This window comes from Temnothorax longispinosus, chromosome 1 (assembly GCF_030848805.1).
Source record: "Temnothorax longispinosus isolate EJ_2023e chromosome 1, Tlon_JGU_v1, whole genome shotgun sequence".
NCBI lineage: Eukaryota > Metazoa > Arthropoda > Insecta > Hymenoptera > Formicidae > Temnothorax > Temnothorax longispinosus.
The window spans coordinates 27,011,539-27,543,830 of NC_092358.1; the positions used below are offsets into that span (position 1 = coordinate 27,011,539).

At 41.0% G+C, this 532,292-nt stretch overlaps 22 protein-coding genes and 1 long non-coding RNA gene across 56 annotated transcripts in view; 13 read left to right on the top strand and 10 right to left on the bottom strand.

Annotated features, from left to right (window-relative positions):
* Nucleotides 1-20,245, bottom strand: part of Unc-115a (Uncoordinated 115a) — a 30,095-nt gene extending 9,850 nt beyond the window's left edge. For 6 of the 13 annotated variants that reach the window (XM_071793779.1, XM_071793770.1, XM_071793745.1 and 3 more), the window contains exons 1-9: nucleotides 14,625-15,426; nucleotides 5,166-5,326; nucleotides 4,930-5,095; nucleotides 3,794-4,022; nucleotides 3,154-3,472; nucleotides 1,570-1,641; nucleotides 796-979; nucleotides 179-438; nucleotides 1-54 (exon numbers count right to left, since the gene is read on the bottom strand). The exon at nucleotides 1-54 is cut by the window's left edge and continues 208 nt beyond it. In XM_071793779.1, the coding sequence (XP_071649880.1) occupies nucleotides 1-54; nucleotides 179-438; nucleotides 796-979; nucleotides 1,570-1,641; nucleotides 3,154-3,472; nucleotides 3,794-4,022; nucleotides 4,930-5,095; nucleotides 5,166-5,326; nucleotides 14,625-14,730 (1,551 nt within the window). In that variant the 5' untranslated portion in view covers nucleotides 14,731-15,426. Of the gene's footprint in view, nucleotides 55-178; nucleotides 439-795; nucleotides 980-1,569; nucleotides 1,642-3,153; nucleotides 3,473-3,793; nucleotides 4,023-4,929; nucleotides 5,096-5,165; nucleotides 5,327-14,624; nucleotides 15,429-20,035 lie in introns of those variants that run through there. The other 7 variants (XR_011734469.1, XM_071793797.1, XM_071793788.1 and 4 more) reach the window with 4 other exon arrangements.
* Nucleotides 20,246-51,330: 31,085 nt separating this feature from the next.
* On the bottom strand, nucleotides 51,331-65,285 carry Msx (homeobox protein H17). Of its 2 annotated transcripts, XM_071793881.1 has the most exons (4): nucleotides 64,721-65,285; nucleotides 62,971-64,626; nucleotides 55,322-55,518; nucleotides 51,331-53,128 (listed from the first exon to the last, which is right to left on the bottom strand). In XM_071793881.1, exons 2-4 carry the CDS (start codon nucleotides 63,980-63,982, stop codon nucleotides 52,883-52,885), a joined length of 1,455 nt encoding a protein of 484 aa, XP_071649982.1. In that variant the 5' UTR covers nucleotides 63,983-64,626; nucleotides 64,721-65,285; the 3' UTR covers nucleotides 51,331-52,882. The 2 variants fall into 2 exon arrangements, with proteins under 2 accessions (XP_071649982.1, XP_071649974.1); XM_071793873.1 differs by having other exon boundaries at nucleotides 62,971-65,285.
* A 35,144-nt stretch (nucleotides 65,286-100,429) lies between these two features.
* LOC139822271 (uncharacterized) lies at nucleotides 100,430-107,933 on the top strand. The gene is made up of 3 exons (XM_071793890.1): nucleotides 100,430-101,647; nucleotides 105,359-105,540; nucleotides 107,121-107,933. Exons 1-3 carry the CDS (start codon nucleotides 100,801-100,803, stop codon nucleotides 107,337-107,339), a joined length of 1,248 nt encoding a protein of 415 aa, XP_071649991.1. The 5' UTR covers nucleotides 100,430-100,800; the 3' UTR covers nucleotides 107,340-107,933.
* Nucleotides 107,934-162,450: 54,517 nt separating this feature from the next.
* Nucleotides 162,451-165,908, top strand: LOC139810873 (uncharacterized). Its single transcript, XM_071774758.1, has 3 exons — nucleotides 162,451-163,379; nucleotides 163,861-163,949; nucleotides 164,178-165,908. The coding sequence occupies exons 1-3, from the start codon at nucleotides 163,094-163,096 to the stop codon at nucleotides 164,940-164,942; spliced, it is 1,140 nt and encodes a 379-aa protein (XP_071630859.1). The 5' UTR covers nucleotides 162,451-163,093; the 3' UTR covers nucleotides 164,943-165,908.
* A 2,518-nt stretch (nucleotides 165,909-168,426) lies between these two features.
* LOC139822306 (uncharacterized) lies at nucleotides 168,427-290,588 on the top strand. The gene is made up of 3 exons (XR_011734485.1): nucleotides 168,427-168,481; nucleotides 210,981-211,031; nucleotides 290,510-290,588. It is a non-coding gene; the product is annotated as an uncharacterized lncRNA (long non-coding RNA).
* LOC139810879 (uncharacterized) lies at nucleotides 172,316-179,117 on the bottom strand. Its single transcript, XM_071774769.1, has 3 exons — nucleotides 177,768-179,117; nucleotides 173,902-174,118; nucleotides 172,316-173,742 (listed from the first exon to the last, which is right to left on the bottom strand). Exons 1-3 carry the CDS (start codon nucleotides 178,234-178,236, stop codon nucleotides 173,418-173,420), a joined length of 1,011 nt encoding a protein of 336 aa, XP_071630870.1. The 5' UTR covers nucleotides 178,237-179,117; the 3' UTR covers nucleotides 172,316-173,417.
* LOC139822294 (uncharacterized) lies at nucleotides 201,939-250,535 on the bottom strand. The gene is made up of 2 exons (XM_071793905.1): nucleotides 248,588-250,535; nucleotides 201,939-203,384 (listed from the first exon to the last, which is right to left on the bottom strand). The coding sequence occupies exons 1-2, from the start codon at nucleotides 249,708-249,710 to the stop codon at nucleotides 203,017-203,019; spliced, it is 1,491 nt and encodes a 496-aa protein (XP_071650006.1). The 5' UTR covers nucleotides 249,711-250,535; the 3' UTR covers nucleotides 201,939-203,016.
* On the bottom strand, nucleotides 289,604-292,970 carry LOC139822299 (chymotrypsin-2). The gene is made up of 4 exons (XM_071793912.1): nucleotides 291,245-292,970; nucleotides 290,570-290,911; nucleotides 289,954-290,180; nucleotides 289,604-289,788 (listed from the first exon to the last, which is right to left on the bottom strand). Exons 1-4 carry the CDS (start codon nucleotides 291,399-291,401, stop codon nucleotides 289,621-289,623), a joined length of 894 nt encoding a protein of 297 aa, XP_071650013.1. The 5' UTR covers nucleotides 291,402-292,970; the 3' UTR covers nucleotides 289,604-289,620.
* A 1,385-nt stretch (nucleotides 292,971-294,355) lies between these two features.
* On the top strand, nucleotides 294,356-300,498 carry LOC139822399 (cysteine-rich hydrophobic domain-containing protein 2). Its single transcript, XM_071794068.1, has 4 exons — nucleotides 294,356-295,103; nucleotides 295,507-295,717; nucleotides 295,861-295,977; nucleotides 296,074-300,498. The coding sequence occupies exons 1-4, from the start codon at nucleotides 294,985-294,987 to the stop codon at nucleotides 296,122-296,124; spliced, it is 498 nt and encodes a 165-aa protein (XP_071650169.1). The 5' UTR covers nucleotides 294,356-294,984; the 3' UTR covers nucleotides 296,125-300,498.
* A 138-nt stretch (nucleotides 300,499-300,636) lies between these two features.
* Nucleotides 300,637-304,067, top strand: LOC139822405 (uncharacterized). The gene is made up of 7 exons (XM_071794082.1): nucleotides 300,637-301,031; nucleotides 301,240-301,418; nucleotides 301,502-301,674; nucleotides 302,516-302,729; nucleotides 302,859-303,041; nucleotides 303,119-303,299; nucleotides 303,532-304,067. The coding sequence occupies exons 1-7, from the start codon at nucleotides 300,928-300,930 to the stop codon at nucleotides 303,845-303,847; spliced, it is 1,350 nt and encodes a 449-aa protein (XP_071650183.1). The 5' UTR covers nucleotides 300,637-300,927; the 3' UTR covers nucleotides 303,848-304,067.
* A 16-nt stretch (nucleotides 304,068-304,083) lies between these two features.
* L(3)05822 (lethal (3) 05822) lies at nucleotides 304,084-308,588 on the bottom strand. The gene is made up of 6 exons (XM_071793935.1): nucleotides 308,457-308,588; nucleotides 307,715-307,793; nucleotides 307,364-307,493; nucleotides 306,510-307,274; nucleotides 306,155-306,418; nucleotides 304,084-306,083 (listed from the first exon to the last, which is right to left on the bottom strand). Exons 1-6 carry the CDS (start codon nucleotides 308,476-308,478, stop codon nucleotides 305,964-305,966), a joined length of 1,380 nt encoding a protein of 459 aa, XP_071650036.1. The 5' UTR covers nucleotides 308,479-308,588; the 3' UTR covers nucleotides 304,084-305,963.
* Nucleotides 308,589-309,322: 734 nt separating this feature from the next.
* Trbl (tribbles pseudokinase 2) lies at nucleotides 309,323-336,394 on the bottom strand. Of its 4 annotated transcripts, none has more exons than XM_071793977.1 (4): nucleotides 336,373-336,394; nucleotides 321,140-321,898; nucleotides 317,713-318,014; nucleotides 309,323-312,979 (listed from the first exon to the last, which is right to left on the bottom strand). In XM_071793977.1, the coding sequence occupies exons 2-4, from the start codon at nucleotides 321,458-321,460 to the stop codon at nucleotides 312,520-312,522; spliced, it is 1,083 nt and encodes a 360-aa protein (XP_071650078.1). In that variant the 5' UTR covers nucleotides 321,461-321,898; nucleotides 336,373-336,394; the 3' UTR covers nucleotides 309,323-312,519. The 4 variants fall into 4 exon arrangements, with proteins under 4 accessions (XP_071650078.1, XP_071650049.1, XP_071650059.1 ...); XM_071793948.1 differs by lacking the exon at nucleotides 336,373-336,394 and adding an exon at nucleotides 329,311-329,451; XM_071793958.1 differs by lacking the exon at nucleotides 336,373-336,394 and adding an exon at nucleotides 325,302-326,122.
* On the top strand, nucleotides 326,188-351,767 carry LOC139822344 (probable RNA methyltransferase CG11342). Of its 5 annotated transcripts, none has more exons than XM_071794014.1 (5): nucleotides 326,188-327,710; nucleotides 330,368-330,585; nucleotides 345,678-345,869; nucleotides 350,002-350,234; nucleotides 350,994-351,767. In XM_071794014.1, the coding sequence occupies exons 4-5, from the start codon at nucleotides 350,028-350,030 to the stop codon at nucleotides 351,546-351,548; spliced, it is 762 nt and encodes a 253-aa protein (XP_071650115.1). In that variant the 5' UTR covers nucleotides 326,188-327,710; nucleotides 330,368-330,585; nucleotides 345,678-345,869; nucleotides 350,002-350,027; the 3' UTR covers nucleotides 351,549-351,767. The 5 variants fall into 5 exon arrangements, with proteins under 5 accessions (XP_071650115.1, XP_071650108.1, XP_071650104.1 ...); XM_071794007.1 differs by lacking the exon at nucleotides 326,188-327,710 and adding an exon at nucleotides 328,633-329,206; XM_071794003.1 differs by lacking the exon at nucleotides 326,188-327,710 and adding an exon at nucleotides 329,798-329,938.
* A 443-nt stretch (nucleotides 351,768-352,210) lies between these two features.
* On the top strand, nucleotides 352,211-353,779 carry LOC139822375 (BPTF-associated chromatin complex component 1). 5 transcript variants are annotated; one of them, XM_071794034.1, is made up of 4 exons: nucleotides 352,213-352,342; nucleotides 352,581-352,672; nucleotides 353,134-353,232; nucleotides 353,306-353,779. In XM_071794034.1, the coding sequence occupies exons 1-4, from the start codon at nucleotides 352,325-352,327 to the stop codon at nucleotides 353,595-353,597; spliced, it is 501 nt and encodes a 166-aa protein (XP_071650135.1). In that variant the 5' UTR covers nucleotides 352,213-352,324; the 3' UTR covers nucleotides 353,598-353,779. The 5 variants fall into 5 exon arrangements, with proteins under 5 accessions (XP_071650161.1, XP_071650135.1, XP_071650125.1 ...); XM_071794024.1 differs by having other exon boundaries at nucleotides 352,324-352,464; XM_071794051.1 differs by lacking the exon at nucleotides 352,213-352,342 and adding an exon at nucleotides 352,375-352,494.
* Nucleotides 353,780-353,943: 164 nt separating this feature from the next.
* Nucleotides 353,944-358,163, top strand: LOC139822317 (lysosomal dipeptide transporter MFSD1). Its single transcript, XM_071793927.1, has 7 exons — nucleotides 353,944-354,887; nucleotides 355,729-356,005; nucleotides 356,114-356,530; nucleotides 356,710-357,021; nucleotides 357,110-357,222; nucleotides 357,330-357,568; nucleotides 357,719-358,163. The coding sequence occupies exons 1-7, from the start codon at nucleotides 354,746-354,748 to the stop codon at nucleotides 357,761-357,763; spliced, it is 1,545 nt and encodes a 514-aa protein (XP_071650028.1). The 5' UTR covers nucleotides 353,944-354,745; the 3' UTR covers nucleotides 357,764-358,163.
* An 825-nt stretch (nucleotides 358,164-358,988) lies between these two features.
* Ath (ATP-dependent RNA helicase DHX33) lies at nucleotides 358,989-364,863 on the top strand. The gene is made up of 8 exons (XM_071793922.1): nucleotides 358,989-359,551; nucleotides 360,555-360,879; nucleotides 361,268-361,560; nucleotides 361,851-362,083; nucleotides 362,401-362,751; nucleotides 363,077-363,275; nucleotides 363,506-363,782; nucleotides 364,358-364,863. The coding sequence occupies exons 1-8, from the start codon at nucleotides 359,328-359,330 to the stop codon at nucleotides 364,532-364,534; spliced, it is 2,079 nt and encodes a 692-aa protein (XP_071650023.1). The 5' UTR covers nucleotides 358,989-359,327; the 3' UTR covers nucleotides 364,535-364,863.
* Nucleotides 364,864-369,216: 4,353 nt separating this feature from the next.
* LOC139814713 (uncharacterized) lies at nucleotides 369,217-371,369 on the bottom strand. Its single transcript, XM_071781210.1, has 2 exons — nucleotides 370,777-371,369; nucleotides 369,217-370,462 (listed from the first exon to the last, which is right to left on the bottom strand). The coding sequence occupies exons 1-2, from the start codon at nucleotides 371,367-371,369 to the stop codon at nucleotides 369,217-369,219; spliced, it is 1,839 nt and encodes a 612-aa protein (XP_071637311.1).
* A 9,212-nt stretch (nucleotides 371,370-380,581) lies between these two features.
* LOC139822415 (neuroligin-1) lies at nucleotides 380,582-406,904 on the top strand. The gene is made up of 8 exons (XM_071794092.1): nucleotides 380,582-381,194; nucleotides 384,837-386,464; nucleotides 394,587-394,733; nucleotides 397,516-397,704; nucleotides 398,418-398,674; nucleotides 399,776-399,922; nucleotides 400,698-401,122; nucleotides 402,166-406,904. The coding sequence occupies exons 2-8, from the start codon at nucleotides 385,651-385,653 to the stop codon at nucleotides 403,262-403,264; spliced, it is 3,078 nt and encodes a 1,025-aa protein (XP_071650193.1). The 5' UTR covers nucleotides 380,582-381,194; nucleotides 384,837-385,650; the 3' UTR covers nucleotides 403,265-406,904.
* A 2,937-nt stretch (nucleotides 406,905-409,841) lies between these two features.
* Nucleotides 409,842-444,519, top strand: Nha1 (Na[+]/H[+] hydrogen antiporter 1). 7 transcript variants are annotated; one of them, XM_071794144.1, is made up of 8 exons: nucleotides 409,842-410,133; nucleotides 416,307-416,349; nucleotides 421,816-421,997; nucleotides 428,197-428,571; nucleotides 435,110-435,374; nucleotides 438,240-438,440; nucleotides 440,555-440,719; nucleotides 442,552-444,519. In XM_071794144.1, exons 3-8 carry the CDS (start codon nucleotides 421,906-421,908, stop codon nucleotides 443,077-443,079), a joined length of 1,626 nt encoding a protein of 541 aa, XP_071650245.1. In that variant the 5' UTR covers nucleotides 409,842-410,133; nucleotides 416,307-416,349; nucleotides 421,816-421,905; the 3' UTR covers nucleotides 443,080-444,519. The 7 variants fall into 7 exon arrangements, with proteins under 7 accessions (XP_071650245.1, XP_071650226.1, XP_071650235.1 ...); XM_071794125.1 differs by having other exon boundaries at nucleotides 421,824-421,997; XM_071794134.1 differs by having other exon boundaries at nucleotides 421,832-421,997.
* A 90-nt stretch (nucleotides 444,520-444,609) lies between these two features.
* LOC139822421 (G-protein coupled receptor Mth2) lies at nucleotides 444,610-454,641 on the bottom strand. The gene is made up of 9 exons (XM_071794104.1): nucleotides 452,502-454,641; nucleotides 451,005-451,355; nucleotides 450,373-450,673; nucleotides 449,976-450,204; nucleotides 449,122-449,342; nucleotides 448,956-449,034; nucleotides 447,476-447,657; nucleotides 446,542-446,725; nucleotides 444,610-445,945 (listed from the first exon to the last, which is right to left on the bottom strand). Exons 1-9 carry the CDS (start codon nucleotides 452,769-452,771, stop codon nucleotides 445,606-445,608), a joined length of 2,157 nt encoding a protein of 718 aa, XP_071650205.1. The 5' UTR covers nucleotides 452,772-454,641; the 3' UTR covers nucleotides 444,610-445,605.
* A 4,222-nt stretch (nucleotides 454,642-458,863) lies between these two features.
* Setx (probable helicase senataxin) lies at nucleotides 458,864-466,469 on the top strand. Of its 3 annotated transcripts, none has more exons than XM_071794208.1 (7): nucleotides 458,865-459,285; nucleotides 460,305-460,418; nucleotides 460,493-460,639; nucleotides 460,719-460,944; nucleotides 461,049-465,666; nucleotides 465,756-465,966; nucleotides 466,046-466,469. In XM_071794208.1, the coding sequence occupies exons 1-7, from the start codon at nucleotides 459,217-459,219 to the stop codon at nucleotides 466,172-466,174; spliced, it is 5,514 nt and encodes a 1,837-aa protein (XP_071650309.1). In that variant the 5' UTR covers nucleotides 458,865-459,216; the 3' UTR covers nucleotides 466,175-466,469. The 3 variants fall into 3 exon arrangements, with proteins under 3 accessions (XP_071650326.1, XP_071650309.1, XP_071650317.1); XM_071794216.1 differs by having other exon boundaries at nucleotides 466,064-466,469; XM_071794225.1 differs by lacking the exon at nucleotides 466,046-466,469 and having other exon boundaries at nucleotides 458,864-459,285; nucleotides 461,049-465,682; nucleotides 465,756-465,896.
* Nucleotides 466,470-467,295: 826 nt separating this feature from the next.
* Agt (O-6-alkylguanine-DNA alkyltransferase) lies at nucleotides 467,296-519,402 on the top strand. Its single transcript, XM_071794259.1, has 2 exons — nucleotides 467,296-467,997; nucleotides 519,284-519,402. Exons 1-2 carry the CDS (start codon nucleotides 467,440-467,442, stop codon nucleotides 519,335-519,337), a joined length of 612 nt encoding a protein of 203 aa, XP_071650360.1. The 5' UTR covers nucleotides 467,296-467,439; the 3' UTR covers nucleotides 519,338-519,402.
* Nucleotides 468,395-528,597, bottom strand: LOC139822485 (uncharacterized). 2 transcript variants are annotated; one of them, XM_071794237.1, is made up of 13 exons: nucleotides 527,707-528,597; nucleotides 487,010-487,235; nucleotides 479,003-479,157; nucleotides 473,862-474,056; nucleotides 473,407-473,516; nucleotides 473,118-473,284; nucleotides 472,820-472,975; nucleotides 472,577-472,644; nucleotides 472,170-472,250; nucleotides 471,857-472,018; nucleotides 471,335-471,532; nucleotides 471,128-471,229; nucleotides 468,395-470,895 (listed from the first exon to the last, which is right to left on the bottom strand). In XM_071794237.1, exons 1-13 carry the CDS (start codon nucleotides 527,762-527,764, stop codon nucleotides 470,762-470,764), a joined length of 1,812 nt encoding a protein of 603 aa, XP_071650338.1. In that variant the 5' UTR covers nucleotides 527,765-528,597; the 3' UTR covers nucleotides 468,395-470,761. The 2 variants fall into 2 exon arrangements, with proteins under 2 accessions (XP_071650338.1, XP_071650348.1); XM_071794247.1 differs by having other exon boundaries at nucleotides 473,407-473,513; nucleotides 527,707-528,588.
* Nucleotides 528,598-532,292: the final 3,695 nt, after the last annotated feature.

Sequence of the window (532,292 nt, forward strand, 5' to 3'; positions counted from 1 at the left end):
CTTGATATATGTTTTGTTATCCACATCATCCTCATCATCAGATGCAGGTACTCCCTGAATTAGAAGCAAACATTGAAAAGTTAATTAATCATTAATAATATTTAGCATCACGTAAGAATTAATGAAAACGTGATATTTTATTATTTTGAGGATTAAACGATAATATATCAGATAATACCTTGTAAGTGTCGGACCATCGTCTACGTCTCTCAGGATCAGTGTAAGGATATGGCGGAGCGGGGAAATCATCTCTTTCGATTGGTGGTTGTGCCCCCGGGGGTGGTTTCATGGCGTCCGGATAATGCGCTAGTTCTATCGGCTCATCGTTATCCACCTGGCTTGCCGGCGATTTCGGTCTGGTGTCGCTCAATGCATCGACCAAAGCTCTCATTCCTGATCTGCTGCTGCGTCCACCGCTGCTTCTTATCGAACGAGATGCTGTGAAACGAAGCAAACGTGTTCTCGTACTCATGAAAGTAATTGACGAATTTACTCTGAAGAACGTAAATAAATTGACGAATCAGACGAACGATATAGAATAAAACGAAATATATTTCTTTGAAATATTTCATTAAAAAATCGAATATTTTAATAAATGTAATTTAGAAATTAAATGAATTGAAATTCCTGCTCCTGACATTCAAGATATAAAAAGGATGATTACATTAGACTATAGCACAGTTACATAGTCTTGTTCTATAATTATATAAATTCTATATCTAATCTCTAATAATTAAATTGAATACGTATATAAAAAAACTAACAGCTAGGTTTATGTATATAAAAAAAACTTACAGCTAGGTCTATGAAAATGCGGGCTAGTGGGGGGTTTATCGTACGGTTGTATCGGACGTCTCAGATATCCTTGACTGGGCGTTTCAGTCAAGTATGAGTAAGTATAAATCCTAGACACATCTTCTGCCGGTCGTCCGTATTCTCGCAGGATCAGACCGGGGCTTCCAGTTCGAGCGGGATAATACTGAGGCAATCAATGTATTTTATTACACATGTAGTACAGTTTGCATTTTATATATCTAAATATTACTATCAATTATACAAAGTGCGTAGAAGAAATCGGATAAACAAAGTCTTCCTTAAAATAATTTGATTTTGATTTGAAATTCGTTTCTTTTGAAAGGAATTGATATTTTTGTGTTTTTATTCAAATTGCTGACGTACTTTGTATAGAAGAAAAAGCTCGTGCAAGGCGAGCAACACTCTGTCAAGAGAAACGCAATTTATATTGAGAATTTCTGAATTAAAAAAAAATACATTAATTTTCTTTCTCCGTTTATACATTTACATCTAAATAACGGTCGCTAATTCAAATGATTGACGACGCAATTAAATTTCTGATAGAAATCATTTTGTTAATGAAAATTAACGAGAGTATAAATCCCAAACAGTGCTTCGACAGTTTTAATTTTCTATCTTACGGCTCGATAAAATTGAAATAGGATCGAAGTGTCTGACAGAGCGAAAGCACGCGTCGCCGAGTAGAGGTAACGCGAGAAGTGATACCAGAAATACTTGTTGAGAGAGTGCTGTGCTAAGTGACACATGGCATACCTTGCGACTGAGGCTGCTGTAAGGGCTGCACAGCGATCCGTTCAGGCTTGGCGTGCGTGACCGCAATGAAAACTATACATAATGACCGTGCGGAAAAAGTAAACAACGATTAAGAAAAGCGATAATAAAAACTTAATAAAAAAATCAAGTATGATAATATAATCTTTGATGTTTCGCTTGTTTCCTACATCGAGGCGTGCGTGAGACGAAAGAACGGTAAAGTGACAAGCGAGCTCATCTCCGAGGCAAAAATCAAGCTATACACAAAGCTGACAAAATAATTAAATCTCTTTTGAGGGGGATTTAAGGTGTTCTGCTCTATATTACCACTATATTACATTAACACATGACATACACAAGAATATATGTCGAATGACAAAGTGTTTCGGAGAAGAATTTGCAAGATTTAAAACATAAAAAGATGTTTTTAATATAGAGAGTATGTTACATACTATGATGATAGAAATCACAAAGTAAACTTTCAGGAAAATGTTCAATATATGCGAAACACTTCGCTTTTCTTATGATATAATTGGTAAATTCAATTATGCAGACGAGTACAACTCAATATATGTATAATGCAACCAAGTCGAATAATGCGAGTGCTAGACATAAACAGCAGCATGCATTTTTTTAAATTTTCTAACGTAATATGAATATTATAATTTTTAACAATATTGACATCAAAATAATATTATGCTAACTATTGAATCATACGATATCGAATTCTCAACTTTCTCACTTAAAATTTGATATTTGTATATCATGTATTGAAAATTTAATCAATTTACTGTGACTCTCTGATTAAATAAGCTTTTATATAATAATAGATATTCAATGAGTAGCTAAGAGCAATGGCATTTGAAAAACGCTAGTTTGTTCTATACCCTCTGGATCAGGAAGGAATCAAAATTAGACACTCACGACGTATTATTTTAGAACGCTCCGGAACGCGATGCTATTTCCATTCACCGTTTCAGATATGTGAGTGTCGCTTCAACGACATAATATATTTCCGTCACTGAATGTACTAAAGAATATATACCATCAATGCTTAAAATATTGTTTTATTTAAATTATCTGCTATTTAAATTATACTTGACCTTTGATGCTCTTTCGAATGCAGTGTTCTTAGTGATTCATGTAAAATCTATCACTACAAAGTATAAATTACTTGGAAACGGCCTGTATATAGGCAATATTGTACACGCGTATTAAATAATCCGCTTAAGACACAAATGATACTATATTAATATAAATTATGCTGTGTTAGTTCATATAACGCGAGATTTGCTTTCATTGTTATGTAGTATCAATATTATGTAAATCACAAGAATTGCTATAAAATTGTATAAATTACTAACGCCGTGTATACAGCAATCTTTATTCACAATAAGCGAGTCAAACGTATATCCAAACAATTAGACATATTAGGATGCTACGATTGCTTCAGAATTTTCGTAGTTAAATTAAGGAAAAATAAACAAGCTTCTGCAATAGCTTAAATCAATTATAATACACGAATGTACAGAATAAATACGACTAGACAGCGAATCACCGATTGCGCGACGCAACCGAACTTACCTGCATCTCCGAAGCGCTGCTGGAAATTCGCTCCGATTCCCGATGTTGCGGGGTGTGAGCGTCCCCGTGTCCGTTCACGATGCCATTGGGTCCGGTAGGTCCTGGACCGCAGCGTGGATGCCATATGGCAGCACCCTGCAGGTACATTTCCTCCCCGTCACCGAACGGGTCGCCGCATTTCGTGCAGCGCGCGCAAGTCGGATGGAAATGATGATTGTCGCCGGCCTGCAAAACCTTGCCGCTGATGTAACGGTTACAGTAGGCGCACTTAACTCCAAACTGCTTCTGATAATCCTTCTCGCAGTAAGGCACGCCGTCTCTGTTGAAAAAAATTTTAACGGCTACAGCTCGCGCGTCACTTGAATCGTATCTTCTTTATCCACATCCTTGTGCTGATTTGAAGAAAAGTTTTGAAGTTAAAATAAAGAAAAATAATTTTTTAAACACTTATTACAGTGTACATTTCTTAACTGTTTTTTCAAGACATGCTTATTACTCTGAAAGCTTCATTTTTGAACTTTTCCAACACTATGACTGCCCAATCTCATAAAGAAGCTATCATACTTTTAGAGTAATGTTAATTAATGTTTGTAGATGTTCAAGGTGCGAGGATAGATTTGTGAATCAACGCGAGACTCACTTTCCCATGTATTCCCCGTGGAGCACAGTGTCGCAGCTATGACACTTGAAGCACCAGACGTGCCATTGACGATCGAGCGCGACCAATGCCTGACCTTCCCTCAATTGGTTTCCACAACCGGCGCAGGCACCAGGATCCTGTCCGCCGCCCTTGGTACCGGCGCTATTGCTGATCGGCGTGGAGGCCTCCCGGACCGGGATACCAACGCATCGGTGACATAGCGCTTGACCTATGAACAATGCATAAGTTAGTGAAGATTAATGAGATCCGGCGACAGATCCTGAGACGTCATCATTAACCTTTGCGCTGCGTGCCAATTGTCTCTTCTATAATGAAATTTGTCATCCGATTTTATTTACGACTACCAATCCTTTCACTTGAGAGAAATTGATTTAAGATCGCTCAATTCTATTGTATCGACTGCGTCATAAAACATTCGATAAATTACTGCTTTATTAATAGTAACAAATTAAGATGTTGATGTAATGGTTCGGAAAAATACGGAATGTGTTCGAATTTTGTTTAAAAGCTGATAAAAATAAAATTTTCCTTATTAAATTATTTCCTTTTTTAATTGACATTCTCCAAATTAAATGATAATGAATGGAATTTACTTTCATTTTCCCAACAACTTTCTTGACGAAGGACTAGATGTGATATCCAGCGTACTTTATTCGTAATGTTCAATCGGCCTTAATTTCTTGGAAATGGGTGACATGCACCGTTATACACGATAAAGTGATGCACGTCATGCCGGATTTTTACCTTTGGCCGCGTAATTGTTACAAGGACGTAACATAGTAGACATATGGCCTTGTAATGGTGGAGCAACGATATGCCCAAGTGGCAATTTGCTTTAACAGATTGACTGCCACGCTAATTGTGAAAGTTGTACCAAAGAGATACATCGGTTACGCAATAACTCAATACGCATCAACGCATCGCAATCTACAATATCACAGAAACTGTTGGCTATTTGAATTAACGAGTCTTCCACGCGTCATTCGGTGTTCTCGTTTCGTGTAAGAAATGCTGGTGTTGTGTCGAAAAGCAGTAATGCGCTAAATAAAGATGCAGATCCGAGGCTGCCTCAATTTAGCCCTCAACGAGTCGAGAGTAATTGTTTCGTCACGTACCTTGAACAAGGGACACTTTTGTTCCTTGTCCCAGCAACGGTTGCCGGCATCTTTGGCAATGGAAACAATTCGGATGGAACGCGTGCTTCTCGCCGGCTGTCACCACATCACCCTCCACATATTCTCCGCAACCGGCACATCGCGTGCCCCAGCGCTCCCGATAATCCTGATTAGCAGAATAACGAACGCGTTGAGTGAAAAAATATCTAAAGAATGTCGAGTAAGATGCAACTCACCTTGGTGCAATAATAGGAGCCCTCACGTGCGAAGAAACCACCCTGCGCCAAACTGGCGTTGCACTGAGCACACTTGAAGCACCCTATGTGAAAGTATTTGTCCTGCACCCGCAGTACCTCCCCACTGCACTTCTTCTTACAAGATTGACAAAACGTTTTACCTGAAACAAAGACAGCGTTAGCCATTTGAAATGTGCTCCTTCGCGGATCATTAGTTTTCCATTTCAGTCTCGCAATCTGGTATGCGACAATAACCGAGAAACAGATGTAAAGAATATTGTAATGTAATTGATTCGCGAGCAGTCACGCATAACAAAATCTCTACTGTTTTATAGCAAAATAATAGCCTTGCAGTAAATGTATATGTTTAAACGGTCGTTTTTTTTCTATAATATTTGTAAGTCTTTAATTAGAATAATTACAACATGGTTTTAATGTTTTATTATCTGAGATAACAAGATAAAGAATTCAGATCTTTAGAAAAATTATTTATTTGGAATACATATTTTTCAAAGAATGAGGATAAACAACATTTAATTTTACCCCGATAGCTTTATTCTGTATACTACAGAGTGACAATCGGGAAGTTATAGAAATTAAATAGCTGTCATTCTATAAAACAGTATATAAATTTTTTGAAACACTAAATAATATACGCCATTTAATATAAAATTTTGCATAATACATGTAGTTAGATAATAATGTCAAATATTAAGTGCGCTATGTAACATGTTGCTAATAAAGATAATCATATTGCACAAGTTTTGTCATTATACTTAAGCTTATAATAGCGAAAATTCTACCATGACGGTAAGACGTACAAAATTTGCCGGGCAAGCAACATGTTAAATAGAACAATTGTTAACGACGTGAACTTTTTCCCACGGGGGTACGAAAGACGCAAGCTAAAAATAACAGGAAGAAGACACTGTATGAGTCATCGGCACCTGCGTGCCGATCATTTAAGATTTCTTCGAGTGCGAGTTGCCTATGCCAACAACTCGCGACTCGCATCTACCACTCGCTTGATCATCGGCTCTCCTCGGAGCGTACGTTAACTTTCAACGGTTACGTAACGCACCTGTCGCCGGCTGAAAGGGTGCATCACAATGCTCGCCTTCAGGAAGAAGATCAGACAGCGCGTCTAATAGCGTTCTCTAATGAAACGATTTGGATTAAGTCCAGAATAATCCGATTCTCAACGAATCGATGTCCGGATCTAAGATAGCTTTGATTACAAAACTAAATGGCAGATTTTATATATATATATATATATATATATATATATATATATATAAAGAGCAAAGCAGTTAACTCAGACTGCGTGTAATTTAAATTTATGGTAAATTCCTGAGGTCATTTTGAGATGAAAATATTAAAGTGCCGAGACTATAATAGTTTTTAAATAAGAAGCTGTTTAAAATAATCAATCAACTTGTCTTTTATTATATTCTATTTAATATTCATTCGATATTTATATATCATGTATTCATTATGTTTAATATCAAATATCTATTTATATACATTAAATAAAAGTTTCTAAAAATCGGACCTTAAATACGCGAAAGTCAGGTATATTAAGCTATCCAGCCCTTTGTAAATTTTTAATAGTGTGAGCAAAAAAATTATTTTTGCAAGCAAAAAATAGCAAATAATTTTGGTATTATTAACTTTTTGCTTTGACTTATGTATATGTTTTTTTTTTTACAATGGCTGGACAGCTTAATCTTAAGTTATCCAGTCCTTCGTAACTTTTTAATAGCTGGAGCAAAAAAATTACTTTTAGAAGCAAATAATAGCAAATAATTAGCAAATTAATTCCATATAAAATTTTTCGTGTTCTGATAATTTGGCTTAGATAGCTTAGTATACCTGCGAAAGTCTATCTCTTTGCGGTATATATTTTTTCGAATAATGGTCGTTAGATAACGCAAAAAAAGATTCTTCGCACTTTTCTCTTTTTTTTTATATATATATAATACAGTAATCAACTAAAGTGACTCGTTTTTGCACATTCATGTGCACGTGTTTGTCAATGCCCGTAGATTACATTTGTAACACACATCGTGTTCGATTTGTACGTGTCGCGAATTAATATCGCGATCGATCGGAACGAACACGTCGGCCAAAACACGAGCACGATGTGTTTTAACACGAATATTCATGTACGTATACGAATAACGTGAATGTATTATTCATTAGCCATCCGATTTCAGATAGAACTTAATCGGCGCCTCGCGGTCGCGTCTGCATCACGCTTTCTTCATTATATTACTATGTTCTTCGTTACTTTATTACGGGAATAATGACTATCTCGACCGAGTCCGAGCAGCATAATTTTTATTTCGCCAGGCGACGCAAATTGCACGATCGTTCTTACTACAATTGTTATAGTAGCGAATTGAGCGTTTTTACTTCTGTTTTTCCATGTATACATGCATACATCGCGAAAGTCCGTATGCCATAAGATAAGAGTAATTAAATAGGAGGTTAAAAAAAAACCTGACCGCGACTCTTGACTAGCGGATGAATGAAAACTCGTGCTGGAACAAGTGCTCACCCTGTTCAGTCGTTCAAATCGATGACTCAACTACGAGAAGGCGCGATGAATATATGGTGCCTTTATTGAGTTATCGGAGTTGTTTTGAACGCGTTCCACGATAAATTGTGGCATATCTGGTGGTGGCCGTTACGCGCGTGGCCTGCAGATCGCAATGAAATGTCAGGCGGGGGTGTGCGTGTTCCCTCGTGGCGCAGTCTCAATATTTAGAGAGAGGCAGAACTAATAATCCACCTCCGTTTTGCGCTCGCTGCACCGAATCCAGGCTCGTTCCGTGCGAAGACCGCGCTCGTTTCGACCTAACGATGTGTACGTAGAAGGAAAAAACGTACACGGGAAGCTAAAACACGTGGTGTTGCGTTTCTCTATCCGGTCCCGTTGGCGCGAAACGGAATTTTTCATTCCGCGAATGTAGAGAGTGCGACGAACTAATTACCCGTCAGCCGCGGATTCCGATATGGCGGACGCCAACGCAGTCGATTTTTATCTACAGAGAAGTTGAGAGACAACTATTTCCGGAGATCTAAATTAATTTAATAGCGAGAAAATTTTCAACATTGGAGAAATAAGCTTTAAATTAAAAATCTCCCGCACGTAAATATCACTTTTGGATAATATCGGTCAGATGCTTTGATAGAAATTTGATTTGTTAAATAATTACGACTAACTTTCAGAAATAATTCGTTTCAAAACTTTCTACTTTCTGTTTACATTAAAACTCTCTTGACACATTTCGTAAACACCCGGAAGTGCGTTTAGGTATACGTCCAGCATAAATCACGCGAGAAATGTGCTCTCTCGGGAAAATAATTTCAACTTCGTGAGAATTTTGCGCGAATTCAATGAAAGGAAAGCAAATCGTCATGACGCCGGTATTTATAAACAGCCGGCTAAAAAAAAGATGAAAACGTGCATGAAATCACAAAGCCGGGAGGTGGTCGGATCTCTCGCCTGTCTTTAAAAATATACGATGACATCACAGTCTCTCTTCATACATTTGACGTCATCGGGTCGTCACATGAGTTAAGAGCGAGAGTGCAGAATTCTCGTCGCACGTAGGCAGGCCAAGTTAAATGCATCCGCTTATGCCGGGATATCTGAACGTTTTTGAGGTCCTCAGCTTCAGGGATGACTCTTCCGACTCCAGAATTTATCAAACACTATCCCAGCAACGAGAAATACCGATTTTATTGTTAGATAGCGACTCGATAGATCGAACGAAGTGTATAGCGATCGAAATAATTTCTTAAACAGATTGTACGTATTAGACTTAACATTTCCGGCTTAAAACAATACGTGCCCCGACGCTGCTTTCTCCGCACTCCTCTCGCTGCAACAGGAAGAGCCCGAATAGAATTGAAACTCACGACGCGAGCTCGCGTTTAATCGAACGGGGCCACTCGTCCATGAAGTGACACACCCTCGTCTGCGCGTCGCATGTCGTTTAATTTACGGCACGCTTCAACTGGGGCGAAAAATCTGTTTGCCAGAAAAAAAAAAAGAAAACGATAGCTCGATAGGCCCAACTCGGACGCGAGCGAGCGATAACGGGATTTATCGTCCTCGCGATTCGTATGCGAAACACGTCAACGGACCTCATCGTATGCGATAACAATGTGTCGATGTCACGTGCAGCACGCTTGGAAAAAAAAGGAAAAGATAAAAGCTGCACCGCCCATTTGAGTTCTTTAATGAAAAGACTGAATTGATGAAAACTCTTCTCGATTTTGCCAAACCTTCCCAAATGCGTCAAAGAGAATAATTATAATTTAATTAAAAGCTGAATTGTAGATTCTTATGCAAATAATCAGACAATTGCAGCCACAATTGCGGTATGACTGTGTAAATTACATGTTCGGAGCACGAAGCACAGAAACTCTGAGTCATAGCGTATGCGTGCCTTGACCACGTTGCCAATTAGTAATTTAATATTGGAATTACTCTCGCCGTTAAAAAGACGCCGTATCACCTGTGCGTGCACAGAATAACCAGGTTCTTTTTTTGCCGTATAAACTGTCACCGGACAAGACCTGACAGACGACTACATTTCTTTTCGACGCGAAGGCCATAATTTGGCGCGACTTTTATATATCCGCGATACATCCCGGCGATCAGGTATTCCAGCGCTCGTCGAGCTCCTCGGATTTACGGTGTCTGTCACGACAAAATCAACAAAATCGAAATTAATTGAAGAATAAGGTCCCGTCACTTATCGCGACCGAGTCTACATAGATACCGTGCGGCAACGTGGTATGTTAATATGATTCGTAAGTGGTCTAAATAGGATGTGGCAAAGTGGGGTCAAACGCGGCGACCCTGGGCTGCCCTGGTCTCTCCCTGGGTTTCACTCTGGGTCATAAAATCGAATGGTAATCGACCGTACAGTGATTATCTGCCGATCGTATCTAATCGTTCTGCATTTTTCCCTCGTGCACCGAGTGACCAGCCGATGTGGCTGGTTCATTATAGTCCATATAGATCAAGAAAACTTACATTGCTTTAAAAGTTACTTCATGCCACGTCATGTCATTGAGCTCTTCAGCGTTTATTTAAAGCGCAAAGTAGCTGGTATATGTCACGTTAGATATAGATAGAAGAAAAAAAATTCAGAGGTAGAATCTTCTTAGAAAGAGGAATATAATCTCGGACTGTAATTGTCATTGCCCATTTAACTGTGCAACGCACTGCGCTATATTGCTGCAAATTCTTAGAATGTGTATTAGGTCAAGTTAATTCCTACGAAAGAAAATTTGGAATGCTGACAACACGAAGGAAGAGTTGATGAATCACGAGGAAAATATCTAGGTGTCTAAAAGCACATCTCCAAGAAACGATTTGTATTTAAAAAGCCTGGACGGTACTTTCGAATTGTACGAAATAAGACTCACAACTATATTTATGTTATTTTTACCGTCAAAATTTAATAAAAATATGAAGTAATAAAATATCACTCAACTTTTCACATCGTCAGGCGACATGAACATTGTATTTTGAAACTAACGAGCGTTACGTGTTATCTCGACGAAGCAAACATTAACGCGATAACTCGAAAGAACAAAATCGAATTCTGTTTAATTCCTGCTTACAATAGATGTAACTTTATATAACTGAACACTACATAACTGAAAGATAATGTTCGCATAGCGTGATATAACGGAAGAACACGTGCTAGATTTCGCTGAAATTCGCACGAGCATGCACTCGACAGGAGAACATCTGCAGAACTGCTATGTCAGCAGATAAATTTTTGATGACCCTCCTTCCTACTAAAACCGTTCTACACTTTTGTTTGTATTACTGCTTTGCCGCAATCTTTTTTGTACCTCTAAAAATCTAAGAAATACAAATTTAATTTAAGCAAAGCATAAATTTTTCAATCAATTTAATTATTAAATTTTAATAAATGACAATTTCTATACCGTTCATAAAATATCGACTTTGTGAACGGAGAATCATTCGCAAACAAAGCATTAAAAATTTGATTATCGCCCGCGCTTAAACTCGCTCTAATGAAAAAGTGTTAAACTGCTGCACTTCAATTATCCTTCAATTATAACAAACTGATGTAACGCATAAGATTACGACTAAAAATTAATAATTCGTAAGTTATATTTAGATATTAATCGTTATTTTTCGATCAATACACGCATTTTCCGAGAACAATAATTAAAAGTAAAAATACTATCATCGATTATCGAGCATGTTAACAAACGCGATAGCTGCGGCTTTAGTTCTTATCTTATGTCATACGTTATAGTTATTGTTTCTTGGTATTCTCGCTTTTGTAAGATGTGTACCCTAATTCAACAATACTTCATGTGTAAACTAATTCAATTATTTATCAAAAAAATGATCACATATGGTTATAATTTCATGTATGTGCAGTATAATTTTACAACACTTTAGATATGTAGACTAATTAAAAAATGTATATATTATCATCGATTGTCAAGCATGTTAACGGTAACAACGCGATATCTGCGGCTTTTGCGGTTAGTTTTTATCGTTTTTATTATTATCGTACGTTATAGTTATTATTTCTTGGTGGTCTCGCTTTTGTAAAATGTGTGTCCTGTGATTCGTCCTTTCTCGCTTGTTTTTTGATTCTATGTAATCGCTATGGCGCTATTAATTTTCTCAACTAATTATTAATATACATAGTCGACAAAATTAACAGTGCCATAGCAATTACATATATAGTAATCGTACACGTACAATTACAACTTTATATATACTTCTCGCTTGTTTTTTGATTCTATGCAATCGCTATGGCGTTATTAATTTTCTCAACTAATTATTAATATACATAGTCGACAAAATTAACAATGCCATAGCAATTACATATATAGTAATCGTACACGTACAATTACAACTTTATATATTGCAGGACATATCGCAATTATTATTACTATCCGTACTCCTGTTTAGGAGCTTAAGGTTTCTACAAAGGATTTCCACCCTTTTTTATCCCTTGCCACCGCCCTTAGTTCTTTGAGCAATTTTCCCGTTTCGGCATATACCGATCTTCTCCATGATGTTCGTGGTCTTCTCCAACATCTAGTACCCTGCGGATTCCATTCCAATATAGCGTGGGGTATCTCTTCGTAATCCTTCGTTAGTGTGTGCCCCACTCGTATTTACGTTTCCTTATTTCGTTGTTAATGTACTTTTGGTTGGTTGCCTTCCAGAGATCTTCATTGCTTATATGACCTTTGGCCACCATATCTTTGTAATTCCACATTCCACATATTTTGATGTCACCTTTGTTAGCAGCTTCTTCCGCTTCGGCGGCCATATCTTCAAAATATGCTCTCTTGTCCTTTCTCGCTTGTTTTTTGATTTTATGTAATCTCTACGGTCCTGTTGATTCTGTCGACTAATTATTAACAATACATAATCGATAGAATCAACAGTACTACAGCGATTACATATATAGTAATCATAAACGTACAATTACAACTTTATATATTGCAGGATATATCGCGATATACGATAAAAATAAAGATTTCTTATATTGCAAAGGCTTTACGGTTTTTTTATCCAATCGTTCCATACGGTTCAAGGCTGTATACGACGTATAAATATTATTGCGTTGCGATAGCTCGCAGAGACCGCGATGGTACATGATGCAACATACAGAAATACATATTTCGGCGCGTGTTCATTGTATGACAATTGACCGACGGCTACTTAATAATACATGAAGCCGGTAATTAATTACCCACGACGAGTGCGGAGGTAACTGAATTACAAAATGCTCGTACTACATTCGCGATGCGCGCGCGACTCATTGTAGTCGATAGCGCGAACGCGAGCGCAATTATTATATCCTGGCGTGATGCAAAAGAATTCCGCGCGAGCCAACGTTTTACCGTTTTGCTTGCTAACTCAACTGCATGTCAACAACGTTGTATCAACGGGAAGCGAGCACTTTACGCTTTTAAACATTTCTCACCGGGAAAATACTTCATAAATAATCATTACTTCTCTCGTAAACTTTTTCACTGCATTTAACGCAAGTTGCAGTATGTATTAAATTCATATTTTAAACATATGATGTATTAATTTGAAGGCGCATTATAGAATGTTTAACCCTGTAATGGTAAGGGGTCGGGATACGATCAACGGCTTCGTCTATTTTACAGTTTTTTTGTTTTACTGCAATTATTTAAAATCAGTTAAACTTAATTGTATTTTTTTCACATAAATAAACGGAAGAAGTTATCATTTACTTCTTTTGCCCATTTTGTATATCGATTAGATACGTTCTGAAAAGCCACTTTGCCATTAGGGGGGTTGACAAACAGCAGATAATCGTGAAAGCGGTCCCGGCGATACCGCATCGGTCGAGCACTCGTTAAGTGAGACACAAACGGGATTCCGACAGACATTTCTAGCGCGCGAAGGAATGTATTTTCCTCGTCGGGGTATTGGTACGGTTAAAAATGTCCTCCGGCGTGCGACGACGCCACGTCACGTTCCTCGGATTCGCCCCGTCACGAACGACGAAAATCGTGACGGAGATATTCGTGGCCGCCGAGAGAGGTAGCCTGTCGTAATATGCAAATATCGGCCGGATCTTCTGGATACCGCGCGGCTCGCGCGGTATCACACGAGGTGCTCTCGTATCGTGTAATTTAAGCGTCGCGTCGTGTCGCCGCGATACATTAAACCAGTCGTGAGGCAAGTTGATAAGACGGCCGGATGATCGGCGGACGGTCGTAAAATACCGTGCGGCGGAACCGATCTCTCGCGTTATCGCGTCGGGTTTCGCGTCGAGACAAGAGATTTCGTCTTGCCAGCGGCAGCGGGTTCAAAAATTCCGCGAATCGCGAGAAACAAAAAGCGAGATCTATCCATCCAATGGTAATTGTAATTGTTCCACGTTTAATTAACAGTTTGTTGAAAATTAATGCGTCCACCGACGCGATAATAGTGCTAATGGATTTCGAAAGATTAATGAATATTGATACAATAAATATCTCGAGCTTCATTCAGCATTATCGCACCCGCGCTGCGGGTTTTGCCCGCCCAATTTTTCGTATTTACGATATCCATCGCCATTATGCAAACGGGCAACAATGAGATAGTGGTAATGGGAAACGATTACCAAATTAAAAGATAACGATATTGCAGGAGATTAGAGAGGCGTTGAGAGCCATTGAACGCTGATTCATCTCTAAACGTCACCACGGAATCTTCAAAAATAACGACAAACAACTTGTCGTTGGAGATCAATTGTACACTTTTAATTTAGCATTGTCATCAACGATTACGTAGGATCTGTGAAGACAAGCCGACGTAAAGTAAAAGAACGGCCGGTTGGCGATAAAACCGCAGAATAGAAGCGACGGATATGACTCGTCGATCTTTACCCGCGGCCAACATCCGGTCCTTACCTTTTTTCAACGGTTTTTGCTTGTGCTGGTCGACACCGTCTTTCATGATCCCCGCCCTGCTTTCACTTGCTATCAAGCTCTCGCTCGCGCTCGTCTTCGACTTCATCGTGCCTCTGCCGTCTGCGTTGCGTAATCTTTCAGGGACACGAGCCGCGCCGGCACACGCACCTCCTCACCTTCACGCTTATTTTCCGCGCGCGATGTCGAGATACCGATAAGATAGCGCCGAGCCGCTTACAATTAGACGATCGGTGCGCGATTCGTTGTTTTTCGGTCGAGGTTCGACTCGAAGCAGCCGCGAGCCGATTTGTTGCGATTTGCGTCCCTGCCTGGTCCAGTGGTTCGATCTATCGTGAGATCGCTCAAACGGAATCCGTCAGTGAGTAAACCGCCGACTAAAACACCTGCGTCTCACGTTCTTCGTTTCGGCAGAATATTTTGTTCACGACACCCCGTATATATCGTTACGAGCCAAGCGTCGAGTAATGTAGCATCCTCGATAGATTACCGAGATATGAATTTCGCCGAAGGCGATTACGTTGTTTGCCGAGAGTGGAGTGTGTCGATAATAGCGCGGTTAATTTTTCCGGAATGTGCAAAAATCTGCGGTCGTATTTACACGCGGAATTCGTGGAATCGCAGGTAAATACGTAGGAATTTTTACACGACTGTTCGCCGAGAGCGGGCCCGAATTTTTCGAAGCGTTTGCTCCGAAATGGTGCGAGAAATTTTGACGCGATAAGCTCGCGATACACACGTGCCGATACGGTCGCCGCGACTGTCGATCGTCGACTGCCGACCGGCCACCGCGTCAGTGTGAAGAGATTCGTGCCTCGTCGAGTTCCGATTGTCAACCGGTACAGTCAACGCAGATAATGTTCACTTTCACGGTCGACTCCGCCCTGAGAGCCTAATCCCGCGAGGCGACTTTGCACCTCTTCACTCTGCGCTTTGCATCTTGCCGCCAACTGTTTCTTTTTCTCCGTCTCCTTGCCTCCGGTAATACATTTGCGGACAACGACGTTCGCAGTCGCCTCAAAGAGACTAGAAAAATATCTTTGTAAATCGGCAGGCTGAATTTTTTGTTTTGCTCACAGGCAAACGCAGACATTTTACCGGATATTTGGAAGTAAGATTTTAAGGCACTGAAGAATGAATAAAGTTTACTGAAGTTGGTGAAGTTGCTTGAAAATTAATTACTGTAAATTTTATTTCTCGTAAAATCTGAAATATATGTTAAAAGTATAATTACTTTTTGCAAAAAGCAAACGTTTAGATAACATTAACGGCATTCAGATAATCTCCGAAGCTATATTTGAGAGTAATTTATAAATGGAATCATTGCATAAGGCTTTAATCCAGTTAACTGGGAAAGTGTCTAGCGCCCGTCATAATTTTATCACTATATACACACGCGGTGCCCTAATTCCATCAGCTTAAACTAGTTTCGCATGTAACAGGATCATATATGATTAATATTAAAATATAAAAAATATAATATTACTCTTCTGAGATTGCCTAGTTTTTTTATTGTCAAAATAAATATCTTAAAAATTAAATCAATTCCCCCAAAAAAAATTCTCGAAGCGAAACAAGCAGGTGATTTTCTCGCACAAGCGAGCTTTTCGATACAAGAATAAAATTACGATACGGCGTCGCCGAGACTCTTAAAACCGGAATGAACAAGATAACTGCTATTTATAATTTTCTCGCTAATCGAGAAGCATTATATTGCAAGAATTGTTGAACAACTTCGGAGTCGCATCTCGCGAGTCGAAGGACGGCATGAGTCGATGCACGGCGTGCATCATATGCACTAGTAAGCGCCCTGGAATATTGATCCAGGATGCGTACAAGAACCGAGTGCCCTTTCAACTGGATAATTTAATTTCTTCCGCGAAACTGTGGAATCAAACAATTCCAGAATTATGACAATTATCATTTTTACATTGCCAAGTATATTTTTAGAGAAAGGAGAAGAGGCTTTTGCAAGAACGACACTTCGATTTAAAGATGTCGCGTTTAATAATCTTCAAAATGGACAATTATTAATTAAAATTAATTGCATATAATTATAATATTTTTAGAAAAGTTCCGATTATACGATTCTCCAAAAGTAGAACCGTAATTTACGAGAAATGTGGTATACGAGAATTAGATGGGTTTCGCCCGCTTTCTTTCCGCGTCGAAATCAGACGTTTCCGTGCTCGACGTTTCCGTCGACACAACAATTAGGGTCTTCACCGAGGGGGGATTCCCCCTCAAGAGCGTGCAGTTTGGGGGACATGTATCGATCAGCGGCGTTTGCAGTTTTGTGCGAAACCCATCCGGCATTAACGGTGTCTCCGGGGGGTTCGGGAAACCCTCGTGTCCCCCCGAGTTCTCATTAACGTGTCAATGGAAAAACCGAGAAGAGGATCAATATCGCGCGTCGATATCGTTGCTCCGGGTTCACGCGCGCCTCATCGTTAACTGAATCTATTATGTAAACGCCTCCTCGTGCGTGAAATGGCCGCCTCACGTGTAAAGTCTTCGCGTAAGGTGTACATTGCAAGATCGACGGCCACGTAATGTCGCGGATCGGGGTTACGATCGTGTGTACTGTCGTAATATGATCAGCGAACGTGCTCGTAATGAAGACACGAATAATGGCTAAACGCGCGTCACGCAGCCGACTATTTTGTGATACGAAAGATTTTTAGTACCTAATCACTGATTATATTATCGAAAAATAAATTTTGACCAACGTGACTTCGAGGTTGTCACTGCATTCTCCTAATGTTTACATACATTTGCACATTAGCAAGATTATTATTATATTATATTATTATATTATACTATTACTCTTAAACTATCCGGCGTTGCCTGGGATTATCACAAAAGAGATAAAATAGGGGAAGAAAGTGGAGTCCAAGTTTCATGATAGCCTTGCCTATATTTTCAGGGGTCTAAAGAGTAACCTGAGTAACAATGCAATTTTGCTCCAGTCAAAAGAGTTAATATAAGGAACATACACACATTCTATTATAAATATATATATTTTTAAATTTAATTATTAATCTCGTTATTAATTATTATTATTAGTCTGTGAGACTTGACGTAAATTATAGATCACACGGAGAGGGCTTATAGACCATTCGATCATTCCGTAAATTCTGTAATACAAATACGTCTCGTGCACAGTAAAGAAAGACAACGGAACGAGACGTTCGCGTTGTCTGCGGTGGCACGCGTGGTGCATCGGTCGCGTGGGTGGGCGGGAGATGCACAATTGCAGCGAGCGAATTACGTGCCCGTTGGCGTCTCGTCGGGGTCGCCGGCTCCTCCGTAGACAACCGGTCCTGCCGTAATTGCGATCGCGAACAATTCGCACGATTGCGCGAGCGTGGGCACGGACGGACGCGACTCCGTTTCATATCCGCGTAGCAAATCGCGCGGAGGAATCGCGTTCTGTGTCGCGGTATTAGAAGAAAAGCTCTGTCGCGGATACAATTAAAAAACCAAAAGGTTTAATAAAAAAAAAAAAAAAAAAAACAAGGAAAGTTCGGTATTTTTCAAACCCCCTTACGGTCCTCCCTTAGAGAAATGAGAACATCACTTTTGTATGGCGCAGCTTGATAACGATTCATTCGACATCGAGTGAGGAATGGTCGAGAATTTCGAGATGCTGAGCGGTGGTACATTAACTGCGATTTCTCTGCGAAAGCGTCAACACTGCCATTAGCGACGCCTATTCACGAGCAATCGGCACGTGCCGGCATTCACGAATTGAACGAATGAGAACAGAAAGGGGACGTGTGACATTTTGGCCGAAATTGAGTCAACAATGAATTCTTGCTTTACATGGATAAGCAAGATGTTAAAAAAAAAATTTTTAATAAAAACTACTTTAAGAGGCCCTATTTTCAGGATAAATAAAGTAGTATAAAACCTACTGAAAAATTCACATTGCTTATAAAACAGTATTTTGTTTTTCTCAAGTACATTTACATGACTCATTCTAACCAATTCGATTGTTGGAGGCGCGTTGCAATCAGTTGTCATTTCTACGCAATTTGCAGCACGCTTGTTGCATGTCTTATTTATAGCATAAAGCTGGACGATCGGATCGAAACGATGAAAAACACTTGAAAGTCGAAGAGGGTCCAAGTGGTGTTTTGCGTCACTCAGCTCATAATTCATTTTCGACACTCCAATCAACTGATAAACTCGATATTTTGGTTATTATAGCTTGGTTAGATATAACGTATTTTTGACGTTCCGGTTAAATGATCCGGTTAATGCGTGGCTACCTTGATATTTTGGTTACTACAGCTTGCTCGAATATGGTATATTAAACAAAGTCTTGTTCATTTTATTAACGATAATGAACATAAAACGTTTAATTACTTGACATCCATAACTGCGCCGTGTTCTTCTAATCACGCATCTGTGTTTGTTTCGGTATACACCTGATCCGGTAAACGTTTTTGCTAATAAATATAGTCTGAATTACGTTTCTGATCGAGACGTAATTTTATAATTTTAAAACGAAGTAAGTATGTGATTCTAAAAATAAAGACGGCAGAAAATCGAGAAAGGAAACTAAGTAAGTTAATGGTGTAGGACCAGTGTTTTCACGGAAACCTGATCGTCGAGAATGCGACGCGAATGAACCAGAAACAGAGGAGTAAGAAAAGGATCGTTTTCCTCGCGCGTAAGATCGGAAGAGGGAGGAGGGGAGGAAGAAGAGGAGGAAGAGGGGGAGATGCGCTAGAATATAGAGAAAAAGGGAGCGATCGGGATCGAACGAAATACTTCGGACGAGAGCGTCGCGCCTAAAATTGCGATATGTGAAACGAGAAAAGGAGAATGAAGGCAGAGAGAAAGAGCGAACCCACGCATGGGAAGAGCAGGGAGGGGAAGAAAGGGACGACGCGCGAGGCAGGGGGAACATGCTTACGCATGGCGCGTACATACGCGCGAGGCAGGGGAGGGGGGCTCGCCCTAGAAAACGTCAAACCGACGGATTCACCTATTTATAGACCACCGAGTGAGTTCGCCGTACGAGCCTTTCGGAAAACATTCGCCCGTGGCTCGGGGTTCGCCGAGAAGGGACCGAGCGCGAGCGTGGAAATCGGACGGAAACCGCGCGGCGCAGGGGCGTATTCCGCTTCCCATGTACGCGCGCTCGTCAGCGCCGAGCGAGCGAGCGAGCGAGTGAACAAACGATCGGACGCCGCATTCCTTCCCTCTTTCTCTCTCTTCCTCGCCCGTGGCGCTTTTCGTTGGCGGGTCGCCGGAGTCCGCCGACGCGAGAGAAAAGAACGGACGAAGAAGAAAAAGAAGGAGAAAGCGAGGGAGACCGAGCGGGCGCCCAGCCGGCGTTCGGCCGATCTCCGTTCGGCGGAGAGAAAATGTTCCCTACTCACCCATCTTCGGGAGCGGCGCGTGCTGCGAGCTGCGGAACGTCGGCGGTGTCCTCGTCGCGCGCGGATCACGCGTTCATAGCACGGGACGCGGGACGGCGGGGCGGGCGCGCGCGACACGCGTTTCACTTAGGAAATCGCGGAAAAAGGCGAGCGACGTTCCTGCCACGGTACACAGGACGGCCGACATTGCGGCGCCGAGCGCCGTGCCGTGCCGAGCGCGGCGCGCAGCTCGCGCGTGCGCGCGGCGCGCCGGCCGCGCCGCGGGCGCGAGATTCGAACGATCCGCGCGAGCGTTCTATCTAGATCCGGGGGGTTTCTTCCCTCGGAATATTTAAATTCTTGAGGTAGGAAGTACAATCTTTATAGGTTATTCGTTACAAAAACTGTTTCTCACGTTACGAGCACATTTTCCGTTGTTCTCAAGTAAAAAAGATTCTTGCGAAAAAATGAGACGCAAAATCAAATTCGTATTTAGGGAAGAATCGAATTTAATTCAGTTGAGAATTTGGCGTGGAAAGATATCGTAGCATTGGGCGCGTTCAGCAGACCAAGCCGCTGAGTAGCAGTCGAACGTAATTGGCTCTTACTTTTAGAACCAACCAATCAACGCAGAGCGTTGATAAGACGAACTCAACAGTTGTGTCTGCTGAACACGGCCATTGAATAGAAACTCGCGTTTTATGTAAAACGCGAACATATTTGTTCGTTTTATGTAATTAAACGATCTCTCTAATAAATAAATTTCAAAGATATTTATCATTTTTATAATAAAATATCCATGGATTCGTAGACATGTACGGTATGTCCATCTAGCTCAGCATCTTCAAATAAATTGCTGTGTATGATATATTTATCGTCATGCGATAAACGTTATACCTACCAGTATCGATAATTCAGTTTTCTTCTAAACAATTAATTATATTCATTAGCATTATCAACAAAATGTCGATAAAATAGGAAAAACGCATTCGACTTGAAAACAATTTTCAAAATAAAATTATTATGTGCACAAGTTAGGTATATGCTTTAATTAATATATAAATACCGTTTGCTAATAACAATTAGTGCCATTCTATAGAGCATTAGTCTTCTTTACAAATCTTGAAAATATATCAACTGAATTAAAACAGATTTAAAAAACTAAAGATATTTCAAATAAATCAAAAGAGACTACAGAAATAACTAAATAAACTGTAACCAAATAACAAGAAAATTGTAGAAAGAAATTTCAAATATACAAGACAATGGCGGTAGCGCAAGTATCTTAATTAACAGAGTATGTGCATTTTGAGACATCAGCATCAATTGTGGATTTCTCCGAAAAAATAGAAAGGAACAAAACGCAATGATAGTATTAATGCTAATTATCCAGAACGTTTCCTAATCTGCATCTAATCGCTGCCGGATAGATTCTCGCTTCATTAATTAGAACTTAGCCGTGGAGTCATACATCCTGCTCCACGATTTACCAGGATGACGGGATATAGGTGGCGACAGGAGTATTATTCTCTTGATTCTGCATCCCTCCCCTCCCGTTGCATATCCCCCCCCCTCTGCCAGGTGCGCATCGGCAACTGCAGCGGCCCGAGAGAGCGCGCGTTAATTGGTGGGACCAATTAATTCCGACAAGTTCGCTCGATGCGATTATCGCGTATATGTGACGGTGGCGGCGACGTGGTGGTATAGTTGATGGTGGTGGTGGTGGTGGTGGTGGTGGTGGTGGTGGTGGTGGTGGCGGTGGTGGTGCGTGCGCGCGGTTTACGTAGCTCGAAGCTGCGCTTCCCCGCGCCCGACGCCACCGCCGCCGAGATCTGCCCCCGGAAACCGAGGAACCTGTTCCGCCGCGCGACACTCCGCTTTCTCACATTCTCGCTGCTTTCGCACGAAAGATATCGCATCGGCGCGACGCGCCGGTTGCGGACACAAATTACCGGAGCTACCGGAGCTACCGGAGGGCTACGTGACCGAAGCGGCGATCTTTCGCGCTCCCGCGAGTCGGACTTCGACCGCGAGCGCGAGCGCGACTTGCCGACGTGGACAAACTACCGCGCTTAACGACCTATAGGTATGTTGAAGCGATACGATTCTTTTTGTCCCCAACTTGTCTATGTAATCTAATGTAGCTTGATTGAACATAATTTCTTCTTTACACTTTTAAAATTACGGCGTATCTGTAGCTATCGTTTTCAGGAATAAAGAGCTAACTGTTAATCCGTATTATATATATTAATAACAAAATAGATTCCATTTCGTCTATCTCGTTATCGCGGGAATCAAGCAAAACAATAGTGTTTTGCGCTAATTAATGAAGAATATAATAATCATTTTTGACACATATTACCAGATACAAATATATATATATTGTCTGTAAAGAATAATAATTATTGAAGAGTATAACTATTCGTGGAACGATAGTCAAGGCGTCGCGAACTTGCGTAATAAAACTCGCTTGAAACGATTTAATCGGGATCCGGCGTCAGCCGGAGGTCGATACAAGTTCACTCGGAACTTGGACTTCGCATTCGAAATTAGGCTCCGCGGCGTGCGTGTACCGCGGCGTCCGGATGGTCTGCCTATGAGTCTAGAAGGTCAGGAGCTCGGGGCCGCGGCGGCGAAGGTAAGCCGGCGGTTGATTTATCGGCCAATTAGTCCACCGTATCGGGTGCGCTTCTCTGGTGCGTCTCATCTTACAGACGATATCCCGACGAAGACCGGCGCACGGGTTAAAACGCCGGCGGAGGAGGGTATCAGGGGCGTAGCTACGCGCCTCGCTGAAGACACGAAGTGGCTGCGTGAAATGATAAAGAACCGCCGATGAAGCGGAAGAAGCACAACGTAGCATCGGCAAAAAAATGAAGAAATGAAATAATGAAATAATAAAGAAATGAAGTAATGAAGAAATAAAGGAATAAAGTAATAAAGGAATGAAGTAATGAAAAAATGGAGAATTGAAGAAATAAAGAATAATAAAGAAAAACAAAAAATAAGTTCTTTGCGCTTGTCTATTTGTTAATGTAAAGTCAGCTAAAAAATTTATGATATAGGATACGATCGGCCGAATGGTTTTACGTCAACTTTTCGGAACAAGAGTCTTCAATTATCGAAATACATTTCTTTTCTTGTTCATAAAGAAATAGCGTTTGCTTTTTTTTTTGGACGAAAATATCTAGACGGCGATGTTCTTTTTTCCACAATTGTGGATTACCTGTAACCGTGAAACGTTTGGCATGGAATTTTATCGAGTTCCATGGTATCGATACGCAAAGGGTTGAGAGGCCAAATTTACTGTTGCAATCCTTACAAACGTGGGAACGACGACATTTATTTGACATGTACGGCGACGGGTCGTCTTTTTTTCGCAATCCTCGCTCCGCGACGGCTTCATTAGGCCGGACTCGCTTCGATTTGCGGCTCGCGGTTAATGGAGCGCGGGCATCCGCGTCAGGCTGTTCCTCGTATCTTAAGGTATCTCTACATGGCGTTCGTCGGCGCGCACCGTTTAACGCTTTAGTGTCTTACCCGGGCTAAAATAGACGGTGCCTCTCTGCTCGAGCGTTCGCAGAAAAATGCTCGTCGCTCGAGGAAACAAGATTAAAACGCATCCTCAGTGTCAGCCGAAAGTGGCCGCCGATACGGCAAGATTTTCGATGCAAAAATTACCGAGACGAGAAAGAGACGATACTCGAAACTCGGGATCCAGAAATCCAATCAGACAATTAGAAAATTTACATACCGTGTTTTTTTCATGAGAAATTGCTTTTTCGAAGACGTCATATGAAATTGAATGTTGATTCAAGAAATAAATTGCCGTAAAAGATTAGACAACAATTTGAAAATATGAATGACAAATTGATACCAAGTTAGAACTGTCCATAGTACGAACATTCAATTGACAGTCGAGCTGACAGAATTTTTTCCATCACAACGTTCGCCTAAACACTCGCGGATCTTTTTCGTGATTTCTAGTTGAAACATTATATTCGAAGAATGAAAAATTAACATTGTGAACCGCCAGAACGTCACGAGGGCCACGACCGCTGATCGCAAATTCTCATGTTGCCATCGCGATGATACGCGCGTTAGTTAATGCTCGAAACACGACACGACGGTTTTCGTATGCTAGCAACTTTGATTCCGCTTTTTCGTGACGGCGTAGCCCGAAAAGGGGTCCGTACGTGATGACTTGCCGCTGGCACCATTAGATCTGCCGACTCGAATTTCAGTTATGCCGCCGCGAACCCGACGATATAACGACAGCGGGCCCGCCGTTCCGTTCATGAGAGGTCCCAAACTTTACGCCCAAAAGCGTGCGGATGAAGCGACAAATTAAATGTAATTAACGCGGTACACGAACTGCGTGTGTTATATATGTACCAGTAATGCTCTCCAGTCAACACGAGATTGAAGTAATCGAATTGATCTTTGTCCGTCAGAATGGCTGGAAAATATCAAACTTAAGCTATTAAGATAATATACGCACAAATATAATATTTTAATATTATAATTTTTAATTATATTGTTATGCAAACATTTTCCAGATGAGTGTCGCACTCTCTTTGTGTAGAGAGCATCTAAAACTGAAATGTTCTTCCGTCTTCAAGCTTAACGGAAAAAAGTCACTAATTATAAGTGAATCATCGAAATAATACTGATCGTACTTTTTCAAAATGCTAAACAACATTATTCATCGAACTTTGAACCATCAATTTCGTATTCTACGCGTGGCAACGGGAGACAAGTGTTGCGATTCACGGCCACGTAACTTCGGGCGGCAGAAGCCGGAGGCGCTTTCTAAATTATTTTCCCTCGCGGGGCGCGGTACTCGCGCGCGGATTCAAGCGCGGCGAGAGGTTTACGATTTTACTTTATTGCCTCGGCGATGCATTGTCAAAATGTATTACGGTCGCGCCTGTATAGAGCGCGGTTTAATATCCTGTCTGCATTTAATCGTACCGGTATTAGAGCAGCGACTACGGGTGGTCCTATTAACCGCCACGTACCGCCGCGCCGCCGCGCCGCGGCGCCGGTGCGCGCCGCCGCGCCGGTGGGTTTACTTCACCTTTCGCGGATATATCCGGCCCGTATTTGCGTTATTAGCTCGCCGTTACGTCACTCACGCTTTTTCCTCCCTTCCCCGCCCCTTCCGAAAATGTTGATTAACGCGCCATCCGCGCACAATGGCCGGCCGGTAATTAGATGTCGATGCGAACGCGTCGAGCCGTGCCTGGGCTAATTGGACCCTTGGATCCGCGTATCCCGGGATCTTCTTGTCCTCGCAAATTTCGGGGGTCGGCCACATTAATGCCGATTAACGCTGTGACTGGTCGACCGAGGACAAAACAGATACGCTGCCGCGGGATTAATCGAAAAATACAAAGACGAGTTTACAACGTTCTCATTTAGATTGTGAAGATATTCTGAAATGAAGAATTACCTTCAAAACAAAATTATATATTATTATTATTATTATAAAATTGTAAATCAAATATATAATATATATATTACAATATTACAATAAAAAGTTAGAACGCAAAGATACAAATCTTTAGACTGCATACTTAATATGTAAGTTCACTCGAAGTATTTTTATGTGTTTTAAATCCGTGATACGCGATACATTGGATTTCATTTAACGAGCAAAGTCGCAGCTAACTTTGTCGTTTACAACTTGCCATTTCATCTTTATCTCTCGCCAATGCGCGAGCAACGTCTCCTCTAGCTGCATTCCTACGGCTAAAAGTGCGAAAGCTTTCTTCACTCGATACCCTCTCGCTCGATACTTGAGGAAAAGACTCCATCGCGGACTTTGGGTATTTCCGAGCGGTTTTACACGGGCACTGGCCCGTCTCTCTTGACTTAACTATAATTTGCACGCCGTAAATACGTACATACCGCTCCGGTGCGGTAGCGCACGGGACACGCGGACGATGATAACTTGAACGTCGCAGATGTGCAACCGGGTACACTATGTCTTGGTCATAAAACGCCGCCGGCAGTTAAATCCGTATTTCTAGAGCGGGCTAACTCCTCTTTGTGACCGGCTTGCGTCTGCGGCCTATTTACCCCTTCGTCGATGCACACACGTTGCGCCTCTAATCGACCGAAAGAGTTTCAGATAACTCGAAAGCTACCGCGAAAATTTCTATTAAATTAACGCGATAGAAAAATCTGGTACAATATATTTCATTTGCCTTTTGATTCAATTGAATTGTCGACGTATTCATCAACGACAACAGAACGATATCGCGATAAACTCGCGTGAAAGTGAAATATTCTTAGATCTGACGTTGCACTTTCGTCCTAGGAGGGATTCGACGAGCGGGGGTATCGCTTGGGTTCGTTGCATCGTTTAATTTAATTTGGTGTTATCTTACAAAGCGTAGATAGAGTTCCCCGCGTGGAGGGTGCGGATGCAGAAAGCTCCTTTAACAGGCCGTGATCGTGCGCCGGGGACATTTTCCCGCGCCATTATTGTATCCGATAAGTCGGGAGATAATCGCGCAGCCAGAGCGTCGTGATGTCCCCCTCCGACGCGAGCTCGACGTTCGATTCTTCTCCGGCCGCGTGAGCGACAAGATCGGGATTATTATCGCGATTTGATCGATGGCCGAAGGGGTATTCGTTAAAATCCCCCTCGCTTTCGGCGCTGTTCCGCGCACAGGCGCGTTATTCCTGTACCTGCAGTTCGCGAGTAAACGGGGGAACTATAGATTTTTCTCTGATTTATGCTCATCGATCCACATACGAGAGGTATTAATTTAAAATTGTGAGATTAAAAATCTACGCGATCGAAAGATAAAACAAAGTTGAAAGTTCCAGAAATATTATACATAATATCGCTGTTTCTTTGATCATACGCTAATCCATGCATGGATACAAAAAATTGTGTGATTATAATCAAATAGTTAAATATAAGTACTTTTTTTAACAACAAATGATAAAATTCGCATTAATTAACCGACGAATCGCCAGGGTGAGAATTTTTTTGAAAAGCAGAGACGCCGGGTGTCGAACGTGTCTCGCCGGTATCGGCCATGTTGCACAATTCGACGTCCACCTTCGGTGCCTGTTCTCGACCGAGGAGGCACTCATTCGCCAGGACTAAACCTGGTACCGGACTCCGCCAGGACTACTGCATATGTATTATACGCGATTGTGTTCCAAGAAACTTCTGTCCGACATACGAGAGCGAGAACTCTGTTTGTCCTCCTTGCCGTGTCCCGATCTTGCCGTCTTTCTTCCGCCGTCACCTCCCCGGTCGCGCGTCCTCCCTCTTCCTCTTCAAGGAACTCCACCGGAGTCACTTTGCACCTGGCTCCTGTTTCTCGAGTCGTTGGCAGCTACTCGCAACGCTTCGAGCGAACTCGAGACGATACTGTCTCCCCCTTTCCCTCCTTTCCGTCGGCTCTATCTTGTCCAGACCTCCCTCTTTTTATTCGCTCGACGTCTCTTCAAGGGAGGAAAAGAATAGTCGGAGCGCCGCGAATCGATCGTCCGACGATCGCGTGGCAGCTCTTCGATCCGCGAAACCAGAAAAATCGACGTTCGCGACCGCTGATTCTCTCTTTATTCGTCATTTTTTTGAAAACAAATCGGGAACCAAACTATATCCCACATTGTATAAAATAGAATAAGTTATTGAAATAATTTCTTCCAAAATCAAAAGTAGAGGATTATTCATTGAGATTTTAATTTTTTAGTTTCTTATACCGTCATCTTTGACCGGTATTCATAGTCGAATCTTATATTTAAGATCGTCTTAAGTACGATCTTAAGATGTTATGAACCAATCACAGAGCCGTATTAACATCTTAAGATCGTACTTAAGACGGTCTTAAAATAAGAACCGACTATGAATACCGGCCTTTATTTCTTTAAAATAAATGCAAAATAAATGAATTAATTAGGTCACTTCGTACTATACAAACATAAAAGATTCAATTATCACAAGATAAATATAGCAAATGTGCCACGTGTATTCCTTGAGAATTCGCGCAGCAATGTCGAAATTTTTGGCCGGTAATAGAAAAAACGAAGTCACCGAATTTAAATGAATGAATGAATAAAGAAGTAGAAAAAGAATCTCGATTACGTAAATCGTTACAACACTTCCGATTTCGGTGATTGCGTTTCAAAAGCCCCTGATATCCTTCTCATCCTTCCCACGATTAGATTACACAGGCTAAATGTCAATGCCTGCCCCGAACGGGCCCAAGTATTGGCCTTCGGCCCGCGGTTAAGTGATTGTATTCCAATTATTTTCATTATGCCCCGATTCTAATTGATTCAATAATCGCCGTGACAATCGCCGGAAATACGCCCGATCGTTCGCGTCCATCACGGTTGCCGTAAAGAGGCCATCGCCGTGAGTCGAATCAGTAACCAGTCGACTAATCTAGGATTAAAATCTCTTGCTGATTTCTTGAGGTCGTCGTTAACGATTCCATGTACTTGAACTCGACAGGATGTCGGCTCCCCCGATATAACTACGTCGATTACGTCGCGTCGATTACGTGCTGGCATAAGAAGAGATACAGGCACATTATTGTATCGGAGAGCATACGTTACTAGGAATAAAATACTTCTTGATAACTTAATTATTTAGAATAATCGCTCAAATGAAAATTGTTTAAATTTTGATAAAAATTGAGATATTCAACTCCATCATTACCAACATGCGTTATTATTATAGGGCAATTTGCTGAAATCTTTAATATTCTGAAGCTTTCTCAGTAAAAATTGAAACAATTTTTTTTTAAGAAACAACAACGGGTGTATTTTTTTATTTACGTTTTTCTCCAGGTTCTTAAAAAAAAATCCGGAAAATGTAGCTATTAGTTAGATATGACAAAGCGAAAGATTCGATACAGATTTTCTGCGCAGCATCCTCCAAAGTAGAATCGATCCTCTTGAAATCGAAGGCAAAGCGACGACGTTTACGACGAAATGTTGAATGAACTATTCCGCGTCCCATGAAATCCCGGACAAAGCGGCACCGACATCTTTATTCTGGAATGATTTTCCGAAACCTTTCATGTGCGCGCGCATTGCATCCGTCTCCCGTTCACAATGAAAGTCCTCGAGCTGCCTCACTGTCGCGGCTCACATTAATGAACTCTTTGCCGAAAGTGACTCCGAGAAAATTCATTCAACCCTTGAAATCGTAATGCGTATTTGCGCATGACACAGCGGATATAGACGATTTGGTAAACGATTTCTTTCACGGAAGAGAAGTTCGCAAGCCCGAGAAGAAACCGAACAAACTGCAATTCTTTGAAATTGTGAATCGGACAGTGTAAAGTGGATTTTTGGATCAATGATCTTGAAATGTATCTAACGCTATTTGGCAACAATCGGATTTATATATTTACTGTAATTTGTCAAGAGGAAAACCGAAGAATCGCTAGGTATATATCAGACTCGAAAGAATATATATCAGATACGAAAGAACTTTGAACGCATTATAAATATTCTGACAATAGCAATTTTGAAATAGCATGACATTGCGTTAAGTATAGGTACGCTCTTCAGAATCGTTTACTCTTAAAAGATGTGTTTCTAAAATATTATTATTATGTCTGATACATTACATGAAGTACAGATTTTTATATAAGTAACGGAATGCTGACTTTCCAGCTTCAAGTATACAATTGGAGAGAGATTATTTCATTTGATCAGGATAAAAAAATAGTATTGAAACAAAACACTGAAAAAAATGTTAAATAGCTTTTTTTTTTAATCAGCCTTTCCTTGAAGTATCTCAGGCGATGAGGGATTGGGACGCGTTTGTCACTTCGTTAGGGGGTAGGTGTAAGGTGTGCGGATTTCGAATTCTTGACAAAACTTGAATAAGTTACAGTTGAGCGAGCAGGTCGCGCGCGCGCGCGCGCTTGGCCGTCTATAAACTTCCGACATAATGCACCCCGAACGAGATTATTTCGCAATTTATCACCGGGGCCGCTGAATGCACGGGGTGGTCTATTAGGTATCGGAGGGGGTGGCTAGCAAGATGGCGGCCGGTGCCGGCGAACAATTGTACCCCAGGCCCGATGACAAATGAAGCGGCAGCCGTCTGCGCCTATGACTTACGGCGGTTTCTTTTGTCGAGCCTTCGGCGATACCACGAATCCTCCACCTCAGGTGTTTCACCCGACGGAAAAGTCTCTGCATGAGCAACCCCTCCCGACTTCTCGCCTCTGTCCTCCTCCTCCTCCTCCTCCTCCTCCTCCTCCTCCCTGCTCACCGAGCCCCTGCGAGCTATGCCGTTGCTCGCTGGACCGAATTTGTGATCGCTATCGTGGCATCCGACCGCGGCTGTAAAAAGCAGAGAATTTATGGAGGTTGTCCCAGGTTTATCGAATTATTCTCCAGTTACCAATTCTATGGCGAATTTGGGATCAATCTCCCAGGGACGGAAATGTGATTTGTTGTAATAACAGGAAAGGACGAAATAGATTCGAGCAATAATCCGTTTAAAAAGATCTCTCCGTTATGCTTCTTCCGACGATATTTTGCAATTTTCTACATAATTTTTTCGGTCAGTAAGGTGTATTAATAACAAAATGACTCGATACGATTCTGATATCTCGCTATTATAGATACCGTAAGTATTTTTCTTCCATCAGTCAAAGTACAGTACATTATTATGCTATTATGAATGTCGCTCGCTTATATCCCAAACTTTCCGTTACGTTAAAAAAAAACCACATTACATAACACGTACGAGATTTCATTTGCACACTGATATTGTGCATAATAAGTACGACTTTCATTAGCATCGTCAAACAGTCGTTAATTTCATGAATCATGCGTGAAGTTTGGATAACACGTTACCCACGGCAAAGTTATTTCAATCCTAACACGCGCTGAACTGACTGACGTCATTGCGATATATTGGAGAATCATTCGATTAACGCGTCTTATCGAGCGACGAATAAAGCGTGTCGATCTGCAGAAAATAAGCAAAAAATTGTTTCACGAAGTTATCGCACTCGCTCATCTATCGTGCTATTGTCGAAGTGTCTCTCGAAATCGTTTGGGGTAAAAATATGAGTAACAGCCCTGGTAATGGTCTCGTAAAGAGGGCTTTACAGGATCGTAACTTTCAAGCGGCGCGGTTCGTGCAGCGAAGTCGTAAAAAGCCTATTATCTAAGGAGCTCGTTTGGCTGGCGTCCGGTTCGATAAATCTAATATAATTATTTCGTCCGCGCGTCGTGCTCGCGCTTATTATCTGATTAGGCTAATTCTTTCTGCGCCGCAGCACGCAGTCACGTTGTCCTGGAATTTTTCTCTCCTATCATGATCGCGGTAAAAGAGAAATTGACAATGTAGATTGCCATTAACATTCACCTTCCACATAATATATTAAATTTTATATATTATATACATATACACACAAGTTTTTTATTTTAGGACCTATTTCAGATTTGCAAAATTAATACATGGAGATAAAAATAAAAATTTATATTTGAGATGAAATATTGTAAAATAACTATTTCTGGCTACACGACTTGGGAGCAAATTGTTAAGTTATCATTTTTTTATAAATATAATAAGCACCAAAATTCTTTCACAACTTTCTTCCAAAAGATATTTCTCTGGCAGTCAACGAGATCGATCTCGCCGTATGTCCCGCGTTTATTAATCCCAACGCGCGAAAAAAATCTATTAGCATTGGACGAAAAAACGCAATCCCGATGCAATCTCCGTTATGGGGCGGAAAAAAGAGAGAGGAGAGAGAAAAAAAAAGAAGAGAATGAAACCGAGGACGAAGGGTAGGCAGGACACGTCCGCGGGAGCGTTCGCCGGACGCGTCACGGCGATATCCGCCTCCGCGAACGAGCGAGCGAGCGAGTGAGGGAATAAACGCGAAACGCGAGCGTTTCGCGGCGGAGGAGAGGCGTAGCGCACAGGCAAGAGAGGAGAGCGAAGGGGGAGGATGGCCTCGCGCACAGATCCCGCACGAAAATAGCACAATAGCTCATCTCCCGCCCGTTGATACGGAGCACAGTCGCGGTGCTCTGACTTATCGAGTCAGGCATATTTAATTTCCGCTCTCCCGGCGACGACGCCACACGCCCGCGCGCGGGCGTACAACACGTATACACCGATGCACATCCAGTCGCCCTTGTGTAGCGCGAGCCGCAACGCGCGCGGTGCGCCCTTATCTACCCTTTTCCAATAAGACTTCCTACTGCGGAATTACCCCTTTGCCGACGCGGCACAATATTCGGCTTTCTATGGCGCATTATGCGCCGTCTTTTCCATTCGGTCATTTTATCACACCGACGACCGACGACGTCACCCACCCCCTCCTTTCTCCCTTCTCGCGCGCCCCGTCGCGCTTTGTGACGGCCGCGCCGTCGCCAATAAAACCGTCGACGAAGTTGGCCGCCCGATTTCCGGAAGAGCCGACGGACTCTTTCTCGCTCGCGCGCGAATGAACACTTTTTTCCTCCTTTTTTTCCAATCGCTATTTGTTCTCTCTCTTTCTCTTCATCGGCGCATGCGTCTCCACCCTCGCGTTTTTGCCGCAAAAGCTACCGTCGAGTTTTGTCGAGCGTCCGATTGTTCCCGGCTGAATAAGACCGATCGAAAAATACGATCCGAGTGTGTACCTCATTTCCGCCAGTCGTCGCGAATTTTTCTCATTAGCTCGCGATCATTTACATGTCGCGTTCCGCGACATGTGTGTACATACCGGGTTTTTTTTTGTACTTTTCTATTTTTTTTATTTTTCAGCGCGCCGCCGCTGTAAAAATACACGCGGCGAGTCGTTCGTGCGTGTGATCGGCCACGTGTAGCCGGGGCTCTTTGTCCAATAAACGATATCACTTTGTTCCGCTTCGCCGTGAAATCGATTCTCATTTTCAAAAGCCTCGTAAGCGAAACGTGCCCGTCGCTTCTAACACTTCACAATCGATTCCAACGCTTTTCTCGACGTCGCGTAACGGCGAAGCGTCTGGCTGATGTTTCCGTGAAGTTTATGAATTTTATTATTCTGTCATTTTATACGCGTCGACAGAGAATCCGATACGAACGCTGTTCTCCTACGAGTCCCGCGAACTTTATTATTTTATCGGTTTACATTTTAATGCAGAATTGTCCGCGAATCGTTTAAGTACCGATTAGAAGAGTGTCACTTGTGAAAAAACCTTGTCCTTTTGAAATAATGTATATCGCAACCGTGCCATATTTCAAGGCTATTTGAAGACTCTCGATTCACGATCCGACTCATCTTAATTCACCCCATATCTATCGTCGATCGGCGTCGCCCGGGTAAACGGCAGAGGATAACTCTTGAATGACTATAAGGAATATCGCCGACTCGATGGCAATTCATCTCATGTGCCGCGAAGATCGGTACAATGGAGCGGCGCGATTCTTCCATCGAAAAGTGCGATATCTGCGGACGAGTCCGCGTGCCACCCTCCTTCTCGCGCTGCCTCGGATCCTTCCACCGATACGTCATACTTAATCACCGGTCATAAGTCCCCGGGGGGTGTTCAGACCGGCACCCCGCGCCCTCTCGTGCTACCAGATTTCCCCTGGTAAACCACGGTAAACCATACATAATAGGCAAACAGAGAGCGTATGGGATCCATCGCCCTGGCGCTTGACTCTCTTCGGTACGTGATGCAGTAGGCCGCGCCATTTACGAGAGGGGTGCATAAATCGTCGGGAAAGATTCGTCCGTGGGGTAGCTCGAGCGCCGTCGCGAAAGAAACCCCCGGGATCGGACAGTAGTTTTGCCCGCGGCCGCGTCCCTTAAGGATCTTGTCCGCGGATCTTCGGCTGGACGGGATTCAATTTAGGTGCGCGCGACATTAAACGCTTATTTATATATCACCGGGTAGTTTTCGCGTTCGCCACGATGAGCGCGGGTGAAATATCCCCGGGCCGAAATACCGGCACCCCGAGGAGGGTGCGATCGTGATTGGTCATCCTGTGGGGAAACGTTTAACCCTACCCTCGGGGTAATGTCTTGTCCGATAGTAAGTTTCTCGAAGCGGGAGATTGGCTAAACGATGAGCAACATCGTTTAGCGTTAACGTTTTGGAGAAACAGATAAGCTTTGTCGACCTTCTCCGATCTTTGAAGGAAAACATTAATTTTCATCACAATGTGCTCTTTTTGCGACTAGGGACTAGGGACTTGCGCAATTCGGAAATGTTATAAATCGTCTTTTCAATTGCACTTTCAGAAAACCGAAATCGTCGATCGCGAACGAAACGACTATCGAAAAGATTTTCGTGCTCGCGCTGTTTATATCGCGTCGCGCAAACGTAACAAATTTGTTACGAGCACGATCTCCATCTATTTTTCATTTCCGCGCAGAATTCGCGTAAGCGTGCTCGCGCGTAGGAGGTAAAACGCGCATTGAAAAGCCAATACCGATCGCGACGACACCGACGTGACGTAGCCGCGGCGGTTGTTTCCTCGGCGAAGTCTCGCGTTCTCGTTCCATTGTGCGACGATTTCTGAAACAGATCCTTTTTCCTTTGTCTCCGCCCCATCGTCGGTATGAGAGATCCTTTCTCACCGTAGAACAAGTTAGTAATTAATTTTTGCGAATTACTCGGCAGTCGACGTGCTGCCACCGGTATACGTGCAACTGGAGCAGTATCTTTCCTCGTCTCTCACCACGAGTGATGGCTTTAACGTTAATTTATGTTCAAGTAATTAGCAACAATTGCGCGGAAAAAGATTAAACTCTATTGGCTTCGTCGGTCACCAATTAAAGCTAATTTTCACCGAATCGCAGCAGTTGATTCAATTACAAAATTTGGCATTTTTGGCAAAACTAAACGTCCCCGAATAGCAATCGCGACGATCGATTTAGCAAATAAGAACAGCGAATGATAATAATTTATAGAAGGCAATAAAGCACTATAATTATGATATAATCAATTATTATTAATGATTATAATTGAGGACAATAATCGACAGCAGAGAAATAATAAATATTATTTATAATAAATCGTTTCTCGTTTCAAAACCATCAAACCAAATTTGTATCTGTGCAACAAGATAATCTGTATCAAGTGTTTCTTTAAATTATTATAAATGGTCGCTGCAATCTCTGTCCTATAATTTCATTAAAATAATTATCGGCTGAAACAATTTTTATTCATCTATTTACATGTGCATCACGTTATTGTTCTTTGTAACTTTTAATTTAAAAATAAAGAGATACAATTTTATTATCCCCTAACAATCACACGTTAAAATTTCTGCTTCCACTTATCTGTACCCTAATGTTAGCATCGTTATTGTTCCGTAGTATCACGTATCTCGTTTCAGTAAATTTATTTAGCAACACAGCGTAGAGGAAGGATGTGTAATAGCGAAACTAGTTGAACCTAGTTTTTCCCGAAACCCTGATTCACTTCATGGGCTCGTTCGCAGCCATCGCGCCGCCAATGCGCGGTGGCTCGACATCCCCTTGCCCCGTTTCAGCACAACTCAATTTCTCGTTTCATTCTCCAGGCACGGTCCTATCTCGTTCGCCCGCCTGAGTTCCCCCGACGGCCGCGTATAATACGCCACCTACCCAGTTATAATAATGGCACGGAGGGGTTGGCATCGCCGCTACCGCCGCCGCCGCCGCCGCCACCGCCGTCGCTGCCGGCTCGCGAGTGCCAGAGCACTGGTATTGGTTGATATTTCCAACAGTTATGTAATTTCCTGGGTATTGTTGGGGGCTCCCGAGAGCTGCTACTACCTACCACTCCTATCGTCCGCGAGCGCGGCGACGGGGGGCGAGAGGAGAGGATGGCGGAGACCATCCACTACCGCGCGGTACGTGTTGCAATACGTACTCTCCTCGCCGCGCGTTTTGCTCTCTTTCCACGAGAATTCTTCGGCCCCGAATCACGGGTTATCGTTTCGGAGGGATGAATCGAGGTGGACTACGAAGATACAACATTATATGCTTGTATCTCCTAACGCTAAGGTCGAGTGGGCTCGCTCGGGCTGCTAAATAAATTGAAGAACATAACGATTAATCCCATAAAATAAAGTCGAGTTATCGTAAAGTCATAAAAAACCGATAACTATTAACTTTATGGTTTAATTCTCTTTATCGTTATTATACACAATTTTTTTTTTTCAAGAAATCTATCAAATTCCGATCTTTGAAATAAAATATCACTTGCAATGAGAAAAAGTGTGCGTATTAAACAAAAAAAATTTTTTTAGAACGCGATCGTATCTATCAGTGTTCAATTATTTCTCTTCATAATCGCTCGGAATAACATTACGCTACATTGCGCTACAAGTGATATAATAAGGAGTAAATAAAAATGACGGTATATAGACGCACGTTTTGGGGGGTGAAATGTGCTAGATACGAAAATGCAAAAAAGTATCCGTGAGAGACGGCGAAATCGCGCGATAGTGTATCTCGTGCTTTGCCATCTCTACGGCAGCCAGGGCGGAATCTGACGACTTCTTGGCGGTAGCGCCTATATACGATAAGGCCGTTATCGAGAGAAGCGTCGTGACGCTCCTACTCGGTAATTTCCTGCGTTTTATGAGCTGCTTAAGGAGCATTCGCGCAACCCACCGCGCTATATCGAATTTGTGAGAATTAGGGCGGCAACCGCGATCTCTCTCTCTCTCTCTCTCTCTCTCTCTCTCTCTCTCTGCCTTCCCCTTGACGTAATAATACGCGAAGGAACGACACGAGTATCGATCGTATGTTTAACCCATCATGCCAATATGCAGAACATTGGTGAACGGTCCATCAACTCGATCTCTGTAGCAGCATCCACTTATGCGTAGTCTCGTGCAATTACTGCCTAGAATGTTCAATTGGAACTTCCGAGTTTCCATATTTCTTTTTCGAATTATATTTTTTTTTACACGTGCGTGTGATGAAGAATTGTTTTCGATAAAATAAAGAGCGTAGTTAGCAGACGCGTCGTCAAGTTTGAACAAACGTTTATTTTTTTCCTACCTGCCGCGTCTCGTATTAAAACGCGACGAACGTCGGCCTTCTCGTTCTACCGGCTGCCGCCGCATTAATTCGCCGCGGTAATTAAACCGCCGCGTTATTGCCGCGGCAGTCCGATGAGACGTGCTCGGACTGCGACACAATCCGCGGACTTTTCCGCGCGGATTGGCGCGGACGGGCTTCGGCTTTGGCGCCCGCGCGCGTGTCGACGCCAGGCAGCCGCGTCGGAAAAGGCCTGCGTTACGGAAACCCCCCCGCCGGTGGAGGTACGTGTGGCCACAGCCGTGTCTAAGGCACCACCACCAACGTCGCCACTTATCGGCGAAAGCGGCGGACTTCTGTGAATGCGGCAATGGCGCGGCGACGCGTAGTTTAATTAACAATGAGCACGTCGCCGCGACGTCAGGCTGAATCGCGGACAATGAGAAGTTGTCAGCGGCGCGAGGCTAATGCGTGGGTTGGGCGGGATGGCGGCGTAGTCGTTGAACGCAGTTACACGTCGCCGATATAATGGCCGGGAAATGTTTTGTGCATCCAGCTTGCCGGTTTTCGGAAATTAGAAAGCAGGCCCCCGCGCGATATTTACGGCAGCACGCGATTAACAGCAGTTAAGTCCGAGAAGACACTTGCCAGATTATCCTTTCAAATTAACGTGAAAAAAAGAGGATTTGATAATTTAAGATTCTGTACTTGAGATTGATAAACGAAGAACGCATGGGTTAAATATTTGTAATATTATATCATGAAATGTTTACAATTGGATGCTCATCCCTTTGTCATTTTGCTATCGGTTCAATATTATTGAACAAGCGATTAAGCGAATTTTCAGTTAAATAGAAGAATTAATAGTTTAAAGCAAAATTTATGGACGTTATATATTAAAATCTATAGCTTCCAAAATATGAATTAATATTAGAGAAAATACTGCAAGATATTTACACCTTCGAACATGGTTTAATAATATTCAAGACCAGTGTTTTAAACTAATTATAACAACTTATAAGCAATAATAAAAAAGAACATAAAATATTGATTTAATAAAGCGACAAGTGAAGTAAAATAACGCGTAATACAGAATTTTAGTATAAATGCTGTCCCGCATTTTCAGTTGAATATTATTCCATTGAGAAAAAACATCGTTTACGCTTTCGAGATAGCGTTTATCATTGTCCGAATAATTTTGATGCTCGAGGAAGGTCGATTCGGGTCCTTCGTTTCGCTGCAAGGAGTCTCGCTCGCCATGCGGCTCTTTGCACGCCGGTGACACCGACGTCTCGAATCCGACTCGTTGGTTAATATTGACTGGCAGCGGTTACGCCTGCGCCAAAGTGGCTGTTTGCCCTGAACAACCCTCCCATTTTAACTCACACCCGCCGCAACCTCCGCGCGCCAATGTGTAGTCGTTGGCTAAGCCCACACGGACTCCGGCTTTGCGAGCAGCTAATGTAATAATTGTGCGGCACGTATCGCACTTAATGAAAAACGAGAAAAAGATATTGCAACGCGCGGCTTCAGACGCGAACGCATCCTATCCGACCTGACGCCGCACAAACGCGAGTATCGTATCCATTCCCTGCTTCTACCAAATTAAATTTCGTTCAACTCCTGCGGAATACTTTCGTATTTTCGAGACTCGTTTGTTATTTAACAGCGAAATTACGAAGATATCTTCTTTTATTAACTGCGAATAATGTTGCGCTTTGTTATTTTTACTTCCGTCTCAAATACATTTTTATTTAAGACAATTTAAGTCGTACGAAATATTTTTCTTATTTGGAAATTTAAATTTGTTCGGCTTATTATCCGGGATTTTCGTTCGAGTTGCAAAGAATGTTTGAAAATCCATGATATTCAATTAAAATCAGCGCACCTGAATTTTCGATTAATCGAACTGTAATATTTGTCGATTTCAGCGAGCCATGAATGATAATGTCTTCGACGTCGCAATTATCCGACAATGTGCCAGTATGTCGACGAGGCATTACGTCTAAACAATTCGGTTATCTCGGTGAGCTTGCAAGCTCGGCCAAGTCATACCGGATTTCGAGAAAGTTCCGACGTTCAGCATTACGAGTTAACGCTGATAGCTGTTCTGCAAACGGAGACACTGCATCGTCGAAGTGGCACGTTCGCCTCTATTAACAATTACCAAGAGTCGGTTGGGCCAAATATTTGGCCGGCGTAGTTAATCGTAAGTTAACTTGTTTTCTCTGCGTATATCGCAGTGAGAATTACGGTTGGGGAAAAAGGAGAGGCAAACGTTAACTGAACTCCGGGTCGGTTCAGTTTGCCGAAAGGTAAAAACTCGCGTATTTTCACCTCTACTTAACGTCGCGCTAAGCACATATTTTCTGAGTCCGTTCTAACGTGAAAATAGCTCCGAACAAATATGAGCATTGACTCATTCTCTGTTACGCGACTCATGGATTCTTACACCGTTAGCGTTATTTAAAGAGAAGGTGAAGTAGCTATTGTCGGGCCGTAAAATTATGCGATTGTATGCCCAGAGGGTGGGCACGGACATAGAGGGTGATAAAAAGTCAACGAATCCTCGCCGAAATTTCTTCTTAATCGTCGCATCGATTCGCCACCCGTGGTCCACTACGAGGTGGCACGAGGTCCACGGGTCGCCCTCTTCCCCGGCCCGGAGTATTCGCATTCAACTGTCGTCCTTTCGTAATAATTGCTACCGATTCCCGACCGCCATGCTGCATTTCCAGGTTTTTACCTTGGCGAGGCCCCCCCTCTCTTCTCCAGCCGCCGCTCGTCTCCCCCCCCTTTCCGACCCTTCCATTCTCCATACCCTTCTCGCTCTCCCCCTTCTCTCGGCCATCTCTCTTTCTCTCTTTCTCTCCTCTCTTTGTCTCTCTTTTTCCCTTCTGTCTCACCCTACCCTCCCATCTACCCTCTATCTTTCTCTGCCCTTTTTCAGACGCGACAACGTTTCACTCGTGAATCGCCCGTCCTCGTCTGCCTTCTCTCGTCGACGTGCACGCAGACACTCTCTCGCGAGCGAGTATTTACGAGTACACCGTGAATGTTCCTCTCGCTTGCCTTTATCGCGGTCCTCCTCCAGTCCAGGGGATCTCCTCGTCCTGCGCGGTCTCCGGATTTCTTCCAGACACAACGGTCGTCTCACCGACATGCGTCTTCTTTGTCTCTCCCTCCTGGACATAAACGAGGTGAGAAAGAGAGACAAAGAAGGAGGGAAGGGAGAGAAAGAGAGTTGCGCGTTCACGTGTCTACGGACACACGTCCGAAATCGCCGAGGTGGAAGAGTCTGCCTTCCTCGTCCCACTCGCGAGCACACGGGTAACATGGCCGCTCCAGTGGCGCAATTAGAGCAAGCCTGCGCGCGTGCACGCCGGCTACAATATCATTAAGATAGGACTTGCCCCTCTCGCCACGCCGGGTAAGCTTCGGTCGCTTCTTTTTGGTTCCTCTCACTTTCGCCCCCCGGCTCATCCTCCACCGACCGTTTCATAGCGTTAATCACCACCGGCGGATAGGGACGAAAGGACGGCGAGAGGAGGACGAAAAGGGGCGGTCACGGCGAGAGGTTCACGCGTAGTGAAGAGGGGCCACGTCGATGAAGGTAATTGTTTAATTATCATGCGCGAATCATTCTCTCCGAATAATTTAACGTCGCGTGCAACGTAACTCGGATAACCGTTTTACTCGTAAGAAACCGTATATTTGCTTTACCGATATAAATTCACTTATTCACTTCTTTGTCTTATAATTTTTATTTATTTATAATAAATTTTGTAATTCTTTATTTTACTTATAAACATTCGGTTTCGTTAACAAGTGAGCCGTTATTTATCAAGATTTGATCTGCCGATAACGTTTCGAGGAAGGCTCGTTACCCTCGACCAAGTCCGAGGACCACCCCTTCGTGAAAGTTGCGGAGGCGAGCGCAGGGTGCAGGGAAGAACAAGCGTATCTGCGTGCCGCTAGTATAAATCCTTATAAATTGACAAAAAGCGGCTATATCGGCTACCGAGATCTTGTGGAAGTCTCCTTCGTTTGCCCGAGCTATGTAAAACAAAAGAAATTCTCGTGGTGCACATTTCTAGATAGACACGCGCGCGCGCGCGTGTAAATAGTATAAAGGTTCAATGTGTAGTAGTTTATACGTAAATACGAAATATCTAAAAAGTTTTCATGCTTGCACTTTCAGCGTTTGGTCCCTTTCATGATTTTTTCTAAATTAATTCTAACTCGACAGGATTTTCAATCTTATCGTAAGCAGCGACGCATTATCTAATATCTTGTTCGTATTTAAAGTGTACACCCTCGTTTGGCTAATGAACCTCAAATAATTAGCTTCGATGCTGCGATTAGGCAAGATAATTTAAAAACGAGCTGTTATATACTGTACAAAAATTAAAAGTTTATGAAATCGGCGTTTGTTGCATTCTTGTTAATTAACTTTTTTAAGAAATTGAATTATCCAAAAAGTCGAGTTTATAAATTCTGGGCTGCAGGTTGTGACGTGTTGACGGATGTGGATGGCAAAACGCTTAAGTACAAGTACCACTTTTGCGATTATCATCATATAAATTGATTTTGGCCACTCTTCTCGCGGGCTGTGCTCGCGAAAATATACGATGTCGAGATGTCGAGCAGCGAGTTCCGCGATTCGCGCTCGTATACGGCCCTGGAACTTTCGAGCTGCGAGCTGCGAGCCCGAAGAAGGGAACCCAACCGATCGGCTGAAGACGCCGCGCCGCGCCGCGCCGCGGAGAGCGGTTCTTGCTCTCCGTGAGTGCTCCGAGTACGACCGCGGAGAGTAAGACAGTGGCCACGAAATAAGAAACCGGTTGGGACCCAATTTACTTAACAACGGCCGAGAATCCAACACTTACGGATGTCCAACGGGTCTCTCGCGCTGCGGGCCCGGCAAGCAAGGCGGCCTGTGTTACCTCGTTAGGCATGTGTGTGCACGTGCATATGCGTGTGTTCACCGGCACGTCGCGCTACCGCCATTACGATCGCTACCACGTTCAATCGCTGTCGCCAATCGCGACCAATACCATCGCCCGCCGTTATTACCACCGCTGGTATATTAAACACCGTCGGTGTGCGCTACCGTTCACCGGGCCCCATTACGCCGTTCGAAAATTAGACGGATCCGCCACTATGCTAATTAGGATAATCGCGCTTAGGCAGATTTACGCTAATTAAGAGATTACGACGGCGCGCGAGAAGAACGTATAAGAACTTTATCGGCCTATTAAATCCTTGAAATCAATAAACTTTAGAATTTAATCTTAACTACACCTGTCGACTATTTTGAGCGAGAAGATTCAGTTTCTATTTTACACAATTTTGTATCAATGTTGTGTGTAAGATTTGAATCAATATATTTATATTCCGTTCAACAATTCAATTATAGTTGCATTTCTCTCTCTCTCTCTCTCTCTCTCTCAAGTTTGATATTGAAATTGATTTAAATAAAGATCTGGTAATTTTTAGCTATGGAAATTTCTCTTTGCGCAATCACAGCGGCATAATGTTACCACAATTACCGCGACGAGAGAAACGATCGCGACACTTGTCACCGTCAGCAGAGTCAGCAGCATGCTGAACGCCGTCTTCGTTTCCGCCACCATTACCACCGATCCAACGCGGGGTTTGTACGGTAGCCGGTTACTAATTTCGACTTCATCAACGGAGATAAGACTGGAATTTTTGCCTGCGAGGAGCAAGAAAGCCGGCGCTAACCCACGGACCGCGGAGTTCTCAATTTATCTCATCGCGCGACGCGATAATAATTCCGACTCTGGCTATCGCAATAAATTACACAAAATAATTCGTCAAGAGTGAGGTGTTTCTTTCCTGCATCATGTATTACTGGCGGGGTGGGTACGAGTAACGTAAATTAATGATCACTATCTCTCTTCTTAACTTAAGAACGAGTCTCGAGATTTTGGTGAACACAATCCGAAATACAAAACTGTTTGCAAATACTTATTAATTAAATTAAAATTTTCATTTGTAAAATAATTAGAAATAATTTAAATTTAAAAAATATATACCAAAAGTTTAATATTGTTATCATATAAATATCATTAACTCGAAATACAAACTTTGAGAATTGAAAGTCGAGAAATTAGATCAATTATTGTACGGGAGTTCCGTAAAATTTATTGGCTGATGTGAATACAAGATGATATCCGCTGATAAAAAAAAAATCTTTACCGTGGTAAGAAATTCCTCTATATAAATTATCTTTGCCATAATAATCATGTAAGTACAGGAGGCGATCTTCGATCTCGCGCAGGTTACGAGCGCGATATTATATATCGAATTCTACTTTAACAACCTGTAGAGAGAGAAAGAGAGACGTTGCAAAAATAAAGCGAGAGAGTTAATTTACGTATTCGCGTAACGAAAATAATTGCGCGTATTAAATTTGATTATTTTACTGCTTGCCACATCGGACGTGCGCGTTCGCTGGCATTTAGAGACGAGGGGGACGAAAAGGACAGTGTCAGAAGGGGAAAGAAAGATATCTCTCTAATTGTGAATATAAGTTTCGCGTTTTATTTAGTTTACCTGCTTCTTCATGGAGTGCGGGCGCCCGCCAGCTACTAATTTCGGTTTCGTCGATCGAGATAAAGACGGCATTTTTATCAGCGTAAGCTGTGCCTCACGTCGCCGAGTTCTTAATTTTCGTCTTGAAGACTTGCCCTCGTACTGGCATTTCGACGCGGATCATTAGATGGGCTTACGAATGGCCAATAAGCGATCCCGTTTAATCGACACGCTCGTCAATAATGTAAAATTAAAGGACGTCATCTCGCCGGTCGCATTCCGTTGCGCGATGGTAATAAAGTCGCGATATGTCCCGATGCGGGAGAGAGATCAATTTGCCGCAATGTTCGCGGAAAAAGAATCATATCTCTTTCTCCGTTCCGTTATTTCTGGACATCTTACACGATTACACGAATCGTCCTCAATTAAGAATAAATCCATGCGGTATCGCGTAACCTTCGCGACAAACTCAGCCGCGAATTTCGCAGCACCGATTGGCATCGCTTGCGTTCTCCGGCCGCTCGTAAAATTTCTTTACTTGCAATGATTTCAAACTGAGATATCTCTGCATAAGACAGAGAAAACAATTATTAAAATATTTAATACATTCATGATATTTTAGAATTGCGCGGCACGTAATAATGAAATAGTTGATTACGTTTCTTGTTCCTTTTTTTTTCCTGTGATAATCGAGATGAATGTAAAATCATAAATCGAGACTTCGCACGATCGATCAAATCACCACGGGTTACACGCAGCACGCAGGACGCGCGATCCATGAGAAATATAGAAAGGGCCTGATGACAATTAAAGCGATGACGATTAATTCGGACGATGTGTGCGATCGTCGTGCGTCGTCCTTCCGCGCTATGTCAGAGGCTACGGCGCGCTATACACGAATCGTGAACGAGGCGGCGTTGTCATTCCTTAGAGCCGATGACAATCTCCCCGCAGGATCGGCTAGGTGTGGTCCTACGGTGGAACCAACGGGTTTCCAGGAACGCGAGCCATTAGACCTTCTGGCTGGTGTTATAAATTGTACATCGTTTAATTAGGCTCTCTCTCCGCCCGTGGCCGGTCCGTGTAGGGACGGCTCAGTTATTTACCATTTACTCCCGTAGCCCCCTTATGTGGTATCTCCCGAAGCTACCGTGCATCAAATTGGATCGGAATTGGGAACGAAGGGCAGTCGGAGGACCGAGCCGGATAATACAGCCGGAGGCGATTGTAGTACAAACCTGATCGCCCCCTTCGTATTCCTTCGTAGTCCCTTTCGCCCCTCTCACACTTTCGGACAATAAATACGAAACGTCGATAGAAAACGGAATAACATCCTAAACTGCGAGACTAAATATTGAAGCTAAAAAAGGGAGTACAAAATAAAAAAGGTTGAAAAGACAGTTCTACTTCGACCTAAATCGATGGTAAAAACTAAATCAATACCGTCAAAGTAATTTTCCTTCGCAGGTTAAAGCAGACATTAATAAGAAAAAGAAATATCAATCTCATTGTATGTACACAATCATTTACGAACTAAAGTGATGAACGATTTTGACGATTCACTTATAAATCGCGTCGGTATTCAAACCTTGACTGACAGTGACTAAGTCACTCGAGACTCGAGTGCATGGGTATTCATTTTCGAAAATTACTCACATATCCTCTTTACATCACAAGAGTGCAAAATTAAACTTGAGAACTGCTCCTTTTTACTGCTATTTTATGTACTAAAATACAAATATTTATACGCGGAGCGACTTTTTGATTAGCCAATAGAGTCAAGAATGATCCAGCCACAGTCCTCCGAAGGGTACATCTTCCAAGGGTTAACGTAAACGTGAATTTCACACTCTCATTTCGCAATCCGCGCTCGATCGGATAAATGATAGTAGACGACGTGTGTAGGCGAGCACGGGAGAGCATGTAAACAGAGGTCAATTAAGGAAGTCTCCGTTGGGAGACCGGTACTTCCCCTTCTCGCTCGAAAGCTCTAATTATTTCTTGCTCTCCGCGATCACTTCCGCGCGCCCAAGTAGGTAGGACTATAGGCGTAACTGCCGTTGTGCCAGGCCGGGAGGATCGCATACTTAATTGGAATCCGATAAGCGCACGCGCTTCCCACGTGCAACTAGCTCATTGATATGGCTAAATACGGAATTAAGCGTAAGCTAAGAGAAAATAGATTTGCCCACGGGATATTAATATTTTGTCTTAACATTCACTATTTAATTATTAGGTGATCTTCAACGACAATAAACAACTTGAATAACTCAACTTGAACAACTTGAATAAATTTTAGAGAATAATTGTGCACAAATAAATCCTGGATATTTGCGTAAAATTCAGATACGGTAGTATTTCGATTATATTATTAATACCTCAATTTTTTAGTTATAAATAATGTTTGTATTATTCGGCAGATATATTTATATTAAATAATATTCATATTATTCGGCAAATATACATTTCTCGTTCGACTAATTTTTGCTTATATTTGAAAAAACAGAAATGCAAATCGAACACATGAAATTAAAATTGCTTATGAGAATTCGTCTCTCATTGATAAATTCGCGGTGGATTGGAGCGTCTCGGCGAGAATCGAAGCGGCCGGTCGATTCACGCGATACCTCGTAGCCGTGGAAACGGGTTAACGTCCGTGTTATTTTTGCTCGAAGCTGTCAACCCGGGAATCCTTGCGCTAACAAGGTGCCGCATCGGTCCCGGTGTCCGCGTCCGTTTTTCTCAATGGCCCTTTGGGAAGTGACGTTCGGTCCTCCGCTGCGAAAGGATCTAACGAGGGGTCGGCTTTTTGCGCATTAAAATATCGACTAATTGCCCCAGGATTCTGCCGTCGTTTTTGTCAGCCGCGCCGGGGACGTGATCTGCCACTCGTACATACATTTCCGAAATTTCCGCTCGAGATTGCCGCGTCGTTTTTCCGAAAAAAACAATTGGCCTTTTTTGCGCACAAAGTTGCACGAAAGATTTTACGTTCATCGAATAATGATAGATAATATTGAAAAAGTACAAATGAGAAATGAGATAAAAACGCGGTCTCCAAACTCATTAAAATAAAACTTTGATCACCGAAGAAATGTATATTTATATGACACATATACATGTGTGACATGACAAATTGAATTCAAAGTTTTTATTCAAGAATTTAATTAACTTTTGAATGAAAAAACTGAACAATTTGCAACCATCAGCAAAATATTATATTCTTAATAATATAAATATTTATAAACGTATTAGTAGATCTATCAGATATATCAGATAAATATATTATACAAACACATTAAATTGATATTTAATGATAAGTTATGCTTCAGCGAGTAAATTCGAGGATGATATCGTTCGGCATAACTCGATTCCTCCTGCCGATCGGTGATCGAGAGAAGAGGAGATTCTCTCTCCTTCTCCCTTCATCTATATTCATAGGGAACGAGTCCCGTACGACAATTAATAGTAGCAGCCTTCTCGATGGCGAGGTGGAAACGAGTCGCTGGAAATAATTACGATCTTTTCGTTTTTCATCGCGCCTGCGTTTGCGCCGGGATAATCGGCGCGGCTTCTCGCCCATCGTCTCTCCGGCGAAATCGAGAGAGAAAAAACGAACGTTTACGCCGACAATTCATAAAGCAGTGTCATTTCATCGTATTTACAAACCGGTCGCGCCGCGCCGGCCGTCGAGGTAGAAAGATATTAAAGTGATTTCCGTCCGTCCGCCCGCCGCCGCGCCCGCGCCTTGCGTCGCCGCGCTAATTGCTCCAGGAATACCAGGAGCCGGTGAAACACCTACTTAAACTAGCATGCCACCCGACAATCGCGCCTCGCGTGTAAAACGCCTCGCGGGTTTTCTCGCCCGGAAAAGTGCCGGCGATTAAATACACGGTTATTGTGTTTTCCCTTTGTCCCATCGCGCGATACCAGGACTCGAGATCTTATTGTTAGTGATAAAAAATTGCTAGGTGATAACAGACGTAGAGATGAATTTGCAAGTTATATGAATTAAACATTATAAAATTATCATTATGTATTATGCGTTATTCTTGTTCCCTTAATCCGATCATTTTATTTCCATTTTCCTCGAAATCAAATTGCTTATAAGAGTCTTGCACGTGGGAAATACTCTTTTGCGCCTGCACAATAAAATTTTTGAAATTTTGAAACTTATTACGTTGAAATTTGCAACTAAATGTTAGGATAATTTCACGAACAAGGTACTTTGTCACAGAAAAAATCTTTGGGATGGGACGCGAATGAAATAGCTTATGAATTTTACTCGCCGCTTTCGCATTCGCTCTATCGCTTAATACGTGTAAGAACGACCATCAAGCTTGTTCCTAATTAGGAGTCTCGGTTCCTCGGTACTTTTGAAGAGTTTGCCATGAGCCGCGTTTGCATCAGCCGCGACTTTCTTGCGGCCGTAGCGGATAACTTTCTCGCCGTAAATGCTTCGATGCCGCCTCGATCAGCTTCGTAAATTTCCTACGAAGTCGGAAACGGGATTTTGTCTCGATTCATCTCGCCGGCAATTACCGGCAACGCCACATGATCCGCGTTCTCGCTTACCGATGCGCCCGATTCATAGTGTTTCGAGCGACGACGCGATTATTCTACGATTGTATCGGGACACGTTTCCGAGAGAGAGAGAGAGAGAGAGAGAGAGAGAGAGAGAGAGAGAGAGACCCAATATCCTTAAAAGTGTACAAGGTGCACACTTGTGTATGCATTACTCTTTAGCACGATACGAATCAAAATAATCTCTGTGTAAAATTGGCATAGAAATTTAAAATTAGAAATTATATATGAATCTTCATCTAATTAGAATACTCTCAGAAAAAGATTTTAACAATTACCGTACGTCTATATATCCCCCTATATTTTAATATCTTCGAATCTACGATTAAAATTGCAATAGATATAATTATAAATTTTAAAAAATAAAATAAAAAAATATATTCCCGTTTCTCTCTAATTCTCCGTAATCCTCGGCAGAAGACAGAAATCTACGAATCAAAATTGCGACGGGGATAATTAGTTACTTTATTTCTCGAAATAATTCCCGTTTCTGATTGCCCGTAATCCTCGGCGGAAGACACGAATTCGAGCACCGGTACACCCGGTTGAAACAGTGGCAGGCTTCCAATTAGGATGGAGACTCCTTCGCTTAAATAATGCCACCGAAGTCTCTTTCTCTTTCGGCCCCGCGATTGACTTTCCGTGGTGTGTTTTCGTCTTACCCTTGTATAAATTAGTCCCAGCCGCCACATAATGGCGTGTCGATGCGCTACTGTCCCCCGCGGTCGGACCCCCCTTCTAGTTTGCTCTTTTTTAATCTTTCGTCCATCCTCTCTCTTTCTCGTGTTTTTCATCATTCGCGTCTTTCGTTCTTCCTTTCGTGTATCTCTCTTCCACTAGCCGAGTACTCAGCCGTTCCTCTCGGAACTTCAGTCGGCATCCATCCCATTTTCTTCATCGTAACCACTCGCCTACTTGTCAGACCGGGCCGCTTAATTTACGACCAATTAATTTGGATAAACTGAATGAATGGAGACCTGCTTTCGATGCACGCGTTAACTGTGAATATTTCTCCCCTCCGCTCCTGTCCCTTTCGGCTCATCTCATTCAACACGTATATATGTTCTCGTTTTGTTTCTTAAATTTATCTGACAGGCGCATTTAATTCCGTAACGCCGGCGAAGTTATTAGAAAAAAAAAAATACATGGAGAACGTTGGTTTCTGGGACTAGGAACAAGATCACGTATATGTATATGCAATCAGAAAGTAAATATTGAAAATAAAAAGATTCTTCAGTGTCTATCTTCTATCTTATTTGTGTTCATATATTCCTGCACTCTATTGCTAGTTTTCGAGACGGGCAGCGAAAAATAAAATAAAACTCGACAGGATCCTAACGCGGTATGAATAAAATATACAATTCTTTCTCTAAAGAATTAAAAATCGAGTGTCAGGAAAATCTGGAAATGTGAACATTCAATTTTCATGCTGAAGGATTTCTAACGTTTGACTCGAAGCCGATGTTCCGAGATCAAAAAAGAGAGGAGAAGAAGTTGAAATCTGTTGTTCCGCGTAATGAAGACGCAGACGTTATTCCTCCCTTGCGCGACTTACGTTTTATGAATCACATTGTTAGCGGCGCGGTCGCTCGCGACGTCGAGCCTTACGAGCGGACTGCCCGGCGAAGTGCACGGCGCGGCGCGGCGACCGGTGTCGTCGACGGACCTACTTGGTATTCCGCTCCGGTCCGAGAGCATAATTGGACGCCAACTGGCGACGCTCCTCCGCGTATCGCGAAGACAAGAAATTATTCTTTAATTAATTGTCAGCGCTCAATGTGGCCGTATGCGTAGGATCGGCCGGCTCGGTACATAAATTTTATCTATATGGGAGCGCCGACTGAGGCCCGGCCGTGCCGAGAGAGAAGCGGAGGCGGCTGGCGGGGCTTTAGAGAACGCGCAAGCAGGGAGAAGGTAGAGAGAACGAGGGATCTCCGAACGGCTTCCGATCTACACGGGTGGCGAATATCTGGCGCCTGTTTGTAAAGCCTTTAACGGCGAGTCGTCCCTCTTGAAAGATCTCTTTGCGCCTTGCCACCTGTCCCCCACGACGATTGGTTTCTGAGTCGTGCTCGTCGTTCGAGCCCTGATTTGACGGAAGAATTCGATCATTCTCAACTAATTGATAAATTTAATGTGCGAGTCAAAGATTTAAAGGCCGACAAACCTAAACATTTCTTTTAACTGTAGTCGGGAAAATTCGTCTTTCTATCTTCATTTTGTGCTGTTAAGGAATTGTTGTTATTATATTACCGTTACGGGAGCTATCGCAATTATAACCGTTCGTATTCTCGTAAACGTTTTCGTTTTCAGTGCTATGTAACATTACCAGATAATCTTCACCAACTAAACTTATGTAAGGGGAAATCGAGTGCAAATCGGTTATCCCGGAATATTGATAAATCTTGCATCGCGAACCATTGACGCCTCAGAACGTCGGAATCGTGCGCGATTGCATAAAGTACGGAGATGACGTAGCAATTATCGGAGACGGTACAGAGCGTGTCTCTCTTGGAAAGTTGCGCCTCGCCGAAAAAAGAATGCCGGGCACTGCAGGCGCCTATGGCCACACACCGTAAAGCGAGACAGGTGCACAGACGGCGAAGACACAACGCACAAATATGATAACGGCAAACGAGCTGCCCCGTCGCAGGTATGTGTGCGTTAGAGTGCCGTGTCCTCTACATATATTTTATAATTAGCCACGGGCCTTCTCCTCGATAAATCAGCGCGCCGCCCAGGCTTAAGACTTAATTAAAAATTTAGTCAAAAACCAATTAGCAGCCACGGCGGATTAACATATTTCTAATTATCTGGCGGACACTTTCGGCCGCTTTATCGACTACTTGCCATATATGAAGCCGACCTGTCGATGACTGTGCGATACATGCGATCGCGACGGGCCAAATCCTCCGCGCGCATTTTTTTAAATCCTTTTTCGTCCTGCCTCAGTATGATGCCTTATTTGAGAAGTTACGCTCGATCAATTGCGTCATTGTATTATTTGCAAATTAGTTAATCGCGAAAACCTTTTTGGATTGGTAATGTCGATTCCTTTGCTGATTCTTTCAGGGAAACTGTTTTTAATGCATTTTTTTTGTTAACTTTAAAAACTTAAAAAATAAACCAAATTTTTGTTTTACAGTTTATTTATGTGCAATAGAATTTGTTAATGTTTCACCGAGGGTTGAAAGATCGACGGAAGAAACGTAAATACTGAAATCTTTTATTTTGCTATAATATACTTCCATGGATAAATTATCATCTTACATTTATACAAGGCGCATAGGTACGTCTAGAACCACGCCACATTCGTAACGTTAGCTTTTTACTGTCTATGAGCGATTCCGTCTCCCTCGATTCACAATCAACACAAGCTGATACATAATTTACACGCACTTGCCCCTCGCCTTCTTGCATAGAAAAAAAATTCAACAAGTCTGAAAGACATCGAGATTATCTGAGCTACGAACTGTGTAATTCCCAATGAAGATCAATAGGTTCGTTCTTTACTTGTGGCAGCTATTAGACACGTCACTGATGTCTCTGATGCAAAATGTAACTAAAATTTTGAGGTTTAAAAAAAAAGATTTCTGATATAAACGAATAGATTGAATATGATTGTGAGAATTACTTTTAGAGAAACGACTATTACATTTGGCTTCGACGTTAACTATTTCTCTTTTAATGCTCTCAGACTCGGAACTGTTTAAACGTACCTCGCACATTCATGTCGCTGCACTCTCTCGACCGGTCCACATTAAAAACACACCCATGAACGAACGTTTGCTAGGTCCAGCGCGGTCCAAATCGTTAAGCTAACTTTTGAACGCTCGTTTTTCGCGATTTCCTCTTCTTGAGGGTATAGCGTCCTGTACACGTGTGTATATACATACGTACACCCATAGTTATCGTACGAACGCGTATCTATTTACACTATGTACACTCGTGCTTTTTCTTGAGATCAAAGTTTCGCGCGCCTCTCGAGGCGCCGATATATATTATATTCCATCGTCCCGAGAAAATTACGTGACGATGTCTCTTCAAGCTACGGGTCTCTCGAACGATAGCTTCGGACTTCACGTAGTGAAATTCAGATTATATGTACCCCTCTGGAGATAAGCCGTCCGGATTAACGCGCGAGTATCGCCACAGAGCCACTCCTATAGCCAATTTCGACTTCCAATGTTAAGTGGATCCCAATATCCTCGGTACCGGTAGAAGATTGGATAATTAAAGTCGGGCGGAAGGTGGACTAATAAATAAGAGCAGCCGCAGAACTTTCAGGCAGTTTTTCTTCTTCGCGTGAAAGAAAGATCACTTAAATTCCATTTTACGGATCTATTACTGATTACTTTATTAGACTACTTTTGGTCTTTCAGTTGTTGGAGTTCTTGGAATCTTGAATTCTAAAATTTCTAGTCTCTGCTCTCTTGAATCTCCAGTTCGCAAATTTTCGATCTTTTTAGCTTTCAAATGTTTGAGTTCTTGAATGTTTCGATCACTTCGCAAATCCTCGCTTTTCTCCAGTTCCTAATTCTCAGATGGTTCTCCATTGTGGTTCTCCAGATTGTTAAACTCCCAGAGTTTGGATTCTCCCTCAGATTCTTGAAATAAAAACGTGCAGGTTTATGTTTCTATGAATCCTTGCCAACTCTTAGACTCTGCGTCATAGGATCCTCAATTTGTGAGCAGGTTGGGTCTTCAGAGACATCAAAAATGACTTTGAATTACACGCGTATTATATCTTGGCATGTCATTATTAAGGTCGGTGTCCAGGCGGCCCCATGAACATGGCCGCTGCTGCCGCGGCATGGGTGTGCCTAGCCATGGCAGCTGCAATGAAGGGAGGTACTCCTGGAGCACCAGGCGGGCCCACCCCGGAGAACATTAACCCCGATCCAAAGCTGGGGTGCAGCAAGGGCCTCGCGGATAGTCTTAACTTCTCTATTTCCGCCTCCTGAAGTCGCTTCGCCTTGGCTCTTCGGTTTTGAAACCAGATCTTCACCTGGAACATAATAGTGTTCTCGATTAGAGCAATAGCGAACGAACTAATACTATACAAAAACTTGTCTGTATATCGCTTAATTCCTCAAGTATCTTTCGGATGATGATGATTAGTTTAACACATGTAATAATACAAGTTTTAAACTTTTATAACATTAGCGATAATATGAAGTCTCTTCGGAGAGTCGATATTTTAAAAAACAAGTTAAGATTCTTGTTATGCATTACGATAACAATCGCAACATTATTCGATTTTTTTTACTACAATAAAAGCTGAAAATAGATCCAAAATAGCCATGTAAAAATTTACTCGGTGAGACCGAGTCTTTTTTTCACATTATTCAAGTCGTTAAAAGTATTGGCTTGTAAGGCATTAAATAACGTGAGAAAACGGTAAATTCTACCGTCATGTTGCATTATACCACGCGACACGCCCGCAAACATTACATAAGTGCCATTATTGGTCGACGTCGCGTTTAACACCAGCGGTTGAAGATTTACAATCGGCAAATAGCACATTCAAACCGCGCGAGCTACTGTAAACGCTTGAGAATCTACAATTAATAAAATTACGCAATAAATTTATTAATCAACGCATCGCTGGGCGACCGAGAACGTAATAAAGATTCGGGAAATAAAGATTTTCTGCGTAAAATGGCACGCGAGTCGTTTAGCGCGTCGTTAGACAAAACAGCCGATGGAACGCCAGTTTCGAGCAGGAAATTATCGACGTATCGAGAAATCCTCGACGTCATAAGACATGCCTAACACTCGAGTTTATCGGACAAATGTGTAGGGTCAACACTAAATCGTGTTTAATTGTTATTTACACAGTTCGAATCGCGTCGTTTGCGCAGCTGTCGCTTTGAATCGACGGCTAATTTGCGGCATTTTCGGCACGAGGACGGGAGTATGGGGATTCCGAAATTATTCTGCATCGATGGAGCTTTTAACGAACGCTTATTTTCAGCAATATGCATGAATGGGATAATCATAGTGCACTCAGACGTTCTATAGAAGACAGAATATCAAGAATTAATATTCAGGAATATCGCTAATATGCTTTAAAAACATCCCGATTTTAACAGATGCTTTCGAATTACTCGGGACGACTCACGTGTCCAACTAAATTAACTTTACGTAACCAAGCTTCGTTATAAATTGAAAGTTAAATATTTCGGCTAAGTTAAGCCTAAGAATGGAGACAGAATGTAACATCAAAATTGTAAATGAATTCATGCATAATGTACGAATTAAAATTGATTCCGGGATAAGTGTTCAATAAATACGGAAGAGTTCCAATCAATCTATGTTTCCCTCTCGCCTTCATGAGAGAACAAAATAATAAGTTACTTGGTGTGATCACGGGAATGGATATCGCCACGGCGCGCGTGTCACGATTTGAATTGTAGACATACCTCTTTGTCCAAGGTGAATAATGAGAGAGAAGAGAGCGCGACCGAAGGAACGGTTTGGCGACTTAAAGGACACGAGAAGATGGCAGGGTAATCGTAGCTTATCTAAGCAAATGAATGCGACGTAGCTTCATTTCGACTGATGCATTGTAACGAATGCGCAAAGTGTATCTTAGCACGCTAACCGACGCGATAATAGCCTACTCTGTTACACACGTGGCGCAAAGAATCACGATAGTCCAAAGTGAGAAGAGCACTTTGAGAAGAGCAGATGTTATAGCAATATAATATTCATGAAAGATATTTTTGCAATTAACCGTTACCTCGAGCGTAAAGATGTACCTATAAATATTAATTTGCGGCACAAAAGTAGTACTTTTCGTCTTAAAAGCATGCTAATGTCATTGGTTTATCATCGTTTAATAAAATGGATATAAATATGTAGACGATTCTAACAATTTTTATCAATGTGCTCGTTAATCGAAGAATGCCCCACATTTGATCCTACATCTGTGTATATTTCTTATTTTTGCTAAATTTATTTATATTATATTGGATAACAAGTATAAAATACATTTTTCCCATTTCACGTTACATACGGTCGATTTATTCTAATTTACTACGCGGCGCTCTTATAATTAGCTTTAAATAAAATTCATGATTATTAATCTATTTCTCAGTGTACATTCTGAACATGTGCCACTGGGGATCGTTACATAAAATGAGTTACTTTTTCAATTCTAAGAGAGCTAATTGCTCAACCGTCTCCGGCGTCTCACCTGCGTTTCCGTGAGGTGAAGAGACGACGAGAACTCCGCTCTTTCGGCTATCGTTAGGTACTGTTTTTCGCGAAACTTTTTCTCGAGCGATAACAGCTGCTGCGTCGTGAACGGCGTTCTCGGCTTCCGGTTCGGTTTGTGCTTCCTGAGAGTGCATCTGACCGGGCCTGGTCCGGGTCCCGGTAATCTTAAGTCCCCTGAAATCAAAGAGAAGACGTGCGTTCTGATAGGGTTAGACTTCCTATCCCTTCGCGTGAATAATTTTAATATAAATAAATTGTGATGGCGTGTTGTAATAAACTCTAATTTACTTCAGAAAAATGCAATATTAAAGTAGGCATTGTTGCAAAAATATTTAGAGATCTGATTTTCAAGGAAAAACTCAAGATTTCTATTAGAAAATCATTTAGCATCGCCCGCTCTCGTTTCGAATTGATCCGAACCGCTATTTTCCTCTCGTCAAAAAGAGAAGAGATGGGGATTAAAATAGCATTACTTTGCTACGCACCACTCTGCTATCTGCATCATTAGAGAGAGAGATACGTTAATAATAATATACGCGGACATTTGTATTAGTGCTATTAAAACGCCAGTCCACCATCTTCGTGCACTCATCGAATGATAATTAACCTCGGATGTGCAACGTTAGTCGTTAATTTACGAGCACGCAGCGACGTCTCGGCAAGACGCGTTTTCATAGGTTTCGCATGATGAAGCGATTACGGTCTCACGGTTACGGGGAGGAGGGGGGGAAGGAGAGGGCGCAAATTAAATCATAAAAAATAAATCGCGCTCGAATGCTCAGCGAACGGCGCCTAATTATCGACCCATCATCCCGGTCTCGTGCATCCGGCGCGCATGATTATCATCGACCGTCGTTGTTTACGATCGGCTCATGTGCATGCAATTAGTTGGTACTGCGTAAAGTTTCGCCACCTCTCTACGGTAGCGCGATTGCACATCGACAGCATATTCGCGATTCGCGCACCTTGTCATTCGTCCGTAAATCCACTTTAAACTGACCACTTCGTTAAAATTTACTTGAAAATAAAAGCTGAAGAATAACATGTATCCTGTACGAAGTAAAAATATGTGCAGGAGCGAGGGCTTACGATAACGTGCTACGAACGTGTTTCTTTTTCTTTTACGTTAGACCGCGATAATTAATAACGTGAGAGAGAGAGAGAGAGACGCGTATTTTAAAAGCGACGTACAAGAGACTAAATGAAGTATTGACATCTCTTAAAAAATCGCAGTGGGCTTGCCAATAACTCTTCTTAGCGCCCGCACGCATTCTACAATTAGACATATTATTTCCCTATAACACACGCCACACTATCTCGCGCCGCATTCAAAATAAGCGACTCGTATGAGAGGAAGAGTAATTGATATCTCCGTGGAAGCGACCCTATAACGTCGGCCAGATGCGAAGTTACATCGAACGCGACTCCGTACGGCGGCTATAACACCGGTGCCGGCTACACCGGTGAAAAAGTGTTTTCGACATCCAGCACGACGAAACGATGACGATTTCGCGACGCGGCGAGGAGGGACGCGCGTGGATTCCGTGCGCTAATTAACGTTCGACCGGGTACAAAAAAGGCACGGGCCGCCGACATTGTCGACCGGATCAGTCGAGACACCGGTATCACGTCTCCCATTCTGGTTGCACCGCCGCAGTTCCCCGTTTCGCGTGTCGCCGCTGGGGAAGCCTAGCGGGTTCACGCACGTAACCGATCAATATGTTCTCCCGGGAGGCTAATTAATTTCTGCTAATTAAATACCTATCCGGGCGAATCCAAAGTCGGGCGGATCTACCCACCACTGTACTTTCCTTTGCGTTTAAGGACGTCTTATGTGGGTCGTGACAACGCATGGCGCGATTCTTTACCAAACGCGCCACTAATTGCACATTGTTGCCTTTCGGTGACATTCTGTTTTCGTATTAACATAACGGTGCTAGAAATTTGCATCACGCTAGCTAATGGATTATTAATGGCAGTTAACACTCGAGTTACTACAATGTTGTTTGCTTGTCCTAGAGGGAAGACGGTCCTAAGGTATTCTACCGTGAGTAAAGTGACCGCGATACGCGCGTTCGAGGTTGCAAAAGGAGATGCGTAAGAAAGACGCCGCGAATCCGCGCGCGCCACAAGACAATCTGTCGTTACGTGTCGATGTCGCATCCATTCATGCGGTAATACAGCGATTTCATGTCGCTCGTCGAAGTTTAGCCATGCCGCGCACGTAACCGATCAATATGTTCTTCTTGACTGCTAATTAATTTCTGTTAATTACCCGATCGCTGAAACACGCACGCGAACGGTTACATCGCCGTAACGGCCGCTGTCGTCCCTGATAGGGACACAATCCGTTCGCTTTCCATGCTGTAAATTTTTCGGACTATGTACGGTTAAATGTACGACGATAAAGAATTGATCCGGATCGTTGCTGAATATATTGGCGTCAACTCAGCCTAAAGATAGAGCCTTCGTGTGTGGCTGAGAATCGCTGAAATTACTGCATGTATTAAAATCACGAGTTTTAAATTAAAATTTTAATATTTAATTATATTGAATTATAATGATATAATACATATTACGTTAAACTAATATAACGTAAAGCTTAATTGAAATTTATTCTAAGATTAATATAATAAAATCAGATCTTTGATATGTTACGTGCGCGGGCATACAATTCACGCAAACATTTTTATGAGATGCGAAATCTCAGAAAGCAATTGCAATCGTTACGCAACCGCTGCACTACTTTCATCAACGGATACTGAATTTTCGGGGATGCTGAGGAGAGACGGCGTTAGCCAGGCAGACGGGCGTCGCGTCGGACCGCTGGAACGACCGAGGCGGGTAATTACGTCCATGGAATGATGAATCGTCCGAAATATTTTGTAGAACATCATTGGACGCGGGGCGGGCGTCGTTAATTCATTCCTGCGCGCGCAATCCAGATAAATGCGTGCGGGCAGCGGCGTTCGAGCGTTATAAATGACGTCCGTATTCATAATTTTCGTAAGCCGCCGCCCAGCGACGGGCCCCGGGATTATCGGTTGTATACGAGCCCCGTATTGCATCCCTTCCCCCCCCCCTCCTGGCATAACTGTCAGTTGTGAACAGTTAATGGAAATGGGCTAATAAGCTTTTCACTGTCTAATTTTTCAGAAACGACTTTTGTGACCAGAAGATATGATATTTTGTGGAGGTATTCCGTTCGGAGAGCGACGTATTTACACTGTTAAATATTAAAGGATGAAATTTAAACCAATACCTTGAGTTAAATAATACTTAACTCAAATATTTTGTCATTTTTAACTACCATGTGTGTCCAAATTTATTATTTTAACTTCATTGGTTTAGTTAAATTAACATTGTTTTACTTAAATTAACGACATGTTGAGAAGGAACAGTGGCGACTTATAGGAATATTGAATAATGATAAAAAAAATGACTTAAATTGAGTATTACGAATTTAACAGTGTATTTTGTTACGAAAATCATTAAAGAATGTCTTATAAAGCTCAATTATTCAATTTTAAAGATTACTACTTATAAAGACAAGACTTTTAAGTAGAATACAAATCGCTTAATTTAATTTAGAACAATATTTTTAAAATTTACTCTACTTCTCCTAAAATATCACTTTTATTGTACATTATAGAAATGCTCATCTGCGACAAAAATTGTTACAGTTAGTTTCAAATTTCTCTGTGAAATAAATACGATTACATATTGACGCGCGATTAATTGTATATAATGAGTAAATGTTGACTTTTCTCGCGTCATTCGGAGCTTCTTATTGAAAGTACCGAGGACTAACAAAAGACGTGATAATTAACCGAGTTTTCCTGTGAGTGAACAATCATCCCGGGGCAAAAGCAACAATGTCGCGACTGCGATAATGCGCGATTGCAATAACGGCGCATACCGAGCTGCTCCGGCATTCGTTTCTAAGTGCCGGTATAATTGGTGTCGCGCACCAATAGCGGAAAGAAAACGAGGAAGACAAATCGTATAAGAGGAGCGCGGGGCGGGCCGAGGGGCGAATGGTTTGTCGTTATCGTTCGCAAAAAGTTTCGCCGAGCGACGTCGCACAGGAAGCTGAATGCGCTACACCAAACTTAACAGGCCACTTTAACAAGAGCAGTTTTTACCGGGCGCCTCTTGAATGCATTATGGATGTCGTGAGTTATATATGACTCTATCATGTCGAACTGATCGCGCGATTCGCCCGGATGGCACGCAGGCCGATCATCACATCCCCTTTTCCCACTTTTCGTTTTCTATATAGGCAGCGTAAACAATATGAAAAACACGATATGGAAAATAAGCGCGCGAAATAGTCGCTCTTACGCATTCTCATCAATTTCGCTATTGTATCTTCCTGTTGTCCCCTCGCGATTTGCTGTCAATACAGTTTTACATCGAGCGTTATATTTTGAGCCGGATTTTATTACGGTTGACACAAATGACGTAAATGCATTTCATTCAATTATGCCACTTTGAGAGATACAGGGGTCTATGCAGCCGGCTTTTATGCGTTCCCATTAGTTGCGGGATCGCGTGTCTTTCCAATATTCTCTCGTTCTCCGGTTACCATTCATGCCGCTTTATATCGAGTGTTATAAGTGTTGCTTTCAATTATGTTACTTTAAAAGATAAGGTGACGCACATAACTAGCTCTTGTACGTTTATATCGGTTTTATGCTTGCGTGTTTTCTTAATATTCTCCCTTTTCCGATTTCGCTCCATATATATTACATTAATTGTTCAATTATATCAATTGTTTAATTATGTATTTGAAAAATAAGGAACATTGCTGAAAAATTTCTCCAAGGTTCTTTATTAATTTTCTTTTATCATCACTCGATCGCAAGATTTATTTTATTGTTCGCGGAATTATGGAAAAACTTTGCAGATTTTTTATTATCCACAATTGTAAAAATTTATCGCAATTTTTCGAAGATATTAAAATAATCATGATTCATTCTTTGAAGATGACCCCTTTGCCGTTCTCGTTAAATGTCCTAGCAGTAAATAACGTCGCGAATTTCGAAGTTCCTGCGAGCGAAATTATATCCGCGCGTAACGAGGAACGCACGCGCCGTTTCCGAGAAAGAAATCTCTAAAACCATTACGGAATTCCTGGCGAGCATAAAAGTTGACGCGCGAATAGTGAGGCCAGGTACGAGGAGCACTCTCGTCCTCCTCGTCCTTTGCAGCCGAGCGACTACTCGAGCACTTGAGGCGGAGTACTCGCCGAAGAGAGCCACGATGTACGATTAGCCCATTGCGCGAGAGGTGTCGGTTACACCTTAATGAGGTATTACTTTAATTGTCCATTAGGAATGGACTCAATGTAGTAATGTTCGCCAAGTCCTTCACTCACACGACAACACGAGTCTTTACACTTCAATGTCTTTCTCCATTAGATGAATTCTTCCACTCGCTTAAACAAATGGTAATGACTACGATTGTGGAAGAACTAATAATGAACCACCGTGCATTGTCATTGTCAATCGATGTCGCATTCCGATCGCAAAACATATTCTCGATTGATTTGAGCATTTTGTCGTGTTTTACGTGAAATAAATATAACTCAGTCACAAAAAAGAGCGTATATATCATTCCAATTCGTATCTTGTTTACAGCAATCGAATTTCTTCAGGCAACCGCTAATCGCGCGAGATAAGAGAGAGCGAGCGAGCGAGCTCCCAGTCGGTAATTAATAAATCGCAACTAATTCTCTCGTTTAAGTCATCGTAAATTATTTATCAGCGAAGTATTCTCAAGCAGTAGCGGCGTCTAATTATCGCGACGTGGAGCCGCCACGGCTTTCCTTCTCGATTTATTAGCCAATTACAATCCATATATCCGCCACCGGTCATGAAACAAGATCTGTATCTCCGTACGGCTGATCACTTTTGTACCTGTCTCGAGAATCGCGGTTTCTCCTTCCTCATTAGGCAATTACGTCGAGTTTTATCTCGTCGAGCGCGATTTTTCGCTCGCGTTACTCTGTGGTCACTCCTGCTCCCATCACACCAGAGGCGATGGAAAACACTTCCCGTCGTCGCTTTGTAAGCGCCGATCGTGCGTCCTAATAGCCTAGATATACGACGATCGAGCCCGACGCGCCGATCGTGCACGTTTCAGGGAACCGATCGCGAGCCGTAACACGGACTCGAGTTCCGCATTGACGTTTGTGGAATAGACTCGGGAAAGAATCTGCGAAACAGTCGAGTTGCAATCCTGTCCGGAAGTCGACATCGACGAGTAGAAGGAAAATTGCGGCTTTACCCGGTTGCACGCGTAAGTAAAGTGCACTCGATAAGTGAACGATGCTAACTCTTACAGTTCTTGGAACTAACGGCTAATGTACGCCCATAATAATTCGACGTCCACAGATACTGCTGAACGGCATTAAAAAGCATTTGACAATATTGTATATGATAAAAGTAGCAATATCAATGTAAGACGAAATGAATTTTGTATGCCGCGATGCCGTATGGCAAGAAACGCAAGATTTTCTTAACTAATCAATTCATAACTACAATAGCGTTCTATTAATTGCAAAAGCTATAAATTAATTTAATTTAAATAAAACGGAAATAAAATACTTCCGATATTCCCACTAAACAAAAATGTATTGCATTATTTATTGGTCTATATGAAAACGCGTGATAATTTAAAACTGTATATAGCTATCGTGAATTTTACCATTTATTTAAATTAATAGCATGATACGTTGTACAAGTCTTATCCTAAAGGTCATACGATTACAGAATCAGATTTTATAGAATATAGAATTATATACTGAATATAAGAATGCAACAAATCATTTAAATCAATGATTTAATCAAATTGCGGACTGAATTGATATTGGCACGAACATCCATGTCTTTAGTTAATGGCTGCGATAAATTTAAACATGATATGTGTTCGTCGAAATATAAATATTTATCTCTTGAATTTGCATCACGTTTAAGGTATATCATTAGTCTCGTTATGCCCGTTAAATCTTTCCGCTCGAGAAGAAATCGTCAGGGCAAGAGATATCGTGTCGATCGTGATGGTAGTTTTAAGGCCTTAGCTTTAAGCTTCAATTGCGATGAAGGTAAACCGGAGTACGAGAGCGAATTCTTTGGCACGTAAGACCGATAATGCCCGCCTACTCGCGTGATCCACGGCACTAATGCAGAGCATTATGAGTCTGCGTGTCATGTATTAACGGTTGCATTAAGAGAGTTTGCGTTTTCCATCTGATTGCCGACATTGTATCTGGCAAGATCACAAGGTAAAAGGCAAACACAACGAAACTACCCTCGTCTATACGCGGAAGGTTCTTTTTAAAGTTTTCAGGCGTTACTTTATTTCAGAGAAAATTCTTCCGCGGATAATTATTACAATATTACAATTACGACATTATGTTGAGAATAATAATTTTGATTCAATGTATCATCCACATCTTCTACGAGTTTTATTTAACATAATCTTCAGTGATACGAATAATAAAATATGAATATATTAACATAAAAATATAAAGTTTATGTTTATTTATTAGTACACATGACATTTTACACATTCTAAAATATGCTAATCGATCTTAAGCACGATGCTTTGTGTTAGTCTTACCGTTCGGGCTGGTGGGCCCACCGTGCGGCGTGTAAAGATGTCCATGAGGATTGTGCGGATGCGGGGGTGGGGGGAGCCACGCGAACCCCGCCAGAGAATGCGGAAATCCCGCGGGGTTCCAGCCGGGAGCGCCGGGTGCTCCGGCGAGATACGGCGGGCCCTGCGAGGGCCTTTGCACTCCGGGATGAATCGGCTGAGGCACTACCGGGCTGGACTTCTCCTCCTTCTCCTGGCTCGTCTCCAGGTCCCTCTCCAGCTCGCAGTCCGAGTCCATCACGTTTAGATCCTCAGAATGACCGACGCTTCTTATCTCATTGTCCTCGAGATCCAGATGATCCGTCGTACGGTCTCCTTCCAGCGAGCGATTCGCCTCGGAATCGCTACGATCGTCGAGGATCTCTCGTCTGCTCGCGGGCGACACGGATCTCGGATTGGTGATCCTGTCGATCCTCTCGTCCTCCTCCTGAATACGCTCCTGTTCTCGTTGGAGCATCGTCTCGCCGATTCCACTCGGCGAATTGGTCAGTCGGTCTCTCGGGTTCTCCTGGTCTATTCTGATGGGCGAGGACGACTTGTCGTGGCTCGTCCTGGAGAAATCCTTCACTGTGAGCATCTCCTGTCGTGCGGGCGGGTGATCTTGCTCGAGTCTGTTCGGGTGATGATGATGGTGATGATTTCCGAAGCCGGCGAGACCGTGGGGACTCAACCTGGCGAGTAGTTCTCTGCTCTGTAGTCTCTGCTGCTCCATCAGAAGCTCTCGATATCTCGCCTCCATCTCGATATTCTTTTCGGCGTCCATCCTGTCATCGTTGTCTCGCCTGGCCGCAAAGGTGCCGCCGGTGATGGCACTCTTCTTCGTGCCGCTCAGCAGGGCGTCGACGCTGAAGCTGATCTTGCCGCTTCGCGGCTTCAGATTCGAAGACGCTGATGTCGGAGTGGCCATGTCGACGTCCTCGCACAGATGATCGTTACCGGAACCCGGGCCCGTCACCACACCTTCGCCGTTGCTCATGCCGATTGCCAACGTGTCGGCCTCTCGGATTCTCGCGTCTCACAAGTCTCGAAATGCAACCAGCGATTCTTATCAATCTATCAAATTACACTCGACAGTCATCCAAAGATACGAATAGAAAGATCGTTCGGTCGCTTTCTTAGTTCCATGTTGGATCGTGTACCCAATGTCCTTTACACTACGATTTGAACAAAACTCCGAATAAGTAGCGTCGCACCTTAAAGTGTCAGCTGATAGTCGTCGCATTAGCTTCTCACGGACGTCAGTTAAAGAACGGTAGACGATCATATGTTGACGTGATCGAGCCGCAGAGCACTTTCAGGTGACGATCGGTCACATCGTGATTCGTAGACGACACCCGCTAACGTTGAGGAGACTCCAAGGCGCGACCCGCCGTCTCAATAAGTTTTGCGCTCCGTTATTCTTGGAATCCGCCGCATCGCCGCGGAATGACCCAGCCGACACGAGCGGATTCCCCCATTAGAGTCAGAAGAGTGTTCTTAAGGTATCAACATGATGACTCAACTCTTCTCACCTCTTAACTTTTATACTTTTTGCATCCTCGCCGACCCCGATATTATCATACGGCAATCTTCTTTTCGCGGTACTTTATAGTCCTTTCTCTCAGACAGCGTTTAACGGATCTGTATAAAAACATTTGAATGAAGCGTGCAGAATGGAATCTACGCTGTATAATACTGTCTTTGCGAGAGATGACGTGTTATGAATGAATCTTACGTTAACAGCTTCCGCTGTCATCTTACGTTTCGGATAATTGCGAACGATTATTCTAATCCGTCGCGTGTCGCGTGTCTAATATTCTAAAAGATTCTCCAGCATCGCGTTTCTCTCGTTCTAAACTCAGAGCCTTCTTCATGACATGATACACTTTGATGTTTTGTCTATTCCACCGTTAGATTATAAACGTTGATGTTCGCAATATACAGGATCTTCGGGAGCATAGCTCGGAAAAGTGCTGATTTCCAATGTCAACAAAGTCCGTCGTGCCATCAACGCCAAGGAATTGAGCGCGGGCAATCTCCTCCAACGCTCCTGGATTTCGACTGAGGCACTTGGTTTCTTTGTGCACCGACGACGCGGCCTCACGCGACCTAGACGATTTACCAAGACGGTCGAGCGCGTACTCCAGCTCGAGTCGCGCGACGGTGAGGACACAAGGTGGGAGTGCGGTGGTCGTCCCAAGAAAAGAAACGACCGTCAGCGATGGAGTACAAATGTAATCGGTTGTAATCTGTGTAATCTGCCGCGTGGTGACCGCCACTGCCGCGGAAACGGCACTGATTACCAGCTCGGCTGCACTCGCGGCGGAGAGCCCTGCCGGGGGGCTCTCCATTCTCCCTCTTTCTCTTTCTCTCACTGCATCTTTCTCTTTCTCTCTGTCTCTCTTTCCTCGTTCTCGGCGTCGCGGTGCCACCGCCGGGTGCGCGCCGCCCCCGCAGCGCTAGCAAAACCGGTACCGTGGCCTGGGCTCGACCAATACGCGCGAGCCGACGCACATCTCGGGCGTTTCGAGAATGGGCGTTCTTCGTGGTCGGACGTGGACCAATAGCGGACAACGAGGTGGATCGAAACCCTGTAGGGGAAACCCCCTTCTTCCGGTTCTCCAGGACCGCCAGATGGAGCTGGCTGCATCGTCCGATGCCGGAGAATGCCTCAAAGTGGTGGAGAACGCGGATGGTCGATGGAACGTGGCGGCGGTGGTGGTGGTGATGGTGGTGGTGGGACGCGGTGGGACCGAGCGGAACGTGACGACTCCTAATTGTCTAATTCCCGGGCGCGCAATGCGCGAATTGATTGGCAATACGGATGCACGTGGCTGTGTGCACGGGCGCACGGCTGGGAGGGCAAGCATCCCTCTCGCGTTCACAAACCGCGCGGCACCTCGTTCCGCTCTCGCGAGAGCGAGCGATGGCTGATCTAGGATTTATACCGTCGGCGATATAAATGCACGCTCTCGACGTTGATCATATTTAATTATCAACGGAATCGCGACATGCGTGCTGGAACACGTGACTGGAACCTTGGTCTGACAATCTGGTTTTCGGTTGACCATTTGCGCTCTTTATGCTTGTAAATAAATTTTGGAAATACAATGTACTTGAAAAAAAAAACTTTTCAAAGCATATTTATTTTCAGACAGATTTATTTTCAGAGTGATGCAAATAAATTATGAAAATGTTGCTGAAATAACTATCTTATTTCAACTGATATTGTCCTTTTTAGATTATCTTATGAAATAAACTATTATTCTTTTCAAAAATTTTAACTGTTAAATTTTTTAATATTGTGTCTATAATAAGTATAATATTTTTTGATGTTTTAGCTTTCAATAATTTCACAAAAGCAGTATTTTCCTTAAGTATATGTTATCGAGAGACACATATCGCTGCAAGAATAATTACACGAATAAGTATTTAAAAAAACACAAATATTTGCGCTCTTTATACAAGAATAACCGCAGGATGTTTCACTGATAGAAGGGATGGATAATGGAGTGTTAGCAGATCGGGCATATTGAATCTCCGATTTAAAAGAAGGGAGGGTATTGATACGACGAGGGTGGGGAAGCTCCTGCAGTAAGCCAAGCAAACACGCGCGCGCTCTTCTCGCGAGGAAAGAGATATACCCCGAAGGCGGGAGCAAGCAGAAAGAGAGGATTGAGCCGTCAAGCACGGGGTTTTTGCCGTTCGCCAGTCGCAAACAGGACTGAGGAAACCCTGAGCAACGTACGCACCGTTGTCTCCTACTTTATGACGCTCTCATTCGAGCCTATTGCGTTAGCGTGTTAAAAACAAACATTTTATTAAAGACTAAGATAGCAAGGCATTAAAGCAACGAGAGCCTTTCGCACAACTCGACAAGAAATCGATGCAAATATTTACATATAAATGTAATTAAAGCTGTAATGATTTGAGATGACTGAGACTTACGTAATCAATTAATATTCAGTTAATTAAAAGCGATTCTCTTTTTGATTTCTCTTCTATTCCTGGACTTTTTTTTAGATACATAACAGATTTAACTTATACAAATTAAAAAAAAAAATAATAATGTAATTAAAAGTATTTATTATTTCGTACGAAATTGAAAGTAGTGAGAGATTTTTTAAACAAGCAGATTTACAAATTTTATTGTTTACCAGTTTAACTACTCGTTATATAAATATAATACTTTTTTATTAGTAGAAGTCTGTAAAACTGTACATTAGTGATATAGGATAAATTATGGTAAGTACGTTCTATACATATTCGAACTTTTAGGCCAATATTCATAATCAGATTTTATATTTAAGACCATCTTAAGTACAATCTTAAGATGTCATAAACCAATCACAGAGATAATTAGCATCTTAAAATAAGATCCGACTATATATGAATACTGGGCCTTAGCTTATAGTATTTTCAAAATACAGTCAGCATAAACAATCGCAACAAGTTACACCACAATATTTAGGTTTATAATAATCCGATTGATTATAATAGGCCTCTTTTTTTCTTAGCTGGACTTCTTGCACGGTTCAACTTCTCTCTTTTCCTCTCCACCGCGGTGAAAAGAAAAAGAGAAAAGATAAACCGTGCAAGAAATTCAGCTAAAAAGAACAGGCCTATTGTAACGAAGATAATAGTAAGCGACTTTCTGACGCCCCGGCATGTCCCACGGGACACGCACAGGTCTCCATCAGAGAAGGAAATATTTCCATAACTGATTAAGGAAATTCTCGGTTATAATCCGTTGCAGGCAAAATGATTTTTGACAGCGGCTAGGGTTGTCGCGTTGATGCCACGACGCCTTCGTAATTCTCGACGATTCTTCTCGCTCTGGGCGGATTATGTTACGCGCGTTACGCGCAAAAATGTTTAAACGCGATGTGAAATAGAATTGCGGAGTCAATTAAGACGCGCCGCAGTGCCGAACCGTTGACGTTAATTAGACTACAGAGCGGCTGAAATCGTTTAACTGGCAAGTGATTTGGTTTAACTGTCTCGAGACCTGCTGCGTTGAATACATATAACGTACACATGTAAACAGAATCGTATGTGAATTTATTACATATACATTATGATTATGAATTATTTCTAATTTCCAAGTTCTACGTATAATTAAGCTCAGATTGTTAGAAATTATAGAGTATATTAGTATTATATTAATATTACTGGTGAGACTTATATACGAGTAATAAAATGTGTTTGAAATCTCAATATTTTAAATACGAAATATGAAATATTCTCTATTATATAAAATATAATTAAAATTACTTAAATATATCATTATTATGTTAAACATTTATCTAGGCTATATCCTACAGATTTATAACTGAAGAGTGAGTGAAGAGTTTAAGTAAATGCAGAACTTTTGTTAACCACCGAACACCGTGACGAGCAGAATGCACGAACGTTCGCGCGCGCGCGCGCGAGCCTCGGAGGAGGGGATGTTTCGAGCGTTCCCCGCGATTTGCACATTAACGGGGAATAAACGACGCCGAAATACAGCGCGGACGCGCGATCGCCATAATAGGAGCACCGAGTAGTCTATTAAGCGTCCTCAAAACCAGTTAGTGAGTCGGCAATCCAGTTTAGGTACAAAATGGCTGTCGTTTAGCGAGGATTAATGGTCTCGGGAGTGCCCCGGGGCAGCATAATGGGGCAGATGCGTTCTGGATGAGGGGGAACAACCCTCTCTGATCTCTCCTCCCCGCCATTTATATCTCGACAACCTCCGCGCGCCACCCTGCCTCCTCGTGCCTTACCCCTCCTGTGGCCTCGTTATGTACACCTATCTGACTACAGGCTCCATTATGCCCTTTTTGTGTGATGCTTCACGTACGCCGGTATAAATACGCGATATCTATGCACCTACATACCGGCACCTCGAAATTACAGTCTGCGACATTACACGAGCAACAGGAAATTGTGTGCTTCTCCTTCTCCATTTTGCGAATTAAAAATTAAAATACCTGAAAGATTTATATCTCGTGCAGTATATAAATAGATTGTATATATTTTTATAAATTCACTTTGTACGGCTTGAGTCTTCACAAATAAACGTTAGAATCTCTTAAATCTCTTTATTTACGACCCTGGTGCAAATAACTTCCTCTTCTGAGTTTTGATTTATTGTTTGCAACTCCTTTAGCAATTCTTTCACGCAATACGTTTTAAGGAACAGAAATAACGATAGGCATTATCATCAATGCGAAATTATGCGCGTCCCGTTAAGAGAGTTAATTATCTCGATTGTGCCATGTCATTTGCTCTCTGAATATACGGTATCTCGTATATACTTTCCATAATCTCGTCTAAACTTACACAGCCTGTGAGAGGCGGCACGTCCATGTTTCGTGTGCGCACGTGCATTTGTGCGGGTGTCACACATACAACTCGAGCGGCGATTCGAGCCTCGTATTTGGGCGCCCAAAGCGCCGTTTAGTTTGGCGTTTCATGGTCGACTGACTCCCCTCGCCGTCTACCGACGCCGCAGTCCGTGTCGTTTCGGTGCTCCTGAGAGAGCCGTAAGTACTCGTTTTGAAATCGACTCCGGTACCCTGACGCGCGTGTGTGCGCGCGCGAACGGGTGTGTGAGGGTATGGGGTGCGCATGTGTACGGGAATCGAATCTCAGCTTTTGTCGAGGCCGCCCTAGAGACGGCGTTGACAGAGATTTAGGGAGTGCAGTTAATGTGGAATTAGCTGCCACGGAAGTGGCGATGCCGCGGCCGTATTATGCCATCACCTGCCGAGGGAAAGACGCTCGGCCATTTTTCGCGGGCCTAATAAGGCGGCACTAATGCTCTCTCGTCGCTTTCTCGCTTTCGCGGCCTTTAATATGTCGCATTAATACTGAAATCGTCGTGAAAGAAAATATTTGCTCCACGACGTGGAAGTGAATCCACGAACCGAAGCAGAAACAACATAAAACGCAGAAGCAGAAATGTTATTATAGAACACGTTGTTGATATAGGCATCATAAACATTTTTATTTTATTTATGTATATTTTACTAGATTATTAAATATATATTTTTTCAAGAAGACTGCATGTATTCAGATATCCAGAAATTCATTTAAAAAATAAGTATAGTATAAGTACCGTTGCAAAAAGCGAAATCTTTTCGGAATGTGCTTTGATAATTGGAAAGCATAACGTATATAATTTTACTATTTCTCCAAAATTTTCTCTTTTATAGGATTGTGCCATTAATATTTAATTTTATTAATATTATTTTATACATAAATAGATTAAGTAGTTAAATTTTTATAAATATAGATTTTTGTCCGTGATATTCTATATCACCGAAAAAGTCATCTAAACTTGACTCTTCTGATACTCGGTATACTTTTTTTAGAAAAAGATAACAATGCATAGAGAGATAAGAAGGATCGGAGATAAAACCAAACCGTAACAAATAGATCGTTTGACAAATAGGTCTCAGACAAATTTGAGAACTCGATTTGGGCATCTAGAACGGAGTAAAGTCAATTTTGGAGAAGATGCCGACATAGATTCGTCCTGGTGGCCAACGGGATTTATTTCGTCCTAATCTTGTTTGCAGGCTGGACCGCTCGCATTCAACTTGTTTGAGTATTTAAAGATTATTTAAGGACCCATGACCCCATGAGACACAACGTGAAAGCTTCATCTTCCCTCCTATACGGAATATTGCTGCATGTTTGCGCTCACGGAAAAGCTTTATTATTCTTGGGATTTCTAAGTTTTCTTAATAGATTTTTACTTTCGTGTATATATAATATATATAATATATAATATATACATAATATATATATATAATATATCCTTTCCCTCTTAAATAGATTAGAATAGGTATTTACTATAGACAAAATAAATAAGATAATTTTTTTAATGTCAAACAAAGAAATATTTAAATAAAAACATATTTTATATTCTACGTAACATTTATAACGCAAATGTCAACATTGTACATTATTGTATCTTATGCTATTTCAAAGTCGCGTGAAAAAATAGCGCTTACAAATAGCTAAATCAGAATAAAACGGGAAATTATTGGAAACTATAATGCAATTAATTGTAGGTGTCTGTAGAAAGGATTTTCTATTGTAGTTTAAAGCATTATTTGCTTAAACGCAGTGGACGCAGTGCAAATTTTGAATCGCTATGCCGTTTAGGGCCCACAGAGGAATATTCGGTTTTGGCACCTGCAGGTCACTCTTTAATAAACACCCGCATTCCGATAGCTCCCAGTAGTATAAGGGCCACCCGCTCTAAGCCATCACAAGTTTCAAAAGATTATTGAACAACAATGACCACTTCCTTCTTCTTTTTAAAATGGTCTGAAGTATTCATGCGCTCTTATAGTAAGATAAATCATTGTTTACGATGACAAATTTTGAGTGAGGTTTTTATTAATCCTACTTATTCATCCCTCTCTCTTTCTTTCTTTTATTTAAAATAAGGAATATAGAATTATGCAAATAATTTAAAATATATACGTTTAAAAAAACGAATAGAAAAGAAGATGTTTGCGTTTCTGTTGACAGCATTATATAAATACTAACCTGTGTAAAATTATCTAACAATATTTTACCCTTGGATAAAATCTGAAACGTGCACGAGAAATGCGAAAACTCGAAGTATTCCGGTCTTAAAGACAAGTCGGAAAAATTGCTAATAAATTTCAATTTGCCTCGTGCCGAATTTCCATTCACGCCAACGTATATCTAAACACGGGATCGTAAAGCGCCTGACAAGACCGCGTACTTAAAGTGTTTGACGCATCAAATTTACCCCTGATGGAGCCGGGAGGAATGACACGAAAAAAAAGACCGTCACGCGGACTTGGTCATCGACCATAAGGGGATGATTTGTTACCGGTCGTTGTTCCCCGGAGCGTCCAATAGCGCGCTTCATAGTCGAAAAGTGCGCCAATGATAATACAGTCGAGAAAGAGAAAGAGAGAGAGAGAGAGAGAGAGAGAGAGAGAGAGAGAAGTGCGAAAGAAACAGAAAAGAGAGTGGGACTCTCGATACCCATCGGATACACGGGGTGTTCGCATTGAATTACCCTTGTGACCGAAGGAAGGAACCAGATGCATCGTCGTAGCTAACGCACCGCGACGGCCTTCCCATTATGTTTGTTTATTTATTATTAATAGGAAATTCATAACAATCACATAATAGGATCCGCGTGTAAAAGGGGCTGCGCTCCGCGGCGAGCATATCGTCACGCTTGGCGCGTCTCTTATATAGTAAACGCTTTTTTTCCGGAGTAGTTTCTCTAGGGTTCCGCGATAGCACATGGAGCGGGACGAAAGCTTTATCTGTCGTCGCAGCAAATAAACTTGATCTATTTCATTTTTTCTTTTTACATATATTAATTTTTTAAATAACCGCTTTGTTAGATCTTTTATTTATCTTTCATCTAAAGAATCATCTTTCTGTGGGTCGTTAAAGAAATTTCAATTAAATTAATTGTATTTTGTGTTGTGATATTTTAGCTAGAAGCGGGGAAGAAAATAACATCTTTATGATAAAATATATCTGTTTAAGTAGATTTTCCTGCACAATTATCTACTCAAAAACTTTTTAATCTTCCTAACATTTCGATTCGATCTTATTCATCTCCCTAATAATACCAATAGCATACAACGAGATGCTCAGACCTGAGCAAAATGAGAACGTCGAATTATCGGAAAATGCTCCCAGAAGTCCCGTGCGTTTTCGAAACGGAAAGAGCGGCTCGCGTTGTCGCGCCGACGCCGGCGCGCATTCGCGTCCGCGTGGACGGAAGCGCGCGCTTGACGCTTGGGAACAAAAAAAAAGAGGGAGATCGGAAGAGAGAAACGTAAAAAACGCTCGTTCGCAGCGCGAAAATGGGAGAGAAAGATATCGAAAAATGGCGCGAGACTCCGGTGCGGGGTGGCAGCGCGGTGACAGAAGGGTGGCCGGCGATTTTGCGCGTTTTCCCTCCACCTATGGCCGTCGCTCTCCCGACCGATGCCCTCCCACCCCTTCCTTCAACCTCTCCCCCCATTTTCCACCTCTCAAAAGTCCCCTCGTCCTCCTCCTCGTCCTCCTCCTCTTCCTCTTTCTCCCGTCCAGCCACCCCTTCTGCCACCGTGTTGATGTGAACTCAAGGGTGCAAATTCTCGCTCGTTCGAAATTCAGGACAGGAAATTAGACGGGCGTCTCCCTCCCATAGAAATACCCGCGAAGCGTGAGAGATATGAGGACGGTACGGCGGGGCGCACCCCCCCTTCCCGCGCCACTGTATGGCGTATCGTGGTAACCATCCCTCACCTCCGTCCCGCAACCCCATCTTGACTGCCTTCGCATATAAACGCGCGCGCACACGCAGGCATGACATGAATGCCGCTCCGGATAAGTGCCTGATATAATAAGGATGCTATGGCTTTTGCGGCTTTACGTGCCGCTCGCTCGCGGAGCTATCGTCTTGTCGTGCCGCTATCGAAACTGTATGCCCGAAAGGGGTGAGGAAGTTGCGCGACGCTGCATTTACTTGTGGACTAGAAGGGTCTAGTTTCCTAACTGGTTTTGCGTTGATATCGAGCTAATTATCTTAAATTGTGATTTTATTCAGTTGATAATATCACATTGGTTATTAAGATGTACATAAAATAGTTTATAAAGCATATTAGTAGAAAAGATGTGATTTGGTTGAATTTTATATTAACAAACATTTTATATTAAACAACATTTTTTTAGGTCAAAATAATTTATGTCTTAATTATGTAATTAAATAGGGTAGTTACCGAGATAAATCGGATCAATTTTTCTTTCTCGATAAGAAAGTAATCAAAAACAAATTTTATTACTTTATTTTATTATAGATTCTTATTTATAACTTTGGCTTGAGTTTCATATGATAAAATAATACATAAATATGATATTTCTTATTACATTGCACAACGAAAAAATAAAAAGAAGAAAATTAGCCGATTTGCTCCGAAATTGGGGGCGAAGCGGATCACTAGTTCAGGCCCAAAAGAAATAGAAATAAATCAACAAATGCTTTAAAATAAATTACTTGCATTGAAAATAAAGAACTCTAAAAATTAAAAAAGAAACTCTTTAAAATAAACTACTTACATTAGACAAAATTTGATTGTGATTTTACATTAGCGCCAAAATTTTTCGTGCATCGCGCGACGCTTCTATCGTCGATGACAATTATACACGCATACAGAGCTGTTGTCTATTGTTTCCGGTGCAGGGGAAATGCATGAAGGTAACTGGATAAAACAGTTCGTTTGAAACAAAATATTAACGAAAACTGTCTTAAAGCTTATAGTAGGTCTGTTTTTTATTGCTGCACACTGCTAAACTAGTGCACACTGGTGCAGTAAGTTAAAGTAAAACAAAATATACTTGTCCCACTCTAACTTACTGCACTAGTTTAGCAGTGCAGCAATAGAAAACAGACCTTAGCTTATAGGTATACTAATCCGATTCTTCTCGGTTCACCCTACTATGTGAATCGGATTGAAATGAATATCCAATCCATTTAATCCGTTTAATCCCATTTTCTTCTCACCTAGGTCTTTCGAAAAAGAAAAAAACTTGTGAGAAAATGTAAAAAGGGGCGGTTTAGATCTATTGAGAACGTTAAGCGGGTTAAGTCTTTCTTGTCTTATTTTTCTAAATCCTATAATCGGTCGATCCAGGTTTGCATTGCCACAACTTGTCATAAGGAGACATGACGGATCACGTTGTGAAATGGGTGGTCTACATTCTTTAGAACGTCCTTGGCTAAAGATTACATATGTTAAATGCAATGTTAGAATTATAAGAAACAAATTGATTCAGGAGGCATAGAAGATTGTTGTTAATATTCGCGAAATAATATTAAAATCTTTGCAAAAACTATATTAACATGATGAAATTTGTCAATCTGTGAAATTGCATAACAACAATTTTACAAAAAAATTATATTCTTTATGAAGAATTTTTTAATTATACTTTTTTCAAAAAACAAAAATAAGTCAATTGAAAATAGATGATATATGCTCGAAAGATGCGATTTTTGTAGACTACAGATCGAAACTACGATTATTTCTTATCATACCTGATGAAAGGAAGCAGTAATGTACCCGGCAGAAGAAACGTAATTGCTCGGCACCACAGTATCTCGCGTGAAAGCGTGCAATAAAACGCCGACTGATAATCAGAGGGAGTGTAACTAGAACAGCGTTCATAATAAGCATGTTTTTTGCTCATTATGCACGCTATAGCACTATTGAAATCGCAATTTGTATTGTATACAATTTTGATGCAATTTAAATGCATTCTTCAATATTTTACTTTCACAAAATTATGATATATAGTTATTATTAAAAATATCTTTATATTCTGTTCAATATCCAATAGATTTAGCATTTATACATATTTAATAGATTAGTAGATATAGTAGATAGCACATGCGTAATTAGTATACCAAACAATAATATCTGGAATAATTAGCATTTAAAAAATATTTAATAAATTTATTATTTCGAAAATGATAGGATCATCTGTCATAAATTCTGTCAATTAATACAATTCTGCATTAATTAAAAGCAATATTTTATTAACTGAAAAGAAGAATTATTTTGATCCTGATGTCACCCGTTCGGATGAACAAGACAGTCACAAATTACGATTGCAGTCCACAAGGCAGTGAAACAAACAACCATTGGAGTACTGTTGGAGGGGAAGAAACGGTTTTAGTTATCTCCATCTAAACTATGCCGCAGGCAATTAATTGGCAACAAGATAAGCGACAGAGAAATGTCGGCGGGAAAACGAGACCTACTTATGTGCGAACAAAATGTGTATGCGCAACGCGAGTACACCCCTCTTTCTCGCTCCCAATCAGGATAATTAATTCAAGACCTCGTCGATGCTCTCAATTATAGTTATACGTTAATGATTTGCAAAAACTTATTTCGTTGCAGCGACGCGAGCATTATCTGCTAATTACAGCGACCTCGAGCCGCGAAGTAAATGAAGGAAAATGAGAAAAAACGTCTGTCGCTATACCGGTTTTCTGTTTGTGCTGTAACTTGGAACTTACATTCTCACCTGGTCGTCGTAATATCTTCTCGTGGAAAATATTTTTCCTAAAAACGTAAAACGCTTATATCACTCTTATTAGAAATAAAAAATGGAAAGAAAAATCACAATATGTGTATATAGAACGGAATTTTATTTTTTAAAGTAAGATTTGCAGGATTCTGAAAGAGTGATATATTACATAAAATTCTGATTATTTAACGTAATATTTAAAAAATTATTTTCTGAAATAATTTGTGAGATTTCGATAGTCAATGATTAAAATTTATATCCAACGTTATCGATTTTTCTCTTTATTCCGAGCTTTATTCCTGTTTCTCTCATCTTTATTGCCTATACGTTATTACTTTTAACACAAACACCTATATATTTATTGTGATATATTGCAACCATCGTTGTATTCGAATGGCTCAATAAATCATACAGCAGAGAAAATTCCTACAATCATATCTTTTTACGAGATTGGACGTTAGAGAATAATCTTCTCTCTTTAGTGTGATTAATATTTTACGAGATTAGATGTCGAATCGAGCAAACGACGTAACGTGATGTGAGCGCTCGTTTCCGGCGAAGCCACGGTTCAAATATCGTTAATGCAACCAGTTGTTTTCCGTTTAAGCAGCTGTTAATTGGCAGTGACTAATTACGACGCGTTATCTGCGAGTTATCGCTCGAGCGCTTTTGCTAAGCGTTATGCCTCGCTCTCCGCGCTGTCGTTAAGAACGGTTACGTTTGCGATACATAATGTAGATACAATATATCTGTCCAATGGACGTCGTTCTCAATCCTCTCGCGTGAATTTGCAAGCACATACTCATTGTGTGCCGTTTCATCAAAAACAACGTTAACAGTGTTAAACACTCATTATTGACATCGTTAATGAACGCTTTCGCCACACGGCATATAAAAAGAGACTTAATCCTTAATTAATTAATAAATAATTGTATCACGTTGAGAGAGTACGTACAAATGTCTTCTCGTAGATTTCGCAACTTGTTAATGGAAACGAAAATATAATCTGTCTATATACTCGTACAATTATTCGAAGAGATAACTGTTGTTCAGCTTCTTCAATGTCTCGCGCTGGTATTTTTGCAAATTGATGCAATTCTCATATCTCTGTTAGTTAGGTGATAAATTACTCAATTTTTTTTTCATTGGAAAAAGAGAGTCTGTCGAAGATTGGCCATGACAGCGGATTTGCCACGATGAGTAATTAGAATTCGTTCTCGCAAGAACAAAGTCGCTTGAAACTTCATGGAAATTAGTCGACAGTTTTACAGATGGAGTGGGACGTTAAGACGGCAGAGGGCGAAAAATCGAGCCGCTCCAGAAATGAGGGCGTATCGGTTCGACAATTCGGCGGAAGGAAAAAGAGACGCGGTCGCGGCGGAGAATCGGAAAACAAAAACGAAATTTGCGCCGACCAGCCTCATCAGGTCGTTTCGACGCCACGCCCTGGCGACGGGCTTTGTAGGGCCCTAGTTTCGTTGGACGAAACGCATCCCATTTCATCTCGGTCGCAGTAGGAGCCTGTTAATTGGTGGTGCAACCGAGAAAAAGGTGATTCCTTGTTAAGAACTAATGAGGGTATAGGCGCCTCTCACGTTTTCCGCCATTAAAACAGTATTATCGCTTTTGCCGCTTTAAAGCTTTAATATTATCAACCTACTCTCGGTACATAATTTTTTTTCGATGAAATTATTAATAAATGAAATAATTATATTATTAAATATATTTAATTCCAGATAAAATGTGGACGCATATTTAATCTCTGCTGCGATTCTCAAAACAGTTCGTTTAAAAATTATTTATTTAGATAATTCTCATCTCCAAAGAGACAAGACAAATGACCCGGCTGACCGTTCGGTGATAAATTTAAATATAACGTACGATCGTGATAAAACGATTAATTAATTTGCTCGCTGGTATTTACGTACGGTCGTGCGAGATTGCCCAATTATGTCTCCTGCCCTTTAACACGATAAATTTGTACAGTCTTTAAGACGTATGCTATACGTATATACGTGTCGACCCGATAAACTATCTCTGAATGCGTTCATTGTGTCGAATCTGAAGTGTTGGTAAATGGTCGTGATTACGGCTGTATCTCACTTGTTCATGCGTAACGTCGAGATGTGTGCTGGCCACTGGTCAAAGTTCGAGATTCTTTCTTAATTATAGCGCTTTGATATCGTACAGAATTATTCCATTTATGCTTCTAAAATTATATATTTGCTCAATCTCTTGTCGCATTTTTGCCGATCGCTCGGTCACGTAGCTCATATGCATATATTATTAACCGAATTCGCTTATAGAGTATTTAAGCTTTCAAATTAGTAAGAATTAATAATTAATGTTGCTCAAGATATATCTGATTCCAGTTTGTCTGTAATTATAATGTGTATTATACTGCTTTTGGCTCATATGACTTAAAATTGATTTATTTTTTATACATGGAGAATTAAAGACACATATAATTAAATCGAGTAATAGTACACGGTAACTGAATAGAGCGCTATTATTTGAATGCTTTTCACCCCTGATAGTCGGAAACCACCATCAACTGTGAGAAAACACTTATTCGGCCGTCAATTTGCAGATTCATATAATTAGCAGTGTGCCTGGGGGAGGGGGTAATATTTGACGAGCGATCAGCGACCCGCCGTCACTGGGGCCTAAATCGATGTTGCCTTTATCTGAATCGCAGACGGCAGCGGCCTTAAATCAAGGCACAATACTTCCGCACCCTTCTGGACGGCGTACATGGTCCCATCGTCCATTGTATGAGATGCCACGCTTGGCCAATCTTGCGTGAAGCGCTGATTAAAAGTGTAACGCTTAGAAATTACCGGAGCATCCCCTATACATTCTCGATAACCGTTGTTAATTAGATTGGAAGGACACCCGGTATGGTACTGTAAAGTTTCGACCCTGGCAATGGACGTTTTATTCTTAACCGCAAAGATACACAGAAATGTGGATATATTAAAAGCTGTGGATTTTAAAAGCTATATATTTAATTATAAAAATTTTCATACAAAAACTGTTGTTTAATCAATATCTTATTTAGTTATTTAGTGTACATATTACACAAATATTCTAAACGTATAATATATTAAATCAAGCTTAAAATTTTAAATTCAGAAATAAAACTCTTTTTTATTAAATATTAAATGTTCTGTAATATATATAAATTAAGCTTCAGTTTTTTAATGAAAAAAATTAAACTTGATTAAAATTCGAGATTTATTATTCTGTTTCGTGTATTTACCGAAATCACACCAGTTATTTCGTTATGCACGATTCGCCGAATTGAGAAGTAGATCGGAAGCACTCAAGAATATTGAAAGGGATATTATTTTATCACAGGCTGTTTAGAAAATCACGCTAATGGAAGATGACTTCATTCGAGGGGTTCCGTGTAGACTTTCATTAATTTACGATCGCGTGATTTAGAAAATTAGACCAGATATTGCCTTCAATTGCGGAAATAACCGCTCGTAAACACGCCCGTCAATATTCGATTAAGTCTGGAAACTCGTCCTATTTCGACCTGCAAACCTTAGAATTTTTATTGAGTTTTTCAGGCTCTAGAGAATATGAAGTTGCTCTTTCTCCGGATATTTCATTAAATTTTATCTATTTTCTTTTTGTATATTATAGATATATATGTATTACGCTTGTTTTATTATATTATGTATTTTTCATTTTATAAGTAATATTTATTTATTTAAATTAGCAATTTGCTAATTGCTTTAATAGTTTAAATCTTTAACATTTAATCCATTATTTCTCAAATTAATTTTAAAAATAATATAATTAAATACAGTTACATATAGAGATAAATTGGGGTTTGATATTATTTTGATATTTCAAAAGAATATAACTCGTACAATAAGAATCAGATGAATTAGAACATTTACTTGTACCTTGCGGTCAAATATAATATTTAATATTATAAGTCAGGATCAAAGACAAAGATTCCAAAAGATCTCTTCCTAACTTCAGACCAATTTTGCGCGGTACTTCTAAGGCGGTCGGGAGTCCTTTACATGGCGTGTCTAACATTCGGAGATGACGATCTGCCGACTGGGAACAGGATCAGTCCTAACAGCCCGATGCCGCTCCAGAAAACGAATGGCGAAAGGGATTCCCAAAAAGATCCTACACTAATTATAGGTTCGCCGGCTGGTCCACGATTGTTTGAACGTGTCAGCCCCTTGTTTGCGGCTTTCTAAACGTGCCGCTCTTCTTTTTTTAGATTTTCTCTCGCCTCTCGCACGCTTTACACTTTCGCAAATATCACACATTTTGATAAAACTGTAAGTTACTTAAATTTTTATTAATTGAAAACGAATTGAAGCGATTCTACGTACGAACATAACTCGAAATTGTAATTCGAAAAACTAGTGTTATAATGTATTGATTTTCGATAGAATAAAATGGATTCTCATATATATTTCTCGCTCATTTCCTTTTTACGAATATTGCGATTTGCTCGATGACGAAGATATAATATCTATAATTAAGTCTGATGGCAAAGCTGTCTTCCTCATGTTTTTTCTTTGCGTTCTAAATAATCAGTCAAACTTATACATGGCGAGGAAATAAGGCCAAGACGATAATAAGGATACTGTGTCATTTATAACTGCCTACTAATTTGTACCATAAACGCCGTACACGCGCAGGTAGAGAATGAAACCTCGTGCATGTGTGAGTGCGCCCGTATTTACCTGACGATCCTCGTATAAGCCAATCATAGTCGTCATCAGGGTCGGATCCAATCGCCTAAAATTTCGACGTTATCCGACCTTTGAGATTTATCTCAAGAAACATGTGGCAGAGGAGAATAAAAAAAGTCAAATTTTTCTGTCTTGATTTTCATCGAAACTGCAAAAACTGCTAAACTACTATTTCTGTTTAATTTCATTTTTTACAATTTTATATGAAATGTACGAGATAATATGTTAGGAAATAAATATGTTTATATATAAATTACAAAACTATCTTTCGATATTTTCAACGAACTTCTAATTCTTCTATTAATTATTAGCACAAAGTCCTTTGTTAATTATTTCATTGAGAAATATCTCAAACTTTAACAATTTATTTCACTTGAGAGAACTCCCCTAATTTATATTTTTTAGTAATTGCAACGCAGTTGTGTTATCACGATACTTAAAAGTAAGAATATTTAATATTTAATAAAGAAGGATTTGATTTTTGAACCTAAAATTTATAAAAAAAATTTCAAACTTTTACGTCTAGAGATTCTCCAATATGAATTCCTTGGTATCTAAACGATTAATTCAATTAATTGTACGTCCCTGGTTCGTTTTAAGTCGCTGGTATCTCCGGCGGGTCCATTAGTAAGAGGGTCCTCGGCCGAGGCGCAACTGCGCCCTTTCGAAACCGAGCGAGCGAGACTTCTCTCGCCGGAATGGAGGCAGCCGAGAGGCCCGCGCGCCAGGCGGATTTATGAATTGCCCAAATAATTTATTAAGCGTAATTTTCAATGGGGCCCAAATTGAATCTGATTTAAGTACAATGCGGCATTGTGGCTGGCAGGCCAGCCCGGCTCAAGCAGAATGCGCGCCTTGATTCGAGAGCTCGCGAGCCTAAGAGAAGGTGCTAACTAGTCTCGCGCGGACGAGACGAGCCTCTCCTCTCTCGTTCTCCATTCCCCCTCCGTCCTTCTCCGTGTCTCGTCTTTTTAGCCATCTCTCTCTCGTTCCGTCGACCCCCTCGCACCTTCGCCTCCTCTCTCCTTTCCTTTTTTTTTTATCCTTCCTGCACCTCCTCCCTCGTTGACCGCCTCGGCCGCGCGTTTGTCTTCCTTCCACACGATAGACGTCCGTCCGGTGGACGTCGATTTTCCACGAGTCGGATGACATCAGCACGAATACGCGCGGACCGAAGAATGCCCTTTGATTGGGCACCGAATGTACCTATCAATGGCTAATGAGCTAATGACCTTGGCTCGCGGATATATCGCTTAATTGGGCCCGTCGAATCGACGACGCGCCTTCGCGCTCGGAAAATAAATAATGCACCGACTGTCTTCGATTATCGAGCGAGATCGTTCCTTGCGGTAGAGATGTCTGACGTATTTCACGACGAGCACTTGCGAACGATCAGCGGAATCATAAAAGAACTTTTTAAACGTATATGGCACTGTAATTGTTATATGTACTATAGTATAACAAAATCCATGTCATAAATTCCCGGAGACTGAAAGTCATCGATGTAATCTTAGTGGGCTCAGATTTTATATCTAAAAGATACGCAAAAATGATCTTTACGATGGAACTGAATACACGATAGTAATAAAACGATTGGCGAAATGATTAATGCCGAAATTATTTTCGGTCTTCATTAATATCTGAATTATGTGATGTTTATCGAATATTATCTGATGAATAGCATTTCAATTTTCATATTCGGACTGTTTTCTGGCGGAAACGTAACAATATTGGCGTACACGTCGAAGCGAACTGTAGTGCGCGAAATGGTACACATTGGACCTCACGGATTGCGGAGACCACCCATCGGCCGTGAATTGTCGGTGGTTCTGAGAATTCGACGAGCCTTCACGCGGTGCTGCAAGACTCTCGATGACCGACGTTGAGCACGAGCGGGATGACTCTCGCCTGTGCCGGCACGTCAAACTGCATCCAGATGCAATTATTCAGTCGAATTCCGCGTTCTCTTTCTGCCTGTCCGCCTCTTTCTCTTTATCCCGCGTCTTTTAAAAGGGAACGATTCATTCTACCATTCGTGTATTATTACAACAAAACACAATCATTTTTACATAAATTTAAACTAAATTCAAAATTGAAATTTCAATAACGCGATCACAGCAAATAGATTTTTGCTAAGAATATCGAGTAGAGTAATGCAGACCTCCTTATTAAAAAAAAAAAAAAAAATTTAATTCGTTTTGTTTAGAGTATAATTTGGAATGTAAAAATAACCAGTTTTGGTATAATAATTTAGTATAATGATAATTATTTGATATAATAATTACAATAGTAAAACATAATTTTGATATTTTAAGGCTTGTACTGCAGCTATTTGTATGTAATTTTCTACATTTGTCAAATACGCGAACTGTTCTCTAAATCTTAAGTAAAATGTTATACTTTATTCGACTTGAATCAAGTGAGAAGCTGTCCAAAATTAAGTCTCTCTCTCTCTCTCTCTCTCTCTCTGCGTCAATCGTTTCAAAGTGGAATTCAATCGAGTTACGGTGAGTGAGCCTGAGAGGCATCGATCGAACAGGTCGAAGAGTCGTCGGCGTTCCTGCGTGTGATGCCGCATGGCTCGTGGCTCTCCGAAGGAGAATATGATAAAGCGAAATGGGAGGAAAAAAAATGTTTGTACCCCAACAGACACATTTATGGTCCAATCAACAGTGTATTCAGACATAGTCGCACCTTCTTGCGAAGAAACGGTACAGCCACGATGAAAATTGTCGTTCTCTCAATACTCTCCCTTAAAGCCCTAAAGTCTTAAAAACTATACGCGTTGTGCGAGTGCAACAAATGTAACCAGTAAAACGTTCGGGATAACTAACGTGTCCCGTGTGATTTCTCTCGATATATATTCCTACGCGGATGTTACTCTACGGGAAGTCAGAATTATATTGTCAGAATACAGTACGATTGACAACGTATATTTTGATAATGGAAGATAGACGTGAGATCGATCAGTGATCCGCGAAGATCACACGTATTAAATGCTTCAAGCGTATCGATCATCGGCGACATACACTTTTCAAAGCAGCTGTACCTGACGCGTTTTTGGTCCCTGAGATCAATGGACCGCCGTGAATGCGATACACATATTTCTACCCACGCACGCGTCGTTCGGATTGTCGTCGTTGCCGTCGCGATTGAAAATATTCCTCGCGAAGAATCCGTCTCTTTACTTGCGGATAAAAGTCTTGTATTTTTAAGCGGTGATTAAAGACACAATACTATAAATAAAAATAAATAATGGAGCTGACCGTTACAATTAAGCGTCGTAAATCAGAATTTATTCATTTTGACTGCAACATATGTACGCATTTAAAAAACATTAGGATATATTCAATTAAGGAGTAAAAAAATGATAATAAATGCTAAGTTTTCACCAAAATTTTCTCATTAAGGGCAATTCAATTTCATATTCGCCAGATTCATCACTCATACGAAAAGCAGTTAATTTTATACAAGAGTATGACTTCAGATATTAATTGTTGTTATTTGAAAAATTGTCTCATTTAAATCAGAATTTGAATCTAGATTTTGCACATTAATAACTGAATTCCATGTCGGCCGTTACATTCAATAGAATAGTTAAAATACAGTAGTACATATAGAATGGGTTTATCATTTTAAATCACAAAATTAGTGTCGGCAATAGATATTGACATGAGCCACCGACGGCAATAAAAGTTAAATATACGGCATTAAATCAACGGAAGCAAAGAATCGTCGGTGCGGCGCGTATTAATCCTAATCTGCATTTTTATTCCCGAAACCACCCATATCGTGTCCCCCCCGAGTTTCGGTGTCTCGCACTGATCCGCCGAGGTTTTCGGCGCAGCGTCGTATTTTGAAAGCACTTTAGAACCATTTAACTGAATGCCTCGGGAGTTTATGTGGGCCCTCTCGTAGCGCAGGACTCGGTCTTTGAGACCCACTGACAAAGGGGCCACGGGACCAGGTGTCGGATCCTCCAGCACCATTACCGAACTGTATATCACTCCTCAGTGTGCGCGACACCGGTCTGAATATCGAGTTGGCCGCGCAAGCGGCATATATATTATATGCCGGCTTAATTTGACTCATTAAGGCCACTTTTATGGGGATAAATTAGTTTATACACGATCGAAATCCGATCCGACCAGCGCGGGGGAATAATGCGGGCGGCTTCGTGAACGACCGAGCACGGACGGCGCGCGGGCTTTTCGAGATCTCGATGCCTCCGGCAACTTTGCGATCTATCTATCTTGCGATCGTAAAAAGTGTAACATGAAGCGAGATTTATTACGAACGTCGTTAGTCATAGTTAGTCGTTCTTATTAATTTGATGGCGCGCGATGTACGATTTTTTTTCGTGAGCGCGACGCGGGGATCGTCGTTTAACGTCGTCCGATATACATTTCGGTCTTTATGATTTTATGATACCTTTTCAGAAAAGCGGAGAGAAGCTTCGACACCTGCCCGGACTGTGGGTTTGGGGTTGTCGGACTCAATTTCACTCTTTTCAAAAAGTCGACAATCGAACCCACTCGAGAGCGGAAAGCGACACTTTAGCCGCGTCCTCCAGAGCCTTACAACGATTTAAACAACTTCGAATGCTCCACGGTTGTATATAGAGCACAATGACGCGTCAGATCTTTTATGGATGGGTCCTTTAGTACGACGATGCAACGGGGTGTTGATCTATTCTCCCGATTTGCTCGAGCAAGGACATCCGTATTTATGAAACCGCACGCTTTAATAAGCTAAGGTATCAAGATCTGAAAATCGGATAAGGATTGCGTAGCACTTAAAAGAATTACAGTCTAAATTATTTCAAAAATTACTTAAGCAAAAGTATCAATATCTTAAATTGCTGTGACACTCAAAATTCAAAAATATCTAGAAGTTAATACAATAAAAAAGCTTTAATTTATTTATTACAAAATATTTTATATAAATATATGATATAATAAAATAATAACTAAATTAAACTCATCTTTTTGTTACTTTGATTTAAAGATACTTTGAGTGTTTGGATGTTAAGTACAGCTTGTAGTTTGCGTATGATAAGTGCAAATCGGAAAGAGCAGAAAATACGCGCGCGTATCTGGCAACTATAAGAATTCGCTTGCAGAGTCTCGGTGCTACTGGATCAGTATGTATGATCCATAAAGCACATACGACCTTTTACTTTCAGCCTGATCTGTGCAACGTATCTCCCACGCGTAGGTACACAAGCCAGACGTGTATTTCTCGACTGGGCATTCTTCGGCATCTGAATAGCTTCACGGAGGAAAATCGCCTTCGGAAGGGCCTCACGCCCTCGACAATATGGCAATCTCGAGACGATGACCCACGAGGAGACGCAGAGAAGAAGAGAGAAAGAGAGAGAGAGAGAGAGAGAGAGAGAAAGAGGCGGATAAAAGTAACTCAAACGATTCGTTTCGTGTCCATTGTAGATCGCTCGAAGGATCAGTTTTTGAGCGAAACGCCAGAAAAGTGGCTCCCTTTTTCGCAGCTAGGCATTCGCATAATTGCGATTTAAGAGGCACGGAACAGCTGCGACCGCCCGACAATGGTGCAGCCACTCGAAACGGACAATCGAACAATTTGGATTCCACTGTTGTGTGTAGTAAAAATCGCGCGAACGATTTTCCAGCGAAACTACGACCGCCCTGAAGTCGAGTGATTTACGACCTAGTAACAAACATGATTTTTTCGTCTTCCGTAAACTTAGATAGATTTTTTATTAAACGGCTAATTATTTTTATGAGTCTACGAATGTTTAATGTTTACTTGAAGAATAAAGTTTATCTTCTTTTGATCAAAAACATTTATATAAGATTTTTATTTCAAACCTTATACACATTTTCCTACTATTAAATTAAAGCATTTTCTTTGACAATCATTTAAAATTAATTATATGTTTATTTTAAAATAAATGTTTTCAAATTTTTTAAGACAAAATGTACATCTGCAAGATACTATATGCAAAATCCGTGAACGTAAACTAAAATTTATTTTTGAATTATATTCAAGTAATGTAATGTAAAATATCTTTAATTCTTATTATGGGCAAAATTATCTTTTCTTACTTCGCTCAGTCCTGAATGAGGACTAACTAAAAAAAAAGAGAGGAGAACGAGACTCCGATGTCTCAGCAATCGTTATTTAACTCGACCGTATTATTTCACTGAGAGTCGGGGGGCGCGACTCATTACGTACTTACGAACCACTTAGTCAATTAAGAAGACAGCCAGTTTATTAAGACATACCTAACTTCTCCGTTTGTTTCTTATTTTTGTTCCCTCTTTCGTTCCCCTTCGTTTGCCACCCTCTCTCGTGCAAACGATAAGTGACAGAGAATAAAAAAAACTTGATGGATGTTAAATGCATATGTGACATTACCCATAAATGATAGCACACACATGACAACGAATAAGAAATAAGAAAATAACTAACAGATATTTTGTGATATACAAAAGTAGTCATGTCTAGTAAATTTTGAAGAGAAAAAAACCGAAAGAGATGAAATCTAATTAAAATCATCATCTATATATTTATTACAACGCTTCTCAAAGTCCTCTCGAGATGTAAAACATTTAGAAAAATATAATAATAAATTAATCTCTGTTTTTCTCTCGATTACAAGAAATAACGATAAATTTTATTCTTCAATTTTAAACATTTAATATTATACTTAATAAAACTTCTGAAGAATACAAGAATTATATTGTACGGTTAAAGAACAAAGCGCGGCCGTTTTATAAATAGGAATTGAAGATGTCACTTATCAGTTTAGTAATTTAGTACATTATTATTCCTAGCTCTATGCAATCTTATCTAAAAATCGTCGCATTCGAACATCAAACGATGAAATTTCTCTTGTCTGTAGACAATCGGGACATTACAACAAAACGTAAAATCAAGACCAAGCAGGAAACACAAGCGCCGCATTTATTGTCACGTGTTCCACACGCGACCGTTTTCCTACGAAGGATTCGAGGCTTGGACGCTTGGTCGAGTCATCACACGCTCAAAAGCCCACCTAGTCAATTAAGACGACAGGCTGCGGTGCTTCTTTTTCACGCTCTCTCGGTCGCGCACGTCCGCGACGCGGGAACGAATTGGTTCGCGCGAGAAGACATGAGAAAGATGAAGTAGACGCTTAAGAATACCACCTAACGCCAAACACGATGTCGGCGGATAGCCTAGCTCGTCGGATAGCTCGCGCGGATCCCCGCGGTTCGAGGCGGCATCCAGCGAGATGACGTATGGCGGGCCACGGTGGCTTCTATTTTCGGTGGCGTTTAGGAGCCGACGGTCTCTCGACATGTGCTCGATATTTAGACACCGGTCGTCTCCGTTCGCGACCACCGTCGCCGCCGGCACCGCATGCCCCTCGGACTCCCACGGGCGCGGCCCTTGACGACGATCCCGCTCGCTCCTACGCGCGTATCCGCCTCTGTGCGGGCCGTTCCTCCTTTCACACCGAGTATTTAGTCCCATGCCGTTATAAATTACGTATCATTCGCTCTCCAAACTGACACCGCGGCACGCGCTCACGGAATGCGAGATGCGAGTACTGGCTGCGCGTCCTCTCTCGTATGCTCCTCTTCTTCTTGTCCTCCTTCTCCTCCTCCTCCTCCTCCTCCCCCTCGCGCGCTGTCTCGCACGCTGTCTGTTCCGTCTCTTTAACGCTTTTTCTGAGGTCAGCACTTTACGACGAGGTCGTCTTTATCTTCATTAATAACCAGGGCGTTTCGGACTCATTCTTCCAACCAAAAGGTTCCACGTGAGAGAAATGATGATTGCCCCAAAGCATCAATAATTACGGAGTCCTTTAAGTTTCTTTGCGGATTCTTCCATATTAAAAGATTATAAATTTCTCGTGTATGGTTTACAGATGAGTTATGAATTTTTAAAAATTATTAGATAGGTTATTTGAAAGTTTGATATTATCTGACTTTAACACTTATCTAAAACACATCATGCTAAACTTTGATTTTGCGAATATCGTATAGCTTTGGTACAAGTAAATTTTTACTTGTGGTAGAATTTTATTTCGCTAAATGGATTCGGTCGAGGGATACGTCGCAGAACGTTCTAATCTTAAACACATGTTTCGTGCAATGATTCCTGGAAGTGTTTCGCGGTGCGTTTACATCCTTAGTTTACGATTCTTTCGGATTGTTATAGGACCGGCGCGCGCTCCGCAATTTTAGTCGCATATAAAGATTCGCGTCGAAGGGAACGAACGAATAATTAGTAGTCAAGGACTAATAATAGAAATAACAATTTTCCATAACATGTTAAACTTATTCTATTAATTTCATGTTATAAATGTCTCATATTATTAAATAAACAAAAAATCTCTAAACTAAAAAGTAAAATACACAGAAAAGAAAAAAATTTAGACATCTAGATAATAACAACGTAATCAAATTATATATCAAATAAATATATTCTGCGACATATTGGGTTTTTAAAATACTGTATAAAAAGTACAGAATCCATAATTTTTTTTAGAAATCGGACCGGATTTCAATTAGATTTTAGGAAATGTACAATGTGAGATTTTGCTAGCAACTTTAACCGAGATGATGGCATCAAAAGTAAGAAGCAAGAAACGGCAGAGAGTGATGCAGCGTGCGCGCAACGGGATATCAAATCTGTTTGCGCACCACGTCGGTGGTAGCGCCGCTAATAGACCGAAAGATTCTCATCAGTTAACTTCTCCTGGCTACCACGGTTGACGCGTGAGCATGACGCGAGCGTGGCGCGGGAGGGTGCAGGGTGGAGAGAGAAGGGTCGGTGGAAAAAAATATATATATGTTCTCGTTGCTGAGATGCCAGAGGCGCGAGACGCATACCTCTTAATTGGAACGCTTTGCTGCGTCTAAGAGATTTGGGGTGGATTTCCGAGGAAATGGGCGTTTAAGTGAGGACCTAGGACCATTTACAAGCGCCGGCCGACGCTATCGAGTATTACGACGTCCGAGATATCCGAGATCGACCGAAATCCGGCGCACCGCGTCTCGGCGTGTTGCAGGTTTCACGAGAATTCCACCGTGAGTCGTTCGTTTTCGTAATCCGGCATCGAGTGACTCTGCAAACTCGTATTTTCATTAATCAACTAATCAACGAAATTTCCTGTAATTTTCCAGAATAACATCTCTATTTTACGATAATTCATGTTAGCTATTCCTTGAATATCACGTGGAATACTTAATGCTTGCGTGTGGTGCTTCCGCTCAATTGGCTATCCACGCCATCGAGTAAAATTAATGCTAACTAGTTTCCGCGTATATTAGTAAAAGCGGCTCAAAAGTTGCATGTAAAATGCGCGAGGAAGAGTTCGCGGTTTACAATGTCCGTCGCTTTAATGGATCCACCGCGGGAACGACGAGAAGTGAGCGCGGGAAGGAGCGTGCAAGGCGTAAAAAAAGGGGGAGAGGTCTTTTAACAACCAGACTCATTAGGACCGTGCTGCTTGCTTTTTACAACGGGACATTTGTAAGCAATACAGACTTCAAAAAACAAACGCTCCTGTCGCAGCGCCGCTGCCGCGGCTGCCGGCTGCGCCGCGCCGCGCCGCCGCGCTCGCGGATTGCTCTCTTTTCGCCATTCGCCGTTCCCTCCGTTCGTTCCTCCGCGCGCCCCGCATTCTTTTTATTTCGTGCCCGGTCCATGGTTAAGGGTGTCTGGCAGAATTTAAATTGCGAAATGAGCGTCGGTCGGCTCGCGAGAAAACCAGAAGCCTCCGCCCGAGAGCTGCGCTCTCTCCTTCTCCGTTCTCGTTCCCTCTCTTTCTTTTCCATGGCAGCTCTCCTCGCTCGTTTATTCGCGCATCACCTTCGCCTCGCGCGTTCGTCTCAGGTCGCATAATTTTTTGTCATCGCGCGATCATTAAGATATTGGCGATTACGATGCTGTCGCTTCGGTCCTGGTCCGCGTATCGGTTAACCGCGCGCGGCAGTTTATATCGCCGAGCTGATTCTCGCTATAACGCGACCTGACGAAGTCATAACGCTGTAAAATATTGAAACTTACTGTCGCGGGACAAGATAAACGACCGATAGCAACCATTCGCGCTGACAGGCCAACCGCCCGAGCGGTTCAGTTTATATACATAATCAATTCGTGTCCCTCGCACTCGTTTTCATAAACGATCTTGTTCTTACAACTTAACTTTAAGATTTAACGACTCATATTGATTTATGATACTATACTGCATAATCGCGATAACCAATATTACCCGTTTATGTGTGAAACGAATCGATATTCTGACAATTGTAAAGAGCGTCTCCTATATATTCTTCTAAAGAGCGAAGATAAATAATATTATGCAGAGATTATATTATAATAATTATTAACAAATTTGTTTCTTTGCAGGATTCATAAAGTGACTTAATTACCATAAACACAAACAAAGATTGACGATTCACTTCAAGATGCAGTCGAGTTGAGAAAAGGAAACGGGGATAAAGAGACGAAGGAAAATAATCTCGCGCGGGCACGTTCGAGCTCGGCCGGTCGTCTATAATTAAGAGGGAAATAATGAGGGACTTGTCGAACACCAGTATAATCATTACGAATGCACGCGAAACACCGAAACACATGTTCCTTTCCAGCAACACTTCCTGTCGTTAAACGGCAGCGTAACTACTCACGTTTTGCCCGGCCCTACCATCGCCTAGCCCTTTCTTCACCTTCCCGTTTCTGTCTACGACGAGGGAAAATTAGCAGACGTGATGACTTTTAATTAACGTTTAGCTTAATTGAGACATCTGGGACTGACGACGCTATGAAAAATATTGAGAAGTAATTATTAGACAATTTCCCAAACTTCAGCAAGATCACTCTTTGCTTTAATAAAAATCAATTTAAAGCTAGTGCAAATTTGTATAACTTCGAATCTTTGGCCCTTATTTAATTATTGGCCACAATTATTTTCAGATTTATTATCCATATGAAGATGTGTCTATTTTTACTGCATTTATAATTATATTACTAAAATTACACCGGAGGCACTTTATCTCTCTCTTGTATATCTACATTATATTCTATTTACAATTAGTGGAATTTTGTTCATTGCACCGTGAGTGCAGCGGAGAGGAACTTTGACAAAGAATAGCACGCGAGTGCCGGTGACGCGAAAAAAAGGATGCTAACGAGACTACGAAGACACGCAGCGAACATTCATCTCAAAAACGTCTCGGCTAAACATAGTCGGGGCAAGCCGAGGGATGCGTTTTACGACCTGTGTACCAGAGAATATCGATAGGAGAACAAGGAACACTCTTTGAAGTCCTGGGAAAGAACGTACGTTCTCATGCACACGCGCATGCACGTGGGCGCGAGATTTCTCCGCGAAATCGGGAAAGTGGTCCGTAACATTCATCGTGTTTCTTCGTGAATGTCTTCTTACGCGCTAATTTGTAAGATGACCGACAAAATGCATACCATAAAATTAAAAAAAAAAAATAAAAAAAGAAAGTACAACAACTTATTTGTGACTGTATACTGTTTATGTACGCATTTGTACAAATATGCTCGTTAATTCGATCATTAGCGTTGGGTAATTGCTCGAACGATTAATATGTATCACATCTGTCTCGTCGTATCTTTTTTGCCATCAGCTCTTTCGTCTCTTTTGGCCTCTGCGCTTTCTCCAGTGAAATTTTTTAATTCATTGTATAATATTAGTGATACACACATGCATTTCTTTTTATTACTGTCAATCGTCTTCTTCGAAAATAATCCTACATAAAATTATGTTTCTTTGATAGTATGTAAATATATTATTCATAGTATGTAAATATATGATGACGTTTAGAAAGGGCCGAAATAAAATTCCATCCATTTAAGCCTATACATTAATAAATCAAGAATTAATTTATGTTTCAGTCCTGTTCCAAAATTATTTGCTTTGATAATAAAACTGAAGAAAAAAAAAACGGTGTAGAGAGATATCGGTAATCTTTTAAAACATCAAAGCGATCCACACAACAGGATAATTTTCTCGACACTTTACCGCTACGGTTATGCCTAACTAACATTTGAATCTAGCGAGACACGCACGTCTCAATCTAAACACGCGATAAATCCCTGACACACCGGCTTAAAAAGCGCCGAAAAGTGACGAAACCTTTTTACGCCGGGCGGAAGCGGCCGCTAAGTGGTGGCACAGTGAGGCGAAAACGCGCGATCCCATTAAAGTGGATGCGTGCGAGATGCGCGCACTCGCTCCACAAGAGATATTAATGATTTCCCAAAGCTCTCAACTCGTGTGAAAACTCCGATGAGGCTGTGATCCCTCGTTACGATCGTTCGAGAGGCGCTTCTTAAGGGCTATTACCGACAAGTGCGAATGGCTACTCATGAAAGCTGGGTATACTTATCCTTGACGAGCAAGAGAGTTCGGCATGCCTTGTGAAGCGCCGCGAATGTAACTGAACACGTGCCGCTACCGACTGGTATCCTCAGTACTGCTTTGGCATCAGAGAATCTCAGTTTTTTCAGAAATCTCTTTTTAAATTGTAAATAAAACGGTGAATTATATAACACTTATCATTTCAATTAGTCTTTTAGTAAATTAAAATTAAACAATCATGTAGATAGCAATCGGAATGTTTGAATAAATGGAACAATAAGATTTTTCAATAGTAAGTTCAATAATTGATTTTTTAAAAGTGGGATAGCGAATATTAATGCACATCGCATTATTAAAAATTATTGTGCGTTAGTCTCTCTTTCTCTCTATTTGCGGGACCACTCTTTTTACGCAATTGTCTTATTTGACGACAAAAAGTTGTTAATTCCGTTTTACAAAGAAATCTTTCGGGGAACAGCGGAAAGGAAGTTATCGTCGGTGCGGCGTTTTTAAGACCGGAAGCCCGCGAACGAAACAAATGGACTATCGAGGCACCGCAAAACCCGAAAGGCGGATAGGAAGAGGCGGGGAGGAGACCGGTTAAGGGCTAACAAGTATATAACCATCGATATACGGCGCCTCTCGTGACTCTCTAACTAGCCACGCATGGCGAGCACGTGTGGAGGTGTCGACTGCGCCAGAGGCGCAAAGACCCTTATCCTCGGCCGTGACCCTTCCCGTCCTCCCACCTCTCCACCCCCTTCGCGACGCTCCATTTCACGCCGGACGAAATCGGAGCGAAAATATTTGGGCCCTACGTAATTGGCCACGACAACGGGTGACTTAGAACCACGCGCTATATCGCCACCCTTCATTTTTGATACGCCTGATTAAGTAAACTGATCGCTTGAAACGAAATTATTCCATTTTGCGAGGTATGAAAGAAGAACATTATTGGAAATTATTGTTCGTTATTCTATTTATAGCACTCTTTTTACGTAATTATCTGTTTCGACGACAGAGAAATTGTTACGTCGCACATTAATTTCAATTTATGAGGAAATCATCGGAAACTTGGTATTAAAAATTTGATGAAATAAAATTTTTTGACAAGTACTATCTGTAATTTTTTTTAAAGAGAAGAAGTTGTTAAGCAAAATTGATTTAACCATTTCGTGAATAATCTTATAATTAGCTAACAGCTAACATAATGTTTTCTGAAATACGCACAAAACTAGCCGTAATTTGATGGTAAAAATTCTATAAGACAGTATCATCCTAATGTGGCGCTAATTCAAATTCAGATAGAATAACAGTGATAGCCAATAGCTGTGCGGCTCAGCCAACGAATATAATACTTTGATATCTTCAAACGTATCAATCCCTGGCAACTCGTGAAATAGAAACGTAGTTTGCCGCGAACCGATCTCACTTTGAAAGTCGCAGCGTCTTAAGGCAGTTACTCGGGGATTTCGCGAAAGTCTTTGAAGTTCCAGCGGCCAGTAGCGGTTTTCCTCGGGCGTATTCTAATTTTACGAACCGGCGGCGATGAAATTGGCCGGCTCGACGGCGTGCTCGCTATCGTGCCGTTGGTCAACTGTCAAACCGGCGAGGGATGAACCGCCGCGCGTAAACCGCTTAGAGGAGAGGGTGGATAAAATGAAATTTAATTAACTGAAACAACGCGAAATTATCGGACATTACGCGCTATCCGTTCGACGCGCTTCGTTTACCGCCACTCACGTTCGCACGTGGTATAAATCTGCCCGCCGCATACCGGTATAAATAAACAATTATTTTTATGTCATCGAATAGAGTAGTCGATCTGCAGAAAAAATTTTGAACTGTAATAAAAGAGATGGATAAGGCCAATTGATATTTAAGACTAATCACAAGTCTTGAACCCAATTTTATCTGCTTAAATTCCTAAATACTAGACAACTCGAATATATCATATTTTTAATATAGAGACACAATTAAATTAAAAATATTTTCCGTACTTTCATAATATATTTTTCTATTTTCGCGTACCAATGATTGCGAATAATTTTAGTTAACGGTCAGACGCGCGAGTCTTAAATCCCGTATACTCTTTTCGTAATCATTAATGTCACGTAACGTACATCTACACGATATAGCAGAGTATGGAGGGTAGGGAGCGAGCGGAGTACGTTTAACAGGAGGGAGAATTGTTCGGCGAACAAGAGATGAATCGCGGAGGGAAAGAGCGAGAGAAAGAGACAGAGGAAGGACGGGACCGGAGGGTCGCGAGGGAGAAGGGAGATCGGAGGGAGGATTGGATGGGACGTGCAGGTTCGCCAATATACAAAGGGGAGCCCAGAGATTACGATCTTCCATTCGTTCGCTCGTTCCAATTATTTTGTCCAATTAAAATATCGATTTTCTCCCCCATCGCCGCGACTCTCGCGGGTTCGCCTTTTGCAGTGTCGCTCACTCCCCCTCCCCCTTCCGCCCTTTCTATCCGCCAGGCCACCCTCCATACGGTAACATCGACCGTGCCCAACCCCGTGATTCTTCCCCTTCTCACCCTCGCCCATCCTGTTATACAGCCACCGCTTTCTCTCCATCGCTCTTTCTTTCCATCTCTCTCCCTCCCTCCGTTGCTTTCTCTCTTTTACGTTCTTTTCGCTCTCTCATCTCTTTCAATCTCTCCTCTCTCCCTTTTTCTCTCACTTTTTCTCCCTTTTTTTTCTCTCTCTGTCTCCACCTACGCTATTCCGGCTTCAATATTCAATTATTGGCTACGCGAGCGCTCGTGGACCATTCGCAAAAAGCGGGAAACGAAGTCGCTTACGGTTTCTGCGTGCACACAAACGGGCGCGTGTTTCACTGCCCTCCTGCGGCTGCCGTCTGACTGTGCGATCAAGAGGAGGGAAATAGAGAAACAGAGAGAGAGAGAGAGAGAGAATAGGAAAGGGTGAGTCAGGTAGGAGGGTGAGACGGCGTGCTTCCTGGCAGAAATCTGAAACAAACGAGCAGCATTCCGTCCGTCGTGGCTTTCCGTGCAAATGCGATCGTGCGCCGGATTCGCGGAATGGGAATGGTACGCGCTGTGACACGCAATGCTTCAAAGAGCCCAATCGAGTCGGAGGTACTTAAATTGAAACGCGACAAGCGCGGAATGCACGCCCGCGAGCAACAAACTCTCGCGAGATTACGAGATGCAATCTTTCTGTTAAAAATTCTGAGGTATAATCTACTTAACGAAAACGACTTGCAAGATATTAAATAATATTTCAATAACTGCACATAATGTTTTTGATAGAAGAATATTAATAAAAGATGTTTTTGTAATTGACTTTCTCTCTAAGAGTTAAGTTAGATATGTATATTCGAATATCCTTGCAAAATCAGAGTACAAATTAGCTGAACGAGGAAATTTTGTTACTCACATAAATATTATCATTTAAGGCATATATAAATTCGTCTAAAGCAATTTTATCATAATAATTTCACTAATAAATTCTCAAACGTATAAAACACTATTTGCATTCCTCCAATTTTCTTAAATTCACATATCTCATGACCACAAATTTTTTCTGACTCGCTCGATATTCATCATCCTAATATAAAGTGGCGCATCAACTGTAAAAAGCGCAAGAGCACGCTCCCATGACCAGATTCTTTTTTTTTTTCCTGAAGAGAAATTAACCCTCTAAACGGCTATTAGAGCCGTGAGCGTGCGCGTTTTCTCTGAGAATAGACGATTTAATTCTGTGGACGAGAGGAAGCGAGGAACGAGCTGATGGAGCGGGGCGAAGCGAGAAAGACGGACCACCGTGATTGCAATTTTAACGCCAATTTGACTTGAATCTTCTCTGCCCGAAAGAAATACTGTTTTCATGCTCAATATAGCGGCTCGCTAATAATTAACAGCCAACTCGTGGCACTTTGCACGTACAGGGTGTCTCGATGCTACGAGAGACACGACTCATACCTCGATTTTTTAAGTTATTCTTAATCTTAAACAATATTAATGTGCACAAAACCGAATTGTTTATACGCTATTTATACGGGTACTATATTTAGATTATCTCTAATGAAACTGAACTAACAATAAGTCTTATATCTTATATCAAACTATCCTAATTTGCAGATTTACTATAAATATTAATATGAAGATATCTATAGATCAATTACATAACAAAATTGATATATGTATATTAATATAATATACTGTATAATTATTATGTTAATATTAAATTATATATGTGTATACAATTGATAAAATTATAAATCTAGATAATAAAATTAAATTATAAAATTAAAATTAAATAATCAAATTGCAAATATGATAAATAAATAGATCTTGTTTGCTCTATAATAAGCTTTCTTTCTAATAAGAAACTACATTAGTTTAAAAATAATGTATTAACCGAATTAGATCAACACATTATATGTGTTTAATACTATACTAATCAAATTTTATGAGAGAATTGCTACGGGGAAGATTATCGACGATTGTATTAGTACCATACGTAGAAGTTTGCAACAAACGGCGAACGCGTTCAAGTGAAATTCTGCGATACACCGAGTAGGTGTACCGAGTAGGTCTTACGGTGTTAGCGGGTGGTCCTCATTATGTTGGGTTCCCCACTGCTTACCCCGTCCTATCTATTTAACGTATCGTTTGCCTTGGTAACCATCCAAATTAGCTCATCCTTCTCTATCCTGCACCAACAGCATCTCCCGAGCCCGCTCGTGTCCTCCTTAATTATTGGGAAGACGATGTTTAATAACGACGATCCTACCGTCACGGTGTGCCCTAATCGAAAACACTCGTTTCCTGCGAAAGATTACGTCGTAATGGCAAACAACGCGGTAGCTAGTTTATTTGGGATGTTATCAGGATGATAATTACATATTTTTCAACACTATGTATTTCTTGCACGAATTCTTTTTAAGAAGATCGAAGAGAGATAAAGCCGATATCATTTTGATTCGCTTGATTAACTTATCAAAATTTCTCTGCAAAGATCTACACGCAAGCACATTAAAATTTTTGAAAATTTAAATATCATGAGAATACTTCGGTGAATATTGCGATTAATTTTCAAGAACTCAGCCCAGGAGAACGAAGTTACGACCTCGCCAATCGGACACGCAAATTTATCTTGGAAGGAAAACGGGATAGATATGCTCACGGAAGCGAATTTAAAAGTCAATGGCCTGTAAACATTAATGCCTCGAGTAACGAAAGATAGCGAAGTGCTTTGTTACGGGAGTTTATGAGCCTCTTTATTGCCATCGTGATTTCTTCCCGATTGCCGAGCGTGCAGCTAACGTAATATCGCGCTGTTGTAAGTCTACCGATTTAGCTGCGGGAGAAGTTAACCGGCGGTGAATCGTCTTATGTATCTCTGCTTCGTTACGTATAACGTACGACGCGAGTCTGAGATAATATCGACGGACGAATAACAATTTCTTAGAAAGGTAGTTGCGTGAAAAGGTCAATTGAACAATGCATATTTATATTTCGGCTCTAGTTGAGCGGCGTAATTAAATGTCACGAAGTATCCTGCATACTAATTGATCCCCGAGAGACAATCGTTTATCTGTTTTATACTGAACGTCTTCCACAGAGTTTTTATTCGCGATTAATAACTTCGCCTGTTCGGAATTAATCTTTATTAGGTCTATGAACAAAACAGACGCGCATTGTCGTCTCGATTTTTTGCCTAATCATCACAAATAATGTAACGATATAAACTCGTTCGCGTTTGGTGCGCGATACGTTTTTGGAATTCGACATCGATTCCGATAAAGCGGCGAAAATAGACGCCGCGCGGATTTCCGAGCGATGAAATTTACGGCGCCAGCCAATTCCGCGAAAATGGAAGAACGTCCGCGAGGTTTTATTCGGCGGGTGTTGGTGCTTTATCGAGCCCCTATCGGGACTCATTTGTTTTTGCTTATCGCGAAGTTACGTGACGGAGCCACCGTAAATATGACGGACGGGTAGGCGACGATGGAATCTCAGCGCGCCGTCAGAACAAACGAGCACCACGGACGAACCCCAAAAATCTCCCGACACGCGGCGACGCGGAGCGATGCGACGCGACGGCTCGATTTAGGGGCTGAACGTCGAGAGGGAAGTCTCGAGACTGAGAGGGGTTGACGTTCGACCGCGAATCGATATGCCTACCTATCTACCTACGTGCGCGAGCAAACTGTATATCTCCGTACTGGACCGAGAGAAGGCATGGTCGAAATTTCGAAATTCTCATATTTTCATGTCTCGCATATTTCTTACGACCATGATTTAATCCTTATTGGCGACTATAATTTACATTTAATGCCTTATTTCGCATTGTTATATGTTATGATTTATAATTAATTCAATATAATAATTATGGCACTTATTTTGGAAAGTTATAACTGTGTCATATCGAAGTTATTTAGAACAATAGAGCGAGACACATGACAAATCGCTTATTAATTTAATAAGAAATGGTGATTCAATACTGTATTAATTTCTAAAAAAGCAAATTCTTTGCCGAATTTAAAATCACGAATCCAATTTTACTTCAAATCAAATCTGTTGACTAAAAATTAATCGCAAAACAAACAAGTTTGTTATTTCCTTCTCTTCTCGCAAAAAAATTAAAAACGATGTTGTGTTTTCAACATTATCTTCATAATTAAATTCTCCAAATTTTTCTTAAAAAAATGATTAAGCTATCGAAGTATTTATCAAAAAGATAGTGCGATAAAAAAATTAAAATGTTGTGTTGTTTACTTCATAAACGACATTTTGTATCGACTAATCCAAATATAGTCTCTTCGCATTATCGGTGTTATTTAATGCACCGACAATTGAAAACTATCTCATCCGCGCTCTTAATTTTTTTTTTTCAATCTTAATCACCCCGCCTAATTGCTCAATTGCGCTCATTACCGTCTCCGACGTAGTAAAGCGAGTGGCGATTAAATCTTTCCCTCGTTGCCGTCCCCTTACCGCGCCGCTCTCGCTCCGTGACGGCACGTCGCATTTGCACGAGAGAAACTTATCCCTCGGTACAAAAATCGCTGTATAGATAATTCCTCCTGCTCCTGGGTTCCAGCCACGGGGCGGAGCGTCGCGAGGAATGCCCCCGTTAGTAGTTCCCAGCCTCGCCCCATTCTGATCCTCTCCTTCTCGCTCTATCGCCCGGATTCCCCACTTCCACGAAGAGACCGCTCTTCCGTCGACGAGTGTTCGACCCCACCACGAACGCTTAGCCGAAGGCAAAACGAAAAATCAGGGCGGTGCTGGCTAAGCGGTCAAACTCAGTCCACACGGAGAGCTCGGCTTGGCTAGAGGCTATCCAGAGCTGCTGGTCAACGATCATTGATCCACGAGAGTTGTCAAACGTCGAGAGTCCCTGGTGTGATCGATGTGCCTCGCGCGCGTCCTAATTTCAAGTTGACCGTCGGCGAACTCTTCGAGCAAACTCCGGATTCCGAATTCGTAAGAAACTATGTGCGAGTCAGTGAAGAGTCATTCGTGAAGTAGTGAACTACGTCGAGCTTCTATAGTCCGTCGCGAAATGAGCGGATAGTTCTCAGACTACAGATATCGAGGCACCGTTATTGCGGATCTCACCAGTGCTAATCGATACGAACGTGATCGATTGACGTCTAAGAATGACAGTAATAAGGATGACCTCGCCGGTGACGCCTGCATCGACCAGTCCGGATTCGCCAGATGAGGCTCAGGCATTGCAGGCAAGTCCCAAACCGGCTCATCGATTGAGTTTCTCCGTCGCGGCTCTGCTAGCGGACACCAGAAAAACGTCGGATTCCTCGACGAGGCAGAACGCGATCCTAACATCACCCAGATCGTCACCGATCGTCTCGTACCCGATTCGACAGGAACCTCGTATGTTGAAGCATCCGTGCGATTTCAAAACGTCGAGATATATTTTGTCATCGTCGCCCAACCTCAATCAAGAAACCAGATTGATTCATTGTACCTCTCCTCACAATACTTCGGAATCCAGAACACCACCGAGGTATCACGAAGCGATCGACTATGCCTGCAATATCGAGTCACCCGGCAGACGATCGACCTCTGGTAGCATCGACTATCGCATGCATCCGTCCACGGACGTCAGTACTACACCGGAACCCATAGTAGGTTGTTCCTCGTCTCCGAAGATCATCGGCAACCATCAGGATGCCGGTTCGCAATCACCGAGAAGCAGCTCCCACGGCGAAGCCCGCTCGAGGTGTTCAGAAACGGACGATATCGAAGAGGACGACGAGAGCAGACTGGTTGACGTGGAGGATCTTCAGCATCCGTCCAGCCCAACCCCTATTAGGCCGACACCGGCCTATCTCGGCGGTTTTGCCACCATCGGCGGTATCCCGGAGATCCCGCCTGGTTTTCACTCTGCAGTTTGGGGCGGCGGACATCAGAATGCAGTTGCGGCGGCCGCGGCCACGGCTACATTCTTCCCTTCTCATTTCTCTCATCATGCTCCTCTAAACGGTAAATGTCAACTTTGATATTTTCGCATTCTATATGTATTTTTGAAATATTGTTTTCGTTTGAAATATTAACGCTAGAATGATTAATTCGACTAATTTGATGTCCTCATTTATATCTAAACATTCTAATCTCTATATATTGATTATACTACAGAAAAGAACATGATATTTGACAGAGAAATCTCATTTTCTTTTATGTTCCGAATAATAGTTCTCCTAAGTAGCCATTAATCGTTTCATTAAATAGTCATTAATCATTTGATCGTTCTAACGTTAATCTCAAAAGAGCCGAGCTATTTGGCCGTGTGACGACAACTGTGTTTGCGATTGTCTTTAAGCTTTGGCGGAGTGCCAATCGCCTTTGTGTTTCTCGGCAGATTCTTTTCATGGTTCATTGCGGCTAAAGCGATTACGCGGTTACAGACGTGGTTTACGGATGGCAATTTCTCGCTGCTATATAGAATCCAGACAACTTTACTCCTTATCGATACGTAATATTGAACGTGATGATATTCTGAACATAAGCCTCGCAGAAGGCTATCTCGTGGTAATAATCACGCAAATGTACTTTCTGTTTACGATTTTACAACAGCTTATAACAATTTAATAATTTTCTACAAGTTTCTGAATCGTAATTCTCTAATTCTAACATAAATAATTAGCACTAACCGACATATAATGTCTTTAACTACTTGACACGACTGTAAATAAATGATATCACCTCTAACGCTAATTACGTTAAACGATTTACGGATTACAAAAGACGATTGTTGAAGAGGCAATTTGAGTCATCATTTTGTCTCGCCAAGGAAACAAAGGACTAGAAACGCAGGACTGAACTTAACTAGCTCGTGGATTTTTTAACGAAACAATGGGTGATTATCGAAAGGCGTTCCGAGACAAATCGAGCAATCGGCGAACAAAAATTGATTCTCTAACGGCCGTTTCGGCCACTGCTGGAACGATAGCCTACCGTCGCTCGATCGGGCCAAACAATTCTCAACGTATTCTCGCTTGATAAACGATTGTTATGAAAGAACTCTCTTGTGATTCGTAGATAAAATATTTATCTAATATTGTTACGCAATAAAATCTGCCTCAATGCTCTTCAAACATTTTATCATTTAATCATTTCTAAATTTAATTGGCTTGTTTGTCTCTATACGTTAACCATTTACTGTATGAATATCTTTTTAGACGTTTCTTTTTAATGCAAAACTTTCTTTTACGTACAATTTATTTGTGACATAATATCTGCGCGTAAATACTTTATCAATTTTTTAATAAATTTTTAGATTAAGTTTATAACAAATATATAGGTAATGTATATCTAAAGTATTAAAGAATTTCAAAAGGTTACTTTATCTTTTTGATTAAAAAATTTAAATATATAATTGAAAATATATATCTGCTGCTAATAACTAGTTGAATTAATATTTACGTATATTAAAGGAATATATATAGGTAAGACTACATGAAAATTTATCCCGAGAATAAAAATAGCTACTTGTAAACACAAATAATTCTCAAATAAGATCCCGTGTGAAATATATGATACGGGCAAAATGCCATAATTCTGAAATATGAACTCTCGTAGAGGGTATTTTCACAGATCGGCGCACCCCTTCAAAGTTTTACGCCATCGTTCTTTTATCATGATTATCTTAAATAAGTGATTCTGTACCGTAAAAAAATTTACTGGTGGTACAAATGTCGCGAAATTTAGGCAGTTTTATCTTTAAGTTATACAGACAATTATAAACAATACACAATTCTCCTAAAAATGCTTTCTGATATAATTTGAATATTATATTGAAAAAAGAACATATGATACTTTTGCTAAAATTGATACAAAAAATTCATAAAATTCACATATTTTAAACATACGAATTTATTAAGACATTTTTTTATATTTCTTAAAATCAATTGTAAATTTTTCCTATTATTTTCATTTTACATAGCTATATGAATTAGACATGATCATAATTTTTTAAAATAAAGATATGATTTCTTATCAGAAATAATGTAATTCCAAAATAATGGTTTTTACGTCATTATTCACTTTGTTCGTAAATATCCAGATTGAAATTGCTACAAAATACACAGGCGCAGTAAGGAAATCGAGCACGATTATATCGAGAACGTTAATCCTTTCGATCGTTATGCAATGCAATAAAAGACACCCAACCGTTCACGATCCTTCCTTTCCAGTTTGCACTGCGTCCGATGATCGTTGCATTCGTGGAACACGCTTATCTCGGCGGAATCAGCTAATTATTTCGAATGCACATTCTCGATCGGTAACATCGGATTGAAATTGGCCCCCGCGTTTTTGGTGGCCCCGCGACGCGGAGAGATCACCGGATGCCGAGACTAATTGGAACCCTTAGCGTGCGGTGAGGAACGTATACAAAGGACAATTCCGAAGTAGGATCGAGCATGGCGCATACTAGCGTGCTATAAGTCCGGGCTGATGCGTAGAGAATCTTGGAACAGCGACAGGGAGGAAGGATGAGAACAAGGCGAGAGGAGGCGAGCGAAGGGCGGTTCCGACGACGAATTTGAAATTCAGAAACGGCAACTGCCAAGACGACGACGATGTGGCCTTTTGTCTCGTCGTGATCTCGGCTCGCTGCTTCGGTACAGAAGCTGTTCACCTCCGCTCTACAAATCTGTCAATTGTCTCGAGACAAATCTCGAGGAATATAACCGATATATTCCGATACCGGACTCCCTGTATTCCTTTCTGCTCCGTAGTAGCTTGACGCGTCCTCGATTATCTGAACGTGGCGTGGAGGGATAGAACGATATTCTCTGTACATTGAGAGCTTTTAGATATTTAAAATATATCTATTATACACATAATTATTTTCTCTCCAACTATGTATTGTGGATGAAAATGAAGAAATAACTGTTTTGGATTTTATTTGGAAACAATTAAAAAGTATTGTAAATTATTTAAAAAGCGCAAAATTTTCCTTGCATTTTTCATATTAATTTCTTAATTAATTATTCATAAAAATTCATAAAATTTGAAGATAATTTTTTATCTGCATCATCTAAATTCTTGTAATGTAATGAAATTTAAGAATTTTATAAGATTTCTTCTCGTTTGATATTAATCCAACAAAATGATACTAATAAAATCCGGATTTATCTAAAGAAATTAAGTATATCTACTCCTATTGAATCATAAAATCTTACTACCATGGTTAGCAAAATAATGCAATATTAACCATCGAGCCGTATAGGCGCAATTAACCGATACTGCGGTCGTGTCTTTTTCTAAGCAGCGAGCGAAGAATACCAAGCTCACCAACGACGTCTTTCTTCGCGCGAGCAGGCGTTACGATCGACACTCTTATGCGAGCGGTAGCCGCGGCCCGGCCGTGTAGAAACAATTCGCGGCCGGAATTTTGCGGTCGGGCGGCAAAAAAGTAATGAGGCCAGTTTGCGGCGCCGTTCCGACGGAAAAATTATGAATTGCACCCTAAAAAGACGCGTTTGCCCTTGCCGGGCTATTCCGTCGGTTCGAGGCCGACAAAAACGGGACATTGCGGTCTCGGGCCCTTTCCTCCGTTGGCCTACCTATCCCGCGGAACACCTTCGCGAGATATCTGTCCGTCAGTTTGTTCGTACGAGCATAATGCTCGTCGCTGTTCTCGTGCGCAACATGCACTTGGACTGAAAGCGTGTTCCTTTTTTCTTTCAGAGAACGGCGAGCCAGCCAAGATTAAGTGCAACCTGAGGAAGCACAAGCCAAACCGAAAGCCCAGAACGCCCTTCACGACCCAGCAGTTGCTAGCCCTCGAGAAGAAGTTCAGAGAGAGGCAGTACTTGAGCGTCGCCGAGAGGGCAGAGTTCTCGTCGTCATTGCACCTCACGGAGACACAGGTAAAAATCTACTATTTATTGCTTCGTGTACAAGTTGACGGAATGCTAAATTTGATATCAAAATCCTCTTGATAGTTACGCTGCGTCACACGGCATAATTTTAAAGTTTATAAATTTAAATGTAGTCATAAATATTCGGTAGTAAGACATGGCTAATTCTCTTTTAAGATTAAAAATAAATTTCTCTAAAATACCAGCATCATTTCGCTTATTAGCACTAATTAGCGAATAAACTATAAACTTGTTCAACTCCTACCGGCGTTTATTCTACAACCGTCTTAAATTTATTGCTAGTTTATTGTAAATTATTATAAGCTTATTATAATTATTACAAGAGTTTATAGAGATACGGAGAACCAGAATTGGAAATTTTATCGAATATCTTAAATTCTTCACTCGTTATGCAATCAAATTAGCACATTAATATCCGATCCGCCGTGAAGATCGTGGTTTTTTCGAGATGCGGCGTGGCAACTGATTTCATGCGACTAGACTCTCAAACTGGCATTGGTATACGCTTCTCGCATATCTTTCGCCGCTTTTATTTCCTCGGAGCCAGCCGGGTGCCATTCACGAGTCAAAACAGTTTGTGCATGTCTGTCACAGCTTAGTCATAGTAACTGTACGGCGCTGCCAGATGCGCGGTAATTAGCGCGCGTAAATGCGCGCTACCCGTACCAGCGATACAAAGTAAAGAGGACGGTAATTTTATTAATAGACTACAAATTGCCTGTAACGCGTTCCGCAATAGCACGCGATGACCGACCAATTATCTCCGGCTGAGATCCCGATTCTCTGGCAGTGATTTCCGAAACGCATTTCGCGTGCCTTCGCGCATACGAACACGGTAAAGCGCGAATCGTATGAGCTAATTTCCGCGCAGGCTGCCGCTTCGAAACGATCCGACAACAACGTCGATTATTCGATTAAGATAGACGTCGATAAAATTATAGGGAGGGATAACGGTTTGTTTATAGCCGCAGATGCGTCGCCACGATATCGCGGATTATTTATCAGTTCCTCTCTTCGACTTTATCGCGATGTCATAAAGACGCCGTTTGCCAAAATTATATCCCGAAAGTGACATTTAAATGGAATTTAATGTGCTCTACCTTCCAATTTATTTTAAAGATTTTACACGCGATGCCAAGTGTTCGAGCTGCAAATTCCAACGGTCGAACAAAATTATACGATGCCGTAAAACTGGTGCAATTTATTACTCCCGTACTCCAAATTAACGTCAAACCGGCAAATTTTGTGTTGATATATCTAGTCAATATTAATGGATAGCATCACAGACATTATTATTCGTACCTTTTAATAAACTTTTTGGCCTGCATTTATTCCAGATTTGAAAATAAATTATTTTCTGTATTTTTGTTAAAAATTTGTGTAAAGTTAGTTTATGCATTCAATTATTTCTCTGTGTATTCTTTCTACGTTGATATAACGTTACTCGTTTGCAACACGTATGAATTTGGAAGCTATTATACATCGATCGTTATATCCCATATTAATCATCGTGTCGGAACTCACATTAAAATACGCCGTTGTAAAGTTGAATTGATTTATTGTTGCAGGTGAAGATCTGGTTTCAGAACCGACGTGCCAAGGCGAAGCGTTTGCAAGAAGCAGAAATCGAGAAGTTGAGAATGTCAGCTGTAAGGCAGCATCATACGGCGCTCTACGGCTCACACCCGGGAATCTTAACTCCCGCGGGACTTTATTCCGTAGGAATGCTGTCTCATCCCGGGCTGACATCTCATCACGCAATCGCTCAGCATCCCGCGAGGGAATGAGAGCAGTAACGTTCGATACCGATTAGAAATCACTGAAAGGATCTGTTATCGAATCTCGTATCCCGAGGAATAATTTTTTTTTGGCTGCGCGAAAAGGGCAGACTTAAAAATTACAATGCAATTGCAATATGTGGATAAATGATCTTAAAATGATCTCGAAAAGAGAATCGAATAAAATCAAATTTGAGAGAGAGAGAGAGAGAGAGAGAGAGAAAGAAAAAGAGAGAGAGAGAGAGAGAGAGAGAGAGAGAGAGAGAGAGATCGCTATTGGCTTTACAGTATTAGTTTAAAGAAGTGAAGGCTCACAAATCTGTTAAAAAATTCATCTGTGCCAATGTTGCCTGTCTTGAAAAGGTTGGAGGTTGTTGTAAATAGAATTGTAAATATTGCTCATGCACCACGCGTTAACTACTTTGTACATAAATACCTAGTGACTATTCGAGAAATGGGGTTGCATTTGCATCGCTAAATGCAAATAATAAAACAAATGAATCTCAGTAATATGAAGAAAATTCTTTTTCCAATTTTGTATAAATGTAAAGCAAACGTAACGACGATCAGGAGAATTTATTTAATAAATTGTATTATCGTAAACAGCGCAATTTATTCCCCTCATTGCCCCTAAGATCCTTTCTTTCGCCTTAATAAAATAAGTCTTAATCAAAAACATAAATTTAAAAATTAAAATTTGAATTAATTAGTATACGTACCGTATAATGTGCTTTTTACTTATGAGAATTGAATTAGACTTCAATTACTACAATCCGCACAAAAAATAGAATGTTTTAATAACATTTGTTTAATGAGAGATCTGAACAATTTTAAAATTAGATTATCACTAAATAGATAATTATTGATATATTAATTATGTTATCCATGTTGCTCTTTAAAAATTTATTTTAAATTAATTTGATAAAAATTAATAATATTTATTACAAATAAAACAATTAAATAAGCTCATATTATTTTTCTACACTCTTCGTTTTAGTTTTAAAATATATTTCACAGATTGCTAACTTCAACAATTTTAATTTCCGATTTTTAACAATTTTATAAGTAACCTCGTAGTAAGATCTTTCATTTTTATCGAATTTTCATCAAAATGTCACAAACAGGAAAATATCGATAATGAAACATCGGGCGTATAATTGTGTGACGGAAATTGACTACCTCGTTCAGTCGCAGACAATAATACCGCGATACCGAGATCGATTCAAAGTGTGTCCTCGTCTAAGTTTGAGCATCTACGTGAGGAGGTCGTCCACGCGGATCTCCTACGGCGGCGATTACGCGAGCGCGATTACGCGGTATCCGAGAATGGCGTCTCTGTGCGTATATGTCGTTGGGATAAATTAGCCGTGGCAATTAGTTTCGGAATCGGCTTCGCCGGGTGGTTGGCGCCACCATCTTGATTGCGCCCGGGGAAGAACCTTCGAAGACAGTAGCCAGCACTGTTTGCCGAAAGACCCGCGCCGTTCGCGCGGGCTAATTAGCGATGCCCACCGAGATATCGCCGACGTGCGCTAATAATACCGAGCATAAATATTTCGAATTTTTTCGTCTGGTGGCCCGTCCGCCCCTGCTAGCCCCCGTTCATTCGCGAGCGGCCGCCCGCGATATATCATTTTTGCATTAGTTAATTGCAGCTTTGTTCCGCGGGCTCTCGGCACTTTGAGCATTCGTATAGATAAAAGGATCTAGGAAGCTAGACATCTATAAAGCCAAACAGAAATTCTAGGAAGTAAATTTGTGGAACTAGTACAGTCACAGTGCCGTAACTATTACGTCGTGAGAAAAATATGAGAGAGCTACGGAAAATACAATGAAGATAACACTAAAATAAAATAAACTAATATATTGTGTGTTGCGTCTGATGATAACAACTCATTATAAAAAATATCAGCTAGCAGAAATACCTGAAGTATTAAATATCTTACGTCATTATAATTGCACAAATCTTATGTACGATAATTGGCACGTTATTTATGAAATTGAAGCTGTACTGCGATTGTCAACAGCTCCATTTTATCTTCCGAGAGTTATAGCTATGTACAGACACACATATACAAACTTGTAAATTTATAATCAATTTTATCTTATCGTTCTCATGATGCAATCAAAGTTAAACATCCTCATAGGAATATCATCTACCATTTATAGCACAAGATTAGATGGTATTCACCACGTAATTTTTATGACTAAATTAAAATTAATGAACGATATGATATAGTAAAATCTTTCTCGAACTAATCGTATAAACTGCTGAGGAAATTGCTTGTTAGACGTTTCTTTGTAGAAATATGATGCACTTTCAACCATCTTTTTAATTAAACTTAATCTGTGTAAGTCACAAAAAATTTCGCGTTGGGATATAGTCTCCGAAGAACTGGACGGTACGTGCCTGAATTTTAATCGCGCAATTAGTCGCCAGTCATTACCGCCTGCTTCGACCACTGTTTCAGTAAATAAGATAACGTCAGATCGTATCACGCGAGCTACCGTATTGCTTGTTAGATTTTATTACGAAGACAGATCGTTCACATATTTCACTACTGTCTCTTGCGTCGGAGAGAAACACATCACATTCCTACGTTTTATATTTTATTTTTATATAATACTATTTATATTTAGCATGTTTTAAAAATATTTCCATTATTAATATATTAATTAATATGTTAGACATTTAAACATTTAAAATAAAATAAAATAAAATAAAATAAAATAAAGGTCTGTGTATTTCTAAATTCTTATCAGACTTTTCCACACGCATGAAATATAATAGAAATTAACATATATTGTTCATAAATTATACTTTTTATAGTGTATCGTATATAAGTATTCTAAGTACAATTATTCTACTAACGATCAATTTTTTAATTAAAATTATGATCTTTAAATTGTTATAAAATATATACATATCTACGTATTGATAAGTTTCAAGTTATTCTTCGCCTGTAATAGTTATAAAGAGATATTAATTGTCGCATTCGTGTTTAATGTTTTACATAATATAATATCTCAATGATATGTTAAGCCTTAAGTCAAAGCATTAGAAAGTGCAATAATTTGATGCATCTAATAAAAATACAATATTTCCATGAGAAATGCAGTTCAATTCTATTTATAAAGAACTAATGTGTTATTACTGATGACTGGTCAAACTGATATATAATGACGTCAGAATGTAATTGCGTTTCTTACAAAATCAATGATAGATACTTTGCAAATAGCAACGGTTTTATATTTTTTATGCGCATTTTATTTCCACTATTTACGATCTCGATAATGCCCGACTAAGTTCAATCGAGTATTGGGTCAAGATCTTTCCACGATTGACTTTAAAATGGAAATTAATTCACTTTTTAAACATTCTGAATACAATTTGGATTTCATGAGTTACCATTAATTCCCATTACACAATTCTTATAAGCCTTTGTTCATATTTAATATACTGAACAAATGTGTCTATAACAATCTTATAATTGACATCTTATTAATGGTATTAATTAGATTTTTTCAAATTAATAATAGTTATTGTTATTTATTCAAAATAATAGAATAAAATTGATAATAATCGTAGCATAGTTAAAAAGATTTTTTTGGCAATGTATTATATGTATCATGCAATAAGCACAGCAGTTAAAGCAAAGCATACATCAACATTTTCTGCGCTTATTTGAAAATCTCAAAACTATAACAGTGTAGTTAATAATGTGTTTTGTTAATCGATAAAAATATCTAATTCTATAGAAAATACTGATATGACATAAATTATTTCTCATTATCAATAATTGCATTGGCAATACGCACAGTTGAGTAGCTGTTGCAATATTATGTGTAAATTACTTGATTGAGAAAGTCAATGTAAATAAAATCAATGAAATATCTCAATGTATATTGACGTAAATAACAATAATTAATTACATTTAAGATATCGTCTTTAATAATAATGCTTCAAACACGGTTTGACCTATAGCAATACATCACACGTATTATGCATGAACACTGATATACATATCAGTCCGATATGGGGACCTACGACCCAGGGATCCAAGGACTAAAAAAATCAAGACCCTAAATTTACTTCAATATTTTCAACCTACATGTATATTTATTTCACTTCAACTGTCCGTTATTGTTATACTCTTCACTCAATCATCAGATTTTTTTTTCAAATTTTAGATTAATTATTTAGCTCAGTTTTGATCAAAAAATCATCATCTGTCATGTGTTTCAGTCCTTTTTATACATAGCTCTAATAATAGAACCTCTTCTGTTTTCAATATTAAACGTTTATTGTTAATCAGTATCTTGATGAAGTTTACCAAGAATTATCAAGAAGAAAATGATTGCATAATCAATCGCTACGTGAAAAAAAATCTATGGTCGGAAGAGAACGTGACGCGTTTTACGCTTTGCATAAAAAAAGGCATTCTGCTAACTCATTCCGCTTTCGTTATTAAATAACAAACGATGGTTACCAGAAATATGCGACCGTAATCCATCAATATTCACGCCATGTGACGCCGTTTTTATCGAGCCGACTCATTTAAATGCTGAGTCCGCCTACGTAACACAAGGTGAATCGTCGTCGTCATCGTTGTCGATCGTTAACTGTAATGATTTAATTAGCGTACCTTTTCGTAGAGAGCCGATACTCGCCGAGGCCCTCGCGCCTATCGCCGCTACCCGGCTCTGTTTCGTGTTTTTCAATCCAATTATCGACATTACGGCGCGATCAAAATTATCTGTTGTCGAATTAATGCTTGTGTCCCGCTTTTCGGAGAAGGCGACGCGACGCGACGGGGGCGGGGTGAGTTTTAATGAGCGATTAACTCGGCGTTACGCAACGAAATTAATTATCTGCCGATAAATGCCTTCCACGGAGGGTGTATTAACGATCGCGATAAACCCGCGTGGCAGAAAACACGCGACGGTACAGATTATTTCGTGCCGCTAAACAAACGGACCTGCAACTGTTTTAGACTGATACCATTGTCACTTCATAACGTCTAACGGTTTCGAAATGTAGAAATAGATAAGTAAAATATATCGCATTCTTTCAAAAAATCGATAAATGAATCAAATCTCTTGCTATTATTAATGGAAATATAAACAGCTTTCTTTCCCTATATAATATCTAACTTTCTTACACTCTTAAGCATGTACCGCGTAGTATCTCCAAATTCGAGGTACTAATTTCTATAGGCTTTAGATTTATTACGCATGTATAATTTCTCTCTAGCGATTCAAATTGCGATTTTTTTAGCGCAAAGTTGAAAAAAATATATAGAACAGCATATATACAGATGTACGTGTAATTAGTAATTACGTCTTTATTAATATCATTTATCGAAGTAGAAATCTTTTCTCGAGCGAAATAAAACGTTTTGTGCAAACATATTGCGTAATAATAATGTTGCCAGCTGTTATTATGAAGACGCGATAATTTCGCGTCACAAAAACCACAAGTGTTAATTATGCAGATGCGATCATAATGTGAAAATGTCAAATTGCGTAATTAGCTTCTTAGATGCGAAATAAATCATGTAGCAGAATAAATACGAAAATCACGAATCAAAATGTAATTTAAATAAGAAAGCTAGAGGATCGATAATTTGTCAACAAGATAATATTTTCTTGTTGAGAGAATTATGCATGAGATTGATCCCATGCACAGACATTAATATAAAACGTAAATTTGTTTATGATAGCACTCGTTAATCTTGTTAATTATAATTACATCTCATTCAAGATTAACGCATAAAAAATCTTGTTTTCCAACTGTGTTATCAATGCGGCCGGTTCATGGTTATCGGATTGCAACATTTCATTTATACTATTTTGTTCGTTCGTTTATATAAAGTATGACTACCTGGCTTTACACAGTACTATAATTTCTGCGATACTTGACAATTTAATTACGGCTATTCTAGTCACATATATTAATTATTAAAAATAACTAAATCTGGATAAACCTAAATTTTTTTATTTTTAAAAACTTAGAAACTACGCTTGAGACTAGCCGATAATTAATAAGAACATCCGCTTTATTAATTTATAATTGTTTGTAAATCGCGTTTGCGTCAAACCCAGCCTTCTAATGAATTAAGTACTGTGAACTTGAACTATTGTAATGCCGACCTTATTGATTGAATACAATGAGGATGCATATGTATCAAGAGTTACGCAATGCAAATAATCACGGTTGCTCAAGAAGAATCAACATTATTTGTTTTCTTCTTCAGCATAAGAGTACGATAATATTCTACTTGAAAATATTTCGTCCGTAGAAATAAATGGATTAATGTTTTATTGTCGAAATACTTATCAAAATTCTATCTATAACTCCCAATTATTTATTGGAAATTCTTCAAAATTATCAGTTCTCTTAATCCTACACACATTTCAATATAAATATATTACATATTTTTCACCAATATATTTAAAATTGGCTTGAAATTTATTTAATATTTTCTTGCGATTTTATAAATGTAATATTATAGTTACATACGCATATAAATGTAAGACTGCAATTAATAAATTTAGACAAATAGATAATATAAAAAGACAAATATATTCTAAGAAAGTATGTCCAGATACATTTTCTTAGAGAAAGTTATTCTAAGGAAACGAGCACATCCAACAGCATCTCGTTTCGATAATCGTTAAATTTAATTACGGGATAATGCAAATAACCGGTCTCTGTTCGGAAACTTTCGCCATTAGTATCGACACCGTTGGGAAAGAAATACGATTTATTTTAATTACCTTAATTTCAGGTTAACGAGATATCTTCGAGATCTTCGACGCCGCGCGAATAAAATACAACCTCCTCTTTTACACGGCTCGTGTTAGACAGCGAGGGGCATATATGCATCGTGTAACACGACGTAGGGTTAACGTCCGCGCAATTAAGCCTGATGGAATATATTGCAAACGCAATGAATCACTAGTGACATTATGTGGGACACGTACGCGCGTGCCAAAAAATCGCAGCGAGAGCAAGAAGCGAAATCATAATGCTAAATTCACTCGACGTCAACATTAAACGTTGCGGATAATGGTGGACTCATTTATCAGCTGCCGACAGTTTAATCGCCGGGGTTGAATTAACGTTAACTCCAACATGCTATCGAATCGATCTTAACGTTAATTAATATCTTCATGACAGTGGGAGAAAGAAATAGAAAGAGGTATCGAAGCTGAGCTGGTGAAACGCGGCGGCCGCGGCAGCGGGCCCGGTCGGTGTTAGTTAATCCTAAACCGGTTACAAATGCGTTGGTCATCGCGGTATCTTTGACTTACTAATTGGATGGATAAGAGACAAATATATCTCGTCGAGAGAAGGCGGGCGTTTGTGTCGACTAATTTACCAAAGAATATTTATATTTTACTTGTTCCTCAATTAACACAGCGAAAAAATTGTTCGTAAATAGCATACAAAATTACAGCTATTTTTTTTAATAAAATAACAAAAATTCAATTTATAGTAGCTATATGTTTACTTATTGTGTTATTACACTACTTCTAATGCCATTTATCTTTTGTTCTTTTAGAATATTTATTAATAAGTTTATTACATTTTATATCAAAAGATAACATTTAAACATATGTTTATGAAAAAATTGAGCGATAATGAACATTTGTCAGGGGATATAAAAATTATTACAAACAGTGAAAATATACTTATTGAATCGCAAATGCATACCTTCTACCAAATAACTACTCGAGCATCCCCGAAATATAATCTCAGGGCAAACCACTATTATCGTGAACTTTTACGCGCTTCGATTATCCCGCTCGTCATTAACCTGAAAACGAGGCACTCCGGGAAGCTATTGCGTCCACCGCACGACATTCGCGAGTCTCTCTATCGTGCCATTTATGTGACATAATGTCACACCGTAATTTCGCGTAATTTATTTGACGGTAGAGACATTTGCTGAATTGTCGTTCGTCGCCACCTAAGTGAACGCAAAGTGGTAGCCCGTGTAGCTGACCGTAGGTGGCCGTAACATAATACGAAAACACGACCGTGCCGTAAACTTTCTATTATTATTGTTTCCCGCAAAGCTCTCTTATCGTTTCTGCAAAATGCTCCCCATCATTACCGTATCGAATATTTCGTACATTAAGACCTCTCCTTTGCCCCTCTCGTTTAGATAATCATGTTCGCTCGTTAGCGTGACGTTACCTACATTGAAAATTACATCGACGCAGCGTTTTCATTTTTATTTTAGCAAAATATATAGATTAGCGGTTTATATGCACATTCCTATTTGTCGGGATGTACATTTAACATCAGATATATTTCCCTATAACTCTGAATATTAATAATCAACAAATATGATATAAAAGCCACATTTAGCACAAGAAATATATGTACTGCGAGAATACGGGTCTTTCACGTGTTTCTGCGCCACTGCATTTCACCTACATGCTCCGCACTGCTACAGAGCCACTTTGTGATTTTCAAAAAGGCAGAAAACGGGGAGTCACTTCATCGAGATTGAATGGTCGACAGTAATAAAACGTCTTCGCTTGAAAAGATCGCGACTTTATCCAGCATTGTAAGGTCGGAGCTTCTTTCGAGGAACATCCTACACTTGACGGTGATTTCTCGTACACGAAAAATAGAATGATCGTATACTATGAAGATATTAACACTGTACTTTTCACTGATATTGTTAGAGAGGAAGAAAGAGATGCGCGGGAAAAAGTCTGCTATAGTAGAGCAGTCGACTGAAATGACTTTATATCTCTACGACATCTCCAAGTTAATCTCGAGGGAAAAGAGATCTACTTCTAGAATATTATAGTTCCTTATTTGGATGTCCTATATATTATATTGTTAGTAAAAATCGTTTCGTATTATGTTAAAACGTTGAATTCCATTTTCTTTCATTTAACTTACATGATTCTATATATTATTTTATATTAAATTATCGCGTTTTTTTTCAACCACATCCCACGGGTCTTTCTCTCTTAATAATTAAACTTAAAATATTTTAGCAAAAGAGTTATAATTAATATTAAATATTTTTTTTGATAGATGAGTTTTCATTAAATTTCGAACATTATATAATCACAGAAAATTGTTTTACAATTGAATATAAGAAAATTTCTTATGTACCTACAGTATTTCTAGAAAGTAAGACACATATGCGATAAAAACGAACAATTGCCTAACGCTGCTAATTTACAGAAAAAAAGAAAACGTCGGAGAGATGGCCTGATTTGTGATTCCGTGGGGCGCCGTTGAACAAGAGAACGATGAAATTGAAAGTTTTTTAAAGAAAAATTTGTAATTACCCAGGCCGCTGGCCTCGGTAGGTTTACTCGTTTCCTCGTTTTTCGCCGATAACGTCGGCCCGGCCACCGCCGAGCCATTTACCCCGTACGCTTTGCCAGCCCTTACCGGAGGTGGTTGAAGGCGGTCGCTCGTGCAGGATGCTTATATCTGATTGTCCCCCGGGGCTGCTGTAATTAAACTCAGACCAAAATTGCCGGACCAACCCAGCAAAAGTTCTGTCCGCCAACCCTCCCCCGACACAGCCGTTTCTAATGACTACACGTAACGGTTATATGTAATTTCGCGCGACGCGATACTTCGCAGTTTTTATATTTATAACTCTACTATCATTTTCAAATCGCTTGATTTTGTTTTACGATTCATTGCATTCAACAATGAAGAATTCAACTACAGTGACACTGAGATTAATCTCATTATTAAAGTATAGCTTCACATTAAGCAAAATATTATGCTTAATTTTTGTTGAGGCAAAAATTCGCTTAAAATTAATATTAAATAACAGTCAAAAATATTTTAAGTTTGAATATTAAAATTGAAAGCAATTTTAAACGTTAGAAAATGTATGATTGTAGAAGAAAATGTAATTAATGCCAATGTATAAAGTTTTCTCAGTCAAACAGAAAATATCTCTCATTTCTGAGGGAAAATGTACTTATATTGATATACAAGAGTACAAAATAAATAAAGAAATCACAAAATAAATTACGCGTTACAATCGCAGCGTGTCCTTAGGAAAACTTTATCCAAACTTCGAGCGTCGTTCCTCCCGTTTAACTGCCTTTTGTTCCCGCAGTCACGATGTGCGTAAAGTTGTAAAGAGGGAAACCGAGGGCAGCGGAGGGATGAACCCAGCATGGCTATCGTAGGGCAAACACGGACAAAACTATCCCTGCGCGCCGTCGTTCTACAATAATTAACGCCATTATAGCATTTAATTGCCGCGAGTGCCAAGACCACCCTTCGTTCCTACCGCCATCTTGTTTTTCGTTCCCTGCTTTTCCACCCCCATTTCGCACCCCACGCGGCTCGACGCTGCAAGCGCAAAATGGTGGTTAATCCCGTCGGGCGTGCGCTTAAATTTCGACTGTACCTAAATCCCGGGCGAAGTAGACTCTTGGCTCGTCGGTTTACCCGGAAGAAACAAGAGTATTTCTCATTCGAAAATATAACTTATTTTTAGATATAATCACTCTGGGGAAAACAATAGCCACAACTCATTTGTGGTTTTGTTTAAACTATATTAGACAAAATTGAGTTAAAAGTTAAATCAAAGAAATTAAAAATCCTCTCAATGCGAAATCAAGAAAGATAAGTAGTATTTTATCTTTCGAGATATGTCTTTCTATTTACGTATGCTGTATTCTTGTCTAATACTTCTATCTACTATATCTCTTAGATATTACAGACAGATCATGGACAAGTTTCTTATAATTTCCAAGCATCTTTTAATTTTTACGAAACACTTTTTATCCAACTTTGCGTCCCGAAGACAGGTAATTTCCCTATTATAATCAGATAAATCGCGTGGAAGCTATAATTCAAGCAGATAACGTGGAATAAAGTAAGCCTCGGAAGCAGATCATTAGTGCTATAATGGTGCACTAAAGATAAGATATTCACAATTCCTGGAATATTTTCATATATTACGATTCGAGACTTATAGCGTCTTACAATTAGCAAGAATGTTTTATTTGTAAATTGAAATTTTCTTATATGGTGTACTGACAAAGCAGTCCTTCGAGAACGAAATTTAAATAGCTCATGTTAAAAATAATAATGAATTTTGAGACACAAAGTATTTGTTTCAAATTCAGTATTAAATGTTAATTCGAACTGACTGTGGAGTTAGTAACAGTGCGCATGCTACGCTCAGCGTATTCATAACTCAATATATAGCACGAATGAAGTCGTCTTTGTCATGGTCGTTTTCTTACAGCGCGCTTATCGGCAGGAGACAATGCAACGCATAAATATTTCACTGCTTCTCATATGTTAGGTACCGCGCACGAGAGCACACATAAAGCGGAGTCAATGATGGTTAAAACGCGATGAACTGGACGAAAATGTTACACGATTGCTCGGAAAAAATTTAAATTTATGAGAAAATTTCACACATCTTTCTACTTGCAGTTATAAAAACTCTAATCACATAGCGATTTAAAATTATTGATAAAAAATTTAATGTTTATTAAATTAACAAAAATGTTGACAAAATTAGATTTTTAATAAAAATTAAATAAAAATTACGAAGTTTTATCACGTACTTCAATAGGAATTTAATTTGTTGCTTAGTTATTAGTGCTTAATGTTAAAAGTTAAGATAAAAATATTTTAGATTTCACGAAAATCTTATTCAAAATAAAAAGCCTATGACCAAAGAAGAGGACAAGTTTTTCATAAATTTTGTATTATGTAAAATTACATGTACAGATGCTAAAGAAACTGATACGATAATTCCGTCAAAAGGGCGCGAAAGATTTTATTTCCCGCAAGCAAAATCTCATATCGACTTCTTCTGGATCAATGACATTTCCCGCCGTGGAATCGAATCTGTTAGGCTGGAAGAGATCGATCGTCCCTCGCGTCATTTGTCATCGTATCCCGTCGCAGCCTTCATCGGTGCGGGGGATACCGCCGGCGCGGGGGTACAGTTCGGGGCACGTGCTTGACGGCGTTAAAACGATGTATCGGTGGGCGATCTAAAATCATTGGACAATAACGAGCTAACTGGATAACTAGCGGGGCTCTCTTATCTGCGCGCGCGATAAGCGGAGACGCGCGGGAGACCCTACCCGACCTTCGTCATATTACATTAGCGCCCATAGAATAATATATCCAGGGGGCCGTACCCTCGTAAACGGGCTCGCTTACCCCTCGAGCTATACGACTATATTCACATGGTAATGCGAGACCTAGGCGCGATATCTCGCGCGACGAGGGTGAAGTGTTATTAACAATTTGGGGTATCGAGAATCGCCCGGTGCGGCGTAGGTGAGACGCTGATTTCGGCCGGGGAACGAACGCTTCCATCCCCCCCGTAAACGACCGTCGAGATCTCGACGAACGATACGACTAGACGGTCCGACTTCTTTGGTGCGAGGATTCTGTGTACATAATGATGCGATGAATTACGTATACGAGAAGTTATGTGTTCATTATAGCCGTGGATAATCATAGACGCGATTTTATATATACTCCTGTAGAGCTGTTATTTCACACGTTGTGGGCAATAGCACCAAAATACTTGAAAAATTATATATCGCAAGCTTCGTAACTTATTAATATACATATACGATAGTGATTTTTACTTAATTATATTTAATTATATAGTGTAAAAATATATATATAAATGAGAGGGAGAGGGAGGGAGAGAGAGAGAGAGAGAGAGAGAGAGAGAGAGAGAGAAAGACTACAATTAAACATAACTAGAATAAAAATCTTCAGAGACGAAAAGAGTCGAAACAGATAAAACGCAGTTTCAAAGTGGCGCATCGTCCCGTTGGGCCGTAAGGCCGATGGGAGACGTCGAGTTAAGGAGCGTATAAACCAGCCATTAGTATCGCTTGGCCACTGTCCATTGTTTCGTTGTTTGCTGAAACAATTGACGGGCACCAGCCAGTGTTCGGTCGTCTCGTTAGCGCTGCGCCTCCAAGGAGCACAGAGGACAGCATTGTCCGTTGCTCTCCACTCGCCAGGGTGGTTAGCATCCGTGGAAAAATTCTAACGAGCTCTCTTATTCTTTCTCTCTCTCTCTCTCGCCCTCTCTCTGCCTCTCTCTTTATTCCACCTTTTCCTCTACGTCGTGTTCACCAACCTCTTTTCCCGCTGTTTGTATCTTCGAATCGCGCATTTAACACCTCGTACCGTTTCACAAACGTAATTCATCCGACTCGCGCGATTATGCGAGAATAATACCAACGCGATTAATTCGCTCGATTGACCGCTAACACGTCGTCAATTTACATGCATTAGGGTATGCCGCAAACGTACCGTATTCTCATGTTACTGTTGCTTCAACCTCCTTCTACGGATCGCAAATGTTATTCTAAGAATACTTAATTCTTTCGGACAATGCAATTTTTGCATTAGTCTACGTTGATTTAGTTTACGGAATATATACCAGTGGCAATTTCAATTATGTAGCAATGTTCAATAATGACGCGTGGGACGCATATATTGCTTGTGCTTTGGGTATCGCGTTTTTGCTACCTCACTAATAGCACCCGCACATTTAACACCTCCGCGATGAATCTCGTGAGGACGTACTTAACGTGGTCGCGGCGGCAATTACGTCGGTTCTCGAGTTTCGTCTTTTGAAAAGCTCGACGCCGCGCTGCGCCGCCTTTGGTGGCCGTTGCTGACTCCGGCCGACGGAAGGTGAGAATTAACGACGACCGCTAAAGGCGATACCGTTTCCGTCGCGCCTCGCTGCGGAGGAACAGCGAGCGCGATTCATCGATCGCTTGTGAGAACGAACGAAACATTTGTCGGATTCTTGAAAGGTGGGCCGAGGGAAGGTCCACTCAAGAGGGAAAATAATGTATATTGACCGGCGTCAACGATATCGTGAATCTATTTGTGTAAATAAAAATAGAATTCTATCTGTTTAGTCGTTTGTGAACGCATCGAATAATTGTCTCTTTCATATAATAATGTGACATTATTTTTAAAGTTTTGGCAAATTAAGCAAAAATTTACATATACAAATCCCAGTATTTATAGAAACAATAAAAATCTACTAATGGAATCTTTTATTTGTACGCCGCAGTTTGAATAAATTGCATTTCTCTTTTCCTTTTTCCTTTACTAAATCACAAGCTCTAAGCTATGATAAATATTCAATTAATATTCCGCATCGCCGATCTCGTTGCATTCCTCTCAATTTCGGCAATTACGCATTTAGCGTTCTATTCAATTATCCCACTATTGTGATTTTTCAATTACTGAAGGAAGTCGACGATGCGTCCATTAATCTGCTATCCATCCCAGATTTACACAAGATTATCGCAAGAAATATTACAAAGAATTAACACGAAAGATAGTTTCCCGAAGATCAAAAATTATTTCTTTCAACTGTCTATATTTACGTAGATATTACGTTTTTTATCATTAAAATGTAATGTACATTATTTTCTAATATTTGACATAGCCACTTTGCCTCGCGCCGCTTCCTTCCCATTTTGACTGTTCCAAATTGGCCTCTACCGCCAAACATTCCCTATATCCAAGTATCGGAAAACGTCACCGTTAACCAATGGCCGAGGAAGGATGCGAGTGAGAGAGAGAGAAAGAGCAACGAAAGAACGCGAACGTCCGGAGAGGCACGCAGGGGTTGGCGAGGGATCGAAAAGCAGAGAAAGGGCGAGGTTAGAAATAGGAGCTAACCGAGCGTGAGAGATTAACCCCTCTAACAGCGGCCGCCCAGTATATCAAGGCCCCGTGATAAAACGCCGCCGGCCTCCGGCTGCGTGTTGCCACCCCTAACAGTCTCTATTGACTACCAGAATCCAATATATTCTACTCCAACGGCGGAGAAAACCGACTAGGAGGCGCCGGAATTTCATACATCTTCTTTTGGCGATCCATCGCTTGGGGTGAGACCAACCTCCCGACCGAACCCTCGCCCCTTGCCCCTCGCGCACCGCGTCTACCTACCGATACATCCCTCTCCGCGGTAACTATCGTGGTTCTCACGGATACTACGATAACGGGCGCGATCGCTCGGGATTGAACTCGTTCACCCTCGAATCGAAAACCCAGCACACGATCACCGCTGTATCGGCACTTGCATTTATTTCGCTGCTGGCGGCCGGCGAAGTCGGCGAGGATGTGGGGGACTGCGAGGGGGCAGGACGATGGTGCGATGGCGAGAAAAGTGGCTCGTAAACGCGCGGGTGCGCATGTGAAGCTATCGAAGGAGCGATTCTATTAATTGAGGCCGCACGTAGCAGAGCAATCGAACAGAGCGCACTGAGTGCATAATTGAGGGTATCGACGGGGGGTTGAGAGAAATGCGAGGAGCTCGTTCGACCGGAACATTAATCGAGTGTTTATCGCCGCTTGAAGATGGTACAGAAGAAGAAGCGAGAGAAAGAAGACATAATTTATTTATATGTTCTTAAAAAGAACTCCAGATGAACGAAAAAATTTAATCTGAAAAGTATCATTATGGTAAAAAATGCATAAAATTGCGTGTATTTATGTATAATTACATTCAAATATATTTATACATTTTTTGAATTAATTGTAGAAATATTTATAAAATAGTAAAATAAAAAAACAGATTTTTTAATATATACCATATACAATACGTACAAAAATTCTATCTGTCTCTCTGTTCGGTTCGGTTTTTCAAATACGTATGAAATTAAATGTCACAAGTTAGGCATATTGCATGTTACACGATGCTTACATAATAGTATAATTGCATAAAAATTGCAATAATAAGATAAGAAAGTTTGATGTAATTACACATGTCGCGGATAGTGAGGCAGAAGTGCCAAATGGCTGATACAACTTTGAGAATCAATGGATGTTAGAAAGTGTAAACGTAGCGGCCGAAGCGAAGCAACGAGGGATGATCCACTCCGCTCCCTAATGCCTAAACACCCTAATAGCTCCGTAAACAGCGGAACCTGGCCGTACGCTTTGAAGTCAACGCGATTTCGAATTTTCGAAAAGATCCAGGCGGAAACGCTAGGCGCGTTTGACTTGTAAGCGGATAACGTTGAGTCAATGGCTTATTGTTTCGGAGGGGTCGTGGATCGGAACAGTTCGAGGGTTATCGATGGGATTGTGTTTGCCCAGTTGGACCAATAAACGACCTTCCTTCCCGACACCGAAAGCGCAGCTCCGTTTTCGGGATTTCCGCCGCAGTACGTCGCGATAGAAACGCTTTGTCTAAATTGCATCTAGCTTATGTTACGTTGATTATTAATGAATATTCAGTAATCCTAAAATTTTAGCATTAAATAAAGAAAAAAAACAACAGTGGTCATGATAGATATATATAGAAAAAAATAAAGAGACGAAAATGAAAGCATTGCAAGGCGATAAAAATTTGGACTCGACATCGACAATAAAATAAGGAAAAAAATGTGATAAAAAAGAAAGATTGCTTATAACAGCTGCCAAATGATATTCGGAAGACATTTTGTTTGATTCCAAGACACAGATTCGATTATCTTAATGTCGCCATCGTTCTTCTTTTGTACTTGCGATTTGTAGCTGCTCTCCCTCAATTTTCTTTCTATTAATAACAAAGTTTCTGACGAATTCTTTGGAGAATTTAACTTTCTATTGATAATATAATAACATATTAAAAATATTATTTTTTCTAATTTTATTGGTTAATAGATTTTTAACTAATAAAAAAAGATGTTTACTTTTTACTCATAAAGATGTAGCTTCTGCTGAAATAGCAGAAGCTTTTGCAATGTTCTATTGTAAAACTTTATACAGTAAGGATAAAACGAGCGAATTAGCTGGCGATTCGCGACGCAATGCCGGCATTCGAAACGTATCTTGCTCAGAGGAAAGTAATTCGAGGGCGAAATAAAGGTGGTTATCCCAGGGGGCAGCAGGTGACGCAGAGACATAGAACTGCAGATAAAGGACATTTTATCTCGAAAAATAACGCTCCGTAGAATGTGAATTTACTTCTCCCTACTCTTCTTCGGCACCCCTTCGGCAGCCACTCATCCTCCCGCGTGTCCTCTCTTTCTCGTCTGCCCTCTTCGTTTCCCTCGCTCACTTTTTTTTATCCCGAGCATTCGCGTTATCCGCATCGAATCTTTCAATAAAAAATTTTGTAGCCCCGCGGAGTCAGCGCCATTTTGTGAGTTTAAATGGAAATCCGGCCGGGAGAGTGGCAGGGGGTGGCGACCGGGAGCACGGCGAGCACTCTTAGCATGCAAATTAAAGTGCTGCCATTTGAATGCGAATAAAACGCCCCCGAGAGCGGAGAGCAGCGTAGAAAAAGAGGGCGGAGGGCAGAGGAGGGCGGGGTGAAAGAGAGATAGAAAGAGTGAGGGAGGATGACAGAAAGTTCAGAGGGAGAGAGCGGACGGAAAGCCGGGCTTGACAGATCGCGCGACAGAGGTGCTTACGCGGTCGAAGAGGAAATTTCGAAAAGAATTTCTCTTCCATCCCTCTCGCGCGTCAAACTACGCCCCGACATTTGGCGTCGGTCGGCCAAATTTGGCATCGCTCGTCTGCTATCCGTATATACCACCAAATTTATCTCGGCTTTTCCGAGGACACCGATTTTATTTATTTTATCTATTACGTGACTTTTAACCGCTATCTGTATTTATGTATCTAAATTTGTATATTATATAGGTAACTTACATTTATTTATTATCAATGAGATGATTTATTTAACTTCTTGCATTATAATTATATAATTTATTAGATTTTTTACCAACATAAAGAGTACAATCGGAACTCACAATTGTGATTGCTCACAAATCAATTTTACTCGCAAATAGAAGAACGTGAAGGAAAAAATAAAAAGTGAGAGATATAAAAGTTCGAATGAAATGCATAATCTGTTTCACCACAAATCACAACTACATCCCCCGTCTTTTTCGAGTTTTCTTTCATCTCAAGGACACACGGGGAGAGCCGCCTTTCTTGCTTTGGTTATTACCTGCAGAATCTTTTATAGCGACGCGGTCCGTCGCCGCGACAGTTATGAAATTTCTTTAGAATTATTTCGCTCGTCTAATGCCGCCCCGTAGAAGTTCCACGATTCACCGGAATAAGAAATAATATTTTCTCCCACAGGATGGGGTGTCTTCATCCCCCGGCGACCATTCTGGCCACCGGCGTAACGCACTAGATGCCTCCGCGGGATTTAATACGGCTTTATGAAAACCATCATGAAAACTCTTAATTGCCGGAGAAGAGTCTGAGAAATTATGCGTCTTATAAAAGCTCGGATTTAGCTCAGGTCGTTCAGGCGTTTTTTTTTTTTTTTTGCTAATGTATAGGATGGAATTGAAATATATCGCGCTAAACAATACAGATATTAAAAATTAAATCGTACTCTAATTTAATTCCTGCGCGCTTGATAGCACATATACATGGAGTATCCATGTTAGAAGTTATGTATGTGTTAACTGCACAAGCTGTACTTTATTGAAAAGCGCACGAATAAATTACTTCAATTAAAATGATTATATTTTATCGAAAACTTCAGTATAGCGAAAGAATCAGAATTTAATGATAATTTACGATTTAGATAAAGTTATGGAATATAGAATTGACTAACATCCTTGAAACAATTTAAAATCTAATAATAATTTCCTGAAACATGATTAAAAGCACCCTGTATAACCGCGCGCGCGCGAATATATAAATATCGCAAAAATTTAATATTAAGTAGAAGGATGCAGGAGGTTAAATAAACGGTACATTCTTAAAGCGCATGCCTTATCCAAAATCTTAGTGAGAATTAATATCTTCGTCGAATTCCGTCCCTTGCTCAAGTATTTTCGAGAGTAATTTCTTCCCATGCTTTATAAAGATTGAAGAAACCATTGTTAAACTTTAAGCATTTACTTTACGGATGAGAATAGTGATATAGAGCGCGGTTGATGCTTATGATTTAAATATACCCGCCGTTAAATTTATTGACCACGTAATTCTTATTAAGGATTCTCTTGGCAACAACTTTGACTTCGTCGGCTTTGTGTATATTCTTTCATTCAATCTCTTCATATTAATTTCGAATGCAAAACAAGATTTAAGATATTCTCACATTAGTCTTGATTTATATTAAAATTAACTCAAAAAATGTGTAAATTGTAAAATTAAATATTTCGGTAACAAAACATCAAACTAAATATTGAACAATAAATAACGCCTTAATTTTAAAAGAGTCGTATTTTTCTTAATTTAAAGAGAGACAAAAAAATTAGAACTTTTAATTACTGTTATAGTCATTACACTTATAGCTTGTAAGTTTATAATACTTATAGCATATTATTTAAATAAAAATCAAATTTACATAGAAGAAATCTACTTAATCAATATAATATACGCATCAATGATGATTTCAACACTAAACATTTAATTTTTCTTCGTTATCCTCGAAAAGATTTTTTATCTCGTATTTTTTCTTCATTTTGGCGAGTGAAACGAAGGCAGTTCGCCAAATATAAAACCAATCATTCGGGCTGTTGAAACCCAATGAGTACAGAGGTTGAAAAGGTCTGGAAAAGGAGATCGCCCGATTCGGTAAAGAGACGCGAATAAATGAGACGCTTCGATATTGTACCAATGAATGAAGGATCGGAGCAAACGAGAAAGAGACCGAGAAGATGAAGTTGGAGGTGCGACGGGAAATAGAGATGAATAAAAATAAATAAAGAGGGAAGGGAAAAAAGGCGAGAAAAAAAGGCGGAAAAGGGGACGCTTGGGGAATCAGCTAGCGAGAGTGGCGGATTTGAATATTGATTCGTTTTATTTAAATTCCGTGCCCTTATCGCCGACCGGATATCTTCCGCTGAAATTGGACGCGCGATAACGAAAAGCGAAACGGCGCACCGGATCGAGCGAATAGGCTGGATTGGCGCGAATACTCGCGCTCGTCGAAAGGAGGGGTTATTTTGGGGCACGAGCGGAGACGGTGAGAGCCGTAGGACAGAAGAGAAATGCAAAGGGAAGCGAATAGAATTTATAAAACGATTTTTCTTCCTTCCTAAGCGCTCGCACACGCTCGATCGCACCCTCTCCGCCTTTTCACGGCGCTCTCGAAATCGACACGGAGACGACGCGCGACGCGAGATATTCCCGCGGGAACTGCTTCGAAATGTATTTGCGCATTCGTCGAATCCTGACGAAAGGAGAGGCACTGCTATCGAGGGAGAACGTCTCCGGGACGTCGTTCTTTATTTCTTATTCATATTTACGTTTATACTCTCCGACAAACGTACGTCAGTCTCTCGGAAGCCAAACTGATCAACTCCATTAAATAAGAAGTAAAGAAAATGATAAAGTTATGAACTAATAATGTTCTGGTATATTAAAATTAAGAAAAGTGAAATCAATTTGGCTCGTGAAAGACTAGCTCATATAAACGCTTCGTTTATAAGAATATTCCCGATATATATAATTGAAACAAAACTGTGTTCTTTCAATTTGACCGATAGATTTTCTTTGCGAAATTGGTGAAAAGAATACGCATTAGACATGGCAAGATTTGATACATATAAATGTGAAAGAAAGCAATAATATAAGACTCACCGAACGATGACGGGACGAAGAAACCTGACGTCTACATCTGCAAGAAATTAAAATATTTATAAAAATCAAATTTATTAAGATGCGAATTCAATCTCAATATTAAAAGGAATTTTTAAAAAATTATTTTTGCTTATCGTTACTTCTCGCTTTTAATAAACCAGCAATAAATCGATAAAAGAGCAAATAATACAAAAGAACTCTTCAAATCTCTCGCAATTAAAATGTAATATAATCGAAATAAATAAGGGATGCAAGAATAATAAATGAATTTACTTACCGACTGGTGTACCGTCCTTCGCACTTTGGCGTTGATCGGAGCACGGACGCGAATTAATCGAAAAACACACACTCATTCGCACGCGAGATTCGTTCATTACTCGACAATAAGACGACGGCGTTATTTGGGCGAACGGCAAAGACGCGGCAGGCACTGACTGCATCGGAAAGTAGGGTTATATATAGAAAATATAATTCGCACGTAACTTTTTCGGCACTCCCGACACTCGCTCGTACGCGAAACGCGTGAAATGCGCTCGACGATAAGACGATAATAATGGTGTCGCGTCGTTTCGACAAATACCGGCCGGACACGGACACTAGTTGCACGTATCGAAAGCGAAATTAATACGAATACACGTTTAGACGCACTTGCCTGTGCTTCGACGATCGCACGATATAGTTTCGGCACACCCGACACTCGTACGCGAGGTCGCGAGATTCACATTCGACAAGTAAACAAAAACAAGCGAAAAGCACGGAGTAATCTCGAACTCGACTCCGAAGGGCATAGCCCCCCGCACCGCCCGCACAACGCATGAGAGCGCGACGCAAAATGGAGTCGAGGCTTCGCGGCAACTTGAGTAGGGGGGATGGAGTGGGGGTAAAGTGACTAGGGACGGTGCGCGTTCAGGGCGTTCAATGTACCTCTAGTTACTTTACTTCCACTTCATCCCCACCAATCGAGTTGCCGGGAAGCCTCGACCCCAGCTTGCGTCGCGCTGTGCTGTACGGACTACGGAGGCGAGTTCGAGATTACTCTGCGCTTTTCGCTTGTTTTTCTTTAAAGCCCCGGACACGCACTTTTTCGTAACAGTGACAGTAAAGTTTCGACTAATCGCGTTGCTCGATTCGGGAACGTACGGCCGTACGTTTCCGATTCAAGCAACGCGATTGGTCGAAACTTTACTGTTACTGTTACGAAAAATTGTGTGTTCGGGCCCTTACTCGTCGAATGTGAATCTCGCGTACACGAGTGTCGGGTGTCGGGTGTGTCGAAACTGTATCGTGTGATCGTCGAAGCGTAGACAAGTGCGTCTGATATAATATTCGGGACTTGAATATCACGCATATTTAAACGCGCGCGACGCGACGCCCGGCGAGGAACGCAATCGATTGTCCAATGAGAAAATTTCTTTTTCGAAAACGAATTTTCCTCATTGGACGATTGGCTGCGTTCCGACATCCGACTTCGACGTACGACTGATTGTAGAACACACCTAATTTTGCGAGCCCCTTCATGTCGCGTCGCGTAACGTTGGTAGAAAAATCGAGATGGCGTATTACGTATCTTTTGGATCTTTTATTCACTAATAACGAATCTTGCGTGTGAACGAGCGTCGAAGCAGGCGATGTGTAATTGACATATTTTTATCCTTCGGTACACACGAGTGTTTTTGCGGCGTCTCGTCGAGTTGTTGTTTACCGAAGTAATGGTATCCTAATGGTATACAATAACTCATCGTCAAACGTAATAAGATCGTCGCTTCTAGTAATATGCGTCATTTAATCGTAAGATCTTTCGCGGCGCAATACGTGATTAGATTCGCGGAGGAAAGCTATAGCGTGAACGTCGCGCGATCGTTGGCGTTGGCTTGGCTATATACGACGCGCCGAATTTCACGTAGCCACCTTCAGCTAGCTCGCGTCGCGTTAAAGGTGCACCTTACGGTCGTTCGGTGTAGAATAATCGAGATCGCGCCGCGTATCTTTTTCGTGTCATTTACTCGTCAACAGTGAATCTCGCGTGCGAACGAGCGTCGGAACCGTCGAAGTCAACGATATGGAGTCAACGATCGCCAACGGAGAGCGTATAATCATCGTTCTTGTGTATATGTGCAACCGGTGTTCGCCCAGTGCGTCGAGTCGGCGTCTATCGAAATAATGGCGTCGTAATTGTCGACTCGTTGTCGGGCATCATTGTGATCGTCGGACGATCTCAGCAACGTGTTAATTATTGCCGTGTGATTGTCGCTCGCTTACGGTATTCGGTTAATGATCCGTGAATACGCGTGCCGTGTTTATCAGGATCGCGGCATTTTTCCGAGTCTCGCTGCGTTGAAAGTGCGTAATGTCGGGAGTGTCCTGAATATGTAATCGAGCCGAATATGCAATCGAGCGTTCTCCATGGTGTTATTCGCGCGAATCGGGAGTGCCGGATAATTGTGAAGTAATCGCCGGATAGATTAATGTCCGAAATTGGGCACCGCGTGTTCGTGTTCGTGTGAGCGAGCGGGTCAAGTGGCGTGTATTCGTACTGTAAAATCGGAGCGAGACGAAAAAGTAAAACGGCAGGGACGATCGATTCTCTGGTGAGTAAATTCATTTATTTATTCTGTTGATCGATTATCATTTTGTGTATGAGAATGTTATCATCGTATTCACGATCGAACAGTTGTTTCGCCACATTAATTACTTCACTACGAATTAATTAAATAAATCATTTGATAATATATGAAAGTATCTATTTTGCATTATCTGCAAAATTTATTTGCAGTTTTGTTGCATAATGCAACATCTATTTGCATTTTTATTTCGAATTTTAATTATTTAATAGATTGTTTAATATATTAAATTTGAGGAATATATTATGCGTCTTTTTATTTTCCCTATTTTTGGCTATATGAAAACATTAAAAAATATAATGATTAAATGTTAGTGTAAAAGTAAAAATAAATTTATGTGAGATTTGTAACTTTATTTGTCTGTAGTTAAGATTAGAAGAGAAAAGAGATTTTGCAAGATTCAGTTATTTATAAAATTTTTAACTTATTCAAAAATTTAAGAGATTCTGTATATGTTATATAGTAATAATATATCTTTAAATATGTCTATATTTTTTTCAGATTGTGTTCTATTTGGATGGTCTGGTTGTATTTGGATGGCCGCTTCATTTACTTCACAACACGGTGGTGAGTCTTACTCCATAATTTTTTAATTGATCTGATTAATAACTGTCTTGCTATTATCGTTAAACTAATATTGCGAGGTAAAAACCAGCGTATATCCTGGTGATATACACATCAATACAGTAATAATATATCTACAAATATGTCTATATTTTTTTTTCAGATTCCTGTGTTTTACTAGATAGCCGCTTCTTCGCATCACAACACAGTGGTGAGTCTTACTCTGTAATTTTCTAATTGATCTGATTAATAGCTGACTTGCTATTAAACTAATATTGTGAGGTAAAAACCAGCGTGTATCTTGGTGAGATACACCTCAATACAGAATAATGTGACATAATATATTGTTATTTTACATTTAATTTTGTCTTTACATCCGAATATTGTCATTTTACGTTATTTTACATTGAATATTATCTTCACACATGAATATTATTATTTTACATTATTTTACATTTAATATTGTCTTTGCACACGAATATAACGCCGATCTTCAAAAGCTAATCTTATCGGCGACGATTCTAAAGAATATACCGACTCGCGAATAAAAAGGTACACCCCAAGCTTATCGTATTGCGCGGAAAATCTAAGGTTCCCGATGTATCGGTGGCTGCAAGCCTTTTTCTCGGTGGCTCGCAGCATTTCTAGCGAAACAAAAGCCATTGTTTAACGCAAGTGCGCCCGTCCGCGTACGTATTCGCGGATTTACATGGCGCCTGGCTTCACTTCCCTCCCCCCCGGCGACACTCACGTTGGGGGATAAAGCGCTCGGTCGCAAGGAAATCCACGTTGTCCCGGGGATAAGTCCCGAACCTCGGCGCGTATCCCGCGGGATGACCGTAGTCCGGCCTCCGTTCGCGTCGAGCCCGAGCCGCGTCGGCCGATCGGAATATCGGAATACGCGTTTGCACAGGAATCGGCGAATTACGCTAAAACGCGGTGTAAGCGCATCGAGATTCGTCCGGTATCGCTCCCGATAGATTTTCCCGGAGTCCATTAAAGTATCACGCCGCTCGGTTTACGGCCGTCCACTCTGTCAGACGCTCCGCGTATATTTCGAGCGAGGAAGATCGATCGATCTCGAAATCGAGGGGCTTCCTCGCGGGTGGTCTTAGCCTCCCTCCGGTTTGTTGCCAAAATATTGGCGATTCTCGGCGGTGATCGACGGCCGTGAATCTCTCACGATCGCCCACGTCGCGGGTCTGCATATATTGTCGCGGCGATGAACAAATTAAACGCAGTCTATCTTCGACCCGATGTCAAAAGATAGACCGTCCATTCATGAATTCACACCTGATTCAACTTATCGATGTTTTATGAAAAGAATCTTATACCTTATTTTATTGTCTTGAATAAAAATTATTAAATAATTACTCTCTTTAAACTCTTTGTATATACATATTGAAATTTATTGTAGTTATACAGGCTTAATAGAAATCGTAGCAGCCATTTAATTTCTTTACAAGTGCGGCCGTGTTAATTTGCTAGTATGCATTTATAAAAAAAATAATGGGATCAGCATGTGTATCCTATCAATCCTATCAATTAGTATTATATCGGGCATATTACGAACGTCGACCCTGTAATCAATGAATGATTGGCAATGAATCACGAAAGCGATCGCAAGCAAGAAAACACGCGCAGTGTTAAACGTGATCGGCTAAGCTACGCGCGGCACGTAAAGGGTCCAAAAAGGGTGTCGGTCCTCGCGTCGGATGATCGATAGGACTAATAACGTCTCCCCCCTTCCCCCTCCCCCCTGCCCCTCGACCGTCTCATCGTTGTGCCGCCCGAGAGTGGAGCTCCCGCGTGGAGCAGCGACCGATAAAACACCACTGAAGACGGAATATTTTAACCCTCGGATTAATAGGCCTGTAAACGACGCAATGATTTTCATTAATATTCATGGGCCGCCGATGTGAAACTCATGCATGATTTATGATCTTTAATTTTCGCACGGCGACACGCGCACGTTCCGAATTTACTGCGGAACATTGCTTGCCCGTCGGTTGTTGACGTTGAGTCTTTGGGGTTCCTTAATGATCGTGCAAACACGCGCGAAAGAGAAGTCTACGACATTGTGAAACGCGATCGCTATCTTGTCGAATATTTCCAGGGGAAAATTACTTAAACGTGCAACATTTATATAAAACGAACGAAACATTGTATAGACGCATTTATCTATTAAGTTAATTATCTCTATTTAATTGACAATGCAGTAAGTTGTATTAATACAATTCAACCCACAGAACCTATATTCTGGTTTCGTATATACCTACAATTGAGACCACAGATCCATGGCTTCACGTCGCCCCGTGCGGTTTAAGTCATGACGGCGGTTAAGTCTGGGTTGTTGTTTTATTGTTAGATAAATGCGAACCCCTGAGCGACGACAGGAAACATCGTGTTGCTCCAATCCTTTCTTGACACCAGGTGTAGAAATTCCCGACGACATTGCCTAAACATCTCGAGAAGGTCCTAGCGAAAAGGAAAACTACTTAGCGACCATCGTCGGCACCTTTGCGCGTGCTTGTTTTTCCAAAGGAGCCGCGCGGCTCTTTTCTGAAGATCACGTGTAATTTGATCTCTAGAAATTCAGAAAACTGATGCGACATGAATTAGCTTTATTAATTTATGATACATGGTATATGAATTTAATTTATATAGCTGTTTTTATTTAAAAAGCAGGACAGCATTAGGTATTTTTGTATTTAACTTTTGTCATTCAAATTACATAAATTGCGATTTTTTCTAATGTTAATTATAAAACGAATTAGGCTCAGAAATGCGTTTTATAATTGTACTGTTATTTTTCGAGGCGTGAAAGTGAGACACTTGCTATAGTAATTATATTTTTTCATGTTGAACGCGAAATGTCTCGAGTATGAGGTTAAGAATATTCAAAATATCATCAAGTTAACATTGTAATGTCGCTACGTGATGTGCGGCTGGGACGGGTGGCGAAAGATGCCGAGGGGACTGAGGAGCGGCAGCGTTGGCTGCGGCAAAGGGGGCAGCGGGCGGGATCGGGAATTCAAATACCACCGCCATTAAACTGAATAACGAGGAGAGCGGCCGTTCGAAATATGAACATGGCTATGATTTGCGGCCTCGTAAACCCGTTCATAACGAATAATAATGTCACCGCGCGCGGCGGTCGCCCGCCAGCGCGCGAAGGCGCGAGGCGAGGTGGAGGCGGTGGTGCGCCAGCAGGGCCCGGTGGTAGGACGCGGGGCACCAGGGGCGTGTTCTCGCTTGGAAATCCACCTACAATATCGCCCAAGACTTTTTTCATGTCTCATAACGCCTTGCCGGCTGAAATTAAATAATAAAATATACGCGTCGCAACGCTGCCGCTAACGTCGTTAACTTCTACGCCCCTTTTTCGCGCATTTGGCGTATCCATTCCTTTCTACATTTCTTTCGAGACTGGCTGTCTGGCTGGTCGGCTATCTCGCAATTTCCATTATTATTCTGAGATTTTATTTGATGATACGATCGTTATGGAGATATACGGCATAAAGCTCTGTAGAATCTTTCTCCGAAAAATATTAAGTAGATGCGAATGGGAATCTTTGTCGTTCATCCTTGATATTTTTGTCAAGAAAGAAAATTACGCCATAAGAAAATTGAGTTTGGAGATATTACGATTGCAGAAGGAAGAGAATGGGAAAAAGATATGTCGCAAAACTTAAATCCGAAAATAAATTATTTCTTATTACACTAACGTGTCTCAAAAGTCTTGTACATTGTCGAGACATAATGCACTAACCGCTTTATATAGTAAATATTCGTTGCATCTGTTCTTTTTTTCATCCGTATGTACCTTTTTAATTATCCCCCACACTTCGATAAATAAATCAGGTGTGAGAATCCCGCGGCTGGTACTAACAAAACAATTAGCATCGTGGCGTGTGTTTTTTTTTCTCCAAGACGACAGAGCCATATCCTTTTTAGCGCGGCACCGCCAGTTCGGTCGACGTTCGTCCAATTATGAAAACATATTTATTCTTCTGGCAGGATGAAAATGGCGTTAAGTAATCCCGGTCTGGTCAGTGATCGCGATAACGCGACGGTAACGAGGCGGTAGCACGGCTTACCGAGTTATTCCGTTTATGGACTACCGGCTCTCTTGCCTCAGTCGTCCCTCGTTGTAAGAGCCGGACCATCGAGTTCGGTATATACACCTAATAATGAAGATGTTGTTTTAATTGCCCGCTCGCGTGAGCATCCCACTAATTAACGCACTCGCCACCGGATCGCTACGCTCAGCTCGTCACGACTTTCTCCCTCCGGAGTATCCGTCGCAGCGAAAAATGATTATATTGACTGATGACTATGATGACTAGGTTCTTTAAAATCCATTTGTCGATTTAATACTCGACATTTTGAGTATTACATTTTTTGTCATTAATAAATCCGGATCTGAAATTAATTCTGTAGATCGTGTTACTTTTCAATCATGCCTTCTATCGAAACACATAAATTCAATCGTCTTTGAAATTCTTTATCGCAAGTTATTTGTTGATACTTTTATCTCCAGATTGGTTAGGTTTTGTTTTACGAATAAATAAATGCAGTGTGGTGAAAATATTTGTCAATACCGTCGAGCAGTTATAAAGGCTTGTAAAAAAAGGTGAAGTAAAAAACAGCTGTTTAACTCTCTCCTGTTTTATTTTTTCTTGCGATCGAGTCGAGATAATAAATAAAATATAAGTACTTGACTCCTGGTTTACTAAAATTTCAAAAGTATTTTACTGTAAGTATTTTACATTACGATTGTGCGGTAGCGACAACACTGTTTTAACCGTCCGGTAATCGTGCTGCATAATATCTTCGTTTTATTAAGTGCTCTCTTTCGTTAGCGCAGAAGCACGGTAACATAAATGAAACGCGTTCGTGCATTTATATTTTCCCTGAAATGAAGTTGGCGATACCGCGCGAGAGCGCGACCAGCATAAATCTTTAAGTTTTAATTGTAATTAATACGCGAGCTGCATTAACGCGCGGAGTGACGATACGCTACATGCGCGGGACTGATTCTGACCGACGATAAAATATACTGGTTTTAATGGATGCACGCTTTTAGGAAACGCGCAATAAAGTTCATAACACGATCTCATATGTTTGATATATGCGGATAAGGTTTAAGGAGAACGCGCGTAAAAAGAGCATATTACTCCTGTGATATTTAATTAACACATGCGGACTTTAATTCAGTATACTCTCTCTTCCAGAAATGTCCGAGTCGCATAAAAAGTAAGGAAAGACAAATATAATCAGCGTTAAATGTCTTTAATGGCAAATATGGATTTTATCAATTTTGACCAGATACTTTGTGTTTCTATATATCCCGAATATGTAATTTCAATTTTTCTGTAAATTTTTTAAGTGTATGAGTAATCCTTCTTTTTGAAATTGTTAATGCAAAGGGGCATACAAAAATTCAAGATGCTTTTCTCTCTACATAATTTTACAATATTAGGAATGACATAATATTTTTACATAGAAAATACGAAGGACGATCTTCATTGAATATCACAGATGAAAGTAAATCTGTCGCTTCTCCAATTTCATCATGATCGATCCGAAAACAACACGCGATATCGAATATCTCGAGTCGCGTGATATTAATCTTGTAAACAAGTCATCTGCCACAAAATCCGTGGGATCTGTTTGCGGAATTACGCAAGAACTGTCGCCATTTGTTAACGTGCGCCAAGATTTATCTTCTTCGATTCATATTTTCTCATCTCGCTTAGAAAAATAAAAGAAACGAAGAGTATTCTCTTCCTCTATTTTTCGCTTAAGATTTGTGAGCGTGTTTTTATTCTTTGAACTAACGCTTTCTGCAGCTTCCTGTGAAAAATGATACGATTTAGCAGCAAAGTAATTAGGATAGAGGGTTGTCATATAATTTTTTTGACATGCGTACGCAGAAAGGTCAACTAGGCGAGCAACATTAAGAAACAGGGTCCGCAGAGCGATTACACTCGCGCGCTGGAAGCTGAAAAAAACCACGCGGGGACGTCTGGTAGCCACGCCATCATCCGTCAGGGCTTAATTTCTCAATGAATCAAGAGCGTCTAATTAAGGAGCTTCTACCGAGCCGAGCGTGAATGGGCATTAGCATCCAGCGGGCCTGTAATTTGTGCCTCTCTTAATTAAATCATCCGTTAGCCAACCCGACTCTTCGTGAAACCGTTCTCCATCTCCTCCCTTCTTCTTCTTCTCCGGGATTTTTTTTTTGCGTTCACCCTACCTTTGCTCTTCCCCCGCCGCAGCCCGATGCGCATTTTCGGTCCCATCTTTGTTTTTCGCCGTTTGTCTCCCCTTGCTGGCCCCTCCTCTCTCTTGCATCTTCCTCTTCCTCTCTCGTCGACGTGACTATCTTCGACGCTCTCCGCACGGTAGCTTCTTTTTTCGAGAGAATGCAAACAAATTTTATGGGCGCAGCGCGTCGGTATTGGGATGAGTAACGCGCTGGTTAACGTTGGTCTCACGACGCTTCTTCTTGCTGACTTCATTCGACTCGTTGAAGACGTGACTTTTTGAAGCGCGTTTCAATCATGACAAAAAACCTTGAATTTCATAATTATCCAATTGGTGATAGACATAGATATTCTGATACTTGTCACAGCTTTATCTAATTTGGTAAATGTTTCTTGTTGTTCAATTGTTTTATTTATCAAACATTGAATTTCTATCTAAATTCTGAGATTCGTTATTTTAATATAAGGCTTGTAAATATAATTATATGTTGAGATATAGATAACTGAATTTTACGCTAAATGTAACCATATAGATAAAAATCTAACAAATTTGCAATTGCAAAAGATAGAATTATAAATTTCCAATAGTTTTGAACGTCTCGTCTCCATCGCTACCCTAAGATCTTTTCCTTCTATTTCAGCCTTGTTCTTTCCTCATCTCCTTGTTCCATCCTTCCTCCGTTCCAGGTATCATTGGCTCTCTATTTTTTGGACTTTTTGCGCAATTAACCACTCCGACTGTTTCATTGGCCCCGCACTGAATTTGCGATCTTTAGTGTGCAACGCATTCTGTAGAATTCATCGAATTTGCATCGGAGCAAGATACGAGATCTACCTGGTACGATGTTTAAAATACACGCGTTTGATTTTCGATGCCGAGAGTCTTGGCTGATTGCGGCCATCGCTTCATTAACCGACCGTTCAAGTAATCGACGCGATCATACCGCGTTTTAATCGCGACACATCGCCACTGCTCTTACGTAAAATAAAATATTATATTTTTACCTTCGTTTTTTACATATCGTAAAGAAAATATTTATATGAATTGCGGTTGATTTTAAATTGGCTGATAAATCTAGTTAAAAAAATATTTGATGACTTTAGGATATTTGATATAAATTAATCTATATATATTACTTTCAGAATTCAGAATTATCTTTATTATTAATCGCGCTAAGAAAACATCTCTCTTATTCGTAGATCTTCGAACGAGAAAATACAGATAAATCAATTTTTTGTCATTTCTTGTATCGCTCTATTTTGTTTTATCTTGAAAAAGAAGTAACGTGCATGCTCGCGATCTTTAGCATCGATCGAAGAATAGAGAGTCGATATGCCGCGAGGTCTTCCGTATATATCGAAGATCGAGACAAAAGTTTGCCAGGTACATGGGGAGACAGGCGGCAACAATGCGGAGGCCCCCCGTGCTTTAGACTTTAATATATTGCCACTGGTTGCAAGATGGGAAAAGTATTGGACCTTGTTAGGCCTCCCTGTATAAGGGCCTGATCTCGGCCTTACCTCCCTTTATACTTTCTTGAGCTTGAAGAATTTTAATACAAAAAAATTAATTTTAAATCTTGTAAGTGAAAAAACAAGATAAGATAATACAATATTTATTAAACCCAAGAGATGTTTTTATTTTCTAATAATTATAATATTTATTTTATATCATATTTATTACTCATATGAAAAAATAGACATATTTGACATATTTTTCTAGATACGAAACTTTCCGATTCTCTCTTATGAAATATTACTTGACTTTTGTAAGTTATTTTACATTTTATTTAAACGCATTCTAATATTTTAGTCGTCTATTCTCGTATCAACTAATGAACTATAGCCTTATTTATAATAAATTATTGTTTTTTGAAATATGTTCTTTTAACCATAAATCATTCTTAACAAATTGAGAAGCTAGCAATTCTCTAATCATACGTCTTCGTCATCGTGGAAGCCAATCGCTCGCCGTTCGCAATATATTAATCTTTATGAGGCACGCGTAGGATTTACGTGGGCTTTAGTCCCGGAGCCAATCAAAATCCGCGTAATCTTTAGTCGACCGAATGCAGCAGCGCAACACACGATAAATAAACTAATAAAGCGTCGGTCTTTCGAACCCCATGGATACCCGAAGGGCGACACCCTGCTTTTTAATAAGCCACTCGCCCCCGCGAAAAAAAGCACCCTACCAAAGAGCCGCTACGATGGGAAATGCACATAGTATGATAGAGATCACCGCGTGTAATCTGGCCATAATGACATTACCCGATTTACATATGGTGGGCGCAGATCATGAATTTATTGCCACCCGTTAATGTGCGTTACTGTGCATGCGAGGGATAATGGCGTAATATGTGTGTTGTCGGTTACATCTACACGACGGCTCGTGTCGGACGGTTCGATTATTAATATCCGTGGACACTAGGAGGAATGGAGCCGAGAATGCGGGAATATATTACGTGATAATGAGGCGTGCTTAATTTTGATGTAAAATTTACCTTAAGAACAGTTAATATCCGCGTTAAGGCGAATGTGTACGTGCTGAGAATTTATGTGAATCCAATGGCCTGTAAATTCAACGAGTATCTAACGTCTTATTATACATTTAGGATTCGATAATATTGCTATTGTCAAGTCATTTAAGTTGCTAAAAAATTGATCTTGTTATTTTCGTGTATGTGTAAAAAAAGTTTGACTTTCCACAAAAACTTGATGCTTCTTTCTTATAAAAATCAATTTTTTAATCTTCTCAATACGTAATAACTTCTTTCTATAATCTTTCTTACAATTTCGAATTTTCTTGGAACAGAATTTTTACGTATTAATTGATAAAACAACACTTGAAAAATATATATATTTAAATATTGTTGTGATGAAATATTATTATTAGACAGATTATGGGATATTCTGTAAAATTATTACAATTTAGCTACTTGATAGCATTATTTTAAACCAACAAAGTTGATAAACAGATATAGGTTTAATTCATATTTGTCAGGCCCGTTATATTTTGTTTTATGTAGTCTCTGTAATTTCCCACGAAATAATGATCAATCTTTCTTTCGCGAATTTACGTATGATTTTTTGCTGCACCGATTTCCTTGCAGTCATTAATTATTTTTACTGTGCGAAAGGTAAACACACGAGAAGCAAAGAGCTTATTTTTATGGAAAAGCAGCAAACGTCGGCTCGCACGATCTGATGTTTTGATCATGTTTACCAGAGGTTTAACTAGCCAGATTATCTTCCGAGACCACTTTAAATCCTCGGGTGGGAATGTAGCTGGTGATCCCTTGCACGAGGGGGAACGTGCAAGCATATGCCAGAAGAATAACGGCGAGCCATAGAAAAATAGCGTACGTCGCAGCATCACATCGAGGGTGTGTTAGGGGACAATCGCTCTCTACGGGCCTCCAATTGACTACTATTGTTATACGTATACTGCCTGCGGTATTTTTGACGCGAGCTGCGAGTCGAGTGATGGGTATCACGTGCCACGTGCACACTGTCATTCGAGTAATCATGAAAGAAAAAATTATGAATAAAGGTCTCGACTTGTATAACGTTGTAATACTAAAATCGTTTGTCTTTCGTAAAAATTGTTATATTATGCGCAAGTTTTTTTTAATACCGATTTTGCAAAATTTCTGCTACGAAGTAATTTAAAGATATACGTTGAGAAAAATATTTTGTGTGTTCTATACAAGTCCATGGACAATTTTACAAATGTTCTCATTAGCCGCTACGAGAATATCCCAATTACAGTTCCCTAAATGCTACTGATTGGTTTCAGTTACGCAAGCATATATATATATTGTACAAGAGTATTAAATTTAACTAGATATCCGTTTTTAATGATCAACGTAATATATACATTCTGTATCAGGTAGTCAGTTTCTAAATAAATTTCAGGTTGATAAATCTTGTTATCGACAAAATGGAATAATGAATCAAACACAGTAAATGCAATAATTTTAATAGACTTTACAATGTTACGCATCTATCTTTGTCTTGTATGCTCTTTGTCGATGAAAAATCTATTTATTTAATTAATATCAAATTTTTATTTTAGAATGATAAATGATTAAAATATTAATACTATATTAATACGATGCGTTATCAACACAATCTATTATCATTAAAAACATTCCTTTATCTCTCCGCATTATTATTGTTCACATATTGTTCTGCGTTCTTCTCAGCAGCGTTAATTCTTCCCTGTTTTTCATTCGTCAAATGCAACGAGAAAATACTTCTAGAGAGAAACTCAAGAGCGCGATAAGTGCTATTACTTAATGTTTTTATAAGGAGAAAAAGAGAGAGAAGAGATGAAAAGTATGTTTCACGTATTTCTTCTTACATTGATTTTTTGTTTCCGCTTGTCGGATGAAGTCAATCGAAGTGTCACGTGTACGAACCCTCGATAACTACTTAACGTGTCGTTAATTATCACGGGCAATACACAGCGTCATGCCGCGAACGAGATTGGCGCGACGCCACTTTCTTCATTATATCAATATTCTGTGAAACATATTAAAATATTTTTTACGCGATATATACTCCCCCTCCCCCTCTCTCTTTCTCTCTCTTTCGCTCTTTCGGCAAATATAATAATTTATCCGCAAAAAAAATTGCACGGTAAAGAGTTAATAACGTAAGAAGGCTCGCACAACGCACAAAGCCTGTCCCAAAAGTGCAAAGTAAGAGTGACTCGTTGATGCTCTCTTCTCGTCGGGCGAGGGGCTGGCGAGTCCGTCGTGGTGAGAGGAGGGTGATATTGGGGGGGAGTCGAAGATACAGGTGAGGCTAATGCGGAGGAATAAGAGAGAAAACAAAAGGGCGAACCGAGACGAGACCGTGGAGCCGGCATGCGCGCCCGTACTAATTACGAGGAGCATTGGCGTGGACCCTTCGAGAAAATTAAGTAGGCTTAATTAAACCGGGGCCAACAATATATATTTAAATTGGCCAGAACGTCTCTTCAATTTCTTCTCCCTTAATCTCGCGTTACCTTAACAAGCGTGATGTGTAACCGTATTGCGTTGTGCTAAGTGGTCCTCTCATTACTTTCCGTTTCGCTCTAACCGACGATTCGATCGTCAAACTCTGCCGACTCGAAATCTTACTTTACTCCAGGATTGAAAGGTTTAAGATAACAACATATTCCAAATAGGGGGAATCCGAATTAATACGTTATGAAATAATGATGCAAGCATGCCTTTAGCATATTCGGCATCGGATCTGCATGTTTTAGGTATCTTGCTGTACTCAAAAAACACGCTTCTTTTCTTAATATGGATGTAGCTCGAAAGTTCCGTCGAAAAGTATTATCAACTTAAATTCGAACGAAAACGTGAAATTGGTACCTAATCTTTGGACCACTATTTTTTGCATTTAATCGTCAGACTTCTTTTTTAACTGTATCAGGAGCAATCAAACTCTTTGAGAAAAAGTAAGAATTCTAATGATATCAAAATTCTGAAAATAAGATGTCATTTTATCGAAGTTATTTAATGCAACGTGTTTTACGTTGCATCCTGTTCATCGGGATCAAATTTTAATATATTTAATCTATACGTATTTAAATCTACGCGTGGATGTTGCATCAAATACGCATTGTATTGTTCAATTCTTGGGAAAGAAAAGCAAACCGCATTTTAAATTATATTACTTCATAGATCTTTAATAATTGCTCTGCTTGCGCCGCATTATCTTAAACGTCTAATTGCCCGCTCTAAGATATCTTAATACGCATGTCGGGTAGATGTATATGATATGATAGTTGAGTTTTTAACGCACTGAGCGGACAAGCACGATCGCGCATTGGCCAATTTATTCCTCGCACCTATAATTTTGCTGTTTTAATGAACGTTTTACCGCAGACGTACGGCGCCACGGAAATCTAGAGCTTTTATGGCTTTTTAATTATTGCACATCCGACGATCGTAAATCGATCGACATAAGATCTTAATTAACCACGTTAGATTTACTAATCGTCAAGCTAATGGGCCGATTAAGTCGCGCAAAGCCGACAATTTTCATCTGGTGTTCGCTGTCGAGAAGTTGCATCGCGTGTCTCTTGCGTTCATTAAAATACCCCAAAATGTGCTTTGGCTTTTTTACTATTTCATTTGGAAATAAAGGATAAAAACATATGTATATGTAATATATGAGAGAGAAACGCATATACTATTTCATTTTAATCAATATTTTAATCGATAATAAGTAGACAAAGTCAAATTTTCTTATAATTAACAGAATCGTAGTTCATATTATTTCTTGATTTTTTATTATATACAATATGATAAGTTATCTATACTTTATGCAAAATTCTATTGTCTGATACCATAATATGTGCGTGTTGCATTCTCGTTGAAATCTATACAAAACAGACTTTAGTCCTCAAGTGGTATCTCCTGTATCATTAACAAGAAAAACAAAGGGTGGCTGCGAGCGCGCAAATGCCTCCGGAGGCGGCTTCGTGTAAAGTCCAGCTAATAGAGTCATCCTGAGCGTAGTCGCCATCAGAAGTATCGAGAGACCGCCACAAATCATAAGATTAGAATTTTAAATTCGGCGCGGACTCTAGGCTACGCTCCGCCACGTGGTCGGATCCGACGTTGAATTCCCTCGAAATCTCGATTCACGATCTACCTTTGCGACCTCTCACATGGCAATGCAAGGGCTTGCCGAATAAAATGGGACGGTGAGGCCGGGATTTGAATAACTACCATTGTACAGACTGCGACGTAAACTCGCCGACGCTATGCGGCGGATATTTTGTATACCGTACATGTTTTATAAAACAAGCGTTTTTAAACAAACAGACGTATGGAGAGTATCGTGCTTATGCAACGACGATAATCTCGTTACTAAAACTTGATTAATTGTTTTTTATTTTAACTGATTTTTTCCGTTAATAGCGACACTCAACAAGATAGAATCGGCCGTGTTACGTGTTATAAAATGTAGAATAAAATATGAGGATATCGGTATAGAAAATATTAAAAATCAATAATTTCTTCAATAATTTTCTTTCTGCGTTTGCCTTATCTGTTTTTATAAATTCATATTTAAAAGATTGAAATATATACATGCGTCTATTAGACGTAAATTAATCAAAGCTTAAATTTTTGATACGTTAAATTTAGCAAATTAAGACGCACCTGCCACGTAGTGCTTGAATTGTCATTATCCTTTCGCATGATTACGATATTAACGGCGATCTATCATCGGGGCAATCCAACGAGCTTAACCGGATGGTTAGTGCGTGTAACGACGGCGGAACCCACGCGTCCAATCAACGTATTTCTTCGTCGTAGGTAGCACGGTTCCCGAGCAATCCTGCAAGGAGAGTAAAGAAAAGCCTAATCAGCATGCGGCCCGTCCAGCCAATTAGAAATACTCTGTTTTACCAACTGTCACCGAGGATCGCGTATTGAGTTGTATTGGCCGAGTTATGTTCGCTTCGTTAGCCGGCAATCCTCTCCGGCCACCGTGGGGCCCTGCCGCCTCCTCGTTCGTCGTTCGTTCCCCGCTTACTCCGGTATACGCGCATACACACGGCTGTGCCCCTCGCGTTCGTATACGTACGAGAGCCGCGTGAACGCACCGGGGCACACACATCGTTCTACAGGCTCCTCGTGGCTACACGACGGACTCACCTCTGTATGGGCCGGTGCTTGATTTACGGCCGACGAGTCAGCGGACTTCTCTCGGTAGTAAGAGAGACTGCTAATAGTCCCTCCATGGCCTGTGCGCCTACCTCGCAAATATTCCGCTCTCTAATTGGAATTGATTAGGAGGGCCCCGGCGCGTCGCTCCGCGGAATAAAGACGGAATTGCTGGCCGGCCAACCATTGACTTCCGCGCGTTCTTCGTCGCTCTCTTTTCACCGATCGCGCTCGCTCGTCTTACCCCCCACCATACCCTTTATGGTCCACGACTTCGTCCACCGTCCTTCTTTCTGTATCTCCAAAGAATCAAGATAATTGACCGTAGGTATAACGTTCGAAGATCGTTACTGTATCCTTGTCGTCACAGAGAAAAAAAGAGGAAGGAGATCACTTAGAATGGTACGCGATTACTCAACTTCTCTTCCGCGGGATATGCTGACAGAACTCTCAATTCCGTTATCAAAATAGGCAGTAGTGAATATATCAAGCTATAAATCGTAAAACTTTTGTATTAAAATATGAGAATACTTCATACTGGATAACATATGTAATTCCCAATTATGTAAGACAATGTCTAGTACATAAGAACATCTTTAAACAACTTTTTTTTTCTATATTTTGATCTTTTTACCGATGCATAATTTGCTTTATCGAGCATTCAAATCTTGATACACGTATTACTTCTTTGATATTGATGAATATTCGGATACTGCAGATTTAGCGAGAAGACTCTCCTCGTTATAAGAAGGAACTGATGTTTGAGAGCGGAGAAATATGCAAATGATTACGTTCACGTCTGATCAAGGCACTTTTAGCGAAAGGAAGCCTCCGAGATGCGTACGTTCTCTAGCTCGCCCCCTGCTTCTCTCCCGTTGTCTCTCTTTCTCTCTCTTCAATTCTCCTTGCATAGCAGCTTGGGTTTTGCCCGGGGACGAGGCTTCCTTCATTTTATTTTCGCGTCCGAGACGGGCTCGTTTGCTATCTCAGTTCAACGCTAACGAGCCTGTTAGCAGCAATTATTCTAATTAATATCTCCCCCATTGGTGGGCGACGAGAAGAGGGTCTCCACCCTATCCCGCGGTCACTCCCGAGGCTCTCTTCTCTCTGGCCGGCTCGTCCCGGGCCTCGTTTCGCGTGGATGGTGAGCGTGGAGGGTGAGAGATGCGTGCGTGGGCACGCGAGAGCGACCAAGAGAGCGAGAGAGTCTATCGGCGGACTTTACGACGCTTCTCGTGTGGTTTTTGCGTCTGCCGCGTGATTGGCTATTACCGTCTCTTCCTCTTCGGTTATATACCGCGCCGCAGCTCGCCACGCAGGATTGAGTCTTCTTCGCTTTTCCCTCCTTTTGTCTCTTCCTTCCGCGGCGCCTCCGAGCGGCGAAAAGGAGCCTAAGATGCTGCGCCCAGTTTACAGTGGGATAGAAAGAAGAGGGGGCGGGGAGGGTGGAGGCGAGGAAAGAAGCCCTTCCGGGCCTTACCTCTAATTGTATTTGCTTTCGCGTTTAAGACTTTTTAAGCGGACACGTACCCCGTGCCAAAGAAAGGGGAAGAAGAGACAGGCCCGATCATTATGCCAGCGGTCGCAGGTTTAACAGCGAGAGCGCCCCAAGCGCCCATCTTATTCCGTCTTGTTCCATTCGTCGCGCATGCTACTTTTAGATCGTTCTCACGAGATGATACTTAACCTTCACGTAATTACGCTCGGCACCGATGAAACACGTCAAATTATTGTTGCATCCCGCGAAGAGCCAATGGAACGGACGCGAATCAACTTTGGCTACGCCAATGGCCCTTTCTCTGTCTCTCTTTCGAGTTCTTCCGTTCGTGAAGCTACATGGACTTTAACAGGAGCCCAATTGCATCGTCGGATTTGCGAGCGATACGTCTGGCACGCTCGAACCAATCCGATTGAAGCTAATTTGAAATTTTAAAGCCGTTCGGGGCATCCTCGAGGGTCGTTGAAAACAAAACAGGAAGGAGCGAGCAACATCGCGAATGGTATGGAGGAAACGAAAGCGAGAACGAGCGTCGCCGAGGATTCGAGGAAGAAGGAGAAGGAAGGAGGAAGAAGAAGAGAACATACGAAGGATAAGAAGAGGAGAGTGGACGGGAATGAGTGCAGGTCTCGCGATACAGAAAGACAAGAAAGATAGGAAGGGAGAGAGGACTATGAATCTGAGAGGTAGAGTGAATTATCGTGATATTTAAATTAACAAATGACATTCTGCATTACCATAGCCTGTTCGCGGATTTAGTATAGTAGCGACCTTGAATTCTTTGGTCGTTGCCGAGAAACAAAGACATCTAACGCTCCATTGATCTATCGACCGATGAATCTAGTGACTCTTTTCAGATTTCAAAAATAATATGGAATAATACAGATACACGGGAAAAATTTTCGTCTTTTATTGAATGGTATCAATAAAATAATCATTTTGACTAATTTCTGTTCCTCTATCTTTTTCTTTACCGTTTATTATGTACAGTTTAACGCTTGACTTCATATATGTACGATAATCATCAGAAATAAATGATGAGCATAGAATAAGTAGAAGAAGAGAGAAAAAGAAAGAGGAATTTACCGCTTGGAGAAAGTTGCGATGAAACGCGAATAGGATGAAGAATCGCGAGAACAGAAAGAAAATAATAGCCAGCGCGCGCATTGCCGATGAAAGAAAGGGATACAAAAAAGATCTACGTCCCAGGACTATGAACGCGAGAAAGAACGAACGAGGAGAACACGGGAGCCAAGCGAACGGGAAGACTCGACGAGACCGAGACAACGGAATATAAGGACACAGAAGGAAGGGAGTCTCTCAGCGAGCGAACAGTGGTGGCTACGTTGCACGGTGTATACCGAAGCCTGGAGATCTGGCGACTTAGATAGCAGGGTGATCTGTGAGGCCCGGTGTGTGGTACCCCTTTCGCGAAGCGTTCTGCACGCTTTTGCGAAGAGGGCTGCGCGATCGGGCGAAGCAGAGCGCGGCCAAGGGGGACGCGACGAGAGGAAGAAGAGCGGCGGGAAGGAGGTGACGAGGAGAGAGGGCAGCGTGTTCCTCGTGGACCCTCCAAGGAGGCCTCTCGAGGAGAACTCAGGATTGAGACGTCGTGGCCTCTTTGTACCGCGCCGTGATGCTTTCGGAGCATCGTATTTACGAGTAACGCCATGTAACCGTGCGCCTGCGAGCGTATTTTCCTTTCTCCTCTCTGTGCCTCTCGTTTCCACACCGTGATAACTCTCTTCGTCGATTCCTCTTCCCGATTCCGCGCGAGAAGAGAGATAGAGAGAGAAAGAGCCAGGGCTCGCCCCTGCACGCCCGGAACGCATTTGAATTCGAAGAAAAGGTATGGTCGGCAGGACGACCAACACTGGCTTAGTTTATTCTAGAGAGGAAATCGGGAGATTGATTCTCTGTGCAAGGAGGATATATCGGAGGTAGTCGATAAATGCCGACGACGCACCGAGCCGCCATAGAAAAAGGCCTCTTCCATAACAATAAGCTAATAGCAGCATTTACCTCTATTTTTATTTAGTCGTCAAAATTTTGCTTAAAATATATATATCAGAAATTCTAGAATTCTTTGGAGAGAATCAGAACTCTATATCCATTATATCTCTTTAAATTTATCGGTAGCAAAATTCTAAAAATAGACTGATTTTAGATAGATTCAGAAAGATAGGCTTTATAATTGCTTAACGTCTATTGGCGCTTTGCAAATATGGAAAATGATAGAAACGTCATTTAATCTTTTGTCACGATAAAAATCTTCATGTAGCCTTCGCGGATGTTCCGAGAAGGAGAACTGGGATTGAGACATCGTGGTCGGTTGTAACGGCCATGATGCTCTCAGAGAATCGTATTTACGATCAGCTCTACGTACACTCACGAACCTTCTGCCTTCTCTTTCCTCTTTCCGATACGCGACTTGGCTCGATCCCGACTACGTCGCATTTGAATTCGAAGAAAAAGTACAATCAGTGACGAGAGTGCTGTGGCTCGTTCTATCGTAATGAAGAAGTAGAAACGTAGACTTGACAGATAAGTGTTTTTAGTTTCCATCAGGTTTAAAAAATAAAAGTATTCTTTTACATTTTCTGTAAGATTTATACTTTTTGACCTAGGAAGCATAAATGATGATTACGAATTTTTCAAAAAATTTTGTTAATTTGAAGCAATCTATATGTATGTATCGATCCGTCTTTCTTCTTGATCAGGAGAAATTACGATTTATACATTTATAGGTAACGAAAAATATTAATATTTTAAATGGAAAATCTAAAACCATGTAAAAGCTAACGGTATTTGAATGAGGATGACGAATTCTCGATCGTAAGTTGCTCGTCGACGAAATTGCAAGAAACCGGAGACGTCGTGATGTTGTCATCGCTGTTGACTGCACCTTGAGGGCGCACATAAAGACGATTTAGTACTGCAGATTAACGCACGTTCGCGGGATTCTATGATTAGAAACAGGCCACGCCCCACGTCGGCTGTCGTATTCTGAATTTGTTGTATGATTTCCGAGTTTTCTCGCTCGTATTTACGAATCGATCGGAGACGCACGTATATTTTTAGTTATCTATAGAAATTCAAAGCCAGTATTTTGCATATATAATGTCTGTAATCTCGCTCGTGATTATAACTGACCTTATTAAAACAGACTTTCTCTCAATCTAATTTGAAATATTTTTTTTTAATATATGATTTTGAACTCGTATCTCTTCATGCGGAAGATTTTTATCTCTGTTCTTTCTGTCTCATTTAATTGCTAATTGAACCGATCGCGTGACTATCGTCACAATAATAGGCATAAACTTTATTCCTCGTCGGTACGGGCGTACTGAAAGTGTTGAAAAGGCCTTTTATCATCAGCGACTATAAGCTGGCATCGTGAACTCGTCTAATCTATTGGCTCCGAGGGATTAATTACTCCTACGTAAGTCCATACCGTCGCGGATGATCGGCTCGAGGGTGGCCCGTGCACGAACAAATCGCGCTCTCATCTTCGATATCTCAGCCAGATTGGTCGGGCGGCCGCCTTTGACGCAGATGACTGGCTCTAATCCGCTAAGTTAGACAAACAAATGACAATGGAGATCGATTATCTAGCCATCGACAGAGATTGAGACGAGGGAGAACTCTCGAAAAAGAATGGGAGAGATAATATACAGAGAGATTTGCCCGTTTCGCTCGTATTGTCGATATAACGCGTGCGTTATCGTAACGGACTCGGCAGGTGGACGCGATGACATCGAATAACCATACTAATTGGTATTAATCTAGAGGCTAATTATTCTTTGTGTGACAGGAGAGAGTGCTTTAGGCGCTCATCTAAAATTTTAACGATCCATAACGAAATTCTGCTTCGATATGTTTGGAAACATATTGATATATTAAAGATCGAGTATACTGAAAATATAAAATTGTACGTACAGAATTGAAGATCATATTAGATATCGTCTTAAACGGAAAAGTTAGTTTTACAATCGTGACTGTTATAATTGTTACAATTTGATCCACCTATAATAACAACGTTAAATATATGAAGCGATCCATAAAACTTTCGACCGTAACGGTCACTGCTTCGAGAACCATACGCACATTAAATTTGATGTTTCTCAGAGATTCCAGCATGAATTCTTCCTAAAGGAGTAAACTCTCACAGAGATATATATCTCGAAGATGCTATAAACCATCATATAGAACGTCGCATTGCTGTTATAGGCTCACGATCCTCTCACGAATGATACCTGTATTTCTTCCACCGGCATAGATAGCAAAGGAAATTATTTTAACGATGACAAACGACTCCGCGTCGGTTACTAATCCGCTGAAATCTCTGAGGAAAGTTTAATTTTTCCGCCACACCCCCCAGTGCGAGATAGAAAACACAAATTACTCCGGTTCGAAATATACGTCGTTGGCTCGTCGGGAGTGGAAGGTAGGTCAGATCCGAGTTAAAAAGCGATTTTTCTTCCAAAGGGTGGCTGATCTATTGTAAGCTAGGTTCCTCCCTTCTTCACCTCTTACCTGTTCGATGATTCCGCGTAGGAGCGAACTGATCCGTCGCGTCGCGAGCGGTCATCTGGAAAATTTCTCAACCGACTCCCACGTGGAGAAATGTTCTGTATATGATTTTATTAAGCCCTCGTCGACGTCCCGTCCCGATCTAGAATTTCTCAGGATCCTCAGGCTTTAGTGCGCTGTTTCGGCCATCTTGACAAGACACAAAGCGATCTCGGACAAGCAGAGCGAAGTTATGTCATCGTGGCGCGGCGAGTCTCGTCGAAGGGACTCACCTGCGTCTTGTATTCATCGGTAACCTCTTAATCGACCGTAAAAAAGCTACTCAAAGCGCTCAAAGGAGAGTCACTTGAGTGTCATAAAGGCGCTTATGTTCGCACCACTGTGACGTTTAGCTCCAATTTTCTTTGGCTACAATAGTAACTCCAAGAGCGAATGTGATCCCGGCAAAACTCAGATCAATATGACACCTGCTCGCACTCAAATCGAAAGCGTCGAAAATAAATGGCACGCAAATTTGTAGAGAAATAAAGAGTTTGAAGTAATAAAATACGCGCTAATCTATGAAATAAGTAAGTACTGCTGAGAATACATTTTTTAATCTTATTTTTTATATGATGTTTTTAAAAATAAAAGAATTAACTAGGCAATTAAGATGTTAAATAAATACGAAAAGGTATTGCATATTCTTCTAAAATATTCATTTAATAATCTCTTTAACGTTGCACGTTTTTGAATAATTACCAAAATTTACATATTTAGATATTAAAATACATTAACTGAATTTTATATTTATTGAATCTTATCAGCTATAAGAAACCTAGGGAAGGGAATACTAAAAAATTGATAATAAAATATATAAAATGAAAAATAAAGGGCTCTTTCTGCAATAATATTGAAAGGCAACTTTCTAATAACAAGAAGAAACGCTTGCGGAATGAAATATAGAAATGAAGAAAGAGAGGACGAGATCATTGAGTGAAAGAGTCCAAGTTGTGGAGGAATAGGCCGTGATTTTGCGTCGCTTTCTCGCGGTGAGCAATCAATAACTGCGGTCTCTATGACAGGCGACGCATACGATCGTGCAGGTGTTGGTACCGGTAACAGGGCACCGCACGAAGAGCCGACAAAGACCCCGGCAATGGGCGAGTTGCATTCGGCATTTGTTTCTGGGGATACTTAGATCGTAATCTCTCCGATGCTCCGTCTTCGGTGGTTGTTATATGCGCTGTCTTTACCACCCCTCCGCCGATCTTAAATTCAACGTGTCTCCCTTCGCCCTACACCGATGCGCCTGTTGTTCTTCGCCGTTTCTGAGAAACGAAATGTGGCGAGTCGGCTACGTCGAATCATTTGATAGTGATATAATTAATCGTAACTATATTACAATTAGAATGTTTGATAAAATCAAAATGTAAATGTTATATTTTACTAACAATAAGTTGATATATAAAATCGCACGACAGACGAAGATATTATTGAGTTAAATGATTAAATTATTTAAACATAAGGCACAAGATTGGAAGTTTTTATTAAGATATATTAATAAAAAGCAGGATAAAAATCTTGAATTTTATTTACATGCGTAAAGTAATGCATATGGAATTTTTATTTTTATTGATTTATATCACTATTCGAATCGTTCGAGCACTTTAAACTTTCTCACGAATATATCTCGATTTGCTTTGCTCTGATCTTTCACGCGAATATATAGATAACTCGCAGTCTTACTGGATTTGCGCACACATTCGAAGAAGAATTAATTAGGCGATCGCGCACAGCGGCGGGATCGAAATCGCCGATCCCGTGGCTTCCGATTAACAGCAGTGGTAGTCTCGGGTAATTAGTAGGTACCTACCGAACAGCGTCTGCAAGGTGAACGAGCATTACCATGCTTAATGAGTCTCGGAGAGGGAGTAAGAGAAGAGCCTCGGTTATGGTACACACCCTGGACGTGTTGTTCTATCTCTACTCGATCAAGCGACAAGTCGAAAGGCTATACGTGGTGATAAGAGTGTTTTACATGTGGAATAGAAATGAGTTTGACATAGCTTTTCTAAGTAAAGTCTAAATTTTCTAATAATAATAATACAAAAATAAAAGATTTCTAATAGGCAACAAACGGAGCTTAGAATCGATCCGAGTTATCGATACCGCGTCGCGCGTCACACTGTTTTGCGGCACCGTGCCGGAGATATGCGTTGATAATTGACGTAGCAGATCGGTCAGCGGGGTCTTGGAGAGCCCAAAGACTCCTCTCGGCGACTAAATAGCCGTGCGATGTTCGAGCACGGGCCGAAAAGACATTCGTATCAATTATGGGAGGTAAAGTTTCAGTGCCCCGCTAAGGAGTCCACGGTGGAGACAGACCAGCGCCTTTCGAAGGAACTGGCCCGCTATATTTTACCCAGCGGGGTACCATCCTCCCCCTCCCAACCGCTAAAGAGTATTCTAACCTGCGGTCTTGTGCCAGACCGTCCTACGTTCCCTTTGTCCTTCTCCATCTTCGTCCCCGTCTCTCTCCGCCGTCTCGTCGGCATTCCCTCGGCTCTCCTCCCCCTCTCCGTCCTCTCTTCCGTACAAATTAAATTAATTTTCGAGCAGCGAACATTATTCTCTTATGAATTCTACCGCAGCCCTGTGACCCACGGAATGGAGATGTTTTCACGTCCCACTACTCGCAGTCTGGGCCCCAGAAGTAAGATTCGGTCTAAAAGCCATTAGTAAACCGCAGTTTTGCTTGTCCATCTCGCTCTTTTCTTTTGAGCTTTCTTCGCGTCTTTTATCCGTAGATCGCTCCTTTTTTTATACGACACTTATCATGATGATAGCGACATTTTAATTCACATAATGCACCTAATTGAAGTGAGAAATAATTTCTAAAGAGAGATTTCTAGAGAGAGAGAAAAGTTTTCAGATAAAAAATGAAAAAGTTATACACATAAAAACATTTTATATTCAATACATTACCTAAATATATACAATATAGTAACATTTAAATGATTAATTTACGATTAAAACATGTTAAAACAGAAAAATCTTTTGATATGTGTATATCATTAATCAGAGATACCTATTTATGTCCTTCATTGTCTCTTCTATTTTTAAATAACTCCAAGATACGATTACTTAAATATCTATCATATTATTCGGGCTTTACGAAAATACAGAATAGACAGCATATTATACATATACGTATTGAGATATGTAGAACAAAGTTTTTCAATGAAACTCTGAAGAAAAGAGTCTTTCATTAACGAATGAAATTAACGATTCGAAAACTATGCTTGTATATGAGGGTTCCGACAAGATGATAAGGCGGTCCAGCAAGCTGCCAGCTTAGAGACGATAAGCAATTTGTAACGTTCGAGCTGGTGAAAAAAAGGAAGAGTAGAAAATGCAGCGACAAGCAGAATGGAACGGGTGAAGAGAGACGGGAGGAGAAGATCAGGGATGAAGAAGGAAAAAATGAGACTCGCAGTTAACAGAGCCGACCAACAGATACGGTCTCGGGTCTGGCTAGTGATAAAACATAAACGTTATTCCCGCTTGTGTAATTTACGTCTAAACTATTTAGATAAGCCACTATCGCGTTTACAGCCGAGACATAAACGCAGCCTCCCCTTACTCTTTCCTCTCTTTCGTTTTTCTCAACCGATATCCGTATTTACGTAATCTCGTCCCAAGCCTTTCGATCTGTTCGAACTGCATCGCATGTCATATCTTCCTCTGAAAACAACAAATTGGTATTTCTAACGAAAGAGCAAGTCAAATCTTACGCCTCGATGAATCTTAATTACACATTCTGTCTTTGAATAATTATTGCAACATTAATTTGATATTTGGGTTTTTATTTATCATTAAACTTATTATAAACATTGAAATTTATAATAAAACTGCTCCAGATAAATTCAAATATATATCAATAATCAAAGTATACGAATTCTTTTATGTACTTTTTAAATTATTTTATATGTATAAAATAATATACAATGTTAACTTCCTTTGTGTCACGTTTTTAAACATAAAGTTTGGAAAACGCTTATCGAGCACACGTGAAGTGACCGATCAAAACAGCCGCTCGTTCCGAAAGCTTAAACGACGATAGCGCTCGAGGCTATATTATTAAAGATGAGCTCGTAACAATATCGAACCGACAGACAAATTGGACCACCCTGGGCAATACCCCCTAGTGCACCTCAGCACACGCTGTCCAAAGTAAAAAAAGCCTACGGATGCTACCAGCTGAGATATCGAGATAATGACGATGCCGAGAGGGGCGCTCGTCTTCCTCGTCAGGAATTTGGCTACAAGATATGTTCGATGATTTGTCTTTTCGTAGAGGCAGCGTTCCCTTTAAGATTTCATCGAACTCTGTCTCTTAATCAATGTTATGAAAGCCATATCGCGACGGATATATCAATGTTGCCTTATATTAATAATTAAGACGTAATTTTTGGCTAATTGAAGTATTTCGTCAAGACAGTAATGCAATTTCTGCAAAGACAAATAGCGGAACTACATCAAGAAATGCGAAATAAATATTGATAAAAATTAGTAACTGGCTTTTTGGAAATTTTGCGAAATAGCTATTAGTATTTATAAATTTTTAAAATACTATAGTCTATATACGCAATAAAAAATTCGTTAATAGAAAATTCCATTTTATTTCATTTATTTGTAGTGTTATAAATATAAAAGCGTAGATAAAGTTATCTTAAAGCACAGTAACTAATCGGTCTCGTAATTCTCTTCCTTGATCTTTAATACAAATCTGATGGAAACTGACTGCATTATTGATCAGCGAAATGCCAGACCGAGGAGAAATATGTTCCCGCTCGTAGCTAATCTAAAACAACGAACGCGCGATATGGGTACAAAATCGGATCCCGTCGGAAGGGTACGTCCCATAAATAAGGAACTCGGATTTCGAGAAATTCAATAAGCGGACATTATCGAAAAGAGAAACGACCGACCTATGCTCCGGCTGACAGAAAGCAGTCTCCATCAGAAAAGTCGATATCTCAATTGGCCGCGCTATCGGACGTTAATGAATTTTCAACGGCGACCGCCTAATATTACAAAATTAGTACGGCGCTCGTTTCGTCTATTCGGCCCTGATGTAGCAAGAAGAAGTCGGAACCGTATTTCCGAGGATCATAAATCATGAAAAATAGGCACGAGAAAGATCGTCGGTAAAAAAAGAAAAAACGATCGAACGGTGCGACAGGAAGAGGAAAGGTGGATATCAGATTAAAATTCTCGCTCTTTCTCATACTGCCTCCTTCCCTCGCGCTCCGCACGTTGGCGGATGAATGTGGCCCTAAAGAATAATTAAAGCCGCGGCTGAGAAATTTGCGGCGCTGAGAGCTCGCCATTACGCACGTGGAGGGAGCTCGGCAAATCTTAATTAAAGTTTACGGCGTGTAATTTGGTTTGTTCTTCGCTTGACGTTAGATTGGATTTAATCGTATGACTTTTATCTTTTCCCAGAGCAATTGAGTGTAATTTTAGGTAGTTCTAAATCGAGCACAGGTTCTTGATTTTACGGTGGTTATACATATCGCTTTTAATTTTAGAGTACACAATGATAAATACTCATTAAGCGAAAATTATTAATGTTAATAGTACTAGTGAATATCTATATGAATAATCTTAAAATTAGAAAAGCACAGCTACTCACTTAATCATTGAATAGAAAAAATTAATTATTTTTAAAACAGCCTAAAACGTGTGACTATATATTTTATAGATTTATGAAAACTGTATAGATATTTGCAAAATAGTTTGTAATATTGAATTACAGAATGTCTTACGCGATAAAAGATGGTAATATATGCCATCTGCCTACGGAGATGAGTACTGTTCTTTCAGTAAACGACTTATCTTCTTTAGAAACGCAAAATTTACACGGGTGCTTGTAAAATATTTTTAGAATATATTTATAAATTATATGTATGCCAAAGAATATATAAAGGAAAAAAACATATTTTTAATTTAATTTATATATATTACCGATCTGTTGAACATATCTAACGTTGGTAACATGGAAAGTATAGAAGGTATATCAACTGCAGAAAATTTACTATATCTTGGTATAAAATTACAAAAATATTATATTTATAACTTGATAAAGAAATGTCTCGTGAAGAAATTTTAATAATTCCTAAATCCATATTTTTGGAACATTGATCTACATAGGATATTTGTGTGTACAAAAGGAGTTTAATACTTTCTCTCTTAATTTTAATTATTTATTGATACTGACTTCAACATTTTGCATTTGAATTCGCATTTGCAATATTTTAATAACAATATGAAGCTATCAGTTTTCAAAAGAGATCTACCTAGAATCAATAACAAGTTATCAACACTTTTACTATCGATACTTTACCGATGGCTCGAATACTCTTCTTATTACATCGCTAATTTTCATGCCATTTTATATGTTATATTTGTTTATCTACTAAAAAAATATATAAAAATGGGTTAAAATTTATCATATACATACGTACATTATTTTATGTTAAATATAATTTAACTTAGAAACAGGAAGGAAATATGTTATAAAGATTATTTATTTTTTGTGAATTGATAAATTAATAGAGATTATTTTTGTTAGAGAATTTTTATATAAAAAATACATATGTTAATATTGTTAATAAAGTTGAAATCACTATTTTTTTAAAAATTTTCGATTTCAAAATGCTCTCTTAATTTTGATGCGTAATTTATTAAAAAGAATTGTGTATTGCTATGCTGCGATAAATCTTACATCCTGGTTTATTTATTTATGCATTATTAAACTTATTATAAAATAATAAAAAAATTTTAAACCGTTTCAGATAAATTCAAATTCAATAATAATGAAGAAGCTAAAAATTTATTGGTTTAAAAAAGAACTTGTAAATTTGTATAAAAAGAAAAACATTATAAGCAAAAATTAAGTTTGTTGACATGATAATCTTGGAGATAAGAAAAGGACTGGTTATCCTTTACAAGAGAGCCATCGTTTTCCCACGATGTTCTCTCTTAATCATATAGAGCACTTTAAAATTCGATAGAAGGATTAACATATCGGCCTAATTAAAATTTTACGGACAAAGGATTAAACAATAAGCAAGTGTAATAATAAACGAACAAATAATCTCAGAATATTGATTTTTTTGTATTTTTTTTTAAATGATTAAAAATTATTGCAATAAATTTGTATGAAAATAATAGTTAAAAAATAGTGTGACACATTGCGTGTCAACGGTTTACAATCTGAAGAATATGCCTTCAGTTTTAAATGTCGAAAAGTTTTATCCCACAATCCTTATTTTCGAATTAAGCTCTGGGTTTCCCAGGAACATGATTTTGAAGAATGACACTTTGATTACCGAGAATTGAAAGCTAATTGTCCCGTTAGCGTGACATCTGACACGGAACAGAGGAGGAGCGTGTCATAATTTCGACAGGGTGATTTTGCTGTCAGTATCAGGACTCTCTCGGGTAACGGAGTTAAAGCACAAACAAAACAATGCATTTTTCCCCGGGTAACAGGAGGAGGAGAAATCCTCCTCGGCCCTTTTCGACTGCGCGACTTCGACGAGTCGAAACTAACATAATCCAGACGCGCTTCTAGAGGCGCCCGGAACCCTTGACGCACCCGTGGCTGGAATTCGAAAAATCGCCCCCTCGAAACTCGAACTTGATGCAGCGCATTTAGACATATACATACATATCTTGCTGTCATAATTTATATATACATATATGTATATATTTCTATATATTTATAGTACTTGATCCCCGTATTTTAAATGCAATATTGTTTCTAAAATCGAAAGATTGATCAAATCTGTATCGTTAGAAATTACTTTAAAAATAAAATATTGTTATATTAAATTTGTTTAGCTATTTCGTTTTTATGTTTTGTTAAATGGTACAGAATATAGAAAATTAAACTGAATGTTTAAGTGATTATATTCTATATTTTAAAAAAGACATTATATACTTTAGAATTCTACTACATTATTTTTTATTTTATTTTGCATCGTGATTTTTAATATCTTTATCTAAACGAATTGTAGTCGTATCGATATTTTTGAAGTATTTCACATAGCAATTCTATAAAATAGCCACCATAGTGAAAATTATGTGACGTAAGTAAAAAATGAAAAGAATAATCAAGTGTCACGCGAAGAACGTCAATATAAAGAATATCATAAAACGGTTATTCCCATAAAGTTTTCTTGTTAACTGACGCGATCTTATTAATGCGCCCTGTTAGTCACGCGTGTAATTATATATACACGCACAAGAGCGCGGCGCGTGCGTGGACATACGTTGAGCTTCATGCGTGGTAGGCGCCAAAAGATAGCAAGGCAGGCGCCTTCTTAACTGTGGGAAAGAAGCGCCGGCGTCTGGAAAGTCCTGCGGAGGCGCCGCGCCGTGTGAGCGTCCTCACGAATCTATTAACTAACTTTCGCTTGTTTTTCGTTCAGCTACAGATAACGATAACGTTGTTCCTTGGTGAAACGAACAATGAGTGTTCTCGGGAATATATCTTTCGCAATGCAAAATCATAACTTTGGCGTTGTAAAAACCTAGTGTATCAAATACGATTATTTATACATATGACATTTTGAAAATTTATTGACTGTCAACTGTAAGGTAAAATTTAATTACCACGGAATTCTGGGTCTTAATTGCGTTAGCTTGATCAAGAGAATGCTACGAGATATTTACATTATTTAAATTTACGTTATTCTATGATGCATTGAAATTGACAACCGAATAATCAGGTATCCAAAATAAGCAGAATCGTTGCACTTTGATTGCTCGCACGCTAAACTGAGGTCGTGAAAAGAGATCTCGGTATAATGCGGTGTCCAGTTGCAAGACGGACCCGTCCGTGTTGCCGCATAAATGGGCCCTTTGTGCTGTCGTCTCGCATCTAAATAGCCGCATGCGGCCTCGGATGCCCTATCCGTGTAGTATAGTTTATAGAAAAATCTCGCACGGTGGCGTGTATTGGCCAAGCACGTGGGGGGTCTCATGCCGCCCATGGTGAGCCGTCTGCATTTTCGGAATCTGCTCTTTTTCTTACCACTATCGATGACTGCTACACATTACTAGACAATGCCAGATGAACGTTACTGTAATAGACCGGAAGAAAATCTTACAGGTGGAACCTGAGAAAAAAGCTAACGTAGGTTTCGGCCCATTACGCAAAGGAAAGTGTCTCAGTCGGTGTCAACAATATAATTATCGTAAGCATTTTCGGAATCTGCTCTTTTTCTTACCACTATCGATGACTGCTACACATTACTAGACAATGCCAGATGAACGTTACTGTAATGGGCCGGAAGATAATCTTACAGGTGGAACCTGGAGACAAGCTAATATGGTTTCCGGCCCATTTACGCAAAAGGAAGTGCCTCAGTTGGCGTCAACAATATAATTATCGTATAAAGTTTTCCTTCTTCGTAGGTTTTTAATATAAACAACAACATAATTTTAGGATATCGCTTCATCAGATATTTGAATAATATTGATTAATGAGATTAATTTCTTTGATTTTGAAATTTATATTATTGTAAATTTTGTTAATATGTTATATGTACGTATTTAAGAAAGATCCGTGAATTAAATGTTAACCTGTGCATTCAACTTCTAAATGCTAAAGATACAAGCATTATATTGAACGAATAACAAATATACCTCTATTAATATTGTCACCTGTAAAAGAAAACGCTTTAAGACACAAAAACAGCGAAAATCTGAAAGACGCACTGTTGTCTGCATATTCGAGCTTGCAGACTTGTAAGACTGCAGATGAGGATGCTCTCTATTGAAGAGGTCAGACTATATGCATTTCCGCGCTCAAGCGCATCGAGACTTTTGTCGTTTTCCCGAGTGAGTGGGCCAGACAATTGCATGTATCTGGATGTCTAGACGGTGGGTCGTTTCACGTTTTCTGTTTCAAACAGAAATCACATTAATTTGAGTCTTTTCCGTTGCTTAGTGTCGACAATTGCCGACGGAGAGCATTCACAGAGAATAAATTTCTCTACTTTTTTAAAACATTTACTTTGTTTTTAGTTATTTACTGTTATTTGATGTATTATTCGATAAATATTTCTTATTTGATCATTAATTATAAAGTCTTCTTTTACCTCAATTTAATTCAATTAGAAGAAATGCTATATTAATTGAGATCCGCGGCTATATCGCAAATCTATATTTTTTTTAATTTTACCAAAAGCAGCAAATTTAGAAAAATTAAAGAAAGAGATATTGTTTTTATGAGTTATTTATTTTATAAAATTTATTTGATTTTTCCGTTTGTGCAATGAAATATGACACATTTTACATTTATTCTATTGAATTCTATTTTAATTTTTGTTATAATTTGCAATGAGCTTTATGGCTATCCGAGGGCATGCACGATGGTTGAGAAAAAATACCAATTAATTACACTGCGCGCTGCTTCCAGGAAAAACGATGATGATTAATCGAGGGAGAACGAGAGGGAACGTATTGCGCAAATGATCGTTTAATCGTTGCTTTTAGAAACACGACTCGCAGCATGTTTCGATTGGTCGGATTCGTCTCGTATAGGCGGGTCTTTCGTACTCTCCTCCGCCTTGCGTTACCAACGACTATGGCTGTCGCGACGCAAAAAGATATTTTGCTGTCTTCTCAATTATTCAGACACTTCCGAGGTCAATAATTATTATACGTTGCAGTCGTTGCTCTCATTTCGATTGTGCTTTTTATACGATTTCTGTCAAGAAGAATTGAAGGCCCAACGTTTTTTAATCAGCCAATTAAAGTTGATTCAACTGCTTGAATAATAATCAATATTGATTTAAAATGTTTTGTGATTTAAAAAAATATATAAATTTATATAAAATTTAAATCTATTTATATTCCACATCACACACAATTGTGAAAAAATTTAAAAAGCTGTTCAAAAATTTATTTATTTAAAATTTTAGTAATAATCCTAAATCACTGTTGAATTAAAAGTCTGTGGTATCTAAAACATTTATAACAATTCTTATTATTCGTCTTATAAGATTTATTCTAATGTACATATGTATATTTAAAAGTCACTTGAAGAATTAATATCTTCTAATGTTAATTCAGAAATATTATTACAACATTTACGTAATTTAAAATAATGATATATTTTCCAATGAATTATTCCGTAAAAATTTCAACACATAGAGTTACCGTTAAAATTGTACGTAACTGTGGTAGTGAAAATCTTCAGTCGTACACCAACGCATCCTCACACTCACATCAGTGTATTATAGCCATGACGTTCCTGTGCGACGGGACCAACACTTGACTCCCTTGCAAGACCAAGTCACATTATACGTCTGCCCTCCGACCCGACCACTCAACCGTGACCATCCCCCGAAACAGGGATAGTGCATCGATAAACGACTATTCGCTGATCTCGCTAATTTTACAGATACTGTATGTACCGTTGGACGCAGTGACGTGTTTGTCTTGTCGTGTGCTGATATCAAATTTTGATGGTTGATTAAATCACGAACGAATTTTTAAGAGACTTTCACGTACAAATTTGGAAGTCTCTTCGCGGCTTCGTAATTAAATTGACAGTTCACAACGTGAGCGCACTATCAAGATTTCTGTGCGTGAATTTGACTCTTGATAAATATATGAATTTGCAATCAAGTTTGACAGTTAACGAAGCTATCAAGATTTCCACGAAGAGAGAGAGAGAGAGAGAGAGAGAGAGAGAGAGAGAGAGAGAGAGAGAGAGAGAGACTAATTTGAACATTTATTAAATTAAAATTTAAAGAAATAATCATCAGAATACGATTAAACAATTGAATCGCGATGGTGTAGCGAGTTTCCAAGCTCTGCAAAGTGAAACTTTAGTTGCTGACTTAAAAAGACGAGATTTGTTTAAAGGAGAAATACAATGCGTCGAAATTTTTTTCTGACAAAGTGACATTTGACTCATCACGAGTGACTCGATTAAAAATCGAAAAATGCTTTAGAATGTTGTCCTCTTCGGTGTCGACTCCGTTCAGCGTTCGTGATATTCTCAGTGAAGATCAGCAACTCGGCGTCATGGATTGTTACGCGCATCATCAAAATCAAGCTCAACAACAACATGTGCATCAAGAGTATTATTCATACAACGTTGTCCCAGAAAACAATTGGGAAATGGACAAATTTAAGGATCAACCGATGCCTAGCTATCAACATTACTCGGATCTCAACCACGTTCACCAATTGAGTCAGGTGGTACCGCCGTATCAAGAGACTTCTATTACTGAAGATGGTAAGTATCCCTTTACTTTATAAAAGTTTGATTTAAAAATATGTCATTTTTTCATGATTTGTAATTATTCAATAATAATTATACAACATGAAACTATATATCAAGATTTATCTCTTTTTCTTGTGCTTTATGATGATCTTTATTACACGAAAGTAATGAAAAATGATTTACAGATAAGATTTTCCATATCACGGTTTCTTTACAAATTGTTGCAGTAAATACTTGCATTTTTTTTATTTTTTCTATTATTACATAGTGCTAATTTATAAGAAACAAATATTGTGTTAAAGGATGAATTATGAAAAAAATAAAATTAATTTTTAAGTTTTAGAAATTATATTATCAATTAAAGAATTGCTCCTGAAATATGCTTTGCTAGAATTACTTCTCAAATGTTTTATAGTTCCTTTATTTAGCTTTATTGATAAAAATTTAGTAATAAATTCTCTGATAAAATAATATCTATGTAAATTATTTTTAGGTAATATTGTTACGTCCAGCAAAACAGAACTGCGCAAAAGCCAATCTGGTAAAAGAACGAAGCGGAAGCCACGAGTGTTGTTCTCGCAAGTAGGTTTGATTTTTTTTACGTTTAATAAATAACTTAAAATTGTTCAATTTTATTTGGATAGGAATTTAGTAAAATAATTTTATAAAAATGATTTTATTTACAGGCTTAATTCCAATTTAAAATTATTTTTTGTAAAAAAATTATAGACATTACGCTTAAAACAAAATATTAAAAATAAATTAGCGCAAAGCGCTAAATTATAAATAATCCCATAATCCACTTCGCAGACACAAGTTTATGAACTGGAGCAGCGATTCAAGCAGCAGAGATATCTGAGCGCACCTGAGAGAGAAATGTTGGCCCAGACCCTGAAGTTAACCAGCACTCAAGTAAAGATTTGGTTCCAGAATCGGCGATATAAGAACAAACGCGCCCGGATCGAGGACGCCGAGAAGCTGCAGAACATGAAGAATCAACCGTTGAAAAAGATCGCCGTGCCGATCCTCATCAAGGATGGCAAACCCAATGTACAAGAGTCCTACAACGCACCTTACTGGCCGAATATCCGATCGGATCTAAGCGCTCCGATACAAACGGACTTTAGGACAAACGATATTCGTCTCAGTCCGGATTTCAGGTCCAACTCAAACGAAGTGAGGATTGACTCCAATATTAGCCCGGAGTACAAATCGGAAATAAATTCAGAGATACCGGGAAGATCAAGCCTTAACGACATGCCGGACAGGCAGCACGTTCCAGAATACAGGAACAATTTCGTGACGGAAGCTCCGCCGAATGTGCACGATTGCAATCGATTAATCAAGACGGAATTTAAGACATGCGCGAACGTCAACGAAACCGTGTCATATCCAGACCTGAAAACTGTTCAGCCCGACAACAAACAGCTTATGACTGATAGGCGGATGTCTATGGATGTCTCTAATGGCGAGTATGGGTTTTCAAATTACATTGCTCCCACCAATTACCAAATGCAGTATGTGAATTATATGGAGCAGGTACCTATGGATCAAAATCTGCAGCGGTTGTGGTAGGTGCACTCGAAAGAGAATTATCTGATGTGAAAATTTTAAATAATTAAAATCGCATTACAGTTTATGTCTTCGGATCTACAGTGATTCTGTTGATAAAAACAATTTAGATTTAGCAACTAATTAAGTCATCACTTGAATTCTTTCAAATAGCCAATTAATTATGTGCTCCTAGAAAGAATTTTACATTTATCAATAAATATTTACATTTTATTATCAATCTAATTATCAATGTCAATTATTGATTAATTTAGAATCGATATGATGATGATTGATAAAAAATAATTTAACACCCGAGAATGGATTTCCCGAGATGGATTATATTTTTATCTTTTTATATTATGTATACGATATTTTTTACGCACGTAACATAAATGGGTGAGATATTCATCAATCCTTTATATCATTTATCTAAGAAGTTAGAAAACATTAGGTTAATAATTCGACGTTAAATTAAATTGCTGATTCTTGGCAAAGGATAACTAACGTTGAAAAAAGAAATAATACACCAAAGAAATTAATCAAAGATGTATTCTTTAATTATTATACATATACATAACCGAGTAACGCTAACGTTAGAAATACACTAAAGACTAAGCTTACGATATTGGCAGCTGTTTTTTAGTTAGCTAAGGTTTTCCCTTTGAAATAATAACGCGGCGTGCAAGGGAGCGGAAATTGCTTCAAGTGGCCTTTGCGGAAACATCGAGCACTTTTCCGCGTATGTTATGTGCCTCGGAAAGTTTTTTCCTCTGACTTTCAAGTGCAGACGCTAGTTGTGCAATAAATTTCGTTCAGATGGTGTTTTGCTGAATATAGGAACAGAATTGTGTATATTATCAAGTTACGAGAAATGTTCAGTTTTCTATTAAACATGTAACACAAATATGTGAAAGTATTGTATTTTTCCTGTACTACACTTATAGAGAATTATTTTATCTTGACTCTTAAATAAAGTTTTACATTTGACATGGGGCTAATTTTAGAGAATAATTAATTTCTTTTTTATAATTATTTATAAGTAAGAAGATACCAGAAGAGCACAAGGTTTAAAATCATATATTTAGTAACAGATTAAATTGTTATCTTGTTTTAAAAAATGTAATCTTTATATTAAGCAAAATATATTTCGCAATCAAGTTTATCGATTGACATAAGTATACCATGAGGAAATAATGATTTTAAAGAATTCAACGTTTATTAAATTTCGGCATCGAATCATCAACTGCTACCTCGGCTTTGTTTGCAATCACACTATTTTTTACTGTTTTCTTTTATTCTCTACTGTTATATTATCATTACTCAATAAAATTGTTATTATTATAGTTGTTATTATAAGAAATCAAACGCATGTTATTTACGTGACGTATTTGCTACTAATGCATTTACTTGAATACCTCGTATATTTACGATCGATGTCGATTTCCGCCGAATTAAATTTGATCCAGATGCCTCTTGTGAGTTCGCGGTTCGATACGGAAATATGGCGAAATGGCATTTATAAATAGGTAAGTTCTGACAGCTTGAGCGAAGCCATGGGCGTCTTTTGGGTTATCGCGCGAACACGACGGGTCATCTGGCAGTCAAGTGCTGCCCACATAGACGATTTACATCAGTGTAATCGCGTTCATGGTGCTACTGGTGCCATAAAGAGCCATGGGAACGAGCCGATAAGAATGTCACTGTTAATTTTATAAGACTCACGTGGCCGCATTGTATCTACCTAAACGAAATGCAACCTGCACCACAATCCCGTTCCAGACATCTACCTATTATATAGCCGCACTTGCGATAGGGGTTCCAATTTGGGGAGATAAATTAATCCGTACGATCGTCTCATCGATATATGTTGTCTACACAAAAAAGATAAAAAATTTATGTAGCATAAAAGAGATAAAGATTTCGATGAAACTTTCATCGGAAAACACGAAAGTAGAAGTTGGTTAATTTTCTTATTGAATCATTTAATTCTCGTGCCATGTATTCAGAATTAGATCGTTGTTAATTTTTGGAGGTTAAATAAACTAATCCTTTTGAGCATCAAATGTGTTTCTCGCATTTCTCAAACTTATAACGTCGATGCATCAATGCATCACTCCACATGCACCGTATATCTATGTCCTGTGATCAGCACGGTTCCATTACGATATCATGTATTCAGATAATCAATCACGAAACGTTCAACATAGAAATTTGATCCTATTTGCTTGTAAGCCAAAGGGGGACCGCGACGAACGTTTGCGCGAAGTCCCAAGAGAGAAAGCACGCGACGCTGTGCAAATAGATGAGCATATGCATAAAAGAGCCAATGTCTACAAATCAGATGACTTTAGTTATAAATGAGGGGTTTTTTTTACATACAGATCACATTAATCATCTCGACATTAAAAAATTAGAAAAGGGTTGCGAAACAGGAAAACCTACTTGTTGCATTTTGTATTAATATAATTAATAAAGTTGACCACAAGATACGAAACATTAACATAAATATCTAATTTTGTATTAAAAATCAAATTGTGTTTACTTTTATTCTGAATATTGCTGATTTATTAATTGAAACAGATTAAAAATTAAAAAGAATGACATTATTATCTAGTAATCTGAAATATTGCTTTTTTTTCAATTTTTAGGTATTTTCTAACTATACAACTATTAAAAAATTATTGTTAAAGTTACTAGAAATATAAAATTATTTCTTTGAAAATGCTTACTTCCACACTCACAATCAGCCTTTATTTTAATAATTATTTATAAACGTATAGCGAAATTATTGAATTGAATGACGTCTTTTTCACTAAGGAATAATGTGTAATTTTTACGAAATTTATCTAAAGTTATAATTGTGAGCAATTTATTTAAAAAAGAATTATGCGTTTATTGTCGTAGAGAATTCTGCTTTACCGTGCGTGAAACTATAACCGTTTGTCGCTTGCACTAGAACACTGGAGAGATCAGGGGATGTGAAATCGCCTCCCTCAGAAACTCACAAGCCTAAATATCTGATTTACCAACCTATGAAACAGTCATTCTCAGTCGACACTTTTTACTATTGGCATGTCCTGCACTCTATATTTTGTTACAGAAGACATTTCCAAAATGTTAAAATATATATTTCTATATATATAGGAATGTTATAAAAAATATATATCTCTACATACATATTTAATAACATTAAAGTATATATACTAGGTACTAGGTATATATGTTTCTTTTTAATATATAAGTCTTATTTCTTTTCAAGGAACATTATACATGTTGTACGTTTAAATCAATGAAATATTGGCGAGGGTTGTGTTCTCAATGATTGTTTATCATTGTTTTAAATTTTATTCATTATTTTAAATTTTTATATAGTTTATATTTTCTTTATAAAATGTATTAACTGCTCTGCCATTTATATCCATGCAATTAAATTACACGTGACATTACACTTAATATATAACTTGTGAGATTGAATTAACATAAATAATGTTTCTTTTTGTTTTCAGAATACAAAGAAAGTCGCTGGTGAAGGTAGTGGCAGTAAGCTGTCCTCGTAGTTCGTAAGTACGAGAAACCTATGAAATATTTGAAAGAATTTCTTTGAGTCGCGGCAGCTGCATGAAACACCGCTGATTGGCCGCTCGTACGCCAATTTTCCTCGACGGCGCTTTGCCACGAAAAATCACTAAATTGCTTCTTTGAAATGCCGGAAAAGCGGAGGAAACGGTTCCCTCCGTAGTTCGCTCGATAAGTTCTTCTTGGTAGACTTCAAGCGTCGTTATACTCGCTTGATGATCCGCGCGATGTACTCGGGCTGATTTTCTCCCATCTCCGCAAATCCACAAAGTAGAGCAGGCATCGATGATCGAGAAAAAGAAATATTTTCGCACATGTGAGACTAAATAAGAACCCATGCTGAACTAAAAAAGTTAATAAAATATAATTTTATCCTACTTCCGATTTAATAAGAAGGATACTCTTCTTATTAAATCGGAAGTAGGATAAAATTATATTTTATTTAATAAGAAGAGTACTCTTCTTATTAAATCGGAAGTAGGATAAAATTATATTTTATTAACTTTTTTAGTTCAGCATGCGTTCTTATTTAGTCTCACATATGCGAAAATATTTTCTCGATCATCGATGCCTGCTCTACTTTGTGGATTTGCGGAGATGGGAGAAAATCAGCTCGAGTACATCGCACGGATCGCATCAAACGAGTAACGACGCTTGAAGTCTACCAAGAAGAACTTATCGAGCGAACTAAGGAGGGAACCGTTTCCTCTACTTTTCCGGTATTTCAAAGAAGCAATTTAGTGATTTTTGGGCGGGTTGGAGGGATAGGTGTTAAGTTGCTTTATTTTTCCGATCAGTTAAAACACTCGATCTTATATACATATAAAAGAAAATGTAATTTATCTAGAAATATAAAGTGATATGCAATATTTAATATTTAAAAATTTATGTTAGACTCGTAAATCATATTCGTCTCTAACGCGTTTCGAATGTTTTCTGCGAAATGGAGAGGTGTCCCCTTTAACGTCTTCAATAGTCCATGTGACACTCCGGCTCCTAGGTTTCCTTGGCAACCATCCCAATTGAAACGCGTGTCAGAAGTCGGAAGAATGGTATATAAGAGAGGTAGGAAAAAGTGACGACAGAGACGAAAGTAACGACTGAAATCTCAAACTTGGAACCGGCAATTGCGTTTACTTCGAGGGGGTGGCGAAATCAGATTTACATCGTACACTTGTTTTACTTAGTTAAGAGAGCCTGTTATATCTCTACAGCTTTTTTGTTTCAACGATTGCAAGTTAAAATGTATGTTTTAATAATCTGTCTTAAAAATATATCTAACGAGATCCGTAAAATATTACAAGTCATGTTTTATGTAGAAAAAGGTCTGGATTATACTTTTAAATTTGATCATTCGATTTACATCCATTGTAAGAGATACCGCAGGCGCTTGAAAAAGTCAGAATTTTTTACCGTGCACGCAAATGGTTCGTGCAAAATTGATAATGGCCGGTATGTAGCCTCGAATGGCTGAATTGTCCTCTTTGAGTATGATTTTTTTTAATGAGATTCAAATTGATCTCGCGTTGATAATCTTCTTGCAGTGTAAATCTGAATCTCGGTATACTTATCTACAAATTCATTGAAATGTAGAGAATATTTAGTTAGAAATATTGAAAAAATATCTTTAGCTTTTCTTTGAAATTTTATCTTTTGAATATTGAAACGTGTTCTTGAACTAAAGAAATTTAAAAATAATTGAAATCCTTGCAAATTCTTAACAAAGACCAAGTGTTAGGAAATTTACTTTAAAAGAGAAATCGATGATAAAATTATAAAAACACGATTTATCTAATAACTAATCCAACAATTCAACATTATAATATTCAACAATTATAGTATCAATAATTACAAAATAATAATTACAAAATATAGAAAACTGTAATAAAAATAAATATTTTTTTATTATAAGAAACAGAAGAATTTGTACGTAAGCATCTTTAATGCACAAAAAAAATTAAAATAATTTAAACTTAAAAATGTTTAAAAATTAAAATATTTTATTATAGCACTTTTTTATGATGGCAAACGGAAAATTAAAAAAATGAGTCTTAATAATTACTTTCAAATGTATTATATATATTATATATAACTGCGTTATATATAACAGAGTAGATATTTTATTATTTAACAAATATAGATTTTGCGTTAACTTCGCAAGTTTCTATTCCATACCATTTATTTAACGCGCGAGGCTTTCTCGTAACAAACGAAAGACGATCGTTTGGAGAACGGTGTAGCGAGGGGTTAAGGTGTAGAGCCATAGAGGGTGATCAAGGGAGAGGGTGGTCTTGCGCTATTAACAGCTAATGAAAATTAGCTTTCGTCGGTTGATTGAGCGTTAAATCGTTCCTTTCTTGTTTTACGGGACAAGTCCATTGGTGCACTCGAACGAATGTACTTCTGCTTCAAATTGTGAGCTTGTTACCTTCAATAGCAAATTCCTGAATTAAGGATTGAAAATGGTTTGTTGTATTCTGAACTAATATATTTTAGGTTTTAATATAGATTTCAAAATGGTTAAATACTCACCTCCAATGATTAAACATTGCCAGTCAATAATAACATTATTTTCCTAACAATATGATCTTAGTTTTTTAAAAATGAAAAAAGAGAATAAATTTGAGTAAAATTATTTTTTATATTGTATCTGTTTTATTAATAGACCTATTTAATTGGACGGGTTTTGCACTTGATTTATTTTATTTTTATAACTTTTTATTTAGCTATTTACGATTAGTCTCACAACCTAAGCGGGGATTTGTAGTATTATTGAAAGAGTTTCTATTTATTTGTATCAAAAGATTGGAACAATATGTTGATTGCAATTAACGCGACGACTTCTACTCGTAATCTGTGCTGATAGTTTAAACGTACGCGACGGAAAATTAGTGGGGCTGTATAGACTTCATAGTCGCTTCTGCAGTCCATTATGCTTCGTTTAGAACAGTTCTAAACATTGTAAAGCCATAATGCTCTTGCGCTAAACGAGGCCTTGTGTCGATGTACAGTTGCTGTTAGTGCCACGCAAAACTCATCTTAATAATTTGTGGCTTGCGTCATGAAAAATGTGCCGACCACTATAGTTTGTTGATACTCAGAAATGCCAAAAATACGAATTACGAACCAAATGGATGATAGACGATCTGAGAGCTTTTCTGTTGCTTGCCAAAATTAAAATTTCTTTTATTTATTTAACTATCCGTGTACAAAATTATTACTTTTTTAATTATTTGTTACTTTATCTTATTTTTCATAAAGTATTCAATTAGATATCTTTACAGATATTTATCGTACGTATCTATTGTAAAGATATCTTGTTTTTTTACATATCCGGCATAATTGATGCTGGTAAATAATATAGCTAATTATAACTTGTTAAATATTCTATAATCACTGTGATTATTAATGTTGTGTACGCATGCAATTAGAACTTAAGAAATCTAAACAAATAAATTAAAAACTACTAATTCCTTGACACTCGGAAACTGTCTCGTAAGAATTTACACGGCGGGATGTAAAAAGCGTTTCGGTGAGGGCAATGTAACACTTTTATTTACAACAGATGAGTGTCAGATCTAGATTTTTTCTCGTCCGTCGGTTAAGCCTGCTCGTCTCCGTCTCCTGAATAAACATATCTGATGTCTGCTGGGCCCACCCAGACACAGCCATTAAATCTCTTATGAGAAAATCAGTTGCAATATCGTTAAGAAAACTCCATTTTCTACCTGCAACTTTGTATTTTTTTCGAGATGGATAGAAAGGACTCTGGGGAAGGAAGGGAATTTCAAAGAGAAAACTTTCACGATAAATCCTGGTCGATATACATATATTTAAAGACATTTACGCATCTGTACTCTTAAACAATAAATTGAACTTGAACATGATACATGCATAGCGCATGTTAAACAAATTTAATTAGCATTATATATTTAATTCATTTTACATTACACACGTTCCGCTACTAATTGCACATATTCCGTTAGTAATTTGAGGAACACGTTTCCCATTTCCATTTTAAGAATCGTGCTCCGTCGTAATTTCTACGTCAGACAATATCCTCTCGATCAAGATAAAAAGCATGATGCTTTGGTGTTTTATATTATATGATATAGTTGTGCACATCATCTTTATTTTCTTCATTTCGAGATATGAAACTTTGAAGTTTAAAAACGTCAAAAGATTAATAAGAAGCTAATAAAACTATTAGGCTAATTTGATTTAAAAATTTTACTTTTCTTTTCAAGGTTGAAGTTTGATACCTTAGATAACAGAAGAAAATATACAGATGACTTAATATTTCATGTTTTATACATTTATTTACAGACTAATTTACACGATCGTTTTTATAACGCCATTGAATTATAATAAATACGCGTGCGATGATCTCAGACAGCTATAAGATGATTGATAAATCCGGTTATTTATATGTGTTAATGTAATTCTGAAGAAGAGACTTTTTATGCACATGTGAAGTGTGTGAAGATCAAAATGCAATTGAAAGACTTAGAAATAACGTGTTAAATTGCAGTATATTTTACAAATAAGCTATTATTAAAAGTATTATAAGTTATTAATAACATTTAGTATAGGTATAGTCAAATTTCAAACATTTTTTTATTTTATATTCTAAAAAATACAAACATGCTTCTTGATCGAAGTCGTATAATAAATAAAAACATTCTAAAAATTTTATACATATATGATTTTCATATAATTGAGCATATTGCCTAAGTCCTTCAATTGATTTCTCAGACAAAATCATAAACTTTCTAAAAAAGTGTTTTCAACACTCCTCACAATATTTCTATCTAAAAAGTATCATTCTGTAAATGATAATATTTTGCATCATTCTCTGAAGTACCATCATCTTCGTTTAGACATGGAATAATTATTGGTACTTCGAGAGATGTCTATCATTCACTTCTCGTCTTTGATCTTCGAAATTTGATTTGGATCGAAATCGCGTGTGATCGGGCTTTGTACCTGAACATGGGTGGCATGTAGGGGTGGGCAGAGTAGCGGGTGATACGGTAGACAATAATACGGGAAACCGCCGAGCGCTTTGTTCGCGGGATGAATCTGCGGGCTCGACATTTGCCCGGGAAGTTGTCCGGAACCACGAAGAGGTAATCCCCTCAGATGCTCATCCGGATGTACCAGAACGCGTACAGCCACACGCCTGGCGCTTCCCGAGTTTACGAGGGCGCCCAATTCCTGCTGTTGGCGCCGCTTGGTCTTATACCTGAAGTCATTAACGACAGTCAATGAAATCGTAATTGGAAAGGAAAGAAATATTTTTTTAAGAAAGTCGACAAAATTTACTTTTCCAGACTCATATTTTTCAAAACTTTCATATTAAATCAAGGAATATATCGAAATGTGTAAAACAAAGATTTTTCACCGTCGATTCTGAAACCAGATCTTGACTTGTGTCTCCGTTAATTTTAAGCCACGCGCTAAATCTGCCCTTTCCGGACCCGACAGGTATTTTTGAGCGGCGAATCTCCTTTCAAGTTCATAGACTTGTGCGTGCGAGAATGCTGCCCTGCTGCGCTTTTTTCTGTTCTGCAAACTTTGGCCTGAATTTTGCGACTCGTACGTATCGTCCTCCGCCTCATCTGTAAGACAGGCGAATGAACTTTATTTCATAAATAAAATTGCGATCTATTGTTTGCTGTGTGGGTAAACTTTAAATTAATAGAGGCTTAAAAATAAAGTTTTTATCATAACTTTAATATAATTTCAATTTTATCATTTATATTACGTTTATCAGAACTTAACGCATTCTAACGTATGTCTATAAATTGGTAGTATTGTAAATAATTTATTAGAAGAACAGAGCTTTTAAGCTTTTGCATATCGACGAACGGTGAAGTCTCATTTTTCAAATAACGCAAGCTTGCCGTTCAAATTCGTTTGCGGATAAATATTTGGATTTGCGCGAGAATCTGCAACTATACCGTAAAGCAATCGTTTAGCCCGAAAGTCGGAGTAACCATCAGCGAGCAGCCATAGAGACGGTGAACGATCGGAGAGAGAAAGAGCGAGAGAGAACCTCGTTGCTTTTGATGTCTCGTACAAACATTAACACATGTACTCGCTACTCCGACATGTTTACGCTTCTGTTCCGCGGTAATTCTCCTCTAAGTTTAACCGGTGGCACTAGAGTACAATCGTATTGCAGATCAGACTAGCTTCTTCTACTTGGCAACGCGCTTGATCCGCTACTTTGCGATGCATACCCCTTATTATGAACAAAAAATAACGTATAACTTTTTAACAAGATAATAAAAATTAATTATATTACTGACAATGAATATAATAATAGTCCGCTTTAATTTTTAAGTATATTTTAAAGTATACTTGTAGATTCTTTTTATTCGTATTAAAATGAGGAAATTTTCACGCATTTGAAACTGAAAATAATAAATCTTGAATAAACTTTAAACTAACTCTTTTCGAAAATTTATCTCGATGTAAAGCTAAAATTTTTGTTTCGAGCATTTTTCTTCGCGAAGACGATTCGATTAATTTGATTTTAAACGATTTCTCAAAAATATGATAAAGTAATTCATCAAGTTCATTGATCTCATCTAATCAATAAACAATTAATATTTCGATATGTAAAAAAATGTTATTTTTAGTGTAGAAATGATGACTCTCCTAGAGTCGTAATAATTTATCGTTATAATAATTTTATCAATGAAATATCGTATTCGAAGAAGAAATAAATGCTTCTATACATTTTAATTTAATACAGAAAAAAATTTGATAAATTTTTCTAAAATCTGAGAGTATTCGCAAATAATTCGCGAAGTTCTCCAACAGTATCATAATTATTTCGCGCTCGAAACGCTCATCCTACGTCAATGTTTATCGTCGGTGGTCAGCAGGAGACGCGGAGCATTTAGAGAGATCTATATTTGATCACTTTCGACGTCGACTAGATGCCATCTCGTCCGGCTAATGCGTCCATCCTTCGTTGCTCGTCAAACATCCTATGGATGTTTATATCGAGTCTATATCGAGAGTTCAGTTCCAGGCGAGCAAGTGGCGTCGATTTACTCCGATTACATCGATGATCCTTCGAAACCACTAAAAACACTTTTCGACTCCTCCGTCGCGATGGAAAAGGACGCGAAAATCGGGAAGGATTTTCTCAGTTATTATCGTAATAAGTGGTTAAGAACAATTTGTCGCGACAACGACAATATTCTTTCGACTATCCATTATCATATTAAATGACTGGAGAGATTTCCCCTTGAAAGTGGACTCGTAATTTTCTGAGTGCACCTTGAATCGGTGCCAGCTCGTGTCTACCTCTTCACCCTCGAGCCGTTGCAAACAATATACTATCGTACGGTTTCAGGTGACGATTCTTCGCTTAAGAGTAGGCGCTCTCTCTTTCTCTCTTTCGTAATGTTTATTTTATATTTAGTGCTATCTTTACACAACTTATCTTGATAATTAAATAAAATTTTACATGACATATTGTAGAAAAGCTTTTCTTTGTTACACCTCAGTCATGTTTATATATTTTAATGCTTTTCATAAACTCGATGCCTATTGTTTTGTACAACTGATCGCGCGTAGGCATGTTATCATGTGATTGAACCACGTAATGTTTGGCAAGGGGAGAGATCGGCTCTCGAAGACCCGAGACCTGATAGCGGTTAAAGTTCAGCGAAAGAAAAAGGTCGAACGCGCGAGCTATTAAAAATATCTTTTAGACTCGCAGAGATATTTCGCGTATTTGTATTCTTGAATAAATTAAAGATACAAAGAAAAGAGATGTTTCTTAAAAACCAGATATGTTTTTCCTACAGTATTTCCTATAAATTATCCTGCTATTAACGCATCCTGAAACTACTGTAAATCGAGACTTATCGAAGGCTTTTCTAAATCATTTCGTATCGTTTTCTTCTTTGCAATATGTGCAATTGTAGGAGCAAAGTTATAAAATATTTTCAATTTTATCACATTTTAATACATATAATAATTTGCTAAATTCAGGGCGAAGACATTAATTGCTGGTTATGGTGAATAACGATTAGAATTTTATATCCTAAATGCTGAAAAATGTTTTTATCTTTTAACAATTACAAAGGAATACACAATAAAAATTCTGCGTACACGCATTCTATCATGAATGCTGTTAATCATGATTGATTTCACAAAGCAGTCAGTCCGAGGGAGAGTATCTGTTTACCTTCATACTAAGATAACACTATTCAACCACGTAATTCTATACTTTCGTATCAATAACGAGGGCGAATATTACGAAAAAATGGGCAGAGGGGGATGCAAAGCTAAACTATCTTTATCTTGCGTGTAGTACATAACGTGCATATGGTACAAAGTAATTTAATTGATTAAATATAAAATATTACTATTTTATGGTGCAATATAATGGTGCATTATATTTGCGTGCAATACGTAGCGCAGCGCGTATATAGTGCTAGCGGATGCAAACGATTAACTAAGAATTATTGCTATCCTATATGGAACACATAGCGCTACATCTGTCACGAATAAATCAATCACGAACGTTTACTCGGAAATAGTTAGCGATCGTAACCTTGATCTAAAACGGTTTAGTCTAAACGGAGGTAATCCGCGAATCCTTGCGTGCTTGAGGCACAGAGGAACAGAGTGTGGCCAGAGATCGAACAAGTGCAAGAAGTAGTCGGTACTCGTGACGTCTGCCGAGTCGAGTGCCACTTATGCTACTAAAATTACATTCAATTATGTTATCTGCGCTCGGGTTAACTTTAAAAACCCTTGAAAAGAGCTCGCCTGTTACGCGCGTATCTGCTCAAATGACCTCTTAAGCCCGCATCCTCGTGCCCGATACAAGATCCTCTGGCAGGTCACCATCTTCCAGGACTTTTAAGATATTGTTTTCGCTCGTGATATATTATGTATCGGTTTAACTACTTTTCCAAAAAAAATTGATTTTGTTTTCCTTGAGACTTGACGCGATTAACAGTAGGTCGATATGCGATACTTAATATAGTCTGCTAACAACAATCTCAGTTTTTGGAAGAAAATTCGATTCTGTGATTGCATGCATGTGAAATTATCTATCAACTGCCGTTAGATTAAATTATTTTACTTAATTCAGTATTGCAGAATTAATGCTGGAGAATTGAAATACATAATATTATTTTGACATTTTACTCCAGAATGAAAAGAAACTCGCGACGCGCTTTTTGTTGCAGAATTATGCATGATAATTTATATAGTCATGCGAGTAGCATCACGTACCTAGATATTTATTTTTACTCATATCTAAGGCTTCGTCTTGCTGTCTATGAGAAGTCTCCATCGGCTCCTTAACAGGCTGATATGCCGTCAGGTTTCCCAGAGTCTCGAAGTGATTCTTGAATGTTCCCTGGGTCAAGTGCGGGATGCCTCCGAAATTTGATAAGTTTGCTTGCGCCAGGTTTCTCCTCAAGATATCTAACTCGTGCGCCATGCTCAACTCCGGGGTGGGCAGTCTCGGATAATGAATCACCTGATCATGATCGTAGCTTCCGTCAAGCTGCTCGTTCTCCACGCGCTCGTACTCGCGATTGTGTCTTCTCATCGACGTGGAAACGGCGGCCTGGATTTTTTCCACGTCGCATCTCTTCGAATCTGCGCAAGAGTTTCTCCGGCTCAGGATGTCAGCGATACTGAAAGGGGTCGGTTGAGAGGGTTTCGGCGAGGCTTCGCTGCGTTTGTCGTCCTCCATCACTCCGTGCTTTGCTACTGTTCTCTTCCTCGCAACAATGACAGCTGCTTCGAAACAGTTCTTTCTATGCACTTGATGTCTTCCTTTCAGATCTTCTCTTCTTCTTCTTCGATCTTCTTCCTCATAGTTACAATCACCATTGATTGTCCACACACGAGAAAGGTCGTCGAGTCACATGTTATAGATTCTCACTGTGCAATTTCACTACCTTGTCTTTTCTTCACAAAAAACTTGGACTTTTTTCACCCTTATAAACTTGTCCAAAAAAAATTGAACGATCATACGTCAAATTTTCTCAGTCACGCATGCTGCCATTCTCGCTTGTCCGTCGTCGACACGTTAGAACGGAGGATCGGTCGACGAATGTTAGGCGTCTTCCGCGTTCACATAATCCCTGGAGGCCGTCGAGCAGCCAGAGGATCGCTGGTAGGCAGACTGGCGTTATTAATTGTTATTCCCGAGTGCTCGACCCTTCTGATTCGAGTGTGCTTCGGTCAAGTGTGCTTGTCGCCCGCGGAGACTTATTTTTCGAATTACCACACTCAGAGCCCGCAGCTCTCCCTTCCTCCCTCGAGAAGAGCCTCCCTCTTTTACTCGACCAACCCCCACCTAAAAGACGCTTCGCCCTCTTCTCGCCCTTCTCTCCTCCCGCTTCTCTTTCTGTTTCACGAAGACCTCTACTTCCACGTAGATGATCTCACTCGAGGCGCTTTTGTCTCCGTTCATCGAGAAATAAAGCTCAACGCTTATCAGATTCCGACGACGCCTCTCATCAGCTATCGATCACTGTCTCACTGCAGGTCATAGAAATGATCTTTTTCTTCTCTCCTTAACGAGCTCAATGACTGTCTTCGTTGCTCACTCTCTCGTTCCCGGCTCTCCTAAGCGAGCTTGCACGCGCGAATACCGCGCGTTCTGAGGTAGGTGGAGCTTTGGATATTCTACGTGCGATCGGACGCGACGCTTCCGTCACGACGCAAGCCTCGCCCTACGGCCAATCCACGGCTTTTCCCGCGACGTCGCTTTTCCACGGTGGCCAATCCAGACGGAGACACAAGTCGGGAAAGATTCTGCCGCGGAGTGGGATCGCGGGGGATTTTTAGATCATCGCGATCGACCCCGCCGGAAACGTACGGGCACTTTAGAGATTTTCTCGTTTTGTCATCCGTGTCAGCGAAGATGATAAAAGGCTGCTTAACTTCTTGCGACGAAGCAATCACTCACAGTCGTCATACACGACGACAGTTTCATTATTGATGTATGCTTCGTGATTACTTTGACTAGCATTTGATCAAAGTGTGCGTTAGCACATTAGGAAAGTAGTTAACAGATTCAATCAAATCAATCTATTGAACCTATTGATGAATCTATTGATATCCCGTTTATAGAGTATGATAATCATTTTATAGTTTCTCAATCAATAGTGTGACATTTATATTTTGATATTTATTTTTTCTATAAACATTTGTTTTTTTTTGTCGTTTTTTACATCAACCGTTCTTGTTTAATTATTATGTTTATGATATAATTATTTTTATAAAAAATAATTATTTATCAAAGGTAACACCTGAAGCTAAAATCCACTTTAGACGATCTACGTCATTTATATCACAGAAATCAGAAAAAAAATTTGCAACTTTATATAAAATGTTTGAAGAATCAGAAAAATATATATAAGATATAAAGTACACATACATACATCAAAATATATGACTTATAAAATTATAAATAAAATTCTATCCTAAAATCTGACGCAAATTACAAGCGAGTGAGCTTAACACTCATTTACAAATTAGTAAAATGTCACGAGAAAATGTAACATTTCAGTAACAAAGTAGGTACGATAGAAATTACGTTTCACATAGTCATGTCTCTATTCGACGAAAAATGATCCAAGTTAGAAATCGCAGTTGATAATTTCAAAAAGTTACCCCGTTCTCTTTGTACGTAGGTTCACGAGCGGAATGGTAGGTAGGTGCCTACGTACTTCTCGTCTCGATACGTTACGAGAGAAACTGTGCGCGGTGCATATATAGGGTGTGCTTTACATAACAATCGCCGCTAAAGACTCGCAGCATTGTCTGCCACGTGCTGGCACCCGAGTTCCTATGGCGGTTTAATTAAGTGTGAACCACAGGAACGTGAACTACGCCTGAGTTGATCCGATGATGACCTCGCGCGCTCGAGATATCGATGAGAAAATACTTTCGCTCTCTCCACCGTCTCTCCCCCTACCTCATGGTTGCGTGGTGTGGCGTGGTGCATCATTCGCACTCTTGTCGGAAAGACGCGTGTACATCAATTGCAAATTCTATTGTCACGAGTTGCATAATTAGAATCTTAATTATTTTTGTAAAAACATATTATAACAAATTATAACACGTGTTTACAAAAAGTCACTTATACTGATAAATGATTATTTCAATTACACAAATTGGAAAATTCTTTATCAAAAAGATGATTTGGTTTTTTCTCATCGAGTGACTTTTTTATTAAGTTATCAATTAACAACAGAAAAAAGAAATGTAAAGAACTCTAGACATGCTTCAACGCTATAATGTGATGATCAAAACGATTGTAAGAACATCTTTTCTCTACTTTTTCCAAACGATTAGACAAATATTTAAAAAAGTAACTGTTATCTTAAGATATATATTTTTAATTACCTGAGGTATATATATTATGTGTTATTCTTTACATATATTTTTATATAAAATTATTTGGCATTATTTTCCTGTTTAATTATGGTATGAAATAAGAAAAATCTATTGTAGAAAAGTATAAACAATAGACAATTAAATTGTGAATGACATACGAATTTCCACGAATTTTGATAATTACCTACAATCAAAAAACTTTTTTTAAATAAAGAACAAATCGTGTATCAAGTACCATTATGCTTTAAGTATCCGGACCGGAAATTGGAAAAACGCCATCCGCCATTTGCTTGTTACAACTCCGTTATATATAGACGATCTCAGGCCAATCTTAAGTCTACATACCGAGACCTCTTTTTCTCGATCCGATCTAATCAATAATAAATTATAGGGGGATGGTGGTACATCTCTCCCCTAAAGCTAAGGCTCTGACCCTCCCGCTCAATTGGTCGCAATTCTTAAAGACCTTAATTGGCGCGGAAAATTATACCTTATTTCAGTTACCCCCGAACAAGACCGGCGTCCGCCCTTCGCCGTCATCCTTTACTCAACCTTGCTGTACTTTGTTGCCTCTCGTCTTCTCCTCCTTCGCTCGATTTCTGCCACTCGGATATTTCTTTTTCCGCCATGAGCAATCGTTCGAAATATCGAGATCGCGCGATGACGAGCATCTATATAGAGCGGGTGGAATTTTTATTGCAATGAGAGACACACGTCGTGAGATAGGTCGACCAATTACGGGATGAAGTGTCGATCATTTACGAAATGAAGTCTGTGTCAGCGAACATCTCGGCAGTATCCGTCTGTCAACTCTGGCAGTCGTCATGCATGCGACAAGTCGGGCCGGTTGCGCAAAAAGTCACCGGCCTCGACGTTCGTCTCAAACGAAGCTTCGCGGTTACCCTTTTAACAAGCTCGTCGTCGCCTGTCGCGTGAAGAGAGCGACTGGAGATGTCCCATAAAATCAAATAGTTCCGTACGAGGGCTCCTTCCGAGCCCGATTTAACCAGCAGTCAATAAAGACTGCGAACCAACAGCGGGGCTCGTTCAACGACCGTATCGGAACGAAAACGAAACGTTAACGTAAACTGAAAAACAATCGTCGGCCACGGCGGCTGTCACTCCAACGAGGAGTTGGCATCCGCGTGGCAGAGTCATCTGTTCCCTACGCGGTCGCGAACGTTTATTTTTCCAGAATGGTCGCTAAAACACCCTCGTTCCGTTCGGTCCTCCAAGTAATTTTAACTATTTATAGCGGTCCACCTAGACGAGTTATTGGGACATCTTTTTACAGGAAAGGTGCTAAACTAAATCGATAAGTAGCGCTTATTAACGCTTATTATGTAACCTGAACTTATCAGGCTCCGAAGTCTGCCTATTTCATTTAAACGTTTTCAAGCTAAATGATGACTGACTGAAACAATGTCTTGTCACATAAACTTTTTTTACAGTTGAGGAGAATATGTAATCATTCTTCCAAATTGCATGTTACTTTTTTCATAATAAAACAGAATATAATTCTCATCCAACGTATTTAATTGTTATAATTTATAACATTTTAGAAAATGTAAACTTAAGAAACATTTACAATTTACAATCTTATTGTATAACATCATAAAAACATTAGAAAATACATATAATAAATATAGATAAATCTTCAATTTTATAATTAAAAATCTTTTTATTTAAAATTTATAATTGGCACAGTACTGGAATCATGGGTAATAAATATAAATGTTTATATGTATATTTATATTATGCATATATAATATACATATATATGTATAAATTTCATTCGTATGACGAAAATAATGACATGCAAAGTTTGAGTAGCCAAGAAAAATCGACGAGAAGGAGCTAATCGTGCGGGACGCGCGATGCAGAGGCAGAGAAGAGAGAAAGGAGGAAGAAAAGAGAGAGGAAACGTGAATGAGCGGGAGTGGCGGCGGCAGCACACACTAAGCACTAATATTACGTCTCTGGACTGACAGACGCGCGGACTTTAAAACCCAAGACTAACAAACAGTTAGCAGTCATCCGGTCTTCTTGCTTTTATATTCTTACGCGGCCGCCCATATCGCGCGCCAATGCTCGCGCGCGAGTAGAGCTCTCCTCCCCCCGCGTGTCTCGCACGCGGGTTACTTTCGCGTCGTCAAACGGCGCGATCGAAATTTCCTGCTCGTCTTCGCCGAAGGCAGGAACGAGGTTTCCTGTCGACGGGGAATTCGAGGAGAAGTCGAGCCACCTCATCAAAGCTAAGAGCGATTTTCTTCGCCGCAGAAATGGCCATTCTTAGATATCGTTCGCAGAAGGGTTGTTTCATCGCGATACATTGCGATGTCGAGATTATCATACACAAATTGACACTCACGTATGTTTATATACGAGTTGTATCAGCTTATTTTATCCGACATTTGTTGTATAGATAATCTTATATTTTATAAACAATAATTAAATCAATTCTTTACTGCAAATACAATTACATTTTAAGAAAACTTAAAAAAAAATAATATCTATGACGTAACTATTTATAACAACAGCAAACCATCTCGTTAATGATTAAGAATTGAATTGGGAATTCTTTATCTTTATTTTAACTTTCTGAGCATGCTCTCCAAATATTGTAATCTCATCCCAAATCTTTGTGAGTAATAATTACGTTTTATTATTTTTATGAATATTAATGGATAACGTGTCTTTCTTTTCCTAGAGATATAATATTAATTATCTGTGCCAGATACACAACTTTCAAATTGTACGAAATGATTTATTAGTTATTGATTAATCTAATAGTTTCTAACTTTAAGTATTAGAGCTACTTTATTAATATCAATGTAGAGATCATCAACATAAGAAAATTAATCAATATAATAATTGTATGAAGATATATATTTTATCATCAAAGGATACTTAAAAAACACATATAGGGTGTACATATCTTGTGTGAAACTTGTAAAGATGTATCCTTTGATAATCGAGATATTTGACATGATTATTTTATCGTCAAGAGATATTAAAGGAGAATTCTCATATATTGATATTTGTCTGATGTTCACGCCACTTCACGTATGCGTTTTCTACTCTACCAGCAGATGTGAAGAGAGATTAGTATCGAAAGTATACCAGCATGGTTTGGGGTATCCCACCACAGATGGCTGACGATGGTCGTGAGTTTTCTTCTGCCGAGCTTCCAGCACATTCAGCTCTACCAGTAGAACGAATCGTAATAGCCCATAAATCCCCGTTTTTTCCCTAGGTACCAGGTCTTTTTATTATTTTCGATCAAGCGAGTGTGAATAATCAAATAATTATCCCTCCGAGTCGTAATTAGGCCACCACGGAGGACCTTTTTTCCAAAAACCATCGTTCGTGCTCTAGAATTAAAAGCCTCGGATAGAATGACATTTCGCGTAATAACACAATACATTTCACATCATTCTAATTGTCTTGCACCTTCGAGGTAGATCATCGTGTGAAATGTTGAATTGTATTTATTCTAAGATGCATCAAATTTACGAATTCTCGATAGAATAAACTATTTAATATTAGATTTGCCATTAAATTAGGTGAAATATCTAATTTGTTTAGAGACGTATTTAATCTATAAAACATATAACACGCGAAACCAATTTTGGAATTAAAGCACATTTATTTTTTAAGACTTTTCGGAGTAAGGTTGCATACGCGCAAGGAGTTAACAAGGGGAGATTCGTTGAAATGTCGTCATCGTCAATGTCGTATCTTTTTCGCGGATAATCCTTTCACCTCACTTCAAGGACTACGGACAGGAAAAAGAGGAGATTGGTCGGTTGGAGTGAGCGATCCGCGAAAGGAAGAGGACGAGGAAGAAATAAAGAGTATGGCGGACGCGGAGCGTGGCGGGATCCTGGTAACTCCCGGGGGTCATGATTTATCAATTAGCGATCTTTGGAGTCCCTTTAAAAATCGACGCCGCGGAGCGGGAGGGTTCGGGGCAAAAAAAAAGGATAGCCGCCCAAAGGAACCGCCGATGACGCGGCTGAATCTGTTGCACGACCGCACTGTCAACCGATTTTCGAAAAAATTCGATCACGTCGATTGTTTGCCCTGCCGATCGCACCGCGTTTGGATCCTACCTCATCTTCCGCTTCTCTCAACGGAGTTCTTCATCAACCGACAAATTCTATTATGTCGCCTGAAAGAAAGGATTCCCTTTCGTCTCTTCTAGCGGTCTGTTTCGATCCATTGAATAGCGTAATTAAGTTGTAAGTGGATTAATTTTGAGAACACACACAGTAAGGGATTTAAACGAGCCTTCAGAAATGTCGATCTTGAGATTTTGCAGAATATTTCCAAATAGGGGATGTCAAAAACGAGTTGCTTGAAATGTAATTGGTTGATAAAGTCTTAAAAAAAAATTACGATGTTACATTTCTTTTAAAATATTTATTGCGTTTCAAAGGTATATCGTCTAAATGCCGCAGTTCAGAAAATTAAGGAAATTGAGTTTCAGTCGCCCGAATATCATTTGCGTGCAATATATCGCTTAAAATCGAGCTATAACGTCCAAGTTGCACATGGCATCCGTGTGTTTTCAGCATGCGAACGTGTTCAATCATAGGAAGCCCGAATTTTATTGTAGGTCCAAAAGCAGCCGCACAAATCCTTCAGGTCACTCTGGACGGTTATCTCCTCCTTCCTGAAAGCTTTTTATTTTATTGCTGCATCCTCCTATAATGCATACCTCGGAACGTGTTCTTACTTTTATTACGAGCCTGTGTCGGCAGTCTTTGATTTAATTAACTCTTAAAGTTCTGTTACCTTGTCCGTTACCGACACGTTCCCCAAACGGCAAGAAGATAGAAATATCAAGAGAGAAAACCACTCTAAACCGATGCTATGTGGGAAACTAACATCGAGATTCTTTGCGGGTAACAACAATGTAAATAACTACAATAAACATAGTTTTAGCTTTACTCCTTGATTCTCTATTTTTCTGCATTTAGGGCATGTGCTATCGGTATTTCAAATTTTATCTCATATCGACGTAGACTTTTATTATTAATTATACATGTAGATGTAATATTAATAATAATAAATGTGCAATTACAATAGTAATAATTACATTAAAATGACGATTGAAACTTTGTGTTTAAAGTTAAGATTGTTTCATTATTATCGTTTTTTTTCGAGTAAGACCTTCTGATCATTATAGGATCGATTAATGAAGTAGACATCACATATATGGAAGGGAAACTATCGTTTCTATTATTTTATTTAACACTCGAAGCAGCTTTGCCGTCTAGAAACTATGTGAAGTAAACACAACCTTATATTATCGAAGATTATTTTCTCCCTCTCGTCCACGCACCGCATTCACGCACTGCATCGCCACGAGTTATTAGTCGGATATCTGACTTAGTTATTACGTAGTTAGATATTTATGTCGCAAAGAGAAAAACTCTTTGACGAACTAATGGAGACGACCGATTAATTAAATGATTATTAATCGTTCAAGCTGATGTATAAATGCACCGGCGGATAGGCTCATCTTTCCTTAACGATAACTACTGGCATTTTCCATGTCTGCAATTTTACGTTTTTTTTTTCCAAAAACGTGAATAACCGCTTTGAAGACTTTTCCAGGGACGAATGCCTTGCCTGTAGAAAATAACACAACAAAAATGTAACGAATTAGTAATTCAAGATTCACATGTCAAATAAAACTGAATTTATCGGCTGATAATACATCGAAATTGTAATACATCGTAATAACTATTTATTATTCAATAGGTAGCAGTTTTGTTTCATGTTTAAATAACATGCTAAGCCATGTAAGCGAAAGTATTGAGATTCTTACGTTCATATTTATTTATAGAGTCAATTGTGATTGATCATTCGATTGCGATTAATCACGCATTCTTCTATATTCTTTCTTGATTACTAGTATCCGAGCAAATATAGATTCGAAAGTTGCAATAGAAGAAATACACTGAAATTTTAGATCTCGTTAACGATTTAATTTTGTTTTTTACTTACAAATCTGCATCGCGTAATTTAGAATTGCGTTTCACAGGCTCTACAATAAGTCATATGTCGGAGTCGAATGTTGGAACGTAGCCGATGGTCCAATGAGGAAAATTCGTTTTCGAAAAAGAAATTTTCTCATTAGATTAGACCATCGGTTTGCGATCCGACATCCGACTTCGACATACGACTAATTATATTGTAGAACCTCAACGTTATTCTTAAAAGAATAGAAATGTAGCGAATCCAAGAGGTCGAAGAAAGATATCTCTTCAGGATGGAGGGAGGGGGTCAGGAAGATGCGATCGGATAATGAGTGTAATGAGAAAGATCGTTGACGCGGATAAGCGGAGGGATTTTCCAAGTTCAGCGCTGCGAAACGATCGATCCTGTCATCGAGGCGGGTAGTGAGAAAATTGCTAGAAAGACTCGTCGACTAATTGTTTAATTAGGGTCTCCGTATATCCACGTAGGATCTAAGCTGGTCGGGACGCGGGAGGAGGGAGGGAGGAAGGGAGGTACCGATCTCTCCAGGATCGCTCGATCTTCTCGCGCCTTCGGGACCGGGCATTCGCGTGACCCGCTAATTTCCCTAATAGATTAAGTATCGGAAGAGGTTGTCATTTGGCTGGCACGCTAAGTGAGGCGAGCACCGAGCACCATTGTTTCACAAACAAAAGCCGGCCGCTTTGCGAGTCATGGCGGCGCTCTTTGAACGCCCCTCGACCAATCAGCGACCGCCTTTAGAGCGCCAAGTACAAAAGAAACCGGCCGGAGATGATTGAGATTTTCTGTGTGTATTGCCGCTGCCTTATACATCTCACAAAGAGAGAAAGAGACGAAGGCACGGAGAAAGGGAGAAGAGAAAGCGCGGTGACGCGTAAGAGAGGAGAGGAGGCGCGAGTTTGTTAGAAATAGATGATAGAGAAACGACGCCGAGTATCGATCGATAAGAAACGGAAAAAAAGACTAATGAACACTTTAGCACTTTCGCTTAATTCATGTCGTGCAATTGTTGTACGAAGAATATATTTGTGCATTTTTATAAACGTTAGAACACAGCCAGCGGAAGATCAAATATCCTCGCGACACACAAACGAACAAAAAATACAACAGGGTACTCATGTTTGAAAAAAATTGCTATTAAATATGCTCGCTAATGGATTACTGTTTCTATACGCGTACCTACGGTACGTTCGCGATGCCTAAATGCAGCGCTTCATGGAAACGTACTTACGGAGCACATGCGTCCGGTACTCTCGACCGTTTCTGTGGAACAGAACGGTGACGGTCGCCAACTGTGAACAATTCCAGTTTACGTGTCGAAGGAAAATAATGGCTCTTTTGAAATTCAGCACGGAATAATCATCGCATAGTCGAAATAACAGAACATAGACGAGTCCAAAGTTTTAAGAGAGCCAGCCACACATTTGTGCCAAGATACGACCATTCGATTTTCATCTGGAAGTGCTACATACGATATTCATATCGGAGTACATTACGTCTGCATGTTACAGTGTTGCATAAAAGTCATAATGTCAGATATTTTAGGATTGCGAGAAATTTTCATGGAAAGTTCCCGAGACTCTATAGCCGACACTCACGCATCCAACAATTTACGATTATTGATGGCGACAATGCAACCACAACAAGCCGCAGCCCCCTTATCGATCCTCTTTTCCTCAGAAAGGCCGAACCGCCAGACGCACTCCTGTCAAAATACATATCGAGTACCGTGAAGCCGTCAAGAGAAGCGAGTGAACGAGGGACCGGGGTATAAGATAGACGCGAAAAGAGGATGGAGACAAAAAACGGACGACGACGGAACCGCGCGCGGGGGCGAGCGGAGTTAATGTGGAAGAAGAGGAGGCCCCTCTCGCGGACTTACGACCCTCGGTCGACCGCGGGCCGGACTAATGATCGAAGAAAGAAGCCGCCTAAACGACCCGTGTCCTCGGGTGTTAGACTCTCCTTGGATCGGGCCCCGATTCGCCGTAGAATCTAAAAGGCCCCCTCGTTACCGACTACCGAAGACGCCGGGCCGTACGTGAGAGTGAGAGTCGCCGATTTTTGCGCCAGCGAAGACGGAAGTGCGCGAGATTGAAACCGAGATGTGATGATCCGATCAGAATGCATTGCAATAAGAGATTATAAACAGCGTCTCACAAAATTTGAAGTTTGAAAGGGTCTAAAACACGTCTGAATAATACTCTATACCTATCTTGTAAATGCAGCCTGATTGTCTCAAATATTTTATGCGTATCGTTAATTTTATCGTATATCTAGAATATCTTTAATAATCAAAGATAATTCTTGACTTTACATATTTTTCGTTTAACAATGAATCACTCGGTTCCCGGTCGGGCTACTATAAATATTCTAGGCATTCCGAACTTAAGACATCGGCTCGAAAGGATCGCTACCCTAACACGCCGGCTATTTGTGGAATTCCAATTATTTTCGCGAATCCACCACGTCGGCAAAGAAAGTAATAATTTCGACGTTTCGATAGTATCGCGACCTTCTACAATTCGCGAAACACCGTTACTCCTCCGCGGCATAAACGTCACCCCATAGACGTCCCGCGGCGACGGGTGTCGAAGCGGCGAAAAAACGCACGTACATACATATATCGAGCGATTAACCAAACGAGACAAGGGTCTCCCCGTATCGAACATTATCTGGCCCATGTCGAAACACCAGTGAGCGATTTTGTCCGTCTTGTTCGTTCCCTCGCTCGCTTCGTCCTCGTCGCACCCCCGTGACACGTTTTAACCCCGTCCTGCTCGCACTCCTCAGCGCAATGACCACCGGTCGTCCTTGTCGCACACTTCCCTTCCCTTCCTTGCCACTCCTTCTATCACTCAGTCTTCCTTTCTCTCTCTCTCGTTCTCCAATTCCCCCTGTTATCCCTTTCCTTTTCCCTTACAAACTCATGCAAGACTCGCCTCGTCCTCTTCCCTCGCGTTGCTCGGTTTTACTCACCCTCGACGGCCCTCTCGCTCGCGCCTGAGCGACGCGCATGGCGCGTATAATTTTCATATAGTTCCCTCTCGCTCCCAGCCGTCGGCCGGCGAGCGAGCCGCCGGCTCTCTCGCGCCCGTGGCGGCGCGGATGAAGGAGAGCGGCGCCCTTTGAAGTCCAGTTGGGAGCCAATTACACGAGTCACACAGGGCCGCACGCACCGCGCGGCGTGGCGTGGCGCGGCACCGAAAATATTATCGCGCTCTTGCGCGCTCGGAGATCGATTAAAATCGAGAATTATGATCATAGGCGCGCGGAATACGCCGTGGAAAAGGTGCGGGGATTGGGGGCAGGGGATTAAGCGCTTAAATTAATTAACGATCGGACCGACACTGACGGCTGTGCACGGAAGCGGATGGAACTCGCGGTAAGCGACATCGATTCGTTAGTCTAGCAGTGAGTTTGACGTAATTTGCCGAGACTCAAGATTTAATGTAAAAAATAGATGATTGTTCATAAATTTTTATTTTATATAAATCTCTCTTTCTCTTTCACTTATTTAAAGCTTGCGTAAATAATTTTGTTTTTACATCAAATTTTAATTGTGTCTAGTTGTTAACTTATATGATAATTTTTAGTTAAGTATCGCGTTAAGTATGAAAATTGTAATAGCAAGGAACATTATTACTTGCGTAATGAATCTAACTTATCGTCCATGATCTGAGTAACTTGTTAACGCTTATTAGACACGTAAATGCCTATTAATACGATGGTAATGCGAAGGCATCGAAAGGATCGAAGGCCGGCATCATGCGCGTTTTGATACGAATCGTTACCCGTGACTAAACGACTAATTATCTTGTCCAAGTTTTTATGTTGTACGAATCGATCATACGCGCCGATAAAATATTCGTCGTTCAGGAATCGTGTATACTCATACCGGTGTAATGCATAATAATTTACTTGATTTACTCCATCTTTGGATTTATTCCATCTTCTAAATTGGAATGCCTTACTGCAAATTCTTGTGCAACAACAATATATGAAGAAATAATATATTTCTCTCTTATAATCCAAGAATAGACTGTAATGTGAGGTTTATAAAAATTTGAGATTGAAATATTCAGATATAGTAAAGAGCATAATTTTCCCATAGAAATTTTTACTATAGTTGAACGTGTTTTACATCATTTTCAAACAATGAACAATGACGAGTAGAAGAATTGGCGGCGATTGCGTGTTCAATTTCTTGAAATCAATGTCAAAAATTGAAGATCACAATCCTGCGCTTCCGGACGTGCTTTACTAACCAAAGGATCAAAAATCAATTTCGAGAATGAATCACGGCACTTTGCGTTTATTGTTGTTCCAACCATGCACGTGCCTATCTACGACACGGTGCTTGGTACGGCGCACCATAGCAGGCCCGATGCCTACAAACACCCACATGTTTTCGTATCCACGCTGGAATGAGAGAGAGGCTGTTGTGTGTGGGGTGAGGGCGCAGGGGGGTGAAGGAAAGGAGGGAGAGTTGCGAGAAGGAGGTAGGGTGTGCATAGTGTCGGTCGTAAAGTTGCAAAAGCTCGCGTGCTAAAACGCAACCTCGGCCAACGCGCAGACCAACGAGAGTGGCAAAGCCCGGGTTTCATCGTCGTTTCAAATACCCAAGCCGAGCTGTCACGAACGATCTTCTCTCGTGACGAAGTTCGCGGCTATTTGACCCTCCGCGCTGTGGTAACCTGCTTTGCACCCGAGTAGCGTGCACGTCGCATGCTTAACGAGAAGTGCATCTACGTGGAAAACCCCGGCGATTCCACTGGCGTGTCCGGATAGACGCACATAGTATACAGTCGTGTATCTACCGCGGTTTTAAAAAAGGATATATTTTTTAGGATATCATAAAGATATGTAAAATTATAGTTAACGTTTGTAGAACAGGAAGTTGTTTAGTCGTTCCATTGAACTTTCCAAGCAGAGATTTACCTGCTGCTGTATTTTACTGCGTTGTGAATTAGTTACTCTTGCCGCGTGTGCGTATCCGTCGAAATATCTTCCGTCGTTATGATATTCTGGTTTCATATTTGCAATAACTCCCATAAAAGTTTGTTTATTGACAGAAAGGTGTTGGTAATCGTAACAGCGTGATTATACTTCTTATCTTACACGGCACGAGACCACCCAAACAGTGCGTCCGTTTCCCATCCGACGACGACAGCAAGTACGCCTCGAATCCTCCCTTTTCCCATTCCCGTAGGTAGAACCAACGGAAAGGGGCAAAAGACAGAGAGAGGAAAAGAGAAAGAGAGCGCGAGATTTGCGGTAGAAGAATGGACCAGATGGCGTAAGAAATTAGTGGTGGCCAAGCAAGCACGGGCGTTCTCGCCCTCAAGGTCTTTAATAGCCTGAATCGTATTGACGATGCCACCCCTGCAGTTTCCCCCGCTCCCTCCTCGTTGCATTACCCTCGGCATCTATAGCTCAATTTGCCGACACCTCGCTAAGTATAGGTTGGGTGGGTGGTCCTTCCTTGGGACTATGGGACCCACGAGCGCGATGGAGTGGATCTGACCCGGGACGATCCGGGATAGGTGAGACAGAGCGCGCGAGAGGGTGAGGGATCGGGGCACTGAATGGGGGGAGGCGAGCGGATTACAGCTCATATATCTATCGGGCCATGAGACAATGGGGCCCTCGATCGAGCCAGCATCTTCTGATCGGCCGTGAAGAGCGGCGCAGGAAACGCGCCCGTCCCACCCACCGGTTCGACTCGCGCGAGCGTATTTACGCATCGGATGCGCCGAATTCAGTTCTTCGTTTTGCACTTGTCCGACACCACCTACGCGCACCGTGTGCGAGCGCGAGCGCTTTCAGCCGGCTGACGATGACCGATTGAAAAAAAAGGAGTTTGCGTTACCTCAAGTCGAATTGCAATAGAGTCAAACCGCTACTGCAAAATGGGGGTGAAATTGTACCGCGAGAGATACGTTTGTTTCTATATTTATCGTAACTGAAAGCTTTCTCGAGATAATGCATTTTAAAATCGAATATTATCGAAAATTCTGGTGTTAAAGTGACTTGTATGAGTATTCTGCTGTGTTAGATTATGTTAATTCTCGCGGACATAAGCAGGGCACTCTTGTTGATCTTATTAACAAAATGCAACGCCATACGTGCTACAGTGGCAGTTTCGGAATCGTACTTTCGCCACCACCGTCCGCCGGTTTGACTCGCGATTGTTCGTGATGGCGGTCCAGATGGCGGATGGCATTGTCTGGAAACGTTCCGTGAAGTGGTCAATATTCGCGCCAGACACAACGCCTTTTGACGCTGATGGGAACATCTCTCCGCAAAATATGCTTCCAAATGGAGAAGTCATCTTAATATGAGGGATGCGGTGACGTATTAAGACGGCAGCCGACACGTTTAATTGACGTTCTCATTTGCATGAGACACGTTCGACGCGTTAACTGCTATTACAGGACGTTAACATCCCTTTGTCATTTTGCCAAGCGATGCAACGAATACAGGGATATTATCCATGATACTTTTGAAGTCGTCTTCGTAATTCTTTTGCGATAATAATATAAGTCGATTAATTTATATGATATAAAACCGATACTTACCTTTTTATTATTTTATATTGCCTCTTTTACCGAGATTTTTTTGTATTTATCATATTATACACACACATATATTGTGCCAGAGACATATAAGGATATGTTTTCTTGCTGTCTTCTCTGCATTTCGCTTTATCAAGTACTTTGACAATTAAGGATAATACAATGCCTCTTTCAAAAAAGTTTTACGGGTTTGCACAATGTAAGTAAAACGTCTTCCTTACTGCTTCTTCCTCTATTTAGCGCGCCTAGACAACCTGTCTCGGCGTACACGCACAATGAACATCTCTTCTATCTTTTATCGCGCAGAACCAAAGAAGCAGAGCCGGCGTACGATTAGCGAGGATAATATTGCGGTCTTCTGACCGCAGTACTTTTCCGGCTCGTCATTAATGTTTGTATGATAATGGCGAGGGTGTGGAGAAATGAGAGATACTCAGGGAGAGAGAAAGAAAGAGAGGAGAGAGAAAGAGAGAGAGAAAGAGAAAGAGAGAAAGAGAGAGTACCAGAACCCGATGGCAAAGCGGGACGAGAGAAAGACCGAGCGACGAACGTGAAGGAGAGGAACACGAAGCGAAGAAGGAAACGAAGAGAGTGGGCGCACGAAGAGAAAGAGAAGCGGAGGCGGGAAGGAGGTGGAAAAAGGATGTGGAACGAGGTACACGGAGGGGGAGGAAAGCGGTCCTTTTGATGGGGCCTTTGTCGGGTCTCGCGGCGCTTTGCGATTTGCAACTAAAATCGTCGCCCTCCCTGCCCGCGCCCGCCGCTCCGCGCTTCGCCGAGTGATTTGCTGCGAATTTATTAATGCGACGATCGCGCGACGATCGAACGCGCATCGTTTCGTGCCGAGTTTGGGCCGCGCCGGGGATTCGGCACACCGCACACGTGCGTATTCAATCGAGCTTCTGAATTTTCAAGTCGGACGCGGTGTCGTCTTTTTACTGATTGAGCTATGATACAAGCAATTCTTCAAGGAGCATCTAGACTGTCGGAGTTCGAAAATAAATATTTAGGTGTCATTGAAATTTCCACAATTTTTATACATTCCGAATAATAGTAAGATAGAAGGCTTTCCTATCTCAAAACTTAAGAATAAAAGCATATAAAAGAATATAAATCGAAGCATAAATTGGAACATTTAATGATTTAATAAAGTTCAAGATTTCCATGTATAACCTGCCGATTGGAAGATTATGAGAGCGCGCGGCAAAAAATTTGCGAGATCCCCATAGCCCATTCCGAAACAGCAAGTCGGCCGGTCGGCGATGTAACTTTCCGTCGAACAATTTCGCGAGGCATCGCGGCCTGTTGCGGGCCCGGCTGTATGGTAACAGGCACAGAGAAGATCGGCGAGAACGTAGATCGTCGAACCACATAGTCGAAGAACATGAGCGTGGAAATATGAATAATATAAGCGCGAGAAAGACGGCGGGCGAGAGAGCGACGATGCCGAGGAGGGAGAAAAAGAGAGAAGCCAAGAAGAGCGAGGCACTCTTGGTAGGCAGCGGCTGAGGAGAAGGAAGAAACGCGAAGGAGCGCGGGTAGGGACCACCCCGTGGCTCGTCGGCTCGTTTGATCTTCTCCCACCCCGGGACGGTCCTTTACCCCCTGCCATCCCCCTCCGAGCGGGCCCGGTGTCGTCTCGTTCCCGCTCGTTCGCCGGCCAATATCGTCGTCTCGCTCCGCCTTGCCATCTCGCTTCCACGCGGGTCGGCCCTCTCTCTTCCTTCTCTCGTCTCGTGATCTCTCACCTGCGGAGAAGAGGCGTCCGACACGTCAGAATCACACCTTCTACGACTACCCGCTCACTAATAATCCGAAGCTCCGTGCTGTGGTCCTTTTCTCGGGATCCGTGGAATCCTTCGAGACGCGATGGATGCCTTTTGTCTCTGCCGTGAGCGCCGCATGCATCGAATGCATCTTCTGGGTATCGGCAGCGTAATAAAGCCGAGGATTGCTAATTTGTCAAGTAACTTTTTTATTTAAATCTTTTAATTTTTAAGAAAAAAAACTGTTTTGAAAAGTTACGAAAAAATTACGTAGGATATCCCATATCTGATAGATTATCAATCATTGATTCTGTAACACTAATTTAAAAAATGACATAATTGAAAAAAACTTCAGAAAAGATAATGTATAGATAGAATATAGATGAATAACGTATCATATGTAACGCAAATCATTTTCTATCACTCAGTCTAAAATTAAGGGTTATTTTCTGTTATATTTTCGAAATATTAATATAAACTTTTATTATTGTGAAAGATAATGTGGAAAGTTAAAGAAATTACAACAAAATTATGCTTATCCATCAAACTTCAAATGTAGAGAAAACGATTTCATATTTATAAAAAAATATGTGGTTGAGATATACATATCTGAAACGCTTAATCTTGCGTTTTATCCGCCGAATTAAGAGCAAAAAAATGTATACCAGTTCTTAAGAAACTGTTAATTGATTAATTTTATACGCTTGAGCTGTACATTGTGGAACATAACGATCGTTGAAATATTAAACATGATTACGTCTCGCGATCTTCAATCTCACTTTCAATCTTTTCCATTCTTCTTCGAAGAAGATGTCACTATCGAACAGATTTGCAAAAGAGGAGCAAAATTTCTCGAAGGGAAATTCGTGCCACGAATATCGGGCATCATCGGCGTGTTGTGTATGGCTGAGTGTTATTCGAAGGCGCTACTTAATTATCTCGCAACCTCTAATCTGCCTGAGCCGACATACACACGCCAGCGCAGCGCTTCTAGCGAACGTTACCTCGGCCCGGCCTATGCCTAAATCTAAATTTCCCTTAACTGGAGGGCAGGCTGCATAACGATCGTATTCAAAATATTACGCATTCTGACGTGAGCCTATATCGACAATGGCCCGAAGGAGCTCATATAAAATTATTTGAACAATAACACATCGTTACCGAGTGAAGAATCGGGAGCGACGCTATAATTTAACCATTCATCTCCCTCACCCAAATAATGAAATTCAAAAATTCGAAAATTCTGTCCTATATAAATTTACCCGAGGACCTGAGGACGTTTTGTCTTGGCGAATCGCGAAATTCAAAGAAGCGGTTCGAGGAATCTCCCGTAAGATTTTAGGATCCATAGATCCAAACACGCGGGTACATTCCCCGAAGAATCTTGGGAATCCTAGAGCAGTCGTAGACTCGTGGCTTCCAGAGTCACCGGATCGAAACTGATCCCGAGAGATCCGATGATGTACCGAGCCGGCCGAGCCTCAGGAACGCGACAGAGCATCCTCGAGCGCGGCATCGCATTAGCGGGGGGCGCGGAGAACGCCACCGATAAATTTCTCGTGAAACTGGAATGCCGGGGACCACCTCCACGCTTACGAGTTACAACACCTCCTCTCTCGACCGCCGCCACCGCACCGCCGCCGTCGCCGCGCTTGTGCCGCGCCGATCGGACAAACTGCCGGACGGCCGGTGATCTATAGTGGTGTCTCGGCACCGCTCGGTACAATAACCGAAGTGAGAGCGAGAGTGTAGAGTATCCGGTGGTCTGTAATCAGGAGCCGAGCCGCTGGCAGACCCTACCTCTCGGTCCCGGAGCCTCCTTACCATTAACCTATCCGGTACCCGTTCCGTTCCGTCAACCTGACGTCATCGTAATTCGTGATCATTCTATACGCACGCATAGCACCTCGCGAGCAACGCCGTCCACCTCGAGTGATCCGCGAAACAAGGTGGAATTAACGCACACGGAGGGCCTTTTTGCGGGGAATCGGCTGTTATTAGATTACCGCTCCGTGAACGCTCGTGCACCATCCTCTTGTTAGCAGGCTGTGCGCCATGCCGTTCGCCACGATATTCCGCAGTGGCAGTTTTCTGCGTCACGTTTAAAATTTTTCAAATTATATATTAAATCAATTATCTCTAGCTCCGAGTTTTTTTTTCGCTGATTATTAGGAAAATTTAAAACAGAAGTGATGCGATTAGTATATAAAAATAATCAATACCTGAGAAAATACATACAAAAACTTTAAAGTAAATTTGCACTTTGTATGTACGCCGTACGGTAGGTATTGCAGTCGGATCTCCGTCCTTGCGTTTCCATCGCGCGGCGGTATACGCGGCAGTGTTCGTTAGCGTCCGGCTGTTGAATATCATGGCTTTTTAGCCTGCAGGTGTCATTAGGGTGCGGACGGACGAACGAACGCTGATTGGTCTCGGCCGATCGCCCTCGGGGACACCGGCCCATCAGCTGTCCCATTCGCGCCAACGATGCCGACGACGAACAACAGCTCGCACGCCTATGCGCTTCCATTACTTCCATCTTTGTGGAACGCGCGGCTCTCTCGCGAACCGGCGCGGCTTTCCCAGACCCGGGTTTTATCCGATAACGCGTGTGAAGGGGCTAATCACTTAGCGTTTTCTCAGACTCTGTCTGTTCTCGCGCGACTTATTAATTAGTACGGCGAGGTGCGCCGCGATTGATTCGATTTTTGTGGGAAATCGTGACACACTTAGACGGAATCGAATAAGGCGAGAAATTACAGCAACGTCGAGGAACAGAAATTATATTTTCTCTTATGAAACGTGCGAACATTATAATATCCTAGTAAATTATAAAGTTTCCAAAAGAACCGCATTGATGCTCTATTGTCAAAACATATAAAATACATATTTGTAGCATATAAATTATCACGCGCGTTACACTCATTACTGTTAAAATCATAAATCATAAAAATCCGGTATATTCACTCATCATCCGTTATCTAACCATGGCAAGGCAACGTTTTGCAAGATTCCAACCGTGCGAATAATATATCGTCTCGATCCCCCACCCACTCTCGCCTAAACACTCCCACATATTAATCTTCCATCGTCGAGGCTACGAGCTCTCGTTAGCTGAACCCGTATAGCGTAGCTAGTCCTCCCGAAAGAAGTCCTCCCGCCGTGTAAATGGACCTCGTTGGCGAAGACGAGATGAAAGACCGTGCAGGTAGAAATCAGCCACGTGAAAGAAGTCAGTCTATGAGGAATCGAAAAAAAAAGAGGGGAACAACGAGCGCGCGAAATAGAGGCGCGGGAGGGCGAAAGGAACGGCGTGCTAGGATCGGCGGCTCGTCGTAGCGAGGGGAGAGACTCAGCGAGGCCGAGATATCGCATTAACGAGGCCCGCTGATGGGCCGGAGCCTAGATCCACGTCTAATTACATCCGCGCGGAGCGGGGAGACTCGTTTCTCGCGTGCTGAAACGGTTCGAATCGAAATTATGGATCTGCGGCGCTCCGCGCGCCGGCTTGACTGACGCATGACTGGCTGGCGGGTTAAGCGAGTCAACGAGTAAATGAGTCCGAATTACGTGGGCGTGTCAATGCCGGGAAAATGAGCTCCGCGAGGTATCTTCTGGCGGGCTTATGCAAAACAACGCCGGATAATGTTCCCGCACGCTTTCGCTCACGATCTTGCCCGGCGATCGGTAGCACGGTTCGTCGACACGTGCGACGATTGCATGTAGCGTTTCGCATAGAGACAAATTAGCGTAGCGTGAGACGGGTTATAGACTGTGTTCGACCTGGCTATTTTAAAGTGAATCTTGACTCGCGAGAAGTTTATATATTTAGAATGCGGCTGTGTTACCGTAGAAAATTCTAATATCCTATACGATCTCATTTATCATCAATGGGCTGTCGTTCTTGTCACTTTAGATACCTGAACAAGTCGTTAGCTTTAAATGGCTGGAAGGATCGCTTCGCTTCGGAATGATGTCTTGGGCGACCGGAATGATGCGGCTTTACGATTTTTACACGAATTGATTTATGTCTTTTTTATTTCTGACACACATAATAATAACATGTACAAAACATTGTTGTTAAAATATCTATATACGTCTTTCTGAAAAATTTTTAAATGCGAATTAATGTTTTCATAATTGTTACTTGTCGTTACTTTCTCAATGTTATGCGCAGAATTGCTGGGGAGTAAACTCGCGAAATTCAATTAAACGAAATGAAGAGACAAGTTTTTAATCGAATCGATTGGAGGCTTCGTGCAAGAGCTCGCCGAGTAAACGAGGGCAGTTTGCCTGCCGCCGATAATTACCACGAAATTAATATTTCGATAATCTGATGTGTAATAACATTCATTTCGCAGTTCAATCTGTACGTTGAATAAACTCGGTCCCCGAGAACCGCATTAACGAGCACCGTTTCGTAATGCCATTTAATTACGGAGCAATATATCGAAAATAATTAAGAGTCGGGTGGGGGGGAGGGTCTCGCGACATTAAGCGAATCGTAAATTAATTGCCAATATGATGGGAGTAGTAATGCCGTATATGACTCACGTATATATCCGTATCGCGATCGTGATAATAAAACACTTGCCTTAAAGCTGACATATAAGGATATAAGTGTATGGAGTTCGGCTAAATTGTTGCGATTAAACAATATATTCGTTAATGTCGCGCGTTACTTGCGCGATTTCACAGATATCCGTTTAATGCGCACCGAAGGGCACGCGGGGCGAGGAAAGAAAGAGAAAGAGAGAGAGACAATGAATGATATCGCACGCTCATATTCCGATCGGAGATCGCCTGAATTATTGGTGTATCCGATATATCGAGAAAATTGGCGGTGGTCATCATCGCCATTATGAATTCTTTATTTGGATGTTGCGGCGTCTGAATTACAGGGCGGTATGGGCTACCTTGCTTACTGCTTCATATAAGGGCCCGTCGATATCAGCGATGGCTACGAACGTCCTCGCATTCGTTCAAGTTCGTACGAAAGTCGCGTTACTTTGTTTCGACCTGTGTGTCTTGAAACGTTACGCTATGAAATGGAAATATTTCCACATGCGTTTTACGCGCTTAAACATCCTTCGGAGCGGTAACTTTTAATATTTTTGTTCTTTAAACATTCCAGTTTTTTATACCTGTGAACCTTGGAATTATCGAAGCCTTCGCTTTCCAATGATCGCATGTATCGATCAGGCCGACCCATAACGAGCGCAATAAACAGTCGATTTCTTAAAGTGCCGGATATTTGAGAATTTTCGCAGATAAGAATTTATATGAAAACGCGGAGAAGCTTGGAAATATTTTTCATATAAAGTATATAAGTGCCGTAAATAGAGCGCAGCTAATCGCATATCAGCGATGAGCCTCGCAATGCATGATATACGAGCAGATAGCTCGACATTACCAACCTGCTTCCTGTTACTTGAATATCTGATGCTAAACGGAATCGTTTGATATGAGGCCTCGTTAATGAGTCTATCATTAACTTGTCGTCATTATCTCTGATATAAAACGCGTGCTACTGCCATCGCAATAGATTAATCGAGTCGAATCTAGAATGTTTATAACGGATGTAAATACGTGTGTTACGCGCGTTAAGTATATGCTGATTATATGCCTCCTCTCGGGTGTATACTTGAGTGCTCTCTCAACATTTCTAATAAGGGCCCGGCGGCTTTTGCAAGTATGTGTAGCTTGTAATATTAACATTTCTAGAACATTGGAGTGTTTTCTTTGACGCTAGTGCTTCATTTTTGTGTTGTAAAATTTTTCCTGCCCTTTAATGTCTCTTCTTCATAATTAGAAAAATTTAGAAAAACTAACTTGAGAAATGATTAAATAACTTTGTTTTTTCCGGACAATCTAAAATAGATTTTATTTTAACAAGTTTTTTGTTGGCTTCTTAAATTGATGATGCATAGCAATGACTATTTATCAAATTATTATATAAAGAAAGGTGGACATTTTACCTAAATTCCTACAGGCAAACGCGTTTTTTTAAACATTGTATATTTATATATATATATAATCTCGAATTTATTTTATATGAGAAGATAGAAACGTATACCGTTCTGGGTGTAGTCATATATATTGCAACATATCTTCAGTATTTCCCGGTTCGCAGACTCGAGTTCTAATCTATCGGTAGCAAAAGCGTTCGGTTATGACGAGTGCCAGACTCCGTACCGACGGATACAACGAGGAAAAGGCCCGCGAAATGACTTCATCTTAATAAATTACGTCTCTGGGTAAACCTCGCGAATGGCTTCAAAAAGATTCTCGGAAGGTCCGCAACGCGGTACACGCTATTTTTGGAGAATAATTCCTTTTCATCTTTGTGTACTGCATCTCTGTGGCTCCTTGCACGCCGACGCACGTCGAGGTCGAGCCTTTTTTACGCATAGTATTACGCCAAACCGCAATAAAATATAAATCTATCCTCGTTAAAGCAATTCGAGAAAGAATGACACGATCTTTATGCGATTTTTTGTTATCTTAATATCTTCTTCGATGGAAAAAGATCACATTTTAATAATATGAATATGAACTTTTTACTAAAAAAAAAAAAAAATGAAGATAATTGCATTTCGCAAAGTTTTGCCTGTGTCATGTTTATAGGGTATTGTAGGAGAATTGAAAGGAAAGATTATGGTTGAAGAAGTTGAAAAAGTAGATGTAGAAACAGTTTCAATAATGTTTCCATTTATTTAGCTTCGCTATACACTGTACTAAGTCGGTTTACACACGCGCTCCTAGTTTTTAGTCTCACGCACCTCACTATCACTTTACGAATCGCCGTATGCAGATATACATTTTACTCGCTCCTAAAATTCACTAATTAAACTCATAATCAGGTATATTGCAGTGTCCCATCTATGCTCTTATGATTTCTTTTAACTCTAATCAATGTATAACGGTCTCTATCATGCCTATACGTAACATTATCAAGGGAACGATGTATACCTATATACAATATATGTACACAATGGCGCCACAACGCGTGGTTATTTATAATTTACGGAATAATATTCATTTAATAATTTATTATCGACCGTTTTAACCGGGACCCTCCTCACGGCCCATTCCTCTCACACTTTCTCCATTTTATAATAAATACATTATAATACACCGCGCTCTGCGCGTAAAATTGCAGCGGACTATGATACGCTTTCCACTTAAAGCCGTAAATTATCGACATAAGAACGCCACTTTTTTCAGTTCTAACAAGCACAACGAAAATTTCTTTTGAAAATTGTAAAGTGATATATTTCTCTCCTCCATCAGTCATATTTCAGTATATAGAAACTGAACCATTGTATGGATAGAATAGAAAATAGAATATTCTCTTGTCGAGAGATTGGATGAAATAATAACGTAAACAGTTTACAGTTTTGAGAAAAAAAGAAGTTTGAACGTTGAATGGTAATAGATTATTAAACAGCTAACGTTCAGAAGATATCCTTTATCATGAAACTTTCTTCACAATTTCTTCAAGAAAGAATATTAAAATGCGACCGGGTCGCACGTAAAAAGAAAACCGTATCGTATAAAATGCATTCGTTGGCGCTTAAAATAATTTTCGTACGTGCTTGTCTCCGATTAATACACCGTAACATGAAATTATGTATGACGTTTCGAGCTTTCCTTTCGGTCAAAAATACTTGACGATATTACACGAGTAATTGTCCGTTGTCCGATTCCCCCGTCGAGCCTCGATTGCACACAGAAAGTCGAAGAGGCGAAATTTCGAGTCGACCTCTACGATTTCTCATCCATGGAGTTTGGCAATGGTCGTTTCTTCAAGATTCCCAGATCTTGCACGTTCTCTAGGAAAGTCTTGTGATGTTGAGCGACCAAAAGTGGATTCACAGTCTGTACGTCCTTCTTAAGCTCCTCCATGTCCCTCTTGAGCTTCGCCCTCCTGTTTTGGAACCACGTGATCACTTGGGCATTGCTCAGACCCAGCTGAGCGGCGATCTCGTCCCTGTCGGCTGGGCTCAAGTACTTCTGATACAAGAATCTTTTCTCCAGCTCGAAGATCTGCTGATTCGTGAACGCGGTCCGACTCTTGCGCTTCTTCTTCGGCTGCTGACGATTGTTGAACAGGTTCAAGTGATTGGCTTGCTCTGCAACATGAGAAATTAGACACGGTTAGTCGTGTTTATATATACTTATTTCAACACATTGCGTAGCGAATCAATACATCAAATGTACACAGGACCAATTTAAAGTTTTCTTTTTTACAATTTCAATCAGTCTGTGACTTTGTTATTTTCAATATCTTCAGTGAACATATCTTTGCCGTTCAAACATGAAATGATGTTACTCTTAAATTTTTTAAATAACTTTAATACGAAAATCTTATTCTTTAAACACATGCAAGATAATTTATTCCACTTTTTGCAAACGTGCACATACAATCAAACTTCAAACCTGCAAAAAATGTAACAAGAAGTAATGTTCTAAGAAGCGAGTGATGATCGACAAAAGTAATTGAAGGGTCGTTTTATGACGAAGTATAATTTTATCGCTGATCCATACGGTTTCTCGCGGAAAGATCTGAAAGTGATTCTGTCTTCGTGGTAGCGGCGCACCGCACCGGTTATCGCGCGCGCGGATAATGAATGAGCGAAGGCGCGGGTATTGCGCAAATGAATCGTCGATTCAGCGGCAATTAAATCCTGCCGATAACAAGACCGTTCGTCGGTCCCGACGAGCCGTGTCTCTCGGGAACGCAATGCGATAATTAGCTACTGATACGAATAGCGGTGTATTAAGATTTTATCGCTGACGTTGTCTAACAATAAGTAATCGTTCGCGAAGCTACATGGCGGAAAAATTCTCCGTGAAGACGCGTTAGGTGTAAAATACGACGGTCGCACGAGAGGAGAAAAGTATATTAGGAAATTAAATGAATGTTTAGAGCCGCACCGCGTGTTTTATCGATTTCACTACTTACTTAACGTGCGTTATGCGCAGTTAATCCCGCGTGTGGGAATAAGGCAAGAGATAGAGAGACACGATAAGAAAAATATTATATTACAGCAGATTGATCCAACGTTTACGTTGAGTTTCTCTATACTGCATGAATTTACAAAGGCATCAATAAATATTAGATACATATGTTATACAGTTATACACACATAATCGGGACAAGATAATTACCAATTAATTTCACGAGATTGCCAATAAGCAACACGGTCAGAGATTGAAGCACAGCTGCAATTAACAGCGTTTTAGGAACAGTTTCATACGTAACAAAGTTAGGCATTTTTTACGCATTAAAGTTTTAAGCAGTTGAAGTAAATCTCTAAACAGCATATGACTCATTTTCCTTGCATTTCTCGACCTCAGTTTACTTTAATTTCTCCAAAAAAATCTACGCCGCGCCAGTGTTCTTCTGTATAAAACAACTTCTGAAGTACTATATTGTATACGTACACATGCCCACATACAATAATCAAAATTTCATAATCCCGCAGCGATCGGGACATGCAAAACGAATCGAAGTTTTTTTCAGGCGACCGCCGTTGGAATTGTAGTTCACGGAATCGTCTCTGAGGGCTACAAATTAAACGTATTTTCGAGACATGGAAGGGTTCTCCCCATAAAAGTATTACGCATTCGTTACGGTGCTCAGTCCACGGAATTCCGAGAGCCATAACTATCATAGTTCTCGGTTGCTAGCTAAGGCTGTAGCTCAAAATGTTTCTACCAGACGTTCGCCTTTAGCCCTAAAGCGATTTGTAGTTATAATAGATCAGGTCTGTGCGGATATTATCTTACATTTTGCGATATTACACTGTTAAATTCATAATGTCAAATCATACTCAATTTAAGTATTCATTTTTAACCATTCCTATATAGGTCGCCACTGTTCCTACTATGTGGTTACTTTAATAATGTCAATTTGACTAAACCAATGAAGTTAAAATAATACTGTTGTGTGTTAAAATAATAAATTTCGACACACATAGTAGTCAAAAATTAAAAAAATGTTATTTCACTCAAGGTATTGGTTTAAATATCCTCTATAAGTGTATTTTTATTTTATTATAATAGTATTTTATTATAGCTTTTTATATCGAGGTACCTTCTGGGAGATTGGATTGCTGCTTTAAAATGTTCTTTAAAAATTTCCGCCGTATCTTATCGACCTCGTAAACGCGGTAATTTTTTAAAAAATTAGCTTGTTATAAATTAATTGCCGGTTTAAATAGCCAATTAAAGCAATCTTCTGTGCCCTATCTTATTGAATGTTGTTTCATGAAGGTGCAAAACTGTAACCCAATTTTTCGAATACACGTTGCAGCCTGTTACCTGTCAAGATTAAAGCACGTGAAGTTGTATTTATATATCAGTGAGGTTATATTTAAATATCCGTTGAGAGATTATTTCTATAGATGATCTCTTTAGATTGAATAGTTCGTAGAAAATCTATTTGGTATGTAAGGCTTGACAAGAAAATTGCCGTATCGATTCCATTGGCTAATCGTTTCCTCGTAAAGCCCTCCTAAAATAATCACCGCTCGTCGTCGTAACCTATTAGCGGATGATGTCGCGTAATACCGGTTCCCGTTTTATAATTTTCGTTATGCTCGCGCTGACTCTCGGAACGAGGAAAATATTGTCAATTAACGTCGTTGTCCAATAACCAGAGCGACCCCGTGCCTTTTTTACTTTGCCTAATGTTTACCAGGGAATATGCGCGATGGCTGTTTTCGCAATGGCGTTAGTCATTAGGAAATAATCGAATCGAATGATGAGAGAGAGAGAGAGGGGGAGGGAGACGGGCGCGATGAGTCGTGGACAAAGTAGCCGAAGAGTCGCTCCAGGATCAAAGGCCGCCGCCATCGGTCACACCTGCGCAACCCGACCGTACAGTCCACTTTAAAAACTCTCACCGCACGAGCGATGTCATGCGCGCGTATAAGGTGACCGGATGTCTTGTTTTCGGGGAGACAGTCCACCTTATTTTGAAAGAATGGTACATGTTCTTATACCATTTCTAATCATTTTATTACGTTAATTGGGCATGAGAGTACAAGCGCGCTTGGCGTTGAACGCAACTCGAAAATACAGTGTAACACGTGTTTCGTTCAATTCACGCCCCGTTTCTCTAATAGCTGACATTTACGTTTAGAGTTAACCGTTAGTCTAAACGTCTCAGAATCTTGCCGAGGAATGAACGTTAATTATGGATGTATTATATATCTGTAGCTTTTTTTTCATTATTTTCTGTCAAACATATTCTTAATTGCGTTTGTATTGGAAACGTTTGATTAAATTGACGAAGACACGTAGTCGTAATACTAAAGAAACAAAAATGCAATAAATTCTGTACGCGAGTAATAAGTAGATTGAACATTTATGTTAAATGTCTAGCAGATATTCTATTTTCCAATGTATATTAATTTAGCTATATTTACGATGAAATCAATGTTACGTAGATAGAAATATTAATAACTAACGCGCGCATACAGAAGAAAATTAATTTCCGATTTATAGACTTCAGGAAAATAATTAAAGAGGAGATTATTAAATACTTTGCAATGAAGGCGAGCCTTTCGCGAATGGCGTATTGATTCGATTATACGTACTGCAACTCAAGTGCAACATACATATAGAAAAATAGAAAAAAAAACTATTATAAAAAGTTCAAAAGTTTCAGAATCATGTAATAAAAAGACGTGCATTTTTTTAAATTATCCAAGTTGCGATGTTGTATCAATCTATTAATTTTAATTTTGTATCACTCTTTACTAATTGCAATTTTATATTATTCGTGACAGAGAGAGAAAGGAGAGTTAATTTAATTAAATACATTCCTCGACTTCGTTGCATACTTTTCGTTTACATCGAATATTCTCCTGAGAGTCTAACAATTATTTTTAGTCTCCTAAAACCAGCGACCCGAGAATGCATTGACAAATGAAATCGAAGACAAAGCGAACGAGAATTTTGAACGACAAAGATGTTGAGACACGACGACGAAACGGTAAACGAACGGACGGATGGACGGACGGAAGAAGCGTCGAGATATTAGTTTCTGCGGTCGGTTCTCCGCAGAGATTTAATTCGTTTGATGTTCACGATTCGCCGCTTCGGCTGTCTTTTCGCAACTCGCGTCTTCTCCTCCCTCTTTCTCTTCAACTTTCCAAACAGTTTTAAAAATTGTCATTTTTCTTTTTCGAAAAAAAATTTTCTCATCCTTTTGTCGATAAACATTCTTAATCCTGCTGTAAAAATTTATTCTTCAAAAAATCTGATATTATTTATAACTTTTATAAGAAGAGTGAAACATGATTTACTAAAATATATTTATAAATTGTGCGTTACATGAATTTTATTCAGATTAGTTGGAATTCTTTTAAAATTATAAGCGATTAAGAACTAAGTTCTTTAAAACGACATATACATATATAGACACGCATTGGAGAATTGTACAGAAATAAATTCCCGATAAAGGGCAGCCGACGCGACCACCTGCCGCGCGTAAACCATATCCGTGTATGACATCAACTAGGGTCACAGATGGCGGCGAAATTCGCTTGATTAATGTGCTGACTTGGCCGAAAATTTGGTTTAATTACGCGGACCGGTATACTTTCGTATATCTGTGCTTTATCTTCTTCCGAACATAATTTAACAAATCGCTCTCATAATGAATCGCAATAATTAATAACAGATTGATCCTTTTATCACTGAAGTGATGTGTGGTAAAGAGTATTTTAGAAAGTGGGTTATAAATATAGTGCTGTAAACTATATTATGTATGGGGCATTTTTTTGACGTAAAAGTCACATTCTTTCAAATCTTACGGTGAGAGCAAAAACTACAGCAAAAAATTTTTATATAGAATTTTGCTACATTTTTTATATCTAGTACAATTAGGAAACCCAATTACGAAGATGACAGTAATTCCTCAAAATGATGTTGGAATACTACAAACATGTATATCTAGTATAACATTTTTATTATCAATTTACAGTTAAATGCTCTATAGTGAAATCGTCGAAGAAAATCGTTATTTGTTAGAAATTTTTTGAACAGTAAGTACAATAATCTATCATAAACGATGATTGCATATCGTGAAAAATATGTTAGAGAAATTCTCGGCACTTGATTTATCGCGGCACGACGACACAGGGGAAAACAGCCTTAGAAGCAAATAGCACGATGCAAAACGACATGATATGTCTCGCGAAAGACCAACAAAACCGTTGCGCGGCCATCTTGGTTACGCTCGAGCAAGATTCACTCGAGTAGAATAGTGACGGAGTTAAGAGGCGCGACGATCTTGAAACAGCTTAACTGGCTCGTCGAGTAGATTATTCGACAACAGTTTCTTGTTAAGCTAAATTTTACGGTCAAACTGCAAACGGCCTGTGATGCAACAAAGAAAATCGTCGCGCTGTTAACGAGTTCCGGTGTACTTTCCGGTGCACCTCTATTTTTCATTGCTTGTCCGAGATGCTCGAGTTGGTTGACGATTTAAGATAAGTACGATATTTATTCCCGGTCGTTTCCGGTTAAAGAATTTTATTGTTACGCTAAGATGTATTTTGATGTTAGAATTTTTTAATCTCCAATTTACTGGAAGATTTTTCCAGTAACGATTTTGATCTGAAAGCAATACGCTCCAAGTTGAATAGTGTCACAATCTGTTTGAGAGCAAAAAAGAAAATGAAAAGGAAAATGTAATATACGATGCCACGATTATGTTAATGATGACATTAATTATGCTGGCTTTCGACGGTTCGCGTAAAGATTCTCAAGGCGATAATGCAAACGACAGATTTCAGTGCCAGTCCCTTTCCCACGCGCAAATTCGGCATTCGCGAACGGTATGCTTAATTAATTTAATATATTTATTACAATTGCGAATTGCAACGATGCTGTCAGACGAGAGGGCTGATCCTGGGCGACCTAATAATGCGAGCATAAATTACGCGACAGCGGACGCGCGCTCGTTTCGGCATGCCGACGACGCCGACGTGTCTCCGCGGCGATACCGTGGTAAAGAAAGATCGAAATAGGTTAACGACCGCGCGATGAATCACTCAAATTGTTTCCTGTAAATATATTGGTGACGTAACAGGTTCCCATTACGCTTTTTGCTATTGTGGATAACCAGTCTCCTGGAATATTTGACGTCTTTATCGGCGCGCGAGGGAACAAGTGGAGAAAGAAATCAAGTTACACTGTCTCGACGTGCTTTTAACGGTACTCTTACACTACACGTTTTTACAAGCGACACTACTTGCCGGCGGCAGCTTTTTGTAGTTTGCCATCAGGAGTAGTTGAAACATAATTCTGTTACCGGAGGATTTTATTTCATTAAGCGCTTTAATGCCTTCGATACCTTGCGTTTATGTCTCCAGTCTTAGAATTATTCGCAAATGAACTTATTTTTATGTATAATTGGTTATTATATTAAAATAATTAATTATTAAGACTTTCCTTTTATTATAGCGAGAATAAAATTAGAATAGAAACTCTAAATTTTATGAATAAAGTTTTATTTTAATCGGAAAATATAAATTAATCCATTGTTATAAAGTATGAAAAATAATAATAATAAATTAATTTGTAATGATTTCTTTCTTTAAAAAACGAAGATAAATTCTATTCTTTAAATATAATAAATAAATATTGGCTTCAATATGTGTAATAGTTAATTCGGCGAAATCAATTTATTGCATTAGTTAAATATAAAGAGCAGAATATTCGATATAGGTATCTTACAGTGTTAAATAATTCTTGCGGCAACGGATTAGCTGGTGAACACAACGCTCGGCTCTGGTTGCTTTCGTTTCTTGCGGTGTACGCCACCACCGCATTGTATACACGCGATTTGTTGTCAATATGCACGTTGAAACGCGAACGGGTGGGGGCAGTTGTGAGTCACATTATCCTTCGAAACGCGATAGCGACAAGTACTAAAAATCGGTAGACGCGATCATTTCTAACGAATAGATGGCGTTTATAGATCCGTACTATTAATTAACTTCCACGATTAACGATGGAGAGGCGAACACTTGCAAGCGATGGAGAGGCGACGGGATATCTCGCGAGATTCTCATCGAGATATTTCGGAATGCGAATCAAGCGGTGCTGCGACACATTTAATTAAAATAAATACAATCTTAATTAATCTCGTATCCTGATACATGTCGACCGCGTGCCGCTGTCGTAAATTCAGTTTGATATTCATAATTTGCAAGACAATGTCGATCGTATTGTACTTGTTCACATAGGCTCGTATTCTCAGTTCACTTTTATCGATAAATGTGCGCGTTTATTTATAAGATTCTATAGTATATGTAACGTAAACTATATGCGCATTTATGATAAAAGTGAACTGAGAATACGGGCCATAATCTTCCATTGTATTATTAAAGCGCGCGTCGATTGACGTGGGAAATGTGCAAAGTGCCGCGCGATTGTCATATTTGATTAGTGCACGATCATAATCGACTGTATTTTCGCGATTGTTAACCAAGTGCCATAAAGAAAACCGAGGAACAACAGAAAAGGCGGAGACTCCGAAAAATATTAGGCATCGACAGAACAATTGTGTGATAGTAGTGGCATAATTTATTTATTATTTCATTTATCACTTGAAAAGTTTGCAATTATTTTATACGCGTAACAATTATTTTCTGAAATATTGATTATTTGGCGCATCCCTATAACTTGGATTTATTTGTATTTTACAGGTCAACGTAGTTTCAACGTAATCCACAACTCTGCTGCTGCGCATCGTTTCGGTAAGTAATAAATTACATTACATTTTAATTTGGAATAATGGGTCTATGTATGCATTAAATTAAAGCACAAAAATATTACAAATGAGTATAATATTTCGTAGATCCATTATTTTAAAATGGATTTGCTAGGACAGAGTTTAAACTTTTGAATCAATTGCTTAAATAAATAGAGAAAAATAAGGAAAAAAAGTAAATTAAAGAAATAGCAATAAAGTATACAGTGATCTTCCAAAGATCTACTTTCTTTCCAGAACTAAATATTATAAATTTGCGCAAGAGAAAATAATATGCTCAGAGATTTTTCCAAAAGTCTGTATCGCAAACATAACACATAAAAGAAGATTGAGGAAAGATGTATTTTGCAATCACATAGCATTCTCAAGTGCGATTTATCTAGTGTAAGAACGTGCTAATAATAATTCATTCTATTTATTCTTATAACGCAATTTTATTGCAATTCAATTTTAGTTTAATCTTTCACAGCCCATAACTTATTGACAACTTGAATTTGCATGCAGCAATTAACATTTTCTATACATTAAGTCATCAATACTAACTGGTTGCTGTATAACACCAGCATATATAAAAAGTCGAAAGGCAAACTAAAAGAACCAATAAAAATCAATATTCCTGAGATATAAAAGTCAGTAAATGACAAACATTGATATGTGTGTAGAATTATGAACATTATTTGCAGCTTGATCGCGCGAACTTTACGCAGTATTATTGGCCAACTTTAATCATTTATAATTTAAACTATGAGGAAGCAAAAACAAAGCTTCCTCTATATGAGGAATCAAAATACTATAATCTTGGATATATTAGGATTTTTTACTTTAATTAATTTCTATAATACTCTATTAAAGTATTATTGGTTGCGGAATGACTTGTATACCAAGTACTAAAGTAAATATTGCTCAATTCAGACAATGCTTTAGTCTGATTCTCGATGCTGCAACCGGCATATTGCCAAAAAAAGTCAAGTGTGTAGCAATCACTAAATACATCACTAGATGATAGCTTAAATTCAATGCATTGCAAATAAGTTTTTGCAGCGGACAGGGACGGGAGGCTAATAATTCCACAACATCGTTCAATGATGTTAATCTTTTCGACATCCAAGTAAAAGTGTCCTAAATTATCGTTCTGAATTCAAAACTATTATTTCAAATTGCGTCGTATATAATCGTTGAAGAAAATAGAAATTGTGGATCGCATGTGTGAGTGTCGACGAGTTAAATTCAGGATAAAAGCTGGTCTCACGTTTTGCTTAGAGATTGGATCGCGAATGTATATAAGTAACCGGCGAAACAAACGGTCGCTCGTGCCACACGTCCGCGCACATCCCGCGGTATTTCGCTAATAAGTCGTCCGCCCGCTACAAGTGAGCATTCGAAGAATATACGAAGAGACACGCAAAAAGAGGCGGGACTGCGACACCGTGGAGCAATTTGGAAGTGTCTTCCGTCGGTCGGCGGTCATTTGTCTCCCGGCACAGCATCTCCGGGAGTCTCTCTCTTCTCTCCCTGCCGTTCCTCCCCGGATCACCGTCTCTCGCCCTCTCTTTCTCGCGCTCCCTATATATGCCTCGGCTTACTACCCCGGCTTTTAACCCGAGGGGCTTTGCCCACATGTCAACGATATATTTTCTGCCGGCCCACAAATCGTTTAGCGGGTAATTTTGAAATTGGAACACTTATTTAGTCGTTTAGACCCAAGGGCATAACCGCAGCCCCGAGTTCGAGATTTATCGTTTGATTTTTCGCCGGTTTGTAAGCGCGACCTGCCACTCTCGCTTTCCTGCTTCTTCTTTCCGAGCTTGCGTCTTCGCGCCGAAGTGCGAGCGACAAACTTACGGCGTCGTTCATCTTGCGTTTTCTTATTGTACTATTCGAGAGAAACGACAGATCGTTAATGTGAGATCGACGAGTCGTCATTTGTAAGAGCGTAACGCGTTCGATCAAAATTCCGAACTCAATTTTCGCGAACTCAGATTAAAAATATATCAGCAGTTTCGAATTTTAAAAGAAAGATTTTAGAAAATAAAAATTGAATTAAAATCGGAAATTGCTGCAACTATTTTTTTATTGGATATTTACATTACAAGGCAAATCTATAATTATGATGTTATTTTCTATTTAATTTTATTTGATTAGTTCTATGTTTTTTGAAATTATTTTTAAATCAGATTATATAAATTTTTACGAATTATCTTTGATTATTTTTTATGTTATGTAATTTTAAAAAGATATTCAATCTTAAAAATTACATGAAAAACAGACGTTCTCATTTTTAAGATTCTCTTAAATCTCTAGACATTTTTTCCTTCAGATTTGATATAACTAAAATAGGAAAAAAAGAAATGTACTGTTTTCTTTAAAAAAGATTAAAATGGAGTATACATAGTACACCACTGTCTTTCTTATACAAAGAAACCACATCCATATCTGAGTTATTCGCTTCCGGAGCAATTCAAAACCGCCTCGGTCGAGTTATCGAAGTCTAACGGATGCTGTTCGAATCATCGTTTAACGAAGAAACGAAGTGCGAGAGGCTCGTTTCAGCGTAGAGCGTAAAATACGGTAACTTGACTGCCACATAAGGATCCCCTCGGGAATACGGCGTGTCGGCTCACACGCCACGGCTAGCCTCATAAAGACGCGTACCGAAGAGCAGAGGGACGTAGGGCGTGGAGCGAAAAAAATGCTTAGTGGCTTCTAATTGCAGAAGTGACGACGCCGTAACTAATGACCGGGAGACGACGTCCTTTGTCAGTCGCGACGAGACGCTCGTCCTTCCACGAGGTGCGGACGCGGGCCGTTTAAAATACCTAGAAGAAAAGTCGCTTCCTCGGTTCGGCGACAAATTTTTCTTCCGCTCGTCGCGATTTCGAGAACTCGCGCCCGATTTTATTTTAGTACGACGAATGTTTCTCGATTTTTATCATCACAGAGAACAATTTTATTACTGCTGGAGTATCAAAAAGATTATCTTTCTTCAGTCGCAGTGACAGATAGGCCCGCCGGTGCTTACAATTAGAGATTTTTCATATTTTTTTCAAATATAGTTATTAATTATAATTCGGATAATAATATATTTGAAGCTTTTTTCAAAACTTTTTTAATTTTTAATAAATCTCAGATAAGAAATTTCGCAAATACTAGTATAGTTTGTAAACATCGAAATTCGATATTTTATATCCAATCTATATAGGACAATAGTATTGTGGTTTATGTTATTTGTCTGCTTAGATTCTATGAAATAGTCCTTTAGATACCTTACATGTAAGCTATAGTTGTTTATACGTGGTTGCATTAATTTAAATTGAAAATACCAGCGCAGTAAAGTTTAATGCAATTTGCGCGAAACGGCGTTCGCGAGGGCGATGAATTTCGAGAACGACGTAACACACGACGTAACGTCGCTTTGAGATGTCTCTTTCGCATCTCTCTAAATAACAGCGGCTTCAAGGATCGTTTGACCGCGGCTCTCTGATCCTATTAGCTCAGACTTCTTTCTCAGATTTTCATCTCTCTCGCTGTGCATCTCTCTCTCTTTCTCTCTCCTCGTCTCTTTCGCACGCATAACCCCTTTACCATCCCTCGCGTCTATTTCCGGCGCTTCTGGTCCTTTACTCGCTTTTAGCGGCTTTGAAATCGTCGAAAAACAGGCGGTCGATTCACGTGCCGCTGATTAGCGTAATTACGAGAGAAATTCTTTAGCCCGACCGGATTGTCACGCTACTCCTTCTTTTTTCTTTCTCGAGACTAACGTCCGAGGCCTTCCGCCATTAGCCTCATTACCTTTACAAACACAATGATCCATATTCTCATCGCGCATTTAACGCTGAATGCGATTTCCCGACTGAATTCTATCTTGTATAAAGATCGCGTGATACAAACGCAGAGTGAAGAAGTTAAATCTAATGTAAATCTCGTTAGGGGTAATTACACACGAGTGTACGTCTGTTGTATTTTAAGTGGTACATATTTACCTGTACGTTTCCTATCAAAATAAAACTTACAAGCACTGCCGATTTCACAAACATTTTTCAAATTTTTTGTAATAAACATAATTTAATATAAATTTAATTTTAAAAAATTGTTAATTTGTCTCTTTTTCTATCTAATCTCCCATAAGTTTGGCACCTCTTGAAAACGTTTTTCGAAAATTAATTTGTATTCATGTATTTAATCTTTCAAAGAAAAACTATCATTGTTTCTTCTTTGGAAAGATTAAATATACGGTGGGAATATGGATCGATATGTACGAAAAATGTTCCGAAGGAGCGCCAAATTTATGGGCAATCGCGTGTTTCAAGCACATTCCTTTAGGCGAGTCAGAATTCGGTTAGGGAATGTCGCGGTAAAGTACAGGCAAAGTTATGTTCAGGTGAGCCGAGTAGCGGTAGCGACACGTCCGGTACTTTCGCAATAAGCGATAAGCGCTGCTTTGATCAGGCGGTTAGGCACGCGCTAAAAGATATAGGGTGTATCTAATATATCTAAGAGGAATAAGAGAGGAGTTACAGCGAATAGAGCGAAGAATAAATATATATAAAATCACATGTAAAATAATCGCGAATAAAGTGTTGCTATTGCGAGACAATTGGCAAAAAATAGAAGAAGAAGCACTCGCAGAAACATTGTTCCGCAGAAAGATGTCGTACGACGTCAGACATATGTCGCTTGATACGTAATCAGGGTCTGTATTCTATTACTCTCGTATTGTACGTGAAATGAATGCGACTTGGAGAACGCGAATAAACTAAAGCGTCCCCGATGTGCCACGTACTTTAGGTACACCTTATATGCGCGTGGCGAAGGGTCGCCTTGGTAAATCCACATCGGGGGTGAATAAGTCAGCTCGGTTCGTAAGTCCGAGCGAGGAAGACGAAGGAGAGCCAACTGTTCGCGTCTTCATCAACGACATCGAGGTGGGGGACCACCCATCAGGAGCAATATCGTTTCATCAGCCGCTAATATCACCGCTTCGAGTGGTTCAACACCTTATAACGCCAGGTGGGACGTTAGTGGCGCCGCAGGAAGTCCTAATGAAGACAAATCTCACCCAAAATGGCGGCCGAACTTATTTCCTGCTCCGCCTCCTTCTCTCTCCATCTGTCCCTCTCCGTTCGTCTTGTCCCTTTTCCACCGTGGTCCCCTTTCTCCCTTGCGAATCAATTTGGCAGCGGTATTTTTACATTTTCCGCCGCGCGATTGAGATAAGAGGCGGGGGGATACGAATTGAAACGATTTTAATCGATTGAAGAATCCTAATCGTATTAGGAACCACGTTTGCTTCTGCAAACATGAAGATTCGAACTCACTTTATTTTATTCCATTAATTTATTCAAAAACTATTAATTTTTAGACTGTTTATAATTATAACTATTTATTTATAAACTTAAATAGATATAAACTTGCATCGCATATTTATACGCGCTAAACATCATATCCTGATGATGTCGATTGTTAAAAAGATCCTCTCTGCTCTACACGTTATCAGACATTAAACTTGATCTCTATGTTGAAAATCGGCGTTAAATATCTCATGGTAAAGAAAAATCCGCAATAACTCTTAGAATAAACTCGAAGTGTAGAAGCAGATCCTCTAGGAATAAAAATAGCTGATTTTTATTTAGACAACATAGAACACGTTTTCGTTTTGTGATCTGGTATCATTAGTCCGATGCTGGTAGGAAGTTACACAGCGAGAAACTTTTCGTAATCGTACTATCATATGTATTTGCATACGTAAGCAGGATTGTAGGCGCGTGTACACGCTTCGGAGGCGATAGCCGCTGGATCGACGCTAGGCTGGTTATCGATCGCACATCCATCGTGTTACAGGCAGTACGGAAATAAACGACTCAGGTGAAAAATCATAGGTGCCTTCGATCCGAACGAACTATCGCGAATCACCGGCTGGATATATCACAGTTTACGTCATGTATTTGCATTATAAAGGTCGACGTGGCGATGAGACACGTCGAGTTATATGAAATGATATACCTAACACAAGTGGTCAGAATAAATCCTTGCGATACAAAGATTTTTCACAGAATTCTGTTAACTCTTTAAGCGACAAGGCTCACTGGAGCAAACGCTTTGACATGTACTTCGAATGCTTCAAATCCACGCTCGGTTTATTTGTAAAATATGAATTTCGGGAACGTTGGAAATGTCCATTTTTGGATATCTATAGTCGCCTCGCGGGACCACACGTGTCCACCCGGAAATAGTTTCGTTTCCCCTGAGTGTAATATTGCGACAGAATCTGTAGGGCCGTAAGCGTCAAATATCATGCTTGCGTGTAGCGATAATTTTTTGAAAAATAATCTCCTTCAATATGTCTTTTTCCGAATAACATCACAGTTAATGTGTCAGGATGTCCTGGCAATTTGTGTGGTACCTAAAGTCTCTTCTTTCGAACATTTTTATGAGATCATTTGTCAAAGCTTCCTAAAGTACAGGATTCTTCCTTTTTATGCAAAATTGAGTTTAATATAAAAAAATAAAGCGGACAGGATAAAATGTTTAAATAATTTAAATAATTAGACAAAAAAACTTTTATTTATTTTAACAGGGTGTAAATTTAGATGTAGTTTGCATAGAGATTCAGACGCAGACAAAATACTTCGCCAATTCGATTAACTCGCTACAATATCTCGCTACAATGCCTCGCCTGATAGAAACGTCAGCAGGTAACGCTGGACCACCAACAATGCGGAAGATCTCGGATGGTGAAAAGAGCGGTATCGCGTTGCAAGCGCAGCTGCTATGACTGAACAAACGATAGAACGATCCTTCGAGCGGTTAATGGCCATGTATAGAACGAAGATATTTCACAAAACTTCTTTCGATGTATTAATTGTAGAAAATAATCCACATTGGAAATCGTTTTGCGACGTTTTTGATCGTTTTTGCCTCTTCGCCGTTTGTCACCGATGCTTTTCTCGCGCAAAATATTCTTTTTCCTTCTCGCGAAGAGACTCGATAATGTTTTAGGCAATATTATAACTTAAAACTTAAATTTAACGATAGTCTTGAAAATGTGATAGTTCTACAGTGATTCTCTCTACCGTAAATCAGAGTGTAAAAAGAGACCGAAAATAGAAATGTAGAAAGAGCCGCACGATGTCGTCATCTACATGATGAACGTTGATCGTAATCATCGGGAGTGGGTTATTAGCTCCGGTATAAAATTAATAAACTCATAAACAACCGCGCGAAACATCTTGCGATAAGCTGAAAAAAGGATCCCGCCGTAACGACGTCGGATTATCGCGCGACAATCGCGGGGCCCTAAGTTCAGGGTTCAAGGTCGATGACGACGACGACACGATTACATTGGCTTCTTAATACAAAGTGTTCGTTTTACGAGACATTAATATGCCACATTAGTCGTAAACCAATCGGGTATTATTTCTCCTGTTCTTTTTTCTCCCTCCCCCTCGCTTCCCCTCTCTCTTTCTCTCTTTCTCTCTCGCTTCCGGCATGCGTAAATGTCGCTCAGCCATGGGAATGACAAACGTCTTGGAGCGATGAAAAAGGCGAGTCGCGCGTAGCGCTGCACAATTAGCATTTATAACGTGGTAATGGCGTAGCGCGAAGTTATTGTTGCAACGCGCTCGCGCTCGCGCTTGAGTTAGCTGACGCGATGAAACTGATGATGCTGAATAATCACACGGTGAATGGACTTTTTGCAAGAAATACGAAGCTTTTTGCGGTGCGAGCGCTTGGCGGGTCGAGACCGCCGCTCCGCGCCGAGCGTTGGATTTCCATGCGATATTTAACGTCAGAGGAATATGTACGGTATACGGATGCGGATAATTCCGTGTTACAAGAAACCAGTGGACATGAGTGTCGTTAATGTCGCTTTATCCCCCGTGGCGATTATAGTAGACTTTTAATATTGAGGATTATCATAATCTTTACTCGCGGCATGTTGCGTGGAGAATTAAAAGTATTTCATGTTTAATCGACTTAACTAGAATTAAATGAAAGTTTTCGTCCTTCCATTTACGCGACTTTCTATAGAGGGGTATAATTAATTACAAGTCCAACAGCGTTCTCTCGAGTACAATCGTGAGACAGAGTCAAGCTCTCGCCTTGAGGATTCCAATTACAACAAAAGACTTTTCACGCGGTTAAGAAACAGGTATTAAAAGTGCCTGATCGAACTCGACCAATTAGACTTGCGAGCATTACGAGTAATGAGCGGGAGTTTCTTGTTCTTTCATTCGCGCCGCACCGCCCTTGTTAACGTGTCGTTGACCGTAAATCCGACGGAATGGAATTCGCCACGGTTCTGCAACGTTGTTGAATTTTGCGCCATTGCTAAGGGGAATAAAAAGGAGCGCTCTTAAACGATACCGCCGCGGGGAGCCAACTAAATCCTTATTTAACGACGAATAATATTATCACGAAATGGCTGAACGAATATAGCAGATAACGACGCTTTCGGCATTCGGAATCCAATCGTTTCATTTTACTTTTGTTTTATTTTGTTTTTATAAGATCATTAATTGTTAAAGAGTACAGCGACGTAGTTTTGAAACAAGAAGCGTGCCGCCATTGTCATCAATTTCGTCTTTATCAAATATCGCCATGCACGAACGTACGACGGCACAATCGGCCGCCGCAAAATCGATGCAAAACGGCGCAAGAATTTTGTTCGGTAACGCGTCTCATTTACTTGTAAAATAATAAGGATTATCGTTAATGGCGGAACAGTTGCGGCCTCCGCGTCGTCGCCGAGCTCTCCGCTTTAATGGCCCCGCAAGAAGCCGTCGCGCCGGAACGCAGGCCTGAATTCTGTATCCGATCACCGTGAAATAACCGACCGGGCCGGAATCGGTGTGCGTAGAGCATAATGCACGGTAGCACCGGCCTTCCTAGTATAGTGCCAGCGATAAGCAGGTACGGGACAAGTCGGAACCGCATTAAGGCGGGTAGCACAGAAAAAGAGCTCGATCGATTTCACTATTACGTGCCGTTAATAATATCGACGACAGCCATTTCATCGGCGGATTCGAAAGCGAGAGGCGTGTACGTGTGATATATCAGATATGACATTTTTCCTTCGTTCTCTTCTGCCCCGCGGAGACACCACCCCGACAGCCTTTATTAGTCCCTCTGCCATAAAGTTCCTTGGCAAATATATGCACACAAAATACAGGTACAAACTTTAACGATATTTTAATTTTAAATATACTATATTAACAAAAATATATTCGAAATATTATAAATAACAGGTTTTATTTATTCAAAATCTATATTGATTCCGCTCTAATTCTATTTTTGCCTTTGTGGCAGAGAAATTGTACACATTTATCAATATTATCGATATTCTTTTCCTATCTACTGTTTTTCAGTTAGAAGAATTTATAGATTTATTATGTTAAATGATCACGGCAAAGAAACTATCTTTTACCATGAGAAAAAGGGAAAAACGTTGATAAGCCGTGCGAGGAGAGAGGAGAAACTTAAAACCTGCTCGACAACATGATTAGCGTTCGAACTTCTATGCTCGTATTATGGGACGTAGGCGGAACGTACGCATTATGAAATATAAGGTGCCTTCACAGTCGCACACACTTCCTTTGAATCGCTGACACTCCGCAGTACATGCAAATTCAAGGACTATCATTTAAAGCTATTAATCTCTTGGCTCTGATCAGTTTCAAGACGTTTTGCATCATTGTAATTTGAGCTCGATAATTCGAAGGTCTTCAGGGGGCTCGAAAAAAGCACAAAGATTTCAACGTAATTAATCTGGTAAAAGTATCGGAGAGAATCCCTAGTTATTAATCTTGTAAACCTTCATCCCGTTAGTTATTCTTGCGTGACGCAGGCTTTTTGTTTCTTAGACATTATTTAATGAGGTGGTATTACCTTATTAAGTACCTACGTTTATCTAATATGTGTGCGGTAGACGAGTAATATGAGCGACATCTTTACGGGACATATCGATTTCCCTTCACCGCCGCTCCCGGATGCTATTGCATGTATCAGATATTCATCATTAACGTCATCCGATGATGGAGACTCGAGATTAATTCAAGAAAGACGGTTAAATATGCAGATATTAATGGCAGTAACACGATGACATTCTCCGTAAATAATGTTTTCCCATCAATATCAATTTTATCATGTATCGAGGACATTGTTGATGATATATATAAGCGAAATGTTGAAGAAAGGGACACGTTACCCTCTTTTACTTACACGTCCTTAAACTTTCTAATCATGCCCTATCATACGGCATGATAAAAACAGTCATCTTCTTATTACCCGTTTTATCTGATCTTGTTCCTCACTTCTTTGAAAATCATCAAAGCGAGGAAAATGAGTGGAAAAGGGCGGTAACACGGAAAGAAGTTAATGGCTAGACAAGCCTCGTGAGACTCCATCCGACGTTCGTCGCGCTTCATCGGGAGAAAAGAAAAAGAAACAATGAAGAGGCGTTTCTTGATCGCGTTCTTAATTTCCTGTCCGATTGTTGCCAATCGGCCGCCTGTGCCTCTTTTGTACGACGCCGAAACCTCTCCTCCCGGTCGGACCACCTCGAATTAATTAGGTTAGACCAAGTAAAAACTGTGTGCCCGCGTTCACACTTAACTTCTAAAGAGGGGTATTGGCACACCGCAGAATCTTTAGACGAAATCTGTTCGTGTAGAATTTTATTCGTTCCACGTTCTGAAGCGCTGCTGCTATGTTTACTAAGCAGTGTGCTTCGTTAATTAAAGAATTTCAGGACGTGACAGAAAAATCGTTGAAAGAATTAAAGTGTAATCTTAATAAATTTTTTTAAATTTAATATAATCAATGTAAAAAAATTTTCTTAATTCAGGTATAATGTTAACCGTCTCATAATTTTACAAACGCTCTATGCGACTGCAGAATTTTTTCTTAAAAAAAAAAAAAAAATAGAGCTGTAGAAACATTTCTTATTTCGTAGAAGAACCGCGACATTACGCGTCGCTCGACGAGCATCTCTTTCCTTTGAAATCGTTTTGCTTCTCTCTCACTTGGACTGATCCTCTATTTAGTTTCGTCGGCGCATGGCAGCGCGCTTGACGATGCGCGACAAACAGTGCAGTCTAATTAGCAGCCGTCTAATCCTACTCACAGCCGTGTAAATTTGCAGCGAGCCTAATCGTCGACAGTGATGCTACAACGTTTCTGAATACCGCAATCACAGGCGATTGGAGTGGACATGGAGAATTTGTCATGCGGTATAGCAAGTGTGTAGCCGATTTTTGAGAGATGAACGATTCCGTTTATAAATCCTATACGTTGAAAGAATATCTTCGCGTTTCAACGAATAATTATTATAGAGAAAAAAATTTTTTTAATTTAGTGTCCTTTCAATCGAAAACAAGATGTTTCCCTAAAAGTGTTTACACTGTTATCATTATATACAAAACTTCTTTTTTTTATTTCCAAATAATCTGATTTACATGCAAGTGATGGATTTTTTTATAGAGTTTGAACAGTATTTTAATGAAACAAAAGTCGAGGGAATTTATTTCCGCAATTCGTTTCGGGTTAGGAGCGTCCACATTTCTTAACGCATTACTTTGCGCGAATATAAATTAAGCGCTCGATAAAGCTTACGGGGCGAGATAAATTTGCAATTTCCACGAGCGCGGTTAATGGCGGCGGTCAAATAGCGCAAGAGAGAGTAGTTGCTTTGTGTACCGTTTCTGGAATGCGGTAGACGCTTTAGTTTCAGCATCCAATAAGTCCTATACTGCATTTACGTCGACGGAGCGTGTATATCCGATGTGTAACACAGCTACACGTATAACGTATTAATATTAGAAAGACGGTACCGCGACAGAGAGAATTAAGCTCGAACAGAGCCATATATTTTATGTAAGTTGAGTTTTCCTTGGCTTTTCTTGGATGAAAAACACCAATGAAAGAGTTTGCGAACGCGAGTCCGCTGCTTTATAAGAATCTCTGCCGCGCCTCTCCCGCGTGAGCGTATTAACGGTGCATTCGCCGCACAATAGCCAACGTGATATCGCGATGCACTGCAGTTAGAAGAATCATCTGGTCGATCGATTTCGCGGGATGCACGCGAGATGCATACACGCATCTAATCGCGCCAACGCGTTAAATTGGAGCCATCGTCGGCATCATCCTCATTATTATTACCGGCGCATTGTTTCGTTATTGCGCTCAAATTAATCCCGACGAGCAAGCGAGCGTAACGCGACATACGCGGGTTTCAAAAGAGATCGTTGCAGGCTGACACGAATAGAGATGACACGACTTCGCCTGGTGTAAATTGCGAATCGCGTGATAATTTACGAGATAATTAACGAGATTTATTTTGCCAAGTGAAAGAAAATGATGTCGCCAATCCAACGACAACTGCGAAAGGAAAGCTGTTTTACGTTGACATAATATGATTTTATTTTTGAGAGAGAATTCACAAAATACGAATTTTGTTTACTCTTGCTCTAAACTATTTAAATCTCATTAACACGACGTAGAATGATGGTGTCTTCATTTTACTAAACGACAATATATATATACATTCTGCGCCTTAAGCATTCAGTCCAATCAAAGGGCTGACGATGGCTGGAAAGCCTAAGGAATCCTCTTTATACCATCTGAATCACTGTCTATTGTGATACGCGGAACTCCCCGATCGATCAATTTCGCCGATTATAAGGAGGACAATCGCACGCGTCGCGCGAAGACTCGCACACGCGCATACCGCGCCGTGTCAAGCGTCACCACCTGTGCATACCGTGGCTAAACCGATTTTGCTTTCGCCTTAGCTTCCCAAGCTTTCCAGTAGATTAAATCCCGATCCTGTAATTGGATGTTCGACGACGAGGAAGCAGATGTCCGCCGCGAAAACGCTCGACCGACCGAATACGACGCACCCGTTAAAATCATCCGCGTCGAATCGCGACACGGGGTATATCGCAAACAGGAAAGCGCGTTTGTGTTTGTCATCCTTTGTCTTTTAAACAATTAGAATATATTTGTCGTAGGGCGAAGGGAAATAATCTACTTTAAAAACTTGGAGAAATCATAAATGCATCTATTGTACTTGAAAAATTGTTACAAACATCTAATCTAATAACTTATAAAATAGAAAAGTAATAAAAAAATGTTAACACACACATACGCATGCGTTTCGACAATCGATGAAAAATTGCGTCATCGACGAATATTGTAAAAACTTGTAAAATCGTTATCAGAATTATTTATCGCGAATACATAAAATACCAAAGGCAAGTCGTAAACGGGGAAAAACATCAAACTATCTGGACATTCGCTCTATCCGCGTTATCTCTATATATTTTTGCAATATATATCTTTGCAAAAAAAGTACAAAAATATGTTGCGAAGTTTTCATTACGATATAAGGATTCACGTCCGTCAACATTTGCAATTTCAAAAATCTCAACATCTGAAAATATTCATTATTAAGTAAATATTGTGAAATACTGGAATTTTAGATTTTGTGAGTAAGTATAATTTAGGAAGGGTAATTCTATACACACACACACACACACACACACACACACACACACACACACGGGTGAGGCGAATAGATAAAAGGTGCCGTCTAACAGAAAAGTCACGATTCGGATGCACCTGTCGAATCCAATTAAGGACTCCCGACCTTGGGTAATCTTCGAACGAGGCTTCCGCACCGCTCTCCGCGAATTCGAAGGAATCAATTCCTCGCGATTTGCTCGGAGCTAATTACAGAAAGCGTGCGAAACTTAATCTCATTACGAGTGGCTGCGAGAAACGAGACCAACCGAGCGAATAAAGTGCAGCAAAATGACGACGTTCGCGTCCCCGCGGCTCTTCCGTCCGATTGGGCTTCATTCACGCCTTCAAAAATGCACCGGGGAAAATTTATTAATGGGCATTAGCAGGTGTCTGTTTCCGAGAGAGTGATCGTATTACGACTCGTCATGCATCAGACGCGCGTGTCCAATTTGGACGCGACCGAAGTCATCGACGACACAAAACACTTGTTTTGGAAAAAAAATGTCTTAACGTTTAAATCACTTGACATCAAACAAACAGGAAGCCGTAACGGAACGCTTCTTCAGTTCGGTACATTTAAAAATGATTTTTACTCCGATATATGTTAAATAATTTGGAAACGAAATCTTAGGTAACCTTTGGCACTCTCAGCAGAGAACAACATATCTCATAAATATTAACCGTAGATGTTAAGCCACGTACGCTCCTGTCGAGAAGAATGTAAATCCTGCGAAAGAAAAGCCTACAATCGGAAGAGTTATTTACGCGACGCGAGACTTGTCCTGCAGAATAACGTTCTATATTTTTCATCGCTGGCGCGTCGCGGTAAGACGGGAATATTTTCCGCGTCAGCGCCACAAATCTCTCGTCACGGCGGCGGCGAGAGATGGCCAGAAGGGCGCGAACGACTTCATTCCTCCGGGCTTGCGTGGAATGTTAGTTGAAACGTGGCCGTGTGAAATACACGTGTGCGGAAAAGCGTAAAACGCGGCTGCCGCGCTGTAGATGCGCGTGGCGCCACGTCCCTTTTCCCGACACACGAAGGTTGCGCGCGATCTCCCTTTCGCTCGTAAAACTCCAATCTGCGCGACGTAAGCGACCCTTGACAATTTTCATTTGTTTTCAACGGTTTTAATTTAAACCCGCGCGTTGATAGCGACAGTCACGCTGCCGTGCACCAACGTGCGTAATGTGTGTATATGCTAAATGTAGAATCCGTGGCATTTTTATATATACAAAGCGAGTTAAGCCGTGAAGGAACGAGATTACAATTTTTTTAATCTTTGTACGAAACGCAGGTTTAACGCGCATTGCTGCGGAGAGCTATTATCGGAGCTCTGGAAGAAGCTGTATAGCTACGTTCTCTTCGCTTATTTAATTATCTTATTAGCAAACTCGACGCAAGGATGTATTTAATTAAGCAGCGCGATGATACTATCGCGAGCTTATTCTCTTTGAGAGCGTACGATATTTTCAGTACGAATAAAGTATCTATTCAGACGCGAATTCATTTACGGGCCAAGAGACCTGACAGGAGTTAGATTCTCCTTAGTGGTCTATTTCTACGCTGACATCGTTCTATTTCGCGTGGCGCATTTATCTTTCTCTATTTCTCTTCCCGCGTTAGCCACGAAGAGGCAGATGACAGAACCCGACGTGTAAGTATGCATAAAGCGGTACGGGTGATTAGGTAATGACTCCTTTAGCACTGGAACACCGCCAACACCCGGCACGAGATGCCGACGACACTAACGACACGCCGATAAAAGATTTCCTTGTCTCTCCGGCGCGAATCGCAGATCCGCGCGAGTTCTCATTATCCGGAAAGTATCCCCGGTAATCACCGTTACTGACATTACGCGTGATTTGCGTCATTTGGATCGCAGTTTTTAATCCGTCATCTACGCGCGACGTCCACAATGGGCAATGTAAAAAAGATTACAAATTACCGAGCGAAGCTCTTTTTACAGACGATTGTTAGCATTTAATACGTTTTCGCAGAATTATATTTAACGCGTGTTTCTCTCTATCGCTCCCTCTCTCTCTCTCTATCTAATTCTCGCGTCTAATTAGATTTGTCACGAAGCGCGACGCGTCACGCGCAACGATATTAAGTAAATAGCCAGCGTACTCGCGACTTCGTTGTCGAGTAACGAGGAGATGACACATTTAACGCTGGCACACGTCCAGCACTTGGTATTGCAAAGTGCCGGCATCGACGATATACACGATCTTCTCAGCATGGCGGAAGATTTCGATCTGTAATCTATTTCCCGACAGATCGCGATCGTTAATGTGCCACATGACATCGTTAGTCTACTATTAATATGACGTCTATGCAGTGGTTCTTGACGTAATTCTGAAATGTAAAGATATCCCGGAGCGACTACATTGATGCAGTTGGCCACATAAATTAGCGGACCGCTAGTAATTCATAACATAAGAAACAAGTATCAGTTGTTTCAAAATGAAGATTTAAAACATTTGAGAGACAAAAGTATAATTTATTTGTGGTATAAGTAACACTTTTGATACATAAGGAAATGCAAAACAACTTCTCTGAACGAATTTTGAAATAATAATCGTATAGCTTTCATGCTCCTAAAAAATAGTCTGCCATATTTTCACCTTCTTTTCTCGGGGCTATATAAATAATATTTTAAAATTCCGCGTATAAAATATATTTGTGTAGATTAAAAATCCGCAATTATTTTCAATGGCGCGTTCCATCAAATCTCGTTAGCGCTAAAAAAATCGATAGATTGTTAATGATCGCGCAACGCACCACCTCGTCGGCTAGATCGTTCGATCGAGCAGCTCGCGGTGCTTTATTTGCATCATTGACGTCTAAATTGGACGCGTGAATGGAGGTCGCCCGCGGCGAGCGGGCTAACGGCATCGGCGGACCTATAAGAGAAGCAACACGAGACCAGAACTCGAGATAAGTCCTCAAACGTGCCGCCCATGCGAGTATCTGCCCGTGATTCGAAGCAGAAGCCTCGTTCGCCACAGGAGACGCTTCTGCTTATCTGCCCAGTTTGCCGCTACGACAAAAATGGCCGCGAGAGATTTTCCATGAAGAATTTCCGCTTCCGAGCCATCGTCTTCGCCTTCGTTCGTTTATATAGAAAGCAGTCAGTCACGTCGAATCACGTCGAATCACGAATCTTCGAAGCATAACGTCTGTGATATGCCGGATCTCCATTAAACAAAAGCAAATAAATATCTAACTTAAATAGCGTGAAGTTGTCGACAAGAAACGTTCTTTCGCTAATTTCTTCTTTCTGAAAAAAGACCAGTGAAAATGACAATGCTCTAGCACAATGTTATTTAATGTGTCTATTGCTAGACAATTGCTATTGCTATTTATGTGTAAAATTTAATAAAATTGTCTTACATGTCTTTTATACCTATTTGTACGAGTTCGTAGATATCAGAAAACCCAGATGCGAGATTCAAAGAAAACATTGTGTTGCGCCAATTGATGGAAATTAACACATGTAACTTTCTAGATCAGCTTTACTTATAATAGTCTACAAAGTCACATATATTTAAAAATCGAAAAATTATTGATTGTTTACATTCGAGAATTAACGCAACATAAATCGTCGCATTAACGCGGCGGAGATTTTCGCGGATTAACGGCTAAGTACACGCGCGGTGTGCGAGGTTCGAAAATCACGACAGCCCAAAAGACGCCTGTTATTTCAGCATCCACCAACTCCGCTCTTTCTCTTGCGCTCCATCTCTCTCGCTCCGTCAACAGATTGCGGGCTTAATCGGCCGTGAAAAGAGCGAATCGTTTCGCGCGATTATCCGAGCGTATTGTCTCCTTTCCTCCGCGTCCCTACCCTCGGCGGGAAATGCCGAGGTCCTTCGACGAGGGACGAGATATTAGCAGAGGAGAGGTGTAACCGATTCGTAATGCTCGCGGGATCCACGATGTGAGGTTGGGGAAGAGTCCGAGGGGCGCGGACAGGGGGGCGAGGAGCGAGCGCGCCAGCTCCGCGAGAGGGGTGACATTTAATTATCCTCTGAGAATTCAGTAATTTTCCGTTTTGTCGCGTACGTACTGCTAGTCACTTCACCAGATTGCTGGACCGAGAAACTTTTCCGCGTTTCCCGGGAAAATGTCACGTTTCAACGTCTACACCGTGAAATTTTAGAATTTCTTTAATAGGAGTTCGCGAAATACAGAGATTTTAATATTTCATCAATACTTTCAAATCTCCAGCATATGTAGGTTTTCCTTACATCGGTCTAATCTTGTTACGGCTGTTGTATTATACCGCAATAGTAACAATTAATTTTGTAAATCTTTTTTTTTTTTTACTTTTACAACGGGAAGATGGTTTACGCTTTTTCTTTTATTTCTTCGTTCCCTTTTTAATGCGGTATAAACGAAAATTCTTGGCGTGAAAAAAAAAACACAATTGGGCGGCCGTGCGTCAACGCGTTTACACGCAAAGACGCGTGTACGCCGTTTAATTATTCCCCGGGAATCCGGCAATTTTCCGTTTTATCGCTCTCTCCCACTTTTCGCGTCCCCTGACAGAATAGGGTTCCTCACCCTAGGCTCTCGTACCGTATGGCGACCATAGCTCGAAGGCTGATCCGCATTGCTCTTGTCGTAACTTACAAGTGCCCATTTCTCCGCCTATCTCCGCTCGTAGAAGCACCGACATCGATATCGCCACTCACCGTAAGGAAAAACGCTTTCCCATCGAAGGTGACAAAAGAAGCTCGCTTGGCCGCGTAAAATAAATGGACCGATTTATGAGCCACGGCGTCTTGGAGTCTTGGCTAATCAACTTTCAGCCGTGTCGATACACCTTCTGATATTGGCGCGATAAAAACCGTCTATAAGATCGCTTCTTTCAGGGTCGCCCTTTTTTCAATTTTTCCAAAAATGTACTTTTTTCGGTCAAAGTCGTCGTGAAGCGATTAAATATATTATAGGTATATACAAAATTTAAAGATTTAGGAACCGATTTCTTTGTAGAATTTATTCGCAATAAAATTAACGAAAAAAACGCCTCGTGGTAATATTGAAAGACTTTTTCGAAAACCTTTCTTATATACGTAGTTTTATTTAGTTCACATTTTCGGAATTAATCCATACAATATTCATGCGACAAGATATTATTACTTATCGTAAAATTCTTTCCTGTTAAAAAAATCAACATTGCCTTAACAATTTTAACTCTTGGACTCTCATATTGTGTTCAAAACAACTGATTCATTTGGATTGCACGTGTGAACCCGATCGCGAATGAATCTATATAGCTATAGTAGATCACGTAAAAGGGCGCGACGTTATACCGCGACCGCATCGCGGCCCTGCACCCACGTACATCACCGTCCCAAGTTTCGCGTCCATATAGCTTCGCGTTCCTGCCCAATGACCGCGGTGTATTCGCCCCATCCCTTGTCGTCGCCCTCGTAATACCGGGCGGGCGGAGCGAGCAGCTCTCTCTCCCGCGGTGATCAACCATTTGTCACCAGGCCGCTGGATTTCCCATTTTCCGCCCGATTTCCCGGCAACGACAGTGATATCCCCCTCTAAACGCGGCCCTCAACCCTCGTCTGTGCCATGTCGTCCGCTTCCACCCTCGCTTCTCTTCGGTGCGAGGCAGAAGTACGAGGAGGAGGTGGTGCTATCATCGCGACGCCGACATGGCACCAAGGTATCATTGCCGGCTCAAGAAGAGCATCAGGGCTGTGCTTGCATGGGTTCAGAGATTTTAACATCTTCAGAGACAGAGAATTTAAACGTTTTTTTAATATGTAGGGGAATAATCAAGAAGTTAAATAGCCAATGTTGAAATTAAATAACCGTTACTTTGTATTGAGATAAAATAAAATGTGTTAAACAGTGTACTGTCATTAAATAGTGTACTGTAGACGAAACCCGTCATTTTTATTTGCACATATTATAGTGCGAATGATGTCTAATTCGTTCTGTCCACTCATTAGGAAATAACAGTTAGTTCCTGTCAAATCTGATAAATATTTAATTTTCAACTTTGGACATTTTAGTGTTTAAGATGCGTTCAAATTTAATCATATTTTGAAATAAGATTCAATTTCTTTCATAACATTAGTTTATGATTTTTTTTAGTTTGCTAGAATTATTTAATATTTCATCTCGAATCTCGTGATGTCGTTATTGCCTTGATCTCGAAACAACAATCACTTGGAGTGAGAACAAACCCTGAATACAAAGATAGTCCTGAATGGTCTCAAACCATTATCAATGTGTACAACCACCGTTATCCTTTACTCTGAAGATACCTCACACCGATAGTGGGGAGCGCCGTCGACGTTTGCAGGCGATGCTATTGGGGAAAAGCTCATTTTCGCTGTTAGCACCGGCGCGCCTGGACGCTCGTTTGTTTTCCACACCAACGCCATTGTCATCGTCACCAGGCGGGAAATCGATACCGGGTCTTTAAACACCTTTCGTCTATCGACGAGCAAAGAGAGTGTATAGAGTATGGTGGGCTTTCTGTCAACATGACGGAAGAAGAAGGTAGAAAATTTGAAATTTTCACAAACTAAATCTGTGCAATGCACATTATGTGATTTATTAGATAGTCTATATATTTGCTATGTACTGAATTATCAATTTTTATGAATTTTCTTGCCGAAATGGATAGTTGATACGTTCAGAATTGGATGTATCAATTAACAGTTACTTCCAGCGTCATGATAACAACAACAAAAAAACACGCGCAAAAATTGGCGTAATGTCCCGTATGTCCCTACATGCAGGATTCTTTCGCATTCTACGATTTGATTAAGCGAGACGTATAATAGCACGGCTATTATCCCCTGTATGATAATATAATATTCCGGAAGAGGCTCTCTGATAACGATCGTGACGCGCCATTCGCGTAATGAGGATCGCGTGTGCCCTTTGCGGAGGTTGGGTACTCGAATGTCGGCAAAATGTTTTTCTTCCGCACAGCAACCCCCTTCTCCTCCCCCTCTTCCCCTTCGTGCTCTTCGGTAATATCTTGAAACATCCGCTCTTTAAGGGTGAAACGTGATATCCCGCCGCTCGTTCGATACCTCGTTATTATAATGTGGCTAACACTCGTTAACCTTTACAGGGGAACTCTAGTTCGCCCTGGTAGCAGTATCCATCTCCGAGTTAACCGACATTTTCGCCACTGTTTATATTTGAAATCCATACGAATCGTATTATAAAGCCGATATGCATCTATATATACACAGCTCTGTCTCTAGTATACACCTCGCTTATGCATTTCTTGCTCATTTAGCATTATCAGATTATTAAATAACGTCTGTCTATGTTCTATCGAGGCACTATGTATCGCCAGAAAATATACAATTATTTTTATTTTATATTAACATTAGCATTACGGTGTGAATAATTTATCAATTTATCTTAACAAAAGGAATGTAAGTTGCATATTAAGTGTTTTTGTCAATCTAATATTTCCTTGCGAGAAATTTAAGCGGCTTTAAAGGAATTACGTTAAATATGTATGCTGCGACACGAACTTCCAGTTACAATTTCACATTACATGAATATTAGCTTAATAGATATTCAAATGTAAGCCATTTTAATTGCAAGGACTTGACGCTTCTCCGGCACCATAAATATAACCCATAAATCATGTCAAATTATGAATTGAATTTTGTACGACGTCGCTCCTTAAGACGCGTCACACTAAACTGCAACATCATAAATCGTTTCTTTTGCCGGCTATATCGTCAGCCGCGCGATGATGAAGCTACCAGAGCTAGAGTAAGCGAAGGTATATAACTGCGATTGCATAAGGCGTACGTCTTTCGTATTATGCATTATTTATTTTAGCGTTGCGTTGTCTCCCAAGCAAGAATGAAACAGAATAAAAAACTTACAGAGTAAAGCATACGATAACATCATTACGCCCTATGTACAATAAAAATAACGTGCGTAAAAATAAATAATCGAATAAGTGTATATAATATCTTATGTCTACTAAAAAAATATTTACTTATAAAATGCACGGTATAAATACCGAGCGCGCATTAAAAAAGAGTTAAAATTTATGAGATTAAAACTAAACCAGATAAGTTTTTAAGGAAAATTATAATTCTATTAAATTAGAAATTCAAGAAAAAGTTTAAGGCTCATAAAACGTACAAAATAAATTATGCGATATTCTATTGCATGATGCTAAGGGGATATACTCACAATACTCACATGGTCGCGTGATACGTGTAACTTATGGACCGTGCCTTATTTATTTCACTCATACCACTCTCCATGTGAGGTCGTTCGATTGTTAAATTAGACATACAGTAATAAGTGGACTAGTTAACATAAGCGTGTATAGTCGTAAGCTGTAAAGACAGTCGTATTACAGCCAGAACAAAGTGTGAATTTTCCGGTGCGTGGCATACGACGCGTTCGTTTATATAATTTGTTGAGCATTATGTATTTTAGAGAAAAATATTACGTTTATTTAATCGTGGGATGAAGTAAATAACAACTCTTCTTCATTCCGACGCGAAGTCAGTTCTGTGCGCTAACAATTAACAAATTCCAAGATGTTTAAAAAATAAGTTGTCTAAAACAATAATTTCCTAGTTTGAAACAAATCCATGAGAATGTTCGTTAAAAGCTTAATTTAACATTAAAGCTTACATAAGTTCGCATTTATATATTTCACACTAGAAGACGTTTGGTGACCTTTTTTTCTCTTAAACATTTAGATATACTTGTCAATGTATCAAACTACGATTGTGGTAAACTCTTTCGCTTTAAATTGTTAATAACATTAAAGCTTACATAAGTTTGCATTTATATATTTCACTAGAAGACGTTTGGTGACCTTTTTTTTTCTCTTAAACATTTAGATATACTTGTCAATGTATCAAACTACGATTGTGGTTAACTCTTTCGCTTTAAATTGTTAATAACACTGCGCTTCTAACGCAGTTCAAACTGACGTGTAAGACATTGCCCGCATTTCGTCACTGTCATCATAGTTCTACTTTGACATATAATTGCAGGTTCCTATACTTGTTTTCATTATTTAGCGCGTTATAATACTCAAAACTGCGGTGCCATAGTGCTTTTTGCGCGTCGCAATATCTTACAGATACAATACAACTGACGAATAGCCGCGGACAGCATAGGGATGAATCGATCTTACAGTCATTAGCACATTGAATATGATTGCTCGATAAACGGCAAACCAGAACGGCCACGTTTGCGCTAGATTAATGTCTCGCGGACATGAACCGCGCACGTTTCACATTCTTTAATTAGACAGGTCAGGAAATTCGCCCGCAAGTCACAGCGCGACGGACCAGGTGCGTTAATCTCGTGATCTCCCCGTGGGTTTTTACAGTGAATTGAACAAGCGGACACGATGAATAAACGAGGTCGACGGGATCCAATCCTAAGATCGAACCCGCGCCTGCTCAGTTTAATTATGCGAGCGACGCGCTTTACTTCGTGCGTCGAGTTAAAAATTGGCCGGCTTGCGCCGTCTTATTACTCCGAGAAATGACGACAAGAATATCGGCCCCTGAACGATTAGCATAGGTTCATCCGCAATAGAGATAAAATAATTAAATAAGCAGTATCGTTTTATTGCTGCAAGATATTGAAGATTAATTAATGATCGTCGAATAAATCAATACTTCTGGTAATATAAAATGTAAATGAAATTAAACCCTGAAAATTATTGCCGAGCTGTCAACGAGATTCGGCATGTCGATATGTAATTGTGCTCGCGAGATCACAACATAAATTCTTCTCCTTCGTAAAGCACGTTCGCGTGATGGTGCGCGTAACTCGCGCGTGGAATATTATATGACTGATAATGTTAACAGCATACACGTTGCGCGACTGCCGAGGTTTAAGGTCACTCGTAACGTTACCCATTATAAAATGCTTACGGGTAATATCAAACGAGATGATTTTCAAACGAACATCTGCTGTCGAGTCAACACACAGGCCGAGTGACGTTAAGTGATTCTTTTTTTTTCAGAATCATAGGGGACGCGAGCGTAATTAATGTCTATCAATTACGAATTGCTAGATTGCACGTTGCTGCGCTACGTTGTCGAGAGTCCTTTCCGGTACTGTAATGCTTCGTTTATAGCCGGTCTTTAAAGGCTACCGCGTACCGCACTGTCCGAGGAAATTCATTATTCTTACTGCGACAGGGAAATCGTCAAGTTTTCAAAACAACATTATTTCAAAATCCGCGCGAATTGCCTGTTCTCGTTAATAATACCGATTTTGCGATCCTTTCTCGCTCATAACTACGTATATAGCAACGTAACTTTATAATTATCTCAACAGACAATTTTTTGTGCTTTTAAATATATATGATTTGAATAATAATCCATTAATAATGCAATACTGTTTTAAGACGATTCTTCCAACGCGAAAAGTCATCGTGTATTCCGAAGATTCGCAGTTTGTGCTATTGTCGCCGTTATCATTGAACGATAGCGCAATCGTAGACTTCGCCAAACTGTTAGCGCGATCCTTGGAATTAACGATGTTGCGCGACATCGCGTGTAACAATATGTATATCGTGATACGAGGAAAGAGAAACTGACATGAGACGCGGCCGAGAGGAAGAGGAACGAAGACGGAGCGGAGCGACGATGAAAAGGGATGAGAGGCGCGGAGAGAAAAGGAAAGAAAAAAAAAAGAAACGAACCAATACGAATGAAAAGAGAAGCGAAGCCGCGGAATAGAGCCATAAAGACTTTACTGCTCGCGTCAGACCGCGCGGCTCGCGAGGCTCATTGTTTCGAATTCGAGACTTCCGTTCGGTCGGAGCGGCCCCGACCAGATCCCACCTATTAACTGAGAAGATACACGCGAGTTGTGCAGCGATGGATACACACGCGGGGATGCGGAGCGGGATATCGTCGCGCATTCATAAACGGCTGTCGAGCGATGAATGGCGGTGCTTCGGGGAAATTTGTGGGCTATTTGAAAAGAAATTTTTGTCTCTATTATGAGATAAATTGCGGCCGAGAAGCCGCTGGTGAATTAGTCTGTCCGATTCACATCTCTCCCCCTCCTTCTCTTCCTTCCTCGATACATCGGTGCATAATAAAATAATGACGTCTCGCGTCCTGACAGGTATTTCCTATTTTGTCGTAGTAGGATGTCCGAGAAACAAAATTGAATGGAAGCACGATATAAGTCAGGCAGTCTGGCTTTACATTTGAATGAAGGGATACATTGGTTTCGTGTAATAAAATTTTTTTAAATTTGATTTACACGTTTTCGATGAGAGCGGTTGTTTAGAATTGAAATTAATTCGGCACTATCTCGAAAACCTTATTATGCGAAGCGCAGAAAGATCGATCTCGCAGCGCGCTTCGTCCGTTTTCATATGCAAATCGATTCGAGGTAGCCATCTTTACGCTCGATAGCATCGGACCTCCGCACGAGGCTTTATTACATCGCTAATTAGTTTGGGCGCGGACGGAAAGTGCTAAGTGAAACAAAAGGCCTGAGTTGAATCGCAAAGGTCACTTCGAATCGAGAAGGAACAACCGATTTTTCTTTCCGCTCGCTTGGTATCGCACACCATCATCTCTGGCGACTTCCTGTTCTGGCTCTGCTATTAGGAATTAAAGGTGAATTTTGCCTTTACTGACGAAATGACTTCATTTGCACATGATAATTCCATGAAAATTATTATTTCATTCACAGAGACAAAGACGGTGTATATAACATAGAAGAAGCATAGAAATATTCAAAGAAATTTGAATTTTGTCATTTACTTTCTAATAGGTTTTATTTCGATTTTTCTTAGACGTGTTATTCTTATAAAAATAAGGAAAGTTTAAATAGCCATTTTTATACTTTATACTTTATATAATTTTTACAATTATTTAAATATACAATTTGCGCGATCAGTTTTTGTATACGCAGATCTAAATGTGTGCAAAAACAGTGCAGAATAAATTCATATTAGCATTTGGATAAGCATAACAATAAATAGCATGTTATAGATTTCTATAAAATCTTAGTTATTTCGATAGATTCTGAAACATCTCATTTCGGGAACATTTAAAAAGAAAGGAATTATTTTGACGAAACATAAATATTCCATTCTGTAATATCGTATATTATTGCATTTATCCTAATTATAATGCGTATTATAACATTTATCTGAATTATAATCCGATAATATATAACAAAAATCATATATAACAAATATATAACAAATTTGCTTCTTGCAAGAAATCTCTAGTGAATCCCTGACCTTTTTTTACCGTGATTCTAGGCCCCGTTATTTATTCTTAGAAATGATATTTGCCAAGTCAGTTGTTCGCAACTTCAACTATAATCTATACAATGTCGACGACTTGAGTAAGCATACTTGTTCAGACAATCATACTTATTCCAGTTGTGATTTACTTGAAATTGAACGTCGCGTAACGTTCATACACTGTTCGTGGATAGTCAGCGCCGAAGGCAATATCTGATAGCGACTAACAGCAACCTTGATAACCACGTAATAATTGGGAAGATAATTATGGCCAGAAATACACTGGAACGCGCCAATAAAATCGATGCTCACAATCGGTTGAGATCAAATGACGAAGTATAATAACAGTGTCCTTTTTTTCTTTCCCGTTCGGGTTTTTTTTCGCGCAGCAATCCTCTCCTTCTCTCCTTCGTTTTCTCGCTTCCTCCTCAACCCTTTTCTCACCCGTTGCATCTTCGTGTCGGAGTCGCGCTGATTGTGTCGGCGCGTCGGTGTGTCCAGTCGGCGAGATCCGGCAAAAAGGATGCCGCTCCCGCGGGCATCTCTCACAATCAGACGGGGCTGCCGAAAAATACGTGACACGCGAAAATCAATTTCAACGGCGGTTGGCTCCGACGGGGTTAGCCGTAAAAGCCATTGTATCGGTGCCCCGACAAGAGGGAGACGGAGAATGACGGACGTTCTTTCTTCTCGCGCCGCGCGAGAGGAGGACCTCGAGAGGGCACACCGCGCTATATATGCAATTCTGTCGAGCGTGCGAATTTCCTGTGGCTGCGGATTGGGTGCTAAACGATGTTTTATGCGACGATCTGCGGCTTTTCGGCAATGCGACCGGACGGCGCGAGCGAAATTATGCCCGCCAACGAACCCGCTCGTCGATTCTTAAATGAATAACGATGCGCAGGAGGCATCCGGTCGTCAGAAAGCAAAAACAGAGAGGACTGTTCCGAAAAATCGGTTGCGCAAAAGTCAACCTTCTTTAAATTATAAAATCAAACGTTTTAATATTTTCTACTTATATTTAAAATCCGAATCCATCAGAGTCATGTCCGTTATACAAATATAATAAGTACAAAAAAATCCACGTTTGAAAGTGAATTAGAGATGTTTAACTACATCGGATTTAATTCAAGACTCGTAATCGTCATCCGTATAGGGGATTAGGCAACGTATTAGTATTAGGCAAGATTGAAATCTCGAAAAGAAAACATTAACAACACGAATGTGTCAATAAAGACCCGGAAGATTTACGCGTAGACACACGTGCTTGCCCTCGTCCCCTGACGTGCACCGTTACTCGAAGCGTGTAATCTGCCCCGAATTTATTTCTATTTGGTCTCGAGGGTCGGCGATGATTTGCCTCCGGTACTGAGAAATCCTTGGAACGTCCCACAAGGGAGTGATCTCGCTCATGTTTCATCATTGTGAGAGAATCGTTTTCATTGTTGTGCGATAAATCAACTATGGTTTCAATGATAACGGCAACGATCGATCTTGATAAATTAACAACGAAAATAATATGAATGCTATGAAAAAAATTTAAGGTTATTGATCTTAAAATTATACGTCAAATTATGGTATATAAGGGAAGAATGATATTAAATGCTCGAAGATCCGTACAAATAAAGTTTACAAAAATTACTTCTGTACAACTTGCGTGTCGTAAGTACAGAAGCGCAAGACGCGATATCCGTAGCAGAGGGGTGGAAAGTTGGGGAGGAGGGTTTCAACCGAGGATGATGGCCAAGGACGAGGAGGGGGCGCGGAGATCAACGTACAAACTGAGACGGATCGGTCGCATAAATCTCCGAGCTCGGTCCAATATAAATCCGAAGGCAAGCGCGTCGACGCCACCGGCGGACATAAATACGACTTAGCAGGCCGCGATCTCCAGCAGCTAATTGAGAATTATTTCCCCGCGATAGTAACTGCACAAGATCCCGCCGTACGTTCGCAGCTCCCTGGCTAATTTTCCCGCGAGTTACGCGAGAGGGGGAAATCCCAATTGAAACCGACGCTTCGATTGAATTCACGAAGTATTGCGCTTCAGACTGGAATAAAATGGTAATTTATGTCGAGAGAAAAGTAACTTAAATTCGACTCGGTCGACGTTTCCCCCTCTAGTCCATTTCTGCCAATTTCTGTCCGTTTCTGTGTAATATTTTTTTATACGATACAACACACAAACAATTTTCGCGGATGTCGTTTGTAGTATTCTTTTATTTTATCAGAAAAAGTTGAGAGAGAGAGAGAGAGAGAGAGAGAGAGAGAGAGAGAGAGAGAAAGAAAGAGAGAGAGAGAGAGAAGAGAGATCATATATCAAATAAATGAAATGACGTTATAGTTGTATCACATTGTTATTTGAAAGCAATTTATTGTATAAAGTAATTATGACCATTTAATTCTCTTTTCTCGAAGAAATAATTAAATTTCTTCTTTCCATCTGCAATTTTACATATATGTGAATATGCGAGAAGGGCGAATCAAAATGCCATCAGCTTTCTAGTATCATGAAAATTTCAGTGCGAAGGATATCAAGATATAAAACTTACAGATGATATCTTCATAAATGTAATTTAGAATCAATTTATTTAAACTGTTTTCTTTACAGTTAGGTTACGCAAACTCGCGGGTAAATTACGCTTTATTTCTGTGAGATATATCTCCGATAAAATACGATATTGCTTCAATCTGTTTGTTACGTAATTTGCATTATTTTGACGGATGCAATCCTGGAACGCACAAATCGCGGCTTGGGGAGAACGGGCGCGATGTAATTTGATTCTCGTTCAGTCTGGAAGTAAAGAAAGCAGAGTCGAAAACGGCACGCAGCTCGGCCGCTTTCGCCGAGGTCGAGTGTCTCGAAAGAGCTACGCACTTATTTCGAAAACGAGTGGTCACTTAGCGCAGCGGGGCGCTCGCCTCACAATCGGTAAAAAAGTTCTGGCGACATCCGGAGTCAAGTAGCCAATGGGCGGAGGGCTGATGTTTTGTTTGTTCGGCAAACTGTCACAACAATTCGAGCCAGTGCCAGTGGACCCACCCCTACGGCCATCGTCGTCTCGTTTTCACGAGAGCTGGAAACTCGAGTGCCACTGCGACTCGTGTCGCCATACTCGAACGTGATTAATGTACCTACGTGTTTCGTCGGAAGAAAAACGAGAGCTCTCCGGCCGGAAGCAGTCAATATTATATACCGAACGCATCGATCTTCCCAAAAATTCTTTATCACTACGTGCGCGCGTAATTAAAATCCTTTTCTACTTCATAAAGTTTATTTCCTAGGGATAATAAATTTTCTATTAATTTAAGAAGATAAATATAAGAGAAAATGTGTAAGAACAAAAAAAATTAACTATTTTCGGAGCGCTTAGAATATTGAACTTTTAAACTCATTAAAATTACACCTATTTGATTTTTCTGAGACGCTATATGCAGTTGCGTCTCTCTTTCTCAATACACTACCAAATTTTCGGAAGATTCTAAATTTCAGAGCATTGAGTTAAACTTGTTTTATGCAAAAATAATCTGCGATTCACTAGAATCCAGTAAAAAATAAATCGGTAGCGAGACTCAGATACCTTCCACTTATTGTTAGATTCCGGCAAAAATTAGCGGTGTTCGATCTCTCCTCCGTTCTCCGTGCGCTTCGGTCCAACTTTTCTCGAGATTTCTCTCTCTTTTTTCTCTCGCGGTACGGATTAACAACGCAGAAACGAGCGGTACTGACCGGTGAGCTGTTTATGACGTGTGCAGTAGTCGGCGCGCGGTCGACTTTGTAGCTTTTATGACGTACATAGATATTGCTCGCAATAAGCACCTACCTAAGTTGTGCAATAAACTCCGACAGGTAGTTAAAAACCCACTTTGGCGGGACTCGATGCGCGAAACGTACTGAAAAGCATTGTCCTTGTTCACATCACTTGCGCATCCTTGCAACTACCGTGCGAAAACAAGTACAAATTCTACAACGTGCTTCTGTCCTACTTTTTCTTATATAAAAATTAATCTTAGTTTTGTTACATTATTTCAATTTTTATTCTATATAAAAAGAACGAATTTAAATTTAAAAACATAGAGGGGAAATATAAGTTATCTAAAAGGAAATCATTATATGCGTACGGAAAGAGAAATAAAAATCTTTTTTTTCCATTAATGGAAATTTAGGATTCTTTGTAATTTGCGTCAGCAGTATATAAAAGAGATATAAAGAGATATATTATATTTTAAGAACACTTGTTAAGCTATTATTTTAAAAAATAGTTACCTACTTCGAAAGCTGTTATCGAAAATTGCTTGAAAAATGTGTCGCAAAAACTCACCGAGAAATACATCAAAATCATGACAATTAAATCCGGTAAATAATTGCCTGCTTCTAAAGTCAACTTTATTTTTACTCACATGATAAAAATTGCGTATCGGCGGGCTTAGCGTCAAGATTGTAACGATCGAAGCTCGTAAATCGATGCCTTGCCGCGGTTCCCCGTTCGGGGCATCGTCGAAGCGAGTTACGGACTCGAGGAGTGAAAGGGGGGGGGGACAGGGAGAAATAAGAATGCCGCGTAAGTATAGAGAGCATAATAATCAGAAGTAAATTGCGAATACGTGAGGCTACCGTATTGTAGGGATCCTGAGGTATCCGCGGCTGCGGGGTCTTCGTCGTTCCCGCCGTGAGGCCCCTCCTCTAGGGCTCGTCGTTCCCTCCGTAGGGCTTCCTCGTAAAGCACCTTCCCCTTCTCTCCCCTTCTCATGCGTGTGTTCGTGTGAGAGAGTTACACGGACGCGCGCGAGAGCCTAACCTACCGGTAATCTAATTTGAATCCCGAAGCCTCGGTCAGATAATGGAACACGTATCGAATAATATTACGAGCGATTCGATTCGATATCACTCGTAATTCCGGAGTTGGGGAGACCGCAGCGCGCCGCGGGTCCACGGGGGCCAGCCGGCCGACTGGCGGGGTCTCGGACGCGTCATGCGAACAACTCATTTTATCGCGTAGTCCGGGATAGCGGCGAATACAGCGTAGGTGAAAGGGTATATCGAGAAACTTTGGGACCTCGTTGGAGCGTGATCGGAGTACGGAGATGAGATCCTGCGGCCGAACGCATTCCTGGTGGATGCCCAAGGGGGGATGCCCGCGCGTTAAAAATAGAGAAAGCGGAGAATCTCAGGTATTGCTCGAACAGCAAAGTAAGAAAAAATATTATAAATAACGAGTTATTTGATTGAAAAAAGTTATCTTACACTTTTAGGTACTATACGCGAGAGTAATGTATTATTCTGAAAAACTTTTTGTTTAAATTAATCGTTAGATAAAAGTTAAATAAAAGTACATAAATACCATATAAAGAACAATAATATATATTTGTACATTCAGGCCTTAAAAATGTGTCGTATAATAGTATCTTGAAACAGAGCGTAGTATTTTACTTTTTAAAGAAAATAAAGTGGAATTGGTCACGCATGTTTCACTAAGCTTTATTTCTATTCAACGAAAGTAAAAAGAGTTTCTTAATCATTAGATACGTCATAGTAAAAAAAAGCAGTATATGCATACGTGCTTCTGAGGTAAACGGAGCATTATCTTTTTTACTATTTATGCATAACTTTCCTAGCTACCGACACTCAGCCAATCAGTCACATCGAAATGTAGCAATCAGCGAGTTAATTTCCAAGAACCTCGATGATTTTGCACGGTTTTCTTGTTTCACGTGCTAACGGTCAATTGACGTTCGTAGCGCTTTCGAGGCGAGACGTTCCGTGAAAAAAAAAACATGATTAGAACGTGATTTAGAAAATGAGGCAAATTACGTATCCGCTGATGTATCGCGATTGTCTATTAATACCTACACCTTGTTAGAGCAATGCGAGATTAACGCAAGTTGAGTAAACAGACATTGGATATTACCAGTACCTTGGATTCATCTCCAATTCTCTGAAATTCTCGGTAGTAAATGATCCTCGTATAATTTGCCATTTTTCCTCTTGTACTACTCGCCTTCTCCTTCTACCTCACGATCACGCAAATGTGAAGTAGTTGGAGAGCACGGGAGAAGCACAAAGGGAGAAGTGACAGCACGGTAATCCGGCCGCGATATCTCAATAGAAATAAAAAATCTCTTTGTCCGCGTTAATTTGTCGGGTCTAACGTCCACTCGCATCTATCCACAGTCATCAGGGATTCTGTTTGAGGAAATAAATCGTTAGGCTGTTTGAAAAGAAAGAACTTGAATTTTCTCTCAATGAATACGCGCGGACCGCTCAAAATGTGGCGCTCATGGGGCCTTGACGATAATATCTTTGCGCCTGTTGGCACAGATTACACGCACCGTGATAGGGCACTGGGACGCTTTCGTAAATTGCGCAACTCTCGGTCGCGTCTCTCCTCAAAGAGACGTCCTCTCGAAGGACGCGGCAAAAAAGGGAACGGCGGGGGGAAAAAGAGTAAGAAAAAGCGGAGGAAGGACACACGGGGGCTCCTTCACGAGTTCACGACAAAGGCGAAGAGCGGAGGCTACCTTTTGTTGAAATTTTTCGCATATTGCTCGCACCGTCGGAAGTCGCGAGCCGCGTTTTCTGTATCACGCTATATGCAAATGAGACACATGCTCTGCCCGAGCCACGTAATAAATTACACGTGTATAGGTAGGCCTAAAATTACGTGCCCCCGGCCCCCGTGTGTGTGCCGCGCACACCGCCTCGGCTCGTTCGCGCGCGGAGGCACGTAACACGTGTCATGGACGCGTACGTGTGCACGACGATCCGTGTCTGCCCGTCTTACGGGATAATACGTGCTTTTTATCGGGGACATCCCGAACGAGATCGCTCGCGCTCGCGCGCGATGGCGAATTGTCCTTTCGTCATGTTTTAAAGAGATAACTCACCATCGATCTCGTCTCTCGTGTGCACGAAATCACGGTACGCCACTTCAAAAAGGAGAAGAACCCAGCGCACGTGATAACACGAACATTCATTCATTTCTTTGTCTCATTTGTATAGCGTATCTGACGCGCGATTTAATTATATGTGTGTGTAGTGTGAGATAGTTTTATCGGGACTTTTTCTATCCTTAAGAAAAACCGTCTTCAAAAATAAGACACTCTATGAGTCTGCGATTGTCAAATAATTTCAACATTTTTCTTAGACATAAATATATACAACGGTAACACGAAATCCCTTTTGTTTCCCTTTATATTCGGTTTCGGACTTGGATACGTTTCCGACACGTTTGCCGAAGTGCGAACCGTATTTATTTTGACAGTCAATATAAACGTAACCCTTTTGGAGAGGTTGGATTTTCTGGTGATAATTAGGGGAAGCATATCCCGCGCACACGTTTACAAACACGAATCGATCTTCGTCTCTCCCGATTACCGATACGTTCTCTTTAATCCAATTACCTGAGCGCCGCGCCGGAAAGAGAAATCTGGACAAAGATCTAGCCGGGGCAGAAATCTGGTTGCACGCCGGTCGTAAGGTGAAGATGTAACTCATCGCTGATGTCGGCACTTTTTTCGACTCGTCCTCGGAAAGGCTCGTAAAACCCTTTCGTTTCTTGTAACGCAGGACCACTTTGTCGCAAGAATCGGATTCGCCATAGTGTCTCCGGGATTAAGATCACTGAACCGGAGACGAACTCCATAATAATCATCATAAAATTAGAAGTTTATGTGTTAACAGAGCAAGGTACAGAGATATATACACATCCCTTTGCATATCGACAAAAGTAAGGTAAGTGGTACTTCCAAGGACCATTCTCGTGATCGTCAATTGTGATCCGTCATAGGTTCGATAAAAAACTCTTGAAGAAAAAACTTTTTGGCGCCGACAGAAACGTGCGTGAGCTAAAGTATTTGTATAGAAAATAGGGTAACGTATTTTTAATAGGTCGAAAACGAGACGGACAGTCTTGTAAATTTCCACATTTTTGAAGGGTAGCGCGATAACTAGAAGTGTAAAAATTTATTAGTCTGATCCCTGCATTGTTTATCGCTTTTTCTGTTGCGTTGGCCTGTCACATTTACGTGACCATGCACAAAATGAGAAAACTTGCTTAATATTGGAAGGGCAGCGCGGAGAGATAGAAGTAAAAAACATGTGGAATTCGACTAATTTTAATTTGAATTATGTAAACGTAAATCATTTGAGATGAGCGACGACGCCAAAAATAATAGATAAATTGTAATACAATAAAAATTAGTACGTTTATCTGTTAATACAATGCAATGTATCATGAATATTTCCTCCGTTTTTGTATAACAAATAGCAATTTATCTGAACGAGTAATTTTTCTATCCTACGAGTGAAAAATGTCACTTTGAAAAATCAGCTCAACGTTATCTAGATGTCAAATTGAACGCTGCAAATTCTTCGCACATCAAATACGACGGCGGTATTCCATGATAAAATATTCGATATCCCGAGATCGAATGGGTGTCGATCGATATTCGCGTAATGATAAATGCACACGGTCTTCGGCACACGACTGACCGATGTACTTATATCCATTAGGATGATCGCGTAATCGCGCACTTGTCCCTCGTACGCCATCAATCGTTGCGGCAACTTCGTGGCACCCTCCTTCGAGAGCTAATACTTTCCGACATCGACGTCGCGCGCGAGTATGCCTAATAATAATATCGTCCGGGAGAAATAAGCGCGCGACCTGAAACGCGTCGTGTCGCCGTACGCCGTGCGCGCGCTAAGGTACAAAAAAATCTCGTCATTTAATTACAGCACATCTAGAGCGCATAGCCCGTAACGACCGCCGCTAATATTAGTACCATTCGCGGAAACACGCTTCTGGAAAGCGATTAACGCAATACGCGGCACTCGCGTTAAACGCCAAGTGATTTCGCGTCACCTCTCGGATCGTGCATTAATATTTCCTTTTGCCCGTGATCTTAACACTCGAATGAGTTTTGACGTTCTTTTAATTCTGATATAAAAATTATATAGAAAATCTCCGTTGAATAAGCCTGATGCTCTTAACTCTACAACAAATGTTATGTTCGCTTGCCAGTGGAGACTATTTCAATGCACACACAATATTTAAAATTAACATTTTCTGACACACAATAGTAAAATAACTAAGTAACATTTCAAATGGAATATATAAAGTCTGTCATTTTACTATTAATAAAACTCTAACTGGAATGTCGACAGCAAAGTTATTTGCGTTCTTGTGCACAAATAATACTATAAATTATACGAGATTGATGTTCATATTTGTGAGTTTTCCGCAAATAATTCTAATGGCTTTGCAGATTATCGAACGTAGGACGTAATGAAACAACTCGTCGACTCGTCGTTACAACTCGTTTAGCGAGAGTGATGCGAAAAATATCGCGGGTAATTACAAAATATTTCCGGTCGTCGCTCCGCACAAGCCATTATTATTATTGACGTTATGAAGGTGTGTCACGCGCCGCAATTCCCGAGCAGAACGGAAGAAACGGCTGTTCGCCCCGTGGTAATCTCTCACATGTCGCTTCGGGACATCGCAGATGCGTGATCCACGAGCGAGGAATCAATAGAAAGTTAAAGATCGTCATAACACGTCGATTCGGGTCTTTAACCGTGATCTCGACCGACACTTATCACCCGGCACATTTCCGTCATGCGAAAATTCGAAGAAGACAGCGGAAGAGAGATACATTGTTAAACATACCCTACACCTATACACTTCAAGTAGTGTCAAATTATACTTAATTTGTGTCATTTTTAACCATTCTTATAGGTTGCCACTGCTCCTATTCAATTTATTGTTAATTTAACTAAACCAATGGAGTTAAAATAATAGTGTTTTGTGTCAAAATAATAAATGTTGACACACATGATAGTAAAAATAACAGAATGTTATTTAACACAAGGTATTGGTTTAAATACTACCTTTAATATTTAACAATGTAGGTATCTGTCATTATCATTGGAACATTAAATGAATGAATAATGCGAGAATGATCTCTTAAAACATGGGTAATTTTTCATTATTTATTTTTTGTTAATATTAATCGTTATCGGCACGTTAATTTAACATGCATTAACAATAACCAATTAAGCCTCATAGTTAGATAACTGAGCATAATTTGCCTAATTGAATAACTAATTTAAAGAAGGTAAGTTTTAAAAATACTAAAATATCCGAGGACTTTAAAAGCTATAACAATTAAAAGAGTAAAACAATTTCAAAGTCGATATATTGATACATATACGATACTATGTTAGACGTAATATCGGAAGTAATTTGTATCGTCATATGTCACTACAAATTACAACAATTTACAACTTACGTTTAATCATATTAAATTGCATTTAATATCAGAGAAGTCACGTTTTCTTCGTCGTGTTTTTCTTTCGACTGTGCATTCATATGTTCTTTGCAGCCTTTTTTGCTTACTTACGTCTGAAACTGTGTTAATATTCATCGATTACGAGTTTATTGAAACGTATTATACATCGGTATTATACATCGAGTATTACTCGTAAGTGACTCGTCATGCAGGTCAAGTGATGCGACATAGAGGTTCGGAAAGGTTGCAGATCCTAAATGTTCGCGCGAGCTCGGATTAGCGTTTGCTGACTCGTATTTTTGGCACCTGCCACCTAACGCACCATGAAGTTAACGTTCCGTACGTTAGGTTACGGGGCTGTAAAGGAGTGAAATAAAGCGCCGTTTTGGAAAGAATTAAACGCGGCTAACGCTTCCTGACTCTCACGAGATGCATTAATCAAAAATTAAAACCCGTATTCATCGCCGACACTTAAACTCACCGATTATGAGCGATTCTGCGATTTTTCAGGATGTAAACGCGACGTAACGATATTTGGGCAATCTTAAAATTGCATGGCCGAATTTCGAAACTCATCGTCGAGCGATTTGCATTTTTTGCACATAACTATTTATATTGCGGCTAGACATTGGTGTTTTATGAATCGCCATAAACATTCAAATTACATGTCTCAATTAAAAGCGAAGATGAAAAAACGACGATTATTCGCTCAAAACTGTTTTTCTTCGTTCGCTTAAAACTGTTTTTAGTTGAATGATGTTGCCGTCGCTTGGCTTGAATCGCGAATGCCTTGTATCACGCGAAGTAAAACACTTATACTGCATAAAAACACTATAAATATATAGAATGCCCGACATGTATATGTACCGTATTAAAAACACTATTTTCCTGAGCTGGAATTACTTAATGGAAATTCAACGATTGAGATAAATAAGTATCATTGAAGAACTAATTTTTCTCATTTATTCTAATCACACCTGATAGGATAATCAATTTTCGAACAATTTCGCATTTCTTACTATCAATAAATCATTAACCAATTATTTTTCCTAACGAATAAGATACGAAGATAAGAATTAGAGTATTCTAATATTTCTTTTTTAATAATTATTTATTGCTACGTTATAATAGAGAAGTGTGCAGTACAAAAAACAAGATAAAATCCAATTTAAGTATTCAGCTAAATAGCAGTTGATTTTATGAACCTGCTTATTCATAATTAAACAAATCATATATGTATATAAAACACGTTAGAGAGAAATTTCGTTAGAATATAAGATAAACAAAATTCGTTTCTAGGCAAAGATGTATTCATATCTCAAGAATCATAGTCAGTTTCACACAATTTCCCCCGAAACCATACCTCTATAATTGATAAGAGACGTATTCTCGGGACATATTGCAAATCCAGTCACAAGCAGAAGTCTGAGGAATGTGAAAGTCTGCGAGTGCTTACCCTGACTGTGCTCGCCCGCGTCAAAGGTCTTGCTGGTCATTTGGAAGAGTGCGTCCAAGGGACTGCCCTGCCCTGTGGTCCTCTTGCCGTTTTGGCCAGCGTGGGAGCCGTGCTGCTGCGGCATTTTCCTCTTGAGCTGCTGCTGCTGCGGCTGCTGGAGCGCCGGATGATGCAAGCCGGGATGAATGCCCGCGTGATGAAGCGCGGCGTGATGATGGTGATGATGGGCGAGCGGGTCCGGGCTACCGGAATCCGACACGGAGCTCCTTCCGGACGACGAGGAGCTGCTGAGGGGCGGCTCGCTGATGGAACCGGACATGGACGCGAGTGACATACCCATCAGCGATAGATCCCGGGGCCCGGTCGCGTGACTCGGGTGACTACTGTGGTGATGGTGGTGGTGCAGATGGTGCTGGTGATGATGCTGCTGCTGCAGGTGATGACGGTGCTGATGGCTGAGGCCGGAGTCCGCCGTATCCCAGGGACGGACGATCTTCGCCTTCGGCCGATGCGACAGGATATCGAGGATACTGAAAGACTTGACTCCACGATCATTGGATTCCCGTTCCCTCTCATCTTCCTCGTCCGAGTGCTGCATCGGCACCATTTTCAGGCGCTTCAGCGGCTTAAAGTAGTCATCCGTGGTACCAGCGGCTGCCGCTCCGTTGCTCCCGGTCCTGCTGTCCACCTCATCCTCCTCGTCCTCGTCCTCCTCGTCGTCCCTGAGCGTGGTGACCGAATCGCCGCTCTCGCGAGTCCTGCTGCCAGTTCTTCCATTGGACATCCTGTATTCCCCGTTGCGGGAATAATCCCTGTCCTCGTCCTCCGTCATCGAATCTCGTGGATAGGTTCTTCTGGGGCTCAGACGGTCGGCGTAATCCTCCCTGGAGGAGGCTAACTCATCCTCCGTATTAGGCGTCGCGACTACCAGCGGCAGCGGGCTGGGACAGCCTACGGAGATCTCGTCCTCGTCGTCCTGAACGTCTCCTCGACCCGGCGAGCCTCTGCACGACGTCCGTCGGTGCGCCGACGAGCCGCTCACGCAGCCGGGCGTCGCGGCGCTGGAAGATACCGTTGTCGACGGCGACATCGTGTACGATTCAGTCATCTCCGTGGTGCACATGCCGCGCGGATGTAGGAAGGAGCTAAATTAGAAAGCTCGAGACACTCGCCTGGTGGCTTTCGGCAGCCAGTCGCCCTGGCCACGGCAAGTCAACCCTTCAAGCACCGCGCATTCTTCCGATAACGCACTTACGTTCTAAAACTGTTCACGGGAACTCCACACGGTTTATCAAGTCTCATTCACTGGCCTAACATGTTCGAGTTCTCGACAATCTTCGCAGGGAGCCCGCCGACTCGAGCCACAGTCACGAAACCAGTCGCACTAATCGCTATCGATGACCTGTCAACGCACTCGTATTCTCCGTCATCGCGCTCGAACCGACACATGAGTCACATCATTGCCTTGCGGATCCGTCTCCTATTTCTCGTCGAAACATTTTTCTCAAATTTAGTAGCTTCCGTCAAGTGTCAGCTCGCGCGGACAAGAGACGTCAATTGTCATTCCGTCAAACGTCGACTCATGTCCTTCCTTCTCATTCTAGCGCACTACCATCGTCGTCCGTTTGAACACTAAAACATGATACCGGGGTTTACTGGCGAGCAAGCTGCGGAGCGCCTCTTCGCTCTGGAATGTCCCCGGCAACCTGTTTGTGCAGAAACTCGACCGGATGTCAGTCCTCCTCCGTTCGCTATCCTCACTGAAACACCAGCACACGGAGATAGAGACCGCGTCCTGACGCCGTGGCGTCGCTAAGACACCCGCTGCGAGCGAGATACGCGCGCGAAACGTCAATACGTCGGCGTTTAACGAGTTTCGGTGCTAAGGAGGCAGCTGGGTGCCTCCTCTCAAGCCAGTCGAAGCCGGTGACGCGAAATGGTACGGTGGACGGGGATACCCCGGCGCCGGCGTTGGGCAGGCGCTTTCCTCACGACCGGCTCGGCGCACGCGTAGAAGAACGGTGGAGCCGTTCGGGACCAGCCGCACGCTTCGAAGCCGCTGCCACGGCACCGGGTACCACCTCCGTCGCGAGAACGCGCCCCTTTGGCGGATCCGTGGGCCGGCCGAGATCGGATCCCGCCTACGGTAACCCAACGTAGCCGGTACAGCAAAATGACGCCGCCGCCGCCGCCGCCGCTACGGGATGGAATTTTTACGAGACGTACTTAACATCCCGCAGCGTCGCGGCGGGCGCGACCGTCCTTCCTTCCTTTCGCCCCCTCTGCTCCCCTCCCTCTCCCTCTCTTTCACTCTCTTTATTCTACCTACCCCCCGAAGTAGCTCCTATCTCGCGCTCCTCTCTATCTACCTCTTTCTCTCTCCACTTCGAAACGCGCGTTCTCTCACTTGAGAATGACGTGGGACTGACCCTCCACGACGCGAAGGGCGACTAACGAGGGCCCACCGTGATTTCGTCCCACCCGGAGCGTGGATTTCGGCCTCCGCCGCGAGCGGGTCTTGAGAACGGATTATCGGGCGGGATGTTAACGGCCGCGTCTCTCGATCACGCGGGGACGGACGACTTTGAAACAGCCTGGCGCGGCGCGCAAATACGCCTGATAGCGCGCGCGATATATTCCGCACGAGGAACCGACGAGGACTCAGTCTTCTGTGGTATTATGCATTATACATTATGCGTAACATCTCTATAATTTGCCGTTTGTCAGTTACTTCCTCTATTATTATCCACGTCTTTCTACTTTACTGTGTTATCGCGCGGTTATTTGAGCATAAAATATATAAGTACGCGCGGCACGATACAAATAACGATAAAGATATTTTTGGTTTTCCTTTTAAATATATTTGCGAGGCAGAACAAAGTTAACCCGACAATGTCGACGTGTAAATTATACCTGCCAGTTTGCAACGTAACAAAATTATCGCCTTGCGCGTAAGATATAGCTTGTAAACATAAATTATATTAGACTATATAAATAAAAGTATATTCCACTTTCAAATTTGGCAAATCAGAGTATCGTCTTTTTTACACGTGCACACAAAGCGAAAGAGAAATTCTTTCTCGTGGAATTGTAACGGATTCTCATAGATTGTAACGTTAACTCAACAAAGGCAAATATCTCTCTAGAGAATCAGAGATAGGCTGATCGAGTATAGGTCGATTTGACGCAAAGGATATGGAATGATGGCTGCCGTAGATAATGTGACGGACGATTGTTGGCCCATTACAACGTTAAAAGAATATCGGCGTCTATTACATGCAGATCATTATCTACAGTCCGATTTAAGAATCGATTTAGCTGTGTAATTGCAGCAATCTTGTCGACAACTATATCTAACTAACATCGTTCGATATTACCATTCCGTTATAAATGTCATTAAATTACAAAGGTTAAAAATTGTTACACGCGAAAGGTAAATAAAAAGTCTATGCTATTTTTCTTTAATTAATTATTTTAATTATTTCTTTTAATGACTATGTCGCGAGATGTTAGATACACCTACAAAATCTACATAGAAAGAAGAATGCTAGAACTTCAATTATCTTGCATGTGAAATTATGATAATAATTTTGGTTTCATTTTTATCTAGATTACTAATATTACAATTAATTTCAATAATTAATATTTTGAATTATGAATTTATATATTGTCGAATAAGAGTATTTTTTTTATTAGCAGAGTTAGAGTTAGTTTATATTGAAATTTGTGAGCAAATTACAGAAATTTTAATCAAACCAGACTGTAGCTTATATTGTCGCCATGATTTTTTGTACGAATTATAGAATAAAGAAAAAGCAAGCGTGTATACGTTTCCATTGAACAGACTCAATTTAAAGAGAACAGAATCGAAGACCGCTGAATTCTGTGGCGCATGTCATTTTTGTCTTTCCATATGTTCGTGGTTTTTAGCCGATAGAATCGCTCCGCCGGACGCATCCGACGGATCGTTATACGTGCACGTTGTGTTGTCTCTCGAACATATTTACCAAGCTCTTTGATTCCACGGACAATAAAAATAGGAAACATTGTAAAGTATGTTATTTAATTATTCCAATTTTATGAAAAAATACACAGATTATTATTTAAAATTGTAGGAAACACTATTAATCGTTATTATATTAATATTTGATACCATTTGAAATACAAAGTTGATCCTCCTACTCTATTAGTGCGGGATAACATTAAGGGAACTTTCACTTATTAATTGCGGATGAAAGTTAATTGCCATTATATTATATAAAAGAAACGTAGCAAAAGTTCGCATGAAAATTCATCTTACATTACATACTTACGTATATGCATGTAGTGTGTATCTCTGTCATTTCTATACGTCGTAAATCGATATTACCTGCCGATTTGTGATGCAAATGTGAATTTATATAATCCCGAGAAACAATTTGCTTTCACCGAGCGACGAGTCGCTTTCGTGCCTTCGAAATTTCACAGAAGCGGATTTCGCGAGTCTGTAATGTGAACACCGATAATTGTAATAAATCGCGCGCCAACCAATTTACCGCGCTTAGCAGTACACGGCGATACTAAATTGTGCGCGACTGCATGCAACGTGTAATCCAATCCCACCGACATCCTGCCTATCTAGATTGCCGCGGATTAATAGTCGTTATTTCGCATAAGTAGCATAACTGAAAAATACATGTCGCGCAAACGCGACGTGTATATGAGGAGCAATTGTCTCAGTACTCGGAGGCAATCACGTCGCGCAGGATTGATGCGACTCTCGTAACAGTGTTTTTGATATTGATAAATTAATACTGGAGAACAGTTCTCTATGATTGAAAGGATATGATGTATCAAAGAGGAAAACGGGAGAAGATATATTAAATAATTTTCTCATATTTTTAGCTGTATTTTAGACCTTGTCTTTATTCACATTTTATTAACAATTATGAATTTTCTGTTGAATTGAGTTCTATCAATATGAACATACATATAATTCCGCTGTCACTTTATTGGCTATTCAAAATAGATTCATGGCACAAGACAGAATATTCTTTCACCAATTTGGAGCCGTTTTTTCCTATCGGATACTTGATTAGATGTTTTCACTCATAACCGCTTAATTTTTAACATTAGGCATGATTATTGAGCTTCAAATTGTAAGTCGTTTAAAGCACAATTTACTCAGAGATATATGAAAAATGAGACTTTATTCCTCGGAGATAGGCATAATAATATTGGTTGTCAATCACTTATAACACGGCCTCTCTCGAAACAATTGGTCTCCCGTCTCTCGCTACGAAAGATGAACTCCAAGCGGATCAGAGAACACGCTCGCCCAAAGTGCCTATTTGTTTCACGGACACCCTGTATTTAATTCTAATACACGACATCACGCGATACCGCTCCGGCAATTAAAGAATCGTAGAGAAACATTTATTGAATCAATCAAGCCGGTGCGAAACTCGGCGGCCGCGGCGGGGCCGCGTACCTCCCGATTGCGAGGATCCGCGAATCTCGTCATTCACCGAAATCAGTAAAATCTTTTTAGAGTCCCCTTAAGTTCAATTTAGCGGGCAAGGAGCGGTGCCGAGTGCCGACCGCTCTTCCCGGCCAGTTCGACCAACCGGACCGTCCGTCCGTCCGTCCGTCTGTCCGCGGCCCTTTTTCTTCCTCTTCTTCTGCATCTTTGCTTCTTCTTCTCGGCCTTCCACGTCGGCTTTTCTATCCCGATACAAAGAGGCGCGAGCGAGCCTAATTATTATGATAGCTCGCCACCGGATTCTGTCGGTCCCTTTGATCTGCCGCCGTTTAGCATGATCCCCCGATATTTAGGTAGGCTCTGTTGTCCAGGCGGGCTTGGAGGGGGCACCCTCGTGCAGTAAAAGAGGAGAGAGACGATGCCGTGCGTGTATGTATACGTGCGTGGACCGAGGACGAAGGGGGAGGACGGGGGAGGTAGGATTTAGGGAAGAAATCATTGGCGGGACCGGGACGCGATAAACTATCCATCAATGAGGATTTTTTTCCGAAAAGTTTACGCCTGTATGTCCCCGTCTCCTCCCTTTCGGTCTCCTCCGCCCTCGTTTCTTTCCCTCCGTCCCGCTTGATTGCTTCCCAGCGGCCACCAGTTTCGTCGTTCCCGGGCCACACGCGAACGCAGATTACATTAAGACATTTTTTACAAAGTGAGAAAGACCGACCTTTAATTGATAATTCCTTCTTTTTCACGCGGCGCGTCCATTGGTAGGTATGCGCCCCGAGCAGTAAAAAATGACCTGCCTTTTATGCGTGTAACGAGACGATTGTTTGATACTTTTGTTAAAATTGATTCGCAGAAATACATAATAGTGGACACCTTTCTCTCTTCTCGCGAATATACGTGCGATCATCGTTTTATCTATAACTAGCATAAATATGCATGATAACGTGAAAATTATCTTTTATTTTTGTGTAACATTTCTAATGTATAATATACGCGTCTAAAATTTCTCGCAGTTTTGAGATTGCCGTTGTTCTCGCTTCCGCCATGTAATTATTTGTAAGCTTTAAACCACCCGAGAATTGCATAATGACATATTGTATTAACTTACAGAGCTTAATCGCATGCAATATTATTGGCTATCATGCTCAGTTTATGAGCCCTTTGTAAAATGACTTTCTCCCGTGAACACGTGACATTTGTCAGAATGTCAAAAGGCCATGCGTTATTGAAATCGGGACGCGAATCTACCCGCTTTCAGACCAATTCTGTCGGACTCGCTCGCGCAGATATCGCGTGATTTCGATGCATCTATTTAGCAAATGTCAAATGAATCGATGAAAATTTGTATCAGATGCGTTTATGAATATTATCTTCGCGGACAATCTCAATATTTCCCACGCTTCACGTGACAGTCCGTCACTCACTTTTCACTAACTTTTTAATCAAAAAGCTGATTCGTGCAATTACATATCGCATCAATATTACATTAGTACCAAATACGGTTTGCTTAGAAAATACGAACGTTTACATAATTTATGTTAATATATCTGCGGGTTTTTTTTTAGAAATTCAGAATAAATGTTGGATCGCTTTACGCAGAGTAAATTAAAAAAAAAAAGCTTTTCGCATATCTGTATAATTTGGACGATTCTCGTAATGCATAGAACGAAATCGGTCGATGCAAGGTAAATAATTTTCAAACGAGCACGTTAACATGAAATGCGTTAAATAAAGATGTGTTCTGTATAAACACAGCACTAATTCGTCTCGGTGCTACCTGAAGTCCCCGGCCTGTTTAGATATTTACGTTCGTACCGGGTAAGATCGACGGTGCACATTAGCACACACGATGCCCAGGTATAGTATTTTTTCCGTCTACCGCCGACGCGCGACGCCTTAACGACAGAGTCGGTACGGCGCATCCTATACCCTACGTAGAAAGGTACGTTAAACCGAAGTCGCTCGGCGTAGATAGCGAGTTCGATCGCGGTATACAGGTAGACGGCAAGTCTCCGTCGGGCTGTCGGCCCATCCCGTCGCGGTATGTCCTCCATATTAGACGCGATACGTGTATTTAGTCGTAATTGACGAGAGTTCGGGACAGGTCACGGAGGCAAGGAAGGCGCAGCGCGACTCATGGGCGGCCCCCCGCCCCCCTCCCGCCCTTCGCGTACGGTGCAACGTGCGTCGGGTGCGTGTGTGTGTCAGACCTTCGCTGCAGCCCCACCGTGGTCCCACCAGCGCGACCCGCCGTGGCCGCCGTTCGCCCATGCCGTGCCGCGCTGAGCCCCCACTTCGCGTACCCGGGACTTCTACCCTCCCTGTCGCGCACTCGGCAAAACGCATTCCCTCTCGGCGCGGCGCCTCCGCTCGCTCGGCACAGCGGCGTTCCGCTCGAGCACCGCCTCGTCCACCAGCCGATTGGTCGAGCGGCCCTTTGACGCTCGCCCCGTAAATCGATTTATATCGCGAGGGATTTTTGCTCCCTTCCTCCGCGCGCCTCCGTCGCCTTGCTTGCTCGAGCGAGCGAGCGAGCGAGCGCGCCGGCGATACGATAAAGCACCGAAATTTTCACGCTCTCGCGAAACGCGCGTCTCGAGCTTTTCGTCGCCCCTCCTACGCTCTGTCCCCTCGCGCGAACCTTGGGCGAGACAAAAACGTGACTGGCAGACTTTGTTTATAGCTGATTTTAGCGCGAAATATGTTTCGTATTTAATCTTTAAAGAGGCGAAAGACGTTGCTTCTTTTTTGGTCTTCAAGAAATCGAGTTGTAATATTTCTAATCGATTACTGTTTATTTTCTAAAATATTTTGCGAGCGAAGCGAATGTTAAAGAACTGATATAGCAGTAAAAATTGCAAATCCAACTGCTTGATTTTGTTTAATTGCATCGTGTGCATTTTATCTCTAAGAAGAATCATTAGAAACCAAGTCCAAGTTGTCGAGTTACTTTAGATTTAGACAAATCCGTTTTGTATCGATCTGTTTTATTGTATCAAATTTACGAATTCCAACATACTTCTTATATTGAGTCGTATTTCCTGTGTCACATTTCCCAACTAAATGGCCGAGGGTCGAGCGTTAATAAAGGTCCCCATTTGTTCAAATTCGCTAGAAAATGATAGTCCAAGGCGCTAGCGAACGATCGTAGCTTTTCTGGCTGTCGAGGTAAATATCTGCAGATGACCAGCGGCCTTTGAGCGGCCGAACAATACGGCTGAGTGGCCGCGACCAATCGAACAAACGACTCGGCTTTGTTAACCTCCGCGAAGGTGACGGTGCTCCAAAGCATCACTTATTAGGCACGCGACCCTCGTAGAGCGAAGATGGCTGCGGCACGACTGTGAGTCGAATGGGAAACAATGCGTCGTGAGAGAGATCCCCGATCAGCACACTCGTACAAAAGATTTACTCAGAACCACAAACTCGACGAAATAACACTTCGCGTGAATTATGAGCAAGTAGCCGGGCTCTTTTCTCCATTTCTTTTCTGGACCAGCTTTGCAGGCTGGCTAAATAAGTTTCGTTGCCTAAAGAATCGCCGCAACATAATTGGTAATTCTTTGTTTGACTTTACGAAATCGGACATGCTCATGATCATCGTCAATTTTTAAACATCACAAACATAGACGATTATTCCTTTCACAATTTCTAATTTCGAATAGATATAAGAAAATAAAAGCTTGTTTCTTTGCCTTTGTAATTTATCTTGAAGAGATTATATAATATAAATTTTATCTTTAACATTGATCGTTGTCACCATTTTATACGTCTATGCCGCTTGATAGTAACAATTTTTACGCAAATTTTTATGGAGAAAATGTTCTTGATATAAATTAAATTATTTTTAATATAATATACATATAATTTGCAAGTTTTATATTTGTGATATTTTAACACACATTGTTTGTTTCTAATATTATGTCTATTTTTCACTTATCTCCCTTTGCTTTAATATCGCGGCCCTAATGTAGATTAATAGACACTAACATTGCTTATTGGAAGGGCGGACCCCTTCCTAGTCTAGATTTCTTACCGTTGGAAGAGCGAGGGAGGATGGGAACGGGTCGTGCTTCATCGTCCGGAAGTGATTCGATATAGCCTAAGAACGTCTGATGGAAGAACAGCTAGGGAGGTGACAAATTGAATGTCGCCTTCGTCACAGATACTGCAAAATTCTATTCTGCTGGTAACACACAGGATCGATAACACCAGTTTTCCCCGTTTACGAGTTTAATCTTGAAATACGGCGTAAAGCTCGATACCCGAAAAATGTATTAAACACCATATACATGATCTACGTGCTCTAAGAGTGCGCTTCGCTCAGATAAAATATTTTCCGCTCGTATATCTGCGCGATTAAAAACAGGCTACTAAATTTAACTTAAATCTACATGTCACTTTTTGAAGATAAATATTTCATTTATATCTCATCTAAATGAAAAATCTTAATATTGTCACCTTGTCATTGAAATTTGCTTTTCAATCCGAATGCGCGCGCGTTAACAGACGAACGTGAATAGCTACAGCCATCAATCTGGTTTATTCACGCAGCAATCAAGGCTCTTTCACGTTTCAAGAGTCCTACGAGTCTATCGACGACTCGACGAGCTTTTCTGTTCCGATTTTCTCTGGTTTTTGTGACCCTCACACGGGGTTGACCTGCGCGCGACAAATCGCTCGGACTCGTGACATGTAAATCCCAAATCGACGAGAGATCCCCCAACGCATACGCTGCTCCTTCTTCTCGGAGCCCCCGTCTATATGGACGTGCTCGATGAACGCATTAGACATGCTTGCCTACTTCGGGCAATATCTATGGGTGGGCTCGACGATCGAGCAGACGAAGTGGGCGCTCGATGCGTTCACAAATCACTTTCGCAGCTCCATCGTGGCGCGCGAACAACAACCCCGACGACGACGATGATGCTTCCTCCGGAGGCATTTATTTGCGAGCGTAACTCTGAATCCGATCGATTCGCGATACTCCGATCGACCTAGAGGTTTCACCGTTCTGTCTTCTACGCGATTTTACATAGCGGCGTTGCCATTTTGTCGCGATCGCGATAGGCTTGTTACATATAGGCTTGATAATGGCAAATTTTGCCACGTTTATTTTAATGACAATAAAACATGTGCGTTTTATGGTTTTTTTACAATGGCATTAAATTTTAATTTTTCCTTTATACATAAATATATATAAAATGCTATTTATTATCGAGCTGTTATATATTAAAAATTCTATATGTGACCGTGATATTTTTGACTGAAATATCTAAAATGGAAGCCGCTTCGATCTTGGAACATAATGCTCTACGCTCGAACGGCATCGAAAAAACTACGAGGAATCATTATGCGTTATGCAAGGACGCTCGCAGCGACGTATTAGCATGATAATGTTCTCGATTAGGGGCGTGCGCGAGAGAGCTACTTGATTCTTCCTGGGCAGTCGTTTTGCCGAGGAACGCACGTCGTTACGAGCATCTCGATTGAAAGCTGGGGGCACATCATGGGAGAGGGCAAGAGGGATTTGTGATGGCCTTAAGGGTATATACACGCCCTTCGCGGCGGACCTGCCCTAAACTAGGCTGACAATAAGTCCCCGGAAGAGCGAACGATCTGCCCCCCCCTCGACTCGGCGACCCTCCGGCAATAATTAGGTCCATTCAATGAGGAGATTTATGTAACTCACCATGATGGAATATCTTATTCCGTTCGTGGCGAGAAAGAGAAAGAGAGATCAGAGAGAGAGAGAGTGGGACGCCATCACGGGAGAAAAAGCTCGGCAAACCACAGGCAATAATTTATTTATCACATCTATACGGCTGAGTGGCGCGAGTGGTGCGGGGGTAATCCGTTTCCTCTTCGACGATCAAACTGTCTCTCGATCCGCTGAGAGATCGGTTACTCACGGCACGGTACTCGAACTCAATTACAGTCTGTCTCTCACGAATCGAGAAACGTATCTGTAACGTGCACGCAGAGTAACAATAGGTAAACTTCTTTGAGACTCACTGATTTAGATTTTATCTTTAATATATTTTGAATATTTTTACTTTTTCGTTTCGACGGAAGTAGAAGCATAAAAATTGAAATTTTCTACAAGTTTCTTTGTTCGTATTTATTCAATATCTGAATAGAGAGATTCATGCGACTCTCTAAATAGTGTTAGAATATGCAACTTTTCAGGCTGATAAACTAATTGACGATTCTAAGAGTTTTAATATTCGATCTTTTATCTCCTGAATCCACAGGAAAACTATTAGGAAGGGTAATGACTTCGATTTGGTCTCATTAGGCGACGCAGTATTCGCTCCGGATCGTACATAATCTCGCGATAGTAAAGTTAATTAAATGCTGCGGCGGAAGAAGCTGTCGCGCTCTTGACGCAACTTTCTGACACAAGAGTGACTCTCGTACACGAGAGAGCGGGGCCGGTCTCTGGAAAAAAAAATTTATCGCCCATCTTTACGAGCATCCTCCCGTTGAAAGGGCAATTTCGCATATCCTATGCGTCTCAGGATCGATTAGCGCAGATCACCATACGCGTCGCCATGTTGGCTCGGTTGCAACTGCCTCGGCTGAAAATGCGCCGGTAACCGCGACAGGAAATACATAAGGAATTTATGACGTCGTACGGCAGCCGTGCGTCGAGCGCGCGGTGAACCGCGGTTAGTATCGAAACGCACTTCTCGCGAACGTCGTTCGAAGTGCCTCGAGTCGACGTATTTTCCATAATATGTCGGGGAAGCCGTATTGCCGATCGTCGACTTGGAATCCTTCCGAGAACGGAACGCACGACGCATCCCAAGTATCGCCGGAGAGCAAAACTACCCTGTTCAACACTATATCATTATTTCTTCTTGCGTATATTAATTCCTCAATAATCTAATAACAGTTTTATATGTCGAAGCACCTTTTCTCGAATTACAAGCGAGTTAAAATTTAAAATAAACGACTTCTCAAATGTAAGACCTCTTCGAATGATCCTCGACAGATCCTTATTCAGAATTTTTTTATGTAAGTCGCCGAAGTTATTTAAAATTTGAGAACAGTAGATCGTAAAATTATTAAAATTTTCTTTAACGATTGACTTTAAATACAATCGTGTTCAGAGACACATATGAATTGTGCAATATCTTTAGAGACGTCAACGTTGAAAAAAATTCATCAGAAAATATTTAAAAAAAAACCAAAGCTTCTGTCTTCGCTTCTTTTCTCGAGCCATAAAATAATGTTGTTGATAGCCCCTAGTGATTATGCATCGTTAAACGTTTATCGTCTTGCAACGAGAATGCTTTTTTTTACACATCGGCCATATTTGTTATTTACAGTCATATAGATGATAGTGTCATGGTTGGCATCGAGCAAACGACCGCCATCGTGCATACACTTTGGCCGATAAGAAACTTTTAGAGCTGCTTCCAAGTGCTTCGTGAGTCTATTTTTTGCCCGGCATAATGCCAGGCCGTATGAAAGGAGAGTTTATTATAGCCTATTCGAATCGCCTATTGTCATTGCCGTGCATGTCGAAAACACTAACCTCGATAGCGTCTCGCACGCACGCTCAGAACGGTTCCTGACCTTCGAACTTGAATTTAATTGCATTGCACCTTGCTCCTGCTGACGACGCGAGAAGAAGAAACATTGACGTCTGGGAAATTCCGGACACGTGTTATGGAAAATCTAAAATTTCGATGACTCAAGCAACGTAGTCCCTCTCGTCACACCTTCGATATGACGTTAAAAAAATACGTAGACTCTTTGTTTTCATATTAAAGAGAACACAAATACAGATAAAACATTGATGAATATTATAAATTATTTTAAGTATCAGTTTTTCTCAGTTTGAAAATGTTGATAGTCTTGATCTGTTTTATATTTTAGCGATATAGTTACTATGTATTATATTATAAATGCTGACGATTTAGAAAGTTAATTGACACCGAAAGAAATTAGTTTTTCTTTAATTTGGCGTTGAAATCTTTTAAGACATTTAATGTTCTTCCGCGCGAAAAGGACATTAAATCAGACGATCTTTCTCTAAAACAAATTGCTCCGCGCTCTTCCAATTTTCTAAAGTTAAAAGGAAAGCACCGCATCCGAATGGTCGAGCCGCAGCGACTGTGATCGGAGCTTCACGGTGGTTTACAAAACATCGCCCGATGTCATTCCGCCACAAAAGCCCGGCGCGGTTCTAGCAGTCAATTCGAGTACCATTTAGGCTCCATTTAACTCGAATCAGTTTCACTAACCATCTTTCCCCCAATCTCGGCACGGAGGGGTGAAAGCCGTGGGTTTACCCTCGCGGCCATTGAAGTGCCGGGCGACTCTGTGGATTTTCGTGAAACGCCGGGGCTGGTGCCCCACGTCGCACACAGAAGTGGGATCTCTTTGAAAGGCAAGAGGCCTCTCGGTCCCCATCAATTTTCCATTCCCGCTCGCGCCTACCTCGCCCCGTTTCGTATGATTTGACACACCTCGCGGGTCCTCTCTCTCTCTCTCACCCCGCGACCCTCCGGCTGTCCATTGATCGTAATGACATTTGGGACCGTGCCCGGCGCGTCGCGTCGTGTGACCTCCTGGAAACTCGACCGGGGATGAAGTGCCCCCCCGCGCGGATTCGTCACGCCCGTAGAGCGCGATTCGTCGTTGGACGTCGTTGGACGTGTCTGAATAGTCGCTGATGACTTGATATACTCGCGGCGTACGAACGATGGAAGCCGGAACGATGCGGCGAGCCGTGGCGCCGCGCCGCATCACTTCGCATCGCTTTTTGTAGAGGTGCTCGAGTTAGAATCCGCACAATTAGGAGCTGAACGAAATTAATGTAAAGCGCTTTTGTAATTACACGAAGCCTTTGCCTTTGAAGCAATTCGTTTGCAATTTTTGTTAATTGATGAATTTGAAATAACTGTAAAGTCGGATTACGAAAACGTGAATATCGTAGATCAAATCGTGCCGATGCTCTCAGAAAGAGCATCTTCAAAGCGTAGCTGTAACCGACTTTACGATCGGACGTTGCGCTGTAAATCAACGTGCTATTGATCTGCCAAAGTTTGCTCTGAGAATCAACGGCTATAAATTAACATAACTGCGATTTTAGAAGAGAGATTTCTGGAAAATTCTCTTCAATGTAAAGTTTAGAAGGCGTAATATAAATTTTTAAAATAGCCACTTTCCAATTACTTTAAATTTGGCGATTTTAGCACGGTGATTATATTTATCTTACGAAATTAAATTGTTAGCTCTTTCTTTTCTTTCTCTCTTATAATAGAAATCAAAGGAGTATAAAAAGATAGAGAAGCACAACAAAAAATATTGTAGAAAAGATGTGTAACTTGAATCTTAGAAACTTAAGATTTTCAGAATAAACTAAAATTTATCCTTTAAATTCGATCTATATATTTTTTCCGCTCGCGGCGCAACGTTGATGACGGTAAGTGGTATAAATTATGCAAAGGATTCCGTCATATATAGAAAGATAAGACGTCGAAAGCAAAAATACAGAGAATAAAGATAAAAAGGTGCGAAGGACGAGGGATTCCGAAAGTATAAGCCATGTCACCCTGTTCAGTTGTCGGTAGGCGGAATTTGCGTAATCCCGCGTGTGTCTCGAGACCGCCACGCGGTACGGAGCGGCGCGCCGAAAAGGTATTACACTTCAGTGGTACAGAACGTAAAGTAAGTGTATAAAAGCAATTCGTGTGTGGCCCGGAGATGGCCGGTTCTTCACCTCGCGAACGAGAAGTCGGTTCCCTTTGATGTTGCGCCTACCCGCGCCTGGTGGGAGTCACTTCTCTACCGTCCTCTGCTTCACCCGTCTCCCTTCACCGAGCGAGGCCCCCTCGCCCCCCGCGTAAGCTTCGCCGTCTTGCCCTCTCCTGCGCTACGGGAGCGGACCCTTTCCCTCCATGCCCCGTGATACATTTTATATATCGGCCATTTTATCAATTGTCAGAAGTGGATTTCTATGAAAACTGGTAAAAACTTGGCCCTCTGATTACATTCGGATATTGTATCAATTTGGTTCACGCAATCGCGATATTTACGAAATAGAATTTAAACTTTGAGCCCCGACGTTAACAAGCCCCGCTAAATAATCATATTCACAGGGAGAAAACATATGTGTGTAATCTTTTTAAATTATATATTACGTGGAATAGAAAATGAGGAAAGAGGAAGGGGATACGTTACGTTATTTTAACTTCTCTTCACTTTGTTGTATATTCGCTGGGGTCCCTGGAGAATTATTAGCTTCAGGCCTCGAAAAGTCGTCATCCGCCCTGCAAATTATGCATGCAAGTTGAAACGACGATCGGCGCGATCACCGCTAATTATGATAATAATAATTGCGCTAATAATACCCCCAGGCGATGCGAAAGAGAGAGGTAATTAATCGGAGAGATAATATCGTGACCGCGCTGTAGGTCGCGAGCGCGAGAAATGGCGACGATAGCGAATTGTGAAAAGAGACGCGCTCCGTCAATAGCGCGGCGTGTTATCGCCGCCAACATCGCGTTAAACAGTCCGAGCGGTTGGTGTAACGAGCTAATAACTCCTATTAGAAAGTACGCAACTATTAGCTGCGAATGTATTAATATTGCTACAGTGAGGTTTTAATAGCTTCCAATAAACGGCGGAGCTGTTACAAATTGCTAAATGGTTACCACACGCAGCGCGGTTTTCACAGAATATCCAACAATCTATTTTGTAATTGTCCGTACTGACGTATACGCTTATACTGACGTACGATTATATATACTCATTTACGTTTCGCTGAATAATAACCACTTAAGCTTTTAATCGATGCTTTGAACTTACGTATCTCATCTCAACTCATTTCTCATTAATAACGCATACGACAATAATTCTTCATCAGCATCATATGATAAAAATCAGTTAAATATTAATATAAACGTAAATCTCACTGACATTGATTAATTTTAATCGTGCTTCATTCGTTCACGAGAAAAATCGTAGTTAAAAGAAAAATTATAATGTTATCTACTTATTGTTATCTATTAAATATTATTATATATCGAACGACCGACGTATTAATTGCGTGAATAGAGAATTGCGATTGTCCCGTGTTACGTCGAAAGCCCCGCCGGCGATTTTACCTTCAACCCTCGGGCTCTCTTTTCCCTGGAGGAACGTTGATTGCCAATTATTTAATCGGGATGTTATTTAACCGAGTTATCGAGTTATCGAGCTGCGGATCTCCGCCGGGCAGTGTGATTTTTCTCAATTATATCAGCGCCGCACATATGTGAAAATTCGATTAACGATCGGGGCGAACGCGTCGTCATAAATCACCGGTCCCCGCGTTACCGCGGCGCGACGTGAAATCAAAAATTATCTACGAATTAATTAGCGCGCTCGCGCGCGTTGCGTTAACGAAGCGTGTCAGCGTTTGTCTATCGTGCAACGCGATGGCGGTCTTGTGTTGCGGCGTGCGGTGCATGCGCCGTCGTCACACGGCTTAACACGAGATGCGAGAGATACCGCGGAGGTGAGGGACGCCACAATCGGAATTCCAGCGTAACGTGAAATTAAGAATTACACAAGCAATTACCCTGCTCGCTCAAGGCGACGGTGTATCATCTTCCAATTATTATTCGCACGATATCCATCGTCGACGCGGCCCTGGGAAATAGTTCGTCGCCTGTCGCTATCTTGAATTACACGGGGAAGGAAATACGATATCTTAAGCTGCTGAATCAATGGAATGAGATGATTAACTCGTGTGCATTTTCTACGTTTATGTATGAATAAAAAAAAATGGGCACTTTACAGAAGATAAAACTTTATTGAACGAGGAGAAAATTGAAATGATAATTGTGATGTTACGATAGGTCTCACGTGTACATGTAAAATTACCAAATATCTTTGTATTGTTTTATATCAAATCAGAAACTTTATTTCGCCAGTAAATAATTATTGTTTTATAATTTTATATAAATCGTGAGTGTCGGAATACGCGCGATCAGCACTATGCTCGCGCCTATTCCAGTGACACGACGGAACAATTGATCGGACATTCTATCGACATTTCTAAATAAATTATAAAATCGTTTACGCAGTGACGATGCGACATATGGCATTAAATGGAGCATGGTATATCTTGTTCCAATATTTTTAGCTTATCGGTTTATATTCATACTCTCTTTACATATCTAAATGATACCGCGTATATAGGCCGCGCATCGCTCGAAAGGATGAACTGCAGGGAGGCGCAATAAGTTTAGCCAGCGAAGAAAACGATCGATGCGATGTTTATAAATTGCGACGATATTTTCCGAATGCGCTTATCCATGAGTATCGAGTTTTGCAGCAATGGCGTAAATTTCTGTTCGTTACCGACCGCCGTGGCGCCGGTAACGAAATCGCAGAGGAAGCGAAACAGCTGCACAACAGCTGCGTTTTCTCAACGCTTTTATGTCTACTCTGTTCCCGATTAATTACAACATTGTAATGCCGAGTGTACTCTCATATTTACTTACTTCCACGCGAAGTTCATTCCCTACGGGGGAGCACCGCTGTCTTCATTGTGTATAACTTCGACACGAGTATAGTTAGCCAGAGTTCGCGTCGGAGCTTAATGATGGACAATCGAAAATGCACAAATAATTAATATGGATGATAGATATATGGAATTAATTACTTTATTATTACTTTACATAGCCCTGTAGCCCGAACGTTGCACAGGAGTCTGAGAATCATTTGAAGAGATCGATTAATCGAGCGTCGGGACGGTTTGGGAAATCGGTAAAAAATCGATTGGCTGATGGCGCCAGAGAGAGGCGCAGCATCCCCAACCGCGAAAAAGTCCGAGAGGATCGCGCGGAATATCTAATTTGCGCGCGGCTTCCTCGTGCCACGAGGCCAGGCCACGGGTGTAATTAAAACGATCAAACAGTCTCGATTCGGCGCGGCTGCAGTGTACGTGCCATGCCGCCGTCGAATGCTCCGCGGAATTGCCGCGCGGATGAGACGACGCGCGGGCGATTCGAGGCAATCAACGAAATACCGTAATGTCCCGTTCCCTCAACTCTACCCTCTCTCCCTCTTCATTACGGCCGTCCGGCACTCCGCATGTAAATTGTCCACCGGGTTTCCAGGAGCAGGTATAATATCATTTTAATGACGAAAAAGCCGCGTCTCGACAGCAATTAATCCGGCGAAAAAATCGAGGGGGGGAATGAGGGGGCTCGTATCACTCACGTCGCACCGTCGATTACGTTGTTCCTTTTCCGACCCCTTTCCCCTTCACCGGTCTTTCTCTATCCTCTTCTCTGTCATTTTTCCGCATTCTCTTTCTCTTATTAGTGAAATTCCATGATATATAAATTGAATATTATAGAATTGTCAATATCAGGAAAATAATTGGTCATGTACGCATATATATAATGTATTGTATAATATAGAAATATGAGATATGAATACTGTATTATGTAATAATAGACACTTAATCAAAAAATATATTATTTTAAGATATAGGGAATATACTTCAGAAATTTTAAGTGAAAGCACAAATTATGGATCAGGAATTTCATATACGTCGGTTAGTTTCCTTTTATATAACGCATTCTTATTTCATAATTCTATGTCATTTCGCCAAATAGCTTCCAGGATAATCGTAAAACAACGAAGATAGGAAGTAATATCCAGATATAATGCCGCTTGTTCATGTCAGAAACGAATACCAACGATGCAGATGAATCTTAATGGCGATCATCAGTGGCCCAACTCCTTCGATTTGCCTCGAGAGTTGCAATTTTCTCGCGAGCGGCTTCGACCACGCGGCAATTCTATTTGCACTTCGGATTTTACTGGATACTGTCACGAGAGCGGGTCAATCCTGTCTGTAACTGTCCAATTTCGTGGGAATCCCATGATTATGATAAAGTACCTTTGATCACGTATACCCTTCGACGAAGTACTTACCCATCGGGATACCGGGAATGTCTAGATTGAAGAGGCCTCGGTACTTTAAATATTTGCATAGCTTCGAGGAGCAGATAATTTTTGACATAGGAATTTTCTTATTAGATAATTTTCAAATGTTCGTAACATTTACAAATATGTTAAACAATGTAACCGAAGCGTAGAAAAAATATGATGTGAAGAAAGGGAATTGTGAGCAACACGAATAATTCACGAAACACAGATGGCAATTTTGAAAAGATAGAAAAGTCTAGGATTACATATTTACATTTCAAGAAAAATGTACAACATTAAATTGCCTGCTCATAACATTAAAAAATTAATGTAAACTTAGCCGGGAAATATATCATATTGGATGTGTGCCGAAGTGGACCGCCAGACTCGCAAAGTTGAATTATCGCGCTATCGGAACGAGGTTTCTGATTGAGTGAAAAAAAGAAAAATAAGGCGCGCGAGCATAAATCTCCACGATGGCAGATCGCGTTCTGGCGGTTACTCGTTTCGGTAAAAGAGAGTTCCCAATGATTTACGCACGAAACGTCACGTTTCGCGGAGGCGGCAGTCTTAATCTTACCAGAGGCCGGAGCAGCTTTGAGCGGCCATAAATACGAATTCTAACGCACGGCGATAACGACACGCGCAATTACGCGTTGGAATTAAGATATCGAAAGAGAAAGTCGCGATGGCGTAAGAATAACGCTAAGGACACGTTATAGTGGTGCGTGCGCGAAATGCGTTCTGATTTCAATGTAATTGCACTGCGGCGTCTAAATTTCAGACGTCGTTTTTACGGCGGATCCGAATTTTTAATTAAAAACTACGTCGGCCGACTCATTGCCAGTTCTACACGTGATTAAACTTTCCTTCAATTTTATCGAAGGTATTGTTGCTAATTTGCGGTTAGCTACAATACTGATGTGCGTATGAGATACTCCTGTGTCTTTAGATTAGATTTATACTCGTATATATTGATTTCGCATTTTATTGTCCGCTTGCGACGCATATGTTTAAGCTGCGGTAGCATGAACGGCGTATTGATTTTGTCCTCACGACATGTGCATCTTGTTCGAAAAGTGTATTCTCCCGCCGCCATATATCGCCAATGGAAGCCTTTGGAAGCAAATGGCGAAGTTTAGTTTCAACGAGGCAATTTCTTGTCTTCCCTCGTATTATCTACTACCGAACGTAGGGTGTAAAGGGTATAATCATAAGAGTTGCAGTACGTTGTTTCTTTCAGTTTGAATCGTAAAATGTTCTCGGAATGAGTGGCAACTCGGTAGCAAATTTTTTTAGGAACTATCGATTTTAGCAGTTTGTTGGAAAGGTAGAGAAATAGAAAGAGAGAAAAAGGAGGGGGGAAAGAGAGAGAAGTGGAGAGATAATGGGAATCAATCTCTTTGTCAGGGAAAATTCACTCTACGAAGTCACTTTTCAAATCATAAGCCAATAGATAAATTTTATTAAATTTTAAAAGCACGTAACTAAAAGAACATTCGATTTTACATACGTCAAGGGCTTCTTGAATGGTCATGGAATGTCTGTTCTATAAAACGGAATAAAGTTTTATTTCTGTTACCGTCATTTAGCAACAACGTTGTGCCGTATGAAAAGTTCAAGTAACGTACCATTGTCGTTCTTGGAAGACGCACTCCCTCAGACAAAGGAGTATCGGTCGAGGCTATAGAATAAACAGGCTAACAACTCTTGTTGTTTAACGCTCCACGGCGCAGCGGACAAGATGGCCGTCGCCGTAAATGTATCAAATATTCAAGAAATCGAAGCTCATTATGTAATCCCATGACGAGCGTTGATATGGCTAAGCTGTCAGTTTCCAGCTACTCTTCCCACAATTTTAATAAAAAAGTGACCAGCGTCACTTCTTTGCCACTTTAACGTCGCGCTCGCGTCCCCTTTTCTCGCCGCGTCCTATGTGCGCCCGCCATAACATCTCTGTAATGTTTAGCCTCTTTCATATGCGTTTTACTGCTTCGTAAGTTATGAGTTATCCGTAGGTAATGGTACAAACAGGTACCAAGAAAGTTTTCTTTCAAAACACTTTAAGTCATAAAGAAAGATGATATATTTTAGAATGTATTATTTTTCGCGGCTTAAAGGGTTGAATTCGGAAACTTTTAGAGTAACAAAGACAGATAATATACATTTTAGAACATATATTATTTTACGTGACTTTAAAAGTTTCCGAATTTAGTTAGCAATTTAGACAAAATATGAAAATATATTAATATTTATATTATCGTCAATATAGTATACATCGTTCTTGTTTGCGATGAATAAGGGAGAGTCCATATGCAAAGAGAATCCCCCCACATATGCTGTTTTACAATTAACTGAGCGCGTTCGATGAAAAACTCCGTTTCCAACAAAGTATAATCGAACGATTATGTAACTTCACGCCTGAAGAAGCTTATACTATTCTAGCGAGCGGATGTCCTTCCGAGCCGTTAAAAAAGTGGCGAGGCACGCTCTGCGCGTGCTAGTTTATAAAATTATGCCCCTCGGCGAAATTGTTCATCACGCGACACCCAGGAAAAAGGAGTCGATCTTTCGTCGCGAAAAGCGGAGGAACCGTTGACACCGACGCTATGTTGGTGCGATGCCGAAGCGAAGAGAGACGCCGCCGTGTAGCCGGAAATGAATTACGAGAAATGATAGACTGCATTAGCAGTCTGCATCTGCGCGGCGGATCGCACGTCGCACCCCCGCCGCCGTATCCCAACCCCGTTGTGTTTTCAGCCGACAGCTACGCGGTGTTATTATTCTCGATGCTGCTTAATTTCCGGTTTCGTAACAAATTGCACCGCGGCGCGGCGCCGCGCCGCGCCATGCCGCCTGCAGACGCGCTCTCGCGCATTTTCTTCACCCTCCCTTCGGGAATCGACATACCGTTGGGTATACATGGGGAAAACCACTCCGAGTCAACTCTTGCAGAAAAGAGGTATATTATATCGGCACCTCCGAGTCTACCGACACCGGCTGCTTCCACGATCGTGAAAGTTCTTTATATATCCATATTCGCAGATGAATTATTTTTAAATTTGTTTTCAGAAATATCATTTCGTGTCCCTCTCGGAAAGGCCAGAAGGTGGATGTAGACGGTTTTGATCGTACGCCTGTAATGTAGGGTGGATGACGAGGACATTATAACCGCTTGCAAACTTTGTCCTCCTCAGATCCTTTTGTCTCCGGCGGGGGTAACTCCCCTATATATACGTTCCCTGAAGTTGAATTTCTTCTGAAACACTTTTATAAATCGCAAATTGCGCCCAAATGGGGTGCAATTTGCGATTTATTACCTAAGCGGTTTCGCAGAAAGGCAACGGGGGGCACGCTTATGGAGGGAGAGGAGGCTCTCGCGATTAATTCGATTCGCGCAAAAATCGATATGCTTGTACACACTCGCGTAATCGCGCGCAACGACTCCCTCGTTAAAGTATAATTTTCAGGAGCGTAATATTCGGACTCGGATTGTATATTCGAGTCTTATCACCGCTGTCTCGCGGGGACGTGGCACGTACGGCGTTTACGAGCTTACGAGGATTTCGCGTGTACGTCGGTAATCGCTCTGGTATCATTAACGGCAGCGTATAAGTCACGTATCTTTGCGCGCTCCGTCAATCAGACGTAGCTGCGTTCTGGCAGCCGTCACGGTCGCGGATGCAATCTCAGGACTAGGCCGAGTGCATCGTGCAATAAGGAACGTCGATTTTTAATTCCCTTGGTTCTCTAGCCGTATCCAGCGGCACCGCGCTTGTCGGAGCCGAGAGACGTATCGAGAGAATCTATCGCTTTCGAACCGCAGAAATGGGTTCAACTAAAATTGAACGGTTGCTTGGAAACCGATACACGAATAGCCTTCTGAGAGATTCTTGATACTAAAATTGAAGGATGAAGAAATGAGAGATGTAAAGTAACATCATATTTCTGAAGCTATCTCAAAAACTCACTTTTATTTTCAAGCGGGTACACTTTTAATCACAAATTTAATTACGCGCAAATTTAATGTTACAAATCTTTGACAAGAGAAGCAGCAGTTATAGAAATAAATTTCCTACAGTAATCTATAGCTAATTGTAAGTAAAATATATTCGCGTATTCATATATACGTTAACATATAATTGACTGGTAGCAGAAACTTTCTGCACGATACTGTGCACCGATGCCATAGTTCTTATTAATAATTGTATCTACAATTGCGAAGGTATTAACAAATTGCCAATGTAAAATTCTTGCTATAGAATGTTCGTACGTACGTAATGTACGGCCTACTGACTTTCTGCAAATTCGAGTTGTACCTTATAACGCACAAAGGCGCAAGGTTAATAACCTGTGTATAATAAGTAACTGTAGAGCCAGGGGATACACTTCTACTATTATAGATCTATGGGCCAGCGGACTTATCCACGGACGACACGGTGCACGGTGCACGCATATGGTCTTTGTGCTGGAAATTACTGCGTGCGTGACATTTATGCGGCGAGACTATTCTTACTGAATGATATTTCGCATAAATGCGACTTAAACGGTATAAATATTCGTAAATATAAAGTTATTTTCAGTAAGCACACGACTAAATAAATAAATACCAGCGAAGAACCTCCAATGTATGTGATAACATATTCGTGGCTGATTTCAGAGTTGGCCAATCCGGAACCGGGTGTGTTAATTGATATTATAGTTTTTAACTTGGGAATCTATTAGGAATATATTTTAAATATTAAAGAGAGGAAGAGATAGATAGATGGAGGAAGAGATTTATAACGAGCTAGTCACTCGAAAAATACACTTGTTCCGCTTAAATCGTTACAGTGGGTAGAACTTGCGCTCGAGCAATTTTCTTGTTCGTAATTCGTGTGTTTGCATTGAAAAATGAGCGAGTGCACGGTGCATGAGATTTCTCATGACTTCTGCGACGATGCGCGCATCACTTTATGCCACGCTAATAACATTTCCTACGATTAAACGCATCCGTTTCTTTTTTCCCCGTATCATCTGTTATTTCCTACTTTTGTGTCCCAATTAAATACGAATCTCTCTCACTTCTCACATTTATAAATGCCTGTTATGTAGATACTACATTTATTTAACTTAATAACGATCCTATATAATCTACGATGATCACGATGATTTATACCTTTGATGATTTATTATTACGATGGTTATCAAAAAGAAAAGAAAATGAATATCATATTGTATTTTCGGCAAATTTCGGTACGTTTTCGACACTCTTTCCTAAATCTTATTTGATTCTTTCATCCTCGACATGAATAATTAAATTAAATAAAACAGCACGATTAAAAAGCCCGTTCCTTCCCCCAGTTGTAGTCATCTCGCTTGTTTCTGTACGTCTCGCTTCAAAGGTGGCAGTTAACGTGTCTTAAAGCCCGTATAGTAATTTTTATGTGTCGCCAGAGGTACATACATACATATATGCACGCTGCGAGCAATTCGTGCTCGTTCCCTTAGTTTGTGTAAACACGTAAACGGCCGACGAGAGAGGGAGAGAGAGGAGAGACCGTTTCGTGACGGGGCGGTGGCGGTTTGCAGAAAAAGAAGGTGGAAATGACCGCGCGCCCCAGGGGAGCCGGAGCGTCTCTCACGACTTTTGTACACTTTTGCGCTCCATTTTGCGTTCGGGCTAATGACACGGTGCAAAATCGAAGGAGCCTGCATGCGTGTAACGATGACGCCCGGCGACGCGACGCGACGCGACGCGACGACCGACGGTCGTCGTGTACGCGAGGTAATGTGTGCGATGCAAATTTTGCATACGCAATGTCAATAAATCCGATGCTCTCCTCGGCTCGTCTCACGAACGACGACAATGACGACAACGACGACGGCGAAGAAGTCTCAATTCATGCTCGTTCTCTTAAGTTCTCCCACTCGAGCTCGCACACACTCGTTACCTCGAGGAAGTCCGGTCGGTCCGTTCCTCCTCTGCAATTTTAATAACCACATCCTTCAGCCATTGAACATGATGGCGGGTCAAGATCGAAGGCGCGGCCCTCCTCGTTGCTTCTTCTGGCTCTCCCATCGAGGGAGTATATGACTCCTTTGAGAGATGCATACTTCTCTTTCCGCCACGTTACGTCATATCTGGATTTCGCGGCGCGGCCATCAATCACCGATCGCCGTTTTGAGTTCATCTCCGCGCGTTTCACCTTCGTGCCATGTAAATTCAATCGCGAGATGTGTGTTTCGGAATGATTGATGAAAATCCTGTATTTACACGGTTGAGGGAGCGCTCATTCGCGCGTTCGTGTTAAGCCACGATGTATTTCCCTCGCGATTAAGTAGTTACAAAACAAAGAGGAATTTATTGTAGAGATGCATCGATACGAGGTAATGCGCGCCTAGACGATGCTATATACACTCTGTACAGTAATCGATAATATTATGTTGCCGGATAATAGACGTTGATTACGAGGTAGCACAATTATCGACTGCTAAGTGGCATAATGACCAAGAACAGTTCGTTAGATGTTAGATCATACACGGTCTCTTATTTACCGCGGCGCGCGAATGTACGTGATAAATCGCTAGTCACGATTATCACGAGAGATTCCGAGAAATTTTAGATTCATCTGCTTTCTTCTGCTCCAAAATATCCGGCGTGTCTTCGCGCGTGAATTAACTCTTGCTCCGTCGCCGAATCTTATGGCATGGCCACGCTTTCGATTCTTGAGCTTATTGTTCTCAAAACGACCGATTCATTCAACTCGTGACGTACATGGATCTCGATTTGTGTCGCGCGTCTCATGATGGCGTGTCACTTAATGCCGGTGCGCATGCAGGGAAGGCCTAGATTTTCCCGAATCAATATGACTCTTTGATACCTAATTGCCGCCTTGTTCCGATCCCACTTACGTGACAGAGATTGCGGAATGAGTCGGCGGTTTGCCCGGCGGCTGTTATACACGTCGACGTCGATAACGTGATTGAATTTTCCTGTCTACTACGTAATAGCCAGCGATGTAATTACGAGCCGCGACTTTAACGGATACGATGGCGACTTCTGTACTGAAAAGACCGGCATCGCGGAAGTGTCGTGTTGCGGTATAGGATTCTATTAAGTAGAAATAAAGAGGAAACAAAGATACAAACATTGAGGTATATCAATATATGGCGCTGACACGCCAATCGAGAAGAATTAAAGTAGAAATTGATCTAAAGGACATTTATGCTACTTTTTATTATTTATTTATAAATTCCCTTTCAACAGATCTAATCAATCGTGTCTAGACTCTAGCGATTCAGTTTAAAATTGTCACAAAAGGAATTTCTTTAATAAACAATTTCAAAAATTGTTGCGCTAAAAACAGGTCAATGTGACATATTAAAAGTTGGAATTCTACACGGCTGGACTTACCATTCTGCGAATAGATTACGCTGGGACCGTTACATGAAAGCCGTGTTCGTTGCACGGAACCCAAGTAGTTAATGCAATCGACAAGACAAGTGCAGGATTGCATACGAAATCACGTAGCAGAATGGATTATACGGCACGGATCGTTCAACTTCGTGAAACTCGCGAGTTATGACATAAATCTCGATGTAGCGTGCTCCGAAATAACAATCGAAGGAGAGTAATGATTCTCTAGCTATTGTCTATGGACGTCTATAATGTTATAATCGACTGCGATAGTACTAACGAAAGCAAATCGCGATAAAAAGTTGCGAAATTATACGCTTATAATCTTTGCGCGTTTATATATCTCTTCTCTTTCGCTTTTTTATATAGCCACTAATATCTAATTGATACCTATCAGCGTAGTGCTTAATACGTTAGGCGATAGATGTATTTTCAAACTCCGATGTGGCTTTTGATAAAGTCTACGCTTACAATTCTCGCTAAACGTGTCTGTTTGATTCTCATTTTGCGTCGGAATAAAAAACACCATCTTTATATCTTGAAAAAGAAACAAAACTTACAAAAGAGTGGGAGTTAGCATTTAGTGTTGAACATATGATGAGAATATGCTTCGTCCTCGATCATACCGACTTTAGTTTGGCCAATGAAACACGTTCGCAGTGTTCGCACGCCGAAACGCGCGAACGCGCTCGAATCGAGACGTAATCCAGAAGATGCGGACTGCGGAAGCGGCTAGCTACTGCGTAAGCATCTGAATCACATACTTAGTTTATTGCACGTTGGCCGTTGGTGTCTCTTATCTTATTACGTAGTAAAACGTTGAATAACATGGCGGAATAATGGCCCCGTGCGCGGGGAAACCACTTTATTTCCTGCGCCAACTTTTTTAGCATCCCCGAGCAAATTTCATATTATTAAGAAGGCGGCCTCTCTCCACGTGTCCTCTCTCCTCTCCCTCCCCCTCTTTCCCTTTGTCCCCGCTCTCCCGCCTCTCCCTCGTTCTCCCTCGATCGAGTAGTTTCGAACTTTTCTCCGTCGACCTTTAATCGCGCGTCTTCCACCGAGTTACGTCGCGCTCGTCGTTAGCTTCGTAGTTGAAAACTAATTATGGTGCACGGAGACGAAAACCACCCGCCATTGGCTGGTATTCCCCATGAAATTGCCATGTCTGCGCGTTCTCGGCCATCAATAATTCGTACGCGACTCAATCGATGTAGCGAACGCTACTCCCGATACTGCCGATTCTTCGCTAGTTCGTTCTATACCAGCAAACCGCGCCTTATATACCTTTCCTATATGTACATATATCGCTTCCCTAAACGTTTCTGCCGTTCCTAGACGTTTCCCAGTCATTAATTAGCAAGCGAAGGTCAATTAGTTGACATCACGATGTATATCTCGATATACGTTTCGAATCGCTAACGCGGCGCAATTTATTGATATCGTCTTCAAGACAAATTGATAGGCGGTCTGGAGACAAAAATTTTCAGACGCAGACAGAATTGAAATTGCGGGGATCAGCCCGTCTGGAGAAGCGTCTTCTATCCCGGGGTAGCGAGTTTATGCTGAAGACGAGCGACGATGGTGGGATAGGAAGTTCCTCGTTCATCAGGAAGGTTTGTCGGATGATCAATTGGATATTGCTGGCCACTCACTCTCCCGCTCTTACTCTCTTTCTCTTCCTCTTCCTCTCTCACTCTCCCTGCCTCCCTTCCTCTTTCTCTTTCTCTCTCTCTCTCTCTCTCCCTCACACACCCTTTCCCTCACCCTCTCTGCCTCCCGGCCCATTAGCCTCGAGACGCGGGGATCGGATAATTAGCGAAGCATTCGCCCGATTCTTGCCTCCTTCTCCATCGTCCGTCTTCTTCCTTCCTGCGCGGCGTGGAGAGTCCTTAATAATTGTAACTGGACACGGAGCCAGCAGCTTCACCTACAGCGTAGAGTTCGTCTCGTCTCGCTCCCTCCCGTTCTATTCCTTACTCCGTCCGCGTCTTCTCGCGCCTTCTCTCGCTTCCACCCGTGTCCTCTCTCTCTCCTTCTCGCTCGCGCTGTCTTCCCGTGCGCGCTGCCCACTTTACAATACACTTTGTCCATCTGCCTTTTAAGGAGTGAAAAAATGAAAAAAGGGGGCGTGGCCAGGGAGATCAAAGGGTGCCGCCGCCGGTGCCTCCACCACCCAGCGCCAACGAGTGCAGGTAAGAGAGGCGCGAAGGGAGCGCGCGAGCGAGCAAGAGAGCGAGAGAGAACGAGAAAGAGAGAGAGAGACACACACACACGACACACCACGACGAGGCCGCACCACACACTACGCCACACACCGCATCGCGCAGGAACGCGCGCGCGATGGTATGCACGCCACACGCTAAGCTCGCCGCTCGCGGCGCGGGTTATCAAGGCCCGCGCGCTAACCACGCTAACGCTTTACGATACAGCCCGCGACCGTGGATATACGCCGGGCTACCACACGTAATATTCGCTCGCTTCTCATTCCGCTGCCTCCTGACGTCTTGCTACGTGTCGAACGAAAGATCGTTCCGCACGTAGGTAGGCGCAGCGGAGGGTAGGAGGACGAGATAGGGTGGAAGTCCGTGATCTTGAGATAAGATACGAACTTTCGAGATATCCCCTCCCCTCCTCGGACCAGTCCGATCCTTTCATAAAGACATAAATGATTTTTTAACATGCGCGCGACGGTTACGCGCGATGTATCGCCGAGAGAAATCTCTAATGATCCCCGTAAGGTTTGACAGCTGTTAGAATTATGTAGGAACGTAATAATGGGTATCGCCGTTCTATCTAAAAAGGAGAAATTTCTTATTAAGGATTTTATTTGCACAAGTACGCACGACTATTTACGCAGGCATCGATACTCGCGCGTGTGCTTCCGTATATGTGCTCTCATTTACGTACCTGGCGCGGCACGGGCTCGCTACGTTCGATACTAGCCTGTCAAGCTGACACGCTTAACGAAGATAAGTGAGAACGGTGAGAAAGGAAGTGCCTCGTTTATCTGGAAGGTTTTTCGAATAACATATTCGATGCTGCGTGCTGCCTCCATAATGATCATAATAATATTTGCCGCGCTACTCTGTGTGTAACGCCAGTAAGTATCCTTCATTATCGGCCTTTTCTACCTCGGGCCCCGTTCTTCCTTCCGTTTTTAAGTCGCTTCACGCGCCCGTAAATAAAGTCCGCGTTACAAATTGCGTGCGGTCATTTTTGCAAATCGTTGGCCAAGGGTGAGAAATGTTTTCCCCCGGGAAACGGCGCGGGGCGTGAGGCGCCGCGAATAAAATCAGCGAAGAGGATTAATAATCGCCTAGCGATACGGATACAAATTAGGCGCGACCAACGCCGCGTCCAACTGCAGTAATCAACGCGAACAATGCGAACGTCGTATGCTTCGTCCCGCGCGCTAACAGAGACACGGGAGAAAAGTTTGCGGCCGGCTCGAAGCCCGAAAACCGGCCGCGCGGTGATCGGGAGAAGCCTTGTGTATCACGAGACACCATTCAGAAGTTGGTAATAATGGTGGCTTTTACACGCAAGAGCACGTCGGCCGCTTCCGAGGCCGACCGACGTCGCGGTTTCGCGAAATTTAGATTTGGCACAGAATGGCAATGATTTCACAAAAGGGCCGCGATGCGGGCAGGCTCGGACAAAAAGGAACGGCAAGAAGCGCGCATATGTTGCGCGATATGTTCATCAGTATTTTCGAGCGAAATTGGTCGGTCAGTCTCCTGGTTTTCAATGAAAATATGATTATAGCGGCACAGGAAACGCAAATACTTTTTTTTTCTTTTTTATTAGTCTGTCATTCTCTCGACGCGATTTTTTTTGCGTTAAAACATGTAAATGGCGAGACAAATTGCGAAATACTGTGGGCTGCTCGTAAATTCGTACTCGGCGGCGAAATAAGCTTGTTCCGCGTCGTTCCAAATTGGACACTCCAATTGATAGACGCGTAAATATCAAGTATGAATAATGAAGGGCTGGCGTTGGTGGCCGCCGAGCGACCCGCTAATGAATTCCGGACGCTGTTTGCCAGCTATTTATTCGAAGCATCGAATATACTACATCCCGAGTAATTGGTTAATAAAACCCCGGAAGGCCGCGCGCTCTTTTTCGGCGTGATTAATTGTGCCCTCGAGCCCCGCTCCGCTCTTATTTCGAGACACGGACAACAGTCTTCTTGCGTATCTCGACACTCGGCCGCTTTCCCTTCCTTAAGCAAACGGCGAATCCATTTATCAACCGTGCGATATTGATTTATAAACCTCATCTGGATCTCGCAAAAAAATCAGCAAGTACGATCTGCCAGATAAATGAGGATTTAAATCGCGCAAGAAAATTACGATTTCATTAAGATATCATGTATTTATGAAATTAAGTCGGAACTTTTGAAGTCTTCTTCTGGTTATGCTGTATTTTTGAGAAACGAAAATTTTTGTGAACTTTGACTTTTGTGTTTTGTCTTAATTCGTGATGCGTAATGTCACTGTGTTACATTTTTATTTAGAACGTAAAAATAATCTAGTAGCTTAAAATTATTTAGAATCTCTCAAATGTGTGTTACGTCAAAAGTGGTGATTATAATTACAATATGAGAGACAGAGAAGATCAAATAGTCAAAAATAATTGTAATAAAGAAAAATAGACTAGTTTTTTCCTTAACCGCACTATTTTGGCGCTCTTTACATTTGAAATGCACGAAACAAGCATATATTAATATTAAAACGAAGAAAGTCAGCGGGCGGGAGGGAGAGGAATATAACGAGTACATATAAAAAGAGATTTAAAAAATTTGCAAATAATAGTTTTGCCGCCGCCGAGAAACAAGCGACTTTAAACACGTAGTTACGGCGTAACTTAATGTAACTTTTATGCATCCGTGAAGGGAGACACGCCCGCGCATTCACAGCACGAGACGAGTCATCATCTGTCTACGGGCACTCAACGCCGAGAATCGAATTTTATATGGAGATTGCCGTTGTTCCCAGGAGCACTAAAGAGAGTTAAGTGTCTCTTAAAATGGCTGTCGTTTGTTCGTGTAAGAGGGGCAGCTACCTCTTCTCCGCGCCCGGGACGGTCCTCTCCTTCCTTCTCTCCCGCGCCCGGTATTATTATTACAAAGAGGAGTCCGTGGCGCATAAATAAATCGTAAATCACCCGCCGTCGTAAACGTCAAAAACCTTCGGGACAGTTCAGGCCGCGCGCGATCGCCTCACAATGTGCCGGCGCGATTTTGCAATTTTAACGCTTATAATCTCCCCCACTTTCTTCGCTCTCCCTCGCGAGATTACGGCTTAAAGAAACGACGATTTTTTTGCGACACGTACAAGATGTCACTGTGATTCGACGGTACTTTGGCTGTCGCGATGATGAACCGAGACTTTGCCGTTTCTACGCTCTGTCAAAACGTCCTGTAGCTTGTTAATGTAGTTGCTGACTATATTTAGCAGAAGCCGACTATATTATACAGTCATTGGTTATCGGTACCACAATGTTTTTAATCGATCAAGTCATAAATATATGTATTAATTACGCATCCTCCATGTATATTTATCATTAAATCTAACTTAATTCTTTGTCTAATCTTTATCTTATATTGGGATCGAAGATTATTCTTATTAGATATTTTTAAAACACATAAATAACAAATGTTAACTACAGTGTAAAGTAAAGATGCTAGCGCAAACTTAGCATTTGTAAAATAATTATATATATGAATTATGTATTAATCTATAAGAATTACAATCAACCTGAAAGATCTGCGATTTTAAAACATTAGATATACTCTAATTTACGACAGTACCAAGTATGAGAAATGGGCATCAGGAAAGGAGCGAATAGAATTTCCGTGCGTGCGACGAACGGAGATTAAGAAGAAAAGGAAAAAGGATGAGAGAGAAAATTCTCCGAGTATGTACTAATTGCAAGTATCAACCCCTCGTTGGTTTATGCCAAACATTTAATTTGTGGCGTGCATACGTTCGCCTATCTACCCCAGACATCGCGTCCGAGAGCCTTCGTTGAGTAACAAGACTGCGAGTTGTGAGTTGTTAGCAACGGAGTTTAATTGCCCACTGTGCGTTTGTTCTCGCTGGAGCTCGTTCGAAACGGCGTTGAGTTTCCGCCGAATTTGCATAAATATCGGACGTGCGACGAAACGCGACAGTAACGATTCGCCAATAGATTGCCACGATTATTGAACGATATAGCAAATACATTTTGATATGTGTATTTTTAGAAGTTTTTCAAATAATCAATTTTCTCGCAGTATAAAGAGATTTCAGAGATTCTTTATATACATCTGGCATATTTCTTTCCTTTCTAATTCCTTTTTTGCCAATGATTTTACATATTGTACGTGAATTATCAAGAAATAAATTTCGGGTCAACAAAATTTCGTGAACAATGCGCATCGTTAAATGAATTAATATGAAAGAGAAGAGACGAGCTACTCCTCGTATCCTTCTTTGTAAATAACTTCTTTGTAGATGCTTTGTAGATTGCTGAAACATCGATGGCGATCATTTCAAGAGAAAGAGAGAGGGGGGAATTATGCCACTATTATATGTTACGACTGTGCCAGCCACCTGTTTACTCCTTTTCCTACCTCTCATTTCGAATTAACGTTACGTTGGGAACGTAGGTAAGGCTGGGAGGAAGGATCAAGGGAACTCAATTGGTGATCCATCCGCCGAAAATAAGGGGGGTAGAATCTATATCCGCGCCTTTATTGAGACACCTGACAGACGCAGCTGATGATTGTCCAATGAAAACCTTGAAAGGGAAACGAGAATACGACCGCAAGATCGTTGGATGCTCCCTCGTCGGCCAATAGCATGGCGAAACCCGCCACGAAAAATACCGCTTGTTCGATCGATTGCTCGAAAAATGAATCGGGCATTTTGCGCGGAACTTAAACAGATAGAAAGTAGGAAACAGAATTGTATTAGGTACAACATCTCTCAAAAGGAACATTTGTGAAACGCGATGATTTCTTCCACGCTGAGAAAATAATATTTTCACCGAAATCGATCTTGAGGGCAAATCTGCAGAAAAATAATTCTTTCCATACTTTGGTTCTTTTTTTATCAGATACACAGAGCTCTAACAATCTAACAAAACTATTAAAATGCATCTTCTTTTTTGTAGAATCTTCAATGATAAGTAAATAGAGATTTTTACTCATTTAGAACTTTACAGCTGACATAATTTTTTTTTTTAACATTGTCTAAGTATCTTGTAATTAAACCACTAAACTGAAAATAAAATTCTGATAAAGTACATGCATGACATTAGATGCAGAAAATTTCAATATCTACATAAACAAAAAGACTTACGAAGCACAATCGAAAACTTAAAGTTCTTTTATTGGATCTTAATGATAATTACATTGATTTTTTTATTTCTCTATCTATCTTTTAGTATATATTTTCATCTGAAGCGACAAATAAATCAATTTCAATCTTTGCTTTTATTTCGCGAGGCTTTTATTCACTCGTTCATTCATCTATTTAAAATACTCTTTGAACGTTTCTTTTCGCGTGCCTACGACCGGGCACAGTTCCACCGCTAAACTCTGCCGGACGAATCGATCGGCGAGAGGGCACGATCTCGTCTCTTTTTGTATCTTCCTTCTTTTTTCCTCTGTCGCGCGGCAATAAAGAGGCACGTTGTGTGTACGTGCGCGTAGCACACGTTGGACGAAACGATTGGGCGCAATGTACACGGAGCACAACGACTGTGGCGAATGAACGTAGCCGGGTTCCCGAAGGAGCTACGCTCCGTTGCGCGACATAACGACTCGCTAAGTACGTACTTGTAGGCGGTTATTTTTCCCCTGATATCAGGAGAGACCGCCTCGTACTTTTTCGCCATCTTTGATATACGAACGCACACGATATCGCGTTCCTCCTCTTCGCGTTATATACGCGACTCTTTGCGTCGCTGGCGCGCAATTAGGACCTCTCTCGCTCTCCCTTCGCGCATCGCGTCTTTACCCCTTTTTTCCCTCTCCCCGCCGGCGGGGAATTGATCTGCTTAAATTACCGCGACGCGACGAGACCAAGATGCAGACACAAAGAAAGGGTACAATAACACGAAGGCGGAGTTGGGCATCGTTCCACGCTACGTTCCCCGTATTCGCAGGAAATGATATAGGTGCCAAACAAAAGAAGCTTAGAAGGAATTATTTCTCGGGCGCAGAGTGATAGTTTGTTCCTCTGTTTTTTTTTTAGAGTAATTAATTAGTGAAAGCGTTTGTTTAGAAATTCATAATTTATCTTACAACGTGCGTGTATTATAATAAATTAGGACATATTGAAAATAGAGAAAATATTTATAATTTTTAATATTGAAGAAACAAAATTATTTTACAAGTGTCACCTCACGGTCGAAAGCAATAAATTATACGTCCAGTCAGCTGTGCCATATAAAAGAATATCTCAAAAATATTCCGAATATTCAATCCATGTAACGATAATATTTTTAACTCGAGTGATCGTAAAAACATACTAAAAATGCAGAAGACATCAATTTTAATGAGTATTTACTGTAACAATTATCCTTTTTTAGGTTCTCCTAAAATTTTAGAACACTACCCTTAATTTTTTAAGCGTTCTTTTATCTGCTGTTAGGGGTTAAGAGAAAAGTATTTTCTTTCATCTCTATACCAACCGTACTAGAAGTTGTTTGCACATCTACCTGATTCAATCCATAAATGGACAAAGATGCTAGGCAACCCACGGTTATCTGCAACTATAAAACTTAACGATCACAGTAGGTCGACTTAAACCCGTTCGCCATTCGTCAATAGAATATCTACAAAAGGATTTCGTCAATTTCCTTGGGAGATGCCTATGCCGCGCATCAGGCAGGTAAGTCGCGCGCGTGGAAAAGTAATACAACTCGTTTTCCGAGACAAGCTGAATTTAAGAACGCGGTACGGAACGCGCAGCCAACCGTCCCTCTCTTGTCCCTCCGATCGCGAGAGCGCGATTCTCACGGAATAAAATAATCGGGAAGGATACCGGTACGTGCGCGTGCTTCCCATCGCATCGCATCGCATGGCTGCGAGAGCCCCGCCGACGAGATTCCTCATCCGGCTCGGCCGTCAGCTCTCCGGGCTCTCGGAGACGTGAAAGCTGGGCGCTTGGCCTGGCGCGGCGTCAAGCGCTCATTATTAATACGCCGCTTGCCAAAGCGGCGGCAAGGCATTCACGTGTTTTTCCTCGGGGCGCCCGGCCAGGGAAACGGGATGAAACTGCGAGCGAGGGTGGACGTGTGGCGGGCGTGGGAGAGGAGAAGGAAGGTGGAGGAGATGGACGAAGGGTAACCCACTCTCCGGAATCGGAGAGAGAAAGAGCGCACCTGCCGCCTCTAAATCTCGCTACTTAAGGCCGCTAAGTGTCACGGCCGTGAAGAGGGCCTCTACTCGCTATTGCATTTAATTGGCTAGCCCGTGTGTGCGCGCGCGCTATTTCTAGCGAGCCGAGAGTTGTTAGTCCATTACCAGTTGCCACTCGTATAGTGCGTATGGTAAACGGAACGGCGCGGCCGGCTTGACTTCGCGGAAATAACGCATCCACGTGTGCCACCTGAATGGGAAAATCGAGCGCTGCCGGAGGAGCTGAGCGCGTAAATTGGACGCGGATTTGAATGCTCAGCTGCTCGGGCCGCGAGAGAACAAAGGAATCCGCGAGCACTGCTCTTAAATAGGTGTTTATACGAAACGTGCGTATATTCATCTAATACATTTTTCCATTATTAATTCGAAATGTGGCCGCTCGACGCTTCGTTAACATCACGTGTGGGTTTCTCTTTGAAACAGAAAAACCTTAGATGAATCTCGGGCGGCCGTATTTGCTTCTAAATATGAATATGTTATCTCCAAAGATTAATCGCGCGAACAATTTTACTTTAAATTCCCGTCACAGAAACTTCCGCAACGCTTTGTAAAACCTTTCTCTACCTGTGTCTATAATAATTATTTGATTTAACACAACGCGGGAAATCTTTGATCGTATGCCAGATGATAAACTGCACGCAGAGCCGCAGCATGATTCTCGAGACTCGCATATGTTCACACATGATTAAAACTTGCTTTTCCGTCATTTTTACGGTGCGCATTCCTCGACATATCGCACATCTCCGAAAGTATATTAGGCAAGCAGCGCTTGTTAATAGCCGGCGACTAAAGCTCGTCAAACGAGCAGAGGCGTCCTGATACATGGCGAAACGTTGCCAAATTCCAATAACGAATGTGACACGGTTGCTCAAAATCCGTCGACAGGTGCGCGTAAATTAGCGAACCACCCAGCTTGCGACACGCGGCATATAAATTTGATGATATCGTAACGACGACGACTAAAACGAGCTTCTCGCCCTGTGACATCCTCATTAGGAGAAACGCGTCGAGGAGAGTTATCTTGCCGTTCGTCCCCGCGATCCCCGGGATTTGCGATTCCACACAAAATCCGCGAATCGATTGGACATAGCTAATTTAATAAGCGGCGCGGGATTTACGAGCCGCGATGTGACGGCGATGGCGCATCGGCAGCTGCAGTCGCAGCTCGAGATTTAAAAGCCTCCCTCCCACCCGCTCGTTCGCGTTCCGCGGCAACTCTTTCTCGTTTCGTCTGATGTCTGTTGCACGGTCCATGGGCAGCGTCGTTCACGGCGCAAGCCGGCCGGCTTAATGTTGTTTTAATTAAGTATAGGCGGTTAGCCGAAAAAAATGTCGAGTCGGTACTTTCGGTCTCGTCGACTTCCACTCGGTGCGCCCGGCTACCTTCTCACTCTCTCTCTTTTCCCCTCTTCCTCTCTCTCTCTATTTCGAGGTGCCGCGTAACTCAAGTCGCATATGTTCCTCGTATGTTCAGACGCGATGGACGATTTCGCTTGACTAATCGCCGTCTTTTTAACCCCCTCTACGACGCGGAGGAAAAGGAAGACGTCGTATAAAATGTTCTCGTGTTTATCCACGACAAGTTTGGATCAGCCGTCGAGCACGACATCGATGTTTGAAGAGACCGCTCTAAATGCCAAAAATAAAATGTCGCTCTATTTAAGATTACCGAAAGCACAAATTCGTCTATCTGATAACGAATTATGGAAACTTTTCGACACTTTGTCTACTACTTGAAAACGGAGGATCTCGATATCCTTTTATTTAATTTTAGAATTATGACCTTTCAAAACGTTATCCCATTGTTTGAACTTTCGAGATTTGACATATGTTCGATTAAAAATCTTAATCTACTGTCGAGATAATATTTAAGAAACGCGCACAAATAATGTTAATTTCATAAATGGTTTCTTTACTCTGCTGAGCGAGTTTACCATTTCTTTTTCCAATATATACTATGGATATTATTTTAAGGACATTTTTATAGCTTCTTTTACGTCAAGTTTAATTTTTAGAAATTAAAACCAAGTTATTTACGAAAAATGTAAACATAGAAACTAATAATACTTGTTGAAATAAAGAAACCTCGGTTCTAGAGATACTGCATATATCATAAACATATAAGACGAATAATGATAATGCTATTCAAACACAAATTCAATTATTTCCGAGAAAACATAATTTGATTCTAGGATACAAAAGCGTATCGCGGAAGAGACGGTGTTAAGATTAAGACGAAACCGATTTCCTGATGATGCAGACTATTAGCGGGGTTAATGAGCGATGTTAAATCGTGACCGGCTACTTTCGCCGCGGAAACGTGTTTATATATAACACACACACACACACGCCTAGATATATTATTAACCGACACCGTCGCGTATCTTTTAACGCGTAATGCATAGATTGATTTGCCTACATTTTCAAGCAGGTATAATTCATAGGTGATGTAACAACGCGATCCGTAAGTCTTATTAATGACGTAGTGAGGAAAGAGCATATCGATCGGTCCCATCAGATTCCATTTAACTGCCAATTACCATTAATGATAACTGCATATTAATGAAATAGAGCGCAAAATAATTTAACAAATTCTCACGGCTCTCCAGTTTTCGTACGAATTCGTGAAAGAGAAGCTGAAGAATGGTCGGAGTGCCATGGCTGCATCATACACAGCCGCTTCAGCAGACCGTAAAATTGGCGTGTAAAAATGTATAAATATGGTACGCCGGCCGGTACACAAAAGCGCACGTATTATCATCGGACTTAACCTAGTGTTCGACTGAAACACTTCTTCTTTGCAAGCACGAAGTTAACGAAACTCTTTGTATCGAAAAAGAGGATTCACCCCTCTGAATTGCGCTCGCCCGGCATTATCGCAAATTATACACGCCGAGTTATTTAAAGGAATCCGAGACAGAGGAACGCGGGATAAAGTTCTAATTACGATTTCCCCAAATTGCTAATGAGTGGTAATACAAAATGGTCCGCGGTCGAAGAATATGCGACTCATGCAGCACGTAACGCCGTTTTGAAATCACCGTGATGAATAGAAGCAAGTTGAGGCGTTCCATGAACTAACAATCTCTTGATATCTAAAAGAATGCGCTAATTTAATTTAAAAAATTAGGAAGTTACTTTTTTGGGAGTTTTTTTCATTTTCACTTTATTTATTCGATTCTTGTCTGCCTTTTGAGATCTCAATTATTGCTGCGAAAGTTCGTATAGTAAAGTTCATAACGGTTGCGTGAAAGAAAACAATTCTCGGATTTTATTTGTTTATTCGATCATATCAGTTGTACAATTAATAATTCAGAATTTCGTAGTTTCTTCAATGTCTTTTCGCGTGTCGCGAAGTTCACGCCGAGAGTCAGCAATTTCGCTGGATCGTCGCCGAGGCAGGCGGTTAAACTCAGGAATCTCCGCTACGATTTTGCGGTAATAGCCGTCGAAACAGGACAACGGAGCTCTGCATTTCTGCCGGACAATTATAAATCGCATCTCATCACCTTTCCTCGCCTCTGTTTCGCCGGGACTTTTATCGGGCAGGTAATCGCGCCGGCTCTCATCCGTGACCGCTTTAATCACATTTTAACTGTGTCGAGAAGCGTCCGTGATTACTATGTACACGTCCGAGGAGCCACGAGTTACGCTCGAAGTTCGATATGCATTTTGCTCGCACACGCTGTCGAATAATGCGCATCGCGCAGAGAGTGATTTACCGTTGCTTCGTTACTGTATGATTTTCACATTTTACGTATTGTCAGCTTGTATAAGAATAATAGTGCACAGTGCACAAACATCAGTAGGCTTGTTCTAATTGACAGAGTAAAAATGAAGGAAGAAAATCATTTTTCCCCCCCTCCCAAATTGTTTATATAAAGAAGTAAATTGCTTGTCAAATCTTTTAACACTCAGAATTCATACTCCTTTGAATCGATAAAATTATAAGATGCAGAATTAATAAATAGACGTGATGCTTACTAGAAACCAATAATACAAATATATTTAATGTAATTAAATATATTTATCGTAATAACGTAATGTAATATATAATATATTTATCGTAAATATTGTAATTACTTAAATATATTTAATGTAATTAATGTAATTAAATATATTTAAGTAATTACGATACGAATGTAATATTTTATATTTTTTATAAAGCAGTGCTGATTTTTGCACGGTATTGTCATCGTCAAGTGCAAATTAATTATTGAGACAATGTCGCCATCGTGCGCAGAATCCAAGAAGCGAATTAACTACGTAAAATTAACAATCGATAAGATGACTCTTAATGTAACTCCTTTACGTAAAAGAGGGCATTAACAAAATTTTGAATAATAATTGTAGAATTTTAATTTTAATTTGCTCTACATTATTATATTATAATGACAGCGTCAACTGTTGTTGCCACTGTTGATAATATGGATAATATCGCGAGTGTTATCTACCTTATCGTAACCCGGAAAGAAAGTTGGTTGCTCGACGGATAATAATTTGACGAAAATGAAGACAACAAAATCGAAGATGAGGAAGAGAAAATTGTCTGTAATTATATCTTCCGTCTTAATTACGAGTTAATAGAACACGTACATTTTTGCGGTAATGCAATTTGGAGGGAAGTTATGTTCTTGCTCAGGGAATAACATGCCATTTACAGAAAGGAGTAATCAAGAAAAGTAACAGAGATGAGGGAATTAAAGGAATAACTGCAATTTTGGGGAAATGACAGGATGACACGTGTACTCGCGATTATCGAGAGGTACCGCAATTAGAAAAAGACACAAGATATCTTCGCAACATTATATTTATTCGAATTCCATTCCGGTGACACGTTGGATCCATTCTGCAAACGCCGCCACTCTGGTGTACACTCCGGGTCTGCCGCTTGGACAGTTTGCGTCTCCGTAGCTAACGATACCGATTTGCAGCGGTCGATCGTCCCTCATTACAAAAAGAGGACCCCCACTGTCGCCCTAAAGCACACCAAATTACAACAAGTAACGTTGCGCATTAAAAATATTCTAAATCTTATTCGTTTGCGCTGAAGAACTACGAAGAACTCTAACGTGCGCAGATTTGAATAAATATAAATCCAAATCTTCTTTCTTTTTAACGTAAAATTAAATTCGGAACTTTACCTGGCACGCGTTTTTCCCGTGTCCCGGTTCCGTGCATATATTTCTGTAGTCCACTCTCCAGTATGAGACACACTTGCGTTTCGAAATTAACGGCATTAGGGCGTACTTGAGTCTTTTGGTGCCTCTGGGACTGAAACCATCGCGGCCCCATCCAACCACGTAGGCCATCGTGTCGGCCATGACTCTACCCTCCTTCGGGCCGGCCAGATATATCGGTTGAATTTTTTCTAAAATTAAAATATTGTCGAAAGACAAAAAATTAAAAGTTCATGATTGTTATTTAAGAGTAACAAGGAAAAAGTGGGTTTTAAGAATCAAACACGGTTGTTTGTGCGTGAGTTAACGTTATATATAAAACATTTAATTAACATTTAATTTAATTAACATTTAATACAAGTTATAAATCGTACGTTTCGGCTCTACTTTGAGCCATCTTCAGCGACGCGGTGATAAATAAATAATCTTACGCTCTTCGACAAGCGTTAGGTGAATATCTTAAGATTGAGATTATTTAATTTAACATTTATTAATTTAAGATTTCTTTTACGTGTTCCAGAGTTTTTCATCAAGGAGCGCGAAGGTTCACGCGTTCTTCGTTACGACGAATTTTTCTCACCTGAGAAGGGAATATCTTGCGGCATGTGCAACAATCCGATGTCGTTCTTGCTGAAGAAATAGCTGGGATGGACGTAAGCCCGCGTTGTCATCATCGAGACTCCGGGTCCCCGGTTCACGTTGTAACCGATCCCGGTCTTGTCGACGATTCCGAATACCACGAAGAACCTTTGCGGGAACTTGGCGATGCAGTGACCCGCGGTCAGCACCCATCTCTCCGAAATGATGGTACCGCCGCACTGAGCAACTCTTCTACCATCGATCAATCGATGCACCACGGCCATGAACGGAAATTGACCTTCATTTGCGTAACTCCCACCGGCTATCCTCTCCATTTGCTTGGCTTTTTGACGATAAAAAGATATTCATAGAGAGAAAACAGTGGACGCTTTTTCGAAAAGAAGATATAAATGAAAATAAAAATGTATGCTGATGCATAAGTATAAAAATGCATAAGAAATTTAGTTTCTGAAATTCAGACGTAATATATAATAGCATTATAAAAAAATTACATGATAGATTATTCGCTGATTAAAATAAATGTACAAATTCTCGAAATTCTGTCTTATTATATTGCATTATTATATTACTGTGATTCTAATAGGAGAATAAAAATATCGTTTTTTACTACGAAATTCTTATTCAATTATCGTGGACGTGTTTGTATAATACTCACTGCTCGACACGGAGAGCTGATTATTGATCGTGATGATACCATTATTAAAATCAATAACGATCCTTTTGTTGTTGAAGCTTTGAGGCTGCGGTTGAACATTTCTACCCGATGTCAAAACAAGGAAAACGACGAAAGCCTTCGCACTCCACGAATCCATAGCGGACTAACGAAAAATTTCGCGTCTCGCCGCTATTTATGATTTAGTGATCAGTCAAGTATAACACAGACCGGAGAAACTGTTTGCACGAGGTGGAAAATATGCGTTAGCCCTAACGCTGTTTCATTTCTGCGATCGTCGGTCGTAAAAAAATAATCGATTATTCTCACCGATTCCCAGCAAGTATGCAATGCTTTTACGTCTCTTTTTGCCAAACTTAGCAGCGACGCATTACGGATATAGATAAAATATCATTTAAATATTTTTGGATGTCATCAAAGTTCCATTCCGATGACAATATAATATTAGCGCATTTAATATTTTCGAAATATTTTTTTAAGATTTGTAAGGCTCAGACGATTAATGAATCAATCAACAATCAAGAATATAAGAAGCATAGAGCCACAACTGGGTATTGCCATTGAAACACTGTATTTCCAATAAAATTTTTTGAGGTGTTTTAAATGAAATTTGTACACGAGCTAGGAGGAAATTGGGGAAACATTTCCTTATCGAATATATTTATTAAAATCCATTATATAAAAGGCGAGTTTAGTTAAACCTTTCTTCTGCCGCGCTCATTCAGTGACAAATTATATGTCATTATATACGATAATCATCGTCCTGATTGCGAAATGCCCGGCGAGTTAGCGCGTCGCCCGGAGAGAGAAGGCGTTTCTATTAATCTCAACCGTTGCATCGAATTGATTGGCAATCATTCTATTGCGCTGACATTTCCGTGATTTCCAGTCGAGCGGCCGTTGCACTCTGATTGAAACGCGCTCAAAGCCGCGTAATGACTCGGGAGTATTTTTTGCTGCACGCGCGCGGACAACCCGCGCGACGTAACGCGTGTGCGTGATGCGTAATGCTATGATTCATCGTTTATCGTCCATCCCCGAGATCCTTTATCCTACTGAAGCTGAGCTCTCCAGACCGGACGTACGTCTTCGCCGCCGTCCAATTTCGCGTGCACGACCGATCAATTGTGCTGATCCTTCTTCCTCCCCCCCCCCTGCAAACGACGTATATTGCGCAACGCCAAACGTCAGTTGTCGCTTTCTTCGCGGTGTTCGAAGTTGACCTAAATAAAACTGAGTAAAAAATGTAAATGAATCTTTTTGCGGATCACTTTCCAGTTTGGTACACCTATTAGCATAACGATTCCATTATATTTATAAACGAGCGGAAAGTAATTTACTCGAGTAACTTCCGCGGAACTTTGTTCCGAGTTCCGACTCGGAACTTCCGACGGCATTTCGAAGAAGTTGCGCAATGTAACTTTACTTAAAACACAATTACAGCGAGAAACATTTCAATCATCAGTATACTTGCGCTAAAGTACTAAAAATTGATTGATCTAACATTTCTCCGTGGTAGTACCTTCCGAAACTCCAATTCTATCTTGCCGAGTGTGTTCAGTGCGATTTTGCCATTAATTCTGATGAATTCATGTTTATTTTTGTGCAGTGACGTTACCATTACGATAGTGAAGTCTTGAAAACAACAGTGACCTAATCTACCTTTTTAAGAGTTAGAAAAAAAGAGTACGATCCTGAAAGAAGTCAATTTGAATATAATTTTTTAATTTCAATAATATTATAACTTCTTAGTTTCAAAATTAATTATTTATATGTTTTTACTTATTAAAAACATTTGCTTAACTTCGAAGATTAGCCATTATTGCATATATAATAGTCAATCATCAAAGCAATAGTTAATTGAACAGTTAATCATGGTTATTTAATATTAATTAAATTAATTTATAATTGATCTGTGTCTTTTGTATACGTCTTCTGTAATCAGTTTAGAAAGGCACAAATAATGATTTTAAAATATAATAGCGATTATAATCGGCGATTATGAAACGATTCCGAATTTTTCAACTTTTCTCTCTTGTTGTCATCGCACAATGCATTTTAATTTATTGCACTACAGGCTTGATTATCGATGCTCGGTCACGTCAGTGTTCTTCAGTTATCCCGCGGATCTAATTGATAGATTTACTTACAATACTATAAAACTTTACCCTCCTAAAAGCCATTAGTTTGAAACTGAAGACACGAAATTTAATTAATCGGATATGGTAATTTTTGAAAGTCTATTGAAATAGAAACAACACGGAGGCAGAGGGATAGAAAGGAGAAAGTATGGGCTGTACCATCGGAGAAAGTGGGTTCTCAAAAGAGGCCACTCTGTAAAAGAAAAAGATGAAGAACGTCAAAAGTTGAAGAGCGATGAAAGCTAACTTGAAAATAAGGAGTCGGGATTTCGTAAAACTGACGTCAATATGCCATTTATATGATATAAAGTAGAAAATATCGTTTATTTTTACTAAAAAGACGAATTAAAAAATTGAGAATCTAAATTAATGAGCGATGCTGCACTGTCGGAGTTTCTTCATAGGTACAGTTCCGAAGTTTCACGAAGAACGGAGCATAACTTATAAAGGGTGATATTTGTAGCCTTCCCTGATGGGGATAGGAATTCATAAATAAAGAATGTTCTCGTTTTGTTTTCCATTTATATCGTTCAAACGAAATCGGAGCAGTACTGGCCAACGTTGCGAATTAAATCTCTCCGAACGGATTCTTGTACGCGTGCGTAACACGTCAGTGAACACGTGATCGCTTTTAGCAGACTCTAAGACGTTGCGCAGAATATTCCTCTCGCGGGCCTCGTGGCTTATATAAATTATCAATAAATAACCAACTTTTTGTATTAATAATATGCAACATACATTAAATATTATAAATTAATAAAACCACGTTACATACATTATTACGTGATATACATGTAAGAAAGTGTATCAACTCCATAAAAATTAAACAATAAATTTCACAAAAGGGGACCTACACCCCTTTTCTCGCGAAATATCTGACAATAGCGTCTGCTAGCACTTGCGCTGCTACGCACGCGCGACATTTGTCGCACCAATTTCGCACCATCACCCCTTCGCATCTGTTGGCAGACCTGGTGATCGGAGCATTCGGAGTTCGGAGTTTCGGAGCAAGGGACGAGGAGGAGAGGAGAGATCGACGAGCGAGCGGATCACGTCCGCACTCTCCGCACTTTCCGCAGTGCGCGTCAGTGCGCGTCGTGCTGCATCGGTGATCGGCTGCGGGTTGGAGTAGCGAGTAGCGGAGTGACGTTACACGCACACATAGACACACAAAATAGGCGAATGCTGGCGGTGGACCGGTAGTGGACGATATTGTGACTGTCGTTGTCATCGTTGAGAGTGCGCCCCAGCAGCCTGGCCTAGCTCGCTCCCGACGGAGATGATCGTCGCCCACGTTAATCGCGACGGAGCGTGCGTGACGACGTGCCGGACGCCCGACGTCGTCGCGACGGGGATGTGAAGCGAGAGGGTCGCGCTCGCGAGAGCGCCGCGCGGCATCGTCGCCGTCGTCGCCGCCGCCGTCGTCGTCGTCGTCGTCGACGACCAGCCGTCCGCGACGACCTGGCCGACCACTTCGCAGGGGGGGCAGACAAAAAGCGCGCGCGCGTGTTGTTGGTCGAACGCGGTTTATACGCGCAACTCACGTCCGCGGGAGGCGGCGCGAGTCCGTGGGGGAGCGCGATGGCGGACTTCGACGCGATCTACGAGGAGGAGGAGGAGCACGAGCAGCACCTGGAGGAGCGCTACGTCGCGATGGTGCCGGACCCGATCGTGATCCGCGGGGCTGGCAACATGACGGTGTAAGTCTCTCCCTCGGGAAGGAAGCGTCGCTCCCGGCTCCCCGAGTTTCTTTGTTCACTTTGTTGTCTGGCGGAGCGGGGTGAGGCGAGAGGGGAGTAGAACTCGCGCTTCCACAAAGAAGAGAGGCAAACAAAGCCACCTGATCTCGACTTACATTTCGGCCGGGTTTTTCTCGTCGTTTCGACGACGCTAGCGCGGCGACGATTTCTTTTTCCCCTCCACGACGAAGAAATGCATATTCAATCTGTGGATTCTTGTGTAATGAAAATTGTCGCTCACCTTGGGGGTCGAGCAAATATTTTCACTCCACTTTATTGAAAAGATTTTCAATGACAAGTTCCATAGTTGTTGAAACACGTGGGAAAAATAATGTCGCTAATGTGTGTGTGATTTTACTTTCAGATTCGGTCTGAGTAACCGTTTTGAGTCAGAGTTTCCCAACGGCCTCATGTCCCGCGTGGCTCCAGAAGAATTCAAGGCAACTGTAATGAGAGTGAACAGTGTATTGAAAAAGACTTTGCCCGTTAACGTTAAATGGTTATTCTGCGGTTGTGTATGCTGTTGCTGTACTCTAGGATGCTCTCTGTGGCCTGTCATTTGCCTGAGCAAGAGGGTGCGTATACAATTGAAAGAAGGTCCAGCTTATGGAAAATTTTATGCTCTGCGAAACGCAAATTATTCATTATACATTTCGCTAGCTTTAATTAGATTTTAATATATGTACAAAGCATTAACGTGCATTATCTGTCTTTCTAGACTCAGCATTCGTTAAACAAATTGTTAGAATGGGAGAATAGTAGGCTCTACCACAAACTTGGTTTACATTGGAGATTGGCGAAGCAGAGATGCGACAGCTCCTCCATGATGGAATACGTAAGGCACTACGAAATTATTAGAATTTTAGAAAAATCTACACACATATATATAATTTTTGCGACACTGATTGTTTCCCTTTTCTTGGCATTGCAGGTTCTCTTGATTGAATTTATTCCAAAGATTCCAATCTATAGGCCCGACTAAAGCAATGCGGAGTTGTGCAATTAGTATAAATCTTGTGCAAATAATCAGTGCAACGTGCAAGAAATACAGAGAAGATAAAAGTGCCGCTACGGTGATATAGGTACTTTCTGGTACTTATGTAATACATATTTTTTTTTTTTTATATCGCGGGTAGGAATGCACAGTACAATAATTCAACGTAACGGAGTATACATCACGTCTTGATTATAGAAAGGAAAAATAGCCGCGCTGTTTCTTCAGATTAATTTAAACGGAGAAGAAACTATTACATATATAAAAAATCAGATTGTTCCATCGAAGATATTTATATCCGTTTGGACTAAATGCAATTATAGGCGTCATTTTGTATATATTTTTAAATGTTTTGCGCTGGAAACTACTCGACAGCTTTATTTATCGGTTTGTTCAGTCGTTGCAAAAAATAATCTCATCTTTTTTTTTTTTACCGAGTTCCTCGTAACGTTTTGGTAATACTTTACTCGTCAACTAGAATTTAAGCTTTCAGGTAAGAAATTAATCTGATTCAGTACAACGAACGTATTAAAGTACGGATGATGACGTCAAAATGAGTCGCGCTAATCAATCTGTCTAATCGTTGCATAACGCAACACGCGCGCGTTGCTCATGTTGTGTACATACGTACGTGTACATACATAGGAACTTATTTTAACTGTAGGTTAATTTCTTACCACGGTGATATTAGAAAGTATGATATGTAAAGCGCAGCTTTACCTTCTACAAATTTGACAAGATATTTTACCACGAATGAATCATCTGAGATGAAGAAGCGCGCGCTGTCACGCGCGATTAAGGTATCAACATAGTTTTTAGAAGAGATGTAGATAGCAATCGCTGATAAATACTAAATATACCGACGAGACGAAAATTTTATTTGCGAAACGCACCCGCGGTCTGTAATAGGGCAAACAGTACACAGCTGTAGAATAGCATCAGCGCGCAATTATCGGGCACAGAAGGACCATAGGAAATATTGTAGAAGACTGAACGAGCTCGTTGATTCTTGTTTCTTGATGAAAAGGTCAGCGTTATCAGTTTTTTTACGCATACACCGCATAATCTTGTGTTCGCGTGACCTTAGAAGAATGATTAAAGCTTAGCGCATGAACACATTTCTGTCACATATCCGTTTTCTCTTTTAAGCTAATGTTTAAACTAATCTTAAGAAAAATGGTGAAATTGTTCATTAATAAATTTTAATTTTGTGGATAATAATACATTTTTAATTTACTTAAGTAGCACTGCTATCATATAGTACTGTTTACTCTATTCTTGTTAATAATATAACTCATATATACAGGGATAGAATATCGAAATATCAGAACGTCTCCCATGTAAAGGAATTTTGTTGCGTAGGCACTATTTTGCATTACAGTTTAACGTTCCGCACAGATATTTCTCTACTAACAACTCGTCCAACGTGTGATAATGCGGCTGTTATCAGCCCCGCATTGCTTTCGCACTAATGGACACAAAATCGAACAAATTCACTCATCGCCAGGCGCCCGCAAAAAAAAACCAAAATGGTTGTAGGAAAGTACGCAAAAGCATGTGAAAATACTGCAAGTGTTTCTGTTGCTGTTCAGTGGCTGTGATCGAGAACAAAAGACTAGCTTTGAATTTGAATGTGTATCGCAAGCAGCTACACATAACGCCCGTGCTTTATCTTATGCGGTTCTACACGTTAAAGCCTTTTATATAGAATACCAGATTTACTCTGTTTTCTCTAATATTTGTACTTATTCTATAGAGTAATTAAGTCAAAGTAACAAGCGTTGCATTAGAGGCGTCTGTGTCACATAGATTAATACGAATGCTGTATTGCCATATCTGATTTCAATCATAAATACCATAGGTATAATCCATTTTATCACTAATATCTTGAGAAATGAAGTAAACAGAGCTATTTATGTAGATTCTCATTTCACTCGATGGGATATATAGTGGAACGATTATACTCTCGATGATCTGTTGAATAGTTGATAATATGTCGAATAATAAGAGCGTCATAAGCGATCATAAAAATCACATTGTCATATTTTCGGACACGTGTGTACGAACGAATTGTTATACGATTATTATTCTTCCAATAACTGTATAGCAGGCAGAAGTGTCAATATTTCTGTATGTAACGTCCTTTTAATCGATCCATTGAACAAATATTGAAGTATATATATATACATATATATTGAAACAGAGATATACTGTGTAATGGAACCGTGCTTTCTAAACCGGCTATCGCGATCCTCTTGGTAGCGTATAATAAAATTTAAGGCTGTGTTGAATGGGTCAAAGTAAGGGACGCAGAATATGGTTCTAAACTATGCTTAAAAAAAATAATTCTCGCATATTTCTAGGAATGAAGGACTTACTTAACATGCCGACGAATAGAGGCAGATTTTATTTCGTTTTCCTCGCGTTTTCTCAAATCCTAAATACGGTCTAATTGTCCTCTCTGGAAACTACATACATCACGTATCGGAAAAACGCATGTAATGTTAACCACGCTCAGTTCGCAGATAATGCAATTACACATATACTTAGTTTGTTAATTCATTAATATTTTAATATATAGTTATATATAAAGGCCACGTATACTAAAAAATCAATTAAGTCTATATGGCTTTAATATGCATACCAATATTGTCTACGCGAAAACTTATATTATCTTTTCTTCGCTCATGAACTATGTAGATTCTGTATAAAAAAAAAAATGAAAGAATTGTTTTCCGTCGGTGTTTTATCCTGAAAAAATTAATATTTTAAATATCAGAACAAAGGATAATACTAATTATAACATAACATAATGTAACAAGAAAATAATTATAAAAACTAAATGCTTATCTCCAAGGCAAGAAAACAAATTATCTGTGTAGATAGTCTATCTATAGATTATGATACATGACGACACACATAATTTACATAGTTTGCATAGTACACGTAGATATACGAGTAGACGATTGATGTTTTATGCTTTTCTTGGATGGTGGATTCAATAACAAAACTCGCTTCGAAAATTATGCACTTTAAACGAGTACACTTCTATAGTCTGAGATTTTTCAATTCGCGTTGTTTTGCAGAAAAGTTCAGCTAGTATTGTGCGTGTTGGATGTTGAACGAAGAAAAATATCAAAGCATCGCTCGACAAAGATCCTTCGATTTGCTCATATCATTCAATGCACCATATACTCGTGAATATTCATGTTAAATGTATATTTACTCTGAATTGTAAAAACAAATGTATACCGCAAGAAAGCCAATTATTCGAAATTAGTTTACTTTTTAGATCTGGTTCATTTATTATTACTTGAGGGATCGAATATATATCACTCCGAGCAGTAATAGAAATATTTTTTCAATAAGACGATTTTGTGTGTGGATTTACATAGATGTTGACGTTAAGGCGTAAGAGTGTAATAATATTGTAAATAAGATGATGAAGAGAATGTACAGCGAAGCGAAATTTATAATATCGATGATTACATTGCGAAACATCAGGGGAAAGGAATATATATTTTTGATAGAAGAGAAATGTGAGCGTAATGGATTATCGGGAAATTGGAAACCTAGAAATTTGGTGTTGAATTTACGTTTCAGATTGAATATCTTTTTTATGCAAATTGCGTGTATCACGATATCAGGATATCGAGAAGATGTCGACGACAAATTAATCAATACGAGTAAATTACACGAGTATAAATTAATAACATCGCATATCATGCTGCATTAAACTAAATTAAACATTAGTTACGTTAGATGTAACCTGCCAAAGCATTTATTTACCTAACATTTTTTAAAGTTTAAGTCAATAGACGAATTGTAGTTGCAACGCATTCTCGGCGCAAAAGCGACTAAATAGCGAAATTATTGTCAAGCTATCGTGGTTTCAACATGTGCCTTTTACTCGTGAATTTGTGTGAATCATGTAAATGTAAATATTATATGTTAATAATACACATTAAGAAATATATTTGTATAGAATGAGAGTGGTTCCTATTGCGCATAAATAAAGTAACCCGCAAGCTCGCGATATCGTTGCACAAGATTACATGACGAATCGAAATAGCATATCATCAATTCACAACGGATACAGAGGCTATCCATTTCGGTGCATCATAACATTGAGGTGCGAAAGTGTGAAATATGACGTAATGAGATATACGTAAATATATATCGTTTCAAGCTTTTGATTAACAGTCGACATAACGCGCGATTTACTATAGTAAAGTCATATATGACGACTAATTGTTTTCTGCTACGATTATCTTTTATACACATCGTTTGTTAGCCATGTAAATTTGTGTAACTGTGTTAACTGTTTTTCAGTTTGAAAATAAAATATACGATTGTATAATAGCCGAATATATTTCAAGTTTAATGCGTTCCTATTAGTCGGTATTCCCCAGCGACTGCAAAGAAATATGTGGAGGAAGGAATAATGCATAAGGAATAATACGGATTATTAGTTTTTAATATAATCGGTCGCAAACTGATCTTATTACCCAGATAAACTAAACTGAGTTCGATATATATATTCATGTAGATGTTAATGTACTCCCAGTGGAGCAACGTCCAAACAAACTGCTTACTTCGAAATTGGAATACGTCACATTATGATAATCGACAACAGATGCTTCGCAGCTTCTAATTAAAGGAGCCCATTGTTAGTCGTATCTGTGCTACAGGACAGATGATTCTTCTTCGGACACGGTACTAAAGTAGATACGAATTCAAGTTCTCAATTGTGGTATAGACGAATTTTAGTTCTCGCGTGCTCGGTGCACGATGATTTTGCTACGTAAAACAAATGTTCGGACGTTGATATTCGTCGCGAGTATCCTGTCAGTGAATTCTACTGAGATTTTCTTAACGTACAACGCCTCCTTTAGGTAAGAACGTTCCACGATTTAAATCTATTTTATCTTCCATTTTCCATATTTTATAAAGTAATTGAGTTTCAATATCGAAAAAATAGAAATAAAATAAAGTATGTTTTTTTATTACACAATTATTACCGCGTGATACGTTTGATTTCATTGATTTTTCTTTTCTATGCGCACGTTGAATTAGCCAGACCCTGCATCCTTTGAATTTCAGAGCCGTCTCGAGGTGTCCCTTGCCAATAACAGTTCTGGATTTCATTCGCAATTCTAGTCAGCCCGATTTGGAAGCTAAATGGCCATGCGAAGTGCGCTCGTACTGGCTGTCGTTGCGGCCGTTCGTTAGATCCGTCCGTTTCTTGCTCCGCTATGTAACGCCGTTTATCATAACGCTCGGTAAGGGATGTCGCGACGCGCTGCACCGTACAACTCGTTCTCGACTGTTTCTCATACAACGTTGTATAACCCACTTCGTATAGGTGTATTGCTAAATGCTGTATCTTTTAGTATGTTGAGCGCACCTGTGCTATGTGACTCCAATTTGTCACTTTATCTAAGCGCGCTCGCTATATCGGACAATGGAGCGTTAATATTCAATTACGCCGTCAGCGTCGCAAAATCACACTCCACGTCCGTTAACGATCTCTTTATGGTAAATATCCCGTGTGTGCGCGCGATCGATTTTATCCCGTTGCTCGTTGGTCCTCCCGCAAGAAATTCGTCCACTCGGGCGAAATAAACGAACAAAATCAATTTAGAGTTGGCTCTCGTTAATAAAGATATAACTATAACTTCAATTTGTTCTTCAAACGATTCCTTTCAATTGGCTCAAGGTCCTCCTCAATTGATGGCCCTGAGTGAATCTCAGCATCAACTGAGGAAGACCTTAGTAAAGCTCGAAGTCTATCCGGTCTATCGTATACAACACATGGTGAGACCAACCGAAAAGAATTGTTTGAAAAGAAAAAAAACTGTTATTTCATCGTACATCAGCGTCTTGGGCACGATTGATCATTGACTTCGAAATTGAAGTTACAGTTAACATGTTGACCGCCACGGTGATTATCTCTGCGACCGGCGTCTGATTTTTCAGTGACCTCCTTAGCTGTTACTGACCATGCGTCATCAATATTTTTGCTTATGAAATATGAATGGCATTTAATATAGAATTTTGAAATAGATATAACAGTGTAAGAGAAGCGTATTTTTGTTATCTATCTATTTATGTTATTCAAACTTTTTTCATGTGAAATTTATTTTTTCAAACACCATTCATGAGGATATTGTCTTATTTCATATTACGCAATATTTTATCTATACGCTTGCGATAATAAAAATTCTATTGTGATGTACGCGGTACAAGAGACGTCGCTGGGCAGAGAACATGTAAAATTTATTAAAATAACCCCTAATAAGTCTTGAAACGTTAGGGATAAGGTGATCAGGGAGGATCAACTTTTCGCACGACGCGCTAAAGAACAATTCTCTTGCAGAACAGCAAGTTCTTATGCGGCGCGAATTCCGTGAGTATGGAATTTTTCCAATTTACGTCAACCTGGCTGATCGTCGCTCTCACATGGACGCGCGTCATCGCCGTGGTGTTTCCATTCGGGGCTCGCGATTGCCAGAATCGCTCGGCAATTACAACCATCACCAGTCTAGTCTGCATAAGCTTCATAATATCCTTAACGAAGCTCTACTCCGGCGGTAAAGCGTCACGATCCCACATATCGCTTTCCCCGCGCTTAATTCGATTCCAATTGCGTCACTGTATGATTATATACATGCCCGATTGTTTTCCTTTCGTCAATGAATCACGATTTACGCTAATTGTAGGGTACGAGACTGACAGCGTTTTCGAATTTGTACCGTGCCAGGAGAAGATAAAGCCATGGGGTAGCGCAATGTATCTTTACATCGCCCTGTCCACCTGGCTGCCCTTGCTCTTCATATCGATCGGCAACCTGCTGCTGATCGTCCGCATAAGAAAGTCTTACAAGATCCACAACGAATTAACTCGTAAGTCATCGCCGCGATCGTTGACGCGCGCGACGTCGCCGCATCGGGGAGAGATCTAACGGCGACCCTCGCCTCAGATAATTTTAGGTACAGAGGCAACAGAACGCACAACTCGAGCAGGACGTTGCTCGCGGTGTCAATAGTACATTTAATCTTGCTGTTACCGCTGGGAATTGTCGAAACGCTGGAACTGTATTGGGACGTGATTTTAATTAAACATCCTGCCGATGCGGGGAAGAACGAGAGATATATACACTGGTACAAGCCTAGATTCCAAATTATAGAAATTGGCATTAAAAATATTTCATAGCATATATTACACTGTTCCGAATTATTTCTCTCATTTTCGACACCTTTTATGTAATAAATAATATCATTTATTTATATAATTACAATTATATTATTACACTTTATATACTTTATACATATGACAATAAAATATGTTGCTAATAACTATTTTGTTCAAATGGTGGTATTATTATTTTTTCAGGCTGCAAGAGAAGATGTTACTCAAGTGGTGCCGCGGCTTGTGCTTTCACATATACCACTGGACTTTCGCAATAAATTTTTTTCTGTATTATCTTACAGGAAAGAAGTTCAGAAGCGTCGTAACGCAAACGCTGAAAAATTACACGGACACGTATCTGCCGTGCCGCTGGAATGTTTCGAGATGCAACACATGGAATAATTGTCACAGACATTTACGATCTTGCAGCGCGTTGCTGACGAGGGCTGTCACGCGAAACAAACAATTCAATAATACGACGAGAAGCAATGCCGACGAAAGGAACAGCAACGTTACCTAACTTGTAAAAAGCGTGATTCATTAGGAAGGAAACTCTCTTCAATATAGGAACGTTGAATTACAGCTCACACATACCCGTCTTTTACGGCGGAAAAGGTACATATACATTCAGCTCAAAGTGATAAATAATTATCTCTTTTTTCGATCGTTTTATAAACGTGCATTACGTGTCGTTATCTCTTTAATCGATCCCGGAAGCAATTTCTCGGGGAGAGTGGAAGTTTTACTCGGGGAAAGTTTATTTATTCTTTTTTAAGTTTATTTTGTATACACATGAAATGTTTACACATTAAACATTGCAAAATATCACATTGCGTATTAGGCGTCGTCTGCATTAACAGCGTGGTTCTTAAGAATTACATAGCAATTTAATTACGTGTAAAGACGTTGTTATTACATTTTGACTCTAACTTTCAATTTCATCACCATCTCCTTTCCTATTCTTACAAACTAACATTCTGGTCCCAATGCAGATCTTCGATGCAATCTGGGATATCGTATTAATACTGTACTAACGAGAATTCCGAGTAAGACTGTATACGAGAGTAAGGTGTGTACAATTAGAACTTGTACCGTTCTCTTTAAATCAATACGAAATAACTTAAAATGATATATAGAATTCACTGATTTTCTTTTTCCTAAGATTGAGCTAGTGACTTGGTGTGTGTATCACGAAACATTCGAATTTCAATGAACATACTAGATTAGAATTTTAACAAACATAATTACATAACTCGCATATGAATATAATTAAGTATACATATATACAGTAATAATTATTCATCTTAACGGTACATTAAATGATCAGTTATCTAAACTACGTCATTGCCTCTTCCCCCCCCTCTCACCTAATTATGCATTCACATAATATACACATACAACCGTACCATGTTGGTAACTTTTACTGATATAAACTCTAAGTTAGAAAATACGTATATATATAATACAGGAGATATAGACATCCAACATATTTATTTATACACTGAGATAATCATCTTTACTTTCATATTTATTTTTAAAAGAAAATCAATGTATATTTATAGTGCATAAATAGGGAAGATATATCGAATAATTTTCTAACTTTATATGTAAAAGGAGCATTAGATTCTCAAATACAATATATACAACAAAATTATAACTTTATATTTTTATGCTAGATCTGACTAAAAAAAATTCCAAGAAGATAGATCTAAATCAGTGAAATTACTTAACGAAGACTGCATTATTTTTCATTTGATTGTTTAGAACTCTATCAAAAACGCATTCTCTTCAAATAACACTTGGGAAGGAAATATCTAAACCAAAATGGATTATTCATTCGTTAATCGATATTAACAATTTGTAAACCTTGGCAGGTTTGTTATATCTTATATATTAGCACAATATATTTAAATTATATTTAAATAATTGTCTTCCGTATATGCCACACTTCAATGTATGCTAAGATATGTCCTCATATAAAATTCTCAAAATAGATTTTAAAATATTTAAAATAAACTTAAATACATTTTCGAAAACACAGATATATAAAGAAACTCTGAATCGAAACAATGAATAAAATATGAAATATAGAAAAATTTTTTTCACGCATTCAGAAAAATATAAGGCATATACAAGACGTTTAGTAAAAATTGAACTCTCAAAATGTTAGATACACGTGTAAAATCTCGAACCAAGAAACATCGCTTTAGTAGCATCTTTTACAAAATATTGCAAACAATAGAGGGTGCAAAACTCTTGAAAAAGAGTAAGCTAAATGAATTGTAGATATCACCAATATATCGCAGATAATGTTATCTTCTAATTCTTAAAGATAATATCGCGATTATTTTTGAAAATTATCTCTATTGGAACACGACGATCGAAACTCGTATGTGTAATTCAGTCTTTCTGTTAGTAAAATTTTCTAAAATTTTCTTCCTTGAACAGTTTGTACATCAAAATTACATCATAAAAGATCCGTTTTTATACTTTCTTTTTTTTATCGCTATTCTTACAATTAGTATTAACTTGTAAAGATCCAATTAATAATTCTAAATAATGTTTGCAATACGGAGGCTCTCGAAATAGTAAATTGTTAATATACACTGGATACAAAACATTTATTGAGAAAACGTTTAAATATTACGCGGAAGTCTATTTACATAGTTTACTGGAAATTGTCCCTTCCTACCGTTGTACTCACCGTACAACCAATCTTCCGATATCCTTGATATGACTGTAATTTTTGCGCCCTCCTGAAATATTAAAGCAACGTTAGGAATATAATAAATCTTTCGTCTAATTGCTTTGCCGTAATCTTTGATACCTCAAACGATAAATCATCGCTGTTTTCTCCTGGAAAAGCGTAAAGCGCCGTGACCACGTTGTCTGATAAACCTGGCAGAGGTACTTTAATATCAATGAAGCTAAGCGGAAACATCCCTTGACGATTTCCTATTCTTCCCTCCAACCAGTCGTCGTTGACCTTTTTCACCAATTGCACGACATCGCCCTCCTTTAAAGCTAAGTCGTCCGGATGTGTTGCCGAAAAATCATACAGCACAATACCGTGAGGTTCATTGAAATCTCCCTGTAAATTGTCAACATCGTTATAATGTGAGAACGCGCCTCATTTCTTTTTACATACAAGCTGCACGTAACTTTAAGTTTACAACACTCACTTCAAAATTGCTGCTAAATTCTGCCAAATAATTCGCGGGTAGGGCCGGCGGTGGAATCGTCGGCATGGGGGGCGATGGACTGTCGCTCTCTTCACCGTCATTGGGCCATGCGTTAGAGAAACGCAACGTCAACGGTTTATTCGTCCCGCTGCCGCTCGAGACTGCGAAGTCGGTACACGTTTCCTTAGGTATCGGTTCGAGTTTCTTAAACGGTATCTTTGGCGCCGGAGGTTTAGGTGGCCTCGCTCGGATTATCGTGGGCATCGACGTGACGAGAGGTTTAGAAGCGATCGGATTGGAAGGCACTTGGTTCGCTACGCGATTGTTGGAACTAAAAGGAAAGAGGGACGTCCCGCCAGCAGTCTGAGACACGTTCGAGGACGTGTCCTCCAGAGGGCCGAACGGATCTTGCATCGTCGTCTTAGTCTGCCACGGATCGATTTGCGTCATCTTCCTGGCAGACATGCCGAAAAAATCAAAATCATCCTCGAAGGCACTTTCCGTTTGCGATGTGTTCCCGCTGCTCGTGAATACAGATGGATTGGAGTTTCCGTCACTGCCAAAACTGTCGACGCTGACACCGTCACTGGAGCGAGTCGTGAATGTCGGCGACTCAGGCGGACTGAGATCTATCAAGGATACCGTCGCGGCAGAATTCGAGGGCTGCGTCATCGGATTTTGTATTTGGCCGGTGGAACGCGATGGTGGAGGATTCTCTGGCTTCTTCCGTCCAAAGAAATTAGTCAACAGCTCTGTTGGCCTTGCCTAGCGTGCGAAATAAAATAGCTATTAGATTACTATATCCATAGGTAGTAGATGTGTGAAGAACTACAAGCACACTTCACAATCCTTACCGGTCTTCTCGGTTTCTGGTCCCTTTGATATTGCGTGTGGTTATAGTTGAACTTCGGGGGCGGTGGTCGAGGAGGCGGTTTCCTTTTCTGTCCAGGTTGTGTCGTCAGGGCGCCTCCGAATATATCGTTACTGAAAACACGCAAGGATACATTACTGCAACTCTGCGGAGATTAGATAAACTTGAAAGCTAGAATTCTAACTCGAGTTTTCGATAGGTATTTTCAGAAGATAAGAGGTTTGTTCTCTAGAGCTGATACTCTCTTTCTCTCCAATATCCAATTCATACATTCGTTTCGAGCACAAAGAGCGTAATACAGTGCACAGGCACAAAGAACGGAAAACAATCCTACCTGCTGCTCCAGATCGGGTCTCTCTGCATCGCGCTCTGATCCGGGGGACGAGGCGCCGCGCGCGTCGGTATCCGCATGTCTGAAAGCAACGACAGGCGACAATGATCAGACAACTGGGCAGCTGGCCGCTGGGCTCTGACGCACGATCGGTTCCTCGTACACGATGGTACGCACGCGTCCGTGCGCGCGCGCGCGCGCACACACACACCGCCCACACACAAGCGACAAGCGCACCCGCACGCGCGCGCGCGAGCGAGGACGAGGACTGAGGAACGAGGAAAAATTCTCCAAAACAAAGTTTACAAAGTGCGTGTCTGCGTGACAGATGGACGGACGGACAGGCGCGTGTGCACAAATGCGCGTCGTCGGTTCCGCGATTCGCGACGCACGATGTACGCCCACACGACGCGAATATCGCGCCGATAAGCGAGACGCGAACCACTCGCGGCTCGCGGCGCGTGCTTTATCTCTCGCGTTCGCCGACGATCGGATCGGGGGGGGCCGAGAAGTCAGAGTTCGACGCGCCGCCGCGAGTCGCGAGCGACCTGGACTGACTGGGAGTACTGGGACCACTGGGACTCGTTATCGCGGACGAAGCGGGACGAGCGGGAGGTGTCGCGTTACTCGCGTTCCGCTTTCCGGGGCGAGGAAGCCCCCCCGTCTCCTTTGGAGTCGCGAACGAGAAACGGCGATTCGCGGCGCCGACGACGCACCGCCGACGGTCCGTTACGTTATCACTCACCTGTTCTCACGTTCGCGGCCATTTTTCACTCCGCCGCGCGGCACCGCAGCGACGTCCCCGTCGCCGCAGCGCGTTTCGAAAACAATCGCTTTCAAATTTGCGGCTGACAACGGCTCGCGCGACTCCCGTCCCTTTAATCGTATCTACGACGCGACGCCACGTGACTCGGGGAATTTAAATACCCGCGTATATCCGTATTTTTATAAAATTCTTATTTTTTTGTAATAAAATATAAACTAAAATTCAATTATTAATTCATATCCTGCGATGTGTTTTTCATGGTTGCATAATTTTTTCATGAATAAAAAAATTATGGATAATCTCTTGAGCATCCCATTTTCTTTTTATGTCCACGAGTCTGGAGTTAAATCGCGAATGGGGCTCATGAGTATCTTAAACCGCCCCTGATTTTCCTTTGCGTCAAAGGTCCGTGGCTTCTTTTACGAGTTGTGACGTCAGACCGAAGAAAAATTACGTAAATGATTCGCACAACTTACGCAACGTGATAAAAAAACTTGAAATTGCCACATCTCGCGTCTCGCAATTGTTGTCATCTTTAAATTAAAAAAAAAATCCGACTCAGTTAATTCGAGAAATTTTGGATCTTATACGTCAATAATTTTTCAATTCAATTTAATTTAATAATAATAATTTTTAATTTGATATAGTTTATCGCAATATTTTTTAGTTAAAGTTTTAGCAATCCCGTTTATGTCGAGTGCTGTTTGACCCAAATGACTCAATATTTTTCAGAGATGTGATCATTTTAAACATTTCGAGATATATATACGTCCTACTGGACGTAAGAGATTCAATCTCCGGCCGCTAAACAAGTCGCAAAATAGAGAAAGATACATATTCGTCGCTCTTCATCATAAACGCCACTTTATTTTACCTATGTACAGAAACGAAATTCCCTTAATCGCACCTAGACAATGATTGAATACAATAGGATGTAATCGCGTCGAACTTATGTACAAATTAAACGTCGATGAATGCGCGGCGGCGTTTTGTACCCTGACTGAGAACGATACGAGGAGCGCGCCGCACCGGGGTACCGTGTCCCGTTACGGTGCGCGAATATTATAAAATAAAAAGGAAAAGAGGTCTCTCTCTCTCTCTCTCTCTCTCTCTCTCTTTCTTTCTCTCGCGGAAGTTACAAAAGAGTTCGCGTAAATAGGTAGGTAGACAGGTATCTTTAAATACAAGAACACATGGTACTTTCGTCGAACGTGAAGGGCCGAGGTAATTAAGGAGTCGCAGTCACGATCGACAACTCCGTAATCTCTGGCCTTTCCTTTCCCAATCCCGATTCTGATCCTGTTTCCAAAACCAAAAGTTCTATTGGCCACGAGAAACGTTTCGAGGTCATCCGACGCGGATCCGATTCAAGCTTCACGCAAGACTGAACTTCGCATCCACAATCCAAGATGATTCTCATGTCTAGAGCAATGTTCCTCGAAAGCGATGTTCCGCGAAACAAACGGCGTTCAGCAAACACGTTTGTGTGTGTGTTGTAGGGTATTTAAATTAAATAAAAAATCTTCCGGAATATCTCTAAATTAATGAATTTCGATTCGCACTCTGCAATTATTTGGTGATATTAAGGAACTTGTTCTCCCCATTCCCTCGCAAGTGTTTCACAGAAAAAGCCGGAATTCATTTCGTCTATGTGAGATGGCGGTTTTAATCGGTTGCTTAATTTAAAACTTAGCGTTAGTGTTGACTCCGGAAAACATTTCAGGAGTGCTGTTTTGGGCACATCTACCGATGACTGCGGCATCGATGTCTCTTTATTTAACGTCTACATTGATGCATCTATACGATCAAACCCACCATTTAACATAAAGAGGAAAAGAAAACTTCATTACGATATTATGCTACTTGGCATTGATGTAAATGAAAATCTCAATGTCTACCTTGGAATTTTATTCTCGTAATTGACTTGCGACAATAACAATCTCTACTGAAAGTAGTCGAGGATCATTCGTAGGTCTATATGTCGATCGGAGAGTTTTACTCAAGAGAAAAATTCTCAAAATGGAACGCGTAGCCTCATACGCCCCAAACTGATATAAAAACGTCGATCGTTCGCTTCGTTCGCTTTTATAAATCGGAACCTAGTGAGCTGCATATATCGCGCAAGCGATGACTTTAGAGGTCTGAGTCAGAAGAGAGTAAATCTTGTCTTTGATTCACTAGAGAGTTACTCTACCTGAAAACATTGCCATCGATGAACACATTTATAGTTTCATGGATACTGCCGTCGTGCGAGTAATCCAGAAGCGTATTCTTTTATTGTTCTTAAGTTAGAAATTCACGTGTCAACGTATTCGCATTTTTCTCTAATAAAGTTAATTGTATAGGCCACACGTCCAAGCAGTCTTGAACTTTCTAGGCAATGTTTTTAGGTCGGATAATGAATTTTTTTTTCGCTTCGAAACAAGAAGTATTCCTTCCTTTCGCCTAATATATTTGATTGACTTCGTGATATAATGATGACAGGTAAACGGGAATGCAGGAAGAATGAGTCGGAGTTTAGATTAAAAACTCGCTTTGTTAAATTCGTTCGACCTGCTCTAGTAACATTTGGTCGTCATTAGGCAATTTAGTCTCGTGTTAAATCATCATTATTTTCCCTTTTGAGACTACGTGAGTTTTTAACTTTGAATCCGACTCAATCTCTGATCCCATTCATATATATATTCATCGCTTTATACTATATACTATATTATACAAAGCTCACCGGTTGTACTCGAACTTACATTTAGAGTCCCTTGCTCGCATTTAGATAACTGTTTACTCGTGTATACAGCGGATTCGCCGGTACAGCGTGAAAAATTATCCCGTGTGTAGATACGCAACGCGAAATATCGAGAAAGTCGAGGATGTACTCGGGTGTGCCTAACGCATAATACAAACATCAAATTCGATCGTTTACAATATAATTAATGTACATGGACTTCAGAGACAGATGACCGCAAGTAACCGCATAACGCTTATGAAACAACCTGTGTATATTTCGTATCACATACGTCGCTCAGAATCTGTCAGATTCTATCACAAGGGATTCGCGCTCGCGCGCGAATATATCTGTATTACGCAACAAGGCGAAATGTTTCTTGGACCGATAATGGCAATGTTTCTCGAATCTAGGATTCTATATAGCCGATAGAGACTTTTTTTTTAGAGACTAATCACTTGCGTCACGTTGCCTCCGAAATTGCCAGCGGAGAATGACCAAAATCGAGACACGTTATTTTACAGAGGATCCCCTCAATTACTTTCGCTGTTTCGGTGCTTCGACCCTGCAAGTTGCCTCTAGACTAGAAAGAGCTTATCTTTATATAATGAGACGTAATATCATCTTATTCAAGGTTTCAACTTTGACCGTTCAACTCGCAGGTTACGGCGTTAAACAGCGAGGAAAATAATCCAGGGCATTGTATTCAAGATAGAGACTTTGGTTACTCTCCCCTACGTAAAAGTTCCATCGAGAACGATTACTCTCGTCTCACGTTAGTACGCTCTATCTTCGAAGCTTATTCTAGGCCGTCCCTCGCCGGCGAAAAGAGAAGGACTTAGCATCCTTAGCCATAGTTAGCCGCGCGTCTCCACGAGGCAAGGATCGATTCGATTTTTCAATCCAAGCTAGAGACTGCGCGACTCGAGCTTACGTGAGCGATGTGTGTAAATTCAGCTGCCATTAACACATTGACTGCCAGGATATATATTTCTCAATTTGCAAATCTTTTTGAAGGTAGAATTTTTTGCTGAATATTGCTCTTTTGATGACAGTTCCATTCAACCTTTCGCGCATTCTGATATATAAAACGACACTTTCGCTTTTCGCCGAGTTTATCCGCTACTCTCTACGGGCACAGCCAATGTGTTAAGAGAAAATCGTTTTGCCCCCCCCCCCTTCTTCTTTTGATTGTGCCAACTCCCCCCTCTCGGCCGGAAGACTCGATCCGGCTGTCGGCGCGAGAGAAGCACTAGGATGATGAGAGAGAGTGATGCCGTCACGCGCGGAATAATGATCCTTCCCCCGAAAGAGAGAGAGTCAGTCTTGTTGAGGATTAATAGATAGCTCTGGTACGACTTGGTCCTGGCACGAGGACCTACTGCCGGACGTAGGCGTGTATAACCGCAGCGGCTTCGACAGCCACGGGTGCAGCGGCACGTCCTCGGCGTACGGCCGCTCGGACGGCTCCTTTCGCAGCAGCGAGCGGATCAGGCACTTGGCGCGCGGGCTCAGGCCCTCCGGCACGGCGAACAGGCCGCGCGAGATCTTGGCGAAGAGGGACGCGTGCTCGGCGTCGTTGAACGGATAACGGCCCACCAGCATCGTGTACAGCAACACGCCCAGCGACCAGATGTCCGCCGCCTTGCCGGAATAGGCGCGTCCGGAGCGCAGCACTTCCGGCGCGACATACGCCGGGCAGCCGCGCCGGTCGGTCAGCTTGTCGTCGTCGTTCTCCACGATCACCGCATCCTCGAGGCTCTCCAGGCGAAGCCGCGTTCTGGAAAGAAGAAATGTCCGATTGGAGAAAAAAATTCGAGATTGCGATAACGTGATGATTACAAGCGATTTGCCATTGTCTCGAAGATAATCGAGTCGTGTATTCCTATCCGTTTTACCCGCACCCGCCTCTCTCTCTCTCTCTTTCTCTTTATCCGTTTAATTTTAATTTATTTCGCTTTTAAGATGTGAAAAGAATCATTCAATAGCCATGTGGGCGTACACCTGGACGAACGGCCCACCTAGATATCGAGAAGATCAAAGATCCGTGTCTTTCTCTCAAATGAGCCACGAGATAGGGCATTAAACGTTGCAAAAGATTTACGGTCTTTTTTCCTTTCGGCGCGTCGTGTGAAATTCGCTCTCTGCGTGTCTCGGGCACGCGTTACGCCAAGTCCTGCATTTATTATCGACCGGTTACGATCTACTCGCTCCCCGCGCGGTCTAGAAGCCGAGAGGATCGTGCAATCTTTTAATGCGCGCGGTCGGAGAGAGAGAGATCCCCGGTTTCGCCTCGCGCGCGCGCGCGTGTACTTTAAGTGCGCGCCCGAAGGCAAGGTATTTCAATTTAGCAAGAGGACACCGCGATTGAGCCATCGTTCTCTGCAGTCGTCGGCTCAGCGCGGAATAAGGCGCGACGAGAGAAGAAGAAAGGGCGAGAGATGGATGGAGAGTGAGAGAAAGAGAGGCCCGCTGCGCTGGCCGCTGCGTTGATCAACCTGCAACGCGGAAGTCGCGCGTGTACGTAATATTCTTGGCTCTTGGGTAACTTCTGAGAGCTCTCCTTCGACACGAGCACTCGTATTCTCGCCCACGATGCCTTCGGCCGAGAAGGGGGCAGCGCGCTCGGGAAAGCGCCGCGTATCCCAGATCGTATATACGCCTCCTACAGAAGTACACATTCCTGTACTTATCGTTTCTTCGAGTCACTTACAGCGGAGATATTTTAGCCCTGACGAATGTACTTAAGAATTACTGGCTGTCCCATTTATTACAAAAATTCATGTTGCGCTCAGTGAAGTAATGTAGTTGAAAGAGCGAGTAATCGAGAGAGACAAATCCCATATATACGCTAAATTGAAATTGCACTTCCTGAGAAATTGATTTTGCCTTCGTAAAAGGTATGCATACTAATTCCGTATTAATTTATCACTAATACAATAGTGTTATCTCGTAATTAGAAATTTCTCATCATAAACACGTAAATGAAGAAATTTCTAACGAGAGAAACGTCTACTGATTAAAATAATGAGGTTCATCGCCAAGTTAAACAATACAATCCATTATATTCTCAAGCGTGTCAAAGAAATGATTCAGCCGTCAGCGCATCGAGACGCGTCGTCAGCGCGCATTTCGGAAGAGCCACGAGAGACGGAAGCGCGCCTTCGGTGAACGCACGCGTCACGCGAGAGAGTCGTTACACGATCTTGACAATCCGAACGAGTGTCAATGGCCTCTTCTCTCTCTCTCTCTCGCGAGCAAATGAATCGAACGAACGCGATGGCACGCTAGGCCATCCGTGATGAACTAAACACGGCCGCCGCGGAGAGAGATAGATAGCGAGAAAGAAAGAGACAGAGAGGAGGGCATCGCACAGCTTTCTTCGCAAACTTTCACCCGTTCGCCGGTCGCGCAGCACGATATCGCTCCGGGTTCAAGAACCCCTCGGCGCGGCGGATACTAGACGCTATGTGATTTCTTAGACAGCTCATGAAATTTTAACAAATGTCAAAAGACCAAAACGTTGGTGCTTTCAAAGCACCGATCTCCCCGGATGAAATTATCTAAACGCGAGGAACTTTCGTTTCTTTGTTGATATTATAATTGCAAAGCTCAATTCTTGGAAGAAGAGAGCCGCTGATATCACGCGAATCATTAATCAACGTCATTAATCAGTTGACTACGCTCGCAGACGCGGCAAATTGATGTTTCCAACGGCGAGAGGTGGATCGCCTCGAGATTATTTTCGTCCCACGATTAAATTAATCTTCGTGTCGTACAAGGAAAATCCGGATCTAATAAACGGCTATGTAAATGCAAATGCCCATCCCGGGCGTAGAGAAATTGCTTTTTGAGCGGTTATTTATTCTGAAGCAGCCATCTCCTACACTTACGTTATCAATATCGAGTTATTTAGAATTTAAAGTATAGTTCGTAGCTGCAAAGTGAGCATTTAACGTTTCCTGCGAATACTTGAGTAGATTACACGGATGTGCGCGTGCGAAATTCCCGAATACAGGTCTCGGGTCAATGTCCTGGATTTACAGTTTCAAGAATAGAGAGAGAGAGTGTGTGTGTCTCGAGAGCCCCAGAATCAAACGAGACACGACGATTTTACTCCGCGGGGATCGTTAACCCTGCGAATGACGATCCCACCGATTGAATTCGGTGCCGAACTGGACCAGCTCGGTGCCGTTGCGAAATGTGATGCGTGGCGGAGAGAAATCCGGCCACGAGATCGCGTTGAGATGCTTTTCACCGCGAGCCAAACGTCGTCGACGACGACGACGACGACCAACGATGACGATAATAACGACGGCGCACGTTTTTGCCGAGACACACGTGACGCATTTAGCAATTACAATACTTAGGTCGAACTCTCCATACGCGACGGCGCATCCGGGAAAAGACTGATTTGATCGCCTTAATCCGCCCATTGTCGACCGATGAGGTAAAGAGAAACCCACGCGGGAGACCCGCGAGCGAGACGGAGATCTCGGCGAACTTTCAGAAAGGGAGAAGAACGCGTTCGAAATCAATTATTGCGAGTAATTTTCTCTCAAAGTCGCAGGATTTGAGGGAAGATTGGCGGATCAATTTACCACGTTGGTTATCAAACTAGAGTTCAACGATTCAAGTTCTCGGATCCTCTTATTTCATAATTATGATTACCAAACTGTTCGTTAGACCCCGAATCCCGCACGTTATTGCAATCCTAAGAGGATTGCGCTTGATTATTCGAGGAAGGTGCGAAACTCCTCCCTCTCGGAGAAAGGGAGGAGAAGATGCCACGCGGCCGTCTCGGATGTCGGCCGCCTCGCGTCGCGGTGGAACCGAACCGAACCGAGCCGAGCCACGCGTTTCCTAATTATACCGACGTTTCAAAACCCCGCCGCAGCAGCAGCCGATGAACCAATATGCTTTTCTGGCTTGCAACATTCCCCGGACTCTCCTTATTCTTACGTATACGCGCCGCGCGCGGGAGCAGCAGAGCTCGCCGCGCGGTAGGAATGCGGATTGGCCAACAACGGACCGACATACGAGTCGATCTCCCGATCGCCGGCGTACACCGTGTGCACGACACACACGCCCGGCTCGGCACGGCCTGACTCCGATCGGCTGTGCTGTGTTTTGCTCGTATGCGCCCGTACGCTCGCCTGTCCGCGCCTGAGTTCCGCGGCGACACGTGGGTGCGTCGTATGTCGTATCGCGAACAGATAACGCCGCGCGAACGAGCTTCGCAAACACACCCTAAATCACTCGACGCGATCTAATGAAATCCCACAGGGATATATAACGAGAACGGTCACGTTGTTCGTAACTCGTCAAGATTTGCAACTGTTTTAAGATTTGCAACGCACCTGTTTGGAGTCAAACTTTACTTTACGCGAATTTAAATTTGGTTTTGCACTATTTCGCAAACGGGATCGCTCCGTCTCTCGCTTCTGTTCAGTTTCTGAGAAAATATTTTGGCTTCTACGATTATAAATAAGACATGGTGTTTGCATAATGAGATTTGAGTTGTAGTATATTTAACTTGAGTGATTGATATCGCTCTAACGAGAGCGATTAATATCAATCAACCAATATTATACTTTCCCTATTCGATACAGAATCACGTGTGTTCTTGAATGAGTTTATTTTAACTGAGTTTTCAGACGATGACGGATGTAGCAAGATGCAATGTAAAAAACCGCGTCTTGAAAGTATACGATACACCTACGTATATACTTTAGAGAAACGCGCTCTCCCCCTTGTTCGAGCGAGTGCACGACGCCACGCGATCCGCGACGAATTGGTTCATATTCATTTCATTTCATTTCCATATTCGCTCGTATTTCTTTCCAGCACCGAGAACGGAGAGGTCACTCGCACGAGAAAAAACACACTCGCGGCAATCGATTTCCCCTTCACTCGGAAAAGCGAACGCGAACCCTGCGCTATCGCGATACCCTTCGCTTCGATCCGGATGTGTGTCGCTTATCTTATCACCTTTCAATTAATCGTCGCGGGAAAGATGCTCCGACTTTGATTGATTCTTTCCTCGACTATCATCGACGACAATTTACGCTGATTATTTATCTATATATCGTATAGTATTGCAAAAATATAAGTGACCGGAAATATAATACGAACTGATAAGAACTGAAAGAAAGCTCATATCCTTCATAACGTTTTCTTTTTTTTAAATGAAGCAAAATAGTTGAATTTAGATCTAGTCTATGACAGAGACGTAAATCATCGTTTCTACAAAGGTTTGATAAATCGAAAACTCGATTTCGAAAGCGAATTGGACGAAACTCAAACGCTGGTTAATTCAAAATAGTGTAATGATCTCCAATAAGAGTTTTAGTAATTTTTTATTCGTGATCTAAGTCTCCTCTTTTCATGTGTTAAATAAAAGTTAATAATTCTATAGGCAGGTATTGCTTTACTAGTTGGTTAAGTTAATTTGGAGTTTGGTCGAAGTCACTTTGAAGAATCTAAATACTAAACTGGAAGGTATATTCTCACCTCGCCTCGTCGGCGAAAACAAACTTCCGGAGCTTGAGGTCTCTCAGCACGACCCCGTACTCGTGACACGTCGCCACGGCCCTGGCCGCTTGCCGGAAGAGCCGCCTCGCCTCGGGCTCGCGTAGTCTCCTGCGTGCCCTTACGTAGGCGTGCAGGTCACCGTGATGGCCCTCCAAGAGGAGATAGCGCCGGCCTCCAGGTGCCTCCACCACGCCAGCCACGCCGCTCGCCGCGCCGGTGCCCTCCAGACGAAGGTGGGCTTGCAGCAACGCCTCGCAACCTTTGTCGCCCACGGTCAGCGCCTGCAATCCGGAAATGCAAACGGAGTCAGCAACAAAGGCGATTCAAGTGTCGTCGTTAAAAAACGCCGGTTGAAAAATACGCCGGAAATGAACTCCAAAGATATTCCTAGATAGATAAAACGTTTCGTTCTCCTAAATGGAATTAATTATCACAATCATCTAATTGATACGATCTTCAGTATTTATCCTGCGTTTAATATTCCTGATAAGCCTCTATTTTTGGAATGGGTATTCAATATTTTTCTGAAGCGCAAAACGACGGATGCTTCTGTCTTTTAACAAGCGTTCTTGATGGAAACTCGATACCGGCTGTATACTGTATTCGATTTCGGTTCGGGTGGAAATGAATTTTATCACTCAACGAGCTTCAATTATTCCAAGCGGATATCCTTGAGAGGACGATGCTCACTTCGCATACTTAAGTGACGATTATTTAAGATACGTGGGTTCTTTACCTAGTCATACGACGTCGATCAATTTCGAGGTTAAAAATTAAACAATTTCTAGGTTAAAATTGCACATCCGCCCCAATTCTCCTAATTATTTTAATTAACGGCCAGATTCATATACCAGATATCGATATCAAGGCAACTTGATGCGGTGGCTATATGAGTCTGGCATAACACTGATTATAATTAATCCTCGATAATATAATGGCAAATAGAAAACTGATAGAAAATGTAAAGGTCTAACCGACATGAATTATTTGTAATTATAAATAATGCTTTTTATCGACCTGTGTCAGAGCAAAAAAACTTTCTGAAAACTACATACAACGGACGAAATCGGACGAAATCGTCGATCACCTTTGAAACTCTGCTCGTCCAGCTGTTCATCTCTCTGGCTCGTGTCGAAACCTGACACCGTTTCGACATTCGAGTCTCATTAGTTTAATAAGAGCACCGTGCATTCTTTACGAAATCGCCCCGATCGGCCATCGAACGCCGCTTTTGTAATGCTCCCAACTCAGAAAATGCGCCGAAAAACTTGTTCGCGTTTTTTTTGGGGGGGAGGGGGGAAATCGAGAGAATAAACGTATACAGGAAAAATCAGCTCTTTTCGGGTGAACTCAACAAAGTGTTATCTTATCTTATTTTATAATTTCCAGCAACTTATCAAGTACGATATAAATAATTTATAATGTGTATTTTTGTATGTACGCTGACAAATATAAACTTTAAAACCAAAACGTACGTATAATTGTATCTGTTATTGTATTTAATTAAGGTTATTGTATATTATATTTCTCGCTTTATCATCGGCGTTGGCCCTTATTTGCCTTTAATTTTATTTAATTTACTTAATATATCAAATGAAAATTACCTCTTCCCTCTTATTTGCTTCACAGGGAAACTTTTTCGACGCAAATAAAAATGACGATGAACGCGTTCTATTTATGGACGCGTTCTTATCTCCAACTATATCGAAGAGCTCATGGCTTTGGGGGTCTAGTGCTCGCGACCCTCGCCCCCATTCTCCGAAATAATTGTGACCCCTATTTTTTTTTCTTCTGAAATCACAATCGCAAAACGCGGACACGCTTGCGAAAGCGTGGCAACGCTCTCGTGCGTAATCGTCAATTAAATTAAACGGCCGCGGCTTTAGAAGCGATTATGAATAACGGACAGCGTGTGGCGATACGCGACGGATGTGCGAGGCGAGAGAGGCGGGCCGCGGGGTGACACAGCCTTGTGTTTGTTCGCAACGCCGATGATGTAAGCGGCTCATTGTATAACGCACGGCGATTGTAAAATGTTAATGGAAAACGCGACGGGGAGGAGCGGGTCCACGTGCCGGTCCGCGTGTGCGCGCGTTACGTGACAGCTCTTTTCGAGCGACTTGCCGAAGGAGAGGAAAAAAAAGGAGAATGAAAAGGAGAAATGCTGGAGAAACGTTTGAAATCCTTCCGATCGCGAAATTCCGCGATACGGCGCAAGTCGACACGAATAAACATAAACGCCCCCCCCCCACCCCCCGAAGAACAGGAAACGGCTTACACGCGCGCGTGTTACGTTTGCGTACCTACTTTGCGCGTTGGCCTATCTATCTAACGAGGTCCGTCCGCCTCCTCCCTGTTATCGACGCAAAACATTGAAATCCAGATACGAAGCCACGGTTTCGCGTTACTTCCGGAAGTCATAGCGCGGATAATCCAATTTGATTATCGGAGCAACCGATGGGTTTTCTTTATTCCTTGACATCGCCCTTGACTCACAAAAGCCGGTTTCGCGTCGCGAACGAGCGAGTATCTTATCGAACGGGTATCTCGACGGAAATCGTTTTTTTTTTCCTCTCCCATCAATTAGGGAAAGAGGTCGTCTAGATAAGGATTAATTGAGTCTTCCTCGAGGAAGTTGTAAGCGTTTCCCAGACGAGCGGGGAGGGCCGCCCCGGCTCGGTTGCGTCGTCGTCGATCTCGCAACGAGCTTCACGGTGGAAGCTTCGATCGATCCGAACATTAGCGGACCGTTACGTCCGTGTGCCCTATTATATAACGCCACGGCAGTTGGATGGAAACTCAGCAGCTGCAGTGCGCCGCGGATGCATCCACGTGCGATGGCGCGCCGTCGCCTTTATATGCCGCGCCAGTGCTGCATTATACGGCAAAAAGCTAATTGCCATCGGAATATTGCGAAACCTCGTTATTTATCGCGTTAGCCATTTTTGCCATTATTATATAAGAATGCCGCGTGGAATATCAATTTTTTTTCATCTATATAATACCTTTAATACCTTTTTAATTCCTCCGACGCGTTAACAAAATATCTGAGGCAAGCAATCTCCGATATAATGTAAAAAATAAATCTTAAAGTTATACTGCTAGTTCTCTCAATAGTATACCATTGCTAATATTGCTAAGTATTGGCTAATATGGGGAAGAAGTTATTGTACAATATTTAAACATTAGGGTATAAGTGGGTATAAAGTTGTCCCTCCTTATTTTATACTCTTCACCAATTCACGCTACGTGTAAGCTGTTGATATTGCAAACTTTTAATCAATGGTTCGTACTCGTCGTTAAGATTTATAAAAAGCTAGAGCGAGTGCCGCAATCTTCAAGCTATCCATCTTCGAGCTGAGTCGACAAAAATGATAAACCGACTCGCAAGGATCTCGATACTGACCTTGGCGACAAGTTGCTGACCGTTGTGCACGTCGAGGCACCGATAAAGGGCGCTACCCTCGGCCGGACCAAGAAGCAGGAATCGATCCCCCAGTATGGTCGGTCGGGTCGGTCCCCCGCGAAGGTCGGCTGGCATCGACTCGCAGCTCGAGAAGACGCAGCTCGGCGGCACCACCGCGCTGCTCTCGTCGCCGGCCGGCTGCTGCTGTTGCTGCGGCGACGGCTGCTGATGGATGACGTCCTGACTACTGTTAGGACCGACCGGGTACTTGCCATTGTTGCTGCGGGTCGGTACTTGCAGAGGCTGCCTGGCCACTCTCATGTTGCGCGCCACACACAGACACGCACGCACGCACACGCACGCACGCACGCACACGTACACACTCGGTGTGTGTGTGTGTGTGTGTATCACTCGACGCAGCCGTTAATCCCTCCCGCCGGCGCAGCGTTCCGTATCGTGTTCCTGGTCCACGCGATCGTGGGATTACAACAGTTGAGATGCGTTGAACACACACTCGGACTTACAATTAGCACTGGATATTACGAATCGAGTGTCCGACATTTGTACGTACAAAGAGCACGCTGACGGCGGGTTTCGCGAGACGGTTTCGGCTCCTCTAATCTCTAACGCGTTAACTATTAGAAATATCACTTGTGCTTTTGGTGACCCCGCGCAGTGTCGTTTCGCAGTGTTGCGCTGGGTCCTTGGACGGAGAGAGATCTTCGTAAGTTATCAGTCGGTCGCTCTCGAGAGCTGATCCTGTAACACGAAAAAGAGATTATTGTAGCGAGGGCCAGTTATCTTAGAATAAAATAGAATTATAGAGGAAGCGTAATTCGTGTGTTACGCTTTCGAATAAAAAAATACGAGGCTATACACAAGTCTATTTCGATATATTTGCCACCATTATCTCTTTTATTTAAATCCAAAGCACAAAACCTCATAATTATCATTGCGCAACAGTCCGCAATATAATGTACAACTAATGTAATATTTTGCAATTGGATCGAACGTGATTTTTTCGTATTGAAGAACCGAAACTGAGGACAAAACGTTTAACGCGGACGCGAATATCCGGATCACGGTAAACCGGCGAGCGCCACTTTCACGTTCTCCTCTCAGAGGGAACGCTACATCCCTCCAGTTAAAAAAGAAAAGACATCTCCGGTAATTCGCGCAGGTGGCCCTGGCCAAAATAGAAGGAGAGGCATGGCGCACCTACACCACAATTACGCCTACGCGTCGTCACACACGCACATACCCACCCGCACGATCTGACGTGACAACTGACAACGACGACACACGACGCACAATAGTTCTGTTTACGGGGAGATCGTAATATGATTCACGGACAATTTCAAAATACGACACGTTTCGACATTCCCGCGCCTCATGCGCAATTCTCACACGGTGTAGAGAGGGAGAGAGCCTGTGTAAGGTCAGGGGTATTCGCGCCGGGGTACAGGGACGGCGGCGAGTCTCGCGGCTAGCCCCAAGCTAATTTCCGGTCGTGCGTCCGCGTCATGAACGTCGATCGTTTCGTTTTATCGCGTCACGTAAGCGTGAATATCCTTTTTTTTCTTCTTTTTAATAGAACGTAGGGACGGATATCGATGACGCGTCGATCGTCCCCCCACGAATTTAGAGAGCGAATGCAAATTTATCTGAAAGTCGCGAGAGAAAGCGTCATGCTATGCGCTCACTTTCCACGTATACGCAAAAATTACGGCTGAAGCGATCAAGAAAGTGAAACTCAAATTATCTTCTAATGTGATAAATCGTGGAATCGTAAGAGTCTGTGATTCTTTTGATACCCCGGGTGACATTGACGGCTCTCGGTCTCGGAGGTATCGGACGCGTCTTCGCTCAGCCGGCACTGGACCGGACGAACGAAGGTAACCGGCGACGAGGGAAATTACGTGACGATTTTATGAATGATCGGATGGCAAAAGGAGAGGCGGCACACACACACACACACACACGTGACCGGCGTGACGCGCCCGGCGGCGACGATAATCGCGTAGACGCGAAACGGCGCGTTCACGCTCGCGAAAGGAGGATGTACTACCCCTCCCCAATCCTCGCCCTCCCCCGAGGGGACCGGGGTACACGGTCGAATTTATTCGTGACTGCCTGAAATAGTAGCGGGCTGCGATGATCCACACTCGCGGCGCGATGACTCACGCGCGTAATTTTATCGCTAAATGCTCTCCCTCGCGCCCCCCTTCACCCCCGCCACCATCCCCCGCCGATAAGTGTCGATGACACGTCATTGATCCACGATGTTTACAAAACAATACACTCCCGCCCCGACGCATCGTCGAAATCCGTGGTGATGGTCGCGCGAGAGCGAGCGCATATACTTGTTCGCGGATCACACGTGACTTGTCCGCCGAGGGGGTACAGTGTTACCCCCCCCCTTCACCGTTCAAGTTTCGTCGGTCGGATCAAACGCCTAAAGGCCATTGCACGTAACAAAGTTTTAGTCATAATTGTAAGGCCGTAAAAGGAAATAGACCAATCACAGTCGATTATTCTCCTTGAGCTCGAAGAATAATCGAGTGTAATTGGTCTATTTTCTTACGGCCTTACGATTATGACTAAAACTTTGTTACGTGCGATAGCTTTTAGTTTGCATTCCGATATCGGAATCCCGTTTCACACGGCAACTACGGCAAGTATAAACATTATCCATTTTTACCAATGTAGATTAACTTTAATCTCGGTTTAACTTGCTTTCTATCTTTTTCTAACTCTTAGAACTAGGAAAAGATGACAGGTAAGTTAAACGGAGATTAAAATTAACCTGCATTGATAGAAATGGACATAAGTCAGACTTTATATTCAAACTTCGAAGGCATTCTCCCCTTGTTCGTTCGTCGAGACACTCGGGATTGTCGAGTTATATCTGCAAACGATTGAAAAAAAACGAAGGTTGCGTGAGCGAGGGTATAAATATTTACCCGGCGCTCGCCATGAAGAAAATCGCGAGTTTCCAGGAGCAGATTCGATTATGACCGCAGGAAAGTCCGGTCGTCAGAGCGACATTTGCTTCCAATCGCTGCACGGCTGGGTCGACGTGGCCCCTCGATTAGTGCCCCTCTTCGAATTATACATTCCTATCCGCATAACCGTTCGGAATCGCCGATTCAAGATATGCAAATATCGCGCGGTTGTCCTTGAGGAAGCGCCTCGAAGCGTGCACAACCGGCGTGTCGCGGGCGATTACTTTTCATGCGATTTTGTCGCGCAGCGGAATCGTCTTTCGGTTCAACAAAAAAAAAGCCGAATTCGGCGCGTCAAATTACAGGTTCCCCAATCTCGTTAGCCGCATCAACGACGTCAGAAATGACGAAATCGCACTCCATTTCATGATAGATTTCGAAATATCTGTCCACTCTCTTATCGATTCTTCAATTAATATAAATAACTGTAAACTTTGCCCGAGTGTGATTAGATTTTTATTTTCTGGAAATACGTAAGAGATACGTATTTCCGCTTGATTGCATTAGTTAATTTAAAGAAGAAACTAAGATTACTAAGCGCTCATTGTTCTTGTTCACTTGTGAAGAATTAGAGCGAATTAGTGGCAGCAATTAACGTCTCGACAATAACGAGCGACAAGGTCGAACGCGAAGAACAGCGTTTCTGGAGCAGATTATCAGTAAGATTTTTCCACAAAATATTACACCGATCTCGATTGTGCAAGATAAAGATCGATGGAAGATATCGAGATGCAAGAAGCGAAGTAAATTTCGAGCGTAAATTTAGCGAATCCACCACGTGAAGCGTAATTCAAAATTGGGGCATTCATCGAGCGACAATTACATTACAGCATTTCTCGCGTGGAGAAAAATCCGTGTTTTTACGGTTTGAGAGAGAGACGGATGTCCGGCATTACAATACCCAAGATTCACACGCTATTCTCAGCCGATATCGGTTGCCGCAAAAAAATTTTTTTTTTTTTTTTTTTTAATTTAACGATCAACCTTGGCGATCGGGCGAGAATAGCTGTCGCAGACAATTTCGCTGGAGATATTGCTCAATGCCTGTTTACGTGCCGCGTTTCATATCGTATCGTTTGAAAATCATATATCACTCGCGCGGCAGATGCTGACTGGCGATACTCTTCGCGGCCTCCTCCATTACGATATCTACGCACTTGCGCAAAAGTCGACAACGCCGACGCAACGACGGCTCTCCTCGCTCCAAAGATCAGGGCTGTTCGTGCAGCAACTCGCGATCTCCTTGCCTCCTCCTCCTCTCTTCCTTCTCTCCCTCCCTCCCCGTCCCCCGCCGCCCCATCTCTTGTCGTCGTCCTCTTCGTTGCGAGCGATACGAAACGAGATGACGAGGTAACGTCGGTTTTATCATCCCGCCGAGGACTCTCGCTCGAGGCGGAAAGCGGCCGCTATCTTCGATCACGTGGATGCCGCGATATTTCGCGAGGTCAGCGCCGTATCGACAGGTGAACGTGCCCGGACTACGATTAAAGGGGCACTCTTCTCCCCCCCTCTCCCCTCCTTTCGAGATATCGCGCGATGACCCAACGGCAGCGACGTCTGGCAACCCCGACCTGGGCCGCGATGTTTCCCTGAATCCGACTATCGGCCGAGTATTTTAAAGAAGCTAGACGATAATCTTTTGTATCGCGCCCCTTTTAGTGGAGGCGAAATGACGGAGGGGCTGTTAATTATGTAACAATGGTATCTACTAAATTGGGGTTTCAGTTTCAAACCCGAGATAGGCGCCGGGATGGACGAAAGAATGCATTTGAAATCCACGCGCGCCAGATCTGGAATCGGCAGGTGGCGATCTTGCATAGCTATCAAACACTGTTAAATTCGTAGTGTTAAATTATACTCAATTTGAGTCATTTTTAATTATTCATAGATCGCCACTGCTCCTACTCCAATATGTCGTTAATTTAGCTAAATCAATGAAGTTAAAATAAAATACTGTTTTGTGTTAAAATAATAAATTTCGACATACACATGGTAGTTATAAGTAACAAACTGTTATTTAAGGTAATGGTTTAAATTTTATACTTTAATATTTAACAGTGAGGGAGAGTGAAAGCTATAAAAAATCTCGAGACGGTCGGTAACAAACGATAAAGACTGATACACACGGTGAAAATTACATCATCCACCTCGAAGGAAATGATGTAATCCTTATTGTGTATTAAGATACAAATTCGAATTCGTTATGCATGAATAGAAGTAACGGCGCTGACCTTTCTACGGCTTTTTTTCTTCTCACCGTACGTACGTGTCTTTCGTATATGAAATAAGTACGGCGTGGTATTTCTTATTCCGCCCTGTTACATCGGAAGCCCTATAAGGATACTCCCTTATCCTTGCAAGAGAGAGAGAGAGAACGACAACCACAGGAAAAATATAATTTTTTCATATGTGATATATTTTCCGCAGTAAATTCTTTACAGTTCGTTTCTAAGAAATGCTTATTTAGCATCATGATTATTAACCCTCAAAAGACTCCGTGCTAATTTGGCACCTTAAAAGTACTCCGTCGGGTCCTTTTTGCCTTTCGACTTATAAATAATATTAAATATCATTCAAAAAATTCCGCAAAATTCATGGATATTCTTTGAACTTTTCTCTTTTCAGCTGTGATGTTGGTTTCTAAAAATTCTTTTTCTTTAATAATTTTTTTTTAGTTATTAGCATAAAGAAATTGAAAAAAAGTGATTTTTTTTAAATTCATAATAAATATAAAAAATGAGTTTCAGGCTCAAAAAAATATAAAAAGAGATATTCAGGATCGTATTTTTCGGGTGGACGAAAACGACCCGACGGAGTCCTTTGAGGGTTAAATTGATTATCAATTTAATTACGCGTCTACTATCTCGGCTTTAGCTTGAGATATTGTGCTTCAAGACAGACATTACTCGGATTTGCTGAAAAAAAAAAATGTATCCGCAAAAATATTATTAGACGCAAAAAGCCAGTCCAACCGGTAGAAGACATATTTTTATTATTTGTATCATAATTTCTTCATACGAAACAAGAGGCCTGTTCGTTTTCGCTGCACTTCTGAACTAGTGCAATAAGTTAGAATGAAACAAATATATTTTCTTTCATTTCAACTTACTGCACTGGTTCAGAAGTGCAGCGAAAACGAATAACAGGCCCAAGAGGTGAACTGTTGTCTTGCGGCAGAATTTAAAGGGAAAAAAAAGAAAAGAATATTCGATAAAACTGTGTCGCGAGAGAATCGAAGCCAGCTGAGTCGGGAGACGGATCTCGTGAGACGATTTAGCCCGGCAGGTGCGCGAACTCCTCGGGGCATCGTCGAGGTCTTCCCCACCCCTCCGTCCCTTCCCCCGCGCGCGTTCTCCCGAATGAAACGCGCGTATCTGACGAAATCGCGAGCTCGGAATTAGTAAAGTGTTGCGTTCGCCGCCGCCGTCGCCATCGCCATCGCCATCGCCGTCGCCGCCGCGTGTCGAAACGATATACGCGCGATATACCAGCCGACCCACACAACGGCCGTGCACGCGCGCCTCACGTACACATATGTAGCGTACGCGCTACAGAGATATCCTTCGGTAAGGTCAAAATGGCGGAGAATTGCACGATTGTCGCGCGCGAGCGCGCGGCGAGGGCGCGATATTGCGGGCACCGTTTGCATTAATAGCGCGCAACCGTACGTGACGCAAGCTCGCGAAATATGTAAATTGCCCAACAGCTTCGCCGCGCGCTCCCGGTTTACATTGTAAAAGCGACCGCGCGTCGATTTCGGACCGATCTCCCTCTCCCCCCTCCCGCTCTTTCCCACCCTTCCGCCCCATGGCGCAGCATCCTCCCGCAGTCCGTCTCGCGAATCGTAGGATTCCTAGGGTCGGAGAGAAGCCGCTGTATCTCGGAGCGGAGCTGCTCGACTTCCGGTTAGGTGTCAAAGATTGAGAAAGATGGATCTTTCGCGTCGGCTGCCGCGCTCTGTTCCCTTTGTCCGGAACAAACAAGATTGTTTGCGTATCCGCCGGTGGCTTACGCGAAATGTAAACGCTCGCTGTGATTTCTCTCTCTCTCTCTCTCTCGCCGGTTTTAGTGCCCGCGTCAGATCGTTCATTCAACGTAAATACGCTCATTCAGTGCGCGAGACCGAGCGCGCGGCTGGCCTCGGTGGAAATAAACGAGGAGGAAAAAGCCGGGTGCGATAAATGCGAAAGTCTATTAAAAATATTTTCAGACGCGCCTTCGGAACCTTCGGAAAACCTTCGGCTCCGCCGTTTGACTGTAAAAAACGAGAAATGTGGTGGAAGAGTTTCGAGAGACAGCTCGTTTCGCAATTAGCAGCGGTTTCAAATAAACGTTACTTAAGAATACGTTCGAATTCCTCGATACGAATTTCTGCAATGTTTCTCTAACGACGTCACCGCTCGACTTCCGGCCTTATCAGGAAGCGCGTACGATCCAGATTCGTGGAACTATTATGAAATTCAACGAGAGCGTGAGAGCCGGCTCGTGACCGACGATCTGTCTATAGCTATACATTCCGGGGCGCCAAAATTCGCAACATATAATTATCCCAATTTTAATTAATAACGCGCCCTTTCTTCGTGACATCGGTGACAACGAGTTGTTTAACGATAAACAATACTAGCCTCGCGCAGTTACTCCGTTTTAATTACTCCGACTAACGATTACTTTCTCGAGCGCTGAAAGGTTCGTTCCGTCATTTGATATAAATTGGCTCTCGGACGCGCGAAAGTAGCGCGACGACGAGCGAATAGCGCGCGTCGGAGAGTGCAGTCGTCCGTAGTGCGGTAGTCCGCGGCGCCGCGCCTCGGCGACGAGAACTCGGCGCGGGTCAGATCGGTCGGCCCCACGGCGCGCGGCGACGCGGTCGCGATAGTAGCGTCGACGGGAAGAGACAAGAGGCACTGCACTTTGCACTGGAGCCGCGCGACACGCGCACACGACGGCGTACACAAGCGTACACTCAGTGGAGGGGGGGTGAGAGGGGGTGCCACGCGCTACTTCCACCTTCCACCCCGCGAAAGGCATCCACGGTCGATAGCGCGTTTCCTGCGAGTCAGGGGTAGGTCACACACGCGCTCGGCGCGGCGACGACCGATCTTCCCCCGCCTCGCCGGGAGTTTCGGTTATTTTTTTTTCTCTTTCCCCGTCAAAATAGAATTTTACCTTCGTGGGTTTCTTTTCCTTCTGTATAGCTGTCGCCGTGCGTCGTTCCTGAATCGGTGGGGTAGGGACGATTGGACGTCCGCAGGCGGCACCGCGATCGAGGGCGATTGCTGCGATCGGCCTCGAAGTCTTCTTCTTCTTCTTCTTCTTCTTCCTTTTCTTCTTGGCTCACTTCTCGTCGGTTACTTTCGTCGGTTCGCTGCTTTCGTTTCCGAAACGCGGCCGGTGAGACGTCTCGACGACGAGCTCTCGGGGACGTAAGAGCGAGAGAGAGAGACAAAGAGAGACAAAGAGAGAGCGTGCGCGAGAGGAGAGAGAGAGAGAGACTCGTGGTATCCGCGCAACGGACGGTCCAACGTTTGGGCCGGCCCACCGCTCAGAAACGACGGCGGCAGCAGGACGAGCGAGCACAGACCAACGTTGCCATTGTGCAGCTGACAACTGCGGGCTGCCGAACGAGCGAACGCGAACGTAACCGTGTCCGGGCGCACGACGCTTCGGCGATCTTCGGCCGCGGCGGCGATTGGCGGCGGGCGCCGAAGGGACGCGAACGCGCGCGTTCGGCCAACATCGGTCGTCCCGCCAGTTCCGGCGAGACCGCGCGCGGAACCCGTTCTTTTCCATAACGGTATGATTTAACGATTTAACCTCACCCGGTATAATCCGGAGCGATACCGCGTGAGATATCGTGGACATCGTGGTTCTTTCTTCGACTCGATTGGTCGTGCGGATGATATTGATATCCGAACGCAAGCATGGTGCCGTATGATACATTGTGATGCAAGATCTCGCCATTGAACGAGACTTTCCGTTTTTTTTTCTCTTGATTTAAAGTTGAGGCAGTTGCAGGCATTTATACACGTGTTATTGATTTTATTTTGAAAAGTCGTCGGACAATTGAAGCGCTAATAATAACACTTGCGGTCTAACGTTCGCGATTAATTTACAAATGTTTACAAATTATCGAGAGGTACTAGAAATAGCACACATTGGAATGTTCCGTTTATCTATATGTAACAATGTTCTTCCTCATCCCGAGCTCGTCACGTCTTTTCAGAGGTCAATGATGTGACGAGTGGAGAAGAGCGCGTCTGGAATCGCCGGTAACAGGAACGGTGTTGCATCACGTGCCGCCGCCGCCGCCGCCGCCACCGTAACGCACGTGTTACGATTGTGCACGCGGGTGATCGCGGGCTCACGGAGAACGGCCGGCCGAAATCGAGAAAATCGGCAATTCGCGACGGAAACGACGGATGGACACCCAATAACATCGAGGTAAGAGAGATAAGCTTATCTTAATCCGTATCTCTTTCCGGAGAAGGTGAACGTGCCGACCTGCGCGAAAAATGAATCGGGTGATCGGTGGCATCCGGTCGCGAGAGACGCTCCTGACCGCTCTCTTTCCCCTTCCCGCCACTCCGACATGTGTATACGTGGACTCTTCAACTCACGACACGCGGTCGTATTCATATCGGAGCTTATCAAATGTCCGGAGCGCCCGAACGTATACTTATAGTATAACGCGGACTTGTAGCGAATTCGGTTGCTTGCACTCCGCGCAGGCAGGTTTTCTGCTCACCGACACGTTCGAAAAACTGCTACGCGCAAAGATAAATTAAAAGCGTAATATGAGCCGAACTTTGATGAAGTATGTTTCGCTAAAAAAAAAAACGATAATATTAACACACTGAGAGTATTTTACCGAACAGAATGTATTTTTATAATTATTGCTTGTATTTTATTATCATTAGATTATTAGGGGTATTTAAATAAGTTAGAGTTTAACGGTTTGACAGGTTATGTCGGGTTAAAGTCGGGTAAAAAGTTAATTTTTACACTTTTAACCCAAAGATTAATGTGATAGGTTAATGAGTCACTTATGTATTTTGCATAACCTTAAAGAGTAACGCGCCCAAAGTTAATTAATTAACTTTTTACTCGACTTTAACCCGACATAACCTGTCAAACCGTTAAACTTTAACTTATTTGAATACCCCTATTATATTTTTTTATCATTATGTTATTATAATTAAATACCTTCATGATAGTTTTTATACAGGGTGTTTTTTAAGTGATGTCGAAAAGTTAAAGAAAAATAATTAAATAAAACTTTGAAGGCCAATAAATCTACAGGGAAGCATTTCCGGACTCATTCTCAGGAACTTTTCTCTTTAAAATTCTGTTTAAAAAGAAATCACTTCCTGAAGTTTTCGACATCACTTAAGAAACACCTTTATATCAGTGCCGAGAGAATAGCGCAAGCGACCGAATTCGCTGTTACGTACCGATAAAGTTATATCTTTTAAAATAATTGTTGGCAAATCCCCGAATTGTCGTGTTTTTCTCATTTTAGGATTTAATGTGTAGGATGACGTAATAATTTCTGTAACATACCGCACACAGCGTTTCGTAACGCATGATGCAAATAACTCTACGACATTAACGATTGTCGTCTCGTATAAAATCGTCATTTAAAACGCTTATAGATTGTCATTTACGCGAGGGATTTTGTCGCAACTTTATACACATATATAATTTACGTTTTTTTAACTTTGTCTATTTTAACGAAAACGCAAATTATGTAATTAACGAGCATTTGGATAGATCCGATTTATTCTGAACATCTGTCTATCTGCCAGAATTTTTTAATGAGGATAGCGTTAAAAATTCACGCGTGCATCCTCCAAACGGGCGAGATCTTTCACGAGAGACTCGTCCGACGCGGTGCAACGCGCCCTTGACCTACCTTAACGTTTCTCGTTGCGCGCGGGTGGCACGCTTTAAACAATTGCGCGTATAAGGGCATGCAATTTCACCCACGTATGACCGTGACGGGTCTCCCACACTGTAGGAAAAAAGTATGTAAAATCGTACGGACGACAAGTGTTACAAAAATCGCATGATTTACAACAACGGAGATGCCAGGCACTTTTTTACGACATGTTGATTTTTGAACTTGTAATTCTACATACTTTTTTTTGTAATGTAACTTGAATTATTTAGTTTCTCCTAGTATCATATGACGTATAATTTCGCACAGATTTTTAGCGAGGAAGCGGCACGCATGCATGTGTTCACGTGTTCAGAATTTAAATTATCAAATGTATTGCTATGCCGTCAGGTTCTATTTATCGTGCAAAAATAGCAAAGATAATCTGCGAAGCGAATAATAAATGAAAAGAATTAAACAACAGATTGCAAAATAGATTTTTATGTTGGTTATGTGCGAATGACGTGTGCCGGAGGGCCGTAAAACCCTTTTTATAAAATATACTCCAAAACCATATTACAACATGGTTTAAATTTAAATTTAATTAATTAAAAAAAAATTAATTTAAATTTGAAGAACTCTAGGATATTCGAATTCGTTTCCCGAATTGGCATTAATACACACGTATGTGTGCTGACACCGCTGACTATGTGGACGTGTGTACGCGCGCGCTCGCTCTTAATCGTCGATATATTCCATATGTACCGTACACACACTTCGGAGTGCACGCACGGACGCAAAAAAAGACTCTCCGGGTATCGCGGACATGTGTACGGCCGCGTTCACGTTCGCGATACGAAAGAGAGAGAGGAAACAAAAAAGGAGACAGATAAGGCCACGATTGCATGGCGCTTGGATCACGTTTGAGTCAGGCCAGGCCTTCGTTTCCAAACGTTCGTTATCCCGCCGCGTTCCTGCCGTCGCCGGATATTGGTCAATCCGGGGCCACCTCTTTTTTTCTCTCTCTTATCCCGCGCACCATTCCGCTTACGTGGATGTTGGTACGGGCGATGATCAGCTGGAGCTGGACGCGCGCGAGACGCGGCGAGAGCGCGGAGAGCAGGCGCGATAAAAGCCGGGCGATAAAAGAAGGAGGATCGCGGCGATCGATATATGTGTGCCCCCGTAAATTACACGCGCCGCGTGGCTTGTCGCAACGCGACGGCTGATGTCTTGCGAGAGGGATCCGGAAAGTCCGTGCGTGATTCGCGCCTGCGTTATCGCCGCCGACCGCCGCCGCTGTCGCGTTTCGACAGCGCCCCGACACCCTTCGACATTATCGCGAAAATGTTTGCAAACACGGTACGATTAATAAAAGTGCACGAGTAGTTCGAAGACGCGGGCGGAGTAGTTTGAAGTACATGGCGTTCAATCGAGATATTTCCGCTTCTATCCAGATTCACGCGGAGGAAAATTTATCTCGCGACATTTTTTTACTTTCGTCCTCTATTATATCGCCGATCGGCAGACGAGTGGGAAGTTTATTTACCATTTTGCAATTCGCTGAAGAAGAGAGATGAGAAATAGATACTACTACGTTACGCGTGCAATCACTCTAAATCGTTTTATATTTAGTTTTTTTCCAAGTAAAAATTCATGCACGCGTTATAATCTTTTATCGCGAGAATCGTGTATCGATCGTCAATTATGATTTTCGTGACAAAGGCTAAATGGATTGATCGACTGATAAGGCGTCATAATACTTAATCCGTTCGATTTGACGATACTGACCTACGACAAAAGTCAAGTAGTTAAGGGAACCGAATTCCCATTGTCTTCTCCAAGTAAGCCGTGAAATGCCTTACAATTCTCCTCCGCAGGAATCCACGTATAAATATAACGATTACCTGCCTCAGCACGATATCGTCTGGCGTTCGAGACACGGCCGAAATTATCGTCGGGCAACAATCCACAGAACTGGTTCTGTTTTTTTTTTCTTCGGGAGGGATGACGACACCGCGGTATCCTTTACCGCGCGCGCACGGGACCAGCATATCTAATAAGATTTTTTAAATATTCCGCGATCTTTCGATACACTTGCTGTCACTCGCGCGGATATTTCATCATGCGACACGCGATTGACTTCAGTTGCGCCGTCGACGGTTCATTGATTAGCGGCCTGTATTATCGAAATTTATTCGGAAATGTAGTATGCTCTTGGTAAACAACCACGCAATTAACCTCTTCTTTTTTGCGATTGAACGTGTATTTGTGAATTCATTTCTGCGCAATTTACGAGTCTGCGGCTTGATTGCGCATCGCGATCTCGAAAATGTCTTAAATTTATGAGATATTTGCTTCTTCCTTACGAGATTTTAACGCGTTTGCCTCGTTAACGTGTTCTTGATCAGCTAATAACAGGCAATTATCAGCTGATTAAATAAATGAAGTTAATTAAGGGACAACGCTTTTAGAACGAGTTTAAACAGCTTAATTTCAAATTCAACTACGACTAAAAAGATTAATGAGTTAGTGATTACTAGATTTATAGCAAGATGGTCTCTGTAATTATAATATTTATAATATTAATTATGCCTTCGCGTGTCCAGACGATTTCCGGCGCGCCACAGGCTCTGAATATTCTTCTTAATATAGATCCTCGATCGCGACGATCGACGTGGGTGTGCGAACACGTTTAAGATTTGACTCCAGATGACTCATCCCTTTGTCAACTTTCTTTGTTTCGAATTGTGTGCGTATGTGCCAAAAATTGATAAATAATAGGTTACCACCGTTCTATATTTGATTAGTTGATTTTAGGCATTAGTGTTAATACATGTATCTACCTTCGCTTGATTCCATTTCTGAATATCAAAGAAGCCAGTTTGAATATTAAAACTTTGCTTAAGTTATGCAAATAGTTTATGCAAATAGTTAGCGCTGCTACGTGCCGCTAAAAATTTTCGGTAATGAGCGATCGATGAGCAAGCGGATGTCATTATCGCTATCACGCGTGCAATACCTCGATTCTCGAGCGATTCGGTCAGCTGTTATTTGCGCGTCATGACTACGAATAAGTTAGTCATCGAGAAATATGCGGAATCCTGTTCGCTGATTAGAAAACAATGGTGGAGACTGGCGAAGGAATGTGGAGATCCCTTCGCCTATCTCGCACGTGTTGCGATGTTGTTCTTGTATGTACGTGTGTTGCACCGAACATTTCTTGTTAATCAATATTTTTAATTCCTCCAAGTGACGGACTCATCGAAACATTAATTAATAACTTTTCAACAGAACTCTCGAGAAGCATAATTTTCAGATGATGCGTTCCTATTTTACGCGAGATATTTACGCCTATATTTTCGCTAATAAAAAAAAACGGAAAAAACTCCCAAGGCTATTGGAAAAAGCAGTCTAGGATAGCGCGCGTGTAACTTCAGAAAATTGACGAGCATCTTTCAGCATTATTATTATGCCAGACTTCTTAAAAGCTGAAGCCTTGAAGTTTGAGAGTTATTAGATATTCAATTCCGCCTCGTCGTATACATGACAAAAATACCTGCGCGTTTAAAAAAAAAAAGATAAAAATAAAAGAAAAATATGTGTGCTGAAATATCATGAGATTTTTCAAAGACAAACTATTTTTGATCTCCGAGACTGACGAAATAACGGAAGAGATATATCGTTTTTCGACATTTTTTTGGTTCTTGTAATGACATATAACTGATTAAATATAGATAACGATATCTTGCATTTCGACATTTTATCATTTTCATCTTTTTGAAATTTATCCTCCACCGATCTTTCCTCATTTTCATTTTTAACAGCGAGATTAATTTTGCCGGAAAGGGAACAAAAGGACGCACTATTCTCACTAAATTACATCATTCCACGTAAACAAGACGTAAATACGTATAAGCACGTGACGAAACGATGCTGACGTAAATGTTATATATTATTAATGTAAATGAGAAATTTTGCTGTTGATTGCGAGATGTCTATCAAGAGTTTATCTATTCATGCAACTGCAAGAAAAATTATTTCGTTCACTTTAGAAGTGAAAAGAGGTTACGCGATAAACTCGGTTATTTCGACGTAACGTGCAACAGCATACATAACGTATACGTAGCGGACAAGATAATAATAATTTTTGCGTTTTTGAAACGTTTGCAAACATTTTTGCAAACGCTTGGACGTAATTTGGCAATTTGTTATTTTACACACACAATAAGACTATTTCGTATACTTTCTTATAACTTCTGAATGGCAATTAAATTATTATCAAATATATTCACTATCTGGATAAGGATTAATTTCGTATTGTTAGAAAATTATTATATTGACCCACTTACTCAACGGTAAATCGAGTGTTCCATTTCACCTCATACGTTGTTCACTTCGAAATGCATGCGCGCGAAACGGACTTCTCGTAATCTCGTCGCCTAATGAGGGAAGTGATCGAGTTGCAGTGATTGAAGCTTTTCTGCATGTGCAAGCACTGCCTTCGGTGAGTCGCATATGCCCCGTCACCGTCACGCTGTCTTCATAATATATTGCACGACTTAACGTAGCTTTCCATTATGGCACAGTCCAGTGACTTCAGCGATGTGCAATAAACAGTCGGGGGAATGCAATCGCGCAAAATTGTCCCATTTCACGTTGCCGCTCGCGAAACTATCGTTTCGCCAAGAAACCGGATGTCGATAATCACCGACGATTATTACTCATCGCTTCTTGTGTACAGTTTAACCGGCCGACGATTAGTTTAGCTATTTCCTCGAAACTACACAATTATATATCAGCAATTTAAGCAATGTTCCTCTTTTACAAAATGATCGATCGTTATTTAATGTGTTATGAAAATACACGTTTGTAATTTCTTTTTATTACAACAATCTTACTCGTGTTGGTTTTACTTTAACGAGTAATTACGAGTGTTTAATTCGATAATAAATATTTATTTATGGAAAACATAAATTGTCATATTTTCTTTGCAATTTAGGCGAAGTTACTTTCTTAGTTAATATATTACAAAATATTGTGTAAACGTACTAAACGGAGAGAGATGATATTAAGTACTCGATTATTAATATTACTCAATTTTTTCTTATCCATCTTCTCTACGCGTTTGTCGTCCTTTATTACATTAAATTGATATATTTGTCTCGCGTAGATTTCCGTTTAAGATTTTTCCGTTATTGACTACTTCTGGCCATGATAAAAAGCTAATCTCAGATATTGCATTTTTATTATTTTCCGATCTAATGGCTAAAGTTTTTAAAACGCGATAACAAAATTATATATTATATTTAGTTGCGACATTTTTATCATACTTAAATATTATTATTCGTCGAATTTTATTCTTTTACATAGAGCAGTGTACTTCTTGCGTGTTTCTTTATACGTTTTTATATGCTTTGATATTTATCTTTACAACTTTATCTTAAAAATTTTATCTGACGAAAGCAAAATATTCCGTTATATCGAGGTAGATGATCGTTGATAGAAGATAAACTTAAGTATTATAGACATATTTATAGAATATATATTTCTTTGTTCTTTTGCGTGATTAAAAATCATAATTTTATCCTGCTTTAAAATATTAAAATGTGCGCTAACGAAGAAGAATCAAATGACAAGGATTTCTTGCAGCCATATTTTGGCGAATTAGGCAATTTCGCGGGGAACTACCGTATTGGGACTTACTGTGACGAAGCAGACGCACGTATATTACGTATGACCAAGGACTGTTATCTGCCCCCGATATGGAACTCCTTGTGCCGCCGCAAACAGGAACCGAAACGCGGAAGTCGCGGCCCACCGGCACAAAATTACGCGCTACTTCCTCCGATAGAGAAGCCTACTATCTTCGCATGCGGGAAGACGCGACTCCAATCTTCGTTCATTATTCTGTCTGTCAGTTGAGAAACCGAGGAGTCATTCCCCGTAGACACGGAATTTTTCATTCACTCATTTCGGAGATCCGATAATTTGTATTTTCTCGAAATGTATGACTTGCAAGTGGATTATAAGAGACGATTGGTTCTTTTGAAATTATTTTTAATTGACATCTACCGTGAGATAAATCTCACTGGAACATGCATATTATTCCAGCATGTTTAAAAAAAATCATATCTCTCGATTAACATCAAGTCGCTAAAATTAAACAGAGCTGATTTTAGAAATGCTTAATCTTTAATCAAGAAATGAATTGTGATAAATGTTAAATAAAATATAAAAAATTTGAGTACTCTAATTGTAAGATCCGAAATCTCTTATACTAGCTATGAAAGGTTTAACGCATAGCGTTCTAAAAATTTTAAACATAAATGACGAAAATAGACGTTTCTCTTCTAAAAAAAAAAAAAAAAAAAAAATTTGAACGTTAAAGCAGATCTGTAGATTTTTCTCCGTGAGCGCGCTTTGTAAAAAGTAACAAAGGCAGGCATTATATACGATCGTCGAGATCTCAAGATCTCGGGAGCTATGGCCTCCGTCGAAGTACGGCGCGACGTGGATATTGCGAAATCCGACAATGAAGGCAACGTTCATTCACCGTGATACTCGCTAGCTTTCTTGCGAAGGACACGTCGATATAGCGAATCGACCTTCGCGGAAGCCCTGTCCTCCATAGAGTACGTTGATTTCGTCCGATATGCTTGACTCTAATTAAAGTCCGGCGGGCATGCCCAGCAAAAATTGCAAATATCATGACAATGTGTTCTGCATGATTTATAGATCGAAAATTTATTTCGTGAATGTCACATAATTAAATTTAACGCATGGAAAGCCGCTTTTTCGAATTATTTCGCTTAGCGTTAAACATCAACATTTTTCTATCATAAACAATTCTCGAAATATTTTTTCATTATATTTATAATTACGTAGAAAACTTTAATGAAAAATCCAGATTTTATCTTTTTTTAAATATATAATTTTATTTTGTTATTATATTATTTGGAGAGAATAAAAGCAGTTTTGTTCAGAAGTTAAAATTTTCGGCGACGTTTCTTTATACCAATAAAATTTCGCGTGGATATCATTCGCTGACACGCGCGTACGTTACGTGAATATGAACTCGCGTAATGGAATCTGGTGAGTTTACGTAAAAATCCAAACTCGACGCCGACTCGGCGTTTTGCGTCGTACACCTTGTACAATTGAGCCGGACTTCTCGTTCTCGTGCAACGAATAATCGAGCTAGCCTTGCGTGGAACGCGCGTCGCATGCGATTTGCGAAACGCAAATCTGCGCGGCGCATAGGATTGTCTGCCTACGCGTTGCGCTTTTGCAGGGATACCGGTCTGAAGTCCGGGACGAGGGAACCGACGAAAAATTCTCGAACCGGTTCGCCGGCTGTTTCATTTTACGCCTCGGATGCCTCGAGATGGGGAGGCGAGAGAGAAGGAGAGAGAGAGAAAAATTAGCTTAGAAGCGGACGCACAGCGTCCGCTCTTCGTCCTGCGAATCGAGACGATCTCGAGGAAGTCGCCGACGAGAGAGGATGTTATGGATCCTCCTACGCAGAGCGCACGGAAACGACATAATGGAAGGAAATGTTGTAGAAGGAAGATAAACGAGCTGTACGGAGGAGAGCACTGGCTCGACATGTTCGTCGAACACGTTCTCAAAACTGAAAACAGCGTCGTATCACGGAATATTGCGTAAAAACTAGATGAACGCGATGATTTTAATGATGGTCGAGCGATATTGTTAAAGAAATTTAATTTAATTTAATGAGTCCTTCTGCGAACTCTTATGTCAAGGTACGATAATTAGAGAACCTATTAAAAATTCGATAATAATTTTTTATTCTACTAAACCGGTTATCTTTATTTACTGCTTTCATAACTTTATATATATATATATAGGTACATATATATATGTATAAAGTTTTTATTATAATATCTTTATTGTAATTAATGTGTTTTAGTATTTCTTTGACGGTTGTGGTTGTTTGAGTTATAATTTTACATGCTTTTAATTATCGAACTTATGATTGATAGATTCATACTTAAAAAGACTGAATAAAATCAATGGTCGAAACGTCGCGCCAACGATATTAAATAAAGATAGCTAGTTTGGTCGAATAAAAAATCATTATTATTTATTTACTGGCAAAGCAATGTCTCATGTTTGGTTCTATTAAATTCTATGTTCGTCAATCGTATAGGATATATATAATATCGTTTAAATTGTTTACGCCACTTAGAAACCCGTTGAATTTTTTCTTGTACAATTGAGTGTCATCATCTTTATATTATCATTCGTCAACAAGCCTATTACTATCTGTTCGATCTGTTTTTGGTATTCTTACGTAAGTTTTCCGTATGATTGCAGTAAGCTTTAGTCGAAATGACGAAAAAATCTGTTGGATTTCCCACTCGAAAGCATTCTTTCACGTCCTGCCCGTAGCAGCTGTCTGGCGAAAATAACACTAGGAAACATGGGCATTACGGCGCGCACAGGATGCGCATATCCTTTTCCAGATCTTGCTCGTGAAAAAGTTCTTACCTGCTCGTCTGGCGACCCGCTGCGACCCGTACGCCGCTGACAGGCTATTATTGCTTCTTCACACAAATACTCGGCCGACTAATTCCAGGATGTACAAAGCGCAAGTGATAAACGTAAATAGGAGGGCACAGGATGCGGTTAATAAAGAGGACGACGAGTGAAAAGATACTTTATTTTCTCTGCGGTTATAGTATCTCTTTATCTCCGTGAAAGTACACATTTGTGGCTAATATTAATGCTGAAATCCATTTAAGGAAGGAAACGCTACACGAGGGTGTAAAATGCGGGTAATTAAGCAGGATACGAATATGAGAGGAAAATACGTGAGAGTAAAGTCAGTTTTCCAACTTTTTACAATCACGAAAGACTCGTGACCGCAGCTGATTGTCTAAAAACCGATTTGAAAGATCGTTTTTGCGATAATTTGCTGTGGAAAATGCTCGAAAGTCGTTAATTGCGCGGGTGCGAGCGCCAGGGATTTAACGGACTTTAAGTCCGCATTCTTTAAATCGAAACGGTGAGAGGCGAGAATTTATCGAATACATAATATATACATATGCGAATTCATTTTCTTTCTACGATTGAAATGATCGAGTGTGATTGGCCGACAATAAGATATGCATTAACTAAGCTTAATTAATGCAAATTATGCCGAGAAATGCGGCACGAACTTCGTCGCTCCAAAGTGTGTAGATAATACGTATGTAGTGACAACGTTAGCATTCCTGGAAGTAATTTATGTGCACGATTTTGTAATGAATTTGTGCTAAAGGTCTTGTTTTGCTTCGCTGCATTGCACAAAGTCATATTTTCCTCATTCAGAAGAATACTTATTTCCACTCTCGATAACACTGAAAAAAAATCGCGTGTCTCCTTCAAACACGCGAATTATACTCGCTCTGGAAGCCAATTTGGAGCGAGGCTTGTTTCTATTTTCATTGTACTGATATAAAATAATCTCGCGATTTCTGCTCTGTTTCGAGAGACCGAAACAGCACCGACAAACACATCACGGTCGTATATTTACTCTGATTCCGTCTCGTTACGAGGAAACGAGGACCGAAAGCTCGATGACTGCAACATTTTCACCGAATGGCTGCGTGATGCAGCGGTGCGCGATGACCTCAGCAAAGCCGTGATTTACAATTTAAATAATGGGATGACGTACCCGAAATGAGTATGACGTATTTCTTTGTGGTATCAGATACGCGCGATAAGATCCACGGCAGAAGTGTGGGCGCCGAGATTGGCGCGTCACGCATCGCGATACCTTCCCGTTTACGTGAACATACGCACGTATCGGCGCGTGTAGGTACAATGGGGAGCAGCAATGAGTTACATATGTTGCGCGATTGCGTCAGGGGTCAGCCATAAAAAAAAGAAGACGTCGACCCGTGATCCGCAAGGGAAGGTATGTTTCTTGTCAAGCGTTAATAATGACGCTGATTTATCAATACGTTCGAAGGCAAAAAAAAAATATATCACAGCTGATAAGACGCTTTTAATGAAAATGAAAAATACAGACACGTCCCTCTCTTTGTCTCTCTTTTTTCCTTCTCCCACCTCACTGCAATTTCCAGTCGACGTTTACTGTTAAATATTAAAGGATAAAATTTAAACCAATACCTTTTGAGTTAAATAACATTTTGTTATTTTTGATTAGTGTGTGTGTAAAAAAATTTATTATTCTGACACAAAAAATAGTATTATTTTAACTTCATTGATTTAATTAAATCAACATTGGTTTGGTTAAATTTTCGATATATTGAGTAGATAGCAGTGGCGATCTATAAGAATGGTTAAAAATTACTCAAATTGAGTATAATTTGACGCTACAAATTTAACCAATGTGTTGAATAAATTGAAGCGAGAGAAGTCGATTGGAAGTATTCGAACGGACGAGTATGCGAAGTGGCCACGAAAATAATTTAAATATTCATACAAATTAATTAGAGTCTATAATCTACCGCATCTATAATTTTCTGACGTCGCGTGTCGTTTCTTGTTTCTGATGGGCTTCTGTTTTTTTTTCCTGTTACGCAAATTCTTCTGACGTACTGTGTAGATCATTTGCATGGTGCGAAGCTCCTCTCATTCGCGCCTCGACTTGCGTCATTTTCCGCACGCGTGTCCGCGTGTGATGAAGTAACGAGAGCTGCTAATGTAACGCGTACTGTAACGTACCGCGAGCACGCAGCGTACACGCGCGTTGCATTGCACTAGCGGAAACGCCGGAAACGCGACTTGAGAGCTTTGGCGTGATGACGCAATTGTTTTTAGGAAGGATCCACCGAATACATAAATTGACGTAAGTCTTTAAAAAAAAAAGCGAGAAAAAAACACGGATGTTAATCAATATAAATTAATATAGTTGCGATTTAAAAAGAAAGAGAGAAGATTTTTGGAAATCGTTCTCGCGTATTGACGTAAATGCTTAAATTATAATAGGCAATAAACAACTTTGTTGCAAAAACGGACAGCCATATTTCCATATATCATCCCTCGAGCCTTTCTATTTATCGTACGAGTTGCGGATGTGCCTCAGGTTTAAGTTGATTGATTCGCACGAACAACTTTGCCAATTACTAATAATTCACGATTTCTTCGAATCCTCTAAGGATTAATCATCGGCTGATGGGGGGAGGGGGGGGAGAATAAAAATGCTGCTCGCGGAAAGATTAGTTTTCATCTAATTGATGATCGATTCGATGGAAACGTCAAGAATTAGGCCTAGTTAAGCTCGTTAAGCTTCAAGAATATTAATAGCTGACACACAAACTTCGTCAGTTCATCAGTTTGACTTCAAGCAATGTTTTTCTTTTAAAATGATCCCCTATTGACAGAAACTTCATTTAAAATTTATCTCTCAAGAGATACTTAATATAAAAAAATGAAGAAGCTACACGATAAGCGGTAGGTTTCCAGTTGAATTTCCATTAAAAGCAGTATACCATTCGGATTTGTCATACGCGCGATGACGTCAGAAACGAGGACATTCCCGCGATAAACTGTGCGCTCTTATAAAAGTACGTAATCTACGGAAATCAGGTTAAGACCTCGAAGAAATTTCTTCGCTTGTGGATATTCGCCTAATCAAACTGATTCTGCACATCTGTCGAGAAAAGAATTCAATGGTATACCATCGAAGTATCCGCGGTATGATAAGAACATGAAACGCACCTGATATCCGAAATATTTCGTACAAGTTGCCGAATAAGAATTTTTCAGTTGAATCGAATAAAAAAAAGAATAAGTGCGAAATTTCGAAAGGAGATTTATAAATTTATACAATCTTATCGTCTGGCGTGATTAAATTTTTATTTATATTTTCGGGCGAGTATTTCGCATCGCGATAAATTCCTGACTGATGGTATAAATGTTATTACGCCGGCAGGCATAAAGAATCGAACTTGACACCGTTCGAGGTTTTCCTCGGCTGCAGTGCGCGCATAATCATAAATCTCCGTCGCGACGCTTATCCTTGCTTGGATGACCCAGTTGTGAACGTTTAAATCCCTCGAAGCCCCGAACGTACATACGTTCGAGGATTTATCGAGAATAACTAAAGGCCGACGAGCTGATCTCGCCGATACGATCCGCTCGCGATCGATACAATCTGTTAGCGCGATCGGAAAATCGATTCCAGAAAACATTTTTCTGCCGCGAGAACAATGTCTCCCCAACTTATCTTCTCCTCGGCATCAAGGAGAAGTGATAAAACAAACGTGCGGTGATCGTTTTAATTTTGCAGTCTATCTCTAAAGGCTTCGCCAAACATTTTTATCTCGATAATGAGGATAAATCCTTAAGCACACGAGCGCGTGAAAGAAACGTGCGATTTGCGCAAATGAAGTCACGTTCCTGCAATCTTTTGGGAATGTTTTCCAATGTTTCTTTCTCTTTCACAAAATATTCCTGAAATATTTAATGAAATATCCCAAAAACCTTCAAGACATCACGATACGAGTATAATAATGAGTACGATGCTGACTTGTGCTATAATTTTTTTTTTTTAAGATATTATAACAAAGTTGTATCGATTGTGTTCAACGTGTCGCAGCATCGTCGCGTTATTCTTAGACGCAAAGACTGTTTGCACGGCTCTGCAGAAAAACATCGGTAATCATAATTGAGGATAAATAACAACTTAGAAACCTTGAATCTCAAGTGCGAGAGTGTCAACTGCGACGCCATCAGTGAACGACGGTTTTATCACGGCGATGTAGAATTGCGTCGAATTACGGCGGTAGAGATAAGCGCTGAAACGTGCAGAAGCGTTCTCTCACACGTTCCCCGATAGAAGCGGGAACGGGTGAACAACGAACGGGTGCACGACGACGGACGAACGGCGGATTGATGACAGCGGAGTAACGAAAATAGAGGAAGCGGCTGAGCAAACGGATTTCGACGATACCGCGATGAATTGGAATTCTTAAGGCCGCGTCCCGGAAATTGCGTCATCCGCTACATGATCCGCTTCCGGCTACCGCGCGCTGCAACGTTCGCACAAACAAATTCCAGGGAGAGATGTCTAAACGTTTCTAGAAAGTCACAACTGTAGCGTCAACTCGAGAATTGCTTTATATACAATTGGACTACATTAAATTTTCGTTTCCGCGACAGCGTTTGAATTTATATTCGCCGCAATAAATTTGACTCCCGCAAGTGTCAAGGTAGTTGAAAATCCGATTGTAATGTTACGCGGCGATAAAAGGTCTTTGTTGCAAAACGGGTCTTCCGGCCTTATCGTCTTAACGTCGAAAAAAAAACTGAGTCGTTAGAAAATCTGAAAGAGTCATCGTTTTAGCAACATACTCAATGTCACATATATTAAGATATTAATCGGCGTTGCGAAATTTTATTACGTAAAATGATAAATCACTATCCTCGTTTTCGGTGAAACGTAAACAGGAAAACAGATAATACACGCTGCTGTCTCTTTGTGTGGCGCAACGTTCGAGAGATAAGTAACTTAAATTCGCGCAAAGACGCGGCGTTGATCATTACACTCCCTTGTAATTCGATCTGTTAATCAAGAATAACAATGTTACGAATGACAACGTATTTTGACAAAGAACCTTTGAATACTTGTGTACATGTCTATAAATTTTGTTTATTTTGATCTTTTTTTTTGTTTGGACAGTTTTCTCGGCGATAGGGAGTACCAGTATTTTCTATTCGCTTCAATCTTCCGCTCCGATCACGAGAGATTGAAGAGAGGCGCTTTTTTCGAGCAGAATGATGCAGGATTAAGTCGTTCCCGTGGTTAATTTCACGTTCGATCCACCGAGTGAAGAATCGAAAGACGCACGTGGCAGCGATCGGCTCTCTCGAGGTAAATACCGATTACTTTTCGAGATAACGACCGTACCTACCCCCCGGTTTTTCTCGAGGCGGTTTGTAGCACGGCACGCCTTTGTCGCACGGGCCCCGTTGTCGTCGAATCTCTTCGGCTAAAGAACACGGCGTCGATTTATTTGTCACACACATCCGACGTGGAACACGAAAATCCGGAAAAAGCGGATTTAATGTGAATGGGGGCGCGGAAAAAGCGATCGAAGAATGCGCCGGATGCACGCGGAACGGATCGCTTTACGATCGACTTCCGGGGTATATTTTGCTTTACCTGCTCCGAAGGAACAGGCTGGTACTACGATTCCGACGCGAGAGCGGATCGTGGAGCAAAAAGGTCCATGCAGCTGCCCCTCCATCCCCCTCCCCCTCCGTGTACGCCTTATACATTGATCAGTTCCCATCGTTCGGCCAGGCGCCACGCTTACCCTTTTTCTTATCCTTTCGCTTCTTTCCCATTCTTCGTAGCTTCGGACTGACCTTAATTGTCGGCGAATGCATTATCGAGAAACTGTAATTGGGATATTTAGTATCTAGTGGACTTCGAATTGTCCAACTATAATACACTGTCCTCAGGATAGTAGCGAGCCTCTTTGTCATTTATGTACGCATTCTCAAATTTCTATTATAATCCTTTCGGGATCCGAATCCTTATTCACCGAAAGAGAGACGTGAATTGTGCATCTGCCCGTTTTTAGGTTTCAGTTGTTTAGTTTCCAAACGAGCGTAAATATAGATCGTACATTTGGAAACTTGAGAATTTTGAATAGGCGAGTTTCTCGGAAACCGATGATGGTAGAGAATTGTCATGAAAATCACGCGTCAAGAAGAGGCTCACTTTACACTTTCGTTAGACGGGGCCGCCTCGAGATTTTTACGCGCGTTGCCCAAGATGATACAACTTGTTACAACAGAGAATGCCCCTAGGCGTACCCTTTTGAGATCGAAGACCATGTTAATTTCAGATGACTAATCGCGATCGCGTCATTTATGTAGCACGTGTGACGACACACACGTGAGTTCATTGTCCCACGTCGTGAGACGATTTACCGAAATGCTCTATGTTTCGAAAGAGCGCAACAACTAGCATTCATCTCGCGTGTGCGCGGGGCGCATTAGCAACGCAAATTTATTTTACGTCCGTCGTAAAATTTTTGATTGCCATTCTACACAGTACTGGCATCAATTATTGCATCACTCAATGAATTTGTCAATTTTATATATTAATATATATATATATATATATATCATTCCTTTATGTTTGGCTTTGAAATACCAAAATTTCTTTCTGGAACGGATAGTTACAGACTTTATTTCTGAAATAAAAGTTATAAATGTATTGTTATTACTACAGGGATTGTATATATATTCTTAATCAAGCGTTTCTAATGTACTAAATCTAATCAGATCACCACTGTATCAATTTCTCATAAAAATCAAAGAAATGGATTAGTTTTATCCAATGTGCTTATTTTATCTTGTTACGTTTGTAGATAATCTTATATAATAGAAGGCATATATTATATTTATATTAACGTTTTAATATGTTTTGCTTAATATTTATTGCCACAGGCTTTGATTACAGCCTGACATCTCCTTGGCACAGACATAATTACATTTTTTATTGTATCAACGTTGATTATATATGATAACAAATACAGGCTATCGCGACAATAAAATGTTTCACATATATTCAGTATGTAAAGAGTACTTCCACTAAACTTTTAACGAATGAATAATTTTCAAGATGATGCAATAATTATAGTACCAATACTGTAGCTGACGTATTTTTTTTCCATTAATTTTGAACGTGTTAATTGTATAATTAATTTCCTGCTATAAACGTACACTCCAAAAGAAAGTAGTGGATTATTCTCTTTGCTTTCTCTCTCTTTCGTTTCTCTAATTTTCAGCGTATTGATAACGACAATTGGCATTTCAATTCGATGTGCAGCGATCGAGAGAGACGTCGGAACTTCTTTGAGGTGTGCTTTTTTCCAACTGGCGTGCACGCGTCTGCGACGCAAATGAGGCCATATTAACGCCAATGTCACTGATGCAATTCGCGCGCAGATGCATACAGGCAGGTCACGATATTTGTTGCAATCGACGATAGGGACACACTCATTATCTCGCGCGCAAGAAAATCCCGGCGTTAAATCGCCGTACAAGTCCGGAATTACTCGGCTAATTACCGTTGGGCCCGTAATCGAGCGTGCTAATTAGGCATAGCGTTATATCCCTCCCTCGGCGCATAACTGTGACGATTACGACCCAACGTCGACAGAACGATTACGCAAGAGCGTGCAATTTCTTCGCCGCTCGGGGAGTGTCGCGTGGAGCAACGATTGAGGGCGCGTCGCGTCGGCGGTACCGCGAGTTCTCACGGTATTGAAAACGCAAGGAGAGCTCGAGATTCAAACAGCCTTCCTTCTAGCCGAGAAAAATTTTGTCGGAGCCGTGCGCGCGCGAGGCAATTAGGTAACGATCGGTGCGCGATTACGAGCGTGTAAACATCGATCGCGCGCGTTTACCGTGCCCTCACAATCTCCGGTCGGATTTGGCAATCTCCCCCGTGCACGCTGTAGGCCGCGGAAGGATTTGGCAATGAGAACGCAACAAGAAATCGAAGGACCGCCCGCCGCGCCGCACCGGATATTCATTGTAATCATTGTTCGCTGAACCTTCGGCAAAACCGAAGGTGCCATCGTTGTTATTCTCCATGTAACTCTGTAAAACTACTTTTCAAAATCTGAACGATTTTCCGGACGTGCGAATCTAAAAACGAACTTACTTTTGTTCTCTTTGAACATTGTAAAAGATGAGAATAGGATCGAGAATGAACGAAGATATATTGAAGATAAAGTTATGGGAGCTAAGAATCTTGTGTGTATTTTTTTGTTTTAGAAAAATAGTAGCCTATTTACCCATTTTCAGGAAAAGAGTTGACGAAATATTCTCCGTAATTTATGCACTATAATTAAATGAGACTTACGCGTTTCATTGGCCTTGGCACATAAAATTTGTCTCGGCGCAAAAGTAGTCTTAATTATCCATGATTGTCTAACGTCAAATTTTTAATTTTGCTTCTATGTAGGATACTTCTACAGAAGCTTCTCTAGAAGCTCACAACTTTTGATAATGAATATTTATGAGCACTCGACTTATATCACATATCTTTTATGTCTTTCAATATCTGGGCTCGTTTAACTTCAGGAATTTCTTCAGTATTTCTACAATCGACTGACAATATGACAGTTCTTATTTTTATTATTTTGTAATCACCAATGACAGCCGGATCATTCACAGCGAAAATTTATCGATAATTTTTCACGCTCCATCGTCTGGCGATCGAAGGCTACGACTATTTGGGTCGCGGACACTATAACGATTAACCGTTCGGTCCTTCCGCTCTTTAGATCCCCCTGACCTTCTCTTGCGGCCACTGTTCTCTCTCTCTTTGTCTCTCTCTTTCTCCCTAACACTCTTTCTGCCACTTTGCCGCTCGTTAGTGTCGTCATTGTGTTGTCACCATCATCGTATACGTACTATTGCAATATTACACGCAACACCGTATACTACTCCATGTCACACACCGAATTGAGAAATGGAACTGAGTTGAGTAATCCATTTCATATGAAATCAGATACTCAGTTTTCGAAATCGTGTATTTGCCTTAACCCTTAAGTGCGCAGCTTTGCACATATGCAAAGCGACTTTTCGATGCTCCGTGTACTCTCCCGTATCAAGTTCGAACTGAAAACACGCAGCTTTGTACATCTGTAAAGGGTTCAAATTAGTAAAAAAATGTTTAAAATCTTTTTTTTACAATTTCTTAAGCAGCTCATTATTTATTTAAAAAGTATTCAGAATGCTATATGAAAAATTGTGCATTTAAGGGTTAAAATGTTTGAGCTTGCATGTATATATTATACTATTATATTGTATTTAATTATGTATACCTATACATATATTACTAACATTACATATTATATATTATATATATTATAATACATTCAATATTGATCTATATGCAATAATATATGTTCGTATAAGTCCAATTTTTATATCCATACCACATGTTTGCGTATTACAGCAATGTTGTGCGTTTACAGATTTTTCGGAAAAAATAGAAAACAGAATGAGCGAGAGCGGTGCCGGCGAAAGCGAGAGGAGCGAGGAGAAAACGGATCCGGGCGCTATCAGACACGGGAACTTCATGAATTATTACCAATTCCATCCTGCGGAAGAGCGCGTGCGGCAACTTCCGCGTGGCGTGTGGCAGCGGCAACGGGTCGGCCATCCGGCCCGGAAATACACGGGTCTAGACGTCGGCTGTAACGCCGGGGTAAGAGCAGCGGCGCGCGGCGCGGCGGCACAGCTGTCGGGGGACGTATGGGCCAGCCAGAAACGAAACGGGATGACTCCGGCCTTCGTGATCCGAAACTACAAACGGGCGCGTCTAATTTTGGTCGACTTTATCCCCATTCAGCTTTTCGCTCGCGCACCAGGCATCCGCTTCCGGAATTCGTATCCTTTGTCCTTGTTTAGAAATTTCCTGTACGCGTTCATTTGCTCTTCCTCTCTTCTCTTCGTCCCTCTTTATATTCGAGCTAATACGTTTTTTTTAATTATACGGAATGCCTCACAAATGTTGCGTTTCCTCTTAGCTGGAGATTTCCTCTCAGCTTGTGGATAGCTCGAAGCGGAACTCCTATTAAGAAAACACGACGTCTAACTAATTCTATTCTATTTCTATTCCATTTCTGATTCTATTTTATTCAAATTCTATTCTAATTTTATTCTAATATTTCGTAGCTACGAATTTAAATTAGGAGATGCAGATTAGATATGTATTATCTCGATGAATTCAACCAGCAACATATGTTTTTAGTGCGTTGCTTAAACGTTAAATTTCAACTTCTTTGTGTGTCTTAATTTTTATTTAAATATTTAAATTTATATTTGTACATATTTAAGAAATATGTACAAATAACGATACTCCGTTAATTAGGCAAAAATCCATTTTAGATTCAATTCTCCGCAATCTGTATAGTTGAAAGGATACCGCATATCTAAATCTTATTGTACACGACGCGTTTTGCAGGATCTCACATACGTTCTACGCGACTTCCTCGAGGAGGCCATGTCGCAAGATCAGCCCGAGATCTCCTTAATCGGCGTGGATCTCGACCCGATCCTGATCGAGAAAGCGCGCGAGCGCAATCCGCGCCCGGATCGCCTGACCTTCGAGCGTCTGGACTTTTTGTCGGAGGACTGCGACGAGACGCTGAGGCGGTATCTGGCGCAGCTCAATAAAACGCGATTCGACGTGGTGTTCTGCTTCTCGATCACCATGTGGATACACCTGAATCACGGCGACGACGGTCTCGAGGAGTTTCTGCGAAGGGCCTGCGAGCTGGCGGAAATGATCGTCGTCGAGCCGCAGCCTTGGAGATGCTACAGAAACGCTGAGAGAAGGCTGCGAAGAGCGGGATTGGGGGACTTTCCGCTGCTGAAGAAGCTGAAGTACACCGGCAATCCGACGAAGCACATAGAGGATATTCTGCGGAGGATCTGCGACTTTCGAAGAGTCGCCGTTACCGCGGGCAACGAATGGGGACGCATGCTTCTGATCTACGAAAGGAAGCAGGAATCGTAAAGGATCGGCAAATGTGCACGATATTACGTGCATTCGGATCATAAATACCCTCGGTACATGAAATTGTATCAATTGTGAATGTACCGCATGCCGCATCACATTTCTAAATATTCATACGTCGTAACTGTGTATGCGCGCGAGTGTGTCGACATAGCGATAATCATTTTTTATCCTTGTAGATAACGACAGGAAATGTGTAATAAAGCTTTTCAAATTCTAGCGCATGGGATTTAGCTGATTATGTTCTTCCTGATGCTTTGTTCATTTTTGAGCATTTAAATGTTCGTAATTCGAGTTCGTGTAAACTAACAATTTTATAATGTGCAAAAATTTTTATTAGTAATACCTTCTGCGTGATTATGTTCTCCTGATACTTCTATGAGCATTTATATTTTCGCAATTTGAATCCTTTAGACTTGAGACTTAAAATTCTGAGAATTCTTAAAATTATAATTTTTACGATTTCGATTAGTGTCTCTTACGTTATTATCGATTTTAGAAAATTTAAATTTTCGTTGATAATTAATATCGATAATTACAAAGAAAATTTCTGTAATTACCGTTGGTTGGTAAAGGTAAAGTCACTTAAGAATCTTTATTAACGATAGGTAAATCGGCGTTACTTTGATTTTATAATCACCGACAGAAATTTTAAATCCTCAAAATTCTCGAAATAGTGTCAACAGTGTGCAATTGTCGTCGCTCTTGTCGTAACCCTCAGTTAGTTCCGGTCGTAATCGGGCATCGGGCATAACAATAACAGCAACGATACTAACATGAATTCTGCGAGCAAGGTGAGGGTAGAAACTTTTAGACAATCTTGCCATACTTTGTTTTAAATTGTCTCGCAAGTCCTTGCGCAATGTCGACGAGTCGGAGAAGAAATACTGAGATGTCGAAACATCGAATACAAAAAGTACTATTATATTTCTAGGTTAAACTAACGGTGAAAAGAATTTTGAATCATTATAACGAATGTTAATTAAATATATATGACCGTTATACATAATTTATTTATATATTCGTGTTTAGGTGGGTGAGATCTTTGCTGCAGCTGGAGTAGCCTTCAACAAGCTAGGTGAGCTGACGATGCAGCTGCATCCTACATCAGATTCCCTAGCGGGGTAAGTTGGGCCGGTATTCATAGTCGGATCTTATTTCAAGATCGTCTTAAGTAATGTCTTAAGATGCTAATACGGCTCTGCGATTGGTTCATGACATCTTAAAGGTTGTACTTAAGACAGTCTTCAATATAAGAACCGACTATGAATACCGACCTTTTAGACATACAACCATAAAATATATAGTTTGGAGGCAAACGTGCAGATAGTCTTATTAGTCTGGAAAGTAATTCTACAAGTATTTTAAAATTATACAAAAGATTTACGGTTCCGTCATGATTATTATGGCAATATTTGTATAGGGTGACTCTCTGGTAGCATATATTGCATTATATTTGTCACAAAATAGCTTTTTTCTTGTTTCTAATAAGTTTAAGATATATACCATTGGAGTGTCATCTCATATACAATTATATCAGGCCCCATGCTCTTTTCTTAATTTCCTATCCCCCCTCGATGCGTAGTAAATGGGCTGACGAGGATATTGAGATGCTCCGTCAGTCGGTCAGAGTCTTCAGCGAAGAACTGAGCAGAATAAGCGAGCACATCAAGAGTCGGACGGTGTAAGTTTTCACAGGCTGCCAGTCCTGGCAGTCAGTCCGAATCTCACACCGAACGTATCGTTTTCTTTTCCAGCTCTCAGATACGAACGACCCTGAAGAAAAAGGCGTTTGAGGAGGCGGGGATGACGGTCAGGCAGCAACAAATTCTACCCCAGCAGGCGCAACAGTCCACCCTGGTTCAGCAACAACAGGTTGTTAAGCAGCAATCGACGTCGGGGAACCAGAGCCTCATGGGAAAATCGGCGGAGGTCACGCTCAACATGCTGAACGCGCCGGAAACGGAAGTGGACGTCGAGGGACTCCCTGAGGAGTGTCAAGTGAAACTCGAATTCGAGGAAGGCGCCACTGAAGAAGTCACTGGTTGAACTAGTTCGTTCGTTCATAAGTTAAGTAAAAAAGAAAAATGAACTAAAAAGCTGGTGATACCATCCTCATCTTTTTTTTCGTCATCTAATTGTTCATTGAACATTCGAATTTTAACTAGTTTTAAGCATCAGTCTCGTGTACACTTATAAGTTACTTTTTGCAATAAATGTATGAAAACCTAGTTCAATCCGGCGACCTCCTTTCCCTTCATTCATCTTCAAATACAGACTTTATTTTATTATTTTACCGCAGCATTTATTCAGGTTGCAGTACAATTTACAACTGAGATTTAGTATTAAAAGCAGGAAAGATCGGATAAAACAATTAATTCTATCCATATATTAAATTAATATTAAAAAAAATATAGGTACCACTTAATAAATCAATCGCTGATTAAGTCAGTCAGGATTTGCTGTGATGAATTTCAAAGAGACATAAAAAAAAAACGTTCAGTATCTATAGAATTGAGATTATTGAGAAAATTATTTTCAGAAGAGCATAATAATGCCTCGAGAATGCACGAAGATTTAGAAATATGTTCCTTGTAGCTGCATTGTGTTATACTTTCTGCGCTCAAATGAAGAATATTAATGAAATTTTCTTTTGGAAAGAGGAAGAAAAAAAAGGCACAAAAAATTCAGCTATCAAATAACGAGCCTTAGGTAGTTTCCTCCGTTCTGGTTGGTATTTGGAGTCCGTAGGGACTTTGTGCCGCGCGTGCGAGAGTCCAGACTCCAGGGCGTCCAAAGCCGCGTCACGCGTCACTCTCACATGCCGATTGTGTCAGTAGTGTATCTCGCTGAATGACGCATACCGACGCACACCGCCAACTGACAGATTAACCGATCAACAATGACGGCACTCGGCACTAGCCGCGCGATGCAGTCGGAGTAGTCGATCGGCGTCGTTCCATCGATCGCGGCCGATCGCCGATCCCTTTTGTTCGCGCGCGTGATGACGTGAAGGCGGGAGGGGAAGAGAGAGAAAGAGAGAGGCGTTACGCAAATTGATCATTGTCTGGACTCGATTACACCTGCGGCGGGCGGAGTGGCTGTGTGCTGTCCGAGGGCAAACAAAGCGCGAATCAAGCGGAATCTTGAAACAATAACGACAGAGACGTCGCGATAACGATAACGACGACGACGACATGGAGGGAGGCCTGTTGGAGAACTCGGCCGGCGACACTTTGGACCGATCCGAGGACGAGGCGGCCCTTCAAGGATGCTGCAGTCCGAAAAAGGCGCCCTACCGATTTCTAGGGCTGGCGCTCATGTGTCTGCTCGGATTCGGTACGGAGCTGACGTATATTTAATTTCGCGGGACGCGTGATGCTGTTTGTTTACGCGTCGCGATATACGAACAGCGTCGCTCCGTTGTTTACCTATCACAACAGCGTTGCGCCGGAATGGTGTCACTGTCAAAAGAACGGGTCGCGAATGAGATCCGTAATCGTTGCCTCTCGCCAGACTCATTGTCACACGCCTCATTTCCGCGACTTCCTATTCACACATAGAAATGTATTTTAGTCCAAAGTCATACGATTCTGAAACTTCCATTTGTTTCGATACTAATAACGTTTAATACTTTTCAATACCAAGTGTAATAATTTGATATTTTGCACTATGCAGGAGAACTTACGCAATATTAGAATCTCTGATGAAAATCTATCCACATTTATAAAACGCATCTATCTATTCGTCTACGTTTATGAATTATGAGAAATAGTTGTGACTCAATGGCCAAAATTGCATACACAGAGACACGATAAAGAAAGAATAATTAGTTGAGTTGGAAATTGCTTAAGTAGATTCTATCTTGTGTCTTCCTGTTATTAATCGCAAGGAAAAAATTTGACATTGGCTAGAGATAAGGCGTATCATGAACGCCCTCTTTGTGCGAGTTTATCACAAGGATTTTTTTAAATATTGGCCATATGTTGTATAAACGATGTTAGAACCTATGACACAATCGATAGGGTATCTTCGTTTATCAGACTGTAAAGCTCTTAACACAAATAATATTCTGTGTTATCTAACTGTTCTAATTGAAGAAAGGAGAGCCAAACCTTACAGACAAATTTGTCTCACTGCAACTCCAGCAGGAATTTCAATGTATGTCCTTTTATTTCAGGCTCGTATTTTTGCTTCGATAATCCGGGCGCGCTGCAGGATAATTTCAAAACTGACCTGCACATGTCAACTAGCACATTTGTCTTGCTGTATTCCATTTATTCCTGGCCGAATGTCATTCTCTGCTTCATCGGCGGATTCCTGTTGGATAGCGTCTTTGGAATTCGGCTGGGTACGGTGATATACATGGGACTCACGTTGATCGGCCAGATCATTTTTGCAAGTGGCGCTATGATCGATGCTTTTTGGCTGATGATGCTTGGTCGATTTGTCTTTGGGTATGTTTACGCCTACGGTGCTGTTCCATCGAATGCAGAATGTTTTAGAACTATCATATATGTCTTTCTGTAAAATCGTCAAATTAACAAATTGTTCCTTTTCCGCAGAATCGGCGCAGAGTCGTTGGCAGTTGCGCAAAACAGTTATGCGGTCCTTTGGTTCAAAGGAAAAGAGTTAAACATGGTGTTCGGGCTGCAGTTGAGCTTCGCCCGGGTAGGATCGACCGTGAACTTCTTAGTAATGGAGCCGGTATACAACTACGTGGCTCAATATTACAAGGGCCCGAAGTGTATCGGAGTAGTTCTCTTTCTCGCAGCCATCACCTGTGTGATGTCGATGATATGCGCCTGTGTATTGGGCCTCATGGATAAACGGGCCGAGAGATTGCTCCGACGAGGCGAGGGACAGGAACCGCAGGTCGTTAGTTTAAGGGACGTCAAAGATTTCAAGCCAATCTTTTGGTTGATCGCGCTCATTTGCATTGCTTATTACGTCGCGATATTCCCTTTCATCGCTTTGGGAAAGTAAGTGCTCGACAGCATAAAATCTTATTGCACGATACAACTTTTTCAAATCGCATCTGTCAAAGTGCATGAAATAATGATATTGCATTAAAATTCATCCTAGAAGTTAATTTTCTTATTCAACTTTTCATGCATAACAATTACACATAAAAATAAGAGTTTCGTTAATTTTGTTTCAGAGTATTTTTCGAGCGGAAATATGAATTTGATCCATCCGCAGCAAATACAGTAAATTCTCTGGTTTATTCGATATCGGCGATAGCTTCGCCTCTGTTAGGTTACATGGTGGATAGAACGGGTAAAAATGTAACGTGGGTGTTCATTAGTATCTGCGTGACTATCATTGCTCATGGGTTGCTCGCTTTTACCTATTTGAACCCTTACGTGTGTATGGTTCTCATGGGGCTGGCCTATTCTATGCTCGCTAGTAGCTTGTGGCCTTTGATTGCACTTGTGACGCCAGAGCATCAACTTGGAACTGCTTATGGAATGTAAGTAATTTATTCATTGGCAATCTCAGAGCAAATAATACTAAAGATAATACTAAAAATTTTAAAAATAAAATTAATATCTTTTTAGAGCGCAGTCTGTACAAAACTTAGGTCTCGCTGTAGTCGCAATTGTGGCTGGTATAATTGTCGACAAAGGAGGATATTTAATGCTCGAGATGTTCTTCCTCGGTTGGCTTTGGAGTGAGTATTTTCGCGAACTTGGAAACTCAAGATATGATTTCCACCGTAAGATGGAAATGCGAGAAATTTCATTACAAATAACATAATTCATGATTTGTGCAAAATAGTTTCACTGATAACCGCCGGTGCAATCTGGGTGTCGGACATGGCAACAAGTGGCGGTTATCTCAACATGACGCCAGGACAAAGAGAACGATACGAGGCAGTTCAATGCACGCCTGAAAATTTGGAGCGAGAAAAATTATTATCGTCGGAATGCACATCGGATTTCTCGGCGGATAGTCTTATGCAGCCACAATCTGACATCAGTATACGAAATCGTTACTTGTCTCGCATTGGTGCGATGGTAAGTCGATTTTATTGAAGTTATACATTTTTATTTTTTCTGTAACATTAGGCGATAAACGGATGAGTAAAAAACAGAATGTATATAAGTGATAAAAAATCAGAAAGTATAAATCGTAACTCTTTAATAACGCGCGTTTTTAAATTCTAGGTACCACCACATGCGATTACGCCAATTCATCGACCTTTACGATGATAATTTAGTTCCAAATTCATGATACGAATAGGTGTGTAAAAATACTTAAAAAGTCTCGTCGAAATGTTGGCTCATTATGTCTTCCTATTACACACAGCTTGATCTGTGATAATTTCGTAACGCAGTTACTGTTCGATTAGAGATTACGTTTTAACAAGCGTATTGTAGCTGTTTCTTTGATAGTCTCGATCGATGCCGATTACACGTTACACGTGATATATACGAAACTTTTGACAATTCATGACGATGGCACAATTATAGATCTTTTATCAATGGTGGAATCATTCTCTCTACCTCTAATTTAAAAAATAAGCGTTGCGAAGTTACTTGTTCATAAGATATTTGACGTGTAATATATATATATATTGATGTAATATTATAATAAATGTTCGATCTTTGATCATTGTCCTTTTTCGTCAAAATCATTTCGGTGAAATAATGAATTGTATTAAAAGAGCCATCCGTTACTTTTTATTTTGTACGTTGTAATTAATATATGCGACATTGTTCAAGCTCTCTGGCGATAAGGCTCTCTCTCGTGACCAGTTAATTTCGACAACGTCGGGATATGAATACATTACTGTTGCACGACACACGATACGATACAAAAACTGGTGTGCAACGCCGACGTTGGCATTAAATCATTAAATTTGGTATCATTAGTCAAAGAGGCAGATAATTCATGTGCGCGCAGAGATCTGCATTTCTTATAACTTTTATGTACTCCTATTTTTCATGATAAAAAATATTTGAAATATTACCAAACGCGTTGGGTCAATCGCCAGTGCATTGATACAATGAAAAAAATATAAACAAAATTATTGATTAAGTTTATTTACATTCTTTAGAATTTCAAAAAAAAAAAAAAAGTGAATTTATAACTGAATGAGAGATTTGTAGGATACTCATACAAATTTTGTCAAAGATGAAGATGATCGCAAAATTTTATAAATTAAAAAATCTGAGAGATTCTGAAAATTAGGAATTTGTAATTTTACGAATCACATACCTATTTTCCGATTTAATTATTTTTTACAAAAAAAAATTTCAAAAATATAAAAATATATTTTATAATATAATATTTATATTTATGTTGCGTAAAATATGTATTTTTTTATATTGAATCAATTAAAAGTTTATCGTTTTTTACACTAACATATTGTAATATTTATTACTATACTCCGTTAATATCAGTTATATGGAATATTAGCTTTCATACATAGGATCCGTGGCACCTTCTCGCTTCTCCGGAAATACGTAACGCCAAGTGTTCTTTGTCCGCGTCGCACGCACCCATGTCCACGTCCGGTACGCAAAGAATTTCCAAGAACTCCGGTATTTCGCGTAACCGGTGCACCGACTCCGGAACGGGCGGCGCACTCCGCACACACGTCGAGAGGGCGTATGCGGACCAGCGAGCACGGAACGGAACAGCTGTATGCAGCTGTAGTGAGCTGTAGTGCTGTAGCGCGCACCACGTGCTCGGCTGTGCTGTGCCCGCAAGTGGCACATACGCGTATACGCGCACGTACGTATCGGCACGCTCCGTGCGGTCCGCGACGAGATGAGGGTCCACGACGACGCGGATCCCAAGATTCCCAAGTACAACGCGATGGGGAAGTCGTCCAAGTTGTCCATGAAGCGGCCTAGCACCGTCGTGTTCCGCGAAAATTCCGCCAAGGTACAGAAAACGAGCGAGGACAGCAGAGTCGGGAACGCGACGAACAGCGATCGAACGAACATCGGCTGGCGGAGAAAATCATTGCCCGTTTATATCCTCCGTAAACGGTAAGTTTCTCGAGTGATTAAGTGATGTATAATCTTTTACGCGATTATGCGCGACTAAAGGGAAAAAGGGGGGGTGACGTCCGCGACGTTCGGCGTCGTGCACGCGGTGCATGGTGTATATCAGTGCATATACAGGATGTTTCAAAATGGAGACTCGCTGCTGATTGCAAATTAGCTAACGGGGATAATTTTCGTCACAACCGCACTTACTCGCGGTCGTTAAGGTAGAAAATACTGATGATTATTTTGTTTATTTAAATACATATTTTTAGATTGTTATTTTTTTCTATTTTATAACATAATATCATTTAATAATAATCAAACTGTATACGTGTTAAGTAATTATGTATGTATATAATAATAATTTTAAGCGCATAAATAAATTTTAATTCAAAAATCTATTTCTAAAAATATATTTTATCCAAAAAATATATTTTTTAATTTTTATTAGAAGAAGCTGATGCTATACATTGTATCACATATACATATGTATATACATTACATATATATAAGTGATACATAGTAAATTTTCAACTTAATTTTTAATAAATATAAAATTTATTAAATATTTTGTTATGTAAGTAAAATAGATATATTATTTATCTATTTTACATATATTATATCACAACAATATTATATACATATATTACATTACACGAACATAAATAGATATTATGCTTCATATATTGTATTACACAAATATTATATTACACAAGTAGAATAAATAATATAATTTATTATTGTATATAACAGATATGTAAATAGAATTCATAATAATTGCCTAGCGTATTATATATGCATATTGTAGAAAATGTAGAATAAACATTTTGGCCATAAAAGATCATCTTTAAAAATAATGGGTATTTCATCAAGTCGCGGCAATTACTTATTTAATATCACATATTCTTTACATATTCTTTATTTATATGTTCTTTATATAATATACTCTTTATATTATATATTCTTTATAGTGTATATAAACTTTTTGCTCGTGAATTTTCAGGCTGTTAGACGAGATACGCCGACACAGTACTCTCATCATAATAGGCGAGACCGGCAGCGGTAAAACCACGCAGATCCCACAACTGTTGCTCCACGCCGGAATCGCCGGGTCGTCCGGCTGCATCGGCATCACGCAACCGCGTAGGATAGCGGCGGTCAGCGTAGCGCGCCGGGTCGCCCAGGAACAAGGGGCGAAACCAGGAAAATTGGTGGGCTACTGCGTCCGTTTCGAGGATTGCACCTCGTCGCAAACAAGGATCAAATATCTGACGGATGGCATGATGGTGCGAGAAGCGATGACTGACGAGATCCTGTCGGATTACTCGGTATACTATCGTCATATTATTATTACAATTGTTGTATTAGACGACGCAGTCATTGGAGGAGCAAGACTATGTTTGAAATTAATAATAAAAAATGAAATTAATTTTAAATGATAAACTAGCATCGTGTAATGAAAGATATTATTACAATATTATTTATTAATTTTATGCAAAATATGTTCTGGAATCAGTCTATTTTAAATTAAATTAAGTTCTTGTAAATTAGATGCTTTAACATTTTAACAGAAAGTAAAAGGCTTTTCCGTTAAGTTATTATTATATTTAAAACCGGCAGTAATCTGAAAACTAAGGAATCTCTCTAAACATTCCCCTTTGCTACTTATCTCACTGCCTACCCGATTATTGCATGAGTTTTATAACTTTACAACAGGTGGTGATACTCGACGAAGCTCACGAGCGATCCGTGCAGACCGACGTTCTGTTCGGGGTGACGAGACGAGCGCAGAATTTGCGAAAGTTGAAGAATCTGCCGCCCTTGAAACTTTTGATTATGTCAGCCACGATGGACCCCACTAAGTTCAAGGAGTATTTCCAGGCACCAGCACTGTACTTGGAGGGCCGTCAGCATCCCTTGAGGATTTTTCACGCGGTGTCCTCGCAACAGGATTATGCATTCGCCGCACTAGCTACGGCGTTTCAAATTCACCGCGAGACTCCCCCAAAGTAAGAACAGCACGAAATTCTAAAACGGAATATAAACTGCGTGTTCTACGACGTATATATAGGAATAAATTGTGTTCTAGTATGTTAAAGAATTTATTGTTTTCGAAATTGATTGCAATTTCATCACATACTCCTTCAAAGACCTCAAATCAATCTCTTATAAACCGAGATACACATGAGATGAAGGTCGTCAAACCCGAAACCTATCGACCCATGAATCGGTCGTTCTGTCATAGCCATACATTTCAATTATGTTCTAGTAGGTAATCGTTTGATTTTTTATTTTCTAGTGAGGATATTCTCATCTTTTTGACCGGCCAAGAAGAAATAGAGGCGGCTGCAGTGGCCGCCCGAAATATAGCTAAACAACTAGATGAAGAAGAATATCCGCCTCTGAAAGTCTTTCCCTTATACGCGACACTGCCCACTCACCAACAGTTAGAGGCCTTCAAACCTTCGGCACCGGGAATGCGGAAATTAATACTATCGACAAACGTCGCCGAGACGTCCGTCACGATTGGCGGTGCGTATACACCTTTACTATCTCTTTTCCGTTACATAATTTTCTAAATAAAAAATAGAAAGGGCTAAATAAATATTTTTATTAGCGCTAAGGTTTTTTTTACATCAGATAATTATAAAGATAAGACAAGATGTAAAGGAAGTTTATTTTTAAAATCTTTTTATGGAGTTTTTCCAACGCGATAATAAACGATATTATTAATTATGTTATTTTCAACGTCGCGCTTATTTCAGCGTTAATTACACAGCGCTCGCTGTTTTCGAATTCACAATCGTTTAAAATCTGATCTGAAAATTTAATAACGACGTTAAACATAGGAATTCGTCACGTGATCGATACCGGTGTCGTCAAAGCAAGGACACATCATCCAACGACGGGGTTGGACGTATTAAGGGTCGAGAAAGTCTCACAGGCACAGGCTTGGCAAAGGGCGGGTAGGGCCGCTCGCGAAGCACCGGGCAAATGTTATAGAGTTTACACACGAGAGGAATTCGAGAAGATGAAGGACATGCCGATACCAGAAATTCAAAGGTGCTCTCTCGCGGGAGTCGCTCTGCAACTACTTGCTATCGGCGTTGACATCACCACCTTCGATTTCATGGACAAACCACCCAAAGAGGGTGTAGACGTGGCTGTGAGCTGTTTAGAAAAGCTGGGCGCAGTTAAAGGTAACGAACGCTAATCTGTTTATTTACAAATTAAAACATTTCCTTCAATATGTTCGTTTAAAAAAAATTAGAATTTTACTTAGATATAACAGTGCTCATTAAATTATGCTTATTAAATTTCTTATTAATTTTTGTTTATGCAATTTTTAAAATAAAAGTTTCCTTATTTAGTACTTAAACAGAATGATAGATTTTTTTCACATTGAGATTCAGACGCGATGAAAGAAAATAATTGCGGCTGTTTACTGTCTTTATTTTATAATATCACGCGCGAGTAACGGGAGAATTTCAAGACAATAAATTCTTATTTAATCCCTCTTAAAAGGATCTCCACCGCAGCTGACTACGCTCGGCCGAACGATGTCACTATTCCCGTTAGACCCTCGATTTACCAAAGTGATCCTCGCGTCGGTGGAACACAGGTGTCTGGAGGAAGCACTGACGGTTATCGCTTTATTATCGGGCGAATCGATTTTCATGGACCCACCCACGAAGAGAGAACAGGCTTACAATGCACGCTCACGGTACGGCTCTTGCTTGCAATCTATTTATCGTCTCAAAGTACACACTGAGTATAAGGATGAGTAGAAAGAGATCAAGATAATTTTATCTTCGTACAAATTTCTCTACGAACATTTTTATTACGGAGAGCACTGTATCCACGATAGAGTGCATTTTTCATCACGGTTCGCGACTGGCTAAGTAAGTTATTATTTAATAGCTACCCGAGTAACTCTCATCGGGGTGGTTTCAGATTTGCTTCGCCTGAGGGGGATCACGTAACGTTATTGAATGTGTTCCGGGCATACCAAAACGTTACGCAGAAGAAGGCGTGGTGCCACGATAACTTCTTGCACCACCGAAATCTGGAGTATGGGTCGGAAGTGAGGCAACAGCTTGCGGCGTTGGCGGAACGTGCGAATTTGGAGAAAGCGAGCTGCGGAACGAATACGAAGCAACTCAGAAAAGCTTTCCTCGAGGGATTATACGAGAATCTCGCCGAGCTGCAGAGGGACCAGACGTATGTCACGGTAAGTAAATGTGCTCTCTCACTATATTATTTCGATATTATTATATTCTTCTTACTGTCAATTTCATAGTATTAAATAAAATATTATTTCTTTTGCCTGCTAACTTTATTATGAAACAGTACGTAAAAATGTAATTATAAAAATCTTTCAAACATCGATCTACATGAATTGTGGAATTTTCGTTGATTAAGACTAAACTATTATTTTTAACGAAATACAATATGTTAGTTTTATAAACAAGTATTTTTAATCACACTGATGTCTTGAAACTTTTATACTTTAATTATTTATCTTTATGTCATTTTGGCGAACTTTAATCAGCAGATTAAAACGATTGATTATTCTTTTCTCTTTCATTTTATTTACAATATTTATTTTGTGTCGTTTGAATAATAAGGATTTGAGAGGTACAGTCATGGAGAGATATGCGCGGAATACATCACAAATAATTTTACATCATTCTTATCTTGATATTCCCCTATATATGTTGTTTGTATCTCTGCCTTGCTTGAGTTTCCTATATCAGCAAACAAGCGAAGAGAATCTCGAGTAATCGTATTACACGTACGGCATAGGTATACTCGAAACAGCCGGTAACCATACACCCTTCCTCGACGTTGCACGGTACGAAGCCGCCGTTACTGCTATTCACGGAGGTCGTAGCCACCGGAAGATGTTACCTTCGCGGTCTGTCTACCATCGATCCGGCGTGGTTGACGCAGAAGAACATCGGCCCTGGGAAACGCGACTGACGCAATTTTTTATCCTACGACGTATTTATACAGAGCTTATTTTTGTTGACGTGAGGTGGAACAATTGAGGCCACTGAGTAACGGAGGAGACGCAATGATTTTTTTTTCGAATAATGAAATCGATAAGTAATAGAGAAACGGTATAATTGTAAGAAAGATTAATGTGTCGTGTTCTTTACCCGTACACTTATTCAGCGGTATCAATTGCGCCACTTGGCCCTCTTTCATATGGGTACAATTTTGTTGTAGATATATGATCAAGAGAAACCATTTTTTCTACTACTTGTACACTTTAAGCTGTTATTAAATTTAGTTAATATAAATTTTAATCATCGAGTACATTGCGTTTTGCATATTGGATCGCGACTCCCTCTACATGCGCCTTCACGCATATCCTCACTCAAATATATTTACCAGCTCCATTTTTCCAATTCAATGACAAATACTCCTTGAGTAACAATATCCAATATTCCTTACAATTTATATTAGACATTTGATTAATCCGTACTCAATGTTTAATCTTCATCCTTGCTTCTTCATCCTTTTTAACTTTTTATTTGTATACAACAGTTCGTTCTCGCAAAGCAGGAGCCGAACGAGTTTAGTTAAACATTTATGGCCGTTATGGTAAATTGAACGAATCGCGCATCGGCGACTTGGCTGGCAAGTTTGGTCAATTTTACGGTCTACGGGGTCGCCACGGAAGAAATCCGGCGGAGTATTTTCATCTGGAGATTTCAGGGGACTTAACCAGAGCCCGCGCGGTTAATGCTCGTTGATAGTAAGTACCACGAAACGATTTAACCACGAAATGAAGTTTCGCGCGGCAAAATAGCAAGTAAATTTGGCCGCGGATGTTACGAGGGCATGTTACGCTCATAGCTGCGTACTTACCCGGCACTTAACGCGCTCTGTTCTGCATATCGGATAATTATGGCCTGAGCGGGAGAGAGTATTGAATTTGCTCGGGCTAATCGCCTCGAGCGAGTCGAGGAGGAAGAAAGTGCGGCTCGACGTCTCGCAGCCACGGATTTTCCGTCAAACTAAAATTTTAATGCTCATACATTCCGCAACTTCCAACTACCTCGTTATTTTATTGCGTATCCTGGCAATGTTAGCAGAATGAGTCTTACTTATTATAAATGTTAAATTGCTTCTGCGTAATGAAATGTAAATGCATGAAAATGCATTCTAATGTTTTCGTAAATACCAGGCGCAAATTAAATATTACAATTTGACAAGTTTCCTGAAGATACGTGGGCTTTATTGTTATATTTTGTTTTAATTGTAACACACACGAGTAAAGCAATCAATTGCCGTTTAATATTATATATCCATTATTCGTGTGGAAAGTGTTACGTGCGCACACATGTGGGAAACAAGAAATTTCCGAAATAGTCGTTTTAATAATGACGCAAACAGTTGTGCAGTTTAACATTAAATTATTATCATTTGTACGGGAAGTATTCCACGCGCGCCGGAGAAGTTTCCAAAACGTTGCAGGACCCTAATTATCTCTTTTCAGATAAAGGTCATTTTCATCTGACGTATATGACTCGTGTCCAAGTCCTCCGAATGTGTTATTTATAGTTCTGTATACAGCCACTCGGAGCTATCCTCAGGTTGATCGATTTAGCGGCGGCTGGATATGTTACTGTATCCCCGATACAGAGGAGATCCGATATAGGATTAAATCGTCACAGAGTTAGTTATATGACGTGGAGGATATTCGCTTGTCGAGGTAGGATCGAATTGTATCTCTTTTCTCGGTCTCTCATCCTTCCCGCTTGCAACGACGCGCAAATAGCTGTTTCTCTCTCTCTCTCTCTCTCTCTCTCTCTCTCTCTCTCTCTCTCTCTCTCTCTTTTCTCTCTTCTCTCTCTCCCTCTTTTCCTTACTTCCACGGGAAAATCGTAGGTATTCGGCGATGTCGCCCAAGATGATGATGATGATGATGATACTAACGGACTTCTCGTCGACTCGAGATTTCACAGCCCTTATCGCGCTTTCCAACGTCCCAGAACCCCTACTGCGTAATGGTGATCTTCAATATCCCATGCTCTTCAACGGTTTCCTTTCCGCAGGCGGGGGAGACGAGTAAAATTTATTCGATTACAGGAGAGGAGGAGTCCGTGTTTCGACACTGGTATTCTCATAATTCGGACTTGGGTAATACGAATGCGGCGGTGGTATTACGTAGGTACGCCCCCCCGGGGTACAAATAAAGTGAGGGCTTTAATCTGGAATGCTTGAGAGTTTGGAGAGCACTTTGCGAGCGTTTCATCCGTCCGTAACCCACGTATATATCTAATTTCGTTTCTGAAAACGCCATTATGGATTTCTCAATATGAAAGTAATTATCCATAATTTCTGCTGGCGTTGGATGATCCGCTGCGCGAGGATTTGAAAGTTCACGAGGGCAGAGGCAACTGTATCGAGTAGTCGCTATGAGACGAATATAATCCTCATTAAATTCACGTTTACGCAGACAAGCGTAATTACAAGCTTCTTGACACCGAACACATTACGTAATTTCGATATTCTCGCGCGATTAATATAAAAGACGTTCCATTTTTTTTTCTTGCAAGTCAAGATGCGTCAGAAACCCCCTGGGACGCGGAAGAGAAGAGAATCTTTTATTTCTGTTATCCCGGCCCCTAGGAGGGGTCCCTATCCACTTGTGCCGAGGGTGGCCACTGCAGGCTCGCGGACGGCTCGGCGTGATTAAGAATTAAATATTAATGAGCGCGCCGACTCGGCGGCCGTATCGCGCTTTCTTCGGGGATTCACTCCCGTTGATAGGGCACTCTCGTTATGAATAGAGCGACGTAGAATCGCGCGAGATACTGGATAAGCACGCTGAAAGCGCACGGACGAAAATAGGCTTCCGTCGACGGCTTCGAAAGCGTCGAGTTTTCTCTCTTTCCCCCCTCTCTTTTGCCTGATGTTCTTGTAATCCAGAGCAGTCTCCTTCTTAACGTAAAGACGATCCTTTGTGAGGATGCTTAAGAGACTTCTTAATAATGAATTTCTCTATGAATGATCTGACCCGTCGCGTGTCACAAAGCGCGACGTGTGACGAGTTGGATAGTCCAGCTCATCCGCGGAAACACACCCCAGTCACGGTTTTTTTCCCTTTCATTTATTAATCAAGCATCCGCCCGTCAACCAATCCCCGTACATCCGCCGGAGCGTTAACTCGAAGGAATGAAAGAACGCACGATTCTCGCGTATTTCGGTCACCTACATAATTAACCGGCCCCATTTTGTCGTGCCTTTATATCCGTATCCACGCTTTTCACACAGTTTTCTTTACGACCGCCCACGCAGTTACCTCGTGATTGATCTACCCCCGTTCCTGTTTACAGTACTTTAACCTTTCCGCAAGCGCGACTCTGTCTATTGCGAAAACACTATCGGAAGAGATCTGAATAATTTAAGAGTTTACGTTTCTTTATATCTATTAATAGCTTTGTTTACTTTCAAAGCTCCATTGAAAAATTCCGATACCACATTCGCCTTGATTAACGTTGCAAACAAGAAAGAGATACATTCGTATAATAATAATAATAAATCCAGATTTCTAGTTTTCGTTTTTCGTTACTGTCGTGACGGACGTATTTGATGTAGCTTTTCGCTCCTGGAAGCCTCATTCGCGGCACTTTGACCTCGTTGTCGATCACATCGCTGTTACAACATAACTGACATAATATTCGTTGTATTAGCCGCGGCACGATCACGAAGAGAGGAGAGGACTTTGAGCGGAGAAAGACAACGATAGCAACAGGTGGCATCAAAAATTCATTCGTGATGGGCCTCCGTCAACAGGGGACATCTGTTTCTGGGGATCACTCGACCTTCTTAATTACGATTCCGGAAAGTAATTAGCGTCCGCGGTGTCACAGGTGTGTCATTAGGATAATGCAGGATGTATCGCAGAATCCGCACGCGAGATAAATAATGTATCATTGTAGATTAAAGAGTTTCGTGTAAAAATGTTTCGAGGTAGAACGTCTTCCCGGATTAGCTCTGAAACTAATCGAGAGTTCCTCTTTAATAATGGCAATAAACAGTTTTTATCCAAAGTATAAAATTTCCAATAATTTAATTTCTTTATATCAATAAAGGATATACAAATTTATACGTGTGTGCGAGGATGAACAAATATTCGAAATACGCAAATTAAATTATTGGAAATTTTATACTTTGGATAAAAACTGTTTATTGCCATGCTAACGTTTTAACTCACGCAAAAAATGTAAATATAAAAAATTTCATTGCGGTACAAAACTTTATTAACTCAATATACAAATAATAAAAATTTCGTAGGCGATGAGCCAAAATATTTCAATAAGCAAATCGTCAGACGAAACAGTCCTACTTCGCAGAGATAAACATTTTTCACATCAACATTACACTACAACATCGTGGATTTTTCTCTTTATAGAATCATCAAAAGATCTCTTTATTGTTTAAAATGAGTCGAGTACTCGAAGATTTGAAAAGGAATAGCTTGAAATTTTTCGGGTTTTTTTAATCTAATTTTACACACTCTAAATCTGAATCAGTGAATAGTCACTGATATCAATGTAAAGTATGCCACTTTACATGAATCAGTGGCATACTTTACACTGATATCAGTGACTATTCACTGATTCACAGTACTGTTCACTGATTGAGATTTAGATAGCATCCATAAAATTTGTCAAAGAGTGTTCTGCTTCCGCTTCTATCCATTTAATAAATTTCTTCCATATGTATTCCTTTGTGCAGAGAAGAATCGTATTTGCTTGCACGGCATCCATGATCAGTCGGCCCACTTCAATGAACAGTACCAAAGTCCTGAAAGCAGCGATAATAAACGTACGCATAGTAGGTTTCTCGGCAAGAGATAATTCATTTGAATTTCGAGAAGTTCGCAAGGCGATTAGCTTTGAGTGTTGAGCCGACTGGTTTGTCGAGCCCTCGTAATCTCCGATAAATCGTCTATCGTTAGATAACGAAGGTACGCTCCTCGCGGTTCGAACGAGGTCGTTGTCCTGTCTCGATTTCCGCGGGATTGTCGGATCGGGGAGAAAGCTATGATTTTCGTGAAGCGCTTGTCGGCGCGATCGTCTGAATTCCGACAAAAAGGACGGATGTATTGCCGTCGAAACGTCCCTTCCGTCCCTCGAGCTCTCCTCTTCCCTCGGTCGCTGAGAGTCTCGCTTCTTCGTGTCGCTTCCGCTGACCGTTTTGAATTGCATGAATGCGTTCCTTTTAACAGCCTTTCCTCCACTTCCTGGAGATTCGAGAAACGATCGCTCGGCAATGGCTCTTCCGCCGTGAGGCGATAAAAGCGAATCGCGAGATAATTCCTCGGGCTTCCGACGGGACGTTTTCGAATTTATCGTCGGATTGCGCGATGAATTTCCCTCGAAATCCATCAACTTTACGACACTCGTACGAGGATGCTCGGCGCTCGCGTTTACTCGGCGGAACTGCGAGCGCGACGGCGTCGAGGAACTTCCGTCGTTGTTCAAAGGGTCTCGGGGTCCTGCGGGATCGTCCTCGATTTCGTGATCTTCCCGCGGCGCCCAGGGATCAGATAGCATCTCGTCTACTCTCAAATTTCTTTTTTGCGACGACGAGGACGATCGAAAGGGAAACCGCTGGATAACTCCACGGATAACTTTGAGTGAAAATGAACGCGACGCGAGAGCGTCCTCAGCGATGGAGTCACGATGGCTCGTCAGCGGACGTAAAACTTTACGACGCGAATCCTCCTCCCCAAGATCCGTCGATCCGAAATCGACTTTGTCATCGTACCTGGAATTAGGCGTCGGATTAACGGCGTGCGAACCGGTCCCGCGGGATGAAGACTCGTGACCGTCCTCTCCTAGAACCTCCCGCCAAAGTTCCGCCATCACAATCGAGAGCGTTCGCTGTCTAAAATTTTTGCACGTGTGTCATTTTGCGGCTAAAAGGATCGAACTAACGCGGTAATATCACATCTTCGGCTTAACGTCTGGGGGGCGAAAGGTAAAATTTATACGACGGAGCGCATAGCGGCGAAAAATATTAAACGTAAGTTTTCCTTGCGCTCACGCTACCAGAATTATTTAGAGAAACGTATGATTTGTGGATTGCGTGCTGTAAAGGGAAGCTTGCAAAAAACTTTTAAAATTAATCTTTACCGCGGTGAGCTACATAATACTGGAAAATATTAACAAGAATTTTATTTACGAAAGAGATATTTTTACCTCTTCTTCGCGTAATCCACCGTCGACGCAATTCTTTCCTTTTCATCAATTTCATTATTCCGTTCCGTATAATTACTCGATACAGCTCGTGAAACTCGCCCGATTTTATTCATCGTCCATCTCTTTCGCCTTTGAATTGTCTTCGATCGCGAAGCGACTCGTTTCACTCGATGTTCGTCAGGATCGTTTATGGACTTGGAAGTAGTAGATTGCAACCGTTGCTCTCGTGGATGTTGTCCTTCCTGCGTCTCTCCGAACGGCGTCACCGCATTTTTGACCGTTACGTTTTGCGGAAATAGACCCTCCTGGCTTTTCGTCGTCCCGACGATCGTGTCGGAATCATTCCACGTCGCGGCGGACGACGGCACGGATACATTCGTCTGCAATCCGCCGTTTGGTTGGAGATTCTTGAACAAATACTCCGCCCAGCAATAACCGAGAGCCATCTCGTCTTTGTATGCCTTGTACATTTTCCACCAATATCCAAGAGTTTGTCGCAACGACAGATCGAAACCCGTCCTCTGTCCGCCCTCCGCTGATCCTGATATCAACGAGAGCAGCAGAGCGGAAAGTATCGGAATCGTGGGCGACATCGATTCGCGTCACCGTGTTCCTGGAGAGGACAGAAATGGATACGAACGATCATCTTTTCGGACGTGCGCATAAATCGGTTGAATCCTGTCAGAGCGGAAAGATCGGCACGCCTCATATCTCTGAGGCAGCCTGGAGAGTTGGCGATTTATTTGGAAAAATCGTTCCCGTCTCTCTCTTTTACGCGGGGGGAAAAGTAAAAATTGAAATATTCGGGCTGACAGGAGGGCGGGAATTAACGTTCCGCGATTCGTAAAGTTTAAATTAGCTTTGAACACGACGTCGCACGAATTCATGTTAAATTGCTAAAAAAAAAAATTCGGTCTTTTTTACATTCGTTTAAACATTTATAAAAAGTTTGCAAAAATATGATTATTACTTACATAAAGATGAAAGCTCTGTGAATAAATGAAAGCGGGAACGCGGGAAATCGGTCTTTTGCAGGATTAAAAGGAATGTAAAAGTATCTGGTGCGTGTCTCGTATTAAACTGTCATCACTGATGCTCACTGGTATCTCGAACTGAGGACGCGTTCCCCTGCCACGGCACCATGAAGCGATATTCAAAGTTATCGGCGATAACGAGCGAGGGCGATCGGGGAAAAAAATACGCTCGGATATATGATCGCGCCGGTTGTATAACGAGTAAACGCGCGCGCGCGAATTTATGAAACAAAATAAAAAAAAAAAATAATTGCTGTAATCGGATTCGTTGAATCGCGCTCGTGAAAAAAAGGGCTCCCGAATGTTTATCCAGGATGGAGGAAGATTTTCTCCTGGTAACACGAAGCGGCAGACTGACTGACTTTTACGATAAGGACTCCATTATATCCGCCGTCACAATTAACGCTGGCGCCGAAAGTGCGTAAAATGCATAACTCGCCTCGTAGAATCCGTGCCCCGCTCGCTCTCCCCTTCGTCCCTTTCGTATGTCTTCCTTCGTTTTTTGGTTGTTTTTCTCTCCCCGTCGATGCAGCCGATGCAGGTAGTTACACCTGCGGAGCTAACGGTACCAATCACCTCGCGGTAGAAACAAGAATGACGGCGAGGAGTAGGTTACATTCCTAACATTATTCCTCGAATAATCTCTACGTGGTTCGTTTCGAGTGGAATTCTGTGGGATTACCTGACAGCGGGAGCGATTTACAAGAGTCGTTTGCTGGAGGAGATGCGAACTGACGTGCGTTCGCGAAAAAAAATTGAAGGCGTCATATCTTTCCTATCGTCTTGGGAAAGCGGAAATAAGGAACGGTAGAACGTGTATTGTCAGCGAACACGCACTCGGGCGGGAGGAGCAATAAAAAGAGATATTACGCCGTGTACGCGGCGACAATTATCGCGGTTTAATTGAAAGAGTTTAAGCGAGAATAAGCTGGGAACTTTGTAAACTTTGCCCCCCCGAGATATTTACGAAACGTGTTGTGGAAGACCGGTTGCGGCAACACGGTCCGTCGTATTAAGAATAAATAATTGCCGATCTTTTTAAAGAAAATATATTACTAGCAGAAAAGTAGAAACAAGAGAATAATTGTTTCATATTTACAGAGAATATTTCTCTCATTTTATATTATGCATTTTTGTCAATAAATAAAAAATAACAGCGACACAGTTTGCGAAATTAATATAAGAAGATCAAACATATATGTGTTCGTGAACATTGTAGGGATTTGTTTAATGCAGATATAATTCCGGCTGTACTTTGGTGTGTTTGGAAGAAATAAAACGGGCGATGAAAAGCAGCCTACGGTTATACTTTAAGACCGGATCATTGCGTGTGCTTTAATGGAGCTGAGTAATCCTTTGGTTCAGCTACACTTGCCCAAGTAACCAATTAACGAATTACCGGATCTTTATCTGCCAGCCGTTCACCGTTTTATTTGCCCGTTTGTTGTTTTATTCGCCGTGAAATAAGGGCATTCGTACGTCTGTCGCTAATTAACAGCGAAAGCAATTTTGCAGCCACGCTTCTTTTCTCTCTTCTTCAGGATTTATGATACCGTGAACCCCGCCTTTTACAACTCAACAATGAATGAATTAAAGTCTTTGAATCTCAAAGAGTGCAGGCAACACATTATCTTATATTCTTATTTAACTACATTATTTTATTCATCATCCTCGTTGTGAAATTTTATCATTGTGTTTCTACATGTACGCGATCATATAGAGAAACTAGAACGATTCAGAAGGTCTTTTGCTACAAAAAAAAAAGAGGAACAGAATTATCTCGCAGTATATTTACTAATAAAAAAAAGCAGAGATTTATAAAACTTCATAAATTTAAAGCGGAGGCCGGGCCGCGCGCGCGATAACTCGTCCGTGAGTGCGCGAAGGGGTTAAATTACACATTTCTCATCCCGCGTCTCCTTTTTGCTCCTTTTCGCCGCGCCTTTTCCCACTTATCCTCGTCGCTTGGTTGTTTTTCTCCGGCCCAGTTTTCCGCTGTACGTACGTAACAGAAAATCCGGCGAAGGAGGAGGGATAAAAAAGCAGTGCTGAGCGCATGGATGATCCACGTAACCGCACTCTCTGCCGCCCGGGAGATCCTAGATCCCCTTAACCCCTCGAAACACGACGAGAAAGCGATAGCTGCCTTCTCTCCAGCATTTCGCCGTCTACCTTCCCGTTCCTCTTTCTTGGTCGTCTTCTCTCTCTCTCTCCGCTCCCCTCTTTCTCTGCTCGTCGTCCTTTCTGTCCCGTTTACTGCCTGCCTACCTCCGTAGCACTCCACTTTGTCTTGCGCTCGACAGTTACATCGACACCCACTCGTCCAGGGTAAGTCTGACCGGCAATTCACGCTGGAGTGGTGCACGGATATGGGCGGCGGCGGCGGCGGTGGTGTTGATAGCGGTGGTTCAGGGTGCTCTTCTGGAATGTCAATCGCACTTCCACGAGACGAGAATGGAATAATTGGAGCACCCGGCTTTTCGCGACGACCGAGTCATTTTTTTTCTCCCCAGTTAGCGAGCGATTTTTTCCCCGCTACCGGGATGAGCGTCACGAGAACGATAATTGAGGAGTTTTCGTTTTTTATATGATGCCTTGTTAACCGCCTTATTACGCGTATTAGAATCAATCCGATTTTGATCCGTTCGACTTTTCTGAACGTGCACGTTGTTCAGAATATTTAAAAAGACAGCTTGTGGGATGCAAAATGTTTAATTTTTATATTTATCCTCATATAATACGTAATTATTATTTGCATACTCTGCATAAAAGTAAACAAAGCAAAATCGCCTGAAAGTTTTTCGACCCTAAACGTGTTGTTGGTAGGTAGCCCGTGGCAACTTTCAGCAGTCGAGTATTAAGATTAAAGTTTTTAGATTCTTCACCGTGTTACAAAGGAGGTACATAAATCAGCTCTTAAGTTTTAACTAAATGACAAGCAGAGATCCGAGAAGCAACATCCAGGAAGGGAGTAAAAAACGATGTTACATCAGCGAAGTCGCGCTAAGCTGCTTTCTTGCTCGGTACTTTCGTATCGTCGATCGCATTTGCCTCAATTTGCCATTATGCCATTGTGCCCGGGAGCTCGCGATTAGAGAAACGCGTTGGATTACAAATATCGAGGAGAAGGAGGGGGGGGGGTAAGGGAACGAGATTGGATTTTCGATCGTATCTGTCGAAGAAAATCTGACATAGCGATATTTGAGGGCCGTCACTAAAAGCGAAACGGATTCCAGGGTATATGGCATTTGATAAACTGGAGTGCGCAAGATACCTCTGATAATGAAATCTCTCTCGCGCCGCGCCTCGCCGCCGTATCGGCATTTTCTGACAGCGCTCGAAAATCCTGACAAAATCGGACGCTAATGAAAGCTTCGTAGACGATATGAGCGACGAGCGAAAAAAAAACGTCAAATAAAAAAAGAACTGAAAACACTTCTGAATTTTTTTGGAGTTGCTACCGCCGATTCCCATTTCGATTTCCGCATCTAAATGAGGGATTAACGAAGTTTGTTGCCTTCACGATCGTAGTCACGACATTATTAACTTAGAAGTCCAAGTAGATTTTTTTTTATATTAAGGAATACTATTTTAAAATCTGTATTATAAATAAATTTAAAATTGCGACAACAAAAGATAGTTGAGCGGTAGAGTATATTTTATTTTTTAACAATAAGTAATTAAAAATATAGAGTACGAATGGTTTCGGTATTTGTTTAGAAAGATTGGCTGATTAAATTTAGTTGATGGGGTTGACTCGTTTGCATGAACCGCGTGAGGTATCAACGCCCGTTCTGTCTATGTGCAGAAAAGCTTATCAAAACTTGTTATTTAACTATTCCAGCGCCTCCGTCGGTTTATATACACGCCGCCGTCTACGCAATTTTCCGTATTTCCATCAGATATATTTCCGGTTATTATTCTTTATGGTGTAACCTCGTTACGATATTGCGGTGCACTCGGGGCTATTCGTTACGGCGAACGTACGGTTTCGTTATTGTATCTCTATCTCTCTCTTTCTCTCTCTCTCTCTCTCTCTCTCTCTCTCTCTCTCTCTCTCTCTCTCTCTCTCTCTCTCTCTCTCGCAGCGCGGGTTTTATCCTAAAACAGCTGTCACTCCCAGATACTCCAGAAATGACGACCATCTTCGTTCCACGAGCCGCGCGACAGTCGCGTCCCGGAGATGAATTTTATTGCGCGCGGATGCAGCTTCTCGCGAATCGCTGCTTGAAATCCTTAACTGCTAACGATTTATTACGAGGCGCGGTAATTGTTGCGGTCTACAGGCAATCTCCGGTGAAGACGAAATTCTCTTCTTCGAGGGAATAACAATATTTGTCTATACTTGTTCATTATTTTAAATTATTAGCCCTATCAATAGGTACTTTTACTTTGCATGAAATCCAAGAGTTTTGAATTTTTGCAGGGTCGTGTAGTTGGAGGTCCTAAATAATTTCCTGAATTTTTGACCTTGGCGACCCGCCGCCACATTGGAAAAATGGTGCCAAAAAACGGTTTTTTCGCAATATCTCGTCTCCGGTTGGTCCTACGTCAAAAATAGTTATTTTCAATATTAAAGAGGAGGAAATTCTCTACAACTTTTGTTGGAAACGTTTTTCTGTAGGTTCAATAGTTTTCGACTTACAGCGGCGTAAAGACAATATTAGGACACTATTAGGACCCCCAACTACACGACTCTGCAAAAATTCAAAACTTCTGGATTTCATGCAAGGTAACCGCCTTTTTTCGTCTCTATTGACTGGACTATATTATCACGCCTCGAATGTATCGAATATATCGTCACACGTGCACACATACGCATAGATAGATAAAATTAATAGACGCGACGTGGTGCGCTTTAAAATGTTGGAATTTTATTCGAAAATTCACGGGAGAGCTGCGCGGATGACGTTTTAACAATTGTTTTAATAATAATTAGCTGCAGCAGGCAGGCGCGCACGACGTAATTTGCAGCGAGCAAAGGCTTTTGTCCCTACCTCGTGCTCTTGACGCCCGCTACAACGGCGGTGTCTTCTTATTTTTGCACGATATTAGCGCATTCACGCGTTTACGCGAAAACGTCGCGCGCGCGTAATATTTTACGTCCAAGTATCGGATTAACGTAATATCGGATTAACGTAGGCGAATGCACTGGCGCGGCGCGACGCCGCGCGGTATAATCGCATTTTGCGAAAGTTGCCGTGCGAAAAGGCGTCCTCGTAACGAGGATCCGTTCTGAGGCCGCGCATTTTAAGACTTTACTTTGTCCCATCGCGGATAAAAGCCTGGGAGTCGAGTTGGAAATTCGATTCATTAATCTGACCGCCGCGAAACGACCGCGAAATCGATCGAGAACGCCGCCGCGAAAATTGGGACGGCCGTCGGCAGAAGAGTAGGAGGAAGAAGGTGAGAAAAAAAGAAGAAAAAAACAGAAAGAGAGACCTTCCTCTCTCGCGACTTTATTCCACCTAACTTTGCCCTGCCGGTTTACGACTCCCTGAATACAGCCGGCTAATTAACGGCGCTTCCTTAGCGCGGCGAGCTGGGAGTAGCCAATTTCATTTCCGTTTCTTCCTCGGTTTTATTTTTCCCCCTCGGTTAAGCGGTCTCGCTCCCGTAATTCAGGGTTACCGCGCGAATGTCTCTGCCGTATCCTGGTGCTACCCTCCCGCGCTGCACCCCCTCGTCCTCGAGAAAATTCATGCACTTTTCAATTTCGCCGAGCCGCCTGGACTTACGTTTCGCGAAAGGATCTCGGTCCTCTTTATCTTTTTTTAGGGGAAGACCTCCCTCTCTGTTACGTCGTGTTTCCTGCAAAACTATTAATCTACTGGGCGCATGAAAACCGGTACACACGTGCCTACAATACCTACGTGACGTACCGTAAGAGAGGGTTGTCAATTTTCGTAAATTTCGCTATTCATTGTCGGAGCTTTTTATATAAGTCTCTGTGTGATCGCTAATATCGCAATTTGTCCGCTGTACCGGATTCGCGAATTGAATGGAGGCCGATTCCGTCTCTTGATTTGATTCAATTATATTCGCCGCTAGACGCGGCGCGCGCGGATGGACCAGCGTTCATTAACGCAACAAACACAACCCTTCAATGTACATTAATCAAACATGTATCGCCCGGCGTATTGTGTTACTTTTCGACAATCCTGAATTATTCTTCAATTAGCTCGCGGGAATTAATTCTCGAAATGAAGACTGCCCGGACGTTTTACAAATGCCGCAAAATCTCAAGTGTCAAGCGGGATTCGCGCAAAAACGGTAATTTTCCGGTTTTGTCAGTGTCGGCCGCGGGCATTTCCAAACTTTGTCAATGTTGTCGTCTAACCGATCGTGTCCGTTGTGGCCGAAGCGACGGTTTTGCGCGGCGCGGGGGAAACGCGGGCCTGCAGTTTAACGAGCTGGTTGAATTGATGTATTCTCACGTCTCGGTTTTAATTAATCGGAGTGATGTTTCAATCGGGTGACAGGTAAATCATGGGCGAAGCGTTGGCGAGAGGGAGAGAGAGAGAGGCAGAGAGAAAGAGAGAAAGAGAGAAATCGGACGAGGTGGCGCGAAAAAGCGAAAGAGAGGAATAGAGGAAGTGGCCTGGCGTCCGTGTAGGCGAGTCTGACGGCCGTTGAGAGTATGAGGTTTCCCTCGTTAAGGGTCGTAAATAATGGCGATGGCGACGATAACGAGGCAATTTACCGGCACGCTCTTGCGCACGTTTTGGCTTCGACGTTCGTCCCCGGCGATTTGAATCTTTCGCGAGTTTGCGATCTTCACGCGTACGCGGCACACTCGCGTGGCGCGCGCGAGCGGATAGCGCGCACCGCGCTGGTGGATGAAGGACCTCGATCGATCGGCGAGTGAATTATAATAGCGGGACACGCGACGTACCGCTATTTTATCGCCCGCCCGAGACTGCGGAAATCAGAATAAAAATCCAATCGATGCGTTTCCGAAGTTTTTCGACAAATATGTACCCTGGTGTAAGAGACGTGAAATTCAAAATTTTTCTCCTCTTAGAATCGCGGAAAGTGTTATAACGAGAGAGACAGAGCGGGGTTTTGATCAGGGGAAATGAAATTTCGCCGCATATTGCTTCTCGATGATTTCGACGCGAGATAAAATATCGGAATGTGGAAATTTTTGGTTTTATATAGGGCCGCGAAAGTGCTGCAGTAAAATTCGAACGGCGAGCTTGAATTTTATATTAAGCGTTTTCGTAAATCCGTAAGATCGCGAGCAGACAAGACGATTAGATATGAATTATTCCGGGCGTACGACCCGGATTCGGAGTCGGTCCTTTCGAAACGGGAAGACCTCAATTTTCCGGCTTCGATTATTCGAGTGTATGTGAATTTGTGGTCCTATAACAAATGTAACCGCGCTGTGCGAGGCCATATGGTCATGGTATATACGGATATTTCGCTCGCTAATGGTTTGCCCGCTCGTTTATACTCCTTGGAGCGTAGCACCCAATTTCTCAGAAAGTGTAGAACAGATATGAACAATTTAAGTTTTAAAATGATTGAAGGTGTTGAGAAAAGAGTTCCAGGTGTTAACCCAGTGGAGAGAGATCCATGCAATATTAAACACCGCGAGAACTTGTACTTTCTTAAGTAGACTGGAAGCGCCATGTTTTAATGAAAAATGGATCCTCTCACTCTCATTAATATGACTATCGTCGAAATTAATTAAAGCGCAAAAAATCCAGGTTTTACACTGGTTTAATGCACGCGAGGAAATGTTTAGAAAACATGAAAGAAAAACACGTGAAAAAGTATGGCTTGCGAAATGACCGATTTCGCGAGTATTAACTCTGAAGCATGGTAGCACAAAAACATGCTGTAACTATAAATATGCTGTAGTAACACGATAACTCCCCATCAAATCCATAGAGAACGTCTATAAAAGGAGATAAAAATATTTTTTTCGTGTTCCTTTACAAGAAATACTCTTTGTGCAATATATCAGTTATTAATTCTTCCTCGTGCAAAATCTGTATCTCGGAGAATCGATGGATTCATCTGGCTGTGCACACCGAAGGAATTAGTTCGACGATCGACGATACCATTTTGGCGGAAACATAGCCGCACAAACGCCAGTCGGTTATTTCGCGAGGCGAGTTGCGTGGGTGACGTCTGCCTCCGGCAGCCTCGTTGTTGCGGAACAGAAAGCGAAAGACGGAGTCAAAAGAGGAAGTAAGAGAGAGAGAAAGAGAGAGAGGGGAGAGGGAGGGGAGGGAAAGAGAATTCGTTTCGCACACCAAGCAGCCTCTTCAGGCAAGCTTTCGCTCGTGCCCTTCTCGTTCTCGTATGTGAGGAAGGACAAGCAGGAGCGAAGGGTGGCGTGTGTGAGATGTGGTGGGTGCCGAAGGCGCAGCGTCAGCCGCGAGGATATGGAGCACGAGTCGGCGGCGGCGGCGGCGGCGGCGGCCGGAGAAAAGATGCTGCGCGTGTACGAGGAAGAAGCAGGATAGGAGGCTCCCGGTGTGGGGGCGGCAGAAGCGGCAAAAGGGGTTGCAGGAGAGGATAAACGAGAGAGAAAACGGGATAGGAGAAGAGAGAGAGAGAGAGAGGGGGGGGAGAGGAAAGCCGGAACGACCCGGGGGTTGCCGTGGTGCTATCGACCGGGCCGCTGGTCGGAATCAAACCAGGCGTCGGCGCCGTGGCTGTCCCGGCTTCCTCGAGTGCCGGACCATCCTCCACTTCCACCTCCATCACCACCACTGCCATCGCCGCCGCCGCCGCCGCCACCACCATCACCACCACCAGCGGCAAGAGCAGCAGGCACCAGCACCGCCACCTCCGCGGAGGTCGCACGGCTGCTGGCCCTCGGCGCGTTAGTAGTGCCCGGGACAGACAGTCGATCGCGCACACGAAGGGTGCGGGTCGTTCTGGGGGTTGGTTTGTGGGTACGGATTTGGTCAGTCGGCTGATTTTGTTGGTCTCGTCGGCAGTCTCTCGCAATTCGTATGCAGACTGCTCGCGGCGGATCGTCGTCGCGTCCGTCGCGTTGCGATTCAACAGCTGGCGAGAAGGTGCTCAGACGGAGAGTATGCCTGAGGCCTGAGAGGCGGCAAACATCTAGCGTCCGCTTTATCGCGGTTTGACGGCGCTTCGGGCGATCTGGACCGCGCTCACGAATCTGTAATAATCGGCATCGTTCTCGAGAGCGTGGAAACGTCAAACCCCGGACTCCTAACGTGATGCGAGCCGCGTCGAATGGATCGAAGCGTTACGTGTTGGTGCGTGTGGTGCCGGAGCGATAGGTTCGAAATTATCTGGACCCGGAAGTTATCTGACCGAGATTATTGAGTGAACACCATTATACACTATGTGATACGAGAAGACGACCCTAGATAAGAAGTTGGATGTTTTTCGGTGCGTTCCATACATTTTTCAAGATTATAAATACAAATGCAATGTTCCTGGTAGATCAGCTAGATGATTAAGCTGAACGAATGACATTGGCTCAGTAAGAACGTATTCTGTACGGATAACTGTATCAAGTTGCTTTCGTAGACTTTACTTTTCTGATTATTCAAGAAATCTGAAACATATGGCGTCGAGACATCATCGATGATAGCTCCCGAGATTTGAAGAAATCCGCACATCATTTTCGATCAATATTCGAGTTTGTCGCGTACATATATATTACAAGGAGTAGTAAAATTATGTCAACAACGTATAATAATTGCGTCATAAACTTTCGTCGTTACTATCGCAAAAATTAGATCATAATTCTTAATATATTCAGATTTTATTGAATGCTTTTTCGGAGATCAAATATTCAAAAGTGATTAAATATGTATTAAATAAGTGTCTTATTAAATATTAATTTACAGGAAATGCAAATGATTAATATTTGCATATAATTAATATTTAAATAATTTATATTTACTAATTCACTCCTACGTTTACTTTATGTAATTTTTAATATATTCTCGTTATTTATTTTAATCTTTTGTTTAACCACTTTTTTTCCACACATAATCATAATAGCTCTTGGTCTTATATTCTTTTTATTATAAAATGTGCATAAATATATCAAGCTATAGATAAAGTTAAATGTTAAAATATAGATAGATACTCAACAGAATTTTTCATCAGACGTAATAATTGATGTGTAAAATAATATTAAATTATTTTAATCAACTTTAAACGTTTTAAACAATTAGACTTTTATTTCATCGACTACATTTGGCAAATAATCATCGTGACGATTCGACCATTGGTTTTGGTCCGATTAATATGATTAATCAATGGTCATCAAAACCAACGGTCGAATCGTCACGATGATTATTTGCCAATTGTAGTCGATGAAATAAAAGTCTAATTGTTTATTATATATTGTTGGCAAATCACAAATGTACTTTCGGTTTATTTAAACATTTTATTATGCACAAAACTTAAAATAAATTGACGATAAATTCAGCGAGAAAATCGCATTTTGAAATGGTACATTTTTAAAACATAAAATCTCTAATCTTGGAAGACAGTATATTGTCACTGAAAATATTTTTGTCGCTTTCTTTTTATTCCCAACGCGTATTTAATATTCTCGTCCGTATTTCGCGTCAATTAAAATTATTACATAAAGATAGAGTGTAATATAGAGGAAAGAATTGAGAGAGGGAATAACGATTGTGAGGCTAATCCTCAATTTCGAAGATTGGGGGGACCCGTAATTTTGCAAAATGGATCACCATCAATTCTCATTGACTCATCCATTTCTTACAGGACGCGCTCTCGTTGATCCGTGCAAAAATGTCACGCCGGCACTCATGCAATTTCCGCGATAATATATCGGCGTTTTTCGCGAGGGATCCGTTCTTCCTTTCACGTTGTCGTTGCCGCCTCGATAATTCCTCATGGATTCTTCCCCGTAAATCCGGAAACTTCGAACTTATCGCTCCCTTCGGTGAATTATTAATCGTCCAGTCATCCCCCCTTTCTCTCCCCCCCTCCCCCGCAATTAGCGCGAGCCCCGGAATTTAATTTCGCTCGCCAGATTGTCGCGCTTATGATTCGGCATTGGCATCTCGTTTTTGCTTGTCCGCTTGAATGCCGCGGAATAGGAGCATAATCCGATGATGGTTCGCTCCTCTTTTCGAACTTGAGTCCACGTCGGCATCGCGCAGAGCTCCGTCGACGAAAGACCCCCGGGGAATCCGATCTGCAAAGTACTTAGAAAACAGTGTCAGACTAACTCGAGAATCGGGAATACTTTGTACTATACATCCGACACGTTCGCTTTGATTGAGTGCGAGGAAAAAATTTTACATTTGCTGTAAACCTGCGAATTAACTGCGTCAAAACGGTATTGAATTAATATCAAGCTTTGTTCAACATTGAAATTACAGGTATAATTAGCATTTGAACTTTCAAATAGCCATTTACGTGGTGCGCCACGTTTTATTTACATTTAAACGAACTTTGCTTTCATAATTCTGAAGTTTCTTTTTACTAATAGACATGAATAGCATTTATTTATAAATAACATGAAAAATATTATGATGGCAGTTACGATTTATATTTTTCTCTTTGACGGACGGGCCTCTGTATTTCTTTAAACTAATAAAAGGCTAAATGGACGTTAGGAAGACATTATAAGGATAATTATAATCTTCAATTTTAATTTTCAATACATTTACCTCTCGTTTATTTCGCGCAATTATAGTAATACTTATTCGTCATTGTCAAGAAAGTAAATGGTTCTTACTTCGGCGCGTTCACCGGAAAAGAAGTTTCAGAAAATATAAAAGTAGCGAGCGCAAGAAAATGTCTGCGTTTATATGGCTTGTCTTAACAATTGCACGCTCGACGAAGTACGAGACTATTACGACGTTTCGCCACGTAGGTGGGCCTTCGCGGAAAAATAGCCCGCTATTTCGCCCCGCGTTTGGAAAAAGGGCATCATAACGGGAGAACGTAACCCAAACTTTGTGATAATTTAAACGCAGGCCGCATTCTCTCCCCCGGGGAGCAGGGGGAAGGTTGAAATGTTGCTAAAGTCGCAACGCCGGGTGTACCAAGGGGCAGGGAGTGTAGTTTATATCAAGTTAGAAATTGGAAATTCTCGCATAACCACAGTTGAATGCTATCAGATTTCGCGTTACTCGAGCAGCTGGAGCAACTCATTCGAATCAAAACTACATCGTCATTGCAATTAATTAGATTTAGTCGGGCGACCGGCCGAGTGCGATTCGATTTTTCATTACGGGTCCCGCAATGTACGTTAATTATTGATTTAGTGAACGTAAATTTCAAGTCCGGCGTCGCTGAATTCTCGAAAATTCGATCCAAAGGGTCGATGCATACATCTGCATATTAATACGCAATGGAAACGGCTCAAATTTGCGCTATTACCACAATGGGGTCAGTTTTCGCCGCAGTAATATATGGAAATATATATTATCGCAGATTGGAGCGCAAAATATCTACTTCATTTCTCATCATTTTACAACAAATAGAGAAAAAGAATGGTTTCTGAAAAATAAATTATGGTAGCACCAATAACAAAAATCAATTAACTGAAAATCGGACATTCTGTTTACTAGATGCAGATTTGTTTGCCAGGGAATACATACAGTCAAAAACAAGCATATTTTTAGAATGGAATAACCGCTAAAATAACAATAAATAATTAGAAAATATGATGGAGGATAAAAGAATCCTTGTTTGCCGAACCGCAGCGGGATTAAGACAGGAGTGGGAAGGCAACGACGTTGGGGGTACACACGCTTCACGCACGATTGTCTCCTCGAAAATATATCGAGCATACATTTTTCCTGTTCACTGAGTAGAGAGTAGCAATTTTCGCGCCATTTGTCCTCGGGCACGAGAAACATCTGTCCGCTTGAGGTTTCGTAGAATTTTGAATTGTCCAGGTGGTGGGACGATCTTCCTCGAGTTTATAAATTTATTATACCGGTGTGACTGCCATCGAGTTAGTCGAACGTGACGTGAAATTCATTTCCAGAGAAGCCGCGTTAACGAAGCGCTCTTTATACGTTGTTGCAGCGTGTTGCGGCGCGCGACGTGGTGAAAGCAGGTGGTTCCCGTGGTTCCCGGCGAGACCAAGAAACGGATACGCGAAGTCCGAAGAATCGTCGTCGAGCGATTCTCCTTTCTCGGGACGAGTCGTAGCACGTACGTCGAAAACGTTGAGGATTCCACGCGAGTCGGCGTCGGCGACTCCGAGGGCGGTGAATCGAACCATCGTACCCTGGGCGCCGATGATTCCATCAAGCTCATTCACTGCCGACGATTCGAGTTCGTCGATCGTCATCGGAGCGTCGTGTATACGCGCGTGCCGCGCGGCAACGACGATCGGTCGCCAGATTGGCAGCTCAGCGTCAACGCGGGCAACGCATGCACCTGAGAATGGAAGTGAGAGTTTGCTCGGAGCCGATCAGCAGCAGAAGCAGAAGCAGAAGCAGCAGCAGCGCGATAGTAGTACCGAGTCGCTATTCTAAATTCGAGACGGCGGACAGGGAGCGAAAGCCGCTTGGAGGGCGCGGGACTGGAGGTGCAGGCGGCAAGCCGTACCGGAAGCTGTGGGAGTGGGTGGACGTCGGCGACGGGCTAAGGGTGGTGCCGGCGGTGGTAGGGCGGAAAGGGGCGCAGGAGGGCGGAAAGAGGCGCAAAAAATTGCCGACGGCGGCGGCGAGGACGGAGGAGCGAAGGACAGGCAAGAAGGCAGCGGCGGCAGTGGCGGCGAACGGGAAAGGAAAGCGGAAATCGGAAGCGGAAGAAGAAAGGGGTCGTCCATCGGCAGGAGGGCCCCACAGATGCGGGGCCCGCAGGGGCGGCCAGTCCGCGGCGGCGTGACGCGATGCGGACGTCCTCCTCCTCTTTGCCGAGGAAGAGGAAGAGGAAAGACCTCTCGCCTCCCAACACCGTCCTTCTCACCAGCGATTGGCGATCGTCAGTTAAACATGTCCTCCGACAGCAGGGTTCTCCGCGGCTCGATATTATCGTGTCGTATCGACCGCGGCACGCGGTTTTCCACCGGGGACGAGTTGTCTCCTCGGTGTGTCGTGAGGTTCCTAGGAAGCTGGGGAGTCGCCAAACAAGCGCGATTTCCGACGAACGATGCTGGGAACGGGGAAAGCGGAAGGGAGGCAAATGCGACAAGGGGAGCGACGACGAAGGAGATAAACGAGAGAGGCGACGACGAAGTGCGAAGGATATCGCGAGTAAAGGGACCCTTCGAATGGTCCCGTCCGACGGCGGCATTGCCAAGAGCGTCTTCCTGCTGGCGCTTCTCTGCGCTCAGTGCTGCCTGGCAGGTACCGAGGCGCTGGCCGGCACTCAAAAGTACAGTACAAGAACGGTCAAGACGCGATACGGCATGCTGCGCGGTATCGAGGCCCGATCGTCAACATCCGTTGAAACTTATTACGGCGTGCCGTACGCAACGCCGCCGCTTGGCGCGTTGCGTTACATGCCGCCGGTCACCCCGACACCCTGGCGCGGCATCCGACTCGCCGACACCATGCCGCCGGCCTGTCCGCAGCGGCCGCCGGTACCGGACGAGAGCCTGCCGCGACAGAGGCAGGCCTACCTCAAGAGGCTGGTGCCCGTGCTGGTCAACCAGAGCGAAGACTGCCTGTATCTGAACCTCTATGTGCCCAAAGCTCCTCACGGTAAGTCGACGTTAATAAGGCGATATTATTTCAAAAAATGGTTTTATTGAAGAAAAAATATATTGCTTGATAGAATAAAAAATATGTTTTAAAGCATTTTATTGTTAATCGTTGTTCTAGGAAGGACGAAATGGAAGAAATATTCCATTTTTGTATAAGTAGATTTCATTATAAATATTCTTTTTTATATCAATTTATATTGCTGCTTTCGAGATTCCTTGTGCTTTGTAGAAAATAAAATTTCTTTGCAGCCCTTTAAAAGATAGGAAACAGCTATCAATGGTCCCATGATAAGAAATGCGATAAATTAATGATTATTAGATAAAAAGACGCGAAAATTAATGGTTAAAAAACCGTGAAAATATTTCTGATTGAAAAGTCAACACTATCACATTTTCCTTCTCGCTAGCTAGAAAACAATGTTAGAAGTTTGTAACAATGTTTCAGATATATTTCGTAAAACTTACTTTCTGCTTGTTCGAAATAAAAAGATCATATTCTAAATTCTAAACAAAATTCTCGTGAAAAATACGTGAAAAACACGTTTGTGATGCACTGTTTGGAAAATCCTACTCTGTACACCATACGGTCCATTGTCGAATGCAAAATTCGTTGCGGAAACATATAAGCCGAACTTTTCGGGATGTATCTTTCGACGTGAAGTTTGGTGATATTTTCGCGAGAGACGCTGTGTTTCGAAACATTGCACCGTCCAATTTTAGGGAGATTGCCTAACTTCGTCGAAAGTGCATCGCTAACCACCGGGGGGCAAGAGAGAGGCGCAATTTCATTCCGCGATAATCTGATTATCGAAGCGTTCGGGAATGCAGCGTCGGGCGCGTTATGACACGTGACAATGACATCGCGCACGTATAATTCCGCGCGACAAGTAGATACGTAGATACACGCATTGGTTCGCGAAATTTTTTTTTTCTTTTTGTCGTACGCGCGCTTGCGTACCGGCCTGTTGGAGATTCGCAGAATTTTAGAAATAACATTCCGCTCCCGCCCGAAATTACGTTCGGCCGATTCGGACAAGCGTTTCTATCCGCAGCGCGATCCACTCTGATCCACTCTCTGCGTCTCTTACCGAATGCGAAATTACGCGCTACCTGCATTGTACACAGCTACGTAATTCGGTCGAAAGTCCAAACAGCGCGGCGTAACGAGCTCTCATGAAAGTAGAATTATCCATATAGAAATTATTACCTTCTCTCGTATCGCGTCGTGAGGAACTTAAGTGCTATCGCCCGCATTTGGAATTTGGATGAACTTTTCAGCGCCGAGAGACGTGTTGACCTTAATTGCTTGCTTAAGCTTCTTGCTGATGAAAAATACAGAGAGTGAGAGAGAGAGAGAGAGAGAGAGAGAGAGAGAGAGACCTTTGAACCTGACGGCATAAGGTTGTCTCATGAATGATCCATGCGCGATATTACGTGATATCACGATCACTGATTACCATAGCGTATATCTTTCATCCCGCGCTTTCTCATCCTGTCCCTTCGGATATCCAGCCAGCACGGCTGAAATATTGAAGCGCGACGAGAGCGCAAGAAGATTATAGGTATAGCGGTTGTAAACAATTCGCTTCGTCGGCAATAATTTCCGGCAAATTTTTAGAGCTAATTTCAATACGGCGTACGTTGGCTGAGGGAGGACGGGAGGGAAAGAAAAAAAAATGTTGCGCTTCGTAACGAGAGCTCGATGCGACGATTTTAGTAGTCGCGATTTCGCGCTGTCGCGATGCTGGTTTCCTTTGCAAGAAAACTCTCTACTGCTCCACGCTCCCACCTTTTTACCCCTTTCCCCTACCGTCCCATTCTCTCAGCTCTTAGCGTGGGGATTGGGGATAGAACGGGAGCGGGTGTTCGTAACAAAAGAGCGGATCGATCGCCTCGCGGAGACGGTTTTCTGATTGCGAACACAACGAGAGACTTTCAGATGAAGTGTAAACGCGAACCAATATACGGATCATAGATATGGAGATCAACAACGGGGAATACATCCCCGCGATAAATTTTCAGATATAGGGATTCGATCGGGATTTGTTGAATTCTGTAATATTCCCGGTTGTGTGTATAAAGATCTGACCTAGTTTTGCTTCTTGAACAGTTTGGCTTTGCCGTGCTTCAAGATAAATATGTCTATTCCAATTTTCGTTAAGGGAGCACGGATATCGCCGTAGCGCTAAAGAAAATATCTGCCTTCGGTGGAAGATTTGTACGTCGTAGTTCTGCGAAAAATTAATTCTCCGCCCGAGATAACGCGGATGTGGAATTAATTAAAAGCGAAGTCGCGCGAAGGCTCCCGTGATTTCCGTAAGGCGCGATCGGGCGGAGATAGCGCACGTATGAGGGACTGAGGGATATCGCGAGGTTCCACGATACGGCGAGACGGCGCGGCGACGACGCGTAATATCCACTCGCGATTTTTCCCGTTTTTTGTTCTACGGGATATCTCGCAGAGAGAGGCCGCTATTATGCTGTCGAATAAAAAGCCGTAACTACCCGACGTTTCAGCCGGATTAAAGAGAAACGAGCCGTCGTTGCTTCCTTCGCTATCGCGTTGAATCCTCTTGCTACTTTTTTACAGAAGCGAAGCGCTTTTTCTCGTGCTCGTCTCTCACCGACGACGCTGACGCGCGCGACGCCGCGATGCATGGGTGCAACACCACACCATCATCACCCACTATCGTCACTACTCGCGTGCGTAAGCAGCTTAGTTTCCGGATCTTCCATCTCCGGATATCGTCGCGGAAAAATCAGACGAGCGTTTGAACTCCTTCAGCGAGCGCGAGTGGAACGCGTTATTGAAACGCGATTGTAATATCTTTATGGAATTTAAATGCGAGCGGGACGGTTCTCGGTAATCCCGATCGCACAATGATAGCGTTTAGAATTAGGAATTTGCAACGTTACTTCAATTTATAACTTCAATTTTGCCCGAACTCATGCGAATGAAGAGACCAAGTGATTCCTTACGATTGAGGAGCTCAATTTCGACCTCGCATTTGCATTAAAAGTTCCGACGCAACGTTAAAAGTGTAATTCGCAAACAACTGGAATTGAAGTTTCATGTCGGATAAAGTACGGGATCGCACCAAGTTACGAGTAATACATAGATTGCGCAAAGAGGAATGCGTAATACGTCGTACATCACGCAAAATTCGTGCTTATTTTAACGATATTGCGCTTATCCGACAGATTGAGAGCTCTTTCGTCTTGGATCATCGTCGCGGAATTACTTTTATGGTTATATCCTACATCTGTTATTACGCAACGGCGACGACGGCTCGTAACTCTGGACGATGCTCCATCCCGAATGCTTACGATATCGTTCATGGATATGTGGTGAATGAAGAAATAACCATGATTTGCGATTAATTTAAACGCGTGTGCGATTATAAGTTTTACTTATTTAATATGAGAATTATGGTATAAAAAATAAGATATTATATATTCATGGATATATCGTGAATAGAAAAATAGTTATAATCTGCGATTAATTTAAACGAGCTTGTTATAAGTTTTATACGTATTTAATATCCGATTTTTATTCAATATAATTATGATATAAAAGAGATATTATCCATGGAAATATCACTAACAGAAAAGTAACTATGATCTGCGATTAATTTAAATGCGTGTGTAATTGTAACTTTTATTTATTTAATATATTTAATATATTTATGTGATGTAAAGAATAAAATTGCCATATGTATTAAAAATATTGCATAAGTGTAGCTCTTCTGAGTTTTGAGATAGTTAATACTATGCTGTATTATATTTATAACAAACTGTATAATAGAAAAAAAGCAGCAAATTCTTTTTATTACTTATTAATTAACAATTTCTTTTATAATGTAATTTTAATTGCAAAGTAATCTTGCGAGGATGCTGCATAGCCTGTCGGAAACAGTGGACTCGTTGATGGATCTTGAATTCGATCTCTCATCTCACATATGGATTTAAAATTCGAAATAGGATATAGTCTAGATAAGATTGGTAAAAAAATCTGTTTTTAGTGAGATTGCAATCTGTTAAAAAGGGAATATTTTTATATTTAGTCCTAGTAGTTTAAGTTGAACAAAACAATGCAGAGCTCGCTTTAGAGTAGAGCCTTTCATTACGAAAAAGAAGAGATAATCTTGCAAATGTGTGATATTTTCTTCTTCATACCGTGAAATTTAGCTATACGTTTCGTATACACGCACCGATCATCTTTCATTTATGTCAGCCATTCGCGAGCGAACGTTATTCTTTGTGATGCGATCACTCGCGGAAAAATTTGATATAGGTAGATTTAATACAATACTCCACGGCAATATACTTCGACACACAGAGAAACGCTGCCGAGTGTCGGTGAATGCGGATCACGTGAAAATAATATTCGGGACATACGGGGCGAGCGCGAAGGGGGATGGGGCGTCGCTCGCGAATTCATCCGGCTGTCGTTTCCCCGATCGAGCAGCGAGCATCCGCCGGCTTTGTGCGTATTCGCGTGCCTCGCGTGAGGAATCTGTCGCTGTGAAGAAGAATGAAAGAATAAAGCGCACTTTTATCTGGGAAATGATGAGAAACCAGGGTGCCTCGGCGGCACAATGGCGAGGCCGATGCTGCATACGAGAAGAAATGAAGCGGGCCGAAGGGATTCGAGATATTGGAAGGACAAGATAAAGCGACGGCGAAAGGAGCTCCTCGAGTAGAGCGAGAGAAAGAGAGAGAGAGAGAGAGAGAGAGAGAGAGAGAGAGAAACTACTGTAAAGGAATGCAAGTGTAAGGATGCGTTGCATCCTCAATTCCGTAGTGCATTGCAGTCGATTATTTGATTCACGTGAGAGAACCTGCAAGCACCGCGGGAGTGAGGTGGCTTCGTATCGGATCGACGTTCTTCTTGTCTGGCCGCTGCGACATTAATCTAAAGAGGGGACACGATAATGAAGAGGAGACTCCCAAGTGCCGACATATATGCGCCTTAGGATCGATTCTTTAATCTGTTCGCACTTGAGACCGCGGTTCAAGATCGATCGTTATCTATAGTCGATGTACAATGGACCGGAATCTGGAGAAACTGATGGAAACTTTAATTAACTGTCCCACTTTACCAGGGTTTTTAATTTTACGCATTTGAACCGTCTAGAGAGAGAACCGTAGGAAAGTATCTATTTAAGTAAATCCGATTCCGAATATTTTTATAGTTCGATTGTCCATAAAATTGCAGTTAAGAAAATGGGAACTAAAAATCTACGGAAAGAATATTTGTACTACGTGTAGTGCGATAATATAGAACTCGATTAAAGGATATATATATATATATATATATATATATATATATATATATATATACACGGAGAAAATTTTATAGTAAATATTACTATGGTGTCGCACTAGCTGCGGACCATCGAGGAATTTCAAGGTAAAATACTATAATTATTGTTTTAAAAACGATTAAATAACGTAATTTTTACCATAAACATAGTAATTTAACTTAAAATTCCTCGATAGTCCGCAGCTAGTGCGACACCATAGTAATATTTACTATAAAATTTTCTCCGTGTATATATATATATATATATGTATAATACATAGCGACCTTCGTATTTTTTTTACTGTACAAGAGCGTTGGAAATGCTTCAAAATTGCTGTTAGTTCACGATAACGACTTCGCGATCTCTCGTTAAGACTTAGATAACGACCTTTTCGCATTAAGAGTAAACTTTAGTGCCTGATATATTCCAGGTCGTTCAAAAAGCTTCCTCATTTCCGAATCTCTGCTAACTTGCTTATGAATTTATTGGTCCCCCGTATCTACCCCACCTCCTTTCCCGACATGTTACATAATCGCGTTATATACGCTGAGTTGGAACGTATGCAATAGAGGCTAGGGCGCAACATGCTTCGTATACGTGCGGAACCAGAATTTCACCTATCGCTTATGATAGAAGATTATACTCCTGCTATTATCGTTCTAAAAAAGACATAAAGGATAAAAAACAAATAATTTTCTTGAAATTTTTACTGACATACAAACGAGTATAGAACATGTAAAATAATATAGCGATTATATAAACATTAACAAAAACTTGGCGAAATATTAGCTGTGGGGTGGCTTTCTTGAGAACAACAAATGGAAAATTATTCTTAATTAATTAAGAAGCCTGCGGGGAATTAGACTTTCAACGAGAATTGTACTACTAAAATTAATTAATACACAGTTTGCAACACTTGGAATGAAACATTGGAGTTCAGTGTTATTCCTAACTAGATTAAAAGAGCGGCAGTAGAAGATCTCAGTGATAATAAATAGCCTAGTGAGTAACTACATTGACGGTGCATCAGTACTTTGCGTTCATAAAAAAAAATCTACTATTTATAAACTTCCGAGCAGCAGCGCGACAAAGATGAGTCGATACCGAGGAAGCAATAAAAGCATCGAGTCGCCCGTAAACGTTTTGAGATACGATCGCAAACAGGCGCGCCGGGCAAAAGCAGGCAGGTTTTCGCAGCTCCCAATGGAAAAATACGCACAGCGGAATCACGAGGATGGTGTGTCTCACGCCCGGGCTCGCCTACTCGTTCACCTACTTAACTTTCTGTCGTCTAGCTTGCGCTATCAGGATCGCAACAGGTGTCTCGCCTTACCATCACTTAGCTCGGCATGATAGTTCGTTCCCGGGATGATTATATTTCGATCGCCGTTGCGCATTACGGGGAATTTGACGTCGCGATTGATAGAGACAGCTGCATTACCTTGCCAAGAGCTGAGAGGTAGTAAGGTTTTATGGAAAACCTCCCTTCAAGATTTACGTATAAATCGAGATTTTTCGCTCAAGTAGCTAAACGCCTCGTATAATTTACGGCATTTGAATCGCTCAGAACCACTTTTGCCAAACTGACATTTTATTTATATATGTGAAATATTGAGAATCATGGGTTAGATAACCGCTCATTAATCAAAAATATATGTTATAAAGATATATACGTCGTTATAATTATTTTGAATACGAACATAGATATTCCACACGTAATTTATTTTTCAATGATTAATAATAGACAATATGTATATAGATATTGATATTCCTTTTATAAATACTGTCTGTATTTAGTGCTAAATGCAATTAAGTAATTTTTTTCGTAAAACATTAAACACAATCTCTAGCCGATGAAATGTTATACAATGTTATCGTGGATTCGTAATTCGTGTTTTATAAACTGCTAGCTTATAAAGTCATATAAGCTCTCAGTCACGAGATTCTGTGGAAACCTAAAGTTGCTGTTTAATCGGTTATTTGAGCATTTTTATCTGGCCTATCACGCCTAATCTTTAGAAAAACGCTTAATCGCATTTATGCCTCGTTAAATTACAACAGAATTAGGTTTGTGTGCACACGTTTACTTGATCTTATATTGTTCAACAGAGAATGTATATTAAGATCAGATTGCAATTTTCTAGAGAGAATTGTAAGCTGAGTCAAATAAAATATTTACCGTCGAGAATAATTAAAGAGATTACAAACGTCGTTCAGTCAACGTCATTGTCCGATATGATTATTATGTAATTTAGGCGATGCGAAATTTTGATAATGTGATATAAGTACTTATCTACAAGGTGCTTCAAGAAATGTTAACACTTATATAAAAGTAATTTTTTTAGAGAAACAGAACTGGTAACACAAAATATCGTAGTAACAAATGTATTTTGTCTCTCCACTTGTTCACCATCATTGCAATGTGCATCTCCGATAGAAAATTGCAAATGTGATTGCAACAATATCCAGAGAAATGTGCCTCAGGGTTCTGGAGACCACTTGGAGAAGAATTTCGAGAACATGTTGACAACGATGGCGAACAAGTGGAAACTATTTGAAGACAAAATATATTTGTTATTGCAATATCTTGTGTTATCAGTACTGTTTCTCTAAAAAAAAAAAAAAATTGCTTCCATATAAGTGTTAACACACTTTTAAAGCACTCTGTGTATATACTCGAAATTCTTCTACGTATTCGTCATATACTCTCGCGTATTCTATATACTCCCTCTTGTATTTGTATTGTATTTATTCGCGCATCGTACTTCGTGTTTGCAGAGAGATATCGTGGTAGAATGTCCTCTAATGTTGCAGGTAGTATTGCGGACTCGCTGCCGGCTCTCCTCCTTATTCATGGCGATTCCTATTCGTGGGGCGCCGGGAATTCATTTGACGGAACCGCCCTAGCCGCTCACGGACGCCTTATTGTCGTCTCCATCAATTTTCGTCTTGGCGTGCTTGGTAAGCTGGCTATATTTATTCAATAAAACAGACCGTCTCGGCCTTATCGGAACGCAGGACACGCCTTGCAATCGTTTGCGATTATTTTATTCGACTACGTTCGCGTATGTCCGTAATCATTTGCGAGAAAACAAAGCACCGCATCTTTTAAAAAATTCATTGCTCGTCGCTTTGTCTCAAAATAAAATAAAAAAGAAAAGAAATTTTCTCTTATTCGTCATTTATAAAAATGTATTTCTGAGCCAGCGGTAATAACAACAATGGAATAAAATAATTGAAAACTGACATAGAACGAAACGTGTTCCGCTGCAAAGAATCGTACCATTGAAACAATTATTTTCTTGGGTAACGAGTAACGAGCATTTATCGATAACTGACGATTTGACACTTCGATCAAATACGTAATAAATGGCACGTTGTGTGGCAAGAAATTATTCTCTCGGGCATAACAACGACGGACAATACAATAATCGGGCATTCGCATTATTATTTCGTACGCGAGAGCTGATAGAAAGTTTCCGCGTTATAAAATGCGCCGAGCTTACCACGCTTTGTTTATTACACAGCGCGACTAGCTCTTTTGTTCTTTCGACGGAGTTAACGGAATGATCTCATTATTCGTGGCAGCTAGGAGGAAAAGTTTGTCGAGATCTTACCAGATTACTTTCCGTGCAGTTATATATGGAAATTCTCCTCCGGGGGGTTGTTACTTTTGCGATAGTTCGGACTCTTTAAAAACACGACATCAACTCTCGGATATATAGGTAACAGGACGAAAATGCAAGATGCAGGATGCGTTTTCGCGCGCGCGCGTGCGCCAGAGAGATACAGTGGGGAGGGGGGGGGGATAACCGCGTGTGCGTGTGCCAAAATTAAAAACGAACAAAGGGGGAAGAAACAAAGGGAGTTTAATGAGGACGAAGAAGAGGACACGCGCGTAAGGCTAAGGGTGTTTTCGCGCGAATGGATTTTCACGCGCTCGTTTGTCGTACGACCGGCTTTTGAGCATCTGCTAAATATCGTGCGCATAATTTAAGTTGGAGTACTGCGGGGAACGGCTGCGTGAAGTGGAGTCGATATTCGCGTAACGCGAGGAGTCGGAAACGGATCCCGTTTCGCTGTGCGATTTTATATGTTGTTTCCGGATAAATATCAATTTTTATTTAGTTAATTCAGTAAAATGGATTTTATCTGGGCATCGGTCTCTCTTGCCCACGCTGACAAAGACAAGGCTGTAATTTCACGTTAATTAAAAATGTGTTATGCCTTCCATAACGGCGATTCCATGGTTTTCACGTCACGCTTTATTATCGCAAACGCACCCACAATGGTGTAATCTGTATATATTTATTTTTCCGCGCTATTTGCAGCGGCGATGTTTAAAGGTTCGAGTGCACCTAATCGCGGATAAAACGATAAACAACGTATTATTCGGCGGGTATGCAAGCGTGTTTACAACACCGTATCCTCCATTCATGAAAGAAGCCCCGGGGCAGTCAGCGGAACAATTTTCGATATCGATACGCCGTATTTTCACCATACCGGGGGCTGGTTTCGCGCTTCTCTTTGTCGGTATGCTGCAGTTCCGCATGCGTTTTGTTCATCGTTGAAACGAAACAATGCCTGCGGCGTTATCCAATACCGCATGGCCGACCGATTCGATTTTCTTCCGTCTTTTTTCTTGTTACCTCACTTATTACTCGTGTTCTTTCACTGGGTTTCGCGCCATTTATGTGGTTTTCACGCCACTTACGACATAAATAAATTCGACATAAATAAATTTCCGATCGGATCATCACGTTAATGTTAAGTGTATTTTTCATCGCGTAGCGCGCAGCGTTTCGCAGATTGCCGCATTCTCTGCGGAACAAACCTCGACAGGTGAGAGTAAAAATGAACAGATACATGATAATTATCGCGAAATATTTGTCCTCGTATTTTTGCGCGAAAGAAATATCTTTTTATATATGAATAGTAGCAAAACATTTATTCCATATCACTCGTACGAGTCATTACTCTATGATATTTTTCTGTGCTAAATACGAGCGTAATTAGAAGTTGGCACAAATGCTGCGCGGCAGATATGTGAATGTGATTAAAAGGCGAATCTGATTGAAATGGAAAACTCCCCTCGCAGGCAGATGGCGAGGCAAAGTGACAAGCCCGTAGGTGAGTCGGTGCAGTAAATTGAAGCGGGCGGGGATTGAGTACCGACGAGCAAATATTTAATTTTAATCCGGTTTATTCTTCGAGTTCAGCCGTTCTCTCGTCGCTTACAATAGCTACGTTTGCACACGCACGCGTGTGGGAATCTCGACTTTCCCCCGCAACGATAACTAACTTAGCGATAATTAATTAACTCTGACGATCCCTTCTGCTAAAGCAGGTATATACTAAAAGTGAGCGTACTCGAGTTTAGCAAAACTTTACGATTAACATAACAGAGTTTTGATCGTCCGGTTTGCGCGTAAGAAGAACGAGGCGCGGTGAGAGAAGCGGAGAAAGAAGAAGCCTCCTTGAGACAGGGAGTAGAATCGTGCTCCCGGAAATGTCTGAATGAATTTTCTAGATAAGTTCTCTCTTTCCCGGCGACAACTTCCGCTTCTCGTCCTCGAAATAACAAAAGTACAGTGTGTTAGGAAGCTCGACGCGCAATTCCGCTCGTGCTTTCGTGGAAGCTCTTAGGGAATTAACGGCGTCGAATATTCGAACCGTCCTCGCCGATCCGTTCGGCCGGGCGTAAATGAGCCGGCTTCCTAATTCGAGCACGTTGAAACGGCAGGCTTCCTGAAGACCGGATCGAAAGGGAGCGCGCAGGGCAATTACGGATTGATGGATCTGGTGGCGGGGCTCCATTGGCTGCGCGAAAATCTCGGGGCTTTCGGCGGCGATCCTGAGCGACTGGCGTTGCTGGGCCACGGCACCGGGGCGGCTCTCGCCAATTTTTTAGCCGTCTCCCCTATGGCGAAAGGTAAGGCGTTTAATCGTTTCGCGGCTTGCGGCCGATCGGTTGCGCCCCACGTTTGTCGGTCAACCCACCTGGTTAACGTGCCGTCGCGTGTCGGTCGGATTTACCGCTGACGTGTCCGTTTTGTATAGGAGCCGATGGAAAAGCGCCACGAATTTGTTTACGTTTCCTTTTTTTGACAATGTCCACACGGACCGTTTTATTTATTTGCCAGTTTTTTATATGCGTTTTATTTGCCGCGTTATTTTTTTTTTATTTTATGCTCCTGAGAAAACATTGATAACGTTCTTTTCGCTTATTTGTGTGATAGATGGAATTACACTGATTAAGCTGCAGAGCTCTTGCATTATAGTCCGGCTTACGAAGGAAGAAGATTGATTTAATCACGTCTAACGCTGATTGATATCGGTATAACCGTCCATAGAGAAACATGCTGATTTATCGATGGTCTCAGTGTAATAGTGTCCATAAGCTTCCCAGTAAGAAGGACTTAAATAAAATTCGAACGAGAGAAAGAAGCTTTTAGACAATATCGCGAAATAATAAGAGGAGGATGATTTTCTGTTTACGAGGATATCGGATTTTCGAATAATAAAACGTCAATAACGTATTAATTACTATGCCGTGGAATAATTAAAGATTTATCGGACATTCCTCGCATTTTATTAGCCGTATCGCAATTATAGCAAGGGAGTTTTTTCCAACGGATATTCCAGCGCTGATCGGGAGGGTGATTCTGCTCGGCGGTTCGGCCCTCTCGTCGTGGGCGGTGCAGCGAGATCCGCTGGCGGTGAAGCGCCGCGTCGCCGAGCAGATAGGATGTCCCGGTGACGTCGAGGCCGACGATATCGCACCGTGCCTTCGTTTGAAGAGCGTGGAGGAGCTACTGGCGGTGCAGCTGGATCCGCCAAGATTCACTTCCGGATTTGCGCCCTTCGTTGACGGGGCTGTTCTGCCACCGACAGTCAATCAGGTGAGACGATTCGCCCCCGATAATCGATAATCTCGGGACTGAAGAACGGTAACGCGCCGTTTCCACCTGCTTTACGATCCGCTCTGCCCGATTGCTTCGGTTTTACTGCGCCGTTAACTGTAATACGGCATTAATTAATCTTAATTGCGGTTTAATCGATTGTGTTTGTCCGTTCCTCGGACTTGGAATTTAGAGAGACAGACGGAGAGAGAGAGAGATCTACTTAAACCGGAGATTAAAGTTTTGGAAAGTCTTGGCGAAAACTATTATAAATATTACGTTGGCACTTTTTAACGGTTTTTGTGAATGACACGTTTGTTATCTGTTGTTTGTTGGGGACGTCCGGCGCGTAGCGGTTCGGCTTCGTTTTTGACGTTTGAACCATTTTTCATAAAATTTGCATTTACATCCTCCAGCTTTCTCGCGGAGTATATGCGCGTGCTGTCCCGTGTCCGCCGTTTAAACGTAGATTACGCGTGAAATATCCACCGCGTTGTAAATAAATATAACGGCCGGATGTTAAATAAACATGGGGCCGCGACACGCGTTTCATCCGGGCGATTACGGAATTCGCGAATGTTGTAATTGCGTACGGATATTAACCCAATACCGACGGACGACCGGCGTATTGATTTTGCGCAGGAGCGAACGAGACGACAGGTAAACGATGAATCTGCTAATTGAACGGGCGGCCGACTGACGGATGACGGATCCGAGAATCGTAATAGCTACTTCGTGCATGCTCCATTAACTCATTCGTTGATAGAGTCCCTGGTTGATCGCGCTCCGCGCGATATCGCGACATTAAACGGGGAATTCGGGAGAGGATGAACAAACGTGCATGTACTATCGCAGCTGCGATTTATTACAAAGCAGTCAAGTCTCTCCTTGTGCCGTCTCCGCTGTAAAATGTACAGCGGCTCAATTTATGCGACGTTAAATAGAAATTACAAGCTATACGTTTACGTGCGCAGAGGGATGTGCCTGAGTGACAGAGATTTATCTAACAATGATAGGAAACCGAGAGCGAATAGAGAAGATTGAGAATCTTTAATACGCGTGATTATTCCGAAACACAAAAAGGAAGATTCGTTTGTTCAGAATTTCCAGCCCACTGCCTCTTCTTCGGGACTAATGCCAATCGTGCCCGGGCCCGGCGCTGAATTCGCGGACTTCGGCGACCGTGATTTACTCTTTGGTTTGACGTCCGAGGAAGCTTGGGTGAATCTCACCGAGGAAGATTTACAGGTAAGTGGGATTCGTGGTGACCCGAGAATAAAATATACGTAAAGAAATATATTAATTACGTATATCGTATTCTTTTTGTTCTTAATCTTCCGGTTCTTTTAAAAACCCGGTATTACAATACATATTTCATAACGTCTCTGTTAAAAGAATGAAGAAATGCGGGATACATTAATTATACCGTATTCTTTTTTGTTCTTGATCTTTCGGTTCTTTTAAAAACCGGACTCCGGACAATTCTGTGCTTCGTAATGTCTTCGTTAAAAGAATAAAAAGGTTTCAAACTTTTTAATCTGTTTTTCTCTGCTGCTATTATTGGTGATATACCTTTATTTTTATATCGATTTTATCAAGAAATTTATATTAGAGCGGAAGTAATTCCCTGATTAATGACCGGACACTTCGTGCATAATATGTAATTGACATCGATTGGATATAGTTTGACAAATTGACGAGCTTTACATGATTGCATCACAAGCCTGCGCTCGCCAATCATTCCGGATATTATTGACTCTCCGATGGTCACGGCCACTGGCCATCGCGCTATAATAGCATGCGTCTGCTTTACGATCATGATCGAATTAATAATCCATATTATACGCAGATGTATCGGCGGAAACGTCATTCGATTACTTTGTACATGTAATCCGGCGATCATCCAAATGTTCGACGATACAAAATTGGCGTCGGGAGATTATTTTACAAACTGCAATAAATTCACGAACTGTTGCGCTTTCCGCGTCGTGAAAACCCAACGAAAACTCTTGCCGATTTGCAGAACGGCTTGAACGAGACGAGGAGGGACCGTATATTACGCACTTACGTCCGTAACACCTATCGTTACCATTTGCACGAAATCTATTCGACTCTTCGGAACGAGTACACCGACTGGGAGCGGGGCGAGCAGAGTCCCGTGGCGATCTGCGAGGGTCTCTTATCTCTCCTCGGAGACGGCCAAGTCGCCGCCCCGCTCCTCAGACTGGCCTTACTGCATTCGGCCTCGGAGGGACGCGGCTATTTCCTGCACTTCCAGCCGGGCGAGCTACCGAGCCAGAGGGGCGAGGAGGTGCCGTATCTCCTGGGTATACCTCTTCTGCGCGGCGAAGTCACGTCCGCGCTGCCCGCCTCTGCCAACTACACCCCGGCCGACGAGAATCTGTCGAAACTGCTCGTACACTACCTGACTAACTTTGTGAGGCGCGGGTAAGTCCTTGCCGCTTCTCTTTCACCCGGCGATAAAATTAATGTTTGACTACGTCCATTAAAAACGAGTTTAGAACAAAAATTAAAATTTTACCCCGCAACAAACAGGAGTACGTTGCAGATCTTTCACATTTTTCAAACTTAATTGACGAATATTTTCGAGAGTATCGCGAGAAGTTAACTGTACTGTTTAACTAGCGCTATCTTGGGTGAAACATACGATCGGCATTAATCGGCGACACTACAACGTGAAATAACTGGCGCATAGGTGCGAAAGGGTTAATCGGATAAGTGAACCTCCTCGTTAATTCACCCGGTTCAAAGTTCTTTGAAACTTAAGCATCGCATACACTTCGATTACTCTCTGTGAGGGAAGTCTAAAGGTTGGCGGTGGTAGTAAGGGTAAAGTTACAGCTGCGAGAGGATTTTGGAACCAAACTCCCGCAAAGGCCGTTAACGCGCTCAGCGAAAGCTCGCAATCTCGAAGTAGAGTAGACTTGTTAGTGGCGAAGACGCGAAGTGATTTTGGCATCTCTAATTGCGAATCGGCGGCTATCTGGATGATTACTCTGTCATCGACACGACGAATTTTCGCAACACAATTTTGCCTCTAGTGAATTATCGCACACAGAGACGCACGAGATCGCTTCGGACCTTATTGAAATTTAGCTTCCAATTTCCAAAAGCATTTCGAACAATTTGCTGCATATTGTAAAATTATAACAATATTCATTTAATTATTTGAAATAAACAATGATATTGCTACAATCAATTATATAAAAAAATAAACTATGGATAAACTGCCCCCGTCTTATTTATGTATTTTTCGGTGTAAATAACTTCAAAATAACTCCAGAATAAAGATATACCTACATATATTCTTTAAATGGATTTTTACCGATGGAAAAAATGATGGCATAAATTATATTTAATTTCGTGCTTCCTGATATTAAACATTTAGCGATCCAATAAAATAAGAGCGCAACGTGAATCGCAGATTTCTGTCCATTTGTGAAAGAATCGCGATTCGCTCGTTGTTTTAGGGACCCGAATGGCGTGAGTCCCTTGTCCACGGCACTGGATAACGGCCTGACGACGAGCCCGCCGTTCTGGGACTCGTACGATTCCATAAATCAGCTGTACTTGGAGGCCGCTCACAGCCCGGAGATGCGCTCGCATTACAGAGGCCACAAGATGTCCCTCTGGCTAAATCTGCTGCCGCAGCTGCACCGGCCGGGCTACGAGATCAACATGCGGCACCATCATCTCGCGGAGAACCCCGGCCTCTACGAGGGCCCGGTGCGTCCGCAGAGCACGGCCGTACCTCTACCGGCGCCCCCGTTACCCATGCCATCTCCCACGGAACCCTCCTCGATACTGACCGCGCTGTCGACCACGGAATGTACGCCGAACGCGACCGTCGCGACGACCATCACGCCCACCACCTCGCGAACGTTGCAGATCTCGAATCTGGGCCCGGGCCCCAACAATCTTCTGCGCAAGCTCGCGTCCAGCCACTACCAGAGTTACACCACGGCCCTCACGGTTACCATCGCGGTAGGCGTGTTCCTATTGCTGCTCAACATCCTGATTTTCGCGGGGATCTACCATCAGCGCGACCGGAACACGACCGGCGGCGGTCTGTCGGGCGCTTTCAGCAACAAGAAGAAAGAGGAGTTTCTGGAGGCCGGCTGCTCCGGTATTGACACCTCGGGTTCAGGCAAGCAGCGACTGCCGCCTTCCATGACCCTGATGGACTCGCCGTCGTCGATGCTGCCGCCGCACAAGGCAAAGCTCGTGCAGGAGCTCGAGCTGCAGCTGCAGGAGTTCCAATGCTCTCCGCCGCCCGGCGGCGGCAAGCGGATTCTGGAACCGCCGTCCTACAGCAAGAGCCCGTGCATCCAGCGGACCCGCACGCCGTCGCCCTGCGTCGACGCCACTATCGCCCAGATGGACGAGGTTAACGACATCAGCGGCCTTCACCACGACAGCGAGGACGAGAACGAGGAACTGCCGGAACCGCCGCCCCCGCCCAAGGCCCCGGCGCCGAACGTCGGTCTCACGTGCCCCGGGATTCTACGGCAGCCCGGGACACCCGGTAGCGCGAAGAAGCGCGTGCAGATTCAAGAGATCTCCGTGTGATAGGGTGCGAGGGATATCGGTCTCTCGAGATCTTTGATGTTGGAAGATGCGGTTCTCGCCATGAACGAGCGCGCGACGAGAGGACGGAGCGCCGATCGAGATCAAGTGTAGGCGAGGGGCGCCTTTGAACTCTTGATTATTATCGGGGATACACTTCCCGAGGCGCGAGTGGCCTCGCTCTTCGCAGTCACTGTCGAAGCGATTTTCGTTCCTCTCACGAGATTATTGTTTCCCTGTATTACCGTTTGAGAATAAATAGCAGTAATAGCACGTTCTCGCGCTCGCGTGTTCGTCACGTCGGTTAACTCGTGTGAGATGAGAGCGCGATCACTTTCGCGTTAAAGCGAAGGTGAACGTTTGACGGCCGTGTTAATAAATTCTCTTCTCGAAATCTTGCTCCTAGAACTTATTACAGACTGCTAAAGTCTACTACTACAGAAACGCGTTCAAGCTTACGATCCTTGTATCTCCGAGTGATCCTCGTCAGGAATGGATGCCGACGTGTGCGTAGCTTTTTCGCGACTGAAGAAAGTGAAACATAATTTTTACTCGCTCCGAACGGAGTTGTACAGTGCCGTGTGTGTCCCCACGTGCAGATCAGCAGCGTTTGAAAGTGTGCTTTATTTCGAGGGATTTTCTTACCGAGCCGCGATCCACGTTCGTGTAACGCAATTTGATGTACGCGCAAACGGGCACGTAAACACGTAAGAGAACACACAGGAGGTTCGTAGTGGTCCCTTTGTACCCGAGACGTGAATCTTCGTCCGTCCATTAGGGACGACAACGTCTGGCGTTTGAAATTCACCGGATCGGCCGACCCTTGGTCGGCTTCACTGACTCTTCAGCCGGGTCCGATCCGGCGGTCGTTGCGCGACGCGGTGTCGCATAAACGGGGGGGATTGACGTAATCTCAGGAATAAAAAGAATGCAAAAGACATCTTCGTGGCAGGCATACACGGTGTCCGTCATGGTGCTCGGGCTAACTCAGGCCCGAATCTTGCCACAACACTAAATGGAATTAATCGAGGAATTGGTAGTCTTGGGCTTCGACTTCTAGGTTCATAAGACGACGAGAACGACTAGCTTACTGATATGTGTGTTCGTGCGAGAGAACGTGCGTGAGACATGGACGAGAGGGATGGAAAGAATGGAAAGAAAAGGGTAAAAAAAAGGAAGGGATGATGTGGGGAAAGAGAAAAAGGGGAACTCTGTAAGATGCTGGCTTTCGTTAGTAGTAATTGGGCGTGTGTGTGAAACTTTGTGTAAGGAATTAGAACATGTTTGACACGAGATAGGGCTAAACGGTTTAACGGCAACGGGGAGTACTTAAGAGAATACAGGTGATTCTCCGGTATTTATTTTAAAAGTTGTCGTTGTGTAACGTGAAATTTTCGGAAAGAATTCGATACGCGAAGTTTTAGCGTTCCATTGAAGGCGACTGCGTTATACACTCGAGACATCTTTACGATGTATAACATTTGTCAGAAAGTATCGTGTTATGAGTTTTCTTTGACTTTAATAGTCACCTCGGAGGGAGGGGAGTAAAGTTGCGTTGTTTCAGAAAGTTATAAATTTGCTACTAACTTTTTGATGGCCGCTATAAAGAAAAGTGTTTAAATAAGAGTTCCTATATGTTCGACCAATTGGAAATGATCCGCGCATAAACGCCATAAATTATATTGGTGGTACGTCAACTTGATTCCGTATTCGGTTAAAGCTGATCTATTTCTATTACGTCTTTATTTCCTTTAATTTATTTGCTTTCATCTATTCTTTTCTTTTAAAAAAATTTGTAATTACTATTTGCATTCAGTTCCTTGATAGTAATGACGGAATTTCATACAAGTTGAAAGTTGGAAATCGTTGAGAGTCACCTGTATATTATAAATTTTCATGCAATATTGGAAATATGGTAGTTGGAAAGTGAAAAGTGTATTTGGGTCCATTTTAATTTTTATATTTTCCTTCGGGGTGCTAAGACGTGTCGATCGGCTACTAATATACGATTAATACTTTAAACCTGGTCGGATCTGTTCAATACTGTCGACAGGAGCTATTTATTACACCAATGATTAAAATTGTTTATTATAAAATGACCTAAGATGGCACCAAAATGTATATTTAGCTTGTTTTACGGAGGCGTTTAGGATCAAAATTTACCAAGTCTATGAGATATACTTTAAGAATGAAAAATTAGATATCGTTGCAAAATTCCCCGAAGAAATTGTTATTGAAATATAAGTCGGACATTTTATATGTAAAATAAATATATATATATATATACAAACTCTTCGGAGGCTAGGCAAGTTTTGATCTTGGTTCGTCTCGTCACACAACGCTCTTCGACGACATGTAATTGGAAAGACGGCAAGAATTGAATCTTGACTTGACAGCCCCAAGAAACAAGTCTGTCGCAAGAGTGTCAGAGTAGAGAGACGGGCGAGCGCTGTCGTCGTAAAGCACCCCTACGATCGTAAGACTTCGAGTAAATGAGGAAGAGAAACCGCGCGAGGGGCCACCGTAAGTAACCTAATTCCTAATTAACCTAGTCACGGGGAAACTTGCCATAATTGATTCGATTGCACTCGCGTGTGTTATCATTTACCGGCAGGATGCTGCCGATGTTAAGATATATCGCCAAACATGGGGGAATTGGGGAGGTATATCGCGTTATACAAAATCGGGGAGCTGTTTGATCGATCCGCGAAACGCTGGGGTAATAAACAGTCGTTCGTCGAATTTGGATACGATCGTCAAGTTAGCTTCATTTGCATGGTAATTAACTCGGAGGGGGCTTATTGTCATTTGCGCGACTAAGATTGAGCCCCGTGAGAGCTCTTTACTGTCACCGTTCCTTTCGTCTGCAGATTCTTCAGTCAATTAAAAACCAGCTTCTTTTCTTGACAGGAATATTGGAAATTTAACTCTTTATAATGGCATGTAATTGGGATCTACATTACGCGTATCTACATATTTTTTAAAGTGTTATTTTATCACTTCACCTCTACATCATTGCGCGAATTTTCATGCTCAATAAAAATATACATATACATATACAAGTTTTGTATACTATATTGTTATTATGAATTCCGAGTTACATATCGTTCTCTTATAAATGAATATTTTTTAATTAATATCCCGCGATCAATGTTTTCCATTTACCGGTTGTGCAATTTTTTTTCATGAGCAAACAATGTTATAGGGAGTTAAATCATTCTTGAGTTAAAAACGATCGAAAATGAGTGATTTTTTATGAAATCTAGAAGATGCTAATTTGAAAAGCGTTAATAATGCAGAAAATTTTACTCTTCAGCATATTTTAAAAATTACAAAAAGAATTCGAAAACGTTTAATTAAGATTTTTTTGCAAGAAAGAATCGACCGCGATTTAATTAGAGGATCCGTAGATGAAAGAAATGGCACTTACTTGTGCACGACAGTGGACATACAGAATTAATGAAAAGAAGGACACTATGGACATAACATAGATAGCCGAGGGCAAACTGACATGCTGCCACAATCTATCTTGTGTCTATAGAAAGCGCACAGATACAAAAGACACACTCATACGTATATACAACTATCAATGTTTGGAATGTTGGGATTTGTTTAAATAAATACTTAAAGATTCAAAGCGTAACTCTCTGATGGCGTTCTAATTTTGCGTGTGTCCTATGTCTTCCCTAGCTCGCCTCCTTAGCCTTGCAAGTTAAGAATTGCATCTGTAATCTTGATTACTTATTGCACTAATTAAATGCGGTACAAACAATATCTCACTGGCTAATTCAAAGTATCGTTCTTCAAGAGAATCCAGATTGATTGGAAAATAGCAATGCACTTACAATATTATCTTTAGAAATTTTCCGAGTTTTTTTTATTCGTCAAACGTACCCTGTCATTCGAGAAAGACTATAAAATACTTCAAGGATTTAAACGCACGCGCAGCTGTTAAGGAGACAACGATATATAGTAATCTTTAGGGGGGAGAGAGAGAGAGAGAGAGAGAGAGAGAGAGAGAGAGAGAGAGAGAGAGAGAGAGAGAGAGAGAAGCGGACATGAAACAAAGTAGGAAGATCGAGGATTAGAGTGCACAACCGCCCCTTTCTCACGCCTAGCGCACTCGTATTGACGTCTCGCGGTTTTCTTCCCTGCGCGCGGGTGGGGTGGCCGAAGCTCGAGATTTAATAGGGTGCTTTCCGCCTCTCGTGAAGCCGCGCAACGGGATCCGCCGCGGGCTGAAGTATAATTAGTCATGCTATACAATACCACAGTGGCATAGACCGAATACATAACTATATATATTTATATTATATATATATGTATATACTTGTCGCATGCTGTGTATGTGAGTGTACGAGCGCAACCGGTGCCGCTAGGGATGCGCGGGAATGTTTGGTAATTGGCGATACGGCGAGACATGAGGAATACCTTGAATCAATCCTGCGGAACACGACGGAGGAAAAATTTCGGAATTTCTAAGTTTTCTTAAATCACGTTTTCATTTAAAAGTACTTAATGAAAAGCAATTTAATTTTCTTTTGACGAAACAGACTCAGTAAAAAAGCGATCGCATTTATTTGATCACGGTATATTGTCGCGTCAGGGGCTTAACGGCGCGCACTCGTGTTAAATGCAATTTCGGTGAAAAATGGATCAAGTGTACGCTGTGGATCTGTATAACTTTTGCTGTTATATAAGTGTCAGCTCGATATTGATATTGATATTGATATCGATATCGATATCGATGTTGGCACCTGCACATGACACTGAAATTCATCATTTTTCTCATTTATTAATAAAGATCTTAAACTCCGAAATCGGTCTATTGAAAAATTCAATGAATTGCGTTCTGATGCGCTCTTTAGCGCATTAGAAACAATATTTCGACTACGCATTTTGAATTATTCCTTTTTCCGAAGACCGTATTATTTATGTAAGGGATTATGTTAGATTATCCTCTGTGGAGGAAAAAATGTTTCGTAACAAGATTGAACCAGCTCGTCCGTCGCAATTTTTTTTACGGAAGAGCGAACGTTTTTATCATCAACTCAAATTGGTATGGATACGGCAGGTTGTCTTAATCGGTTTAGCTATTTGATCGTTACAGCTGACACGTACACCTGCGTGCACGCGACCTTTTACATTTTTTGTCAAACGCGATGATCCGAGAGGATTCCTTTTTTTTCCCCACGCAATTTCAGAGATAGCGTAAGCTCGTTACACTTTGCACGGCGCGCGATTCCCTTCGGCCGCGTTTAAAACGAAGGCATAAATACGTCTTTTCCCTTATGAAGCGGCAAAGTAACGTGATCTTTCATTTAACGAGCGTTGCGCCATCTCGCCGGGTCCGCGGCATCAATGAGTACCGCGTGGGTGAAACGATTAAATCATTCCGGCCGACGCGACGGGTCGGGTGGAGAAATCATTAAGTGAGGAAAATAATCGGGACGCGCGCGTGGAAGAAGAGCGGCCGTGCAACACGACACGAGTATTTAGAGCAGAAAGGATAGCGGAACCCTAGATTCTTGTTTCCCGCGGGCGAATGTGGGTTATCGCGGTTTATAGACGTCGGGCCGGCGCGGCGCTAATTAATAATCCGATGCTATTTTTACGCAGCCGTTGCGACTAAATGGCAGCCGCGAGTTAATCCCGGTTGAAAGAAAATCGATAAGGTCGTAATGCGGCGGCGTTACGCGTAAAAGCGGCGCGGGGCTTTAAGTAGACAGAGGCGTTAAAATGAGGTGTCCGTTTACTTACTTCCGGCGGGACGTCGACGCGTCGCGTCGGCCAGAGAAAAGCCTGATCTCTCCTCGGCCGAACTTACTTTTGTAATAACAAAAGTTAAACACAAAACTAAGAGGAAACAGGAGCAGGCGCGTCAGACGTGGCACGTACCGATTGATTTTCCAACAAATCGCATTGAATTGGATTCGCTCTTCTGTCGAGGGAAAGATAAAATAAAATAAAAGCAACGATGTGTAGAACAAAGGCGCTATATGTCAGAAATGAAAGACTCGTAGCTCTCCATGTTTATCGTGTCTTCTCTTTGATTTTGAGGTACGGAGTGAATTTAATGTCCCAATTACCATTTCTCTGTATAATTCACCGTAATATATTACATACAGATATTTCCTTTTTACGCCCTCTCGTTTGTCTCTCCTTTAGACCTTTGTACATTAATGCAGTCGCCCGCTGTCTATATTCGTTTAGAGATACAACCGATGTCGTCGGTAGACTTGCTCCGTCGGGCGACGAGCGGGGGGGGGGTGGGGGGGTAGGTCGAGAGGGTGGGCACGTTTTGTACATGAAATACAGTGCGGCGCGATAAATGGGTGCTGACACTGCTGACACGATGCTTCACTGCAGAGACGTGCCCTTTTACTGTGAACCTAGCTTTATTCTCCCCGTGCTTTAAGCGACTTAGGTATAGGTCATGCTACCGCGGAAGTTGCTCGCTTTTGTTTGCACCTTGACACCCGACCGGTTGTCAACGTCAGTAACCATTTTCCATTCTTTAAGAAATCGATAGGAGCTATAAGCTCGCCCTTAACATTCGCCGTTATATAAACCGTAATTCACGCTACGGCGAGTCAGTCGTTCACTCGCTGCCAGATGGACTTGAACTCGTAACTACCTTGCGAAGTGTATACGTTTAACGTTTCGCCGGCCTTGTAATTTCAATGACAGCAATGTCGAAAGGTTGCCAAACACGCGAGATACTTGAAACGCCTATGCGTTTAGAGTCTACCCGGCAAATTGGACTTCCAGCCGTAAGTTGAAGCAGTTGAAATGACAAGAGAGCTGATGTGGAGACGTTGATGCACAGGTGACTGACTCGTGGCTTCGACTGCTCGATCCATCTCACAAAGGTGCGTAATAGCGCTATTTATTATTTATAATCGTGAGCGGCGTGGCCATGCTGAATTGCATATTTCGCAGGTCGAAGGGATTTTAATATTTGATAGACCGTGTATGAGCGCCGTTCTCGCGCTGGGTGGAATAGCATGGTGCAAGTCCAGTAAAAACAAAAGTTCGACATTCCGTTGGAACGGCATAAAATGTTGAAATGTTTACTTTATAGAATCGTGAAAACGCCATCGTGGCCAAGTGATTGAATTCTACGACGGATACTTTGCAAGGTTTCCCAAAATGAGAAAAATTATATTTATACTGCTGAGAAAAGGAAATTATTTATTTTGCTAAAGGCAAATCTCAAGTTTTATTTCAAGTTATTTTAAAAATGTTAAGTATTGGCTGCTTTTATCGATGTCTTTATTTATTATTTTATACTTTCGAAATAAGTGAACTTTTAAATTAGCAACTGATTACTCTTGAAAATTCATAAATTACAATAAATAAAAAACAATTAGATTAACTTATATATCATTTAATTCAGCATACTATTATTAGATGTTATTTTTTTAGATAACGAGATTTCTGTATGTGTGTGTGTATAATGGAAATATTTTATATAAATTTAAGTATAGCATTTTTGGTAAAAATATTTCGAGAAATGTACATAAAATTTACGCGAAAATATTGGTATATTTACTTGGATTAAAATATTTCGAATATATCATATAGAACTTCAAATATACGACATATTACAAAGTATCAGCTGAATTCTGTAGAGATTCTGTATTATTCATTAGATCAATTGAATGCTAATTCTGTTCGAACGTAATTGCGTCCATTCATATCGATCTGCAAGGGTATGGACTAGCGGTTCGCCAGCTATGTCTGCACATATAATTCTACCTAATTAGCCATTGTGAGTGAGCGTATCGGTCAACGCGGAGTTTCAAGGGTGCTTTTTGTAGATTTACATACATTTTTAAACATTATAGATCTACACTCAGCACGTGCTATACGTTCGATCACTATAAAAAAAACAGCCCATATACAGCACACTTGTTCAAAAGCGGGACATAAGACGTCTAAAAGACGTCTTTTAGACATATTTTAAGCGTTTTACTAAAAGATGGCTAAAAGACGTCTTATGTCCCGATTTTGGACATGGTGCTGGGTGGGAGAATGTTACACGTAAAGGAGAACCATCGCGCCGAATAAATACGAAATGAAGCAGATAGGCTAAAGATGCAAACCGCAAGAATACTTTTAAGTCTTCGTGAGGGTTTGAAAAAGTACGAGCTATACAGATCCTATAATTAAACGGATCTAAACACACCTAACTCCACCGAGACCCAGTTGCGAGACGTTAATACTCGAAGTAGACCCTTCCGATTCGCTGTATTCGAATTAGAGCGTTTCGACTATTCAATTATTCGAATTTCACCGCGCAGCGTTCTGACGGGGCATCCTCCGAAAATTGGAATATTTTGGGCGCATCTGGGATTCGCTCCACAATCTCTCGGGTCGCAAGTGGTAGCGGAAATAATGTCAAACGCAATTACGCGATGCGTCGCGGTCGTAAGGCGCCGAAAGCACGCGAAAAGACAGGAGCATCGAGACATTAGGCTTGTTCGTTTTAGCTGAGCTTCCTTGCACAGTTCATTTTTCCTTTTTTTCTTTTCACGTTGGGGAGAAAAAGAGAAAAGATGATCTGTACAAGAAGTTCAGCTAAAACGAACAGGTCTTAATGCCAGGATAAGGCCACGACTTCTCGGCAACATGAATGATGGGGCGGATGGAGGTGTGCTTCATATGCCTACCCCCCCACTTCTATTTATATAAAATATAAAAATATTTTCTATAGGCTCTGGAGGTGTTCATTTCCAAGCCTATTCATTTTGAGGCAATAGATTATATATATTTTGGTTCATTTGTAATATATTTATATATTTTTAATCTTTAATATTTTAATTTTTATGTAATAACTGTAACAATAAATAATATATTCAGAAAAATTTCATGAGATTAAATAATACAGAACACTTTACCGCTACGTTAATTATCATTTGAAATAGAAATTTCGATACAATGTCTAGTAATTGTTAAGAAAAGACTGTTCGTAACTCTTTTTTATAATATCTCATTTCTCATACATATATATTTTATTCACGTTTATAATATGATTTTTACAAATCCATTGCCTCGACATTGAAATTAAAAAATAACTCACCGGCCGATGCGCAACAGCGGAGTTGTAGATAACACTGCGTTAATCTGTAACATATAGAAACATTTTCACATTAAAGCAAATCCGTCCAAGATCAAATCGATACTTGAAATAAATAATTATCGCGCCCGTTAAATTTTTAAAACGTCATTTTAACAGATCTGATTTCAAAATGCTAATGCGAGAAACAATCGCGGTCACCGCAAGCGGCCACATATTTCCGCATTAATTCGTTCGCGTAATTAATCCGCGAAAAAAATCGTGCAAATAATTTTACGACCGTGCGACGTTCGCGACGTAATATATATTTCTTTTCGCACGGAGATCGAACTCCGGCGAAATTTCGAGAGTTATACCTCGTACGGTATTGTACGAATAATAATTCGAGTATCATTAACGAATCCAGTCGCGCTTGAGAAAGACGCGGAATTCGTCACGGGAAAGCAAATAATAAACGAATATACCAGTTACTCACCCCACGGTCGCTCCGCCGTTGCCCGATGCCACCCAGGCCCCCTCCTCCTCTTTTCGGTCCTCCTCCGATGTCGCATCTCCGTCGGGGCACTCACTCACTCGTTCACTTCACTCGTTCATACGCGAAAATATCGTCGTTTATGATCGCGCGCTATTTTCTACACTTTGCACGGCACTCCCGCTATTAATCTCACGACGCGACGCGTACTTAATTACACGGCGACGAAAGAATTACGTCGGAGAAACTGCGAGCAATGCTATACGATATCCGCTCAACGCCCGTCCGGCCCGTCGTGTCGGCCCGTGCTCCGTGCTGTCCTGCGGGTAGACGCGACGATTGAGTCCAAGATGGCGGAGAGAATTTCGTAAATCGCGCGGCTCACTTCACTCGCCAGGAGCAACCGTCGCGACGACGCTACACTTGCTGCTTGTGAGGCGATTTTGGTTAGCAGGGTTAGCTCCAATGAAATCATCGATTTATGAGCATTGTGTCTATACCTATACCTCACAATCGGCAAATATCAAGTCACGATTAAACACGAATTATACGTACGACGTTAATATAGAGCCTGTAATCTGTTAATTAATTAAACACGTCGCGGCGTTACTCGATTTAGAATCCGCTCACACTCGTATCAGTCGTATCCTTTATGCTGGCCCAGCTGGCCACACTGACACTTCCCGTAAAACGTAATAATTGGTCAGTTATAAAATTTCGACCAATCGCGTTGCTCAATTCGGCCGCTTGTAGCCATAAGAATCAAGCACCGCGATTGGTCGAAATCTTACCGTTATGTCTTACGGGGTGCATTCCGTTTCATGCATAATGCGCATAATGTATCATTTATCCTTGTTTAACGTTCGGTGAACAACAATAGAATAAATGATGCGCATCACGCGTGAAACGGAAAGTGTGCGGTCAGCATTTATCCGCGTTTCGAAAACGACGGCAACTTCATTCTAAAGACCGCACGAACGCGACGCGAGTGTCGCGAGTCAGTTAGATTGACGGTTGAGAAAAGCGAGACCAATTATTCGAAAGACTGTAATCGAATGCAATGTACCTCGGTATCCGTACAAATTCCGCGAAGCACGTGTATTTAATCTCAACTGCCGCGCCAGACCCGGCGCGATCCGTGTGTATTACTCCGCGATGCGATCCGAGAGCAATAACGTCAGAGCGGGGAGCGGGAAGCGAGCGAGTCGCGAGCGCCACGGTAAACATGAGTGAGGGGAGGGTAAAGTGGGTATGGGCTGATACGCATACCGAACGCGCACCGTGCCTAGTCACCTTACCTCCCGTACACATGTTACCGCGACGCGTTCTGTTCTGACGTCGTTGCTCTCGGATCGCGGAAATTATACGCGAATCGCCGGCTCCGACTATTCCGATTACGAGAAACTGTGATATATCGAATGATTCGCTAATACGTGTGCTTCGCGGAATTTATACGGTCCTACAATCAGTATATCGGAGTCGGATGTTGGAACGCAGCCGATGGGCCAATGAGAGAATTTCTTCTTCGAAAACGAATTTTTCTCATTGGACCATCGGCTGCGTTCCGACATATCCGTCTCCGATCGACATACGACTGATTGTAGACCGGGCCTTAATCTTTTTCATCGGGTCCGGCGCGGCAGTTGAGGTTACAAACTGCGCGCCAAAAACTGTGACATAACTTATGATTCGCGTCTCGCGTCGTGTTCGTGCGGTCTTCAGAAACAAGTTGCTATCGTTTTCGCGGAACGCGGATAAAGGATATGAGCAGGCCCTAAATGGAGCGACGTGTTTAATTAACGATCACAGATCACAGTCGTATTAACGTCGTACTTCGAATTTAATCGTGTGTTGATATTTCGATCGTGGGGGGGGGGGGTAGACACAATGTTCATAAATTGATTTAATTAGAGTTAACCAAAATCGCTTCACAAGCGGCAAGTGTAGCGTTCTCGCGACGGTTGCTCCTTGCGAGTGAAGTTGGCCGTGCGATTAACGAAATTCTCTCCGCCATGTCGCGTCTACCTGCGGGACGTATAGCTCCCCCCCTCCCCCCCCCCTCACGGGCTGACGACGGGCGTCGAGCGGGTCGTATAGCTTCGTTCGTAGCTTCTCCGACGTAATTCTTTCGTCGCCGTGTAATTAAGTACGCGCCGCGTCGCGAGATTAATATACGGGAGTGCCGTGCGAAGCGTCGTGCGATCATAAAGTGACGATATTTTCACGCGTGAAGCGTGAACGAGTGAGTGAGTGCACCGACGGAGATGCGACATCGGGAGAAGGACCGAGAAGAGGAGAAGGGGGCCTGGGAGGCATCGGGCGATCCGGGCGACGGCGGATGCGCAACCGTGGGGTGAGTAATTTATTATTTGCTTATTATGTTTCTGTCAGTCCTGTGGCGGATTCCGCCACTCCTCTCGAGGTTCAACACCGGCGTAATTTCGATCTCCGAGATCTGTGAGGAGAAATATTACGTCGCGAACATCGTTTCTCTCTTAGGGCCATTCTACGATACATATTTTCCGCGGTAACTCGTTGGTATAATTAATTCGTGAAAAATCGTGCGAGTAATATTACCGTGCGAATAAGAGTCATTCTACAATACGTCGCAAACGCTCCGTTTTCCGTCGCCGTCGCCAAGTCGCGAACGATGGCAACCGCTAATTGAAAAGTGTTATTTCTGGTTGCGCTTGTCCGGCTTGTCAGTTGTGGTTGTCAAAAGAGAGTTGGCGAACTTTTAACTTTCTGGCGACAGCAAGTGGCAATCGAATACCGAAAATAGCACCTTTTAACTAGCAATTGCCATCCGTCGGCGACGCTACGTTCGCAACGTATTGCAAAATGACTCTTATTCGTGAAAATCGTGCAGTAAGTAATCTAGGGTGGCAGTGTAATCTTGTGGTAAAGCGCCAGACTCGTAACTCCGAGGAACCGGGTTCGAGTCCACCTGATCACAGGAATTTTTTATATTCCAAACTGCACCCCCCGCATGATTGGGGCTCGTGCGGAGAAAACTGGGCTATCTTTCAGAAGAGACATTAAATTTGTGGTCTTCTCTCTTTCTTCCATTGATTGATAAATTGATTATGAAATTGATATTGATGACAATTATGTTATTTTGAGGAACAATTTCCTAAACTACAGGAGTTTTATCTTAAGATCTGTAAGATAAGTCTTACAGATCTTAAAATAAAAGTTCTTTAGTTTAGGAAATTGTTCCAAAATAACATAATTTTCTTCGATATCAATTTTGATAGCTTCAAGACCTCACTGCACCCATATTACTTGCACGATTTTCCGCGGATTAATTATTAACGAGTTACTGCGGAAATATGCAGCCGCGATTGTTTTTTGCATTAGCATCTTAAAATCAGAGTTCTGTTAAAATAAATGTTTTAAGAATTTAACGGGTGCGATAATTATTTAAGTACTTCAAGTATCTATTATCTTGGACGTTATTACTTTAATGTAAAAATATTTTTACGTTACAGATCAACGCAGGGTCACAACTTACAACTCCGCTGTTGCGCATCGGTGAGTTATTCTTTAATTTCAATGTCGAGGCAATGGATTTGTAAAAATCATATTACAAACGTGAATAAAATGTATGTATGAGAAATGAGATATTGTAAAAGAGTTACGAACAGTCTTTTCCTAACAATTACTAGACATCGTATCGAAATTTTTATTTCAAATGATAAAATTAACGCAGCGGTAAAGTGTTCTGTATTACTTAATCTCATGAAATTTTTCTGAATATATTATTTATTGTTACAGTTATTACAAAAAAATTAAAACATTAAAGATTAAGAATATATAAATATGTTGCAAATGAACTAATATATTAGAATCTATTGTCTCGAAATGGATAGGCTCGGAAATTAATAGACTTTAGAGCCTATAGAAAATAATTTCTATAATTTATGTAAATAAAAGTGGGGCTGACAAGGCACGGTGTGCTCGGTGTGCCTGGTCAGTCTACCTCCATTCAATTCTCACCAGTCCACCGCTCACGTTGCCGAGAGAAGCCGCGAAGAAAACCCCATTCTTGCATCACTACTACGAGAGTGTTTCGCGCGCGCGTCGAAAAAATCTCAGCTGCATTTAAGTCAATGTTATCCCCTCCTCTTCCTCCTCCTCCTCCTTCTCCGCATGCCGTGCGGCACATCGCGGCCTCGCGCCTTCTTCCTGCGCGAGTCAGAAGTCGTGATAACGAGGGCTAATTGAACGCGTCGGGGACCACGCTCACGCGTGGACTTATGCGACGGACAACATATTCGGCTCGCTCGTCGCGCAAGAGAATGTCAATCGGAATCACCGTTTTACATTTTTTTTAATCGTAAATTCGTTCGCTCGAAGTTCTGATTAGAGAAGCCGTTCGGAAATTAATCTGGCTTGCATTACTCGTCCGTTGTGTTCCGCACTGGTTTTGCTAAAACAACAAAAAAGTATGATTAGCGGTGGCGAATTAATTTTGCCCGGAAGAATTTTTTAATTTCTCAAGATTGCATATTACGCAGGACGGAGGAAGGCGTGCGTTTCCTTCAAAGCTTTTATAAATTATTAAGTTTAAGCTTTGAAAGAGGCAACATTGTTTTAACAAAAAGAGAGAGAGGGAATTGATAACTTCACGAATCCTCTCCTTACCGGCACGATTTTATACGCGAGGCGCGGTATTTGCAAGCAAAGTGTTGCAAGCAAAGGTTGTACAAAATTTATGCGAGCGGGAAACAGTTCTACCCGCGTGACAATTTTCACAACTGCCATAACAAGAGCTAATAATCGACGGTAGTCATTAGCGGAAATCCGTCACAGCACAATCCTGGGGAACGTAATCCGCTCCGCTCCGTGATTAACAGTGCGTCGCGATTACGTTCGCTACAATGCGACACTAATTAATTTATCGTATAACGCGCTCGAGAAATGCGTTTGTTCGCATTTGAAAAAAACATGACTTATACTTCGAAAACATAATTCGAGAAGTTCAGAAAACGTTAAAATAATATATAGATATGAATTTGTGTCTAATTTAATTTCTCTAAATTTTATCTTTAATTTTCTAATTTAACCTAAATTAAGTAACTTTATTATAAGTTTTGTTTAAGTTTGAAAAGACACGCTTTATATTTTAAATTCAAATAAGTAACTCGAGAAATTCAGAAAACGTTAAAATAATATATTTGACTTTGTGTGTCTAATCTAATTTCTCTGAATCTTCTTATCTTCCATTTCCTAATTAAATCTAAATTAAATAACTTTATTTTGAAACGCCTGTTTTTTTTTTTTTTTTTTTTTAGCACCGCTCAAGTGTTTTTAGCTGCGAAAGTAGAAAATTCTTCTGTGAGATCCCCGGGAATTTTGGATTACTCACAAGTTCGAGATATATATATTTTTTCATGTTCGGTCTACTTTCATCATAACGACTGATGAACGCAATGTGTCGTGTCATGCTTTGTAAGAGGCAAAATATAAAGAGAAAATATTTCAGTTTGTTTCGCTTCTCTCATAACAACAGATGCAGAAAATTGAAACGCATTAAAATGCATTACGAATCCGTGGCGCCGTAATGTGACACGATTTCGTGAAAGCCGTAAATATATCCGAGGCTAGTTGCAATTCCTCGTATTATGGAAATTGTAATTTCTTTTTATTATAAGTGTGAAATGGTAAACTGGACGAATGCAGTGCGACAAAATTTCGAGTTATTTCGACAGAAATGGTGACTTTGATTTAAAACCAAGGGGCCCAATGATTATTCAGCCTCAGAAAAATTGTTATTTACCGAGACAGACATTTATTTTATTTCAACTGCCTTGTTATTTTTCATTATAAATCGCATTTATACGATGCCAGTTTAATGTTTAAGCGCGCAGCTGCGAACCGACCGGCGCGGGCGATTCGACGAAGAAAACGCGCAATTCTTTTCTGTCCTTCCATCCGGCATTCGTCTCTATCGCCAAGATGTTTATGTATGGGTACAACGGTGCAGCAGCTGCACCTTGAATTACTTACCTAGATTCTAGTCGTGTTATCGACGTCGCCATCGCATTCTTTTTACCGTGTAATACAGTTTTCGTAAAAATTCCCCTCGCCCGTAAATACATCGAAACTGCAGTGTAGACAGTCCGCCGCGAATATATGAATAATGCAACGGACGATTATTCATATTCCCGATGCATACTTAACGTACGGTTAGCAATGATTTTAGTTAAGTAAATTTGTCGAAATTTGGTACACTTAAATTTCGGGGATGCCTCTAAACCTAGACGCCGCTATTTGACTTGCGTGTTATTTGCGTAACATGAGGATACAGCGTTTAATATAAACATGAAAGGGAGAATCAAAGGGTAAATTCAGCGTTGAATTTATGCCAAGTCGAGTACGTGCCGAAGCTTACGAATGAAGAAGACGAAGGAAAAGGGTAACTTCCCCGCCTGTTGTGCGCGACCAATGAATGCATACAGCAATATAATAACGAGGGGACGGGAGTCGGGGGACGCGGGACGCCTTCTTGCATCGCACGCCACTTCGGACACGATAAACGCTAAAATGTCGCTCGTATTCGATGCAAACTAACCGCACAGCCATTATAATTTCCATTTCAGTTATGACAATTTCCATCTCGGACATGCATCCGCAATTCCGCTGCGGGATAGCGGGATTCGCTCGGGGCTTTATCGCACACCGAAAGACGCTTTCGCGAAAGATGTTTAACGTCGGTAGTGATAGAGGTATACTCCGAACTCCGGCAAGAAAACGGAACTACTGTATTGATGTACGAGTCCATTCAAAATGGGGAACAGAAGAGGGTTTTTCGTTCGCTCTTACAGGTTGCCAATATTATCCGAATCACTGCAAAAACTGCGACATTTGACCGTCATATCGGCGTTGCCGGGAACGGTAAAAAGCTGCCCGAGGATCGAAAGTGGGACGAGCGATAATCAGCGCGCGGTGGTTCTCGGATAAAAAAACTTCCCGCGATGTAAGAAAGATGGGTTGGGATTGTGTAAAAATATATTTTGATGTATCGGAAAAAGGAGGATGCTGCGCAATCTCCCTCTGCTTCTCTTTTCCTTCCTCTCCTCTCGCCGTTGTTCTATATATAAAGTCAAAATAAATCGTCTCTTTATTATGAGTTGGAGTAGCCGATATTGGAAGTGTAACGATTTTCCATTTATCTTCTTTCGTCCCGAAGAAATAACAGTTTGTGACAAAAAGAGATATTTTGTCACACTCATCAGAAATAAAGGTATATAATTGTCGCAAGAAAAAGACCTAGTTTTGCACACGCACGTGACGCGTAACAATTGTAAAACATCCTCGCTCGCGATATTACGGCGAGAGTTTCCGCTCCGCGAAAGGGCAATCGGAACGGAAGCATCTCGAAGTACATATTTTCATTGTTTAGCGGAAGAGAGTAAATAGATAGCGACGTGACGTACAATTTCTCTTCGTTTCTGCCGCCGAATTATTACGGGGCACAGGGTGCAGCTGCGCAATGAACCGCCTATCCGGCGTGTCGCCGAAACCACTATACTTTCCGTCGTCGTCTGGCAGCCTTTTATCTCCGGGTGATATATGAGGGCGAATAGGGCTTCTCTCCGCGCGCGCGTTGGACATTGTGTGCCGGGCCATGTCGCAGAATACGTTGTTGTAGTATCCCTCCGTGTTGGCCCGGAGCTTTTAAGCTAATTTGACGCAGCGCGCACCGCGCGGTCATTTTCCGTGCGCAACTCGTCTTCGTCGCGTCCTCACATTTCGTTCGTGCCTTGTCGTTACTTTGCTCATCTTTTTCACGAAACAAGAGGTCAGCAAAAAGAACTGAGAGAGCAAAATTCAAGCGGACGTAACGTAAATGAACAAATCTGAATTTTAACATTTGCAGGGGAGAAATAAAGCCGGATTTTCTGTGTATTACAGCTATGTAAACTCAGACACTCTGACGATATAAGCGGCTTTGGAACTTCTTAAAGAAGTGCTAAAATTATTAAAACAGCAGTATAAGTAAACATCTTATGTGTGTTAAAGCGTCATCCGTCTTAAAAAAATATCCTGTTGAGAATGACGCAGTTTAGGGCCGTAACAAATTCAAATCCGGCGAAATCTGGCGATTTGTCGTCCGGCGAAGATTCTTTAAAACATGCTCGACGATATGCACCTCGCACACGTTCCGGGGTCAGAGCGAGCGAGCGGGCGGGCGGTCGGTCGATGGAGGAGCGGAGAGATAGATCGGTGAGACCGGTGAGACCGGAGAGACGGAGAAGAGGGATATTTGCAATTCCAATCCCATCTTCGACCTCGTCTCTCGCGCAACCTCCACCTCCATCCCTCCTACCTCCTGCACGCTTCTCCGAGGGACGTAGACGTTTCTCGCGTGACTTCGCCGGCCGCGGAATGTCCGACGGCGGACGGACGCGAAAACGACACCGGATCGCGCGATACACGGACGCGCTGGACGAAACACATCGCGGATTTTTCGCGATTTTCTCTCCGCGCGCGGCACCGGCGCGGCGGCCATATGAAAAAGTTATGCGAGGCACGAGCGCTTTTAATTTCCCGTTCCCGAAATTCTCATAGTTTGCGTAGTGTAATTGAAACATTGAATATCTCTTCAATTTAATTGGCTGCACCGCCGACAAATGGCACAAAAAAATGCGTTATTAATTCGAAAAAAAGTACATATGTGCACAGTTGATTGTTCAAACATTTGTAAAGTGGTTTGGAAATGGTATATTTTCTAGTATTACTTGAAAAGTAAATTATATGGCACATTTTTAATATATCTAACATTAATATATCTAATTTTTTAATATTAATATATTTTATATTTTATATTAATATATTATTTGATACATTTCATATATGTATAATCTTAGTATATCTTATAAATATCTTAGGACTTTTCGCAGTTATTGCTAAGGCTAATATAATTTTACTTACGGGATTTCCTCGCGAGAATCCTTCGAAAGTCCAAGTATAAACCTATTCACATTTAATCAGTTAAATAGTATTGCAGATTACGAGACAAGAGCATTATCTACACACGACGCATGGAGCCGTATAAGAACGCTGCGTTAACGAGGGACGACAATGCTCGACTTCCGCAAGTGTGCCCGAGAAGCGTACGATTTCATCATTAGTAGAAATTTGTTTCATGACGCGTCAACGGATCTTGGAGGAAGGTAAATTTATTTTGCTTATTTATATAAAATAAAAGATATATTTTTTTCGACAGACAAGTCAGCACACGTTGTGCTGGATATTATTCCATCTTCTTTCTCGCACACATTTTTTAAGAGCGTGATGCAGAAAGATGTAATATGTAATATAAAAACATAAAATATATAATATTTTGCATAAAACATTATATTACGTAACAACGGCATAAGAAATAATATCCCTGTATAAAAAATATAGAGCACAAAATCTTCCCCAGATTTTAGATTCGTCATTATCGCGATTTATATCTATTTCTTTTTTTTATTTCTGAAAGTTTCGTGGATCCGCGAATTTTCGTCCTTAAACGATTTTATGACCCCCCCCCCCTGTCTGTTTATTCCTTTTTCATCATTAAACTTGATTGTGATGTCTTGTTAACGACGGAACTTCGTCGATAAATACAAGCACGCGGGGAGCCGCTATAAATTCTTCCTGTTTTCTGCACGCGTATTCCACAGCCAACCATCTCTTCAGCATATTTCATTTCCTTCTCCATCTACGCGCGGACTCCTCCTTCCTTCTGTATTTGCCCGTCTACCAGAGGAGAAATAAATTAAAATAGAAATTTGCAATTTCCCGCGCTTTAAGAGTTCAATTCTATTTCACCCGACTTTCGCTGATTCAATTCGCTAGTTTTTAATGTAAAATTAAACTTCATAAATTTGCAGAGCGCTTAACGATTAAAAGTGAAGCGGAATAATGGCGTTTGCCTCTCTCGGAGCAGATTACTGAAATACTTGTCGTTTGCACAATTAATTAATTCATGATACGTTGCATTATGCTAATAACCATAAAAATAAAACGAAAACTTTCGTTTTACGAGACACGGAGATTCCTGGGGGTTTCGTTATTTCGGTCTTTTGCATTTCTCCGAGTTGTAAAAGTTTCGCATAACTACGTCCGGAAGTTCATTTTATCGGTCCGAATTGGAGACGTCCATAAATTGAATCCCGATGGATGGAGTTCTAAATGGAGTTACGTACAATCGTACAACTAAACAAGCGACAACGAAGCGTGACAATAATATTGACAAGAAAGAGCGAGACAGAGGAAGAGGGAGATTGTGTATGTGTATATGTGCGCGCTCGCAGGTCAATCAATAGATGACGGTATGTAGATCGGTGAGAAAGAGCGACGGCGATCGATAGAGGGACCGTAGTAATCGCGTAGTAACCATGTCGATCGGACGAACGTAGTAACGCGCATACCTCCGGGCTGGACCGTTTTGCAAGTGATCACGAGGTGATCAAAGGAGAGCGCGTGTCGCTGTCCGTTTCCATTCTCTCTTCAAATTAAATCGAGAGGGATATCGCTCGCGGAAAATCAAGGAGATCGATGAAGGATGCGAGCTTCAATTGAAACCGTTAATTCCGAACTCGTGTCTCATCACGACGCGCCCGCGGTCCCGGAAGAGATCGGGGATCGCACGCGCTGAGGCTACGCTGGCTACGTGGGCCGAGATTGCGCGCTACGTATAACGTCGGATGAGATGACGCTTTCGAAATAGGCGACGATCCGACGCAGCGTGTTATCTCGCACGTGTATACGTGCGTGTGCATCATCATGATTTAGGTAAACGCTCGGAGCGAGCCGACGCGCGACGTCCACGTTTTTTCGTCTCGTTCCTCATCCGCGCTCCGGATCTCCAAATCGGAGAAACAGCCAAAATAAGCGACCGTTATTAAAATTGTCATGAGGGATCGTTCCGAACTGTCACGCGTCCTGACGAGGGATAAACCCGGGATCAAAAATTTCACTCCGATTCCGTAATACCCGTGCTACATTGGACAGCGATGCTTATATGATACATAACTCGTGTGATACATAATGGCGATATTAAATTATTAGTAACACCCGTGATAATTTAAAACAATTTCTCCCTCTCTTCCTCTACGCTGCGTTCGCTTGTGCCAAGCTTACTCTCCTTTAAAACGCAGGGGGGAAAACGTTTGCCGCCAAAGTTGTCGACGGATCCGTTTAAACGGGGAATATCGGAAAATGAAAATTAGTACGCCAACTAATACTCGTCGAATAATAATTCACTGTTAATACTTCGGGAGCTCGAAACTTTCCGGCGAGTTTATCCTTCGTGTTTTCGATCGCACCGCGCGGCGGAAATTCTGAGCTGTCGATCTCCGGCGGCAGCGCGAGCTGCTATCAGAAGCGCAGCGGACCGTTGCCGGTTCGTCAATGAGGTGGCCAGCTGTGCCCATCCTGTGTGCATCGCGCGACAATTATCGTCACGGGCTGCCCGTGACTGCCCGTGCTCGTTCGTCCGCGATTCGAACACTTTTTACGAGCCCCACTACCATCCGCCATAAACACCACCGCTTGCCGCGTACATTGCCGCTTTTAGTCGCTGGTTAACCGTGCCGTCGCGCTCACGTTCCATCGCGACGACCTATACCGGTCGCTCGTCTCCGTCCAGCCGAAGGGGACTTCGTTATCGCGAAAGCTTAAATTACGATAAAAGATAAAACGCAAACGAGATGCACCGGTCGTGCCAATCGCGTCGAGCGCGACCGTTGGTCGCGTTTCCGCATCGACGCAAACGATCGTGAAATCGATCCGATCGGTTAGATGCATGGCAAAGGAGCCAGTGGAAAAGTTTGGTTTCGTGAACGAACGGCGGCCGATCCCGAGAGTGGCGCGTGCTAACGCTGACGCTAACGAAGAAGACAAAGCTCCGACTTGAGCGCAAAAACGGATCCGGGGAGAGCACACGCTCGCGAAGAAGGTACAGTCCGGTAAAAGCGGGCCAAGGTGTCAAAGACGTCAATCGTCGCAACGCATTAGCGTTCGTCGTCCGCCGATCGCCGTCCCCGTTCCCGTCCACGTCGCGCGGCGCGGTGTCTCGTCACGAGACAACCCGCTAACGATCGCCCCGTTAACGTGGCGAACGCGTGATCCGGGATCGTCGCAGTACGTTTAGCGACACCGCGCGCGGCTACGGCCTTTCCCGATCGCGATCAATAGCGCGAGTGAATCGACAGGTATCGACAGGTGTGCCCCGCGGTCGTGCGATCAGTTTCGGCGAGAACTCAACGAGAGATTCGTCGTCACCCGGTCGGCGGTCGGACAAGTGAGAGACCGATCGATCACTCGATCTGCATTTGCGCGCGCGGTCTGCATCTCGCATCTGAGAGGATTAAAGTAGAGGATATAAAGAATATAGATAAAGGAGAGGAGGCTGGATTTTATCCGCCAACGTCCCGTCCGAGAATCTTTAGCGATCGATAAATCCGTCGGTGGAAAATGGATATCGAGATGGGCAGCAGCAGAACGAATAAGCCCAGCGAGGAGTTGGCGAAGAGACGCGTGTCGATCAGCGATCAGGTGATGGGAATCGATAATCCCGCCTTCGAGCATAACCGGCGCATCAGCGCGAGTTCGGAGCACAATTCTGATCAGGGCAGGCGGAAGTCGATCCTGCATCACGGCGGCAGCGCGGAGAACATTCCGCAGTACAAGTTCGATCTGGAGAACGGCAGGATCAACGGTAACAGAAAGAAATCGGCGTACAGCCTGTCCAGCTCGATCAGAGACAAAATCGAGTATTCCGAGGAGCTCGAGAGGTGAGACCCGATTATCTCGGTAAACTCCGCAAAGCCTGTTTGCTGATACTCCCGAGCTGTGATAAGCTGCGCGTCTGAATCATTTTTCTCGATCTAGATCGGGAAGACGGTTTTCGATCGATATCGAAGTGACAATTCGTAATCGTTCGACGAAACAACAATGCAAACAGTACGAACGTATGTTTAAAATATCGTTCAAAAATATTTTACTTGCACGGTCAGTGATAACGAGTCACGTTGCGACAAAGGCAAATAATCTTCTCGATAATGGATGACAATAATTACTATATACTTTATTTTTATCATATCGTCGCAAACTAGGTGCGACGATATTTTTACGTTCTTGCAAGAATAAGACACATTTCAATCGACGCGAAAGCATTTTATTGCTTATAGAAACTATTCCAAAAGATCGATAAAATAAACTTTCTAAACTTTATTATTTATCGTCTTTTTTGTTTTCTCTCCAAAATTAATTAATGTCGGCAATTTGTAAATATCATCAGTTATCATCAGAAATATATTTATTGACATTTTTTATAACTTTTATATTTTTAATCATTTTGAACATTAATCAAATAGGTTTCTAGTCATCGTCGTGGTTTTCCCTTCGCCGGTCTTTGTGTCACGCAATTCAGAGCTTAAAAGAAATGTGTTGATTCATTCATTATACTTGATTTGTATAGGTATCTCAAATCAACGAGGCCGGTAAAACTGTTTGCATTACTAAAGCGACAATCAACATCAATTATTTTATTTTATGGCTATCATTTATGGCCTATTTTTATTTTCTTAATAGCAGCTGTCTACGCGTAAAAATTTAAAACTCTTCTCTCTCACGTCTGCTTCCTGAAGCCGTAATCACTTTGAACGATTTTGAACAAGTTGTATAGATACGATTGATTTTACATAAATTTTTCGGACAAGATATTTTTTTCGCAAAAACAACTTGCGATAAACAGATTTTCTAATATAAAAACGGACAATGACGTCCGTCTAACCTTATACAGACAGATTTTTGTTTTTATTATTCGAATAATGCAATCTTTATATTAAAAAATCTGTCAGTCGCAAGTCATGCTTTTACAAGAGAATATTTTAAAAATTTAATTAAATTGCGTAATAAGAAAAAATTAAAATGTATACCCATATTAATATTTATAAGGTACTCTTCGATTTGCTATAAAACGATATACAATATGTGTTTCAGAATTATCGTATTTCTTTTTCAGTGATCTTTTCTCGTAAACTTTACATTACATCGAATTTATCTGGTAGCAAGAAATTAATTGGAACTATTGGAAGCTCAATTACAGAGTTATTCGCACATAATAAGCAGAATAATAGAGTACGAATATACTATCAGTATTTTCTTCGAAATGTGCGACCAATACATTATTGATTAGCTTGAATGAATTATTAATTCTTTATGACTTATGAATGAGTGTATAACATAAATTATAAACACGCTCTCAATTCTACATATAATGAATTTGTTAACGAAATTATTATTGCACACACAGCATAATGCAATCTAATAAACTACTACCGTGTAAAGTTGTATACCAAATTAACCATTACGTTGCTCAACAAAGGCATGTAGACAGATATAACAACAATTATCGTTAGTTATCACATTATCACACTAAATCTAAGCTAGTTTTACAGTTAGAAATTATCTCCGCGGATAAGCCAGTAAATACTGAATAGATTGAAGCTATTGACACTCGTACTTGAAGGCATTAATTCGAGCAAACTTGGTCTGAGCGAATAATACAATGATACGTTAAATGGAGATAGCTCTGAAACGTGATTTTTATTCAACAAATTTTATTAACATTCACAAAATGCTAGATATTCTATATAATTAAAAATTAAGATATTTTTAGTCTTACTTGATATTTTTTCGTCATAATAAATATATTATTTTATGTATTGTTGCGTTAAATTAGTAGGTATTATAAATTAAATTTACATATATGTGTAGTTTTAAGTTGTAGAAGCAATTAATTCTATTCTTTATAAAAACTGCAAAATGCGTGTATTGTATAAAACTGTAATATAAACATTTTAAATGCAAAATTACAAAATTTAAAATACTATTGAAACTGACGTTTAAAAATACAATTTCACATAAAAGATTCGTTATACTGAAAATAGCATAGCGTGTAGTACAAATTGGATTAAAAGCCCACAGTAACGCACGTTTCTTTTTATTTGTTTTGAACTTACTCTTATCTTTATTTTTATCAAGAAATAGACGAGCGCATTCTCGTGTGCGGCGTGCGCGATACGCGATCTCTATCTCTATCGCGCACATTCCACATGATTAATTTTCATTAGGTAATCCCGCTACCTACAGATAGTTATTTTTGTTAGTTAAGAGAAACTACTGAATATGTTTGCCCACGCATTAATTCCTTTGAAACAGAAAATTAACCGGCCTATGGCCGGCTACGTTCGATCCTCGAATTATAGAAATTAGGAAGCGTCTCGAGGAAAAACCGAAAAAAATATTATTGGCTTCAAGGTTCTGTCGCATTTCAATGTCCTACCACGCTCTTCATCTGATTTACGTCTCTTCCAGATCGTGGCTATATCTATTTTGCGCCCGATGTCATGGTCGCGACGACACACCGTCGTGGGAGCCGCCAGGATGGAGAAGAGCGTGTCCACAACCGTTCTGTCCAACGTACAGGAAATTCGCTCGGGTTCTGTGCCTCTTTCTTTTGGGTCTGCTGCTCTGGGGTGTCGTCTATTCGGTGATCGGCAATGACGCCGCCCCGGGTGGCCAGCTGTTTGGATTGGCCGCTCTGTGCATCGCCGCGCATTTCGGGGGTTGGCTGATCTCTTTGACCACTCTTCCGGCCTTGATTGGTATGCTGATCACCGGTCTAATATTGCAAAATGTCGGACTCGTCAAGATCGAAGGACAGTACACCGTGGTAGTCTCCAATCTACGGTGAGTCTGCTTTCGTGTTCAAAGAATATCCTCGATGTGAGGTTCTTATCGAATATCTTATTTCTAGTTGAAACGAAAAAAGTTTCCGAAGTGTCAGCAAAAATTGTCAGATGTCAGCAAAAATTGTCAGGTGTCAGCGACGATCTTTTCAATTTAATTTAAAAATTGATATAAAAATATTTTAATAATGGGATAATTGCGAAGGAATATTAATTTATGAAATTATTATTTAACTGCGTGCACTAAATATATTTTTGGAAATTTAATTCGAATTTTATTATACATTATTTTATTACATTTGCAAAATTTATTTTTCTCTAATTAATTAAAGAAGTTAATTAATTTGATTTATAAATTCAATTAAATTAATAACTATTTTTGTTGTAAAAAAATCATTCAAAAATCTATTTAATTGAAATGGAAGAGGTCACCTCGATCAAATTAGATAATAATGTAATTTATGAATCCCAGACTCGAAAGGTAAAAAGTGGAAATTTTAAAAATAAAACATGACGATTATCTGAAAAGTGATATTTTCGGAAAAGTGAAATAGTAATATAATTCTTTCGACAAATAAAATAATTTGACTTGCTGAATAAACGAAATTTGGTTGCGTGAAAGTTTTATCCCCTGTCATGTGAGATATAAAGTAATAGGGAATAAAAGTTTTTAAAAACTCCCGTTTCATTGAAATATAGGAAAGTTTACTAACAATTATATTCTACATCATTTTGGGTAAAATCAACTGCCACTTTAAATCGGGCGTCGGATTTTATTTGGCGAACGGAGGATAGAAACATAGAAAAGCATAGAGAACCCTTGATGGACCAATTTCTTACGTAAACTCGAGGCTGAACCGGTTAAATCGCTTTTTCATTGCGAACAGTCGTTATCTCTACTCACGTGTCATTATTGGAAAAACGTGTCATTATTGACGACGACGACAACGACGACGACGGCGGTGGCGGCGACGACAATGACGACGATTACCCGAAGGTCCCTCGAAAGTCTCCGAGAGTAGCGATCAACTTGTCGCGATCGCAAGGTGGCCGCTTTTTAAGGTCGAGGTCTAACGACGGTGAATCGCCGCGGACACGCACGACAACGGCTCTATGCACGGCATAACAAGTGCGGCTTTAGCGGCAATCAAATTCAAGCTGCATCCTCGCTAACGAATGCCGCTGACAAAAGGATCGGATAAGATCCGTCGAGTTTCCCGCAATCAGCTGCCTTCTCTCCTCGCGCGCGTGCAATGGCTCTTCAAGGTTTCCCCATATTTTATGATAGGAGAACATGTTTATCCGTAATCACACGCAGACTGTGTGCGTGAGCCTTTGATCCTAGCGTTCTCCGACAACCAAAGTAAAATGATAAACTACTCTAGCTCCAGCACACAATTCGTTTATGTTAATATAAAATTAGAATTCCAACGTGCATTTAGGTATGAAAAGTATGTAAATACTTATGAAACCTTTAACTTCCCGGCGCGTGTACTTGACCCACTTTGCCGCACTGATCGATGTCATCACGATGTCATTACCGAAGTTGACGAAACCCGTCGACTTCGTCTCTCCTTCGGTAAAATCTTTAGAACTAGTTTTCCATGGGATTAAACATAACTTCTTAATCCGCGCACGTTTGAGTGATTTTGTATTAGTTTGCAAGTGACATATTAGATTCCGTTAAATTTCCATCTTACGATAACTAAGTTACCATGAAGATGTATTTCGAATTAACGTTCAAAGAAGGATATATGTTGAGTTTGAACTATCCATTACTAAGAAACGACCTGTAAAATTTCCCAGTGCGGTAACGAGCAGTCAAAGGACGTTCCAACAAACGATTCCATTAATATAAAATGTCTGCAATTATCATTATTACGTCAATTATCGTCGATTGGCACCAAGATTTCAATTTCTTTCGAAATAATTTTCCACAACTGTTGGTTTGAATTTGCTCGATCATCATCCTTTCGATTGGTCAAATTCGCCTTATGACTCGAATAGCCTACTAATGACAGAGACACGTAGCTAGAATCGTTAATACTGGCGAGCCATGGGTCACCATAGAAAACGTTATGCCTGACCTTGCTAGGAAATTAATCGACACGTCGCGGTTGACAGCTTTATTTATTATCGGCGAAATATTACCCTTTTGTTAAGAAAAAAAATCTTTTTTACAAATAGGGAATAGCGAGAGAGGCAATCGGAGCCACGCGCGGTAATTATTGCGCAATCAATGTATAGTCAATAAGATAAAATATATTAGTCAATACATATTCGGACGTTTCGACACTTTCTTTCTGTCATCTTCAGCGTGTAAACAAAATTAATATACATGAAAATTACAAACGATATAAGATTAACGGTCAAAAAATCCATAATGATATTTGGTACTTTGAACAAACGAATAACGCATTTTTCAGCCTGCGTGTAATAATATATCTTTTTTACATTTGATTTATAGCAGTCGTTGCGAATCCTTTTTGTAAATTCTGATAAAATTCAAAATGACAGCTAGTTGAATTTTTTAAAGATTAATAAATTGCTTTACATAGTTTTTATAATGAAAGTTTTTGTCATAAATCACGTTAAACACATGTTTTATTAACGAATACATTTCTTTGAACGTTAATTATTGAGAAACCGCACTGAGAGAAATATGTAAGTGAACTGTCTGATTGTTTATCTATAGAGTAAAAGTAATATAAATAACGCTCATAGTAGTATATCAATTAATATAAGTAACGGCGTATTTTTTTTTTTTCAGAATTTATCTCTTCAAGTATTTACGAAGAAATCATTCACCTCGAGCACATAATATTATATATATATGTACATTACGCAATGTACATTAGACGTTTCGTAATATGGCCTTTTCTTTCCTGAGGTTGCGAAGATATCTCCGTAATCTGCTGATCCATTTTATTATCGATATATACACTCAGATTTATTGATAAGTATCGCAAGATAAGGAGTTTGCATTGCACGGATATGCAATTTTCAGTAGCGTGTGAAACGAGATCCCGTCGAAGGCGGACTACACAAAAGAACTACTCAAAAGAATGAGGAGTCGTGGCCATATAAAATCGTGTAACTTACGAATTTGTTCAACAACGATTAAAAATAAAGATGATCAGCAACTGTCAGTATTATGGCACGAAAAACAGTACTTAAAGGCACCATAAAAGATTGTACAGTTTTGAGGAAACGATGTCGCGATGTCAGTTATAATACCGGTTCGACGATTTCTTCAATGGCTCGCCTGTCACATTTATTCCACGTGACTTCGCGTGTCACTGCTCCAACTTTTCGATTCATTATTCATTGTAGTTGGAAGATAATGCCAAGGTTACACGAAGATTAAGCCGACTCTACCGAGGTGACGTTGTGGAGACTTCTAAAAGTCGTCTTAATCTTGAAAATGGTCCGTTAAATTTTCGCATTATGCAGATTGGATGTCGAACATATTGAACTGATGGAGAATGGTTAGGTACGTTTTTGACGGGGCTGTCGATAGGACTCTGTCAAACGCGGGGATTAAATGTATAGCGCCAGCTTTAGCGGGCGTTTACGCGCATCGTTAGGAGGAGTCATGTACGCCTAAGCTAAATGCAGCTAAATACAAGCAAACATAGGCCGCGCGTTGTAAGCGATTTGCGTGCGCGTTCGCTTAGGCGAATCTACCCTCTGTATGCCCGCGTAAACAACCCCCCAGAAGCCGCGGTCCACATCGACTGCAAGACTAATAAAGTGATCAAACCGCGGTCGGGCGCTTATTGACATGTGCAATTTACTGTCAGACATTACGAAACGGCCGAAATGCAATAGCTGCGAAGCAGGACAGCGCGTAAGCTGTTACGTATTCGATGCGTTTTGCGATACAATTTTCCAATCATTAAAAATGTTATCGCGTGGGTCGACGGAAGTTCCTTAATAAGAATGCCCTTATAAATTGACAAAGTAGCCAGAAGTGTAGTCAGAAACTTTATAGAATAAAAATATTAGTTATTTACTTCACGTATTATATTTCAACTTTTCTCAATATCGATCGTGAAAGAATTTTTCTCATAATCATTTCCTTCATTTGTTCGAGAAAACTTTCCGTTGCGATATCTCAGCAATGCGAGCCGCGTCGTTCGTTTCTTCGCGTATTTTTTCGTTCCGGAGAGACTCACGCTTCCACGTCGATAAGACGTACGAGCGCGAATCTCCCGTAAATATCCTCGCGACACACGCGTACCTACGGCGTTCTGCGCGACACAATTTACACGACTCGCTAGAAGGTGTCCTGACGGTTTATTTCGAAAAAAAATTCTTTTGATCTTGTGATGTTGAAGCGACACGGTGTTAATTACAGATACGACTATTCAGCTTTCCGCTCAGTGGTGCTCGCATAGAGAAAAAAAGTTTTAACTTTTACACTTTCTTTAAAAAAAACTAATTTTTTAGAGAGGACAATTTTCTAAATAAAAGAAATTTACTTACTTTATATTCATAAGATATAAGCAAATGCATTTATTATAATATCATAAAACTTGATAATTTTATATGTTTGAACCGTTATATAGTTGTTGATGCATAAGGAAGTTTTATCATATTATTGTTCTTCTTGGTCTTTTGTCTCTTCGCAAAATCCTTCTGAGGCACGACATGATGCAGCAATGCGACGATTCCGTTAACTCCGCTCGTTTACTGACGCGGACGTCGATCGTAAATTATTACGGCACAATGATTACCGTCTTCGAAGCAAGATTACTTTTAATCTACAAGGAAAACCAGAGTAGAAATCGCATGACTCGACGGTAGGTCTCCGTTCCTTAATGGTCACTTAGAGTTTATTAATTCTTCGATGATACGCAAGTATTTGATCGACGACGCACGCGGAAAGGTTCATCGATTACCGCGACGGCGATCATTGTTCCGCGTGACGGGGAACCTCGTCAGGAGGAATCTCCCAGGAAATCGGATGTAACGATACGCCGAAAGCTTGAAAGACTGAAGATTGAAATTTCCGCACGTTAATTCGATATCCAACGTGCCAAACAACTGCGCTTTGCAATTTAAATGAAACGCCAGTGAGGGCATCCGCGCCGTACTGAATTATGTCTATATAATCAAATATTCATTTTCGTTTATATAATCATGAAGTCATACGGATCGCCCATATGTTTCATATGGTCGCGTGGTCACGTTATATTACATGACAATTAAGCAAACATCGAGACGGGCATTTCGCGCTTCACGAAATGCTATGCAAATGTATTCGGTATTACCAATTATCGCGATTTCACCGATATATGGTACACGGTTTACTACCGATGTTCATATATACCTGTCTTGATTATATTTTTATTACTCGCAGTCCTGCCACGCGGCTAAAGCGACTGATAAAAGTGCCGGGAATTAACCCTTCTGCTACCGGGGAGGTAATTAAATTAACATAGAGCAACCTTTTTCTCCATCGTGCTTTAATTAATAATTAAAAAAAACCTTTCGTTGCCGTATTGTGGCGCGTGTGAATAGAAAATTTATCCATTTGAAACTTAAAACACGCGGCTGAAAGGCTACGCCGTTTCATTTTAGCGTGTAATATAACAACACAATGCATATAATAACGATGATAATCACCTGCGCGTGTGATTTTATTTTGCCTTTAAATAATTATAATTAAATCCAAAATCCATGCGCGATATTAAGATCAGCGGGAAACCGTTTTTCATGGCGCAGGGACATTATACCTGTATGTGGAATATTACACACGCTGGGAATAATTAATAATATTAATACAATACAGTTTTGAGAGAGAGAGAGAGAGAAAGCGAGAAGGGATGTACCACACGTTATGTCGATGTAAATTCGACGCTTTTCCCTGCGATCGGAAGGCGACGCGACGCGACGTCACGCAAGATGCACCGGTCGCCCGTGCAGCGACTTCGTAAACCTTTCTCTCGCCGGGAGAAACTCGTAATAGGATAAGTTTCCGAGGGTGTGCCTTTCCTAAACAGGTTTTTGAAAGTTCGAGACAACCGAGGCTACAACGATCGCCCCGTACCTGAATTTTCATCGCAAGCTCCGCGCCGCGCCAACTTTTGTCGCGCGTTCCAGATTTGTGGATGCGAAGCCTCGGAAGACATACGAATTGCAGAAAGGGATACGTCGACCGGTTCTCTCCCTTTCCCCCCTTCCCTTCTCCCCTTTGCAAAGTAGTTGGTTAACTTCTTTCCGCGAACGTTGTATCGAACTTGAAAATATGCGTTGGTCAAGACTATGCTTAGAGAGCGCGTTTTACCTCTAACTACTTTCGCAAAGAAAAAGAGGTTTTTTGTTCGAGAAAAGTTTCCTCCATTTTCTGGCAGATATTCTTTCCGCAGCAATCGAGCCCTCAGCTGCCTGCCAATACTAATACGCGTCGAAACGGGTTATTATATGTTTATTTTTATTGTATTACTAATTATTATATTATTACTAATATAATATTATAATTATTATACAGTTATTATAATTATATATTTTCTTTATCGTTCTTTTCTTTGCAGAAAAATCGCCTTGGTTATCATACTTACCAGAGCAGGTCTGGACCTCGATCCAACCGCTCTGAAAAGATTAAAAGTCACCGTACCGAAGCTGGGCTTGATACCGTGGGTGGTGGAAGCTACGGTGGTCGCTACGTTGACGAAATACCTCTTGGATTTGCCCTGGGTGTGGGGTTTTCTCCTCGGAAGCGTCATAGCAGCTGTCTCGCCAGCCGTAGTGGTGCCCTGCCTGTTCAGGCTACGTAGCAAGGGCTACGGAGTCGCCAAGGTAAGGCCGCTTATTCTCTCGGTCCTTTGTTGGAATATTTGAATATTCACCCGTCGCGAGATCTCTCTTGCCTTTCATTCGTAAGAACGATCATAAGTCTTCTGGAACTAATTTCACCCGACTCCCGTACATTAGGTAGTAAAATAGATTTATACTAGATCTAGACTAAGCGGATGATAAATGGCGGAGTTAACATAATTTTCCCTTAAGAATAATTAAGATTTACTACCGTCCAAAGACGTTTATCGACGCGCCGTTATTTTCTCTCTTTTCTACAATCTTACGATACGGCAATATATTTTTCTACCGCATCTGTTTCGCAAATGCAATTATAATTCTATCGGTGCCTGCGATTATAAAATTTATGCGGAGAGGAAATTGAAGGGAACAGGGCTCTGGAAGCGTTTAGAAAGGTAAATATCACTCTCTATATATTTACATGGATCGGGGGTGCCATGGTATCGCGAGTCGTTAAATTAATATTTAATCGTAATTGCCCGAGTAATTGGATTACGTCGCGGTTCATGTTTTATATTAATCGAATACGCGAGCAAAGCGAATTTATGTAGCAGCCCCCATACACGCCCGCCCATGTTTGACGCGCTCGACATTAGCGTATTAGACGGGTTTCCATGTTAATGAACGCAACGCGAGAGTAATTAAATTTCTTTCGTTCCGTTATACATGCCGGCATAACGATAACCGTGAAACGTTTCAGCCGGGGTTGAATATCGTTCTTGCGAAAGTGATTTCGCAAATCCGCCTACGGCACGATATTTCGCATGCCTCGCTTCGCGAATCTCCGAATCAAGATTATTTAAACCGATCGGTGGTCATCCCGCTGCACGCAATCGCAGTAATCGCACGTGAATTTCCTTCCCGATCGATCTAATTACGAGCGCGTCGGAAGAGACCGCGCGGAGAGGATCACGCGAATTTGCAAAATGCTCGCGACGCGCAGCAGAGCGTAAAGGGCGACTCGATGATACAAGAAAGGGCCGGGGTCTGCGCGCAGCAGAATAAAGACGAGTCGAAGGGAAACGTACCGGACTTAAATAATTCAGTTTGGAAAATGGAGCGGAAGACGCTTGAAGAGTACAAAGACCATTGCGGTGAATGCGATATTCATGAGCCGAAAGATCCGGACGATACTTCTTCATTTGGCGGCACGTAATGCAATGCGGCGGCCGGAGGGGGACGGTCCCGACGTGATGCCGCAAACGCGGAATCCGCGGTCAGAACCCCTTTCCCCCCTGATGCCCGTCGGCCGCGAAATCGGGGATTCTTATCGCGTCGCGGACGGAAAAGTCTCACGACGAGACGTTGACCGATCGTTGGTTGTGCAAGCTTACGAGCATCCTACGAATATCCGCAAGCACCCACGGGGGCACGGGTTCGTGATGAGCGGGGGGAAGGGGGCGACGGGGGAAACTCGAACGCTGACCTCCTCCGCTGATCTCGCGCTTGCGATCGTGTGCCGCGATCTATTAGACGTCTTCCTCCTCTTTCTCTCTTTCTCCCCCCGTGTGTAACTAGTCCAACTCCGAGAATCGCGATAGTCGGCGGACTTAAATCCCCGAACGAGCTATCGTGACACCGATAACACTGCCCGGGCCCGCGCCAGAATCGTGCTCGAGTGTCGTCAACCATTCTCAATAGAGCCCCGTCCGGTCCTCTCTTTCTCTTCGATTCTTTCAGAACCCGGCGTCTTTGTTTCATAAGACCTTAAATATCTTGATCTTCTCCTCGCGGATTATTTTTCTAGGTCGACTGACAATCCCGCTGGCATTCTTTTAAGAGGTTTTTGGATGGATCGCTTTCGAGATTTAAACCATACCGTTGATTATTCCGCAGAATAAATGGACATGTGTGGGTTTCCGTGTTCATACTCTCTCGCATCTGAAATTATACAATGCACGGCATTGTATAATATTTATTTAGTAAACGAATAATTTTCGCGTTGTAATTAAACGAAGAACATTGAAAATAAACGAATAAATGAAGAATATCATAAATAAATAGAATCTAATTATCTCTTTCTCTATTTCCTCCGTTTATTATTTATTCTATTGTGAAAGTCGCAAACGTGACGCAAAACATCGTTGTTCGTAAAATGAAACAACGGTGTACCGAACCGGTCTTCGAAACTGTGTCATTACAAATAAGAGAACAGAAAAGTTTTATTCGTTCTAATGAACACCAAGTTAGAAAGAGCTGATTTTTCTTTCCTCCTTGCAGCTTTTCTTTTTCGTTAGCCTCCGGCATCGCTCTATCGCCCGTCTTACTTCCGGAAAAAGATTCTTTTTGGTCTATCTGTACATTCGTGCAGGCGTTTCTTAATCACTTTGAAGTCGCTCGAAATCTGTTCGTTCCACAAGTGTGGCGATAAAAAATTCTCATTAACGAACTGCATGTAAACCGAATCCAGTGTCTTAAGGTGAACACTTTAGTCGTCTGAAATGCTTTCTTTTCTCGTTTGTCTTTTTTTTTACGTAACTGTTTCACGAAAGTCTCCCCGCCGTTAAATGTATAATGTTACGTAGAAATCCACGACTGAATAATATAACGTAACGCTGAATTCTAAATATATTTACATTATTAATAAATCGCTAAATGGTCAATGTATATTCGTGGCTACTTCTGTACACAGTTGTGCATAATGCAATATGTTATGAAATTATATTCCGCGTTGATATCGCTCGGTATCGGAATCCGATTCCGTCGTTCTCCCGTTTACAGGCACGATTATCACTAATACGAATCTTTTGCGACATGCGCCGTCGGTCCCATTTCGATCGTACAGGTACGTAAACAAAATTTTGACGTAACATCAATTTTCTTAACGAGCGGTGATATGTTTTCCAGGGCATCCCGACGCTGATCATCGCCGTAGCTGGAATCGACGATGCGGCGTCCGTGGCGGTTTTCGGTATCGTGAAGAGCGTCATGTTTTCTCACGACGCGTTGTGGTACCAGATTCTTCAGGGGCCTATCGCGATTATCGGCGGTCTGGGATTCGGCATCATGTGGGGCTGGTTGGCCAAATACGTGCCGGAAAAGGGCGACGTAAGTATTACGCATTGAGAATTACGATTCTGCGAGCCACGTTTTCTGCGGGCGCGACGCGCGAACGAAAATTTTTATGAGGGAGAGAGAGAGAGAGAGAGAGAGAGAGAAAAATTACTTACTCTCGAGCGTATCGGACATCGGAGAGGCGCGAAGAGACGTGGAGTCTCTGCGCCGTGCCGCAGATGCGTTTTGAACGTTCTCTTTAAATTGCAACCTTATAGCCACCGTTCGCAAGTTATGACAGCCGCGGTGCGGAAAAACGTGCCTTCGAGAAAAAGCGGGTTAAAGTTTGCAATATATGTAACACAGCGGCCTGTATATTTTCTGCTACCCTCGAAATTTTCCCACTGTTCGATTCTTAAAGCACGCGTGCCAGAAATACGAAAAATATTATTTTAAAAAATAACAGTGTAATGATAAATCTTTTCAAAATTTCAAAAAACAGAAACGTCCTCTTAGTCGCTTCGTCATGAGAAATTGTCCGTGAAATTAACGTACTTTACTTTATGATCGTTACGTACATATGGGTCGCCTGATTCCGCGAGATCGCAAATTGACTGTTCCAGCGCGAGGTATAAGAATAAAGGGGTTGCGGCGGAAATAGGGTCAACCAGCGGGGAGTCGTTCACCCCACACCGCGCCGCGCGATGAATCTCTCTCGCGCCCGCACTAGATTTCGCTACATACCGCGAAAGCACTCGCGGGGATCGAGCACATGAGCGAAAATCCGAATAAATCTACTATCGCCGGATAAATCCACTTATGCGGTTATCGTCTGGCCGTGAAAATCCTGTAAACACTTTATGAATTGTGTACCGGAGATCGGTGTACCAGAGATTCCCGCATCCGCAAACCGCCGAGTATCTTTCGGCGGCAAAAACGTTTACATTTTCTCGCTCGACGGCGCTTCAAACGAGTTTAATCGTGTTGGAAATTACTAGCAATTTTCCGAAGGATCTTAAATTCTCTCTTTAATAAAAATAGAACACTTCTTCGGGACATTATTTCTCAAGCGTCTTTGCTCTTCCCCGTATTGCGTGGGAATCGCCATTTACTTTTTTAAAATCTCAAAGTTATTTGAAACGTCTGTTTACTCAGAGATACGCGTTCATATTTAATGTAAAAATCGAGAGGTTTATAATTAGCGTAACTGCCTTGCGCAAATAGAGCCGTCCTGGATAAGTTGTTATAATTGAAGGATGCCCAAAGTTAGAATTGGTTCTCGATTGGAAAATAACGACGTGACTATAAAAATAACGCTCTTTTAATCTTTCTGAAAGCAGAATTTTTTGAAACAATACGTTTATTTTCCGACGATATACATCCGTTATTTGAACGGGAATCGTCATCAGCGATCATCCGGCGATTCCTCCATTGATCGCGAAAGATTTGAAATTCAATTCAATTTGCCCGGGAACCTCGGGAGGCTTTAGGAACGTCGATGTACTAAATGTTGGCGCGGATTCGACGAAGAAGTCGTCGGGTACTTGGTTACTGCATCGCCACCTCATCGTATCTAAAGTATCGTTCACGTGAGGATTAGCGCCGTTGCACTGCGGCGGTGGTTGCAGCATTCTTAGCTCACTGTAACCTGATTTATCCGGTTTCGGATAAACTTAAACTGTTACAACGTGCACTAGGTCAAGAGGATGTATTTTCAGAGGAATGCATTTAAAGCCGCCGCTTTGTTCGCAAATGCTAGTTAAATCTTACTTGTTTGCTAAGTTTACATCGCTTTGCCAAACGCTCCCTTGGCATGGGATCCCTCGGGTATTACGAGATATTTAAAATTAATTTCTCTTAATTTGCGACTTCCATTATACTTATTTTAATAGTTCTTGTAAGTTATAAAAAAGTTCGTGCTTTTTTCTTTTTATCGCTGTTTGAACATTCAGAGCGCATTACAAGCTTATATACCTTATATATATCAACTTGATGTTGTTGCCCAACTACATCATTTACTCTTACATGTATCAAGCGTGTATATGTCAAAGGAAGGAGGCCATATTTCGAAACTTATCTTTCGTAATGAAATCAATAAATCACTTCGTAATCGTGATGCAGCGCTTTCCATTAGGTCCTAACGCTTCGTTTATGTGCTAATGTTGTAGCCCTTCATGGTGCCTCTAAGAGTGCTGATGTTACTCGGGGGTGGCCTGCTGGCGGTTTTCGGCAGCGAGGCAATCGAGCTCGGCGGTGCCGGGCCGCTTGCGGTCGTGGCTGCAGCTTTCGTCAGCTGTTACTTTTGGCAGCAAGAAGGCTGGGACGTGGATGATGTAAGTATACATTTTTAATGTGTACGTCATAAAATTTATACGAGTTCAATCCGATGAATAAGTGATCGAAAAGAAATTCACATGCGAATTTCACGCGTACATACATATATATTAAAAAATAATTTCAACTTTCACAGAACACATATTGAATTTCTGAATTATTCTCGTGAACGCTGACAGGCTTTGACGATTTAACGGATAAAAAGCGATGTTAAATGATTAAATAATTCGAGATAACGGATAACGTTGACGTTTGAGGATATTTTGAATTTCGCAATTCCCGTCTAAGTGCAAGGGATATTAAATATTTAATCTCTCAGTGGAAGAAAGGGGTGTAAGGGGGGAAGAGAGGTGTCGCGCAGTTTCGCTCTCCTGGCCCAACAACTCGAATCTCGTGAAATATTCAGGTCGACGTATCGTCGTCACTATTCGTCGGGGTGCGGATTGGGAGTCAACTGGCTCGTTCGTATTTCCGCATCGCGTCGCATTCCCCGCTGTCGGCGGTGGCGGAGGCGGCGGCGACACGTTCTTTCGCACACGTTTCGTGACATGACTGTAACCAGCATCTGTCGATATTACCGCCGTATGATATGCACGTCGTATGTTGCACGCCGGCATAATTTATCCCGGCTAGATTAATTACTACGGAACAATCGCGCGACAAGGCGGTGACAGTAAAATGCCTTTTTGCCTCAAATAATGAAATAATTTATTCTGATAAAGCACTTCTCTTTTCCGATACGTACGGTTAAATATAAATTACATTCCATCGTCCTTTTTCAAGATTCATCCGGCTAGATTTGATTAAACATAATTACATGTACAGGTACAGGTATATATCTTCGAATAACACGATTAATTGGTTATTGAAAACCGTGTTATTCGAGACTGTAGGATTCGTACAATTTTGGGGATCACGTTTCGTGCTATTGAAAAAACAGTGCAATTCAAGACTCCAGAGCCATATAAAATTGGGCATTTGATTTCAAGGGATTATTTAAAAAAAAATTTTTTAAAAGCAGGATTGTCACAATTTTCACCACGCTATTCGAGACTCTGTGTAATTCAAGTAGGTACTGTGTTATTCGAGAGTTACCTGTATATCTGTAAAAATTATTGATAGGAAACTAAATTGTTTTTTAAGAACCCAAAATTTAATAATTAATCAATTAATAAATTAAATATTATCTCTAATTAAATTTTAATATTATTTACTTAACGCTGTATACGAAAAGTTGTGTAAAAAAACATTTGTGTTACTTATAATTTTCTTGTATCTGCGGGGCATACCACATGCATTATCCGGAAATTGCATGGAATTAAATTAAATAAATCAATATCGACGAGATTTCCTACGCACCACAGGCTCGTGTAAACAATAGCGGTAAATACGAGCTTGCACACCACGTGAACTCTGGATATTCTGCATTTCCATGCAACGCTGGAAGATTTCCATATCCCGATATCGAGAGCGCATGGACAATGCGATGCGAGATATCATCGCCGAATACCGAATCGGCTCTCCTTTAGAGGAAAATTTGTGGAAAATGTCATTGTATTCGCGGCGTTTTAACATCTATCGTTGCGCATCTCGGCAAATCGAATTAAATTGCCGCTGTTATTGTCCTTTTATTTCATTCATTGAATATCACTCTTCCGGAATTTAAATATAAAGAAAATAAATAAAACAGTATAATTGGCTTATTTATAGAAAATTCTAACAAATGGAATTCAGATTCAATCAATGTGAATTTACAATAAAATTTGTACGTCCACAAATTTAAGCCCGTGTGATCGTAGCCGTGTACATGTCTTTTTTTTTTTTTTGGCAGAATCCAGTGGCCACATCTTTCGAGATCTTCTGGATGATATTTGAGCCGATCTTGTTCGGCGTTACCGGCACGCAGATCAAGATCAACGAGCTCGAAGGAAAAACCGTCTATCTCGGACTAGGCTGTTTGGTTGCCGGTATCGTCATCCGTATCGGAGCGACGGTACTGGTCGGGATTGGTTCCAAGCTCAATCTCAAGGAGAAGGTGTTCATCGCTCTATCCTGGATGGCTAAGGCGACTGTGCAGGCGGCCCTGGGGCCCGTCACCCTCGACGAGGTCGACAAGAACGATCAGCAGCAGGTCGAGTACGCCGAGACGGTGCTGATGATGTGCGTGCTCTCGGTACTTCTGACCGCGCCGGCGGGTGCCATCATCATCTCGCTCTCAGGACCGAAGCTGCTGACGAAGACCACCGCGCCGGTCACCCCGCCGGAAGCTTGGAAGACGCGCAGACCGTCGATGCGCGACATCTCGATCATCAATGAGGACCCGGACCTCGAGGAGACCGCGAACGAGAGGAAGCCCTGACAGTCGCATTTAATTCGCATTCAGACTATTCAGAGCCAAGTTAGTAGGAGTCCGCCCTCATTCCTCGGCGTCCTGAGAGTGCCTAAACGTGCCTTATTTTAGCTATCCGAAACACGACTTAACGATCATAGGCTTAATGTCTATCCGATCACTGGTGAGATATTATCAACTAGATTTAATGTTAGCTGACTTATATCTATAGCTAATGGTTGAAAATGAAGTAATAATAGCGATATCTCAGCGATGTCGTAGCTGGAACTTTTATCCTGAGTTATGCGCGGAGAGGAGATTTTATTCAACCTGGACGTTAAATCGTCGATATCGTTATGCTTTAAATGGAGAAGCGATCGAACTTTTAAGCGATGATCCTAATCCATGCAACAATTTTTCGTATGAAATGAGAGGACGATCGACGATTGGCTGCATCTTGCATATCCGTACAATAATGCAAAATTGAAGGATTGCGTTTATTTAAGGATTTTATGTTCTTATAGGATTTGGGAATCCGTAAGTCCATAAATTGAGAATTTCATGGATGCCGTGATCTTGGAACTTATTATACTACACGCGCGCGCGTGCAACTTGTTGACGAATTTATAATTGTTATAATTATTTTTATTATAATTATAATTGTATATCTTATTATACATAATCATAATTATAATAATATCCATTTCTTTTCTTGATCACTCTATTTTTAAGCACGGAATCTATTAGCAAGACGCTGCGAATGTCTTTTATTACACTTACGTATGTTGTTTTAATGAATTCCTTGCCGATATTGACCCTGATAGTGTTTTTAAACAAGAAGAGAGACTGTGCTACGGGGGAGGTATCTATGTGCTAGTAATAATTTTATCGATAACACGTAGCAGTTTTATTGATTCACTTGTTATTCAACATTAACTTTTACGGGTAATTTATGTTTATTCCTTGCGGAAGCAAATCGTTCGTTTGGACGACAGGTTACCATGTGACACACGAAGACATTTTTGTAATATGTACCAACGAGAGACTTGATTGTGCGCTGGTTTGCTAATACAATATTAAGTGATTTTGGAAGCTCTATGAGTGATTGATTTATAGGTATTGGCCGTATGACGGACCATATGATTTTAAGCGTGCGTTTATGTCGGAAAGAAGTGAATCGCATGAGTCTGGCATTAGAATCGTCGGCTACAAAGTTATGCCACGTAATATCTTACAATTAATCTTTTTTGAGAAGTTTTTTCAGTGAAAGGAGAAAAGCGAGTTCAAGTCTTGTAGTGTGACATGAGAGTTTATTCTCGACGGAAGCGCGCGTCTAAGAATACGTCCTGGATACATTCTCGACGCATCCTACATAGTGTAAACAGATATATATTGTTGATATGTTGTTGCAAGAAATCATTTTAAACTTCATTTGAATATACATTTAAAATAAAAGCAGATTTTGCTATCCGTGGAGTTTCTAATATTTATTTAATTCCTATCGATTGTTATCGAGAAAAATAATTAATTGCCATAACAGCAGGTGCGGCAGATAAAATGCATTATTGTAATATTCACACTCGAGAAGATATTGAAACGTGTTTTAAAATTTCTGAGAAGAAAAATTTAACGTTTTAATAATTTATAATGTTATTTGATTTGTCTATCGTTAAGTTTATAAAAGCAGCTCGGTCTGAAGAATATCTCTTAAAATGCATTACGTAAAGTCAACAAATCTCCTGCATTCGTATCAAAGTATTTTCTTAACATAAATATACAAGCGCAAAAGTACATCAGGAACTATTCTATGTTTAAACAATAACACTTTAGTCACTTTATATACATACGTTTTTCAACTTTACTTACCGTAAAGTCATGCCTAACTTATGCGTCATACGCGTGTAGTAACATGCAAAGATGTTCATAATTTGTGGCGATTAAAGTTAATCTAACCTTTGGTATCTTTAGTGACATTTTCTGGCGTAATTGGTGCAAGATAAATGTAACATTCGTAAAAGTTCGGCGATATAGAACCTTATCATTTTCAGAAATTCTTAGCAGATATTTCTGAGAGCCAAGAATGGCAATAATTATGAATAGGTCCACTACCGAAATACGGATTAATATAAAAGGAAACTTAATACTATCGCGTGTTTTACATCAAGCTCTATTCATATCCGTATTTGCGTGCCGCTAAATTATTCAATTAAATAAAATTATTCTTCCTGTCAGTTGTCAACCCACCTGTTATCAAGAGAATAATAAAATCATGCCAGAGCTTGCAAATAAATCTTGTTTGGAATATAATTCATAACGATGAGCAAAGGTTATTACGTATCTCGTTATTACGTTATTAATTACTTTATTATATAAAATATGCTAACTATTGAATACAGTTTACTTAATAAAATATTGGACAGGACAGGAAGATTTTTATTTATTCTAGCTGACAGGAGTATAAGATAATCACAAATTGGACGCGACTCGAACACGCGAGAATATATGCAAAGAGAAAGACATAAGTTATTCATTCTAAATAGCCTCTCAATTTTTACCTTATGGCGTCGAACTAATTGCGAACGTAGTCGTTAACGTACTGCTACTCGCGCTTTTCCTGACTCTATAAGGATCGTGCAAAGTCGTGGTCGCGTTGCACGTCGGTTTCTTTGGGTTCGCATTCAATCCCAATCGTCTGCGAAGCGCTTGATACACGCGACTCTTCAAGACGAAGAGAATGAAAATCAGCAGACCTTGAAGGCAATTGAAGACGTCGCTGGTGTAGAAGAACACGTGATGCCACTGCTCGTAGTCTACATATTTTATCAGGAAGAACGATACCACCTCGCAAATCCAGGACATCCCCATGACGATGAACAGTTTGACGTTCATGACAAATCTATCGGAAAGTTATAGATAAAATCCTTTTTTTTTTCGTAAAATAGAATTTAACATAAAAATATTAATGAAGAATATAGATAAAGCAGTGATCAAGTTTGAGAAAAATCCTAGCTATATTTCTAATTCCTTGAATTTGCTGATACAAAAAAAAACACACAAGAAAATTCATTGGAAATTAGTAGAGATGAAGTTCTTATCGTTAGTATGTAACTGGACCGAGCTATATTGATCGTATTTAAAAAGTATAGCCGGCTAACTAACCGACTCCTTATAACCGAAGTCCATACATAAACTAAACGCGCTCATGAATACGCACGATTTTATTATCGCATTTCTCGTTTCAGTTTTAAATAGAAAGTGATTTTCATGTGTTTGCGTAGGTTGAATGATTTCGAGGAAGGACGCTCCAACGAAGGCGATAAAATCGACGTCGAAAATTCCAAAATGACGCGCTGGCTCGAAATTTACGCGCGCCAACCGCAAGTTTATTGCCAAAGTATCTTTTTTCGTTTAAAATTATCTTTGAAAACGAAAAGAAAATCGAAAAACGAAAAAAAATCCTTGTTTTTGCTGAGCTGACGCGTAAACACTCACCTTCTCCTGTCGGAACGAAATCGCTTGTTTCTGGGATCCATGGGGTCCGTAGTTACCCTTTTTATTTCCGCTTTCACCTTGTTACAATGCGTAGACGTGAGAATAAAAAATATTACGTTGGATATCAACATAATCGTCACCGGTCCAATGAAGAAAGTTAATTCTCCGTACGAATTCCGTCTTTCTGTAACATTTGATTCAAATATTAAAAAAAAAAAACATTTAATTGAAATATTTAAAATGTGTCACGCTATACGCGAAGAAAATTGTAACGTAAAAATAAAAGTGTTGTTTTTCCCTGAATTTGTATCATTTAATTAATTTAATTGTTTTATTAATACTTTTAAAACCAATTTTACGCGCTTTATTGTACAGCAGATATAAGAGACTGAATTAAAAAATGTAATTCAGTAATAGTCTTAGGCTCCAGTGACTTTACTTTCACTTTGAATCGTAAAGACTGTTTGTTGAGAATTTTTCTTATTTGACCGTTATCGAGGGCAATTACTGACGATATTAAATGATACTTATTACGCGGGCAGTTAGTTTAATTGCATTTTATATATCGAGGAGCAATGATGCTTGAATTTGCTCTAGCACGATCAATACGGTTGCTCGAGAAAGTTTTTAATTATCGGATAATTGCGGCACGACGATAGAAAGAAAACTTTACGTTTGCCTTCTTCTCAATACGGTCAACTTTGAATGCCAAATGAATTTTCTGACTGCAATTCATCTTGTACCAATTCTCAACTTCATCTATTTCCAATGTATAAATTATAATAGCAAGGAGGCACGGAGAAATAACCAACGGCTCCGCCAAGTCCTTCATTATCCGAGAAGTCGATAATCCTTCCAAGAATTCCGTAATTAGCGTTGACAAATTTGCATTACATCATCTCAGACAACAGTTATCGGGTTGTAAGTGACTCACGTGTAAACCAACAGCCACTATTGCCAATATTGGGCTGCAGATAGTCCGGCAGGATATCCGTGCTGTCGGCAACGATGGCGAGGATTGACACCAGGAAGGAGAGGCCCCACGCATATAAACAGTATAACAGAAATCTTTTCCTATGCTCGGCGGCCTTCGTAAACGTACTGCCGCGCAAAACTCTGCGGGAGAAGATAAACTATCATTACCTTATTTATTAAGATCGAGAATTGACAAATTGCGACGCATATTGTTGAAAGTGACGTGATCAGCGATGTACATCGGAGAACATGTTAATCTATAAAAATTCCGATATCCATTCCAAGTGTGCTTTTAATATTAATCGAAAGACGAACGAGGAAAATTAAAATTGACGATGAGACACACGCGAGTGACACTTAAACGTTAAAAAGAATCGAGACAGACAATCCGATTCATCAAGATAAATTTGTTTTTAATTCGAGGAAGTCAATTTGGGGGCCAGCTGTAAAATTCCATGAATGCCGCATGAATATCACATTATTTACTTTTCGATCCGCGGGGAATGAACGTCGTGAAAAAAAAAATACGTAAGAAGCGGACTCGTGGAAATTCCCGATTGAAAGAACGCCAAGTTAGTCAGCATTAAGACATACCGCGCCGGGCAATGAGCATCGTCGCCACGCGATGTGTGGGAATCTATTTTCTCCGTATATTTACAAATCCCGCCCAGCTAGAATAGCGCCTTGAACACACAAACGTTCGTAACCGGCGAGAAACGACAGACGAGATACGTCCAGTTCCGATCGAGCAATCGTCAGGTTGCTCTTGGATAGGGCACAATATGTCCCGAAGTTATTTCTTTCTTTAATAAAAATTCGCGGGGATTTGTTCTCGATGTGATTTATTTTCTCAAGATATTATGTTGATACTTGTACTTCGTTGAGGCTTCCTCGATATTACAACGTTAATCTGCTAAAAAAACCGCGAATTAAAAATATTCAATAAAAAGTAATTTCTTTTTCTGGAAGTTACAGATTCCTCGATTTAAACTGCCCGTAAACTGAACTTTCCCGCGTGTTATGTATATTAGTATCGGCGCTATATAAAACGCGTTGAGTCATTTCAGTGTTTAATGTTTGGCAGTGTATATTTCTTTTACGTGCCGATGTACGTAGAACACAATGAATTCATGGAGAGGCGTATAGGAACGCTTACAATGATCGGAGGGTTAATGAGAACGACACGAGACATGTCGGTGAAACATTCTATGGAAGGTCAATTGAGACAATTGAGATAAAGTCGAGATAATCATCGGATAAATGAGAAAATGCTATTTTGCGCGATGGCAAACCTCATAAGATTATCAAAAAGAATCGACGAATTCATTGAGTAATCATCAAAGAGAGACGACTATCGATTTTCTGCCCGGGAAAATTATTGCGCCGCATTTACCCAATGTCCTCGACTGTCCCACTTGATCCGATCGCGTATGACTTACCCAAAGGTCCACCATATGTCGAAGCACATGACGTTAAGCCAGGAAAACGCCGATAGAAAAGAAAAAAGCGCGGTGTAAGCTGGAAAAACACGTTTTTTTGTTTCGTTTTCTTAACGTCGTTCGTATACGAAGATTTCCTAAGCACGTTCGCGTATACGTAACAAACCTAAGGCTTTGCACGTCGTCGTACTTCGTTCCTCGGTCTCGTCACCGGGCGTGATCCAAGTGATGATGGGCAAGCAGGTGAAGGCCAGAAGGAGGCTGCTTACGTGGCACATGAGCGTTTTCCCGTGAAGATTCTGCAGACTCGGCAGGCACACGTACACCAGCAGGGTCATCAGCAGGAAGGCGCAGCTGGTGATCTGCAGGGCGGTGTTCATCCGGAACCTGTCAGCGCCGCAGCGAGAAATGCATTTCGCCTTTCGTATTTCGCAGAAGGTGTTGTACACGATGCGCGACACTTTTATCCGACGCTCGTAAGATTGACCCCGTCCCGACGTTATTTTCATCAATTTCATAGACATTGATAAACGCTTCCCTTTGCGCCGCGTTATACCAGGCGAAATGTTTTACATTGTTTACAACCCTCCCGAATATCGGGCATCGTCTATTGTGCGGTGAGCGCCGGTATGCCACGTTTGTTTATCTTCGCGAAGTTTAAACAAATCAAGCCTGCCGAGTTTCGCCAAATTTGACAGAATTTGCGGTGGGAGAGATGGGAGCCTGAATGCATACAGAGATGCTCTAGCACAGGTACATCAATAGAAATCCAATGCAACGCGTTCGCTACTTTAATTCCTAGAAACTCAAACACGAACTTGTATTTTTCTGAAAAAACTTTCGCGATATTACAAAGCGTTTCGGCAATATTCAACGCGATATCTTTGTTCGGTTACAAGTACCAAAATAACATGATTAAAGTGAAGCTGAATATAAGTTAGCAAAAGGTACATGAATGTAATTATTATACAGTTATCGAGTAATATATTTTACAATTGAAGAAAAATAGAAATAGTGTACCTTACTGAGACCTCCTTTAGTGCTGGACTGTCGAAACATATGAATAAGTGGAAGTTGTGATCGAATTCCGATTTGTTGTAAAAGATGTCCATGCAATAGTTGTTCTGGTCGTAGAACGCATAATCTTCAACAAAAACGTGTCCCTCTGACGTCAGCAACCATTCTTCTTCTCTTGGATCCGTGGGGTACATGCCGTATTTACACGGCTTCCCAATCAAGACTCCGTAGTCTAAGCAATTAAAGGGGAAACTTATTAACTCCGTTTCTCCGTGCATATAGGATTGCCGTCGACAACTTGTTGCAATTGTTATTTATTTATCAATGGATTTTAAATAAAAGATTAAAGTTCTTTCTTAGAAAGCAATAAGGAGCGTTAAAATATCTCATTAAGAAGAACCTCTGGTCGTGTCGAAGGCGGACGATTTCGTTTGATTAACAGCATTTGCGAGGGCCACGTGAAACTCGGTCGGTTCGTCGGGTACAGCGAGTTTATTACATCCCTGGGCGTAAAAAAACTCGTTTTCGGCACAGCACTTTCTAATACAGGCGTTCCCATCACAGAATTCCGGGTCTCTGCAGACACGCGCTACCAATGTTCGATCCGATTCAGAATCCGGCGTCATGTCGAGGCAAGCGTTATCCTCGGTAACCGAAAGTTCCTCTTTGACGAAGCTATTCTTGAACGTTGGAACCATCACCTGTCGAGTAATTCGATTCATCTGACGTTGTTTTAATTCACCCCGTCCAGAAGGTAACTAAAGTATTGCTTTTGTATATTATTTTATAATTAATTATTGTCAAATCTATGAAAAGAAGACAATTAATTAATTTCCAGTGAATTATGCTTTAATAGAAATTTTATTTATAATCACAAAAATTGAAAATTAATCTTAGTTTCGCTTATTTTATAATTATTCACTGTTACCCATTTGACAAATTTAAATTAGATACTCAAAATAATAATTTATGGATGAAAGGATATTTAACCGTAAGAAATCATCTTAGAAGTTTCAATTTTGCCTTGCTCACCGTATATGTACCGTTCCGCAAGAAGACATCGTTTTCGTCAATCTCATAGTCAACGATCGGCCCTTTGCACGTGGGCGGACCTTCGGTAGCTATCGTCACAAGATCTGCGTCATCCGACCCATTTCTCAAAAACGCTACGAGACTCTCTGATTCACTTAATCGGGACACGCAAGCTTTCGTGCGGCTGTCGAATATCATATCGCGGGGGCAACATTTTCTGACGTATGCGAGCTGCGGAAAGGATGCGTTAATCGCTTTCACCCGTCGGTCTTTGTTCGACCGACAATGAACGACTATTACGGTGCTCTCTCCATTTACTTGGTCGTGAAGTATCTCGAGGCAAGCCGGCACCTACAAACAGTTTATCAAATTGATAAACAGGGGCTATTTTTTTTTTTTTAACGACGCTGTACAACTTGCCACTTGACATAATCAATTATATAATTGGGACAGTATACTCCGATTGTATCACGCGGCGAAAATAGCTATCATAAAAATACCATTGAGCGAAACTCTAAAGTGTGGAAGTATGTTATTTTTTTTAAATTCTAAACGATGTAATTGGATACGTAAATCAAGGAAGCTTTTGATCATTTTCCTATCTATTTTTGAAGAAAACTGAACGTTTAACACGAAATCTTTTTATTATTTAAATTTCTTCTACTTTCTCAAACAAATAAAAATTTACGTAAATGTATTTCTACTTATATTTATTTACTGTTATAATTTTCATTACATTATTACAGCTTTGAGAAAAAATGCGACGCACCCAAATATACTCGCGCAAATTAAAGGAGTGGTTAATATTTGAGGGAGTGGTTGGTAAAGATTAAGAATTAGCGAAACAAAAGGAATTAGTACAATTTACATAATTAATTTACATAATTAGATAAAAAGTACTATTTAATTATAAAAGACCGTATTTTCTGCTCTATCATAAATTTTTGTTATACATTCTACTAGAAACGTAGTGTTTTTCTTTTTACTCGATCCTTTATTGAAGACTCTGGCAATTTTCTCGTTAAGTACCAAGATATCGCGGTCCTTTATCTTAACGATAAAAATGAAGGAGATCAAAGAAGAATTAAAGACAAATGAGAAGTATTACTTTATTGAAAGAGAGATTGTATTTTCTGTTTTATGTATGTTATAATAAGTTTTTATTTTATGTTCTTATTAGAAACACATTTTCTTTCTACCTTTTTATTGAAGACACTTGACTTCTACCTCGTCAAGCGTCAAAATATCGTGGTCTTTTATCTTAAAAGTAAAAATAAAAAATAATACAAAATTTAACAAAATAAAGCGTTAATTTACTGAAAAAATTGTATTTTTTGCTTTATCGAGTTTTCTGTCATACATTTTTATTAGAAATCATCCTATTAGAAAGCGCTTTCCTTTCTATTTCCTCATCGAAGACGTCTTCTATCTCGTCAAGTACCAAGACATCGCGGTTATAGATAAAAAAGATTAATTCAATCATCACTCTCAATTTACCTCTAAGAAATTGTTGGAATCGAGATCGCCGAACGACGTTGTCACAAGATCTTCGGGTTCGTCGCACTGAGGAATTCCTTGGTGCTTCACGGTGGTGTTCCATTGGTGAACGTAAAGCTCTATCACGTTTCTCGGTTTTGAAACGCACTCTACGGTGGAATAGCCCGAGAAGATCTCTCCTGGCGGGCAACATTTCGCCAGGTGCGATTCCGACGACACTCCTGTCGAGGATAACACTAGACCGAGCAAAACTAACTTTGTCGTGGACATTGTGACGTAAAATATAATTACTCGTTTATCCAACGCAAACGATCTCTCCTTATTATTATCCCTTCTCCGGACATCGCTTTACGTTACGTTCCAAATTGCTACTCCTCGATTCGTCACTTCCGTCACCTTGCAGCTATATATTTCAAAGCTGCGGCTCTATTTTTATTTTATACTTGCGTCTCTTTTTTTTCTCTGTATATTTTATTTCAGTTTCTGTAAAAATAGAATTCACGTGTCGCCGATTAACACGTGCGATCGTCGGTTTTTTTTCCCTTCTTCAGAAAGAACCTCTTCTTGGAAAGACTTTCCCTTCTGCTCTCAGATTATTTTAAATCGTATTTAAACCAGTTGCAGTTCCTTTAAGTGATTAAATCCGTCTTATGAAGGTTTGAAAGTTTCACGACACAATTAAATAAATACTTGCTTGCACTTGTTTCCACTTCTTCGTTCGACTTGTATCTCGACTTTTCCTTTGTCTTAAGTTGCGTTTACGCCAGCTGATTCAAGTTCGGACAGTTGGCGTCCATATGAATGCTATTAAACACACGGGAAGAACGGAAATAGTTGCTATCCATTTAATGACAGCTTGAATTATTACCCTTCTGTTTGTGAATCAGCCTGTGTAGGAATTTACACTGTTACTGTTTTAAGTAAGTTTATACAATGTTGATCAAATTATAATTGCACGTGATTATTAAATTTTTAAAATTAAGGTTTATTTATTTCTTCAAGATTTATTTATTTCTTTAAAATGAAGAGATCGTCAGTGTTTATAAATTATAACACTTTTATTAGTCGAATCTTCGTGTATTGTATATTTCTCTTCTTAAATCCACTTATTTCGTTAATCTGCGGAAAATCTATATAAAAAAGAATCTATTTATCGCAGTAAAAAAACGAGCAGTTCTTAATCAAATCACTTATTCGCACTTAATTAAAAAGTTGCAATCTCGCTCGTCCGATTCTCTCTTTATTCACCGATCATTTTGTCTTTCACGAGTGAAGTTAAACGAAGAGTCGCTCGTGCACTCCCTCATCCGTGCGCTTGATCAAATTATCGTGTTGTCACTGCAAATAATCAAGGACACTCCCGTTCGATCAATTTTACAGCATTGCGAGACCCTGTTCGAATAAGGTACGTCGCTATCTTAACGTGATTATCCTTCGGCATTCGCATCTCGCATCGTTTCGCGCGAGGCAGCGTGCGGCGAACGCGAACGCGCGGCTGAAACTGCCGTTATTCACACGCGCTGTTCGGCGCGACGCGGCCGAACAGATCAGCGCGAAAAAGCGAGAAGAGAGACGCTTCAGCTGTAACGTTTAGACATAACACCGGATGCACCGAGAAACGCCCGCGTGAAGAAGATAATACCACTTCCACGAGCGGTCTCTCTTCCTCTTTTATTCGCGCCTCTTCTTCTTGTTCTATACTCTCTCTCTCTCTTTTTTCATTCCTTCTCTTTTTGGTCATCTCGTTCATTTACTCACTTACACATATAGAGTCTCCCTCCATTTTTCATTTCTTTTTTCCTTTACGGTACCCTACTACTACTACTACTACTATTTATTTTTTTTTTTTTAAGGATTCCTCAGATTCCTCGAGTTTCCACTTGTCGTCTGTCTACTTAGCGTGCCCTCGGAAAGATCTTGGACCATTATATAGCTTGAGAGATTTCCTGAGATTCCTTCGACGTTGTCTCGACAAAATGTTTCTATTTTATGTTCCGCCGTGAAATATTTGTGACATTTTTGATAACTGTTATTATTTTCAAGATGCTTTTAACGATGAACTATTGTTTCTTTCTCGTGGATGTAATAAATAAATGATAACGTTACTCCAGTATGTCTAAAATATACCGTACTTAACATTAAAAAATTTGTAACAATAAATGGAAACAATTATAAAGACAAAATGTCAAATAAAAAGAAGAAATTTAGAAGACACAAAATTGTTTAAATTTAATTGAAAAACAAATTATCTTTCCAATATATCTTCTTCTAAATGAAATATCGATATATAATTAAGTTTTTAATGTTTCTGTTGTTCTTAAAACAGAAAAGAATTTACTATCATATAAAAATTTATCCTAATTTATTCTAACATTTCATAAAGAATTAAATTAATTATTACTTTAATTAGAAGACTTAAAGTAAAGGCAGCTAAGAAAAAATGTAAAATCTCTTGAATCTCTGATTCCTGATATTTCAAGCATAATATATTTATATAATTCCACACAATAAGAATTCTTCTAGCAATAATTTTAATTTTCACTTTTTAATAAAAATAATTTATAGCAAAGGTCTGGCCGAATGCCGAATTTCTAGTAAAAAGTTTAAGAAATTGATATAGCTTTTCTGTTGTCGATCAAACTCCAATTTTTAATTTATTCAACGATATATTATAACTTATCAGATAATATCTGCTGTATTGTTGTATTTCGTTAACATAGACAGAATTATTAATGTTTTGTCTGATACATAAAAAGCGATGTAATTAATCTCCATTCTATCCATTCACAACAAAATAACAGGTATTTAATTCCAGCAATTATCCGAATCATATTAAACAATTACAAAGCATTTAGTAAAAGCTGCTTTTTTTTATTAAACACAGCATTGTCATAGGATACATCATGTTATTGTCAAATGAGATTTTTTCATCCATAATAATTTAAGCATCAAAATATACGCCGTCAAGAATAATATCTAACATGGGCAATGATTATTTTAGTCGAAGCTTATATTTAAGACCGTTTTTAGTATAATCTTAAGATGTTATGAACCAATCACAGAGCCGTATTAGCATCTTAAGACATTACCTAAGACGATCTTGAAACAAAAACGGATTATGAATATTGATCAATAGACGGAGAGTAAGGCTGATATTTCATATGTACGACAAATTTTTTAAGTACGTTAATTGGCTACAAAATAGAGAAGTTCTTGAGTTTCTAGAAATCCTCCGCATCTTATTATAGCCAATCAATACGTTTAAAAAATTTGTCGTACGGCAAATGAAATATTACCCTAAGCCTGCGGGGGTACATAGGCCTGTTCTTTTTACCTGAACTTCTTGCACGATTCATATTTTATCTTTTTCTTTTCACGTTGGAGAGAAAAAGAGAAAAGATGAACTGTGGAAGAGGTTCAGGTAACGAGAACAGACCTAATGACAACGCGGAGAAAATAACAGGCGAACTCAACGTGATGTGAATCTTTTAAATACAAATACAATTAAAATGCTTACCACTATATTTTAATTATAGAAATCCTATAGAAGACTTCTTGAATTTTAATAATTTTCTCAGATTGTATATGCTACGTTTAAATTTTATATATATATATATATATATATATATTTTTTTGTATAGTAATTAAGGTGCAGCAATTTAGAGGACACAAATAAATATTGGCTGGACGAAGAAGATACGAAGTGTAGATTCTACAAGACAGGTAGGGACAACTTAGAGCATTATAAAGCGAGTGCAATATCACAAGTATGTGGTTTGAGAATCTAGGTAGGAATAACAAAGAAATATTATAGTGAACATATGCGATGACAAATTTAGAATGGAAAAGGGAAAGGTGTTAAATAGATTATGAAAAAGGAGAGAGGAATGCTATAAAAAAGATAGGATAAAGGAAAAGAAAAAAGAGAAAGAGATAAGTTAGGAAGGAGCGTGAGTAGGGACATTAATGTAAACAGCTTTAGAGCGGTTGTAAATAACAATGTATCGCGGCGGGTATGTAAAGAAGAAAGATGGATGATGTGTGGATGGATGTGTGTTTTAAGTAAGAATTGTAAACCAAGTCCTTTCTTGGCGTATAGTTGAAATAAAGACGTATATTTTATTTTTTTTTTAATACACCTGTGGTAGAGGCAAGGAAAATGATATTAATTGCCTAGTTGTAGACATTGTATTTTTTTCGAGATAGTGAGAATTCATATGTCTCAGACTTACGGGTATGTATAAGAAGTGGTCATATCAATACCGACGTAGGTATTTGTAAGTTGAATAATATTAGTTTTTGATTTTTATTTAGAGTTCAAATGGCACGTTGATAACAGCTTCTACTAAAATGATCAAATTACATGAGTCATTGGATTGGCTGTTCAAATACTGATCCAAATAATGAGACATCGTATATTTATAAAGTTTGCATCATGAGAATAAGACCTTTTCAGAGCATCAGGAGAGTAAGACGTTTTCAGAGCATCATGAGAGTAAGACATTTTCAGAGCAAAAAATCTTAATGGTCCTTATATTAGAAATTTAATATTTATCATTAAATTTTTATTCATTGAATTTTTTTAATCACCCATCCTTAATGATCGCAAAGAATAAAATTGATATAATTTTCCTGCTGTTTAAGGATAACTTCAATCAAACTCCGACTAATAATTTAATCAGGCATTATACCTTATCAGACAATATCTGCTGTATTTCATAACATAGAATTATTAAGTGTTGTCTGACACATGAAAAAGCAATGTAATTAATCCCTATTTTATCCATTTACGCAAAAAAATAACAGATATTTAGATTCATCAATCACGTATGTAATAATATTCCAGAATATTATTACTCTTAATTTTTCGAGAATACTATTCGTCATAGTGTGAGATGTAACACGATATATTTATCAAGAGGACCGCAATGGCATATCAGTTTCGCGTTCACGTTTTGATGATACATTATTATTACACTGTGTCGAGCCGCTCTATATATGTAATTCACCGGCACGGTCTCTTCGGCTATCACTTTTCTAAACAGAGATAACAGCGGGCCACCTGCATCTTTCGTCATTTATTCCGCGAAGTACGTCTTGGTCTATTATTTCATCTACCGTTGCTAAGGGCTCGTCATCCCTGGCGTGTTCTTTGTCTCGTGCGAGTATAAAAACCCACGGAACTTACGGCGCGTTGTCATTTGCCATTAGTTTGTCAAGAGTGAATCTGTTCATCGTCGATTGCTCGGTAATAATCAGTTCGGGCGCGGGTAGTCTGACACGGCGAGCGAGAGAGTGTCGATAGCGTGATTTAATTCATTCGGGCCCAGAGTTTCACAAGTGTCGGTTAACTTTTAACCTTTAGAGATTAACGCACTCTTCGTTTTTTTCTAACGTCCCCCTTAGAAAGAGATGAAGAGTGAAGTTAATCTAAGGTTAAAAGTTAACCGACACTTGTGAAACTGTGATGGGCCCTTAAGACGCCCGCGTTTTCAGTTTCGGTCAAAGTTCAGATGTGTTTCTAAATTAATTGCGTCGCTCTTTAATTCTGTTATTATTTTTCATTGTTCAAATAAAATTGTGTTACTTCAGTGTTTCGGTGTTAGAGTGGTCTCTCATCCACCCTCCCCCTTCCCACTCGCACGCGCGAGTTAACGCTTTATTACAATTGCTCTTACATTTAAATCCAACGAGAAACTAAAGGCAAGAATATGATTCATATTAAAGAATCACTTATCACATAAAGCGCTTACCCAGCTGCTTTTTCTGCTGAACGCGTAACTATAACGTATTGTTATGGGATACAATGATACATCATCATATTTTACGTGTGTGATTTATTTCATCCATAGTATAATATTTAAGCATGAAAATCATGCTATCGAACGAGAGTCACATCTGTAACATAGCGAATGATTATTTTATCTAATTTATAGCTCTGTTATCGGTTTCATATTTCCTGCAACGAGATATTCGGCCGAAAATGTAGACTATATAGTGGGATAATGGTAACGTTTCTCGCCCAGCTCGTCCTTGGCCCCGACCCTTTCACGCGCACGCGGCGTCTTTGATCTCAGTGCGGTAGATTTAGTTCGAGAAAAAAATAGAGATTGTGCGGGGCCCCAAATAAAAATTTCTTCCAAGAGTATATATCTGAGAACTTTTATTTTTCCCTTCTGCGTTCGCAACAATTAATCTACTAATAGCGATATTTATTTCCTCGCTTTACTCGTTTGACTCAATTCTCGACATTCTCAGCCGCTCGATCGTCGAGATTCGCTAAGAATTTCGCGCCGTGGTGTCCCGCGTGCGTGCTACGTCACCCGCGTCACCGTACGGGCTGCGCATGCGCGAGAGACCGGACCATTCAGCATTCAGGCTGGACGACAGGACGCCGTGGCTCGTGGCTGTACCCGCTATACGCCGTTTTGATACATGTAAACAAAGGCGGCTGGTGAAAGTTGTGCCTGCTAAAAGTGAAATTTTTCATTCGAATACTGTGTCGCGAGAACACCTGACGGTGCCCTTCCCATCTTCGTCGAGTCTCGTGACGGGGGACGAGAGAACACGCACGAGACATGCCGTATGCCGTGCCGTTGCGAATCTGCGCCTGCGAGGTTATTAACATGAGCTTGTGAGTGCTGCGTGCGAAAAAAATTTAGGAAAAAAAAACGAGGGAAAATCAGCTCTCCTTGCATCCGAATCTCTCGCAGAGATGGATATCGCTCTGGAGCGAGTGCACGATTGGGACAACTCCCGTATCGTCCTTGAGCGCAATCGATCTGTAAGTAACCCCCCTCATTTACGTTGAACAGCTAAACTTCGATTAACTTGACTGACGATTAATCAGATAGTTGCGCGCTTCCTTATCACGGATGCACTTAATCTCTTGTTGTACGCGCGAAAAGTGAGATTACGACCGACATAATTTGTGATTGGAAATCTTGTAAGTGATGCTTGACATTGTTGAGTTAATCGCCGGTTTTGTTATCGGAGTTATCTGTGATTCTAAGCCAATGCAACCAGATAAGAGAACGGTTTTAGGACTTAACGTTGAAGTAATTGTTAAAATTACTGTTATCGCGATGCAATGTGTGTTTTATGTTAACCCTCAAAGGACTCCGTCGGGTCGTTTTCGTCCACCCGAAAAATACGATCCTGAATATCTTTTTTTATATTTTTTTGAGCCTGAAACTCATTTTTATATATTTATTATGAATTTTAAAAAAACTTTTATTTTAACTCTTGTTATCCAATTTCTTTTAACTTGAAACTTTTCTATTCAGAAAGTATATAGAGGTTTTATCGAAAATGCTTTCAGACAGTAATTGATTCCTAAGGGAATTTTTTCCTTCTATATAAGCTACATTTATTTTCCATAATCTTGGAAAATAAAAGTAGAATGATGGCTGTGTTCGGGGAGCGCACTATTGTATCATTCTATCTTTATCGCTCATCAGGTGTAAAACAAAGATAAAATAAGCAAATAACACTAATAGCACGCTCCCCGAATGCAGCTGATATCGCAACATGAAGTAATATATAAATAACAGAGAAATAATATAAAAGGAATTTATTCTGGATACGTAGAGCAACAAGTTATGTTGGTAGCTTATCTGTTTGCTACATATTTATTAATTTATTAAGATAGGGAATTAGATACAAATACTACTGAAACTTACTATTACATTTGAAATATAAAAGATTTTTCTTAAATAAGCTTGATAATTTTCTCATATTGTGTGTATATATATATATATATATATATATATATGCTACATTTAAATTCTTTTTTTTTTCCAGTACACCTGTGGTAGAGGCAAGGAAAATGATATTATCTGCCCTAATGTGGCTGTATCTCGTAGACATTGTATTTTTTTTCGAGATAGTGAGAATTCATACGTTTCAGACTTACGGGTATGTATAAGAAGTAGCCATATTAATACTGACATTTATAAATTGCATAATAATAATTTCTGATTTTTATTTAGAGTTCAAATGGGACCTATGTCAATGGCAAGATAGGAGCTTCTTCTAATATGATCAAATTACATGAGAATGATATCATCGGATTAGGCTGCCCAAATACTGATCCAGACAATCAGACACAGTATATTTATAAAGTTTGCCTCATTAGGGTAAGATGTTTTCAGAGCGGTATCTAATGGTTCTTGTAGAATATTTGTCATTAAATCTTTATTCGTAAAATTTTTTTAGCCATCCATCCTTGATGAGGAAGAAGAAGAAGAGGAAACTACCTTTTCGACGACAATTTTAACTATTACTAATACATTACAAAGTAGTGAATCTTCTGCCTTTCCTGTAGATCATGCTTTGAGAAAAAGATGTATACCTAATTTAAATTATGACATGACAGTACCAAATAAAATATCAAAAATTACATATGATGATAAACATGAGTCTAGTGTTAGTCCTTCAAAAGGTAATTGCAATATTTTCCGAGCAATAGACGAGAGGAAAAGGTACTGAACTTGCACTATTCGAATAAATCTCGTGTTTTAATAATCCTTTTAATTTTTGTTGCAGGAATTAATTCTAATTTATCTCATCATAATCAGAATCCCCACAATAACAACAGTATTAATAATTTAGTAAAAACTAGACATAATACTGTAGATATAAACGCAGAAGATGACATACAAATAATTCATACATCTCTAGCAAAAGACGTAGAGAAGAAGAACAGTGTGGATCATAATCATAAATCTGCAAAATGTTCAGATGTCAGAAATAAATCGGACTTTGATGAGAGAATGAATGTTTCTAGTATTGAGATTAACAGTGACGGTGATAATAACAGAGATAGAAGCAAAAGTTGTACAAGAAAAACATCGAATAGCATTGATAAACAAGATGATGCGTTACTGAAGAAGAACAGTGTGGATCATAATCATAAATTTGCAAAATGTTCAGATGTCAGGAATAAATCGGACTTTGATGAGAGAATGAATGTTTCTTGTATTGAGACTAACAGTGAGACTAACGGTGATGTTAATAACAGAGATAGAAGCAAAAGTTGTACAAGAAAAACATCGAATAGCATTGATAAACAAGATGATGCGTTATTCTTTACAGAGAATTTTGTACATACGGGTGACCAAATTATTAAATATGAAAATGAACTGCAAATAACGGACGATGAAGAAGCATGCAGGATAACTGTTGAGGGCGATAAAACCGACGACAAATCACCGATTAAATTGAAGAAAAAAAAACATGAGCAAAAAACGCGATTCTCCATTATCGATGTTGTTGATCTGAGTGACGATGAAGAAGGAATGTTTCCGTGGTCCCAGTTGTTCGATATCAAATACGAAGATAATACAGAGAATAAAATGGAGATTAAACAGGAATGTGCCAGCGATGATGACCTAAATACCGAGAAAATTGGCTTGTTAAATGTGGACGACGAGGTTATTATTTTAACAGACAACGAAGATGAGGATAATCCATGGTTGGAACGATTATCCAGAAGTCAGTTACTTAACGAGGATAAACCTGTTTCGTGTGATGCGATCGTAAAGGATGAGATCGATTTGGGAATTTGGGATGATGAAATTCCGAATATATTCGAACCGTCCGAGATACCGAGTACTTCCCACGTTCCTTGCAGTAAAGAAATATCTCCTAAACCACGTGCAGGCGTCGATGTTACAACTAAAAACAAGAAGGATGATTATAATACTAATTTACCGACGACAGAAGTGAACGCAATGGATGTAGACGAAGTTGGTCCTTCTAATGAACCTAGTTCGAAAGATGTTGATCAAAGCAAACAGATTGTTGACACTGATATTAATACTAATTTGCCGACGATAGAAATGAACGGGATGGATGTGGACGAAATCAGTCCTTTTAACGAGCCTAGTATGAAAGATATTGATAAAGGCGAACAGATTGTTGATATCAATATTAATGACAAAAGTAAACAGATTGTTGATATCAATATTAATGACAAAAGCAAACAGGTTGGTGATATCAATATCGATAACAAAAGCAAACAAGTTGTTGATATCAATCTTGATGATAAAAATAAACAGAAAACAGATGTGAAACAAAATATAGAACGAAATAAGCAAACAATAGAAAACCTGAAACAAAAATTGATTGCAAATCGAGAAAACTCATCGAGAAAACTGATTCCAGTAATAGAACCATTAAATTTACCTCCAAGAAGAAGACATACTGATCGTAGCAAAAACAAAGTAACAAAAGAACATGAAACTTCACACTCGAGATCAACAACAAAAGAAAAGACGATGTCGAAATTAAAAGAAACACTTAACGATAATTTCTATAGTAAGGAACAAAAGTGCCAAAAAGAGAGATCTAAATCAACAGCTGACAGTCACTCGCCAAGTGAAACAAAATCTGGGCCATCAATTTCTAAGGACGAAAAAAGGAAAATAATCGAGGACAGAAAAATAAAATTGAAGAAGATTGCGGAAAAGGAGAAGCTGGTCGCCGAAAACGATGAAGGTAGTAGTCGTAGGATTGCTAAACCGAGAGCTAAAATATCTTTGAAAAATCGTGGCGACTTTCTCATCGCTGAGCAAGAACCGCGAGTATCTAAATCGCTTCCAAATAAATCCACAAAATTGCCAAAATCGTGTGACGATCAATCTAAGAAGCGATCAACGAATAAAACTGATGTTGTAAAAGAATCCGCGACTTCCGACAAGAAAACACAGAAATTGCATCAGAAAACAGACGTCTCCAAGGATACAGTCAACAATATTGCTACATCATTGCAACAATCATTACATTTAGATAATATGAGCACTGCATCTGAGGAGACCACACTGGCGATCAATGACAATAAAAAGAAACTTCGCAGCAGCAGCAGGAGTAGCTCGAAAAGAAACAGCGGGAATGCTGATTCCACTGCCAAAATGTCAGAATCGCGAGATCGGTCGACCTACCGCGGTTCCGCGGTTCAAAAAGAAATTGTTTCACCGAGCAATTTGAAATCGAAGCTCGTGAAATCGAGCACAAAATCGACGAAAAAGAAGAGAGTGTCCTTTTCTGATAAATTCGAAATAAAGGTGTACGAAATCGATCGTCGCAATACTTTAAAAAAATTGGAAGGGAAAGATGCGCCTATACCCGTGAATAAATTAACAAGGGCATCCAAGGGCACCTATGCGGATTGGACCCCGAAACTGGAAGAATTCCTACTGCACATTTTTATGTGGAATCCCGTGTGGCTCGAAGAGCAGCGCTATTTGAAGTGCGAACCGCCAATAGTGCCGGAGAATGAACTTCATACTATGAAATTGTTCTACGATTCCTATAAACAGTATTACGAAGTCGCGATGCCTCTCCTGTTACTCGAGATGTGGTGCGTCATGACCAAGGAATTCGAAACGATCCAGAAGAATAGGCAACGTCCCACTATGATGTGTTCCATAGTCGAGAATTCTATTACGCGTACGCCGATACCGTCGACCAGTTTATTCCTGACGACACTGATGCTCGAGGTGCTGATCAATAAAGACGATCTGAATAAACAAACTCATCCTATTTACGGAGATCTAGTGTATCTTGAGTATGTCACGAATGTGCACGATAAGCAAATCTTTCACAAGATATACGGATACGTCACCAACATGCAACACGTGATTATCACAGACTTCACTCATTATAATAGGGATTTAAGGAAACATGTTAAAAATCCGTATGCTGTGATAACATACACCTTGCTAACGCGGCCTCTCGAACACAGTATCCCTGTAAATAGGGTGCAAAGAGTCCGCACGGTCATGTATCTACGAGCGAATATCAGAATGGTGCAGGCATTGCAATACCTTCCTCACTCGCCCCTGTTGAAATTGATTGTCAGTCCAAAAGTCGAGAACTATCAATTGTCGCCGTTAAATGAACAGTACACATCTTCTTCGCTGGTCACAAAAGATGATTTGAATCCGAGGCAATTGGAGGCTGTATTTAAAGTGACGAACGCTGTGATAAAGAAAGAGGCTAAACTGTGCTTCATTCAGGGCCCCCCGGGGACGGGCAAGTCCAAAGTTATCGTTAATCTGGTGTCTCAAATACTATTCGGTCAGCAGCAAGACAAGAAATCTTTGAGAATCCTGATTTGCGCACCGTCCAACGCCGCTATCGATGAGATCGTGTTGAGACTTCTGAATGTCAGGTCTATTTTGAAACAAAAACGTTTCAATATGGTACGTATTGGTCGACCGGAGTCTATGCATCCAAAGGTTAAAAACATTTCCGTGACAGAACTGGCGAAACGATACCTCCAGCAAATGACCAAGACGTCGAAATCAATGTTGAATGGAGGCTCGGCTAACGCCGAAGATATAGCGATTTTACAGGCGCGTATCAATTCGCTTAAAACTGAACTTGAGAGCATTGACAAAACGGAAGAAACGAAGAGGAATTCACTCATGAACAAACTATTTGAAACGTCGACGACATACCAACTGCTGAAATCTGGTAAATCGGTAGAACAGCTCGATCCGAAGGATCGTGCCAAATACAAGCGTTTGTCGGAAAACGTAATTATTACGGGTGCCAATGTAATTGCCTGTACGCTTTCGTCCTGTTACACTAATCAAATGGAGTCGATCTTCGGTGGTCACAAGGAAAAGATATCCGTGTGCATCGTCGACGAGGCGACGCAGAGCTGCGAAGCAGAAACTCTGATACCGTTGATGTTGGGAGTGAATACGTTGGTCCTGGTGGGCGATCCGAATCAACTGCCCGCAACTATTCTAAGTCAGCGAGCGAAGAAGTTGGGACTAGATCAATCATTATTTTCGAGGATGCAGAACGTCTTCGAGTCTCAACCGAACAGTCCAATTATAATGCTGGATACGCAATATCGCATGGATTATGCGATCTCGTATTGGCCGAATAGATACTTCTATGGTGGAAAATTGAAAAACGCCGCCGAATGTAAGATGAAGTTCCCATTTCATTCCTATAGAGTGTTGTATCATGATTTCATGCAGAACGACGACAAGTTTTCCAACACCACCGAGGCGGAATTCGTGGCCAATATAATTTATACCATGTTAATGTTTGGCAAGTGGGAAACAACAACCGATACCATTTCTCTTGGAGTTCTCACGCCGTACAACAATCAAAGGGCTCTTGTACTGAATAAAATAAACGAAAAGTAAAGTTTCATGCACGTATGTGCGATAACAATAGTTTGCATATAAAGCTATGAAGAAATTGTAAACTTATGATTCGTGTGGTTTTCAGGATATCTTCTGTACCGGGTAACTTAAGGAAGAAAATTAGCTTTGAAGTTAATACAGTCGACGGTTTCCAGGGTCAAGAGCGAGATGTTATAATAATGTCCTGCGTGAGAAGCAACGGTATTGGATTTTTGTCGGACAAGCAAAGACTCTGTGTAGCTCTCACTAGAGCTAAACACAGTCTGATATTGTGCGGAAATTTTAATACCTTTAAGGTAAGCGGAGGATAATCCTAAAGTTGAATTCTGAAAATTTCGTGTTATTCCTTGTATCTCCCCAGCTTAAATTGACCAGCAAATCTTTGTTTTGCAGAGGGATCAAATGTGGAAGGCGTTGTTAAATGATGCACGAGATCGTGGAATTTTATGCCATATCGATCCCAATGCGACACCTGCCATCATTAAACGATTTATCGTTAAATAAGGAATTTTTTTTAAGTTTTTTTACGTACTTGGCATCAGGAGCATTTTTTTATAACTTTTGTACATTTTGTAAATACCTAGACTAAGCCTGATAGTTTAAATACATTGCTTCCAATGAAAAGTGTATCATGAAAGTGCCAAAGAATGTTGTATTTGATACTCTTTGGAGTAATACCTTAGAATCATAGTTATGAATAACTGCATTAATGTTGTGATTGTATGGTTGAAATGGAACTGAAATTTTTCACGTTTCTACATTTATATATATAGACAAAAATTGTTAATTGATATCTTAACTAACTATTATTATATAATTCTTAATTTTTAGTTACATTCATAACAATCGATAATATGTACAAAATGTCGCAAGGTTAACGAGCCACATTTTTTTTTATGAATTTGCAGCCATTCCATCATTTGTTAGGCCTTGTCCACGATGCTAAAAATCGCTCCGAGATCTCGGACGGAGAAGGAATCAACCAATGGCATTGATCAATTATCCGAATTGTTTAAATGCGATTGGTAAATTCTTTCGAGATCTGGGATCTCGGAGCGATTTATAGCATCGTGGACACAAGGCTTTTTACACGCGTTTTCAATATCAACTTCGTAAGTTTTCTATTTTAGAATTTAGCGACTAAAGTTAGAATTAATCTATCAAAGTGTTAATTTAATATATTGGTGTTTACTATTCCGTAAACAAAAATGCCAACAATACGCTAGAACAGGTTCATCACCAGAGTCAAATAGTGCGACAGATTGGCATCGACTGCGGCCGTATCAAGCTCATATTTTTTGCCAATATAGAGCCGATATAATCTGTCACTTTATAATCTTATAAATAGGATGTATTGCTCACGAAGAGGCCGGTCCGTTTGGTTACTACCATCAGTCAGTCTAATTTTTTTCTAAATGCCTCTTTGAAGTTTAATATAAAAAACGTTATTTTTTATAACTTGAAAGCTCTGCGATGTTTCGTTAAAGATTAATCGAAGGACACATGAGAAGGTTTACAGGATTTACTAGACTTTGTATGTGATTATATATGTGAAGCTGCTAAATAAACGACTCTGCGCATGTGCCTGGTGCCATAATACCCCTTCTTTCATTGCACCACGTGGTGGCTAGATAGTCAGCTGATGGAAGACGTCAGCTATCGAGGACCGGCATCAATCAACGTCTCTTCACTACTCATTGTTTGTCTCGTTTTGGACGTTGCTCTGTCGATTACATCTGCGTTCAAGATTCTTCAATCGTCTCGTAATCATGGTTGTATTTCGAGGCATGACGGTGGCCGAGTACAAGAGCAATTGCATGACGTTCCAGCTGCTATACGCGTTCCGTCGGACACCGTTCGGCAAGTGTCTCGTCGCCGTGACCGACACCGACGGAGATGTGGCGTATCTGACGTTCGTCGACGACGACGACGAGACGAAAGCTATCGGAGATCTGAAGGCGAAGTGGCCGTTGACGAAGATATCGGAGGATATCGGAAACAAGACGGAGACTGTCGTCGCGAGAATCTTTCATCCCGACGGTTCCCAGCTTCGCTCGGTTCGCGTCCTCATGAAGGGCACGGAGTTCCAAATTAAAGTTTGGCGATCATTGACGGAAATCCCCGGAGGGTCGGTCACCACGTACGAGGAAGTCGCCCGGATGACGGATTGCAAAGCCGCGATAGCGGTGGGAAGCGCAATTTCCAAGAATTACGTCGCCTACGTTGTGCCGTGCCACCGCGTGACAGCGAAACGCGCAAATGCCCGTGGTACCAAGTATGCTTGGGGATTGGAACGGAAACATGCTATCCTGGAATACGAAAAGCAGGTCTCTGCCTAAATTAATGGTTCCAATAAATCTCTAGAGTATAACTTTAATCTTTAATGTAATAAAATGTTTGACATTTGTTCATAATTATTTTTATACACTAACAGATATTACAAATTTGATCGAGAATTTGATACTTATCATAACTATTATATTTTTGTATTCCTCTCTCAAGCTTTTTTATTATTTTTGCACTTATAATCTTTTACTATCTAACTATGTCAAATTTATTAACGCTCGACTTCTGTCTGAATCTCGCTTTTGTGATTTATAGTTGTGTCACATTTTATTTTCTTTTATTCTCTCTGTGTTAAGTATTTCTAGAATGTAAGTAAACATTATAATATATTATATAAGCATTTATTCATCATAGGTGTTGGGTTAATTATTAAGTGCGTTTAAAGGTGATAAATGTTTATTTTTCTCACGTACATTGGATCTTGTAAAAGTACAAAATTCCCTTTGTTAGTATAATAAAATACAGTGATCACGCATCCTGGAGATGTCTCACTTGATTCGAAATATTTCTTTAAAATGTCAGTTATTGTCACTTATATTTATATATTTACATCATGTTTTCTCGTGGCTCGTCAGAGCTTGTTATAATCTTGTTAAATTGAGTACTTTCATCCGTAAATGCAGGTATAAATAACAATAGAAATTAAGTTCTTTATTATACACATTTTCATGGAAATTAATATTTTTACGTATAGCTTCTGATATCTCGAATTGTATTGCTCGAATACAGCGATTTACGCTCGCTCCTAAAAGTTCCTGTAGTTTAGCCTTAAATATTATCCTAGACATCCGGATTTCGTAACGCACGCCTCACACATATCTTATTATTGCTTATTTGGTTCTTTTATACAACTATACACCTTCAATCGGAATTACAAAGTAAATTTTTCCGCTATTAGTTACAGATATTAAACACAAATTAAATACCGAGAAACACATACTGAAGACGTAAAACCAAACTTTTAGCGATAAAAGATAAAATGTCAAGATCACTAATTATAATTTTCTGTACAAATAGTTAAGTATAAGCGTAGTATAAATATACATATATATAATTAATATTAGTATAGAATATTATATTATATGTATTATATATATTGATATATATATAATTAATATTAATATAATATTATATATATATATGTATATTTCGTTAAAATTTGCTTCACTATCAATATTATACACTAATAAATAATTGACGAGTTTACACATGTATATACACTTATTTCCACTTTTCGTATTAGTCTAAATGCGAGAGCAAGTTAGAACCATAATAAAGATATCAATTTCATATCAACTTTTTACATGATTGTGATAAATATTAAATTTTTGTGTGATATTAAATTTGATCTGTGTTAAACGATGCTGCAATTAAAAAGTAGTTTTTTTTAATGAAATTGTTTTTTTGTACAAGCTGGTTCTTTAATTAAAAACGTAATAACCCTCTGTTATTACGTTTTCATAAAACCTTGTCTGAATATTAATATCTACTTTCACATGGGAGAGTTTTCTCTTTGTTATATATAAACATGCTAAAATACATTTTATCTCTGTAAGCAGAAGCAACACTTTCGCTCACGTTACTATCTTTTCTCAGCACTTTTACACAGAGTTTTATTTAATTTTTTATTTCCTTTTTCTATATTACTGATATGTGTTGTTCGCGAAAACATACTTCCCTTCGTATTGAATAAGAATGTATATCTCCTAGAATCATTTATCTCTAATGGAGGGGAAAGAAAACTAGAAATTGAACCATACATATTAAAATAGTAGCTTTGTGTCAGTCTTATACAACTGTATAATTTATGTCATCTTTCTACGTCAAGCTATTTTCTTTTATTATGGCGCGTTTCTGCTCTATGGACATTAAGAGACATTTTATTTATATTAGCATAGAAAAGATATTACCGTTTTGACTACTCTAAATAGCATAAGAGACGTCTGATAAATCTTGTTTGATTTAGAAAAAAAATTTGATATATTGTAAAATTTTATCTGTGCAGTGTTTAAAGTGTAAATTAAATTTACTATCACAAAATTATTAAGAAATTACGTTTTATATTTCTATGTCGCGTTTCGATATTCTCGTGATGTGTTCGTTTCGTAAAAAAATGATTTATTATTTATTAATAAAATTCGTAAAAAAGTTTAACGCAGACAGCGGCTCTTTGGGTTTTTTTTGTGAACAATCACAAAATGGGGAAATGTCTGTATCTTACAAGGCAGGGCCCAAACACGATTATTGCAATCTAACTTGTGGCCTATGTCATTCTATTGGAATCCGTTAAATAAATAGTAATAATTTGCAATAGGGATCAATCACAACTTCATCGTCGGCGAAGAGTTCACGGTATAATTACAGCTCTAAATACTTTATGTACCGCCACGTCTTAAATATCGATAAAAAATATCTGTCATAAAATTTTCTCTTTTTGTAAAAATCCCTGTGCGCGTTTATCAATGCTCGCACGATGGAGCAGATCAAAGTTTTTGACTTTATGTTTATTCTACGAAAAAAAGTAAAATCTCGCAAAACGCGGTGTGGGCGGAGTGATGCGCGAGATAAAAAATACGATATACACACATGTCGCTACAATATCATTTCACGTCGATCTTCGCAATAAATAACTGGCTTACTTACGTCTCGATTGTCTGTTAGACAAGGATAACAAAAATGCAGCAATGTGTACACTAAGGTATCATTCGTTAGCTAGCTCACTATTAAGTTTGTAAAACTGTTTCATTATTCGTGCGTGTACGAGGAAGCTGCTTTGAGAAACGCCATGATCACAGCGACGAGAAGCATAAAAGTCGTGGACGTTGTCGATCTGCAGCGAGCTGACGAAGAAACTGTATTTCCTGGTACTTGAGTATTTCCTGCGAAAAAAAAGAAAATTGTCTAATTCAGCTATCGTTTAATATTTAATTAATTTTAAGTTCGATAAATCATAAGGAAATAATTGCCGATAGGATACAATTATAACAATTAGCTAAAAGAATTATAGATTCATATAAAAAAATTATTCTAATTCTTGATTTGGGTAAATCATAAATTGGATAATAGATTATAAAATTCATTTAACTTCGTTCATTTATCTGATTATCTTACCCGATAGTCTCGATCGTGGAGTCGTAATCCTCATTACTGGATTGTGAGGAGTCGGTCTCATCGGAGTTGGCGCAGGACTCGGTGAATTCCCGTAACATTGTCCTTAAATAACATCGTCATAATGTAGAAGTGCAGAATAGTTCACGTTAGAAATATGAATGCATCAATAAGTGCGCCTCATAAGAATGCTTTCGTAAGAGCGCTTACCCTTTTTGTAAAGACGCATCCCTTGCGTTTTAGGATCTATATTTCGTATGCAATGGTCGCCGGCTTCCTTGATATATATCTCCTCGTCGTTAACGATCAACCCCACGAAGCACTCATTCGTAGCAGTGTCATTTCTCATAGTATAGGTATACATCACGCCTTTCTCTTCCCATTGTCCCAAGCATAGATATGTCCGTTCTAAAAATAGCGAATAAAAGCGTTTTGCAGAAAAATAAACATTTTATACAAATAATGATAACAATATGTAAGTAAACATATAAATTTTCTAATTAAATTCCTTGAAATATAATTTATTTAATTACTAAAATTTAGATCAAAATTGACTAAAAGTAGCCAAATTAAATAACATCGTAATGTTTAAAAAAAAATGTAATTACGTAAATTGCGTCAAATTGCGTAATTATATTTTTCGAGCAATTTATAATTGCACTATTTTTTATTTTTTTTTTAATAGTATTTTTTTTCTATTTTCTTTTTATTTTTTTATAATTGTATGCATACCTTCGTACAGCTCCCCGGATTCGCAATCGCTCACTTTAAAATACATTATTTCGCGAGTGTTACAGTTGCTGCTCAATTCGGCACACATCCCCGACAGATCCGTTATCATTCCTATGTATCGGCCCGTAATTGGACAGGGCGACTCCACAACACGTTCGACACCTTAAATATGATTAAAATATCAAATAACTGGGTGCGTTTTAAAAGTATGCAATTCATTATTAAGGATAGAATCTTATCTAGAAAGATAAAACGCTTATGAAGATGCACGGACGACTTATGAAAGTGCTGTAAAGCATATATTTCAACTTACGTGCTTGAGTCATCCACACCGGTCTATCGACATTGGGATCGTCACACAATTCGTCCTGATAACCTGCTTTCAAGATCCTCCCTGCGTGTGATATTATTTCTATTATTGCGCGACTATACTGAAGAGCCGTAAAAACCGAAATGCAATAAAGATGGACAGAGATTAATGAAGAACAGGAAACAATAAAGATTTTTTATATATTCAAACTCAAGTTTCAGGTTATTATTATTATTTTGATTGCTCTTTCTATTTATTTATAAATTTTACACTACTTCGATTTTATTTAACCAGACATTTTTATTCTTGAAGACTCTTTAAATATTAAATTAAGTTCTTGATGAAGCATTAACAATAATAAAGTCGCTAGGTAATGAAAAATTATACGGTATAGTTGATATAGGAACTACCTAACGTAAACTCCAGTACATTTTCGCTGCGCTGCCTCATCATTAAGCACACAAAACCAGCATGCTCACTGAAATTAAAAGTAAATGCTCATTTCACTTTCACTATCAATAAAATAATATTTTAAGACACAAGAACGTTATATAAACTGTAGGAATAAGCTTATTTTTTTAGTCTTATATTTCTCAACTTTCTTTCAGTAAAATGTATTCGTTATAAACTGCGCGATCAAATTAATTGCTCACCATTGATCTTTGGAGTACACGATATAACGGCCAGTCTCCTCGTTTGACTCCACCGTGATGAAGGTATAACTATTGTAGCCATTGATATCGGTGAAAGTCATAGTTCCATTAACTATCAGGGACTCCTCCCACACCCCCTGCGCCCACTTCGGGAATCTAACAATATTATTAGAAATATATCGATTATTGCAAGTATTTTACAAATATTAATTAAAAAAAAAAACATTTTTATCCAATAGCTGTAAGAATGAAATTGTCTGACGATAGATTAAACGATCGTAAAAATCAGCGTACTCACGTGGCAACATGAGTCTTGACGTATTCCGGCACTTTTTTCTGATTTAGACTCTTGCTCAATATCAAAGTCTCGTATCCATTAGTTGAATTATCTAAATTCTGCGTGCAGCTCGAGTCACTGCTGAATGCCATGTAAGTTTTCCCTCTTTTGTTATCAGTATGATATAGCTGAAAGTTGCGTTTTACTTATCACAAACTGTTATTAATAATGTTACATGTAAATGTGTGTATGATAGCAATTGAATTATTTCATTGGTGTTTTATGAGAGATTATTTATTACGTAACGCACCCCGCATCTATATTGAGGCCTGCCATCATTGGCGTTGTTGTCCCAGAGCGCAAAATATTTAGAATCATTTGGTCCAGACCAACTGCCCAAACAATTGTACGTGAGATCTGCTGAAACGAGATTAATCATGCGTTCCAATAATCTCTAAGAAAGCTGCAGTTTCTTTATCGTCGTTTCGTTACAAATCAATTAATAGCAATAGGTATCAACTATTTTATTAACTGATAATAGATAATTTAAATGAATACATATATATACATACTTATTCGCTCTAATTTATGAAATAATTGATCACAGTTTAATTTTACTGCTCAAATATTTAAAGATAAATTTCTTCAAAAATAGAAATTGCTTCTCAAATATTTACTACGCTTGTTAACGTATATGTACTTTATTTCGTATTTGTTATATCAACGTTAATGCAATCACGAAAAAATTGGGGAAAGAAGACTCACCGTGCGCCTCGAAGTTACATCGTTTGAATTTCAAATGTAAGACCGATCCATCCGGACAATTATTAAACTCGGAGGAGAACGTGTTGCACTCCAACGAGATCGCGGAATTATTGTTGATGGTGTATTTGAAGTGATAAAGACCGGTGATGGGGCAGTATTCATTCCGCATCGCTGAACCGTCGATTTCTTTCGTTCCTGTTGGCAGAAAAATTAAGAATAATTTATTCATTGAACCCTACGATTTTATATATATATTTTTTAGATCTATATATTTTTCCATATATTCATTCATATTCGAGGGTGGTTCAAATATAAACAGGAATGTAGTTCATTTTCCCAGTCTGTAGTAAATCAATCTGTGTTGCCGTGCATGTTGTGACACGTTCAGACAGGCCTCACCTTGCAGGCCGTAACAATCCGCGTCTTCATCAGTGACGTCATCAGTGAGACGTTGTCACGATGACTGAACGAGCAGTGCCAAGTATAGTGTTGCGCAACGAATAATTATCAAATTTTCTCACGAACAAAAGGGTCAATCCTTCTAAACTTTTTACCAGACTTTAAACAATGAATGTCGGTCCAAGACAAGAATGTACGATTGAGCAAAATTTTCATTTTAAGAAGGGAGAAATCGTGTGGAAAATGAACCTCACGCTCGGCGACCAAGAACTTCTGTAAATCCCGACAACATTGTTCCATCGTTCTGAAAGCTTCCAGACAACAAGTGTATTGCAGTCGAGGGGGATTATGAAAAGTAGTATGTAAAAAATTCCAATGATGTTGTACATAACATGATAAAAACAAATTCCCGTTTATATATATTTTTTCTTCAACACAGATATGTATATATGTATTACATTTAATTATATATAAAATTTGAAATTAGAATACAACTTAAAGAGCTCAAGAAATATTTAATAAAATACAATCATTGTGCTGTTTAGAATCACGCTCAATTTGAGCGATTCCCTCACTTTTTATTAAAGAACACGTTTGAACATGATCACGTGAGATCGGGTTTTCCATGAATCGAGATTAAAGGATAAAAGCTGAAGGTACCTTTATCCCCACGGAAATCCTTTCGAAATAATCCCTACGTTTATCGTCAGAGATACAAAGAGACGCGATCTATCAGCAGGAAGTAGCTGAAATTCCACACCACGTTTTCACCTAAAAGCTTCGGCTTTCTTCACTCGTCCTTAAATCATTTTTGTCGTCTTCGCCGCGTCGTGACGATAATACGAAATGAATAGAAAGGAAAGCATCGGCGGAGACTTCGGAAATGTTGGACATTTTCACGGAAAGGAAATAACGATTTAATAATTACATAAATATAATCTCAACATTTTTTTGTTTTTCCAACTTTTCGGACCAGCAATTTCGTCTCAAAGCTTCTTTTAACACCCTCAAGAGAATAACTTCAAAGAAAGATGATTGGACTTCAAAAGCGGTTAAAATAACAAATCTTACAAATAAATATTATTTCTTCACAGAATCTTTCCTTTCTTCTCTTTTCGCTTTCTCATGATTATATATCTCGCGAAAATGAAAGAAAAGAAAAGAAAACAGTAAGAATTTATTTTCCGAAATGTTCTTCCTCTCGACCACCTTGCAGCATAAGACCCTCTAGACTTTGTCTGCTTATTGTACTTGCCGCAGAGGGAGGAAGGCGGATGGTGCTCGCAGTAAAAAGTCTCAGTATTTTGCTGTCTCGCCATTCGTATAATAAGGACAATTTACGATTCATATAATTACAGAGTCGGTTGCGTTTAAACAAACCGTCTTAAACCCGGGATTAACTGTCGTCCACTTATCTCGACAAAATTTAATTCCCTCCTCTCCCCCTTCCCCGTATTTCGCGTGGCAAGTAATCCCGCCGTCATCACGATGCTGTACACGTCCGTTCTGTGCTTCTTCCCGCTCGACTTTCCGCTCCTGTAATTGCGAAGCAGCCGTATATTGCCGGGATCGAAACGAACGAACGGCCGTGATTCTCTCATCCTCGTCTTCGACCTGCCTCGCGTCAAATCGCGCGCTGCTATACTCCTCGCAAAACAGCTCGAAAGGATATGGACGCGAGGAAAAAGCGATATTGAGTTAACTCTTAACTGCGAGTTTCTTCAGCTGTTATACGCTCTACAATGCCGTTCTAAACTTAGAAGTTCTACGAGAGAGATGAAGCTGTGGTTTTTTTACGAGACATGAAATAGAATGGTATAAGTCATAATTGCTTTCGAACTGAAGGAAGTAAAAGGATACTTGAAAATACCTGATGCGTAACTCATTGTCAGCTAAGTTACTGCAGTACTTTTTATAGCCCTATAAATAGAAATTTTACAACTGCATATTACGTTCAAGCAATTATGCATTATATATGTCAGAGTATTATTTTATTTCTTATTTTTTATCTCGATTTAGCATTTCTCCTACAAAGATTTGAAATATGACATTTGCAATATAGATAAAATTATTCGTTTTTTATAAATTCGCAATAACTGAGGAATGATATTTAAAAAGAATTAAAATGCGTTATATACGTTATATACGAAGTTATCGGTATCTAATTGAAAATGCACACGTTTTGTAATTTTTATTGTTCAGACGACATGGCGACGTTGGCGTTGGCCAAACAACACGATGTAATTTGGCGAAACAATAAAGCCCGCAAGATATTTCTTTTTCCTTTATTGGCGAACATTGTGCGTACCGTCCCTCACTTATACCATACCACGACAGAACGATTAGGACAAGGACCTTTTGGAAGCAGGCCACTCCCACGCTTCCGACGAATACCTGACGATACTGGTTGCTGCGTGTACCACGACCACAGGGAAAGAAAAAAGGGAAACAGGAATGGAACACGACAAAGATTGGATGGGAATGCAAGAAGTCATTTCGTATCTCCTCGGCGTTCTCTCTTCCGAAACGCTCCTCTATTATTTTCGAACGGTCCTAGAATATTTGTCAGAAATATAAAAAAGCGTCGCGAATTATTACACAATAATTATAATACAATAATAATAATCCAAAAATTGATCATTAAAGTAAAGTAAAAATATATTCTTCTTGAGTATTTTCTTCAAAGCAAATTCTTTTGACAATTACGTTTTTGAGAAATTACTGTTATTACAAGAATAAAAATGAATCAAACTGGGAAAACTTCAAAGAAAGATCGTTTCAAAATCAGAAAGAAGGTAATTATTGCCGCGTGTTCGTCGATATTGCGAGTAAACCCTTTTTTCTCAATTAACTTTAACTTCTTCCTCCAGGCTGAAAAAGATATCGATACCAGCGTGTTTTCGTGAGCAAATTCAGCAGATGCGAATTCTTTACACGTCGGCGATTGCCAGTTGTCTGTCCGGCCTTTTTACCGAGGCCGTTCCTGAATCCTTTTCCAGGGCGCCGAGAGAGAATCACTGAAACGCTTCACGCACGGACGTTCGATTACGTTCTTCCGCCGGACCACCGGCTCGGGTTTTCGGTTCCCGTAAAGCTTCTCGCGTGCAGCGACACGGATCAAAGCGTGAAACCGGGATTATGAACGGAATCAAGCTCGGCGCCGATCGGCCGTCTCGATTGCGTCGCGAGGACAGGTGCGCAGATTCCTGAGAGCCGCCACAGGTGAACGCGCGTGATAATGCACCGGAAGTCGAGGAATCGACGTTAATCGAGTAATCTTCATTAGGGAAATAATAACGATCAAAACGCGAATAATGTGCACGCTGCTATGCGTTAATGTGCGAAAATTCTTATTGTCTTAAGAGCGCAAGTTAGTGTTAAATGGTAAAACTTTACAATTCTTTACAGTTGCTTTGCTAATGTCTCCTGTGCGCAAAACTTTATTTTACTAATCCTCGGTAAAGTTAAAACAGTTTACATTTTTAAATTCAACGAGATTCACCTATGTGAAAAAATGTCAGAGTAAAAAATTATTTTATATCGAATGTCAATTTATATATATAATATTTGTATAGTATAGAGTTTTTTATATTTATATATATAAATATAATTTTATAATATATTATATATATATAAATTTCGAGTTTCTTTCTCGTTTGTCAATGGTGTCCCTACATCGTCAAGTGAGAATGGAATTTCTGCTGTTTCGCGCAATCTTCAATATTTAGCGCGTCCTCGCCACCGCGGACCTTCCCCGTCCGTATAAATGATTATGCAAACGGCCCAATCATCCTTAAGAGCGTTTTAATTGATACGCGCGTGAGAAACTCACGCGGCGTGTGCGTTCTGCACGCGACATGCGTGCCGTGCGTTTTTTTTTCTGTTTTGCGCGACGCGAAGCCTATTGTTCCCGCGTCGTTACGCAAACCTCATTGCTTCCTCCCGACCGCTCCGCGGTCAATTAACGCTAATTATCGAGGACTACTAATTTGCTGGAGAGTACGCCGAACTTCATTCCTCCGTGCGCGAAGGTCACATCGTAATTCGTCCGTCCGATAAACCGGAAGCCCGCGAATTCCTCGAGTACGCACGCCTCACGCGTAAGTAATGCGCAAGAATGCGAGTAAGTAATTTGTTTCGCTCAAACTCGCGTTGCCCTGTTGTCCTATCGAGTGTCTTATATTTATTTTAGCAGAGAAAAAAAGCACGCGAGAAATTAAGATAGATAAACAGATATAATTCACGTTTGACCAATTTTGTGAATATTTTTAATAGAAATAAAGTAAAGAATCTCTTGGTATGGGAGAAGTACTGAAGATGATACGAAAAAATTTATATATCTCTATTGTTACAATCTCTTCCTGTATTTATTTCATTATTTCAGTTTCATATTACATTTATCTATTCTTAATACTGCTTTGCTATTTCTCTGTCTGATAGAAATAATGTTAGCGCTAGAAACTTATATTTTCACGCTTCATTTCTTCGGCAAGCAAGCGAGACATACAATATGATCAAAGTTCGCTTGGCAAATACAAAAAGTCTCGCATTAGCAATAATCCGACTTGCTTAAGCGTGGGAAAAAGGCAAGATTATCCAACTAGATCGCCCTGCATTTTATGCATAAGGTCGTATTCATTATCGCAAGTATGGCTTATATTTAGCTCGGTGTACGTACGTCATAGGTCGCGGTCTCTGCCTCGGGAGTAAATAATCGGTAGAAATCCGGCTTTTCTACTTACGGTATAGGATTGAAGTGGAGTTCAGGGCGCCACAGGAGGCCAAGGCGGCCGACTCGTATATGTAACACTTGTTGATAGCTTCCGAGAACACCTCAATGACGTTCCGCGATCTCCGCAGCAGCCGGAAACACCGTATACAATCTTTGTCGTCGTACCTGCAGCAAACGAATGTCATAAATTACATTAGCAGAATTATAATTTCGTAATTTACGTGACGTACTATGATAACGCACGTTTTCTCACGTTCCATCTTTTGCTAGGCAAACTGAAAAGAATTAAGGCCTTTTATTTGATGTCATCTTTTATTATCGCAATTTTTAAGACATGAGCGTTAAATGCCTTGATATGTCTAAGTCCAGATTATATAAGATCTAGGTTGAGATTTCGCTGAAGAAATCACAACTGAAGAATATCTGAAATTGACTGACGAATGGAATTCTGTTATTTTCAAATTCGAGGTTTATATTTTTTCTCAATTTATAATCCAGGAATTATATATATTGAGGATTAATCATAATCGCAAAGGATATACGACCACAGTATGATATTCTATGTATGTAACATCCGTGCCGCGTCGGCTTGCGCGCCTATAATCGCAGGTGGAAACGCAACATTACTTGCGGAATTTACGCCGCGCCAATCCCGGGACCGTGGGGAAATTGGAAAATCAATAAGGGCTGAATTGCGGCCGGGGAAAAACTTAACTGTGGGGCATAACGACGACATATCCTGACGCCGTTAATATAGACTGTATCGTCCACAAGATGATGATAATCGCGCTTTAATAATTACGTTATTACAAAATTACATAAATAAAAAATAATGAAGTCTAAAAAACCATGAATAATGATACATTAAAAAATAAGTTAATTTATATCTGTAAAAATTGAAAATTACTGTCTCTTCATAAAAACACGATGCGACGCGAAGAAATGACATCTCTGCGAGACGCGCGCGTAGCAAACGACGCCGATGAGAGGCGGCATCGTAAAATGCTGATCTCCTATCAGCATTTTAATATTTGTGCTTCCTCTCCTTGAGATTTACGAATTTCTCACGAAATAAAGATACGCTGACATAAGATAGCACTAATAGCGGTATAATAACGACGCGATAGCGTCTCGATTAGAGTACTATTAGTACACTCGTGACGAGTCTCTCGTGATTTAACACTCGGCTTACCCTGGCGCAGGAAGTGGACAATGACAACTACAAAAAAGAAAAGAGAAAAGAAAAGGACAAAGACCTTCTTGTTCCGCGCGATGCCAACGATTCGGAGAAGCGACACGCGATATCTCGAGACCAAATTAGAGACGCGAGAGATCTCGCCGGAGAGCATGTTTTGAAAACTATAAAGTAGACATAAAAAATAACGATATGTCAAAACCTTTCTCGGTCGATTTTAAACTCTTCGAGCTATCTACAGCTGGAACTTGTCGCCGCACCATTAAGACATCGTGCATATCGCCGAAGTTGACCGAAAATATTGACTTTCGAAGAGATGGTATTTAAAGATAGATAAAAAGAAGAGCAAATAAAGTAAAGAAGAAAGAATGAGCGAGATAAAGGTTTACGTTGTGATCGTCTGAGAAAATTCGTTTTGTGGAAACGAGCAACTTTTGTGCAAGATTATAATGGGAACTAGTACGGGGGGGGGGGCAGAGAAAGGGGGGACACACATTTTATCATCGCGTCGCGCTATCATGGTCGCTATCTACTCGCTTTTCACACACGATTACGAAAATGACAGTGGTTGCGGAGGAGTCATTTGTTCAACAGTATCTAGCGTGTGTACCGTGTATTCGCGCAACGATAGCCGTCACAGTGAAGATGTGATTTAAATAATTGTGAGCTATTAGGGTAACCACATAGGCGCGCATCCGAAGGCGGATATTTGCGTTATAAAGGGTTACGCGACGTGGAATGTTGTTCAAAGTTCAGTGTTGCACGTAAAAACTAATATAATGATCCCATCTTAATTATATAATAGTCCTAACATCCATATTTCAAATTATCCTGACATACGTAATTTTGCATCTGTCAATGAATTTTCCTCTGCTCTTGTACACATCATACTTATTTTATATACGTGTACATATATATGTAAATTAATATAATGATCCTAATTTATATACATAATGAAGACCTGCTTTCCATATTTCAAATTATCCCGAGACCACAATTCTACATCCGTCAATGCATTTTCTTCCGCTCCTTATACGATATATTTATTTTCTTGCGGCTTTACACGAGCGCGAAAGATCTTACGCATTAACATAATAACGTTATAAGTATCTCGATCGATTTTCCGACCCAGTGAGCACAGAATAGCGCGCAATGACACCGGGATAAGAATCGACGCGGCTGCCGTGCCTCTCGATCGTCCCGTCCGCGCACGTGAGTTTACAACGTCGTCGCATACCTGCGCGTATATAATTGTACCTCCGAGGCAATAGCTGTCACGCCGATATTACGCAACCCTGTGGGAACGCGCCGGGCGTGCGGGCCCGTTTATCGTCGGTCGCGTGGTCACCGGACCTCCACCGTATACATGTATTAGGATCTCGTTCTCGCGCGAAGCGGCTCCGGGAGAGCATGGCAGCGGTCTCGGGAACCCTCCAGATATTATTCGCCAACTGGAATGTCACACGATAGCTTTTGCCCATACGCGGAGCAACTCACGCGCGCTCTGAATTCGGAGTATTCGCCGCGATACGCCCGTTCTAATGGTGTCGTTCTATTTCTCGCTCACTGGCACAGCTGCTGCGAATTGCTTAAGAATCGTTAAAGCAGGGAATCAGATGCGTAACGCGTTTATTTCCCGACCGGTTATTTTCACCGACATGCAGCAGACAGAGCAAATAATAAGATTTAAAAAATGCAAATTCTTCAGCTTCCTATGTCTTTAATTAATAGTAAAACGTTAGAGACACTTTATTTAAAAGAAATGTGTATTTTAAATTTATGTCGAGTATAAGTTTGCGCTGAAATTAATTTTCTTTTCCATCGACTTCTGTTTCATGCAACCGTGATATCTTTTATCTTTCACCTTTGCCTCCCCCCTTCGATGTAGTTACTTCTTATAATAGTGTCCGTCTTATCTCACGTTCCGGATCGGTTGGTTACTTATCAGGATAATAAGCTATACTTAGATTTCGCTATAAATAGCCTGCGGAACGTTATTAATTAACGCGCCACCGCTAACTTTTGTGTTCCGTAACGCGATCGAAGCGGCAGAATTTGCATAAAACGAATTACAATTCAGACCGCATGCAAATCCGGCCGCGCCGCGCCGTTCGCGAAACAAGTTTAAGACACAAGAGCGAAGGACGCGATAAACTCGGTCTTCCTTATCGTTTATTACTCGCTTCGGAAGCGTCTCGGTTTTACAGTCGTTTGTAACGCCGCACGTTATTTTGCACCGTCTATATCGAATTACGCACGATCGGAATTCACTCTCCGTGGAACTGTCATCCGACCGCGATATCCCACTGACCCGAAATGTAAATCGCGTATTGCACTCGAGTCGAATTTGCATAACGGCGCATGCACTGCACACGGCTGGTCTCACACGAGCGACAACAAATCGTCGCACGGACGAACTGTATACTACAAAAAAAAAAGAAAATGTAATTTCGCACGAAGAAACTGTTATTTAACATCCCATTGTGATAGCCGCATTAGAGGTGGCATTAAAAAGGCATTTCTCGCGGACAGTCGCGTCGTTTCTCTCGCGAGGTAGCTTTCCGAGCGAGTCCGTTTGTTGCAGTTTCATTAATGACCGATTCAATTGTCAACGGCGACGGAATCCGGGGGACCCCGCGCCACGCAATTAGAGTGACAAATGAGTCGCCGTGTGGTGCCAGCGCTGAGCGCGGCGCGAGGAACGTGTGCGACTCGTCGTCCTCTCGGCGCGGACACCCCAGAGGAGTGTTCGCTCGTCGCGTCGTCAACGACGCTCGGAGAACACGGAGGTTGGGATACATGGAAACTGGAGGAGAGGCCACACCACCTTCGGCTAGTCACTCCTCCGTCTTCACGGAGATTAATGGTGGAAGATGGTATGCAACGAAAGAGAGAGAGAGAGAGAGAGAGAGAGAGAGAGAGAGAGAGAGAGAGAGAGAGAGAGAGAGAGGAATGGGCCCTGTGTTCTATCCGATCGCTAAAGGTAGAGCCCGTTCAGCTCACACTAGAGACCCTATAGCTCACACGAGCTTACATCCCCGGCGACGATATATTCTCTTTCGATGCCGTTTCTTATAGGCATAGCGACTGTTATGCCGTGAAACACGCATAAGCGTACATTATACCGGACGCTTCACGAACGAACATCCATGAGTGTCCTTTTAACCGGAACATCATCTAGCTGTAAGATAATAAACGATTTTCGAAGAAAAGTCGCCTTCTCCCCTTCCTCGTGGAGAAACGACAAATTTTTGCAAATCTGGAAATAAATACAGAAAATAATAGGCTCTAAATTTTACCTTCTTGCTTCTCACAGATGTTATCTCGCTCGCTTTAATAAAGAGACAGTTCGTATTTACAGATGCACAGGATCTGTGATCTTAAAGTAAGATATAAGTAATTTTTGTGCGAAGTCATGCTTTAAATAACGCATCTCTCTTTCTCTCTCTCGCTCTCTCTCTTTCTCTCAATATTAACTATGCAAGCTGGATCTGCGGTATACCTTTATAGTGAAACCGATTAAGCGGACCAGCTCGCCGTTATATAATATTTCATCGCGCATTCGCTGGCGATTCTCGCGAGGAAATTGTTGCGGCGGATGCGAAATACGGCGATCCCACCAGGGAAATCATTACGGGCTACCGCGAGCTTAGAGAGACAATTTACGCGAATTCTGCATACCTACAGCTTTTACGCGCGTTGCTTGTCACGCCGGCAAGTTATTGCGCGCACCGCGATTATTGTTAATAGCTGCGGGCTGGTCGGCTATCCTCGCAGGACGCGCGTATAAACGTCGCCATCATTTAAATATACGCGTAACGACACTGCTCCGTAAAAGTCGCGGGAAGAGCCGCGCGATCGATTTAAGCGCGACGAAGGTGTAAAAATGCAGGGCAATTAAGCAGCGATCGAATCTCGAGCAATTAGCGAGTCGCCTCGGAGTGATACTAGTTTGTTGATTACAGTCATTTACATGTCATTTCCTTAGCAAATTTATGGCACTCTCTATTTGTGAATTTGTCCCTGCAATAAATCCTTCGGGAAAGATAATGCGATGCGTTCATTGGTGAATTACTTAACTAATTAGCGACAAATAGGAGATCGGATTTATGGTAATTATCGCACCGCGTCACATCGTGTCAAAATATATGACAATTATTGAAAGACAAACGATTTATTACGCTTGTTTTTATTTCATGTCTTTGTTTCTGTTCGATTCAATCTATGAGCTTAATTGCATCACGCTGAACGGAATCGAAATAAAAATTTTCCAGATTGTAAATGTAATAATAACAATGAGAAGTAACGAGACAATCGGAGATATGATTTCTCGGAATATGGCGCGATAGCTTGTTAACGATTCAACGTGAATCGCGAAGTATATGATCGTCTCTAGAGAAGAAGAAGAAGAAGAAGAAGAAGAAGAAGGGGTGGGCTCTCACGTGTATGCCAATTTATGCATACTTGGTCGGACAACACCCACATTGCTTCGTGGAGCGTTCAGATGTATCGGAGAGCTATCGATTGGCGCGACGAGGATCTCGGGCTTTGGATTTCTATGGTGAGACACAGTATTGAAATCATACAAAATCGAATTTTTTAAAAAGCGGGACAATTTTAAACTATTTCTTGCAATTCGTCTTTCCAAAATGCAGGATAACAATCAGAAAGTTGAAGAAACAGCTGTTATTTTATAATGATAAGTGGACAGAATAAAATAGATAAATACTATATTGCATTTTTACAGACCAATAAATATAAATTTTTTGCATTATGTGCTAATAAAAATAACGGGTTTTTTTGCGGAATAACGTTTAATTAATTTCATTCTGTCCGTTTATTGCAAAATGATAATTATTTAATTTCAGCAACTTTTCCCGATTATCACCTTGCATATAGACATGTACAAGATCTTGTTTAATTAAAGCACTCACGAATTGATAAGAAAGCGTAATAATTTTACAAAACTGCTCACAGATTCTTCGGATTTTGGTTTTTAGATCAAATTCAATACTTATTGTTAATAATCCAACAGTATTACAAGATACCTTTGGATAATGCCGAAAAGGGTACAATGTCGAAGCTACACCGATTTGGGGCGAGGAGAACGCACGTTTCGCCATTTCCTTTTCGTTTCATGGCTCTCGTCCTCTTTCTGAAATTAGCCCGGGCTCGCGCGCGATACGCGCGCGACACGAGTGTCTGCGTCTGGTGCCGTCTCAAGAGCCGGCTATTTTCGCTCCAGACGAGTCGTAGACGTCGCGGCATCCCCGGAGACACATCGGCAGGCTAATTTAACCTTAACTCCTTCATACCCTTTCCATTTCCCGTGACGACAATATCCCACTGTCGTCTTCGTCGGCGAATTTTTGCCTCTTTGGTAGAAAAAGCTCGTCCCTCCCTACGCGCGAACAATCCGTCGACATTCTACCGTCTAGACTTCGAGCGACTTATATAGAAATCGGTAAAAGTCACGCGTTTTTCTTACGACTCTAAATGTTTCGTCGAATTTCGGGTCTTAGCAAAAATTAGGTATTATTATTGCGCGCCATTGTTGTTATATATAATTTATGTATCTTAATAATTATGTAGGTATATCAGACTTATAGATCGAATTGTGAAATAATTCGCACTCTCGTAAAACTTTAAATTTAAAAATACATCGTATTTAAATATATTATAAGATTTAAAGTACCGTACATTTAAAGAAAAAGATTAGTTTCATAGGTATATTATATATATTATTATTATTTAAATGCGCATTCTTGAAATATGATAGCTACATAATTCGAAAATCTCACATATAATGTTAGCATTAGACACTCTTATAAGGTGATGCAACGCGCCAGAGCACTTCAGGTGTTAACAAGAATGCGAGAAGATTCTATACGAGCGAGATTTAACATAATTAGACACGCGCGTAGCGACGAGTACCGCATTTCTTTCAACACTGTTTCACACTGTGCCCCGTTAACTGCATTTACATGTGCGACAAGCGCCGTAGATATGACGGCATTCTAGTTGCAAGTGCATCGTTCTGTGAATACACCGTTACTCTTAATTGTGAGTCGAGTATATCTCGACTTACCTCGGTGCCGTCGCCCTCCGAACGTTCCGGCCAGCTCCGTTCTATCTCGTTGCCGGTAACTCAAAACTTTTGATATTTACGGCGCCGCGCTTTTGAACTTTTATGCGTCTGTAAACTTTCGCAACAACCGTTCACGGCTTTTAAGACTTTAACGCTTCAGCGTGGAGATTTTAACGCGTGAGGTTGATAAAGATGAAAAAAAAATACATCGCCTCATGCCACTCAAGCGATAATTCAGTTATACGGGGCGTGCGAAAAGGCGCAGAATCGAAGTTGTGAGAGCCGCAAATAAACTGAACGGTAAAATGCAGATAAAAAAGAAGTAATGCTGCTAAAGATAGTAATGGGAGGTAAAAGATAAATTATACATCAAATAATCAGAGATCGCCATTTATTGCATATTGCGAAAATTCAGTCATCTGATACTTGTGTAACTAAGTCTTAAATTAAACGTTTTTAAACGTTTACGCTCTTAAAGTCTGATATGTTAATTACATATCTCTCCCATGTTAAATAAAAAAAAAAGTTAAACTTTGCATCAAAGAAAAGTTCAATTTAAAAAAATACGCTCTTGCTACCCCCATTCTCACGATTTAATCACAGTTCCTGCATGTAGCGCAAAAGAACCGTTTGCGGACACGACTTCTCTAATCGCTCGCGTATTAAACGCTAACAAGTGGAACCGACACTTTCCTCGATGCAGGAAATGTCCGTGTTTCGTTGAGTTAACTGACCTGTCCATTAGCAGCACATTATCGCCGACCCTCTTGTGGCAGTAGCCCCACACCGGTATCGCGTTGAAGGTGATGTTAATGGTGGAATACTGAATGGGCTCGTTCGCCATGCCCTTTCCGCTCACCTGCGTCACGAATTCGCCCTGGAATTCCGCAGGAAAGTAACAGCCCACCATGAACTGAGGGTCGTAGCCTTGAAGGACCTCGCTCGTGATCACAGTGCCGTCTGAAAGGAAGAGGATGAGTCTCTATTAGAGCCTGGTTGTGCAAACTGCCGAGTTTTCGCGGAAGAGGCAAATGACGAGTCAGTCTTGACGAGAAAGATTTTATAATTTGTTACATTTCATTTATTTTGAACTTGTCAAAAATAAATCTTAAAGGAATTCTTGATTTTATCATTTTAATCACATAAAATATCATAAATTATGATTTTAAATATACATTCTCTTAGACTAATTATAAAAATATAATGTTTTTTAAAATTAAAACAATTATAAAAATACACCACAATATAGTGCTTTAAGTTGTAGATTGATTATCTACAAAGGCTGCATATTTATTAAAGCAAATTATTGTGGGATAAATGAACAATTAACCGAGTGAAATGTAACGAATTCTCGTGAATGATGAGGGGGCGTGGGAACGGCCTTAATACCGGCGGCATAACGGATTCCTCAATTAATTTTTATATCGTAGATGACCTTCAAACCGGAGCTACAAGTTCATAACGAGTCTCGTACGAACGCTTGAGTAAATAAAAAAATAAATCGTCCGTGACTATACAGCTGCATGCAGTCCACGACTGGTCACAAATAATGCTTCAAATCATTCCAGCGGCAAATTGACGTTAGACTGTGTCACGCGCATTTCAACATCGACAGGTGAAAGATAATCGAAAATTCTGCATTCAAACGCTGCATTTACGAAGGCACTTTCGATTACCACAATACTGATGATTTCTTTAAGGATAATAAACAGTTATGTTCAGTAAATATAGTCATAAAGCATTATCCCGAGGTGCTCGAAATAAAAAAAAAGAAACTCCTAGAAAATATTTTATGTTAAATCATTAAAATTGCAATCACGGATAATTACACGCGTGTTAAATTTAATTACGAGAAATTTAAATATACATATTGAAAGAACGATATCTAACAAAAACAACGCCGCGATGTAAAGAGTTGTGGCATGCAGTACTGTAACTACAACAAATTCGTGCTCTGCCACCCGCATGTCATGCATTCAGCAGCCCGTGAAAGGTCATTAACGTTACCACTAATTGTAAGTACTCCCGAGAGACAGGTGCAACGATGACAGGTGGGATCATCTGACATGGCGAATGCAAAGAATAATATTACTCGCTTCTTCCTTTTTATACGTGCAAAAGATACATAAGTTACATCTAATCCAACTAATGCGCCAGAAGACATAAAATTATATTCAAAAGTGTTAATTTCTATCATTTCTTCCCAGCGAATCTGAGAATTAAAAATACATATACACCTACTTTGTTCTCTTAATGTTCGAGCAATTTAAAAATTTCTCGCTTCCAAATAGCAAAATTTTATGGATTGAAGGTTTAATAAAATAATCGAGATTGCAGAAGAATCCGCCTTCCCACGACCTCAAAAATCTCGGTGCTCGCGAAAGTGTGTTTTGCGATGTCTCGCGACCTGTCTAGAGCACACCCGTGAAACACCACGGGGCGCTGATTGAAAAACAGTCGGTGTTACATTTGGTAGTCGAGCAAACCGTGTTGTGGTCGGTCGGTCAATTGGTGCGGCGCGGCGCGGCGGCCGCTCTTTCCACCGTCTTTCTCGTTACAACCAATGTTCGCGCAAAAAGCGCCAGGTAAATTACTTCACCCGGCGATCCGCAGCATAATGGAGGGCAAACCGCGATCGGAGCTCTCGCAGTCCGCGCCACGGTGATTATTAACGAGGACCATTGTGCGTATGCACGTTGCGTCCCCGTCCTTTGTGCGACTCGCTGAACCGCGAACGGCGCGAACATCCTTCGGTTCGCCCGATGGGCCGTGCAACATTGTAATAGGTGGCGGTTTGAAAAACCTGGTCGAAAAAGAAGACGAGAGATTCACGTACACGACGAATAAAACGTATCCATCCCGGTTATTATTGTCCCGCGGACTATAATTAACCCCCTCGCGCTAAACGATATCGCGCCGGCGAGAGATATTCCGCGCCCGAGGAAACGCATAGCGCGCGTATAACGCATAAGGCAAGCGATCTGCGCGCGCGTGCAAAAAGTGATTGGAGCGTGTCGCAAACGCGTAATCAAAGTGACAGTGTTTGTCAGAACGTGAAGTAGGTAGGAAATAGAAAGAGCCGCGTTGATTAAATAATTAAACGTTAGTCGACGCGCTGCGTAGGTAGAGCGAGCTTTAACGATGCAAACAGATAATAACAAACAGCCCCGTATTCCTTATTTAGCCTCAAGGAGGTGTGTTGCCACAACATTGCAGGATTTTCTTTTTTTTGAGATTTTTATATTAAATCATTAATTGCGCGATTGACGCAGAGGAATGATTGTAATTCAAAGCGAAACGTATTGCACAACTTTCTTGATTGTCGGAGTAAAACGAACCAAAAGAGCGCGCTCTTTAACTCTTTCTACAAGCGCCTAGATTCCGGATGTTATTAATTGGCCGATAGATAATTAACGTGATGGCATGAAAGCCTCGGGCGCGATGTATGCCGCGCGGCAAAAGAAACAAAAGGCAGACCGAATAAGAAACGGCGGCCGCGCTTATGTCCCTTTCATTAAGGGCCACGAACGACGGAAGTGGGATCAAGTTTTTCCCACAAACCCTCCTCGGCAGCATCTATACGCGTATACCTTTGTACACACGTGTTATTTCCCGGCGATCTGCGCGATTAATGCACTCGCAGCGATCAAGCGGCAATCGAGCGCTCGTCTCGATCCTTTTGCGGTTCTCCGTGATATTCTCGACGGAGAGTTCGCTAAAATTAGATCTTTTACAAAAAAGAAATTATCCCTCAAAAAATTGGAGCTGAACAGATCTACTTCTTGACCGGTGAATTATATTTCAGCAAAAGGATCTCTTCTAGAAATTCAGAGATTTACAAAAAGAAGCAACGTTGAAGTTAAAAGTTATCGCGAATTAAATCGAGTTACGCCTTTGCTAAGGAAACCTTAATAAAATTTCTTCCAGATTCCAGGGGAATTCTGCCCGGCCGATACATATACCGCCCAGCATAATAACGCTCGCATACGTAACATTAATTTATCTTGAAGCGTAATTTCCGCCTCTAATGGGCGCCATTAATATGACAGTAGGCTAGGCGGGGAGGAACTGAAGGAAGAAGGGCGAGAAAATCGGTGCGCGCAATCTCGATCGTATTCAATGTCTTCGCATGTTCAAGGGACGTATCCTCCGGGCGACGCGCGGCTCCGTTCCTCAGGGTTGCATTCCTCGCGCGTAACCGCCCGGCCGGCCAACGACGCGTTGCAATTACTCGAAAGACTTTTTGGTTCCGGTAGGGAGGCGTTTCTCTCATTCTTTCTCGCGTGTATGCGTCCGCGCTCCATCTTATCGCTCCTCTTCATCTGCATAAAGGACGATCAACTGCCCCTCTTACGTGACCTTCATTCCCCTGCTCCGCTCTGCAACCTTACTCGTTCTTCCCCCCCCCTTTCCTTTGAAACCACCGGTCAGTCGATCCTTAATCTTATACGCATCTCGCGACGATACCAGGTGCTCGCGTGCACAGCAGCCTCCCCCCTCGATACATCGGGATTATCGATGGACAGTGGGTAATCGATATCCCATTGCTCTCTTTACAGGTCCTCTCCAATCTTATCTAAAAACCGCGCGCACGTCGCATTATAATTAACGAGCGGGCGTCACGCATCGTCTACCCTTTTACGACGCTCGTGAGAAGTATACTTCGAGATACTCGCTTCCTTTTTTCGCGTCGGGAAAGCGCTGCTATTTGCATAATCCCGAGTAGTGGTGATCCAGTTCTCCATAATGATCGATTGCACAGCATCAATAATTAATAAAGCAGGTATCGCTATACAATTTTCTTAGAAAGGTTTTAGCTGAGATACGAGATAAAATTAAATTACACAGTTCCGCAAACGATAGTTTCTCCTTTGATTTAGATGTTGATTATGATTCTTAGGAGCGTGCTTAGGAGGATACCGTGCTCGACTTTCTCATCCGGGAATTATTTTTTTTACAATCGGTTATTATTATAGATATTTTAATTATTATTAACTCGCCTAATATTAGAATCTTTTTCGTTGAAACAAAAGTTTATTTAAGTTTAAGCGTGATTTTGCCATCTACGTATATATTTATTTCAAAGGCTAAATTAACAAAATTTTTATTTTTAATATTAAATAAGTCTATGATGCATTATTCCGAGTATTTTAATTGATCCAAATCGTATAGTTTTTTTCCTATAATAATGCAGGAAAAATCAGCAGTTTCGTTATAAAACTATCCAATAAAAGGTATACTTCAATTATAAGCAAGATCTTCTCAATTACGAACAAAATGGAGTACCGCTCGCTCGTCAATTCCATTCCCTTTTTCCCGTTCACCTGCCCTTCATCTTCGTCGTGATTACTAGAGATTTTCTTCAATCTTTCCTTCGATGCTGCGCGTTCCTTCGCCGAGCGATTTGAGTTCCATTTCGCGAATTGATACCAGGTGTTCACGTACAGGAGGGTCCTTATAATCCGTACCTCCTCGTGAATTCTTAATGAGCGCGAGAGGCTCGATATGCCGAGTGATCACAGTGGAAATTAGAGGCTTACGTCCAGAGAAGACGGGGACGCAACCATACATTATTTTAAGGAAGGGCTTGTCCCTCCGCGTTATCTCCACCTTTATTGACGATTCTCAGACCAAAAATTTGCAAGACGCGACTTTCTTTTCTAACTGCATTCCCTTTTTAAGTGATCTGCAGAAATCCACTCTGATCCACCTGATATTAACAATTTTATTATCCTATCCGTAACGAGTTATTACGTAATAACACAAAAGAGTACAATTATGCGAAGATTCCTTGGTGATGAAAATTTACTCGCGAAGCGAAATAAAATGCCCCTCGATGTCGCGAGTAATAAAATACGCTCGCGTTCAAGGGTTAAAAATTAACGATCGGAAGATTAGATCGGAGCGACTTGGCGCAAAGATTTCACGATCGTTTATCATGTATATCGAACGGATAAATCGACGACCGGGCGGCCTTAAACCTCTCACGTAATAGAAATCGACGAGGCTGAGACTAGATTATGAAATATTGGCGATCACCTTTACGCGTGAATCGGTGGTACCGTTTTTCCTAGCGCGCGGCGCGGGCGCGTTTCAATCGACAAGTTCGATCCTATCTCGGGATCTGCGTCGGTCTCGGACGCTCGGCTCGACTCGGCTCGGAAAAGAGAGAACGGTCTTCAAATTGCCCGCAAGATCTACCGGAGGATCGCTTTGCACTTTCCATGCATTAGATCGGGAGGTCAGACTTCAAAACCGTGCGAAAGGTGTGGCCCGGGTATATCGAGTGCGCACCGCTGTGGCTAAGATTGTTTAATAATGGCTCGAAACGCGAGGTGTGTACGTGTATGTATCCGTGTCGTTTGCTATCACAATTTCACGATGATTTATCGTAGCTGAGGTCTATCATTTCAAAGGCGTAATGATCGAAAGGCCCGCGGCGATGATATGCTAAGTCACATGAGGGAAAGTTGTATGAAACGTCGAATTTATTTACAAATGTGATTATATCGGAACTTCCGTATCTTTTTACGCGAATGGAATATTAAGAAGAATATCATGCCGAAATGCGATAAAATATAACTTTTTTCCTTAATCTCATTAATTCTATTATAATTTACATATATTATAAATCTTTCTCTGTAATAGCGTAATATTATAAATTATAAATTAATATTCATGCATTGTTATTTCAATATAATTTATAAATTTCTATTTCGGATTAATATATTAATAGTTTGTAGATTTAGAAAATAGAACACATTTTTTCATAGCGTTATAAAAATGCACAATAGCGAGAGCTCTACTCTGCGCTGTCATTAAATATCACATTCGCTCTTCCATTATACCGGTACAACACGTTTTGTATTTGCGTAGCGTCGGAAAGAACTAAGATTATGGTAAAACGATGCGGCGACCAGGTCACGTTCCACACTCCCACGTCTCGCGTCATTATCCGCGGCCGAAAGAAAGGCACACACATGCGAAAGAAGACGGGTTGAGCTTAGCTAACAATAAGTCTCTCGTTCTCGGTGACACAGCTTCGATAAATCCCCAGGCGCCGCCGGTTCCGCCGCATAATCGCGGCCCCGTTCCGCGCGGGGACGATTCGAGAAAGAGCGCATTCGGGCTAGGCCGGCACTCGCGCGCCGGCTGAGGACTTCAAAGCCGTGCGAAAGGTGTGGCACGGGGTCCCGGAGTTATGAGGCCTCTCGTGGTTCTCAGGAACCCGAGACCACCGAGTTCGGTCGTACATAATGCGTGGAGGAACGCGCGCGCGCGCGACGAGCAGGGACGAGCAGAGACGAGCGAGCGCGACGCGACGAGCGAAAGAGGCCGGGCGTTACGCCTTCTTCTCCTCTTTCTCCTCTTCATTCTCTTCTTCGTCTTCTTCGTCTTCGTCTTCTTCCTGTCTCGACTCTCGCGTCCAAAGCCTCCTCCCACATACCTGTCTCTGTTTGTCTTACCAACGACCGCTCGTCGATCAGCTGTATTTCGAGAACGCGAGAGCCTCTTTCACCGCTGCTGCCTGGAACGCGAGGCGTTCTAAGCATAATCTCTCGTTTGCGCGTGTCGGGCTGATCCGCGCCGAGCGAGCGAGAGACGTGTTAATCTTTGTGCCTCGGAAACCGGATCATGATTGATTTAACGGCCCTCCTCTTTCACAGCGTCGTTTGGACTGGATTATCATTCCAATTAAACTCATTGGTAAATATTTAACAGCGAATACCTTTCGCATTGTGTACACACACGATGGAAAGATAAAATTATCAAGGATCGCTCTCTCAGGGAGGCAGTTTTCTCATCTTGCGAGTTACAGTTGAAATTCTCAACTCTCAATTCCTAATTTCCGTACAATTGGCAAATGTATGAAAATAAATTCGAAATAATTTTCTGCGAGGACGCAATTACGAGACGCAAGTCATCCCTATAATTAAACGACGTTGAACAAGTATGATTCGTCGTTTCTTATCAAACAGTCGGAGATGAGACGTAATGAAGAATCTGTCTGAATAACGTCACGCTTATTTAGCAATGATAAAAGTAAGTGCCGCGTTCTCGTGATGCAAACCTGCGCGCGACAGGTTTTATTGTGTCTGGAAGATCTCCTATCAGGGCGTATTATCAAGGAAACGGTCGGACGGCGGGTTCGAGACGGTAAATTTCGCATCTGCGGCCGGATGACATCAGCGTCGAGGTTATCTCGACTGTAAGAATGTGCGGGTGCGAAATCTACGAAGCACATCGAGTCTCATGTTGGCTGGTCACCCGAGACTCGCTTCGCGCTACATCAAGATGCACGGGATAAGCGCGGCGTATGTACCGTGCAGCGAGATCAACTACCGTGATTCGCGACCCGTTAATGGGGTGGGCTCTGCACGCCTCGTTTGCTTAAGAAAGTACATGAATTCAGATACAGTTACTAATCGCTGGTCTGACGATGTCAGCGCGAGTCTTACGTTGAAGATATACTCCCGAGAGACTTCTGAATACTATACGCTAATGGGATGTCTAAGTGATTGCTTTGAGTCTGTCGTTATCAGAGCGAGGAATTTGCGACGTATCAGGATATTAAATCGCGTAACTTCTTTCAAACTTACCTTAGCAGATTTCGTGTCCGAGATAAAATTGCAAGTTTAGAACCGCGCAAAGTGGTATCTCCTGTGGCGTTCACTTTGTGAGCGCACGAAAGGAAACGCTCAACGTAACTCGATGCCTATACACGCAAAGTTAAACTTCGCAAATTTCGATAATAATATAATTTTTGCGCCCGCGATCCACGTTGTTTCGCGATAAACCAGGATTACGGACGACTCGTAAAAAAAAAATCGAAAGTCGCGCAAAACGGCCGTAACTAGTTTCCGAACACTTTTGAAGTCGAAGGGATCTCGGCGCGAGGCGGAGTAATTCGTGCGTGCATAATTCAGGCACATTCTCGTGCGCCCAAGTAGTTCGCCAAGTAGTAGGGAAACGCGATTATACGGGCGTGGAAAGGGAGAAGATGGTATGAATAATCGAAGTAAACCCCCCTAAAGGAGAAAGAGGAGAACTCCTCGCATTTACGTTTGTCATCTCGACTTGCGGTTATCGTTAAGGAGAAATGCTAAAGAGATCTACCAGCCGGTTGGTCACTCCCGTGTTGGTCACCTGAGCCCCTGACGAGTCCGTATCAAAGCTCTGCTCACAGATAAAGAGTTATGCATGTGCACACAAAGGTACAGCGCTTTCCGAAATCAGTTCCCGCATGGGGAGATAATCAAGAATTTCATTAAGTTTACATTTAAATTACAATCTGAGTTACGTGATGTAAAACATATAATTTAAGTATGCAATCGTAATGTAAAAAAATTTAGCATTACTTAAATCTTAACGTATCAAAAAATTTTTAAGAAAAAATTATAAATAAAACAGAGAAAAAAAGAAAGATAACACTTTTTTTCCTATTTTATTATATCTTTAAAGATATTCTCAGTTGTGTTTTCATCAAATGTTTAACCTGCGAACAAATGCTTTTGCAACACTCTGTACAATTCGCGTGCCTGTAGCCGAGCTCATACAAAAGAATCTCGAGTCGATGTTGCATGCCTGTTTACAAGGAGAGCCGCCCGAGTAAACCGATACCGGGCTGATAGAGAGGAACTCGAACATAAACCGCGTTACAAGCAAAAATAAATTGAAAGTAAAAGCGAGCAAGAAAAAGAGAGAGAGAGACCAAGGACCACCGATCGGGAAAAGCTCTTAATCGATCGCATACTTAGGCCTCGTATCGAAATCCAATAAATTACGATAATAATAACAAGCGCTGTATGCGTTAACATTTGCGCGAACGCGAATATACTCACATATACTTGCACAATGCTTGTATCTCCCAATACCTTTTTTCAAAACGAATTAGCATAAAAAGATCCTTTTCCATAATCAATTTTATTTTACAGTATAGTTACGCAATATTTTTATTATCAATGTATTTTTTGCTCCGTTTATAATTGTTTAATAAAATCGTGCAGATATCTGTTAGCTTCTCCAAAGTTTATAATAATACCTCCAATACACTTCCAGTACAGTTCAGTTTGATCTCTTCGCGAAATTGTTAAAAATAGATATTCAACCGAGAAAGGATCAAACGTGCGGACGAAAAGTCGGAAATTCCGTATCAAGAAATACTAAGCTCGAACTAACGCGTGGATGACCAACATGAATTATAAATCACGCCTTCTGCGCGCTCGCGTCAGAATTCATCCCGCGCGACTACGTCGTCCCTGTCGCCGTGGTTGTCGCTCGGCTTGCGTGACCAGAACGGCATCGCAGATGCTGCTACCTTCTGCGATACATAAACGAGCCCTTGGACGCGATAATGGGCTCGAATGGACGCGCAATGCACAGCTGGAAAGAGATGCACTCTGTGGTCGTAATAAATTATTCCCTACTCATCACGCTCGCCCTTGTCGATGGATGACAGATGGATACACCGGCGCGAACCGCTGCCGTCGTTTCGTTTGGACGATGGCCTCGTTCGTCTGTCGATGAAATTGCAGCTCGACGAGAGGAGGACGCGTATATACTCATATTTCAATCGGGCATTTCATTTTCTCTCGTTCCACCTCGCGTGCACGCATTCCACGTAACAGTGACAGTTAGTCAGATTTGTCGCTAATGACGCGTCTTACGTCGATGACGAGCGTCTCCTATAATGATATATTGATTTTTCTTTGTCTACAAAATATTATTTAATAGTTAAATCGGGCGTGTCCTCATCCGTCGCAAAGTCCTGCCGAAATGCACGCGGCATATGAGAAACTCCGAGTGCGTGCGACACGTGATTGAGGACCGGTACCAGATCATGGACCGGAATGGCAAGCGGCAAATTACCGCGAGGTAAATTCTCACGAGTGGTGCACGCCCCTCCTCACTCTCTATTGCGCTCTTTCTCTCTCTCTCTCTCTCTCTCTCTTTCTCTCACCCTTTCGAGCGCAAATGCGCAAACAGTGTAACAAAGTCGTAACGGCACTATTATCTGCTTAAAACCACACACGCAGACCGATTACGCGCCGGGTACCAGCACCTTCGTCACGCTATCTCGACGCCCTTATTTAAGGGAACGCCGACCCGCGGCCCGAGAGTGAGAGAGAGAGAGAGCGCTATATCCACGGTTAGTATCTACTGTACTAGCTCGCGCGCAACGCAGATATTTGCTATCTCCGCTGGAAAACGAGCGTTTCCGGCGGCGACGTCGGCGGAGGAGGTGCCTCGCCTTTTTCGTTCCGCGTCCTCTGTTTATCAAGCCATGGGAAACGTAACCTCGCGTATCTCGCTTTCCTTGCTCACGACGGAAGTCGGGCGGACGCGTCACCGGGTTTAAGAACCTCCGCGCGACGACCGCTCTTCGTCCTACGGCAAGGAGAGAGAAGCAAAGAGAGCGTCGTTCTCTTTGCGGAAAGATTATTACATCGTTAAAAGTTACAGTCGCGAAACTTGTCATAAAAACGTAAAAAACGATTGCCGCGCAAATTAGTATTATAAATATCCATAAAAATTGTTACAGTATAAAATTATTATATATCCACTTGATCTTTTTATCTCTTTACATAAAATATACATTCAAGGATAGAAAAAGTTGTGAGATCTTCTTAATGATTCCCCTTCTCCGATCGTAGCTGGTTGAATATACTTTTTTACACAAGTCCATATAGTTATGGCTGTTTCTCGCAGTACCGTTAAAAACCGTGCGGTGACATTTCCTACCATTTTAATCCAAGATAATTTGCGTCGCGGAAGCTGACACAATGCGAAAATTGCACGGCTAAGAGCGCGATGTAGATAAGGGCGATTGCGAATTCAAGAGGAGTCGCGGCGTTTTACGCGGGTTTCCGCGAAAGTGAGTCGTCCATCATCTTATCCAGTCATCAGATCGAGTGTACCGCGGAGGTGTGCTTTTGTAGTACTGTGGAAAAAAAAAAAACGCCGCGCCGCGGTGTAACGCTCGTCGAGAGAGGATAAGGTCTCCAACGCGCCGCGAGCGCGCGCTTCAGCTTCTGCCCTCTGCCTACTCGCCGTTTCTCGCCCACTCGCGCGAGACCTTTGGGAGGCGGAAGCGAGCTATTAGCAAGTCCGGCATCTTGTTCCGCCGCAATCGCGCGTTTCTTCGTAATCGCCCCCGAGATTTTTTCTTCTTACGTTCATTTGGCGATCAGCACCGACCGAGAGGCGCGATAGCGCGCCGGGATTTCTGAAGGTGGATCGTACGATCGCGCGCCGATTCGTCTCGGTTGGCCTTTTTCTTCAACCGAGTCTCATTTCCTGTCGTCCGTCCGAGAATTCCGAGAGCGGAAGAGATGACAAGATGAAGAACCGCGTATTCACCGCGCGATGGGAGAGCGCGCGGCGCATCGGTTTCCCTCGCTACAAATTTCATTTATTATTCATTGGTTGGATTTTACTTTTTGCAGCATATCTTGATTTTAATGAGTTTATCGTCCGCGACGTCTCGCAAGATTTAAGGAGTACATAAGAAAGTGTGAAGATAGAATATATCAAGCAAATCAGTCTGACTTTATAATTAAACACATTCGCTGTTATATATGCAGATTATCAACAACCAGCATAGTATTTCTACAGATTAACGGCTTGGAGAATCGATTTAAATTTTTCCATCTTATGGATTTTTTTTGCTTTTTCGCTCTTCGTAAGATTATAATTTTACAATCCGCTGAAACGTGATTTTTCAAGTAGTAATAAAATGGAATTAATCAACACTACAGGAATCGGGGAAAAAAGCGGCAGTAACGGATCCGCTGAAAAAAGTTGAATAATCCTCTACGAATATACTCCTTTTTGCCAAGTCATTATATTAGTTCGCTTGATGCATGACGATTTGTTTCATCATCGCAGCGACATGCGCGAAGAATCAAACGACTCTCGCTTCCGGCCGGCGAGAAATATTTCTTTACCGTAAAAAAATGCGAGAGAGCGTGCAGTAGTACTTCATTTCATAATTATGCAATACCGTAAAATCGAGATTTACGACCGTAGCAACGTGCACGCATAATTTACAGATATTAAAATTCAACGATCTGAAAGAGTTGCCTCCAAACGAAAAAACGCGCTCGTACGAGGAAGAAGCATCTTTAGAACAGACTAATAAACAGACAACTTATTTTTGATTATTTTCGAATCGGCATAACTTCAACTTGGCAATAATAATATTATTCATTAATTTTTATTCCATAATACTTGATAGTTAAAAAAAAATATATATATATACACTTTGCAAGCGTTCTCTTCTTTCACCATTTTTTAATGAACATTCTTTATTCAGTTTATGTTAAGATACGCTTGATTTTAATGAATGATACCAATGAAACATAGCTTAATTAAGGACGGCTACCGGTGTGTAATTAAGGAACCGCAGGAGATCCGTGCGCTCTCGTTTATTGAGTAACTATTACGGGAAATTAACGGCAGCGAGGCATGGCGCGCGGCTCTACGCTTTCTGAAGACGGTCTACGAGGTGAAAACTAGCGGCGCGGGGAAGAATGGATCTTTTGTTTCATTCTGATGGTCGAGAGTAGCCGACTTGCGCGAAAGAAATTCTGCCACGTGGAATTTAAAATTCGGATCCGGTAGAATTTGCTAATTATCAACTAAATGCGGAAACCCGTATGAAAACCGATAATGTCTTTTTTTACAACTATATACTATTTCAGTTAATAACGACGGAATCACTTTGGTGAAGTATCTATTATTTCTCGTCGCGCCCGATTAAATGTCAACAATTTTCATATAATCGCATTGTTCGAACGAATTTTTCAACCGTAATTAATGTATTCGCTATTAAACATTACTGAAACATCAAGAAACGAAAAAAGGCAAAATCTCGTTCGAGTCGAAGATCAACACGTTCCTTTCTCACGTCGCTCTCTCGTCCACGATGTTCCCATTTGAAGACTCACTGAACTGTATCGCAAAACGCTGTCCGGCCGTCAAGAATTTTTTTGAGCCGTGCGCGATAAAAGTCCGCTGTCCCGTGTATCGAAGGAATCACCACGATCCACATCCGGTGGTCCGGCAGCCGTTCCACTTCGTCCCCCGCCCGTCGTTTCGCCGCGTTTTTCGAGGTCGGTGAGCTTGCAAAAAGTGACCTTCCCCCGATCTTGGCAGCATCCTTCATCGGGTTTCGTCCTCATCAGCTAGAATCGACCGGGCTTTATACGCCATATGGCCCAAAGAAACACCGTGCCCGCCGTCGCGCCGCCCATGGGCGCCCACCGAAGGGGGCTCATTTGTCACCCTTTGTCGACAATTATATCTCCGTAATGAAAAATGAATTTTTTAAATAATTGCTTTTCTTCTTACACACATGAATTTATTAATAAATTTTAGTTTTAAATTCTCGAATAAAGATCAATGTCTTATAATCCTTTTCACTCGCGTGGAATGTAAGATTATACAGCTTTTACTTTTGTACATTGGAGCGGAAATATTCCACTCCATTCATCTTACAAGGGTGTAAGATTTATATTTCTCGTAGTTAAAGAGTAATAGGATTAAATGTAATGAAGAAAGAAAGGGAGGCGCACAAGTTATAGGACTAATTTAAGAAGCAATTTACTACCGTTAATGAACGAAATTTCTCTACTCTCGCATACTCATCTGCTCACGGGCAATCAAGGACGATACATCCAAGAGCGAATATTAAGAACGATCACATATTTCATGTGTCACGGTGAATAGGTACGCGACGCGATCAAATACGGTATGCGAAAACCTTCCGACGGAAGATTAAAAATTATCCAGGGCGCCCATGTGGTTCTCCTGCCGATGCTCCTCCCGTTGGCTCATCATCGTTAATACGAGGCAACCGTTGGCAGATGCCTGATTCCCTCTTTACACAACTTTTTTTCCCCATCTCCACCTCCTCCCGGCTCCTTCCTTGTAATTACCGATCGCCTCTGACGGGATCCAGAATTAAGAGCTTCCGCGGGACAAAGCACGGGTATTACGGCGGTTTGCGCTTCCACGAACCGATCGCGCCGATCGTGCCCGACGATTATCCGAGCAGTATCGAGATCGGGAAATCGTACCTGACTTTTGTTGCATTCTCGAGCGATTTATCCGTAACTCTGGTAAATTGCAATGTATTAGCGCGCACGAAGCTTCCCTCGTTAGATAAATCCGATAAAAGTACGTCGGTATGCATTTCATTTTTAGCCCCACGTAGAAATTATTGGTACAAATTTGCTATACACTTAATTTCTCGCCTATTTTCTTGTTAGACTTTATAAACTTGTATTATAATCTCGTTATTTTTAGCATTATTTACGTCCGTCCTTAAAATAATAATATATTTGTCAAGATTTCATATACAATAATTCGCTTACTCAAACGTTACGTAAAACAATTGTCGAGACGATTATCGATATGTTACATACAGGAAAGCTTATTGCAAAATAAAGTGACAGAACGGAAACGTGACAAAAAAAAATCGATTTCTCACGATTGCTTCGAAATATTTGGTCAGTACAAAGCAGAAGGAAGAGGATGAGATACTTCCGACGTCAGACAATAAAGTTGAAGTTTCAGATGACAGTGTGGGACATCGCATCGGCTCGGCGCCGTCAAAGGGAAAGAAAGAGGGGGAGAGCGAGTTACCACAAAAATCTTCCCGCGAGCCTTTCAGCCGGACGAAGAAACCTCGCCGGAAGTCGGTCAACCTAAAAGACCTAAAAGATCAGCTTGGGAAACGAAATGGGAAGGGAAGGGACCCGCGAGAACGACTCATCGTCATCGACCTATAAGAATCCCCGAGCTCGATAAAAAAGTTGTTCCAAAAGTTCGCGACTCTTTTACAATATCCTTCTCGCGTCCTATTTTTATCGCGATCTGAAGCACATCCGTACACAAAAATACGCGTATTGTTTAGCAATAAGAAAAATATGAAAACTATAACCCGTCATTTCGCTCGAGATCATTTCCCTTGCCACCGGACTCTCGTGCCAAGTAGAAATCGCATCACCCTCTGGGCGTGCTCGCGAGGCTCGAGGATGAAAGGATGGATGAGAGGAAGAAAAAAAAGGAAGAAAGAAGAGGAAAGGGCGAGCGATCGTCTCGCGTGAGCGATTCGCGGATGCGACTCCCGATATCGGGCGTGCAGCAACCCCGCGCGCGCAAAAACGCATTATGCATCGCGCGCGTTGCAAGTTGCAAGTGCTCTTCGCGTCGCTATCGTCGGGAGCGCGATACAGTTCCCAAGCCAGCGCGAACGAACAGTCACGCGCGAAGGCCTTGAGAGCAGCTGGAGGCCTCACCTTGGCATTCTTCGCCGCGATTAGGGTCGCTTAGAAGCCCCGGATGCATTATGGATAGGGTGCATATCTTCCTAGTCAATTAAAGAGCGTGCGCGCGCGTACACGCAGGTATATTCTCCTTCCTCTGCTCTCCTCCCCCCCCCTCTCTCTCTCTACGTACTTCCTTCTCCCTAGCAATCGCTCCTTCTCGTTCCTTCATTTGCTCCGCTCATCATCGTCCCATATACCTGCGCTCATTACGGGAGGGCCCGACTGATGAGAAGGTGCACACGACTGTTCGACGTGATTTCATGGGCCAAAGCGGCGAGTCGACAAGACGATTTGCATAAAGACAATCTAGTTAACTGTCGTTTACGTTTTGTATGCGGATAACTGATTTTTAACGATTGATATTATTTGACGAATTCAAGCAAACCTATGGTGCAACCCGAAAAAAGTTCAGAGTTGGAAGAAAAGTTAGTTATTTAAAAAATTCCTATTTTTATCTTTAGATCAAGATTTAGGTTTACCTAATTCTTAACGATTGATATTATTTGACGATTTTTGACCGCAAACACGTTTCAACCAGAAAAAGATTGAGAGTTAAAAGGAAAATCAGTTATCAAAAAATTTATAAGTGTGTTTATCTGTATGTTGAGACTTGCATGTATTTAATTCTTAACTAGTAATTCAAGTATCGATTTAATACTTCATACCACGTATTCATATCTCATTAATTTTATATAGAAAATTATAGCCTAGATCAAAGCAAATTGTTTTCTCATTAGCTAAAGTGCGTCTCTGCATGTTCTTGTCAAATGGATACCTTCGCACTGAGCCGTTGTAATCATCATATTAATGTGTCCACCAGCGGCACGTGCCATGAATGAGGATCACTCACGAGGGGGAGTATCATTCACTTCGCAATGGCAATCGGCCGCGAAGCAAGAGTGTTAGTCTACGATCGGCAAAGTCTTTCTCTAAATATAATCGACCCGTTTCCGGTCGTCGTGCACAAGCGGCAGAAGCTGCTAACTATAAATACCAGAGTTCGAGCATGCGTAACCACAGGAAGTTACACGCACGTAGAAACGTAAACGCGTGTAGCGGTCGTCGGCGAACAAGTGCACGTGTCAAAAATCGAAATGCCCCTGCGATTGGAATTTCAATCGAACGTCTAATGTCAAATCTAAACAAACTGTCTAGAAGCGCCTTATCATCTTAAGAAATAATAAATGGTCAGGCAAGGATCAGTTAAGTATATATGCACGATAATGTTCGTCCACACGATGGTATCACATTCTTACACGTGTCTTTTCAATTAGATTAATCAATTCGTATCAAATGTCAATACAGATTTATATCATTGTTTCAATCCGTGTAGTAAGCTTTTTAGATATAAATCTATTTGAGATATTACTTTGCAATATATATTATATTATTGCGAATTTTACTTTTGTGCTAGTTTCTTAAGATATTACTATGCTATTACGACGTGTGCTTATTTGTCATTAAAAAATTCTGAGCATTATTATTATTACAATTCTAGATTAAGCACGTTGATTTACTGCAAAAAAATAATTTTTCACAATTATAATATAACGTGTTGCGAAACGCATATTAATTTCTCGTGGAAACGAACAGACAGGATGTATTTTATCATTCTTGAGAGCTGCATTGTGGTTTAAAATAAAACGATATTAAACCATTTAAAGATAATTTATGTAATTACGTCATTGCAAGAGTGAATTATTATTCGACGTCGAGATATCTCTGCTTTTATAAAAAAGAAAATTCATAAAATTATTATCGCGATTCAAAATAGTTATTATTTCAGCACTGGCAATTTACATGTATAATTAGATAAATCGCATTAATTTGTAGCAAAAATAAAAATTCTTATCTCAAAGCACTCAAACGTGGCGCTTGTCCTGCTGTTCGAAGATCGAAAGCATGTTTTCCGTTCATTCTAAATAGATGCGTTAATATATTAATGCATTAATCTAATCCTGAGATAGTTTGTACGCAATTGAACCAACCGCGTTAAATTTATTACGCAAATTAATTTTCATCCATATCTCGCTGCTTAATACGCGTTCGCGCATTCTCAATGATACAGGTGCGACTGTTCTGATAAGGACACGGAGACGGCTGCTGCACGCGCGGCAGGAGATGACGCAAGCCTGGAAATCCTGCCGGACGACATCGCAGCCAGACAGGTTGCGGCGCTTCCCCGTTGAAATAAATCTGAACGGAACGCGCTCACTTTCCTTTCCTCGTTAGCATCGCGCCGGCGTGCGATCTCGTTAGCAAGCCTCCGGTGGCTGAAAATATGTATCGATATTATCACCGGATATCCTGTTGTCCTGAGACTATCGTATCGCATTAATCCCTGTCGCGACAAAATTCCTGACCGACGAGACGACGACTCTCCCTCGTTCAGTCGATCAGAAATCGGAATTTGCTCTAGATCGCGGAATTTCCGACGAGAGACTATTGTGAACATCAGTCGTGACTCCGCCCGTGCCATTTTCCGACAAATTAATTTTCTATCACGAAAATCCCAAGCGTGTGAACGCATACGCGATTTCTATGCATATATAATCGCGGAAGAAACAATGACGGTCGGGGTCGATCGTTTCCACAAATTACCATGCACGATTTCCTACGACGTCGGTGACGGTTAATTGCTAAATTAGAAAGAAGCCATAGCAACCGTCGTTTCGTGTGCCAAAGAACTTCCACCAACATGTATAATGAGAACCTTATATGAACTAGGCCATTGCGAATTAGTTTTGGTTTACTTTCTGATGTTATTATATACAACACATGTATGTATACTCGGGCAAAAATACGCAACAATCTCAAGTAAACCGAACGAGATCATCATAAATCTTATACTAGATTGTAACAATTACAAAAATATGAATATTACAAAAATCATGTAATCGCATAACTGATATAATTTGCGTGTTCTATTTTTAGCAGACCACCCTGCATGGAATTTTACAGACGTAATAAGCCTGAACTTGGTGATACAAAGTCATTCAGCTCGTAGGCGGGATTAATTAAGTATATTTATGTGAATCGTAATTTTAAATGTACTCAAGAGGTGCACGCTAACGCATGGATTTCTTCTTGTGATCCGTCACAAATTCCTCATTACGTTTTAATGACACTGACAATAAAGCGCGCTCGTAAACGTCGCTCTGACAATAGGATTAGATCCACCTTAGCTCGTTCTGCGAGAACAATCCGATCGTGGGTGTTCAAGATTAAAAAATGCGATTTGATGTATATTATATGGAATATAAGCTGGAAACCATTAGGACTGTGCATTAAAATTAGTTTAAATAAATAAAGCACAATAATGTTCTAAAATATTTCACTTGTCTTTTTCTCTTAAAAATAAAATATGACTATAATGTAGTCATTATACTTTTGAAGTATAATGACTACATTTCTTAATAAGAACAAAAAAAAGTTGAGTCTAAGTTCACGAAAGGAATTATGATATGTATGGCATATGGCAATGAATTTATTAGTATTTATTAGTCTTTATTTTTTAATTTATTAGTCTTTATTTTTTGAGCGGCATATTGATAAAGAATAATATATGGATGACCGTTAATTCCTTTTCTTTATCGCCGGTCACTTCCGTTCCTGGTACACGCGAAATGAAAACGAATTCGGACCGAAAGACAAGCGGCCGGGATAAGAAATATGTCTAAATATAAAACGCGGCAGGCGCGTGATGAAGGGTTCGTTGAACAGTGAAAAGATTGAGAAAAGCCAGCGCGCTTTCTGCTTTCATGTCGTGAATTATTGCGGCCGTTCGACGCCACACGCCGCCGAAACAGATCCGTCCGAAACTATGTTTCAAAACGTTACCCTGAGACGTGGGTTTTCAAAAATAGGACCGTGAACGAAGCGTTTCGATGATCAGTTATGAATGACGCACTCTTCGTTGTTTAAGAACACACGAAAATAAAAAACGGGAAAAAAACAAACCGGAAAGGAAGTTGGCATCCTCGAGTTTATCGCGGTGCGGATAAATCTCGTGAAGCTAATTACAGGAATAATGGAATAAATAATGAAAAAATTTAGAATTTCGTTTATGTACTTTGTAATTCAGATTGCGTGAGATATTTCTGCAATGCTGATTTTGAACGTACATCACTTTTAAACGATCTTATGATAAATTATGATAAATTGCGAGAATACATTAACGTGCGTAACCCCATCTCTTGCTCTTAAACGCGGTCCGATATATGTATATATCATTTAATTTCGCGAGAGCGCTCATTAAATTTCATTATGATATAATTAGTAATGCCGGAGCGGCTTCGCAAAATTATATATACGATTCAGACTAGGCACAAACGCGCGTGCCATATGCGCCATTTGGATCATTGAAAAAGGATATTCGCAAAGCCCTCCCGGCCAGGAAGGAGGAAGCAACTCGAATACGCGATCTTTGCAAGAGAATGTGCATCCGGATCTCCTCCTTTCCGCATATGGCGGGACGCGCCCGTCAGAAGGTACGTAGAAACTTATCAACCAGCTGAGAAGGGAGCGAAAAAGTCGAACGTGCGACACGAGATGGACACGCTGCAATTTACACTTTGCCATGCAATGCCTAACCGACACGGTGCTCTGTAGGAGTGGGTGGATAATTATCTAAATAATTATCTCCAAAGAAGCGAAATAAAAACGAGAGCAAAGAAGAATTTTCTTATTTTAGTTGTGTGTAATATTTAAAGAATCTAAGATAATTATTTTTACACCTTTACATATAGTTTAATATAATAGAGTTCCTTATTTAATTAAAATTGTCAAGTGTATATTATTCTGTTACGTAATAAGTATTTAATTACAATTTTCAACTTCTTATTTTAAGACACTGGTTGAATTTATTTTAATATTTTAAAAGTAAGAAAATTAAAAGGTTAATCAAATCGCGATAATGCAATATATGATGGTTTTTCTGAATCATTCGCGTATTGCGTATGATCTTACTTTAATTATAAGATAGTCTTATGGTCATTATGCAACAGGACTTCCGTCTCTTACTAAGTACTTAATATAAATTTTCTATTATTACTCTTAGTGAATAACCTGTCGTCGGATTTCCACGTGAATCATCGTCCACGCACGAACGAATAGCGTTCCAATGGAACACGTAATGTCTACCTACGAGAAAGCTAGAAAAGAATACATTCGAAACGGACGACACTCTTGTGCGACAAGAAGTATTCTTCGTCAAGAAAAAAAGGAAAAAGAAGAAAAGAGTATGGAATATACGTGTCAGACATGTCATTGAGTCTATCATTGAATTGTAAACAATCGATACTTTTTTAAACTCGTTAAAAAAAATATATATATAAAAGACTGAGGAAAAGGCATGTAGAAAAAAATATGCAGAAAGCTTAAACAATTATCCTAAGTCTTCTAATTAGATATAAGGATAATGAACGCAATTGAAAGCAGTCAACGCATTTATCACACTTCATTTTTCACACGGAATATTTCTTTTTAACATTTCTCATTGTTGACGTGCAACTTAAAAATATTGGTCCAATATTTTCGCTTCGCGAATCAATTTGTGGATCGCGCCACAAAATGTCAACGCGAATACTCTTTCGCGGTAAGACGCACCCGGTAACTGTCGGTTTCTCAGCGCGTGTGCTGGATATGCGAATTGGCACTTGCGCTCACAACTGTCTCGCCCGAGGCGTGTGAACTGGTTTCCTTTTCTAAGGTTGGCCGAAGAATAGTCCGCCGGAATGCGCGGAGGGTGCATGTCGAAAGCGAGACGCGTCATTGTCTTGACAGAGGCCGGCTTCTGCAACGACTCGCCGTTCTTCCTCGTTTAGCGGATCTGCATAGATCGATCTACGCGAAAGCGAATGGCGCGAAGCGCGGCGGAAACGATCCGTTCGGTCTGTATCGATCGCGAGAGTTTCGTAATCTTTTGCGTAATGAATATTCCTTTTCACACATAACGACGTGTTCCGTAAAAAAGTCAGTAAAATAAATAAATGTGAATATAACGAAATATTTTGTTCGTTGTTGCTCTCCTTGTGCAGATATAAGTCCTTCTTTTATTTATACAAATTTCTTCATGTATTAGACGGGAAAGCGGAAAAGAATTTTATATGTAAGCTTGGATCACACAGGGGAACAGACTGCGAGGTTTCCTGCAATCAGGAAGATATGAAACTGTATTTAACGATAAAGATAGTATTAAGACTCGCTTCACGCTCGGAGTAATCTTCCGGACGTCTCCGTGATTTGCGGGTAATTCGAATTATGAACGCGAGATAGATTCAAGAAACGCTTTCTTACCATGCACGCGGTTAATGAGGGAGCGATAGAAAGATGCGTTAGTGGCATTAATTGTACGAGATTCCGATTTATAGTTTAAGTCTCAAAATAAAAGCGTCGGAAAAAGATTAATTAATTAACGATAAATCAAATAATCGTATTGAAATCATGTAGGCGTTTGTAACAGATTACATGAAAAAAAGCGCTATTTAAAATTAAGAATCAAATATCCACGTCATTTCTTTCGCGTTCATTTGTCACGTTATAATCGCGCAGGATTGCGTGAGTTAATTTCCTGACAAACTCGTCACGATGCACCAAAGAGGCGCCGATCGTCCGCTCGCTCGCGATTAGTCATCTCATCAACAGTCGAGAAAGAGAGAAAAAAGGAGAGACTCGAACGGGCTGACGCGTGACGTGTCCTCCTTCGGTGTGCAGCTTCACGTCCGACAACGTAATCGAGGCGCATGCTAAGAAGCCGGATCGAGGTTGTCAGGTCGTCACACTCGGTGTGGCAGTGCAACAATGACCGGCGGAATGAGCGAAGCGAAGGAGAGTCGGCCGGAAGCTCCTTATAATCCGCGAATGCCTGGCATTGCTGCGTGCAACCAACGCGCGGGGACTCCTGGCATTTAGAACCCTATAACGACTAGGCGGCACAAAAGTGGAGCCTTGAAATTCGGAGCGGAGATCGCGATCGCCGACGCGAAATAGTCCGGCGCGCGTTTCGTCCCGGTACACCGGATGTCTTTTCAACTACGGAAACTGAGAGAGCTCAAGCCTAAGAATAGTGGCGGTTGCTTTAACGGCGGAGCGCCGTCGACGTTGTCGGGCGGCAGTGTGGTCTAGTGGTAGAGCGCCAGACTCGTAATCTGAGAAACCAGGTTCGAGTCCACTTGAGCATGGAATTTATTTTCCGAAAGCTGCGCCCTCCGTGCGAGAAAGGCTCTTGTGCGGAGCAAACTGGGCTCCGTCTTTCGGGAAGAGACTTTAAGTTGGTCCAAAGGATTAAGTGAGAGGAGAAGGGTAGTCATGGATGAGAATTGTAACCTTACGGGGATCGATTAAAAACTTCCATTTTTACTCCATTATAGAAAAGATAAAATGATAAACGGAAGCACTTATATACGCAAAGTAGTAAAAAAAAGGTCATTTCCCTTTCTTGCGGCAATTTTAGAAATTATACCAGACGTGAGAAAAATTGATTTACCGGTAATAGTTATCGTGCGACGCGCTACGGAGAGTCGATTGGAAATGACCTTACAAGAATATGTCTTACATTAAGCGATAATCGAAAATATATCCAAAGCGAAAAGACAAATAGAGGATGTATTTTCCTTACTTTGAATCGACTCTCCATAGCTTTTCGCATGTTGACTATTAACGGTAAATCAACTTTTTTGCGTATATAAGTGCTTCCGTTTATTATCATTTTATCTTTTCTATAATGAGGTAAAAATGGAAGTTTTTAATCGATCCCCGTAGGGTTACAATTCTCATTCATCACTACCCTTCTCCTCTCACTTAACCCTTTGAACCAACGGCTTAACGTCTCTTCCCGAAAGACGGAGACCAGTTTGCTCCGCACGAAAGCCTTTCTCGCACGGAGGGCGCAGCTTTCGGAAAATAAATTCCATGTTTACGCGCTCAAGTGGACTCGAACCTGGTTTCTCAGATTACGAGTCTGGCGCTCTAGAGTTACGTAATACCGAAGTGTCCTCCAAAATTAAATCTCGCGAAATAATTATTCGCCGGCGAATATTTGTTATCCATTCAACAATAAAGACAATCGACAAAGACGTCAGTGCGCTGATAGATGAGAAACATTGTCAACTTTATTTTGCTCGCAGAGACATTTCCGGCGCCGAGATTCCTCGCTGGCGACGTCCGGACTCCGGAATGACTCGAGTCACCTCGCGAACCTTGGGTGCGGCGCGTTTCGCCGAAACGGATTTTCGAAGGATGTCAGGCTGTTACGAGAAGCTGTTTACGTTTTGCAGAATGGATCGCAAATTACAATGCGATCCTTCTTCGACGCGGCAACATCTGGTGTACCTTCTTGCGGTAGACGCCAAGCTTCCCCCTTCAGATCGCGTGCGAGACGCGCCACCGTGTATACATACGCCGTGTATCATGCAAAATTCCCTTGAATTTTCGAACGGATGTTCTAAGCCGAGTTTGTCATCCGCATGGGCCCCAAATAGACGCCTCGCGTGAGTAAGAGGAGCGGTCCCTTTCAGACCCGTCCCAAGTTCCAACCGCGAGTTCATTAAAGTCCCGGATTGTCTACGACCCGCCACTATTATTAGTAAATTTCAAATTCGCGAGGGAACAATGACAACGGGAATTTTCAATAATAGGACTCCCCCTCCTCCCCCTCTGCCGTAAATACCAGACACTTTTGTGATCCCCGCGTCGCTTCTTCGCTCCCCTTTCCTTCGTTCTCTCGACGGTCTGGTCGGAATGAATTCTGTTTCCGTCGACTATAGCATTTAGAAGGCCGTGTTTACTATCATTATAGCGGCGTCGTCGTCTGCAATAATACCAGGTAAAGGCTACATTCCGGCACCTTAATAAACCTTAATTTATGCCTAGCCGTGACTCGTAATTTCCGCGTGTAGTGCGACATAATATTCTTTCTTTCTCGTCTCGTCTCTATCGTTTTCGGTGCGGATTTCGGATTGTATCATTGGGCTGCTGAAAATATAGCTAATATTTTTCTTTCATTCCTCATCCTGTGTTTTTAATAAAAATTTGAGACAATTCCTATTTCTTCAGCAATAGAAAATTCTTGTAAATTATTTTTTGTAACTTTCTTAAAAGTTTTCATTGCATTGTATTATCACGTGATAACGAAACATCCCTTACAAAACCCGTCGAGAATCAAAGACTGTTAAACGTGTTTTTTAATAATTTAGTTCTTTGCTCGAAATAGTATTTGCGATAGAACTTCCAATAAAGACGCGTAGAAAGAACATTAATTTTACTTCAGTCCATTCACTATAACTATACAATTGACGACTACGTGCTCCTCGGAAATGTTAGATTCAGTGCGATGATAATTGAAATTGTGGTGCTCCCTTATATGTGTGCATAAGTATTTGCAGTGTTTCTCGATGTATATATAAATACGTTCCGACATCTCTCTCTGTTCCGCAATCTGAGCGTGGAAAGGAAGACCTTTCGTGGTTCGAACCTAGTTAAGGCTATCATTTATTATAATATCTATCCGGTTACGGGTCATGGTTTCGGTTTGTTGAGGGTTTCGTGGTTATTAAGGTTTCACCGTGGAGTCACTTTACGCAAAACCTATCGCGTGCTTCAGACATAATCAGCGTATGCAAGAGAATGTACCGAGAAATACGTGAGCAAAAGATAATGGAGGATTTACTTCCTTTCTATTATTGTCATATCATATTAGATACACCGCACTTTTTTTATTTCCGTTTGCGACATCACGCATTCGATCCCTTCCGCGAAAAGATGTAGACGGAGGCTTTAGTTAGTAAATATATTAAATAATATATAGTTTATTATAATAAAAATAAAAATATATTAACAATACGTGCTGATTGATTATTATCACTATTTACAAAATTATATATAAGAAATAATAAATAGATAAGTAAATAGATTAATAAATAAATTAATAAATTTAACATCTTTTATATATTAAAAAAAACATTCATTTTATATTCTATTTAAAAAATGATTAATTTAAAATCAATTATATTCAGTCATTTCTACTGTTCTAATGAAGTTATGGATTTGAAAATATAAACGCACAAATTCTATGATATTACCAGCCAAATTGATAGCCTGTAGCATGAAAAACCTTATTAGAATTTATGATTGTAATTAATCTCCAGAATATACGGTGTTAAAATGGCATACGGTGATTGCGGGCACGCTGTATATAATGTATATACGTAAGAAAGGTAATTTTTAAAGATTATTATATAATATTTCGAGTAGCATAAATAATCGTATATTAACGTCGAAATAGCGGTGTATTGGCCACACGAAACGAGACAAGTGAATGAAACACGCTGTATTCAGGGAAGGACATTATGTGAGGATGGCACGAGCTTAACGTCCACGATGTATCACGCACGTAATACACTCGCATGCGAATACTTACGTATTGTCCAGAATCGCGGACCATGAAAAACCAGTCTCGCGGTAGCTCGTGCCGAACTTTCAAACTCTCGCACATGTATTTATATCAGCCGTGAATATGGAATGAATCACGCGAGCGATTCTCTGTTATTAAAATATTTCTTATCGTTACACCAAAACTATTGGTGTTCGGATATTATCGTGGGGAGAGAACAACGCTCCTCAAATTGGACAGGAAATCTATGAATAGAGAGAAATGGTTTAGCGCGGTTTAATGCCCGAGGCGTTTGAGCGGCGGCAAGTAAAGTTCACTCTGGCTTCCGAGAAATAATATAAGGAAAACTAACAATAAATGCATGCATGGCGTGTGCACGCGTAATTTCGATGCATTGTGCGGCGGTATCACGCGGTATTAAGAAGCAGCGAGCAATTTTCTCCCATATCGCGAGGAGCCGAGGGGTAGGAGAAATCGGAAGTGCACACCCTGCTCCACCCGCGACAGATGTTCGTTTCGCGAATGCTTCTTGATTCCCGTGCACGTCAGCATATGCGCACGCGTTTATTGTCGCGCGAAGAGAGAACAGGGCCAGGGGAGCCCTTTTTCCCTTCCCTTTCTCGCCCTGCATGTGCGCGCCGGTTCCACCTTCCTTCCTTCTCACGAGGAACCGGACCAGCGTCTCTCCACCGTGGAGAGCCTGGGAGTCTGCGGACTCTATTATGCGACGCGACGCGTTGACTTTCCCCGCCGCGAAACTTTGTACGCGCTAAACAGGAATTTCGAGAGGAAGCTTTTCTTCCTACGTGTCAGGACGTTGCGACTCCGGCGGGACGAGATCGTTCTCTCGTAACGACTTCTCGTCTTTAGGATCCGCTGTTACCAGGAGATGGTCGAGCGGAAGCGCAACGAACTCGCGTGAGCGCGAGCTGCACTTAGAACGCATTAGCGTTTGAGGAAGTTAACAGTAAAATAAAATGCATATCTTTTAACCGGTTCGAGCGGTTATTTCGAGGGATGGTAATGCAGCGTGTGCGTGTAATGTTAAAGAGATATTTAATTTTGGTATTAAGATATTTTTAATATTCTGAAATTATTAGACCTTCACACACACACACATAAGGCGGATATTATAATTTATCATACGGTGTGAAAACGTAACATCATATTGTATCAATGTTCACAAATTTTTATGAAATAATTAATAAAATAATTAATTTAATAAATAATTGATCAGATGAAATATGTAATAAAAATAATTTGGGACGTGCAAAAAATCGAATGTAGTTCCGATTACATTCATTGTGGAAATTTATTTGAAACCACATTAATATAATAACGGCTTTCGTATCACAATTCCCGATGTATCCTAACGTCACGTCACCCAACTTTCGGACAATTGAGATTTCACCGTATTAACATTCATATAATAACAATAAACACGGGCACATAATACGGTGGGCAAATCAAAAAATGAGAAAAGAATCGAACATCTGCCGCTCGCACGCCATTCAATCCTTCTGCCTCGCGATGCAGATGAAGCATAATAATGCACGCGCGTGCCACGCGCAGGAGTACGACGACGCGGGTAAAATACGCAAGAGTAGGGTCGCGCATTCAAAACGTACGATACCGGCTACTCAATTCTCTCTTTTGCTTGTGCCAGAAAGATACAAGACGTATCTGTATGGCTTTTGCAGCTGGAGCTATGTCACATCTTCGGATACACGACGCTGCCCATTCCAGCCGGTAGCTTCGGACAGAAATAGAAATGGTCGACACGCGTCACCGCGTAAGAAGTAAATCGTGGCCGATCGATCCCGCGGGGGATCGCGGTCGCGAAGCCGGGGAGCCTTCACGCATCAACGAGGAGTAACCGTGCACGTACACGGAGGAGACGCAATTACGCGTGCGATTACGACCCCGATCGACGACGACCACCATAATGGGAGTGACTCTCCACGTGGCCATGAGCGCTCGAGCATAGAGACGCGTGCGTGGCCCACTTGCGAAATGCAGGTTCCACACGCATTTCCATGAAACCCATTACATTGTGCAAGCCCCTTAGAAGGATCAACTATGCGCAACCCAATTTCGAAAACTGCGTCGCGCTGCCGCGGCATCGCACAGTTACGAGAGCTTCCGGTCTCAAAACACGTCGCGAAAGAACATATTCCGAGACGATATAGATCAATATTCAGACTTTAAAGATCTTTGGGTTAATTTTGTATTTGTGTACGTAAATAAAGAATTCGGAAACTAAAAGTGCAAAGTTACTAAAAATTACTTGAAAAGTTTTCTAAAATGTCAATCGTATATTAGTGAAATGCATTTCCATCTTATTGTGCTTGAACTTCTAAATACACACTTTGGAGACTCTCCAAGACAAACCAGAAGAAGTAAAAATCGGAAATAAGAATACGTCTGGAATGTAGAACTGATTTTCTCTTAGCGGAATTTCGTGTTCCAATTTATAGACGAAACTCGAGTGGAGAGATCAGCTGCGGCAATTGCAAAAAGTGCATGCCTATACTTCGTGTTCTGCTTTGATTTGGCCTTACGCTCGACCGCTCAAAGCAGGTCGCGCAGTTGTATGGAAAATAAATAACAGAAATTTCGGACGCGCCGCAAAGGAATGTGAAACCACCATCATCCACGAAGCAATACTATATTCACGGCGTTTATATACTTTATATACAACCCTCGAAACGCGTGTCACGTCATCCCCTCGTCCCTCCACGAGCAAGCAGGTTTCTATCGATTGCTGCGCGAGGGTCCTGACGTTCTGAGGGGGGTGATTTAGGCTCCCCATAGTGCGAGTCCGAGGCATTAAAGTCTGATGCTCTTTCGGGGGCCGGCCGGGCCGACACGGCCGGAGGCTGCGCGCGTTGCACCGGCATAAGCTCTCGAAGATGAATGCGTCTGAGGCTCACGCACACCTTCCCGATGTAGAAATCCTCACTCCTCGCTTCCCAGTCCCCCCCTGAGTTCAGTGTTTGCTGAATTATTCAATCCTGTTTCATTCTTAAGGACGCTCATTCGTGTATTGGGACCCTTGAGAAACGCGACGCTATATACGATGAGATAAGCGAGAATTCATTTCCTCTTCAAACACTCCTTTGTTCCTTCCGATACATTCACATTATTACACTGCAAATATGTTATTTATAAATTGACAGAAAGATTTATTTTAATCGCGTGATTTCGGAGAAATTTATATTCTAATCAGAACTAACAAAAGAGTTGGTTCGAATTTCATCCACGAGTAAATGTGGAACGCACAACCAAACGTGTCACGTGGCAATGAAACCAATCGCGCTGCAAGAAATTAATATCTCAAGGCGGTAAATATTTAACGCAATTTGCGAATTTTAATCTTCAGGACACAGAGTTTCGTTTTTATATTCTTCTCCCTCGACGCGGAAATGTATTGGAATTGATTTTACGCGATCCTCACACAGCTCACGGGCAGGCGCGCAGCCCTGCGGTTTTCCGCTCGCGTTCTGCTCGAAAGTTTCGTTCGGGAATGACAGCAAGCGACGTTGAAGTGTATATCCGTTATTTTCCGAGCGATCGAACATTTGCTCGTCGCACGGAACGAACGAGAGAAGAAGGCGAGAATGGGAACCGCCGTAGCAACTGTGGGAAAGCGACGTCGTTGGCTTCGCTATCAGCTGCTCGGGATGGCGAAGCCATTGAATTCCCTGAGACAAAGGGAGCGGTAGGGCGGGATGCCACGCCGGGATTTGTTTCACGATCGAGCTTGAATTGCTTCGAATCCCCTATGAACGAAGGCTAGATCCCGTCAGGATTTAATAATTAAACCGAATTCAAATCATCAGAGTTTAATTTAACGATTATACGAAAGTAACTTGAGCAATTTAATATAATATAGTCTTTAATTTAATATAATTTAATTGAATCTTATTTTCATTTTTGTATTAAACTAATAAGATTTTATCTTAGACTGAATTAACTTCGATTTGATTTAATTTAAATTAATTTTGTGCGAAACTATAATCATATATACATTTTTATTTAATAATCGGAAAGTTGACGCCGATTGGAATAAGTTCATAATAATCCAACGCAATAATCTTGATCTCAAATAATGCTGTCGTCGAGGAAGACACGCGCCTTCGCACGCAACGAAAATTAATCCTGCTTTACGTCCGTACGCGTGATTCATACGAGAAATATGAGTAGGGGACGGGCAGGGAAGTAGGGCCGATACGTACGTGATTCTACAATCCTGTCGGTCGGTGCTGCAAACAGGTCGGGAGAAATTAACGAGAGTACCGCCGCTCGTAAATCGTGGCACTTAACGATCGATGAGCCAGCGACAAAAACCGATGCTCATCGCACGCAACTCTCATTTGCATCGCGAAATTTATATAATGAGAGACCGCGTCCATCACAACGTTGCACTTGAAATTAAACCCCTTGCCGACCGTGAAAAGAGAGAGGGGGAGGGGGAAGGGGAGGAAGAGAGAGAGAGAGAGAGAGAGAGAGAGAGAGAGAGCTCTTCTAAGAAGAACGATAAATCGGACGAACCTGCGAGAACTCGTTTAAGTATAAATGAACGTAATTACGACTGAACCAATAAAAACTCAATGTCACAGTACAACTAGTTTTACACGTATGTGCTCATGTATATTAAATAAAACGAGATGTAATTGATTTGAGCAAAAACGGTAAAAGAATCAGCTCTTCGATATAGTTTTTGTAAAAAAAACAGTTGAAGAATGTATAACTTCCAATTGCTATTTCATTTTGATATCTAAAATACATACTTCGCAATTGAGAAGAAACTGCTTTTACCACCATTTTAAAAATACTTTTAATTTTGGCTGAGAAGAAATAATTATTTCCTGGTATATGAATATTACAAATTTGCACTTGCCAATTTATGTAATTTGATTCTCTCAACTTTAAGATTTAGCTAAAGTCCAAATCGTGAAGTAAACAAAAGCAATAAAAGAGATCAATCGTTTCCCTGATTAAATAAATAAATTCAAAGAATATTTCAAAGAAATAGATTTTTCCTTTCCTCAGTCTATCGACTTGCCAGCGTAACCAACGAGACCTACGAAGCGTAAAAGATGCATTTGCATATCAATCCTTCGCGGCCCACTCGCGATGCAATAACGTACACCGATCTTCGCTAGAAAATTGCGCGCCGATCACTTTTTCCACCCACGATTTCCGACTGCCTGCAACACCGCCAACGACTTCTCGTCAGAAAATATCTCTCTCAAAATTTTTCTACAAAAATTCATGCATGTTTGCATGTTTTATTAACAAATACTTTTGTCATTCATTTAAAGCACATTAACATTTCATAATTTTCCTACATCGCCGGTAACAATCTATTCGTCTGGGAATTTTTCAAAGATTACAATTAACCGCAACGGAAAATTCTCATGTCATTGAATCATTGTGCAATTATTCTATAAACATAATAATAGTAATTGAATCCATAATTGCAGTCGAGATATCTAAACATCTCTTTGCTAACCTCGCATTTAATGCAGTGGTCAATTTCTTGTTATTACAACAAAATTGCCTTTCTGCTTAATAACAAATGAAACATATTACTCGTTAGACATCGTTAATATACAATTTTGTAATTTATTAGTAATACTGTTTGATAAAAACTAATTTTTTTCTTCAAATTTTTAACTTTTGGATGCTACACAATATACGTATACAATATGTGACTATCACAAAATATCAAATTCTGTTTAACAATAAGATTATAAGCTAAGTTTGTATGAAAATGACCTTACAATAACGATCTGAGAGTGGACGCAGTTAAAGCAAGGACATTTCTCTCAATTCTCCTTAGAATGAGCTCGAACATGATTCATCAGTTATGGTTCTCGTCGTAAACGTTTCTGCGGGACATAGAAGCCAGTATCGAAAACTATTCTCGTACGAAAACACATTCTCGGATGTTAGCAGTCGAACCGAGCAACGATTTCTAAACACTCGTGGTATTTCTAAATTCTAATCGCGTAGTAATTCTAAACTTTAATTCTAATAAAGTTGAATCGAGAACATTCTTGCCTCTTTGATATCGCCATTGGAAAAAAGCGTACAAAGAGCAATTCTGTGAATCAATTAAAATAAAAAGATAAGAAATATATAATCTTAATATTTTAAGATTGTAATTCCCCCCTCCCTCTCTTTCTCTTTCTGTTAAAATAATATGTACAGTCATACTACAGAGATTTCTGTTTGTTGATTCATGAGAAGAGAGTCAATCCTGTTTGTTTTTTTAGATTCCTCCAACGCTTCAGAAATATCGAGCCGTTCCGGAACAGGATACTCTTTAGAGATTCAACGAGAAGAAGACCTCCCGTGCGAGATATTCCTTAGAATTTTCAAGGGTTGACTCTCCGAGGAAGAATCCTGATACGATCCCAGCTCCCTTCTAAGGGAGGGATGTTACTATAATACGCGGATCAGAATTCGGCCGCCCACGATGCTCCGCCATTCTAAACCACTAACCAGACGGTATAACTTGGCAACTGTTATGTATTAAATGCTTATTGTTGCAAAATATAATAACAATAAAAGTACAGCATCAAGTAGTGTAATATGAAAAAATAAATAAAAATGATATGACAAATAATAAAACATATTAAATTTAAATGAAGCAAATAAAAAGATATATTAAATTTATTTATTAAATTTCGAATTAAAATTCAATATAGGAATATTATAATTTTAAAACTGTACGTCATGTGTGACACAATAATTTTTTATTTATTTATTTATTAAATATACATTATCATTTAAAAAGATATTGAAAGACTCAATAACCAGGATAAAAGAATGGCTCAATGAAAATTAGCATATGGCTTTCACGTTCAACGAGCTGCACCTATATATCGATTGATCGGAAAAAAAAGCTGCATGTTGCATCTGCTCTTTCCGCGCGCGCCACCCTTAAGAGCGGCTCGATTAATATCACGATGGCCCTTTCGTCGTGCAAGAATGAAAGGGCGGAGAATGGGGGCATCATACGTACTAGAGGGGCAGGAAATTGCTTTGGAAATGGTTCTAATTTCCTGGCCTCGTAAGGAGAAGTACCAGGCAGTATCCCGATCTGTTCCGTTGATGTTCCATGATCCGTTGTAATCGATCGAATCGCGATTCTTGCCTTTTCATCGTCTAAACTACAGGTGATCAACATTAGCAGCACACGTGATGGCACGCGGATCTCATTACGAGAGTGAACAATAAGCTTTGTTCGCGCGTTTTAACCATGTATTTTACCAATTTCAGAATTTTCTTTGCGTTAATAATAAAAGGCACAATAATAAAGAAGTAACATAAAAATAATAAAAAATAATGCTTTTCAAAAAACTGAATCAAAGTATTGTTGTCAAAAATGTAAAAACTATGATTACATTGAATTAACATAGATTAACAAAAATATTCAATGGTTGCAATTTTAATGTAATAATGAGAAAGTTATTGAAGCTGTAACGAAGATTTGATACGTTTATAAGAAAAAGTTGAATGACTCGGTTTTAAAAAGGGGAATTGTGCGGCCTAATCCGAAACGGTGAACTACCTTCGCGAAAAACGTCGACGAGAAGTGGAGACTCATCATCTGATCAAAGAGTTTCCGCCGCTCGACTCCTCGCGAAACGGTTTAACCCGCAGGGGGAAACTCAATTCAGAGTTGGCCGAGAACTTGATCTATTTTCTTAATGGTCGCTCTCCGTTGGCATGCGTCCTAATGCAGTGGCGCCCACACATGCCTCATTGAGAGAGCTTTCAGGCTCTAGAGATATTCGAGAATTATACCACAACCTCTTGAAAAATTCCATTTGTACAGCTATATTTAATATCATCCTCATATACATAACGTAGAATTAAGTTAGATATTAAAGGGCAGTATTCATGACGGAAAAAAATTATTTGGAACACTGAAAAATTTATAAAAATTATATAAGTCTCTCTGAAGTGAAGCTACTCGCAAACAGCCCGAAATGGTTCGCGATTTGAGAACCGCCGTCTTAATGGCCGACGACTTGCGCGTCTTATCTTCAGGGTCCGAAGACCTCGAAACTTTAGATCGGACCGACTGACTTCTCTTCGTATACGCAATCGGAATACGCAGTCGGGGCGGCTTTTGATACCGTGCGGCTGTCGCCGGTCGCCGGCGCGATGATGGATGACGTTGCGCGCGCGGCAAGAACGAGCTGGCCCCGGTTGCCTCGTCAACGTTGGGAAACCACCGCGTCGGGCGACGACGAGACGGCGCGCGATGCATCCGACGATCGTGATTAATGGCAGCAACATTGTAGCGGCGGAGACTCTCCGCCGGTCGGAGACGACAGGTGCCATTGAGGCAACGGGGCGAATTAAACGTGCGACTCTGTCACGCCGCCGGCTTTCGACCTGTCCGGCATTTGTCCGGCTCCGAGCTGCTGCGTCGCGTCGCCTCGCCTCGCGGCGGCAAAACCAGTCTGATCTGATCTCACGGGACTTATATCTCACGGATATTACAGCGCGGAACTCGCGGATATCCTTCCACCAGCGAGCAGAATAGGAACTTAATTAGTTACTTTGACTAATTGAAATTAAACGAAAAAATACCAAGAAATTATTTTTTTTTAGTATTAAAACTTGCTAAATGATGACAAAAACTTTATCACAGATATCGAATGACAATTTTAAAAGTGTAATATTTTCAAAATAAATTTTAATTTTGTTATTTAAAAATATTTTTTATCCAATTTTGAAGTTTTAAGAGATAAAAAAATTAAAAACAAAGATATAAACAGACAAATATAAAAGATTAATTCGCATCTATAAATGGATCGATTGATGATGATCTTACATTTTATTCATTTTACGAAGAAAAAAATTTGTAATACTGGTAAATTTTCAAGTCTACACCACTGTCGACCGTACTTCATTAAATAAGTCTGCGGTTGAAGATGCTATCGCCTTTTGACACACTCAGTCAATTAAACTGAACCTCTCTCTTGACAGGGCTCGCTTAATTGATCCAATTTACAAAGAGATTAAGCGCGTTCCGAGACGACTTCGAAGGCAGTCGGGTGGCCAAAATTTCCTGGCCAAGCGGCCAATAATTATAGCATCCGCCAGGTATTTGGTTAAGATCACGAGATCCCTCACAACGATATCGTTTCGTTCTCTTCCTCGACAAGAAGGTCTCGTCGGCTTCGAATAATTATCACTTTCCGGACGGCCATGTTTTTATCCCCATCTAGCACTTGGTATAATGAATCGGTGGAATGTAGTTGTCATTTCTTATTTGCATTGAATTTTTAACACCATTTTTAGCCAGCAGAATTCTTATCTAATATCTTATCAGTTATATCTATATGAACAATCTATAATTACCATACAATTAAATGTTTTGTTTCGTAAAAATATTTTCTGTCAAACTTTCGACATTTTATTTTTAGTCGACGAGATTTATATCTTATCAGTCATGAATAATATACACATTTGTCTTGTTAAATAAAATTACTCAAAAATACGACTTTCCTGTCTTATTTTAATTTTTCTTTCAATTTATTGCATGTTTATATCAAAATATAGGAATCAGAAAGTTCAATATTACAATATTATCGAATATTAATGATTCCAACGTGTTTTTATCGATATGCAGGATAAATATTTGTGTGTCACGTCGATATTCTTAAAATATACATGATCGCGCGGTCATTCCGGAGCCGCCCTTGATTCGCCCAGGACCATAGGAGACCGAAATAACTCGAGTCCCCGAGCGCAAAGAACAACATTTTCAGGCCCGTTCTAATGGCCTCTCGAGAACCCTTTCTTGCCGAGTTTGGCTGCGCGAAGGTGTAAATTGGATGGCGACGACGAACAAGAACTTTGTTTTGGCGTATCGAAAGAAAAAGTCATCGTCTCCAAGTCGTGTCGATGATAATCGCACACATCACGGGCTCTTATCGAGCTTTCTCTCACGCATGGAAAAGAATGTTACAGATTACTGTCATGCCACGCTGATTTGTGCATCCAGTGAAGGAAAAAAATGGAGTTGCTTTCTCTAGAGAAGCGGTATAAGTTTGAGTACAAAAATAGTACCTGAATTTTATTACCTCTTATAACGCGTAGTTAAAAATACGAATCATTTTAAAGAATATTTCAATCTCGTTTATTACCACAGTTTATTTTGATATTTATATACAGTTATTTATTTGTATGTATTTAATAACTAGAACGAATTTTGAAATCCTTGCGTACTTGACAGTTTAAAGTACCTTTTAATTTATGACTCAAACTTAGGGGTTTAAAAGCAGTTTTGAATAAACCATTAATTTTGAACTACAGACTCGTCGATGGTGATCGACATGAGGTCAGGTAGCTTGAATTAGAAAACGTCGACCACTAAAGTGCCGATATAAAGACATTACCGCAGACAGAATCACCTGAGAGTTCTGCGAAGACGAGCTTCAGGCATGACTAATCTCGTGAACGACGGAATTATTAATATGCCGTGCAGGCAAAATCACGTCCATGATATCTTAATCTTTTTCCGAACCGTTATTGTATTAATAATTTATTTTATCTCTTGATTAATATTATAACTACCAAAAGTCGCACATATAAAGGTGAACATTATCAATTTAAATTTCTTCTATGTAGGTGACGATTCTGAAAATTTATGGCGAGTAAAAATGTAACGTAAAAACGATTAATTGACTACATTTCATGTTATACTAAAGATATTTGTTTGCCTCTACAGTACATTTCTCCTCGAGTACTAGTTGGCTTCCTTGGAGGTTGCCATTGATCACGAAGGTAGGGTCTTCTATGAATCAAGATTATCTACCGAGCGTGAGAATCACCGCCGCGATCGCAGCTCGTTAACTTAATCCGATGAAGAATTGACAAGACGGTGCTAGCTATATTTCCATCGCGAACTACATTCTTGGCAGAGTGGTTAGTTAGCACGCGTTAAAAATCGTAATTTATCTCGAACAATATACAGATTAATTTCTCTCGCTTTTCATTCAAGAACGGATTATGGATTTTTACGCAGTGCGATATCTTTAAAATTGGTTGCGAACTGATTACTATTAATTGGCGGTATGAAAGAAGAACATAGTAAGCGATATAGAAAATTAATGGAGCGTAAATAAAAAATGTATTTTCATTTATTTAATAATTAATGCTTACAAGGCGTGTGCGACTTTAAGATATCAGGGTCTTCGAAAATTTATTTTACAACTTGTAAAACCAAATTGACCAGCAGCGTACAATATACGTAAAAAATACTGCCATAAAAATATTATTGCGTGAGAAGAAATATTATTTTTTTCTTAGGTACTCGAAAGTGCACTTGACTGGAATACCGGAATAATAATAGCGACACTAAGGCGCGCCGACGAGGGAAACACTCTTTTCTCAGTTTCCCCGCATATCTCGTCGGATTTTCTGTGTATTTTACAAAGCGGTCAAACGAGCCTTCTACCTGAACCTTCGAAGGTGTAAGGGCGTGCGGCGTTTCCTCAAAGATTCAAATGCAGCGTGAGAGGAAGAAAGAAGGAGAGACATCAGATACAAGTCTGAGAAGCTCGTTTTAAAGGCCCCCTTTAAATTTTTGCAGGTTTATACGTGCGGGTTTGCTCGCTCGGAAAAATACCTCTTTATCCCGCGGATACCATTGTCAACCAACAATACCGCAGTATATACAAATTCGTCTCTAAAAACCCGTATAATCGCCCGCGAGTTTCTTTCACCGATCGCTCTGGGAAACGTGGCGCGCAAATCTTTATAATGTTTAAGCCTTGGAATTCTTACTTTGTCATGAATCTAATTCTTAAACACCCGGGGCAAAGTACAATGACATTTCCCTCGTCTACTTTCCCGACAGGTTCGATGCACGTTTTCTGTTCGAAACCGTGAAATGTGTCACACTTTTAAGTAGTCACGAAAATTTTAAAAAGATAGAACTGTGCCATTGCAAACGCACCGTAAAGCTGTCTTACGTTTCGCGTTAAAATATATTTTCCATAGTATACGATCAGATTTATGTAAATATGTCTGGAATTAAATGTGCACGTAATTCGCGAGACGAAATAAATCAGTGAAAATCACTACCTTCGATGTTACCGTGAAAAAAACAGAGTCGAAGTTATTCACAAATTTTCAGAGTTAACCAAGACTGTTATTCTTATCTTTCAAATGCTTAAAAAGATTTATAAATGTGCTACGTAAACTGTACACAATATAAAAGTAAAAACTTTTATGTGAGAAAGAAGCTTCTCTCTGCCTTTATTTATGTTTACGACCATTCCTTATCCTTAAGATACGTTAGGATACGGTCTTCAAAATTTGTCTACCTATTTCAAATTTATCTTGTGTATAACTAGTATCGTTTCTCTCCACAGGTTGTACACCTGTGGAGAGAAACGTTGATTGTCATGGATCTATTAAGGACACGTTAAGAATCGAAAGATTCTTGCGAAATATTACACGACCAAATATCCGACAGATTGGCTTGAATCGACACAGCTCGTTCGACCGACGCGACGTAAGGTGCAACCCACGTGCACACCGTGACATTCCAATCGTGACTTGCAATCTGCATTCGTAACTTCGTATCTACTCCGACCAATGTCTGATCTTTTACGATTAGTCTCCTTTTAAAACGGCGCGGCCGCGGGACGAATAAGAACTCGCTAAGTAAAGCTGCCTCGTTGAAAGCGCGATAATTGCAGTACCGTTAGCTCATGTTTAGATAATTACAGGCTTTTAAAGCAAATACGTTTACTGCTGTAAGCTCTGGATTTCTATCGCCGTTCGTTGGCCAGGCAAAAAGGAATAATTGTTCTATGTCACAGATTTAATTCTTGGTAAAAAAAAAAAACAAAGTATCGTGTGTTATTCATAAAGCAATAACCGTTAAATTAAAAAGTTCTTTCCTTCCGAATGAAAGAAACAATAACTATAACTTTAATTTCTTGCAGAAAATATACGCAGCTTAATTAGGTACGTTTAATTTGTTACGAGGTTGAAAAAGCGAGGAGAAAATTTACTCGGCACTGCCATGCCGCTTCCACGCTCGAGTTCAAATGATTCCACTGATAAAACGCTGATGCATGCCGTCGCAATGGCTCTTCTTACGTTAAGACAATCAGTCGTGTATCGGTGACATTGAATGTCGCGATGTGCCTGTAATCGCGTGTTCGATCGTGCCGGTTGCAAATGCGCATTTTGCAATGCACGAAAGAAGAAGAATAATCGACGGGAATGCGGACGACGTCGTCACGAGAGCACCTATAAAATGTGTTTGGTCGATGCGGGAAGAAGCGGACGTTATGTCAGTCTCTCGGAAGTCAAATCGATCACAACTTCGCGAGATAAAAAAAGAAGCAGACAAAAGTTGATGAAGTTACGCGAGGTAATCACGGTGCCAAGGTGCTAAAGAAATTTATTCAACGAGTTGGAATTAGCTTCCGAGACGCTCATATCTCGAAACGAAAGAATCTGCCGATGGAATAAATCGGGAGGGTGCCTCCTCCTCCTCCTCCTTGCCTCCTCCCCGGGCGCGATGCCTCACAAAAGACTCACTGAACCGCGACACGAGCGAAAATGTGTCATTACCGCGCAAATTACGATGCCGGCGCTTCCGTACGCATCCTGCGTCCCTCGATATAATTGCCGTGAATTAGCGGTCGATCGATGAACAGCCCGTGGAGAGATGTCGGCGGCGGTACATATCGCGGGGACTACTAACTCTCTCGTGGCTACTAACATTGTTACGCCACTATATTTCTCGGAGCGTAAATTACATGGGGGTTTTGGAGGAGATAAAAGATGCCAGATATAGCGCTTGCAGATTCAGAAATAGGATTACTCCAATCGCGCTTTCACGATTATTATCGCAAAGTCGTGAATAGTGTAACGTGCGCGGCCAATTTTCTGCTCGTTGTCTAAATGCAGTATTTATATCGATCTCGTTAGCTGTACGATTATTCTTTAACGTGAATTAATAAAAATCCACTTTAAATTGTCTAAAATTTGCGTCAGATTTCAGGATAGAAATCTGACATATTCCTACTTATAATTTTTTTAGTCCACGCATTTAGTTGACGCATTACGTGTGCATTTCAATATATTTTAATATATTTTACGCATGTGTGTATTTTGATTGTTCTATTATTCTTTGTATCGCACGTATATTGTATATAAAATCATAAATAAAATTAAATATCATCCTGAATTCTAACAAAAACTTATGTTATCTATTTAGGCCATTTACAGTGGGCTTAATATAAAAAAAAAATATGAATTAAAATCCTTCAATAAATTTATCCTTCATTATTTGAATAAATCCTTTATTAAGATAACGCAAAAATGCCCGTAATACGATTGTCGCGCGTTTGTAATTACGCATCCCTCGCCTCGTTAAATTTGAACGCCAACACGCGCAACGGTTGATCTCATTCATCGCGTAATACGCGGGGTAAGCAGTGTAAGCACACGAGCTTTAATCGATCGCCCCCGATTCGCGGGAGGGAAAGGGAGGATGCGAGCCATCGCCGCGTGAATTACCGGTGTTGTCGGACGCGACCCCGGGACCGGGAGTCGCGTGATAATCCTCGGCCGTGGCACGTGGCAGGCCGAGACTTAAGGGGGCGATTATGTGTGTACAACATACATACGAAGATTGAAAAGTACTCACTCTGACAGCTGGCGGCTCCCAGAAGGACGATCAGCAGCAGGATACTCGTCGGCTCCATTCTCCGCGGAGGTTGTTTCTGCAGCTGTCACAGCACACTTATTAACACTCCCGGGGGCGTAGAGTCGTCCAGACGTCACTCGAGAAACCACGGGGTCAAAAAGGAGCCCCCGCGACGCGACGCGACGGCCAAACGAACGACCGACGAAACTCCGGATTATCCACAACGGAGGCACAAAAGTTCCTTTCCTCGCGTCCCTCGTCCTTCTCAAGCGCACGGTCCGCGCGAGCTCGCCGCGAGATGTTCCGCTTCCCCGTCCTCCTCTCCCCCACCGTTTCTCTTCCGTCTTCGCGAGGAGACGAAACGGAGCGTGCAGGCACTTTCCGCGCTAATTTCACCGTGCAGAGGCGTGAGTGCAGATACCGTTCCGCGCCTCCCAGCGTCACGCCGGTTTCCCTCGATAACGGCACGACGACGACGACGACGCTCGGCCCGCCGGCTGATGTACGAATTGTTTCTTCCCCTCAGAAGAATAGAGGAACGAGGAACAGAGAGAAAACCCTCGCCCTCTCCTTTCTCGGTGTTTATCGCCGGCGCGCGCGAGAGAGAGGAAGGACCGCGGTGCGACCTTCTCGGCTCATGCGTGCGGACGACACCGCGTCGGCTGCGACCCTTTCGCGGATGGGTTGCAACAGTGCTTGACAGACGCGCGTATATTCGGAATACCGGCTGGCACACACGCCGTGTCCGTCGATCGGCGTTAAATACGTTGCCTGAGACGTGGCGGAAAGGCGACCGCGCGGCGCAGCGGCTCGCAGGCGAATGCCACCGGGAGGCGAGAGAGTGAGAGAGCGCCGCTCTTCCGAGTTCCGCGTCGGCATAGGTGCGCGTCCGCAAGTCTCCCCCCTCCCCGGCCGCTCTTCCGCCGGCCGGGCCGGCGGCGCCGCGCTCCCCCCTCCCGCCGGGCGGCGTCGGGCGCGCGTGCGGTCGACGCATCAATTAAATATGTTTGAATCGGAGCCGACGCGCGACGGCGTCCGTCGCCGCGGCCAGGACCTCCGAAAAATTCGGCTCCTCCGGGACCCTTTCTCCCTCTCAATTCCGGTTTCTGAAAAGGAGATTCTCGAATGAGTAATAGAGCCGAGAGAAACGTCTTTGTTAGCCAAATCGATGAATCATCGGTCATTTGAATCTAACCCAATCAGCAAGCTTTAATTTGACTCCAATTAGGAGTAAGCGCAACTTTTTTCACTATTTTCAAAAATGTATAAGCGTCTTTTGTAATTGCGCGCGGTATTTTTGTCGGATTAAATGGCGCGTACGAAATGAACATGGATATTACACGCGGATGATATTATGACGTGATAAATAATACACACCGCAACCCGCAACCGCAATCGATATATAATCAGCGTCGCTTCGAATTTCGCACACCCTCGTGCGAAATCGTGACGCACCGCTTTCGAGATGAAACCGATTTATTATTGTTTATGCAGCCGCTAAATATACGTACGATCGTTTGCTTTTATTTGATATTTTTACTCTTTTTACTTTAGTCATTACATAACGTTATTTACAATTGAAAAATAAAGCGTTAAGAACGATGTTTGAAAGCACGATTTTGATTCAAAGAAATCTTTGCGCAAAATAGAAAAATAAACATATTCTTTCTTTAATCTTCAATCGGATTGAATAACTTGAAAATTTATAGTTTCTCTCCCTCCAATTTTTTTTTCTTTCTAAACAAAGTTTAGGAGATATATTGACGATAGCACCGTAAAATGGTTTGGAAAACAAGATCATTCACCCAGTGGGTACCCGCACAAAACGAGGTTCATCGATGCGAGAAAGTTTTATATTTCTAACGGAAATATTGTATCTGTCGATGACCTATAGCGGGAGCATTATATTTGGCTGAAGTTCAACTAGTCCTCAACAGTGAATATTTTAATGTAATTCGCGTATATACATACAATTGCAATATATAAAATAATAATGCAATATGCTATTTCTCACAACTCCGTTTACTAACGTATACAAATCAGCATCGAAAATGCAAATATCGGTAATATAGTATGCGATCATATGTATGTAAATATATGCAATATATCTTGTATTGATAATATCAGTGATTTTGTATTTGTAATTCGTCGTTGAGCACACGAGAATAAAACACGAATAATGTAACTATATTTACCACACCCAAGTAACATCCGAATACAAATGAAAGCTGCATTCCTTCCACATACATTTTCGGGAGGGATTCTTGTAAGTGCTTCCAGTTGTGTTGTATATTACATACAAAAATTATCTTATTATAGCATCTCGATCGAAGGCTAGATTGAGTGGCTCAGGTACGCGTTTAGACGCAACAATGTTGGGCGTAGAAACGCCGAGAATGAATGAATGGACGGATCGGTGAATGAACGTATACCGGACGCACACGCGCACGGGGGGATGAGGGGGCAGGACAGGGGGCTTCGGATTCCATTCCCATTCCGATCCCAGTTCCATTCTCGTTCCCTCAACCCTTCCGATGTGCCTTGTGGCGTGAACGAGCAACGAGATTGGAATCCATAAAGAGTATCCTCCCGCAAGCCATTGAACGTCGCCAAATCCCACATTTCCTTCATAATCCCTGTCGTGTGTCGGTAACGATAATCGAAAAAACAAATAATACTATTTTTTTTTAATCAGATCCTCCCCTCGGGAGCTTGACGCATGATTTAGAGATGCTGCTGTCTGGCTTACGGAAGATCGTATTAAGATTAACGTCGACGCGGACACGAAACCTATCGCTGGTCCGAGATAGCTCTGCACACATAGTCGAATGTTTTATCTCCTTTCGAAAGGAGGAAAGTAACGAGTTCATCGGGAATGGTTGTCTCGGGACGAGGATTCCCTCGTCGTTCCTAGATTAACATCTTCGCCGAAAAGGACTTTCCGAGTATTTCTCGGAAAAAGATTTTAGGAAGCGTGGATCGTTAGTATTCAACGAGGAATTACGTATCATGGCTACCCAAATTTAAATTCAAACGCGATATTCATCAGAGATGGGCTCCTTATATTCGCGATAAAGAAAAAGACGCGTACAAAATAATTCGTCACGGGGATGTTAATGATTTTTGTAAGCGTGCTGGCGATCGTGATTTTCGATCGTGTTGCGCTTGGCAACAAGCTGCGCCCTCAGCAGTTTCTCCATGGTGGGTCTCGGCACTCGCGACAATGGGGATTTTTCCTGCCCCCACGATGGCGAGTCCCGGCGAGACTACAAAGTGCTTTATGCGGAGCGCTGAATTCGTAAGAAAAGGCAGGAGAAGACTGAAAACTCACATAACGGTCGCGCGCGGTAACAAGTTACAGGCTTGCTATACAGAGGGCAAATGGTGGGCCGGTCCTTTTTCTCGCTCGGAGCTGACTGCCAAAGAGCAACAATGTGTAGATGAATATTGAACGCACGATCCCCTCAGAATTTTCATTCTTCGTGGTCGGCCAATACAAAACTGTTGCAGCATTTTGAGTCTCGTATTTTCACGTTCGAACCTGCGTGAAGCTTAGCAAAATTTTGTGACTCCGGTTAAGACAGACGTTCTTGTCTACATTGATATGCTAGAACTGCCCCTTGTTGTGACTGCACGTTACCTGTCGCTGATAATCGAATAAACATATCAAACCGTGTAATCCGTGAAAATCACGCAATTTTTCGGCACTTTTCTATGTATGAAAATAAGTTACGTTGTAAAATAAGAAGGCTCTTCCCAGCGAGAAATGACCCATCGAATCGACGTCTAATTGACGTCGAAATACGTCATTTATATATATTTCTTCATGGCTTTATTCACACGATGTATAATACCTAGTGTTTTAACAATTTGTGTTATTTATGAACTCATATATTTTCATATACTTCATAGTTTTTAATTGGTTAAGACACAAGGTCGCGTTATTAAAAATATATAAGAGGTATCTGCTGCGCAGGATCATTTAATTACGTTGCAGATTTCACGGATTACAACGAAAGACCATTATCGGCTTAATTATCCGACTAGCTTTTGCGACAGTCGCTAATTGCATTGCCTTTGTCTAGTTGCATCGCCATCATTACCGTCGAGTCACTGTATCGTCATCATTATCTAAATTAAGTAGGCGACATTGTTCTTAATGCTGTGAATAATAACAACCACTGAAACGGCATTAATAAGCAATTGTATGTACGAATAGCCTCTAAATTACACTTTAAATACGCGGCATTATTAAGTTTTTTTTTTTATAAGTGACATGTGTAAAGAAAATAAAAATAATGGTAAACTCTGGTTTTCTGAACTTCTAATGAAGTCAGAATTCGCGTTTATGTTAAACAAATGCACACGCCTCTAAAAAACAAACTGTCATCTTATCAAAACTGTTTTCACTTATATTGAAAAGAACTTTTGTAAAAATTATTTCAACTTAAATTGAAAAAACCTATTGTACAAATCTGTTTTATATTATACTAGACATCACAGAGCGTGCGCTTCGCGGGCGCTATTTAGAGAGCTTTAATATTATACTGTTATATTAATCCGTTGATACACACAACTGTCAAAAT

Bases quoted from the DNA above. Each gene is read 5' to 3' on its own strand.
- Agt (XM_071794259.1), top strand. From the start codon at position 467,440: ATGGTTGTATTTCGAGGCATGACGGTGGCCGAGTACAAGAGCAATTGC. The intron at 467,998-519,283 runs GTCTCTGCCTAA...TTGTTTTTTTAG, and splicing joins TCCTGGAATACGAAAAGCAG to ATTCCTCCAACGCTTCAGAA.
- LOC139822344 (XM_071794014.1), top strand. From the start codon at position 350,028: ATGAGCGAGAGCGGTGCCGGCGAAAGCGAGAGGAGCGAGGAGAAAACG. The intron at 350,235-350,993 runs GTAAGAGCAGCG...CGCGTTTTGCAG, and splicing joins ACGTCGGCTGTAACGCCGGG to GATCTCACATACGTTCTACG.
- Msx (XM_071793881.1), bottom strand. From the start codon at position 63,982: ATGAGCAACGGCGAAGGTGTGGTGACGGGCCCGGGTTCCGGTAACGAT. The intron at 55,519-62,970 runs GTAAGACTAACA...CTTTGATTTCAG, and splicing joins TGGGCCCACCAGCCCGAACG to GGGACTTAAGATTACCGGGA. The intron at 53,129-55,321 runs GTGAGACGCCGG...ATTATGTTCCAG, and splicing joins TTCACCTCACGGAAACGCAG to GTGAAGATCTGGTTTCAAAA.
- Ath (XM_071793922.1), top strand. From the start codon at position 359,328: ATGAGGGTCCACGACGACGCGGATCCCAAGATTCCCAAGTACAACGCG. The intron at 361,561-361,850 runs GTAAGAACAGCA...TTTATTTTCTAG, and splicing joins CACCGCGAGACTCCCCCAAA to TGAGGATATTCTCATCTTTT. The intron at 362,084-362,400 runs GTGCGTATACAC...CGTTAAACATAG, and splicing joins GACGTCCGTCACGATTGGCG to GAATTCGTCACGTGATCGAT.
- LOC139810873 (XM_071774758.1), top strand. From the start codon at position 163,094: ATGTTGTCCTCTTCGGTGTCGACTCCGTTCAGCGTTCGTGATATTCTC. The intron at 163,380-163,860 runs GTAAGTATCCCT...AATTATTTTTAG, and splicing joins GACTTCTATTACTGAAGATG to GTAATATTGTTACGTCCAGC. The intron at 163,950-164,177 runs GTAGGTTTGATT...TCCACTTCGCAG, and splicing joins CACGAGTGTTGTTCTCGCAA to ACACAAGTTTATGAACTGGA.
- LOC139822485 (XM_071794237.1), bottom strand. From the start codon at position 527,764: ATGGAGCCGACGAGTATCCTGCTGCTGATCGTCCTTCTGGGAGCCGCC. The intron at 479,158-487,009 runs GTCAGTTAACTC...CGTTTGCTGCAG, and splicing joins AATGTGCTGCTAATGGACAG to GTACGACGACAAAGATTGTA. The intron at 473,285-473,406 runs GTGCGTTACGTA...CGCAACTTTCAG, and splicing joins GGCCTCAATATAGATGCGGG to CTATATCATACTGATAACAA.
- Setx (XM_071794208.1), top strand. From the start codon at position 459,217: ATGGATATCGCTCTGGAGCGAGTGCACGATTGGGACAACTCCCGTATC. The intron at 460,945-461,048 runs GTAATTGCAATA...TTTTTGTTGCAG, and splicing joins TAGTGTTAGTCCTTCAAAAG to GAATTAATTCTAATTTATCT. The intron at 465,667-465,755 runs GTAAAGTTTCAT...TGTGGTTTTCAG, and splicing joins CTGAATAAAATAAACGAAAA to GATATCTTCTGTACCGGGTA.
- LOC139822271 (XM_071793890.1), top strand. From the start codon at position 100,801: ATGACAGTAATAAGGATGACCTCGCCGGTGACGCCTGCATCGACCAGT. The intron at 101,648-105,358 runs GTAAATGTCAAC...TTTTTCTTTCAG, and splicing joins TCATCATGCTCCTCTAAACG to AGAACGGCGAGCCAGCCAAG. The intron at 105,541-107,120 runs GTAAAAATCTAC...TTATTGTTGCAG, and splicing joins TGCACCTCACGGAGACACAG to GTGAAGATCTGGTTTCAGAA.
- LOC139822415 (XM_071794092.1), top strand. From the start codon at position 385,651: ATGCGGACGTCCTCCTCCTCTTTGCCGAGGAAGAGGAAGAGGAAAGAC. The intron at 397,705-398,417 runs GTAAGGCGTTTA...CGGATATTCCAG, and splicing joins CGTCTCCCCTATGGCGAAAG to CGCTGATCGGGAGGGTGATT. The intron at 401,123-402,165 runs GTAAGTCCTTGC...TCGTTGTTTTAG, and splicing joins ACTAACTTTGTGAGGCGCGG to GGACCCGAATGGCGTGAGTC.
- LOC139814713 (XM_071781210.1), bottom strand. From the start codon at position 371,369: ATGTCGCCCACGATTCCGATACTTTCCGCTCTGCTGCTCTCGTTGATA. The intron at 370,463-370,776 runs GTAAAAATATCT...CAAAAATTTTAG, and splicing joins GTGGATTACGCGAAGAAGAG to ACAGCGAACGCTCTCGATTG.
- LOC139822405 (XM_071794082.1), top strand. From the start codon at position 300,928: ATGATTTTGCTACGTAAAACAAATGTTCGGACGTTGATATTCGTCGCG. The intron at 301,675-302,515 runs GTAAATATCCCG...ATTCTCTTGCAG, and splicing joins CCGTTAACGATCTCTTTATG to AACAGCAAGTTCTTATGCGG. The intron at 303,042-303,118 runs GTAAGTCATCGC...CCCTCGCCTCAG, and splicing joins GATCCACAACGAATTAACTC to ATAATTTTAGGTACAGAGGC.
- LOC139822375 (XM_071794024.1), top strand. From the start codon at position 352,411: ATGTCGACGAGTCGGAGAAGAAATACTGAGATGTCGAAACATCGAATA. The intron at 352,465-352,580 runs GTACTATTATAT...ATTCGTGTTTAG, and splicing joins CGAAACATCGAATACAAAAA to GTGGGTGAGATCTTTGCTGC. The intron at 353,233-353,305 runs GTAAGTTTTCAC...TTTCTTTTCCAG, and splicing joins CACATCAAGAGTCGGACGGT to CTCTCAGATACGAACGACCC.
- LOC139822317 (XM_071793927.1), top strand. From the start codon at position 354,746: ATGGAGGGAGGCCTGTTGGAGAACTCGGCCGGCGACACTTTGGACCGA. The intron at 354,888-355,728 runs GTACGGAGCTGA...CTTTTATTTCAG, and splicing joins CATGTGTCTGCTCGGATTCG to GCTCGTATTTTTGCTTCGAT. The intron at 356,006-356,113 runs GTATGTTTACGC...CCTTTTCCGCAG, and splicing joins CTTGGTCGATTTGTCTTTGG to AATCGGCGCAGAGTCGTTGG.
- LOC139810879 (XM_071774769.1), bottom strand. From the start codon at position 178,236: ATGGAGGACGACAAACGCAGCGAAGCCTCGCCGAAACCCTCTCAACCG. The intron at 174,119-177,767 runs GTACGTGATGCT...CCTGTCTTACAG, and splicing joins GAGTAAAAATAAATATCTAG to ATGAGGCGGAGGACGATACG. The intron at 173,743-173,901 runs GTGAAAAATCTT...TAATGACTTCAG, and splicing joins ATCTGGTTTCAGAATCGACG to GTATAAGACCAAGCGGCGCC.
- Nha1 (XM_071794116.1), top strand. From the start codon at position 425,290: ATGGATATCGAGATGGGCAGCAGCAGAACGAATAAGCCCAGCGAGGAG. The intron at 425,610-428,196 runs GTGAGACCCGAT...CGTCTCTTCCAG, and splicing joins TATTCCGAGGAGCTCGAGAG to ATCGTGGCTATATCTATTTT. The intron at 440,720-442,551 runs GTAAGTATACAT...TTTTTTTGGCAG, and splicing joins AAGGCTGGGACGTGGATGAT to AATCCAGTGGCCACATCTTT.
- LOC139822294 (XM_071793905.1), bottom strand. From the start codon at position 249,710: ATGTGCACCACGGAGATGACTGAATCGTACACGATGTCGCCGTCGACA. The intron at 203,385-248,587 runs GTAAGCACTCGC...CTCATGTTGCAG, and splicing joins CGCGGGCGAGCACAGTCAGG to AGCAAGCCAATCACTTGAAC.
- LOC139822421 (XM_071794104.1), bottom strand. From the start codon at position 452,771: ATGTCCACGACAAAGTTAGTTTTGCTCGGTCTAGTGTTATCCTCGACA. The intron at 450,674-451,004 runs GTGAGCAAGGCA...ATTACTCGACAG, and splicing joins TGCGGAACGGTACATATACG to GTGATGGTTCCAACGTTCAA. The intron at 446,726-447,475 runs GTGAGTCACTTA...CAAATGTTACAG, and splicing joins TAGTGGCTGTTGGTTTACAC to AAAGACGGAATTCGTACGGA.
- LOC139822299 (XM_071793912.1), bottom strand. From the start codon at position 291,401: ATGGATTCGTGGAGTGCGAAGGCTTTCGTCGTTTTCCTTGTTTTGACA. The intron at 290,181-290,569 runs GTGAGAAAAATT...TTTTAATTTTAG, and splicing joins GCAAGATATTCCCTTCTCAG to AAAAAATTCAACCGATATAT. The intron at 289,789-289,953 runs GTAAAGTTCCGA...GGTGTGCTTTAG, and splicing joins ACGGGAAAAACGCGTGCCAG to GGCGACAGTGGGGGTCCTCT.
- LOC139822399 (XM_071794068.1), top strand. From the start codon at position 294,985: ATGGCGGACTTCGACGCGATCTACGAGGAGGAGGAGGAGCACGAGCAG. The intron at 295,104-295,506 runs GTAAGTCTCTCC...TTTTACTTTCAG, and splicing joins GGGGCTGGCAACATGACGGT to ATTCGGTCTGAGTAACCGTT. The intron at 295,978-296,073 runs GTAAGGCACTAC...TTGGCATTGCAG, and splicing joins GCTCCTCCATGATGGAATAC to GTTCTCTTGATTGAATTTAT.
- Trbl (XM_071793977.1), bottom strand. From the start codon at position 321,460: ATGAGAGTGGCCAGGCAGCCTCTGCAAGTACCGACCCGCAGCAACAAT. The intron at 318,015-321,139 runs GTCAGTATCGAG...TCCGGATTGCAG, and splicing joins GTCAGCAACTTGTCGCCAAG to GCGCTGACCGTGGGCGACAA. The intron at 312,980-317,712 runs GTGAGAATATAC...TCTTCTTTCCAG, and splicing joins GTTTTCGCCGACGAGGCGAG to AACGCGGCTTCGCCTGGAGA.